We start from the raw sequence: 576,716 nt of genomic DNA, 5'->3' as shown, positions 1-576,716 counted from the left end.
CTAATTTTCAATGTTGATAGATGATGATGACTCATTTCAAACTCCAACAAACATTTAGGTCTCATTTTCCAGACAGGCAGTGGTTCTTTTCAAGCTGCTTTGATGTCTTTGTAGGGAAAGAAGTGTAGGATCTTGAGTAATGATGGTGAGTGTGATGAAGCCTGCAGAAGTGTCCATTCTGAGCCTGGGGACCATGAGTGCTGTCCTTTACAAACCATGTACAAGCTGTTGATTCATTGGTGGCTAGAATGTGCTGTCCAGTCAAATGCAAATCTCTCCTTGAATAATCACTGACCTCCTCCATTCAGACATGGTATTTTAAAATTTATTTTGATTTTGTTTTATTTTGTTTTGAGACAGAGTCTTACTCTGTCATCCAGGCTGGAGTGCAGTGGCGCCATCTTGGCTCACTGCAAGCTCTGCCTCCCAGGTTCATGTCATTCTCCTGCCTCAGCCTCCTGAGTAGCTGGGACTACAGGTGCCCGCCACCACCCCCAGCTAATTTTTTATATTTTTAGTAGAGACAGGGTTTCACCATTTTAGCCAGGATAGTCTCGATCTCCTGACCTTGTGATCTGCCCCCCTCAGCCTCCCAAAGTGTTGGGATTACAGGTGTGAGCCACTGTGCCTAGCCCAGACATGACATTTTATTTGAAATGAGTTTCACATTCTTTGTGATCATTTTCATAACCTCCATGAATACGAGACAGAAAGAGTTTCAGCCTGAATAGAACTTTAAACCTGTGGCCTAGACTGAGCAAATACAGGGGTGTGTGTGTGTGTGTGTGTGTGTGTGTGTGTGTGTGTGTGTCAGAGAGAGAGAGAGAGAGAGAGAGAGAAACAACTCTTCAGGGAAAATGGAACTAACTGGGGGGAGGGGAAAGAGACAAGGGAAGCAGAAGAAAGGCGAGGAAAGCACAGAGAGTCTCATCGCTGTCTCCCTTTATCTTCCTTTTAAAGAAATGTCCCCACCACCACATATGTGTTACCTTGTTAACTGCATACTTCCAGAAAGTTGCTCTGTAAAGCTCAATAAAGCAGCAACATACCCTAATTTTCAACACTGATAGATCATGATGACTCATTGCAAACTGCAACCAACATGTAGGCTTCATTTCTCACATAAGCAGTGGTCCCTTTCAGTGTTAACTTGTTAGCTGCATATTTTCAGAAAGTTGTACAGATTACTGTTGCCATCATATACTATAGGAAGTAGAATTATTTCTTCCTAGAGGAAAGGAGATATAATTGCAGCTTGTTTTTTCATAACTATCTATATTTGTTTGCTCAGTAGATATCTATCCAAGTCCCTGAGTCATATCTTCCCAGAACACACAACTTAAACCTTCTTTGCTTTTTGTCAGGAGACTGACATTCTCATATAACATTTCATAATAATGTATTCAAAGGACACATTTAAAATATATGAAATGTATATGAAATAAACTTGTTGAAAACTAAAGACATTACAAGCCTCAAGCTAACAAACTATCTTAATAAAGAACCACATTAGCTTGCAGAATCAAAATTCAGACTAAAGCCCAGGATGAAGTTCCTTTTCCACTTCTCATACAGTTGGGTTTCAGTATTTTCAGATGATGCCCCAGGAGATGATTTTTAATCAGATTACTTCAAATCTGTTTTCCCCTACTTAAATAAAACTGTGCTATGTGGAAAAAAAAATGTGCCATGTGGAATAATACAATCAAATTTAAAATATGATGACTTCATAGTTGCCATTTATATTCTTCTGAGCTTGGCATCACACTGAAAATTCCAATAACTTCTGAAAGACTAACATCTCTCTGCTCACCACTTACTGTTATTTCTCAAATGTTTGTGAAACCATTATCCTATCATATTTTAGGGAATTTTCTTCAGTGAAACTAAATTTATGTTTCTATTATCTCTGAACATATGTACAGGTAGGAATTTTGTAAAACTATAGTGAAAAATGTTCTGGTATTGATGTGCAGCATTAAAGACCATCTGTCTTCCAAAGAAAGGCGTGTAACAATAAGATAAAAGCTATGGCTTCCCAATTAAATACTACCCTTAGCTGAAAACCAACAACCTTCACTATCCGAATACACTAAAAGAAGTCCTTCACTACATCATCCCACCCACAACCCCTAGAGGCTTCTAAGGAGCCATAATCCAGATGTCACTGTGACTTCGTGGCCTCTGTAAGAACTGTATTGGATTAGACTGAGGTCCCTGTGCACCTCCAAGGGCTTGTATTCTCATGGCCACTTTTCCCCTTGTTTTGCTAAACAGACATGAAATTCAGGTCCTTCCTTGGTTTACACACACCTATACCCATACACAATTATGCAAAGCCAACTGTATTGAAGGTTGGAGGACCATTAGGGAAGGTCACATATTCAGTGTATTTCCAACAACTTAGTATCCCACAATATGTATTCCTGTCCTTAAATATCCTTTGTCCACCCTTTCTCCACCCTCTCTATCAAGGAGGTATCTCACCGATCCCTTACCCATGCATTACCCAGCTTCTTCTCCTCATTCTCACCTCTTTTTTTTCAGACGGAGTCTCGCTCTGTCGCCCAAGCTGGAGTGCAGTGGTCGGATCTCGGCTCACTGCAAGCGCCGCCTTCCGGGTTCACGCCATTCTCCTGCCTCAGCCTCCGGAGTAGCTGGGACTACAGGCGCCGCCACCTCGCCCGGCTAGTTTTTCGTCTTTAGTAGAGACGGGGTTTCACCGTGTTCGCCAGGATGGTCTCCATCTCCTGACCTCGTGATCCGCCCATCTCGGCCTCCCAAAGTGCTGGGATTACAGGCTTCAGCCACCGCGCCCGGCCCATTCCCACCTCTTATGCTTCCTGTGCCGCCCTTCAAATTCTTTCCCCCAATTCTTCCTGCAGGTTTGCAGAGAAGTTCCACCCACTCCCGGTCCTGCTCCCTAATGCACTGAAGTGCTTCACACACAATAGTACCACTGGATCACAGGGACACACTGCCTTAGAAAGACCATGAGGTTATCCACATCACTTTCCCATTCTTCAGTATATATTTCTCCTAAGTTTTGGATTTTTCAAATCATTTTATTTTTCTACAGCTTTTTCATTTTTTTTTGTCAGAGACCATCAAGTCTTTTTGCAGTTTATAAGACTTCAGTCTCACATTCTATTGACATAACATATAAACTCATTTGCTCCCCAAATGGAAATTTTAGAGAATGATACATTTTGTCTCACAAGTTGACTGACAGTTAAATTGCCTGCAGTGGGACTGATAGTAAATTTTCTCTTTTTTATAGGTCCTATTTGTGTTGCCATGACACTTTCTTAAGTCTTGATAAACAAATGCACAGTCTCCTGTGACTTTGAGCTTACGAAAACAAATTCTCTCATATTCAAGGAGTAAGGAACTACCGTTAATCAACGCCTAACTCCAAACTAGGTGTTTACGTCATCACCGCATTAAAGTCAGTATGTAGTTTTGGGAAATGTTCCAGAAATGTATGATGAACAACTATCTCAGCATACACCAGTGTCATCATTTTGTATCGTGTAGCATTTTAAAAAATATAGTGCCCCCATGTAATAATTATTTTCCTTTCATGATGGAATTCATCCTTTTCACAAACTTTCAAGTATCAGGACCAAATTTTCACATTAAACACTTTCATAGACCACTGTTAATTGGAAAAAACATTCCAAATGACTGAAACCAAATTATGACTTTGGCAGCATTTTCAAATAATTTTCATTTTATTAGTCACAATGGTACTTACACTAGATAGCCAGTGCTTGTAGATGGGATTGTTAGGAGAGGCCTCTCTGTGGAGCTGATGTCTAAACTGAGAAGTGAAGGAGCTGTCATGGGAAGATCAGAGGAGTATCAAGTGCAAAGGTCTGGAGGTGAGTATAGTCCTGGGGCATTCAGAAAAGAGGAAGAGGACAGTGTGGCTGAACGTAATCAGCCAGGATCAGCATTCAGGAGGCTGGTGCGGACCGACACTGCAGGGCTTTGAAGCTGTTGTAGTCCTTTGGGGATACTATAACAAAGTACTATAGACTAAGTGGCTTTTAAGCAACAAACATTTGTTTCTCAGTGTTGGAGGCTGGAGTCTAAGATCGGGTCCCAGCATGGTCAGATACCATTGAGGGCTCTCTTCCGGGTTGCAGACTGCCATCTTCTTGTTGTATTCTCACATGGCAGAAAGAGAAGCATGGGAGATCTCTGGACTACATTTATGAGGGCACTAATCCCATTCATGAGGGCTCCACTCTCACAACCTGATCAACCCCCAAAGGCCCCATCCATCTCCTGATACCTTCACATTGGGGGTTAGGTTTCAACTTAGGAATTCTGGGGGGACATAAATGATTAGTTCATAACAGAAGTCAAGGTAAGAAGAAGAAACTTTACTGTAAAAGGAATGAAAAATCATGATGGGATTGAAGCAGAGGAGTGGCATTGATCTGATTTAAGCTTTTACAAGATCACTCTGGCTGCTGCTAAGAGAAACTGTGGGGGGCAAGGGAGAAGGCAGATCTATCAGGGGTTCACTGCCTTGGCCCAGGGGAGAAATGATGGGGCTTGGCCTAGAGTGGGAGCTTCTGAAGGGGAGAGAGGAGGGTGTAACAGGAGAATAGGGCATGCACATGTGTGGCACACAGCATGTGGATCAAGTGTGCACTCTGATGATGCTGCACGGACAGCGAGAAGCAGTATCCACTTGACGTATTTGTATGTATGGTTACATAGGCACTTTTTGAGAGCACCAGGTCCTTCTTGAGAACCACTGCTTTAATATACTGCAGTGGGTATGGCAAGGGACACATTTCCTCCTTTCCAACATCAGGTGAACTTTCTGAAGTATGGCATGAACTATTTTCATATGCAGAACATTGAAGGTAATTCTTTCACATCAGTGCCTGATGAGGCTTAATTAGTGAATGCTTACAGGGTGGTTTAAAATGAAAAATGAAAAATATTTAAATGTCGACTATGTCTCTCATTGTATCATAAGCACTGAGCTCTGATGCTTGCTGAGAATTCCCCTTTCCACAGCCATGCTCGCAATATGGTAGGAAAGCAGGAGCAGTTTTTTCTAACTGCAATAAACCATCCATCTGTCACTCCACACCATTTTCCAGGAAGAAAACAGGAATCAAGTCCCATAGAGGGATTCTTCATTGTCTTCTAAAAAACCACATAAAATGGTCATTTTTTTTTTCATTTTATGAGCCTCACTCTGTTTCCCAGGCTAGAGTTCAGTGGTACAGTCATGGCTCACTGCAGCCTCAATATCCCAGGCTCAAGTGAGCTGGGACCTGGAGTCCCAGCTACTCAGGAGGCTAAGGTGGGAGGGTCATCAAGGAAAACTGTAGCTTTCCTTGGCTCATGACTTCCTTCCATCTTTAAAACCAGCAGTGTAACATCTTCAAGCCTCGATCTGACTCTGACACTCTGCTTTTGTCATTACTTCTCCTTCTCTGACTTCTTTAGAGACCCTTGTGATGACATTGAGTCCTTGTGATGACACTGGGACCACCAGAGAATCCAGGATCACCTCCCGATCTCCCATGTCTGCCTTGCAAGGGATCCTATTCACAGACTGGGACGGGGGTGGGGATTAGGATGCAGATGTTACTGGAATTATTCTACCAGCCACACTCACACTCACCAAGTATGAGACACTTCAGTATTGTGTTGGACAGGGAAACAGGTAGTTTATAGTTTTTTAAAAAGTTACCCAATTCCTTAGAGCTCAAAAGGAACCAACAATCTAAACCACTTAAGGAAAGTGGAGTGATCTTCTCTACGTTTAAGTAAGGATTCACCTGTACTTCCTGTCAGGATGTAGGGACTCAGATGGCTCTCTTACCTCCACTACAACCAGAGAGGCCCATTCAGGAGACTCCTCTCTACTCAAGTGGCTACAGTGCTGTCTGAGTGGATCCTGGAGGCAAGTTTGACTACACTGCAGAGACTGCTGGGTGTTGGGCATGAGCTCTGTCCTCCATATGATCAGCTGGCTAGAGGCACCTACATTCAAATTCCATCTGGCTCCTTGTTTTACCTGTATGAAGTATAGTGGTAGAATGTGTATGCCTGTGTTAATAATCTCTGTTAACTGCATAGCAGAATTCTTCTAAAAGTTGGTTAATTGGATTTAAAAGTATTTCAGATTTATACTGAAAAAGGGAAAAAATTATCAAGCCACACAAATCCAGAACTACACTTCCATTCAGTCACATATTTGTATGGAGCACACCACGTGCTGGGCAAATAGAGATGAATAAGAAAGATGAAGTCTCAACCCTTCATGTGATTGGCGGTGGTCATCAGAACCATGGAGTACATCAGAACGCTGGGGTTGCCTGCTAGTTGAACTTCAGGAAAGGCCTCTCTAAGTCAACACAGTTACTCTGAGCTCTGAAAGATCAAAAGGCAACCATGTGAAGAGTCAGGCAGACCATTCTAGACAGTTCTAGACCATTCTAAGGAATAGATGCAAAGATTCTGAGGCAGAAAAGAGATGAGAATGTTGAAAGAATAATTAAAAAGTCAGTTTGGTGGAGGACGGTGGGCAACAGGGGAAGAGGAAGAAACAACAGGACCAATCAAACAGAGCCTGATCGTTTCAGTTTTATTTGAAGATAAATAAGAAATAATTAAAGTTTCAAGCAGAGGAATGACATGGAGAGACTGACATTTGTCTAAGACCATTCTGGCTACTGTATGGAGATAAACTTGGACACGAGCAAGGGTGGAGGTAGGAAGACCCCGTAGGTGGCCAGCACAGTCCCCCAGGCAAGATGGCCGATAGTGCCCATGGAGACAACCCAACGGGGACATAGCCAGCATCCTAGTCTGAAGGTGGAATGGACAGGGAGTGCTCCTGGATTACACGTAGTGGGTAGGACAGCTGAAGACTTCAGAATGAGTTTTAAGTCTTGGCCTATTAACATGGCAGATGGTAGTGTCATTTATGAAGAAGAAGAAGACAGGGGGAAAACAGATTTATGGGAGAAAGTTAACACTTGTGGATGTTTATTATTAAGAAGCCTGTTAGACACAGAGGTTGAAACATCAAATAGATTGCTGAATAGACAGTCTTCAGCACAGGAGGACACTAAATGCAAAACTAACATTGTTCCAAGACAGAGTTCCACCTTCCCTGGGCATCACTCTGTGCCCATAGGAGATCTTTTGTTTGTTTGTTTGTTTGTGATGGAGGTTCACTCTTGTCGCCCGGACTGGAGTGCAATGGAGAAGTCTCGGCTCACCACAACCTCTGCCTCCAGGGTTCAAGTGATTCTCCTGCCTCAGCCTCCCAAGTAGCTAGGATTACAGGCACCAGCTACCACGCCCAGCTATTTTTTTTGTTTGTTTGTTTGCTTGTTTTTGTTTTTTTGTATTTTTAGTAGAGACCAGCTTTCACCATGTTGGCCAGGCTGGTCTCAAACTCCTAACCTCAGGTGATCCACCTGCTTCGGCCTCCCAAAGTACTGGGATTACAAGCGTGAGTCACTGTTTCTGGCCCATAGGAGTTTCTAACAAATTTACCCCACTTCTGGGCATGACTCAGGTTTGCTACTTGATGAAGGAGACACTCCTGAGTATTACAAATATGTTTGACCCTTAGGACTCAGAGCCTTCAGTATGAAGTCACTAGAACTACTGAATATCCAAAACTGTCTTTGGGTACTTGTATATATTTAGCATGTGACTGGAACAAAGTTTCTAGCACAAGAAGGCACACAAAGGTTTGTTAAATGAATGGTTTCCTTTAATTGCTTATTTTTTATTGGAGTGAGAATGAGATTAGCAAGTATGAGTCTAACTTTCCATCAAACAGGAAAAGTGACTGGGCACAGTGGCTCATGCCTGTAATCCCAGTGACTCTGGAGGCTGAGGTAGGAGGATTGCTTGAGCCCAGGAGTTTCAGGCTGCAGTGAGCTATGATCACGCCACTGCACTCAGGCCTGGGTGACTGAGGGAGACGCTGTTTCAAAAAAGACAAGTGACTTACAAATCTGCAGGACAGGCCAGTGCTTCTGAGACCTTAATGCAGAATCACTGGGGATCTTGTTGAAATGCAGATTCTGACTCAGTCAGTCCTGGGTTGTGCTTGAGGTTCTGCAGATCTCACAGGCTCCCAAGTGCTGCTGCAGTCGCTGGCTCTCAAATCACACTCAAGTGGCAAGGGCATATGACTTACCCCACCGTTCTTCCATTTGATCAGGCAATCTTTAGTGAAACAAACAACATTCAGTGGGCAAGGCTTCCACAAGCAAGTATGACCCCAGACTGCTGTTGCCTGTGGACTTCTACAGCAACTGTTTCTGATGCTATCATTTGACATTCAACATTTATTGCCTTATATTTTTAATTGTCATCCCATGCCTATATGTCTTATTTTCCAAACAAAACTAAAAGTGTCTAGAGATCAAGGACAAGGCTCTGTGATTTTTTGTGTACCTAGCTCCAAGGCTCCATTCTCATACCTTGTACAAGGCGACTTCTCAAGGAATATTTGTTGACTGATTACTGAGGAATTCCTCTGGTAGGGACTGTGGATCCATGAGCATTAGTTAGACTCATGCAGAAACAGAAATATGACTTTTGCCATAAAACTTAAAATTTAAATCTGATAGATTTTAGTTACCCCCACATGCAATAAAGAGATAAAAAGTGTATGTCTATGTGAATAATTGGCATCAGCTGTAAAACAGGAGTCTTCTAAATGTTGGGTAATTGAAAAAAAGAAAGTATTTCAAAGTACTTGGACCTCTAATTCCTTCTCAGTTACAAAAGTATTACATAAAGCTGTACATTCATATTAAAAACACATTAAATAATAATCATGAATATAATCTAAAATAATAAAGTAACTGTAAGTAGGTGCTTGGTGTGAATTATCTGTAACATTTTTGTGATTATTCCTTAATTTATTGCTCCATAATATGGAAGCTTTTCTGCCTTTCAGTATGCATGGCAGCCGAATCTTATATTTCCTTCCCCTGAACTCACTCACAGCTGAACAGTTTGCTCGTATACCAGGGCAATGAAAAGAACATTGAGTTACGTGAGAAAACAACCTCAGTGTGGCTGCCACTTGGAACCTAGTGCAGAATTACATACTGCAATTGAGATGAAGACCATTGTTGGGGTGACCGGCATCTCTCTAGGGCCTAGCACTCTCCTTCTGTGCTCGCTGGGAAGGAGTTCCTAGCACAGAACTCACGATGGTCAGCTCTCGTCTTGGTCCAGCTGCATATATCAGAGGCGCTACTCCTAACGGTAGCTGAGTCCCAGTAACACCAGACGGGAAGCAACCACACCTGACTTTTCTCCCTACTTTTTAGGCATGTCACTTACCCAGCCACTCTTTACCAGCATTTTGAAAGGATCTCCTCTGGGTTAACTGCTGTGCTAGGCTCTACATGAGATACAGGGATGGGATCTCCCTCTCTAGGAGCTCAGAGTTTACCAAAATGAGCTCTGAGAAGGCTGGGGTCTCACCTGGCTTGGTCACACTGTATTCCCAAATCCCAGAAGGTGCTTGGCTCACAATAGGTGTTCAAAAATATTTATCAAATGAGTAAATGAATAAGACAATGGATGAATAAGTCTAGTGGGTAGCTCAGATATATTCACGGTCAGCTTCTGCTTATTCTACTTAATAGAGTGCTTACGCAAAATAATACCAAACCTACAATTTGTGGAGCCCTCACTAAGCTGCATGCCACATACTGTTCTATGGACTTTGCACATTATCTATTTTCATCCTTACAACTACCTCTGAGTAGTTGTGATTTTTACACCATTGCACATGTGAGCGGATGGTGTGAAGAGATGGCAAGCATTGTGCCCAAGCTCTCACGGTTAGTGATAAAGTGACAACTCAGATTTAGGTCTGCTGATGCTTGAGGTCCTAACCAACACTCTATTGCTCTCTCTCGGGACTTTATTAATAACCAGAGATTCCAAGTTGAGGGTCCCAGTTTCAGAAGGAAAAGCAGTGGGTAATTTTTAGCCATGGGACATGATAACAAAAGCAATCTTTATCCTGTTGTTAGATCATTCTGCTTTCCACAGGGCTTCCCACAATCTGAGCCCAAAGAAGATGCAGAGAAGAGGCCCTCAGCTGGCTCATGCACTGGTCAGAAGATTCCAGATGACAGAGCTTTCCTCAGAAAAGTCCAGTTTTCATTAGTAGGCAGAAGACAGGTGGTACTTCTTCAAGACAAACTACAACAGAATACCTTGTTTTGAGCACTTTTTAATATTGAGAATCTCCTAATGACAGCAGAATTAAAGAGTGGGGACAAAAATAGTCAAGGTTTTTTAAAAAGTAACCTTTTTTTCTTCAGTGCACTAATTTCTATATAATATTGTAACAGACATTTCTATATCATATGACAAAGGAAGCTGTCATATACACCAAGAATATTTGATATAAATCACACACTTATAAATTCTAAAGATTATAGTCAGATTACTTACCCGGCATTTACTTGGGGCGTGATTGCAGAGCTAGCTGCAGATGCAATGGGGCAGGTCTGTCTGCAGAGCAGGAGTTGGGGACATTGCAGAGTCAGAGAATCCCCAGAGTTCCCAGCATCTGGGATGGGAACAGCTTAGAATGAGAGGTGGGACAACACCCAAAACAAATGTTACTTCCCTTACAACTGTGCCCACTAGAGTTTTGGGAATCTCCTTTCTCTACACTGAGGCACCGCCTCATGTTTTTAGACTCCGCAGCTTGGCTCCCTGAAGGGGAAGAATGTAGGTTGAGGGGTGGTGCCTCTCTCTCGGCATTGTGTGATAATCCAGGACAGTTGGGCCCATGGAATTGTATTAAATCAGTGGAAGGAGGGTTTACTACAGGTAGCTTAGCAAATGGTTTACGTGCTTCTCAAAGTCATCCCCAGATCAGCAGCATCAGCTAGGCCAGGGGTCTGCAATTTTTTCTTTAAAGGTCTAGAGAATGAATACTTTAGGCTTTGTGAGCCAAAAAACAAAACTGAGCATCTTATCTGGGTATTTATTATAAGGGAGAAAAACGAAATTCCAATAAGTTTTCATTGATGAAATTCAAACTATAATACTGGGTACAATTTTTGTGTAATGCAGGTCTACTAATGAAAAGAATGTAATTGTGAGGGGGGACAGAATTTTGCTTAATTGGGGTTCAAAGTTAGTGTTGCCTATCATGGAATAATTTGCAGACGTTCATCTGTAAAAACTATGATTAACTTGCAGACCTTACAAAAACAGGTGAAAACATGGATTTGGCCCTAGGGCTAGACCTGGGAACTGGTTAGAAATGCAAATTATAAGGCCCACTCCAGATCTACTAAATTAGAAAGTCTGGGGATGGGTCTGATAACTTGTATCTTAACAAGCCCTAGGGTATTCCGATGCACGCTACCATTTGAAAACTACTGGTTTAAAATAAATGTGTAAGGGCCAGAGTTAGCCTTGCCCACCCTGTTATTACCATGGTAACGTGCATTTCTCAATCACGGTCTTCAGCCCGATCTTCCCATTACCATTATTTCAATGAGTCTGGGTGTATATTTACATTTTTAAAAATAACCTTTCGGGTCTTAGGCAACTCAAGAAACATGGCACGCCCACGCCCACTCTGCGATTTCTAAACAGAGAAGCAGGAACTCCTCTGGGAAGTGGCTCACAGCCAGGAAGGAGAGAGCACTTCTCAACAATGGTGGGAGGATAAGCTCTCAGGCAAGTCTTCAGTAGGTATCCCTAGGGATCCGTAATAGAAGTTGTGACTTCTCACCTTTACAATTGCTACCTCAGCACTACCTCTGGCCAGTGAAAAATAAACGGAGTTGCAACCAGAGAGGCTGTTTCTGGATTGAATTGGCGGGCTCTGTGCTATCACCATTTTAAATGATTTATAAATAGTATTTTTGTAACAAACTCAGAGGGAAGAACTATAGAGACTGTCCCCTGGGTTAATTCCCTTACCGCTCTGACTCATGTTTTTCTGTCTAAACCTCTGCCTCAATTTCTCCATGTGTATGATGGAAACAATTAATAAAACCTCATTGACAGGTTTGTCTTGAGAATAAAATGAGGTTTGGGAAGGTCTCAGCAGTTGATGAATGCTGAGAATTATTCTTATATAAGATTGTCCTAACAAACTGACAAGCTGATGTTGACGTTGACAAAAAGCGTGTAGAGAACCTATTATCCATGCAGTGTCCCTCCTGTGACTAAACACACCACTTCCTTCTCCATCTGGCATCTTTTAGGCATACAGAATTTTTTTTTGCCAAAAAATTCAAATGGCTATTTTGACCCATTGGGCAGGAAGCTTGTGCAACATTTCAAATAGGTTCCCCACCAGCCTGACCCCACCGCTACTCACTCTGAAAATCAGATCCCTTGAGTCACTTGGGGGTTAGAAAACAAAAAGAGAAGGCAGAGGCCATTGTCTGTGGGAGAGCTTGGCAAGTCTTCTAGGAGTAGCTTCCAGAAGATTCCTCTTAATGTCATTAATTGATCCACTTACCTAGATGACACCAGACCCAAGTGGATGAGAGGTGGAATTTTTACTATTCTTGTTTTAGAATTATGGGGTAAAACCAGGAAGGCTGCAGACCTTAGAGGAGAGCTCTATATTCTCCTACTTTAAAATGTTGCCTAAGACAAGCAAAAAACTCAAGGTACTTTGCCCTCTGAGAGAGCTCAGAATCCTTGTCCTCAGGAATCATGCAATCAATGCAAAGGTAAGACAAACCCCCAAGTAGGCAGCATGTAAGTGAGGGTTGATGGAGGTGCTTTTAACAGGAGATGGAAACTGAGGAGGTGGAGAAGAATTTGGAAAATATATCCTGAGGCAAAAATTCAGCTCTGCATCTACTTAAAAAATAAAACTAGCTAGAGTACAACTTCTTTTAACTGGCACTGAAACTGAAGAAAACAGGAAGGAGAAATAATAATGATTTGAAGAAAACTAAGCTGTGAAAAGAACTCCATAGAACAGGACTATAAAATACTTTTTTTTAAAAAAAAAAAAGATATACTGGAATTATGGATGAATCCATAATTGTTTCAAAAACTTTCATTTTAGTAGATGACACTGTTAATTATTATTTTTGAATCCCCACTTCATGCTAAGCTTGGTACTGAGGTTGTATTCATGGTGTATATTTGTTACCTTCGATTCTTTTATTATGAAACTGAGATGAAGCAGGGACCCCTGCTTTCAAAGGAAAATCTTGAGTTTCTTCAAGGGAAAGTCCAGGCCCCTAGATATTCCTGAGAAGTAAATGAGCAACTTGATAAGCAAGAAGGTAACAGTAGCTTAAAATGATAGCCAAGGAAGCTAGAATCATGAGATATTGGTTCCCTATAGAAAGTAAAGATAACGTCGTAATGTATGTCCCTGAGTTGTTTTTCAGAAACGCAGACTCTCACCAAATGGACCCACTGGCACAGAGACCTCAGATGAGGGGGTGCTAAGGACTGAACTCTGACTGCCATGCGTTGTTTGAAGTTTCTTTCTGAGGGGCGTGGAGGAAGTCACAACCACGAGCCAGATCTCATATTCTTTCCTGCTGATTCCAAGTCTTTACGACAAAGCTTCCCTTCTTTAACCAATTGCAGATCAGAAAATCCTTGAATCTGTGTATGACCTGTATGACCTGTAAGCCCCCACTTCAAGATATTCTGCCTTTTTAATGTATAACCTCCATATATTCATTTATGATTTTGCCTATAACTTCTGTTTTCCTGAAATTTACCCCTTCTGTTAAAAACCCTTAACCTGCAAGCCACTGGGGAGTTTGAGTCTTAAGTGTGAGCTGCTGTATTCTCCTTGCTTGGCACTCTGCTAATAAAACACCCTCTTTTCTCCCACTGCATAAACTCAGTGTGCATGTTTGGCCTTACTGCACTGGGCAAGCAGGCCCTCCTTCGGCTGGGTAACAAAAGTCAAGAATTTTAAAACAGAGAGTACCTCAGTCTATTCCCAGAAATAATTCAAGTGGCTTTTAGATGGTAACTTATTCAGGCCTGTATTAGTCCGTTCTTACACTATTATAAAGAACTACCTGAGACTGGGTTATTTATATAGAAAAGAGATTTAATTGACTCACAGCTCTGCAGGCTTGACAGGAAGCATGACTGGGAGGCCTTAGGAAACTTACAATCATGGCAGAAAGCGAAGCGAAAGCAGGCACCTTCTTCACATGGCAGCAGGAGAGAGGGAGAAAGAGTGAACAGGGAAGGGCCACACAACTTTTAAGCCATAAGATCTTTGAGAACTCAGTCACTATCATGAGAACAGCAAAGAGGGAAATCCGCCCCCACGATCCAATCACCTCCCACCAAGCCCCTCCTCCAATTCGGCGTGAGATTTGGGTTGGGGACACAAATCCAAACCATATCAAGGCCTGATTGTATCAGAAGCTAACTGGTCCTGAGAATCTTCTAATCCCGAGCCTCTGGTAAGCAATGAACATTGACCACTGACGACAAATAATGCTTTTGTTCTAATTTGTTTCCTAACTTGCAAGCAAGTAGTGATAAGAGGGAATGGACAAAAATTGAGTTTTCAAAAGTAAGTTCTAGCCACGGGGTAAGTAAGCCTTGCTTCCTCTCCAGCTTCAGCATCCTTAAATGACTTTGGCTAAACTGCAAAGTTTCATGTGGCTCCATTTCTTTATTTGTAAATGGCTTTGGTATTTTATATTTTGTAGTTATATATTTATTATCTTGTGGTTAGCTTAAGAGTTCTCACTGTTCTTAGTAATATTTTCTTTTTTATTATAATTACAAAACGTATCTATGGTCTCTTTAATAACGTTTGACAATAAAAGAAAAATACACAAAGAAAAGAAATTTTAAAAATATTACCCATGGGCCGGGCACGGTGGCTCATGCCTTTAATCCCAGCACTTTGGGAGGCCGAGACGGGCAGATCATGCGGTCATGAGATAGAGACCATCCTGGCTAACATGGTGAAACCCTGTCTCTACTAAAAATACAAATATTAGTGGGGCCTGGTGGCGGGCGCCTGTAGTCCCAGCTACCCAGGAGACTGAGGCAGGAGAATGGCATGAACACGGAAGGCAGAGCTTGCAGTGTGCCGAGATTGCGCCACTGCACTCCAGCCTGGGAGACAGAGCAAGACTCTGTCTCAAAAGAAAAAATAAATAAATAAATAAAAATAAAAATATTATCCATGAAGTCCCATCACCCAAGAAATACGTGCCATGCAATTTTTAAGTGGGTTTCTTTACTGTCTCTTTGATTCTGAGCTCCAGCAAATAGAAAACTGAAGTTCTGAGAAGCCAGAGCTCGTCTGAGGGAACACTGTGAATGTGGAATTTCCCTTCTATTTTGTTTGAGTTAAGGAATGCCTTTGGATGCAAGTTACCAACAAAAAACCTACCAATAATGACTTAATCAAAGAAGGGAGGGTTGCTTCTCACATAATAAGGAATTGGAAATCGGTAGGGCAGGATTGAGACACTGGCTCAGGGATGCACCAGGAACTCAGGTTCTTTTCTATGCTGTATTATTCTAAGCAAGCTGGAATTTATTCCCAGGCTAGAAGGTATCCTTTATAAATTTAAATAAATAAAAGCTTTCTCAGAAGCCATCCCTTGCAGACTTCTGCTTCCAACATGCAGTCAGAACTGGGCCACAGAGCTCAGTTATGTCATGCGGGATAATGTGGATATCTGGCTTCCCAGCCTCTAGAGTAGAAGACAAGGAAAGGTTTAGCAGCAACTTTTAGATAGCCAAACAGCAGTATCTGTTGCACACACCTATCAGTTTCCAATTTCCAAAATCATTTACATTTGAGTTATACATTTTTTTAATTCTAATGTTCTTTTACCCTTAGTACATCATGAACATTTCATGTCAACATTATACGCAGTTACTCTACAGAAGAGATCAGCAAACTATGACCTAAAAGGCAAAGCCATCCCATTGCCTGTTTTTGCAAATAAACGTATTGAAACACACCCACACATCACTCATTCTTACACATTGTCCATGGCTGCTTTTGCACTACAGTGTCAGAGTTGAATATTCTGATAGAGACCGTAGGGTGGGCAAAGCCTAAAACAGTTACTGTCTGTTTTGCAGAAAAAGTTTGCTGACCTTAACTCTACAGCATTGTTTTTAATGGATGCAGACTTTTTCATACAACAGATGGATAGAGATGGATCGCTTATAAATGATCTAACCAATTCTCTACTTTTCAAAATTGAAGTGTTTCTAGTTTTCACCATTTTTAAGAAAGTAATGATGGACATCAATGTACGTAAATTTTTGCATGTCTAATTCTTTTTATAGGAAACAAGGGAATATACTTCAGTTGTTAACAGTGTGTTCTCTAGAGTTTGGCTGCTTACGTTCAAATTCTGACTCTACCAATTTGTTAGCTGTGACCTTGGGTAAATTATTTAACTTCCATGAACCTCAGTTTTCTCTTTTGCTGTTCTAATGGGAGTATAGATATAGCTTGTCAACATCTTAATTTGCATTTTCCTAATGGCTAGTGATGTTGAACATCTTTTCATAGACTTATGTGTCATCCATAAATCCTCTTTGATAAAATGTTAAATTTATAGCACATTTTCCTATCAGATTGTTTTTCCTTTTACTGTTGAGTTTTAACATCTCTTTGTATATTCTAAATAAGAGTCAGATATGTGGTTTACAAATATTTTCTCACTGTCTATAACTTATCTTTTGATTCTCTTAACAGAGTCTCCTGCAAGGCAAATATTTTAAATTTTGATAAGGCTCAACTTATCGATTATTTTTTTCATTTATGGATTGTGCTTTTGGTGTCATGTTAAAGAACTCCTCATCAAACCCCATGTCCCACAGATTTTTTTCCCATGTTCTAAACATTTTATAGTCTTATTTTGTTTTTAAATCTGATTCATTTTGGGTGATTTGTTTAAGCTGTGAGTTTTTTTTGTCTAGATTGGTTTGTTCATTATTGCTGGAAAAAAAAAGACTGTGGAAGACAGACAGTTGTATTTTCTTAAAAAACATCTGCAGACTGGGGAGGCACAGCTTTCAATATAAGTGAAAATGTGCTCTCCTAAGAACAAAGGGAGAGTCTGGCTTAAACAGGGAAAGTTTCTCACCTCAATTCTCAATCAGGTCCACTTATGCAAATGAAGGATTTAAACTTGTTCAAATCTGATTGGGTGGCTTCCAAGCCCCAAACTAGAAGTCTCTGTCACATAGTTCTTTGGCCGGGTGGTGGGGAGAGGGTGTTTCTGGCCACAGTTTTTCTAGGCACCACCAGAAACTGGTTTGGTTTGATCATACAAAGGGAGGTCCTGCAACACTTTTGCAACACTTTTCTGAGAACACTGACTATATGACACCACCTGCTCATCCAGCCATGGCTGCCTGGTTCTGTTTTAACTTTGAGCACCTCTGCTGGTTACGGAGAATCCGTTTTATCTGTTGGCCAGGAACCTACCCTAACTCTATCAATGTGGACTCATGGATTCTTATTTTATTCAATTACTGTTATTATTCATTTTGTCTACACCTTTAATCCAGAAATTCTCCTTCTAAGACTTTTCCCAAAGGTAATAATTAGTATCCCATCACTACTTTTTTTTTCTCTAAAAGTGCCTTGGCTCCTCATACCTCTCTGTTCTTACACATAAACTTTAGAATATTCTATTTTACTTTGTTGAGACGTGATTTACATAGCATAAAATTCATCAGTTTGAAGTATACAATTCAATGGACTTTGGTATATTTAAAGACTTGTGTAACCATCATCATGGTTTCATTTTAGAACATTTTCATCACTCCTCCCACCAAAAAAAAAAAAAAAAAAAAAATTGGGGAAGAACCCTTTGTGCACACTTGCAGTCACTCCTCAATCCCATCCCAACCCCCGGGCAACTACTAATCTAGTTCTGTCTCTCTAGATTTGCCTTTTCTAGACTTTTACTACAAACGGAGTGATACATTCCAATATGTAGTTTTTTGTGACTGGTTTATTTCACTGAGCATAATGCTTTTGAAATCATCCATGTTGTGGTAAGTAATCATAATCCGTTTCTTTTTATTGTTGAGTAACATTCCATTGCATGGATATGTCACATTTGATGATTCATTCACTAGTTGATGGGTATTTGAGTTGGTTCTACTTTTTAAGCTACCATGAATAATGCTGTTATGAATATTCACTTACAAGTTTTATGTGAAAATTTGTTTACATGTCTCTTGAGTAGACCCCTAGAATAATGTTGATAAGTTAAAAAGACAAATCCAATCAGATATTGATTGGAATTGCATTAAACAAAAGGAATAACTGACATGTTTACAATATTGGTTTTCTATTCAGAAATAAGGCATTTTTCTGTATTTATTCAACAGTTAGAGAACCTCCTTCTAGTTCTTCTTGCTTATATAGGCTCCTTGATTAACAGGATGCTGTCTAATTTTAATGTATTTTTGGATACTCCCTTTTGCCCACCAATCTATTCACTGTCCAGTACATGGAAGGAGTGCAATAGATAACTGGCCAGTCACTTTCTTTGGTGTTAAGGATGCAGCAGGGAACGAGATGATGTAGCTGCTCTTGTTGAGCTTACTTTCTAGCTGAATAAAGGAAGAATTTACCTGAAATCTTAAAATAGGTGAAGAGTTGTGAAGCAGTGGCAGTAGTTAGTGAATGAGAATGAGAAATGGTGGAATTCTAGGTTCTAGGGGCCATGGCCATCTTTTCAACCTAGAATGTCTCTGAGATACAAATCAGCCACATTTTTCTAGACTAGCATGCAACTAAGGTTTTGTCCAGCTCTTCAAGCACATAGTACTGGGAAGATCTATGACAAAGATCTAGGTAGTCTTTGCTAATTGTAGGACACGAGGGAAGAATTGGCGAGCCACACTCTCAGAAATAAAGTTAACTGCAATAAAGCCAATGCAACTTGTATTTACAACCTCATCAGTTTGTAAGATCTTGTAATCCCTGTAATTCCTCAGGTGTATTATTTACATTATGCAGGCTACTGGCTCATGAGATTGACAGCAAAACTCTAAAAAATGTTGCTGCATTTAGTTGGAGGATACGAGAAAAATGGTAGCCTAGCCAGGAAAATGCCCACAGGGGAGAGTGCATGGAGGGGGTCTATCACAAGTAGAAAGCTAGCAGAGTTCCTTGGCCTGCTAGAAGAAGAAAAGAAACATCCAGAGAGGCTGTGTAGATGAAGAACAGGGTCTCACATGGGAAGAAGTGCTTCCTCCAGAGGCACAGGGTTGATAACCATTCTGCCTGAGAATCCTACCAAGAGTGGGGGCTTCAGGAAGAACAGCGTCCAAAGCCTCCTAGAGAGTTTTGCAAACAACTAGTCCATCATGATCAGCCTCACACAGAGATACTGTGTTGAAAAAGTTAGATAATCTATTGAATGAACACTAATAATAAAATGCTGAAGACAGAAATACAATAGAAGTGTTTGAACTACATGTAAGCATATCACCTGGCTTAGGTAGAGAAATATTTCATAAAATATTTCTTCAAAAATAGACTCAAAGTGGGTTAACCTCTTTCTCTGCCTTGAAACAATACAGGCCCCTAGGTACTGGTCCCTCTGTGGATAATGAGATCTTGAATACAGATAACTAGAAGATTAATTCCCCTTGTGATCCTGAGCTTCCGCAGGTTCACTAATGATCAGGAGAAGGGAGTAAACAGTACCCTAACAAATGGTGAGACAAAACGAAGAAGGTGTCACAGACACCGTAAGGATAGAGAAATGATAGCAAAGGGTTTGTTTTCCTAGGATGAAGAAAATGCACTAGGAAAAACCAAATGACATTCGGCTGGGGAAAAAATGCCAGCTAATACCTCTGGGGTATTGTCTAGAGAAACAAGGTAGTTAATGAGCCAAATAAACCTGAAAAGCCATGTTGCTGAAAGAAGCTAGAAAGAAAGCAGGTAGGTGTTTGCAGTGTGATTGCAAAGGTCAATATGTTAAGTGGCAAACAAAAATAATGGCCAAAGACAGAGATTCTTAGTACCTAACCATTCAATAGCTAAGACCATGTTTTTAAAAATTATATTCTTTGAGAAATACCAGTTTTCCATAACTAGGTCAAGCTGTCCCATGGCTCAAATAGAATGAGTGTGTTCTTTTCCAATTTTTAGGAAAAATAATGTTATCAGACAAAGGTTTATAGCTTTAAGGTTTTCTTCTATAAGTATTCCTTGCATGTTTGATGTGTACTACATTTCTATGTAAGAATCGAATGTCAGATGGTTTGTGATAGATTCAATCAAAATCATATGTGAATTTATTTTAAGTTTGATATGTCATAACATTCCAAGAAGCACTCTGAGATTTTCAAATGTCCCACCTCCTGAAGAGATTTGCGAATCGCTACTCCAACTGGGGACAAAGTACAAACCCAAACCAGTAGCTTCTGTGTGTTGTGGGACGTTGTAATTTTACCATGTTTTGTATAAGCCAATGTTTCCGGTTGCACAAGAGAAGCAGAAAAAGTGGGCTAATGAGCATTACCTGAAGGACCTATCCCTAGTTTCCACAGCTGTAAGTGAGAATAGGAGGGCTCGGAGAACAGGAAGCAATCTTAAAAGCCATCCAGTACTTTTTTAAACCACATCATTTGATACCAACTATTCAACATTATGCATCATTTAAATAGTGCATTAATATGTATTGGGTCCAACAGGTTATGCAATATGCCCTTGAGATTTTCATGGCTGAAAAAGCAAAGAAGGAATGAAATTATCTAGCTTGACTTTCTGCATCCTTTAAATATTTATTTAAATGTCCTATTTGGGACATTTCAAGTCTCCCCCTCACCTGTGAGGTGAAGAGATCACCCAGGGAAAAGGTTCAGTGCTTTGACATGGTTTAGAACCTGTCTTGCTTAGAGACAGAAACTAGCTGACATTTTGTTATCTCCACGGGCCAGTAGAGACAGGAACAGAAAATCAGAGCACCAGCTCCATTGATGAAATCCTGCAGTCTTGTAACTTCCTCAGAGGTGAGCAGCATGGCCCCCGACCCCAGTCCAGCCGGGATTCCTCACCTCACCTTCCGCTGTGACAGGCTGCAGGGCAATTCCTTTACTGCTTACAAAATGAAAGCTGCAGAAATTCTCTGAGTTCCCACATTTCTAGAATAAGCCATTAAACAGATCTGTGTTCTGATGAGTAAGCTCTTGAGGTAACTGCTGTAAATTATGATCTTTTCTCATTCTCCTCCCTTGGGTTGTGGATTCTTAGTCTTGATCATATATATATATTTATCTCTGTAAATGGGAAAAACATTTCCTTAAACCCTTCACTGCCCTGAAAAAAGTGGAGCTATAACACTGATTAGTATCAAATTTCCAGAAAGTATAATCTTTCTATCATTGCATTAATATTAATGTCATCAAAAGTCAGAAGCTATAAGTGATTGGGAGGAATCTGGAGGAAATCGGTGACACAGCCTCTTTGTAAGGTGAATATATTAAGCTGTTACACAATGGCCTGTAAATACCTCTCTCTCTCCCTCTCTCTGTAAATTTTTCAACCATCAAGCCCTGATCTCTGTGGGCCATGGCTTTGGAAAATAATGAAATTCAGAAATATTTTGAAATATTATCTCTGATTTTTCTGCATATCATTTTCCAATACAGTATATCATTATTTTGCCTCTGTAGAGAGCTATGTAATCACTTCGTTTTGCCTGTCAAGAAGTGATGTTGGCATCTTTCTCACTAGAAAAGAAATATTTGTGATGTTTTTCTGATGTATTGATACTTTAATCTTCTTTAGTGTAAAGAAGCCAGCTCAGATTGTAAGAGTTTATCTTCTTTAGTGTAAAGAAGCCAGCTCAGTTTGTAAGATTTTATAGAAATTCAGGACTAAACTTAGTGTCAAAAATGTTGTGTGCATTTTTCCTTCTGAGAATATACACGTGTGTGTGTGTGTGTATACACACATACTATTTACTACTTTAGAGCATTTTAATCGTTAACATATCTTTTATGGTTGGCATAAGATCAGAAGAGTTTCACTGGATAAAAGCATGCCATCAATTTTGATTTACTCATTTTATATATTAGATATATATATGCTGTGTGATGGTAATTTGGGAGAGGCAGTTTTCACTTTCGCTATGACTCTGTATTTATACCCCTAAAGAATATAAATGTCTTACAGATGTTGCCATGGGGTCATCCAAAAGGTGTGTGCAAAAAGAATTGTTGGCACTACTTCAAATGTGAAATTTCATGTCACAGTGTGACCCTTTGGTCCCTTACACATGAAGTTACATGTTTAATAACTCAGCAGTGGAGATTTCCAAACACTGTGTGGATACTAGAGGCCCACCCCCGATTCCTAAACGGTGGGACTCACAGGATGCTCCAATGGCATGGGTGTGAGATTTAAGGAAACTTAAGCCTACTGCAAAACGCAATTGCTCTCGGAGGGTAAGGCTCAGAAGATAAGGAGGTGAGAGAGTGGAGACCAGGAAGCCACTGCCGCTTGGCTGGGACTCATTCAGAACTACAAAGCATTCTAGGGAACCCTTATGTATCTTTCAGATCTGACCCAAACTTCACAGGTAGTGCTTGACCTCGACTGCATCTCCAGTACCCAGCATAGTGCCCGACAGGGAATGGCCACTCTGTAACTATTCACCATCATCATCACACAACCATTCATATCTAAATAATACTTTACAGGCCTCATTGCCTATACCCCAAGCAACATCTACAGTGGCAGCTCCATGATTTCTGCATGGAATAGCCTTAGGGACAGTGATATGTACCTAGCCAGTACTCATCTTCTTCTTCCATCTAGTCACTTGGCGGGGCCCTGTAGGGACAGTGGAGATGAGATGGGACCAGATTGCCCCTTTTCTACAAATAACTGATGCTGTCACTGCCACTGATGATCTCATTTCTTCCTCACAACTACCCTGAAAAAGAGTTATAAGTCACCCTCATAGGCAATACAACTATATGCAGAGATTTAAGTAACCCGCTTAAGGTCATATGATTGGAAGGGACTTAATTACTCAGGTACAAATGACCTAAACCCAAAGAGTAATCCCAAAGTAGAGTAAATTTGATCTCCCGGAAAGCTGAATTAAGGCCCCAAATTCACCACGCCTGTTTCCTAAACAGATGCACAGAACTAAAAAAAGCCACCAAATTTTAACTTTCCTCTTCTACTTGAGCTAAAAAACACATGCTGCTGCCCTATGTAAGAAACATACATTTAGCCACAGGTGTCACAGACCTCCAGGTTCACTATTTGAAGCACACATTTAAAAGCAAGATATTCTTTCTCACACACACACACAGCTCCACAAGCCTAGGATGGTAAAGATGGGGATCATTTAAATTCTGTTACCCTATCCCTAAAATGAGAAGATTAGACTACATCAGTGGTTCTTGAGGTTTAATGTGCATGCAAATCACCTGAGCATATTGTGAAAATGAAGATTTGGAATCATCAGCTTTGAAATGGACCCCAAGATTCTATACTGCTAACCACCTCCCAGGTGGCACTAACACTGCTGGTTCTTGGATTATAATTTGCGCTTTAAGTACCTTAAGGTCCCTTCCCACTCTACGTTTCTTACCATCTCTGTCAATGGCACACTTAGCTGCCTGCTACCTAGGCCATCATGTCTTCCCTGCCACCTTATGTGGCCCTGTACACCAATCAAAGAGGTTATGCCCCATCCTACCCCTTCCCTCCACTCACCCAAATCCATGCCAAGTCAAGCTGGGGATCCAGACTCATAAAGTATTCCCTAACTAATTTTCTCCCTCAATGATCTTTTTCTTCTTTTTTTCCCAAGATGTACTGATGAATCTAATTAGATTATATGCTAATAACACTGTGTCCTTCATTATTTTTTCCCCAGGAATACTTTCAAATGATCAACTCCTTTTCAGCTTTCACTTCTCAGTGGAATGACACTCCTTGGAGAAGCCCTCCCTGAATTCCCAATCTAAATTGTTCTCTCTTGCTGCCCGTGTGACCAGTCACAGCAACCTCTTTTCATTTCTTCGTACCACTCACCAAGATTTGAAAATTTCTCACTTGTTTATTTGTTTATCTCACACCCCCACCACTGACAGTGACTGTGTTTGCACAGATCACCACTACTCTATCCCCAGTGCCTAGAACAATAACGATAACACAGTAGATACTCAGTAAATATTTGTTGAGTGAATGATGCAGGAATCATAGAGTGCGGTACACAGAGGTGCTTAAGAAAATACTTACTGGATGAATCAGAGCTCTGCCACCGAAGTAGCAATCCTGAAATTGCTACTTGGAATTCTTAGGTTTCTGTCTTTACTTCTGAAAACTCGTTCTTTATCTGCGTGTTTCCTTTTTCCTGTGGTGTACACACAGCAGCTCACGTCACAATTAATTCTGAAAGCAGATCAGACATGTGAGCAATTAGCTCTCAGTAGGACAAGTTATCTCTCCATAGCACTTGTAGATTATACAAAATGATATGAACGACGTTAGTGTGGACGTTTAGGATATGTTTTGGGAACACAGGGCACATTTAGCTGCGGGTCTCATCTTGGCTGTTCCACTGATGGAGCCCTCCCAGCAAAGTTTTTTCCAAGCTCAGCTTTGATCTGCTTTCAGGCCTGCCAACAAACTCTAGTTTCTCATCTCAGACCTCAATTATTTCGCAAGAATCGCACAGAATCCAGCTTTGATGATGTACATGAAAAATGGTAAAAAATTCAGGCTATTGGGGAAAACTGAATGTATAAAAATGAACCCCACTTACTAGAGACAACTGCCCCTGGTAGGTCTCTCACTGAGAAAGACAAATGAATGGGGCTGAAGACAGAGATGGAAACTGTCATTGCTACATGCTATTGACCTGGAATGGAGGCAGCAGAACCTGTCTGATGTGTTCTAAGGGCGGCTATTTAGATCTTGCACCATTTCTTTTTTCCACTGTTTCTGTGGTGGAGGTGTTTGGGCTTGAACTTTGATTCCTCTCAGAAATACAAGAAATGGACTTGATCTTGACCTTAACACTAGCATAAGTTTACCCTTGGTTTCAAAGCTGAAGTTCTTGAAAGTGAGTTGAGCTCTATCTCTTCAGAAGTTCATTTGTGGGACCCTAGGGACTGGATGCAGGAGCAACTGCCTGTCCCTCTAGCATGGCAGTGTTCCATAGGAAAGAGCTAGAAACACAAACCATGCAACCTCTAACTATGAGAAACCCCAGGGCTAAGCCCAGTCCGGCTTGGAAACACTATCCTCAGGCTTTGAAGTTCTGTTGTTCCATCCAGGCTTTGCTTGTGTTTTCTTTTTCTGCTTATTCTCTTCCAAAATAAACTTAATGTTGCATTTCATGTTTTCTTCCTTATCAAACCCTTTTGTCCTTTGCATGTTCCATGAGAAAATTGAAAGGCTATCAGGTACACAGTGGTAGGGTTGCAAATAACATATAGGATGCCTAGTTAAATCTGAATTTTAGGTAAACAACAAATAGTTTTTTAGTGGAAGTATATCCCACGCAATAGTTTTATTTGCTAAATCTAGTGACTCTAGTTGTATGCCTATTGTTTTATTTTGGCATGCTTTTTTGTCATTTTGATTTTTATTGGCAGAGGTTTGAAAAGGGTAAAGAAGGAATGAAGAGGAGTGATTTTGTATCCTGTTTTTGACCTGGGGTTTCTGTCTTCTTATGTAGAGATGTCATACAAAGCCTCGAAGGTCCTTTCTACGAAATCTTCCAGCTTCTGGTCTGAAGAATGTCTCTTGGTTGTGTTTCTGCAAATTTCTAATTTGACTACAGTGTGCCATGAGTTTGAAATCTGAGTTCTTGAGCACATTGAAATTAAAGGGTCCGGGTTAATTGCAAAATGAGCAAAGTTGCAACGGAGAAAGTGTTTTCATTCTCATATGGAGCCAGCTTTCTGGAGTGACACTGGACCTATGTCATGTGGGTAGGGGTAGTTCAATCGCAACAGCTGATCCTGTAACCCTACTTCAGAGATAGTAAGTACAGATACAGTTCCATGTGGATCCCAGAAAATAGGAATGGAACAGGAGAGTGAGGGTATCAAGCTGGGAGATGTTAGGACCAATAAGGTGATAGCTAAGTGTAATGAGTGCTTACTATGTGCTAAGCATTCGCCTACACTGACTACACTCTTTTAATCTTTACTACAATGCTATGAATAGGGTATCAGTGTCATTATCCCCATTACAGATGGGGAAACTGAGGCAGACAAGATTAAGTAATTTAGTTAGTGGAGGAGATAAACTGGCTCCAGAACTCACAACACTAAACTACTATTTCTGCAGCCTGTACTATCTGTGAGAGAAAGCCGTGTGCAGAGGCAGGAGTTGCTGAGCTGCTGGTAAAAGCAGACTCCCCTTCTCTGGCACACTCCTGGAGACCAAGAAGGTCCTGTGTGCGCCCATGGCAGGCCATTGTCTTCCCCTACACAGCCCTGGGAACACAGGCAGGTGAGTCAAGCACACCAGGCTAGGTTGGTGAAATGATCAGGGAAGTAAATGAGATGTGAATAAATTATGAGACTGAATAAATTATATAAGGATTCTTTTTAAGAAAGAGCCAATGAAAGGTTGCAGGTCAGAATTTAATCCAACTAAACTAAGCTAATCTTTATCCTCTTCTCTTTTTTTCCCAGGGCCTTCATTACACTCCCTGCTACAAGGTCAGAAGGTTGTGCTGAGCTCCAAAATCTGGAAGCACTAGTGGATTATTAAGATTAGGTAGCCATAGCCCTTCAGTCCTCAGCATGGTGAAAGTGCGGTCCCACACTCTCGGAAATCATCCAAACTGAAATGGCCAGTGAAATTAAAAGGAAAATAACTCCAGAAGGGCCAAGAGTATCCTTGTTCCTTTAAAAGTAACTCTACATAACTTGAAAGCCCCTAGGAATGTATGTTGATTCTGTATTTACAGAGAGGATAAAGGACTCCACTGGAAACAGATGTGATCTGTTTGATTTCCTCTGATACCATGAGCTGAAAACAAAGGAAATTACTGAACGTGATAACACTCAGGTTAAATAAAACAGTTCAAAGTTCCAAAAAGCCCAATTTGGAAGGAAGCCTTTGAGATATAAGCCATAAATTTTGTTGCAATCATCAACATAAGAAAAAACTAGCTATGTCCCAAGGCCCTTTGTCTAGAAAAGAATTCTTTTCTTCTCCAAATCCCTCACATGAGTTTTAAATGTGCAAATGATGGCTATAATTTACACAGAAACTTGAAACTATTAGCAGTTTAATCCACCTAAAATCCTAATGAAGTTCTGCAGTATTATTTCTGTTTGTACAGCCCAGCAAACAGAGGATAGGAACTGCCACCCATACACTCTGGCAGCTAGCTGTGCAATGAAATGAGACTGTAGGCCCAATCTTTGTACAAAATACCAGATTATTATTGGCATTCAAGAGATCTGGAGGTTCAGAACCAAAAAGGCTTTAGAAAACGACAACTAGATCTTATTATTTCTCCTTTGCAGTGATTTCTCTAAAAAGAAACAACCCAATGTGGGATTTAAAACTTTCCCTTCATTACGGTTTGTTTTCTAATAGCCTGAATCTGAGCAGGAATAAGTAGGGGGAAGGCGGTGGGTTCCGGACACCCTGATCATCATTTAGATTCATTATTTGCTTGAAAAGGGTGACAGAGGCCACCTTTCCAACAGGTGAATGCAGGGTTCCCTTTTAGAAAACACTTCTGCTTCTTTCCCTCCTGTCCCCCACCGTCTCTATCCCCATCTCTTAGATCACTGTTCACATTTATATCATTTAACTTGTAAATTTTTTGTCTTTATTGTTCTTTTTGAAACGTGTCTGCTCTAGATTTAAGCACAAGTGAATGCTGTGTATGTGGGGAACAATCTTGTAACAGGAACTGTGGGCAGCAGAGCCCTCCTGTGTGGGTTTTGTGGACCCCTGAGCAGCAAAACTCAGAATATATAACACCCACCCAATTTTGTCTGGATCCAAAATTTCAGACAGCACTTGCTTCATCTGCTCTTCTGTTCCTTTCTTCCTGGATCCTGGCTGCCTTATTTCAACAGATAATTGAAATCTTCTCACTTTCTCAATAATCTTTGGGGAAATTCCACTTTGAAATTATCTTTTCCCTGTCATTTTTACTTTACAGTTCAGAGGACAGGGATGAGCTAGGAAACAGAATATCTCTCTCTCTCTCTCTCTCTCTCTCTCTCTTTTAAATGACGTAGGGAGTTTGGACATCCTCCCTACCCCCACCTCCCCTCTTTGATTCTAACCCTGATTCCTGGAGAATTATAGTTTTCCTTTTAACGGTTGCTGATTACCGCACCGGGAGGGGCAGGAGGGGCTGCCCAAGGAAGAGCCCAGGAGCCCATTCTGATCTCCGAGGAGCCCCAGCTGCCGGCTCCCGGTCAGGCTGGTCACAAAGCCCGGCGGGGCTGAAGCGCGAGCACATCTGACAGCGCCTTCCACGCGTCCCGCGGTGCGCCCGGCTCGGCGGGGGCGGCTCCACTCCGCCGGGGCCCGAGTTCGTTGGGGGACAACTTACTGTGCTCGCCGAGCATCCACACTGCAAACTCCCAAGCGGGAGGGGGAAAACAACCCAGGCTGTGCCGTGCCGAGGAGTAGAGGCAACAAAAGACCGAGACACGAGGGGAGGGAGGCAGACACGGAGGGAACGCGGACTCTGGCCCCTCGCTCCCCGAGAGCGCCCCTCGGATGCTGCTGGGGAGACCCTCCAGGCCTCTCTTTGGGGCCTCTGGGGCCCGCGGCTCAGACAGGTAGTTGGAAGAAAGAAGAACAAAGCTGCCCGCGGAGGCAGGCGGCGGTCTCGGGGCGCCCCGGGGCGGGAAGAGCCGAGGCCGAGGAGGCGCCCCGCGCCCCCTGCCCCGCGGCCCCAGCGCCCCGCGTCGGCTGCCTCCGCCGCCTCCCCTCGCGCCTCCTCCTCCCAGGGAAGCGGCGCTTCCGAAGGGACGGGCTGCGGGCGGCGGGCGGCGGGCGGCTGAGGACGCGGGGGAGCGGGGAAGGCCGGCGGCGTGGGGGGGCGCTGGGGGAGGGGGCGGGACGGGGGGCGGGGGCGCCCCCCCAAGCCGCCGAGCCGGGCGGGCCCCGACCGCCACCCTGCCGCAATTTCCCTGTGTCATGGCTCCGGTCTCTTAGCAACAGCCGCCAGTCCGGCCGCCCCGAGCCGCCGCCGCGGGCTCAACTCCACCCGGCGGAGCCCGGCGCGCAGCAGCCACACAAAAGAGGCGCGAGGGCCGGCGGCGCCGCCTCGGGGACCCGCCCGGGAGCGCCGCGCGAGGGGAGGCAGCGAGCGGGAGAATGAGCGGCCGAGAGGAGGGCTCCGAGGCGGGATGCGGGATGCAGAGGACCTGACACTTCTTGGAAACTCTTGGAAATGGCTCCCGCCACAGCGCCGGAGGGGGCTGCGAGTCTGGGGAGGGCGCTCGCCCCTGCGGGGCTGCTGAGCCGCGCTCGGATGCAGGGCCCGGGGGCGCTGTCCCTGCGTTCCGCCGTCGGCTCGGGCTGAAAAAGTTTCTCCATGGTTCCTTTGTGTCGCCCGAGAGCCCGTTCGCCGGCCCCGACCTCCCTCGGTCTCCCTGGGTAAGTGAGCGATGTTGTGTGCGGAGAGTGCTGCCATTTTGAGCAATTCTGCCAGTCCCCAGCCCCTGGGGGCCCCTCCCCGCCCCTCGGGTCTCCGAACCCCCGCGCCCCGGGCTAGTGTTCGGGGAGAGGCTTTTTACTGGGCTGGCTACACGGGATGCGCTGTCCAGAAAAAGCTAGTTCCAGATTGCTCTCACTTCGCTGCTGCCTGTCTTCTTTCCAGAGGCGGACTCCCAGCTGCTGCACTCATGTGACTCCAGCCAACATCAATAAGCAGACCAAAGCCAAGGGCCAGGGGGTCGCCGCCCTGCCAGTGAGGACCGGGGGGTCGAGGACCTGGGTTGGGTGCCGGGCATAGCACAGCGCTCCCAGCCTGTGGGCTCCGAGCCTCCGAGCCTCAGAGTGGGGCTTAATCCATCATGAGCGGAGAACTTGAATGTCTCTCTTGGAAGCAGTTGTATTTTTAGACCTCCCTCCTTTGCTTCCCCCATCCTCCATTCTTTAACCACGGTAAGACCAGCTCCAGGCAGTAAACTGAGAGGGCAGCCAAGCTTGACTGCTAAGTTTGTTTTCTTGCATTAGGTATAAAGGAAAACCTCAAAGGTGGGTCTCCCGTGGCATCTGACCTTTGTATTTCGTGTCAGATGGTGACACATTAAAAGGGAGTACAGCCTTCAACAGAGCTGAAGGAATAATAAACGAGGGAGTTAATTACTAGCTATTAAACTCATTTTAAAGATGTGCGGTAAAGGACTGTTGAAATCCATTCCTTACATTCTACCGGAGCCAAAGCTGCTTTGCTGAGGAGAAATCCAAGTGAGTTTCTCCCTCCCCCAAGACATCCAGGCTCCTGGTGCACCTGATCAATGCCCAGCAAAACGTGTAGCCTTTCTTCGGTGGGAGAGCCACCCTGCCAACTGAGTCTGAGTTCGCTTTTAAAAAAATGTCTGATCCTTAAAGCCTTCTTAAGATAACCACGGATCTCCAGATTATTTAAGTTGCTGGATTCCAAGGATCACTTATAACCAACAGTCTCTATATTACAACCACATAATAAATGTGCCTATTTATTCGGGATGAGAGATAGACAATATTTTTTTTTCAATCTGTACTTACTGGTGCAGCTTAAAGGTTTATAGATGTATTCTCTATACTGACCCCTCTCTTATCTACCTGGTGCTTCTCTTTACTGAAACTCAACTAAGTCCCAAAGAGATATTGATTTGCAAACATTGTAAAGAGCTGATTACCATTTGCATTCCCACTGATGGAGAAAAGATCCTGCCTATATTGATATAATGGAGGAACTCAAGGGCCAAAGCCTTTCACCCAATCACCAATTAAAAGCAAAATTCTACCTACCACACATTTTCAAGGGGGAATTTATTCTAAAAGATGAAGTATCTGACAAAGGATGGAATAGCAAAAGGCTTGGGAGTGATATTTAAGTCTTTCATTTCATACAATGTCCTTAATTTTAGCATCTCATAGGAGGGAAAACAACTAATGGGACAGAAAATGTTTTACTCTGGAGATACAGCAAGACTATAATTTTTAGAGGTTGCCGAATAACCACCGATATGCATTTGTGAATCTACCTACCCAGGCTTTATTACAAACAACTAAATAAACTTCCTAAGAGTAATCCATTGATTGTTGCCACCCTCCCTTCCTAAAAATGACCTCATGAGAAAGGGATAAGGGGGGGAAAAAAGGAAAAAACAAACAAACAACAACAACAACAAAACAGCTTTGGCTTGGGGGAAATGTCGTTCTACAAATCACATATTATGGAGGCTGCTTTACCTAGTTAATTGCCTCCTCATTTGAATACTGGAATTCTGTAGCATGCTCTTGGCACCTTAATAAGGGGTCAGAAAGCTATTCTGGCAGAGTGTTAGTTTTTTTAATTGTAATTTTCCCATATGATAAAAAAGATCTTTCTCTTGGAGATTCTAGGGGACTTCTCAAATTCCCTGATGAAATCTGGCACATGATACCTTTAAGGGAGTTCCTCTGAGGGAGGAAAGAAGGCCAGAAGGAAGAGCTCAGTTACATAAGCAGTTACCTAAAACTAAATATTCCACCCCAAGAAGCTGTCCAGATGTTGCCGAGAGGCGAGAAGGCTGTGCAAGGGATCTGCTTGCACTTAGCTGTAGGAACAGGCATAGGTGGGAGACAACTTTGTGAAGGGATTTATTGTCAGAGTACTGCAATATCTCTGCTGCTTCCCCAGTGATGAACTCCCTGTTAATTATCTGAAGTAAATAAACCGCCTGCCAGCCATTATATGACCTTTAATTTTCATCCAGTGAAATAAATTCCTTTGTCTTTATACAGTAGTAACTTTCCTGACTGTTTTAGTGACTTTGGGCCACACATTGACAGATTCCCCAGCTTAGAGAGACTTGAAACTCCTGTGGTAGTTCCCTTGAAAAATCTTCCAATTCCAGAAGGATTAAGGGAAAGAATCTTGCCAGGAAAGTCCTTAACCACTACTTTGCTTTTGTCCCTACATTTAGGTTTTACTAATGGTTGGAACTCCACTGTTCATTTCAAACCCTCTTATTACCCATGGAGTGTGTGGGGGAGATGGGTGGGGAGCGGGGAGAAGGAGGCATACTTTCAGATGGTTTTATCACCACATACTAGTTACTGCAATGTTTTATAACCACCTATTAGTTGCTGCAACTAATAGGTCCCTTCCCTAATGTCTACCTGGCCCCAGCCTCTGTACACGGCCTTCGTTTCAGTTAGTGGATAAAGGCCCTAGGGTTGGGGGCACACATGGAGTGGGATCTGGGAGTAGGGCAGCTGCAGCGTGAGATGCCACTGCAGCCAAGCCGACACCCTCTGACTGTCTTCCTCTGCTTTGCAGCAGGAGGAGGTGGCTGAGCAGCTAGTGGGCAGTTGGCGCCCTCCCTGAGCAAGCCTCCATCCCAGAGGCTAGTCCTGCAATCCACGAGTTCGCCATGATCGCCACCGGCGGCCTGCTGAGGATTTCCGCCAGAAAGCAGGATCCACTCCGCCCCCCAAGTCAGATCCCCAAGCGCAAGCGGAAAGCCAAAAAGAGGCGCAAGAACGATGTGGTGGTGGTGAAAGGCAAGCTGAAGCTGTGCTCCATCTCGGGGCTCATCGCCCTCTGCGGGATCCTGGTGCTGCTGGTGGGCATAGCCATGGCGGTGGTGGGCTACTGGCCCAAGGCCACGGGGGCCAATCGGGAGGGGGGTAAGCAGCCGCCGCCTGCGGGCAGCAGCCACCGCGTCCCGCCCACCGCCAACAGCAGCGGCAGTGGCAGCAAAAACCGGTCCAGGAGCCACCCTAGGGCTCCAGGGGGTGTCAACTCCAGTTCCGCCGGCGCGCCCAGAAGCACGCCTCCTGTGCGAGTCGCCTCCCCTTCCTCCTCCTCCACGTCGGTGGGCTTCTTCTTCCGCATCTTCTCTGGCTACCTGCACTCTGACAAGCTCAAGGTTTTCGGGCCCCTCATCATGGGCATCGGCATCTTCCTCTTCATCTGCGCGAACGCGGTCCTCCACGAGAACCGGGACAAGAAGACCAAAATCATCAACTTGCGGGACCTCTACTCCACAGTCATCGACGTGCACAGCCTCCGCGCCAAAGACCTGGCGGCCGCCGCGGCCGCGGCCGCAGCAGCCTCCTCGTCGTCGGCGGCCCCCCCCGCGGCGCCCCCCGGGGCCATCCCGCTCAACGGCTTCCTCAGCTACGTGCAGTCGCGGGGCCTGGAACTGAAGCCGGGGAGCTGCGGTGGCGCCGGAGACGCCTTCGGAGCCGCGGCGATGCTGGCCAAGGGCTCGTGGCCGCCTCACCCCGCGGCCCTGAGCGGCGGCCGCCCCCGGGGCGCCGCGTCCCCGCCGGACCTGGCCTCTTCCCCGCGCTGTCCGCGGGAGCCCGCGAGCCTGGCCGAGGCCGTGTACAGCGTCTACCGCGAGCGCTCGGGCGTGGCCGGCAGTCGCCGGGCCGCCGCTGCCACCGCCGCCGCCGCCGCCGCCGCCGCCGCTAGCAGCTGCAGCAGTCCGGCGCCCTGCAGCCCACCCGAGAGCTGGGGGCGCCAGAGCACCGCCAGCTCCCTCGTGGACTCCTCGCTGAGCGCCTTCGCGCTGCTGCCCTTGCAAGGGGACCGCGATAGGGACGGGGACGCGGAGGGCGCGAGCTGCAGCTGGCAGAGGCCTCCGGGGGAACGCGGCTCCCTGGAGATCCCGAGGGGCGAGGTCGACCTGAGCATGACCAACCTCCGCGGAGCAGAGGGCAGCATGCGCGGGGCGAGCGAGGAGCTAGAGGAGCCCGAGGGCGCGGTAGCGGCGCGCGCCGCCAGGGGGCAGGGCGGCCGCCTGCCCAGGACCGGCAGGTACGCGGCCTTGCGGCGCCGCAGCACCAGCGGGCTCCCGGACTACCGGGTGCCGCCGTCCCCCGACCCCCCGCCCTCTCCGGGGAGTGCGGACCCGGACTCCAGCCCTCTGGCCAAAGCCGCCTCCCACTCGCCACCCCTGCGGCTGGAGGGCTCGCCCCCCACCAGGCGGGACTCGGGGAGCTCCCAGTCGGATGACCCATCCAGCAGCAATAAGGGCTACACACCCCTGCGGGAGGCCGGCACCTCCTCCGAGTCGGTCTTGGACGCAGTTGCCGGTCAAACGCGAGACTCTGTGGCCGCCCCTGTTCCGGGTGCGGAGCAGAGCTCCCCGGAGGGTGCCAGCCAGGAGCCACTTATGGCCGAGCAACCTCAGCCGGTGCAGAGGCAGTTTACAAACAAGGAGAAACTCTTCATGATTTCCAGGTCTCATGCCATAGGGGTAGAAGAAGGAGAACTGGAAAGCACAGGCATTTAGAGAAAGGAGTGGGGTGGGGGGAGGAGAGAGAAAATGAGAGAAACGCCCACTTGTATCAGTGCATTAACAGTTCCCTGTCTCTTTTGTGGACTGATCCGAGGACATCATTCAATATCCAAAGAGCTGCAGAATGTTATCCTTGAATTGCGTCCACAAGATTCCTGTAGATAACTCCAAGGATTTTGTTTTTGTTTTTTTTAAAGCAAACTAGTCTTTTTATGTCCGATGGTGATTGTATGTTCAATGAAAACCAAATGTATTAAAAGGTCAGCAATCTAGTCCATTAGATAAAATTCTTTTAATTTTCTTAGGATCAAAACAATATATTTTTGACAGTAAATGTGCACTTTACTCCAATTTTTTTTTTAATCCCTCATTTCCCGACCCGTGTACTCTGCGCTGGTTTTGCCCACAGCTGCTTGCGAATGGCAGGCTTTTTTCTTCCTCCCTTTGCGGAACATAGAAGAGTTGGTCTCAGTTCTCTTAGAATTGATGTTACTAACTGAAGTGAAAGCCAAAAGCATGAATAATTCAGGAAAGAGCACTTTCCTTGCCCCACTCCACTCTGCTCACCCAATGCCCAAAAGCTTCTTCATTTTTTAAACAGGTGTGTACGTTTTGTTACTAGGGTATGTGGTGGAGACTGGAGGGGGCAGGAACTAGATGGACTGTTACATTCCGAAATTTATATCAAGTACACTATGCTTTATTGAGTGTTATCACACCTGTATTGAAAATAGCATTAATATTTAAAATCTTTTTTAATAAAAGAGGTTTCCCAACAGTTAAGCATAATATTGCCTCATTTTGCCTTGGAGCTAGCTCATCTGGTACCTCTGAAATATTTTGCTGTGACACTGCTACCAGGACTGTTGTGATCTTCCCCCAAAGTACTCAGCACCATTGTCACATGTCCAGTGTATTTTTAAGCTTAAAATGTAAGGTAATATTTAACATTTGGGAATTTCTCTTTCAAATAGAATGAAACGTTAAGTGAATAGTAATTGCCTATGATACTTCTCGTTTACCTCCAAGTATTAATTTGCAGAGCACCAGGCTTAATATTCCCTTCCCATCCTCGTGGATATCACTGACAATAAGTTTATGGTCTTGAATCCATGGCCCACATAGACAAAAAGATAATGTTTTAATAATTTGGTAGATTGTTTACACTTGATGTCATTAAAAGTGAATTAGTTAATTTTCAAAACCAGGAGATACGATGTGGTCATTTTGTTCCCCTTGGGCAAAGCAGCTAGTCTTGTAGAAAGAGTGCAGATTCAGAACTGAGATTGGACCTAGCTGTTGGCATCTCCTAGCTGTGTGGCCTTGTACAAGTCACAAACTCTGAGTCTCAGTCATCTTTTTGTAAAATGAAGAGAACGAGACATACCTCATGGAGCTATGAGAGGAATAGAACAGGGTCAGGGTCAGAGGAGGGCTTATATGTGTGGAGTTCACCAGAACCCTTGTCCCAGAGGATGTATTCAATAAATGGTGGTTATTGTAATTATTATTACTATTATAATTTGTTGCTGAATGCATACTATAGAAGAATGGACCTTCCTTGAACTTGAGCTCAAGAAAGTCTAGTCTGAAATCTGGGATATCCACCTATTATCTGTATAATCTTAGACAAATCTCTAAATCCCTTTGGGCCTCTGGTGGATGATATAATCTCTATGATCTCCTTCAGCTCTGAAAGTCTTACTTAAATTCAGGCTCTTGTCCTGGATGTAATCATATCACATTTGTACTCATAACTTGGCAAAGAGTGAATATACATCATCAACTACCATTAGCACAACATTCTGCAATACATTTTAAAAGGGCCTCATTTATTCTCAGATTGGATCTGCATTAAACCAATAACTCGCTTTAAGGCTGTAGATTAATATATTGGGCTCTTCTATTAAGCAAAAGTGAGTTTGCACTAATGAGTGACATGCTAGTGTAATGAGACCTCAAGGTAGTGTTAAATTTCAACAGTCTCAATTGCTTTCTCACACTTCCAAAATAAATGTCAAACTTCCTTTGGTTTTCTTCTCCATTACCTTGGGCAGTAGGTGATTTATATACTGAGATAGTGTGTTACCTAAAGGGGAAAACAGGTTCGGGTGTTCTACAATACTGTTTCCAGTCCTCTGAGAATGCACTGTAAATGCTACATTTATCAAATGTTAAGTGACATTTAGCAAATAATAAAGCTAATACCTCTTAGCTTAACTAAGGAGGGGTGGACAGAATACTGTTTATATTTCACAAACTTAGCTCCATATCAGATAATATCTAACTTAACTACTGAACAATTTAACTAGATTTTTTTTTTTCTGAAGATAGAAAAAGATGAGCTCAATTTTCCAAATCTTGGGAGGAGCCTGTGATTTCTTTAGACTTCAGAGGAAGTGTATGTAAGTGTAGTAATTCACAATCTTAACTTTCATAGGAGCAGAAATCTGCAATAATAATGCTAATTTTCATTCAGTACTTACTGTGGGCTAAGTACTATTGTATGAGCTTTGTACACATTATCTCAGTGAATCCTCACAGCAACTGTATTGAAGTAGGATTATTCTTACCCCTGTTTTGCAGAGAAAGACACTGAGGTCAGAAAGATGGAATTGTTGTCCAGGGTTACACAGCTGGTAAATGGTGGATCCAGGATTTGCACAGTTTGGAAGATTAGGTAGACCTGTCGGCAGATGCTGAGTTGAAATTGACATTTCTGGAAACCATCAAAATACTTTATACATTCTTCATTTCCTGCTAGATCCCTTTCCAGACCATTCTTAGAGAAATACAGAAAATTGTCAGAATGCACAGTCAGATAAAAAGCTGGAGTTCATAAATCTTCAGACTGGCATGAACAAGTTTTTTTCTAAGTGACTTTTCAGGGGTTTTTGTATACAATAAATAGGATTGTTTGAAAGGGCCTTATAGATGATAGAATCCCCCCACCTTTAATTTATAAATGAGGTTGCTAAGATTTAGAAAGATGGAACAACTTTTTCAGAGACAAACCGCAGTGGCAGGACTCAAATGTTAAAATAATTGCAACAATTGGTGTGCTGGTATTTTTTCCCTGAATTTCTGTCATGTACCAGCTGGGTGACCATGGACAAGCTACATAGTCTCTCTGTGTCTCAATTTCCTTTTCCACACTATTGGAATAATAATGTTCCTACCTTACAGGACTGGAGTAAAGATTAAAAGAACTATTATTTGTGTAAAGTGCTTATAATGGGCTTGGAACGTAGAGAGTATTATACAAAGGTTTGTTCCTTTTATTTAAAATAGAATCAACTGCTAAACAATTACTTCGTATGACCTTCCTTTTTATCAATAAGAATAATTTTAGGCTTAAAAGTCTAACGTGTAAGGCAACATAGCATAGTGGCTCAAAGTGTGACTTGGGGGGTTATATAACATTATAACTGGGTCTTCACTTCTAGTAAGGAGATAATAAATAGCATTTGACACATAGAATTAATTGTTTAAATGAGGACTACATAAACTAATATAATTAAAGGACTTAGAACAACTCCTGGCACATACAAATATTCAGTAAATGTTAACTACTATTATTAAGGCAAAATACAGAAAAGCAATTAGTAGGCTAAATTTACTACTTAGTAGTTAGGGACAACCATAAACTTAATGTACTAAAAAGTCTTTATAATTTAGGTATATGAGAAAGAAAAATTAGATCTTAAAAAACGAGGGCTTACGCTGCTGCAATGCCTCCTGATAGAACATAGAACTATCAAGAGCTGGACACATGCTCCTTATGGTCCCAGGATCATCATATTATACAGCAATGAATGAACATCCAAACTGGCACACTTGGCTATATTTAACTGCAATTATTCCATTTCCATTTATTGAGGCTAGCTGTATCAAAAAGACCAGTGAAGCCCTTGAGGTCTCAGCCTCCTATGTATTAGGCCTCAAGTAAAGATCAGGTAATCTACTGATTTATTTAAATTGTCTAGACAAAAGTGTTTTTCTATATTTGTTTTTTCTTTAGTAATTTTGAGTTCTTTAAGATGCGGTTTTGAATTTTTTTGAGGTAGAGAACTTAAGAAAAACCATCTGATGCATTAAATTAGTACAGACTAAGTATATGGACTTGTATTTGGATTAGGATAGTATTTTTGCCAAGATATAAAAATACATTTGATAAATAAGGTCCTCTTATATTAAGGGTTGCAGTTTAAGATTGATATTTTTTCTCACTTATAACAAATAAAGAATAGGTTGATGTTTACGGAGTTTGTTTTCCATAGACCCAGATTATTTTAAAATTTGTATTATTATTTGGAAGGGAGGAGTAAAAATCACTGGGTGAATATTTAGACTAAGTTTTTGAATGACTAACTCTGAAAAACAATCTAAGACACCCCACCCCACCCCACCCCAGGGAAGTTATCTTTGGGGTTTTTTCTTCAAAAAGGAATGAGATTCTTCTTTAAATTGATAAGAAAATTCTATGTTTTATCTATTAAGCCACCACCAGTTAAGGAGTCCAACTTTAGTCAAACTACCTGCAACTCTGCCAAGACCTGAGGAGCTCCTTATTTTTTGTACGCCATCCATTCGTCTATGACATCAGAAAAGCACTATGTTAGTGTTGAGCCCACATAGGTGTGAACTGCAGTAGGAGTTACAAATGCTAGCCATCCTAAGGGCTTAGCCTTCACCCCAGAGCCAGAAGCATTTCAGAATTTCCGCCACCTGGCAAGATATTGTCATTCCACTTGAAATGGGCTCTCATCCCTTGCCCCTTTAATAATGCCAGCTATGACATGGCTTTGCATGGCAAATAGGACATGGGCTGATTTGTTACTAAGATAACATACTGTCATTGCTGGTGAAAAGACTGAAGAAGATTACGCAAATTCTCCTGGAATATTACAAAGTATGTACCTGTCTCAATAACCTGTGCTTTCTGATCCTACATTGTGACCAAGTCCCATGAAAGCTGACTGTCAATAACAGGGGAGGAAAATGGGCAGGCCCAGTGGTGGAAGAAAAAGAGCATCCTGCCAAAAGAGAAAAAAAGATAGGCAAGAATCACTAGAGAATCTTTTTGTTTCATAAAAGAGCATTTGGTTACTCTTGTTTATAGATCATTTTGTATGTAAAGTGTCTTAAAAATTACAATAACTTTTATTCCTTAGCAAATATTCTTTTTGCAAATGCATGGCTAGATATTAATTTGTATTTTTTTAATATTTAAGAAATTCATGACAGCATTATATTATTGATGCAAACCCATTTGATACTAGTAAATGCTAAACACCTAATAATGTTTAATAATTGAAAAGAAATTTATGGGCAAATTTATGAACAATTTACTTTAAGTAGAGAAACTCCAGTATCTTTATGTCTATATGTCTAAAGACAAAAAACCTGAAAGTTATTAAAGACTGACATAAGTAGGTCAATCAAAGCAAACCAGATCAGAAAATGACTTTGTCTCAGCATAGGACTTTTGCCATTGCTTTTTGTGGCTAATCGCCTTATCACTCCCTTTTGTATAGATACAACCTAAAAAAAAAACGATTTCACCTGTAGTAGTAAGCAGCTGTCCTTCAAGCTGCTGTCCTTTTGGTAAAATACACAAATTGCTTTCAGATGAGTTTCAGATATATTATACTCTGCCTATCATGAGTCAGGTAGGCACTGTGGTAGGTAGAAAGGATAAAAATACCGTTTTGTGTGTGTGAAAGACACAATTTCTGATCACAGAATCTTGTAATGGTATTGTTTCTGAGACAGGCACACAAACCATAATTTTACTATAATGTGAATATTACAAGAGAGTTATGACACGAATCTTCCAGCTGAGTCTTGAGAAATGAAGAACATGTCAGATAGGTACAAAAAGCTGGGAAAGGTATGTTGGCCAGTGGGGCCAGCATGAGTAAATGCAGAACGCAAAACACAATTTAACAAGCTAGATTTTCATAAGGTAATTGATATTTAACTGTTCCCTAGTATCTCCATGGCATAGAGGTGTTTATTTTGGAAAAACAAAAACAAAACAAAAAATGATATATCTCTGTATCTACAGATACAGCTAAATGTCTCCTTTGTAAGTAGCAGAAGGATATTTTAAATTAAAATTACGATGGTTTTGGCATTAAAATACTCAAAACATATATACCTACATTCTATGTTTAATGATTCATTTTTAAGCGACCTTCACTAGCAGGGCTTCTTAACTGAGAAGTGTCAGTACATAAAACTAACAAAATAAATTCTTATTGGACCTAAGCTATCTTTATGAGCAAGGAAGATTTTTGCTGAATTATATATTGCTTTAAAATTACCATTTAATTTGAAATTTCAAATTCTGGAAATCATTTCCCTAGATGTGTGCATAAGGAGATAACACTGAGAGGAGAATCTGTCACTTGGCAACACTGTTTGGATCATGGATCAAGTGTGTTGATCCATGTACCGTGAAGACTGCAGACAGCATAAACTTAGGGGTTGTTCTATCAAGCCACAGGTCGTTTTTCAGAATCTAGACATGATAACTGAATGTATTTCTACAGATTTCTACATCAGTTTTGCAGCATCATTTATATCAGAGGAAACATAAATAATTTATCTTTGTTAATAACGAACATCCGGGTTTTTTCGTTCCTCGCGTACGTGTTCATAGCACAAGGAAAGGTTAACACCCAGACATACTGTTGCAAATGTGTGTGAGTATTCTTTGTAGACTGGCACCAAAAACACTATGCCTTTTGATTTTTAAACAGCCGGTCATTTTGAGACAGTCACTGAAAACAGATTTGGCCAAAATAATAAAGTATAGATGCAGCTTAATACTTTACGCACAAAGCTGCAAACAAAAAGACATAGGCAAAAAACCTGCTTTTCAATACAAATAGTCTATTAAAGTAAAAGAATATAATTTTCTTAACAAAAGTATAATTTTGTTAGTTTGAATTCCTCACATAATTACTTGATTTCTTCAAAATCTTTTTAGTGCATAAACACAGTCAAGGCGAACATATAAAATATGTTTTCTAATCCATGAAAGTGAGAATTCTGCAAAATCACTTTGCATTATAGAGAAAATTTAATAGATATCATCAATTGTGGTTTATTGTCAGAACCACTAATAATTCTTCCATAGAGTTATATTTATTGGTAAGAAGTTTAAAAATTGGAAATACTGGTACATAAAGTGCTGTGGTTAATACGTCATGGTAAATGATATCAGGAAGCAAATAGAGTTCTTGATAAAGAGCAAGAAAATTTAAAAGACTAATTTGGTGACCTAAATACTAATCCTTCTGCTTATGTAACCATGCAGCTCAATGTGTTTGGCGCACTAAATACGACTTGAGTGCTTGCTCATTTGATTGTACAATTTATTCTATTTGTATTTCTAGTTTTATTTCAGCTTCATGCCTGAGAACATCTCTTGATTTATTAGTCTTGCTTGGGATTACTACTTTAAAAAAAGAATGCATTTATGAAGACAGTAATAGTAATAATAATAATAGTCTTAAAAAAGACCAAAAATTAATTTGAGCAATAATACATAGTAATTGTTTGCTTCCCAATTTTTTATACTTTCTCAAATAGAGAGTAAATTGATTGATATCTTCTTGAAACATGTGCTGCTGAAAAGCTAAAACACGATTAAAGTGCATGTTTGCAATCTCCTCGTTCCTCAAATCCCATGGATGTCCAACACTAGAACCTTTCTTGGATTCATGTAGGATATTCTGACTAAGTCAGAGAGATGGTGGTGAATGCTTTGCAAGATTTCTTTTATTATAGAGTGAATGGAAAGGACATTTAATAATGTTATACCTGCCTGAAAAAAATGCCAGCTTTCATGAAGTCAGTGGCAATTAAATGCAACACTTGGTAAATAAATTGAACAAAGCATCTGGCTAGCCTGTAAGTATGAATCATCTTCAATGGAAGCACCAAATTATAGTAAAAAAATAAATAAAGGGATATAAAAAGGAAAATAAAATTCAGACATAATTAGGGCCATGAGTAAAAATAATCCAAGTTGATATGTGGCAACTTGTAATGCAGCATAATTTTAGAAAATTATTTAGTGATTGTATAAATGTGACATGCCTGAAAAATGTTAATTAAACTGGTTTACGCAATGGTGGAGATGTATAATTATTTAGACATGCTCCCACAGTCCTTTGGAAGAAAATTGTAAATTTCAGCTCTAAAAGGCTGTTTGGATTATAACCCTTGGTGCTGAGGGTTGATGCAAAGCCTTTTTTATCCACTGAAAATGATGAGATCCCGGAAGTGTCACAGGCTTGCCTCACTCTTCTCTGATTTCATTCACGCAGATTAGAAAGGGCAACTTGAACAGCAAGGAGCATCTATATCTTTAATGCTTTCTCTTTTACCAACATCTTTCAGTACATTTAAGTCACGGAGGGAAGACAGCAAAAAGATATTAGGTTGGGTCTCAAAAGGAGTAATCCATCCATTGTATCTTTTAATTTATGTGAACTCCTTATAATCTTAAAGACAGAAGAAGGGGGAAGATTGTCTATCAAAATCCGGAACATTCTTGCCATCATGTCTAAAACTAATACGTCTGCCTGAGATTGATTTCTGAGTCTTGCCCTGAATTCCAGATTTGGGAATCAGGCTGTTGCAATAAAAATTAGAGTTGATGATAGAAGTATTAGTGGAAGAATACCTGGGATTTTGAGTTGCAAATGTTATGGGCTGAAGGAGATTCTGGAGGTGTGATTAGTGTGCATGTATGTGCACACACACGTGCATCAAGGAACGGACTATTGAAACTTAAAGCAAGTCAACTTTGTAACTTACTGATTTGAGTGTCTGTGAACAAAAATACTTTTGAGAATAAATCACATGCCATAGCAAGAAAACCTTTGCTTCAAGCAGATAATAGGACTGACAAGCCATGTATGCCATAGTTCTAATGACATAGGCTGTGACCTTAAGAAAAATTGAAAAATTCCAAAACAAAATTTGTAAGTCATAGGATTTGGTCATGGCCGAGACTCAGGAATGAACTTGATCATATTTATACTAGCAAAGGGATACATAAGACTTGATGAATTCCATAGTGAGTTTGTATATTATATTTTGGTTTTCATGTGAAATTGTTTGGATTCTCATTATGCATACCATAACCAGAATTATGAGCCTAAGTGAAGACTGTTGTATTTTGGAGCTCTGGTCCTTGCTACATAGGTTTAATTAGACTAGAAAATGCCCTGAAAGTGAAGCGAACCAAACAAATGTCAACTTTACAGGCACTGAAGTTGATTTCAAAATGTTTGCATCATTAAATTAAAATAAAACAGTAACGATTCATTAGCCAATTACATTGCTCAATTTGACTATACAGGATCTTTCCTCCTAGATTCAAATTAGAAAATTCAGAGGTGGTCAAAACAATTTTGAAAGAGCTTAGGTTTGTTCTGATGCCAGGTGGGGGTCTTCTTGAGGGAGGATTTCCTATGAAGAGTGTTCCAAGAATACTCCAAGTGTAAAGCCATAAACATTCATTTGTGGAGATGTCATATACTTGAAGAGAACTCTATTTTCTCTAGTTTAGTCTTCATAAAACTAGACTGTGACTTTCTTCTTGCACTTCAAAGCAGAATATAATCCTTGTTTACAAAATAAGCAAAACATTCCTTTATAGCAATACACATTTTATCTTATCACACTATATTATGCCTAGGGAATTTCAATTAAATGGTACCATTAGTTTTCCCTTCAATTTTGGTTTTCTTTAGACAACAAAGGGTTCAAACCTGGGTCTATTTGGCATAAATGTGGTGGGAATTTTATCACTATCTAAAGAACAAATCTGTTATTATTGTTATTAATTTTTGAGATGGATTTTTGCTCTGTCACCCAGGCTGGGATGCAGTGGTGTAATCTCGGCTCACTGCAACTACTGTCTCCCGGGTTCAAGCAATTCTCTTGCCTCAGCCTCCAAAGTATATGGGATTGCAGACGCCTGCCACCATGCCCGGCTAATTTTTGTATTTTTAGTAGAGACAGGCTTTCACCATGTTGGCCAGGCTAGTCTTGAACTCCTGACCTCAGTTGATCCACCCGCCTTGACCTCCCAAAGTGCTGGGATTACAGACATGAGCCACCACACCCGGCCCAAATCTGTTGATTTAGGTTAAAAAACAATATATCCTGCTCTATCCTTATTGAACACCGATACTGATCATTGCCCAATTTTCCCTTGAGTGTGTGTTAGAATGCTAGGGCTCTACTGAGAAATTTCAAAAACCATTTTATTTTAATTTTTTATTCATATAAATTTAAAGAGTACAAGTGCAATTATGATACATGGATATCTTGAATAATGGTGAAGTCTGGGCTTCTACTATGTCCATCACCTGAATAATGTACATGGTACCCATTAAGTAATTTCTCATCACCCATTCCCTCTCACCCTCACACTCTTTCAAGTATCCAATTCAAAACTCTTTTAAATTAAGGAGTTAGTATTTAAAATATATGAATAGCCCATTTCAGACGGCTTTGTGTCAAATCACTTTCCCATGCTTTTATCCCTAGATGACTCAGTTGTCTTCACATTTTTTGTCCAGTGTAAAATTTTAGATTTCCCTGCATCTTGCTCCCCCTACTGCCAAGTAGGTGTATGCGCGCCTTAAAGTAAAAACAAATGCCACATTCCAAAGTACTATATGCTTTTTCTATAAAATGCATACCCTTCCCTGTTGTCCCCGACCTCCCACCAAAATGTGAAGTGATCTAGATAATAAAATTTTCTTTTTATCACCATTGTTCCCATTAATAGCACAAGCTTACTCTGTATTCTTTCGGAATTCTTTTACGTAGCTAGGCTCCCATCCGAGAAATGTGAACAAATGTCAGTCGCAAGACTCACTGCCAATTTTCTTTAACCAGAAGTACTAATGCTGGCCACAGTTCTCACCACTATTCCTTCTATTCATCAATTTCTTTAGCAAACATTTATCATAGACCTTCTAATTTTCAGACCCTGTCTTTAAGAATGAAGATATTAAAAATATGTACTTTTTGACCTTGAAATCTCATAGTCTAGTAGAGGACACCTATATGTAAATAAATAATTTCAATGTGTGACATGTGGAGGAGCATTTTATGAAAATAGAATAGTCAAGAGTGTACATTTTCAGCACTGAGCTAGCTCTAAAAGCTTTCTTACCTGCAAAATAGGACAAGTGCCTACCTCAGAAGGTTTTTGTGAGGAGTAAATGGCACAAGGCATATAAGGCCGTGTGTCTCGCATATAGTGGGTACTCAATAAATGGCAGCTACTATTATTACTAGTTAATAATGACATGATAATAATCAGCAATTTTTTGGTTTCCAGAAGTAGGAACTATTCTCTCAGTCACTCACCACTTGGAAGTCTCTTCCCCTAGTGTGATACAGCATTTTGAATCATTCAGGGCTCACTCTGAAAGCAGAAGCACTGTGAGCTATCTAGGGGACAAGGGATTTAGTTCAAGAATGGGACGTTGTCTGGTCATAGGAGGATCTGGGGCAAGTGATGTTCCAGGAAGGAATTTGGAGTTTTGGAGAAGTCATCAACCTGAGAAGTTAAGCACGTCCAAGCACCGAAATGAGGCTGCAAACTGAAGATGTGGGGAAGCCATCAGAAGCTGTGCTTCTGTATTGCCACCTGGAGTGAGGTGGTGGGCCTGGGGCTGCTCTTATTCCGTGTGGTCATCCTTCAGAAGAAGAGCTGACTGCGGAGAGAGGGAGAGCAAGGACAGGCTGGAGTGCACCAGCGCCACGGCATCTGCTGTAACCTCATCTAATGCAATGATCCCCAAGGGCAACAACTGCTGTGTTGCTTCCACCTTCTTCAAATTGGTCTTCTGGCTGACTCCAACTCAGAATCCTACAGAGCGGTATATTCTGAGAAAATAGGTCTAACCTAACCAAGTCCACATGGTTAAAAAACACCAGAGTCCATCTGTTGTCAGCTTGGCATCCATATGCACCTCTTTAACTATATTTAATTTCTAAATAAGGACATAAGCAGCATCATGCTTCTACCTAACGTGATGTAGCTGTCTCTCACACACCTGAAAACACAGCAACGCTCTCTACAAAAAAGAGTACAGGTTCAGTCTTCTTTAGTGATGCTCATTCCTGTAGCTAGTTCACCTCCAACCGTTTGCCATCCTGTAGTTTAAATATTGAGGTTTATAATCAAGTGAACTACTATTAACATATCATAAGTTAGACAGCAGAAGAGCCAGAGTAAGGGAGAAAGAAATCAGTTTTCATATTTTCTATTCACTTCACTTTGAGCAAGCACATTGACTGATTGTGATTCCCTTTCTGGCAGGTAACCCAAGCCTTTCTTCTTGAAAGGTCTGTGCCCGGAGCTGTTCTGCCTATATGGGGTTGGTGTACTTTTTCCTTACAGGACATAGTAATTCTCACAGGCACTATCAGGATCTCCTGCATTCCAGACAGCCTCCTTACCCACACTGTAGAGTAGCAAACCAATTTCCACTTCATAGTTAGAACAGTCACATCGGCTAGTACAGGCACTCCTTTCTTTGCCCAGATGACAATTTCAACTTCCAGTTTAATGGAAACAACATTTTGTGCTTCATGGAAGCATCCCTCTCTTGGGAACTAAGATCTTTAGACTAGCAGAGCCCAGAGTTGCAGCTACTGAAAGCAAAAATTTCACACACTAGTGAAATTCACTTACTAGTCATTAGAGGTAACAGTGGGAGAAATCACTTCCATTTCTACCGCTTCATTATTAGACACGTGAGTCATAACTATGGGAAAAGCATTAGGGCGTACTGTTTGCTGACTTGGAGAATGTACCGTATTCTAGAGAATGTTGCCCCAGCCTGCGAAGTGTTGCCACACAGCTGGTGTTACAACTAAGTCTTCAAAAGGCCATTCCATCATTCCCTCAGGCTAGTTGTTTAGATGACTGAAACTGGTTAACTTCGTGAACATGAGTCCATTGACAAACTACATTTACTGTAAAATTAATTCTATTGGCAGAAGCAGAACTATGTGGAATATCATGATGGTGAAAAAGACATTCTGAAATCCACAGATGGTGGTTTTGGCAGAAGCATTTCAGTAGGGAAGGCAAATCTATATCCAGGCTAGGTGTCTATGCCAGTGAGAATAACAGTCTCCCTCCCATGATGAGAGTGGTCCAATGTGATCAACCTGCCACTCATACTGGGGGCTTATTAGTGTCTCTGCTGCCATGGCAACTCTGTTCATGAGCCCACTGGGAAAAAATATAGCATGCATATACCCATGTTCGTAACAGCATTATTCATCATAGCTAAAAGGTAGAAACAACCCAGGTGTCCATAGAGAGATGCATGGATGAACATAATGTGGGATATATCTGCAGTGAAATATTATTCAGTCTTAAAAAAGGAAGGAAATTCCGACACATGCTACAGCATCAATGAACCTTAAAGACACTCTGCTAAGTGAAATAAACCAGTCACAGAAGAGCAAACACTGTATTATTCTAGTTATATGATGTCACTAGAGTAGGTAAATTTATGAAGACAGAGAGTAGATTAGAAATTACCAGGAGCGGCCGGGCGCGGTGGCTCAAGCCTGTAATCCCAGCACTTTGGGAGGCCGAGACGGGCGGATCACAAGGTCAGGAGATCGAGACCATCCTGGTTAACACGGTGAAACCCCGTCTCTACTAAAAAAAAAAATACAAAAAACTAGCCAGGCGAAGTGGCGGGCGCCTGTAGTCCCAGCTACTCGGGAGGCGGAGGCAGGAGAATGGCGTAAACCCGGGAGGCGGAGCTTGCAGTGAGCTGAGATCCGGCCACTGCACTCCAGCCTGGGCGACAGAGCGAGACTCCGTCTAAAAAAAAAAAAAAAAAAAAAGAAATGACCAGGAGCTGGGGGAAGGAAGGAATGGGAGGTTGTTTAGTGAGTACGAAGTTTCAGTTGGAAAAGATTTAAAAGTTCTGCAGACAGATGGTGGTGATAGTTTCATAGCAACGTGAATGTACTTCACGCCACAGAACTGCACACATAAAAGTGGTTAATAAGGTAAATTTTATGTAATGTAGTTTTTTCTAAAAATCTAGAGGTGAGGTCTTAGTCTGTCATGCCCAGGCTGGAGTGCAGTGGCGCGGTCATAGCTTGCTGTAGCCTCGAACTCCTGGGCTCAAGTAATCCTCCCGCTTCACTCACCCAAGTCACTGACACTACAGATGCAAGCCACTGTACCTGGCTGTTTTATCAAAATGTAAAAAATAATTTAAAACTACAGTAAACAAAAGGCTGTCAGTTATTCACTCCTCAGTATGAATTAAGCCGGATACATTCGTGTAAATACCTGTGCGTTAGGAACAACGGTTATGACTAAATAGGAGAAAACAAAGGTTGTAAGTCTGGCACCTGGGGTGCTACTCTAGGAGAGCACTTTAAGAGGGGGATAAAGTGGAAGGGGATGCCTAATTTATCAAAGATTAATTTATCAAAGTCTTGAAGAGTAAAATGGCAGAGGAGTGTAGTAAATGCCACTTGAGACAGCTGCCAGACTTGCAGTTATTTCCTCCTTCAGTTCACACCTGGCCTTAGCTAATTGACCCAGGTATTGATGCCGCACCTGAGCTTGACCAGTCACATTTTCTTTCCTGCACGTTTAACATGCGGAGGAAGGAGAACCAGAGACCAAGAGCCCTTGAGATTGGGTCTTATTGTGTTAACCACAGTGCTCCAAATAGTCGGTCCCCAAAATCTTGTCACTGGGGTTCCTGAAGCTGCCCTGGCTCCTGCAAAGGTAGGCCTGATTTTGCTGTCATTGCTGTTGTTGTTAGATACCACCAGTAATTCCAGTTCTCCTTCCTCTCAATTTCTGTTTTGTTTTGTTTTTGCTTATTAGCTAGACTTGGATATTGTGCTTACAATGAAAATACCTGAAACTTACAACAAAGCACAGGAGATTCCTTATTGCTGGAATTTAGCGGGTATCTTCCTCCTCCTCACATTGCCCTTGGTATTCAATGTTAGGAGTACACGTGAGTGGCAAGTACACTCAGCACCCAATTAATAAGAATATTTTATTAATTTTTATTGGGGTAAAATACACATAAATATTTTACTATTTTAAGTGTACAGTTCACTGGTAATAAATATAATTGTACTCCTTTTTTTCCAGGAATTTTTGACAAAGTGATACCACTTGTTCTCATAACAAAGACTAAACATTTATTGAGTATCTTCACACACAAAAAATACTCCCAAGTCACAATCAATGGTCACTCAAATAATAATTGATAAAACTCTTCTAGAACAAACTACTTTGAACAGTCTCTTCAATTTTACTGTAAGAAAATTCAACACTGCTAGCCCTTTTTTTGTCAAAGTGGCTCAATATAAGTTCAATACTTCTTATTTGAGGAATAGAAACCCTATGTAAATTTAATTATCATCATTAGCTTACAGATCGTTGTAGTACTTATACACTTTACTCTGCTTTGAGGATTTTTTAAGAGAAAGTCACACAGTAAGGAAAAAATAACAATAAAATTTAAATAATATGTTTGTTGCTCATTTGCCTTAAAGACAAATGCTTACTAAATGGAATTTTTTAGAATGTCTTTTTACTGGATAGAGTTGACCTCCTCAGCAGCTTCATTTGAGGAAAAATTTAATTACAGCAGCACACGTTTTTCTGAAGCTCTCTAAGATAACATTTACCCAAACCTAGGCCTAATTCAAAATGCAGGTACAACACACACACGTACACACACACACACCTATTCTGTCTGCTGTGGTGAGCAAACGTGGTTAGAGCTGGAGTCAGAGAATTGTGAACAAATAATATTTCCTTGTGTCCATTGCCCTAGGTGATGGTTCTCAAAATACGGTCTCTGAAACAGCAGCACCAGCACCATCTGGGAGTTTGTTCCAAATGCAGATTCTCAGGCCTAGCCGTAGGACTGTTGAATCAGAAACTCTGGCGGTGGGACCCAGCAATCTGTGTTCTAACAAGTTTAACAAATGCTCCAGGCGATTCTGATGCATGCTCAGGATTAGGAAGCATGACACTAGACTCTACTGTGAATGCTGATCAGTCATTTTTCTAAATGTTATCTTTTGGTTCCAAAAACTCTGACAAGGGAATATGCATGGATGAGGAGATAGGTCACTCTGAGTGGACAATAACATCAACAACAAAACGGAGTATGTACTCCTTCTTGTGGGGATGGGAGGGCAGGGAAAGAGGAGGGAGAGGCTGTCGTCAGAATCACCTTAATTCCAAAGCTTCTTTTGATTCCATCACAATGACTCATGGGGAAAACTCAGACTTACCCGAACTGCCAGGGTGCTAAAGGGATTTCAGAATCATGTAGTTCATCTCTGCCTTCTTGGTTCAAGGTTAAGATGGCCTCATCACAGCCCCTGTGGGTGACTTTCTTCCCACTGATCCCATCCCCTTGAGTGTGCAAATATAAAGTAGGGCATACCCAGTGCATTTGTCCGCTAGGGATGCATAACAAAATACTGCAGGTTAAGCGGCTCAGACAACATTAATTTAATTTTTTTCATAGTTCTGGAGGCTAGAAACCCAGGACAAAGCATCTGGCGGGTTTGGTTTCTCCTGGACTTCTCTCCACAGCTTGCAGGTGGCCGTCTTCTCCCTGTGTGTTCATATGGTCTCCCAGAGGCGTGGTCTTTGTCTCTATGTCCAAATCTCCCCTTCATATAAGGACACTGGTCAGATTGCATTAGGACCCATCCTAATTACCCCACTTCAAACTAATCAACCCTTTAAAGGCCCTATCTCCAAATACCGTCACATTCTAAAGTCCTGGGAGTTAGGACTTCAGCAAAGTGAATTTTGGGGAGATGCAGTTCAGCCCATAACACCCAGAGAGAAATAAGTTCTGCTGGGGCAGCCTTCCATGAAGCCTCCTGCTTAGCTACCTTCTCACTGAAGACACCAAAACCTTCCCTGTCCCTGTCACTCATTTATAACAGTACCTGAAGGAATTCTTTAACTCAGGGCTTTATAAAGACAATAAAAAGATTGAAAATGGTTGATCAAATTTCATGGTATGAGAATGAAATAGACTTTCCAACTTTCATAAGTATGGTTATACTTACATGCACGCACATAAAAGTGTTATGCAGTACAATTCCAGTATAAATATAACTTAATTGGAGAAATTCTAAACTGTCAATCTAAAATGAGTGACAGAGACCAACTCTCCAAAGCAAAGAATTCATTCAGGAATAGCAAGGGATTGCAATGAAAGGTATGTGTGCTATGGCAGACCATAGGCACGTCAAAGGGGAATGGGGAAAGTGAAAACTCTTAAGACAAAAAGGAGTCTGCAGAAGCTGTTTTGAAACAAACCATTGGTTACAGGGGCTTGTTGTGGGAGCTGACATTAGCTCATGGGTGGAGGCAGCTGTTGTGAGGCAAGTCTCTTTCTGCAACTGGCTTATTTGGAACGCTGCAGCTTTGAGGAATTCCTTGCATAATTCCCATTATAGGCAGGCATGCAGGTGGTCCCTCCGTCATGGCCTCCTGGATTCATGTGTTAGGACTTGACACTGGTGACTCCACTTCCATACTGATAATTTTCCCAAAACTATTTGTGACTAAGTAAATTGTTTCTCTCTGAATTCTTTTTTCATCATCCAGGTGTAGTGTCCAGTTCTCATCACCTTTTCTGTGCCTTTCTGCACCGTGCAGGAGGGTCTCCGCTAACAACGGCAAAAAGGACTTTGCCTTTGGTCTTACAATTGCTTCAAGTATGTAATGCAAATCCCCACACTCATTCACTGCAAAAAGGTTTTGCTCCTTCCAGGGAACTCTACTTCTCCTAGTGGACAGAATGCAAAATGCCTGCTGTCAGTTGCTTATTTCCCAGGAAGTGGGCCTCTCTGTCTTGGTGTAAATCAACAGCTTTCTTTGTTGTGCTGTAGGGGTGGGAGGGTGATATAGCCCGTAGCTTTTGGTTGGTGGCGTGACTATCTTCATCTTGGTAACCCCTTGAGAACAGAGCCCAAGACAAGGATTTGCATGGAGATTGTTCATTGACTTCTTCTACAACTGCCTTCCTGGCCAACTGTTGAGGGCTCGTAGTGCGAATGCCCTAACCTGTTGGTTTGGATCAAATAGCCTCAACCAGCTAAAGGCTAGACTCCTTACCTGCTCAAAAAGCACACAGTGCAAAATTGAAGCCCACACTTCGCTTAAAGATCAGGGCCTCTGAATTGGCCTGGAGATCTTCAAATGTTAACTTAATTTTAATCAACATATTTTCATTGGCACTAGGTCCTTGATATTACAGCGGGGGTGAATGGTATGTGGGTGCAGCACAGAACACCTGAGAAGGTAAAGAGCACCTGTTTAGCAATTTCAATTCTCCTGCATGCTCTGTCCAATGGGAGCTAAGAATGTAAACCAGTATGTTACTGAAAATAAAGTTTTAAATCATATGCACCAGAACTCCTGAAAACCGTGGCAAATACTGCCTAAAGAGACTAATACTGAAAAAAACAGAGGCGAGTACATAGTGTATGGACAGAATGGCAAACTGTCCATAGATTTGGAGATAATTCCAGGTACAAGGAAACAGAGAGATGAACCCACAGAAAGAGTTGAAAAAGCCTGCATTTTTCAAAGGGAAGTTCTTATTTTCCGTAACTATTTCTATAGCTGCTGCGTTTCTGCTGTTGTGATTATTTATAGACAGTCAAAAGAGTCTCTCTTTTTCATGTGTACGTTCCAATTAAAATCTGGCAGCAATTCATGAGACCTGTGAAGGCAATGCTGTAACTGTGTCAGCATCACAGATAACTTGTGCAACCTGGTGCCAGCTTCTCAAATTCAGTTTCTTGCTCAGTAAAAAAATAAATATTTGGAGCCCGTTATCGATAAGGTAAGCAGTGAAAGGGCTTGGCCAGGGGACAAAATATTTTTACAAAGTCTTCAAGGTGGTTTTCATTCTTGGTCTCTCTCCATATGTATCCAGTTCCATAAACAAAAGTTCTACCCCAATGTTGTGCTCCTGCTTTGAGCAAAAATATTATTTCTGTGGAATATAAATTTTCTCTCAGCTTCTCACAGTTCAATGATTCCTGGCAACATCAAAGAACTGAGACAAGAAAATGAGATGCTTTCTGAACATAAAGAAGTCGGGTCCTTCAGTCTCTTTCAAGAAATAATGGTGTCAGCAACACCTCTCAGCTGAGATTATCATCATCACAAATGGCCCTAACCAGCTGGAGAAGCACCGAGTGGTTACAGCATGGGCAGACATGACATTTTCAAGCCAGAGCACATCTAGCATTTGAAGATATTAAGATTTCTTGTTATTTTGTAATGATCACTGCATCTCACATACTTGGGGGAGAAGAGCAATGAAGTATAAGAAAAACCTGAAAACAAATAATTGTTGGGAAGAAATGATGGTTTAAATCATAAAGGGCACCTGTAAGGAATGCTGCTCCACAAATATCACCCCAGAACTGTGTGACTTGAGGAACGGCACAGGATATGGATTTTTCTTTTGTGTGTGAACAAAAGCGAGACAAATCCCAACAAATTGCACAACGCCTCTTTCATTCTCATCCACATACGTAACCTCTTTTCCTTCTCTTTGGAACTGACCACCGTGATCATGTCCTGGCCTCATGGAGCCAGATACAAGTCAGTAACTGCTTCCCAAGGCTCACCAGTGTCCACGTTCAGTGACAGGATATGGACTTCCTTTTCCTCAGCAGAGAAGTATCAAGTCCACCCACAAGTTGGTATGTGAACTTATTATTATTCCAGCCAAGTCATTTAGTCCACCTGGGGATGTAAATTTATTCAAGCAGATTTGAGTCAGTGTTGATCTGAAAAGGGAGGTGTTGATACCAAGTACCAGAGTTCCCACCTAAAATAAATCCACACTTATCGTAGATCAGCGGTTCTCAATGAGAGGTGATTTTTGGTTCCCCTGGGAACACTTGGCAATGTCTTCAGACATTTTTGTTGTCACAACTGGTGAGTGAGTGAATGTGTGTGTGTGCAAGCATGCGTGCAGGCACGTGCTCTTGCTTCTGGTATCTAATTGGTAGAGGCCAAGGTTATTGTTAAATACCTCATAATAACACAGGACAGCCCTCTCCCCTCCACCCAACAAAGAATTATTTGGCCCAAAATGTCAACTGGTGTTCAGGATGAGAAATGCTGTGATATGTCAAAGACAGCCACAAATGTTTTTCAGCTTCTTTTATCAGGAATGGAATTTATTCCTGTCTGTAACTTGCCCTGACTACTAGAATGCAGTGGGTGTCATGTTCAAATGCCAGAACTGAAATCTCAAGGGGCCTTTTAGCTTCTGCTTTTGCTCCTTGGGGATGCTGCCCTGAGACCATCATACCAGAAAGAAGCCCAAGATGAAAGTCCAGGAGACTAAAAGACCCATTTGTCCCAGATGCATCCACAAGATCAGCAGACTGACCCCCTAGCCAACTCACAGCATGATGAGAAATAATACATGACTGTCTTAAGTCAACAAAATGTGGGCTGTTGTACTATAAAGCAATAGATAGCTGAAACAGTTCTAATGAAAGATAACTAGAGTGTGCATACAGCTTACTTTCTCCAGTGTTTCCTAAGCGTTGGGTCATCAGATATTTCTCATAGGCCCAATGGAAGTGGCCCCCAAGAATGCAGCATCTAAAACGATTGCCTCCTTTTCTTCCACCGACACAACCAATCATATTGTGCAGGGATTTCTGGGAAAATCTCTCTTCACTGGTGAAAATATTCTAACTACCACTGGGTCTTGCTTTCACTTCTTCCTTTTGTCTTGAGTCAGCAGTGACTGGGATGTGTTTAGGGGAAGAGAAGAGAATGGAAAAGCATTACAGTGCAGAATGGAAATCCCTGGTAAGTCATTTTGTGGTTGTATCCTTCTTGCATTCCACATTCGGTCCTTTGGAAAACCCCCAAAGAGATTGTGATTCCACTAGGAGAACGAGGGGATCACATTCCTTAGGACATTTGAGCTGTCCATGAAGACAATCCTTTGCAGTTGCTCACACCCCTGTGAGCTGTAAACTCAGCAAGATGCCAAGGACCCGCTCGAATGTGGCCTTAAGGACATTGGGAGTGAAGAGAAGCACAGATATCTTCTGCACTCTTGTCGGGCAGAGGATTCTCAGCCCTGCAGGGGCTGACAAAGTTCTCTCCTCTCCTCTCTGCCTCCTGAGAAGCTCTAGTTCTCTACTCCAGCCCCTTCCTGAGAAGCTCTAGTTCTCTACTCCAGCTCCTTCCTGAGAAGCTCTAGTTCTCTACTCCAGCTCCTTCCTGAGAAGCTCTAGTTCTCTACTCCAGCTCCTTCCTGAGAAGCTCTAGTTCTCTACTGCAGCCCCCAATTGTGCAGCATAAGAAATCAGGTGCAGAGCTCCCTCCACCCCAACCCCCTGTCCCACATGAGCAAAACTTGTTGAAAGCTGGCTGCGGGGAATCTGGGGCTGAGGTGCTTCATCATCAACACTGAGCATCTTCCGGTGCGGGGCTGACTGCAGGTGGAGTAAGGAGGCCTCTGTGTTGTGAGGCAATCTTTTTGCAGAACAGCTGAATGAACCACGATTGACTGTAGCATCAAGTGCCTCTGCTCCAGCCCTGCTCTGTGCTTCAGGGCTGGGTGGAGGAGGCAGGGCAGTCACCGTCTTTCCCAGGGAAGTCTACAGAGCAGGGAAGGAGGTTCACTGACGTGAGCAGGGAACATGAGGCCCATGGAGAGTCGCCGGCAGTTGAACCAGATCTTTGAGGGAATGAAAGAGACCAGCATGGGCCCTGCCATTACGCATGGCGCCTGCGGTCAGGTCGCTTTCAGTTCCCTTATGGGTCAGGGATTCTCAATCCTGACTGCACATTAGAATCGTCTGGGATTTTTTTTTTTTTGTTTTTCTGATGGCTGGGACCCATCTCTAGAGAATCTGATAAAAATGATCTGAGCTGAGATCCTGGCTTCGGTGGCTCCTAATGTGCACATATTTGTTTGTTACTTTGTTTGGGGGTGGAAAACAACTATTCTTTCGTTCTGTGTTCTGGATTAAGCTTGGCTCTTGCCTTCTTCAGACCTTGGACAGCTCACAGAGGGTTACACGCTCGGCCTTAGTGCCAGAAAAAAACTCACAAGAGTCCTACTGCGCCCTCTTGTGTCAGCCGTGATACCGTACAGTTCCTAAGGAAAACATTTTATTACTCAAGTTACCAACAGAGAAGAAAAATATACGCAAACGAAAAAAATATACAAGTAACCTGTAATCCTCACTGTTAGACAACACATGTGTATCTTTGCAGAATTTTTGATAAATTTTGTTCTTTACAAAAATAGAAGGTTGTATACGCTGTCTTGTTAACATTTTACTTAATAACCGTGAATATGTTTTCATGTAAATGAATTTAATTCTATATTATTTTAATTGCTTGCGCAACTGAACAGCATTTCACATGCAACGGTAGTAAAAATATTTAACATTTATTGGGCACTTACTACGTGCCAGAAACTGAGGTTAGTACTTGGCATAGATAATCTCATTGTATATGCACAGCATCCATATGAAGTAGGTATTACAATTATTCCCATTTCATAGATAAGGACATCGACGTCAATTTTCCGAAGTGGTATAACCAGAATACAACGTAAGCATTTTACTCTATATTACCAGGTACATTCAATTTATCTCTTACTGTTGTCGTATTTGTTGTTTCCTTTGGAAATTGTCTTTTCTCTCACTCACTCTCTCTCTCTCTCACACACACACACACACACACAAACACACACACAGGCCATAGGACTGTTTCCTTATTCCTTATACTAGACTCTTGGATGGATCCATGGATCAAAAGGTATGAATTTTAATGGTTTTATATCTCTTACCAAAATTTCTCAAAAAAATGACATATTATACTCTCAGCAGAAGGCTAATGGAATGTATGTTGTGTATTATTCTGTTTCAAAAAGTACCAGCTTTAATTTCTAACATAGTACAGAAAACACTAGTATATACTATATTGGAATACACTATTTTACATACATGTAAACAGATGCGTTTTAGGATCTAAGTAATTTTTAAGCATGTAAAAGATTTCGGATACCAAAAACTTAGAGCACTGCTGCACTGGGAAAAGAAACCAGAGTCCATTTCTATGCCCAGCACCTGCGCACTAACACCCTCTTCTCCTACTCCTCTCTTCTCGGTCCATAGACTCACATTGGCTGCAGGAATCACTCTTTCCTGTCGGAAAGGCCTTTCTGTTTTTCGCGTTTTTATGTCCATCCCTCACTTGTGTCAATAGGTGTGGCAACCATGCAGCCCTACATTTTCAGATACAATTTTGTTCCTCTATTACTCCCTCTTAGCTTTCCACGAATGCTGAGATAGGGTCAGCCTGTGTCTGAGGAGGAGCAACACGGTGCTATGGAAAGAGAACTGGGTGTGAATAGCACTTCTATTAGTGACCAGTTTGGAAACTATAGGTAGATTACTTAGTGGCTTTAATCTAAGTTTCCTTATCCATAAAAATGAGAACATTATCTATATTTTAAGGGTAGAGAAAATTAAATGAATTAGATATTTAGTACCAAGCTAGGCAGAGAACAGGAATTGGACAATGTCTAGTATTTGCCTGTGTCTGTATTCATCCTTTTATTTTCAACTTCTTTTATGCCTTTGTGTTTTATATATGGCTCTTGTAAATATCATATAGCTGGATTTTTAAAATATCCAACCTGACAATCTCAGTATAACTGGAGAGTTTTATTCATTAACTTGCTTTTCTTTTTCATTTTACTACCTACACATGCATGCTTCTTCAATGTATTGTTTAGTCTTGGTTTTTTGAATTTACAAAAATGCTATCACACTAAATTGACTCCTCTGTGAATTTGCTTCTTGCACTCTCCATTATGTTTTGAGATCACGCATGTTATTGTGTGAAGCTATAGTTTATTGAATTTCTTCAGTGTGTAGCTCATTCTGTGACTATATCAAAATGTATCTATGTTGTGCTGAGTTAGACATCTGGATTACCTCTGGTAGCATATATATACGCACACATGTATATACACGTGTATATATATACACACATACATATATATTCATTCATTCATGCTAATATGATAAATACTCCCATGAGAATGTCTTCCAGTGCATATGTGCAGGATTTTCTAGAAGTGAAATTGCAGACCCCAGGGTAGACATATGTTCTATTGACCAGGCAATGCTACACTGTTTTTTTTTTCTTTTCCACCTCTGTGACATACAATGATTTTGTGTAACAATTATAATTATTAATGATTACATACACTAAATCATAACAGAATTATAGGAGTTTCCCATTATTTTGAAATACATACCAGTAATATATTTATACAAATACAGCTCAAAGAAAGCCAAACACCATTTCATATTTGACAATGCTTCTTGTGTGATCTTTATACTAAATAAGCCAAATTTCACCCTTTGCATTAGTGTACTATTAATGTCAACCCCAATTCTTAATAACACCTTATAGACAAATGTATCCAATCTTAATCAGTTTGACCATAAGGTAAGATTCTCATAAACCTTTTATAACCATTACAATTTTCACTAAAGAGCAGATCAGAGTTCTAAAAACAACCCTTAATTAATTGATTATTATTGTTTCATAATTTATAATTTATTATTATATATTTAATATTATTAATTTATATTATAAGATATAATATGTAATATATTATAATATATAATATCATGTCATATAATACATTACATATTATATCATATCATTATGATATATATATCATATTATATGATATATATCATTATAACATATTATAATATATTATAATAATATGTTACAATACTATATATTATAATAATATATTACAATACTATATATAATAATATATTACAATATAATATATTACAATATACTTTTATTTATTTTATTGTGTATTACTATTAATTAATAATTAATTTTATTTATCTTAGTTTTTATCTGCTTTTATTTTAATATTCAATTTACAGAAAAACTGAATAATACCCCTTTAACTTTAGCAAATATGTTCACACAGAGAATCTCTTTTACAATTAATTCTTTATAAACCTTCCACAACTTGTTGAAACATTTAGATACTTTCTATCTCACTTAAAACAATCCTTTAACTCTCTAAACATAAGCAAGAAATCCACATTCCCTTGCCTTCTTACAGTCTTTTACTAAAAGTACATTCTGCTTTCCTTACATGCCTTGCCTGTAGAACTGTTTCTTTAGTAGTCTCAGATACATATTACAATGTTAACTCTTAGCAAAGTTTACTTTTGGTGAAAAACCTGGTTAGTAAGCAATTGTGTAGAGCCTAGGACATCAGACAAAAGTGCAGATAAGGTCTGACTGTTTCCAACATAGCTTGCGGGCATGGCTAACTCCACATGTCCCCAGGCCATATCTAGAATCTAATAATCCAAAGTAGGTAAACTGAACAATTTTTAAAACTTAAAGCAGCAGTTTATGAACTTAAAGCATGTAGGAAAACTAATATCTGATCTGCCTAATTTAGATCAAATGTCTAAATTTTGAAGACATTTTAATTTTACCAATAATCTTTAAAACTGTCCTTATTTCCCAAAGCTTACTAAAGTCAGATGAACCAAAAGGCACTGTAGTTTTTCTTTTTCTGACAAAATATTTGATTTAAGCTCTTATTACTTTTAAACCAATTAATCAAAACTCTTTCACATATAAACAGCACACACACAACACATGCAAATAGACAGACAGAAGAAGATCCAGTAGTTGTATGATTTTTCATTCACAAGTTTCTTTCTCTTTTTTAATTTAATTTTTAAAATGTGCACAACGTGCAGATTTGTTACATAGGTATACATGTCTCACGTTAGTTTGCTGCACCCGTCAACTCATCATTTACGTTAGGTATTTCTCCTGATGCTATCCCTCCCCCAACCCCCCACCCACCAACAGGCCCCAGGGTGTAATGTTCTCCACCCTGTGTCCAAGTGTTCTCATTGTTCAATTCCCACCTATGAGTGAAAACATGTGGTGTTTGGTTTTCTGTCCTTGTGATAGTTTGCTCAGAATGATAGTTTCCAGCTTTATCCATGTGCCTGCAAAGGACATGAACTCATCTTTTTTATGGCTGCATAGTATTCCACAGTATATATGTGCCACATTTTCTTAATCCAGCCTATCATTGATGGACATTTGGTTCCAAGTCTTTGCTATTGTGAATATTGCCACAATAAACATACGTGTGCATGTGTCTTTATAGTAGCATGATTTATTATCCTCTGAGTATATACCCAGTAATGGGATCGCTGGGTCAAATGGTATTTCTAGTTCTAGATCCTTGAGGAATCACCACACTGTCTTCCACAATGGTTGAACTAATTTACACTCACACCAGTGGTGTAAAAGTGTTCCTATTTCTCCGCATCCTCTCCAGCATGTGTTGTTTCCTGACTTTTTAATGATCACCATTCTAACTGGTGTGAGATGGTATCTCATTGTGGTTTTGATTTGTATTTCTCTGATGACAAGTGATGATGAGCAATTTTTCACGTGTCTGTTGGCTGCATAAATATCTTCTTTTGAGAAGTGTCTGTTCATATCATTTGCCCACTTTTTGATGGGGTTGTTTGCTTTTTTCTCATAAATTTGTTTAAGTTATTTGTAGATTATGGACATTAGCCCTTTGTCAGGTGGGTAGATTGCAAAAATTTTCTCCCATTCTGTAGGTTGCCTGTTCACTCTGACGGTAGTTTCTTTTGCTGTGCAGAAGCTCTTTAGTTTAATTAGACCCCATTTGTCTATTTTGACTTTTGTTGCCATTGCTTTTGGTGTTTTAATCGTGAAGTATTTGTCCATGCCTATGTCCTAAATGGTATTGCCTAGGTTTTCTTCTAGGGTTTTTATGGTTTTAGGTCTGACATTTAGGTCTTTAATCCACCTTGAATTAATTTTTGTATAAGGTGTAAGGAGGGGATCCATTTTCAGCTTTCTACATATGGCTAGCCAGTTTTCCCAGCGCCATTTATTAAATAGGGAATCCTTTCCCCATTTCATGTTTTTGTCAGTTTTGCCAAAGATCAGATGGTTGTAGATGTGTGTTATTATTTCTGAGGCCTCTGTTCTGTTCTATTGGTCTATATATCTGTTTTGGTACCAGTACCATGCTGTTTTGATTACTGTAGCCTTGTTGCATAGTTTGAAGTCAGGTAACATGATGCCTTCAGCTTTGTTCTTTTGGCTTAGGATTGTCTTGGCAATGCAGGCTCTTTTTTGGTTCCATATGAACTTTAAAGTTGTTTTTTCCAATTCTGTGAAGAAAGTCAGTGGCAGCTTGATGGGGATAGTATTGAATCTAAAAATTACCTTGGGCAGTATGGCAATTTTCACGATATTGATTCTTCCTATCCATGAACATGGAATGTTCTTCCATTTGTTTGTGTCCTCCTTTATTTCGTTAAGCAGTGGTTTGTAGTTCTCCTTGAAGAGGTCCTTCACATCCCTTGTAAGTTGGATTTCTAGGTATTTTATTCTCTTTGAAGCAATTGTGAATGGGAGTTCACTCAAGATTTGGCTCTCTGTTTGCCTGTTATTGGTGGGCAGGAATGCTTGTGATTTTTGCACATTGATTTTGTATCCTGAGACATTGTTGAAGTTGCTTATCAGCTTAAGGAGATTTTGGGCTGAGACGATGCAGTTTTCTAAATATACAATCTTGTCATCTGCTAACAGAGACAATTTGACTTTCTCTTTTCCTAATTGAATACCCTTTATTTATTTCTCTTGCCTGATAGCCCTGGCCAGAACTTCCAACACTATGTTGAAGAAGAGTGGTGATAGAGGGCATCCTTGTCTTGTGCCGGTTTTCGAAGGGAATGCTTCCAGTTTTTGCCCATTCAATATGATATTGGCTGTGGGTTTGCCGTAAATAGCTCTTATTATTTTGAGATATGTTCCATCAATACATAGTTTATTGAGAGTTTTTAGCATGAAGGGCTGTTGAATTTTGTCAAAGACCTTTTCTACATCTATTGAGATAATCATGTGTTTTTTTCATTGGTTCTGTTTACGTGATGGATTACAGTTTATTGATTTCCGTATGTTGAACCAGCCTTGCATCCCAGGGATGAAGCCAGCTTGACTGTGATGGATAAGCTTTTTGATGTGCTGTTGGATTCGGTTAGCCAGTTTCTTAATTGAATTACTAGCTTCAGGGAAGAGCCCTTGGAGGAAGACCAGGAAAGCATGCATTTTCCATGGCGTAATAAGCAGGCACGGCCAAAGCCATCAACTGGTGTTGCACACAGATGATTTTCCCTTGGGCCAGAGGTCTCTTCAGTATAATCCCTTCATGGTTTACCAGAAAAATATTACTGGAAAGAGTTCCTGATCCAGACCTCAAGAGAGGGTTCTTGGATCTCACACAAGAAAGAATTTGACGCTGAGCATGGTGGCTCACACCTGTAATCCCAGCACTTTGGAAGGCCAAGGCAGGCAGATCACAAGGTCAGGAGTTCGAGAACACCCTGGCCAAGAGAACAGCCTGGCCAATATGGTAAAACCCCATCTCTACTAAGCCGTGGTGGTGGGTGCCTATAATCCCTGTTACTCGGGAGGCTGAGGCGGGAGAATTCCTTGAACTCAGGATGCGGAGGTTGCAGTGAGCCAAGATTGCGCCATTGTACTCCAACGTGGGTGACAGACCGTGACTCCTACTCAAAAAAGAAAAAAAAGAAAAAGAAAGAATTCGAGGCAAATTAGTACAGTAAAGTGAAAGCAAGTTTATTAAGAAAGTAAAGAAACAAAGAATGGCTACTCCATAAGGAAGAGCAGCCTGCATTGTTTTCTAAAATGATTATACAAATGTACACTCCTACTATAAACTGATGGAAGTTCCTTTTGCTCCATATTCTCACCAATTCTTGTTATTTGGGTTTTAATTATCTTTGCCAGTCTGAAGGATAAGAAATAAAATAATATTGTGATAAGAATTCTAATTTCTCAGATTAATAATAAAGTTGAGTGTCTTGTTATTTGCCTGTAATCTTTTGTATATCTTTTTCTGTGAAATGCATTTTCGTGTTCTTGGTCCATCTTTTTAGGTAGGAGTTAAGCATTCTGGATAAAATTTTCTCATCTATTATGTGTGTGGCAAATTTCTTTTTAGAGTCTGTGATTGGTATTTTCACTCCCTTTTTGATATCTTTTTATCACTATCAGTTTCTAATATCAAAATAGTCAAGTTTTTCTTCACAGTTTTTATCTTGTATAAGGAATTCTTCCCTATTTCAAGACATAAAAAGTCATTAAAATATTTTTCCATATTATCTTCTCAAAATTGCATAGTTTTGATTTGTACATGTTACTCTTAATCTATGTGGAAATTGTTTTGTGTTTGGTGAAAGTAGGAATCCAATTTTTTCTTTTGTCAATGTAGATAACCAGTTTACTTAACACTATTTTTAAAAAATTTTAAATTTTGTGAGTATTAATAACACCTAGGAGGTATGAATATTTATGAGGTACATGAGATATTTTGATGAGGGCATAGAGTGCATAACAATCACCTTATGGAAAATGAGGGGTATCCATCCCCTCAGGTACTTATCCTTTGTGTTACAAACAATCCAGTTGCACTCTTTTAGTTATTTAAAAATGTACAATTAAATTATTTTGACTATAGTCACCCTGTTGTGCTATCAAACACTAGGTCTTAATGTTTTTCTCTATTTTTTGTACCATTAACCATCCTCACCTCCCCCTGGTCTCCCACTACCCTTCCCAACCTCTGGTAACCATCCTTCTACTTTCCATCTCCATGAGTTCAATTATTTTAATTTTAATTTTTAGATCCCACAAATAAGTGAGAACATTTGATGTTTATCTTTCTGTTCCTGGCTTATTTCACTTAACAATAATGACCTCCAGTTTCATTCATGTTGTTGCAAAGGACAGGGCCTCATTCTTTTTTACGGCCAAATAGTACTCTATTGTGTATATGTACCACATTTTCTTTACCCATTCATCTGATGAGGCACACTTAGGTTGCTTCCAAATCTTGGCTGCTGTGAACAGAGTTGTAACAACCATGAGAGAGCGGATACCTCTTTGATATATTGATTTCCTTTCTTTTGGGTATATATCCAGCAGAAGGATTGCTGGATCACATTGTACCTCTATGTTTAGTTTTTTGAAGAACCTCCAAACTGTTCTCCATAGTGTTGATACTAATTTACATTTTCACCAACAGTGTACAAGAGGGTTCCCTTTTCTGCACATCTTGCCAGCATTTGTTATTGCCTGTCTTTTGGATATAAGCCATTTTAACCAGGGTGAGATGATATCTCATTGTTGTTTTGATTTTACATTTCTCTGATGATCCGTTAGAGCACTTTTTGAGCACTTTTTCATATGCCTGTTTGCCATTTGTTTGTATTATTTTGAGAAATGTCTATTCAAAGCTTTTGCCCATTTTAAAATTGGATTATTAGATTCTTTTCCTATAGAGTTGCTTGGGCCCCTTACCTATTCTGGTTATTAATCCCTTGTCAAATGAGTAGTTTGCAAATATTTTACCTCATTCTGTGGGTTTTCTCTTCACTTTGCTGATTGTTTCCTTTGCTGTGCAGAAGCTTTTAAACTTGTATGATCTCTATTCATGTATTGAATAGCTCCAGAATGGAAATTATAACAAACAGTCTCTCAGACCACAGTGCAATCAAATTAGAACTCAGGAATAAGAAACTCACTCAAACCGCACAACGACATGCAAACTGAACAACCTGCTCCTGAATGACTACTGGGTAAATAATGAAATGAAGGCAGAAATACAGATGTTCTTTGAAACCAATGAGAACAAAGACACAACATACCAGAATCTCTGGGACACATTTAAAGCAGTGTGTAGAGGGAAATACATAGCACTAAATGCCCACAAGAGGAAGCAGGAAAGATCTAAGATCAACACCCTAACATCAAAATTAAAAGAACTAGAGAAACAACAGCAAACAAATTCAAAAGCTAGCAGAAGTCAAGAGGTAACTAGGAGCAGAGAAGAACTGAAGGAGATAGAGACATGAAAAACCATTCAAAAAATCTATGATTCCAGGAGCTGTTATTTTGAAAAGATCGATAAAATAGATAGACCACTAGTCAGACTAATGAAGAAGAAAAGAGAGAAGAATCAAATAGACTCAATAAAAATGATTAAGGTGGATATCACCACTGATCCCACAGAAATACAAACTACCATCAGAGAATACTATAAACACCTCTATGCAAATAAACTAGAAAATCTAGAAGAAATGGATACATTCCTGGACACATACACCCTCCCAAGACTAAACCAGGAAGAAGTCGAATCCCTGAACAGACCAATAACAAGTTCTGAAATTGACACAATAATTAATAGCCTACAAACCGAAAAAACTCCAGGACCAGACAGATTCATAGCCGAATTCTACAGAGGTACAAAGAGGAGCTGGTACCATTCCTTCTGAAACTATTTCAATATGCCATTATTAAGAATGATGCTTGCTATAGGGTTTCTCCTTTTTTTAAAAATGTCCTCTGTCAGATTATGGAACATTTGCAGAACTTCTCATCATGAAAAGGGAGTTTTCACTGAATGCTTTGTCTCCATCTATTGGAACAGTGACATGACTTTCTTCCTTTAAACTGTTAATTCAATTATTTCAGTGAATTATTTTCGTAATGTTAAACCAATCCTTTGATTCCTGAGACAAACACTCCTAGGTGATAATATAATATAGTATCTTTTTTTTCTTTTTTTTTTAAGGACACTGCTTGATTGAGTTTGCTGATATTTTATTTAGATTTTTTTTTTTTTTTTTTGGTTTTATGTTTTTCCCCACTTTCTTGTTTGGTTTTGGTATTAAGACTACACTGGCCATGATTCTCTGGAATAGTTTGTGTAAGCTTGAAATTAATTGTTCCTTGATTTTCCTGTAAAGTCCAATGGGCCTGAAGAGGTTTTTTTTTGTTTTTGTGTGTGTGTGTGTGTGTGTGTGTGGTCCTGTTGATGGATCCAATTTTGTTAATATTTATAAAAATAGGCAGATTTTCTATTCCTTCTAAAATCAGTGTAAAAAGTTGTATTTTCAAAATTATGCCATTATGTCTAAATTTTCAAATTTATGGGCTTAAAATTGGCTATAGTACATTCTTACCTATTACATTTCTGATGTATCGATAGTTAAGTACTTTTTTATCCTAATATTTCTTATTTTTTCTTTCTTCTTAACCTTTTCAAAGTCTTGTCTGTTTTTTTAATCTTTTCCAAACAACCAACTTTTGTCTTTTATTCTCTCATTTGTGTTTATTTTCTCTTGCATTAATTGTGACTTTTTTCTATGTGATTACCTTCCTTCATTTTACTTCCTTTGGACTTAATTTGCTGTTATTTTTTCTAGTTTCTTATGTGGGATGATTAATGCCTGATGACCTTTTTGATCCTTTTTCTTTTAAATGAAAGTATTAACAATTATTAAATTTCCCTACAAGTACCATAGCCTTTCACAAGTTTGACATAGTATTTTGCTTCTCCTTTGATCCATGAGTTATTTGGTAGTTTTGAAATTTCCAAATATATGAAATTTATTTCTAGTTTTGTTTTAGCTCATTATTAGCTTAATTGCATTTTGCCCAGAGAATGTTTCTGTGGTGTTTGTTTCTGTTGAGGCTAGTTTTATGTCCTCACAGGTGATCAAGTCTTGAAAATGTCCCCACCTACTTGGAAGAATGTGCATACATTAGCTGTTGTGTGCAATGCTGCATGTATCTAAACTTGCAAATTGTGCTGTTAAATCTTCTATATCATTATTCATGTTTTCTCTGCTTGAACCATTAATTTCTGAGAGAGGTGTGCTCAAATATTCAACTATGTATTTGTTTTCCCCTCTTGCAGTTCTATTTTCTGAAAATCAAATTATGCTTTTAGATGAAATTTTAGAACTCCATATCTTCCTAATGAATTGAAACTTCTATCATTCTGAACTGAAACTCCACCACTTGTAATGCTTTTTTCCTTTTTTAAAAAACTTTTTCATCAGACATTAACTAGTTGTGCCTAGTCTTCTCTGGGATACTTGATTAATATTTTCTTTTTGGTTAATAATTTCCATTCTGCATTAGTCTTTGGGTTCTTATGATTTGGGTATAAGTAGCATATAGCTGGATTTAAAAATATTCATTTAAGTGCATTTTAAAGAATTTCTTTCAGCAAAGCTTCTGGCTAGAAACCCAGAAAATCACCAGTTTCTATTTATCTTATTTTGTCTTCATTCTTAGAAAATGCTGTCTGAGTATAGACTTCCAGATTGTCAGTTCTCACCACCCCAAAGCTACTATTCCACTGTCTTTTGGCTTCCATTGCCGTCCTTAAGAAGTCAGACATTAACCTAAATTCCAGTTCTTCCTTGGTCTTAGTCCATCTTTTCTCTCTGGCCTCTAAAATCTTCTCTATTTGGCATTCTGAAGTTTCATTATATGTCTTTATTTTTAAAAAACCCCATTATCTATTCTGCTGTTCACTGGGTTTCTTGGATCTGATATTTTCTCCCCAGATTGTGTCTCTGTTAGATTTTATCTCCCTCTGAAACCTCAGTTAACTATGTTAAATTTCACTCAGCTCTCCTTGTGTCAACCTTTATTTTGTCCTTTACATCTCTATCTCTGTTCTACATTCTGGATAGATTGATCTGTCTCGGTCATTCACTGATTTTCTCAGTAGTGTAATTTGTTTAATGTGTCCAAGTTGTCAATTTTTAATCATTATAACTTTTGGTTCTAGAAGTTTGTTTAGTTCTCTTTCAAATCTGCATGGGCCTTCTTAATAGACTGTTTTCTGTTCATTTTTCAATCTTCTCTTTTATTTCCTTCAATGTATTGAAGTTCTCATGTAATCTGGATAATCTCTTTCTGTTGTCTGTTGATTCTGTCCTCATTTGCGCATGTTCCTTTTGACTGAAAGCTGCTCACTTTCTTAGAACTGGGTTGCCAGGAATTCTCTGAGGTGTGAGTTGAGGTTCAGTTCTTCCAGAGAACATTTGTTTGCTTCTGTCTGCTGCTTTAGGATTCTGCTAACACTGTTCTGTTCTAAATTATCAGTTTGAAGTCTTTTTTGAACACTTTGCTAATATAACCTTAGACCAAAAGCCTATACGAGGACAAATTTATGAACATGAATCCTCAGGGAAGATTTCCTTCCTTTACCCAGCACCAAGGGTAAGACAGCCTGTTTCACTGTGGGCTTCTCACTAACCTTGATGCAAAGGATGTAGCTCTGTGAGATCACAAATGTATGTAGACTGCTTCTATTAAATTTCTCCACCTTGAGGAGGCCCTGGGATCTTATGCTTAACTCCTGTGCGGTGGCCAAAGGGTGGGGGTGATGTGCTGCCTAAGTTCTCTAGGTCCAGCAGAAACCCTCAGGGTGAAATCTGGCTTTGGTGTCTCCATGTCTTTCTGGATTCCTGCTCTCACTTCACTTTGGGGATCTATGGATTTATTAATCTTATACCATCTCATATTCCACATTTTGTGCATTTAAATAATTTATTTTTGTCTTATCCAAACTTCTACTAATTTGCATTGAAAAGGTCATCTCAGGTATCAAATCATTTAGAAATACAAAAATTAGCTGGGCGTGGTGGCGGGCACCTGCAGTCCCAGCTACTTGGGAGGCTGAGGCAAGAGAATCATTTGAACCTGGGAGGCGGAGCTTGCAGTGAGTTGAGATCGTGCCACTGCACTCCAGCGTGGGAAACAGAGCAAGACTTTGTCTCAAAAATAAAAATAAATAAATATCATTTATACAACCAGAAATAGAAATCCTAGACTTGTCCCAAGCTTCTTGCTTTGTGTCTTCTCTTTGTCCTCCATTTTCCATGATTTTTTGTTTTTTTAAAATTTTTTTTGTTTTTATTTTTCCCTTTCTCCTTGTACTGATTTGTGATTCACTGTTTCTGTGTTTTTAGTATTTACCCTCAAAATGTTACTTGCATCTCTACTTTAACCTTGCTTCTGAACAATAACAAGGCTTAGAAGACTAAATCCAATTACACATCTTTCAACTTATGTGGTGTTAAAAAAAAAATCAGTATCTTAGTTTATTATTTAATTTCACAATTTAAATATTTTAATTTTCTATACAAATTTTTTTCAGGCCAGGCGCGGTAGCTCACGTCTGTAATCCCAGCACTTTGGGAGGCCGAGGTGGGAGGACCGCTTGAGATAAGGAGTTTGAGACAAGCCTGCCCAACATGGTTAAATTCTGTCTCTACTTAAAATACAAAAATGTGCCAGGTATGGTGGCTGGTGCCTGTAATCCCAGCTACTTGGAAGACTGAGGTAAGAGAATCACTCGAACTCAGGAAGCACAGCAGGTGTATAGTTATGAGTTGCCAGTTGTTTTTTTCTTAGCACTTTGAAGGTGTTATTTTCCAGTCTTTTAGCTTCTATTATTTCTGCTGTGACTCCCACAATTTTGTTTTTCTCCTCTATCCGCCCCGCTATGTTCGGCACTTTTTCCTTCTCAAATACTGATGACATTTATGTTTCAGCCTTCTCATTGTGTCCTCCACATAATCCTTTTTCTTCAAATCCTTATCTCCAGGATGCATTCTGGGTAACTTGGATTTATCTTGATGTTTATTATTTTTTCCCTTCTTTCAGGAGGTGCACGGCTTCCTTTTAAATTGAACTAAAGTATGGTATTAATTTTCTCTTCATCTGTGCATAACATGCTGTCTAGAACATTTCAAGAATTACACTTTGTATTTCCTCTGCATTTTTGATAGTTCTTAGTTCCTGCTGATTTTTAAAAATTCTATATTTGATTGCGATAGTTCTTTCCTATTTCAAATCTGATCATGCCAATCATCTGACATCTTTGTTCAGGAGGTAAAATATACTGATGAATTGCTTTTGCAAACTCTCTCTGCTGGTTTGTTTCCTTAGGTGTGCAATGACTGTGTGTTTGACTATGTTTGACCACACAATCCATGAGAGTTCTGAATTCCTGGGTTGCTTTCCTCCACAGATAATGTGCCTACAAGGAACTCCTAACATTTCAACTTTATCCACTTTCGGAGGTGGGTCCCAGGTCCAAACCTACTCCTGGTGTGGGCATCTGACCCCAGGAAAAACCCAGCTTCTTGCTATGCTCAAGTGCAATCGCAACCCACTGTTATGTTCTCTTGTTTACAGTCATTTTTGTTTGCTTGTTTTGGCCTTGAAAACTCTCTGCATTTACTTATGAGGTCAGCAGTGCTTGAAAAATCGTGCTTTTTATAATCTATTCAGAATCTATCAGTACTTTAGCTAATCGACTCTTCATAATGTCTAGTCTGCCAGATTGTTAGATGTCAGAAGTCTAATAAATGACAGTTATTATTGATTCAGAAAATATAGCTTTTATACCACGGGGCCACGTGGGATCCAGTCTTGGAGTGTTGAGAAATTAATAAACAGTTATTCAAAGAGGTTGACAAATATCATTGATTGCTGCCGAGTTACACAGATTTTTGAATCAGCATTTTAGAAATTGGAATTAGGTCTTCATAATGTAAATTTGTTTTGACACAGCTGCCATTTCAGATTCAAATGACAGAATTTGGTCTCGAGGAAGCAGCATACACTGTTCAGTTGTTCAACAAGGCAGTACTGATGCCGCTGATAACGCGGTTTCCTGCGGCAAGTCTTTCTGCCAGTTCACATCAAAATATGCATCGAGCATGATGGAAAAAGTGACCTTTTCGCTCCCCAAGTTCATTTTCTTATTGTCTCCTTCTCTCTTCTTGCTGGCTGGCAAAACTACATCTAGATCTTAAGTTTAAACCCCAAAGGGGAGCAAACCATTAAGAATCAAAGGGGTGCTTATCTGAGAATCTTAATCCCGCCAACATCAGAAATTTCCAAGACAGGAAAGAAAAGAACGTGCCTTTTCAGTGGGAATGAAGATGGTTTTGTAGTGTCTCCTGTGTGCTAGAATAACTAATCCAGTTGATGTCTTCATAATAAGATGCACCCTTCTATTTTCACTCATCTCAGATATGAATTATTAAAGACTGTCTTATTGTTCCTCTGTAAGTCCTGCATATAATGTAGAACTCATCTTGAAAAAAAGGTAAAACTGGAAGTAACAAAAAATAATAATAATGCATCTGGAGCTTATGACTCCTGCCCATCGTTAAATCACTTCTTGTACTTTTGTACCAAAACATTTTCCCCATTTTTATTTCCATCTTGTGCAGAAGGTAATCACCCTTCAGAGACACCTGCAGGGAGAGGCTACGAAGATGTCTGATAATTTGCAATGTATTTGTCTGTACATTTTCTTTCCAAGATTCTACTAAGTCAAGCACATCTGCTGTGAAGCATCAGTGGAGGATTACTTCATTAAATATTAAATACTGTTTTCTGCCTTTACAAATGTTTGTCCTACACAAAATCCTCAAATGGTAGAGGCATACAGGAGGGTCACAAAAATCTTCATGAACCTCAAACTGCCCCTTGCAATAGGCCACCCACTGAGATGCTATTAGTTTCTTACAAGTGGTTAACCACCTGCTGCTTTTCCCAGTTGAACAACTGTTATGATAATATCTCTGCATAATCATTTTAATGATAACTTGAGAAAATATATTTGTTGACTAGAAACAATCTTTAGGATGTGTAAAACTCATTTGTACCACAGCCTATCATTCAAAATGAAGAAAAAAAGTAGACATAAGCCTTATATTGCTTTTCCCAAAATCTATTTCTTTGCCTTTACATATATAATCAGAAATATAGATTTCAATCTATTTTATATTCACTTTGAAATCTTCCCATTCTATAATTTTAAGCCCTACGAAAATCTGAGACTATTAGTTTTCCTTGTAGTGCCATCTGCTGGTCTAGTTATTCTGACTGGGTTCTAGTTTGTTCACTAGAGAAAACAGGGTTTTCATACAATGAAAAATCTTCACGCAGAAATCTTGCTAAAAGATTTTTATTTCACATGAACCTAATTTCGTTATATTTGAATTTGGAGATCTTTTTTACTTAACTCCCAAAGTTATAATCATCATGACTTAAAGTCATTTTTATGTATATCCATATCTATATTATTTTATACTATATGTTATTGTATTGAGGCTGACAAGTTGACTTTTCTATTTCCCTTGAAGTTACAAAAGTTTGGAAAGTTAACATTAATGTTTAATTACTTAAGTTCAAAGAAGGAAATTTTAAGGTTACAGAAAAAAATTGATAGATTAAACATTTTATATGATTTCAGTCAACTCTTTCCAACCTCAGAAAAAAAACTTTTATACTTACTTTATACACTATTAAAAAGGTGGGTTTTGTACTGGCAAGTCTTGGATACTTTCTGCATTATCATATCTAGTTACGGGCAATTTTGTTCTGATTTTCTGTAGTCTATGACAGACACCTTCCAAAATCCCAGATGTTCATTTATTGTATTGTTTCAAATAGATGTCTACCCACAATTTGCAATCCATATGGCTTTCCAATAAAGGGTATTTCTCCAGCTCTGTGCTTGCATCCAACTCTCGAGGGTGCCCAGTGGTTTGCTTGCTGTGCCTCTGGCATGCTCACCATCTCAGTGGTTAGCCGAACACTGGAAAACATCCTCTCTTTCCTCCGCTCGCTGATGAGATATAATTTATGTTGATTCAACTCTTCACAAATTGCCATCTGTCAGCTTTGTTTTTTCTAATCCCTCATCTCCTTCCTCCATTATAATTGGTCGAACTGGCAGAAGCTCAGGTATTGGCTGGAGCAAAGGCTCTCTGTCAACAGAGAAGATCTCATTTGAAACCCACACTTCACTCATAAATTGCCTTCTTTTCAATCTTAGCTGTGGAAATATTTTCATTTGGTTTCTGATTATCCTCTGATTCACAGGAAATAAAACAGCAGCACCCACTGACATCTCTGGCTTCTGAGACTGGATTGAGAAGCAATTTGGCATCCATATCTTCCAAATAATCTGTCTTCCTTGGTATTCTCTGGTTCCAGGAGCTAGACATATGGAATATTCACAGTGAGAATACCCAGATTCCCGCTTCTTTGTGTGCCTGGGGCACAGATCGATTTTACTGAAGATTTTTGTCCGAAAGGGACTAACTTCTTGTTCTTTATATAGATCTTTAAAAAATCTTTCTATAGCCCTGAAATATAGGAAAAGTCATTTAATGCTAATTAGAAAGTAGACAAGCACCATTTAATTAATAAGAATATTAAAACATGATGAAAATCTTCATGTCAACAGACTAAAATTAAGCATAAGTAAATCTTAATGTTTTCAAAAGTGCTTTCCTTAAGCCGAAATTTCTCAACCTTGACACTGTTGACACTTTGGGCCAGACAGTCATTTGTGTTGTGGGTCATCCTAGGCACCACGGGATGTTTAGCAACAACCCTGGCTTCTATCTACTGGATCCTGGTAGTACCCCTGTCCCCCAAGTTGTGGCAACCAAGAATATCTCCAGACATTGCCATATATCCCTTGGTAGATAAAGTTACCCCTCCAACTGAGAAACAAAATCACCATATATGAACATTAATGAAAGAAAAATACCAAAATATGGGTGATTATCCAGAAGTTCAGGTAGTTTTATTTAGCTTTCAAATGACCACACTGTAAGAACAATGTCAAAGGAATTAAAACGTGACACAAAACCACAGAATTTCAAAGTAGAGAGGAATAGAAAATATTTCCTCCAGAAATGAAGAGCCAGGATGTAGCTGATGACCACAGGCTCTGGACATCCTCCCAGCACAACCTGAGGCCTGAACACAGGACTCATTAGTCAAATATTCTAACAGAGATGTTTCCAACGACATTATTTTTTATTTTATAAGAAATCAAAAACCTGTGAAAACTTGTGATGGATTGCTGTTAGTGGCAAACTGCTTTTAAAACCACTGATCTGATGTATATAGTCTGAATGAAAAAGAAGGAAAAGTCTCTAATGGGTTGAGTTAATGTCATGGTTCTTGGCCACAAGCCTTCTGAACACACCCTCATTGAGGACCTGTCTATACTTGAGTTTTATGCATTTCCTGGAAGCAGAGTCCCTGTGCTCAAAGTATGCATCAGATTACCTGGCAGCTTGTTACAGTGTTCAGCCTGACCCCCATTAAGCATGGGAGTCATAAATTGGTAGTTCTGAGGAAGCTTTTCCAATGGGTATGTTAATACACACCATGGCATTCTATTATAGCCACTTTCCTTACTTCATGCAGTTGGATGTACCATAAGCTAAATCACGCCCTTGAAATATGAAAACTCATGCAATACAAATTTTATATAACATGGTTAGTTCTGAAATAGAAGTGTTAAGTCCAACCCAAATCCTTACGTTATAAAGGAATTACATTTTAAACAATCATTCATAGTGTATCATATCTAGTACTTACACTAGTGCCTGACTTTGTAGCTTAGGGCTAATGGAATCAATCATGCCTGTTATGATTGGTGGAGACAATATATTAGAGCAGTTAAAACCATGGGTGACCAGACTTTGCTTACCTGTTTCTGCATCTATAAAATGGAGGCTAATAATAGTTCCTGCGCCTCCTAGGTTTGTTATAAGGGTTAAATGAGATATTAGATATGAAACATATAGTTTTTTTATCTGGCATGTAGTAGTAAGGGCTCAATAGTTCTTAGCCACTAGTATTTTATTTAATTACATAATAAATATTGTTATGGGGCCACCAGGTGACTGTGATAGTCTCTTTTACTCCAAATACTTCAATAGGTAACCTATTGAAGTAGAAATAGGGAAATTAACACCTAAGAAAAGTGGTTAGCCTTCTTAGAAGTAACCCAAGACATTTTGAGTGTTTGATAGAAGAGATTGGCAAACTCTTAGGTAAAGTCACTGAAATTTTATAGAGAAATGTAGGACCAATATATTGTATCCTAGCAATGACCAACAGAACATTGGAAGTCATCTTGGAATACTTAAAACAATTTAAGAAGGAGAAGGAGGTGAAACAGCAAGGATTTCAGTTTCTTTCCAACAGTGACCAGGGTCTTAACAAGCAGTTGTACCAGTTCTGATCCCTGTGGTGGGTAGATGGTGGAATCTGCCACACTGGATTATCACAGCTGAATTGCTGGGTTGCTAAGAAATGCTGCTGCTCTGATTCCTGCTTGCCAAAACCACCTTCTGAGAATCACGTGACTTTCCATGTAGACTTCCCACTGGGACAATACGTCCTGGCATACACACGTTGATGTTGTGGTCCACCTGGAAGTTATAGGACTCACTGTAAATGACACCTCTGCATGCTTTGGGGGTTTGGTCAGTCTGTGACAGTTCAGAAAATGCCTCAAGAATGAGAAGCAGCACAGGACATGCAAAGCTAAGAACTCGGTCTCTGAAGATTGATCTGACCCTTGGCATTTGTACAGATCAATGTACTTTAAGTGATCTCTAGCTCCATGATCTCAATATCTCTTCAAGGCCTAAATACTTTGCTCTTCGCCACTCACTCAATGTGGGAACTGACTCTGTTAGTCTTACTGGTAATTATTAATTATTGACAGAGTGAGGATTCTGGGCTTCTGAACATGGTCATCCCTCTCCCTAATACAGTGAGACACTGAGTAGCAATTTAATTATGAAACATGTATACATATGTCTATAAAATTCACTGCCTTACGGAATTATGAGAAAATTGTCTTCTATCTTTGGAGGGTGAAAGGCCCTAGGAGAAGTGTCTAAAAATATCTGAAAGATATTTCTAAAGTGAAATTTTTACTGCACTGAATACCTATAAAAAGAAAGTCAATTGTTAAGTGTTAGATAAATTTTTTAAAAAGCTTAGCACAAAAGAGGTAGCAGATGGCATAAAAATATTTTGGATGTCTTGATACTTAGAAAGGTAAGATGAAGTAGAAATATAAGAATTATTAGCTATTAGTCCAGGAGAATTGTTCAGATACGACTACATGGTGTACCATCATTAGGAACTTCCATAGAGGTTTGAGATTTGGGCTGGCAATCTTTCTTGTCACATAACTGCCATTACATTCCAGAAGCTTATGCCCTACAGCGTAGTTTGGCATTCTATTACATGTCTGTTGGGTCACAGTAGTGAAGAAGAAAAGAAGGAAGGAAGAAAGGTCATTATTAGGGGGAAAAACCAACACAAACTTATATGTTCACTGGTGGCCTAAAACAGGGTCAAAATGACCTACTCTACAGGTCAAAGAGTATTTGTCTCAAGACTATGAGGTGAAAGGAGTGTGTGTGTGTGTGTGTGTGTGTGTGTGTGTGTGTGTGTTGGGATGGGGGACTGTGACTTCATGTTCTTCCAAAGGTTGCTTGGTACCTTAATTTTTTATAAAATATGCCAAGGTTGTAGACTAGGACCTCTTAGACAAGCGGATTTTCATTCTGGCTGTGGAAGAACACTTTTCAGAAACACTAGTGCTTGGAGACTTCTAAAAAATTAAGCTGTATAAATTGTGACTTTTGTTTTTATAAACTAATAGAGAGCTAACGATGCAAAGAAGCTTAAATTAGTTGAATTTCAGAAAGTGATGAGTCCTTGACAGGAGATGAGAGACCCATGACTTCTTTCTTACCTGTGAAGTAGCAGGAAGGGGAGGAGCCCTCTGTAAAGGGGAGTCAGGAGAAGCCAGCTATAACAGTCTGCTCGGGCTGGCATGACAAGCATCACAGGCTGAGTGGAAGCCCCAGATCAAGGTGCTGCAGGGCTGGTTTCATCCTGATGTCTCTGTCTTTCGATAGTAGATGGCTGTCTTCCTCTAAGCCTCCACAAGTTCTTCCCTCTGTTTGTGTCTGTGCCTTAATGCCCTGTTCTTAGAGGGACACCAGTCTTATTGGATATGGTCCTGTCTACTATTATTACTTCTTTAAAGATCTTATCTTTAAATACAGTTAATCTCTGAGATGCTGGGATTAGGGATTCAACATATTAATTTTGTGAGGCCACAGTTCATCCCAACACCACCAGCCCAACTCTTAACGAGCTTTTAATAGCCAGAAGTGGGCTGCTTCACACAGTCACAATTCCATAGGTCCAGGCACAAAGCAACTTTCCCCACCTGCAACTCCTTCCCCCAGGTCTTTACTGAATGTTTAGCGGGAGGGCATCCATTTCCTTTTCTTTAGTGATAAATGACCACAAACATATTGGCTCAGAACAAGATAAATTTATCATCTAACAGTCTTCATGTCAAAAGTCTGACAGTCTCACTGGGCTAAAATCAAGGTGTCCAGAGGGCTGCCCCATGAAGGCTTGAAGTGTCTCTCCCAGGGGCAAGGCAGTTGCCCTCCAAAAGAGACGGGAGGGCAGGAAGCCAAGGGGCCTCCACAGAATGGATGGCAGTACTGCGCAGGGCTGGAGAGCATAAATTCCCCAAGATTCCAGAGAAACTGGCAGCTGGGATGGAAAGTGAAGAAAAGTCTCCCAACTAATAAGAAAGCTGGCCGGTTCAGCTGTCAAGCAAAAGATCTCTCCAGGATCTCACCAGTGCTTGTATCCCTGCAGAACAAGGTCTGATTCTGACCTAAAACACTGGAAACTGGTGGTAAATGGACTGAAACTCAAGTTTCCACAAAGCTCACACCCAGCATGACTGCAGATGAGACAGAATCAGTCTGGAGTCAGTGTTGTTTACTTCCGTCTCTACCATTCTTTCATACAAAATGTTCAAGTAAAAACCAATATTACAAGACACACAGAGAGGAATGAAAATGTGACCTGAGGTCAAAACCAGGAATAAGTCAATAGCAGCAGACCCAGAAGGCCTAGATATTGGAATGACCAGATAGGAACTTTACAGTGATTCCGATGAAGGTGCCAAAGGATAAAGACACCAGGGACTGCACACAACCACTAAGCTCTAGTTAGAAGATTTGTTTCTTACACGGTTTTTGGTTGGCTATTCTGAAACTAATTTGTATCTGTATTAGGGTTAAACATATAAAAAATATTATCGATAATAAGAGTCAGGCTTCTCACTATCCAAGAAAAAGTTATGAATTAGGAAAGGAGGAAGGCAAGAATGAAACATGAAGTGTTGGATTGCAATAGAAGAAATTAGTATGAATTCATGAGCATTGTTTTAAAAAAGTATGTTCAGTAGAGAGATGTGGAAACTAATAGATGTGTGTATGCGAGGGTTAGTATACATACATATATTTCCAAACTCCATCCACAGAGAGGGACTGGAGGCAGTGATTCCACATTAGCAATGAGCACACCCGGTGCCTAGATATTGGTTTCTAAATCCCGTTCTCCATAAAAGGAACCACAGCTCCTTGAAAAAAAGTCTGATTCTAAAGCAGCATTAGGGAAAATATAACATAAAACAGGAGCATCTTATGGTACCAAAAAGTAAGGAAGTATTCAAAAGATTATGGGAATATATCAAGAGGCACAGACACCAACATGAAAAAAAGCTCCCAGTGGCCAAAGGTGGAACCATTTAAGCAATAAAATAATAATAATAATTGATTCAAATATATAGAATACAATAAATATTTATGAGCCCATACTGATATAAATAAATAATTGAATAAATGGGAGAAGAGCTCTTTCTTACAGAATTCTAATTAATAAATGTAGAAGAAATAAGGGAAATCAAATATTACTGATATAATACTGCAGTAAGGTTGTTGTAGGAAAGATTCACCAATGGATGCTAAAATTAGTGGACAAAAGTTTAAAAAGAAACAGTGTGTTTGCATAGTCTCAATGTACCTCGCCAAGGAATGTTTGAAAACTTTAGAGTGAAGAAATCCAGAACCCAACACCATTACCATCACTAGTAATAAGACACATCAACATTACATAACCCTGCTATAATACATCGAGAGAGGTACTCCACTTCTGCAGAGTTCACTGAAAATGCATTACTTCAATCTAATCATGAGAAAACATCAGACAAAGCCAAATTGAGGGACAATCTGCAAAAACCAGAATTCTTTATCACTATCAAGGTCATGAAAGACAACGAAAGACAGAAGGACTGTTGCAGATCAGGGAGACTATGGCAATAAGACAACTAAATGCAGCGGGGCATGGTGGATCATGCCTGTAATTCCAGCACTTTGAGATTCCGAGGAGGGCAGATCACTTGAGACCAGGAGTTTGAGACCAGTCTGGCCAACAAGATGAAATCCCATCTCTACTAAAAATACAAAAATTAGCTGGGTGTGGTGCATGTCTGTGGTCCCAGCTACTTAGGAGGCTGAGGCATGAGAATCGCTTGAACCTGGGAGGCAGAGGTTGCATTGAGCCGAGATCATGCCACAGCACTCCAGCCTGGGCAACAGAGTGTGACCTTGTCTCAGGAAAAAAAAAAAACAAAAAAACAAGAAGACAACTAAATGCAAGGTGGGGCCCTATATTGAATCCTTAAACAGAAAAAGGATATAACTAGAAAAATCTAGTGATATCTAAATAAAGTCTATAGTTTCGTTAGTAGTAACTCTCCAGCATTAATGTCTTAGTTCTGATAATTGTACTATAATTATATCAAATTAAAGGTATTCAGGTTCTCTGCTGTTCTTGTAAATTTAGTATAAGTCTAAGATTTCAAAATAAAACGAAAAAGAAAAAAAGGCCCCAAAGAATCTAGTGGAAAAGACTGACAATATCTTTGTAGAGACAATTTCCACAAAGACATAGAAACTATTAAAAAATAACCACAAAGAAATGCCAGAACTAAAAAATACCAATTGCTGGGTCTTACACATCAGAAATCCTGATGTAATTGGTCTGAGGCTGAGTACAGGCAGTTGGAGCAAAGCGTGTGTGTAATTTCCCAAGTAATTCTAATTATAGCCAAGGTTGGGAACTATTGGGCTAGCCTAATCAAGTGAGCATTAAAATATAAAGAAACCATATAGGGTGTTGTGGGTCCCTAAGACTACCCTAATATTTGGAGTTTCCCTAGAAGAATTCATGGGGATCGTTTAGTTTGAATCACAGCTAAGATTCCTTCCAGCAACATAGTAAGGATATACAGCCAGACTGTAAGAGAAAAAGCCATGGTGGAGTCCTGAGAAACCAATATGCAGGCTTCCTTATGCTTTTTCCCTCCTGCGAGGGGCCACCCAGGAGCATGCTTCTTTCTCCAGCAACAAGCAGCTGCTGATTTTGCCCAGGGAGGCCCATTAGATAAGCCAAGGTTCTCATCAGAAACGCCCAAGGTTTTTACGGGGAACTGGTCACATAAGCACCCTCTGCCTAACATATACCCAGTTCAGACTCCCAGAAGGAAAGCAGGTGTTCAGTGTAAAACCACATTGTGTATAGGCACAGGGAGTCACTCTTCTTAGTTAGGAAAAGTTGAAATCATTGTAAGGAACTGTGTACCAGTCAAATTCTCTGACGCCAGGCAAGGGACAACCCCAGTTCTCATGGTAACTCCGTGGGGTGGATATTATCTTACTTAACAGCTGATGGAATTTGAAGCTTAGAGATTTTTCTTTTACCCCAAGAGATAATTTACCCCAACATCACAGCCAGAATATAATTATCCAAACCCACAGTTCAGTTCTGATACTTTCTGTTCTGAATCCTTGTTTTTTTTCATTGAAGTTAGAGATAGATAATAGTTTTCCCTCTCTTTACCATAGAGCATTTTTGAGCAAAAGAGATGATGTCTTCACAAATACCTAGAAAGATATTATGCAAATCCTACTTCTTCCATTGTTATCATCAATGTAGGTAGTTTTAACCAAAAGAAGGGCCTCGGGTATATCAATAAATATGACATTTGAGCCATCAGCTTTAGGGGTTTCCTGAATCTCTTTTCTACATAACAGCAGTATATGAAAGTATACAATTTCCAAACTATTGTTAGTTTGCCTTTTATTTTAAATATAAGTATCTGGGAATTTGCTTTTCATACATTTGTTTCCTCTCATTCCTGGACCATGTGAAATTTTTTGTAAGCAGTTACACGATTCAGAGCTGCTGACAATTAACCAACTTCTACAAAACATGTGCTTCTACCACCTCTCTGGTAGTTCTATTTCAATAACCATTAAACTCGATTTTACTACCAAGATTCCTACATGTATGTCAGCACCTGGAAACCAAAAGGTGAAAGAAAAGGCCTATTCTATTCTCTACTGGAACACATCCTCCCTTTGTACCATGCCCCAGAAGGCACCCATGGTCTCTCCCTGGATCCGAGAGCAGGACTTGGCTGGTTGATCCAGAGAGGAGGCTGCTGTAAAAACTTCAAAGAGGAGCCATCCTTGTGGTCCTGTTCTTGTGGTAGAATCATCTCTCATGGGACAAGCCATGGCTGCTGCAAAATTGATGTTGATGGAAGCAAAGATGCTGATTTAGAATTTCCGCTAAATGATAGCCTTAATAAAGAATCTAAGTTTCTAGAATACGAGTCGGCAAACTTACTGCAAAGGGCCAGATAGTAAATACATTAGATTTTGCAGGCCATATGGTGTCTGTCTCCATGACTCAGCTCTGCTGTTGCAAGTAGCCTTAAACAATACGCAAACACATGGGCATGGCTGTGTTTTAATAAAACTTTATTCACAACAACAGGCAGCCAGTTGGATTTGATTTACAGGTTCCAATTTGCCAGCACCTGTTCATTAGCAGACTTTGCTATCTGTGTGCTTTCCTCTAATTTAAGATATCCAGGGAATTGTTAACTTCTTTATCTGTAATGTACCTAATTATTCCTTCCTAGAGCATAAGCACAGTCTCCATATACAAATACGGGAAGTGGCATGAGATTGGTTTACATACTTAATTTTCTTTATAATGGACATCAGTACTCATCATTCTTAAATACAGAAATGCGGATAGAGCCTGTGTGTATTAATCAACAGCACAAGAACCACTGTATCTGTCACACTTCCACATCCTACATGGAGAACAGCTGGCATCTGATTGCTTTTGCAAAATGCATTCAGATACAATGATGAAGAACTATCTCCAGATCCCTATATACTATACTACATCTGGAAAAAAAAAAACTAGATTGTAGAATCACCAGAAATCATATTGGCCCACCATGCAGAAATTCTTGGAAGACCAAATTTTACAAATACAAGTAAAATCTAAGTAAGGCATTCTGGTTCACAGTAGCTTTTTTCTTAAATGCAGTCTGAATTTCAAAATGTAGCTTAGCTTATTCAGTGATTGATTTGCACAAAATATGAGTGCCATAAAACACAATTTGAATTTTAACTATAGATGTCTTGGGTATTCTCCCTTTGCATTAAAACCACGGCCGGTTGTATCATATAGTAATTACAACCAGTAGATGGCATCTAACAGCTAGAATAATATTTTGGAACTATTTTTAACATCAGACTTGCTGATTTATGAGGGTTCACCCTCTGATGTTATTTATATTAGGTCATTTTAATTTTTAGCCTTAATCATCACAGTTGAATTTTTAAAATTCCATCCAATAAATTCATATAAAGGGTTACAAAAGGAAGAAAAGCCCCCTCAATTTCAACTGGATAGTTCTATTGCACTTCCACATAATAAACAGATTAATGTTCTGAATTTACAAAATTGATATCACTTGAAGACATTAAACGTTGAACACAGGCATTTCAAATATAGTTGGCTCTGTATGATTGAATAAAGCTGAGTTGCTAATTGCTGGACCAGGACCAAATAATATATAATGAGTGTAACACCAAACACCATCCAACTTGAACAAATTCAATGAGTCAATTGAGTTTAAAAGTTTCACAAATAATTAAATTACTGAATAGGATAGACCAGAAGGAGAAAACCAAATGATTTAATTCGGTTCCTTAGAGCTCAATTTGCTTTTTAGCTGACTGTATTTAGCTATCTGCAATTGCAACAAACTAATGCCATTAAAAACCCATCTATTTTCTTATGCAACCTCAACAAAACATCAGTGGGTTTCACCACTTATAGATAATAGACTTTTTAAAAGGAGGTAAAATCTGCCAATATCAACTCTTTCTTTTCCCTGCAATGCTCATCCAAGCCAGCATTTTAGATTATAAATAATCTGAGGTCAAGAATAAAAAGAATGCTTCTTTATGTTGTCTAGGTTGTGATCTACATATTTTGGTGTCTCAGTTAGATGGACAACATAAATAAAATAGCATTCTTGGAAATATGAAGGACAGAGGTCTGTGGGGGGAAAAGAATCATCTAATCAGAGACTTGTTTCTTACTTTAATCATGAGCCATAAAAACAGCCAAATCCCATGTCATGCTGCGGTAAAGGTTACATCAGCACTTCATACAATATTTATAGTGTAAAAGAAGCCCTGCAGTCCGACTCCAATATGACATTAATCTTCCTGCTCTCTTCATCCCTCATTCCATCCTCCCGCCTCACTCCCACCCCCCCTTCCCTCAGCTAAATGTGCCAGTTGGTGCCGCTCATATAGTGGAGATAACTGATAAGAGAGCACTGATATAACAAGAAATCTAGACCACAAAACGAACAGAGAAATAGATCCAATCCTAGGGAAGTTGCATTATACCTTTTAAGGAAGGGGGGGTCAACCACTTAAGTTTGCCCTAGTTCGAGGGGATTCCTGGACGTAGGACTTCCAGTGCTAGTGCCAACAATGTCTTAGATAAACCAGAAAAAGTTTGCGACCTAATGTTTAAGAGGCTTATGGTTTCAGAATGTGAAGGCATCATTCAAAATTATTTATCACACCTTAGTCGTATAAGAAATCACCAAAACCAAGACATGGTCCTGGGCTGTACTACTTAAAGCCTGCTGCTACTGAGACAAAGGTCAGGGTTTAATTTCCACAAGAGCCAGACAGCTTTTCTATGATCCCAGACTTCTTCGTTACACCCAACCATCTAGGCTCATGGATTTAGGGAGGGTAAGACAGGGCTTTAGAGAGCTAACAATTCAAGGAACTAAATAGCTACATTGGGAACAGCATCTAAAATCAGAGCTTACTGGCAGTCTTTTCCTATGGTATTGCCTATTCTGTAATACTCATTGAAAACTTATTTATACTCAAAAGAATGCATCAGAGCAGCTGAAAAGCCATGCAGCCATAAGGATTCAATCAACCTAATTACCGTTCTTCTCCATGAAGCTGCTCTGGATAACTTGAGGACCATTAGGTGGGATTAGAAAGCTTTGCTGCCTGGAAGTCTATGCTCATTTTTTGAAAAGCTGTCTCCCTGACTTCTGGTAAACAAGTGATGAAGAAAGCTACTGCAATGGGATGCAGGCTATATCATCACCTTTACTGCAACAAGCTAGGGAATGGCAACATATGATCTAGCAATTGTACATAACCATGTCACAGAAAATGACTTTGTTATAACAGAATCGCTTCTGATAACATCTGCTCACATTAGGCCAGGTAGAGAAAGAAGAGTGAAGATTTCCCCCTTTTGCCTGTACTCCACTCTGGTTATTCCATTTCCCCATTCATGTCTTACAAGCCCCCTCACCTCTCATCCACATTCGTCTTCCCTGAGATCAGCACCAGCTCAGAGACCTCTGCTCACTAGAGTCTTGTTGCTTTTTAGCAACCCTTCTTCTGAGGGGACCTGGAGCATCTCGGTATTCTTCTTTGGAAACTGGATTTGTGGAAAAGCGTGGCCAGCCCTGCCCTGTATGTGTGCGGCGTGCGCGCTTGTGCACAGAGGCCTCTGCCAGGAGAAGTGGCAGATTGGCTGTGTAGGCAGCAGTTTCATGGAACCCAGAAATAAGTTCTGCAGTATATGCAAATGTAAGCAATGGGGGCAGCAGAACGGGCCTCTAGGTTCAAAAATGGCAATTCTCTTCAAGAGGCCAGGCTTTTTCAAAAGAGGACCACTAAAAGTTATTCTTATGAAAAATGGCTCCTCTGAATGAATCTCAAGTTTCTACTAGTAGGTCATTGGTGACTTCTTCTTCTTTTTTTTTTTTTTTTTTTTTTTTTTGAGGCGGAGTCTTGCTCTGTCACCCAGGCTGGAGTGCAATGGCACTATCTCGGCTCACTGCAAGCTCCGCCTCCTGGGTTCACGCCATTCTCCTGCCTCAGCCTCCCGAGTAGCTGGGACTACAGGTGCCCGCCACCACGCCCGGCTAATTTTTTTGTATTTTTAGTAGAGATGGGGTTTCACCGTGTTAGCCAAGATGGTCTTGATCTCCTGACCTCGTGATCCACCCATCTCGGCCTCCCAAAGTGCTGGGATTACAGGCTTGAGCCACCGCGCCCGGCCTGGTGACTTCTTAAAAAGCCGTAAGTAGCTTACAAAAATATGTTATCCTGGAAAGGTAATGATTAGCGATGTATTACACGTAGTTATTCCAGAGTTCAAGAGAGAGTAAGAACAGATGGATACATTTTGACTCCAGGTCCCTATGAATAGGTATTTGAAAACCGTCCCAGGGAACCGACTGCTAGGAGTTGGGGGATAAGGGTTACAGGTAGACTACCTGACAATCTTATCAAAGGCCAATAGCACCTCCTCTCTTTTGCCTTCTTTTCCTAGGAAGGGAAAAGGTGAAAAAGACTCACACCTAGTACAGCCTTACCAGCCATGGTGCCACAGGGATTTCAAACAAAATGTCCCCATCAAAGAGAGAAACAAACTGTTTTTCCTTCTCTACTTTCACATAATACGTTCAACACTTCGACAATTCAATTCTCGGGCAGACACCAACTGGGTATCCTACAATTTAACAGAATTCCGACACAATGTGCCTGGAAATAGTATCAGATCCTCCAGGTTCAGGGATTTGCCTCACAGGACTAACTCCACTCAGACACCAGTCACAGGTCCAGGTGGTTACCTGTGCTTCTGATAGACCAGCTATAAATGGGGGCCCCCGTGACTTCCTCCTCGGGTTGGATAACTTGTAACGGCTCACAGAACTCAGGAAAACAGTTTGCTGACTAGATTCCAGATTTTTTATAAAAAGGAACACAACTTAGGAGCAGCCAAATGGAAGAAATGTATAGGGCAAGATATGGGAGATGGAGCAGTGAGCGTCCACGTCCTCTGTGCGGAGTACCCTCCCAGCACCTCCACGTGTTCATCAGCCCCGAAGCTCTCCAAACCTTATTGTTTGGAATTTTTAAAAGATGATTTATTATATAGGCATGACTGATTAAATTATTGGCCACTGGTGATTAGGTCACTCTCCAGCCCCTCTCCCCTCCCCAGAGGTTGATGAGTGGGGCTGCCAATCCTGGGCCTTTAATCCTGTGGTTCGTTTCCCCTGGCAACCAGCCCCCATCCTTACGGGCTTTCCAAATGTTATCTGATCAACCTAAGCTCAGGTGTAGATGAACGGGGCTTGTTATGAATAACAAAAGATGCTCTTTTCACCTTTATCACTCTTATCACTTAGGAAATTAAAAGGGTTTTAGGAGTTCTAGGCAGAAACCTGGGAAAGAGGACCAAATACATACTTTGGATTATATCCTAATACCACAGCATCATGTATCTGAATCAATTTAGCTCTAGCCCTTGGAAAGCAAGGGAGGTGTTTGAGAGTAGCTAAATATTATAAGTCATTTTTAATGAAGATAGGCCTTAATATAGATTTGGATACCTGGAAAGAAAATATTTGCAGCCCAGTAATTTAAAAACCAATATGTGAGCCTTTTCTTTCTTCCTTTTTTAATTAGAAATGAGGGATTGTCATTCACTTTTTCTAGAGGATAAATCATTTTATGAAAAAGGCATAGTGAAATGATTAAGAATAGAGGCTCTGTAGTTGGACTACCTGGGTTCAGATCCTAGTTCTGCCAGTTTAGTGTATGGAACTCAAAGCTATTTTCAATTTAATTGGTAAGTTAAAGATACTGGAGTTTCCTACAACAAACCGTGCTTGAAGTGTGAATAAATACATGACTAGAATTATAATTGGCACATAGCAAATTCTTGTTATTTGTTATAATTGTCCTTATTGAAATCATCACCCTTTGTGAATTTGGGTAGAGGTTTTCACTAAGATAGTAGAAGAAAGGAATTTTACTTTTTCCTGGAGGAAGGAAAAAATGATGCAGCAGTGATTTTTAATTGTATGTTAATACAATATCCTGACTAGGAAAAAGTGTTCAGTAAATGGTTGTTATACAAATCACTGGCTGTATTTGTTGCTTCTGTGACAACCCATTCGGATTTTTCTGGGATCATTTTATAATATTTAACACATTCTGGTTCTATATTGCTATAAACTTCTGGAATATCTCAGATATTCCAAACTTATGGCCTTTTCATGCAAAGGGAACTTAAAATTCCTCTAAGTTCTTGCTTTCTGATTTTAGTTTGAAAATATAATATGGCCACCTCAGTACACTTTCCACTGTACTCCTGGGCTCTTGCCAGTTTCTTTCTGGGTCACACAATTCCAGCTCATACTGATAACACAACTGTGCTTATGTATTACTTATTTGATTCTTTACAAGTTCAAGTCTATTTCAAGGCTATTCAAGAGAATGTTGGACCTTTGTCAAGAAGTTTACAGAACTAAAACAAACCTCAGTAGAACATTCACAAAAGCAAAGGAATTATTTCAAATGAGACTACGATGTGTTCATAAGGAGATTATTCTATTCTGTATTCAAGACCCAGCTCAAATATTACCTACTTTGTTAGTCTTTCTCAAATTTCCCAATCATGTTTGTTCCCATATTTGAAGTTGGCTGTACTCTCGTCACACTTTCATTACGGCACTTGTCATATTGTAGCTTATCTATTTGCAAGTTGCCATCCAAAAGACAACCAGGATGGCTGAATAGTAGAAAGGAGAGCTTTGCTGGAGATACCGGTTTGCAAGCTGGGAAGAGAAAGCCTCCATCTTGGACTGAAGAGGGAAAGAGCAGGTTTTAAGTCTCACAGGGCCGGTGTCATACATGTTCAGCAGGTTTGGTGGGAAATAATACATATTTATGAGGGGAGTGAATGCATGCACAATGGGTAAACATATATGTAACCTATTCTGCCATGTTCAATTTGGGGTGGAGTTTTAGCTCTAAAATGAGGTAGAATTTGGCTCACTATGTCAAAAGGTGAACTACAGGCCACAAAGACAGCTTGTGTGCAGTCTCTATCCACTGGCCAAAACTTGAAGTCTGTAATAGCTTATCAGAAAAGAGTGTTTGTAAGACCAGTCCCCTGTCCAATCAGAGTTGCAGTGGTCTGGGTTGTAAATCAGCCTGATAAATCTTTTTGGTAGGGGGTTAAGGAAGAGTGGGGTTTTTCTTATAGTTGTAGGAATTTAGAAATCTGCCATGCCATGCCATCCAGGCCCTGAACCCTTGACCCATAGGTAACTGTTTCCTTAACCATAGGGTCTTCGTTGATATAGTCTTTCACATCACAAAGTCTAACCCCTTCCCTCTTCCAGTGTAGGGATTTCTGTGGGTAGTCTCAGCCACTAGTACAGTATATAGCACAGAGTGGGTGTCCTCAAGATGCTTATTAAATATGGTGGTGCTAACCATCATCAGGTTCATCTCTCCTCCATTGTACACAGAGGACCATGATTCCTAGATCACTTGCAACCAGGGCCCACATGAGTTCTTTCCACTGGGATGAGAGCAGAAGTGATGAGTGTCACTTTAGGTTGACACTCTAGAGAGTGTGAGATCCCAAAACTGTGGCAAACACTGAAGTGACACATAAAGGTAGCAGTGCTTCCAGTAGCCTAGGTTCCAGAGTAACCCAGGCTCAGAGCTCCTTGCTGCTCATCTTGGAGGTGATTAAAAAGGTAAACCTTTATGGTTTAGCCACTGAGATTCGAGGGTCTTTGTTAACACAGCATATCCTATCCTATCCTGACTAATACATAATGGATGACAAAGAGTTTGACTTTTTTCAGATTCAGACATCAGACTGGAAGCATCTTAGCATCATGGGAAAAACACTCTATCAGGAGTCAGAAAATAAAATGTGTGCAAGCATGCACATGCACTTGTATTTTAGTCATGGAAAAAGTCCTGGCATTTTTACTTCCTCAGGGTTAAAACTAGGGTGCTGAACTGGAATGATTCTAAGTCCCATATACTATAATCCCATGAATTTGATGAAATTAATTTCAAGGTTAAATGCTCAAATTTAAGACATCATTGATCATGAGCTATAAGTCAGAAAAGGTCACTGGTCACTACAAATCCAGGGTAGAATCTCATTTATAGTTCCTTAGCAAGAACACTTCCCTTTATCACCTGCTTCCAGAAGAAAATGGTTTCTATACAGTTATACAGCATATCTGCCTATCTAAATCATCTTGAATCACTGTGTGATTCAAGACAGATTTTTGTCGGCTACCCTCAACCGTCTAGGCAAATTGGCATTATAGAAATAGGAGCTCATAAGCTTAGCCTGCATAGTGTAAACCATCCCAAGGGAAATATCAGCTATTTGGAAGAATGAGACTGTAGGTTTAACTAAATGGCCAGGTCCAATCTGGCTGGCTGGCTGTCAGGCAGGTGGCTTTGAAATAATGCAGACAAATTGGTGAGTTCATGGTTGATGTTAAGGCCCATTAAGTGCAACTGGACTCTGCCCCATTGTTCTCTGATGATATGGGTTGGCTCTGTATCCCCATCCAAATTTCATCTCAAATTGTAATTCCCATGTGTCAAGGGAGGGACCTAGTGGGAGGTGACTGGATCATGGGGATGGTTCCCCCATGCTGTTCTGATGACAGTGAGTGAATTCTCATCAGATCTGGTTGTTTGATAAGCGTGGGGCTATTCCCCCTTCATACGCTCTTTTTCTCTGTCCTGCTGACTTGTGAAGAAGGTGCCTGCTTCCCTTTCCACCATGATTGTAAGTTTTTTGAGGCCTCCCCAGCCATGCAGAACTGTAAGTCAATTAAACCTCCTTATAAATTACCCAGTCTCAGGGAAGCTCTTTATAGCATTGCGAAGATAGTCTAATACATCTGGATATTTCATGGTTTTTATATAAGGGGTAGGTTTAACAATTGCAGCTTAGATCCTCCATCACTAGAGATGCACTCTATCCATCCATCACTAGAGATGCACTCACTGCAGAATTTCACCAAGGAGAAGATCCAGGAACTTGCTCTCTGTTGACCTTGCTTTTATGAGAGCAATGCCCATGGAGATGATGCCCAGGTTCTGAGCAATGGTCCTTGTCTTGTTCTTTAGAGGACAGTTGTGCAAAGCAGCTGATCCACCCTCCATCCACTTTGTATAGAAGTGGCTCATTGTCCTGCTGAAAATGAGAGTTGTCACTGCTAATCTCGGAGTGGATTTGCATGGGTCCCAGCCTGGGCTGCTCATGTAAATCCCCTAAGGACCAACCAGACAGCTCGACTGAGTAGGCTCTGGTGGGGTCTGGCCTCTGTATTTCTCATAGTGTTCCTGGGTTGAGCACCAGGGCTTTTCTCTAAAGTAATTTAGAATGACTTCTTTCCCATTTCTCTGCTCTAAGTTACCATTGGTAGGCTATAAACAAACTCAAGACTATCAGCACTGGAGCTCCATTCTGTTTTAAATGGAGGAACCTTTAGGAGTAGTTTATGTTTTGAGCCCCAGGGGAGAGACTGATGCAGAGGCCACTGCAGCATTGAGCATGGCAGCACCTCTGTGCCCTCAACATGGCAATTGCTTATCTGGAGGCCTGGAGCTCAGGTTCCAGGAGTCTGAGTCCTCCTGAGAGCCTGAGGAATGCATCAGGATCCTTTGGTACAGGCCACTTCCTGTGGCTGTCATCTGACAGTCTTCAGTAAAGTCCTGGGGAGTTTGTGAGAGAGACAGTTCATCATTTGGCTGTGTAAGAATTTGGTTTTTTAGAAGGAGACTTTCTTTTACATCCTGTCAATTTCAGAAAGACTTTCCACGTTATTTCATTGCTTTGAGGAAACCTCTTTGGTATTGGGGTTTGCATCTTAGCCTCTTAATCATGTGTACATGCTGGAGCCTGGAGGAAAGAACAGAGCCACCTTCCTGTCTTCATTCCTGCTGCTGAAACAAATTACTATAGGCTTAAACAACAAGTGTTTATTTCTCAAGTTCTAGAGGCTGGGAAGTCCAAGATCAAAGTGCTGACAGATCCAGCGTCTGGTGAGGGCCCTCTTCCTGGTTTGCAGTTGGCTGTCTTCTCATTGTGTCCTCACATGGCCAAGAACAGAGAGAGAAAGCAAGTTGTCTCATGTCTCCTCTTTTACAGGAACTAATCCCATCATGGGGGCTCCACTCTCATGACCTAATCACTCCTCTAGGCCCCACCTTCTAATACCATCTCATTGAGGGTCTGAGTGTTCACAATACTGCCTAAGGTCTGGAACCAGTCCCCAAACACTGGCCACCTCCCCTGCAGCCTGGGCATATTCATGCCACCTTGTGCTTTCCCAAGGTGGCTGGAATGTGCCTCTCTTTTCACAATTGAAAAGCATGAAGACTTTTGGGTTAATATCATCAAGCACATGCATTGGCCATTTGCCATGGATGAGAGACCTGTTGAACCCTTTAAAAATATTCAAATTTAATCTCCACAATAACTCGTGGGATATTCTAGGACAGAGGAAGAAAATGAAACTGAGAGCATTTATGTGATTTTCTCAAGAATGCTAGGAAGCAGTGGAGAGGAATCCACACCTATATCCTACAGACCCACATCCATGGAACCTGGGGGGTTGATATGGTTTAGCTGTCCCCACCCAAATCTCATCTTGAACTGTAGTTCCCATAATCCCCACATGTCATGGGAGAGACCTGGTGGGAGGTAATTGAATCATGAGGGCAGTTACACCCATGCTGCTGTTCCCATGACAGTGAGTGAGTTCTCACAAGATTTGATGGTTTTATAAGGGACTTTTCCCCCTTTTTGCTCAGCACTTCTCCTTGCTGCTGCCATGTGAAGGATGTGTTTGCTTCCCCCTCTGTCATGATTGTAAGTTTCCTGAGGCCTCCCCAGCCATGCTGAACTGTGAGTCAGTGAAACCTTTTTCTTTTGTAAATTACCCTGTTTCAGGTATGTATTTATTAGCAGCGTGAGAACGAACTAACACAGGGGTCCTAGCCTAATTCAGGTCCTAGCCTTTGCACTCTTCAAACAGCAGTGGCATATGTAATGTAGATACAGTGCCACAGTCCATGGGATTGCTACACATTCCATTCCAGGTGGGAAGGGCAGTATTCAGGCACTGGGGACCAAGGGACTCTTGGGTTGACTCTTCCAGTTGCTTCTGGCTTGAGGGCAGTTCATAAGATCACTTATCTCCATTTGTGATGGTGCAGGATTCCTCAGTGGGGGTGGGGAGAGACACAAGTTGAGAACTTGCACAAAAAGTTGTGATTTTTTTTTTTTTTTTCCTGAGACAAGGTCTCACTCTGTTGCCTAGGCTGGAGTGCAGTGGCACCATCATGGCTTACTGCAGCCCCGACCTCCCAGGCTCAAGCGATCCTCCCTTCTCCCACCTCAGTCTCCCTGGTAGCTGGGACTACAAGCACATGCCATCATGATTGGCCATGACCGGCCAATTTTTTTATTTTTTTATTTTTTGTAGAGACAAGGTCTCATTATGTTTCCCAGACTGGTCTCCACCTCCTGGGCTCAAGTGGTTTTTCTTACGACTGTAAGAAAAACTTCCTGCCCCTGCCTTCTAAATTTCTGGGATAACAGGCATGAGCTACCACACCTGGCACATTGTGGTGTTTCTTACACATGAGAAGATTTTGGAAATATGGATGGGTAAACATTTTAAAAAGAAAACTCAAATTGAAAACTTCTGGAACTAAAGCCTTAGATATTCTTGTCTATTTGGTGCAGAGACATTAGGGACTTAATTTAACAGACCCACCTGCAGCATTTGGGATAGGCCTCGAAACTGTGTGACTGTGGGGCCCTGGGGAGAAGCTGGCCCCAGAGAACCAAATTCTCAACTTGCACCACTCCCCACCTGCACTGAGGAATCCTGCACCATCACAAGCAAGGCCACCTCATAGACCTCCTGGGGCTCTGCACAGACGCCCCCTAGAATGACCCTCTGAGGTCAAGAGTGGAAGTCAGGGAAGAGTATAACTTCCTTTTAAAGTAGTTCTACTCTGCTGCTGTAATCTTATGAGTTGGGAAGCTGAAAATTAGGGAATAACCCACCTTTTCTTTCCCTTCCTTTCCCTTCCCCCTCCCTCCCTCTGTCTCTCTTTTTTTTTTTTTTTTTGAGATGGAGTCTCACTCTGTCGCCCAGGCTGGAGTGCAGTGGCCGGATCTCGGCTCACTGCAAGCTCCACCTCCCGGGTTTACGCCATTCTCCTGACTCAGCCTCCGGAGTAGCTGGGACTATAGACGCCCGCCACCTCGCCCGGCTAGTTTTTGTATTTTTTAGTAGAGACGGGGTTTCACCTTGTTAGCCAGGATGGTCTCGATCTCCTGACCTCGTGATCCGCCCGTCTGGGCTTCCCAAAGTGCTGGGATTACAGGCTTGAGTCACCGCGCCCGGCCACTCTCTCTTTCTTTTCTTTTCTTTTTTTTTTTTTTTCAGAGTCTTGCTCTGTTGCCCAGGTGGGAGTGCAATGGCACAGTCTTGGCTCGTTGCAACCTCTGCCTCCCAGGTTCAAGAGATTGTCCTGCCTCAGCCCCCAGAGTAGCTGGGATTCCAGGTACACACCACCACGCCTGGCTAATTTTTGCATTTTTAGGAGAGAAGGGGTTTCACCATGTTGGTCAGGCTGGTCTCAAACTCCTGACCTTGTAATCCGCCTGCCTTGGCCTTGCAAAGTGCTGGGATTGCAGGCATGAGCTTACATTTTCTTTTAAGAAGAAATCTAATATACATTTAATACAAAAGGAAATGTGAGGACTAACTGATGAGGAAGGATGCTGAAGTTACCTTTAATTTGAATACAAAACATGAATGTAAAATCTCCTGTTGGCATCTCTGGCCCTCAGGAGCGTCTCCTTCTGCACTGAAGAGGTGAAGGCAGGGAGGCCTCCCTGGAAGTCAAGGTAGGACTTGAGCTCAGTCCAGAGTTCCAGGAGCGGGGGAGGGAGAAGCGGGCAGACTCTGCGCTTGAGCAATAATCACCTCTCTCCTCTTTTTCCTGTGCCAACTTGGCTACCCCTGCTGCTTAACCAAGGAAAGTTTGTCTTTGATGCTTTAGGGGCAAGAAGAAATGACCTCAGCCCAGCACAGTGGCACATGCCTGTAATGACAGCTACTTGAGGCAGAGGCAAGAGGTTCACTTGAGCTTAGGAGTTTGAGCTGTGATCATGCCACTGCACCGTAGCCTGGGAGACAGAGCGAGACCTTATCTCTTAAAAAGAAAAAAAGAAAAAGAAATGACCTCAAGAATACTGTGAAGACATCATATCACCTTCTTGTTCCCTACAGCTCTGTAAGTGCCCATCTCAAAACCCAGAGCCCAGTTTGGGAAAGTGCTCAGTGTAAACTGAGGACTAGCAAAAGCGAACGCTCACTGCTCATTCATGTTGGAGCCACAGCCTCTCCTGGGAATAACAGCCTTCTGGAAACACAACAGGTAAATGGACAGCTGAGGATCGGCGACACACGCCCACCACTTCCTGGGAGTCATTGATTGGAGCCTCTACAGGAGAGTTGGGTTGTGTTTTCCATTGCACAGATGAGGAGTCCACAGCAACAAGGAGAGCTCTAACTCACTTCTGAAGGGCATTTTAATGTAGTCCAGTAAAGTTGCTTCCTGGGGCATACACAATACAAACCTATCCTGAAGTTCACCTTTAGGGAAACATACACACACACACACACACACAGCAGTTATTTAGGAGAACAAATGAACCATTCCAGGTTCATCTGCTGAGCCATAAACCTGAGCATTGCTTAATTGCTTGCTCTCAAAATAGTATGCAGTCTTGGGAGAGCACAATCTGAGTCATTGCACCCAACTAGCAAAAGGCCTTCTATTTCTGCTTTAAGCTGTTGAGAGGCCCCTGGGTAGAATGTTCACAGGAAGTAGCCAACAGCCGAATTTCCTGACTTGTGCTTTCTCCATGGATGGGAGGCTCCCGAGGGACACCACCTGGAATAATTCCCACTAGAGGAGAGTCCAGAGATCCACAGTTAGCAGCACCTCAAATAATGTTTCCCCAGAGCACTGCGGAAGTTTACAGGTTCCTTCTTTTCCCTGTAAAGGTACTTTTTTTTTCCCTCCAGAGTGAATATTACATAAAAGTATGACCATCAAAAACTGTGTAAGACATCTGTGTTAATCATGTTTCAGATGATAGATGAACCAAGACTGATTTTATACAAATAACAAAGCAGTGTCAGGGCCCTGACCACTGTCTGCTGTTCTTCAGACACCTTCACGAATATCACTCTATTGCAAAAGTGGCCCATCCTATGAAATGTCCTATTAAGAAGTTTACTTTGCAAAAGTCCTTCTAATTTAGTTTATCTCTGTTCCAATGCCAGGGAGCCCTGGTGAAAGATATGTGCAAAAAAGAACCATTAGACATATGAAGACTGCTAGATTGTCCTCTCTTCCTGGGAGACAAAGTGAAACAATAGCTCACAGAGGTTCCAGGGACTCAGAAAGGAATACTTATCTTCAGGGAATGCATGAAAATACGTAGTGATAATACTGTGAACAATGCCCCCAAGATCAGCAAGTTCTTCTGACTGCTACCCCTAAGTCCAAACTACAGTGTCCTCCTTGGCTAGACACATAGTGTGCCACTGCAAACACAGGCACCTGCAAACAAACACTGGCAAAAGAATGCCAGCTGCCATTTGCCTATTAATAAAGGATGCACAAGTCGTTAAAGGCTGGGAGATAGACCGGAGACTAGAATTTTCTAATCAGAACTAATCCCTCCAGGCATATAGCATTTGATACATCAAAGGCTTAATATTTGATACATCAAAGGCCTTCTCAGTAATTCTTTTGAGGAATCAAAAACTATGCTAATGAATGTATGAGTTCTGGACTTTTTAATCGGAACTTTTTTTTCTGGCTTGGGATAAACTTTTTATAGCTTCGTTCGGTTGATGAAGCCTCTGCATATGTGCTATGATTGAAGAAGATCCAAGAGAACCAATTGTTCCCAAATACCTTCCCTGCCGGCTCACCGTCTCCACCTTAGTGAATCTCTTAGGTTAAGGATTTGAGAGTCCTACTAAAATACATGTTGCCCCAGAGACGTAATGGAAAGACACAATTGCCCCTTAATACATTAGGATAGGCTCAGTGTCCAATCAGCTCAACTGTCTCTTCAGTGGCATTGAAGGATTTGAACCCTCAACTGATACCTTTGATGGAGCTTGATTAGGCTGTAGGGGTTCATTACTTGGGGGTATTAGTTCCTGGTATAAGGGGAAACCATCCAAAGAGCAAAGAATAAAGGACTACAAAAGGGCATAGGATCACTTGAAGCAGGTGGATTCTGATCATATCAATCAGATAATTCTTGATTTGAGCACTCCAAGAGAAATGGGTCTTTGAAAGAGACTTACCTTTTCTCCACCCAGTCCTAACTAAGCTGCCAATCTCTAACCCCTCTGAGGTTTATTTGTATGTTATGTAAACTTTGTTGCAACACTAATAATGTGGGAACACCTTTTTTGTTCATGTGACTGGCTTCTTACTTGCTGTATCCTGAAATAGTAAGGACCACTTGCTCCCCCAAGCACCTCGGCCAATGGTCAATGCCTGACCCAAAGGAGTCACGTAAAGGTTTTGTGAGTGATTTCATCATTATCCAGTTAACTTCATACACCCAAATAGGATCTAAATAATTTTGATTTTTCTTCCATTTCCCATTGAATGAGGGTACTTTCTTTCTCTTTGATAACAAGACTTCCACTTGCATGTGCTACGCATTTACTGAATTACATTTTCTAGGTGGGCAAACAGCTTTCTCCAGAGCATGTAAGGTTGGCTGGGTGAGTTTCAGCCTGTGCTCTTTCCCCACCAGGCACTTTGTAAAGATACACACAATGTGTGGTGTGCTAGCCTGCTTCTCAGCTTGCCTGTTGCCTTAGTTCATGAAGAGACCACTGATTGTGTATCTGACCACATTGAATATAACAAGAACTTCTGAACAGTTTTACTGATGTGGTTTAAAATATGTATTTTAAAGACTCTAAAGTAAGATACTGTACATAGGAATCGATGGAAAGGAAAATATCTATATAAAAGTATGCTATGGCCCTTCCAAGTTTTAGAACACATCCTCACAACCACAAGCTAGTAGACTTACACCAAAGGCTTAGATGGCCACGATTGCTAATTTGTGCAAGTTTTAATGAAAACACTTTAAGAAGCATTATAATTCCCAGCAAAGATCACTCTCCTGTATAAACATCAGGAGGTTGATGAGGAAGCCTTTATTCCAGAGCATAATTCTTCCCCCACTTAACTTCTACCAAAGAAGAGAGACACAGCGATTAGAAGGGATTTCATTCTGGGTTTTGTGAATGTGGAAAAGTCGGGCACCCAAAGTTCAATAATCCCATGCCACTTTGACTTTAAAGCCTATCAAGAGTCGCTGGGAACCCAACTGCATACTGAATGTGTCAAAAACACAAGATCTTAACCTGTAGTGCCCATGGAGGCCTGCCTGTCTCCCAAAGAGGAATGCTGGCCTCCGATCCTAGTAAAGAGACAAGATTCTCTTTCCTAAACTGGATGCTCTTTATTTCATGTTCTGTTAGATTCTTTTGCATGCAGCAATGTATTTGATTGATTCCTGTTTAAATGTATTGAGTTCCACTTATATTCTCTTCCCTGATGCTTTTGTGGCCAGCAAAGAGCTGTCCACCAAATTCACTAATGGATGGAGGGAAACCGTTTTTATCAAACGTATATTCCTCTTTTTTCCCCTGCAAATATATCACACTTTTTTTGTACCAGCTAACGCTGTCTATTCTAAATCCTCAACACCATTTTTCACACACACACACACACATTCATTTACCATGTATCTGTTCTCAACCCTTCACAAGCTTTAATCATAGCTCTCCCTCCACCTTAAAGCCCTTCTCACTATTCTTTCAAGTGACATAAAGCTAAAAATTTGATTTAAAGTTCATTCTGTGGAAAGCAAGGACAGGTAGGTGGAAACACTTCTCATTTATCTTTCCTAATAGGGCCTTCAGAGGTTTGGAGTCCTGGCACTGAATCAACACAGGACCTCTTGGCTTGCATGTACTGAATAGTTTAACTATTTGGGCAATGAGAATTATTCTACAGTCCATTTAGAAAGCCCCTGAAGGACCTTAAGGTGGCGTAATAAAATTAGCCAAGAGTGCTGAACTTGAAAATGGAAGAGTTCTGCAGAGCTGCTTATCACTGACATATTGGATGGCTTATTTCAAATAGAAGCTCCAAAAATGTCATGGCCACTATTTTTTCTTGTTGTTTTGTCTTAAAAGGAAGGGGTACAACTGTCAGTATTGCTAAAATCCCTAAGCTTTTATTTTAATAATACACACCAAAGATTATATTCACAGAATTGCTCAGAATGATTTAAAAAACTGCAAAATTGATTACTCATTGACTACTAAAATTTCTCACAGTCATCAGATTCATTGATGGCCATTCTTCCTCTTCTTGACACCAACAAAATGGAGGCTTCAGTCTCATTAAGAAAACACCAAAGAGGAAGGAGGCAAAGTGAAGATCACACACTCCCAGAAAATTTGGACTATAGAAGATGTGTGGAAAGAGAGACCTGTTACATTTTACTATCGTAAAATCTCATATGACTTTGTAGGGTGATGACAATATTGTATATCTTGATTCCAGTGTTTTTTAATACATTTATTACAACTTATCTAACTGTACACTCAGGACCTCTGCCTTTGAAGGTGTATAATTGTACTATGAAAATAAGTCAGAGGTTTTACTTAAATCACTTTTAGAACCGCCTTCCACGGTCTATGCTAGCTCTTACTTTCCCTCTTTGGTCAGAATAGAGAATAACAATTTCTTCAATTAAGGGAGTAAGATAGATCTTTGACTTGGACATGGCTACTACAGATGTCAGGAAAGAATATTTTTTAATAGGGTCCATGGGAGTTTGTGTTCCTTCTGATATCTCACTCATGAGCCTGGTGATAACCATGGCAGGAATTCATGCAGAAAAATTCTCTGTGATGATGGTCCTAGACTATAAAGAAAATCAATGTTAATTTGATAAGCATTAATTTGTAATCCAACATCCAAAGTAAATTCATGCATCCCTTGAATGTCAAATTCATTTAAAAAATAATGCTAATCAGATTCTCTTTCAAAAGTCTAAATATACTTAAATAAGGCTTGTAGTGCAATGCTTGTAGAACAATGTAATTATTGTGGTCTTCATATACTTGCTTATTAATTGACTATTGAAATTGGAAAAGCATTTCCATAATTAATCTCATGCCATTTTCCAATTATCAATTTGATATAGTGAAACTGATGCAGCCTCAAAGGAACTGAAGGTGATAGCTTGTTTTGGGGAATGAAGTATTTTCTGAGACAATCCAAGATAGTTGCCTGATCAATATAGCATTTTGCTTTTTGAAATCCTATGCACAGAGGGAGTAAAGTGAAAGCAGCATGAAAGTATTGTTTCAAGCTATCTTTGAATAGGTTGAAAAAGGTGAAATTTGTAGGGAGGGTGGAAACCCAGTGTGATCAGATATACTGTAGAGTTTATCTAGACAGCTCAGGACATGCCCTGAAGCTGAACAGCATACCAATTGCAGTATAAGCTCTTTACAACTCAATGTGTTAAATTTACCATAGCCCACCCAAGATGCCAAAGCCTTAAGAGTAGAGGAAAAAAGATGGTGTATTAGTCTGTTCTCATGCTGCTAATAAAAACATACCCAAGACTGGGTAATTTATAAAGGAAAGAGATTTAATTGACTCACAGTTCCACATGGCTGGGGAGGCCTCACTGTCATGGTGGAAGGTAAATGAAGAGCAAGTTCATGTCTTACATGGCATCAGGCAAGAGAGCTTGTGTAGGGGAACTCTCCTTTATAAAATCATCTGATCTTTTGAGACTTATTCACTGTCACAAGAACAGCATGGGAAAGACTCACCCCCGTGATTCAATTACCTCCCACCCAGTCCATTCCCACTGCATGTGGGAATTATGGGAGATACAATTCAAGATGAGATTTGGGTGGGGACACAGCCAAACCAAATCAGATGGTGACCAGCTCTTTGAAATTTGAAGAATACTATGATGACCACTTGTATCTATCCAGTAACTCTAAGCCTTTTAGTTTGGTCAAAATAAACCAAAGATTAAAGGTCTTTATTATATTGCAGTAAAAACAGTTAACATGAGATTTACCCTCTGAATAAATTTTTAAGTATACAATACATTATTGTTGACTATAGGTACAATGTTGTACAGCAGATCACTAGAGCTTGTTCATCTTGTTTGACTGAAACTTTATGCCAGATGATTAACAACTCCCATTTCCCCTTCTCCTCAGCCCTGGACAACCATCATTCTATTATTTGATTCTATGAACCCTACTATTTTAGATACCTCATATAAATGGAATCATGTACTTTCTATGACTGACTTATTTCACTTACCAAGATTTCCTCAAGTTTCATGCATGTTGTTGCATTTGGCAGAATTTTCCTTCTTTTTTCAGGCTGAATAACAATTTATTGCATGTTTATTCCACATTTTGTTTATCTGTTCATCTGTTGATGGAGATTGAGGTTGCTTCCACATCTCACCATTGTGAATCTTGCTGCAATGAACACAAAAGTACTAATAACCTTTCAAGATCTGATTTCAATTCTTTTGGAAAAATACCCAAAAGTAGGATTGCCAGATCATGTGGTATTTTCTATTATTAACTTTTTGAGGAAACTTCATGTTGTTTTCCACAATATTTGTACCAATTTATACTCCCACCAACAGTGTATGAGAGTTGGTGAGGATAAAACCATATCCTCACCGACACTATTGTCTCATCTTTTTTGATAATAGCCATGGTAATAGGTGTAAGGTGACCTCTCATTGGGATTTGTTTTGCCTTTCCCTGATGATTAGTGAAACTGAGCACTTTTTTCCCCAGATACCTGTTGGCCATTTATATGTCTTCTTTGGAGAAATGTCTACACAAATCTTTAGCCTGTTTATGCTTGTGGTTGTTGTTGTTTTACTATTGAGTTGTAGGAGTTTTTTTCATCTATGTTGGAGATTGACCACTTATCAGATATATGGTTTGGAAGACTTAGCATTGTGAACATGTTCATACTACCCAAAGTGATCTACAAATTCAATGCAATCCCTATCAAAATCCCAGTGGCATTTTTTACAGAAACAGAAAAAACAATTCTAAAATTTATATAGAACCACAAAAGACTATGAATTGCCAAATCGATCTTAAAAAAAAGGAACAAAACTAGAGGAATCACATTTTCTGATTTCAATGTATACTATAAAACTATAGTAATTAAAACTGCATGGTGCTTGCATCAAGACAGGCATACAGACCACTGAAACAGAATAGCAAACCCAGAAATAAATTCATGTATATCAAGTCAACTGATCTTTGACAAGGGTGCCAAGAATACACAATAGAGAAAGGAGAGTCCTTCAACAAATGGTGAACCTGGATATGTACTTGCAAAATAATTACATTGGATCCTTATCTTACACCATATACAAAAATCAACTCAAATGACTTGATTGAAGACTAAGTGTAAGACTTGAAACTGTAAAAGTCATGGGAGAAAACACAGGAGAAAACTTTATGTCACTGGTCTTGGCAACGATTTCATGAATATGATACCAAATCACAGGTAACAAAACCAAAAACAAGCAAGTGGGGCTATATCAAACTGCAAAGCTTCTGCACAACAAGTGAAACAATCCATAGAGTGAAAAGACAACCTACAGAATGGGAGAAAATATGTCTTATTTTATCCTCCAAAGATAGTCATTTGGAAAACTCAAGAGACTCCTAAAAGAGGAAAGGGAGTAGAAGACTGGCTTATTACTATTAAAATATTACCTATCAGCTATTAAGAAACAAATACATTAGGCTAACATGTTTTTGATTACCAACTTGGAGCTGGGCCAGGCTCTGAGATGACAGGACAGAGAAGTTGTGAAAGGAGAGATGAGAAGCAGAGGGGCAATGTGAAAAGCACAGAGCACTGTCCAAGACGCTACAGGAATTTCAGTCTGTGCTTTGGAGAGTCCTCTGGTCAATGCGACCTCAGGGATAACTGAAGAAGAGATGTGGGTGGGGGCCCTGATGCGCAATTTCACTTACAGAAGGGATTTGCCCTTGCATTTAACAACCCATGAATGAAAACCAATGTTTAGTTTAAAGGGCGAAGCTCTTCACAGTATCCCAGCTCCCGGTAAGCTGGATACAGGGGACAGAGTATAGCAAATTCAAGTTTTGGATTTGCTACCCCACTGTCTGAGTAAGTACTTCGCTTTAATCCTGCAAATTTCAATGTTCCCATCTACACCATAAGATATGAAAGTAAATGATCCATCAGAACCCTTCTGCTTTAGTATTGAATATTTATGTTTTTTTTTCTCAAGGAGAACAGGCCTTGGGATACGACTGGAGAAATGATAAAACATTTTTTCACTATTGATATACAATCCACATCCTTTATTCGTAGACTATGTCACAGATTCTCACGTTCTTTGCTACGGGTTGAATTATACCTTCCTCAAATCCATATGTTGAAGTCATAACATGCAGTATCTCAGAATCTGACCTTATTTGAAATAGGTCATTGCAGATGCAATTAGTTAAGATGAGATAAAAGAAAGACATAAAAGGTATTCAAATAGGAGAGGAAGAAGGGAAATTGCTACTGTTTGCTGATGACATGATCTTATATATAGAAAATCCTACCGACTATACCGAAAAAAATCTGTTAGAACTAATAAATGAATACAGGAGAGTTGCAGGATACAAACTCAACACGCAAAATCAGTAGACTTTCTATACATTGACAACAAATTATCTAAAAAAGAAATCAAGAGAACAATCTCATATATAACAGCTATGAAAAAAAAAGAATAAATTTAACCAAGGAAATGAAACACTTGTACACTGAAAACTATAAAACATCAATAAAAGAAATTAAAGAAGACACAAATAAATGGAAAGATATCCAGTGTTCACAGATTAGAATAATTAATATTGTTAAAATGGTCATACTACCCAAAATTATATATTGATTCAATGAAGTCCTTATCAAAATTTCAACATTATTTTTCATAGAAATAGAAAATAATCCTAAAATTTATACAGAACTGAAAAACTTTGGATAATCAAGCCAAGGAAATTATGAAGGAAAAGAACAAAGGTGAAAGTACCACCTACCTTATTTCAAACTAAACTACATAGCTGTAGTAATTAAAACAGCATGGTATTACCACCTGCCCCCACCCCAACCCCCCACCCCCACAAAATAAAAAGACACATTGACCATGGGAACAGAAGAGAGAGCCCAGAAATGCACTCATACATTTACAATCAACTCATTTTTGACCATAGGAAAACTGGATGTCCACATGCAGAAGAATGAAATTAGATCCTTATCTTACAGCATATACAAAAATCACCTCAAAACGGATTAAAGACTTAATTGTAAGACCAGAAATTCTAAAACTACTAGATGAAAACATAGGGGAAAAACTATATGACATTACTGTGGGTAGTACATTTTAGATTTGACCCCAAACGTACAGGCAACAAAAGCAAAAATAGACAAATGGGATTACAACAAAGTAAATGTTTTCTTTGCTGTGCAGAATCTTTTAAGTGTGCAGCAACAACCTATGGATTGGGAGAAAACATTTGTAAGCCATACATCTGATGAGGAGTTAATATCCAAAATATAAAAGGAGCTCATACAACTGAATAGCAAAAAACAAAAACCCAGCTGAAAAATGAGCAAGGGACTTGAATAGACATTTCTCAAAAGAAAATACAAAAACGGCCAACAGATACATACAAAAGGCTCAACATCACTAATCATTAGGAAAACATGAATTAAACCACAATAAGATATAATCTCAAATCTGTTGGAATAACTTTTTTCAAAAGATGAAAATAACTGGTTGGTGAGGATGTGGAGAAAGGGGAATCCTCATACACCGTTGGTGGGAATGTAAATTAGTACAACCATTATGGAGAATAGTTTGGAGGTTCCTCAAAAACTAAAAATAGAATTACCATATGATCCAACAGTTTCACTTCTGGGAATTTACTCAAAAGACCTGAAATCACTTTGTCAAAGAGATGTCTGCTTCCTCACGTTCATTGCAGTTCTAATTATAACAGCCAAATTATGGAATCAACTTAAGTGTCCATCAACAGATGAATGGATAAATAAAATGTGGTATATATGCACAATGGAATACTATTGAGTCTTAAATAAAATAAGGAAATTCTGTCATTTTGATAACATCGATGGAACTGGAGAACATTATGCTAAGTGAAGTCAGGCACAGAAAGACAAATAGCACATGTTCTCATTTATATGTGGAATGTAAACAATTAAACTCATCGAAGCAGAGAGTAGAGTAGTGGTTAAAGAGGCTGGCGCGGTGGGGGAATGGGGAGAGGACTGTCAAAGCATACAAAATCTCAGACAGGAAGAATATGTTTTTCTTCTTTTTTCCAATTCCATTACACAGCATGGTGAATACAGTTAATAATAGAGTATTGTACATTTCACAATTTCAAACGTTCTCACCACAAAAATGTTAAGTATTTTAGGTAATGGATATGTTAGCTTGATTTAATTATTTCACATTATATTTATGAATTATAATACCACTTTGTACTCTGTATTCTGTAAATTTACATGACCATAAATTGTCAATTTATCATTTTAAAATGAGGTTTTACTAGAGTAGGATGAGCCTCATCTAATGACTGGTGTCTTCATGAAAAGGGGAAATTTGCACACATAAAGAAACATGCTCACTAGGAGAATGTCATGTGGTGATGGGAGTGATGCTGCCATAAGACAAGGTCCTACTGAAATCTGGGATAGAAATCTGGGACAGATCCTGCCCTAGATCCTTTAGAAGAAGCATGGCCCTGCCCATACTTTGATCTTGGACTTCCAGCCTCCAGAACTGTGGTGCTTTGCTATGGCAGCCCTAGCAAACTAACATATTTCTCTACCTTGCTTCTAAGCACGTCACTTTCTTAGCAAATTCTAAGCAACACTTGTCACTCACTTTTTTAGAAACCCAGGTCTTCATTTTTCCCTTCAGGCCAAACAATGTTTTTGCCACATCAAGAGGCTTTTTCCATAAATTTGGATGGCCACTCGTCATTTGATTTTAGTAAGCAGGGCATAGGGTTAGGCTATTAAATTCTCTATTCAATCATGAAAATTAAATTTAAGTCCGTCTACATATATACTTTGTTCTATTATCTAAGATGTAAAATTTGTTTAAAACATGATGGCAGTGATGGCAGACGATACCAACAGTGACGGTAGTAATAAATAAGATATCCTGGAATAAACATAAGACATTACAACATTTCCAGTATAAACCTGTTTTTTATCCCAAAGATTGCTAAGTATTTTCTGTTAGGCCCTATGCCAGTTCCCTTTACAGAATATTGAACTGGATCTACTGAGATGTAACGTTCCCGTCCATTAGATTTGATGTTTCACCAACCACCTTACTCTCCAAGGAAGTGTTACTTTTAGAAATTAAGGCAGAAATCTGAGATATAGCATATGTCAGTCACTTAGAGGAAAAAATACCTCCACAAAAGTATAAAGCAGAAGAGTGTAAGAAGAGCATGATTTAATTTAAAATTGTGGCTTTAAAATTTATAGATTGAGTAGTTTAAAACTACCCTCCCTCAGGTGCTCAAAGTCCCTTAGAAAGGGAATCTCTCCTTATTACACAAAATGGGCACATACAAATTCAGGGCTTAAAACATTGCATTAAATGATAGTAACAAATCTGAAAATAAACTATCCTAGATCCGTGCTCTCAAACTTTCAAATGCAAAAGAATCACTTGAATTATTGTTAAAATGTAGATTCCCAGATATTCTGGTATATTCTGATGCAGCAGAAGCTATGCATCTGCATTTTATTTTATTTTGAGATAGCGTCTCACTCTGTCACCCAGGCTGGAGTGCAGTGGTGTGATCTTAGATCACTGCAACCTCTGCCCACTGGGCTGAAGCTGTTCTCCCATCTCAGCCTCTAGAGTAGCTGGGACAATAGACTCACACCACACACTCAGCTATTTTTTTGTATTTTTAGTAGAGACGGGGTCCTGCCACGTTGCCCAGTCTGGTCTGGAACTCCTGAGCTCAAGCAATCTGCCTGCCTTGGCCTCCCATAGTGCTGGGATTACAGGCATGAGCCACCACACCTGGCTTCATCTGCATTTTGAAAAGCATCCTGGTAGATTCTGAAACAGGAAACAATGATCTCTATGTCATGTAACATTTTTTTCTAATAAAAAGTTATTCCTTAACTGTCACCTTTTATAATAATCTTTTAAGTAAATATTCAAATCAGATTTTTAAAAAAAAATCCGTAAGACACTATATTCTGACTTTTGGCTTAGAACCTATGGTAGCTATAAAATGTAGTGCCATTTCAGCCCCATGAGTCACAAAGATTTACAAATAGGACCAGAGCTCACCAAGGAAAAGACACAAATTCCCTAATATCCTTGCAATGGGAGGTAACTAGATCCAAATGGTGGGGACAGACACTTTGAGGAGTGTTCTGGATAGAAAAACTTTTTCTCAGTTTGCTTGAGCATCTAGCATTTGAACTCACTTGTCTCTTCAATAAGGAGAACGGCTTCATTTTTCACACCCTCCACAGGCTCATTGAAATATTACATTGCTCTATTTTTATGTTACTTTATAGCTACATAGTGCTTTCTCATTTAATCCTACATTTAATTTTAATATGAAAATGTCATGTAAATTCAGTTCTAACATCTTCTTTTGGTAAATTATAACCTAAATATCTGCGTTTACAAACTCTTCTGCATTCTGGGTATCGTTTCTGATTTTCTAATAGGTATTTATGCTTGGATGTCTCCCAGGCATCCCAAGCTCCACACAGAAATTATTGCCTTTTTGCGCTCCAGACCTGCTCCTTCCCTATATTGCTTGCCCTGTGAACAACAAAGATATCCATGTTGTATTTAACTCCAATTTTGATTTGAGAGTCAAAATAAACTTGTGGTCCTCTGGTTCACTTTTGGCTTGTTACCAGATTCTGTTGGTTCTTTCTTCCAAATATCTCTTGAATCCCTTCCCCTCTATCCTATCCCTAATGCCACCGCCTCAGTTCAGAGTCTCACTGCTTCTCACCCTAGATCAGTGCTTCTCAAACTCTAGTATGTGTCAGAATCACACAAAGCGCTTGCAAAAGCACAGATTTCTGGGTCCCACTCCAAGAGATTCCGATTCAGTAGGTCTAGGGTGAGCCTTGTTCTATGCATTTCTAACCATCTCCCAGGTGATACTGTTGTTGCTGGTCCATGGTGCACACTTTGATCAGAATCAGTGTCACCTGGTGCAGCTCAGCCCAGACGCCTGCTCAAATCTCCTTACACAGCACACACCTCAGTCCCCTTGCTCTCAGTCAACAAAGCCGCTTGAGGAAGCCTCATCATGATCCTGCCAAAGATGCCTTTTGTGAGGATTCAGTTACCTCAGGAGGGTGCCAGCTCTGGTCTATCTAAGAACCCATGCCATGCTGGGCCTCCTAGAGCAATGGGGAAGACAGGTTTCTTCCAACCCTTTCAGCTCTGTCTGCATGCAGGATCTTATCAGTTCTCTTATAACAAAAATCCTACCTAGTTAAAATACCTGTTACAAAATACTGTGATGGAAAGAGGATAGGAAATGGAATTAGTGTTAGAGAATGGTTTTGCCCCTAGAACAGGGGTCCCAACCCCTGGTCATGGACCAGTACTTATTAGGAAGCAGGTCTCACAGCAGGAGGTGAGTGGCAGGCAAGCCAGTAAAGCTTCGTTGGTAGTTACAGCCACTCCCCTTCACTCGCATTACCGCCTGAGCTCCGCCCCCTCTCAGATCTGCTGTGGCATTAGATTACGGAGCACAAACCCTGTTGTCAACTGCGCATGCGAGGGATCTAAGTTCCTGTCCCTTGTGAGAGTCTAATACCCACCCTCTCCCTTCCCACAGGTTCGTGGAAAAGTTGTCTTCCACCCAACCAGTTCCTGGTGCTAAAAAGATTAGGGACCGGTGCCCTAGAAAACTGCTCCTCGGGAGATCCTTGGTCCTTGTAAGGTCCTGCTGGTCCTGCTGAAAAGTCCTAACCGAGTAAATGCCCAACAGAAGTGGGACACAAACCAGGAAAAATCTAATGGTTGGCATTAATTCTTCTTTGTGGAACAAAGTGCTTCTCTAGGGACTGTAGCAGAAAATCATACATGATGATGATAATAAGGTAAGACTAGAGAATGCAGTGTCTAAATTCGTGCTGCTTTGTGGGAAGATGGAATGATGCAGGGTTTAAGAATATGGGCTTTAGAGTCACACAAACTTGAGTTCAAATCTCAATCATATCACTTAGTCATGTAGATTTGGTTATTTAACTGCTCTTAGACTCAGTTATTTCATCTCTAAAATTGAGCTAAGATCATCTACTCTTACAATTGTTGTTAGAATCAAGTATATCTATGCAAGTTTCCACGTATACTATATATCCTCATATATGTCCTATATATCTCCATATCTATCTCCATGTGGATATCCCCCATATCTCCATATATGTATTACACATAAATCATACACATACACACACACATATATGTATACAGACACATATATACATATGTGTTAGTAGTATACTGCCTGGCATATAGTAAATGTTCCATAAACGGTAGGGGTAGTAGCAGTGTATGATTTTTAATAAGGAATGAGATAGAATGACCAACTTAAACCTCTAAAACTTGAGAAATAACTTTCCTTACTGATGCTTCATCTTGTTGGTTCTTGTTATATTTCCCTAAGCACACCAGTAAGTCATTTATTTATTATGTACTGTGTGCCAGCCATTATGAATACAAAGCCACGTGAGGCATAATCCAGGCTCCCTTTATTTCCAACTCTTTACTCTCATTCCCCTTAACTCCTCATCAAATTTTTTCTCCTTAATTTGAATGAGGTGAAACTGCTGGTGAGTAGCATTGGGACTCTCCTGATTTGGACATAGAAAAATGTCAGCTTCTCTTGCTGATATTTCTTTACATGGCTCTGCCATCTTGCAGTGTAGCTTTTGCTCAGTCACGCCTGGTGCAGCCTTATCATGTCTTTGCAATCAAGTAATTTCTGCAAAAGGTATATCATCTTTCCTTGAGTGATTTCCTTATCCCATCGCTGCCTTTTTCATCAATTCTTCCTCTTGAATTTTGAAGAGACTCTCTGCTCTGCCATATCTGTCTCATGGTGATATTGCTGTCGATTTGGGTCCACAATGTTTGGAACTTCCTTGTCCTTGTCCTTGTCCTCAGGTTGTTAACTCTATATTCTGCCTCTGACACAGCTGTTCTGTGGGTTTTGTCTGAAGGCTCGCTTCCTTCTGGAAATGGTACTGACACTCTTAGTCAAACCATTCTTATCAGTGCTTGGGCCTTGATTCTTTGAGATGCTCTCCTTTAGAAATAGATTCTCCCCATTTCAATGCTGTTCTTGCTGCCCAGTGTAATCTTTACCGCACTTTCACTTGTACTTACAGCAATGCTGTTTTCTTCTCCAAAATGATTGTCTTTTCTTCTAGGCATTTTAATATTTTTATTTTTTTCCTTTCCAACTTCTATTTTAAGTTCAGGGGTACATGTGCAGGATGTCAGGCTTGTTACATAAGTAAACGTGTGCCATGGTGGTTTGCTGTACAGATCATCCAGTCACTTAGGTATTAAGCCCAGCATCCATTAGCTATTCTTTCTGGTGCTCTCCCTCCCCCATCTCCCACCTTCTGCCAGGCCCCAGTGTGTGTTGTTTTCTACCATGTGTCCGTGTGCTCTCATCATTCAGCTCCCACTTACGGTGAGAACGTGCAGTGTTTGGTTTTCGGTTCCTGTGTTAGTTTGCTGAGGGTAATGGCTTCCAGCTCCAAGTAGCAGTTGAAAGTAAAGACATTGTTACTAACAAACAACCTGGGCTTTCAACATTCCACCAAAAAAACTAGATGCCTAATATTATGATAAGCTGAAATTAAAAGAGTGATGCAGTAAAAGTTAGACTATGTCAAGCAGGAGAGAGCACTGTGGAATTTCCATACCTTCAATTTTTGGTAGGGTTAAAAAAATACAGTTTTGACACTCAAATAGGCTACTCTGTTTCTCTCATATTTGATATAGTCCCAAGATCCAATAGAAAGCACCTTCGACTAGTGAGATTAAGCTTCAAATGACTTTGTGTTTAAATCCCACTCTTACGTCTGTGACAACTTAGAATTTCCTCTATATATCCTAACACAGATGAATACTTTTTTAAATTTTAATTTAAATTTTAAATTACAGGGACATGTGCAGGATGTGCAGGTTTGTTCCATAGGTAACATGAACTCTTTAAAGGGAAAAAACTGATCGTATTTATTTTTATACTTACCATATTTGACATAGAATTCCTGTTCACTAAATATGAACTGAAGCATGAGAGAAACTCTACCTAAATGACATAGTTATTGAAGTACTTAACAATAATATGAAAAACATATGTAGAACTACAAACTGTAACATACTGGAGATTAACTTCTGCCATAACAGTGTGAGGAGCTCCACTGACCTGTTCCCAGTAACAGTGGTGAAAATGATAAAGCAAACAAACGACATATTTAAATCCTCTGGAAATGATTCTAAGGATGAACAGCAAAGAAACATCTATTCAAGAAAATTCAGTAAGAAATTTGAAAGTCTGTGGTATGTGAACCAAGACCACTTACTCCACTCTTCCCCACATAAGGCAGAGACTCCACTCCAGACTGCTGCAGCCAAGAGCACAGGGCTTCCTTGCCCCACAAGCTTCTAGTCAGAGAGGCCTTTATTCCCAGGAGGAGCAGAACTTCAGTGTTTCTCATCTTACCCCCGCTATCTGTTACTGCGGCTGTGTTCCAGGTCAGTGGAAATGAGTGGTAAGAGCTCTTTTCTTCTGCCCAGCCCCACCACTTGTGGAATGGAGGCTGTACCCGGGGCATGATGTGCTAAGAACACTGGGGTTCTGATTGCCTGTCCCCGGCTTGTGAAGTGGTGGTTCCACATAGGAGCTACAAACTCATGTGACCTCAGGCCACTGCTCCACTCGCCTGCACAAAGTGTGAAGTTCCTAGAGTGAGAATATCACTCAGAGAGAAACTTGCCACTGTTCTCCCACCCAGCTTCAAAGCCCTGGCTCAGAAAATTTTACGTGGAAAGAAAAACAAACATTAAAATAGTTATCTCTTAATCTTTTCCTGGATTAACCTGGACTTAATTTGCAATAGAGCGTGGAGAAGCTTAAACTTCACAATGCTCTCAAGAACACTGGATGTTATGGGAAAAGGTAATTGAGAGGAAATTCATGGATGTAATGAAAATACAGCCTAGACTGTAGATAACTAGTTTACAGGAGACAAGCAGGAATGAGCCTGCTAGAAAGAGCCTTCCTGAGGGCAGAACAAATATCGAATACTGACTTCAAAAACTATTTATTTAGAGAGGGTGGTGGGAGGTGCGTAAATAATGAAAAACTACTTATTGGGTACAATGTACACTGCTTGGGTGATGGGTGCACTAAAATCCCTAACTTCACCACTGTACCATTTATCCACATAACTAAAAACCACTGGTACCCCTAAAGCCACTGAAATAAAAAATGAAAATAAAAAAGAAACTATTTCCTCAAATGAGTCACAATTTGATGAGATCCATTCACAGAGCTAGTTTGTAGAGACCTAAAGGAAAGCATGATTAAAGAAGTGAAGGATGTCCCACCATTCCGATGAAAGTGATTAGTGAGAAATCTCTTTTTATTTTATCATTACTTTTTTAGAGATATGGTCTCACTATGTTATGAAGGCTGGTCTGGAACGCTTAATCTCAAACAATCCTCCCACTTCAGCCCCCCAATAGCTGGCATTACAGGTACTGATAAAAATTATAGACACATAGATGTATGGAATAGAATAGAGGATCCAGAAATAAAGTCACAAATTTACAGTCATCTGATTTTTGACAAAACTGACAAAAACATATAATGAGGAAAGGACACCCATTTCAAAAATGGTGCTGGGAAAATTGGATTGTTATATGAAGAAAAAAATGGATTCCTATCTCGCACCATATTCAAAAATCAACCTAAGAAGGATTAAAGACTTAAGTGTAAGACCTGAGCCTATAAAAATACTAAAAAAAAAACCTAAGGAAAACTCTTTTGGACATTGGTCTAGACAAAGAATTCACGACTAAGATCTCAAAAGCACAGGCAACAAAACAAAACAAAAAACAAATGGGACTTAATTAAAGTAAAATGCTTCTTCACAACAAAAGAAATAATAGAGTGAAAAGACAACCTTCAGAACGGGAGAAAGTATTTGCAAACTATGCATATGAAGGGGCACTAATACTAGAATTTACAAGGAACTCAAACAACTCAGTAACAATAAAACACATAATACCATTAAAAAGTGGACAAAGGATGTGAATAGACATTTTCAAAAGAAGACATACAATTGACCAACAGGCATATGCAAAAGTTGTCAATGCCACTAATCAGAGAAATGCAAAATGATGCCTTAAAGAGATATCAACTTACATTAGTTGAAATGACTATTATTAAAAAAACAAAAAACAACAGATGTTGGTGGGGATGCAGAGAAAGGGGATTCCCACTGTTGGTGAGAATGTAAATTAGTACAACCTCTATGGGAAACAGTATGAAGGTTTCTCAAAGAACTAAAAATAGAACTACCATTCACTCCAGGAATCTCACTACTGGGTATCTATACAAAGGAAACAATTATTATATAAAAAAAATCTGTACCCGTATGTTAATCACAACACTATTCATAGTAGCAAAGATAATCAATTTAATTGTCTATCAACAGATAAATGGTTAAAGAAAATGTGGTATATACAGGAAAAAAACAACCCCATCAAAAAGCGGGCAAAAGATATGAACAGACACTTCTCAAAAGAAGACATTTATATGGCCAAAAAACATAGGAAAAAAAGCTCATCATGACTGATCATTGGAGCAATGCAAATCAAAACCACAATAAGATACCATCTCATGCCAGTTAGAATGATGATCATTAAAAAGTCAGGAAACAACAGATGCTGGAGAGGGTGAGGAGAAATAGGAATGCCTTTACACTGTTGGTGGGAGGGTAAATTAGTTCAACCATTGTGGAAGACAGTGTGATGATTCCTCAAGGATCTAGAACCAGAAATACCATTTGACCCAGCAATCCCTTTACTGGTTATATACCCAAAGGATTATAAATCATTCTACTATAAAGACACATGCACACGTACGTTTACTGCAGCACTGTTCACAATAGCAAAGACTTGAAACCAACCCAAATGCCCATCAATAATAGATGGGATAAAGAAAATGTGGCACATATACACCGTGGAATACTATGCAATCATAAAAAAGGATGAGTTCGTGCCCTTTGGAGGGACATGGATGAAGCTGGAAACCATCATTCTCAGCAAACTAACACAGGAACAGAAAACTAAACACCACATGTTCTCACTCCTTACTTATGCAAATTTCTGCAGCCAGCTTGAAAAATAAGTTTTATTTTCTACTACATGGTCAGGCTGCAAATTTTCCAAACTTTTCACTCTGCTTCCCTTTTAAATATAAGTTTTCTTTGCTTATGCAAATGAGCGTAGGCTTTTAGGAGCAGCTGGACCACATCTTGAATGCTTTAGTGCTTAGAAATTTATTCTGCCATATACCCTAAATCATCTCTCTTAAGTTTGAAGATCTACAGATCCCTAGAGCAGGGGCACGATGCTTCCAGTCTTTTTGCTAAAGTATAATAAGAGTGATCTTTGCTCTAGTTCACAATAAGTTCCTCTTTTCCATCTGACTTCCATCATCCTGGACTTCATTGTCCATATCACTATCAGCATTTTGGTTATAACCATTCAACAAGTCTGTATAAAGTTCCAGACTTTCCGGTGTCTTCCTGTCTTCTTCTGAGTCCTCCAAACTAATTCAACCTCTGCCCATTACCAAGTTCCAAAGTTGCTTCCACATTTTCAGGTATCTTTATAGAAATATTCCACTTCTGCTATCAATTTTCTGTATTAGTGCATTCTCACACTACTATAAAGAACTACCCAAGAGTGGGTAATTTGTGAAGAAAAGAGGTTTGACTCATAGTTCCTCAGTTCTAACAGGAGAGTGACTAAGAGACCTCAGGAAACTTATAATTATGGCAGAAGGTGAAGGGGAAGCAAGTACCTTCTTCGCACAGCAGCAGGAGAGAGAGAGAGCACAAAGAGGGAAGTGCCACACACTTTTAAAACATAATAATTGTGAGAACTCACTGATTATCACAAGAACAGCATGAGGGAAATCCACCCCCATGTTCCAATCACCTCCCACCAGGTCCTTCTCCCAACACTGGGAATTACAACTCAACATGAGATTTGGATGGGAAAACAGAGTCAAACCACATCACTTCCTAATTCATTGTATGAGTATTATCCTGATACACAAACCAGACAAATTACATCACAAAAAAATACAGACCAATATATCTTATAAATATGGATGTAAAAATACTCAACAAAACACAAACAAACTGACCACATGATTATAAAAAGAACTATGACCATGACCAAATGGGATTTATCCCAGGAATGTAAGGTTGGTTCAAAATTCGAAAATCAATTAATGTAATACATTAGCACAATATGATTTTTTAAAAACTCATTTTAACACCTCAAAAAAACACAAAAAATGCATTTCACAAAATCCAACATCCCTTAATAATAGGAACACTAAGAAAAGAAGAAAATATTATCAACTTGATAAAGTCCATCTACAAAAAATTCACAGCTAGTGTCATACTTAACAGTGAAAGAATGGTTGCTTTTCCTCCTGAAATCAGTAATAAGAAAAAAATGTTCATTCTCACTACTTCTATTTCACATTTTATTAGAGGTTTTAGCCAGGCAAATTAGGCAAGAAAAAAAAGTAAAAGTTCAGTCCAATTGAAAAGAAAGAAGTAAAATTATCTCTATTCTCAGATAACATAATCTTATATATAAAAAATTTGTAAGATATCTGCTAAAAAGTGATTAGAGCTAATAAATGAGTTTAGCAAGGTTATAGATATAAGAACAATATACAAAAAATCAACTGTTGTTCTGTACACTTACAATGAGCAATCTGAAAATTAAATTTAAAAAGCAATTTTTTTCACAATAGCATCAAAAAGAATACATAGTAATAAGTTTAACAAAAGAAGTGCAAAACCTATGATGCGAAAACTACAAAATGTAATTTAAAGTAATTAAAGGTCTAAATAGATGGAAAAATATTCCACATTCATGGATCAGAAGACTTAACATTGTTAAGATGGCAATACTCCCTAAACTGATCTACAGGTTCAACAAAATTTCTATCAGAATTTCAGTGGACTTACCTGTAGAAACTGACAAGATGATTGTAACATTCATATGGAGTTGCAACAGACCCATATCCAAAACAATTCTGAAAAAGGACAAAGTAGGAGGACTTTAACTTCCCAATTTAAAAACTCACCATAAAGCAATAGTAATCAAGACAGTGGTTCTGGCACAAGGATAGACATATAAGTCAGTGAAATAAAATTGAGGGAGTATCAAGAAATAAACCCATACCTGTATGGCCAGTGAGACAGGGTGGAGTGGAGTGGCACAAATGCAACTCACTGCAGCCTCAACTTTCTGGCTCAAGTGACCCTCCTGCCTCAATCCCCCACAAAGCTAGGACTACAGCATGTGCCACCCCTGCCTGGGTGTATTTTTTGTAGAGATGGGGTATCAGCATGTTCCCCAGGCTGGTCTCAAACTCCTGAGCTTAAGTGATTCACCCACCTCAGCCTCCCAAAGTGCTGGAATTACATGCATGAGCCACTGCGCTCAGCCCCAGTTGATTTTTGACAAGGGTACTAAGAACATTTAATGAGTAAAGAATAGTCTTCTCAATAAATGATGCTGGACAAATGGAAAGCCACATGCAAAAGAATAGGATTAGCACTTTACCTCATACTACATGCAAAAATCAACTCAAAATGGATCAGAGCCCTAAAGATAAGAGCTAAAACTTAAAAAGTATAGAAAAATTATAGGCATAAATATGATCTCAGATTTGGCAAAGGATTCTTAGTTATGATACCGAAAGCATGTGCAATGAAAGAAAAAATAAATTGAGTTTTATTAAAATTAAAAACTCTCGTGGTTCAGCAGACACCATCAAGAAAGTGAAATATTTACAGAATGGAATAAAATATTTGCCATATATCTAATAAGGGACTTCTAGCCAGAATATACAAAGAACTCTTACAACTCAATAAAAAGACAAATAACCCAATTTAAAAATGGGCAGAAGATCAGAACGTGCATTTCTCCAAGAAAGATAATACAAATGACCAATAAGCATATGAAGAGATACTTGACATTATTGGCCAGGAGAGAAATGCAAATGAAAACCACAACGAGATACCATTTCACACACATCAGGATGGCTAGAATAAAAAATATATAAACAAGTTTGGTGAGAACGTGAAGAAATCAAAACATGCATTCACTGCTGGTAGGAATGTAAAATGGTGTAGCCATTTTGGAAAACAGTCTGGAATTCCTCAAACAATTAAACATAGAGTTACCATATGATCCAGCATTTCCATCCTTGGGGATACACCCAAGAGAAATGAAAACATGTCCACATAAAAACTTAGATATTATAGATAATGCTGCTATAAACATTAGTGTACACAGTCCCAAATGTTAATCAACAGACAAATGGGTAAACAAAATGTGATATACCCAAATAATGGAATATTATTTGGCTATAAAATAAAATCACACTGATACATTCTAAACTGTGGATGAACTCTGAAAACATATTAAGTGAAAGAGTCAGTCACAAAAGATCACATGTGATATAATTCTGTTCATATGAAAGTTCGAAATAGGGAAATCTATAGACATAGATTAGTTGTTGATTAGAGCTGAGGAAGTTGGGATGGAGGTGGGGGGTGATAGCTAAAATGTATGGAGTTTCTTTCTGAGATGATAAAAATGTTTTAAAATTAACTGTGATGGTGGTTGCACATATCTGTGAATATATTAAAAACAGTTGAATTGAACACTTTGAGTAAATTATATCTTAACAAAGCTGTTTATGAGAACCTGTCAAGTACTGTCCAAATGGAAGCTAATATTGTTTCTTTTTTCTTGAGTTACATGACGTTTAAAAGGCTAGTTATGTAATGTCATTATAGCCCTCAGAAATCAATTTTTCTTAATGTTTAAGGAAATCATTAAAATTATAAAACATATCAAGACCATTAGGTGAGAGAGAATTTCTTTGTGTTACTATTATAAGCAATCATCATCTTACATGGAATTTGTTATTTAAAATTGAAAGATATTTGGTTCTATTTTATTGAAAATCTATATTCTTAATATTAGCCTAATGGTTCCCTTTCTGAGAAGAAAGATAATTTAAGGGAAAGGTGTATTTGGCTTCTGGTTTGATGGTCCTCATAAATGTGTTCTAGTCTGTTACACTTTGCGCATGTCATCGTCTTCTAAATGTAGCACATTATATAATATTTATTCTTTTTCAAATGTTAGATAAAATAATTTTACAGAAATAACAGACAACTTTTATATGGGATTGGAATTTTAACTTATAAATATAGAAAAAATATTTTTCTTATCTGCAAATTCAATGGCTTTTTTCCTAAAAAACTTTGGCTTTGTAACAAATTTGAAACACAAGTAAGTGTTTATTTGTTCTAGAAAATAATGTACAAAGAAGAAATGCAGAAAAGTTAGCACAGAAATGGCCCAGTATGTACTTTCAAATAATTCTCTAATATTAGCATTTGTAAAGGAAGCTGGTGGCCATTCTCCTCTTTGTCAATGATCAACTGAAAATGAAAAAGATAAATGATGTTCCAAATTTGTCTTCTAGAAGGATGCCCCGATCGCTCCATATATGGAAACCTGTGTCTTTATCCTCCAGGTAACACCAGTCATTAGCTGTGGGATTTACAGTCTGAGGCAAGAGTAGGATATTCCATGAGATACATGTTATGATAAGTAATATTAAATGATGCTTATAGACAAGAAGTTTGAGAATGACTTTAAAATTATTCTGTTTTTATGTTGCTGCATCATGAACCAATGCTTAACAATGCTGAATAAAATAACATTCAAGTATCTTAGGTCAGTCACTAACCTATGATTACATTACTCAAACATGGCCAGGAAGAGGACTTGACTTACATTTGGAAGCCTATTTAATTGATTAATGTAACAACACAGCAAATAGTGGTCTCTAGAGTTGACCCAGTTGCATGCTGCTTTTCTATTCCTGGCTCAAAACACAAGATCCAAATGTTGCTGTTTTCCTTCACTGTGGCAAATGAGATTTTTCAGACATGATTGCTTAGTGACTTTTAACATATGTAGCTTAATCTAAAAGAAAATAATCAATGAGCTTTTCCAGTTCCTTAAAATCCCTAGGCCAAATAGTCTTGAATCAAAGAAGCTCAGGATAAATCAGATGAAAAGGTCATAGACAAACTATGTAGGCATCTGAGAATCTGGGAGGGTTTGAGTGATGGAGCATGGCCCAGGAGTTGGCCCTAATTGGACAATCAAAGAACATTTCCAAAGCACAGTCTATTGATTCGGAAGTTGAATGTTTGATTATATAATAACTGATTGATAATGGCAGCTTACTTGTCTTTTTTTCTTCAAACATTTTCTTCAAGTTGGAAAATATTCACTATCAGGTAACCGTTTCAAGGATAATTGATAAACTACGGTGAATCAACAATCTCAGCAGAATTCTCTACTCATCGGTAATTTCACCCAATAATTCCAACATGGAGTTGTAGAAAGCCACCAAATCAACCTCAGTAAAACCAATTAGCTTGACCTTGGTCATACTGATGATTAATTAGAAGAGATTCTAGGTGCCACAATTCCTAGTGGAAGTTCTTACCACTCCATCACCAATATCTGTTCTATGATTCTCAAAGTGTGGTCTCTGAATCAGCAGCTCCAACATCACCTGGAATGTTCTAACAGAAATACAAATGTTAGAAATGCAAACCTCAACGTTGGTCTGCTGAATCAGAAACTCTTGTGGGTGGGGCCTAGCACTCTAGGGTTTCATAAACTCTCCAAGTGATTCTAATGCACACTGATGTTTAATAGCTACTTCTACATATCCCCTGGTAACTGCATATCTATCTAATAACTTCAGTGCATATCAAGATATAAACTATTTCCCAAAACAAAGATTCTAAATTACATAGCACACAGGTTTAGTATGCAGGGACACTGTCTTGCATGGTACTTGCTTGAAAAATGCCTTTACTCAGGGAGATTTGATGAAGACTGTAGCAGATGGAGAACTTACTGCATTTGTAACTATCACACAACATTGGGTTTCTCAAGGTAAGCTGTTCATTCAAATACTTGTCAAACAGTTAACATTCAGCTAATGAACTGTGGGCTGTCATGGCCACAGGAACTGGAATATTTAGCCAAAGCGAACATTTTAATTAACTCAGAACACCATCTAGTCCTTTTCTCCAAACCTACAGTAACCTCCCCATCGGCACAGAACTGTGGGCTTTTTAATAAAGGCCATTGTTTAAAAGGTAGGGGGAGGAAAACGCCTTGCTACATCATTTAAGATCCTGATTTTGTTATTTAACTACTAAGTTCTTTTCCCCTGAAGGCTTTGCAGACACTGGCTCACCAGGAGATTTCTGCCTTTAATTTACCTACTCAGGCTCATTTGGAAACACATTTTCAGCAAGTTTTCACTCAGTTTCCACATTGTCTGATTCAGCCAAACCAGTCACTAGAAGCTTATATGGGATTAAAACATCAGTATTCTCTTACATGGTGGTCCAGGGATAAACTCTCTATCTAGATAAATTAAGGTGACAATACCAGCTACTGAAGCACTATTGACACACCAGGGATGATTTCCTGTAAACTCTGCCCTCACATCCCACCCCCCACCAACCCATGACATGAGGCTAGAGAACACAGGGAACTTTGTTTCTAGCTACACAGGTTAGGAGTGAACATCATGTCTTTTATCCCCTTTCATGTTAATTTTAGTGGGTGGCATTTTGGCTCTTCATTTATTTGGCGAAGGAGGTGCATGGCAAGACTTTTGGCAGGACGCAGGGGACAAGACCCCCAAATCTCAGGTGCTACAGTTACCCTCCCCTGAAAGCCCCCACTTCCCTTTTTTTTTTCTCCCCGAGAGGGAGTCTTGCTCTGTTGCCCAGGCTGGAGTGCGGTGGCGCGACCTCGGCTCACTCCAAGCTTCGCCTCCCAGGTTCATGCCATTCTGCCTCAGCCTCCCGAGTAACTGGGACTACAGGCTCCCACCACCACGCACAGCTAATTTTTTGTATTTTTTAGTAGAGACGGGATTTCACCTTGTTAGCCAGGATGATCTCGACCTCCTGACCTCGTGATCCAGCCCGCCTCAGCCTCCCAAAGTGCTGGGATTACAGGCGTGACTCACTGCGCCTGGCCTCTTCTTCTCCTACCTACTCTGCACGTTCTCACTTTCCTCCTTGGAGCCTCCCAGGGTGCATCCAACAAATTTGTTTTTATGGGGAATGAACAGGTGTCCCTCATGAACAGAACATGGGCTGATTGGCACAACCCGAATTAAAATAAAGGGCCCCAAAGGGAAGCATTTCGTAAAATGAACTATGTTCAAAACATGATCCAGGAGAGCAGGCTTGTTTAATTTAAGGAGAGATGGAGGGCTTTATTTTATTAACAAAATACCTGAAGGAATTCTGCTCCCAGTTCAGACTCTTTTTAATCACATCAATGTTAGCACTGAGGGCTGGTCTAGCTCAGGTGCTGGAGATGATGTTTTGACAAATTCAGGGGAGATACAGCTTGGCAAGTATTCATTAGGTTCACCCTGCTTCCATTTCATCCATTCTCTCCACATTTGCTAGTTCTTCTGAATCTTCTATTTTTTGGTTACTATCACTAGATTTAATAATAATTTTTAATATAACATTTTAAATCTAATGCCATATTAGTATTCCTGAAAAACCTTATGGTTTGCATAATTACATGCTAAAAACTACTCAACTTATGGAAAAGAAACAGGGTTATAGTGGATCATTCAAAACCTATAGAGCCTTGTAATCAGAGAAGTAACAAAACAATAGTAATCCTAATTAAAATATTGGTACAATTAATTCTCCACTGAGATTTGCACCTAGATTCACTCCAAACATGGTTGTAGCCTCATATGCCTAGGGCTCATGTTTCCTTCCTCAGGCTGAAGTTCTTGAAGACATTTGCTTGTGATAATGAGACCAGTTTCATAAACATTAAAAATGTGATCCGAAGGTCACCCTCATCAGTCAATTTTTGTTGACACAGAAAAATTTGTAGCTTCTTCATCTGCATTTGCAGCTTCTCCAGATAGCTTAACATAGTGCACTGGTTGTCAAAGTGTGGTCCTCAAACCAGCAGCTTCATGCAGAAATTTGTGAGAAATGCAAATCATTAGGTGGTATTTCAGACCCATGGAATCAGAAACCCTCTGGGAATGGGTGTTGGCAAAGAGGGGGAGCCCAGATTTCTGTGTCTTTACAAGTTTTCCAGGTAATTGTGATGTATCTAACGTCTTAGAACAGCAGACGTACTGGAAAATGTCACTGTTCTTGAAGCCACCATACTAGCCACTTCTTGTGCAAGGCATTTCTGCATAATTTCAGGTTCCTTTCCATAAAGGTCTCCATATATTGATAAGACTTTGATTTAATGGTGAGAAAACTGGCTTCTGATCTTGTCAGAACATTGTCATACTGCAAAAATAACCTGTGTGCTGACAAGACCAACAAAATTCACATCAATTCCCTACTGATCAATAGCATATGAACTGAGTCACATTAAATAATATCGTGTTGTAGTTAAACAGATTGACAGAACGAAATTGTTAGGTACAATGGAAAGAGCACTGGCTTTAGAGAGCAACTCACTGGGTCTGAAAAGTCACTTCATCTCTCAATGCCTCTCCTCCTCCATCTACAAATTGGGGATAATAACCTCTGCATTGTGGAGTGCCAAGGTGTGTGAAGGAGACTATGGATGTAAAATGTCTAGAATACAGCAGATGCTTGAGTAGATTCTAATTCGAGTAGATTCTAATTCCCTGCCCTTCATTGTTTTTCTTATAAAATTCTTTATTAAAAGAAAATGAAAAATACAGGCAGAATACATTTATAGAGATATGATAGTTGATTTCTTTCAAGTTTGCTCTATTTTTACTTTGTCTGGTTCTTACAGGTCCTGACTTACATCAGACTGGGATGAGCAATGTGAATCAAACGGAAAGTAAAAACCTTAATGAAATTGAGAGTGATTGTATTATTTTCTACAGATTCACCTGGGAATGAAATAAATCATTTAACAATTATGAAGATGCCTCAAATATTATAACATTACACAAGATATTAATGGTTACACAAATAATAATGATTTCATTTAAACATCTACAAATTTTATATTAGTAGTCGATGTTAAAGTAGTCGTTCTGATAGCATGACTGTGGTAGCATCACTTTCATATTATAGCTATGAAAGCAAAGGTAAAGTCTGCCATGACCACAGCCATATTCACCAGCACCTGACACAGCACCAGGAAGGACGTATATGTTCAACAAATATTTGTTGAATGAATAAATGTCATGTTTCAGGTAATTTGAAGTAATTTTGTACATATTTTATCTGAATCCCCAGAACACTAACACTTGGTAAGCTGAGAAGATTATTAATTCTATTTTATAAATATAAAAGGAGACTCAGAAAGGTAAAATGACAGATAGAAACTCAGAGATGTAAAGGTCAAGGTCTTAAAATGTGGCAGAGCTTCAGATTTTCACAACTTACTTCATCTACAGAGACAATCTGCTCTGAAATATTTACAGTCTGTGCGTGAGCGTTCTTCCAAACGTGGCTTTCCTCTCTTTGAAGTTCCTATTTGGTGCTATGTGCAGATGGCTGCCAACATATGCTTTGACCAAACTCTTGGGTCAGAGGTCCCTCGTAGAAGCATTCAAGAGAGGATAAGAGATAACGGAATTTTTCCTCTGGGTTTAGTCAGAGCTGAAACCTTCTGCCTAGTATCATATTATTTTTACTTAAAATACATAATTTGAAAACTTCTAGTAAAATAGATTGTTCGAAAAGTATTGGCATTCTTCTGCTCTCATGACTACATTGAACCTGTGAACTTATCAAGAGAGGATCATTTCCATTTGCTTAAGGAGCATGTGTAACTTTATTGTTAGACAAATCTGCCGTCTAAAGAAGTACCAGGCTGTGAACAGACCTCCCATAATTTCATTACTACAGATAAAACATAGGTAACTTCCCCAACGAATACGCCAATTGTTATGGACTTAGGGGAATGACACAGGAGTCAAGGAACTGAGCAAAATCTGTGAGGTAATGGAATCCAAGAGGCATAGAATCAAACATTACTGAGTTAAGAAAACAGTAGCTACAATTTTAAAGCATAGAGCAGTATCTGAATAGGCATAGGATAGAAAACAGTTGCACCTTCACAGATAATGTGGAAGATAATGAAAAACACACACAGACACTCAAGTAGAAAGTGTGAAAATTGTTTATGCAGCTTTATTTAACATATTCTTGTTTATTCTTCCTAAAAGCATTTGATTTCTCTGAGTGCTGGTAAAAATAGATTATAGTAATAAGTAAAATACTATTCCAGTCTAGAGGAAAATTATACTTAAGTGTAAAGCATGATTTACTTGGAACTTGTACCCAAGAATTCTCTCCTTCTCTCTCTTTTTTCCTTTTTAAATTTTATTTTAGGTTCACGGCTACCAGTTTTTTCTGTAGGTGAACTCGTGTCATGGGTATCTGTTGTACAGATTATTTCATCACCCAGGTACTAAGCTTAGTACCCCATAGTTACTTTTTCTGCTCCTCTCCCTTCTCCCACCCTTCATCCTCTGATAGGCCTCAGTGCCTTTGTGTCCATGTGTTCTCGTCATTTAGCTCCCACTTACAAGTGAGAACATTTAGTATTTGATTTTCTGTTCCCGTGTTAGTTTGCTAAAGATAATGGCCCAGCTCCATGCATGTTTCTGCAAAAGACACGATGTTGTTCTTTTTTATGGCTGCAGAGTATTCCACGGTATATATGTACCACATTTTCTTTGTACAGTCTACCTCTCTTTAATAATGTTTCTACAACTTTAAATAAACTTGTGTAACTTTAAATAAATTTGTATAAAAACAACTTTAATAAGATGTTTTATTAAAGTCATTCTCTTTGCTTGAAATTTTAATTTTGTAAGTTTTTTAGTTTGACTGAAGGACACATTTCCAAATCAGAGACCTGGAGCTGGGATTCTGCTAAGCAGGCCAGTCGACATTCTGCCCTTGCTCCTGCTTGTGGGCCTGACTTCAGAATGATTGCACAATCTCAACATCTCAGTACACTTTTCTGCACAGTTAGAAGAATTAGAAGTAGTTAAAATTTAGAAACTGCATTAAATATCATGTATTTAAATCCGAAACACTGGGGAGACTTCTAAGAGCTGATCTTGTTGGATAGGAAAAAAATAGAAAGGATTATTATCTCCCACTTCAATTCATGTGAAGCTCAGGAAAATCTCATTCGATTTTGTTCAAATTATGCTCTCGCTTTGTGTGAATGATATATGCTATTTGAGAAAATGAGGGAAATGATCAGCTCTAGGTTAATAGTCCATGAAGAGATGAGCTGATTGTGTGTGTGTGCACATGCATGTGTGTATGTGTGTGTGTGTGTGTGTGTGTGTGTTTATAAAAGAGATGGCTTATTTTTTGCAAAAAGACAATAGTTAAGATTGTAGTTTAGGGAATATGAAGACTTTATGGTCAAGTTTAGTAGCCGTAACCTTAAAGAGTAATTAATTTGTGGCACAATTATCATTTTGGTTAATTTAGCCCTTCCCTATGCACAAGAGGTGGTGGAGGCTCCATGTTAACAGCCCTTTCAATTACTGTTTCATTTTTTTTTGGTACTGGAGTTGAAACGCCCTTTTAAATCACTATGGTATGTCAAGCCAAGTATTTTATTCAGTTTGGTTTCTAATTAAAGTTAAAAGAGGGCTTATCAGTCAGTCACTGAAAAGTAAGGAACACACTGAACAGAAAATAATTAAAATAATTTTTAATAATAACATCATGGTAAATAGGGTACCCATCCCTTCAAGCATTTATCCTTTGTGTTTAAAGAATCCAATTATATTATTTTAGTTATTTTTAAATGTATGATTAAATTATTATAGACTATACATATATATACATATATATAGTCACCCCATTGTACTATCAATTACTACGTCTTATTCATTCATTCTAATTATCCTTTGTACCCATTAGCCATCCCTACTTCCTCTCACTCTGCCACTATCCCTCCCAGCCCTCAGTAATCATCCTTCTACTCTCTATCTCCATGAGTTCAATAGTTTGATTGTTAGATTCCACAAATAAGCGAGAATATGCAATGCTTGTCTTTCTGTATCTGACTTATTTCACTTAACAATAATGACCTCCAGTTCCATCCATGTTGCTGCAAATGACAGGATCTCATTCTTTTTATGGCTGAATAGTGCTGCATTATGTGCATGTACCACATTTTCTTTATCCATTTTTCTGTTGATGAGCACTTAGGTTGCTTTCAAATGTTGGCTATTAGAAAGAGTGCTGCAATAAACGCAGGTGTGGAGATATCTCTTCAATATCCTGATTTCCTTTCATTTTCTTTCTTTTTTTTTTTTTTTTTTTTTTGAGACGGAGTCTTGCTCTGTCTCCCAGGCTGGAGTGCGGTGGCGCCATTTCGGCTCACTGCAAGCTCCGCCTCCCGACTTCATGCCATTCTCCTGCCTCAGCCTCCCGAGTAGCTGGGACTACAGGCACCTGACACCACGCCTGGCTAATTTTTTGTATTTTTAGTAGAGACGGGTTTCACCATGTTAGCCAGGATGGTCTCGATCTCCTGACCTTGTGATCCACCCGCCTCGGCCTCCCAAAGTGCTGGGATTACAGGCGTGAGCCACCGCACCTGGCCTCCTGATTTCCTTTCTTTTGAGTGTATGCCTATCAGAGAGATTACTGGATCATATGGTGGCTCTGTTTTTAGTTTTATGATGAACCGCCAAACTGTTCTCCACAGTGGTTGTACTAATTTACATTTCTACCAACAGTGTACAACAGTTCCCTTTTCTCTATATCTTCTCCAGCATTTGTTATTGCCAGAACCAATTCTTTTTCTTTTTCCCCAGGACCAATTCTGATTCCCATCAGGGAATATATAAGTACCCTTTTCAAGGTAGATCTCTCTACAAGCAAGCTTTCCTGCCTAACACACAACACCCTAATCATCCACATGGTAGCCCATATCTAGGAATATCAATTTTCATATCTATGAGATTCTGACTGAAGGTCTTTAGGGGAGAACAGCCCCTTTGTGGCTCAAGTAGAACCCTGGGTGTGTCCCACTTTAGACTATTGACAGAAAATTCTTATGAAATTACTTTGAGGCACCTGTTCTCTATGGCTGACATTGTGAGGTTTCCTTGTAATTAAGAAGTTATATTATTAAGATACAGTAGACATGGTCTGGCCATTCCCATTTAAGGAAAGTTGGCAAAGCTTAGACTGATGTACACAGATACTACTACCACTGTCCTTGATTGTGTGACCTTGTGGAAGGTCACTTAATCTCTCTGGGCCTCAAGTTCCTGGAAAGTGGAGTGGAAGGAGATTAGAAAATCACTGAGGTTCATTCTAGCATAAAAATGTTGTCCTGGATTGCCACAGGAATTTCTGTGAGTGAACAACTATGAAACTAGGCATAAGGCAGGGCTGCACGTCTGACATGTCTGCTGATAGCACTCCCTCCCCTGCTTAGCTATAGCTCAGAATTTATATGTGCCTGTGTTAAAAAGAAAAAAGATCTCAAATCAATAACTTAACTTTCTACCTTAAGAAACTATAGAAAGTAAAGCAAATGAAACCAAAATATGCAGAAGGAAGGAAATGATAAGACTCGAGCAGAAATAAATGAGCTAGAGAATAGAAAGGCAATAGAAAAAAATTAATGAAATCAAATGTTGTGTCTTTGAAAGATCAATGAAATTAAGAAATGTTTAGCCAGAGTGGCCAAGAAATAAAACACAAAACCTCCAATTAGTAAAATTAGAAATGAGAGAGGAAATATCACTACTGGATTATAAGAGAATACAATTGTATGCCAAAAACTAGATATCCTACATAAAATGGACAGTTTCTTAGACACAAGTTACTGAAACCAACTCACAAAGAGATATAAAAACTGAACATACCTATGACAAGTAAAAAAATTAAATTAGCACTCATAAAACTTCCTATAAAGAAAAGTCAAGCCCCAGGTGACTTTGTTGATGAATTTACCATGGGTAAAACAATTAAGACAAAATTACCACCAATCCTTTACAAACTCTTTTATAAAATAAAAGAGGAGCTAACACTTCCCCAACTCATTCTTTGAGACCAATATTACCCTAATATCAAGGGCAGATTAAGACATTATAAGAAAACTATATACCGATATTCCTGATGAATGTAACACGAAAATCTTCAAAATATTACCAAACTGAATCCAGCAGCATATTAAAAGGATTATGCCTCATGGCCAAGTGGGATTTACCACAAAAACACAAGAGTGGTTCAACAAAAATCAATCAATGTAATAGATTCATTAGTAGAATAAAGGGGGAAAAGCACATGATCATCTCAACAGATGGAGAAAAAGCATTTGACAAAATCCAACACCCCTTCAGGATAAAAACAAAAAACAACACCCCTTCAGCAAACTAGCAAAGAAAGGGAACTCTTCAATATGATAAAGACTGTGAAAAACCTGTAGCTAACATCAGATGAAGAAATGATGCCTTCTCCCTAAGATCAGAAACATGATGAGGACGTTTGCTCTTGCTACCTCTATTAACATTGTACTGGAGGTTCTAGCCAGGGCAATTAGGAAAGAAAAAAGGTATATAGATAGGAAATGAAGCAATAAAACCATCTCTATTCAGAGATGATATAATCTTGCATAAAGGTAATTCTAAGAAATCCATTAGAGTACTATCAGAACAAATAAGCAAGTTCAGTAAGTTTACAGCTCAATATTCCAAAATCAACTGTATTTCTATACACTAAAAATGAACAATCCAAAAATAAAAACAAGAAAACAATTCAATTCACAGTATCAACAATTATAATAAATACTTAGGAACAAATTTAAAAGAAATTTTTTAAAAAATTTTTTAAATTAAAAGAAAGTACAAAACCTATACTCTGAAAACTTTAAAATATAATTGAAAGAAAGAAGATGTAAATAAATGGAAAAACAACTCATGTTCATGGATTACAAAACTTAATATTGTTAAATGGTAATGTTCCCTAAATTCATCTGTAGATACAATGCATTTTTATGAAGATCCCAGTTGGCTTTTGTTCTTTCTGGACCTTTTCTTTCTTTCTTTCTTTCTTTCTTTCTTTCTTTCTTTTAACCTACTGCTTAGAAATACAAGGGGCCCAGAATAACCAACATAGCCTTGAAAATGAAGAACAAAGTTAGGTAACTACCATTTCCCAGTTTCAAAACTCACTACTACAGTAAGCCTTGTTGCACTGGCTTACAAAGATATATCAATGAGATAGAACTGACAGCCCAGAAATAAACCTGTACATTTATGGTCAATTGATTTTCAACAAGGGTGCAATAGATTTTCAGCAACACCATTCAATGGGAAAAAGAATAGTCTTCTCAACAAGTGGTGCTAGTAAAATAGGATATCCACAGGTTAATGAATAAAGTTGAGCCCTTACCTCACACCATATAGAAAAGTTAACTCAAAATGGATGGGACATAAATGTAAGAGCTAAAAGTATAAAACTCTTTGGGAATGAGGGGAAAACCATGAAAGTAAAACCTTGTGACCTCAGATTAGACAATGACTTCTTAGATATAACACCAAAAGTATGAGTGACAAAAGGATAAAAGAGAGATAAATTCAATTTCATGAAAATTTAAAAATTTTATGCTTCAAGGACTACATTAAAATGTGGAAAATATCACACAGAGTGGGAGAAAATAAAGTTTGCAAATCATATACCCAATAAGGGTTGTGTTTCTAGAATATCTAAAAAACCCCTATAACTAAACAATAAAATGACAGGTAAAATAATTTGAAAATGGGCAAAGGATTTGAATAGATATTTCTTCAAGTAATATATACAAATGGCCAAAAAACACATGAAAATATGCTAAACGTCATTATTCACTAGAAAAATGTAAATCAAAACCACAATGAGATATCAATCCTCATTAGCATGGTTATGATTTAAAAGACAATTTTAAGTCTTGGTGAGTATGGAGAGATTTGAACCCCCATACATTGCTGGTGGGAATGTAAATGGTTCAATTGTCTTGAAAAACAATTTGACAGCTCTTAAAATGTTAAACTGCTAGGTATATCATCAGGAGAATTCAAATCAAATGTCCACACAAACACTTGTACATAAATGTTTATAGCAGCAGTAATCATAATGGCCAAAAATGGAACTAATCCATAGGTCCATCAACTGAGAAACAAAATGTGGTATAGCCATTCAATAAAATATTATTTGACCATAAAAAAGAGTAGTTTTGACGTATGTTACAACATGAATAATCATTGAAAACATGCTAAGTAAAAGAAGCCATACAGAAAATGTCATATATTCTAGGATTCTGTCTATATGAAATGTCCAGAATAGGCAAATAAATAGAGACATAAAAGCAGATTTGTGGTTGCCAGGTGCTGGGGACAGTGAGGGGAGTGGGAAGTGACTGCTGTTGGGTATAGGGTTTCAAATTGGTGTGATTTAAATGATCTAGAATTAGATGGTGGTGATGGATGCACAGCTCTTTGAATATACCCCAAACCACTGAATCACACACTTCATCTTTTTTTTTTTTCCAACTTGCATTTTAAGTTCTGGGGTACATGTGCAGGACATGCAGGTTTGTTACATAGGTAAACATGTGCCATGGTGGTTTGCTGCACAGATCAACCCATTACCTAGGTATTAAGTCCAGCATCCATTAGCTATTCTCCCTCCCACCACCCCCGACCGACAGGCCCCAGTGTGTGTTGTTCCCCCGATGTGTCCATGTGAATCACACACTTTAAAAGAGTGCACTTTATGGTATATAAGTAGTATCTCAGTAAAGCTGTTGTTTTAAAAAAAAGCCTCCAGTGGTTCCCAAGTCCAAGCTCCATGGCAGCATGGTGGGTCCTGCTTTTCTACTCTCACTGTCAGCTTCGCTCAGGTGAATCTGACAGTCTAGCAACGTCAAGTGCCTTGTAGGTCCCAGAGCCCACCACACTGATTTTCACCTCCATGCCTAAGAGCTCATATTAGAATGCCCTTCCCCTTCTTGTCAAATTGCTATTTTACTTTCTTTAAAATTTTTTTTTTTTTTTTGAGACGGTGTCTCTCTCTGTCACCAGGCTGGAGTGCAGTGGCGCAATCCCGGCTCACTGCAACTTCTGACCTCTGACTCCACTCGAGTGATTCTCCTACCTCAGCCTCCTGAGTAGCTAGGATCACAGGCATACCCCACCATGTACAGCTAATTTTTGTATTTTTAATAGAGCCGGGGTTTCACCATGTTCGCCAGGATGGTCTCGATCTCCTGACCTCGTGATCTGCCTGCCTCAGTCTCCCAAAGTGCTGGGATTACAGGTGTGAGTTACAGCGCCCGGCCATAAAATTTTTTTGATAAAATTTTTCAAGCATTCAGAAGAATATGAAGACTGGTACAATGAACACCCACTACCTAGATCCAACAATGTTGGAGAGTTCGTGTTTAACTCTCCAGTGTCATCTAAGGCACAGGCTTCACTTTGACCAGTTAGCCTCAAGAATCCTTTACAGCTTTTCTTTTTTGCCAAACCAGGCTCTCACATGGAGAAACACACACTACATTTGATTTTTATATCTTTTAAGTCTTTTTCACATCACCTTCCCTGGTTTTTTGGGAATATTATATAAGTCTCTTATATTAAGTTTCATATTTAAGAGACGGGGCCAGTTGTCTTACAGAGTGTCCCAGAGTCTAGATGTGTGTGATTGTTTCCTTTGGGTGTTCTTTAACTTGTTTCTCTAGTCTCTGAACTTTCTATAAAGTAGAAGTTAGATCTAAATGTGAATAAATGTAACTTTTTTAGAAAGAGCCTGGGTGCCGTGGCTCACGCTTGTAATCCCAGCACTTTGGGAGGCTGAGGCGAGTGGATCACCCGAGGTCAGGAGTTCGAGACCAGCCTGGCCAACGTGGTGAAACCCTGTCCCTACAAAAAATATAAAAACTAGCCGGCCATGGTGGTGGGTGCCTGTAATCCCAGCTATTTGGGAGGCTGAACCAGAATTGCTTGAACCCAGGAGACAGTTTGCAGTGAGCTGAAATGGTGCCACTGCACTCCAGCCTCAGTGACAGAGTGAAACTCCGTCTCAAAAAAAAAAAAAGAAAGAAAGAATATGTCATGAACCTCATATTACATCATATTAAGAGGCACATACTGTTATTAGGGCTCATGCTGGCCTTCAACTCATAAAGCTTTTCTTGTTACAGTATCCCTTTAGTTGCTAATTGGGGGTGTGTATGTTCAGGGTTTGGGGGTGTATTTTGGCATAAAGTTAATTCAGGGCTGTAACTCTGGGCTTCTTCCTTATAAGATGGTATTGTTTCCCAGACTCATTGAGGACAAGCACTATGTCGTTTCCCAGACTCATTGAGGACAAGCACAGATGAATGAAGGACAGCCCCTGTGCTCAGGGATGGGACAGCACATACGTGCACACGCATACAGAGTCCTGAAGCGCTGTTGTGTAGACAAGGATAATGCATTCAACAACGTTCAGCAGTGACTGATTGGGGCCTAACCCAATTCCCAACCCCCAGCCTCCACACTCACAGGAAATTGCAACCTGGGAAGCTGCCTAGATCCTGCCCTCTCTTGCCTGAGTCCACTACACTTAGGGCCTGCCGTGCAGGAAGGCTGAAAGCTCAGAGAGTTAAAAAAAAAATAAATTAAAAAGCAATGAAATAATGTTTGACTGTTCCTTGCACATCAGACATAGGACTTGGCTCCTGTTGTCCCAGTGTTTACATTAAGAAAAATAGGTTCACACTGCACACCAGGCAGGCGTGCATGCATGCTGTTGTTAAGTCCAAGCAAACACCCAAGTTGCTTTCAACTCACTAGGCTGTATGGAACCAGATTAGCATGAGCCAAGATTTTCTTACTCCGTGGTCAGCAGGAAAGCCGGAAGCAACGGAATTCTATTCAGCACAGACCTGGGACTTGCTCCTGTGCCCGCACAGAAGCCCCATTTCACGGCCTTCTTTCAACACTCAACCACCATGCAGGGTTTATGTACCGATCACTCGGTAAAGTCTGTGTGATGGGTCTGATCCCTGAAGGCCTAATCAAGATTGATTTTAGAAACGTAGCCTTGCCTGGAATTGCTAAAAGAAAATATACTAGAAAAGGGAAGCCAGCGCTATTTGTACAATTACCATGACAAGTAAACAGGAGCATTCCTGCAATTCCCTGATCCTGCTGCACTCCGTCTGGAATTGGTCAGCGAGTCCCGGTGCACATCCCTGTGACGTGCCGGAAATGGTCAGCGATTCCCGGTGCACACCCCTGTGACGTGCCGGAAATGGTCAGCGATTCCCGGTGCACACCCCTGTGACGTGCCGGAAATGGTCAGCGAGTCCCGGTGCACATCCCTGTGACGTGCCGCCTCTCAATAGACGTTTCCCTGGCACAGCCCTGGACGCTCTCTGAAGAAAAGGATTTTGATGCAAGGGGCTCTGATCCATGGTAGTGACCTACATACTGGCTTTGCTCCTGATGGAGTGGTGCTGATTGCTTTCTGCACGTATATTTCATCATTAGCAGGCCCTAGCTCCCCTTCTCCAGCTAAGGATGTGAAACACAACACACTGAGTAGAGAAAGCTGAAGAGGCACAATTCAGCCAAGCATCACAGACACAAAAAAGCCAGCACAAAGTGATAACATGAAAACAACGCATTTGAAACCCAGCAATGTGGATGGCAAGACTTGATCACTGTTGCACGTGTCCCCTCCACCCGTCAGAGACATGGGCCACATTTCGTCTGAGAACCCATCTCTTGCTTAACATTCCTTCTGGGGAAGTATCTTTCAGATACTTTTTTATTGCCAGGTGGTGAAATAAATGGTTCCTTGGTAAATCAAGGCATATAGCAACTCTATAAAATCTTTATAATAATATTCATCTTCCTACTTCTGGTGAAAGACCAAAATAAAGCCCCAAGTTGTTCGACAAAATGCCATGCAGCTCTGAAAACTGTAGCCTGAGTTGACAGTAGAACATGTGACATATATTTTTATTTCTCAAGAACTTGCCTTTAAAAGTTATGTGACTGTTCGTGCTTATCCCTCCTGGGAAAATAGCTCATGACGACCAGGAGGGAGAAGCACCATGCATTATGACTTCCATTCTCTCTACGGTCATCAAAAATGAATTTCCCCTGGCAAACGGTTTATTTTGCAAATGAGTTTAAGTGATTCATAGGCTGCTGAAAAATAGCATCTTGAAATTTATTCTTAAACATGCTGCTTTATAAACTTAGTTCACACATATGGTGTTTCCCAGGCAAACATTCAAAGACACAGGGATCTAGAAGCCTGTGGTGAGGATGAAACTGGGAGGCCAGAACAGAGCAGCTCTCTGTAATCTACTGGGAAGTAAGACCACACGTGGCCTCCCCAGGACAGCCAGGCTCAGGCAGGTTGTGCTGTTATGATATATATACATATGTTTTCATCCGCAGTTCCTGACTCATAACCCCCATAGCCCCGTTACAGATTTATGTTATAACGTTGGGTGTGTGGGGCCTCAGGAAACAGAATCTCTCTGACCTCCTCCTACCTTCCTTTCAACTGCACCAAGGCAGGACTCTAATCTTCCCAGCCTTTCTGACTGTGGGTTAAAAGACCCTCCCCAGAGAGGACCCAGCCCTATACCTGGGGGAAAGGAATGCTGGTGTCATGAAGCTTCCATAAAAACCCAAGAGGACTGGGTTTGGAGCACTTCTGAGTAGTGGAACACGTGGAGGTTCCTGGAGGGTGGCATCCGGGGAGGGCATGAAAGCTCTGTGCCCTTCCCCCATACCTCCCCCTACACATCTCTTCATCTGTATCCTTTGCAATATTCTTCATAATAAATAGCAAATGCAAGTATTTCCCAAATTAGTCAAACCCAAAGAGGGGGTCCATGGGAACCCCAAGATTTGTGACTGGTGTCTGGCAGGGAGCAGTCTTGGGGACGGAGCCCTTAATCTGTGGGATGTGATGCTTTCTCTGGGTAGAAAGTGTCGGAATGGAATTGGAGGACACACTGCTGGTGTCCACTGCTTGATGTGTGGGAAATCCCCCTAGCATTGGGTCACAGAAGTCTTCTGTATGGATGATTAGTGTTGTGGTGGTGTCAGAGCAGAGAAGAAACAAGTTTGAGAGTTTTTCCAAAACACAGGTGCATACAAGATAACTGATCTAGAACTCAAAGGGGATGAAATCAGAGGAAAGGGAAAGGAAGGGAGCACTCCTCCCTTTCCCCCCCTCATCCTCTTTACCCTAAATCTCAAAACAAAAAGGATCGTTTTTGTTGCTTTGTGTTTTGTATGAAAACCCTCAAATTATTTTGAAAGGTTCACAGAGCAAGAGTCACATGTCACCTGAAGCATACCCAGAGTGCTGGTATCTTGAAGGTGTGCAGATGGCAGGATTCGGAAACGGAAGGAAGCTCAGTAACTCCAGGCACAGGGTCAGGCACCTGGAGACAGGAATGTAGCGACTAAAAAGCTAGCCTGGGGCTGCACTCCAAAGTCTGGGCAGGAAAGTGTCTAGAGAGAAAAGGGAGTGCCCTGCTGGACAGAAGTCGACCGTGAATCTGCCACGGAAGGAACACAGAGTCTCTCAGCTAGCAGGCTTCCTTGGTCTTCTGAGAGTCAGTGTGGCCATGTGGAAACACAATTTGTCTGTACCCGGAAGACCTGTGTCCCAGTCCTAAGTAAGTCACTTAACCTCGGTTTGGATCTCATTTTCTTCCCCTGGAAAATCTGCCTCACAGGGCTCTGGTAAGTCCTCTACAGATAAATCATCTTTACTGCACCCAACCCAGGAATACAAGAAAGTGGAAGCAAGTCAGAGAAATCCCCAAGTTTTAGAACTTAAAGAAACTGAGCGTTCCACTAAGTGATGAGAGAGAGAGGTGGGGCTAACCTGCACATCTCATCACAGAGCAGCGCTCTTTCTATGGTGGCAATGAATGGAAGCCCAGTGGCAGAGCAGGGGCGGCCCAAGCCTACCTCTTTCCCAAGTCGATTTCCCTCTTCCTTTGTCACCCTGCTGCTGAAAGGGCCTGAAGTGTGGGTGGTGGCAGTGAACGGTTCTCTCTCCATGGCTGTGAATGCTGGAAGGAACAGAGAATAGTGATGCATTATTTAGAGCAATAAAAACAAAATAACAGTAGCCAACTTCTACTGGGCATTTGCTATATTCTGCGCACTAAGCTAAGTGTTCTACATGCATCATTTACTTCGGATGCCTCCTAACAACCTTATGAGATGGATACTAACATTGCTTCAATTTGTACAGGTAAAGAAGCAGTGTTGGGGAGCTGCTTGCTCCAAATGACACCGTATATCCCTAAGGAAGCCGTGATGCTGCCTCCAGAGCCTGAGCTTGTTCCCGGTGTCTCTTCAGTAGGAAAGTGCCTGTGCAGGAGAGTATGAGGCTATACCCCCAACCCCAAACCTCCATGAAGAAGAGAGCATGATGGGCTGTCAGCCTGCAAGATGGATTTGGGGAAGAGTGGGAACTGTTTTCACCATTTCTCTCCGTTCCTCAGCCACACACTGTTGCAGCCCCAAACCTACAGAAAAGTAAGAAGAAATGGGACATCCAACTAGAATAGGAAGGGACTGAGATCTGGAAGGGGACAGAAGGATGTCATTGTCATCTTTAGGCATGAGAAAAGACCTTACGCAGCTCCCTAGGAAGCCCTCTCCTCTCTTCCCAGTAAGGAGAGAGCAGCAAGAAATGCCCTCAAGTTGCAGACTTAGGAAACTGATGGGGAAGAGAGCATTTTGTGATGCAGCTGTTGACCACTGGAAGCTGCTGGAAAGGAAGCTACACTTCCTCTGAGCACCCTGGCAGGAGAGGACATTTTTGCATGCCAGTGTGTCTCTGTTCATTGCAACACTGAAAAATTTTAAATCAAAAATGAGATTTCCAGAAAAGTGCTTTCCTAAATTCTTCACACGGGTGTCCTATTAATATGGAAATGAGGAAAGAATTTAATCATGTTTGACTGTTTGCTGGAAAGAAAGCAAACAAGCTGATATGCTAAGTATCATCAGATTTGTTAAATAGGGTCAGGATTACAGGGCTGATAGGGGACTGATGGATTTCTTGCTGCTCATTATCCCTATTGAATGGTTGGAATGCATTCAATACTGAGCCAGGCAGGTCAGGGTGGGGCCCCCTGTGCTCCTGCACCTGGTTCAGAGCTCCTGGGAAGCGTGGCCTTTGGCAGTGACCTGGAAGGTTGCCCTCTCACAGGGGGTCCCCACGTGCCCGACACCTGAGCCCGGCCCACTCACTGCAGGGTGGGTGCATGGCTCCGAGCAGATCAAAGGCAGGATCAAATAAGGGTTCTTCTCTCTCTCATATATAGAATTGATTACTTTTTACAAAGCATTTCTGCATGCATTGTCTCAGTTAATCCTACTAAGACTCCAATGAGAAAGGAAAGATAGATATTTTTATCTGCCCAATTTATAGATCAATAAATAAGGCCTAGAGAGGTGGAGGAATTTGTCCAGTGTTGCTCAGCGTATGGGAACAGATAGAACCCAGGACCCAGCCCACTGCCTGCCCCATGTCAGTGAGTCCACTACATGCCTGCTCCCATCTCCAGCCTCCACGTCCCACGTCGGCTCCTGTCTCAATCAGACTCACTTGGAAACACTTCTGGGGCTCATCTTGCTGCCAGCCACAGGGGAGGTAGCAACCTCAGTGTTGTCAACTGAAGAATGATGAGGTTTGTAAATTTGGAAAGGAGAGCTTATTTTTCACAAAAGGTTGCAGCCTCCAGGGTTGCACAGCCTCCTGTCAGAAGCCAGAAACACGCACTTTGAGGGTGGGAAGAATAAGATGGGGATTTATGCTGAATGAGGTGGCCAACTATGCATATTCAATGAGCTATAGGAGGAGTCATGAATATTTATGAAAGGAGAAACATATGCATGCAAAATTGAGCTTCATGCCTCTCCATGGGACCCATGTTCTTGATCTCTTCAATAGAGAAAGACATACTGTGTGGCTATCATCTAGCCAGCCCTGGGAAGACCACAGTGATCAAAAAAGAAAAGTTCCTATCTTCATAGGGTTTATAGTGAGGGCTGTGCTCCTCACACTTTAATGTGTGTGTGGGAATCACCCAGGGATTCTGTTAGAAGCAGATTCTGATTCAGTAGTTCTGGGCTTGAGCCTGAGATGCTGCAGTTCTAACAGGTGATGGCAGTGCTGCTGGTCTCTGGACCACACTTTGAGTGGCAAGGCCCTAAGGCTGGATGGAAGAAATTGTTGACAGAGGATGACAATAGGATATGATAGTCCTAAGGCTGGGAGTTTATAGAATGATCTAAGGGCACAGAGCAGGAGTACCCACTGCAGAAAGGAGAAGTCAGATAAGGCTTCCTGCGGGGGAAAGGAAGGCTATGTCCAAAGCTGGAGTAGAAACTAGGCATGCCAATGTCATGAGTGGAAAAGATGGTCCATGCCAAGTCATGAGATCTGTGTGCAAAGTCCTATGAGCAAAAATGAAAGCACAAAGCTTGCTAGCGTGTGAGAGTTTCTTCTGACTTGAGAAGATACCAAGGGAGAGCAGAGAGGGGTTCCCAGGACCCAGAGGCATGGTCAAGGAGCTGCATTTGCATTTGTAGTTCAGGGCAATGGGGAGGTATTGAAGGATCTGAAGCAGGACACTGACTGGTAAGGTTTGCTCTTTTCAAAGCTCACTCAGGCTGCCATGAGGAGAATGGATTGGAGGGGGGGCTCGAATTAGAGGGGGAATTGGGAGGCTGTGTTCTAGTAATACAGGTGAGAGGTGTGGGTGGCTTGAACCGGGGCTGTGGCCATAGGGTGGGTGAGAAATTGGCAGATTAAAGGTATGTGATGTGGGAGGTGCCCTCGGTTTGATCACTGACTGGACAAGTGTGTGTCTTCTGTGCTGGGTGCGATGGTGGAGGACGTGCTCCTCGCTATGCTCCTTCCTCTGTAGTTCGTAAGACCATGTGTTTATTTCTCTCCCTCCTTTTTTTTTAAATATGACTAAGCTTTTGTTTATCCAGCAACAGTATTCATCATATTTTCTGAAACATGTGGAGGTTTTTTCCTACCTGTCTTCTTACCTGTTCTCCCCACCTGTTCTCTTAGGAACTGAAGCCCCAACCCCCTGTCACTGCCCATAACTTGCTTCTAGACTCTCTTCATGTTTTCCACTTATCCATCCCAACTTCTTTCCATCCTGAACTGCTAGGTCTCAGCCACTACAGGGAAAGTACATTCTACCATTGACTGGTTGGGCCAGGACACTGGAATGTGTCCAATAAGAGCTCTGTTGGGATTCGATGCATTCGATTCCTAAGCAATGAGGTCTGTTTTTTGAACTTTTATTTTATATATTTTGGAGAGATGGGGTCTTACTATGTGGCCCAGGCTGGTCTCAAACTTCTTCCCTCAAGTGATTCTCCTACTTCAGTGTCCCAAACTGCTGATTTCAGGCAGAAGCCACCAGGCCCCGGCTAGGAGGTATATTTTAAGCCAAGTCAACCTCTTAATTGGATGTGAGCTTTATTTGCAGTCAGTTATGAAGAGCACACTTGTTGCACTGAGGGTAAACATCTCTCTGAACTATTATTTGAGGCCCACTTTTATCTGCTAATAAATTTAGTAAAAGGTAAGAAAATTGGGTCTGCCTATGAGCATCACACTGCTAATCAGATTTTGTTATATAAACGAATGTCCTGAGATCGTTACTGAAATCGAGAAGGACCAGCTGAGACCAAGAACAGCCATTCAGCTTTCCAAGGTATGGCATGTAGGTGCAGGGACTGAAGAATCACATAAAAACATGATCCGAAATCTCGAGAGCACAAAAAAAAAGCCCGTTGTAGGGACATCCACCATTACGACCCTGCATTTCCCGCATATGTGTTAGCATTTGGAAACATGGATGATGACCCTGGAAATACAGACGTAAGATTTCAGAAAACTGTGGAAGACCTGCAGATTTGCATTCTACCTGGAGGCCTAAGGCAATGACTTCAACCCTCAGTTCAAGACATACTTCTTGTCAAGAGCACATCCTTAGCAAAGAAGTCTGTTTATTATCTACTCAAAAATGGTCTCCAACTATTGGGTGCTGATGAAAGATAATCTGTTTTTATATCTTACCCAAACTTCAGCCTTCTCCTTCTATTCCAGCGTTGGAATAATAAGCCACTCGTGACATTAAAAAATAGGCTTTGCCCACATGCAAACCAGAAGATAAAAGGATTTGGATTTAAAAACACTCTCTCTGATTTTTTTGTTTGCAAGTAGCATTTCTGCTTGGAACCATAACACTTTGAGCTCATCAGCTGGAGGAGAAATTACTATTGTGGATGAAAGGGGAAATAACTGGCAGCCATAGCACTAGAGTTTTCAAAACACAATCCCTGCATCAAAGAAAGCGGGCTTTCTTTTTCTGGAAGGTCATAGGTATAGAGCTGTAAGAAAGGACCTTGAAGCAGATACAGTTTGTTGTAACTTCATCTCTCTTCAACCCCAGCGTAGCTTGTAAAGGGCTCTGGGGCCTTCCTAGAAAGCATGGCATATACTAACTATTCTTAGACTCTAATGCTCACCTTCTCTTCTTCCCTGGGGTTTGGTCTTGTGGCTCTGACTGTCACCCTCATTTTATTATTTATTTATTTATAATAAATAAATAAATGCATAAGTAAGTGACAGGATCTCACTCTGTCGTTAGGTTGGAGTGCAGTGGCGTGATCATGGCTCACTGCAGCCTCAAACTCCTGGCTCAATCGATCCTCCCACCTTAGCCTTCTGAGTGGTGCACAGGCATGCACCACTATGCCGGGCTAATTTTTAAATTTTTTGTAGAGACAGGGGCTTGCTATGTTGCTCAGGCTGGTGTTGAACTCTTGGCTTCAAGTGCTCCTCCTGCCTTGGCCTCCCAAACCACTGGGATTACAGACTTGAACCACTGTGCCTGGCCACCCTCATTTTGAATTGCAATTGAAAACTCACCTCTTTGAAGTAGCTTTTTAAAAAAAAAATTCTGACAAACTTTTGTACTGTCCAAGTAGACACTGTAAGCTCTGCCTTTCATTCTCCCCTCCTCCTTAACACACTCACCATCACGTGCATTGATGGTGCATGTGGAAAGGGATTCTTACCAGGAGTTAACCTTAGCAATTTTTACATCATGACAACTTCATGAAAAAAGTTTAGTTAGCGTGGGACTGTTCTAGGAATAAAAGCCATGGGTAGAATTTAACAGTGACAATTATTATTTAACATGCAGTTGATATATACCTTTGAAATTCAAGCTCATTCTCTTTTACTTACAAGTAATAATGATAGAATTAAACTAAGCTAATAAGCTAAATAAATAATTAACAGTAGATTGACCCTAATTAATAAATTTGCTAAACGCCTTTTCCTGTTAATGAGCCCTTAACCAAAGATGAGTCTTAAGATACACATTTTTAGAATATAGATACGGATATAAGTTTTAGAATATAAATTTCAGGTATGTTGAAAATATGTGTGGAAATATCAAAGATCCAACTCAACAAATGCATATCACTCACTGTGTACTCGTTCATGATGGGTACAAAGATGCTCTTAAGGTTTGTGTCACCTGGAGAAGATGACTTGAAGATATGTCTACATGAAGAGTGAACAGGAGATAGAAAAGCTGAAAATACAAAGCAGATGAAGTAAACTGTTGGAGAAGGCAGTGGAGAACAAAGTTTGGGAAGAGAGGTTGACCTAGAGCTGAAAAGAAAACAGCCTTTTGTCTGAAAATGAAAGAAAGGAATGAAATTTGGGTTGCAATAAAAATAGATGTGTAGTTGAAATTCTTTATGCTCTATTGCTTTCATTTTCCTGATAAGATAGGAGGCATGCAGTTTGCTAAGGGTGAGAACACGGAAGGGGGTGAGGGACGCTTGAGGAAAGTGGAAAAATATTAAAATGGTAGCTGACAAAACAGAAGGAAATTTTTTCTCTGCACTAAAGGTCCAGCCAAGGCAGGAGAGCAAGAACCTTTAGTGTTGCCAACCAGCAGGTTGAGGAACCTTCTCTAGTAGGGCTAGCAGCCTGGTACTAGATGATTTATAGAATGGATACTTTATTGTAGGTTTGTTGGACAGATGCAAAAGAAGATGTCCTCCAGAAAGCACAGAGCAGTATTGGGACAGAGACGAACCAAGGACTTATTCACACTCATAAGCCATGCTCAGCTCCATGTTGTGTTAGAAGGAAAGAGAGGGCTCAGGGAGACCAACAGGAGAGCAGCAACACTAGCAGCCTGTCTCCAGAAGAGCAGGTGTTGTGGTGATGAGGCTGTGAGAATGGGAAACTAAAGGTGAAGAGTTCTAAATTAGAGCAGTTCTTGGCAATGGTAGGTTCCTTGGTGTAAGTCTGGGCATATGTGACCAGAATAACATAGAGGTAGAAGTCTCTAGATTTGAGACTCTCAAGGAACTGTGAGGTGAGGTTGTCTGATGGACTATGAGGATACAGAAGTCCTTGGTGATGCCAGCAGAACAAGGTACAGGAAAAGTCTGTGGTGGAGCTCCTAACAAACAGGAGATGGAGTGACTTGGAGACTGGCAGACAGAAGTAACAAGGAAAGATAGCGGGTGATTGTAGCAACTGACTGGTAGGACAGAATCTGTCTGGAAAATCCTTCATCTTAGGAGGTGGAGACTTCCTTTCATTATGAAATTGGGATCGTTTGCTCAGACTCCCTGGCAGGTGCATACAGATATGTGACTAGGCTCTGCCAATCAGACGTGCCTCCCTCGAATTGCAGCAGGAAGCTCAACCTTGTACCCATTGTGCAGGAGCCACTCTGGAAAGGGACTGCTGCCAAATCCGCATGCCCAATTACCACCTGCAGAGGCACTGGCATGGACGGCAGCCTCCAGGAGTGCCTGGTGCTGAGTGGGTTGTGGGCTTTCAACAGACAAGGTCTGCAGATTGGTTGGGGGCATTGTTTCTGGTTGCATAGCCTGGGAAGCTGGTTCTTCAGTGATGCCTCTCACCCCATCCCATTGCGCCATCCCCATGATTCTGTGGCTCTCCAGCATTTTTGAATACATTCATTTTCAGCCTACATCAGCCAGCCAGTTTCTGCTGTTTACATCCAAGGGAATCTTGACTGACACTGTGATAGAGCCAGATTGTTAGCCTCTCAAAGGAAGAAGGATTTTCACACAAGGGTGCAAGAGGAATGACTTAGAAGAGGATTTGGGAGGTGAGGCATGCTGCCCATACCTGACCCTCATCCTTGTAGATCCTCTCTGTCCTCTCGTCCCAGTACTGCTCTGTGCTTCCTGGAGGATGTCACTTTCCCTGTCATCCTCTGAGGCAGAGAAGTTCCTACTGCCACCCTAGAGTTTCCATCAGAAGGGTAGGACTTACTTTCAGGTGCTAAGCAGGTCTAGGTGGTGGTGCCTGGGGTCCATAGGTTAGTAAGTCCCACATCAAGTCTGGCATTGTATCCAGAGGGTGTCCTCTATGGTCATGGCAGCAGTTCCTCTCCAGGTGCTGTACTGCAGAGGGTGTGCTTAGTCTCCTCTACAAATCCAACTGGGCACCTAGAGAGAAATCCCAAAATTTAGTTGGTCAACCTGGTTCAGGAATTCTTACGTACAAGAACTGAAGGGATCCCTGAACTGGGGACTTGAAATAGATAATAAAGGCCTTAAAATAGATAATAAAGAACTTGCACTTGGACTTGAACTCCCAGTGAAGAGTGAAGAAATGGGTCTTACTGAATCATGCATTACTTAATCAGAATTATAAGATGGAAATAATGTGTAAACATAGTGTTTTAAGTACCAGTGTGGTTCTGGTATGAACGGTCTTAGCCATGGGTGATCAGAGAATATCCTAGTGTGGGTTCCATTCAAATCTTTTTTCTGTTAAGTCATATGTAGTGAGTTCTTTTTTGCATTCTATTGGGTCCATGCCCATTAAAATCAAGCAATATTTATTATATGCCCATTATCTGGTAGGCACTTTGCTAAGTACTGGGATACCACAGTGAAGGCAGGACAGTTTTCTTGAAGGGAGCTTACAATCTATCTAAGGAGACAGGCGATTACATTCTGCAGAGACATGCAGGCTCGTGGAACTGTGAGGGTGCACAAGTTGCATGAGTGCAGGTCAGCCTGGCCGTTTCTCTGTATCATCATAATACGTTATGAAGAGAGTGATCAGCTGACTCTTATGAAATGGTTCAAAATCCATGTTAATGCTATTTCTATTGTCCTCTCAATTTTGTCCCCTGTTTGCTATTTCACAAGTGTATGCTGGAACCCAGAGCCACTGAAATTGCGGTTCAATTCTGTCCCAACGCAAAATACTCCATGGATGTTCTCTGCAAATGCCTCCTTCAAAATGCATCCTGGGAACACCTCTGTGACTCACTGGGGAGGGTTTTATAGTCCTTGCCGGATGTACGTTTGAGAAGAACTTCTCTAGTTATGGCTGCTCTGAAACTATTTCCCCATCCTGGGGGGCAATTTCTCATTTCCCACCAGCTACCCACTGGATTTCTTTACTTAAGGCAAAATGCTGCCTTGCCAGATGTTTGCTGTTTCTCTGGTTTATCTCTATGGTAGATGGGTTCCAAAAGTACCTGAAAACTGAAGCTTTTATAATTTTTACGTGTTTTCCCTTGACAGTGTTTCCCTCTGCCCACTCATTAAATAAAAGCATTGTCCCCAATTTAATCTTTTCTTCTCCGCACTCTCCCTCTGCTCCCTCTTCCTTGGTAACGTCCTGCACATAGGCTCATATGAGATCACTTACTGTAATGGTTCTCAACTTCCTTTTGCTATTCTCAGTAGATCCTTTCTGCAAAGCAGGTCTTGTAGAGTCCAATATATCAACCAAAGACAACGCTTCTGTGCTTGAAATGGGGATCAGGGCCCACGCCCTGCCTGTTGCCTCTTCCCACACCCACACAGAGTCCCTAAGGCACCCAGTGACACCCTAAACGGGGCTTCTGAAAGTAGGTTGGTGTCAGACTCTCCCACAGGCTTGTTAGCAGACATAGCTTCTGCGTTCCATGCCCCCGCCTGCAACGCACCGAATGAAACTCTCAGGTGGGAGCCTGGGAATCTTCATTTTACCAAGATCCTCCACTGAGTCTCATATTCATAAAATTTCAGAGCCACTGCCCATTACTCCAAGAGCATAATTTAAAAACTGCTCTTTTGGGACAACCCCATTATTTTACAGAGATACTCTTTGAGTTCCAGAAGCATGGAGTCAGACCTCCCAAACAGAGTACAGCTGTCTTTTCACCTCCATGTAAAAAGGTGCTGAGTCTATGTTAGACTCCCAGTGACCAGTTCTAGCTGCCTACAGGAGCTACCATCGGCATTTCAAGCTACAGGGTCGGACTGACTCTGCATTCTCTTCATGCTATCTCCGCCATCCCAGGATCACAGTGGCTTCTGGAGGTCCCAAGCCTGGCCTTCGGATCTCAGGTCGTGTTTCCAACCAATGACTCTAGGTGACCCCCAGCTCCTCTGTGGTTTCCCCGTCAAAGTCCATCGCTTGTCATGGTCACCGTGTTGAAATGGACTCATCTTTACAGAGCCTGCTATACACCACATCCCTCCAGAAAGACCCGCTGTGCCCACAGCTGCACTGATACCTCCACTCTCTGTCCTTCTTAACAGACTCAATGCTGTACACATTGGTGGTTTCCAGGCTTGGGAGAACATTAGCACCACTGGAGAAGGTGTGCTTTTTGAAACACCCACGTAGACCTACCCAGAGATTCTGCTTTAATTGGCCTGGGATGGGCACTTGGCATGGGCATTTTTAGAAAGCTTTTGCCACTGCCCTCTTCCTCCCCCTTCAGGGACTCTGACATAAAACAAAGGTTGAGAACCATTGCTCTAATTTGAATAGAGTTAATTAGGGGCACGTCTGTCTCCCTGGCAAGACTGTAAGATTTGCCCTGTTCACCTTCATATTGCATTTCTTTCTTCCTTCCTTTTTGTAATTACTGAAGGTTTCCTGAGCCCCGACAGCATGCTAAAACACTATGCTGGGCTCACTGTCTTGCACAGAGATGGAAAAATCTATACAGATACATTATTATTGTCATCATTTATCCCTCTTGGACTGTAATCTCCTGAAAGATCTATGCCTCGCTTTAACATATAACCCTATATTCTGAAGGAGGGGCAGTGTGCAGTGCAAAGTATACCTACTTTGGTGTCTGACTGGCTGACCTGTGTTCATATTCAAGATCTGACATTTCCTAGCTACACGGTTGAGCAGGTAACTTAATCTCTCTCTGAACCTCAATTTCCTTAGCCATTAAAAATATTATCTATCTGTGGGATTGCTGTGAGAATTGCAGATGGATGAGGAGCCGGCAAGGGGCTGCCAGTGACTGCCCAATCAATTCGGAGCTTTCTCTTTCCACTTGCAGAGAGCAGTCAGACTTGCTGGGCACATCCCAGGCTGCCTAGATCTTACCAGAGAAAACAGGAGGGAGCGGCTTCTCTCCGCATGTGGGACAAAGCCAAGCAGAAAGGATACTCGGTAATTTACCAGTGATTTTTTAAAAAGTCAAATGACAAAATGTTTGCATGTTTAAACATACTGCAGTTTTAAGACTTCCAGAAAAGGTTAGGTGGTGATGTTGTTCAAAACAATGGAAAGGATGGCAACAATCTTTGAAGAAAACAATATTTGAAATAAAAGAGTTGCCTTAATTTGCAAAAATCCATATAGGATGGGAAGGGAGAGAGCAGTCCTGGCTCAGCTAGTAACCAGCTGTGTAGCTTTGGAATGCTCTGAACTGCATTTTACTTGTTGGTTAAATCTTTAAAAATATAAAGTCAAATAAAAATGTTAGCCATTTTAAATCAATTTTCTGAGAGTGTAAAGCACATGAGACTTAAAAAACAAACAAACACAGGTCTAAATACTGCTATTTGACTGCTAATACATGACACCAACATTTCTTTCTTGATACTTGTTCCATGATTCCCCCTCTAGGTATGAGTAGGAACAAATCTATATTCTGGATTGGGTGTCATGAAGCCCTGAATCTAGGTTAAAGAGTGTTGCAAAACCCTAATCTTTCTTACACCTAAACCAAACTCGAGAATTGCATATTGACTTCCAAGATGAAGACCTTTATGTTTTAAATGGTTTCTAGCATACTGATGTCATTTGACTTCCACAGAAAATGTTATTTTTTATCATTGTTATTCTTATTTTGTTCAGTTAGGTGCTTATAAAGGTGGTTAATTGTTTAAGAACTGTGCTAAGCGTGACTTGGGTGTTATTTTACACCTTTATTTCCATTTATGTTTCCTTTCTTTACCAGTGCATTTAAACTGCAGAGTAATATTGTCCTACCTTTTGTAAGAGAAGTAAAAATACTTTGCACACCTGCACAATTTTATAACAGAAAAACCTGAACTCCATGTTTTAAAGTACCCATCTCGTATTTTATCCCAAAGCCATTAAGATTGTTTATTTCTTACCTTCCCTAAGCTGAAATGCAAAGTCATCATTCTGATTCACAAACCCCTGTCAGTTTGGCTTTATAAAGGCAACAACAGGGTGTGTTATGCAGGCAAGACAATCTCTGCAAATTACTTGAGGCTTCACATCTGAGACCTAAACTCCCTGGAGACTGGCAGTTCTTCCTCGAGATGGCCCTGCCACTTACTGCTTCCTGACGTGGCTGAAATCAAGAGAGAGACATGATGATGACTATTTTCCAGTTAGAAATTTAAAACCAGACAGTGACAAATCAATTCTCAAGGCATACATTTCCATTTGTGAAAGTGAAAAAAATAATCCTGAGAGTCCCCCGTTGCTAGCCTTGAAAGTTAAGACACACTAACAAATCTCTCAGTGTCAGGGATTTTAAAAATCTCTCTTAGACTATTTTTCAAATGGAAACTGGTGGCAAACTGGATGACATTTCCACTGGGTATGGTGAGACCTCCGAACAAGAGAAGGGCGGTGCTGAGACCAGGGTTTACCAAGAGTCCTGAAAAGCTGTATTAGAATAGCCATGGATCAATGTGAAACCTAATACTTTAATGACTGAGCTTCTCTTGAGCTCTTGTTTTTAATTCTCTGGTCTCAAGAGAATCATTTTCTTCTCTCAATCTAGTCTTACTGGGAGGAGGAGACAGCCAGGGTATAACTGTGACTCAGGAAAAGCTGAGGAAGAGTTTCCAGTGGGTGAGGACAATGTGTAAGCAAGTGGCCAAGCCCCCAAATTCAGAAACATAGACTTCTCCCCACCTGTATAACCTGGGCTGAGTTACTTAACTGCTGGAAATCTCTGTTTCCTCCTCTATTTCCTGCCCCCAAATGGTTAGTATCACACAAAGCATTTAGTGCAGGGCTTGGTACATAGTGAGCACCTACTAATTATTGGGAATGTTAATGATTTTATCTTCTCGGTGTTTAACAGCTTGCATCGTGACTATCAGGGGGCGTGGTACATTTTGGGTGAATAAGTGACATATGATGGCACTGTGAATTGGTCACTGCTGGAACTAGCTAGGGAACTCATCATCATTGTCATAAGTTTTTGATACGTGGAGGTAACCTGTGTGCGCAAGCATCTTCTCTGCAGTGCCACAGCATTCATCCAGGATGTGCCTATGAGAAGTATGGAGGCCCTGACCTTGAAAGATCCAGGACCCCCAAAAAGAAATGAAATTGCCCCAATAAAATTTATCAGTATTCAGAAACCCTAGAGATACGACCACTGTTTTCTCTTCCAAAAGCGTTGCAGAATGTGCACTCTCGTATGCTCCCCAACAGCGCAAAGCTCTTTCATTTGAGTCAGAGCAGTTCATGTGTATCTGCATAGCCACAGAGAAATCGGCAGCAGACAATATGCTTCTTTGGCCCTTCTCCTCTCAACCTTCTGGCGACAGGTAAATGTGGGGAAATTGAGGCAGTTTAACATCTTTCAAAGGATAATTTGAGCTAAGAAGGAAATAGAATTCCGTATGTGCCCAGGAACTGTAGCATTGCATAGAAACATGCCACACATGTAATATTCCCAATCTGAAATCTTACCAGAACCTATCTAGGATATGAACAACAGAAAATCATTAAAAACCTGCTATATGTCAGGTGTGGAGGTACAAGACAAAACACAGTCTCTACCTGAAAGGGTGCAGAATCAAGAGGAGGACAGATTTGTAAACAGACAAGTACAATAAAATCTACTATGCCGGAGGAGGAAGAGTAGGGGATGAGCAAAAAATTGAGGCAGGGATCACAGGAAACTGGAAACCCCATCTGCCAGATGGGAAGTGAAGATGGGCTTACTTTAGGGCAGGAGCCAGGATGGCATCAGCATCAGGTTCAGTGGCTTTCTGCCTCTGACCAAGGCTAAGTGCACATAAGGGCTGCTCGTGTTTGGCTCTGGAGCAACCACGAGTGGAATTCACCCACTTTCCTTCTTAGGAAACGGAGGGTCTTTGCATGTCAGGGGTGATTCAGAGGAGCACCTTCACTCTCAACATCTACTTTCACCGGAAGAACGTTTTACTTTCGGTATTCTTTACTGTCATCCACTCATTAATTCATTCAAAGATATTTGTTGAGTATCCACTGCATGCCAGGCTCTATGCCAGGTGCTAGGATACAAAAATGAACTGCTTCCAGGAGCTCACAGTCCATGGCGGGTGACAGGCCCCGGAGCAGAGCATGGTGACACAATGATGCTGGTGCACTCACGGGTGCGGGGGGGGTGAAGGCTTTATGGGACATAAGGGGAACTGGTCCCAGCCTGCAGAGGTCAGACAAGTCCCCTGCAGCAGGAGAACTTGTGAGGACTAAAGATGTTCTGCAGGACAGGAAAGCATCTTTCAAAAGTATCATGCCATAGATAGGAAACACTACCAGAGGCTGTACCCAAGATATTCTTCTAGCTTTACCCAACACATCCTTCTTACAGCATAAGAGATTGGGAGGATGAAGGAAAGAGTCTCTAGGTTTCATCCTTCCTCAGTGCCTTTCCCCTTAAGATAGCGGTTAGGGAGTTTCCAGGGATCCACACATGTTGCTTACTGTGAGACTTCACGGTATGTAAACCTGTGACTGGAACTCAGTCTATAAACCTGAGACTGGAACTCAGGCCTTTGGACACCTTCCAACCCACTTGAAAATAAGCTAGGAAATGGCCAAGGAGGAAAAGGTCCCAGCATCAAGGGTAGCAGGATTGAATTTCTTTTGATCTCAGAGTTCTGCAGAAAGGAAAGGGCTAAAAAAGTTATTATATTACGATGGGAAAGCAAATGTGTTTTGTTTGAACACAATTCAGGGGGCAGGTGTTTTCATTTACGTTTCTAATTCAAACGGTGAATAGAACCCTCTTCTAATGATAACACACTCCTGGTGTGTTTTGAGGACCAGCTCCTTGCAATTCCCAGCGGATATGAGATAGGAATAATTGAGCTGCCCAGCAGGTTTGGGTAAAGTTCCCTAAAGAACTTGCACGCTTCGCTCATTCTTACTGTTGAGCTGCTGTTGACCAGGCTGTGGAACTCAGTTAACGGGTCTCCTTTGAACTGCACTCGTTTCTTCAGGTTATTAGTGGAGTGGAAACTTCTTTCATGCAGACTTCCAGGTGAGAGATGAGCTGGAGAGGGGATGGTGGGGGAATGGGGAGATGAGATTTGAGGAGACAGGGAGCTTTCAGGTAGCTTAAGGTCATTTTCCACTGATCAAGAAGCAGAAAGCTTCCTAGGACTTAAAGACATTTGCCTTTGGGGTGACACAGGTACCCCAGAGTCAGAGAAGTAACTGGCTTGAGCAGAGAGGAGAGTGGCTTGCTGGGGGCTATACCAAAACCCCAGCGCTTTCCTGGGACTGGCTGTGAGAGCAATAAAGCAGATGTGTTAGATGAAGGCCCATCACAGTCTCAAGGTTCCAGGAAGTGGTTTAATGTAATTACACTGTTAAAAAAAAAAAAAAAAAAAAGTTACAGCCAACTGCAGGCAAGAAAAGTCAGAATTTACAACCTGTGTTCTCACATACACACACAACCAACACCTCCCATTAACTGTCTACCATAAATTTCCTGCGGATTCACCTCTAATCATCCGAAAGTGCAGTCACGCTGACCTCTATTCTTTCATAAAAAAATGGCTGCCGGGTAACTCATTGGATGGCATCAGCAGAGAAGCCTTGAGCTGACTGGTCACTCGTGATTTCTTTCTGCAATAGGGTGGTGATGGTGGGAGTCCAGTTAGATCTGATAGTGGGATCAGGGTATACCTGAGCTCTCAGCTCTGTGTACCTTTCCAGTCTGGCTCATGGAGACAGTCGTGAGTATGACAGTTCTGGCAGCCACCAGCCTCTGCTCAACATCAGCCCAGTGATACAAGCCTTGGAGCTCTTGGCTGAATTCAGAATTAACCAGGAGAGCCATGTAGCAAGCAATGAATTTGACTAGGACAAGATTCGAAGCTGATTCAGAATGGCACCACAGTATTAATCAACTATAATTGTCATGCTGTCTGAGTTAGACAGAGTGGGTTTTAATAGCCTAGATGCAGTGAATCTCTGGATTATTACAGTCAATGATTCTGTGGAATAACAAAAAAAATTCCAATTAGATATGGACCAAGTTAATGTGAATCTGAGACACAATTAGGTATTTTCTTCTTACAAAGACAAAGCCAAGTGGAGATTTAAAGCTATTAATCACTTCCACAGAACCCCAAATCCATAAAAATGACTTCACGGAAAGCTGAGCTGAAGGCTTCGTTCTGTGACCTTTGATGAGAAGCAAAGTCACTCTCCTCCCTGCCTGTTCAGTTCAGTTCCCACGGCAGACCATGACATCAGCCAGTTGTCTGAGAGATGGGCACAGCTATTCGTGCTTCATTGATGTGTGACGGGGCAGGTTTTCCAGCATCTTCATCATTCTCAGGCTATATCAGAAACTCCCCTGGTGACGCATTCCCAACACTCAGGTTAACACAGATATTATAATGAATAACCTCTAGATCCTGAATCTATACCATCACCCCATTCCTTTTAAACATGGCCCCATTATCTGTTAGGTTATAAAAGCAAGGGAAATCAGTGGCAGGTGTTGGAAATATGACTTTGATAGATCTGTCTCTGGATCTGAAAGGTCTGTTTACATCTCTCAAGCATAGGAGAAAGTGATTTTGTCCACCCAACTCATGATTTCACACGTCCGCTTTCATTAACAGGAAAGAGAAAATACAACTTATTGTTACTTAGTTATCTAGGGTCTATTTCCCACAGTGCTCAATGCACTGCACACTGGGAAGTTAGTGCTTAAAATGTCAGGATGTATTAAACCTGTTAGGTCACAGGACACTAATTCAGAGGATCATTGCTGTGCCAATGTCCCCTGTCCAAACACTGACCATAGTTATGTATGAGGCCATGTTTAGATGGAATAGGAGCAACGGTGTACACTCCCATCAAGTCCAGCTACCATTTCTCCTCTTAGAACCACATCTGACTTCTCGCTTCTATGTCATGAGCTACCCAATCACAATTACAATAGAGCAGTTGCAATATTGTAATCTTCAGTTTTTCTTAGTTGTGCTTTTTATTTCACAAAAATTTGACTGTTTATTCTCTGACACTGTTTTCCAGATTTAGACTTCTTTTGGGGAATTGAATTTCCTAGAAGACTGGATTATGCAAGTGTTATTGTAGATTATTAATTACCATAGTATTGGCAGTGAACCAAGTTGACAAGCATGATGACATTAAAAATCAATTCTCAGATACATTTGATGATTGACAAACCAAATCATTGATAAGAAACTATTATAATTATTTTGAATAATTGCTGTTATAATCCAATAATTTCATATTGTGTTAGTTATCTATTTTTGTATAACAGTATTGCCACGACTTTAGCAGCTTAAAACAATACACATTGATTATTTCACAGTTTCTGTGAGTCAGAAATCTGGATACAGCTTAGCTGTGTCATCTGCTCCAGGGTCTGTCGTGAGGCTATAACCAAGGTGTTGGGCAGGGCTAGAGTCTCACCTGAAACTTGACTGAAGAAGAATCTGCTTCACTTCAGTTTCTTGTGAGCTGTGGGTCTGAGGGATTCAGTTCCTTGCTGGCTGTTGACTAGAGGTCATCCTTAATTATTTGTCTTGTGGATCCCTTCATACAGCAGCTTACACTCAACCAGAAAGATAGAGAGTTAATGGAGAGGGTCTACTAGCAAGATGGAAGACATAATCTTATGTGACATAATAATGACAGTGACATCATATCATCTTTGTCATAATTTACTGTTTACAAGCAACTTACAAGTTCCACCTACACTCACAGAGAAGGGATCATACAATAGTATGAATACTAGCAAGGGAGGATAATCAGAGAGCTGTCCTAGATCTGTCCCCATGAAAATATCCAGAAATGACAAAATATTTTATCGCTTTAGGAAAACCCCCTTTAAAAGTTTAGGTCTACACATGAAGGAAAAGGATTAGTTAAAAAAAAAAAAAAAGAAAGAAAAAAGTTTAGGTCTAAACCATAAAGAAGGGAAAAAGCATATTCGTTGCAGGAGCTCAAAATATATATTTTTTAAAAATTTAAGCTGGGAGACATAGACTCAAGTTGCCCTGAATAGATACTCCCTAGAACATAATTTTTCTCTAAGAGTAAGAAAGTAATAACTATACATGACTTATTCATCAGATGGAAGGGAAAGAAGAGAAATTAAGTAGTTATTCTTTGTAAAAAAAAAAAAAAGTAAGGTCAAAGCAAGCCATAATAATTCAATGCGACACATATTTATTGAGTATCTCTACAACTTGTACTCTACTGTGTGCTATGGAGAGTGAGCAGATTGTGGGAACACAAAGGAATAGAAAAGTAAATGATATGTATCATTTTTCCCCTCAAGTTGCTTCTAACAATAGCAAGTATTTATGTTGATTTCATACTATTCCAGAGAGAAATCTTTACCAACTTTACATGTGTCAGATAATTTAACCTTCAAAACAATCCCATGAAGCAGGTGTTATTCTTGCCATGGTGATGGGAAAACTAATGGGCAGAGAGGTTAGTGACTTGCCCAAGGGCACAAAGCCAAGAAATTAGGCAGTGTGGCTCCAAAGTTCTTGCTCTGCACCAAGAGTCAGCAAACTACAACCTATAGGTCAAATCTGGCCAACTGCTGTGTATGTAAATCAAGTTGTATTGGAACACAACCTTTCCTATTTGATTCCATATTGTCTATGGCTGATTTTACAATACAATTGCAGAATTGAGAAATTACCACTAGGGCCTGAAATGTCTAAAATCTTTACAATTTTGGCATTTACAGAAAAAGATTTCCAACCCTTACTATAAACTATTACAGAATAGTACTTCTTTGGAGGCAAACAGACATATTATATACCCAGAATTCTAAAGTGCAAGGTGAAGTAAGAACTACATATGCAAAGAGGTATAAAGAAAATGGGAGAATGTTACTGTGTCTTTCCTGGACACAATGGTGGTGAATGAGTGTGGGAAGCAGGGAAAGGGTGAGAGGTTTCAGTTTCTCTGGATACAAAGTTGGTATAATTTACTAAACAGTGGAAGCAAGAGCAGCCTAAGTAAAGAGTAAAGATAGATAGCTAGATTCCGCAGTTGGAGGGTAAAAGAACAGTTGGGATAAAAGATTTATATCCTGTACTTACTACAAGTAACTATAACATTATGTTTTTATACAAATAAAGTAATAACATATAATTAAATATCTTGAGTTTAAATAGCCAATTTCATCTTTAAATTTCAACAGTCATATTGACAGTAATTTCTGTCAACAGAATTAGGCAAGTGGCAGGTAGAGATCATGTGACATCTGAGACTCCAGGGTGCTGTACGAATATGAAACAGTCATCGTGAGTTCTAAGAAGCCTCAGATGACATCACAGAGAAGCTGACTACTTAAGCACGTGAGTCATCATGACATCCATCTGCACCTCCTTTGTTCAATTTCTTTAACTCTTGCTCCCGCATAGACATTTTGTATGTATTCATCACTTAGATAATTCATACTAAGGGGTTCAGCAAGGGAAGAGTCTTCTTCAAAGCATTTAGCACTGGATGAATATTCGCTTTGATCTCCTGTTTCTTTAGTCATTTGCTAATGATAAGAACCGGATGGCAATGCGGAAATTCTGTCCTGTCTGGCACCACAGTTCCCTGGTGGGTGTGACTGATCCCAAACAGAAATAACCACCCACCTGTGGGTATTTCTTGAAAATGCAACTTATTTCTCTGATAGTAAACATAATATTGAGATAAAGCTGAAAATGAAAAGTCTAATAAAATAGGAGCTATTTTACCCTTCTTCTCTAAATCTTCAGAAATAGCTGAGATTTTCATAGGTAGTGCGTGGCATGGCACAGGCTTATCCAAAAGATTGAGAGGGGCCCAGCACAGTGGCTCATGCTTGTAATCCCAACACTTTGGGAGGCTGAGGCGGGCGGATCACTTGAGGACAGGAGTTGGAGACCAGCCTGGCCAACATGGTGACACCCCGTCTCTATTAAAAATACAAAAATTAGCAGGTTGTGGCAGTGCACACCTATGACCCTTGCTATTCAGGAGGTAGAGGCAGAAGAATTGCTTGAACCTGGGAGGCAGAGGTTGCAGTGAGCTGAGATCACACCATTGCTCTCCAGCTTGGGTGACAGAGTGAGACTCCATCTTAAAAAAAAAAAAAAAAAAAAAAAAGATTGACAGGATTCCATGACTCTGATATTCCCCTTGGTGATCATGACTGTAAAGTTTTACTGCTTGCTGAATTGTCATTACACAACGCCTGCCTTTTCAGTCTATTTTGTACTTACATTCATCTAGGTTTAATTCTAATTTTATGTTTTTGGCACAGTAGAGGTAAGTCAATTGGGGTTGCATGTACTTGGGTTCAATTGAAGATCAGAGCCTCATTTGCAAAATGAAAAATAAGTCTCTTGTGCATTTGCTGCTACAGGCATTTTAAAAGAGGCCCTTCGGCTTGTCCCATGCCCCCAGCTTTATCTCAGCCACACTCCCTTCCATTCTTGGACACACTTCTGTTCTTTAAATATCATCCCATTTCCAAAGAGAAGTTCCAATTATGTCTCAAAGCTCCAGACACAATTTTAACATCTGCTTTTAACAAAGCAGATGTTAATTGAATTATTGTATAAGTGCTGTGATCTCACCTACCTTTCAGTTCTTCAGGGTTTCTGTCCATTTCATTTTAAAATGAGGGAAGGATGAAGTTTACTCCCCCCCAAAAAAGCTGAGTTGATTTCTTATTAGAGTCATGATTTTGGAGAACTTGATGAAGGCAGGAATGAGGAGAGTGAATGACCAACCCACCCAGTAGAACACCCATTTTCTTTGAAAAATGGGATGTTAATGGGTGTTCAAAGAACACCCATTTCTTTGAAAAATGGGAAGGCATTAAATACAGAACTTCTCCACTAGAAACAGAAGGCTGGATTTTCTTCTTATTTGCATTTATCTCTCTCTTGCATAGATAAAGCCCAACTGTAATAAGAAGAAAACTCATGCAAGTATAAAAGGTATCGGAGAAAATCATGAAACATCAGAAGATGACTCCAAGGGCTGGGCATGGGTGAAAAGGAAATTAAGGCCCACAGATGAGCAAGGCAGCTGCAGACTAATCCGGAGACTCACTCTCTCGGACAAGGTGCTTTTTAGTCTCAGGGTACTGCCTCAGCTCATAGAGCCCTGGTTTTCCCAAGAATAAAATTAGAGTCATCATATTTTCTGTTTAACTCCCAGACCTTACCAAAATATGTAAGCAAGAATACTCCCTTTAGTTCATCTACCAAAAGCATAAGACTCCTATGTATTATGATATTTCAAAGTATTGATCCCTTTCCCATAGGCACCTTTATGTGGATGTTTCCCTGTGAGAGGATCCCACATCTCAGTCCTATTGATATCATGTTACTTGCTTTGACCAATGAAATGGAAGCAGAAATGAGGTAGGCTCCTTCTGAGCAGAGCAAGAACCCTCTCATCCTTGGCCATGCTCTCATTCTCTCAGTGAAGAGACAAGCAATGTTGGAATGGGGACACTTACAACAGCCTGGGTCTTGGATGAGGAAGACATGCAACTGACTTGCAATAGGCATGTAACATGAGCAAGAAATAAACCATTATTGTGTCAGCTGCTGAGAGTCTGAGAAGGTTGGTTACTGTAGTATGCTGAGCCTAAGCTAACAGATACATATTGTTCGGGAAATTCTGAAGCCTATGAATAGGTCCAGCAGAAGTCTATAATATTTGTATTGCCCTCATCCTATGCATTTTGATAAGTATTGTCTCTTCTTACCCACCCAGGTATATATTTATTCAATCCATCATTCAACAAATATTTCTTGTGTCTTGAGTGCTTGCTATGTGCATTCCATACTGTTAGGATACCGGGGTAAAGTTTGAACACAAAGGTACAATATCTGCCTTGGGGAGCACACAACCTAGAGGAGGAGATGGACATTAAGCAAACAGCCCTACAAATAAATACAAAATTACTAATTGTGAAACTACTATGGAGAAAAAAATAAAGGGCTCCATGAGAGGTTGTAATAGGACACTGAAGTTAGATGGGGATGTCAGGAAGTTCGCACTGTGGATCAGAAGCAAATCCTGAAGCTGGCCTGAGAGGAGCATGAGTGTTCGAAGCAGGAAAAGCAGTATGTGCAGATGCTCCGCAGTGAGAGAGAATTGGATATTTGACGAACAGAAAGAAGGCCAATGTTGTCAGAGAATGGCGAGTGGTGCTGGTCGGGGGAGAGGCAAAGGAAAGTGGAAAGGTAGACGGGGCAAGGTCACAGAAGGCTCTGGGAGGACCACACGGCCCAGTGTGCCCCGAAGAGTCCCAGCAGTAATGCCCCATTTCTCTCTCAATGTACCTCTGTTGAGATAGCAAAGTATGTGTCCACATTACTGATCAGACATTTAAAAGATTTTGAATTTTATGCTAAGAGCAATGGGAGGCCTTTGAGGGAGAGTGAGTGAAACAGATCTGTATTTTTAAAAGATAACTGGCTGCTCTGTGGAAGACAGAAAGAGTGAACAAAACAAAGACCAATGTGGAGACTAAGGACATGGACCAGGAGAAAGAGTGCGGTGGAAACAGAGAGTAGTGAACAGATAGGAGCTGTATTTTTATTTTTATTTATCTATTTTTTGAGATGAGGGTCTTGTTCTGTTATCCAGACTAAAGGGTAGTGTCATGATCATGACTCACTGTCACCCACACCTCCTGGGCTCCAATGATCCTCCCACCTCAGCCTCCCAGAGTAGCTGGGACTACAGGTGTGTGCCACCACTCTTGGCAATTTTTTTTATTTTTATTATTTGTAGATACGGGGTCTCATTATGCTGCACAGGATGGTCTCAAACTCCTGGCCTCAAGCAATTCTCCTCCCAAAGCCTTCCAAAGTACTGAAATTACAGGTGTAAGTCACCACACCCAGCTCAGAAGCTATGTTTTTACTGGTAATTCAACACTAGGCTCTTCCATTGTTTTCTTTATTGCTGGCTGCAGGACCACAAGGTGAGCCTCCTCAGATGAAGAAGTGAACCATCAACTTTGTTTTCTGTTATTCCTATGCCAAACCCCATTGCCTTCACCTTTAATTTCTCTACCTTCTCGTGAAAAAGAAACAAATGACTTTATGTATAATATCAACATTTTACTTTTCATGGAGCACAAATTGGCTGCTTGCATCTTCACAACGTCCTTCTTTCGTTGGCCCAATCTTCTTCCCTCTTATCAGAACACTTCCATGTTCTGTTTTTCCTCTCTTCTACACTTTCCTTTTCAACTCTTAGAGAATAAAGAGAAAACAGAAAATAGTTTGTGTAGACAAAATCAAGAAATATATATATAATATATATTAACAGTGTATTTTCCATTTAACAAAGTTTATATTTTATCAAATAACATAACTACTCAGAATGAATAATTTGTCGATAGTCTTTCCTCCTATTTATTGACCAGATTCTCATCAAACTATGTCAGAAAAGCTTGATGTTGAGAGGTGCATAGGAAACCAGGTTAAGATTCATCTTTTAGGATTGTGTAAACACCTCTCAGGCTTCAGTTTCTCCACCTGTCACAAAATGAGGCTTAACAGTTTCCAAGGAATATCTAATTTCATTACTCTATGATGCCATTCTGATAAATTAATCTGAAGATTATCTCAAAATGCTTTAGTAGTTGGAGCTCAAACACCAGACCTTAAAGACTCATGTCATCCAGTTACATCTCAAGTTTGCCCACTTTTACTGAAATGCATATCATTTGTGAAAAAATATGTCTCTCTAAAATAAAGCAATCAAGTGAGAATGAAATATTCCGGTGCATCAAATTCAAGAAGTAAAAAGATCCTTCCTTGGCAGTAATCCCAAGCCATGAACAAGAGCTCACCAGAACCAATTTCAAGCTCATCCCAGTTGATCAAGGATAGCTTATTTACGTGAATATATTAATACTTACGAAAGTCAGCCAATCTGTAGTAGCCACACATATCCGAAAGTCAACCAATCAGCAAGAGCCTCACTCCAGTAGGCTTTCTTCCACAAGCGTCAACCAGGTCAATCAATTCCTACACATTTCCATTAATGAAAGTCCACCATTCCTTGGATGCCACCCTTCGCAAACTCTTTATAAGATCGGTGGTTTACTTTGACCATAGAGACTGTGTCTTACAAGAGTATTGTCTCTTTTTATGCAAGAAATACATTCAAATACTGGCTCATGGCCTTTTCCTTCAAGACATGGAATTTATGGGACTTTCTTCAACATGTCCAGAATTTCTTTAAAATTACATATAATTCTATTCTTCTTAAACAGGCAATTTGTTAAATATGTAGCCAAGTGTAATATAAAGGTTTTACTAATGAATGCAGCTATGAAGGCCTACATTTTAAATCCCAGATCAGAATGAGTATTCAAAGTTTAGACACAGAAAATATAGAAACATCATTGAGAGGACAGAATTCTAGGAGTTTGGGAAATTTAGACCAGAGGCATGGCTTAGTTTTAAGCAGTTATTTGTCTGTGAAAGGAAGGTGTTCGAGTGGTCTGTTTCTCTAGGGCAGGAAACACATGGAGCCTGGGAGTGTGGGAAGAAAAAAAATCCAGGCAAGATGGGGTACAAAATTTTGGAATACTCTTTTCTGATCTTAAGTATTCCTCAGCTCAGTCTCAGACATATGAATATTTTTATGCTGTTTTAATTTTCTATAATTATTTCCTCTTGTTTCCACTTCATTCTGCAGTAACATCCTTTTTGAAAACGTCAGCCTGCCCTAGCTCTGCTATAGAAGACAAGGGAGAAAGAGAAGGTGGTTGTTCAGCGAGTCTCCCCTGAGGACCAGTGCCCCAGGGGATGACCGGGGGAGCTAAAAAATTCAAGGAGATGTGAAAGTACTGTGAATTTAAACAGCTATGAAATGACTTCCACCTTTCAAATTGGCAAGCTAAATATAATATTCCCAATAAGTAAATGTGTTAGGAAATGGTCACTCTTACGTTCTTCTGATGCAAATACAAAATAATTCGGTTTTTAGAACAATATTTTTTATGTTATAGTATCATAATATTTATCAAAAAGGCTTAGAACATGCATAAGATTTGAGGTAGTGCTGGAACCCATGATAGATACAGATAAGGTATAGGTAGAAGGGTGTTCTAATATAGAATAAGGACTGGGAGGATGTACTTCCCAATGTTAACAGTGCTTATATCAAGTTTGTGAATTTAGTGTAAGTTTTTATATCTTCTTTTTAGTTAATGGTTTCTAAATTGTTAAGAATTTGTTTTTTGTGGTAAGGAGGGAAATACATTTAAGAAAAAACAGAGGGAAATTATGTCCCTTCCAGCCTCCTTTTCCTCGCAGGTAACATTTCCATCTGTTGACAGTGGGCTTCCCTGTCACATTGATGCTAGCGGAGTAACCTTAACATTGGGAATTTGATGTCAGATAGGAGGTGAGGGGTTGCCATGGCAGCAGACAGATAAGAGAATTAGAGTTGGGCACTTTGAGCCTTCTTGTGGCCTTACTACGTAATGTGCTTGAAACTGGTCAGGTATTATTCGGTAGAAAATACCCATTGGGTTCCTCAACCTATAGAGATTCTCCAAGAACTCAAGACCAAAGAGTTCAGAGGGCACATGACATTCATCCAAGGCCCAGGGTCACTTTCCATTTGGCTCGCGGCCTGCTTTCCTTCAGACTTCTTCTGAGGCCTTTCAGCCTAGGGTTTGTGGACCAGGGCCACCTCCATGGCTGGGTTAACTTCCTCTCCAGTTGGGTGTTTTTCTTCGCTGCTGTTTCCTTGATTCTATCTTGTTCCCAAGGACTCATTAAGCCACACATGCAAACCAGATCTCAGGGGCTGTGCAGCTGCAGAAGCCCATTGATATTTAGTGGTGAACAAATCTCTACATTTTTAAAACTCAGCTGTTTGAAACGTGCTGAATGCAAAAATCATTGGTGAGTTACAATACGTTAAATGAGTCTAATTAAATGCCTTATATTATGGCACAGTTCATGATATTTTATTGCGGAAATGATAGCTGGAGCACCTAGAGTGGGGAGCACTATATTCTGTATCCCTTTACATTGGAAAGAATGGTACAAAGACAACTTTGAAAGTTAATTGTGTTATAGGAATAGTTTCACCATCTGAATTCTGTTAGCCTCTTTATAACCTTTAGCAAACGATTTTTGTACAATATTGTCCACTGTCCCCATGCTTTCCATCTATTTAACAGAAGAACAGGGAGCAAATTACATTTAAACAAAATTTCCAGCATATGATGGTTTCTAGATAACTGGTCTGTTGTTGTTTTTTCCAATTTGGGTTTTTTTTTTTTTTTTCTTCATGAAGCAGTTGTGAAAACAAGACATGAAATACAAAACTGTCATGAATTCAGCCTTAAATGAGCAGGTTGGGAGAAGAACTTCTCGACCCATTCCTAGAAGCACACTTAAACTTTCTTATTAAATAAAAACTCTGGGAATTTCCGAAGATCTCTCATTAGTATTTCTCTGTGTTGTACCTAGAAACCTCTATTTAATACAGACTGTCTGTTTTCTTTCCCTTGTGCATAACTCTGAGTTTGACTCTATTCCTGCTAAAAAATCTATGTTGGAGGACTAGTTCTTGATCATTTCCATAAGTGGTTGAATGACATTTTCAGCGTATTCTTAAATACAAATCATAAGATTGATATTTGCCTTTTAGCTCAGCCAACTTATAATATTCTATTAAAACCTAATTTATGAACCTGATTTGACAAAGATTTTAGTGCAGTCAATTATTCAGATTGTCATTAGGTATCCTGCTTGAGCAAGGACCGTAGCATTGGGCTATTGTGGATGATAAATAGTCTGGATTTCAATCCTGTTGCTGCCATTGACATGCCGAATGAATCTTTTTATCTTTGTGTTCTCAAGGAGAAAGCATGGCTCATAAAGGCAAACCTGTCCTCAAGGATACAGAAAGAATAAACATAATCATTATAACATGCTTTATAAATAGACAGTGAAATGGCTTACTACATCCTGAACTTGATATTTCATTTTTAATTCCAGATTGGAAGCCAAAAACTTTTGTATCAATTGAGAAAACTGGTTCCATACCTCACTTATGGAAGTGGTTCTCCACTTCGATTTCACTGAAGATGTACAGTTGGCCAGGACATACACTGAATCAGAGTACTTGGGGGTGGCTTATGGGCACCTCAATGTGTAATTCTTTCATCTTCTTCCTAGGGAAATGAAGAATCATTGTCCAACCACAATCGGCCTTGAAGAGTACTAGTGTTTCACTGAGCTCTCTCATTTAGTCTTCAAACAATACTGTTAGGCTTATTTTACAGGTGAGGAAATAGAGATTTAGGATGCAGCCACTTCAGCTGTCCAAGGCCACAGTTTCCAAATGCAAAGCGAGAAAGAATATAACCAGGTTTGTTTTTCTGCAATTTTGCCTCTAAAAGTGAGCGTTTACAAATTTGGCAAAGAAAAAGAAATTGGCAAAGAATTGGAAGGAAACGGTAGTGTCTTAATATCAACACCAGTTCCATCTGCTGTTTTCACCCGAGTTTCTGGAGCTTGTGAACCGGTGGGGAGTATTCCAGGAGGTGCAGTCCCTTGATTGACGGTCAATGACTCAGATTCCCACCACCGCTTATCTTTGCTGCCTTCTGTAGCTCTGTGTAGACAAGCTCAAGGCTCATAACAGATGCCATTTGAACATAGAGTTCTGTTTAAGCAAGATATTTCTGTGTGTGGCCAATAGTAACAATGATTTGCTGATCTGGTTTCAAAAAATTCTACTAAAATGAAAATCCCATAGAACAGATGGACTCCTAAGTCTCTGTCCACAATGGAGTAAATATTTATAACAAAAAGTTTGTTTTGATGCTTAAATTTGTGCTGTGACTGCACTTGAAGGCAGTGAGAGATTTTTTCCAAAAGGCATTTATTTGCTTTTGAAAAAGATGTGTCTGTGCTTGTTGGTTTAATCACAACTCTTCGCAGAGAGAGGAAGACAGGTGTCAGCAGGGGCCAACATGTATGGGGCAGAGCAAGCCAAAGGTGAACCTTGTGTACAAGGGGAAAGGGAATATCAATGAGAAAAAGTCTTAACTGGAGAACAATGCTGCACAATGGAAAGGCATGAGCTTTGTAATTTAAAAATCTGGGTTCAAATCCTGACTTTGCCTTACATAAAAAAATTATTTATTTAATGAGTTTTAATCCTGTGCCAGATACTGTGTTAGGCATCAGGGATACGGAGATCAGTGAGGAATAGTTTCTGTGAGCACACAAAGATTTTAAAATGTTTGATGGCTAAGCACAATGACAATGACCTACATTCATTAGCAGGGAGGCACAGAAAGGGAACATCTAAAAAGTCAAAGGGAGGTGGCAGCCAGGAAGCTTTGCTAACCACTGGTGACTTTGGGTGAGTTAATTTTTTCAAGCTAATACAATATATCTTGCTGGATTGTTGTGAGGATTAAATTAAATAAGCTATATACAAGTTCTACCATGGGACCCGGTAAATAGAATTTCTATAAGTAGTTATAGTATTAATAATCATGATTGTGATGATAAAGATGACGTTGACATTAAAGAGAAGTGGGTCAAAGAAAAAGCAGCTCTGGAAGTGGCTGGAAGAGCCCGCTGCTTTGATGCTCTAAAATTAGGTTAATTATCCATGTCCCTCCTCTATGTCCTGAGCATTCTGCACTGAAGGGCTGTTTCATGCTATTAAGTTAGGACAGGGAGCACACCCGCCTCACATACCATTGTATTCTCAGGACTAGCCCTGAGCTTAAAACATGGAAGTTGCAACAAACCTGCTTATGGATGGAAGAGAGTGAATGAGAAAGAAAAGATGGAAAGAGAAACAGATGAACAGAAGAAGGGAGAAGTCAGGTGAAATCATTGTTCAAGGATGTTATGTTCTGCTGCTCCCCTACCTCCATTTCATGTTTCCTGGAAATGCCTTCCATGACCAAACCCATCATTCCATGTTCATCACTTTCTGACCAGGCACCCTGCACAGTCTCAGTCCTCATTTCCTTTTTATCTTTCTTTTCTTTCCTTCCCAGAGGATTGAAATTCTAGCCATGCCACATACTGAGCGGTATGTTCTGATGTAAGTTTTTAATACTTTTAAGTCAAGTGAGGATGATTGAAGTTCAGCTAAATATGGCATATTGAAACATACATTTAGTCCACTTCTCCCTAAAATGTTATTATAAATATAGTGAACAGGATTTTCTTTTTAATGGGAGAAGTGATAAATTCAAAAGGACAAAGATGACAACAGGGAAGAATGGTTAAACATCTTTGAAAGTTGGAAAGTTCATGGAATGAAGGTAAGTGGTTGAAATAGACTGCAAGAGGAGAAACCAATAATGAGCAAGCTGACCCATTCATTTCACTGGCCTGCAGAAATGCTCACAAATTGACCCATTACACTGGCCTGCAGAAATGCTCAGAAACTGCAGGTACTTGGAATTTCTGAAGACAAAGGTATGGATGAGGCTTTAATTTGTTTAAAGAGGATTTATTGAACATCTGTAAAGATCACCAAAGATTTCCTCCTTGGTCTGTGCCACCAGGCTGCTGCTCTCCCATACCCTAACTGAAATCTGGAGGTTTCTTCTCTAGAGAGCCTGACCAACGGTGTTCTAGGCTTGGAACACCAGGAAGAACCAAGCTTGGGAATACAGCACCATGCTAAAACTAGAAGGAATAAATGGAAGTCTATATATTGTAGTGTGGCTCTCCCCTAGTCCTTCTCCCCCAGTCCCTCAATGGCCAGGCTCTTACCACTAGAAAGTGATTATAGGACTCCTCTCAGGGAAACTCAGCCAAAGAAAAAGAATTCTACAGACAGTGATTCAGGAGTCCTCCAGCAATGCCTAGGAGAAAGGCATATTCAATCTAGAATTCCATGTTCAAACTATCACTCAAGTGCAGGAGTAGAATGAAAATATTTTCAGACATTCAAGGTCTCAAAAAATTACTCCCTTGAACCTGTTCTGAGTTAGCCACTGGATGTCTTTCCACAATAGCAAAAGACAGATGGTAGGGAAAGCAAACAAAAATGAAGACGAAAATACAGTTAACCCTTGAAGACTGCAAGAGTTAGGGGCATGAATCCCTCATACAGCGAAAAATTCACATATAACTTTTGACTCCCTCAAAACCTAACTACTAATAGCCTATAGTTAACGGGAAGCCTTGCCAATAATATAAATGTAGATCAACATACATTTCAAATGTTATGTGTGCTATATGCTGTATGCTTACAGTAAAGTAAGCTAGAGAAAAGAAATGTAATTAAGAACATCACAAAGAAGAGAAAATATATTGACTATTTATTAAGTGGAAGTGAATGATCATAAAGTCTTCATCTTTGTCATCTTCATGTTGAGTAGCTGAGGAGTAGGAAGAAAAGGGGCTGGTCTTCCTGCCTCAAGGGTGGCAGGAGTGGAAGAAAATTCATGTGTAAGTGGACTCATGCAGTTCAAACCCATGTTGTTCAAGGGTCAGTCGTAGTGGTTCTAATACAGAAGGAAAGATGAAGGATGGTGGTAAAAGATGTCTTAAGCTGGTAGCTGTGCATCAGGGTAGGAATGGCCAATCTGGATTATAGGAGAATGTTGGGCTTCCTCCTATAATGGGTAGGAATGTCTTCAAATGTTTTTAAAAAGGGAAACTGAGAATATTGTCTTCTGTATTGTAATATATTGGTCGCAGACTTACTGTTGTATTAGAAATGAATTAGTGATAAGTCTATAGAAAAATAAACCAAATCATGTTAGTATTAACTCCAGAGGGGAAAAAACATTTCAAAAGAAAGAAGTAAAATGATTATATGCTATGTGGCTCAGGTATAGATGATATTATATGCATATAAATCATATAAACATTGCCTATTCTGTTAACTAGAAATAGTGATATAACTACTATAACTGCCAGGAGAAGATAGGTGAAGGGAGGAGTGAGTGGAGTGGGGGGAGTGGAGGAGGAAGAGCTAAACCCTTATTGTCCACTGTAAAAAAAATCATTAAGTGAAAGTGAATGAATAAAGCTGAAAAGTCAACAAATCACAGTATAAGGAGACTATTTAGAAAAATGGGGGAAATGCCAGAAGAAACAGCTAAAATATTTGAAAAGGATTATTTCATTTGAGCAGAAATTGCAGAAGACAAGGAACAAGTCTATATATGTATTATTTAAATAAATATCAAATGTATCATGCCCAACGTTCCTAGCCATTGCATGGCACACAATAGGAACTTGACAAGTAATTATAATTGATGCATAGAAACCCCAGCCTGAAGTTGATTCTGTTGACGGCTGCTCACAGCCCCTCTGGAAGCATTCAGACAAGCTGGGAGTGAAGGTAGGCAGAGATCCCAGGGAAAAAAGAATCATCCTCAATAGATTTCCACTTAGGTTTTTAAAATATGATAGTGTAACTGAATATATGTTTACAATATAGAACATAAATACACACAGGTATGACATAAAGAATAAACACATTCTCTCCTATCTGGTGCCCAGTGAATTTACCTGCTCTAAATATGGGGGATATTGGTAGAAAAGACAAGTCTGTTTTGTTTGTTTTATTTACATAAATTTAAAGGGTACAAATGTTGTTATGTAACATAAATATATTGCATAGTGCTGAAGTCTGGGCTTTTAGTGTAACTGTTCCAAGTAATGTACATTGTACCTATTACATAATTTATCACCCCTTACTCCCCACCCTTCTGAGTCTCCAGCTCACTATTCCTCCATTTCCATGTGTACACATTACTGAGTTTCCATTTATAACTGTGAACATGTGGTATTTGGCTTTCTGTTTCTGAGTTGTTTCATTTAAGACAATGGCTACCCGTTCCATCCATGTTGCTGCAAAAGACATGATTTCACTTTTTTTGATGACTGAGTAGTATTCCATGGTGTATACGTACCACGTTCATTTTATCTAATCACACGCTGATGGACACTTGGGTGGATTCTGCATCTTTGTTATTGTAAATTATGCTGTGATAAACACACAAGTGCAGGTTAAATACCCAGTAGTGGGATTGCTGGATTGAACGGTAGTTTTATTTTTCGGTCTTTGGGAAACCTCCATCCTGTTTTCTGTAGAGGCTGCATCATTTACATCCCCACCGGCAGTATATAAGTGCTCCCTTTTCTCCACACCAGTGCCAGCATCTTTCTGGAGGATCGGTTGCTTCCTTCAGACTTGACTTAAAAGCCATTGCTCTAGCAGTCAAGTAGGGTCCACTGGAAACCAAAGTGAAGAAAGAAGTCTTAGCCATTAGGATGGAGATTCTTACATGGTTTTTTTTCTCCTGAAGTTTCAAGAGCTTGATGCTGTAATAAGACATAGAGGGGAATTAGGCTGCCTCTGCCATGGAACTCTTCTCTCCCAGGGTGATCAGAAACGGATCCTCCTTGTCATTCTGCCTCCTTGATAAGCTAAGAATCAAAAACAAAACCAACTCCTTTTACTACTATTGCTACCATTATCACTATTACCTTTTCCACAAATTTAATCTGTTCTGTACTCCCACAATGCACATACAAGCCTAGAGTTCTGTTTGGAAAGAAAACAACATCTGCAAGTGCAAGACAAGAAAGCAAGTATTAAGTAAAATGGAATTTGCAATGTAGTAGGGAGCTTTCTGCTCAGCTTTATAACATCAAAGCAAGGCGTTCCAGTCGATATGTTACTTGTTATTCCAAGGCCTGTTCTTCACCCACAGGGAGAGGTGTTGAACCATGACACAGAGTCATGCTGTGCCAATGACCAGCAGAGAAAACGAAAGCTGCAGCCTCAAGAAGGTACCTTCTGAAGACCTTCCTCGGGTCTTCATCAGTCAGTCTATAGAATCAGAGCGAGCCCATGGGATTTTAACCGTCGTAAGCTCTGGACTGGGGTTGGGACACTCGCATCTTTCTCCTTGCTCTGCCCTCAGAAATGTGCATCTTTGCAGAAGTCATGTCTCTGAAAGCTGAATCTTACAAGTCAGAACATGCAACTGTGGGCTCTCATGTCCTTTTCAGTGAAGGGAGATAGTTGGATGCTCCGTGAGTTTCCTTTCAACTTCCTTCCTGTTCCGCCCCTGCCCTTTAATCCAAACTATCAAAGAGAGGCTAAAAACAGGAGTCCAGGTCAAACATGGCTGGATTCCGGGCCAGCCGCAGCTTGTCTTGTAACCTTGGGAAGCTATCTGCCTCTCTGTACCTTAATTTCTTTCTCTTTAAAGGGGCAAAACAACAGTTCTTTTCCCATAGTGCCCTTATGGAATTAAATGTGATAATAGAGGTATAGGCTGGCCACACTGCCTGGCACAGAGTAAGTTTTAATAAGTTTCCACAAATTTGATGTTCATGCATTTCCTCATTTCTTTTATACCATCAGAGGCCATGGAGGAAGAGGGGCTGATGAGGGCTGCCTCAGAAGTAATACCTCATGGACTCACGGCTACTTGTTTGCTGAATCCTCTGAGGAGGAGCTGGGCAGGGGAGTGAGCATGGGCATCATCGGGGCAAAACTGCCCTACCTGAAAAGATAGAATTACAGAGAAACAGTGACGATGTGGACTACACCTTCTACGAGACAGCCTAGATGGTTAAGCAACCTGGTGGCCTGCTCTGGGGGAGCCTGGAGGAGACAAGATGAACCACTCACAGCTGTAAACACACGCTCTGCCCCTAGAGCTGCTGGCAAGGGCTACACATACATATACACACGCACACATGTTCACACACATGCTGTCACGCATACCCACACACACACTGACATACACAAGCTTACTCATACACTCACACACACACACATCCTCCCCCCCACGTGTTCACATACTCTCACACACACATGCCCTCTGTCCCAAACACATATGCTCACACATACACACACGCTCAACCACACATGCTCACATACACATGCATACATGGCACACAAACATATGCCCTCTCCCACGTGCAAACATGTTCTCACACATGCTCATACACGCTCACACATACGTTTTCACACACACCCTTTGGCACACTCACATGCTCATATGCATTCACACCACACTTGCCCTCTCCCACACACATAAATGCTCACACCCTCACATAATGCTGTCACATACACTAACACCGTTACCACGCATGCTCACACACACTGGGAGACACGTGCGCTCATGGTTGGAGCTCTAGCCAAGCTGGACTCATCTGGTTGCTGGTTCCGGCAAAGTTACAGTCACGTTCATTATTCATAAACTATCGTAAATGTCCACGCTGCTTTACAATGGATGAGGCTGATCTGAATAATAACAATAACCAGACAAAAAGGCCACATTCTTGCCCCAAGGAACTTACAGTTTGAACCCTGATTCATTGAGATTGAGGCTAGACCTGTGCTAGCCTCCTGGCATCTAGAATTGATCTCTCTATATACTACAAACTCCTAGCAGAGAGGTGCAGGTGCAGGTGCAGGTGCAGGTGTGTACAGCTTTTCCAAGAGGATTTTGAAGTTTTATGAGTAGAGGCTAAAGTTGTGTGAGGCTATTGCTATCTCAGTTTAAAAAAAAAAAAAAAAAAAAAAAAAGATCGGTGCAGTGGCTCAGGTCTGTAATCCCAGCATTTTGGGAGGCTGAGGTGGGCAGATTACGAGGTCAGGAGATCAAGACCATCCTGGCTAATGGAGATCAAGACCATCCTGGCTAACGGTGAAACCATCTCTACCAAAAATACAAAAAATTAGCCGGGCGTGGTGACAGGCGCCTATAGTCCCAGCTACTCAGGAGGCTGAAGCAGGAGAATGACGTGAACCTGGGAGGCGGAGCTTGCAGTGAGCCGAGGTCGCACCACTGCACTCCAGCCTGGGCGACAGAGCGAGACTCAAAAAAAAAAAAAAGGAAAACTTAGAGGAAATAAGTGTGGCCCAGTGCTAAATGTTCTCTGGCATCCGGGAACTTTTCATCCAGTCTAGAAATTCATGGCTTCTAGGTGTCTCCTTTCAGGAATGAGGATGGCTAAGGACAGAGCATGGCTGTGGGCCAGGCAGGTCCACACATCCTGCACGGTCTCCTCTGTTTCTTATAAGAACTCTGTGAGTTAGGCAGGCCCCATTCTCCTGGCTATGGAGTGGTGCCCTGCATGCCCAAGATCATAGCAGGTGGCAAAGCTTTAACGGGACACCCCCTGCTCCAAAGCCCTCCCAGTACACCCTGCTACTGCCTCGTCCTTGGACTATATAGTACAATTGCAAATATTTGTCCTTTTCTTGTTCTTCCAGTTCGTCTAGTTGCTCACTCAAATCCACCAGGAAAACTATAAGGAGGTACTGCAGTTAGGTCAGGGAAGACATTCATCACAGTCAATATACATGATCAGCTCTGCCCACAGAAGGGAGACAAATGCCCTCCCAGGCTACACTGGGCTGATTCAACCAGCGTGAAAGTATGCATGACTGAGGTGATCATTCCAGGGTCAGTCTTAGAGGGTCAGGAGGGGTTGGAGGAAAAGGGCAGTTAGTTTGACTCTACAATATTGCTTAGTGGAGTATATGGCAAATGATAACATCAACAAACACGCTTACTGACTGACTGATGGACTACCCTCAGCCAGTCCCTGCAAATGTGTATGACACTTATCACCAAAAAGAGCTGTCCAAGTGGGCACAGTGGCTCATGTCTATAGTCCCAGCTGCTCAGGAGGCTGAGGCCGGAGGATTGCTTGAGCCTAGGAGTTTGAGGCCAGCTTGGGCAACATAGAGAGACCCTGTCTCAAAATAAATAAATACAATAAAAAAGTAATTTTGTTTTTTTTTCTTAAAAAAAGAGCTGTTTTCAAGTGGTGTATGGATCAGAAGCATAGGCAGGGTTCAAGGCTGCTTGGGAGGCACAGTTTCGGGAGTTACGACACCTCAGTCCCCAAATAAACATTCTTCTGCTGGCTCATCCCTGATCTTCCACTCTCTGAGCTTCCTGACTTTAGTCTCCTTCATTCACATTGCTGATTTGGATGGGACCCCACGGCAGGCCCAAGGCTGGGCTGGGGACACAGGTAGGGCGGTGAGAGTCTGCCCACTGTCCCAGGAGAGAGACAGCAATGGAAGCATAAGAGCGAGCTGGGAAGGCAGCAAAGGTGGGAATGTGCAGGAGGAAAGGAGTTTTCAGCAGAGACGGGTATGAGCTCAGCCTGAAATGGGCTCAGAGGATGAAGCCAGGCGGGGAGCCAGGTCCCAAGACTCTGCTCTGCTGGGCGGAGGGTTCTGGAAGGGGAAGATGTTGCACAAGGGAGTGATGTCATTGCATTCATATGTTAAAATGCAAATGAGGATGAAATTGAGGAGATTGGACTGTGTAATCTATTATGTCACTTCTATTCTAATGTGATAAACATCCTTAGAGGGGGTAATGATTTTGAAACAAGTTATGTATTCTTTGGAGTGAATAAGGGATCTAGTTTTTATAAAAAGGACTAGTTCTGATATCCAGAGAGGAAGAATAACGAAACAGGTGTGAGCACCTAAGGGAAGTGGAAAAGGGAGGAGATGAGGGAAAAAAGGTGGAAATTGTGTAGGAGAAACACATGATGGTCTTACTCCCATCTGGCCAGGCCTGGTAACAGGAGGGACATAAATTATATAAACTCATTAGTTTTACTTTAGCAGAAATTACTAATTTATGAATTTAAAACCCAATTTTAATTAAAAATAGAATATTATAACAATGGCAATAATAGACACTGGACACTACTAGAAAGAGGAGGTGGAGGGAAGGGTATTGGGTACTGTGCTCAGTACCTGGGTGATAAGATCAGTCGTACCCCAAACTGCCACATCATGCAATACACTTAGGTAACAAAGCTGCACATGTACCACCTGAATTTAAATAAAAGTTGAAATACACAAATAATAACATATATTTAAAAACATATTTATAGCAGAATTAGTCCTACGTGAAAGATAAAATTTGAAGGAAGTTTTTGCACTTTGGTTTAGTATAGTCACCTCAAGAGATTATTAAAGTTGAATTTACTCATACAGTTCGTTGAAGGGCAGTTAAAGTCTGTCAAGCAATCATCAGGCAGCCTATAACTGTTTCTGGTGTTGGCTTCTGAAGGTTTTGGTTTGTGTGGGAAGTACAGCCTTAACATGGCAGAGGAAAAGTAAGAGTCTGCGAAATTTTACTAAGTGTGTACCACGCAGCAGGCACCATGGCAGGTCCGGAGGATGGGGCGCTGAGCAAGAGAGGGATAGCCTGAAACCTCCTGGCTCTCAAACTCCAGTCAGGGAAATTGAATAACTCAATTAAATAAAAAGGTGAAGTAGAATCACCAGCACCGTGAAAGAAAAGCTAAGGGACAGTTTAACAAGGTAACAGGACGCATCGACACCAATTTCACATGGGGAGGTCAAGAAAGGCTTCAAAAGAAGTGGTGTTTAAGTTGAGAACGGGGCTGAAAAAAGAACTAGCTTGGGGTAGTGGGAGAAAAAGTGGTCTGATCAGAGAAAAAGCTTGTGTAAAGCAATGCCATGGTGGCTGAGCTTGGGAGAGGCAGGAGGTACAGAAGGAGGTCGGAGGAAGAAAACCATCAAAACCATGAAAGATGAAAGACAACTGGTAAGTGTGAAGAGCTGGCCTTCACCCTGGCGGGCTTGCTGCCAAGGGGATCTTCGACTCTGATAACAGCGTGGAGTCTGTTGTTTACATGACTGTACGCATCTGAAAACTCATCAATTAACACAAAAGACCACTCCCCATAGTGAAATATTCCTTAACACTGTCTTAAGTGATTTGGAAAAACAAACAAGTGGGAAATGCTGAGACTTAATTCTTAGTGGGCCAATCAATATTTCATTACGACTGTATAGAGAGAACAGGAGAACAAAAAATTCTGCGGGAAAAAAATAAACAAGCATGCACAGGAAATTGGGATGAAATGACAGATCTGTCCTATTATTTCCCGTGAATTGATGACATTGCAACTAAATTTCATTTTGCCTTCAGAAATGAAGGAATTCTGTAATCTTTTTCTTTTTCTTAAAAAGAAAGAAAAACCCACTCTCGGGTTCCAGATTGCTCACCCTTAGGGAAATATGACTGAACTGCCAGGAGGTAGGAGGTTCCAAGGAAATAAGTAGAGCGTAAACTGCCCCTGAAGTATGGATGTCTTTCTACATCCGAGATTCAGAAAAGGAGCTCTCAAATTGTGTGTGGGAGTAAAAATAGGATTCAGTTATCAGTTTGAAGTGCATAGAAATGAAAGAACTCTCTCTGATACTTTGTAATTTTACTCTACATTTTCCTCACTTCCCCAAAATCAAGGCAACCATCCTCTTACCATCTGGACTGCTTAACTGGCTAGAGGGGTTATTAGTTTTAGGGAATATATTAGTCCCCATTTAGTATCTGAGTCATTGCTTTCCTAAGGCTCAAAGCCATAACCTTGCAACCAGGTCACGGTGAACGCTGGCACTTTAAGGCTTCTTTTAGATCACACAGTATTGAAAATGAGCTCCATTTTCACTCTGATATAGCCACAAAATTGGAAGCCAAGTGGCATTCCATATGAATTATTAGAAGGTCACCTGAAGAAAAATTTTTAACATTCTTCCTCCAAAACGTTGCCTCTGATCTTTCAATATTCTTTTAATTTTTCTTCATTTTGTAAGACTGTGACAGGTAACCACCTATCATCTAAGCACTGAAATCACAGCAAGTCATTCTAAGTGACAGAGGAGTTCCCATTTCTAATGGATATCTCCAGGAAATGAGACAGCACTTTTGGTTGAGAAGAGTGGACCTTTCTTGCAAAAGCTTCTTAGAGCCTAGTGCATTTCGAAATGAAAATCTGACATCACATCAATAAGGAACGTGGAACTATTTACCTCTGCCCCCTCTCAACGTCTCATGTCAGAATAATGAAAAGCTCCATCCTCTTTGACTGAAGGCTGACATTCTGTCCTTCATGGATAACTTACTCACCAGAGAAGGAAATGAAGAAATAATTTTCAGAGCTCCTATTGATCTGGCATTGCATTACCTATCTGCTGAGCCAAGCTATTTATTGACTAACTGCTGGCTGGCCACTTCTAATTAGCTCAGCGTTCCCTAGCAGATTTTAGGATGGGGTGAAAAAAACACCAGAACCAGATTCTCTGAAGCTGTCACAGAGATATCTATGTGACCCCTTAAAGTCTTTCTTCACATTTTAAGTAACTCAAGGCAAGGCTTGATTCTTATGTATAAACAGCCACTTGCAAGAAGGAATGTGAAAGTGTTCCTGGAAACAAATGGCTGAGCCACCTGAAATGAAAACTCTTCCTTTTGTCCATTGAAATGGTGGAATTCACATGGTAAGACCAAGTGTTTCTCTATGTGGGGATTTCATTTCCCTTTTCGTCATCAACCTCATGTAAGTAATATCCTCTTGGATATTTTTGAAACACTTTAGAATCTCGAAGAGAATCGGAGAGCAGCCCAGTGTTTTCAAAGTAAATTCTCTATTGAAATATAAGTTACGTACAAGAACCTGCCCAAATTGTAAGTGAACAGTTTTATGTATTTTACAAAGTGACACACCCATCGTGTAACCAGAACACAGATTAAGAAACAGAGCACTGTCAGAACCTCAGAAATTGTCCCCTGTCACTTCCTGCTACAGTCCCCGCAAAGGGCAACCACTATCTAGATGCCTAACACCATAGGTTAGTTTTGCCTGCTTTTTCACTTTATATAAATGGAATAATACAATAAATAAATTTTTGCTTCTAGCTCTCTTCACTCAATATTTTCTTTGTAAGATTCAACCAAGAACAGAATTGTGAGGTTAAGTTACATGAGTGATCATATCTGGTCTATAATTTTAGGGGCCTGATTTTGACAGGTGTTTATGAAAAGCAAAGACTGAAAGCCTGAACCTTTATTAAGAGGAGTTTAGCAGACATACCAAACTAGTACAGATAATCTTGAACAGAATACTTTGAGTAAGTAGAAACTGCCAACTCACATTACTTCATAAACATTCAAATAGTTGTGTGGGTCCCGGTCCAACAAAATAATGGTAACTACTGACATAATTTCAAGTTTGACATTTATGGATTTCTATCGATGGTATGACAGTGACTCCCTGCTTTAAAAACTTTGCAAAATTTTTCTAAGCTTCTTAAATTCCCTGCAGCTTAGAGCTACTACATAAATATTCACAGGATTTTCCAAGGCAGAAATTGCTGCTTTTCTTGGCTACCGACAAGCAAACCGACAAGAGACTTTACTGGAACAAGATGCAAAGCACAATCATATTGAATTTGAACATCAATTTTAAAAGCAACTCTTCATAATTTCTGGAGCTAGTAATCAGAGAAGCGGAATATTAATGAGACGACGTCAGATAGTTTAGCTCTTGTAGTTGAAATTTGCTTCTGCTTTTAAAAATAAAAATAACCTGTATAAAAATGTTTTCCTTCATATTCTACCGTAAAAGTCAAAATTACTCTTTTATGACAATGAAAACTGTATTTCTTCATTTTTGTAGATATGTTTTTCTCTTGCCTGAAAAAGGAACACTAGAAAGAGATCTGTAGAAAAACTCCCACACTCTGAATTGGTGTTTGAGAGATCCATACGAACATAAGATAAAACTGAAAAGGGATGGAGAATCCAAAATTAGCATAGTTTCAATGCCCAGTTCAGTCTAAAAAACTAAGATGGAGCATTGTATATATCTGGAAGCGGCCCATTCATTCACTCATTCATTCAATCCTTCCTTTACAAAGATCTATTGTGTATGTACTTACCATGCGTTAAGCACTATTAGTAATAGTTTACCAAATGAATTAAGTTTCCTACTATAGTAAAAAAAAAAAGCATACTTGGAACCGATGGTGTGCTGATAAATAGGCTCTCTGGAGGGAAAAATCTCTACTTTTACTGTTTGCCAAGTTCTGTGTTGTAAATATGTTCCCAATGGCTGATTTCAAGACACCAGTGTAAAGTCACCAAGCCGGGGTTGGGATGAGACGTACAGATTCGATTCGGCCCTTGTGAGCTGGTAGGAGCCATCTCCAACACACTACAGCTTTAAACGAACGTTTTTAGCGATGGAAAAATTTGCACTTGAAACAGAAGAAAGGCAACATAAACAGTATTAGAACTTATCAATTAATCAAAGAAAACTGAGTGTGCATTGTAGGACTCTGAAAGTCCACATATATGGCATCTTTCCAAGTCTAATGGAACTGAAAAGCAAGTAATGGTTTTCCAAAGGGAAGGCAACACTAGGAAAATAATCACCCCCAGGCAGTGATTTGGAAGAGTGCCGAAAGTTCTGATGGCTCCAAATATCTCCTGGTACAATTTTGCCATGTCTGAAATTCCCATGGTTGGCATTCTTTCTTTTAGGTTAAATCAATGTGTCTCAGAAAGGCCCTTTAAAAATGTGTGTGCAAGTCGAGCCCCGGTAAGCCAGTGGCTCAGCATAGTGGAAAGAACTCTGAGAGGTCAAAGTGGGGTTCTGTTCCTGGCTCGTGAATGACTGGTTGGTGCCATGTGGCGAGTCACTTTACATTTTTGAGTCTTTGTCTCCTCTTGGACCTGACGTCATCCCCTTTCGTTTCCATCTGACATGCTGCAAATCGCCTCTACATCAAGTAACTCTTCCAGTCTGGACTAGGACATCACATTTGTTGGTTGCTCTATGCTGGAGAGTCCAATGCTTTGACAATTTTGTTTGCTTTGTTTGGCATGGGGAGACTAGATATGGCGACGGAAATGGATGTCCATTTTTTTTTTTAGTGTTATTTTCTGTAAATAATTCACAATAAGCCTGGATGAAGTGGTCCTTTTCTCTCAGGGGTTTTTGTGATGATCAACAGCTCTTACTAATACTTTAAAACGGTTCTCAAGATTCCCAAAGAAAGGTGTCACGCGATGATCAACATCAAGGAGTCTAAGGACAACATGGAAATTGTAAGATGCAGCGTTCCTTTGGGAGGCACATTAAACAGAAGCGTATGAGAAAGGCCCAGAATTTTTAATACCACACACCAAAGTTAACAGCTAGTTAGATTAAAAGATTTTAATCGCATAAAATGGGCATAGATTTTAGAAAGTCTGTTTCCTGTCACTCCCTCACATCACATCCTCCAGATGTCCGAAGTATATGGATGTGCATTTTCATCGTTCTCTGAAGTATCTTAAAAGTTACAGCCTAGTTATCGCAGACCAGAATTCATTTTGGTCAGCAGTAATTGGAGAATAGAGCTGTGCTAATTTCATCCTGCTCGTCATAATTGTACCCCAACTCACGATAGACCAGGCGATGCATAAAAACAGGCTGGGCAGCCCCGTGCCCTCCGGTGCCCTTCAGCGCTTGGTCCCATGGGGCCTCCTACCGTGTCTGTGCCATTGCCTTCGTTCCTCACTCCTGTTTAGAGAAACAAAATGTTGCAAATCTCGTTTTTTAAATCTCCTGAAATAATAATACTAATAAAAAAGAGCCCCCTCCAGCCCCGCCAAAGCTTGTTCTCCAACCATTTTAAGGCAAAGAAATGTGTTTTTCTAAATACTTGCTTATTCCTGGTGAGGAGGCGTTTTTCTGTCAGGGAACATTTTAGTAGGCTTTAAAATTTTAACACACTAAATTTGTGCATGGGCATCTTGCATGAACTGACATCAGCATGGCTGTGATAGCCAGTTGGCATTAGAGCCCCAGGACAAGAGGTGGAAACATTAAAAGGAAATTGTCAGGAGTAGGGGCCATTTGAGGTCTTACAGCCCTGCTGCACCCGACTTTTTCCAGAGACAGACAGCAGTAGCTCTTGATTGATGGAGCACGATGGGCATCCATGGGCAGGGAAGCTTCTTCATTTACCTGTTTATATTTGCCTCAAAATTTCTGATTATGAAATCAATACAAGCTTGTAACAATGCAAATAGTAAAAAATAAAAGAAATGAAATGAAACATTCTGTACAATCACACACTCCAGAAATAGTCACATTTCACGTAGACTTCCTTGAGTTTTTATACATACATAGTATATATGCACACACATATACACGTATATATGTGTATATACACATAATGTTTTACAACTTGCCTTTCTGCCCAGCTATTCTGGACATTTTTCTATGGTTGTCTACACAGTTCTATGCCCTTCTTTTAAACGAGACTCTCAGCATGGTGGAAAGAGCTCTGAGAGGTCAAAGGGGACTTCTGTTCCTGGCTTGTGAGTAACTGGCTGTGTGAAGCGTGGCGAGTCACTCTACATTTTTGAGCCTTTGTCTCCTCATGGACCCAATGTTGTCCCCCTAAAGGAAGATCCTGAAGAACCTTCCTTTAGGATCTATGCATCGTTGTAATTTCTTTGTGAGGGGAGCATGGGGCAGGCAGTGCCCCATTGCAGGGAGGATGCTTGCCCCTCCCAGAGCCCAGATGACACCCATGGGACAGCAGGGCTGAGACCTTTCCACCTTGGACTTCTAGGCAAGCCTCCCTTCCCCAGCACCAGACCATTGCCCCCCCTCTCTCAAAATGTAAGTTGCAACGATCACTTTTGAACAGGCTAAGCTGTGCCAACCACAGATTGATTTTGCAGGTTACTGCCAAAAGGGATACTCAAATAATCGTTAAACCACAGGGGATGGTCATTCATCCCTACAAGAACTACAAATAAACCCACTGGGTTTTCTCTGTTCCATTTCCCAACAGAAACTCAAAACTCACCAATGATACATCTGCTCAGAAGTGCTTTCCCTTATGAAAAACAAGTGTTTGGAAATTACGGCTATTTCTCATTCTCTGTTAAGACGCAGATACCATTATAAGAATTTCATTCTCTAATGACTGAGAAGACGGCTATCATTTTAGGGTGAGAAGACGTCTGAAGCTGGGGATAGCCAGGACTGTGTCCCTGAGCAGGGCTGGAGTATCCTGCACTCCCGCTCCAGGCTCTTGCGGTCCTGTCCACCGGAGTCTGGGGTCCCTGTCCCTGGGCACCCTGAGCATCCGGCAGTGTTCCTTGTGTTCTGCCAGGCTCCACTCAGATCCCTCCTGATCCCTCGAGCCTTTTTTTTTTTTTTTAAATTTATTTATTATTATTAAACTTCAAGTTGTAGGGTACATGTGCACAACGTGCAGGTTTGCTACATATGTATACTTGTGCCATGTTGGTGTGCTGCACCCATCAACTCGTCATTTACATCAGGTATAACTCCCAATGCAATCCCTCCCCCCTCCCCCCTCCCCATGATAGGCCCCGGTGTGTGATGTTCCCCTTCCCGAGTCCAAGTGATCTCATTGTTCAGTTCCCGCCTATGAATGAGAACATGCGGTGTTTGGTTTTCTGTTCTTGTGATAGTTTGCTGAGAATGATGGTTTCCAGCTGCATCCATGTCCCTACAAAGGACACAAACTCATCCTTTTTTATGGCTGCATAGTATTCCATGGTGTATATGTGCCACATTTTCTTAATCCAATCTGTCACTGATGGACATTTGGGTTGATTCCAAGTCTTTGCTATTGTGAATAGTGCTGCAATAAACATACGTGTGCATGTGCCTTTATAGCAGCATAATTTATAATCCTTTGGGTATATACCTAGTAATGGGATGGCTGGGTCATATGGTACATCTAGTTCTAGATCCTTGAGGAATCGCCATACTGTTTTCCATAATGGCTGAACTAGTTTATAATCCCACCAACAGTGTAAAAGTGTTCCTATTTCTCCACATCCTCTCCAGCACCTGTTGTTTCCTGACTTTTGAATGATCGCCATTCTAACTGGTGTGAGATGGTATCTCATTGTGGTTTTGATTTGCATTTCTCTGATGGCCAGTGATGATGAGCATTTTTTCATGTGTCTGTTGGCTGTATGAATGTCTTCTTTTGAGAAATGTCTGTTCATATCCTTTGCCCACTTTTGGATGGGGTTGTTTGTTTTTTTCTTGTAAATTTGTTGGAGTTCTTTGTAGGTTCTGGATATTAGCCCTTTGTCAGATGAGTAGATTGCAAAAATTTTCTCCCATTCTGTAGGTTGCCTGTTCACTCTGATGGTAGTTTCTTTTGCTGTGCAGAAGCTCTTTAGTTTAATGAGATCCCATTTGTCAATTTTGGCTTTTGCTGCCGTTGCTTTTGGTGTTTTAGACATGAAGTCTTTGCCCATGCCTATGTCCTGAATGGTACTACCTAGGTTTTCCTCTAGGATTTTTATGGTATTAGGTCTAACATTTAAGTCTCTAATCCATCTTGAATTAATTTTTGTTTAAGGAGTAAGGAAAGGATCCAGTTTCAGCTTTCTACTTATGGCTAGCCAATTTTCCCAGCACCATTTATTAAATAGGGAATCCTTTCCCCATTTCTTGTTTCTCTCAGGTTTGTCAAAGATCAGATGGCTGTAGATGTGTGGTATTATTTCTGAGGACTCTGTTCTGTTCCATTGGTCTATATCTCTGTTTTGGTACCAGCACCATGCTGTTTTGGTTACTGTAGCCTTGTAGTATAGTTTGAAGTCAGGTAGCGTGATGCCTCCAGCTTCGTTCTTTTGACTTAGGATTGTCTTGGAGATGCGGGCTCTTTTTTGGTTCCATATGAACTTTAAAGCAGTTTTTTCCAATTCTGTGAAGAAGCTCATTGGTAGCTTGATGGGGATGGCATTGAATCTATAAATTACCTTGGGCAGTATGGCCATTTTCACGATATTGATTCTTCCTATCCATGAGCATGGTATGTTCTTCCATTTGTTTGTGTCCTCTTTTATTTCACTGAGTGGTTTGTAGTTCTCCTTGAAGAGGTCCTTTACATCCCTTGTAAGTTGGATTCCTAGGTATTTTATTCTCTTTGAAGCAATTGTGAATGGAAGTTCATTCCTGATTTGGCTCTCTGTTTGACTGTCACTGGTGTATAAGAATGCTTGTGATTTTTGCACATTAATTTTGTATCCTGAGACTTTGCTGAAGTTGCTTATCAGCTTAAGGAGATTTTGGGCTGAGACAATGGGGTTTTCTAAATATACAATCATGTCGTCTGCAAACAGGGACAATTTGACTTCTTCTTTTCCTAACTGAATCCCCTTGATTTCTTTCTCTTGCCTGATTGCCCTAGCCAGAACTTCCAACACTATGTTGAATAGGAGTGGTGAGAGAGGGCATCCCTGTCTTGTGCCAGTTTTCAAAGGGAATTTTTCCAGTTTTTGCCCATTCAGTATGATATTGGCTGTGGGTTTGTCATAAATAGCTCTTATTATTTTGAGGTACATTCCATCAATACCGAATTTATTGAGCGTTTTTAGCATGAAGGGCTGTTGAATTTTGTCAAAAGCCTTTTCTGCATCTATTGAGATAATGATGTGGTTCTTGTCTTTGGTTCTGTTTATATGCTGGATTATGTTTATTGATTTGCGAATGTTGAACCATCCTTGCATCCCAGGGATGAAGCCCACTTGATCATGGTGGATAAGCTTTTTGATGTGCTGCTGAATCCGGTTTGCCAGTATTTTATTGAGGATTTTTGCATCGATGTTCATCAGGGATATTGGTCTAAAATTCTCTTTTTTTGTTGTGTCTCTGCCAGGCTTTGGTATCAGGATGATGTTGGCCTCATAAAATGAGTGAGGGAGGATTCCCTCTTTTTCTATTGATTGGAATAGTTTCAGAAGGAATGGTACCAGCTCCTCCTTGTACCTCTGGTAGAATTCAGCTGTGAATCCATCTGGTCCTGGACTTTTTTTGGTTGGTAGGCTATTAATTATTGCCTCAATTTCAGAGCCTACTATTGGTCTATTCAGGGATTCAACTTCTTCCTGGTTTAGTCTTGGAAGAGTGTAAGTGTCCAGGAAATTATCCATTTCTTCTAGATTCTCCAGTTTATTTGTGTAGAGGTGTTTATAGTATTCTCTGATGGTAGTTTGTATTTCTGTGGGGTCGGTGGTGATATCCCCTTTATCATTTTTAATTGCGTCGATTTGATTCTTCTCTCTTTTCTTCTTTATTAGTCTTGCTAGTGGTCTGTCAATTTTGTTGATCTTTTCAAAAAACCAACTCCTGGATTCATTGATTTTTTGGAGGGTTTTTTGTGTCTCTATCTCCTTCAGTTCTGCTCTGATCTTAGTTATTTCTTGCCTTCTGCTAGCTTTCGAATGTGTTTGCTCTTGCTTCTCTAGTTCTTTTAATTGCGATGTTAGAGTGTCAATTTTAGGTCTTTCCTGCTTTCTCTTGTGGGCATTTAGTGCTATAAATTTCCCTCTACACACTGCTTTAAATGTGTCCCAGAGATTCTGGTATGTTGTATCTTTGTTCTCATTGGTTTCAAAGAACATCTTTATTTCTGCCTTCATTTCGTTATGTACCCAGTAGTCATTCAGGAGCAGGTTGTTCAGTTTCCATGTAGTTGAACGGTTTTGATTGAGTTTCTTAGTCCTGAGTTCTAATTTGATTGCACTGTGGTCTGAGAGACAGTTTGTTATAATTTCTGTTCTTGTACATTTGCTGAGGAGTGCTTTACTTCCAATTACGTGGTCAATTTTGGAGTAAGTACGATGTGATGCTGAGAAGAATGTATATTCTGTTGATTTGGGGTGGAGAGTTCTATAGATGTCTATTAGGTCTGCTTGCTGCAGAGATGAGTTCAATTCCTGGATATCCTTGTTAACTTTCTGTCTCATTGATCTGTCTAATGTTGACAGTGGAGTGTTGAAGTCTCCCATTATTATTGTATGGGAGTCTAAGTCTCTTTGTAAGTCTCTAAGGACTTGCTTTATGAATCTGGGTGCTCCTGTATTGGGTGCATATATATTTAGGATAGTTAGCTCTTCCTGTTGAATTGATCCCTTTACCATTATGTAATGGCCTTCTTTGTCTCTTTTGATCTTTGATGGTTTAAAGTCTGTTTTATCAGAGACTAGTATTGCAACCCCCGCTTTTTTGTGTTCTCCATTTGCTTGGTAAATCTTCCTCCATCCCTTTATTTTGAGCCTATGTATGTCTCTGCGCGTGAGATGGGTCTCCTGAATACAGCAGACTGATGGGTCTTGACTCTTTATCCAGTTTGCCAGTCTGTGTCTTTTAATTGGAGCATTTAGTCCATTTACATTTAAGGTTAAGATTGTTATGTGTGAACTTGATCCTGCCATTATGATATTAACTGGTTATTTTGCTCGTTAGTTGATGCAGTTTCTTCCTAGCCTTGATGGTCTTTACATTTTGGCATGTTTTTGCAATGGCTGGTACCGGTTGTTCCTTTCCATGTTTAGTGCTTCCTTCAGGGTCTATTGTAAGGCAGGCCTAGTGGTGACAAAATCTCTAAGCATTTGCTTATCTGTAAAGGATTTTATTTCTCCTTCACTTATGAAACTTAGTTTGGCTGGATATAAAATTCTGGGTTTAAAATTCTTTTCTTTAAGAATGTTGAATATTGGCCCCCACTCTCTTCTGGCTTGAAGAGTTTCTGCCGAGAGATCTGCTGTTAGTCTGATGGGCTTCCCTTTGTGGGTAACCCAACATTTCTCTCTGGCTGCCCTTAAGATTTTTTCCTTCATTTCAACTTTGGTGAATCTGGCAATTATGTGTCTTGGAGTTGCTCTTCTCGAGGAGTATCTTTGTGGCGTTCTCTGTATTTCCTGGATTTGAATGTTGGCCTGCCCTACTAGGTTGGGGAAGTTCTCCTGGATGATATCCTGAAGAGTGTTTTCCAACTTGGTTCCAGTTTCCCCCTCACTTTCAGGCACCCCAATCAGACGTAGATTTGGTCTTTTTACATAATCCCATACTTCTTGCAGGCTTTGTTCATTTCTTTTTCTTCTTTTTTCTTTTGGTTTCTCTTCTCGCTTCATTTCATTCATTTGATCCTCAATCGCTGACATTCTTTATTCCAGTTGATCGAGTCGGTTACTGAAGCTTGTGCATTTGTCACGTGTTTCTCGTGCCATGGTTTTCGTCTCTTTCATTTCGTTTGTGAGCTTCTCTGCATTAATTACTCTAGCCATCAATTCTTCCACTTTTTTTTCAAGATTTTTTGTTTCTTTGCGCTGGGTACGTAATTCCTCCTTTAGCTCTGAGAAATTTGATGGACTGAAGCCTTCTTCTCTCATCTCGTCGAAGTTATTCTCCGTCCAGCTTTGATCCGTTGCTGGCGATGAGCTGCGCTCCTTTGCCGGGGGAGATGCGCTCTTATTTTTTGAATTTCCAGCTTTTCTGCCCTGCTTTTTCTCCATCTTTGTAGTTTTATCTGCCTCTGGTCTTTGATGATGGTGATGTACTGATGGGGTTTTGGTGTAGGTGTCCTTCCTGTTTGATAGCTTTCCTTCTAACAGTCAGGATCCTCAGCTGTAGGTTGTAGCTGTAGGAGATTGCTTGAGGTCCACTCCAGACCCTGTTTGCCTGGGTATCAGCAGCAGAGGCTGCAGAAGATAGAATATTTCTGAAGAGCGAGTGTACCTGTCTGATTCTTGCTTTGGAAGCTTCCTCTCAGGGGTGTACTCCACCCTGTGAGGTGTGGGGTGTCAGACTGCCCCTAGTGGGGGATGTCTCCCAGTTAGGCTACTCAGGGGTCAGGGACCCACTTGAGCAGGGAGTCTGTCCCTTCTCAGATCTCAATCTCCGTGTTGGGAGATCCACTGCTCTCTTCAAAGCTGTCAGACAGAGTCGTTTGCGTCTGCAGAGCTGCTGCGTTTGTTATTGTTTACTGTGCCCTGTCCCCAGAGGTGGAGTCTACAGAGACAGGCAGGTTTCCTTGAGCTGCTGTGAGCTCCACCCAGTTCGAGCTTCCCAGCAGCTTTGTTTACCTACTTAAGCCTCAGCAATGGCGGGCGCCCCTCCCCCAGCCTCGCTGCTGCCTTGCGGGTAGATCACAGACTGCTGTGCTAGCAATGAGGGAGGCTCCGTGGGTGTGGGACCCTCTCGGCCAGGTGTGGGATATGATCTCCTGGTGTGCCTGTTTGCTTAAAGCGCAGTATTGGGGTGGGAGTTACCCGATTTTCCAGGTGTTGTGTGTCTCAGTTCCCCTGGCTAGGAAAAGGGATTCCCTTCCCCCTTGCGCTTTCCAGGTGAGGCAATGCCTCGCCCTGCTTCAGCTCTCGCTGGTCGGGCTGCAGCAGCTGACCAGCACCGATCGTCTGGCACTCCCCAGTGAGATGAACCCAGTACCTCAGTTGAAAATGCAGAAATCACCGGTCTTCTGTGTCGCTCACGCTGGATCCCTCGAGCCTTTAAGCCCTGCTCCTCCCAGCTTCTTCCGGAGCTCCTGGGTTCACCCAAGGTCCTGGCCATCGCCCGCCTGTTACAGCACCTCGGAGACTCCCAAGCTGGATCTCACAGTGTTATTTTTGGTCTTTTCCATCCCCATCATTGCTGCGGGCAGGCTGTCCCCATGGGCCTTACCCACTGACGTGTTCTCATTTGCTCTCAGTCCCCGCGTTCTGCTGCCTCTTGGATAGGGCGGGCCCCTGCTCTCTGCGTCAATCCCACTTCTCACTTCAACCCTGGTCTTACCACGAATTGTTCCATGTACACCGTCCTAGTCCCTAATCACACCAGACAAACCCTGTCCCTGTCCCTCCTTCAGTCAAGCCTCTGCAGTGCCGCTCTGCTCACACCCCTTCCCTCTTGAAAACATTGCAGTAGAGCCGTGCCCATTTGCTCCTTGTGGCTGCTGAGACGCAGAGATGAATAGCACCTCCGTCCTTCTCCATGGAGGCCCAGCGTCTACCCACAGGGTGGGAATGCCCTTCCCTCAGCCGTGTCATTGCTGTGGAATAGGTCCCGGATGGAGGCAGCCAGGGCTGCTGAGGGAACTCCAAACCCAGGCTGGGGGTCAGCAGAGGCTCCGTGGCTGGGACATCAGACCAAAGCAAGGCCTGAAGGAGGAATGGGATTCAGCCAGGTGGCAGAGGGGCCTGTAGTCCCCACAGTCTGTTCTGAGGTTCTCCCAACCTCTCTTCCCCTCTAGCACCATTCTGCCACTGTTCCATAGCCAGACAGACATTGTCTCTGCCTATACGGTAAAGCTCCCACTGCTTAGAAATCCTCGTTCTGTGGTGGCCACTTCATTTCTACTCCCTCCTTTCAGATCTAACCCCTCTTGTGCAAGCCATAATCAACCCTTCCTTCCTCTCTCCCTCATTCATTCATTCATTTTACAGTGACTCGGCATGTTTTTACAGGCTGCTGCTTTGTCAGGTACTGATCTACAGCTGAACGGACACATGGGTGGAAATTCCGTAGTCCCTACCCTAAGGAATCCATAATCTATTATTCTGATCAACCAATTCCCACACATGAATGTTGTCATTTATGTGGCACATGGCTGGGCACGGAGGCTCACACCTCTCCTAGAGCTTTGGGAGGCCAAGGGGGGAGGATGGCTAGAGGCCAGGAGTTTGAGACCAGCCTGGGAAATATAGTGAGATCCACTGTCTCTACAAAAAAAATCAAAAAGTTAGCTGGGCATGGTGTTGCATGCCTGTTGTCCCAACTACTGGGAAGACTGAGGCAGGAGGGTGGCTTGAGTCCAGGAGTTCAAGGCTACAGTGAGCTATGATCATACCACTACATTCCAACCTGGGTGACAGAGAAAGACCTTGTCTCTAAAAATAAATAAATAAATAAAAATCTTAAAAATCCTAAATATATCTATGGCGTGTAACAGATTACTTTATATCATCCACCTGATTCTCGTTCATTAGTTAGCTTCTGCTTTCTCCTCCTTCTCTTCTCTTCCTCCCCGTTTACATTCTTGTTAATTTCTGTTCTAATTGATGTCTTTACTGCCATATGTTACTGATTTTCTTTATTTGCATCTTCTTTCTCTAACTCAATGGTAAGCACCTATTGGCCGGGAACCTCTCCTTTTATCGTATTCCCCAAGATGCCTAGCAAAGTGCCCGGTACGTATTTATCCTAGAACACTTTGGGGCACCTGCAGTGTGCCAGTCATTCACAATTAAGGTTCTTGGCCTCTAGCATCCCCCAGCTAAGCCTCTAGGGTCCCCCAGCTAACTAGGAAATGGATCGCATGTGTGGAGAGGGTACTTGGAGAAAACACTAACCGTGCAGTGCCCTGGCGTGGACAGCATTTATTGTTATGAGTGTGTGAGCAAAGAGACGTCAGTCGCCACAGTACTGTGCAGCCTTGGTGTGTGGCTCTCTCACTTCCTCCCCTGTGCCCTGTGCCGCCTCTGTGTCTTCATCACCAGCTGTTCATGGAGAAAAGTCTGTTTCCTTCTCCAGGCTCATTCTCTCATCGTCAATGCACCCTGGCATTTCTGTTGTTCAAAGCTGGACTCACTGGCGCAAGTCACCATCTAATTCAATAAATTCCTTTTATTACTAAGCCAGAGCTGCAGTAATTTATCTTAGGCTCTCAAATCATTTTGACTCTCACATATACTTAAATTATAAACCATGTCAGGAAAATATCTCATTTTCCATAAGTAGTAATAGTCTGGTTTAAAGGTTCCAGGATAATATTTTATAGAGAAAAGGTTGTTGAACTTTGTCATTTCCTCCCTATGCCTGAAATAAGTAACACAAATATAATAGGTTTTTTATTTTCCAGTGATGTTGGAAAACATTTCAGTGGGAACTGTTTCCTCTTCTTTTCAAAGCAGAACTTTAAATTCCATAGAATTTAGGAAACATTTTCAAAAGTTCCACCTTGTTTTTGGTTGAGGGTTGCAGATGAACTGATATTTAAATTTAATTGAAACAGAAATACCAAATCAAATTTCTTCTGGATTCTTTCCTTTCTCACCAAAATTGTAATGAGCCTTACATGTGTAAACTTGAGAGTGGATACATTAATAGTAATTTCAGCCACAGTCACATTTGTAGACGAGTTACCAATGCCATGGGTTATGAGAAATATTTGTTATGTATAAAGATAAATAGATGAATAGATAGATAGATAAATCAAGTTTAAATAGAACCAGAGACCTCATAGTTACCAAATATTTTGGCAATTTCCTTCCCATATGTCTTTTTCTGGTAATAAAATATTTATAAAATCAACTTCAGGACATTTTCAAACACAGAAAAGGTAGGACTGATGATAGCTACAACTTATACTTTTTACACCTCTTACCTGGAGCAGAAAATGGAATTTTAAAGAAGTAGAGTTGCTATAAGAGAAACATCTGTTTCTCTATTTATAAAGCAATTGAAAAAAAAACTATAAAATTCAGTGGGTGTTACTCAAAAAATAACCTTCTTCAAGAAAACTTTTCAGTTTATCAATTTTATTTCATTACTAACAGGGTCATTTCAACTGTGGAATATTAAGATTAATTTCCCATTATCACCATTAATCGGAATATGGAGTCCCACATGCTGATGATTTTGACAAATTTATGTGGCTAAGAAAATGAAAATCACATTTGTTTGCAACCAAATTATAGGTTATTACTGCCTTCATAACATACGAGTTGAATTTTACTTCTTTTCAAAACCCTGAAATGCAAGAGCTGTATTTTCTCTGTTATCTTGGATCATAATTGTCAGTAGCATATTTCATATTGCTTTGTAGCACATCGGTATCACTGAATGCAGTTGATAGCATGAAGTGAGGTTAATTGGATTGATAACATGGCAATATCCAAATGGCTGAATATTTTAGCATTACATTTACTGGAAATTTGATAGCATTCATTTCCAACCTCATTTCTGATTAGAAGATATCAATCCCAAAGTTTTACAGCATAACCTTGTAAATCTGACCTCTTTCCTCAAGTGTTTAACTAGTCACCTTGGCACTGACCAGTGACTAATTCAGATGGAATAGCAGAGCCAATCTCATTATGTTTTACGAGGATGGAGGAGAGAGAGAATTTTCCACAGGGCAGCACTGGTTGATTTGTTTTTCCATCGCTTTTCAGAAGCTCCGTTCTTTCAATGCCCAGGGAAAGGGAAGGTTTATTTCTGTGCTGGTAAAACAGCTCATGTGCAATGGGGCCGTGTGCTTCAGGTGCCCACTGGGCACGGCTGCTATCTGAAAACCGGCAACCTGCTACAGCCAGGTGTCTGCTTATCCAGTTTGTGGTTTTGGTGCATGCATTAAAGCCCCGACCAGGGATGGCTTGCAATGAGAATCTGGTCTTGAAGTCCCACAGCTAAATCCAGATTTCCCACCACCAGTGCTGGCCAGCACTCTGGCCAGCAAGACTTTCTCGTGCTCATCCACCAAAACTCACCAGCCCTCACTACATGCCAGGTCTGAGGCACAGTGGCCAGGAGTGGGTACATTAACTGGCCAGTCACCCGGCTGACATTTACAGAAGGGCTCCTGGGCTCTAAGTTCTGAGAATGCACAAATGAACAAGATTCAAATCTACCCTTCTTGGAGTTTAGAGTTGGAATCTCTCTGACCAGAAGTTCAGATTACACAGTTCTGCTTGTCGTGGATGCCACTTTAGGATGCTGTTCTGGGGTGCACGGTGTCCTAGAAAGAGGGATCAAGTGGGAACAGATAAAGAAACTTTTACAAAGAGGCAGAAATAACCTGCTGTGGAGTAGCCAATGCAGCACCCAAGCTCCAACACCTTCCTGATGCTGGACCCAAAGGATGACAGAAGTCAGCAGTACTGGACCCCAAGCCACAGGGTGACTGATGTAATTCAATGATGACAATGTACCTAAGGTACATTTCTCATTTAATCTTCAATACAATTTTGTAAGGTAATACTATAATCCCACTTTACAGGTAAGAAACCGATTCAATAAGTTTCCTAAAATCTCTCACCTACTAAATATGAGAATCAAGATTTGATCCCTAAGTTGTAAATCTTATTTTTTCCACTGAGCCAGGTTGCCCTCCTGAGAGGACACAATAGGCTCCTAGCAAGCACTGAGTATTTCTGCTCAAGTTTCTGAGCAATTGGATGACTCCTGAGAGCCCCCATCTTTAATGCTCTAATTCAGTGGGTCCCCCCATCTGGAGTTTCCCCAAGCCAATCAGGCTGGGCAGCCCTGGTATTTGCAGTTGGCTCTTTTCTGTCCCATATGGATGGGTGTGCTTGGGTTGCTGGACCATCTGCTCTTCCAGCCACTGCCAATCCAGGATTTCTCTCCAACTCCCTCTAGCCACCCTGGCACTTTCTACAACTCCTTCCCCTCTGTCTCCTAATCCAATGGCTTTCTTCATTCAGTCTTCCTCCTGAAGGCTGCTGGTTCCCTCCCAGATTGTCTACTTGTCTGGCTTCTAAAGATGATTCTTGTCAGTCCAACCTTTTAAGGCCACTGACACGTTGTGTTTTGGAGCCAAAGGACCTAAAAATTATGGTTCTGCTACTTAACAACTGAACAACCTTGGGCAAGTGCCTTTTTCTCCTCTATAGAAGGGACATCATAATGACCCTCTCATAGGCTGGTTGCAGGGACTCTGGGCTTCCTTTTGCAAAGAACGCAGAATAACACTTGATACAAAGACTACCACATTGCACTGTATCAGGCTAGAATGAGAAGAGTACCCTTCATGGTGATGAAGGGTTGTGCAGTGCACAGCCTGTACAACTGTATATAGCAACCTTGCCTGAGATACAGTCAATAATCAGCAAATCATTACATTTCCTTTCTGCTAGTAGCTGTTTTGGGTAACAAATTGCAATAGGCCTTTAAAGTATCCCATATGGGGTCCGGAGAGCAGCTAAAGTCAATGGCACATGGTTAAAGTGAAGGTTTGAAGGAATATAGCTGCACTATTCTGCTCATCCACGTGAATGTTTAAGAAAAACTGTCATGTGGAAAAGCAGGGAGCTAGGAGTTCTGTTGATATCTTCTGGAAGTCCGCTGCTGTGTCCAGCATGAGGATTGGTGGGGTTCACTGACTCCTTCCACCCTTCCTTTAGCCCAAGGAAAACCCCTTCACAACGGTGCAGCCACAGCACTCCTAGGTGCTCAGCTCTCCTGCTATCTGACAACCTAGCTGTTGAAATCCAACAGCAAACTTCCACACAGTACGCTTTTGCCAAAAAGTCTTGTATATTGATAAACATTTATACAATAAATATATATTTCCCAATAAGTCCCTCTGGGTTCACTGCAACACCAGAGACGATACTATGCAAGTGGCAAGGTCTCCAAAAAAAGGGAATAATCTGAGCTATTTTCCAACCCAAGCTCTATAAATTCCCAATTTAGCATTATTGTTTCCCTAACCCATTAACTGATAATAAATATCCTTCTGATCTCCTGACCTAGACACGGTTCTTCCAATTAGTGTCCTATTGTTACCCTTCTCTTCCTAGCCAAATTCCTTAGCTGTGTGATCTATAACTATTCCTTCCATTTTATCTGCTTCCTATACATTAAACTCTAAAGCTTCTAGCTCTTTCTCTCGAAGTGCTTGCTTATCTTGGTTTATAGGCTCTTCCTTTTTTGAGCATCTCTCCAGACTCCCTGCGGTTTTGTTTTGTTTTGTTTTGTTTTTCCTTTGAGGTCACCAATGACTTCTTCCTGGTCAAATGCTGGTCTTGCTAGGCTCCAAATAAATCCAAATGGGGAAAATCTTTTCACGAGTAGTTCCAGAACAACTGGAAGTCAACACAGTAAAAAATAAACACTAACCCCTCCTTCACAATTTTAACTTCTATACCAAAAAGGTAATCAGACCAGGATGTAAAGTCTAAATCTATAAATTTCTAGGAGGAAACACAGAAGAGAATCTTTGTCACCTTAAAATAAGCAAAGATTTCTTAGACAGGAAACAAAACACATTACTATCACAGAAAAAGATTAACAAATTGGACTTCATGGAAATTGTAAGCTTCTTCTGAACAAGAAAACATAATGATGAACATGAAATGGCAAGTCAGAAACTGTCAGAAAATATTTCCAATAAATATATCTGACAAAAACTCATATTTGGAATACATAACTCTTAAAAAATTTTTATTTCAACAGCTTTAGGGGTACAAGTGGTTTTTGGTTACATGGCTGAATTGTCTAGCAGTGAAGCCTGGGGTTTTAGTGCACCTTCACCAGGATAGCATATCATGCACTCAATATGTAGTTTTTCATTCCTCTTCCCCTGCCAACTCTTCCCTTTTCTGAGTTTCAAATGTCCATTATACCAATCTGTACGTCTTTTCATACGCATAACTTAGCTCTCACTTATAAGTGAGAACATGCAATATTGTGTTTTCCATTCCTGAGTTACTTCACTTAGAATAATGGCCTCCAGCTCCATCCAAGTTGCTGCAAATGACATTATTTCATTCTTTTTATGGCTTAATAGTATTCCAGGAATATATATATATATATATATATATATATATATATATATATGTGTGTGTGTGTGTGTGTGTGTGTGTGTGTGTATGAGTGTGTGTGTTTATATATCACATTTTCTTTATCCATTCATCATTTGAGGCTTATCAGGTTGATTCTGTGTCTAAAATACATATAGAACCCTTACAACCTAATAGTCAAGAGCAAAAACAGCAATAAACATGGCCAAAGAAACTTTTAACAGGCTGAGAAACAGCAAATAAATACATGAAAAAGTATTCAATATTGCCGTCAGCCATTAGGGAAAGGAAAATTTAAAAGACTGAGAATACCAAAGTTGGCAAGAGGCAGAACAATTGTAACTCATATATTGCTGGCAGGAATGTAAAAACGGTGCAACCACTTTTGACAACTTTCTGGCAGGTTCTCATAACACTAAACATATAACAATATTATTCCCAGCAATTCTGCTCCTTGGTATTGCCACCAAAAAAATAAAAGTATATATCAAATAAAGACTTGTACAAGAATGCTTGTGACTGCTTTACTAACAGTAGCCAAAACTGGGTGGAAAAAACATGAATGGAAACAAATGATGATTAAAAGGAGGACGAGTTTTACAAGTACAGTACAGCAGTACAATGGAACACTACTCAGAATGAAAAGGAATAGTACATGTAATGACAAAGATGATCCTCAACAGCACGCTGAGTGTAAGGAGGCAGACATCAGAGAGGATCTGCTATGTGATTCCATTCATGACGTGGCCAAAACACGCCAAACTAAGCTGTGCTGATAGAAATCAGAACAATGGTGTCCTCTGAGGTGGTGTAGGAGTAGGGTGCAGGGACTGACTACTTAGAAGCACAAGAGAACTTTCTGGAGTGATGGAAGTGTTCTATATATTGGTAAGAAAGTGGGTTGCATTTGAGTGTATGCATCTGTCAAAATGCTTTGAGCCATCCCCTTAAGATCTATGAATTTCACTGAAAATTATAATTCAATAAAAGTGATTTTCCTAAAAAGCAAAACTTCCTCTCCCAGACATTCCAACCCTGTAATCTTGATTTTGTGAACTCCTCTTTCTGCTCCCAACCCCTCATTCCATGGGCTGCCAAAGGGCTGGCCCTTATTCCTTTCTTCTTTCCCCTTTGCATTCTCATTTACTTATTCATTCCCAGCATATCCACTCTTAAGATACAATACAACTAGATATATAAATTCAAGACTGATTTTCCAGCAAGGTTGGAGAACATTTCTTCTGTAGCCTGGGACCTCGGAGAACATGTCCCAGTTGTTCACATACCCCTGACCCTACTGTTCAACTCACTGTCTCACATCTCCCCCCTGAAACCAAGGGTAACCAAATTGCTTATCTGGAGATGTCATGAGACCCACAAATATCAGAGCCAGCCTGGCACATGGTGCCATCTGAACCCCCTCCCACGATGCCATCCTTGCTTTCTGCAAATAGGCGGCCTCCTTTGGTTTGAATCCTGCCACATTCAGAGTCTAACTTCACTAGAGAGTGATGACAGCGAATTCTGGTTTCCCAGTGGCGTCTAAGTGCATTGCTGATGTTCAATTAATATTAATAAATAATAACAACTGTGCATGAGTAAGCGATTCAAGCCCCTGGCACAGTGAGACCAGAAAAACTGAACAACACATTCTGATGTGTTCTATGGCTGTTAATTAAGATTTGAAAGCTAACTAGCTCTATAAAAAGTATGATTTTATATGCAGGCCTAGAAATGCCTCAAATTATTTACTTTTACTGGGTTCTCTATGTTTGATTTTATTTTATTTGTGTTTTGAAGAGGAACCCTAACTCAGGCAGCCATAATGGAAAGTCATTAGAAACAACAACTAAAACACACACAGCTGTTATTTCCTTAGCTAGACTTTATTACTCAGCTGACTACTCTAGAAATACACAAAAGGATAAAGGGTTATAAAGATTATGACAAGGGGTCTGCCTGAAACATTTTTTAAAAGAATTATCCAGACCAAACACTTTTATTGTCCCAGCTGTTTGTACCAAAAACAGTGAATGGTTTGTTCTAGAAATATTTTTGTCTGCTTTTCTGAAGATTTTCCTATATGACTTTAAAGTTGTATTTAGATATCATTACTGCTTTTATGCCTACTATTAAAGAAATGCCTAATACTTGGATATCTTTTAATAACACACATTTTGTTTTATAAAGTTGAAATCAATGATCCACTGGGGAAGTGTTTCTCCAGGTAAAAGGATGCAAACTTCTGGGCTAAATAAATTACCCGTTGAGTTTAGCAGTAGAAAAAAATACTGCTTTTAACAAGAGATGGTGGAGAGGAGAAACAAAGACCAAGGAAGGTCTCATAGCAACAGTGTATTCGAATTGGACCTGGAAGGTTGATGAGATCTGGTTATGTGGATGTTGAAGGCATGAGCTTGCACACTACAGCAGAGCATGGGACCCGCGAGGGGCTTCTAATTGTCCACCATTCTTCTAAATGGCCTGCCCCTACTTTCTCCTTTGCTGCTTCTCCTCTTATCCCTTTCTACTTGTCTATGATGCTTAATTTATTCTAGCCTCTCCTTCAGTTCTTTGACATGAAATTTTTGACCATCTTTCTGGAATCTTCTTCTCCCAGGTCTTGATATGGCTGTCTCCTCCTCATTCAGGTCATCATTCTGCCTTCCCTGGCCACCCTAGCAAACTCTGCCTGGGCACCCTTGTTCTTTTGCCTTATGAAGTGTCCTCTATAGCACACATCACTGACTAAGAACAATCTTAGCTATTTTATTGCACATTCCTCATGGAGTCCTCAGCTCCATGAGGACTGAGCATTGTCTGCCTGTTCATATCTCTATCTTCAATACCTAGAACAACCTCTGTTGTAGAGTAAGTGCTCATTGATTGAATGAATTAGTGAAAGGAGAAAAAGGCAAGGACTAATGAGGATTGGGGTAGTTCGCTTTGCATACAATTTAGTCTGGATACAAAAAAGGCTTGACAGCTGAGGTTGGAAAGTTAGATTGAGACCTGATTTTGGCCACATTTTAAATGTGGATGAGTGAGCTTGGAAGCAAGGTTCAGCTGGCAGATTGAGTGTGGCACATGAAACATACATGAAACACATAGGCAGGAGCCTAGGCAAAGCATGTAACAGTGAATCCATGCATGCTTTTGACTGCAGTAGCAACGTGATCAGAGCCATGCTTAAGGAAGATTAAAGTAAACATAGTGTGTAGGATGGATCTGTGGGAGGAATAAGAGGAAGTGAGGCTAATGGTAATAATAATGACAACGGAAACCACAATTTACTGAGGGATCATTGGATGCCAGGCCTGTTTCTAGGTATGTTCATTATGCTATGTCACCTGTCCTTGCAGCAAGTTCATGGGGGAGCTAATAGAGTTCCCATTCCACAGAAAAGAAAATTGAAGCACTAAGAGGCTAAGTAACTTGGTCATAGTCACACCACTAGAACAAGAAAACTGGGAGAAATCTGGGAAGAGTCTCGTTTGAAGGGTAGTATGATATTCATTAGTGCTTTCCACCAGATATTTCTGGCTGCCATCTTTCCAGGCATCCTCCAAGTCGGCTTAGCCATGTGACTTGTGATGCCCAGTGGGATGTCAGTGAGAGTCATAGGTGTCCCTTCTAGGTGGAAGCTTGGAGAACCAGTGTGCAATTCACCTGAGGTTTCCTTTCTTCTGCCACAGACACCAATAACATCCCGTGTGGCTGTTCTGGAGCCAAGGTCCTGGAGTATTTCATGCAAAGTAAAGACCTGTGACAGACCTATGGTATGGGTTGCTTTAAACCATGGAAGTTTGACTGTTGTTGGTTCTTTTTTTAAATACACCATGATCTAGCCTACCTTGCTTTATCCAAGGAGAATCCCCACAGTGCTCTGTAGACAAGGGTAGGGTCTCGGTAATTGCCCTGAAAGAACAGCACCACAAAAGTGTTTACATGCTCATAGAAACATTCTGGAAATTTTGCCACATCCTTTTATTTCTGCACCTTTACATGCCACCCTTCTTTTTGGAGCTTAAGCATAGAAGGTTGAATAAACCTCACTGCTTGATCATTATAATTCTCCTTGGTATTATCAAGACTGACCAATGCAAGGTTCTTAATTATTTTTCTCCTTCATCTTGATCCCAGAATACATTTATCCTTAAAGATGCATGTGGCCCTGTAAAATATTTTTACGAGTACATGTTTTTAATTTAGATAATTGGTATTGTACTGTAATTCTTGTCGTATTTCTTAAGTCATTTTATTATGGTTTTTGCTCCACACGGGTCTCTCCATGTGGCTGTTGGCACATTTGGTGTGTTGCTTCTCATGGCTTCATTGTGTCCCATGCTGGGTCATCTGCCACCTGTCACCTGGCCATGGCCCTAATGATGGGCACAAGGTTGTCATCCCCTCTCCTTTCCTACACAATGCCAGAATGAAATCCAACAGATACACCCCTTACAAAATTTTGCAAGAATTGCTCTGGTATATGTAGGCATAAGCGAAGTCATTGGGTCATAAGTATGGGCATACGTAATTCTGCTAAATGCTACCAGATTGTCACATATTTCAAAATGACTGTACAAAGTGGTAACCAAGAATACCAGTTCCCTCCATGATAATCAGTGCCTGATTTTATCCACAATTGTAAAGTAATTGTGCCCTAGTCTTTGCCTGTCACTTCCTTGGAGATAGCCCTGATGAGGAGCCTGTGAGTTGACTTTGTGCAGTGCTGACCTGCCCTGATGTCATGTCTTGGGCACAAGGCCTCTGCAAGGCACCTATCCCGGACTGGTAGGCTCAGCCCAGCGGGTATCTCTGCACTGTAGAAGAGTCGCCCAGGGTTGAGGACTGTGCTGCTTGTCATTGAAGCGCAGTGCCTGGTCTGGAGTATAGTAGGCCCTCAGGAATATTTATGGCTTTGATGAATTTATCACAAGAGATTTAGTAATTTACCATTTCAGGACGCTACTAAATTGTACAATGCGGCTTGAGAGACAGGATGGAATTTCCCCAGATGCCTAAGTCCCTGGGTGACATCTGCAATGGGAAGCTATACATTTGAATTATTCCAAGGACACTCTGCCTGGTCAGGGGCTCTCTACCCAAAGCATGTGCCCCAAGCCTGGATTTATGTGATCATGTCTGATTTTGATGGTGAGAGTCACTCACGTCCCATTTTCTTCTCTCCTCCTTTTCTCAAGAAGATTTGAATCATAATCCCTCCTTTACTTTACAAATGAGAAGTGAGCACTTTTAGAAGTTTAGACTATGAAACAAACTGCAGCAGCAAAATCCACAAAACCAATCTGAGAGGAACAAGATATCAGGCTCTGGGCTCCCCGGGGGAATGAGCCACCAGTAGTGTGAGTGGTCAACCAGGCCTGTCCACTCTCCTCTGGGAGAAGGAGAAGCATTTATATGGCTCACCACAATTAAATGTGAAGACACATATTTCCTCAGCTTAAAAATAATGAGGGCCAATGCCAGGTAAATATTCTGGGAGGCTAATTAGTGCTGCGGCTGGCTTCCTCCCCACCTCTTCTGTGCTCTGTCCTGCAGAGCTACTGGGTTACGTGCCCAGGTCCGCTGGGTTCACCAGCCTCCTCTTGGCATTTTCTTCTGTATTTGTCAGTGTCATCAGAATGATGCATCAATTAAAAAAAAAAAAAAAAAAAAAGCAAATCTGTGAGTGCCGTAAAGCATTGATTGAGAGAAATGTGTGGGCAATGGAATATTTTGATTAATTCCATGTTCTAGGTAACTGAGAGTTGAGTAACAGATCCTTTCCACTTCAATCCTTGTGATTGAAAATATTTTCAAAATGTACTGCTCCATTCTCCTATCTTCATAAGCACAGAGGGGCGAATGCAGTGGAATCTTCCTTTGATGTTGGAAGTTCAGCAGTAATTCTCGACCATCATTTCTGACTGTCGATTATCAGATTATTCACGTAGATTTAGTAGATGTAGAAGCTGGGCTAGGTATGAATAAAACCCTCATAGACTCTAGGATTAAGATTTAGAAATAGATCTTTCCATTTCCTTTTTATTATTTGCCATCGATGGTATGAAGAGGGGTCTGGCTAATTGATAGTCTTGATTAGTTGGATCCTAGGTATTAAAGTTTTGGTTTTCATGTGGTCCCTTAGTGAACAGCTGTTTGCTTTACTTTCTGATTTACTAGGATTGTTTTTCAGGTTCTTGTGTCTATAGAGTCATGTTCTTCTGTAGACAAGAAGACCTCACACAAATAATGAACATGCTCCAAACAGTGTTCGATATAATTTTTGTTCAATATAAATTTGGGTCACATTATACACGTAGGAGAAACAGTGGCTATTTAAACACTCATGTTTTTTTTAACTCCAATAACCTTAATTTATCAAAATGTGTAACAAAAACTTGTGTTTTGGAGATAGTGTAGTATAATACACTGGGTTTCGGCTTTGGAGTTAGACAGAGCTGAGTGAAATTGCAGCTCTGCCACTGTTGTGTGGCCATGAGAAAATTAGTTAACCTCTCTAAACCTTGACTTCCCCATCTGAAAAGAAAATAAAAATCCCTCCCTCATGGGGCCAGAGTGGAGATTAAATCAGAGTATGTGTAAGTGCCTAGTAGTGTGTCTAGCACTTGATGAAGAAGAGTCAGGTCTTCCCCCATGACTTAAAAATAAATTGTATCATGTATTGTATTGACTAAAACTAAACACTCTATTTGTTTTGGAATTGTGACAGTGTCTGCTCAGGCCATCCCTGCTGCAGGCTCCATTTTAGGGAGCAGTCTCTACTAACCCACCTGGATTAGCACCATTGGTTTAGAAGATGTGTGGCCTTCCCAAGATACCTGCTCACACCCCTCACCTGATTCTTTTCAACAGCCTTGCATACTGCTGTTCCAGAACCACCAACATGTGAGTTTTCAAGGCATTTTTACCCAAATGTCATCTCACTGTTTTTATAAGTTATCATCCACAGTGGAAAAACCAATTTCAGTGTGATGTTAGAAACTGAAATTTGTGTTCACGTACATTAGAAAAAAATAAGCAATGTAAATGATGACATTTTTCTTGCAGGTCTTTGACACAAGCCCTTTTATTTATATCTGACTGCAGAGAGAAATGAGACCAAATCTTGTTTGATAAATGGGCTTTAAATTGGTAGCCTCATACAAGTGCACAGGTCTTCATGCCTCAGCCCGTGTCCTGCAACAGCAAGTTTAGATGGAAGATAGAAAGGTTCTCTGAGGCTCCTCCTGCCTCTCACCTTGGCCATCACCCAAAGCTAAGAGCACAGACACTGAATCCTAGTGAGGAGGGTTATTAACGGTGAGAAGTGAATATTCCTTAACTTTCTTGATCTCTAAAAAGAAAATAAAAATACCTGCTTTGCAGGGTTGTGACATTTAAAGTAAATGTTTGCTTAACAAGCATATAGGAGGCCATTGAGAAATGGCAAGCCTTTTCTGCAGGCACAGGGTGTAGACACAGGAAACAGACAATCAGTTGACCTTTAAAAACCTGTGCTTGAATTTGAGGAAATGTGGAGCAACTGGAATTCTCATGCGCTGCTGGTGGGGTGTAAAATGGGATCGGCATTTTGGAAAACTCTTTGGCAGTTTCTAACAAAGTCAACTATGCTCTTACTCTCTGATCCAGCAATAGTATTCCTAGACATTTACCCAAGAGAAATGAGTGTGTATGTCCTCAAAAAAGACATGGGCAAGAATATTCATGTATGCTTTATTTATAATAGCTAAAAATTAAAACCAGACCAAATGTCCATCAACTGGTGAATGGATAGACAAATTATGCTATATCCACACATATCCACACAAAGGAATATGACTCAGCTATAAAGAAGAAGGAATGACTGAAACTTGCAGCAATGTGAGTGAATCTCAAAAACATTATGTCAAACAACAGGAGCCAGAAACAAAAGCATTCATACGATATAACCCCAACGTTCAAGACTGTCAGTGCTACATGGCAAAATAGTGATTCTGGGAGGATGGAGAGGAGGCATTGACAGGAAAGGGGGCTGAAAGAAGTTTGTGGGGTGATGGGTATATCCTAAACATTGATCTGGGTGATGCTGCACAGAGAGCTACAAACTCATCAAGCTGTCAGTTGATAAGTCAACTTCATAGTTGTCAATTACACCTTAAACACAGACTTAAGATTCCCTTTGGAGCCTTCATTCAAAGTTAAGCATTTCATGTCTCTCTGATATCAGATATATCCAGAAATTCAGCAGCTATGATCATATTTCTGTCCTGTCCCAGCAGGATGCTAGGCACTGTGATGGGACACACAAGGAATACAATAGTGTCGCTTCCTTCTGGATTTTCCAATGTGATTACACGAAGTTTCTGACTTGATGCTGGGAAAGAGATTAGAGGATATATATTTGCAGGTGGGTATTTTGTTCCAGCTGGTATTTTGCCTAAGAACATGGGGAATTTGATACATATAAATCAGGGGAGCAGGAGCCAGAGACTCACCAGAGGGGACTTTTCTTCGTAAGGCAGTCCAATGGCAGACCGAATCCACCGGGGATGGCTGGGAGTCCTCACATCCTGGATCCTCCATCTGGAACTTGGATGGTTTTCCTAACACACCATTTCACTTTTTCTTCTGGCTTCAGAGAGTTTTAAAACATACTCATGAACTACTTACTTTTGTGGAACCTATTAAATTCGAAGTTTTTTCTCTTAGTAGAACCAGTAGATTAAAATTTGAGTAATTTCATGGTCTACAAAGACAGTGAAATGTTTACTTGAGTCAGCAAGACATGCTATTGTGTGTGTTCTTAAAGCAAAAACATACTTATTATGAATGAGGAATTGGTATCTGTAGGTAGAATGCTGGTAGTGGCGAGGGTGCTGGTTACCCTGACCTCCAAAAATGGGGCCATCAGACGCTGCCCACATGCTCTGGGCCTCAGAGCAGAGGTGAGTATTGACTTGGAGAACCTGGGTAAGCTTTTAGGATCAAAATCATCCTGCATTGAATTTAGCATAACTTGGGTACAAATACCTACCTCACAATTGCTCTCAGAAGGTAATGATTATTAATGACATCTACTATCTCTGAGTGACTACTGTGACTTGGGAAATGCATTGGTCACTTTACAGGCATTGTATTATTTAATCCTTACAACAGCTCTGTGCAATTGGGTTCATTATTTTAGGGGCTAATATTTAGTGAACACTTAAGAAGTCCCAGGCATTTAATCCTTGCAACAATTTCATGAAGAGGGAACAATTATTCTGTCCCCTTAGCTGATGAGAAATTTGAGGTTTAAAAGGCCATGCAACTTGACTGCAGGTCACACAGCTGTGACCTGTGGAGGCCTGACTAAAACTGAGTTCAGTCTAATACCAGCATCTGAGCTCTTCACCCCCTCAACCCCGATCTCATAGACCAAGTTCATGTCGCCATCAGCGACAGAAAAGAGGAGCCAACTGGGGTTGTGCAGAGACCAGTTGCCTGGGGATGGGTATGGCAGGGGCTGGAGAAATCAGATGTAGCCAAAGAGCCTGGAACTGGAGAAGGAGAAAAGAAATTAGCTCAACAAGCTCAATGGCCATGTGTATGTGTGCATTCATGCATGCATTGTGCATATGTGTGCATGTGTGTGTGTGCATGCATGCATTGTGCATGTGTGTGCATGTCTGCCTGTGTGCACACACACACTGGTTGTTGGGGGGTTATGACCGTGGAGGCGGTGATGTGCGTGGTGCTGGGGCAGGGACGGCTCCACAGCTTCTGTCCTAATTTTGGAAACAGGTATTCTGTTTCCATGGTGGCTAGTGTCTCGGGGAAGAGTCTCATGGTTTTCTTTCCCAGAGAATTAAAGTGCTTGGGGACAAAAACCGAAACCTGACTCTATGTCCCTAAATTGCACAGGAAATTTTTTAACATGGCAATTTATTTTGAAATTTTGATAGTCTCTGCCTGGAATTATAAAAAAATTCTATGCATATCATTAATTTTCCCAAATGGAGCCAGGAGGCCTGTGTGGCAGCCCCTGTCACTGCCTGCCCAAGGTCCCCACTCCAGGCACTCCTAACGAACACATAGGCATGGCATGGGAGATGCTTGGCCTAAGGGTGTTCTGAGCCTGCACTGCCTGAGTGAGGGCTAGGCCACAGACGCAAGGCAGGCCACACCCTCCAGGAGCAGCCCTCAACCAATGGTTGACAGGAGTGACCCCTGGCCCTCCCTTCATGGGGAACACAGAAGCAAGGTCTACACTTGCCCATGACTCTCCAGAGGGTGGCCGGTGGTCAACAACTCAAACTTTATCTCTTTCCTTTCCTTCACTTTCTCACATCCCCAGTCCCCTACCAGGGCTTCTTAGGATCAACTTCCAAATAAACTTGCTGCCCTGGAATCCTTGTTGCAGTTTTCAGCTTCTGATAGAAAACAAACTAAGACAACATGCACTCAAGTCTTTGGGACTCGGCACCTGGATCAGTGGTTCCTTCTCACAGTGTGGGCACCAGCAGTGGTGAGAGTCACCTGGGAGCTAGTTAGAAAAGCACATTCTCAGGCCCCACCCCAGACCTCTGGAATCAGAAACGCATGGTTGGGATCCAGTAACCTGTGTTTGAACAGCCCTCCAGACCATTCTGGTGCATTGTAAATTTTTACCTGACTAGAGGTAAAATAACTATGTGCCTATTGCGTGAATAAGAGTATGAAGGAAGGAAAGAGGAATCTGCCTTAGTCACTGACTGGTCAGAGAGAACCACATGCTTCAGAACCTTCCTGGAGGTGTCTGAAGAGGCTTTCAGGCTGGAGAAGGTTGAGAAGTATCACAATCTGCCTCACGTCATGACTTTTTCTGTGACTCAGCTGACTCCAAGCAAGCAGTGGAACTTCAATTCCAGATGACTGCACCGAAATGGTCAGTCTCTTTGACACTGCATTTATTTAACAAGGTTTCATCTTTGCTTAGGATTAAGTGACTGACAGTCAGGCTTGTGTTCTGTATTAATTATCTTTTGAGGATTTATGTTTTCTCTTGCCTAAGTGGTAAGATCTTCCTTTGAGTCTAGAAGATGATGACTCTGCCATTCAGCAGGCTTGACCGTGGCTCGGTATTGGAAGTGATCACAGTGCAGGTGCTTCACTGAGAGGCAGCAGGAATGTTCTGAGCATAGGAGGGAGGCTGTGCCAAATCTGTGACTCATGGTGGGTGCTCTTCATGTCTCCCTGGCCCACCGCCCATTGCTCCAGCTTCTCTACCATGTATCGTCCCATCACATCCAGAAGAAGAGGTCAGGATAGATGGCCTGGCAGGTCTCAGAGTGGATGGAAAGGGTGGAAAGTTGACCCCAGAAGTGAGTGAGATGTTGGAGAAAGAGATGAGGTAGGCAAGGCCATGGGGACGTCAGCAGGTGGTGAACCCTGAGCACTGCAATTCCTCGCCTGCCTTGCTGTCCCCGAGTAGAGGACTCCTTCTTCAGAGCACTGTTCTAAAGGCAAAATCAGTGGAACCTACAAGAAGAGGTTGCTCCGTGGAACCCACAGGTAGAGGTCGCTCACCACACCAGGATGCACGCCTTGCGGAATGGGACGTTCAGACCTTGCCACCAAGTCGTGTAATGTTGGAGAGCTCACTTTCCTCTCTGGATCTCAGAATCGAGACTAGCAGTTCTCATCGTGTTTTTGCAGATGTGTGATTGTTTACTCCCACTAATTCTCTCCTACAGAAGTTTCTCTCTGAGGTAGCAGGGCAGGGAGCTCCCTGTGCAGGCAGCAAAGCCAGCAACCCTGGGCAAGCTTGAGAATCGGGTGTGTGGCTGTGGCCTTCTCTCTCCATGTCACGCTGCTCTGCTCTTTGGCATCCACTGGCCTCAGACTATGCTCTGAGACCATCATGCTGGAATCGCTTTCTGATCCTGCGTCTTGTGTATCCCACAGACATCAGGGTTTATTCATGACACAGTCGGCCTGGTGGAGAGTGGCTCTCTCAAGCATCACGCTCTCTGGGACCGAGAGATCGAAGGACTCTCCTGATGCACAGACCCTTGCCCCTGCACTAATGGGATAATGGGAGGGAGCATTTTGCCTTTGGCCTTCTGACTCCCAGGGCCCACATTTGTCCATCAGTAATGCTAATGGAAGCCATAGCTTGGGGAAGGGCTGCAAATCACATGGGGTCAGTAACCTCACACTTTGCCTCTTTATAAGCAAAGCAAAGGCTAATAGATATTACAGGAGCTGGCTGAAGCCTAGACCTATTGTAGGGATATCCAAGGTTCTGTTTTAAATGGATGTCAGGGAGGGCCCCCCAAATCTTCAGAGGTAACTTCTGTATATTCTTTCCTGGCCTTTCTTACAAGAAAGTGTGTCACTACAAACTCTGTGATCTGCAGGAAGAAGCAGCTTTGGAAATCTTAGGACTCCTAGACTGCTCTGTGTTAACCCGAGAACTTGCCTACTTTGGAGTGACCAGGGCTGCCAGAGCCATTTCAGACATTTGTAATCACATCTCCCTTCAGAGCAGATTCGGAGCAGCATGATGGCAGTCCACATTTTTATTTCAAATGGCAACTTTTGCCACACTAACTGCCACCAACTCATTACTTTTTGCTTTGAAACCATTCTAAATTTTGAAGTCCTTCGCTCAGCTGCTTTGTTTGACCCGGTGTCTGGAGCTATAAATGTGTCTTTCTGACAAAACGTTTTTAAATTTAATTTATTTAATTTATATTTATTTAATTATTTATTTTGAGATGGAGTTTCGCTCTTGTCGCCCAGGCTGGAGTGCAAGGGCATGATCTTGGTTCACTGCAACCTCTGCTTCCCGGGTTCAAGTGATTCTCCTGCTTCAGCCTCCCGAGTAGCTGGGATTACAGGCACCTGCCACCACGCCCAGCTAATTTTTGTATTTTTAGTAGAGGACAGGTTTCACCATGTTGGCCAGGCTGTTCTCAAACTCCTGACCTCAGGTGATCCACCCGCCTCAGCATCCCAAAGTGTTGGGATTACAGGCATGAGCCAACGTGCCCGGCCTGATAAGACATTTGGAAAATAATTGACATAAAACTGCTGTGGCCCTAAGAAATGCAGCACACAAAAAAGGAGCATGCGATTGCCTCTGTCTTCAAAGACAGCAAAGCAGGGGTTTCCACTTGTTGACCAGAGCATTATGCACAGTAATGTCATTGTATTCTCTTATCTATTATGTTCCAGGAAATTTCTTATGACAAAGGCTAAACCAGTTGTTCTATCAATACCCTTCAGTGTCAGTGGAGCGCAGGCTATTGAGTCAGCCTGCCCAAGGTCAAGCCTTGCCCCACCACTTAGGACAAGATACTTACTCTTCCTGTGCTTCAATTTCCTCATTAAAAGTTATAATGTTTGAATTCATTGTGTTTAGAGCACAATAAAATGAGAATTTCAAATTAGTGTAAGGAAATAATGCCAAAGGAAAAGGATCCCAGGATAATCAGTTAACTATTTAGGTAAAATATTTTTTAGTGTGAAACATAAATAAAAAGAAAAAACATCAATAGACAAATGAGTTAGAAGATAATTTAAATAAATGTTTGGAACACAAACATAAAATTTTTTGGTAGACTTGAGATGTAAAAAAGTAACAATTGGAAAACAAAATTGAATGCCAAATGATAAACAAACAAAAAATGCTTTCAATATAAATGTATAACAAATAGGTGCTATCCTTGTAAAAAGAATTCTTAAGAGTAAGAAAACAGTGAGAAACAGTAAGAGAACAGTGAACATTCCAGTAGGAAATAGACAAAAGAACAGGAAATTCACAGTAGAAATGACGTTAATTAGCTTGATTTAATCTTGCCACACTGTATACATTTATCAAAACATCACATTGTACCCCCAAAATGTACATAATTACGATTTACGAATCAAAAATAATATTAAAAATACATTTAAAATAAATTTAAAATAAAACAACAAAATCTGTGAAAAATATCAATTACAAAAAGCATCAGAAAAATGCAAATAAAAACATTCAATTACAAAAAGAATCAGACAAATGCAAATAAAAAATAAAAATGAGATTTCATTTTGTAATTATCCAATCTGCAATACTTGACAAAAAGCAATAATAACCTGTATTGATGAAGGTTTGGGAAAATAGATATTCTCGTACATGCCTGATAGAAGCATAAATTTAGTAAAGAAAAACTTCAGTTTCAGTACAATTTCAACAAATATTTGAGCATTTATTATTATGTGCCCAGCACTGGGGATGTAGCAATCAATAAGACTATAAAGAATCCTGCACTCCTTGGAGCCTTCAATTCAGTTGTGAGAGGTTGAAGGGAGGGAGGAAATATATATAGAGAGAGAAAAATTAGAACATGCTTCGTATATACTAGCTAACACTATAAAGATATAACACTAATATTCAAATTTCACAGGCTTAATAGCACCCACCTGGGTAGCTGTAGAACTTCAGGGAGAACCTCCATCCATACCCATCTCCATTCAGGTTCTTCAGACTTCCCTCAGGTTTTTGGAGGGGCGTTCCCAGGAAATTACTCACATATTCAGAAAAAAAATATTGTCAATTCCTTTCGTTCCTATCTCTTTGTTGTCCTCTCCTTCCCCTAAGTTAATTAAGCAGGGCTGCACCAGTGCCTCTAACAATAATCCCGCACTGCATTCTCTCTGATACCCTCAAAGCCATAAAACAGTTCCAAGGAAGATTCTGCTCTATTCAGGCCTTCTTTCCCCAAAAGAATCATGCCCTATTCTATAAAGAAACAAGGACTATCAGATTTCTTCCCAGGGTCAGCCCTACAGGAGTTACAGAAGCAAGACTAAAGTATGAATTCCAGGCACTTTTTAAAAGGGAGAACACCCTGGGGTGACTGAAGATTGTGTTGAACTAATGTATGAGAGAAGCAGGTGGCTGGTGGCAGCAGTGAGATGAGACAGTGAAGGAAGAGTTTGGTTTCCACCTTCACTCCTTCCCTGAGTTGTCCTGAAACTAGCCTTGCTGCTCCTTCTCCAAGTCAACAGCAAAAGTCCAGTTCACTGGTACCAACAGGGTGCCGTCCAGGTGGCAAGTTGATGAAAAAACAGAAAATAGGGGAAAAATAATATCCATTCCAACCCTCAGCTAAAATTCTAGATAATAGTAACTTGATGAGGAGAAGAGTGGAAGAGTGAGGGGGATCAAAAGGGCAAGAGAGCTTGTCCAAATACGTACTAGTCAGTGGGAAGATAAAGATATTGTTGGCTTTAAATAAAATCAATACTTGTAAATAATCATGAACAGTTTTAGGTTACAGACTAAACACATAAGGACAAAAAAGAAATGTTTAGCTTTTAAACCAGCAGAAGAAAATTCAATTTATCTAAAGAAAATAGATAGAAGGAGAAAGCAAAAGCAAAATAGAGCAAATGTAAATGAACGTGAAATAGAATTGCAAAACCAATTTCTAATATAATAGCAATCTGTGCAGTCATAAAAAAGAATGAGATCATGTCCTTTGCAGGGACATGAATGAAGCTGGAAACCATCTTTCTCAGCAAACTATCACAGGAACAGAAAACCAAACACCGCATGTTCTCACTCATAAGTGTGAGTTGAACAATGAGAACACATGGACACTGGGAGGGAACATCACACACCAGGGCATGTCAGGGGGTGGGGACAAGGGGAGCGAGAGCATTACAACAAACACCTAATGCATGCATGGCTTAAAACCTAGATGACAGGGTGATAGATGCAGCAAACTACCATAGCACATATATACCTATGTAACAAACCTGCATGTTCTGCACATATATCCCAGAACTTAAAGTGTAATAAAAAATAATCAATAAATGTAAATGGGTTAAACTTGCATATTAAAAGACAGAAATCTTCAGATTGGACTTAACAAGAACAAAGGTTAGAGTATATTGTCTAGAAGAGAATGTTTTAAAAGAAGACAGAGAAAGGATGGGAAAAGTGAAAAGAAGCAAATTTGAAGCAAAAGTAATCAATATCTGACAGAGAATATAAGTGAAAAACATGAAAGGGACTCAGAGGAGGTGTCTGGTAGTCAGACAAAAGAAGAAGAAGAAAATACAGCACTCATATACATACATATACCTAAATGCAACTTTAAACTATATCAAGTAACATTGACAGAATACCAGGAAGAAATGGATAAAGCAACAACTTTATTTTTCAGTGTTACAGAAAAACTATGTAAAAACTATAATAACCAAAAAATTCCATATGGTAAAAACATCAAGATTCAAAAAGCTCTAAGGAAATTCTCCAAATAAATACAAAAATATATCTCAGTTATAAGTGCTGAAAAACAAAAAAGCAAGAGAAAAATCTTTAAGTCATCTAGAGAAAAAAGATATATTATTTTCAGAAAAACAACAGTAAAATCAACCCCTCACTTCTAATGGAAACCAAAAGAAGATGCAAGGTCATAAGAAAGTTTTGAAAGAAAATAGCTGGCTATCTGGAATTCTATATTCAGTGAAAATGTCCTATCCATTTTTTTAACAAAAAAATCCACGAAAGATTTGAGCAGACCTTTCTCAACAGAAGATACTTAAATGGTAAATAAACAAATGAAAAAATGTTACAGACCACAGGTCATCAGGAAAATGAAAACTGAAACCATAATAAGATACCACTACACACTGTCAAAATAGATAATTATATTTTTTAAATATCAAAACTAAGTGTGCTGAGGTTGTAGAGCAATTAAAACTTTCAGTAATTTTGGTGGGAATATAGAATAATACAACCATTTTGGGTAAAGATCTGATAGTTTATTTCTATAAAACTAACTAAACATAAATCCATGTCCCAGCCATTTCATGCCTAGGTATTTACCCAGAAGAAATAAAAACATATGTTCACTCAAAGTCTTGAACAAGAATGTTCATAGCAGCTTTATTCATAAAAGTCAAAATAACTGGGCACAGCTCAAGTGTCCACCAATAAGAGAAAAGAAAAACAAATTCATATAATGGAATACTGATTGACAATAAAAAGTCACTAATTTCTACTGATACTTGCAAGAATCTCAAAAAACATTATGCTAAGTGAAAAAAGCTTTACACACAAAAAAGTATATACTGTACGATTTCATTGCTACAAATTTTTTTCACTGTGGATAAGCTTTGTCCATTTGGATGTTCCTATAAATGGAGTTATCAACAGAGTAACTGTTGACCTCTATTTAAAGATACAAATGCTCAATTATTGGGAAAGTATTACTGATGTCTACAATTTACTTTGAAATGCATCCAAAATGAGATAAATTAATGAACGGATAGAGAGATAGATGAATATATATGCAAACTTTTATTGGGTAAATAAAATGTAAAATAGTAGTAACAGGATCTAGGTGGGGGTTATATAAGTGTTAACCATATTTCTAAAAATTTTCTGTATGTCTGGAAATTTTTATATTTATATTATTGAAAAACTACAATATGGTGAAGATTGCTTAACTTTACTAAAAGCTATAGGAGATTTTGTTATTAAATGCAAAGACATTCCACGCTTTGCCATGGAATAATATAATAGAGGATCTAAATTCTCCCTCAAGTTTATCTACAAATTAAATGTAATCTTAATAAAAATTCCAGGTGTATTTTTTAACTCAATAATCTTAGATTAAATTTTCTATGGAAGAACAAATATCCAAGAGTAACTAATTCAACTTTGAAAAGAACAGTAAAGAGTGAGAATTTGTCTAGCAGATTTCTTGAGAGATTATAAAGCCACAGTGATAATTGCATGCAATATTGATGCAAAACAGACAGACTGGCCAAAATGGGGAGCTTAGAGACAGATCCAGATACACCCATGGCTCCATCATAGACGGCAGTTTTAGTCTCGTAAATCCCCTGGGAAAGGATGAGTTGTTTAGTACAGCGGTCCCCAACCTTTTTGGCACCAGGGACCCATTTCACATAAGGCAATTTTTCCAGACTGGGAGTAGTGGGGAGGATGGTTTCGGGATGATTCAAGTGCATTACATTTTTTGTTCATTTTATTTCTATTATTATTACATTGTAATATATAATGAAATAATTATACAACCTACCCTAACGTAGAATCAGTGGGAGTCCTGAGCTTGTTTCCCTGCAACGAGATGGTCCCATCTGGAGGTGATGGGACAGTGACAGATCATCAGGCATTAGATTCTCATACGGAGCGCGCACAACTTGGACCCCTCACATGGGCAGTTCACAGTAGGGTTTGTTCTCCTAAGAGAATCTAATACCACTGCTGATCTGATATGAGGCAGGGCTCAGGTGGTAATATTGGGGAGTGGCTGTAAATAGAGATGAAGCTTCGCTTGCTCACCCATCGCTCAGTTCCTGCTGTGCGGCCCAGTTCTCAACAGGCCACAGACCAGTACCAGCCCGTGGCCCTGGCAGCTGAGGACCCCTTGTTTAGTGGATGATGTTTGTGAGGCTGGCTCAGTAACAGGGGAAAAAGGAAACCGAATTCCTCCCTGACACCATAAACAAAATGAATACTAGATAGATTAGATGTGAAACATGACACCATAAACAAAATGAATACTGGATAGATTAGATGTGAAACATGACACTATAGTGTGATCAGAAGACAATGCAGAAGCTGTCTTTGTGACCTAAGGACAGGGAAGGGCTTCTTAGAGAACTTCAGACCTTGAACAAACACATCCAGGTCTCTTCATTTCCTTCTTTTCTGTTTCTGCCCCAGTGACCTGTGATCAAAACTTCTCTCCGATCATATCAGCTCATGAGAGCAGATAGTGGAGGGTTGAATGCCATCATTTCAGTAATCCCAGTTTATAATCAGCTAAACCACTCTGCTCTCATATATATATATTTTCTCTCTCTCTCTCTTTCTCTCTCTCTCTATATATATGTATATGCATATATGTGTACATATAGAGATATGGACACAGGGAATCACATATATTTATATATGTAAGTATATTATATATTATATGTATGTGTGTATGTGTATATATATACACACATTTAAAACCAGAATGTCAACATTATATATGAAAATCATAGTATCTTAAATTTTAAAAACACTGGAAGGACAAACACCAGAAGGTGAGCAACAGATCTGTTTTTTCAGTGGTGAGATTATGTATTGTTTGGCTAGGCATGGTGGCTCACGCCTGTGATCTCAGCACTTTGGGAGGCCAAGGCAGGCAGATGACTTGAGCCCAGAAGTTCGAAACCAGACTGGGCAATATAGTGAGATCTTGTCTCTTTTTTTTTTAAATAAGTTAAAAAGTGATAATAATAAATGAATAAAAAGATTATGTATTGTTTGATTTTGCTTGTGTGCTTTTATGTATCTAATAAATTTTTGGCAGTGATCAGATAGTACCTTTGTAATTATGAGGAAAAACTTACATCTCCAAATGGCCAGGTAAAATGGGGACATTACTTTTGGTGGGCGGGTGACAGCACTGTCCTAAAGGAAAAGAGGAGGTGTTAACAGGCTGCACCCACACAAAATAAAACACTGGGCTGCAAGTTCTTTTGTATTTGCCACACTCCTGAACATCATGTTGAACACTCAATATACGTGAATGGACTTGACTTGTTTGACCCTGAAATCACATCTACGAGGACTGCAAAAGAGAGAGCCTGCCTGGAAGTGTGCACTTTTATTTGTAAAGTCTAGCTGATACACCTGTATGCACACCAGACACATGCTTACTTCTCTGGATTCTGGACAGACTGTGAATCTGTCCTGGTGAGGCAGTGAACCCCCAAGGGTTGCTGGGACTCCTTTCTCCACAAACATCTCATTCTGCCAGTTTGTCTGTACCTGGGAGTAGAAGAAGTTTAGTTTACTGCATTAAAAATATCCCTCCACTTGGATGATCTCTCTCCTTAAAAATATATACACATGTGTTTCTATCAAAAAAATTAAGTGTCAATTGTTGATTTTCAACTCTAAGATACTTATATTTTAAAAGATCCTTGTTATCAGATTTGAAATCGGACAAGTAACTTCTAAATCAATGATTATGTGGTTAATATTGGTATAAAAAATGCACCATCTTAAAGATGAGGTCTCCATTAGCTCTGGAGGTTAGATGAATGAAGATCAATCCATATACTGATGCCATTTTTTTTACATTATTGGCTTTTTAAAAAAAGTTAGGATTGGTATCCTTATGAATCTGCCTTTTGGAAGTGGAATCGGAAGAGATGCTTTGTATATATGGAGAGGTGTAGAGAACTAAAAGGGGAATTACTGGATTTGCAAAGTTAGCATGCTTTTTGCAAGACAGAATATCTCTCTATATTAGTCAAGCATGTTTTTAGCATCTATTTTTAAACAAGCACTGTACCAGACTCTGGTGTTTCAGGAACAGCCACATCCTGTCTTCTTTTATCTTTTGCCTCCCTCTTCCTTTCCCTTCCTTGTTCCATCTCTCTCTTCTTCTATTTCTATCCTTCTGCAATTATTTAACTAAGAAACTTCCACATGCTTAGCAATCTGCTACCTATTTTATCTGTTTTGAAGATATAAAAAATGATTCTTCCCCTGCTTCCAGGGACGTGGAATCTAGTTAAAGTGCCCATGGTTCCGCACACCACATCAAAAGTTAAAACCTAATATAAGTGCAACATAAAAACTTGATGGCATTAGGTAACAAAATAGAACAGATGTTACAAGGTAGTAGTATAAAATAGAAATGAAATAGATGGCCTATAGACAACGGGAGAATTGGGAGATCACTCAACTGGAGGAAGCTTTCCACTGTTCTAGCCAGTTAAACAAGTGAACATCACAGAACACCTGGTAAGAGACGGAAATGGTGTGTGTGTGAAATGAATCGCACTGATCCTTGGGCAAACTTAGATCTTAGATGGAGTATGAATGGTGGTTACTTGGCATGGTGGCAGTGAATGGGGAAGGCACGTGCTACAGCTGGGAAAAGAGCATGCTGATCTGACTGGAACACAAGCTCCTGCGGGGAAATGCGGGACAAAGGCAGGTTTGCCGTCTGTCTCCTTTGTCTCAGGGAATGCGAATTAGAAATTGGACAGAAGCCCAGAGGAGTGTGCTGGACAACTCATTTTTAATACTGCATCATATTTAAGTATGCCAAACAATGTTCCCAGAGTGTTCATAACTAACTCTTTCCCTGAACCCAACTTACTTGGCTATCAGAATTAAGAGGAAAATAAATTCTCGAGGGGTCTGTCTTGGGAGAATGATGCATCAGGCAAGGTCTATTTCACTGGGTGTCTATTGGATTCACAATTAAACAGCTCCAGTCACAGAATCCATGTTTTAATTTAATAATATGCTTTAGATCATTTTTCCATGTTGATATAAATTGAAAACAACAAGTAGCTTACAGTAAGTATGGGACAATATATTTTCTCCATGTCTGTACCATAAGCCTTTTATATTTTATTTTATTTTATTTTATTTTATTTTACTTTATTTTATTTTTTGAGATGGAGTCTCACTCTTTCACCCAGACTGGAGTGCAGTGGCGCTATCTTGGCTCACTACAACTACAACCTCTGTCTCCCAGGTTCAAGTTATTCACCTGCCTCACCCTCCTGAGTAGCTGGGATTACAGGTGTGTGCCACCACACCCAGCTAAGTTTTTGTATTTTTAGCAGAGATGGGGTTTCACCATATTGGTGAGGCTGGTGTTGAACTCCTGACCTTGTGATCCGCTCAACTTGGCCTCCCAAAGTGCTGGGATTACAGGCGTGAGCCAGTGCACCTGGCCAAGCCTTTTATTCTAGAAAATCTACAGTAATTTCTAGAAGGTGTTAAGCAACCACAACTGTTTAAAGAAGCTTACTAAATAAAAAAAATATATATGTGTCCTATCTGACCTATCTTAATAATGTAAAGCGGTCTTGCATTACATGTCTAATTGTCTTAATGAACTTTAGGCAGTCATATTAAAAGTATCTAGAGACTTATTTAGAATATTTTATGCTTTTTTTTTTTTCTTCAGATGGAGTCTCACTCTGTTGCCCAGGCTGGAGGTGGCATGATCTTGGTTGCAACCTTCGCCTCCCAGGTTCAAGCAGTCCTCTTGCCTCAGTGACCCCCAGTAGCTGGGATTACAGGCATGCGCCACCACGCCCAGCTTATTTTTGTATTTTTAGTAGAGACGGGGTGTCGCCATGTTGGCCAGGCTGGTCTCAAACCCCTGAACTCAGGTGATCCACCCATCTCAGCCTCCCAAAGTGCTGGGACTACAGGTGTGAGCCACCATGTCCAGTCCTAGAATATTTTATGCTTTTTAAGTAAGCTGAAAAGTCAAGCACAAAATTACTATTGGAAATGTTCAAGTAAGTTGCATAGAACCCACTGGATATCGGTAAGTGGCCTTCAAAGTGCATGTGTAAGAAGGTATGACAGCTTTGCAAAGACAGGACAACACCATGAACTTGATGAACTCGATGGGGAATGAAGGAGCAGTAAGGAGAGTTTAACCTATTTGTAGGTCATTTTAGGTCAAGAATGGTCAAAAATCAGTGATTTCATACTGTTTAACACATTGTTTGAGAAAGTGGTCAATGTGGCAAACCAAATTCAGTAGTACATCAAAAAGCTAATCTACCACGATCAAGCAGGCTTCATCCCTTGGATGCAAAGTTGGTTCAACATATGCAAATCAATAAATGTGGTTCATCATATAAGAAGAACTAAAGACAAAAACCACATGATTATCTCAATAGATGCAGAAAAGGCCTTAGATAATATTCAACATTCCTTAATGTTAAAAACTCTCAATAAACGAAGTATTGAATGAACATACCTCAAAATAATAAGAACCATATATGACAAACTCACAGCCAATATCACACTGAATGGGCAAAAGCTGGAAGCATTCCCCTTGAAAACCGCCACAATACAAGAATGTCCTTTCTCATCACTCCTATTCAACATAGTATTAGAAATTCTGGCCAGGGCAATCAAGCAAGAGAAAGATGTAAAGGATTCCCAGGACTTTGGGAGGCCGAGGCGGGCAGATCACTTGAGGTCAGGAGTTTAAGACCAGCCAGGCCAACATGGTGAAACCCCATCTCTACTAAAAATACAAAAATTAACTGGGCGTGGTGGCGGGTGCCTGTAATCCCAGGTACTCAGGAGGCTAAGGCAGGAGAATTGCTTGAACCCAGGAAGTGTAGGTTGCAGTGAGCTGAGGTTGCACCACTGCACTCCAGCCTGGGCGACAGAGTGAGACTCTGCCTCTGCCCACCCTCCACCACCCCTGCCCCCGGCAAAAATAAAGGGTATCCAAATAGGAGGAGAGGAAGTCAAGTTATCTTTGTTTGCAGATGACATGATTCTATATCTAGAAAATCCCATTGTCTTGATCCAAAAGCTTCTTAAGCTGATAAACAACTTTAGCAAAGTCTTAGGATACAAAATCAATGGGCAAAAATAGCTGGCATTCCTATACACCAAAAAAAGTCAGGCAGAGAGCCAAATCATGAATTGACTCCCATTCACAATTGCTACAAAAAGAATAAAATACCTAGGAATACAGTTAACAAGAGAAGTGAAGGACCTCTTCAAAAAGAAATATAAACCACTGCTCAAAGAAGTCAGAGAGGATAGAAACAAATGGAAAAACATTACATGCTCATGGATAGGAAGAATCAGTAACATGAAAATGACTATACTACCCAAAGTAATTTATAGATTCAATGCTATTCCCATTAAACTACCATTGATAATCTTCACAAAATTAGAGAAAACTATTTTAAAATTCAATGGAACCAAAAAAGAGCCAGAATAGCCAAGACATTCCTAAGCAAAAAGAACAAAGCTGTAGACACCATGATACAGACTTCAAACTATACTATAAGGCTACAATAACCAAAACAGCATGGATTGGTACAAGAACAGACATACAGACCAATGGAACAAAATAGAGAACTAAGAAATAAGACTACACACCTACAAACATCTGATCTTCAACAAACCTGACAAAAACAAACAATGGGGAAAGGATTCCCTTTTTAATAAATGGTGGGAGTCAGTTCTCCCAGTACCATTTATCAAGTAGGGAATCCTTTGAAACCTATACCACATACAAAAATGAAGTCAAGATGGATTAAAGATTTAAATGTAAAACTCAAAACTATAAAGATCCTAGAAGAAAATCTAGGCAATACCATTCAGGACACAGGTGTGGGCAAATATTTCATGATGAAAATACCAAAAGCAATTGCAACTAAAATAAAAATTGACAAATGAGATCTAATAAAACTAAAGTGTTTCTGCACAGCAAAAGAAACTACTGTCCGAGTGAACAGACAACACACAGAATGGGAGAAAATTTTTGCAATCTATTTGTCTGACAAAGGTCTAATATCCAGAGTCTGCAAGGAACTTAAACAAATATACAAGAAAAAAACAACCCCATTAAAAAGTGGGCAAAGGATTTGAATAGACATCTCTCAGAAGAAGACATACATGCAACCAACAAACATATGAAAAAAAACTCAACATCACTGATCATTAGAGAAATGCAAATGAGAAACACAATAAGATACCCTCTCATGTCAGTCAGAATGGCAGTTATTAAAAAGTCAAAAGAAAAAAGAAAAAAGATGCTGGCAAGGTAGTAGAGAAAAAGGAACACTTTTACACTGTTGGCAGGGGTATAAATTAGTTCAACCATTGTGGAAAACAGTGTTGCAATTCCTCAAAAACCTAGAGGCAGAAATACCATTTGACCCATTAAACCCATTAGTTGGTATATACCCAAAGGAATACACATCATGCTATTATAAAGATACATGCACACATATGTTCATTGCAGCACTATTCACAATAGTAAAGACATAGAATCAACCTAAATGCCCATGAACAATAGACTGGATAAAGAAAATGTGGTACATGTACACCAAGGAATACTATGCAGCCATAAAAAGGAATGAGATCATGTCCTTTGCGGGCACATGGATGGAATTGGAAGCCATCATCCTCAGCCAATTAATGCAAGAACAGAAAACCAAACACCACAAGTTCTCACTTATAAGTGGGAGCTGAATAAATGGATGATAATGAGAACACATGGACACATGGAGGGGAACAACACACATGGGGCCTGTGGGGTGGGAGGTTGGGGAGGGAGAGTATCAGGAAGAATAGCTGATGAATGCTGGGCTTAATACATTGGTGATGGGATGATCTGTGCAGCAAATCACCATGGCACATGTTTACCTATGTAACAAACCTGTGCATCCAGCATATGTACCCCTGAACTTAAATGTTGAAGAAAAAATAAAAAGAAGGTGGTCAGTGTTCACCCCTGAAAGGGGGTGACACCTGAACTAATTTTCTAACAATAAGAAGACCCAGGCATGTAAAACGACCCAAAATAGAGTGATCTAGGCAAGACAAGTGTGGAGATGATGAGACAGGAATACACAGCATTGAGAGGCAGATGGGCCAAATGACTGAGTTACAGAGTACCAAAGAGAGTTGAGTAGCAGACACAGTTGACTAGATGGATAGAGGCAAGGCCTCTGCAGTTGTGATGGTTAATACTGAGCATCAATTTGATTGGATTGAAGGATACAAAGTATTGATCCAGGGTGTGTCTGTGTAGGTGTTGCCAAAAGAGTTTCACATTTGAGTCAGTGGGCTGGGGAAGGCAGATCCACCCTTATTCTGGTGGGCACAATCTAATCATCTTCCAGTGAATATAAAGCAGGCAGAAAAACAAGAAAAGGAGAGATGGGCCTAGCCTCCCAGGCTACATCTTTCTCCTGTGTTGGATCCTTCCTCTCCTTGAACATCGGACTCCAAGTTCTTCAGGTTTGGGACTCGGACAGGCTCTTCTTACTCCCCAGCTTGCAGACAGCCTATTTTGGGACCTTGTGATCCTATAAGTTAATACTTAATAGACTCTCCTTTATATATAATATATGTATATATCCTATTAGTTCTGTTCCTCTAAGAGAACCCTAATACAGCAGTCTTAGGTAAGGGGTATGAACTTTCTTTTAGGTACACTGGAGGTTTTAAATGAGAGAGTCATATGATTTGATAAAAAAATTATTAAAGATGGCCCTGGCTGCTGTATGAGGAATAGATTTTAAAAAGCAAGGAAGCAGGAAGATGATTCAGAAGAGTACTGAAGGATTCCAGGCCAGGGATGACAGTGGCTTGAACTAGGAAGGCAATGGAGAGGCAGGAGAGGCTGGCTGGATTCAGGGTGCCTTTTGACAATAGAGCTGACCAGCCTCATGATAGTAACAATAAAAATTATAATAGGAATAAGCATAAGCAAAACCCATAAACAATTATTGTTCATCAAATACTTGATATATGCCAGGTCTGTTGCTAAGCATTTTGCACATATTTATTGTAATTTATCCAAAAATCCTATAAAGTAGATAACTATTATTCGCTATACTCTGCAGTTGAGGAAACAACTCAGAAAAATTAAGTATCTTGTCCAAAAACCTACAGTAACTAACTGATGAAACTGGAATTCAACATAAATGTGTGTGATCAAAGGCAGAAGTTCCAGACTATTCTAAGTCCTCAGCATCAAATCAGAAGACTACGAGGTGTTTATCATATGTAAAAAACACATAAGTGGGGAGAATGAAGTCAGATAAATTTTCGTAGAAGGCACTCCAGAAGTGAAGAAGGGTTGGAGGGAAGGATGGTAGCATTGGGAAATAAAGCAAGAGCTTTAGCAAAGTCCTCCTTCATTCCACCAGCTAATGAGAATGGAACCCTGAAGCAAGTGTGGAACTGAAGCAAGTGTGGTTCTTGAAGCTTACAACCTTCGATCTGCTGGTTCCTGGTTCAGTGATAGCTAACTAAGCATCAAGTTGTTTCGTTTCTTCATCAATTCTTTCCCACCCTATAAATATGCATTGATTTGCTAATCAAGCAAACATATACTACATTCAGATACAGCCTCTTACCCTACCATCTACTGACCCATTTTCTATAAGACTTAGACTTACGCAGACATGACATTTAGTCTCCTCCCTACTTTCACCAGGGTTGGCAGGAAAGCATACTAAAATTTAAAGGAAGACCACAAACACCACCAACAACATCCTATAATATATCCCATTGATTTGCCTTCAATCCCTTTTTGCCACTGTACAGTTCCAGGGGGTTGGACCCAGGCTTATTCTGGTGAACATGCTCCTTTATTCAACAGGAGGAATATGTTGAGTTTAAGTGAGTTTGCAACAAGAGATATAAACAAGAAAAAAGATCACTTGAAATAGGTAGCATGGTTGCAGTGTTTAGTGCCAAGTTATCAAAGAGAACAGTTAGTTTTGCATTAAAAAAAGGGAAAAAAAAGGAAAGGCTCTTCTTTGTCAGAGGCTTTAGGCCTCCTGATGGGTGGCAGGGCTACAGATGGTGAGAGATGGTGAAAACACAGCTGTGGCTGGATATGCAAGAAGCCCAGACCTGCCCACAGTGCAGAGAGGACTGCAAGACCCTCTCCCTACCTTCTCTGTAGTAGTCTCATCTTTGGATTTAAAGGACATGTTCTAGTCAGTTCTTAATCCATAACTGGCTTATCTCCTGTATGAGTGAGCTACTGTCACCTATTCTGCACTATTTAGGAGTTGACAGTAGGATCTGCCTTGGAGGGGAGACTAAGTGGAGCTGGGGTTTGTACCTGAGCATATGTACATGGATGTATCCCATAGTCCAAGAGTAATGTGTCAGGCTATCTCCTTGAGTAATAGATGCCTTTGTCCTTCAAGAAGAGTGACATTCAGCAGCAATATATACATATAACTGAATATAACCCTTCTTTTAACATTTATTTGCAAACCTGGTGCCACTCTGTTGGGACTAGAGAGAACTGTTTTGTCAAATTGCTTCTCTGTTGGTGTTTCTGATAAATCTGACTTCATATGAAAAATAATGTGATCACCAAACTGTGTCTTCCTGTCAAGACTCCAGGTTCCATGCCAGTTTTATACGTTCGTATCAGACAGCAAAATTAATTAACTCACAGCATTCAAAGGTCTGGGAACTTGATGAGTCAAGGGTCACGGAGAACTCAAGAAAACCTTGATTATAATGGAATGTTAACAGCTAGAGATACATCTGAACAGGAAAGAGCAATGTGACACTGCAGAGGCTCATTCTCTAATTGCCTAGTGGAGCAGGAAAATGTTCCATAAATGAAAACGGCAGCACAGACAGGACACTGGGAATGTTGCTTCTAAAAGCAACCGGAAGGTGCAAGGCAACAGAGGCTGTTAAGCCACATGGTTTTTTATCTCTGTCCTATTGCTGACTGAGGGACCTGGGCAAGTCACTTATCCACTCAGCATCAGCTTCTTCATGTATAGGAACACGCACAAGTCAATCTAGTGATATGCAACCATCAATTACAATCATATTGCAGCAAGACATTGACCTGTATATGCTAGGTTGTAGGAGCTTGCAAATAATGAGGCTTCTTTTTCAGTTGTCTGTGATTTTTATAAAACCAAAAAGAACAGTTTAGTCTGAATCACAGAAGGATGTGCCTTCCCTCAATTGAGGAAGAATTGAAACGGAAGTGGCACCATAACATTAATCCCAAACAAAGCCTCTTCATGCATGTAATCGAGACCAATTTGTCCCCTACTTTTGTAATGATGGGGGAGAGGGCTGCAGTGAGATCAGCTGTAGCAACCGATTCCTGAATAAACTTAGGTACCCACTTATAGCCCTGGAGTCAGCTCTGATGTGTAGTGACAGAAATTCATGAGGCTTATGGTAAACATCTACTGCTTCTAATGGAAAGATCTTATTTTCATAACAATGCTCAGCTTATTGCAAAGTCTCTGAATAACGTGGACCATTCTAATAAAGCTTGCTAGGTGGCTCTGCACAGCAGCCCCGCAGAAGCTCCACAGGACTCAGTTCCAGATGGAATGCTATATGCTCAGTCAGGGTAGGCTAACTGCTGAAATAAGCGACCCTCAGACCTCAGTGGCTTTGTCCACAAAGGGCCTCTTGCTACCTCCCTTCACAGCATTTCATCAGTCGGGTCTTGTGATGCTCCGTTAGAGGATCCAGCCTGCTCTCCTCTCGTGGCTCCACCATCACCTAGGACAGGGCTTCTCAAACTCAGTCCTATTGCGCTGGATAATTCTTTGCTGTGAGGGGGCTGTCCTGTGGATTGTAGAATGTTTAGCAGCATCCCTGGGCTCCACCTACTGGATGCCAGTAACGCCTCTTAGTTATGACAACCAGAAATGTCTCCAGACATTGTGAAATGTCATTTGAAGGTTAAAAACACCTCCTGAACTCCTCTGCCATGGGTTAACAGCCATTGCCCTAGGACTTGGGTGTCCTCCACTGAGTCCTCCCTCTATATCTGGGCAGCACATAAAGGAAAAGAGAGAAGACACATCCACTAGCAGATGCCTCAATCCTGCAGTGACACATCACGTGGGCTCACATTTCACTGATGAGAAACTCTTCACCTGCCGTCATTTAGAATCAAGGAGGCTGGGAAATGTATTTCAGCTGAATGCTCAGGAAGAAAAGGAGAACTGAAATCTCATGGGTGCTAGCCGTCTCTGCCACAGACCACACACAAGCAAGAAATGCACACACTGAATAGGCATGTGAGACAGGGAGAATGTTATTAACAAGCAAGTCTCCCAAGATTTCTCTGCACGATGGTCCCTGTTCATTCCGTTCCTTCCCTCCCCATCCCTTTCTTTTTAAAAAATAAATTGTATTGTGTACATTTAAGGTATACAACATCATGTTATGGGATACATATAAATAGTAAAATGGCTACTATAGTAAAAACAAATGATCATATTTATCATCTCACATAGTGACCCTTTTTTGCTTTTGTGGCAAGAGCAGTTAAAATCTGCTCATTTAGCATGAATCCCAAATATGGTACAATTCTATCAGCTGTAGTCTTCATGTTATACATTAAATCTCTAGACTTGTTCATCCTACATATCAGCTACTTTGTATCCTCTGACCTATATCTTTCCATTTCCACTCCACCCATTCCGTCCCTGGTAACCACCATTTTGTTCTCTCTCTCTCTGTGTATTTGATTTTTTTTTTTAGATTCCACATATGAGTGAGATCATTCAATATTTTTCTTTGGGTCTGGCTTATTTCACTTAACATAATGTCCTCCAGATTCATCCATGTTGTGACAAATGGAAATGTCTTGTTCTTTTTTAGAGCTGAATTATTCTGTTGTATATATATACATATCACGGTTTCTTTATCCAGTCATTCCTCAATGGACAGTTAGCTTGTTTCCATCTCTTAGCTATCGTGAATAATGCTGCAGTAAACATGGGAGTGTAGGTATCTTTACAAGGTGATGATTTGATCTCCCATTGCTAAATCTCAGTTTTAATTTCTTTAGGAACCTCCTCATTAGTACAGTGGTAAGTAACGCCACCTGTCCCCATCCCTTTCAAGAAGGGTTTCCTCTCAGCCAATTGGTTTCTTCATCCTTCTAGATGCAGAATTAAGGGACAAGAAAAGAGGTTAAAGGGAGACATAGGCAATCTAGGGTTGTGGAAGAAGTTTTAGGTTGAGCAGCTTTTCAGAAAGTATGAGGAAGAAAGAGTTGGAAGTACCACGGAATGTGAAGAAAGTAGATGTGAGAGGAAAAAAAGGAATTTTAAAATGTGATCACTTCTTGATAATTGAGAAAAACAAATTTAATTCATGTTGAAATTACTCTTCAGTTACTGGACCATGTTCCCTTGGCCACAACACCTCATGGGTACGCCTTCAGTAGGGTTGCAAATCATTAGGATTCAGGTGTATGTAAGGACCGAAAGAGTTATAGCAGTCAAGGAGAGAAATAAAAACAAGGAAGGCTTGGTCCACGACTAGAAGAACATCCATTTCCCTACAGTTTCTGGGCCCAAAGGAACCCAGGCATGTGGGGGCCAATAGGCAAGGGCCCTTGTTAGAAAGCGAACCAGAGTTTTGGTGGTCAAGTTGGATGTATGCACAGAAACTAGGAGGTCAACTAGACTAATACCTCTCAAACTTTCAGATGCATGTAATATGAATCCGCAGAGGATCTCCTTAAAACAAAGATTTGGATTCAGTGTGTTTGGGATGAGCCTGAGGATCTGCATTTCGAATGAGCTCCGGGGTGATGCTGAGGCAGCTGGCCCAGGAACCACACTGGAGTGGTGGGGAAGTCGGACGACAGATGAATTCAGTTTACAGGAATGAGGCAGATCCTCGTGAAAGAAGTCATTTGTCCAAGTAGACTCAGAAACTTCGATATCTTTCAGAACGAGAAGGAATCTCAGTTCTTTAAACAATTTCTGTCTGTGTTAAGGTGGTTCCAAGGTTTATGAATATCTGAGCTACAAGATATTCCAAGGTGAAAGGGAAGGGAAAGGGAGTTGAGTGCCGAGTCTCATGGTAAACTGGAGAGCAGTGTAAAGCGACACAGCATTTTTACGAATAAATGCTGGAATGACGTGTTGTCACATTTCCTCTTTCCCAGCAACAAGTGTTATATGCCTTTAGTGCAAGATGGCACTGCTCCTGAATATACCAGTCTGCTTCTGAGCCTTTATGACTTGAGTACTCACCAAGCCATATGAGCCCCTGATGAACAGTGAATACTCGATATACCTAAACTTCTACCTCAAAATCTCAAGTCACTGTGACCTGAACCTTTGAAAATTTGCCATTGGAGAAAAAAAAACTCTGCACTCCATCATTAATACCTTTAGCCATTGCAAGAATTTCTCATGGTTGGCATTTTTAATGAACAATTATGGCTATTTGCTCATGTTTAACCTTTCCTTTATTAATAAAAACATTAGCGCCAGATTCTATTTAGTTCCAAAGCAATTATAAAACAGTTAAACACTGTTATCCTACGGATGTTTTCCCAAATGTACTCTGAAATTGTCCATACTCAGAACTATTATGAGAATTTCGATCATAAATATTGTATTTTCTAACAGGCCAACTCTTTATTTGCCTTTCAATATCAGGGAGGATGATTCCTATTCCCTCCTCCTGGGTTGATAACTGATCCATTTGTCGTGAAGATAAATTGCAATTATTTTTGTCTGTATACCCTTATTACTATGCAAATTTCTCTCTTATTTATTTTCAGGCAGTGACAATTGCCTGGACAACCCAGATGAGATAATATCATTGCCACTCACCAGAACTGAGTGATGTTAAAAATTTGTCTTGTAAAAGCAACAAAATAAAATCAACAGAATAAAAAAGACAAAATCTTAGAAAGCCCTATTTAAAAATGGGAATTCTATGTATAGGTGCTTTGTTGAAAAATGAAAGGTAGCTCCAGTATGACTGATTAGAAACTTTGGGAGCAGAACAGCTTCTCTTTGTACTCTGAGAATATTCCCTCCTTGTTCCATCAACAGAACCCAGAGGTTCCAACAGCTACAGAGAAGGAAGGAACCCACAGCAGCCTATGTTAACTAGTTCAGCTTCTATGCATCTCTCCTTTGAATGTCTCGGAAGATACACATTTGTGGTAGTGCTGTCACAGGGAGAACCCCAAAACTGGCTTCTTGGCTTCTCATAGGAAAAATTTCATGTGTTGGTGGACAGAGTGAAGTGAAAGCAAATTTGTTAAGAAAGTAAAGGAATAAAAAGGTGGCTGTTCTGTAGGCAGAGCTGCCCGAGGGCTACTGGTTGGTTACTTTTATGGTTATTTATTGATTATATGCTAACCACGGGGTAGATTATTCATGAGTTTTCTGGGAAAAAGAAGGCAATTCCTGGAACTGAGGGTTTCTCCTCCTTTCACACCACCTAGGGTAACTTCCAGAGGTTGCCATGGCATTCCTAAACTGTCATGGCACTGGTGGGAGTCTCCTTTAATATGCTAATGTATTTTAATTACTGTATAAAGAGTAGTCAGGACGGCCAGAGGTCCCTTTCCTTGCCATCTTGGTTTTTGGCAGGTTTTGGCTGGCGTCTTTACCACATATCATTTTATCAGCAGGGTCTTTGTGACCTGTACCTTGCAAAACCAATCCTTCCTAATTCCTACCTCAGTATCAGGTTTGAAATTCAAAGATATTCCCCATTTCTTGTTTAAGTTTAATTTAATATAATTTTCGATTCAGGGGACACATGTGCTTGTTTGTTACATGGGCATTACATTTGTAATGGTGGGGACTGGGCCTCTGGTGTACCCACCATTCAAGTATTGAGCATTGTACCAAGTAGGTAATTTTTCATTCCTCACCTGTCTCCCACCATACTATGCATCTACAAAAAAGAACAAAATCATGTCTTTTGCAGAAACATGGATGGAACTGGAGGAGGCCATGATCCTAAGTGAACTAATGAAGAAGTAGAAAATCAAATATCACATGTTCTGGCTTACAAGTGGGAACAAAACAAAGGGATGTAAAGATGGAGAAAAGAGATTCTGGGGATCCAAATGGGGGGGAAGATCACAGAGAATCCAGTTCCTGTTGGTTTAAAACAGCACTTAGAGAATCTTAGGTTTGTGGCCACATTATAGTATTATTGAATATTTGAAGTCCTGGCTATCAAATTACATGATATTTTGCTAGCTATCTAGCTTTATGTTAACAACATTTAATGAACACCTTAGGATAAAGATATCTAGATCTATAGTGATTATTAAAACAAGTTCTTGGAGTTTTAAATAATTTTTATATTATCTATTAAGAAATAATTACAACCTGTTTTTAAAATTAAAAAAACCTTTAGCTATTTAGGTCCCTAGTAACGAAAATGAATCCCAGGATTTTGTAATAGCTTTAGCTTTTGTATATATAAATACAATTTAAGAAATAAAATATCATCTTTTTTTTTACAAATTGCACAAAAGGAGAGAGCAATCTTGAGACATTATCAGGACAAAACAAGAACCAAGGCAATCTCTTTGATGAATATAAATAAAGGTATAATTTATCCGAGTGTTAGACAAATTTCCTTTTTGTGAGTAGGTAAAACCCTGAAGAATTGACATGGTGTTAGATACCCCTGAAAGTGTTATAGCGCAATTCCAATCCTCTTCAGGAAATTTGGGGCTTTGGTTAGCACTACTTTTCCCTTTCTAATACTAGATAGATAGATTAGCTAGAAAAATGGATTATTGGTAGATAGATAGATAACGTGTGTGTGTGTGTGTGTGTGTGTGTGTGTGTGTGTGTGTGTACATATTATTTTCTTTCAACTTCAGCTGGGGAGAAAGGCTGCATCATGGTGGGGATATGACTTACAGACAAGTAATGTGCATAACATTTGGCTTGAGTCTTTTGTGATTTCATTTAAATGGTGGTTCCTTCTAGTGTTTTCCATTAATTCCAATCCACAATCCTCATTCTATTTCAGAAACTCACCTAATAATATCAGTAGATAAAACCTTCCTATGGTTAATGTTATTTGCCCTTCTCATTTTGGGCTTCACTGTCTTCATTAAGTTGCAACCAGATGATCTCAACAATTCCGAGCCTATAACTTTATTTAGGTTTGAAGCTCTAGATGGGAAAGAGGAGGGAAGCCTAACTCATGTCTTTGAGATGATTCAGCTTCCCTTGGCACAGCACAACCTGGCCTTTCAGTGTTCTGGGTGGGGGAGCAGCAGCCGAGGCAGAGGGAGAAGAGGGGCTTCCTCCGACTGGTTCCCAGGCCTATTATCGGGCAAGTAGGGAGAGCCATTTTCGGGCATTGGCAACCTAATATAGAACCTTATGAAATATTTATTGTGCTTTTATGGTGCTATTCTGGGTGGTGAGAGAGTAACCTCAAGGAGTTCACCATCCAAGGAGAGAAACACATAAAATATTTAACTTTTTTTTAGACAACTAACTCTAAGATTTTAATCCTAAAGAAAAAAAAAAACCCTGAAAGGAAACTGTTCTCAAATGCCAATCACAGGGTCTCATTTCTTCTGGCTGATTGTAGATTCCCTTGTCAGCTAGTGCTTCTTAAGCACCTGTGCTACATGCAACTCTGTGAGGCTCTGCGGGGCTGGGAGTCCAGAGTGGAGGGGGGTTTCCTCCCTCAGGTCCGAGGAGTGTAGCACCCCATCCCCTGACCTAAGCCCATGGCAGCACTTAGGCCTGGATGCCAATGGCTGTCTACTGGACTGTCTCTCCCTCCCATCAGTGACTGTCTGAGAGACAAGGCTTGCTGTTCCATGGGTGTGCAGTCCCCACACCCCACACCCCAGCTCAGAGCAGGATAGGGGAGGCCATCAATAAATACTGTTGAGTTGAAAAGAGGTGTTTATGGGCCTCACATATCTTTCTGTTGACGGTCAACATTCTGGGGCCATGGAAAAGGACCTGGGCTCTGCAATCAGGGGACCCGAGCTTAAGCTCGTCCTGCTGATGGCCCTGTGATGCACTCATGTGAGCCAGCCTCCCTGAGTCTCATTTTCACAGTCTCTGACACAGACATGGCAACAGTGACACTAAGTTGTGAGAATTAAATGAACCCAAAAGTACTTTAAATCTATAAAACATCATAGGCGTGTGAACTCCACAGACAAGCACTTCATCGGACCAAAGGCTGTGCTTGGCTTTCTCTCTGGGATCAGTGTCAGCCCGGACGGCTGTGTTGGGTGGTGCCAGCCTCTGACGCTCAGAACTATTCCAGAGGATGGGATTTTTGTCCCTCATGGGGTTTATAAAATAGAAGAAGAAATAGCTGCGAGTTGTTTACAAGGGCTAATGCAGCCTTTGCTATCTGGAAGACAAACAGAGCAGAATATCAAGTCCCTCTTCACTCCACCCACTCCATTCCTGTAAGCCTAGCACGCTTGGAGCCAGGGGCTATTGTGATCTTGCTCCAAACTAGGCATTATCTGTACAGTGGATTATTCCCCTATTCGGACAGAAGTTATATAGGCCGGCTCAATAAAGATTCACAGTCAAAGTTTGAAATCCTCTTGTGGACTTGGATGTGATTAGAAGAGGAATGAGAGCAAAGACAAAAGATATCTTTTCTTGAGTTGATTTTGAAGTCTAGATTTTGGAATGTGGGCCAAGATGGTGTTCATGCTATATACTCCTTAAGAAAAAAATGAATCCTCACATACATGCAGGAATAACAAGTAAACTAATCTAGCTTTGAACTAAAATTAGGAGGAAAAGCATTTGCCTTCCCATCTACAGTACATGAGTCTCCATCTTGAAGCGAACAATCAATACGCATTACTCTTTAAGGCTGGAGCTGACACTTTGGCCTGCAAAGTTCATCAGACGATTGTGAACTGTCTGTTCTTCACTAACCCAATCTGGTTCTTCCCAGGGTTTTTCTTGTTGGACGAGTCTCAGTGGGAAAAGATTCCTGTTAAATACAAAGTCATCAATGCGTAGCAACTAGGTTCTCAACTCTCTGGGGATCCACGCAGTTCTGTTCCCAGGCTGGGAGTAGCAGACTGCATCCTGAAGCAGCACTGACGAGTGAGAATTTCCAGATTCAGATGGCCTGGATTGCCATGGAAAGCCTCCTCTTGGAATAGAGCTGACTCCAGACGCACCCATCAGCCCAAAGCTTGCTAGCAGAGTGTACTGCATTTCTGTTTGATGATGACACTTTCATTTATGCAAATTTCAGTAAAGATAATCACTGTCATTCTCTACCCTGATCTTATCCCTCATAGCCTCAAAGGTTTTTTATGATTAACTCCTCCCTAAATCCTATTGCTAAATATATTAATAAGCTTTTCCTTTCAAATGGGGCAGGTCTGTGAGCTATCAGGTTCTCCAACTGTACCCATTCCTAGCCTCTTCCTAAGTGGGACAGCACTCAGCCTGGCATGGGACAGCTGCGTGAGATAGAAGCAAGGGCTCCAGGACACGCCACAGGGGGATTCACACCCACTCCTCTGAGAAAGCCAGAAGTTCTACTGGGAGATGATTCCTTCTCCCACTCTGGAGCCCAGTTCCATGCACCTTGCAAACATCTCCATTTTTTGTTTTTGTTTTTGTTTTGAGACAATGTCTTGCTCTGTCACCCAGGCTACAGTGTGGTGGCACAGTCATGGCTCACTGCAACCTTGAACTCCTTTCACCTCAGCCTTCTGAATGTCTGGGGCTACAGGCTCACACCACCACACCCAGTTTTTGTTTTGTTTTGTTTTTTTCATTTTTAGTAGAGACAATGTCTCGCCGTGTTTCCAAGGCTGGTCCTGAACTCCTGGGCTCAAGTGACCCTCCTGCCTTGGGCTCCCAAAGTGTTGGGATTATAGGTGTGAGTCACTGCGTCCAGCCCTCCATGATCTTTGGATGATAATTTGAATGTACGCACTCAGGAACTCTGGGCTGAGGTCATTTCATCTGTCCCCACCCCAGGAGACATTACTGTGCCAAACTCAAAGGGGTGAATACTGGCAGTTTATCTGAGAGTAGAACGTGAGATAAAACCGTTTCCTCTTTTCCCTTTAAGATGATTTTTTCTCTCCTCTATTTTTCTTCCCTTCCTCGTTCTCTCCTGTCCTCTTATCTTTCTGTCCATCCTTCTTTTCTCTTTCCTGTACTTTCTTCCTTCTTTTAAGCACTACAGCCCTTAATTGAAACAAAATTGCACATTTCAAATACATATGTAAAGTGATTAAAAATAACTGCTCTGACTAATGCAGTGAGTGACAAGTTGTCAGCTTCCTTCTGGCCCTGTTATCCCCTCAACTATAGTATGCTCATACCTGCAAACACACACACCTGTACACAAATGCACACCTGCACTCACATACACAGCTATACACATATGCACATCTGCACTCACACAACAACTATACACATATGCACACCTGCACTCACACACACAGTTGTATAGACACACTCCTGTATACATATGCCCACTCACACTCACACACACATCTATACACATATGTGCACCTGAACTCACACACACAGCTGTATAGACACTGTATAGACACACACACTATACACATATGCCCACCTACATTCACACATACACCTGTATACATATGCCCACCTACACTCATCCACCCATTGATACATATGCACATCTGTATTCACACACACACAATACACACCTGCACACATACACAACTGTATACATATACACAACTGTATACATATACACACCTGCACATCACACACACACCTGCAATACACACCTGCACACAGACACCTGTACACATATGCACACCTGCACTCACACGGCCACCTGCAGTTCACACTTGCACACACACAAGTGTACACATATACACACCTGCACTCACACACACATCTTCAATACACACCTGCATGCAAATACGTGTGTATACACACACACATGTGAACACACACAAACACAAATGCACACACATGAATATGCACAAGCATGCATTAACATGGGGACACATACATACACACATGCATGTTATGCCATGAGACCTGTGAAGACTTGGAAATCCTAAGGGCTTCTTGAAGCTTGATCTGAAAACCACACTTCTAGGACATTTTGGAAGTGCCACTCAGGGTCATTCCCACTGGGATTTGGCGATACAAGCATACCATGTGTTTTATTGTGCTTTGCCTTATTGTACTTTCCGGATAAAGCACATGTTGAACGTTTGTGGCCACACTACATGGAGCAAGTCTCAGCACCATTTGTCCAACAGTTTGTGCTCACTTCAGGTCTCTGTGTCCCATTTTGGTTATTTCTGAAATATTTTAAATGTTTTCATTATTATTACACCTGTTTTGGTGATCTGTGATCAACTGTAATTGTTTGATGTTACAACTGTAATTGTTTTGGGGCACCACAAGCCATGCCCATAACAGATAGCAACCTTAATTGATAAATGTCATGTGTGTCCTGACTACCCCACTTACCAACTGTTCCCCTACCTCTCTCCGTCTAGGGTCTCCCTCTTCTCTGAGACATAGTAACATTGAAAGCAGGCCAATTAACAACTCTACAATGGTCTCCAAGTGTTTAAGTGGAAGAAAGAGTCATACTTCTCTCAACCAACTGAAAGCTAGAAATGACTAAGTGGAGTTAAGAAGGTATGTTGAAAGCTGAAGAAGCTAGACATCATGTGAGAAACAGGTAGCCAAGTTATGAATGCAAAGGAGAAGGAAGGAAAACAAAAGTGCTACTTCAGGGAACACATGAATGATGAGAAAACAAAACAGACATATTACCAATGTGGAGAAAGTGTGAGTGGTCTGGATGGAAGATCAAACCAGTCATAACATTCCCTTCAGCCAAAACCTAATCCAGAGCAAGGCCCTAACTGTTAAATTCCATGAAGGCTACAGGAGGTGAGGAAGCTGCAAAAGAAAAGTTGGAAGCTAACAGAGGTTGGCTTATGAGATTTAAAGAAAAAAGCCAGCCGGGAGCAGTGACTCACGCCTGTAATCCCAGCACTTTCGGAGGCCGAGGTGGGCAGATAACAAGATCAGGAGATCAAGACCATCCTGGCTAACACAGTGAAACCCCATCACTACTAAAAATATAAAAAATTAGCCAGGTGTGGTGGTGGGCGCCTGTCATCCCAGCTACTCAGAAGGCTGAGGCAGGAGAATCGCTTGAACCCGGGAAGCGGAGGTTGCAGTGAGCCGAGATTGTGCCACTGCACTCCAGGCTGGGTGACAGAGAGAGACTCCATCTCAGAAAAGGAAACGAAATGAAAAGAAAAGAAAAGAAAAGAAAAGGAAAGGAAAGGAAAGGAAAGAAAAGAGCCATCTCCATAATGTAAAAGTGTAAGGTGAAGTCAATGTGCTAATGTAGAAGCTGCAGCAAGTTATCCAGAAGATCATTGATGAAGGTGGCGACACTCAATGACAGGTTTTCTGTGGAGATATAACAGTTTTCTATTGGAAGAAGATGCCATCTAGGCCTGTCATAACTAGAGAGAAGGCAGTGCCTGGCTTCAAAGCTTCAAAGGACAGGCTGCCTCTCTTGTTAGGAGATAATACTGCTGGGTGACTTTGCAGCCAGTGCTCATTTACCATTCTGAAACTCCCAGAACCCTTAAGAATGATGTTAAATCTACTAGCCTGTGATCTAAAAATGGAACAGCAAAGCCTGGATGAAAGCACATCTGTTTATCGCATGGTGTGCTGAATATTTTAAGCCCATGCTCGGGACCTACTTCTTAGAAAAAAAGAGTCTTTTTAAAGTATTACTGTTCATTGACAATATACCTGGTCACCCAAGATCCATGGTGGAGGTGTACAAAAATATGGATGTTGTTTTCATGCCTGCAAACGGAGTATTCATTCTGCAGCCCATGGGTCAAGGAGTAATTTCAACTTTCCAGTCTTATTATTTAAGAAATGCATTTCATAAAGTTATCACTGCCATAGTGATTCCTCTGATGAATCTGGACAAGGTAAACTGAAAACCTTCTGGAAAGCATTTACCATTGTAGATGCTATTAAGAACATTTGTGCTTCATGGGAGGAGGCCAAAATGTCAGGATTTACAGGAGTTTGGAAGAAGTGGATCCCAACTCTCACAGATAACTTTGAAGGGTTCAAGACTTCAGAGGAGGAAGTAATGCAGATGTGGAAGAAATAGCAAGAGAACTGGAAATAGAAAAGGAGCCTGAAGATGTGACTGAATTTTTGTAGTTTCATGCTAAAATGTTAACAGATGATGAGTTACATCTTAAGGATGAGCAACGAAAGTGGTTGGAATCCACTCCCGGTGAAGATGCTGTGAACATTGTTGAAATGACATCAAAGGGTTTAGAATATTCTATAAACTTAGTTGATAAAACAGTGTCAGGGTTTGAGAGGACTGACTCCAATTTTGAAATAAGTTGTACTATGGGTAAAATGATATCAGACAGCATTGCATGCTACAGAGAATCTTTGATGAAAGGAAGAGTCAATCAACATGGCAAACTTCAGTGTCTTATTTTTAAAAATTGCCTTGGCACCCCAACCTTCAGTAACCACCATCCTGATCAGCCATCAACATGGAGGTCAGACCCTCACCAGAAAAAAAGATTAGGACTCGCTGAAGTCTCAGATGATCATTAGCATTTTTAAGTAATAAATGGTTTTTAAATTAAAGTATGTACATTGTTTTTCAGACATAATGCTATTATTGCACATTTGATAGACTACAAAAAAGTGATAGTGTAAATATCACTTTTATATGCACTAGGAAACCAAAAATTTCATGTTACTTGCTTTATTGCAGTGGTCTAGCACTGAATGTGTGATATTTCTGAGATAGGCCTGTATAAAACTTTGAATGAATTTGTTTTAAGTTTGATAACCTGCTCTGCAGTCATGGAATCCACATTTCCTTAAACTAGACAAGGCCAAATGCACACACAGCCATGTGGAGTAGTTAGAGCCACAGTTCTGTCATCCAGATTTCACAAGATATGAGAGCATTGCACATATCACAAAGTCAATGGTCTTTGGAAAGGCTCACCCATGTGATGAAGTTTTCAAGGAACCAACAGGTTGATCCTGGGGCGGTTAGGGTGTACTTGGTAGATTCTGCTGTGGAATCCGGCTCATCCATTATCTTCCTGTTTTCGCAGCCTTTCCTGTAGTCCTGAGCTAGGCAAGAAATTTGTCAAGAGCAGCTCCTCTCCTGCACAGGGGATTTGGGGTGCAGAGTGCATTACTGGTCCTCCAGGACCAGGTTACACAGAGAAATGGGGCCTCCCTGCCTGTGTTTAAAAGCTCCAGTTCCTACAAATGTGGTAGTTAATTTAGCATTAAAAATGCTGCATAAAACATACTATTAAGCTTGGTTCCCTGGAAAACTCATAAAGATGTGTTGCAGCTGTTTTCTTTTTATCTGCAGCATGATACTGCAGTGAGCACCTTTTCATTCCATTCTAAACTTCAGAGAACAGGTGGTCTGATACTGAAAGATATATCATCTGTTTATTCATTAGGCCATGTTTTTAAGAGAATATGCAGAATTTGCAGAAAAGTAACTTCAGGTCTTCTTTTTATTTCACAAGAGTAAGTGGACTCTGGACCTTCCCTAGAGGAAGCTCTGACTTCATTAAAGTACAGATAAAATTTATGACAGTGACTGAGATGGAGGCAGAAAATCATGTTTGCCAGCCTAATGGGTTACCCTCAAAGGTATCCAGCCCAAGTTACCATCAGTAATAGTTCCTACACTAACAGTGTCTGAGCCTCCACAGTTCTCAAAAGCAGTAGAAACTACCAACCTGTCTAGCTTCCTCCCACCCATAGCTTTAGACTACTGATTTCCCTTAGTTTCCATACCATTGGCTTGTATAGGCATTATCCTTCCTGCTCACCCCAACAGTGATGCTTAACAGAATTTGGTCACATCCTCCCCGCAGGCAAAGGATGCCTTGCCCTTGTCCAACTCAATTCTCAGATTGCACAGCCTGGTAATGGGGATGTGAATTGGTGCATGGGGCAGGGGCGAGAGGTGTTGAGATGGTAAGGGCACTCCTAACGGAATCTGCAGGACATTCTTGTTTACATTTTTATTCTGGAGGCAAGGGAGGGGCCTGGGGAAGGGCTCAGAGAGAAGGTGAGAAGGCAGACGAGAATTAAGTAGGCATACATAAAATGTCCTTTCGACGTTTCTTATTGCCAAACTGACATTTAAGAGAGAACGTAAGAAGCAATTAGGGTTCATTGGTTGATCATGGCAAACCCTTTCAGAAGGCCCGTGGTGGATAGTGTGGTACAAATAGTTTTAAAACAATCCAAGAGCCATAAGAGAGATGCAAGGTCACTGTATAGAGAGTTGCAGCTTCACACGGCCGGGAGTTCTGTGTTGGTTTGAGTGTTGAAGAATGGATTCAGAGCGCTGGGAGGTCTGTGCATGGAAGACCTCACATGAGGGAACATGTGCAGAATACTGGAAACATAGCATTCAGGGATGAGAGTATTGTTAGAGAAGATGCTGCAAAGGTTAAGCAAGGGCTCCATAATCAGGCTAAGTAATTTGAACCCATCATGAATAAAATGATCTAATGATCCAGTCTCCATTTTAGAAATATAATTTTAGTAACAATCTAGTGCAAAGTACACAAAGCTGGGGGACAGTTAAGGGGAAGGAGACCAATGAGGAGGTGGCTGAAGGCAGGCCATACAGGAGTAAAAGACCTTGTGTCAGGCAATGGCGAGGTGGGAAGGAATAGTTGTATCTGGGAGAATCTCGGAGGGAGAATAAGATAATGTGGAGACTGATTGAATGAGAGGTTTATAAGTGAAGGAGGAATTGAGGATGACTTCTCCTTGTTTGACTCCTCTGTGTTTGACTTGATCAGCCAATTGTATTTTCTCATCAAAGGCATGGGAGGGAAAGTGAGGGAGCACCTGCTCCCTTTTTAGATCTTGAGAAGGACAATGGAGGTCATCTCCCTTTCCTCACCCTTCCAGAAAAAATACATAAAAGCTTTTCAGAACTCCCAAGAGAAAGGGATTCATTATTTTATTCATTCATTATATTATTTCCAAATAGAAAGCAGATCTAGACTGGGGAAGTAGCTTTAGTTCTACCAGAGGACAATGGCTACCCAGTGAACTATTTATTACTGGATCAGTCTTCTTCAACGTCTCATTTCATTTATGAGATGGGGGAAATGGATTAGAGTTTTTCTGCTGGAAATATATGCTAGCTTTTCTCTTGGAAATAACTGACCAATAAACATTTAAAGATCAAGCCCTTGTTCCCATCAGCACTGCGCCATCTGGATAGTTGGCATTCAGAAAGAACAGGGTCCTTCCTCCTTCCCTGTGATGCTTGGGAGCCTGCAGTTTTCCAGTAATGCAGCCCTGGGCAGTTAAAAGAGTCTCTTTTTGGTTTAATTGTATTTTTTGGCTCAGAAGATCTCACATTGTCTGGTAGAGTCCTGGCTCATCACCAGTTACTAATGGACCGTCTTGTGGCTATGGAATGCATCATTGGTTTGGTATGATTGTTCAAGTTTTTAAGAGTTGACTTGTAAACAGGTGGAGGGGAATGTTGGACCTTGGTGCACAGACACAGCCAAATATTACAAGTTCTTTCTACAATAATAAATTGCTCATGAGGCACCTATTCAGGTAGTTTTGAGTGTCTTTCAATTATTGGTAAAAATGCTATTTATCCCCCAACTCTTTCGTTTGCCACAAATTTTTACATCACGTAAAACCATCTTCTCTATTTAAAAATGATTTTATCCTCTTTCTAGTTCACTATATGATTTTGGGCTAATAGAACAGAAACATCTCTTTTCAGCAGTCATGTTGACAAATACTCCACAAATATAGATTTTTATAAAAATTTGAAAAAGAGAATATAGTACAATTCTTTTAAGTCTGCTACCTGGGTTTTATCGCACTTAACTCCGGATAAATTTTAGTGCTGGGGGGCATATTGATTTTTATCCATTGCACTGTGATTTTCAGTTATTAAAAAAATCTTCGTTTGCAAATCCATATAGAAGTCTTGCCTGTTACTGTTCTGTGTCTCCATCAGTAAAGCATGATTTGAATGAGCACATATGTTTGTGAGATCTTCTTAGATAATAAATCTTTTCTCTTGAGAGTTCTGATGTCTTTGAAACTGAATACGTCTACAATGTTTTTCACACAATCTAGTTAGGGCTGCTAGATTTACCAAATAAAAATACAAGATGCCTGAAATTTGGATTTCAGAAAAATAAATACTTTTTAAGTATAAGTATGCCCTATGCACTTATACTAAAAAAAAAAAAAAAAAAAAAAAAAGTATTTCTTATTTATCTGATGTTCAAATTGGGTTTCTTCCATCTTATCTGGTGAACCTAAACCTTCCATAAATTGAAGGTTAGCATATATACCCAATAACTAGCTTCCTCAACATTTTGTGTCTTTTTACAAGACAATTTAAACCACCAGACTATTTTATGTTGAAGGATAGCTCTTCTCTGTGTATATGTGGAGAGGGCTTCTGATAGGGCCCTTTTATATTAGATTCTTAGTAAATAAGCATATGGACCATCCTTACAGGACAAATCCTAAATGAACCTATAAGAAAAAAAATATGAGTTTTTAAGGCCCTGTGGAAAGATGGGTCTCTCTCCATGCATGCAAGACAGAATGCGGATCTAATATTCTGGGTCACCAGAGAGGTTGGGTGTACGTTTCACAGTCATTCAAATGCTAAGGCATTTATCTAACACCATTGTTAGGTTATGAAGATCTTAGCCAGGTCTACAACTAGGACTTTAATATGTTTTAAATTGAGGTGTTTTGTAGCCATTTCTCTAAATTACATTTGGCAGAGATGAAGGATTCCACTTATATTCCAATGAAAATTGCTTTATTATTAGACAGACCCTCTTAAGCCTGTGTCACTTCACAAGAAGGAGCTGAGGAGAGCACTTAACATTCTTTTCATAGGTTCCCACATAGAAAAAGGTTCCTTTTTTTCCACTTCTAAATTCCTTTGGAAAGTTGCTGACCTTAATTTTCCCTTCTCTCCCAGGATGAGAAGATTAAGGAAAAAAAAAAACACAAAAACTCGTATGTTCATGAGGTCATTTAAATACCCAGGACAGTCCAGTTAATAAAGACATTATATGGCATCCGTATTAATCCAACCCTTAATTTGCTATAATCCTAGGATTACTTCCTGAGTGGTGGTTAGGATTATGCACAGACCGTGGAGATGGAGCTCAATTCTGCTTTCACAAGCGAGGAAACGGATGCCCACAGAGGGACATCCCTCGATGAAGGTCACACATCAAATATAAGATATAGTGTGTATTGCAAGCAGGTTTCCTGAATCCCTTTTTCCACAATATTTTCTGTTAACAATTTACTCATTACGCATAGATGAAAATCATTTAGGTATATTGTTGCTTAAAAACAAAAGCCAATGCACCCGTGTTCATAACAGCATTATTCACAATAACCAAAAGCTGGAAGCAACCCAACTGTCCATCAAAGGTTAAATGGATAAACAAAATATAGCATATGCAGATGATGAGATATTACTCAGTCTTAAAATGGAAGGCGATTCTGACACCTGCTGTAGCATGGATGAATCTTAAGGACATTGTGCTAAGTCAAACCAGTCACAAATGGACAAATACTATATGAATCCACTTATATAAGGTATCTAGAGTGTCAAATTCATAAGGAAAGTAGAATGGTGGTTGCTGGGGTTGGAGGAGAGGAAAAGGGGGGGTTATTGTTGAATGGGTATAGGGCTGGAGGTAGATGGGTGGTGACGAATGCACAACCGTGTGAATTTATTCCATGCCACTCAGCTGTACATTTTAAAAGTGTAAAAATAGTAAATTTTACATTATGTGTATTTCATCCAACTTTTTATTTTTTTTAACGGAGTTTTGCTCTTGTTACCCAGGCTGCAGTGCAATGGCATGACCTTGGCTCACCGCAACCTCTGCCTCCTGGGTTCAAGCGATTCTCCTGCCTCAGCCTCCCGAGTAGATGGGATTACAGGCATGAGCCACCATGCCCGGCTAAGTTTTGTATCTTTAGTAGAGATGGGGTTTCTCTGCGTTGGTCAGGCTGGTCTCGAACTCCCAACCTCAGGTGATCCACCCCTCTCGTCCTCCCAAAGTCCTGGAATTACAGGCATGAGCCATAGCACCCAGCCCCCAATTATTTTTTAATACTTTAAGTTCTAGGGTACATGTGCACAATGTGCAGGTTTTTTACATATGTATACAAATGTAACATTGGTGTGCTGTACCCATTAACTCGTCATTTACATTAGGTATATCTCCTAATGCTATCCCTCCCCTCCTCCCCCACCCCATGACAGGCCCCAGTGTGTTATGTTCCCCACTCTGTGTCCAAGTGTTCTCATTGTTCAATTCCCACCTATGAGTGAGAACATGCAGTGTTTGGTTTTCTGTTCTTGTGATAGTCTGCTGAGAATGATGGTTTCCAGCTGCATCCATGTCCCTACAAAGGATATCAACTCTTTTTTATGGCTTTTTTATGGCTGCATAGTATTCCATGGTGTATATGTGCCACATTTTCTTAATCCAGTCTGTCACTGATGGACATTTGGGTTGGTTCCAAGTCTTTGCTATTGTGAATAGTGCCGCAATAAACATACGTGTGCATGTGTCTTATTTATAGCAGCATGATTTATAATCCTTTGGGTATATCCCCAGTAATGGGACAGCTGGGTCAAGTGGTATTTCTAGTTCTAGATCCTTGAGGAATTGCCATACTGTCTTCCACAACGGTTGAACTAGTTTGCAGTCCCACCAACCGTGTAAACGTGTTCCTATTTCTCCACATCCTCTCCAGCACCTGTTGTTTCCTGACTTTTTAATGATCATCATTCTAACTGGTGTGAGATGGTATCTCATTGTGGTTTTGATTTGCATTTCTCTGACGGCAAGTGATGATGAGCATTTTTTCATGTGTCTGTTGGCTGCATAAGTGTCTTCTTTTGAGAAGTGTCTGTTCATATCCTTTGCCCACTTTTTGATGGGGTTGTTTGTTTTTTTCTTGTAAATTTGTTTGAGTTCTTTGTAGGTTCTGAATATCAGCCCTTTGTCTGAATAGTAGATTGCAAAAATTTTCTCCCATTCTGTAGGTTGCCTGTTCACTCTGATGGTAGTTTATTTTGCTGTGCAGAAGCTCTTTAGTTTAATTAGATCCCATTTGTCAATTTTGGCTTTTGTTGCCATTGCTTTTGGTGTTTTAGATATGAAGTCCTTGCGCATGCCTATGTCCTGAATAGTATTGCCTAGGTTTTCTTCTAGGGATTTTATGGTTTTAGGTTTAACATTTAAGTCTTTAATCTATCTTGAATTAATTTTTGTGTAAGGTGTAAGGAAGGGATCCAGTTTCAGCTTTCTATTTATGGCTAGCCAGTTTTCCCAGCACCATTTATTAAATGGGGAATCCTTTCCCCATTTCTTGTTTTTGTCAGGTTTGTCAAAGATCAGATGGTTATAGATGTGTGGTATTATTTCTGAGGGCTATGTTCTGTTCCATTGGTCTATATATCTGTTTTGGTACCAGTACCATGCTGTTTTGGTTACTGTAGCTTTGTAGTATAGTTTGAAGTCAGGTAGCATGATGCCTCCAGCTTTGTTCTTTTGGCTTAGGATTGTCTTGGCAACACAGGCTCTTTTTTAGTTCCATATGAACTTTAAAGTAGTTTTTTCCAATTCTTTGAAGAAAGTCATTGGTAGCTTGATGGGGATGGCATTGAATCTATAAATTACCTTGGGCAGTATGGTCATTTTCACAATATTGATTCTTCCTATTCATGAGCATGGAATGTTATTCCATTTGTTTGTGTCCTCCTTTATTCCATTGAGCAGTGGTTTGTAGTTCTCCTTGAACAGATCCTTCACATCCCTTGTAAGTTGGATTCCTAGGTATTTTATTCTCTTTGAAGCTATTGTGAATGGGAGTTCACTCATGATTTGGCTCTCTATTTGTCTGTTATGGTGTATAAGAATGCTTGTGATTTTTGCACATTGATTTTGTGTCCTGAGACTCTGCTGAAGGTGCTTATCAGCTTAAGGAGATTTGGGTCTGAGATGACGGGGTGTTCTAAATATACAATCATGTCATCTGCAAACAGGGACAATTTGACTTCCTCTTTTCCTAATTGAATACCGTTTATTTCTTTCTCCTGCCTGATTGCACTGGCCAGCACTTCCAACACTATGTTGAATAGGAGTGGTGAGAGAGGGCATTCCTGTCTTGTGCCAGTTTTCAAAGGGAATGCTTCCAGTTTTTTCCTATTCAGCATGATATTGGCTGTTGGTTTGTTATAAATAGCTCTTATTATTTTGAGATATGTTCCATCAATACTGAATTTATTGAGAGTTTTTAGCATGAAGGGCTGTTGAATTTTGTCAAAGGCATTTTCTGCATCTATTGAGATAATCATGCAGTTTTTGTCTTTGGTTCTGTTTATATGCTGGATTACATTTATTGATTTGCATATATTGAACCAACCTTGCATCCCAGGGATGTAGCCCACTCGATCATGGTGGATAAGCTTTTTGATGTGCTGCTGGATTCGGTTTGCCATTATTTTATTGAGGATTTTTGCATTGATGTTCATCAGGGAGAGTCTTCACCAAACAAAAAGAAGAAATCTGATTTTATGGAAGTCCAAGGTGCTCACTTCAAGTGCTTGCTAAGAATTGAGTTTAAAACTGAGAATAGATCTGAAGCATTCATCTACATGGAGGATATAAAAATGGTTAAGAAATCTGTTTCTAGGACAGACATGGGTGACTTTTAAGAAAGTAGGGTGCATGTTACTCAGGTGGCCTGGAGTGGGGTATGCCAGGGAGCTGTAGGCAAGGGCACTGAGAAGGCTATCCTGTCCCAGAATATCTCCTCTCACTCTGCCATCTCATTTGGAGATTCAGTTTGGTCCAATAGTTTCACTTTTAAAATACAAATGCCGCAGAAGAGTTTTATATCCCCAAACCCCTGGCACAACACTTTTAGCCTTCATTTCCGGACTTCCCAACTGATCTTCATTCTCCAATCCACCTCCCCCAATCCATTCTCCACACTGGAGACCCCTGTTTATAACTCCCACAGCATCCCATGCCCTTCCTTTAAAGCACTTGGCAAAAATGTGTGTGCATTATGTGCCATACTTATTTGCTTAGTATCTGTCCACTCCAAGCTTAATGAAAGCAGGCATCGTGTCTCCTTTGTCCTTCTTGTGGCTCAGCACCTAGCATAGTGTTTAGTACAAGAGCAGGCCCACCATAAATAACTTCTAAATGTTTGGGTCAGTCAACAAGCAGCTTAGAAGACCAGTAGGTCCCTGAAGTTCAACTGGGCAATGGTTAAGTGAAGTGATTGAAGTAATCACTACAGTTCTCTCATCCATCTGCTCAGTAGTTGTAAAATAGGCTATTCTACCCACACTTCCATTAAAATATCATATGAAGAATGCCTACCAGAAGCACTAAAAATGAAAAATTAACCTAAACATTAAATTTACAACTCATAAGATACTGTAAGTCAGAAAAATGAAAAGCATATCTTTTAATTCTCCAGATTTCAGTCCTATTTAATAGTCACAAGTAAAACACTGTAAACTTTTCCTATTCAAAGCCTAATGAGAACCAGCACTTACACAAAACAGAAATAACCATATCATTCTTCCAGTATTTTAGCAGAATGTAATCACTGTGTGCGGGAATATATATGTTTTCAAAACACGTTTTGCCAATGCCCTTAATACTTGGGTTATTAAATACTCTGTTTCTATGTGAATTAGAATGTTAAATAACAATCCTTTGTGTAATCCCTCTTTGTGACCACTAACGTCCTATAGATTTTCTCTGCAGAAAAGGAACTGTAAGGAAAGAGGACAGGTGATTGGACTGCAATGTCCTAGGGCTGAGTTTTGAGATTTGCATCAGCATTAGAACTCAAGGTATTATACACCTGGTAAGCCTCTTAAAATTGAATCTAGGCCCATATTGCAACTAAAGTTAATTCACTGTCTTTTTCCTCCATAGAAAAGCTAAACAACCTAATGGCTTATTGTACTACAGTGATTTTATCAGAAATATTTTCCATTTTGTCATTTTTCTTCTATGAAAAAATTAATTATAAAGATCTTTGTCTTAGGTTGAACGGTTACAGAGCCATTTGAAAACTCTGGTTTTGATGGTTGGAAATTGAGATTAAAAAAAAAAAAATTTTCACCATAAACCAGGAAGCGTTTAATTCTCTACTTTCTTCCTTTCTACAGAGTAAACTAGCCAAGGATTTAATAAAAACTAACATGAATCTAAAATTCCTCTCTAGGTTTAGGAAACTACTAATGAAGATGAAACCAACCAGTCTTTTTTCTTTCTTTCATAGGCAGAACATAACTTAAACACTATGAAGAAACTTCAGATACATTTTTGATTGAATGAAATAAAATAATGGCCGGGCATGGTGGCTCACTCCTGCAATCCCAGCTCTTTGGGAAACTGAGGTGGGCAGATAGCCTGAGGTCAGGAGTTCCAGACCATCCTGGCCAATATGGTGAAACCCTGTCTCTACTAAAAATACAAAAATTAGCCAGGCATGGTATCAGGTGGCTGTAATCCCAGCTACTCGGGAGGTTGAGGCAGGAGAATCACTTGAACCCAGGAGGAGGAGGTGCAGTGAGCCAAGATTGCACCACTCTACTCCAGCCTAGGTGACAGGGCAAGACTCTGTCTCCAATGAATAAATAAATTAAATTAAATAAATCAATAAAATAGTGGATTTTTTGTTGTCATTATCAATTGGCTTCATCCTTAATGGACATTTGGTATTTTTCCCGAGAATTCAAGAATACTTCCTTTCTAAGGACTTCTTGTCTCTGCTCCTTCCCATTACTTAATGGAGAATCTTGAACCATGTTTCGTGTGACTCCTACTAGGCTCCATTTAGTCTATGTGTCACCATGTGACAGACACCAGGAGGTAGAGCTTTCACTGTGAAATACGCTTGAGGGCAAAGTGGGCAGTGCCTAGCCTGGAATAACACAATCTGATAGCATACTACAAGACTTTCCAGTCTGGTATTTAAAAACTGAGAGCCAACATCTGCTCTCCTTGGGGTCTAAGCTAATTCGTCTTAACTCAGCAAAATTACCTTTTCATTCCTCCTCCTAGATCACTAGTTTTTTATAACTGACAAGGAATACTCATCACAGTATCTGTCAGGCAATGATTTCTTGATTGATGCTAATGATTTCCAGATGTCCTGGTGTCTCCTCTCTTCTTGATCTAGCATTTTAACATTTTCTTCAGCATATTTAGATTTTTATAGCCAAAGTCTATTCTTCATGAAATGATGACAAAAATTGACAGGGTCAGCCTCAAGTACTGGCATCGAAGATAAACTCTAGGTGGCAAGTAGCAATACTTAATTATATAATTCATATCAAGGTGAAACCCATAAAAATACACAAAAATAACCTGTATAAAGAGAAGTCCTCCCTCAAAAATAATGTGGTGGTTCCCCACAAAATTAAAAATAGAATTATCATATGACCCAACAATTCCACTCCTACATATATACCAAAAAATCCAAAGCAGAGTCTTGAAAGTATATTTGTGCACCCATTTTCACTGCACCATTACTCACAATAGCTGAAAAGTAGGGAAAACCCCAGTATTCATCCATGGAGGACTAGACAAGCAAAATATGGCATATACATTGAGGGGAATATTATTCAGCCTTAAAAAGGAAGAAAATTCTGACAAATGCTATAATATGAATGAACTTTGAGAACCTTATGCCAAGTCAAGTAAGATGTTCACAAAAAGACAAATACTGTATGATTCTGCTTATATGAGGTGTCTAGACTCGTCAAATTCATAGAAACAGAAAGTAGAACAGTGGTTGCCAGGAGGTGGGGAGGGGAAAGAAGATTTATTGTTTAATTGGTGCAGAGTTTAGTTTCAGTTTTGCCAGGTGAGAAGTTCTAGAGATGGATAATGTTAATGGGCTCACAACAAAATGAATGTGTTACACTACTGAACTGTACACTCGAGGTCATGAGTTCGAGACCAGCCTGACCAACATTGCAAAGCCCCATCTCTACTAAAACTACAAAAATTAGGTGGTGGATGCCTGTAATCCTAGCTATTTGGGATGTTGAGGCAGGAATATTTCTTGAACCTGGGAGCTGGAGTTTGCAGAGAACCGAGAGAGTATCACTGCACTCCAGCCTGGGCAACAGAGCAGGACTTCATCTCAAAAAAAGAAAAAAAGAAAAAGAAAAGAAATGGTTAAGGTAGTAAATTTTGATAGGCGCATTTTTTACCACAATGTTTTTAAAAGCCTTCCCTTATCACTTTATCTGGAGGAGCGCATTGTACTGTTCCAAGGGAGCATGCCCACGAAGTATCCTAGGATGGAAGCAAGAGGCTGATGGAAAAGGACAGCAGTACTGGCTTAGCCTGGGCTGGGAAAGGAGCATATCTGTGTGTCCCTGGCCAGCGCAGTGGTCACTGGTCCAAATCAAAAAGCTCAGACATGGGTATGAGGAACTTAAGGGTGACAAAGACAAGTGTCAACAAATAAGAGGGATGGGGAGGAGAGAGTGGGACACAGAAGCAGAAGTCTCTAGATAATAGACAGCCTCCAAGGCTGGCAGGTGGCAGCAGCAGTGTGCCCTGGGACCTCTGGCTAGGGGATGGGGCCCGGGGGGAATCTCCAGGAGGGGACCAGCAGGATTATCAGAGCAAGATTACCAGAGTCCCCTCCAGCCAGGCTGGAATTAGAAGAGAGCTCCAGCCTCTCAAAAGGAGCCTGATGGAAATCAGGAATTGAGAAAGAAGAGCAAGCAATTAATATTTTTAAGTGTTTGCTGTTTGCGTTGTATTCCTTATTTTACTTAATTCGCACACCATTCATAACAGCTATCAGTTACGTGGCCCTTAGTAGGTACCATGCATAGTTAACATGTTTTCCACAGACTGATTCATTTAATACTCACACCAATAAGTGAGGTAAGTCCTGTTATTAATATGTTTTATAGATGATGAAACTGAGGCACAAAAAGGACATCATCCTGTAGGTTAGGGGATAGAAACTATTATTATCTGCATTTCAGATAGAGAAACTGAGGGCTGCAGAAGTTGAGTAAATTGCCCAGGTCACACAGTGAGGAGTAGAGTTGCGCTTTAAAGCTGGGATACTGATTCCAGAGGCAGGATCGGAATTGCTCGGCTATCCTGGCTGTTGGGCAGACTCCAAGGAGGCTTAGACAAAAGCCACAGCTCAGTGTGCACAGTCACTCCAGGGATCCTTCAGTATTGGTCTGATGACTCCAGAACAAATTCAAAACTCACCTCTGATTCTCCCTTGCTCACTCGCCTAGTCCCCAGTCCCTTAGAGACAGAGTCAGCCTGATCTGGTCAAGTCTGGCTCAGGATCTGGGTGGGCAGGGTGCAGGAGCACCCCTAAGGGGAGCTGGAGGGATGGAAACTCATCGCACCGTCTGACAAGCACACACATTCTTGGTAGATACCAACATTAACTAGCTGTTGCCATAACATACACTACTGATTTCACTTTATTTTAATATCCTTTTCCATTTAAAATTGTATGCCCTCTCATCTAGAAATGGTTCTCATTCCAGGAAGAGGATGCCTTAAGGCTGGCTGTGTTACCAATTTTACTCTATTCATAAATCGTCCAGCCTTAAGCATATATTCATCTAGCTTACTTCAGAGCATGAATCAGAATAGAATACGCTAAATCTTTAACTAAAATAATTTCTAACACTAAATCATGTCCTTCTGAGCCTAATGAAAAGAGTCTCTGTATCTAGATTTTTGGCCTATCCCTTATGATAAGGCCTCAGATCATAGACATAGAAATGTAAAGAGTTCTGTAAGTGGAAGTTCATTAAAAGCAGATAATAACGTGGTCAACATAGGAACAAAAAAGAGGTGTTCCTCATTTCTCTTATCTACCCCTCTAAGGGCTATTGGATCAAATTCTGAGAATGTGTGACCTATGCCCTCTAATACTGTGCTCGGAATTTAGTTTAAACATAATGGCCTAAATATATAAAGTTTTAACTATGTTTAACATTCTGGAAGAATATCCACTTTTACTGAACAATACATAGTAGTTAAAAATACTTTATTTTCTTCCTCTATGGGGGTACTGATTTAAAATTTGAGGCACCTGCACAGATAAAATCATAACATTGTTTATGCCATTTTGATTATGAAGGACAATGATAAATTATACTTTGTCATATGCATTGTCTATCATACGTGGATTTCTATGTATCACAAAGGACTAATAACCATTATGCAATTACAATAAGGCTTGTGGCCTGAAGAAATTGATTTCAACTTTGTAAGGTTGTGAGATATTGATAGAAGTTTATAAAATTTCTCACTTAGTACTTGACTTTTTCTGATAACAAATTTACCAGACACTCAATACTGGAAACCGTAAGATGGTTGGGGAAAAGTTACAAGATAACAAAAAAATATACTACGAGGTAAGATTTTTCCAATATTATAAAACAACTTAATACTATACCATTCCACACGTATCAAATTTCTGGGAATTACCTGTGTTTGCAATATTTTCAGTAATCTTACCTTTAGGACATTTTCCCACTATTCTACACTGAAAACTTAATTTACAAATTTCTCAAGCATTGAATGAATACAAAAGATCTTCTCAGTCTTTGCTTCCATAGGGAAAGAACTTTTTCATCCATGATCACCTGCCCTGATGACTGTTATGGCACTCTGTACCTAAAACAAGAGGAATTAAACATTTTGAACACGAGAGGATCATTATTGCTCCGGGAGCGTTATTGTTATTCTTCTCTGCTTCCTGTTTCGTATTTGACTGTCTACAAAGGAACCAGTCAACAAGCAGATGTGTCTGGTTCTTTTTTTTTTTTTTTTTTTTTTTTTTGAGACAGAATCTCTCTCTGTCGCCCTGGCTGGAGTGCAGTGGAATGATCTCGGCTCACAGCAACCTCTACCTCCCGGGTTCACGCCATCCTCCTGCCTCAGCCTCCCGAGTAGCTGGGACTACAAGCACACGCCATCATGCCCAGCTAATTTTTTGTATTTTTAGTAGAGACGGGGTTTCACCATGATAGCCAGGATGGTGTCTGGTTCTTATATTCAAAAAATTTCCACAGAGTGTGCTAATCTACAAATGTTCAAACTGAAAATGAGAGGCTGATTCCAGAAGTGAAAGGTACGTGGGAAATAGGTCAAGAGTTGGTGTTAGTGTTCGTTTTCACAAGGGCCTTTCTACCTTTGTTACTTTCGTCAGACCAAGAACCAGCTCTTGAGAAGTCTATTTTAGTATCCACAATCATGGCAAGAGCTCTTTCAATAAGCAGAACAGAAACAGCTACAATGGTAACGTGATTTCAACCAGAAACCAGATTTGCCTCCAGGGGCTGAAAGCACCTCTGTGCATGCTAAATTCTGCATGTGGCAGAGATCTGCTTCCCATGTATTGGGTCTGAAAGAGAATAAAATGCATATCTGGATTTTTAGGTCCTTTATCTGTCATCAGGAGAATACTTTAATGAACCTTATGTAATTTTTTAAAAGATGACACCAAGAATAACCTGCAAAACCTACTCGCTTAGACTTGCTCAATTTCATCCAAATATAGCATTTAGCATTATTGCCTCTATCTTTTATGACCTGAAATATTCCAAGTTTGACTTGAGTGTCACAATAAACATTCTTCATTCCATTATTTCCTTACTTCCGAGAAACTATTTGTTATGCGTTCTTATTGCTGAGACTTTTTCTAAGAGTACCTAGGGGGTGCTTCTAGGATTCTCCTGAGGGCCTTTAAAAAATACAGGAGCCCGAATCCCGTCTCTGTGAGTAGAGCTCAGGCCTGCATATTTGTAAAAGATCCCCACGTAATTCTGATGACCACCCTGGTTGAAATCATTGCATTTAATAGTGAAATATTTTTTGAAACTTTTAACATGGGTATTAGGTAATAAGGTATGACCGGGACAAGTTACTCTTCATTTTTTGTGTGTGTAAATCATGCCTCTTCTGCTGGTGTGTAAAAACAAGCAACAGTGTGGGGAATTCACTACTATAATATAGCTACTTTCTTAAAATTCTAGTTTGAACTATGATGCCATTTTTGAAGGCCCAATATTGCTTTTCAGTATATCCACAAATGGACTCTTTGAGCTTGTATTCCCAAGGTCTTATTTTCCAATTTTTTTCTGTTTGCAGTTTGGACATACAATATATTATTAAAATATCTTTAAAAACTGCTTCCAGGTTCTCTGAACGGGACCCTAGAGAATGCTACAAAATGTGCATCACAAGTTCTATATGACATAGATTTTCTTTTCAATTTTATGTTGCATCATTGGCTTTTGAAGCAGTTGCTTGAAAAGAAACACTTTGCCTTCTCCCGCCTCGAATAAATAATACGTAAAAGCCAGTTAAGACACTGAGAGATCTGGGGAAATAGGAATTACAGGAGACTTAAATGTCTCAGCGATGCAGACCTTCTTAAAAGCAGAATATATAATTCAACTTTTAGAGAAATTTATGTGTTACAAAGAAACCTGCTCACCCTCCATTTCTCCCTCCACACAAACACAAAATAGAATATTTTGCATAGAGTATGACAGTGAAGATGAAACCTATAAACTGAGCTTAATATGTGATGTAATAATGGGAGATTACAGAGTAAATATTGTGTACCTGCGTCACATAGAGGATTAGTAAGCTAAGAAGTCTCATACCTTACAACATTAAGATGAATTGAAATGTGCCATCCCTATGTTAAGAAAATCTTTATTAAATCCATTGTTTTACAGACTCTGAGCTCCAGCTTCTGCTAATGGTAAAATAGCTTGATAAGACATAACTTCCTGATACAATTACAAAATCTTGACAAATAAAAAATAAAACAACTATTTGAACTATTTGAAATGGCCAAACACGAGCAAAACATTGAAAGATCAACTACAGTGGGTGAGATTTGCAAGTGTGTGTTTTTTTCTTGGAGATCATCCTCGATCTCTGGGTATTTAAGTGACAGAAATCAGCAACCTTATTGGCTTAAGGTGCCAGAGGACAGAGTTAAGGCTCAGAGAAGACAGGAAGTTATGAGGCTGAAAGGAAGGGAATTTTAGAAAATGTGCATAAAATCTATGAACAGAAATCTGATTAAACTCTTGGCAGACTACTAACTAAACATGTATGGGGGAGTTCTTAGGGGAGGCCAGACCAAAACCAAGAGCTAGAATCTGAAAGAACTGAGCTGAGATTTCACCTGCTGCCCAGCATATGGGAGACAATTGGGAGTTCAAAACCAGCCAATTCAATTGCCAGTTAGAAAAAGAAAGCTGCTCTTCAGAAGAATGTCACAGATTGCAGAGTCCCAATAACTTGTCATTCATAATGCCCATTATACAATGAAAAATCACCAGATTTGCAAAGAAGTAGGAAAATGTGACACTTAAAAAAAAAACAGCCAATAAAAACAGATGCTGAGGTGACCCAGACATTGCATCTACCAAACAGAGGTTTTTGAACTGCTCAAGGAGGCAATGTGGTATCATCACATTTCAAGTCCCCTTAGGCATCACTAAGAGATTTCAGCTTTTGAGTGATAATATGGACATGAACAATAGTTACAACTTGCTGAGCACTCACATATGTGGTCAAATGATTTCCACCAAGAGTGCCAAAACCATTCCATAGGGAAAATAGTGTTTTCAACAAAAGGCATTGAGAAAACTGGATATCTGTGTGCCAAAGGATAGAATTGGACCCTTACTTTGTATAAAAATTAACCCAAAATAGGTTAAAGACCTAAATAAAAGAGCTAAAACTATAAAACACTTAGAAGAAAACACAGGGGGAAAGCTTCATGACTTTGGATTTGGCAATGATTTCTTAAGATTTGATAGCAAAAGCACAGGCACAAAAAGGAAAAATAGATAAATTGAGCTATATCAAAATTTAAAACTTCTATACATCAAACAATACTCTCTGGCTATGAAAGGCCTAGATGGCATCTTCCTCCAAGAGAAGGCTGTTTTGCTTACATTGAGTATCTGTTGTTCATGTAGCCACCTCGCCAATGATCTTAGCTACATCTTCTGGACAACTCGATGCAGCTTCTCTACCAGCACTTACGGCTTCACCCTGCACTTTTATATTATGAAGATAACTTCTTTCCTTTAACCTCATGATTTAATCCCTGCTAGCTTTGGACTTTTCTTCTGCAGCTTTTTTACCTCTATCAGCATTCACAGAGTTACAGAGAGTTAAGGTCTTGATCTGGATTAGGCTTTGTCTTAAGAGAATGTTGTAGCTGGTTAGATCTAACCACACCACTAAACTTTCTCCCTATCGGCAATGAAGCCCTTTCATTTTCTTATCATGCATGTGTTCCCTGGAGTAGCACTTTTAATTTCCTTCAAGAACTTTCCCTTGCATCCACAACTTGGTTATTTGGCACAAGAGGCCTAGCTTTTGGCTTGTCTTGGCTTTTGACGTGCCTTCCTCCATATGCTTAATCATTTCTAGCTTTTCATTTAAATTGAGAGACACATGACTCTTTCTTTCAATTGAACACTTAGAGGCCATTGTAGAGTTATTAATTGGCCTAATGTTAATATTCATGTGTAAGGGAATAAGGAGGCCTGAGGAGACAGAGAGAGACTGTGGAACGGCTGGTGGTGGGGCAGTCAGAACACACACATTTATTGATTAAGTTCAGTGTCTTATATGGATGCAGTTCATGACGCTCCAAAAACAATTCTAATAGTAATATCAAAGATCACTGACCATAGATCATCATAGCAGATGCAATAATAATTTAAAAATATGAAAAATTGTGAGAATTACCAAAATGTGACACAGTAACATGAGGTGAACACATGCTGTTGAAAATACAGCCTGATACACTTGCTTAAGCAAGTCAGGGTTGCCACAAACCTTTAATGTGTACAAAATGCAATATCTGCAAAGTGTAATAAAGCAATCTGAAATAAAACAAGATATGCTTGTATTATGTGTATTTTACCACAATTTTAAAATATTTTAAATAACTGTAAAAAAATCTGTCCTTCAGCATAAACTTGGATTTGTAAACAAAATCTAAACATCAGAACACATTTTGTGTTTTACTCAAATGTATGAGTATCAGTCATTGCTAAGGGAATCACTATAATTAAAATCTATTTGGCAGAAATGTCCAATCTCCCACACTAAAAGATGGAGGAAGAAAGGGACTGGCTGCTTCTTAACTTGTTTCCACATGGCTAGAGAAAAACTCTGAGATTACTTTTAATGACAGAACAAAGCTTTGTCATATCTCTTCTATGTGGAGGCACACAAAGTCTGCATGCGTTTCTTTTTTATCCTGCTTTTCCATATGTAATAAATTGCAGCAAAGCTAAGACTGAGGAAGTAAAATACACTGTCTTCCCATTTCCCAACCATACCACCACCAAGATTTTTTCAGTTAATGGAGTGAGGAAGTTAACCGCAAAGCCAAGAATCTAAACCTAGGATCTACCTAGGAAGAAAAATGTAGGACTCTGTTTTCTACAACAGTGGTTTTCAAAGAGTGATCTCCAGACCAACAATGCTGGCATCACCAGGAATCTTATCAGAAACTGTGGGTGGTGCCCTCAATGTGTGTTTAAAGAAGCGGTGCTGAAGTTTGAGAAACTGATTAGTGTCAATGCCATTACCCCTCATGGCGTAAGAGCCTGTGAGGGAGGAGAAGGGCAGGAATTCAAAGTGGAAGCTTGGGTGAAAATTGAACATTTGCTTTTGAAGGAACGAAATGGGAAATACAAATAAATAAAAGTAACAGAAAATTAGGTTAATGAAAATTCTTATATATATATTTGTCTTTAAGGTTTGTTTTTAAAGAGCATCTCATTCAATTGATATTTATATTTTACTGCCGTTTTCATTAAAATAATTTTTATTCAAAAATTTAGAAACCTTTCTGAATACTATATTGATAAGCCCTTTACAAATCACTTTAAGTGCATACCCCACTTAGTCCCCACAATAACAACATCAGGTGGACACTACTATTATTCCCATCTTACAAATGAGAAAACAGGTTTCAGAGGTTAAAGAATCTTGTGCATGTTTATAACTGAAAGAAGCGGTAAAGTTTGGATTCAAACTGCATCTATTGACCCAGAGCCTCAGCCTTCCCAGCGTGGAGTGCTGCCTGTTGGGTAGACCACTCTAGACAATGAACTTGAGTATAGGGTTAGTTCCTAACCCAGAACCATCAGAGACTCATCTTGCACATTTACCACTTGAATATTAGGTTTGTGCAAAAATTATTGCGATTGTTGACGTTACTTTTAATGGCACAAGTGCAATTACTTTTGCACCAATTTAACGTAATCTGCTCCCGCCTTCTGTCTATTATTTCTACTGAAAATCCCTACTTCACACCTCCCGCTTCAACCCAGGCTTCATTGTGCAGGCAAATTAGTTTTCCATAAATATAACATTCAACCTGTCAGAGCCCAGTTCAAAACCTCCTAAATATCCACTCTTAGTCTTCATGTCCTCCACCTGTAGGGTCTCACCCTGTATTCATGAATTGAAACACCCTACTCCCTGCCCTGCTCCCTCTGACAACAAATCTGTATCTATCACTCCATTCTCAAGCACATTCCCTCCTCCCTAGACTGCTCAGTCTCTTTCCAGTCTCAGAAACATTCTGCTGCCACCGACCTCCAGTTTTTCGCTCCTGTTGTCTTCTGGACTGGGACATTCTCCCCTTTCCCACCCATTTCATTTCTGCCCCTCCTTGCCCTCCTTGCCTCTTGGCTGGAGCCCACATTGATCTATTTCTCCCCAGGCTCCTTTGGCTCTCACTACCTGCTGCAGGGGTCTCTCAACTCTATTGAACAAGATCCTCACTGGCAAAACATTTATGTATGCCCATTTATAAATTATATAAATGTACTACCTAATGGATATTATAAATGCACACTTTAATGCGTCATGAAAATAGAAATTAAAAGATAAAAGGTAAACATGGGTGATTTTCATATTTTCTTTCTTCATCTCAAAATATTATCTTTAATATTTTTATTTATTTATTTATTTATTTTTTGAGACAGAGTCTCACTCTGTCACTCAGGCTGGAGTGCAGTGGCACAACCTCAGCTCGCTGCAGCCTCTGCCTCCCAGGTTCAAGCGATTTTTGTGCCTCAGCCTCCCAAGTAGCTGGGATCACAGGCATGAGCCACCAGACCCGGCTAATTTTTGTATTTTTAGTAGAGACGGGTTTCGTCATGTTGCTCAGGCTGGTCTCTAACTCCTGGCCTCTAGCAATCCACCAATCTCGGCCTCCCAAAGTGCTAGGTTTACAGGCATGAGCCACCATGCCTATCTTGAGGGCCCTGGGGTTCCTGAGTACAGTCCCCAGCCTCTGACCAAAGATTTGTTACTTCATCTTTTGCTGCCAGCTTTCACTGTTCAGCTTGTCATGTGTCCTTAGCTTATTAAAAAAAAAAAAAAAATTGTATGTCCTTAAGAGGAATGAACTCTGTTTCCAGTGACTAAAATGGAGTGCCATACAGTAGGTGCCCAATTTGTTACTGATACCATTCCATTGATGTCCATGGCACCCAGCTGGCAAGTGAAGCCTTCCAGGCTGTTGGCTATCGTTAGACCACAGCTCCTGGCCATTGTGCAAAACAGGATGGCACTAATTTCATCTAACTTCAAAGGAAAGTTAGGTAGTTAATACATCCAATGTCACTTGGCCAGTTCCTGCAAAACTAAGGATTTCCAAAAGAATAGTCTGACGTACAGCCCATGAGAGAATAAAATATCTCACTAAGTCTTGGCGAGTTAAGAATACTGTGGTATTTTATTTTCTTCCCATCTTCCCTGCCTCTCTTTAACCCTGTTTAGATGTCCCTGGATCACCTGGAAGTCAGATGGCATTCCCTGAAGCACCTAGTAAAGTGAAAGGTGACACTATGAACCCCGACCAGTATCTAACAAACAATATAACGTTTAAAAATCACTCTTTCCCTCTAATAAAAGTTTCAGCCAATCATTGCTCCTAATTACAACCTTGGTTGTGAAGCACAGGGAATCCTATTACTAAGGTGTGCTTTTCTTCCTTTGTCCTGAGTGTCATTTTCACATCTCTAAATGTACTCTTATGCTATTAAAGAGTCCTGAAACATGTCTCATTTCTTTCTCTTCTCCCCCTTGTGTTTTACACCTTTGTTAATGATCTGGGAGATGGAGAAAGTAGCACATAAATGAAATTTGCCAGTGCTGACAAATTACAGCTGCAAAAGGTTCAAAGAGAGGGAGGGAGGGAAGATGAGCAGGAAGTAAAAAGTCACACTATTCTTAATAAGTAATGAGAAAATGTCTAGCCGCTGCCATGAGTGACTCATCTGAAGCATTAACACCCTAACTTAGACATGCGATAATAACTGGCAGGGAAGACGAAACTCATCCACAAGGCTTGTCTTCCAAATTCCTTGGTGTAAAATGCCAGAGGGTTGCCCTGTTCCACTTTCAATGGAAGGTAGTGGATGCTTTCACTGACCTCTTGGTGAAAGAATGTCTTGCATATGATTTTGTAAAGCAGAGTCTGGCCAGAAAGGAGCCACTCTCCTGGACCCTGAAGAACAAATTTTGGGATTATACAAACAGTGGGACCCCTCCCTGTTTGCCCCCAGTCCACTCTCATGCTGAGCAGCACAGAGTCTGGCCATATCCACAGGCATCTGCAGAACAATGGGGATGATCTGAGGGTCAAGGGCAAGTTGAGGGCCAGGGTGGGGAGCAAAGTTGCAGGTGTTTCCCTTTCCCTTAGATTTCTGGAGGTCTGTGGAGGTGAAGAGTGAACAAAGCATCATCATGATCACCATGTGTCTTTATTTTGTGTGCATCTTCCCTGCTGTTGCGTGTTAAGCAATTGGCATGTGCAGAAACTATCATGTCTACTTCTGGCCATCACTGGGCAAGACAGTATTAGGATGCTATTCTGCAGAAGAGGAAGTAGTTCAGAGAGATAAAGTAATTTGATTACTTAATCCGGATTCACACAGTCAGTCGGTGGAAGGCCTGACAGCCTGACTTCTAAGCACAGCCTTTTCCCTTCCCTCTGCTATTTCTTGCCTGCATTATTGAGTACCGACTAATTTGTATGTGCTCAGTATAAATAAAGATCTATGCAACTTTACTTGCCCCCCACCATATGCTGGCCCAATTCCTCTAATTCCTAAACACAGCACCTCTTTCTTGAAGTTTTGTTGTTGTTGCTGTTATTGTAGTTTAGTTCCTTCTGGATCTTTGTGGCTTCTCTCTGAAATCTCCAGCAGCAAGCCACTCTGACTGCATTTTTCTGAAATGCCTACATCGTCCCCCCTACCACATCCCCTGCAGAATGATTATCCAAAGGAGGGAGGTTTTCTCCTTATTTTGATTGCATGTCAAACACAGGGTTCAAATACCTACAAAGTCCATTAACTAAACTTCAATGCAATGGTGGAAACAAGTTTAGTTCTATTTACAGTTTCATCTGCTATTTCTATACCACAATTTTTTAACTGTAGCTGAAGACTCTAGTCTTGACAGAGGACTAACTTTGTGAGATGTAGGCGGTGGGAAAAAATAGACAATCTAACTCCAAGAAAAGTATCTTGAAGGGAAAAAACTTCCTTTATCAAGCACCTTTGCCACCTACACTTCAAGTCAAGCAGAATGTTACCAAATATTGTTTCCTAAATATGTCCTTTAGATGCTGTGAAATAGTAATGTTTTAAAGAGTATTAAAAAAACCTTAAAAATGAGGGTTTATTCTAGGAGAGTGGTTTTCAAAGTGTGGTCTTGGAAATGCTGGGCAGTGGCTGATACCCTTTCAGGGAATCTGCATAGTTAAAGTGATTTTCACAATAAAATTAAGACATCATTGCCTTTTTTCCTCTTATTCGCTTATGAGTAGACTACGAAGTTTCCAGAGTCTACACGACATGTAATGATGTCATTGCTCTGACAGCTTGTATTTGGATATTTTTTACTTTCTTACATTTATTCTCTAATGTGATAAATACTGATATCCACATAAGCAGAAGTTCTTTGGGGTCCCCAGTAAAATTAAAGAAAAATACCGTAGGCTGTATGTCTTATACACAACAAATATTTCTTTCTTTCAGTTCGGGAGGCTGGAAAGTCCAAAACTAAGGTGCCAGCAGATTTGGCATCTGGTGAGAGCCTGTTTCTCATAGACGGCACCTTCTGTGTGGCCTCATATGGCGGAAGGGACAAACAAATTCGTTTAGGCCTCTTTTATAAGAGCATTAATCCCATTCATGAGGGCTTCTCTCCCATGACCTAATCGCCTCCCAAACTTCCCACCTACTAACAATATCAATTTGAGGGTTAGGATTTCAGCATGTGAATCTGAGGGGTACAAACATTCAGATTAGAGCAGAGTGTAAGAGGACCAGGAAAACAAAAAGTCTGAGAGCTGCTGCAGCAAAACACACTTACTCATTTGAACTTAGCCCCTCGTGAAATATTCAGGCAAAAGACAACATGTCACCAGGGTGGGGAGTGTGAAGGTAACAAGAAGGAATATAACCTGGGTTCCAGTATTCCCATAGACTGCTCTGAGCACATCAGGCTGGGGTTTGCACCTGGCCAGTTCTCTCTGCACACAGAGTAGCAAACCAAAGACAGGAAAACAAAAGAGCAATGGTCGATTCATGATTTGCACACTCATTCAGAGTTAACACCTAGCAAAACTGAGGGGATTCACATGGGAATTCAAAAGAAAATGGGTCTGCACACATGTTGGGTTTCCTGGTTCATTCGACCATACACAAGTACCTGGAGAGCCATCTGAGGCACACTGCACGAATCTGCAGTGTCTGTCTGTGCTCTTTGAAGAGTACAGAAAGGAAATCAGAGAAAAGAGGCAAGTATGCCTGGCACTGACTCTTCTTTGCATCTGAATGAAAGATGTGGAGGCATGATGGCTTTACAGAGAGCCCACCTGCTCAGTCTTGTCGAGGATGGCACTCCCAGAGCAGGTAATTGAGCTCAGTCTCAAAGTTGCCTCATTGCCCGTCATGCAAATGCAGTCTGATTGGTTATTCTGAGTGCAATCAAACATAACAATACACTTTTGGTGGTTAACATTTGCACCCGAAGTTGCAATTATCTGATAAAATAAGAAATAGCACTGAGGTCCACTGCTTCAGAACTCTGGGACATGAAGAGAAGAATAGAGTGTCCACTTCTAAAGGTCAAGTTCTGCGATGACTATCTCCTGGTACTGATCAATGTCCTTAATACTAGCAGCTTTCTATAAAGCTCTCTGCTCCTAAGTAATAGTGAAAAACTCAAAATCATTCTAATTAGTCATCTCAGACAATATCAGAAAGTACTTTATGTGGAATAAAATTTCCAGCGTCCGGAAATACCAAGTACTTTTGGTTAGCTGCGTGTTCTCATCAATCGCTGCTGGAGGGAGAAAGGCACCCAAGGAGAAACAAAACAATAAAACACCTTAGCATAGTCCACATTGCTGCTTAACTCAAAAAGTTTCAAGCAACGATTGCACAACAATGTAAATGTACTTCATGCCACTAGGCTGTATATCTAAAATGGGTAAGATGGTAAAGACGTATACTATGCCACAATAAAAAAGTAGGGGAGATTGCTCAAGCTGCAGTGAAGAAAACTACTCCAACTCTGCTCTCAGTTGCCTAAATCAAGACAGTGATCACGGTTAGGCAGGTAGAATGTGGCATACATTTGATATGGCCTGATCCCAGCCAACAGGAATCCATACTCGGGCAATAAAATGGAGATATACCTGTACTTCGAACAGAAGATTATTTTAATCGCTATATCTGCAGGTGTTGTAAAAACAATCAAATTATAAATGACAGACTTTTGTACCCTGGACTGCCCTTGATTTACTGAGGAGCTAACCTAACCTAACCCTTTGTAAGAGTATTGCTTAGCTTCCCTGTTTGACTGCAACATTTGGTGCGGTTTCGTGGACTGCTTGGACTCATACTCAGACCTCAGTTTGCAGAGTCAGTATTTCAGCATTTAAGCCCTCGAGAAAAAAGATCTAAAAATCAGAACTATGGATTTCGGGTTTTTTTAAAGGTAAAAATTATACTTTTTGAACAGCAAAATGTTCACAATACTTATTAAATGAAAATAATCAGGTTACCACGCAGTACATACAGTAAGGTTTTATTTTTATATTTAAAAATATATACAAGAATAAGATTGTCAAAAATTTAAAACAGCAACTTTGACAGTGGGTGGGATGATCTGGGGATGGGGAGGTGGGAAGCTGTGGAAAAATATAAAGGCTTATTTTAAATAAAAACATGAAACTTAACAAATAGCAAATAAGTTGGCCTTTAATACAAAATAGTTCTATACAGCTAAATTTAGCCTTTGAAGGATAAACCAGCCAACAACTCAGGACATTAATTATATTCCAATCTTCTAACCAAAATAGGTATGCGTTTGAGTCACTAAATTAAGGTGTAATTTTATATACAAAAGCCTTTTCAAACCTCAGTAAAGCAGGTAACTAAGTCATACCCTGCTCTGAAAGAAAGTGGAAACTATTGTTATAAAGCAGAGGTTAATTTTCTTCAATGTTCACTGTGAAGCCTACACACACATATATACACTTTTTTGTGATGGGGTCTCACTATGTTGCCCAGGCTGGTCTCAAACTTTAGGGCTCAAGGGATCCCCTGCCTCAGCCTCTCAAAGTGCCAGGATTACAGGTGTGAGCCACCACGCCCAGCCCATATGTATACATTTCATAAAAACAACAACAACAACAACAATAACAACAATAAAAACAGAACAACTATCTAGGATATGATATACCTACATTTTAAAAATACTCAATTATTTTGCCCAATTATAAAGTAAATAATCACACATCCAAATCACGGCCATTAGTATGTTACTAGAGAGGTCATTCCAACACAACAAGCTACCTTGACCTAAGTGTCATGATGGTTTATTCTAAATTTTGTGAACCAGAAAATAATAAATGTGCTGTAATAAATGATGGACTAGTTACAGAAAATAATGACAAGAGATGCTTTTAGCTTAAAATGAGGCATTGTAACCATAAACAGCCAAGGTTTGAGTAGAAACAAATGTTTTTTCACTATTCTTTCTATTCGTGTAATGGATTTATTCACTTAAAGAAAGAACAGACCAAAAACACAGGTAGCCAACGTTAATTTAGGCATTTTTTTTCTGATGCCAGTAAAGAAGCTGGCAACTCTTTCATCGATTTTCTCTATGGCAATGTTCCTAATAAATATATTTGGATGATGACAAAAATTTTATCTGAAAAAAGGAACAGAATAACTCTTCTCTCTTTGTTAATTATCAGAGATTTTTCAGGTCTTTCTTCTATTTTTCTATCAAAAGAAGTGTCAAATTTGGGATACTGTGGGAGCCATCATTTTATGCCTGGACTGTGATGGAAAGGCAAACAAAGTGTCAAAAAAAATTCCATTACAACTCTGAATTGATATTTTAAAAAGTACAAATCTGGCACTTTTGATGCTGTTTATCATATCTTTCTTGATAAAAAAATGTAATTCTTAACTAATTATGTTAACCAGGAGGATTTTATTATTTTACCTATTATACTTATAATTATATAATACATTATAATTATATAATACATATTACTAATATGTATTATATATTACTATGTATATTAATATGTATAATATGTGTACATATATAATATGTATATATATTATATATTAATATGTAATATTACTAATATGTATTATATGTAATACTAACATAATATTATGTCTTGGGAGTAATATTAGTATAATAATACTAATATTAATACTAATACTAATAGTATTATATGTAATACTAATATGTATTATATAATTTGAATCAAGGAATAATTATCCAAAATGAGGAACAAAATCTGTGACAAAAGAAGAATAAATTAATTCATTTTTTTCCAATAAAAAATATTTATTGATTGTAAGAATACCTTATAATGATAACATTGTTTACCAGGTGCTCGAAATCGTCTTAAGTGCTTTATATGTGGTAGGTAGTCCTTGCATTGTTACAAAGAAACACCTGAGACTGGGTAATTTATAAAGAAAAGTGGTTTACTTGGCTCAGGGTTCTACAGGCTTTACAGGATGCACGGTGCTGGCGTCTTCTCAGCGTCTCGGGAGGCCACAGGAAGCTATGATCACAGCGAAAAGGTGAAGGGGTAGCAGGCAAAACGGGGGCAAGCAGGAACGAGAGAGAGGGTTGGGAGGAAGGACCGGATCTTGTGAGAACTCACTATCAGGAAGACAGCACCAAGCAGTCTTGGGGATCCGCCCCGATAATCCAAACACCTCCCACCAGGCCCCACCTCCAGCACTGCGGATTACAATTCAACGTGTGACTGGGCGGGACAAATATCCAAACTATATCAACACATTAACTAAGCGAAGCCTCATAATTTTACACTGTGGAAGGGGTCTGTCACTATCTTCACTTGACAGAAAAGGAAATCTAATGGTATGGGTACCACAGTGGCCCATTTCGGCTGACAAGGAAGTTGACATACAGAGGGGTTGATCACTTACCCCAGGTCAGAAAGACAGAGCTGGAACTCAACCCAGGCAGTCTCGCTCCAGAGCTGGTGTGATCGACCACAATGTGCCACCTCCTCTCCAGATGAGGGTCATCTACCTGCTGTAAATAAAGGAGAGAACAAATTCTCACTGTCTGTCTTCACAGATCTTGCAGTCCGCTCAGGGAATGTCATGAATCAGTCATTACTGAGTGACCAGCGCTGGGACAGGAGAATATACAGGTTATGTGGAATTTAACTGAAATTGAGAGGTGCAAGGGGAGAGCCAGCTTCCCCTGAGGAGGTGAGTCAGCAATTGGGCTTGCGGAATAAAACAGGCCTTAGTAAAATGAAGAGATGGGAAAGAGGAATCCAGTCAGATAAAACAGCCTGTGAGGAGGCATGGGGTAGAAAAGAGCTCTTTGCAATCACAGAACTCAGAGTGAGGCCGCGCTGGGGCCCGGAGAGGTGAGAGGAGATGAAGCTGCTAGGTAGGCAGGCGGCAATCCCTGCCTGGGATCCACTGGGCATTTATGCATTGCATCTGCAGGGAATGGAAAGTCACTGAAATGTATCAAGCAAAAAAGGGACCCCTCTGGATGGAATGCGGAGGATGAGACAGAAGGCAGCAAGGGTGGGGAATAGTCAGGAGGCCACTGATAGTCCAGGCAAGAGAAAACAAAGGTTTGGAAACTGCAGGACAGAAGAGGTGGGCATATTCAAGACATAATCTGAAGACAGATCTGGCCAAACCTGATAAGTCTCCAGGTGACTCAGGGCCCCACAGGAATCTATGTTATGTGCACATAAATACAGGTTTTAAAGTTGACACACTGGGAGAAATGTCCTTTTCTTACAGATTTTAAATTCTTGATTAGCTTTTAAAAATAAGCATTATCCTTTTTCTTGATCAATGATGTGGGAAATATGAGAACACTAACAAGTTTACTTTGATGACTGGGCCGGGCACAGTGGCTCACGCCTGTAATTCCAGTACTTTGGGAGGCTGAGGCGGGTGGATCACGAGGTCAGGAGATCGAGACCATCCTGGCTAACTTGGTGAAACCCCGTCTCTACTAAAAATACAAAAAATTAGCCGGGCGTGGTGGCGGGCGCCTGTAGTCCCAGCTACTGGGGAGGCTGAGGCAGGAGAATGGCGTGAATCCGGGAGGCGGAGCTTGCAGTGATCCGAGACCCTGCCACTGGACTCCAGCCTGGGCAACACAGTGAGACTCCGTCTCAAAAAAAAAAAAAAAAAAAAAAAAAAGAATCTGATGACTGAACAATTCTCTGGAGCAAATTCTTCCCTTTAAAATGTCACTGATACACTATTTACTGAGGAAACGACTCATAATTTAGTATCTTACATTTCCAGAGAAACCCATCCTGTTTCCAAGATTCCTGTGTGGTGCCTGCGTGATACCTGACTCAAATCCCTTTTCACAACATCTCGGGTCTGGCAGAGTCTTGCATGAGCCTCTTCCCCTGGGGACAATCCACCCCCCACAAACAACCGCATCAAGCCAGGTAAGACAAGATCATAAAAATGAGGGTTAGGTCAGAGACAGAGACCGACAAGATCTAGGAGCCACACAGTCAAGATCATAGGATACTATCACTACAGACATTGGCTAGTCTTGCTTTGACCTGAAGTGACCCCAGCTGACTTCGTAAGAGTATTATAAAGGTGCATTAAAAGGGTAATAATTCAACCCATGGATTATCCATTTTAGATCTATAAAATGACTGTTCAAGCAAAAAGCCCTTTGTCTGGCCACCGTCTTGATGAGCTTTGCTTCTTCTCTTTCTTCCCTAAACATAAAATTAGTTAAAGGGAACTCAAGTCTCTGCTACCACAAAACCTCAGGGACCACCAGCAAGGATAGAGTTCCTGAAATCAGTCAAAGTGAAGGGTTAACACTGCATAATCAGCTACCATTAGATGTCGGTGGGACCTGAATATATAGATACATGACTTTAAAGCCCCAGACAATACAAGGGGGCCAGTGAGTGCCAGGACCCAGCCAATTGTTTGCCCTAATACAAGATAGCTTTGTGCCTGTGGGGAATTTATTTTCAGAAAAGACAGCCCTTTGGGTTAGCAGTGACCTTGCACCTAAATCCCACGTGCAGTAAAGGATATAATCATCATCCATCACCTAACAAAACTGGAGGAGGCTCACACCAACAGAATCCAAGGTAATTGGAGAAAATGGTTGCCTCCTGTAGAAACTGGGCTTCTGATCCTAGTTTCTAGCTGAATGAAAGATATTCAATGATCTCTTTTAGGAAAAATTAAAATGAACTCAATCTCAGTAAATGAAATATGAGCTAAAATCATGGATTTTCATGACCAAAAGTGTGACTGTCATTTTAAAAGAGAAAAAGCGTAACTCAGATTAACATTCACTCCAGTTACCAGCATTGGCTTAAGGTGATACAGATGTCAACAGCTGCCAACTTACATGTATCAGTCTCAGGTTGTATTTTGAGCATTTCTTGCTTTGTAAAATTTGACAAAGAATTCGCTTTTCAGATAATAAACTTCAGCTTACTGCTGAGGTTGCATGCATTGCCCCAGATCAGAAAATAACCTCACTGGCTTCGGTCTCCTAGAGTGCTGTTTTCACCGGCTGGCATGCGTCAAGCAAAGAACAAGGCAACATCAAGTGCTAAATCTTGACAGTGAGTTTACGATCTGCAGTTATGTGGAAGGTTTATTGATCAGTCACTGCTGCTTGATATTTTGCTGCAAAGGGCAGAGCTTACTCTGGAACTTTCTGGTATCAGCAACTTGGTTAAATTTTTATTTTAATTTAGGGACAATTTCAAAGAACTAGCCCTACTCTGGGGCTAGTTCACGCCATGTCAAACGTAACACGTTCTGGAGTACGGTGAAATCACTGAGAGCTCAGCTGTTTTAGAAAAAATAGGACTTCACTTAGGGAGAAAGCAGGATTGTAGGATCTAGAGAAGGAAAAGGAGGAGGAAGGGGTGGAAGAGGAGGAGAGGTTTCACATTTGAGAACACTTTAAAACTTCTGTCATTGCTCACCGTAGGTAGCCTCATGAGGAGGACGATTGTGAACTTCACAGTTTTCAAAGTCCTTTCACCAAATTATTTCATTTAATCCTACCTATTCCATAAGATACTCGTTGCCATTCCCAACTCACATAAGGGAATTGAGATTCAGAGAGATTAGGCTGAGATCGCACAGCTAATAAAGCAACAGCACGAGGCAAGAACTTAGGAGGCATTTCAAGAAATCTTAGGTTTATTTGACTTTTTGCTTAACATTCACACTTTTCAGTGCCAGAATAACAGCATCAGGAGGAAGAGATTTATGCTGCAAGGGTCAGTCTCCAGTTTGTGGACGGGTAGGCATTGGACACCAGCAATGAGCTTTGCCAGTCATTGTGTTAGCAATGATGGCTCCTTTGAGAAAACAGGGAAAGGTCTTCCTTGCAAAAGATCCTTAACGCATAAACCAGATAGCTATTTTTGCAGAATCCAAAATTCATTTTGAAAGCTACACACTATGAGATAAATTTAAAAGAAATAACTCTTTCCAACCACCTCAACATTCCATTAAGGATGTGCTGAAACCTTTAAAAGTTAGAATACCTAAAATCTTTATCAGAGCTATATTTTTTCATTCAATTCATTGAGCTTCATTGAAATGTCCCAAATATCTATCTATATATTTGGAGGGATTTATAGAAAATAAAATAACAACTTTTGCACTTGCAAATATAAGTATCTTATGTATTGTCACTAAGCACTGTCATTAAATAATTGTAAGACTGGCCTCAGTGAAACTTGCTTTCTAAACAGTTTTCAAATGTGCACTCAGAGTCTTCCAAAGTATGGAAAATGAGGTACATTAAAAATGTGACGACTAATTGATGCTGAAAATTTGTCCAATGTGTATGAGTTTCCATTTCATTTTACATAAATGTTTTCCAAGGACTTATGGCTTATAAAGGATCGAGTTGGACCTAGGTCTTTAATAATAAAAGAAGAGGCTTTATTTCCCTTGTGAACTGAGTGGCTGCCTTTAAAAAAAGAAGAAGGTACTAGATTTAAAATTTCCTGAGCCCCTCTAGTGAGTTATTTTTGCTTCTGTTTTCATAAGAGAAAAATATGTCTAAAACCTGTGAACAGAATAGATGATTGTAGAGACTATGTTTGGAAATATTTCTAGGACTTTTAATTTTGATGCCTAATGGTACGTAATTTGGTCTGACAAGTGGTTAATTGATGCCTGATAGCCCCTGTTTCCAGATTACTTACTCTAGTTCATAATCATCAAACACAATGAAGCTCAATGAGCTGAATGAAATGTGTTTTATTCTGTCTTTACATTTTTTATAACCTTTTACTATAATCTGCCTTTAATGTGTGTGTAGAATTCCTTTCTGTGAAATCTTTCAGGTTAACACCATTTGGCCTCAGACCCTCAAGTCACATTGGCAACCACTTAGCATGGGTATATGTATAGTTACTCCTAAATACATTTCTGTATTTTTGTAATTTCATCCATTAATTTAACCAACATTTACTGAGGGTCTATTATATATCAGGCTCTGCAGTAGGCACTGTGGAGTCAGCAGTAAACAAAACAGGCCAAACTCTCCATTTTCATGGAGTTTATAATCAAGGCAGGGGGACAGGGAGGCTGCAGACTATAACTGGATCAAGACAATATATGGTATGGTAGACTGTGATACATGCTATAGAGAAAAGCCAAGCAGGTGAGGGAGAGAAGGGAAATCGGAAGGAGGGAGTGCAACACTAAATATGGTGCCCAGACAAGACTTCACTGAAAAAGACATGTTTGAGCAAAGACTTAAATGTGGTAAGGAAGGGAGATATGAGTCTACATGGGGAAGAAAGTCCGAGGTAGAAGGAAGGGTAGGAAAGCCAGCATGCTGAGGAGGGGACAGGTGAAGAGCAGTAGAAGACAAGGTGAAAGAGGTAGATCGTTTAGGATCTTCCCATGTGAAGAGCAAAGAAGTGAAATGTGGCATATTTTGAAAGTACTATTAAGGTTACTGGAATGACAATTGTGTTTAGGAAAATAAGAAAGGGGTGGTGCAGGGGATCAGTTAGGAGGCTATTACAAAAGTCCAGACAAGGCCAGGCACAGTGACTCATGCCTGTAATCCCGGCACTTTGGGAGGCAGAGGTGGGTGGAACACCTGAGGTCAGGAGTTCGAGACTATCCTGGCCAACATAGTGAAACCCTGTCTCTACTAAAAATACAAAAATTATCCAGGTGCAGTGGTGGGTGCCTGTAATCCCAGCTACTACGGGAGGCTGTAGCAGGAGAGTCTCTTGAACCTGGGAAGCAAAGGTTGCAGTGAGCCGAGATTTCACCATCGCACTTCAGCCCAAGTGACAGAGTGAGACCCTGTCTCAAAAAACAAACAAACAAACAAACAAACAAACGTCCAGACAAGAGGTGATGTTGGCCAGAGTCAGGGAAGTCATGGTGGAGATGGTAGAAAGGGTTGAATTCAGGACCTATCTGAAGGTAGAGCAAACAGAATTTGCTATAGATTGGATACAGGATGTGAGAGAAAGAATATTATGAAGGATAATTTCAGGATTTTGACCTGAACAACTGCAAGGGCAGCAAAGTCATTTTGCTGAGTGGGTGTGGTCAGAACCTGAGGAGGCAGCAGCAGAACCAGGGGCCAAGGAGACATGTCGCAGAGGCTGTGGTGGAGCCAAAAGCCTAGGGGCAGGAGGATCAAAGGTGCCGCAATTGGGGCAAGAATGAGGAGGTGGCTGATGTCATCAGAGATTGTTATATAAGTCCAGATGGAGCAAATAAGTCAATATACTCAAGATAATGGGAGTCAGGTTTCTCTCTGTTAGAGAAGAGATTTACAAATATAGAAAGGAGAAAGGCTAAAAAGAATCCTGATGTGTTAGCTTGGAATGGAAGGTATTGATGTGAATCCACAATACAGAGATAGTTATAGAGATACAGAGGTACATATATATTTATAGGTGGATATAGATACAGATATCCACACATATAGTAACAAACATAAATGTGTATGTGTGGTTGTGTGTAACCCTCTATCATTTATTTCCTGTGTCCACCGAAAGGGCCTAAAAGTCTGACACCCCAGTAGTAGTAGCCAACCACGGGCCCAGATCTGGTGTTTAAATGCCATCCTCCACTGAGAGGAACCAGGCTTCTTTGGAGAGTGGGCTGATTTTAGGGCAGGGGCAGGGACAGTACAAAATGAACCTGGAACATCTTGATGTGCCAGAAGATAAGCGGTTGCTCAAAGAACAACGGGAACACGTCAGAGGGACCTAAGAGTCAGCTTGAGGAGATACCTACTTGCAAAATCTGGGGCCATTTTGGTATCAAAATAAATAATGAAAGTAATGGAATGCAACCCATAGAACAGACTAGAAGACCATAAGCCTAGACTAAAATAAGTAAATAAGTGCAGGGAAGGCCAAGATGTTCTTTATGGAAGGATGCCAACTAATAAATGCCAAAAAACAAAGGTGCAAATGGAAAATTGCCATTTGGCAGCCATCACAGTGGCAGTTGATTTAGGCAGGTGTTATCAGTGCCCGCCAATACTACTGAGTGAAGGTTCAATGTGAACAGAATATGGGCGTAACCTCAGAGCACATTCTACAAAATACTTATTAATTACAAATGGGAAAATGGTGACTTTATAATGGAGAATCCCGGTATCCACTAATCCAGATGTTAAAAGTTAACATCATAATGGTGGTTCTGTTAAACTGATACCACATGCCTTTTAATGTCATGCACTCTTAGGGGTAAAGTGTAATTTCTTTGATGTTCTTGACGAGGACGTATGGCCTGGATCAGATATGAAGAAACAGTTGATGTACCCAAGTTAAGCAACAGTTTACAGAATGAAAGGTATATGTTTTTAAAGCCATCAAGGTCATGAAAGTCGGGGAAAAACTGAAAAATTGTAGCAGATTAATGGAGAATAACAGGACATGTCAACTAAATGTAATACGTGATCTTATGCTGGATTCTGGACCAGAAAGCAAAACAGACATTCAGGGGAAAGTTGGGAAAATTTGAATAGATTCTATGGATTTGTAGATGGTGTTATCTCAGTGTTGTATTATGCTTATGTAAGAGAGAATCCTCATTTGGGAGAAATACATACACTGAAGTACTTAAGGGCGATGGAACAGCATGTTTGTACCTGCTCTTAACTGATTCAGAAAAAAAAATTATTAATCATGAGTATCTATCTATCTAGCTATATCTAGAGATATATCAAATATAAAACATTAAAAATTGGGAAAACTAGGAGAGACAGATATTGAATTTCTTCACATCATTTTCCCCTATTTTTTTAAGTTGATATTATTTCCAAATATTTTTTTAAATGGACTTCATTAGTTATTTAGTCAAATCTTCTCCTTTTACAGAAAAGAAAACATTAAAGGGCAAAACTAGGACTCCTCCACAAAGTTATGCAGAAACAGTAACATATGAAGATGCATGAGTTTTAGTTCTCAGGAAACTCGATAAGTATCAACAGTGTGATTTGCTCATTCAAAAGCTACACTGACAGCAGCACGTTGAACTGACGTGTTTTGCTAGGACGACTGGGCTGAAGCAGTGTGTTTATATTTTAAGGAGGTAAGAGGCAATTTAGAGGGTAAGAGATGAGGAAAGATTGTGCAAGCAGATCATGTGAGGAGAGACCAAAGGGACAGGGCATGTTTAGCCTCAACAAAAGAGGTCATGCAGAGCATCTGTCATTTGTTTTAAACAATTTGGAATGCTTTCTTGTGAAATAGGGTTTACACATTTGGAGGACCACCATGGATAGAAACAGAACCAATGGGTAAAAAGGGGAGTGAGACACATTCTACCTTCAACTATGGAAAATGAAATTCCATAGTTTCATAGTTGACTATGTTCAACTATGAAATAGAAGACTATTCAGGGGTAATGAGATTTTCTTTTTTTTTACTTTTTCTTTTTTTTAGTAGAGGATAGGGGGCAAGGGTGGGGTGAGGTCTCACTTTCTTGCTCAGGCTGGTCTCTTGCTCAGGCTGGGCTCAAGTAATCCTCCCACCTCAGCCTCCCAAAGTGCTGTGAGCCATGGCACCTGACTTGAAGGTAATGAGATTCTTATCACAGAGAATGCACAGGCAAGAGCGGCATTTGATGAAAATAGTCTAGTGGTAACAAGTGTTGGAAGTGATTGGTGACCTTTAAGCCTTTTTTAAACACAGTTTATAATAGTAGCTACTATTTATTAATTCTTACTGTACATAGAACACTGCAGATCTGCATTATCTCAGTCAGTCCTTACCACAGCTCAATCAGGTGGACACCCTTATTTTCTTTCCGCATATAAAGAAAATGTTTACATATGCAAATCCAGCAAAACACACACAGAGGTGTTGGAGAAGCCATTCCAGGTCTCAGCTTCTACACTGACTACCTTCACATTCTCTTTTGTCTTCTCCTTCAGAATCTTCAGCCACAAGGGCTCCAGTGTCTACTGATTCCTCACACTGTCAACAGACTCTCCCATTTTCTCTCCAATCCTTTCTCATTCCTCCCTCTTTCCTACATCATACTTTCTCATTCACGCCAGTCTTCAAGCTCTGTCTCCAATATGAAGGAACATGGTTTTCCTAAGGAGGAACTTTTCATCACTTCTATGCTTGGCACAGCACTCCCAGAAAGAAATCCATCTTGTCAAGTCGTGCCTCACCTGGCTATCAACATAACAGACACATATCTAGTTCAATAGTCACTACTACTTCTATTACCCACCGTTCTGCCCCTATTTTTTTTTTCAGCTATTCCTCCAGTTATTGAGTCAATCTGGACTTAAACTTGAGCAAGCCACACCTTAATTCTACTCATTGTTTTACCCAATTCAGTTCAAAGCGCTGTTCATAAGCAAACATTTAACCTGGGGTATTGAAATGTCTTACTGTGAATGCTTTGCCACTAGACTGCTGTCTTCAGGAGTTTCAAGAGGAAAGGTGAGAACTAGTTTGCTTCTTTTGAGAGTGGCCAGAGTAAGCACTTGGCTGCAGGGAAAAAAGTTTGCTTTTAATTTCCAAAGTGGACCCAAGATGATAGGGTCTCATGGAACAAAATCTTTGCTTTGATGCAAGGAACCAGTGCTATGCAGCAGTCTTCCAAGTTACTTACCAGCAGTTGAAAGAGTGTGGCTTCTTGACTGGGGCCAAGTGTTTCCAATATGCCCTTGTATAGCGCCACCTCTGACTTCCTATAGAAAGCCTGTTTCCTCTGCCTCAGCCTGCTGAGGATTCCACAAAACACAGCTAGATGTGAGCTGCATGTGCACACTCCAATCTCATTCAACAGTGCAACACCTGCACTCTCGAAACCTAGACATTTCCCTAATGGGCTATAAAATGTGCTATTTGGGCAGTTAATTTCAAAATGTTATTAAACTAATAGGCACTTGGCAATGTACCTCTTTCACATAGATACACCCAAGAGTCAGACGTTTCTGGTTGATTGGATGGCTTTCCAGACTTGTGATTGTCATATTTTATAGCTTTTCCTCCTCTAGAACGCTTTACCAAATCAGTTTTCCAGAAAGCACGCCTCCAGGAGCTACTAGGAGGCAGAGTGGGTGAAGACTGGCCTGAGTGCCCAGGGGTAGACTGTGCAGTGAACTCTTGTCCAGGTCTTTGGGGTAGAGGTGGAAGGAAAAGAAAGATAATGTTCCTTTTGTTTACTTAGAAGGTCCAAGAGTTGTAGAAAGCACAGGTCTCCTTTGAGTGTGCACGGGCATACATTCTCATGGCCTGGACTCTCAGGCCACAGAATCAAGCAAACACGCATGTGACATACTGAGCCTTCAGGCCTGGAAACCCCGTGGGCACCAGTGGGGATTGCTTTGCAGGCGCTGGAACTCCAGGATCCGCCGCTGCAGGGGTGCAGGCTGGGTGAGAAAAGGGTGCAAGCTGGGTCTACACTGCTCTTCATATTTTGGCGCTTCATGTGAAGTTGGATGATGCTTAAATGAAACAGCCCCCAAGCCACTTTCTAGCCTACATCCCCAGACCGCCGCTGTGAAGTTAACTCTTTTAAGAGATTGCAAAAATTTAATACCAGCAAAAGAAACCAAGTTACCAGGTCCTCCTAAGGCACACGAAAGGACATTTATCATAGCCTCTCCCTTCCCTCCAGTCCCTAGCTACACAAAATTGTGTGTGTGTGTGTGTGTGTAATTCTTTCCCTGCTTGCAGAGACCGCTGGCTATAAAGCCCAGGGAGGCCTGTAAGGAGACCCACACTTTGCTAGCGCGCGGCTCGGAGGCGGGCTCAGGGCGGGGCAGAGCGCGGGGACCGCCCGGGCGCCGGGCGCAGCCAACTAGAGGACCGGGAGGGCGGGCCGGCGAGGGCTGAGCGGCGCGGGCTGTCACAGGCGCCCGAAGCGCGCTGCAGGTGGCAACTTGGAGGTGCCGCCACCGCAGCTGCGGGAGGAGCCCGGGTCTGGCGGCTCCTTCCAGCGTCCAGGAGCTCTTTCCCGCCGCCGAGCCCGAGATTGGACCTCGGAGAATTCGCAGGAAAGAGCCCCTGCGGAGGGACCTGTGAGCAGCCCTACCTCACTCTGCCCTTGCGCTACTTTTTTTCTCCAAGGAAGGTTGTGCCCGCGGGCTGCCAACAAGCTTCGGGAGGGGCGCCAAAGGAAGGCTTCGGTGACCCAGGTGAGCGCCTTTCCCTTCCAGTGCCCCATCTTTCTTGGCAGTCGGGCGTAGGCCGGGAGCGCCGCCTAGCCCCGTGGGTAGGGGCGCGGGTGCGGGCCGCCTGCCCTTGGCTCGAGGTCGACGGGGGAGAAAGCGAGGAAGGGGCGAGGCTGGCCCGAGCGGGGGCTGCCGGGCCGGGTCCGCCCAGAAGCGGCAGGGACTCTTGGACGGGCACCTGGAGACTAGGGACGAGCAGAGTGGTGCTTTGAGGCGGACAGAGGACTTGCGCCCGGTTTAAGCTGGCCGGGTTCTACCGCCTGCGCTCTGTGCTGGAGCCGCCGCGGGAGCCGAGCGCGGCGCCTCTGCGAACCCCAGAGCTAGTGCGCGGGGCCCGGCGAGCGCACCAGTCTTCGGTCCCTCGGAGCCCAAGGCCCTGGAGGACGTCATTCCTCTCCGCTCGGGCAACTCCTCCTCCGCCCCGTCTTGCCTCCACCCCTCCGCGCCCGCCGTTTAGCCTATTCCGAGACTCCGTGCTTTTTGCCAGCGCGCGCAGTGGTTGCTGCTGTCACTCCCCACCCCGCCCTCGCAGGAGTTGGAGCGACCTGGGGTCTGGCTCCCCGGCCCCGGCCGCCTAGTTGTGGGCTGGACGCGAGTGGGGCTGGCCAGTTTTTTGCGAGGAGGGCAGGAGTGAGCGCGGGCTCTCTCTCTAGTGCTCCTTCCGAATCCGTCCCCGCCCCCCCTGCAGCTCGAACCGCTAGCCCAGAGAGCGGAGTGTCAGAAGCCAGACCTTATTAGCTCTGGGGAAACTAGGAAGCCTGGGAAGGTGCGAACCTCGCCGATGAGGCCAGAGCCTCCGCCTCCATCTCAGTGTTTCTGCCCCTGCTTTCCTGCTTTCAAGTGGACAGTGGCTCTGACCTCCGCATTCCTGCTTGTGGCGTGGGGGGCGCTAGCGGCAGTGTGTGTGTGTGTGTGTGTGGTTTGTAAGGATGAGCGAATGCGATCCTCCGGGAGGCAGAGGCGCAGGAGCCCGTTCCCCCAGCCCGGCAGAGCCGCAGGGACCGCCACCCCTCGCCACCAGCGGCGCGCAGCTGCAACCCAGCAACTCCGCGCTGCCGGTTTCTCTCCTCCCGCTCCAGCTCCCAGTCCCGCCCCCACCAACGCGGCATCCCAGGATTAAAATCATCTGGCCAAAGGGTGCGGGTGGGGGATCGAGGCGCTCCCGAGGCGAATGAGGCTGTTTCTCAAAATCCTGGGAGCGCCCCTCGCCCAGCGTTGCATCTTCCGGTGGCTCGGCTGTAAGGACCGGCGGTGGAGGCTTGGCGGAGGCGGGCCCGCGCTCCAGAGAGGCCGTCATGTCACCCGAGAAGCCGACGCTGGGGGCTGCTGAACCTCCGAACTCCCTTTGACGCGTCCTGCTCAGAGCCGGGGAGCTCCTGGCTGGCCGGGGGAGCGCCGCGCGGGAGGTGGGGTGGCCAGGCCAGTGCTGCGGGAGGGCGCCCCGGGCGCGTCGGGGGCTGCGTGGGGGGGGGCTGGAGAGCGCGCGGGGAGCTGCGGCGGGCTTGGGGCACCCGAGTGGCGCTGGAAGTTGAGCCGGGGTCCGCAGGGCTCGGTGACCGCCCTGGCGCCGCCGCTGCGGATTCGGGAACTGCGGCCACGCGGCGCGTTCGGCCGCCCCCTCGGCCCGCCCGCCGCGGCTTTCGCTTTCCTTCTGCAGAAGTGAAGCCGCCGCCTGGGCTCGCTCCGGCTGGCGACCTTTGCGCCAGAAAAGCCTGAGGTGCTGGAGGCGAAATCCTCCCGGGAGCGAAGGGCGGCGTCCACAAGACAGGGAAAGGGAAGACGCCGGGCTCCGGCGGGTAGCACAGTCGGGGGAGGGCGGCGCTGAGCGCTAAGGATCCCCGAGGCGAGGCGAGGCAAGGCGGACCCAACCCAGCCGGGAGGTGCTGCCCTCGCCCTTGGCGCTCTCTCACAGGGAGCTGGTGGACCCGCCGCCCCCGCCAGTCCGTAACTCCCGTGTAATTCCCTCTGAAGTGCATTGGATTAAGACTGAGCCGGGAGAGGGCTGGAAGCCACTAAATGAATGAAAGTAGAAACGGTGGTAAATCCCAAATCTAACTATGGTTTAAATCTAAATTCCACGTGATTAGAAACAGATTCTAACCCGGTAGAGCAGGGTCTATGTGGGAGCTCCTATATCGCATTCAAATAATGGCAGTTACTGAGGGACCCCGCAAGACTTGCCACTCCCAGGCTGTAATTGTGCTGCTTTGGGGTGTGGGGGTGGGGTGGGCTCCAGTGTGCCCATACACATAATCTAGAACGAGGAAAGAGTGAAGTTCAGGTCGGTTCTGAAATGACCTTGGGAGTCTCCGTCTTCACTTTCCCTTACTGGCCTAGGCAGTTCCCAGTTGGATCAATTACAGTTCAGACTTAGTGACACCAAGGGGTCAAAGAGGCTCCCTTGTAACATTAGATAATAGTCTTCTTAGAATGTGTAGTAACCGTAGGAAAACATTCTCAGTACTGAGGAGCAGAGGTATAAAACCGAAAGTTTGCAGGTAGGCTATGACCTCTCGATCCCAATCATGGAAATACAGCTCTTAGTGGAATGTAAGTTATTGAGGGCAGGGTTCTTTCTCATTCTTTTATTCCCAGAGTCTGGCACTTAGTAGGTGTTCAACAAACATTTGTGTAGAGCAGGGCTTATAATTGAAGACATTGCCCTGAAAAGACATTTAATAATTTTTAGGTCAATCATTATTAAAATCAGAATATTAAACTAATTATATATCTCAAAGAGTTTAAAAATATAACTAAACCATGCACACTGGTCCTCATGAGTTATGTTTTTAAACTCTTTGGGACTGGTGAAATCACTTCAAATAAGAAGGCACTTAAGATATTGGAAGTTTAGAAGTTACAGAGTGGTAGAGTTGCATGGTTAAAGTCCCTTTTTAACAGTCTCTGGTTGAATATAGAAACTGGGATCTCAGTACTTTCAGAAGTGTTTGATTCCATTTTAGAGAAATTTTGTGTTTAAATGTAAGGAACACAGGGATGAACATGCCATGGTTCACGTCTGCCCACATGAAGCTCACATTCTAGTTGCTAGGCCAAAAAGGAGGGAAGCATTATGATTTTGATGCTATTGTGTAGATCCATGAGAAAGTTAAGGGATCTCACCAAAGTGACCTCACGCTTTGAACAGAAACAGCAAGGGAACTTCACGGAGGATGGGTCCTGTGGTTTGAATTTGAAGAGAAGTTCTCCTGGAGCACTGCATAAACAGACTAATGAGAAGTCCGCGGAAAGTCGGCCTGCATAGCTCTTCCTCCCTTCCAGTTCCACCTTCTGAGCTATAACACCCCGCCTTCTCTCTCTTCTACACACCCACCATTATTCTATTTAAGAGCAGTTTCAGTGTCTCTCTATTTCTTCTTTTCTCCAGGCCAAAGAGCCACAGATTCTTCATGCTACCTCCAATCCCTGATTACCCATTCTCACAATACACTGAACATTGGCATGCTTTCCTCTTGAGGAGTTAGGGAGGGAGAAACAAAATCTCAAGCAGGGCATGATTTTTGTAGGATTTTAACTGAGGGCAAGTTGGCTGTGAATGGTTTATTAAAAAAGATCCAGGGAGTGCGATGAGTCACAGTCTACTCTGGGCAACTATTTCCTTATCTGTAAGGAGAATAATAATTTTCACCTACCACACTGTGAGAATTAATTTGTGACTTCAGAGTTATCTGAGTTACTTGAAAGCAAAGTGTGAGACCTAGCACAGGGGAACAGAAAATTTTCCAGGTCAGAGCTGGTTAATCAAGAATAGCAAGAAGCACTATTAGTAAGGAAATATGACTTTCATTGGAGAACTGCTAAAGAGGCTAGAGATTTTAAAAGGTATTGAAACCTGCTATTTATAATAAAGACTAAAAAAATAAATATAGCTATTAGAAAATGTTTATAATTCGTCATTTTGTCAGGGAGTAGAGAAAACTGGAATGTAATACTCAAGCAGTCACCAGACCACTGAAGAGATGAAAAGAATTTGTTTAGTTTTCATGCTAGTTGAGTAGTATGTGGGGCTTTTATGTGGGAGGATTTGGTGTCATGATGATGTCTTGTAAAAAAGCAGGGCTGACTGATGTGTAGTGTGCATTCTGAAGTGCTAAGGGTCTCCTAGCCCAAAACTAATGCAAGGCCAATGTTCTAGTGAGATTGTGGTAAGAATTCCAGATGTGGGAGCTGAAAGGACACTGTCTTGGAATCCTAAATAATGAGAGAGTGAGCAGCTAAGTTAAAAGCAGCGACGAGACAGGGGAAGGGCACTGAATATAATTGGGGCCGATTGGGTGCAATTTCAGTCAAGCAGCATAAATGAAGATCAGAATGGAGAAAAGACATGAATGGACAAAAAAAAATGCATGTAGAACTTACAATGGCGACTTTGAAATATAAAGAGAGAGAAAGCTACCATTTCTTTGTGTGGTGGGAAAACAAGGGTGGATAAGAACTTGGACACCTCCCTTCTGAAGTCAGCTCATTGTGTAAGATCTCTGAACCACCAAATCCTCATCAGTAAAATGGGGATAGGAAGGTTTTATGGTGAGAAGTCAACAGAAGAACGTATAAAACACCTAGAATGTGGCCTGGCTTTTAGGTGAGCTGCTCTGGCAACAAGCTACTGGTTTTCTAGAACCAGGAGTGTCGGTTGGCTGGATGCATTATTGCCACATCTTTATTTTAACTCTTAGCCTTCATTAGAAATACAGTCTCACATTTGAAATTGGCAAGGGGGTATTTTACCCAGTGGTTCCCCAGTCATCTCAAACTGAATACGTCTAAAAATTTCATTCATCAATTTCATACTTTCTTCCCTTTCCCTAGGACCCACCATGTCCTGAGTCACCTGCATAGGAGACCTGGTCTTCATGTTTTTATGCCTTTCTCTTCTCACATTGCTCCCTGACAGACACACACCACAGAAATGTCAGAGTCCCCGTGGTGGTAACTTCCACTGCCACTTCCTTTCTATCAGATCCCCACCAGTCCTAGCTCTGGTTCTTGTCGCCTCCTGCTTGGATTGTTGCGGTAATTATCCCAGCTCACTCTCATTCTGTCTTCCTAACTTCTTCTGGTTCAGTTCTTTCACAGTGCTGCTTTGGTTTTATCACTCCCGGCTCCAAACCTCAAGCCACTTCTGTTTCCTAAAGTATGAGTGCAAACTCCTTTTGATTTGTATTCAAAGCCCTATGTTTGCTGTCCTGTATATAAGTGTTCAGATCTCCCAAGGCCCGAACAGGAAACCCATGACAATCTCCCCAATTCCTATGCATGCCTTTAGGTTTGATTTCTCTGTCCTTCGCTCACCCCGTTTGTTTCTACTGAAATGCCCTTCCTCCTCTTTCTTCACCTTGAAATCCTGCACTCAAACACCACCTCCCTTATGATGTTTTTCTCGATAATTCTCAGAAGATCTCTCTTTCTCATTTCCTTTTGTAGCTCTTTGCTCCTTCTTCTCTCATGGCACTTATCACATATTCATTCTTTTGTGTGTTTATATCCATTACTCATAGGATGAGCTATGACTTCATCCTATTCACCTTTGTATTCTCCAGTAAGTTTTATCCAGAGTGGGGGCTCCATCATAACTTGTCACTGAGAGGATGATTGTCTAGAGACACATGAGGAGAGTTTATGACAGAAGAAGAGAAGAATGTTGTTCCAATCCCATGTCAAGTCAGTATGAGGAAGAAGTAGCCAGGCCTTGATGAGGTCTTTAAAGATAAAGTGGAAAAACAGGCAATTATCTGGAAACTTCAAAAACCACCCTCTACCCACATTGGCCTAATTTCGTGGATAATTTATGCTTTGGTAGCTGGAAGAATCTGTAAAATTGACATTCGTCATTATTGTGATGACATTATAGCCATGTGAGCTAGACAGAGCTTTCAAAAGTAGAATAGAATGTGGAGAGTCTAGCTGATAGTGATTGGACTGAAGGAAAAATGAGATATGCTGGGCAAGATGCCCATAAAGTACTGAATGCATTCCTAGGTACATGAGCGAGGCCAGACACCGTGGCTCACACCTGTAATCCCAGCAATTTCAGAGGCCGAGGTAGGATGATCATTTGAGGCCAAAGACCAGCCTGGGCAACAAATTGAGACCCTGTCTCCGCAGAAAATTAAAAATTAGCCAGGCATGGTGGCACATGACTGTAGTCCTAGCTTCTTGAGAGGTTGAGGCAGGAGGATCAGTTGAACCCAGGAGCTGGAGGTTGCAGTGAGCTATGATTGTGTGCCACTGCATTCCAGCCTGGGTGACAGAGCAAGACCCTTTCTAAAAAAAAAAAAAAAAAAAAAAAAAAAAAAGGTTTATTCATACTTTTAGAAGATTAAATTTCTTATGGTCTCATACTTTTTTATTAAAAATGAAAAGGTTGCCTGTAATCCCAGCACTTTGGGAGGCTGAGATGGGTGAATCACTAGAGGTCAGGAGTTAGAAACGAGCCTCGCCAACATGGTGAAACCCTGACTCCCCGACTCTACTGAAAAATACAAAAATTAGCCTGGTGTGGTGGCTCATGCCTGTGATCCCAGTTATTTGGGAGGCTGAGGCACGAGAATTACTTGAACCTGGGAAGCAGAAGTTCCAGTGAGACGAGATTGCACCACTGCAGTCCAGCCTGGGTGGCAGAGTAAGACTGTCTAAAAAAAAATTTAAAAATTTAAAAAATTAAAAGATAAAGCCATGCCATTTCTCATGTGTATACTATATGTTTGGGGTCAGGTGAAGAAATAAATTATTTTAAAAAGATGACCAGCTTCCAACTTTCAGGAAGAAAAATGCTTCCAAACTATTGAATATACAATAGCCTTCAAATTGAGAGGATAAATTCATCCTCATCAAATAGTTGTAAATAGTCTATTGCTCACTAGGAATGAGCAAAAAGAAAAATACACAGGCATGATCAAGCACTGAGGTTTTGAATAGTTAGGAATTAGGTAGTTTCACATAGTGTTAGAATTATGTACTGAAACCTCCTGGATTATGAGGAATTGAATGGCTGTGAGTGATCAAGGGCTGCTGTATCTATGTTGTATGGATTTTGACACATGGTATTTATAACGTTTACACAAATATGTTATAAAATGGAAAAGATGTTGGCTATCCACTATGTGCAAACATTTGGTCACACGTGTGTGATTCATATCAAGATGCTGTTCCAAACCCAGCTCATCTGCAGCTTACTAAGCCTCTCTCAGCCTCAGCTTTCCCATTGGCAAATAGAAATAACGGAATTCCCTGCATCACATACAGGATGAAAAAAATGTAATGAAGTCAACTATGTGACGGTAGCTTATGAGTGAAAAAGTGAGACCCAATATTTTAATTACTGGTCTGATAGTTAAAAAAAATCAGCATTATGCCATACAAATCTCTCCATCTCTGTAACTCCTTCAGTATAAAAACAAACATGGAATATTCACAGGAACAAATTCAAATACAAACAAATGTTTAAACAGAGACTCATATTCACCTCTAAGTAAAAAACATATTTCTTTCCCCCAATAGTGACAGCATTCTGCAGAGCTAAAGAAGGAGACCAGGAGTCTGTGGGAGCAAAGATCATTTTGCGAAGCTAGAGGTCCAATTTAAAAGCAGTTGCTGCCACAGATGAAAACATATTTGCATTCTGCCTAGAATAGTTGTCTCTTTGAATGTTGGGTGCCTTTTTCAGGTTGCTTTGTGAATAATATACACAAAATGAAAATGTTAAAAAAATGTAGCCTGCAAACCCTAAAGAGTAGAAGAAACACGGTGATACAATGTACAATGAGCAAGATGTCCTTACTATTAAGCTTGCTGCATACTGGGACGCATAGCAACTGCTAGACTCACGGTGCTGCAGTTTCAGTACCAGTAGGTATAGTTGACTATCTGGTGACAAGTCCCCTAAGTTTGTTGAGTCTTCATTTCTTCTGCAAAACTACTTTAGTAATGCACATTTAGCAGAGTTGTTGTAAGAACAAGAAGTAATACTTAGAAAATGGCTAGCATATAGTAAGTGCCCAAACAAATGTACCAATATCTTTTTGTCATTTAATGCATACCTTATTAACATTTAATTCAGTCTGAAAGTCCATATTTAACAGATCACGTTTTACTCTCAACGTTTATGTTTCACGCTCTTCTTGATATAAATATAGACCCTGACTATATTTATTTACTTTTTGATGATTTAAAAAAATAAATTTTAGTCCTGAGTATATTTAAATGTAATTTTCCTTTTGCCCTTTTTCATGTTTAAAAAAAAAAAAAATAACCAAAGCAAAATTCAGTTAGGAAGATAACCCTGATAATCCTACTGCAAAATGTTTCTGCATTTTGAAATCAAATAGAAATTAATATTGTGTTGATCTACCTCCTCTATATCTGTATCATTCAAGCAGAAAAAGTAATGAATATCATAAATACTTAGCCTTGCTTATTCTAAAGTAATCCATGACAAATTAATTTATACTTTTTAATCTCGAAGTGATCTCCATTGGTCATTTAATTACCAAAATAATTAGGAAAAACTGTTACACTTTCATGTTTTCAAATGGACAGGGATGATCTTTTTTTTTTTTTCCTTTCTTTCTTTTATGAGACAGGGTCTTGCTCTGTCACTCAGGCTGGAGTGCAGTGGCACAATCACAGCTCACTGCAGCCTCGACCTTCCAGGCCCAAGTGATTCTCCTGCCTCAGCCTCCTGAATAGCTGAGACCACTGGCACATGCCACCATATCCTGCTGGTTTTTTTTTTTTTTTTTTTTCTTTCTTTTGTAGAGATGAGGTCTTGCTGTGTTTCCCAGGGTGGTCTGGAACTCCTGGGCTGAAGCAATCCTCCAGCCTTGCCCTCCCAAAGTGCTGGGTTTACAGGCATGAACCTGCTTTGATCTGGTTTTTAAAAGAGTATTTTAATTCATAGTGGATACAAATGTAGCCCTTATTTCCTGAATTATGGTAACTACACAACTTAATACCTATAATAAAACTGTATTTCTTTTACTCTGTCACCACTCACAAAATAGTCATTCTAACCATAGTCACATTTCTCCCAGCTGAGTTTAGGGATCCCTGGAGATCTCTCGCCTGCTTGCAAAACCGAATCCTCTCTGAGCCACTTAGACCAAGCAATTTTGACTTGCTCCAATTTTGGCCACTACAGTGACACTTAACATCAAATATCTCAAAGGTTGCTACTAAACCCATTGTGGCCAGTACCCAGCAGAGAGTCACCAGGACTGCCAGAAAGTGAGTGATGTGTTCTTCTGCTTCCCTGAGGTCTGGAGGAGATAGAGGTTCTGGACCATTGACACCGGTGGCCTCATGAGGTCCATCTGGCGTATGTAAATGTTTAGACAAGGGTTACCAACTTGTAAGCTCAAGAAATTTTAAAATTTATCAAATAAGCAATGGGGAACCATTGAAGGATCATATGCAAAGGAGTCGTATGGGGAGATTAGATATGGAAAGGTTACTATGACTATGGGTGGGGAAAGTTTGATGGCCTAAGAGCACAGAAAACCTTGGCGCCAAGGTTTGTACCTTGATTTCCTTTTCTCTTCACCTGGGTTCTTTCCCAAAAGACTCCTTTCGTTTTCTCCAATAGTTAGATATTGGAATATCAAAAGCTAAAAATATATAGACCTTATTTTTAAAAAGTTCAGATGGCATATTTTTAAAAGATCGGATGGGGTAGATACTTTTCTCTCACAAAATTTATGAGTACTGGGGAATATTGTCATGTTACAACATCATCTACATTATTATAAAGGATGTGTAATTTTTACTATTCCTAGCTATTATTTGTTTCCTTTGAACACATATTATAGATGGAAGAGAATTAGGTAATGCAACAGTGAGTAATGTGGCTGAAGTGTACATGTGACCCAGTTGCCAAACCTTTTCACTAAGTGAAAAAGTATCATGATGTTTTGTTTTGTGTCTGGTACTTTAATAGATGAATATACTCTTTCCTTTCAGGTTACTCCACATGTATTTTTCTTTAAGTGTAGCATTGGTCTCTGTAGTATACAGTTAGAACATAACTGAGTGTGTTTCAGGAAAAGTAAGCAGCAATGTCATTTTCCAGATTGTGGGTTCATCGTCACTTAATTTCCCTGGATGATAGTTTATTCATCTTTGTGATAGAGTTACAGCTGCTTCCTCTTTCAAATCTACAATCCTGAAGCATTGTCATAGATTAAAAACCTTTTGTTTTTTTTTAAACTTGATAACATAGCATACACTTTGTGATTGTTTTCATAGCTCAGGGTTGTTAAAACACAATTTTGACATGAAAAAATGAAAATATCACTTTACACAGGTTTTGCTATGGAAAAAATACTAAAGAATTCTTTAATAACAATATTGTTATTGTTAGCTCAGGTAATATAGTTTTTCACCTCTGGATAATTGATCACATTGATTGTTAACAATTAATCAATTGCTTTTCTGAATTAACTCAGTACTTTCACTGTTTACCATGTTACCTAGAATCTCATTTTATTATTTTCCTTTCCTTTTATGCCTCATCATGGATTTGGATGAATTCAAAGAGGTTCTGGGTAATCTTTTCAAAGCATAGCAAGAGGATTTATCTAGATGGCTCCCATTAAAATAAATAAAAATGATAATACGTGGCTAAAGTATAGTACATCTCTTAAAAACACTTTCTCCTGGCCTTAATTTGGCATAAGGAAAGGGGGTTGTTTGTTACATTTGATTAGCTGTTAGTCTAGAGAGAGATAAAAGTCCACTAGACCTGGCTGGAATGTAGCAAGTGGCACATTCCTGCTTCTGACCTGCTTATATAATGCTTCAAGGAACAGCTGAGCTGAATCATGAATGGCTGACTGGCTTTCTGTGGAAGGTGCAGTTAACTTTGTGTCTGGAAATGAGTTGATACGGGAAAAAGTGTCTGACCCACAAAATTATTTCTCTGACTAAAAATATAATGTTAGTAGGACTAAGGAAAAGGATTGATCATAGAAAAAACATAAAAAAGAAAAGAGCCATTTTCATACATTAGACTTTGCTGGGCTGCATATGGATGGAAGTGAGTGCACCATACCAGAGACTCAATGGAACAAGCTGCACTGTGTTCACAAAAATCTAATCAGAGTGAAATGTGCTCTTCTTTTCTGCCCATTGCTCCTGAACTTCATCCTAACCCCCACCTTCCCTACCCCCACTCAAACCTCTCTTAATAGTCAACAGCCCCATTCTTGTGGATTTGTCCTTGTATTATACATACATCACATAGTAGGCGTTCAGTAGATACAAATCATTAAAGTGTGCTGTTATAAAATAGAAATTAGAACACATAATAATTGTATTTTCAAAAAAGTGTTAGTGGCTGAGTTAACTAGAGTAATATTTTAAACATATTTAACAGCAAACACCCTGTTTGGTGTTAAAGGTGTAATCAAACTGTATACTGAAGTTACAGGGAGAGGTTCAATAAGAACCTATTACACCTTTAACACCAAACAGGATGTTTGTGAGCACATGCCTTCTACTGGGGATGAATATACCAAGGTCTGTTCTAAACACATTATTTTTTTGATGGTGGGATGATTTTGCTGTTGTAGAGACAAGATGAATTCGTCTGTATGGGGTTGCTTGTTGGAGATTTATGGTGTAGTTTTTTACCACTTTTTGTTGACTTTTGTCTCTTCACAAAGACACACATTGAATTCAGAAATTTGTTTTTCACCATTGACCTACTAAAGTATCAGTTTGCGCATGATATGAGAAGGAGCATCAAAGATGTGGGGAAGCCAAGGTCAATGACCTCCAAATGTTTAGAAGCCTTTTATTTTTCCACTGAAATCCCATGGGGTAGAAACTTGGTCTCAGTTCTGTGTGCTCTTTAGACGTAGGTTGAGTAATGTTGCTGAACTATTCTCCTTCTTTAGTCCATGGTCTTACCTTAACCTTTTACATTTCCTGCATAAGGAATGTATGTTTATCTCATATTTTGGGAGGTATTGGCACTCTCTTTCTGAATATTTTTCAAAGCAGAAGACAAGCAATGATCAAAGGGTAGTTTATGAATGTTGTAGATTTTGTTTCTAAGAGCATAGGAATGCTTCTTTTCTTCAGTCTCTGACTTTTTTAGCCTTAGGGTGAAAAGACTAGAGTGATAAAAGGCAGAGACCTACTTTCTGAATATAGGCATTCCCCATTTTACAGCTGAGTCATTTTTTGAAAAGTGCATTTATAAGTAGTTGTTTGGAATTTTGAATTATTTGCCCGGAGAGAAGATATTAAAAATTGTGTTTAGGTTTCCAGGCTAGTCCAGACAACTATATTAAACCTATGTTATGAACAGATTTTGGAACTGCAGTATTAATATCACTTATGGGACCTTGGAACAGGAAGTCAAATGGTTCCTCCCTAGATGGATAGCCTGCGGTGAAAATTTTTGGATGAGTATATAGTGCTTTGCAACTCCCTTCCTGAATCCCTCATCTGTCTTCTAGTGCCCATTTCTTTGGGCATACTATCCTAAGTCAGGCTTTTTTACTCATAGTTAAGCTGTCTTACTTTCCAAAACATACTCCTAGCTCCAAATTTATTACATTCTCTTCCTCAAAACTACCATTTTTTGTTCTTCTGATCAAGTAATAGATAGGAAAGTAGTGTGATTGAATTAATTATATTTGCAGAAAGAATGATGACCCTGTAGTCCTTCCTTGTTATTTGCATTTAAAAAATAGAATGACTTGTAACTCAAATCAAATACAGGTTGTTGTATTTTCTTCAGTTTGATATTCATTCATTCTTTCATTCAGTTTGATCATCTTTTATAAGCAAGGTACTGTTAGACTATGAGAATTGAAACGTGAATAAAATATGATGCTATCATCTTATAGGGAGGTCAGTATATAAAAACAATATAAAGTGTGATGATGATGAATGGCAAAAGAGAATTTTATGAAAATATCAAATCTTATACATCACTGGAGGGAAGAAGGTAAATTGATATAATAATATTGAAAAACAATTAGGCATTATCTTTTAAAGATATGCATACTATCCAACACAGGAATTTTGCGTTTCATTATATGTTATAGATAAACTCTTCCATGTATACATCAAGAAATGTTTCAAAATTATCCATAATAGCAAGAAATTGGAAAGAACACAAATATCTATGGACAAGAGAGTAGATAACTAAAGTATGGCATGTTCACCAAATGAGATACCATGCAACCACAGAAATGAACCATAGCTATCAACCAACCACAGGGATGAATCTTTAATATTGTTGACTTTTTTACGTTGCAGGAGATGACATGATATAATAGCATTTTTATAAGGCTCAGAAACTGAAAAACGTAACAATATTGTTTAGGAAAATGTGTAGGGAGGCAGGAGGACTGCAGAGTAGAGGCAACCACATTGGTGACCTTCTCATTATTAAATGAGAGTTCACAGGTGTTCATTTTGTTTTTATGCTTCATCTCTTACATGTGTGTATGTATTGCAGGAAGTTGTTTGGAATTTTGAATAAAATAAAAACCTAAAGTGTTTTTATGATGCAATATTATATATATAATATGTATGCATATAGATATAACATATATATATTATTGCATAATTAGGTGCATTTTTTTAGTGATTGCTCCAGGTCTGGGGAATCATCAAAGAGGAAGCAGTTGATTTTGACTGGCAGACTGGGAAGGATTCACAGGGGAGGCTGAGTTCATCCTGGACTTGAAGGAAAAGTAGGGTTGTGGGGGTCAGGCAATGTCGAGCACTGGAAAGTGGAGAAAAGGGGAGCAGGCATACACATAGTGGGCTTGAGATGTAGAACAGTTGGAGTGATTCATGGGTGGGCTGTGCAGGAGCGGGGGTAACAGCTGTATTTGGGAGAGGTGACAGAAGGGTGGTGTTGTCATTGTTCTATATTTCTATGGAAGGCAACTATAATCCTCCTGCAAAACCTGTGAGATTACCCAGGGAGATTGCTGAGAATGAAAGGAGTGGTGCCTGGAGAAATCCAGGGAAACCAGAAGAGAACAGAAGACCTTCCTTCTGGAAGACCACCAGAAGGAAGGGTTGAGGTGCTGGAGAAGAACCTGAGGGCACAGAACTAGGACGTCCCAGTTGGAAGGGATTTCAGCCCTGTGGAAGGTGGGATTTCATAATACAGATAGGGGTTGTCCTTCAAGAAAAAGGAGTACTAAGAAACCATGCTCTCTTTCTATTTCTCTCTCTCTCTGTTAAAAATTTTCTTTTTGTATGCACATAGATCACAGTTACCTAAAAGTAGAACAGCTTTTGGGGGACTTATTGTGATAGAAGAAAAAGAAGAGGAGACAGAAAAAGAACTATCATTTACTGAGGGTCTACTCTGTGCCAGTATTCTGCCCTGAGGGCTGGAAATACCTTTATTTCTGGCCATTCCCACAACTTCTGGAGAATCTAATGTTAAGAGATAAAACCAGTCACTCTCTTTATTTTCAAATGTACAGTCACGTTATTTTTGTATAGTCACCCTCTAGTGTTCTCAAATAGTAGGTCTTACTTATTCCAAGTAGTTTTTTTGTACCCGTTAGCCATCCCCACCTCCCCCATGTATCAAAACATCTCATACACACAGTACATATATACATCTTCTATGTATCCACAAAAATTAAAAATTAAAATAAAGAGATAAAACCAAGGTTTACAGAGGGTGAGTCACTCACCCAAGCCAAAGTCGATTCAAGAAGACAGACTACCTCTGTGAAATCAGTTTCTCTTCTTGCTCCATGCTTCTTAAAAAAAAAAAGAGTAAGAAAAAGGAAAACGTAAGAAGCAGTTTTAAGAAAAAGTCTGAATTAGATACACTGAGAAGTTCGATTTTGTGGTTTTTTTTTGCTCTGATATCTTTAGCATTTTTTTAAAAATTTATTATTATTATTATACTTTAAGTTCTAGGGTACATGTGCATAACGTGCAGGTTTGTTACATATGTATACTTGTGCCATGTTGGTGTGCTGCACCCATCAACTCATCAGCACCCATCAACTCGTCCTTTACATCAGGTATAACTCCCAATGCAATCCCTCCCCCCTCCCCCCTCCCCATGATAGGCCCCAGTGTGTGATGTTCCCCTTCCCGAGTCCAAGTGATCTCATTGTTCAGTTCCCACCTATGAGTGAGAACATGCGGTGTTTGGTTTTCTGTTCTTGTGATAGTTTGCTAAGAATGATGGTTTCCAGCTGCATCCATGTCCCTACAAAGGACACAAAGTCATCCTTTTTTATGGCTGCATAGTATTCCATGGTGTATATGTGCCACATTTTCTTAAACCGGTCTGTCACTGATGGACATTTGGGTTGATTCCAAGTCTTTGCTATTGTGAATAGTGCTGCAATAAACATACATGTGCATGTGTCTTTGTAGCAGCATGATTTATAATCCTTTGAAAAAGCTCAGTTCTTTTCTCTTGATGTTTAACCATCTTAGTCTTGATGGGAGGTTCTAACACCTTATCAGTCTCTTCCTTTTAGGGTACAGGCTGTTCACTCAGTTAGCTATGTTCTAGCAGGTGTCTCTGGAGAATGCACTTAGATAAAATTTTTGCTGTAACTAGCCTTGTCCCCTGGCCACGTTCATACTCTCTTCACACACATAACCTGACCCTGACATAGCTACAGATTTGTCTTTTCTCACTGATTTTACTAAGGTATAATTATTTTCTTTTTATTAAAATCATAATCATGCTTTTAGTTGCTATTTATTCCTGGAAACTACATATTAAAATAATCATTTTTATCTTGCTGACACTAAAGTTACAACTCATACATTTTGTAATCATAGCGCATTAATGTTAACTTCATAGTTTCCTGCCTCTGGCTTCTCAGTAAAGCGGGAAGTGGGGTTTTTTCCTAAGAATTAGGGGAGTACAGAAAGGGTTTAAGAATGGATAAAGTTTGCGACAACTTCAGAGGGCAGAGTACAAAAGAGCCAATGAGGGAGTGCAAAGAGGATTTCTAAAGCAGCAGAGAAGGCCTTCGTGAGGTTAAAAAAACCCATCTCTTGTAGAAGTGGCCGTCAGCACGGCTCCATTTCCTCCTGCTTTGTGAAGACGCTCCAGAGCGGGAGCGAGACCCTGATTCTGGTTCTACCTGAATGTGGGAGGTATGGGGAGACAAAAGAAGCTCATCTATGAACATTTTCCATGAATCAAGCTGAAACTTGGGTTTTGAAGGCAAGTACAATTCAGATATGCATTGTAATCATGTAAGGGAAGTTTTTCGTTTTGAAAACTCTGAGGTTCATTATAGGGTGATGAAGATTTATGAATCAAAGTGATGGAAAATAAGGTGAACAATTAATAATTCTGTACAACTATTGCATACAGAGAAAGGGACTATAATTCCAGCCTCCTATACCTGTGGACTATTCCAACATTGCTCTTGGGTAAAGACCAGAATTCTTCACTTGGCCACATGGTTTGCTCCCATCCATTTCTTCAGCCTCATCTTGTATCATTTGCCCTTCTGCTGTGTGTTCTAGATTAATAGTTCTCAACTGTTTTGGTCTCATGACCTCTATACATCCTTACAGATGACTGAAGACTGCAAAGAACTTTTTATACATATTATCTATTGATATTTACTGCCTCCAAAATTACAGCTGAGAACATTTTTGATACTTAATTTTAATTCATTTAAAAATAACAATAATAAAGCCTTTTCATGTTAACATAAATATTTTTATGAAGGTTAACTGTGTTTCCCAAAACAAAAATAGCTTCGGGTAAAGACTGTCATTGCAAATCTATTTAACGCCTGGCTTAGCAGAAGAGAGTGGATTCTCATGCCTACTCCTGCATTAGAAACTGAGGATGAGATATCACATATCAGGTAGCTTCTAGAAATTTCTGCTCTAAGCTCCTGGGAGAATGAAAGTGAAAAGGCAAATAAGGTCTTAGTACAACCAGGAAAGTGGCTTTGACCTCAGGGGTCCCTGAAAGGATCTTGGGGACTTCCCAGGCCCTGGCTCCTACTTCAAGAATCGTCTACCCTAAACCCATGGGTCTTTGTTTGGTTGGAGGGGTCAGTAGGGTGACTGATGGGGATAATGGGAAACAGGGCTAGGAATTTAGGTTGAGACTATAGCATACCTTGTCGCATTTGGACATTCCTCATCTCCTAAGAAGGAACTGAGCATTACTGCCAAGAGGCCGGCAACAGTTGGAGACATTCAGAAGTTCACTCTGGATTGACACGGCTTTGTGTTTCTCAAAGGTCTTTTACAGGCGTCATTTTTGTTACTGTAACTCTATAAAAAAGCCAGGACATTTATTATTTTCTTTCTTCCCTCAAGAAAACAAATGTCTAGTGGCTTGGTCAAGGTCACCCACTTCCTTAAGAGATGACTGAACTCCTGCCTCATACTCCCTAAGTCCTTCCTCTCTGCAGGTGTGTCCTTTCACTCAAAGATCAACTCACTGTAAAAGAGACCCATGGATGCCAGAGACTGGTGATGAAATGTACAAGCAGAAATTGTTTGGAAACATGCCGGGCATGGTGGCTCATGCCTGTAATCCTAGCACTTTGGGAGGCTGAGGTGGACGATCACTTGAGGTCATAAGTTTGAGATCAGCCTGGTCAACATGGTGAAATCTTGTCTCTACTAAAATTACAAAAATTAGCTGGGTTTGGTGGTGCACACCTGTAGTCCCAGCTACTCAGGAGACTGAGGCACGAGAATTGCTTGAACCCCAGAGGCGGAGATTACAGTGAGCCAAGATTGTGCCACTGCACTCTAGACTGGGCAACAGAATGAGACTCCGTCTGAAAAAACGAAACAAAACAAAAATGCGTTTGAAAGCAGTTATTTATGCTTACCTCCATGGCAGTAACTCATTTATGCACCAATATATTCCCTTTTCTTCTGCATCTTTGGCAAGTAAAAATAGTTAATTGTGAGAGAGGATCAACTATGCGTCTTCCTGGGTGCTCTTTGGCCAGTAAAAATACAGTCTGCATATCTGCAGTGAGACAGACATTCATCATTCATTACCAGGACTAAGGAGAGTAGGTTAAGAAGCAAAATGCTATCCGAAGCTCAAGTTGTTACGCTTTAAAAATATTCAAAGGACATGAAGAACACCTTGCATGGATGCTTTTCCGGGATTCGGATAGAACAGGGATGCCACAGGCAAGGACATTTGCCCTGAGGGCTGTGGAGTGAGTAGGGACAGCCCCGCCCATCTCTTGGTCTTGGTAGGCATTTCTGTCGTGATTTCTTCCAGTGTCTTTTAGGCAACTACTCTCATCCTACTATCTGCTGAGAATAAGACCAAATTTCTTGAATTAATGCTAGGCTTTTTATTCTATTACAAATTGCAGTCTTTTAACACTTTACACCAACTGTTGACTTCCATTCATTCTTTCCTTTCAAGATTGAGTCTACACGGGGTGGCCAAATAGTTCCAACACTATTTTGATAGTCTGATAGTAGTGCTTTTTTTTTTTTTTTTTGCCCTAATTGTGGCAAAATACACATGTCTTAAAATTTACCATCTTAACTATTTTAATTGTACAGTTCAGTAGAGTTACATTTGTATATATTTTTATGGATTGAGAACTTAACAATTTATTTATTTATTTTAGATACAGGCTTTTGCTCTGTCACCCAGGCTGGAGTACAGTGGTGTGATCGTGGCTCACTGCAGCCTCGAAATCCTGGGCTCACGTGATCCTCCCACCTCAGCTTCTCGAGTACAGGAAGTACCCTGTCTCTACTAAAGTACAGGTGTACTACAGGCGCACACCACCATGCCTGGCTAATTTTTTAAAATTTTTTGCAGAGACAGGGTCTTGCTATGTTGCTCGGGCTGGTCTCAAACTCCTGGGCTCATGTGATCCTCCCACCTGAGCCTCCTAAAATGTTAGGATTACAGGCATGAGCCACTGCACCAGGCCAAATTTTATTTATTGTACTACTCCCTCATGAAGCTTTTCTTGGTTTGCATGTCATAAAAGTTCAAAATAAATAGTCTTGGCTCATTAGTTTTTGTTGTTTTACAACTAATCTCCAGAACTTCCTTCATCTTGTGAAACTGAAACTCTACACATTAACCAACAGCTCTCCACTTTCCTTCCCCACAGCCTCTGGCAACCATCATTCCACTTTTTGTCTGTATGAATTTTACTACTCTGTACACCTCACATAAGTGGAATCATGCAGTGTTTGTCCTTTTGTATCTGGCTTGTTTCACTTAGCATAGTGTCTTCAAGCTTCATCCATTTTGTTACATGTGTCAATATGTCCTTCCTTTGGAAGGCTGAGTAATACTCCATTGTATGTACTTACCACATTTTGTTTGTCCATTCATCCATCAGTGGACACGTATAGTTTCTGCCTTTTGACTATTGCAAATAATTCTACTGTGTACTTGCGCATGCAGATATTTCTTTGAGACCCTGCTTTCAGTTCTTTTGAGTTGACAGTAGCATTTGATAGAACTGATTAGTAGTGTACATCTGCAAGACAGAGGCCCAGGAGGCCTGAGTGGACCTGAGGATCACAGAATTCCTCTAGCATGACCTTGACAAAGCCTGGTTTTCCAAGGTGATTGCTCATATGGAAAGCTTATGACAGATGAGCTATTTTACATGAAAGCTCAGTTTGGGAGTTCCATCTACTTGAAAATATGTTTTATGTGATTTTATGCTGCAAAATATCTTCCCTGATAGAGCAATTATCGTGGCTTGTAAGATTAAAAAACAATGCATCCTAGAAATTTAATGACATGTTAATTATTTTTCCTGGGACTCTATAAAAAGATAATAATAACTTATTACTTTTTGGTCTCTTCTTTGAAGAATGCAAATTCTATTCTGTGGTTCTGACTGGTAGCACAACTAAACTGGGTTATAAGTTATATTCTTTGTGAGTGTGTAATTAGAATTGTTTTAGTCAAATGCTTGTTGGAATGTGTAGATCACTCTACTAGATTTTCTGATTATTATTTTGAGTTAGCCTAAGTCTGTACCTTGCAGAAGTCCCCCCATCCCCATTCTAGTCTAGACTTGCTTTATTTTTATGATCCTATGTGTTTATACAAATCTTTCATATTATCTTTCTGGAAACATCTATTGCATATTCAAATGTGGTTTGGTGTATGTCTCTTATTTGCAACTGTTAATGAGAGATCACTTTGGATGTCTCATGAATTATGCACCTTGTTTTTCTACAGAAACTTTCTCCTTAACTCTCACTGTATTGGTAGTGGGGTGGCTTCTAGAAAGGAGGGAAGTGTCATTTTCATGCTCAGAATGGGATAAGGTAGCACCAGTTGTTGAACTATGTCTAAAGTACTTTTTTTTTTCTCTTTTTTGCTCACCCTTCCTGTCTCACTTGGAACATGGAATATGGACCTACCAATCATCTGGAAATATGTTACCTTTGCATGTTGGGACATGGATAATGTGGGTGAGTCCTGAAATCTGTGTTTAAGCTGTTGATTTCTCTCTTTGTTTGGGGAAGAAGAAAACTGTCAGATGAATTGTTTGATGGGAAATTATCTTCAGCATCCCAGCACTTGTGAGCACGCAGCCCAGGCACCTCCAGTTAGACTCAGTCCTCCTGCATCAGAGAGGGAAAACTCCTGAGGTGTCCTTTCAGCAACACCCGAACTCAAATGAAATGAAGATGAATCGTATTCAATGGCAGAAGTTGCTATGTAGACTTTAGCTGTTGTTTTTCTTTTGGGTTTACACCACATTTAATAATGCTTCTTTATGACAAAGCAACTTGAAAATATCCCACATGTCTTGACACTGTGTTTTCTCAGACTCTTGTTCAGTTGTTTCTATAAATCACGCACCTCTCATCTTCATATTTACCATTTACGGCAGATGCACATGTATGTATTTTTGTGATACTGAAATTGGTTCTAATATAAGTCCATTGGAAATGGTACGTTGTTGATGTGTTGATATAAAATGAGTCGTGCATCTTGACATGACTTCCATGCTCAATTATTCCTGAGTAGGTGATTTCAAAACTCAAAATAGCAAAACTGTTAAATATGAAATTCTAACTTTGTTCTTCCAAAGCTGAGCAATAATGATGTACTGGAGCCACCATGGGTTTGCATGCGGGGCCAGGCCTGGGAAGGAGGGTTGTGATCTGCTGGTAGATCTCTTCCTATGGGATGCAGAATAGACAACAGGAAGATTTTGAATACAAAAAAAATGTTTTTCAATACATATTTTTCTAGTTCTCAAGGATGTGGTAAGAGTCTATGTAACTTCTTTGATTGGTGTGATATTATAGAAGAGGCTGGTCCAGGATGATCTTCTCTACTTTCCTTAAAGGGTTTAGCATGGCTGATTAAAACAAGAAATAAGTTGAGGCATACCTCCATAGAAAAGTGATTGTCTTGATTATCAATTACACTTTCATCCTGAGTCTCTGTCTCAATAGATTTGAAACTGCCATGTCACTGTCTTAGCTGGTGGAGGTAGCAGGATTTCACTTGCTTGGAGCAAACACATTTGTTGTTGCAATCTGTTATTTCTGAAATTTCTAAAAATGCATTGAATGTTAGCATGAAATTTGGCATTGGTGTTTGTAAGATTTTCTATTCTGGTGTAAGTAATTTGGGAATCTTTATCTTAGATGATTTAGTTACCCATAAATATCCTTAGGAATATGTGTCATTTGAGTTTAATCTGTTGAGCCGTGAGCTGTTGATTTGACACAATTATCACCTAATCAGCTGTTTTGCTTATTGAGTTACGTTATAATTCTTCAGTTCCACGTCTAAAAATCTCCCTTTGGGATTCACATGGTGTGTTTTCTTCTATGTGCACTGTCGGGTCTTTTCATCTCCCTTCTCTTAGGAAACAATAACTACCTGGACATTCACCCTAAAAAAAAATCTGATTTTCTCTTCCAGTAATACTTGGTAGCCAGAGCCTGCCCCCTTTAAACTGATCCTGAGCCAGGGCTTGTGAATTCTCCTGGGACCTTGAAAGTCTTCTGAAGATAACACTTTATTTGGGAGATTTAATCCTCAGAAATCTCTCATCCTAAAAATAGTGAAGTGCAAGAACAACAGGGTTTTACTCGATTATTTTCTCCTCCCCAACTCTGTTGCAGTGTATGATGTGCGTGCTCATCTGCCTCTCCCTCTCTTTTTCCAGCCTCTTTCTGTTGAGGGGTCTTCTGATTTGGGGGTTGTTTGGTTTTCTTATTTGTTTTTGTTGCATGTATAGGTTGCTGGCTGTGTGGCCTAACGCCTACTGGTTTGGTCAATAAGGGATTGCTTTCTTAACAACAACAACAACACATCTGGTGTGCCCGTCACATTGCCATGGCTTACTTTCTGGGATGCATAGAATTGCTGCATCATCACCACCTTCCTTCCACCACCATCCCCATTGCTTTATCTCCATCAGGCCCTCAATTATGGACTTTCCAGGAGTCTCATCTAATTTTCGTACAACCTGATGATACAGGAACCTTTCATTATGTAATATTGTGGATGAACAGACTGCAGCACAGCTAAACCTGCCAGAGGCCGCTGAGCAGTAGAAGAAGGGGTCTGTTTTTCATTCAGGAGTCTGATTCTAGAGTCATATCCATTGAAATGTTTTCACCAGACGTATTTTCTTTTAGCTGGTTTAACATACTTTTGGACTCTCCTGGACCTTCAAAGGTAGAATTTTGGTGCATCCCTGATAATGTTTTGCCATGCACATCTGAATTTGTCTTTTATCTGGCAGTTACATAAAGTTCTTTCATGAGTCAAAACTGACAGTCCCATGGTGGCAAGGTTGGGGAACAGGAGGGATTATATTGAAGAAATACATGATATTTCTGTCTCCAGATAAGTGAAGAACTTTGCACCTGATGGTATAAACATATTTTGATGGAACGGATGGTAACCTAGGAGTAAAAATCAAACAGAATCTAATTGTTTTCTAAATTCAGACAAACCCTTGTACCTACAAATTTTATTTAGATTTTCAGCTCTTGTTAGGGCTTCAAAATCTAATTGTGAGTCCTTCTCTAACAGGTAATTTCCTGCTTTATTAGTCAGGGTAATAAGGCCTTTCTCAAAAGCAGAGGGACGTGAAAAGCAGAGGTCAGCTCGTCTTGCTTGCCTCTTTCAAGGAACTCAACTGTCAAGTGTAGGCACTCATAGAGCCTCGCCATGGAAGGGCTCAGCCAGAATGAGGCTGTTTTCCATCACCCGGCACTGGGCAGATCCTCATCATATCTTTCCTGAGTTTTGTGATAGCTTGCTAAAGACTTCTCCCAAAACATCTTTATCCCATACTCTATCTGACTCCAGAGAGACAGGTCCAAGCTATAACTCTGACCATGCCTTGCTCTTGCTTTCAACATGCCAGTAGCTCCATGTGACTTCTAGTAGTGCCTCTCCACTGTAGTATTGAACAACCTGGTGAATATTGATCACGTGTGGGTGTCACAAGTAATGTATTACTAATAATAAATCTGGTACTACAGTGTAAAAATTATTTTTTAAGCAAAATAGACTGGATTCAAGTTTCCCATGATAGCAATGTTATTCACACTTTTATTCCTGTATTATTTCTGTGTAGGGGGTTGAGGGGGGGAGAGAGAGAGAGAGAGAGGAAGAGAGAGAGAGAGAGAGAAAGAAAGAGAGAGAGAGAATGATGCCATGGTTGGGCAGGTGCTGGGGACTGTGTAAATTCATCAGCCTTGCTTATTTATCCCATTTCCTAATGGTTTCTGGTACACAGCTAATAACTGAGGTTCTCAAGAGCTTCTCTAGTACTTGTGAGTTAAGATTTTTATAGTTATTAATTTTGTCTATGTAATTTTACTGATGGACAATTTCTAGATAAGAAGGGAGGCAAAGATAGATGAAGAAAGCTCAAGTGTTTATATTGTATTAATGATGCTATGAACATTCTTATGATGACAAATAATTATGACAACCAAATAAATAGAAAAATCATACTAAAATTAAAATGTGCAAGAAGATAAGTCATATGAATAAAGGGTTAAAGTCTGTACATTTCATTTATTTCAATAATAATAAGTAACATGTATACTCATCAATAGTACATGGTTGTTTGCCTTTTAATATGATCTGTGTAATGGAGACCTAAACAAAAAGAATGATTCTTGTTTTCAAAATAGAATGAGATGTTCAAAACTTTTATGAGCTGATAATTTTTCTTCTAAAACAGATGATTTCATGTTTAATAGACATCATTACTCACATGCTTCTATAAAGATGTTATCAGTGTGTCCCACCTGCCCTCCCAAAATGTCTGTGTTGCTGCTCTTTGCTTTCTTTTCCCAAATTATTTTGGTGGAGGTGAGGATTTGGAAAAATCTGGAAGTATATGTTGCATGGAAAAGTCATTGGCCTTATGTCTCAGTGTTAAAAAAAAAAATGGCCAAGAGCCAAGCTCCATAGGATGAAGTGCAAGTTCTTCCCTGATGCTATTACTGCCTACCGGATGCATCTGTCATTTTCACTTTTGCTGTCACTTTCATCCCCTCCTTGTCACTCCCACGTGCCCATTGGTGTGTCCTGCCGTTAGCGGCACTGGAAGCCTCAAGCATCTGTGATTTTTCTCATCCTCTTTCTTCTGCCTGCAACTCCTTACTTTGTCTTTGCCTAGCTTGTCTTTTACACACAGCTCCTACAAGAAGTCGGTCCTGATAACCTCCTGCCCCGCAACCCCTCCTGGGACTCTTACAGCATCCAGCGTGTGCCTTTCTCCCACAGTTTTGCATATTATATGAGAGTGATGAATTTACTGGTATTACCTGCCTTCATTGTTTTCTAAAATCAGAAAGAGGCTGGACATAGTGTCTCACACCTTGTAATCCTAGCACTTTGGAAGGCCAAGGTGGGAGATCACTTGAGTCCAGGAGTTTGAGACCAGCCTGGGCAACATAGTGAGACCTAAAAATAAAAAATAAAAATGAAAATACTAAAAATTAAAAATAACTACTAAACATAAAATAAAATAAACATTAGCCAGGTGTGGTGGTGTGTGCTTTTAGTCCCAGCTGCTTGGGAGGCTGGGGCAGTAGTATTGTTTGAACCTGGGAGATTTAAGCTGCAGTGAGCCATGATTGCACCAGTGCACTCCAGCCTGGGCAGCAGACTCCATCTAAAAAAAAATAAAGTAAAATAAAATCAGAAAGAACTGGGACCTCATCTCTTAGTGATGTCTGTGTACCTAACACTTGACATTTGGTAGGCTCTCATGGATTGTGTTTCTTAAGATGTCCACTGTAAGATGAACATAGGTAGCCAAAGTGTTGATTAAGCTCATCACTAAGGAAGAAAGCAGGACTGGGCAGAGGGAGAAGTTGGGCTGGTTGTAGTCCCAGCAGAGGCCTCAACCTCCCCTACCTGGGGAGCACCAGAGTGGGGATTACTTCCAGGCTGTTTCTAATTAGAGTAAGGGCCGGAGCATTTCTTCCCCCACAGAGACTGGTCATTTTGGATGTTGGCCTTCCCCGGGAGGGGTGTGACCTGGGGTAAGCAGTTGTCTTCTGCAGAGGCAATCACCACAGATGGTTGACAGCTAAGGGCCACCTGCTGGCAGCACTTTTAGCACCTACAGGATTATAAATCGTTTATTCCTATAAGGGGATCTGGGAGGTATATCATAGTGTCCACCATAGGGCGTAACTGTTTTTGTGAAATTAACTGAAAAAAGCAAAATGCCTGTGACTTTGGGAAATTAGGGGATAAGGAGAGGAAATGAAACATGGGCCATTTTAATCTGCTCTATTAATGGAAATGGTTTTTAAGGCTGGGCACAGTAACTCATGACTATAATCCCAGTACTTTGGGAGGCCAAGGTGGGCAGATCACTTGAGGCCAGAAGTTCGAGACCAGCCTGGCCAACATGGTGAAACCCCTTCTCTACTAAAAATACAAAAATTAGCTGGGCGTGGTGGTGCGCACCTGTAATCCCAGCTACTTGGGTGACTGAGACACAAGAATCACTTGAACTTGGAAAGCGGAGGTTGCAGTGAGCCAAGACTGTGCCACTGCACTCCAGCCTGGGCAACAGAGCAAGACTGTCAAAAAAAAAAAAAAAAAAAAAAGAGAGAAAGAAATGGTTTTTAATAAAATGGATTTCTCTATGAATAAAAAGGTATGACTTTTAAAGACCCCTGAAATTTTAATGAAGTCTTCCAACTCTAAAAGCAGCAAATGCCAAATGTTTAAATTTCTGCTACTTATTCTGTAAACATTTATTGAGTACCCAAAATGTGCACAGCACCATAGTAGCTGGTATGGGATCATTAAAAAAAAAAAGAGTAAGTCAAATACCAAGGAGATTTCAAGCCATTGTTGGATAAGGACATTTAAACTATTGATCATAATACAAAGCAGAATGAAAGAACGATTCTAATACTATTACAAGCAGGGTATACTAGAGAAAAGATGTGTTAAATCAAACTTGGCTGAGTGGAAGGTACATGTGTATTTATGTGTGTGTGTGAGCATGTGTATGTATGTATATATACGTGTATGTCTGTGTATTTGTGTGTGTATGTGTATGTGTGTGTGTGGACACTCTTCTGGAAGGAGATGTCAAATGAGCTAAGCTTTGAACTTCCAGAGATTTGAGTTTGACCCTTCCAGGAAATGTTAACTTTTACTTTTCTGCCCCAAATAATATCTCGTTCAACTTTTTTTTTTTTTTTTTTTTTTTGGAGACGGGGCCTCACTTTGTTACCCAGGCTGGAATGCAGTGGCCTCATTGATCATAGTTCACTGCAGCCTCAGCCTCCTGGGCTCAATCCATCCTCCCATCTCAGCCTCCCAAGTAGCTAGGACTACAAGCACGTACCACCATGCCAGGCTATTTTTTTCTTTTTATAGATATGGGGTCTCACTATGTTTCCCAGGCTGGTCTCAAACTCCTAGGGGCAAGTAATCCTCCTGCCTTGACCTCCCAAAGTGCTGAGATCAGGCGTGAGCCACCATGCCCAGCCTTCTTCAAATTTTATAGCTCCTACAACTGCTGACTTATATGCATTGAAAAGAGAGGCACTCCTGGCAAAACCTGTAGTTGCCAACAAAATCAGAATTATCACTTTTCCTCTTTATTCCACTCCCAGACCATCAAGACTTGCAGGTTTGGTTCCTACAGGTGAGCAAGGTTCCAAAACACAGGAACATGCTTCCATTCCAGGGCTGGGCCTGCCGTCTTATCCAAGTCTTGCCTTCTGACCTTGTCCTCTAAGAACCTCCCATGATTTGGGTTGGAGGCGGGCCTTAGCTCATTTCCACCCTGTCCAAAAGAAAGTGCCTTTGCTCTTTTTCCTTTCACTTAGAGAGGCTCCCCTTCCTTTAAATGACTCCTATGTATGTGCACGTCCTTTGTTTTTTCTACCTTATCTTCAATTATTGCTCAGATGATAACAGTCCTGATGAATAAGACATTATGTCTCCCTTTCAAAGGTTTAATGAAAAGGAAAAAAAACTGAAGCATACTGAATTACAATAGCAAGGTTCTAAATTATGCTTATGAGGCAGTGTTGATGATAGGGAAGTAGTTAAACATTACTTTGCTTAGAAAGAAATTGTTCTTAGGACCAATACTGAGTGTCAGCAAAATGAAAAACATTTGATTCATGAAGTTCTTTCTTCCCTGGCATATAGAGAATGAGATTATTAGCTAGAGAAGTTTATTATAAAATCTATTTTAGTCTGTAGCTTTCCTTATCAACCATTTTCCTGTCAGTCCTAAAGCCCTATATTTCAAAATCTTTAAACATCAGTTACCTGTCCTCCTCTTCTGAACTTGTTACCCTAGGGATCAAGAGAGGAGGTGAGGTGAAGTACAGTGGCTCATGCCTGTAATCCCAGCACTTTGAGAGGCTGAGGCAGGAGGATTGCTTGAGGCCATGAGGTCAAGACCTGCCTAGGCAACAAAGTGAGTCCTTGTCTTTACAGGGGAAAGAAAAAGTTAGCCAGACATGGTGGCACATGCCTGTAGTTCCAGCTACTCAGGAGGCTGAGATGGGAAGATTGCTTGAGCCCAGGATTTTGAGGCTACAGTGAGCTATGATGCATATCAGCCTGGGCAACAGAATGAAACCTGTCTCAGTCAATCAATCAATGTGTGTGAGAGAGAAGAAGACAGAAGGACTGTAAATCTGTTGAGTCCCTATTGATCCTTCTAAGTGGATTAGCATCATCTCCCTTGTGTTGTGCCACAAGTAGGTGTAAGGTGCTCAGCTTCATCTTTTAGGGGAACAATTTGAATATAAGCTTTGCTATGATTAATACTGGCAGGAGGGATGGCAAACGTGTAGCATTTAGGGGAAAATGTGTTAGTGTATATTCTATAGGACGCACTGCTAGTTCCCCCACACCCCATTTGAAAAAGTAATTGAAACACTTGATGTTATTGTAGCAGAAGCTCAAACTGCTTTACCATCAAAATGAGAACTTGGTTTGAAAATATACAGAGTTTAAGGACCAATTTTATATGAAGGCTGCTGTCAGGCATTGAAAAATCCTACTTAACATAATGTGTTTAATTCGTCCGATCTTTATTTTAGGCAATAAATGGCTGGAGAACCTGAAGCCCCAGGTCCTCTATACTAGCTTCATTTCTTTTCAAAAAATCACCTCTGTCATCAAAGAAGATCAGCCCCTCCAAAGTGCTATTCTTCTTTGTCCCTGTTAGTTTTGCTTTTATAAATCATTTATGATAACGGAGTTACAATTTGATTTAGTAATTAGTTTGCAAAGGAAAAACATTCAGCTTGCATATCGAAAGGATGAGGAAAACATCAAAGGAAATTGGTTTTTCATAATCGTTTTCATGTAACAGATGTAAATATCTACTTAAGAATGGAACTAGATTTCTGGGATAGTTCCAACTGCCTTCATGCTTATCTCACCCCTGATACAACTAGTTTCTTGGACTTTCTGGGGAAATTTATGTGAGGTCAATGATTCGTACTTGTTCAAAGGTTACTCTGCTGCGCAATTCAGCTGTCAGCAGAACTTTGTCTTGCCTGGCCCAAGATTTTGTGGAAATCTGAAGGAAAAAAAACAACACACACTACAAGGTTTTATTACACAGTGAACTGACAGATCCCTGCAGGCTATGTCAGCAGAAGCATGGGGCAAGAGTTCTTGCTCCTGGTCTGAACTTCGCATTTCCAGCAGGTTGGGTTGGAAAGCCAGACCTGAGATAGCACAGGGGGAGCCAACTTAGCAGCATTGGAGGGAGGTAGTGGTGGTTTTATCCTGTAGCAATGACTGATCACCTAAGTTTGATGGTGTTATCTCTGAAGCCTTATCTCCTTCTCTAGTTACACTCTATTAAGAGTCTCAAGAGTTAGAGCCTATTTTTAACTGCAAGTCCTGCTTAACCATAATTGAACATGTGGTTTGTTCAGTTCAGAAGCTCTTCCCCCTCCCAGTGTCTTCAAATGCCTGCATATTCCTATGTGTCTGAATCATGGAAAGCAAAGAGTAAACTATCCATGTATTTTGAATATTTTGCCCTTTGTTAGTGCTCTGGTACTTTTTAAGAGGTTGTTTGTTTGTTTGTTTGTTTTGTTTTGTTTTGTTTTGTTTTAAACAATGTATCTCTAATTGGAATGCCGTGAATTATCTGAGTACCATGTGCCCTTTAGAGTAGGAGAGCATTAACATGGTTAAAACATTTTTAGAAGTATCCAGAGAAGATTGTATCTTCCATCCCTTTTACACCTCGGCCCCAAGTGAAATTTAATGTTTGCATTGGAATTCAGAACCTTCTAGCTCTTGACTCTGCAGCGGCAGCTTGGCAACTAGTTCTTCTCTGTAGTAAACGTTAATGGTACTCTGCATTCATTTTAATGGTTTTAATGCTTAGAAAGAACATTGGTTTTGGTGGTACTGTAGATTTTAAGGATATATTTTTAAAACGAAAGAATGAGTGCCTTTTTTGGTTTTGATTGTAATTGTAATTTTTTTTCTTCCCTTTGCTTTTTTAAATCTCTCCCAATCTTGGACAAGGGGCTCCACCTAGTGTAAGTTTTAGGTTAAAAAATAATATGGATGTAAGTAATATAGATGAGGCAGAAATTAGCTGAATATACTCTTTTTTTATGATGAGACTGTAAAGCAAAATACATTGATATTTTATAAAGTGCTTTTATGGATCAGATCATTCATGTGATTTGGAGACATACAGACTTTCCTTCTGATTCCCTCATTTCTCCACAGATTCTTACTTTTATCTACTTTTTAAAAAGGCAAAATTATACCTCTTATGTGTCCAAATATAATTTTAGGTTGTAAACATAAAATGTTTTCCTGTGGCAAATGAATTTAGATCCAGTTTTCTAATGGTATAACAAGAGAAGAATCTTAAATGACACAGTTTGCAATGCCTCAACCCTTGGTAAACTTAAGAAAGTTACTGCCTGAAATTTTTTTCTTTCTTTTTGTAAATAGGTGCTTAAATTTTCGATTAATAATTTTATTTAGTAATTTTAAGAACATCATCTAAGTACATTTTGAAAACTGTTATATTGAATTCAGTCTTAAGATTCCGAATTGTTTACTTAGCAGCCACTAAGTGGAGTTGTACTACGGTTGATGGTATAACTTTTTACAACTTTGAAAATATCACTGTATCATGGTATTCAATTTTTAAATATTTTTTCTTATAGAGGAGAGTTTCTGGTGCTTATATCTGCCAGTGAGTTCTAAGAAAAGAATATAAATATGTCTCTAAGAGACTGTATTAATCCATGCAGTGCTATAAAGAAATACCTGAGACTAGGTAAATTGTAAAGAAAAGGGATTTAATTGGCTCATCATTCTGCAGGCTGTACAGGAAGCATAGTGGCTTCTGCTAGGCTTCTCGGGAGCCTCAGGAAACTTACAATCATGGTGGAAGGCAAAGCAGGAGCAGGTACAGTCACATGGCAAAAGCAGGAGCAAGAGACAGAGCAAGGGGGAATGAACATACTTTCAAACAACCAGGGCTTGTGAGAGCTCATTCACTATCACAAGAACAGCACCAAGGGGATGATGCTAAACCACTCATGAGAAACAAATGCATGATCCAGTCACCTCCTACCAGGCCCCACCTCCAACGTTGGGGATTACAATTCGACATGAGATTTGGGTGGGGACACAGATCTAAACCATATCAGGGACTAAATACTACTCTGAGGTGCATAAATAGGAAAATGCCGTACCTTGATGATGACATCAACAGCCAAGGGATAGAGAGAATTGAGACGTTTCCTTAACAAATGTGTCCCCTCAAATATTTCGATTTTCTGATGTGAAGAGTTTGCTCTCACTTTGGCCCATTGCCATTACAATGGGAATAGTATTTCCTGTGTGCCTACCTCAGGACAGGTGTTGTGCATACATGATGCATTTAATTCTCCTAACATGTGAATTAGGAACTCCTGAGATCTATTTTATAGATTAGGAAACTGACACTTGAAATCAAATGATTTATCTAGGTTGTGTCGGGATTTGAACTCAGATCTCTGTGTTCTCCATAATACATGTTTGTTTGTTCTCCATAATACATGTTTGTTCTTCTGCATCATACTCTGCATGTCAAACTTCCAAAATCCTCATGGCATGAACTCTTCTTTCCTTCTCCCATTAATCACTGTTCTTCAAGATTCAAAATGTGCTAGATTCCAATGGAGTTGATGCTGTCTGTGTCCTCAAGAAACTTTCAGTTTAACTAAGAGAATGAGCACAAGTGTATTTTTAATGATCCTATATTCCCTGGTGCATTTAGTTAAGGCCACAGACATGGTATACTCCTAGTGAGAATGGCTGCAACAAGGCAGTGACAGTGTTAATTGACAAGGCAGAATTCTAAAAGCAAGGACATCTGCTTTTCTGCCTCTTCTTCTCCAGCAATGAGAGCCTTCCTTCTGGAATGCAGGTGATACAATGAGTCAATGGAGTATTATCTAATGTTGAATTCTAATTCTGTATTATCTAATATGGAGGTTCTCAAAGTTTTGAGGGTTGACACCCTTTTTCACTACTGAGGATCCACAAATAACTTTTGCTTAGGTAGATTATACCTATTGATATTTACCATTTTGAACATGAAAACTAATAATATTTTTAAATATTTATTAATTCATTTAAAAATAACATGAGTAAACCATTACATGTTAAGATAAATGAATGACATACTTTTATGAAAAGTAATTATATTTTCCAAAATAGGACAATTTAATGAGTAGAATGGCACTGTTTTACATTTTTATAAGTCTCTTTAATGTCTGACTTGATGAAGACAAGTGTATTCTCATCTACTTCTGCATTCAATCTGTTACGATACACTGTTTTGTAGTATAGTAAGAAAATGCACAGAAAATCCAACTTCACTCAGAAACGTTGCTGGAAAAGGGAAGAGTATCTTTATTAGTCTTTTTGGGCAATTATTTGACCTTGCTGGTTCAGGTAAGGGTTTCAAGGAACCCCCAGGGGTTCCTGGGCCTCAGTTTGAGAACTGCTGGGGTAAGTAAGATGAGGCCTACTTTCAAGTCTGAGCTCTTTTATTTCCCAGATTTGAAGCCCTGGGAAGCGACTTCATCTTTGACAGAACTGTGACAGGAATTAGACACATTGTGCATGCAGGATCTGGCACAGAGAGGGCACTTCAACAAGTGGTGGAGATGCCTGTGGTGATGCGCTGCTGCTGCTGCTGCTGCTGCTGTGGTTTCCATGGCTGGTGCTACTCTCCTGGTCTTGAGCAGCTTCCAGATTTGGAAAATGAAGTCACACTCCACTTGGGGGTGTGTAGGAGTAAGACTGTGTGGAAGACAGTGATACTGTAAATTGACAAGACGGGATCCATCTCTTTCCTAGGTTATATGACTTCTGTCCTTTCCTTCCAGAATGAGGCTCATTTGTAGGATTTGCACACTTTCTAAATTCTGAATTCACTACACTTAGAGAACCATTTATAGTGGTTATTATAACAAAATAGAACAAAGGTGGGTTTTATATTGTATATTCATGTCTTACAGAGTTCATTGTTTAATGTATAATGAATAATTGCAAATTTTCCTAAAATAAACAGTACAGTACAGGTACCATGGGATTGGGAGAAAATAAAAATCCAGAACTTCTGAGAAGGTTTTACAAATACATTGTAAAACCTCAGAATTTTCGGATGAATACATTGTAATGTAATGCACTAAAGGGATGTAGTCAGATCTGAGCAGGACACTGGAGGCTGCACCTAAGGGAGGGTCCTGAAGCCAAGTCATAGCGTAGAGAGATGAATTTGGATATTCTGGGTTGGAAAAATCTGAGGTTATGAGACAGATCCAGAGTAAGGGTCACTGATCTAAGAAGCAGAATGACTAATGTGCAAAAACCAAAAGGCACTTGAGGAGGGTCTGGTGGCATGAAGGGGAGATGAGGAACAAATGGTAGATCGAAGCTAGACCCGGACTGAGGTGAGGCAAGAGTGTGAAACAATTTGGTCCAAGCCAAATCTTGTAAACTATTCCTTTTCTTCCTTTTCCTTCTTTTCAGAGATGGGGGTCTCACAGAGTTGCCCAGGCTGGCCTTGAACTCCTAGACTCAAAGCAATCCTCCTGCTTCAGCCTCCTAGGTAGCTGGGATAGACTATGCTTTTATCTATCATCTTGATTAGTTATGCGGAGAGCTGGAAGAGGAGATTTCAAAATGCTGGAAAGTAACTCCTTAAGAATAATTTTTAAAATATATTTAAAAGGCTTACGGAAAAATACCTTATTATTAAAACACTATGAAAATGACCTCACGAAAAGAATCTTCTTATTGCATTGTCAGAAGGATGATGTAATGTTTTTATTTTAAAAGAACATTTTAGCCACAGGAATAAAACTGCCGCAAGATATTTATCATTTAGAGGAAGAAAAAGAAAAACAACAAAAAATGTTTCTCAACTTTGCTGGGGATAAGCAGCCATAAGGGAGGATTCTTTTCTCTTTATAACCTCAGCGATATCAGGTAAACTAGTATTGCCAACAAGTATGAGTGTCTGAGGCTGAGACACATTTTTGTGTCTTGGTGGTTGTCTGCAAGTTTCAGAAACTCATAGGAGACCTGCTTAAAGCAACCCTGCTAATCATAATGTGGTTAGACCCTGGGCATCCTACTTAGCTGTTACTTTGGGTGGGTCACACCCAGCTTCTGAAGGCCTCAGTCTACTTTTGCAATATAGGAAATAAGGTTAGATAAGTGGTTCTCAAAGCATGGTCCACTGACCAGCACATCAGCCTTACCTGGGATTTGTTAGAAATCCACTCCTGGGCCCCAGGACCTACAGAAGCATAGACTGTAGGGGTGGGACCCAGAAATCAGTGTTCTGCCATGCCCTCTGATGTGATTGCTAGGAACACCTCTACCTTCAATAATCTAAGATTCTAAGAAGTCATATGGCTCATTCTGGCCTTCAGGTAAGTGGTTGTCTGGACAATCCAAACAGAGAATTGTTCTTTTGAAATATTCAAAGGATGGACACTATGTGAGGTGGCTCATTCCATTGTTTAACCATCTCCGGAAGCTCTTATACCTCATTGTTTATACACAAATAAATTTAGAGCGTGAATTTTAGATTGCTTTTTGGATTACAGTGACTTTATAGGCTTAAAAACAGTTGTAAAGATTCCCTAGAGAATGTGGGGATAGAGTGGAGGATGGGAGCCACGTACTGGAATATACATTAAATTTATATACAATTTTTGGAGGATTATAGATCCCCCCCCAGTAGTATTCCATGATCCCCATGGACCTGCTTGAGAAGCACTGATTTAGACATTTTTTTGGTGAACAGTTAAGGAAAATAAGCACATGTCCAGGAATTCTGAAATGGAGAATCAGTCAGTAAATTTACTACAGTTGCCTTTTTAAAAAATCAAGTGTGTAGTATGTATCAAACACTTACTGATGGGGAAGGCACTGCTTGAGCTGCTGGGGTGGGAAGCATCCTACTCTCTGAGCTTTCACACAGTTATTGCAGAAGTGGACACATCAGATACCAAATAAACAACAGATTCCTTTTGCCAGGAAATATTCCCAAAAGACATGGCACATGAGATGGCCCCCAGAATAGACCTCAAGGTGGAGAGGATGTGCAGGAGCCCCTGCCTGCTGAGAGGATGGCACGAGAAAGGACTGGAAAATGGAAGGCTGTCCAGGAGACAGTTTATTCCTGGCTTCTGGGGAGGGTGTGCACAGCCCAGACTGATGGAGGAGCAGTCAGTGTGGAATCTGTTTCTCCTGCTAAGCTTTCTTCCAGGGCTACATATAAATCTCTTGAAGGAGATGAAGTGGAATCTTTCCTTCTGCACTTATTTTTACATGGACAGTTGTCAATTCTCTGCTTTAGCTCTAAGGATTCTCTTGGAAACAAAGCATTTCTTTCAACGGAGGGTATTGGATCTTAAACAATTAGGCTGGTTCTCTTTACAGGGCAAGTTATAACCATTTGCCCAGAAGTCATTGCCCAGAATTTTGAGCTGTGTTTTTACTTCAACATTAGAGAAACCAAAAGCTGAGTCAGTTTTAGAGATATAACAACTAATAAATTGCATATTCTCAATGTGCCCAGTGTGGATTGATTAATTCTGTATACCTAGTAGTTGCTCATAAGGCATTGCCTTATAGTCTCTTAACAAGATTTTTATTAATTCTTGCAAGAAAGATAATTTTTTCCTTATTTTCCAGATGTTTCCTATTACAATTTCAATAGTTTTGTCTTGATAATCATATGTAACTCAACATCATTTCCTGGTTGTTTAATTTCAGAAGAAACAGGGCTGCGTGAAAGTGGTTTTCCAACTTGATCAAATCTTCATCCTTAGTATTCACTGCTGGACTAGATTAAGGCTTCAGTACTGCCAAAGTCTGCTTAAATTCACAGTGAGAGGAGCAAACAATTTAAAAAGCCGGCTTTTTAGTCTGCCTTCTAAAAGGTTGGTGAAGGAAAAGTGATATTGCCTAGTCTGAAGCTGGAAGATACACAATCTTAGGAATTTAGGGTGACATAATTAAAAGTTAAATTATCCTTCTTAAAATTACCAATTAAATCAATTTTTATGAAAACTACATGTTATTTTTTCCATATATTTTATTACAATGCAAGGCCTTCAGAGAAAAAGTATTTTCTTATGTACCTCTTAAAACTAGGTCACACAGGATAAAATATTCGATAACCTTGCTTTGTGTGCATTAAATGTAATTGAGAGGTTTACCAGATGGGTAATGTACCAATGGTGGGTAACAGATATTTAAAATTTTGCAGGGGCATGGGGGTGGGGGTGAGGTGGGTGGGAATTATGCATTGGAACCGTGTCTACACAATGCTAAAAAGGAACAGTTAAACAGTAAAAGGTGTATGGTTTTGTCAGTAGTTCTGATCATTACAATCAACTGGGCCCCATTGATTAAGCTAGTATCTCTGCAGTTTGGGCCCTGGCACTGGTTTTTAAAGCCTCCCAAATGACTCTCAAGCATAGCACTGCCCTACATGATAACTGCATAGCTGTCATGTTTGGACAGTGATGTGACTGATGGAAAGATGCTGACAGATACAGCCGGAAGATACAAAGTTGTTTTCTTTTTTAATTGCAATTGATTTGAAGACATCCAGAGACTATGACAATAAAGCAAGAGATAACACAGCACGTGCCCAGAGATCTGACTTTCCAAGCCCCCACAGGTCCCTAAGATGATGCACAACTGTGGTTGGTAACACCCATGTGAAGTGAGGGCCTCCCAGGTGCAGGTAGAATCACTGGCCATTCTGACCTGAGCTGTCCAAACTTCTTTCTCACCACCAGATGTCCCAACCCCTCTGCCTCTGTTATGGGAAGCCTGGCTCCATGTTTGCTGCTCTCATGGTGTAAGTAGCTGGCACAACCCTCCCTCCTCTGCACAGTCCTGGGTATGTGCTGCAAGACTGCAAAAGAACTCCTAGGAGAATCCCTCAGCCAGCCTAGCCAGGATTCTCAGCATGTATGGTCTATTCCTGCCACAGTCAGTTAGCAATTTGTCTGACTTCTATTTCTTGGTGGCTCACGCCTGTAATCCCAGCACTTTGGGAGGCCAAGGCAGGTGGATCACAAAGTCAGGAGTTCGAGACCAGCCTGACCCACATGGTGAAACCCCGTCTCTCCTAAAAGTACAAAAATTAGCCAGGCATGATGGTGTGCATCTGTAATCCCAGCTACTCAGGAGGCAGAGGCAGGAGAATCACCTGAACTCGGGAGGTGGAGGTTGCAGTGAGCCAAGATCATGCCACTGCATTCCAGCCTGGGCAACAGAGCAAGACTCTGTCTCAGAAAAATAAAAATTAAAAAATTTAAAAAAAAATGAAGACTCGAATGACTTTTCTAATTGCAAGTTTTTGTAGCATGACTTTTTAGGTAAATTACTTACTTAATAGTTGATTAGCTTATTGGTTTTTTCTGTTTTCAAGAGTTGAGATACTGAAGAAATTCACCATGATCTAAAGCATTTGTGTGTAAGTCCAAACCATGCTTAACTTAGCATTCCTTTATAGGAAAGAAATCTAGAATGTCCCTGAGGCAACAGTTGACCCAGCAGTTGTTTGGCAATTATTTCATTTTTCTGGAAAGGGGAGTGACTATAAAGGATTACATCACGTATCTAATAGTGTTCTCTTTCTTGAAAATGGTAGATTGAAATATTTTGAAAGTTTTATTTGTTGATTTCACTTTACTTTTACTCTTGATATTTCTTGTTTATCCTTTACTGAGGGGTCAGAATAAAGTGAGATTCTCATGTGTTTTACAAAAGAAAAATGACACATCCAAAATTTTAGCAATTGTTGCTGTGCTATTTGAAATTTTATATTCTAATATTTCTTCCACTTTTTTCCTGCAAGCAAATATCTTCCCTTGCTAGAATGTGAATGTTTGTATTTCCCCAAAATTCATATGTTGAAATCCTAACACCTACAGTGATACTATTAGAAGATGGGACCTTTTATGAGGTAATTAGGTCATGAGGGTGGAGCCCCCATGAATGAGATTAGTGCCCTTATAAAGTAGGCCCAAGGGAGCCCCCTCACCCCTTGCACTGTATGTGGACACAGTGAGAAGGCACCACCTGTGAACCAGGAAATGAGTCCTCACCAGACACCAAATCTGGTGGCACTTGCTCTTGGACTTCCCATCCTCCAAAACTGTGAGAAATACATTTCTGTTGTTTGTAAGTTATCCAGTTTGTGGCATTTTGTTATAGCAGCCCAAACAGACTGAGACATTTCTCTTAAGCTTGAAAAGTGAGGCATTAGAGTGTGCAGATTCCATGAATATTTACGAATGGAAAAGAGTGGAGAGAAGATGATATATAGATGGTGTTTTCATTTTGGATATTTTATTGATTCTTTTCTTCCTCTGTCTCTCTTTAGACATCTTTTTACTTTTACTTTTATTTTTAAAATATAGTACAGCGAATTTGACCTTCTTGTCTGTACTTCTGTATGTACAGATTTGTGAAATCACCAGCACAATCAGGATACAGACCAGTTCCATCACCGTCAAAAACTCCCATGTGCTACCCCTTTGTAGTCACACCTATCCCCCACCCCAGCCTCTGGCAGCCACTGATCTCTTCTCCATCACTAGGGTTTTATGTTTTCTAGGGTGTCGAACGAATGGAATTACTTACATGACAGTATATGCAACCTTATGAGACTGGCTTCTTTCATTCTGCTAGCACCTTTGAAATTCATGCAAGTTGTTGCATGTATCAATTATGTTTCTTTTTATTGCTGAGTATTGTTTCATTATACTCATATATTGAAGTGTATTTACCCATTCCTCAGTGAAAGACATTTAGATTGTTTCCAACTTTTGGCAATGATTAATAGACCTGCTATAAACATTCATGTGCAGCGTGTGTGTGTGCGTGTTTGTGTGTGTGTGCGCGTGTGTGTGTGTGTTTGAACATAGCGTTCACTTCTCTAGAGTAAATGCCCAGGAGTATAGGATTGCCGAGTCTTATGGTGGGAACTTTGCAAGAAACTGCCATATTTGCAGAGTAGCTGTACCATTTTGCATCCTCGACAGCAGTGTGTGAGAGTCCCAGGTGCTCTGCATCCTCGCCACTGCTTGGTATTGTCCAAACTCTCTTTAGTCATTCTAATACACATACAGTGGCCCAGCTTGGATTTTAAAGGAGGAAAGGAACAGACCCTTGGTACTATCTGAGCTATTGATTACTCTGCAGAGTCAGAGGGGCACTGGGACCTTAAACAGAACTGCTCTCCTTGGGAAACTCTGGTATAGGCAGCTCAGAGGTCCCTGTCCCAGCCAAGCTTCGAAAGCCCAAGGCGAAGGGGATGGGGAAAGAGAGGAACAGGATCAGAGGCAGCTTCAAAAGAATGGAGCAGTGTGTATCGTCCTTCTTCTTTCTCCCATTTTTTCCTTCCTCCTTTGCCCTCAGTGGAAAATAAATGGATGATTCTCCCTTTAATTCCAATTCCAATTTTAATTTTAATTCCAATTCAAACGTGGAAATTGCTCCTATTAATTTAAATTACTATATATCCCAGAAAGGACAAAACACAATTTTACTCCACTAAACAGTGATGGAAGGAAAAAGTTCTAGCAAGAAGAAGTTGAAATAATCAAAGGATCTCTGTGTGTTTGTCTAGATCACTGTGCCACCAGCTGTGAATCTGATTAATGTCCTTGAAGCATCAGAGAATCACTCTCCTGCCAGGAGTCCTCATTTAATACAGCAGCAGGCCCCCAAAAAGTGTGTATAAAATTATGAGGACTGGCGTAACTTTCTTTTTCAAAATATTGGAAAAAAATATTGGCAAAATTTAGAATTTAGAAAATTGATAATTAAAGCACAGGTATGGGAAGACTGAGGTCTATATAAACTATGGAAAGGCTTCTATTCTTTTCAAACATTTTCTTTTTATAACAGATTTGGATAAGACTACACAGAGATAAAGACTCATCTAAACACAATGAAGTGTGCCTAGGGGAGCACCGTATCTTCATATGTTTTATAGCCACATGATCAAAAAAGATACATTAAATGACTTGCTTTATTGCTGTATTTTCCATTGTCAAGTCATAATCACCTTGAGTTAAGAGATAAATAACTGCATATTATTGTAAACCAAATACCATCCTTAATAATCTTTTATAAGAGATTCAAGTAGTTTAGTAATTTTTAGGGGCTACGGTGGGGAGTGTTAACTGGGGAGCATTGACAGAGAAAGAAGTCTGATACGGTTTGCTGAATATTTTCATGGTTTCCTGTAATCATTAGCATTTATAAGAATACATTGTGTAATGAGTTGACACCATAAAATTAGCTTTGAATTCTTCTTGATGGAAAGAGGAAATTATGGTAAACTCTTTTTATGTCTTTAGCTGTAATAAATCCCTAGTATCATCTGCCTACTCATTTAATTATTTGTGTGAACATAGTGTGCCTACATCCCTCTAAGTGCAATGTAGTACAAGTATTGAGATACACTTTCAAATTAAATACACTTTCTCGTCTACAGAGTAATCATTTTTTTAATTGAACTGATAAGTCATAAATAAATGTGCCTGGAAATACATCTGTAATAATACATCTTTATTGTCTTCAAAAATAAAAACATCATATTTCTTAATGGATTTCACTTTGCAAGTCTGAAGATTTTACTTAGCTACATCCTTTTTTCAACTCATCATAAAACCTAGAGAAACAGGAAACTGTTGCTTTAATTACAGTGGAGAGATAACCTTTAGTTCTTGGAGGCACAGTCCAGGTAATGGACTCCTGGTGTTTGCTCACCACTAAAGCCTTTGTGACTTTGGGCAATGTACTTCACCTCTCACACGGTATTCTTCTCATTTGAAAAATGAACATGGGACTAATACTTTGTTGAATAAATGAATGGACGGATGTACTGTTTCCTTCTACTTTTCCTCTCAAAATTTATGTGTATATATGACATTTAAAATATTTTTAAATATATATTAAGTGTTTAATATATATTTAAATATATGTAGTTTGTGTATTAAAACATTGTTTTAGTGTTATAATAATATACCAGTTTTAGGTTACTCATTTATAACTAGGAAAAGGCCATTTCCACACTATTAAAGGCATGTTTAAAAAATTCCTGTTCATATAATTTTGTTGTTTTGAGTTTTATCTTCAGGATACTGGTTCTGAAATTGGAATTCCCAAGTCCCAGGCTGGAATCAATATTCTGGCTCTTACTGACTATTGCATAGTTGTTTTCCAAGTTTATCGCACTCATTTACAGGAGTTTATATGACTCCTTGCAGCTCCTGCCAACATGAGATTTATTATTTTAATTTGTGTTTCCTAGCTCAGTAGGTATGAGATAGTACCTTGTATTTATTTAAATGTGTGCTGCCTTCATTGTATGTGATGCTGAATATTGTTTTAAAGTGTGCCATGTTAGCGTTCTTTTGCATGAACTGCATTTTACTCTTATCTAAGTTGAGGTTACGTATTATCTTAAGGGATTGAAGCAGTTATTTCTCAAAGGTTTACGTTCATAATATGAGAAACATTATTGTCATAATTGTATCTGTTTTTATCTTCTTAGTTCTCATTTTCATGTCATACCAAAGTATTTCATTTCATTAAATTAGAGCCATATAATAGATGAATCAAACGAACTCTAGCTCCTCTCTGGAATTAAAATTCTCTTATTCTTTTAACACTTTGTTGGTTGTTTTGACACTATTTGGAAATTATTGTGAATGTCATGTAAGTAACAGAAGCATGAAGGGCAAGAAGGAATTTTATGGCTATTTGTGGTCTATGCTACCAGTGTGCCTTCCCTGGGATAGTCTTCCAAATACAGAAGTCCCCCGTTATCCTTGGGGGATGCATTCCAAGACCCCTAGTGGATGCCTGAAACTTCAGATAGTACTGAACCCTGTATATACTGGTTTTTTTGTTTTGTTTTGTTTTGTTTTTTTCACTATATATACACACCTATGATAAAGTTTAGTTTATGAATTAGGCACAGTAAGAGATTAATAGTAACTAATAATCAGAACAATTATAACAATAAATTCTAATAAGAGTTACGTGAACATGATCTCTGTCTCTCAAAATAATATTTTCAGAGCACAGTTGACCATGGGTAACTGAACATACAAAAGCTAAACTTTTAACAAAAGCTAAAAGTTAAGAGGGGACTGCTGTCTAACGCCCACGGTCATTTGATTAACTTCTGCCTTTCCCTGCTTCTTCCTGAATATTCCTATTTCCACAAAGCTGCCTAAGATTTTTCTCCTTACAAATTGATTTTTGGCAGATATAGTAACTTATATGAGTTAATTTCCATGCCCAAGATATACATTTGCCCTTATTTTAGTAAATTTTATAAACGTTGCAAATTAAAATATGTAATTTATTCATAATTACTTGGGATCTTTTAATATGTTAGGGTCTTACTGCTTATTCATGAACAGATACAGGGTGAAAGAATTGTGAGGTTTCTGAAAAGATTAAAAACTGATGATTATAATTACCTGGGACCCTTAGGGCTCAAATACTGAGCCTGTTTTTCCAACACCTGCCTGTGAATGTGTTATGTTGTCAGGCTTCATAGAGCAAACTGAATAATCAAGCTGCCAAATAGTTATCTTTGGAAGTAACTTAAATTACAATACATGAACTCCTATTTATCTTAAATAATACCACACACAGAAAATCACAATATAAGTTTGGCACTGTAGCTCATGCCTGTGGTCCCAGCAATTCAGGAGGCTGAGGCAGGAGGATCACTTGAACCCAGGAGTTTGAGACTAGCCTGGGCAACATAGTGGGATCTCATCTCTACAGAAAATTTAAAAATTAGTCAGGTATGGTGGTACACACCTGTGGTCCCAGCTACTCGGGAGGCTGAGGTAGGAGGATCACTTGAGCCTAGAAGGTCAAGGCTGCAGTGAGCCATGATTATGCCACTACACTCCGGCCTGCATGACAGAGCAAGACCCTATTTCAAAAAAAAAAAAAAGAAAGAAAGAAAGAAAAGAAAAAGAAAATCACAGTGTGATACATTGCTTTAAAAGAAATCATTTAGACTATTTACTAATAACATCTGCCTTTTGAATCTTTCAGTTTCTCTTATCTACCGTCTAGTGTGGCTTGATCAAATAAATGCCCTTTTAAAAAGTCTGGCATATGCCAAAATACAGAATTTTGCTGTAACTGAATTATTGAAGTAAGGAACAAATTTTACTATCTATTGGCTTAATTTCTGGATGTATCAATTAGGACCATCACATCATAGGAAGCAGGGGGCACATTTAGCTGTGAGTTTTGGAGAATGGAATGCAGGGAATTTTATAGAGGGGTATGAAAAAGGAAACTGACATTGGTGTTGAGCCCCAGGGACTAGTAATGGTGGGAAACTGTTACTGCCCCTAGGGCTGAAATGGTAAGGGGAGGTAGTAGTCTTATCTGAGCCCACTAAGAGCTGACTTCCTAGAAGACCATTTAACAAGAGCTGCCCTTGCAGAGGGATGAGGCCACTGGCAGAAGCATGACACCCAAGCAGTGAGGAAGCCGGGGCGGGGGTGGAGATACCGCAGCTTCTCAGCCTGGTTCTTTAATCTTCAGTGTGTCTCCCATTGGCCAAAGCCAACCTGCACCAGAGGGTCAGAGGGCCTGAGTGATGCAGTTCATGAAGTGGACCATCCTCCTAACTCCCTAGCACAGTGCCCAGCAAAGAAAGGTGGGAGATAGATCTGGGGACCTAACCGCGAAAAATAAGCATAATAGAATTTTTAGGTTCTCTTTGAGGAAATCTCTGGGTTAACATGTTCAGAAGAGCACTATTCAATAGAATCTTTTAAATAGATCTGGACTTGAATTGCTTGTTTTAAATTACTTGCTGGCCAGCGTGGCCAACATGGCAAAATCCCGTCTCTACTAAAAGTACAAAAATTAGCCAGGCATGATGGTGCATGCCTGTAGTCTCAGCTACTCCGGAGCCTGGGACAGGAGAATTGCTTGAACCCGGGAGTCAGAGTTTCTAGTGAGCCCAGATTGCACTACGGCACTCCTGCATGGGTCTCTCAAAAACAAACAACAACAACAGCAAAGTAAATATTTAAGATCTTAAGATCCTTATGTCTTATTCGAGTAGCAGTAACAAGTAGAGACACGATAACACATTGACAATTGTTTTAGCACAGTTAAAACTCAACATCCACTTCTTGTAATTTAGAAACACAGACTCCAATCAGCAAAATTGGAAGGACTCAAAGAGAGCAAAAGCTGAAATTTAACTACAGAACCTAGGCATGTTTATTTTCCTTTTTCTTTTAAATTTCAGTTTCTGAGTCTTCTTTCTTGAAAAGTATGAGACAATTCCTGAAGGGATTAAAAAGATCATTATGTTAATTTTTGGGAAACTGTACCTCCTCTACACAAGGCAACCATTGACTGAGACAGTAAGAGTCACAGTCCTGCAATCCAATTTTCTGAGTCATCGTCTCATGCTGTATATTCATTTTTTTATTCAAGACAGTCTTCTCTTTGAAGCTGTATGCCTTTGGTTTTAATTTAATGCAGATTTTCACTTTGAATCAGATGAAATAATTTGATACTTTGGGATGTCTCACCATTGATGGTTGTTAAGTTATTTTCATGTATTTGTTGATTACAGTGGTAAAATCCTTCCCTTTGCAATAAAAAGAAGCATCAATTTTACTCAGAGAAGGTAACTAACATTTATTGAACATCTATTACACGGCACAATCCTTTTATCTTTTTGTTTATTCTTTTCTTCATACCTCATTTTATTCTACAAAGAATTTGGGGACAATTTTTTTCAATGCGTAACAAACTTTAGAGCACCTGTATACTGTAGGTACTACTAATTTCACATTACAGATGAGGAAAAGGTTGGGAAAATTTAAGTAACTTTATAAAACTATGAAATGACCCATCTATTTATGTTAAAGATTACTGTCTCCTTAATAAAAACTAGATGATCTGCTAATGTTAAACTGAAACCATGAAAGCAACAAAATATGACTTTCACCACATATTGAATGTTTTCAGATTACACTTGCTTCAAATGGGTTATGTTCTATTGTAGCAAATCCATGCAAGGAATGTTGGATCTGTGGCATAGACCCTAGCTGATCCTTAGGGATTTAATCTCAGAAGTAAAGGACCCAGCTATTGGTTGTCTCGGCTGTGCTCTTATTTCCAGTGGCATTATGGGTGGAGAACCGATACATCAAAGATGGAGCCCAGGTCAGAAACATGTTGGAGAAGCATTTAAGAATTATTTTCTAGGCCAGGCGCGGTGGCTCACGCCTGTAATCCCAGCACTTTGGGAGGCCAAGGCGGGTGGATCACCTGAGGTTGAGAGTTTGAGACCAGCCTGACCAACATGGAGAAACCCTGTCTCTACTAAAAATAAAAAGTTAGCTTGGTATGCTGGTGCATGCCTGTAATCCCAGCTACTCGGGGGGCTGAGGCAGGAGAATCACTTGAACCTGGGAGGCGGAGGTTGTGGTGAGCTGAGATCACACCATTGCACTCCAGCCTGGGCAACAAGAGTGAAACTCCATCTCAAAAAAAAAAAAAAAAAAAAAAAAAAAAAAAAGTATTTTCTAGACCCTTAAAATGGTTAACTTGAAAGTTTCAAAGGCATTTATCATCTGAAAAAAAAAAATATAGCTCTTCAATTTTAAGATGCTGTATGATTACCCCATCAATTTAATAACAGCATTTAAGGGGAAAAAGACTATTGCATTAAATATATGAATCATTTTCACATCCTGATTTCAGACATGTTGACGTATTTGCAGAAAAGTACATGCTAGAAATGAGGAAATAAGAAATTGCTCCTGGCATAATTTTCTGGAAGTAAACTTTTCCCCTTGCGGTCAGTTGAATCCAGATGATGTTCTGAAAACAAAAAGGAAGGAAAACAATCAAAGCCTGTTGATTTTGAATTGTGCTACTCTTAATGACTTGTAGAGACTGTGGTTCCGGCTAAAGGGTCATGACTGGGGCTGTGGGCTCTCTGGACAGGGAAGAGCTCTTGAATCAGGTAGACATGGATTAAAAGTAGGAGTCAGCCATGGGGTCACTGAACTTCTCCAGACTTCCTTTATGCAGTGAGTAGCGGAATGCCTATTTCACAAGGCCATTGTGAAGTTTTGAAACCTATCATCTGTCGAGTACCTTGCCTAGTATCTGGCAGGCGGTAGGGGCAGTTATTGTGTCCTATGACAGTTGTCTGACTGTCTCAACCACCCTACCTGACAGTTAAAATAGTATAGTAAAAATAGTCACAGCATATTATTTTCCTGACTCATCTCTTCCCCTGCATCTCAGAAATTCTAGAATCTTTCCAAGGTTCTCCCACCTAGCCTTGCCAACTTTTCCCCCACAATGATGAGGCCCGCTTCATCCACAGGGTCCCTTCAGTTACCCTATGGTAGCTGCTTCCTCAGCACCTGCTGTGATGTGATGTCTGCCGTGGCTCCTGGAAGTGGCCGCCCCCACTGCCGGGCATGCCTCACTGCCTCTGCTGATACTCCAGCATCTTAACTTTGCACTGACACAATATGACAGCCCCTGTCATTCCATGGGATATTTAAATTTTTATGAGAGGTTAAAATATTTACAGTGAAAATGACCACTTAGATTCTACTTCCAGCTCAGTCATAAACAATCTGTGTAGGATCGATAAGTCACTTAGCCATCTGGGACTCAGTTTCTTCCTTTCCAAAGTGGAGGCTAGAGTAGCTCATTGCATGAGTCTGTTCTAGCACTCGTGTTCTCTGTGTTAAAATCATCATGGACCTTGTAAAAAATACCAAGTTTCATTTGTAATATTTAGAAAACATTAGTTTTAGAATATCCTTAAACATATACTGTTTAGTGTTTAAAAAGTAAACATCTGTTTAACATTGGGAGAAATTAAATTGTAGGCTCCAGATGTGGTTCAATTCTCTGTGGAGATATATATTTAAATCACAGATCTCTAAGCAGCCTTGAGGCAGCTGCCAAGTTCTTAGTTCCCCCCCGCCCGCCGCCCACCCCATCTTCTTTCCTTTACCTGTTTTCTCCTCTTTATAAGATGAAGATTGTGTGAAGCAGGCCCAGCTGCTCTATTGGCTTCTCCTCTCCTGTTTTGGGCAGCTTTCTAGTCCGGTGTCACATTACAGCCTCCTCACTGCATTTCCCAAGATGTACCAGCAAAACACAGTGACCATGGAGCCACACTGCCTTGGGATTCGGTGTGAGACAAAGCCTCTGAGGTCTTTGAATTCTAAATCACTGGAACTTTCTACTAAGACACCACAAAACAAATGTTTCTAGTTCGATGTAAAACGGAATATCCCAAACCTTTATTTATGTTCCTTTTCATCCTTTTGTGTGAAACCACAACATCTTAATTTTTGTTTGTTTGTTTGTTTGTTTGTTTTTAAGACAGGGTCTCCCTCTGACACCCAGGCTGGAGTTCAGTGGTGCAATCGTAGCTCACTGCAGCCTCAAACTCCTGGGCTCAAGCCATCCTCCTGCCTCAGCCTCCCAAGTAACTGGGACTACAGTGCATGCCACCACACTGAGCTAATTTTTTCATCTTTTTGTAGAGATAGAGTCTCACTATGTTGCCCATGTTGGTCTTGAACTCCTGGGCTTGAGCAATCCACCCATCTCAGCCTCCTAAAGTGCTGGGATTACAGGTGTGAACCACCATGCCTGGCCTTAATTGTTAAAAAGTTACATTTCTGTGTAACTAAATTATGTTTGATGGAATAAGGCGGAACTAAACTGTGGCGTGGGTGTAGCTGTTGGAGAAGGCTTACGTTTACCTTTTCCCCTTGGAGTAACTGTATTTGGTTCTTATATGTTGGGATATTAAGGGTTTAGAGAGATTTGAGTTTGTTTGTTTTGCATTTCTTTATTTTTTTTCTAACTCTTACCCATCCTACTTACTTACATCAACAGAAATATTGAAAATGATAACCTATTTACCCTCACGTTATTCTCTAGAGTCCCTAGTGTCTTAAAATTTAGTTTAAGAGGCTGTTTTTGTAACTGAAATTAAACTCACTGGGGTACCTTATATTAGACACTATAAGGGTAAACACTCAAAACTAAAAAGCTCAAAAATAAGATGGAAAGCTAAATTTAGCAAAACAAGATTCTCCAAAAGTAATAATAATACTCTTATTATTTTTCTTAATTATATTGCTATCATTCATTAAACACTGGCTACATTTTAGACTTCATCCACTACATGTTTATGTAAATAATGCTACATTTTTCTTCATTTGGTTGTGTCACAACACAAAGACTTGATGGATGTTTTGAAACTTAGAAAATTCTGATTTCAAGTATTGGCTGTTAAGCTTCCTCTAAATTCACGTTGTATGGCCAATCACAGAGCCTCACTCTCCAGAGAGGCAGAAACTGAGGTACAATAAGAGGCTGCTCTGGCCACTGACGTGGAGGGACAGGCCATGCTAAGAAGGATATGCTGCAAACACAAATTCTGGTATGAGTAGCAGCCCCAGAATGTACATTATGAGACCAGGTTCTGCAAGGGGCTTACATTTATTTTTAGGTGAGTTGCTTCTTGCGTGGACTACTCTATGTGATATGTGCTGGAGGGAGACAAAGCAGGAAGTTTTAACAACAGTTCATGAATCTCTTGAGCAATGCCGGAAAACCTAGGCAGCATTTTGTGTGTATTTGTGCATATACATGCGTAAGTGTGGGCATTTATGCATATGTGTGTCTATACATATGTCTGCATGAGCATGTATCTATATATATGTGTATGAATATGTGTTGATACTAATGGATATATTATTATATATGTGTGTGCGTGCATATATACATATACATATCTATATATGTATATATATCTATACATATTTGCATGTGAATATGTATACATACATGTGTGCCTATATGTGAATATGAGTTTGTATCTGTGTGAGTGCATCTATATATGTGTCTATACACATGTATGTATATGTATCTATATATCTGTGTATACACATGTGCACGCATATGTGTCTATGCATGTGCACCTATACATGTGTGTATGAGTATGTATCTATACATGTTTGTCTATATATGTTTGTATGGGGGTGTGTCTATGTGTTTGAGTGTATATCTGTATGTATAAGTGTATCTATACACGTGTCTATACATAGGTGGGTGTGAGGGTATCTAACCCATTTTTGTGTATCTATATGTGAAAGTATATGTACACATATGTATTTATCCATAAATGAGTGTCTGTTTCTATACATATGTGTGTACTTATCTCAGAAGTTTAGAGCATGGGCAATGGAGCCAGCAGAGAGCCAGCCATCTTTCATCATAATTGTGTGACCTTGTGGAAATTTCTTAAGCTCTTTTTCTCTCAATCATCTTACACTTAAATTGGGACTAATAGTAATTAATGCCTTATAGGTTGCACTGAGGGTCATATTTTAAAATGTTGAATATTTTAAAACTCTGGCTTATTAGCAACCGAAAGTGTGAGTCTTCATGATCATCATCTTCGTCGTCATCTCTAATCCTCACATCGTAAGGTAATAGAGGCTAAGACAGTGAAACATTCTCCTCTAGAGTCATTGGTTACAGTATGTGGTAGGTCCAGGATTCTAGCCTTAGCTCAGACTTTCTGTTGCCCAGAAGTCTCGGTCAGACTGGTAACGTCTTTCTTGTCTTTCTACACTTCCGGAAAAAATAAGTTGATCAGCTCTGGCTCTGACCCATAGACAAGGTCACTCCTCATCATGAGTGAATGGGAGTAACTTGTACTGGCTTTGGATCTCTAGTTCAGAAAGGAAGAGCTTGGGCTTTGGAGCCTGGCAGGCCTGAATTTGAGCTCCTGAAGCACCACGGGATGACTTGGGCCTGATTTATGTTTATTTGTTGTTGTTATCTTGGTCCTTTGGGTGTTTGTAGGACCTCAGAGGTACAAAATTAGATTACTAATAATCTATGGTTAATGATACGTACTCATCAGTGTTTCCTCTTTACTTATTAATTAGACATCTTAAATAAGAAGCACCTATGAACCACCTGCCAAAACAACCGTTAGGATTTCGATGATAACCTTCATCTCACCTTCATCTCACCATTTAGCAGTTTCCTTGTCTTATCCTCTCTCTCCACCTAACAGAGATAGCATCCTGAATTTCATGTTTGTTATGTCTTTACTTTCCTGTTCATGCAATCTTATTACACTCGGAAAAGAAAATTTTAAATTTTAACTGTTTTTAAGTTTTTAAAAAGGACATCTTGTATATAATCCTTTGAGATTTTTTATTGTGAAGTTTCATCTACATTGTGATATGCTGTAGTAACATTTGTTTTGTTCTATTGTTTAATATTCCAGTGTGTAAAATGTACTGTAGTTTATTTTTACAATGTCTTCTTGATGGGTATGTGGGTGTCTCCATGATTTTGCTGTTGCGGAGGGAGCTGTTTCAGCACTGTTGAAGGTAACTGTAACTCCTGTGCACATGTGCCAGAGTTTCTCTTGGGTGGGAATAGAATTGCTGGCTTGTAGGGTGTATGAATGTTCAACATCGGGAGACAGTACCAAATTGTTTTCCAAAGCAGTTGCCTACTTTTTCACTCCCATTAGAATGTGGATTCACATTCCTTCCAACACCTGGAATTGTGAGACTTTTTCATTTTTTGCTAAGTGAATGGGTATAAAATTGAGGCTCTTTATTGCATGATGTCATCCCTCACTGGGGTTTAATTTTCATTGCTCTGACTACTGATGGTGCTGACCACCACTTCTCATGCTTACGGGCATGATGTGCTTTCCCTGCCATGAAATGTCTATTCTTATCCTTTGATCATTTTTCTATAAGATTGTCATCTTCTTATTGGTTCATAGGAGATGTGGGGCGAATTTCTTGATCATTTCGAGATCATTTTTGTATCTGTAAAAATGGGGATGTGGATAATACAATGTTCACTGAGTTGACTAGGATTAAATTAATGTTTACAAATGGAACTGTAAGTGCTGGCATACAGCATAATAGACAACCAAAAAATGTTGTTTTTTGCTCTCTCTGGGCCCTGCCCACCCCACCCCTGCTCCTGCAACCCTGGAGCCTCCTATCAGTGGACTGGCTTGGTTGGAATTGACCCTGTTTGCTTAGTAGAGAGTACTGCTTATTGGTGTGGCCAGTGCAGTCCTACTAGTATTGTTGAACTTCAGAGAATAAAGCAAGTTAAATGAGCTCAGACTCCTTTGAAGGAAATATGGGGAAAGAAAGTAGAAGGGAAGAATTTTAATGCAGTCCTTGGCAAAATTAAAAGGAAAAAACAGTATCATTATTCTGTTGATCTCAGTGGCCCTGTCTGTAGATGTTTGAAGCGTGTATTAATATGACAATTGTGAAAGATAAGGATAACAATATATACATAACTAAACTGAAAATTCAATATCAAGCCAAGTGATGATGCTCAGAAGCCAGTGGTCATAGGTGGCCCCATGACACTTTAGGTTTTCTGTTTCTCTGCTGCTGGGATCTACTTCCACAGCATTTTGGAGAGTGCTGCACAGTCATGCGGAGAAGCTACACTGGGAACCCAGGGAACATATTAGAAGAAGAATCTGAAGGACACCATAAAATACTGTGCAGTTATTGCTTCCTGCCCCAGCTTGATTTTTGGAGTGTTGAATTTAAGGACAGAATCTGGATGTGATAGAAAGCAATTGCTTTTACCTTTGCTGGATCTTTCTGTGTTTCACGGAGGATATTCCTGGAGGAATAGAAGCCGGAGAGTCAATGCTACAGTAACTTTGAAATTGCTGCACTGCAGCATGCCATCTTTCATCTGTCTCTATCTGTGCTCAAAGTCTCTCCTAGGATTTGGAGGTAAAATTTTTGGATTGCTAACATTAATATATGCTTGTGAGAAGTGGCCATTGTTAGTGATTATAACTCTGCACTGGATACATATTTAAACAAAATCCACATGTAAATTCAGCGACGAAAATGTGGAATTCTTCTTTAGTGCGTGAAGCCTCTTAAAATGTTTGTTATTCATGGCTTTGCTATGCTAATTGTTCTCTAGTCTTTCTCTGATTTGAAAGCTCTGCTTTTCGGTTTTTAGTAGAAAAATCCAGAAATGAAAATGGATGAAGTCTAGCTACAGTGTATCTCACCTTTCCCTTTGTCCTTCTTACTTAGTACATGCCAGCCTGACCAATTCCTCAGAAAGGCTTTGCTCTGGGGACCCTCACTTGAGGAGTTTGGAAACAGCTTTCAGTTGTGATGGCTACTTCAGTTTAGGAGGTGGTTAAAAGTTTGAATGCTCTCCAAAGACAAGAATGCTGTGTACTTATGCTTAGGCTTTGCAATCCACAAGTTAAATTCACTTCCCTTTGTGCCAACAATTACACGGAAGTATAGTGAAATATAATTTAAGTTTATTTTGTAAGTAATTGTAAAAACAAATGGCCACCCAACTTCACTGAAACATGGATATTACCTAAACCTCAGAGGCATGGGGCTGCCCAAAAGCCCAGCTCAGGAATCTGTTTAAGGCTTCAGAGTCTTACATGTGGGTCCCTCAGTGGGTTTGTCTGTCCTCTCTTGATCCTTGGGAAAATGTATTTCAACAATAAGTGGTATTAGAAGTGACTAATTAGCAAGGTTTGTAAACATAAGCAGTAGTAAACTCAGAGAGGTATTTCATTAGGCTCTTTTGTTGAAATCTTTTGATCTTGATATGTATTTAGCTAAGGGGGTTCTTAATGTTTCAGAAGGGAATGTTTCTTATCCGCGTCACCTGCCTCATCCTGAGGGACGAGGGTCAATGTCTGGACAGGAACCCAGCTCCTTTCCTGCCAACTACTAAGTTGCTGATATCTTTTATTTATTTATTTTTTCTGACATTAGCTTTCAAAAACAATCCTACTCTTTGGGAAAAGTAACTTGTGGTAAGATATTTTGAGTATTATTCCTCTTTTGTAGCATATTGTATTTTCTTTAAGTGTCTAATTTTCCTTTAAATGTCTAATTTTTCAATAATTCTAGAAACTTTTACAAAACTATAGAAAAATTACTTTCTATAATGGAAGTTACAGGTAAGATGAGCCTCCCTTAACAGAGCTGTTTGACTTTACAATAAACTTTGATAGAACATGCCTTTTAGTAGCAAACTGGTAAGAAATTACTGAAAATCAAAATTATACATATGGATGTTATTCATATTTATAGTTTTATTCAGGACTTAAGTGTAAAGATATTGTTTAGTTTGTTTTGTGCTGCAATAAAGGAATACTGGAGGCTGGATAATTTATAAAGAAGAGAGGTTTATTTGACTCACAGCTCTGCAGGCTGTATTAGGTGCTTTTTTTTTTTGAGATGGAGTCTCACTCTGTCACCGAGGCTGGAGTGCAGTGGTACTATGTCAGCTCACTGCAATCTCCGTCTCCTAGGTTCAAGCAATTCTCCTGGCTCAGCCTCCCACGTAGCTGGGATTACAGGTACCCACTACCATGCCCAGCTAGTTTTTATATTTTTAGTAGAGACGTGGTTTCACCGTGTTGGCCAGGCTGGTCTCAAACTCCTGACCTCAGGTGATCCACCCACCTCCGCCTCACAAAGTGCTGGGATTATAGGCATGAGCCACAGCGCCGGGCCTACTAGATGTATTTTCTTCTGATGAGGCCTCAGGAAGCTTATAATGATGGAAGAAGTCAAAGAGGGTGGAGGGTGTCACATGGCAAGAGAAGGAGCAAGAGAAAAAAAAAGGAAGTACCAGCTCTTTTTAACAAACAGGGGGGAGAACTCATTACCATGAGGACGGCACCAAGCCATTCATGAGGGATCCACCCTCCTGACCCAAACACCTCCCACTAGGCCCCACCTCCAACACTGGTGATCACATTTCAACCTGAGATCTGGAGGGCACACACATCCAAGCTATATCAGATATTGAGGATATTTTATAGGTAAGGCTATTAAGACCGAGAAAGATTGCGAATTACTCACAGTTAAATAGCAAGTGACAGAACAAACAGGGAACTAAGAACAGAAGAAACCAGTTTTCATGGCTGAGAACCACCCTCCCGAGAACTGCCATTCCTTACTTCATAAACCATGATGTAACCCTCGTAGTGGGCACATGCTCATAGCCAGTGGTAAAAGCTTACAGAAGTGATGGTACAGGCAGTGATGAAGGGCTCCTCAAGTTAGGCAGAAGAGGCTAGAAATGATGTAATAACTGTCGAGCTGTGTCAGGATCTGAGGTTTGCTGACTGGCTTGGAGAGCTCTTATAGGACTCAGCATATGGTCATACTCACAGCCAAGTTCTATTACAGGGAAATGATGCAAAGCTAAGGGAAAAGGCACACAGGGGCAAAGTCTTGGGGAAACCAGGCACAAGCAGCCAAGGTCCTCTCCCAGAATAGTCATAAGGGATATGCTTAATTCTCCAGCAACAAACTGATAACACATGATATGTTGGGAAGCTCATTAGAGACTCAGGGCTCAGGACTTTCACTGGGAGCAGGTCACGTAGGCAGAGCCTCTGACTGGTATGTATCAAAATTTCAGACTCCAAGAGGGAAAGCAGGAGTGCAGCATGAACCACATTGTTTAGGATGAGGAGGGGAAACATTCTAAGTTCTGGATATACAGGCTCTGAGATGACAGAGGGAATCAAATTAGGAAGATTACATTTTTAGAAAACTGATTCTACTAAAATAGAAAAATAATAAATAAATAAAATCAGGTTGAGGTAAGTCTAATAAGGTTGAAAAAAAAATAGAAAAAAATAAAACGGATTCTAGCCAGGCTCAGGTAGCATGTGCTGATAGTCTCATTTACTTTAGAGGCTGAGGTTGGAGGATCATTTGAGTCCAGGAGTTCAAGGCCAGTCTGGGCAATGTAGCAAGACCCTATTTCTAAACAAGAAAAAACTCTGACTCTAATATAAAGTTCATATCCATGGTACATCTGTAGTGTAATCACTAGAGAATTAAAGTAAATCATATAATTAGAGAAATAGAATAGAGATGGAATTTTGACTTTGTATTAGTTATGAAGGACACACTGTTAAGAGATAATCTTAACATGAAAATATTAATGTTATTAAAAGGTGGCACGCGTCTGTAGTCCATGCTGCTCAGGAGGCTGACGCAGGAGAATCGCTTGAACCCAGGACACGGAGGTTGCAGTGAGCCGAGATCGCGCCATTGCGCTCCAGCCTGGGCAACAGAGCCAGATTCCGTCTCAAAAAAAAAAAAGGTATATGTATTAGGTAAATTTTTTAAAGTACCTGAATTCACAACTGCTCATTGAAATTAGGTAATTCTTCACCTAAGCTCTCTAACCTAGTCTTGACTTTTTGACTTTTAAGAAACATAAGTAGCTAATTTTTTCTTATTTGTGTGTAAGCATAATGTGACTATAATAATATTTATAATAAAAAATCTCTAGAGGTTTGTTTTCTATATGGGACGAGGGTCCTGATGGGTATAGATGTAGGAAAGGAACATATGAAATGGTGTCTGCGGAAGTGCTGAGGTGCCTTCTAGTCTTTGAACCAACCCAATGAACTCATGTGTGTACCTAGACTTCCAAACATTCTAACATAAAACTTCTTCCTCACTGATGATCTACATATGTGAGTAAATGTCAGCTACCTAGGGGTATCCATACGCTATGTCTAGCCATAGTGGCTTCTAAGAGTCCATATTTATAGTGACATTTCCTCTGTATAGCTACTAACTTATTCAAGTCCTATTTATTGGAGGTGTATGATTGCTTTTGATCAGCAATATTACCATTTTACTTAGCCAAGGCAATTTTTAAAAATTCCTCATGTGTTTTATTTTCTAATGAAGCTGTTCTCTTACTTGTGTGGGGAGAAAATATAGTAACAGGTTTGGGATGACTTTGAATTGCATATGTGTGTGGGCCAAGTGGTGATGCAGTAGTATTGTAGTTATATGAAGAAAACTGCTTCATCAATATGCATTCTGGAGATGACATTCTTATGTTATACAAATTGGATGTGTCAGGATTTTAAATGTCACCCTTGCATTTAATGCAAGAAGTTCCTGACTATAACTTTCTTGACTTTCCTTAGACGTGACCATAGAAACTTATGTTCTTCCTTGCTGCCAAAGAGTGAGACATCCTTTATTTCCCTCTTCTGTGCCCTCCTGGCTCCCCCTTATTCCTTTTATGCCCAGCTCTCAGCATCTCTCTAAATGCCAGGGCTCTCACAGCAGCAAGAAGTGGGGAGAGGGCATGGGTGTCCTTCTTTCCACCTGGCTTCACAAAACAGAAGAGCTGACAGATACAGTGGCTCATGCCTGTAATCCCAGCACTTTGAGAGGCCAAGGTGGGGGGATTGCTTGAGGCCAGGAGTTTGAGATGAGCCTGGGCAACATAGCAAGACCCTGCCTTTACAACAAATTAAAAAATTACCTGAGTGTGGTGGTGTGCACCTGTATTCCCAGCTACTTGGGATACTGAGGCAGAAGGATTGCTTGAGCCCAGGAGTTCAAGGCTGCAGTGAGCCATGATCACACCATTGCACTGCAGCCTGGGCAACAGAGTGAGACCCTGTCTCTAAAAACCAAAACCAAAACCAAAACAACAACAAAAACAGAAACAAACTTAGAAGTTCAAATAAGAAAATTAACTTCTCTCTCTTCCATGTACTGTTTTGTTTGTTGTTAGTTGTTTAAATTCACATCCCACTTTATTCTAAAACAAAGGCACTCTAGGTAGGCATCCCAATTATTCCAGTAGCATAAATAGTTGATGATGTTAGGATGCAAAGAAGATATGGGAAGCAAAATCAAAGCCAAGGAAAAATAAGTAGGATAAATGTATATTTTAATGTCTTTTACAGTTGACAAAGATGGGTTGGGAATTTGGCTCTTAGCTTCCTAGCAGTGAAAGTGAAGAGGAAAACGTGAATGTAAAGATATAAAATATCCGTAAGATAAAACCCCAAGTTTTCCTAATACTAAAACCTAAGACAAGTTTCTTCCATGGATCTTCTTAACCAGTAATGTAAAACTCAGTAACTTAGACAGCATCCTTTTCAGATGTAGAGTGGGAGACTCCCGAGCCTACTGGCGAGACTGTCGTCTGACTCTGACATCATCAATATATGGTTATTTACGTAGTACACAAACCTAAGTGAGGACAAGCAGTTCTGAAAGGGCCAATGATCCCAAGTACACAAGTCTACTGAGAGTGAAATGCAGGAAATTGTGAGGGACAGGCAGTCCCTATATCCTTCAGGCAATTACTTTCATGGATATATTTTTCCCAACTGGGCTTTTGATAAGAATTATTCAACCCGGAGTCTTGGCTTATAGTCTCTGGCTGAAACTTGGAGTGCAGTGTTGCCAACATTTTTGGGAATGGAGGAAGGGTGGAGTTATTTTGCCCTGATGAAATTTAAGGACACATTCCTAAATGGATAGCCGCTGTGGTTTCTCTCAGAGATGAAATGAAGGAGGATCAACCAGCAGGGATAAAAATCTTTCTCCAAAAATAACTCTGGATCCACTTTAAACCAATGTGGGATACGATTCTAACTCAGGTCACTTAACCTTTAGAGCAGTTATTTGTAAACGTTTCAAATTTGGGCTAGGACTCATGAAACCATCCCATTGCCTAGAAATGAAATGCCATGAAAGCCTATTGTGCTATCCCCACTGGAGAAATCTTAAACTGTGTCATGCTGAGTGCAATTAATCACCCATGAGCAACAAATCCTTAGGAACCTCGCATTTGGTACAGAATAGCTGAAAAAAATAAACTCTAGAGATGATGCTTAAATCTTGGTCACATTCCTTCCCATTTCAAAATAGAGACAAGAGAACCTATAGAATATTTTGGGTTCCTTTCTCTAAAGAATAATTTTCTAATAGGCAGGCCGATGTATTTGAAAATAGAATTTAATTCAACATTAACTAATGGTTCAAAGTGAGGATATTATTTAGAGCCAGTATTTGTTTCTGATACTTCTTGGAATGCTTTCAAATGTGTTCACAACTACTTTTGGCATAGTACATGGCTTCAGAATGCCAGTTTTTCACTTTAACCTTCAAAATATGCTAGTGTAATAGAGAAGCCCATTTCAAAATTTCAAAGCAATACACATAATTAGAATTCTCCATGTGTAGTGGACTTATATTCAGAAAGAAAAAAATGTCTCTAAATACTTGGCATTTGATAAGAAAAAAATTACAGACATTTAATACAATGAAAACTATTTTATTTCAAAGATTACAAAGTTAGATGGAAAACGCTGATAAGAGCTTGCTTTCCATAATGACTTTAGTCTGCTCCTTAACCTCTGACATCTCTTGCCACATCTCTGTTGCCAGGCAACAGCAGAGAAATAAAACCTGTGTGAGTAAAGGAAGCTCCCAACATAAGAATGGGGAGGGGGGAGGGATAGCATTAGGAGATATACCTAATGTAAATGACCAGTAATGGGTGCAGCACACCAACATGGCACATGTATACATATGTAACAAACCTGCACGTTGTGCACATGTACGCTAGAACTTAAAGTACAATAAAAAAATAAGTAAAATAAAAGAAAAAGAATGGGCTGTATTCTAGAAGCTGGTGAGCCAGTTATTTAGAAATTTAAACATGTTTTTTATATTAAAAATATTATAAATGGTAGTATAGTACCCAAGACAGCGATTGCAAGCCTAGTTAACTCATAATTCCCTTTAAGTAATGAAAAGCAGCACCTTTCCTCTTCAGTATAACTTGATTCTCTTGTCCAAAATGCCATATTCCAGGAAGTAAGAAAATGCCACTGAACAGCCAAAATAGATGTTATAAAGTCCTTGTATTACAACATGTCCTTCTTACTCAGAGGGACAGTTAGATGAAGCCACAGACCATGTATTCTCATTCTAAATATAATTTTAAAACTTACCGATTGGATTTGAAGGGTGACAAAGGATGGTAAAAGGAGGCCTGCAGAAAAAATCAAGATGTAATTGCTGACGGCCTGAAGGCAGGATAGGATAGAGAAGGCAGACAAATCAAAGCACAGTTGTCTATCACCTTTTCCAATAAGGTAGGCAGTGCTGCTTACCTGTAGACTTCCTGAGAGCATCACTGTGTTATATCTCCTTATAAGAATTACAATAACCATCCCACAGCCGACAAAATCGTGCTTTTTAAAAAAACTCACAATTGTGCATTTTAGAAAACTTGATACATAAATCGCTAACATTTAAAAGAAAACAGCATTGACTACACATTTGAAAGGAGAATGCATTCAGCTCCAAGCAAAGTTCATCCAGCTAGAGTAACAAAAATCCGAGCGCTCTGCAAAGCTGAAGTTTACTATTAAAACACAAACTAATTACACCTCTACTGTATGCGATGTTGCCATGGAAAAATATATTACGAATTCCAATTAGGAATGCCAGAAAAACCACTCCCCACCTAAACGCATGGAGAAGTAGCTGTAGAAAGCTGTCTGCCCTTAGCAAAGGGGCAGAGAAAAAGAGATGTTTTCCATGCAAGAGATTCATGCCTCTAGGTCGTCACCAGCATGTTACCAACAGTGCAGTAAAAGGCATTTGGCCTTAAGGAGGCCATGAATTTGCACCTTTCTCATCCTTCCTCTCATCCCTCTCTCATACCTGAGGTGATCACTCATGTGGCTGCTCATTCACAATGAGGGTATCTCTAATTAGGGGGACTACTTTATATATGACACCTCAGCAACATTTTAATCTAATTGTTCATGAGCCCTGCTGACTCTTAATTACTGTTTTAGTCATGTACACAGCAGCGACAGTCATTCCAAATTAAAACGTAAGTGGTTGCTATTAAGCATTGGATTAACTTTGTATAATAAATACCAATACTTGCTAAAATATACTGGAGCCAGCTGACCACCTCTTTAAGATGCAGCCGTCTAACTAAAAATGTTCTGTTTACCAAAAGGGAGTTTATTGTTATTGTTTTGTTTTGTTATTTCTTCCTTTAGATTGCCTCTGTGTCTGAAGGACTAATTTTGAGTGCTCCTGTTTAGATGACTGAAAATTGTTCTAAAATGCTAGGCAGTCCTGTTGAAGGAAACATTGTCCAATCAAACCTACAGATTGTAATCAAGAGGAATTTTGTAAGATTATATTGATGGAAACGTTCCTTGGGAGATTGCATAACCAGCATTAAATCAATCTTCAAATAGTTTCTTAAGTTTTAATAATTGAAACTTTTGGGTTTTCTTCCCTGATTATTCAACTTGAGCTTTTTATAGAATTTCTTGAGTTCAGAACACATTAGGGCCATGGGAGGGCTCTTCCAGTATCTGGTGAGAAGTGATTAGCACACAACAAAACATATCCTGTAACAACTTCTAAATTCAGAAGGTTAGGGGTCTGAAACTATGGACCTTAGGAGCGAAATATTTAACCTGCTTCCTCCATTCCAGACCAGTGAATGTTTTGAATATCTATTGCTAGGAAGGTGCCTTGGGGAAAGTTACTGGAACTTCCTTAGTTTCTCCTCATGCTGACAAATAATCAGTATCACCACAGACGTGTTGCATTTAATTAGGGCTTGCATGTACCCTGTGGGGCTTCTAGAAATGTGGATATACCTCTGGGAAATGGAGATCCTTATTTCGCATTTAGTGTTTCAAAAGGATTCTTTGATGTGTCAACAAAGCTTTTGCTTCCTCTCATACTTTTTTTTTTCCACACCATCCAGAGAAATTGGTAGAAACCACAGTGGAGAGAGAAGGGAAGTTTTTGGGGATTGGATGGAGATGGTACTCTCTGAGGACTAATGGTCTTCACTTTTCACTTATGCGCCACCTAAAGAACACTGAAAACCTACGTACTCCACGCACATTTTTAAGTTCACATCTAAAATTTTTATCTTAAATTTAAATGATTATACAGTATGTAATTTCAGATATTATGCATCAGTTATACTTTTTATGACCAACCAAACACCACTTTTATGTTATCTTTTAAATACTATAGCAGTTTTCTACCCATCATCATACATTTCACTACTACAAGAACAAACTTTTGTTTTACAGATATTTTGCATCATTTATTTTCCTACATAAACTTCTGTTCCCATTCTACTTCCTTCTCAAAATATTACCCTAATGTAATATTTTTATGCTTGAAAATATTTTATTGGTTACCGTCTGCAACAAAGTGAGTATATAAATTGAAATTTAAACTTAATTTTTAATTCTATTTGACTATAATATTCTCAACTTTAAAAAAATATTTTCTGGATTAAGTGATTATTATAATGATTAGTAGTACACACTTAGATATAAATGACACAAACATATTATAAACTATGATAAATAAGTATTACACATAAAAAGTAAAGTGTTATTGGAAAATAATCTCTTCGTAATACAGGCAGAGCATTTTTCCCCGCTAGCTCATGTATCTGTTGATAAATATTACATATTGCTAAAATGGAACAGGGTTTAGCAACCCTTCCTTCCTGCTTTCCTTATTTCCTTCTTTCCTTCTTTCCTTCCTTCCTTCCTTCCTTGCCTGTCTCTTCTCCTTCTTTCTTCCTCTTTTTTTCTTTCTCTTTCTCACTTTCTGAGATAAGCACAAATAAACTCGTTGAGGTACAAACCTACCAACCTGGACGGATATCAATGGAAGGAGAACCATATGACAGCATATAGCCTCCAATTTGAATTAATTTATTAGTTACTTCATTTTCTCCTTCTTCAATTTGATTGAAAGGAAAAACTGAAAATGTATTTGCCTTAGTAGCTAAGGATTTGTTAATCAGTCATTGAAGTTATTCTAATTATTGAAAAAAATTGTTTTCTCAAAGTCAGCACCAATCTCTTAAACAGTTTCTTCTTTCTGCCCACTAGAGGTGTTGTGTCCTGGGACAGTGCACTGTCTGCCTTGGGGATGGGGCCAGTTTGCCTTTGAATTGCCAAGTAGGAGGAAGAGGCTTGTGAGAAAAGCAAGCCTGCAGATAGCAGCCACTTTCTCCGGCAGAGCTGTGTGAGGATCCAGAAGCTGAGGCTCTAAAAACTGAGTCTCCACCAGGCGAGGAGGCTCACTCCTGTAATCCCAGCACTTTTGGGGGCCAAGGCCAGCAGATCACTTGGTGTCAGGAGTTCGAGGCCAGTCTGGCCAACATGGCGAAACCCCATGTCTACTAAAAATACAAAAATTAACCGTAAGTGGTAGTGTGTGCCCGTAATCCCAGCTACTTGGGAGGCTGAGGCGGGAGAATCGCTTGAACCCGGGAGGCGGAGGTTGCAGTGAGCCGAGATGGCGCCACTGCTCTCTCAAGCCTGGGCGTGAGAGCGAGACTCCATCTCCAAATAAATAAATAAATTAATTAATTAAATAAAAAAATAAAAAAGAGAAAAGAAAAAGAAAAAAAACTTGAGTCTCTCTCTCTTTTTGTTTTTGGAGACAGTCTTGCTCTGTCGTCCAGACTGGAGTGCAATGGCACGATCTCGGCTCACTGCAATCTCTGTCCCCCAGGTTCAATCGATTCTCCTGCCTCAGTCTCACGAGTGTCTGGGATTACAGGCACACACCACCATGCCCAGCTAAGTTTTGTGTGTTTTTTTTTTTTAGTAGAGACGGGGTGTTGCCATGTTGGCCAGGCTGGTCTCGAACTCCACCCGCCTTGGCCTCCCAAAGTGCTGGGATTACAGGTGTGAACCACCGTGGTCAGCCTGAAAACCCTGAGTCTCTTAAAACTAGACCAATTGCCAGCATATGCCTTTGAGAGAAGCTGTGTGCTCCCAGGGGCATGCATGCTCCAGTCTGAATATCATTATTGTAAATAATAAATATTTTGCTATGTGGCCGTTTGTTTTGAGGGAAAAGTTCTCATTATGAATTTAGTTGCCCTACAGATGCTACCGTTATATTTAAAAAGCCTAATTAGGTGGAGTTCTGGTATCTGTGTGCCATCTTGCCTTGTCCAGTATCTCCCCCAGCCGATTCAATACACAAGCCTTCATCGAGCTTGTGGGTAGCTGCAGGGAATTGGGGTCCTGTTTGTGGCAGGGAGTCCAGTAGGAGTGGAGGGAGTTGAGGAAGGAAGTGAGAAGTTTGATTTCCTTGGGCACTGAGATGAAAAGCTGATGTGATACAGTTGACCTATCTCAACTTCCTGACCCATTTTGTAGGTGTTTATTGATAAATGAGCTCATCTTCCTTCTGATTTCTGAGGAGAAGCCCTCAGTTCAAGGGCATTACCTCCACATGGGCCTTGATCCCCTCTCTAGAACTCTGCCCTGTGACCCACGATCGACTCCATAATCCCAACCTTTCCTTCTCTGTGATTCCTTTCCCCATAGTTATGATTATGCTCAAGTCTGTCTTATCCTTCAGAAACAAAAGCAAACATAAAAACCCCTTTTCCTTGATTAATTTCTTGCTAGCATCCTATCTCTCTCCTTCCCTTTCCTATTTCCTCATCTCTAACATGGCAGAGATAATAGTAGTGGCATCATAGAGTTATTGAGGGAATTAAATGAAATAACACCTGCAAAACATACAAAGCCCTATCTTTACCTGTAAGACATCAGTAAAAAATAGCAATTATTGTTACTATTAGTAGTAGTATCTATATTTATATTTAAATGTCTCCATTTCTTTAAAACTCTCATTCACTCCTGGATACACAGAATTATGAATATTTATCCCCAAAACTCAATTGAAATTGTCCTGGTGAGGCCACTTGTGACTGCATTCTAAATCTAGTGGACTCTTCTGAGCCCTTCTTTTTGTAGAAGACCTAGTTAGATCTGCTGTCTCTCTTTTCAATAGTTCCTTCTTGGTCCTCCTCAAGGCAGCGCTTGTTCAACCATTACCTGTTGTGTTTCCCAGGGCTTCATCTTTGACCCAAGTTGTTATTTTTCTCCATACTGCTTTGGGATGAGTCTTAACTTCTCCCTAGTCTCAACCTCTCCTGAGCTGCAAGCAAATATTTTATGGATTGTTAGAAATATGAATTAGATGCCTCATGGGCAACTCAGCCTTAAGCTGTACACAACAGAATGTATCATTTATCTTGCACTCTTTCAGTCTTTCCAACAACATATTTCTCCCCAGTCCCTTCTCCTTTATCAAAAAATGGCCCCACTACCCAGCTGGGTGCCAATGCCAGCAGTTACCTAAGCTAGAAAGCAGGATTCAGGGCAGACCCCTCCTTTGCTAGTCAGACAGTTGGTGCGGTCAACACTAGTGCATGGAGTGGAGACTATGTGTCAAGCAATGGGACATCAGGTCCTGTCAGTTTTTCTCCTGCATATTCCTCAATCCATCTTGCTTTTTCCCACCTCTCCTATTATTGCCCTAAGAATAATTTATTCCTATAGTAATGATAATAACTTCTTTGTTACTATTAATATTATTATTTCTTGCTTAAAGAATAGCAAAACTCTCCTACTTGGTCTTCCTGCCACTAACCAGTCTTACATTTCTCCAGCCTTTTCTCCGGAATGCTGTCAAAGTGGTAGCTCCAAAATACAACTAGAACGGTGTTGCTCCCTTGACTACAATCCATTGCCCACAGGATAAAACTCAAGGACTTACCTCAATATGCATAATTGTCAATCACTTGGGCCTTACCTGCTTCTCTTCAAAATGGTCCTGTCCTCTCGTCTTACGGATTCCCCATATTAGTGCCTATTTCAAGGATCCTGTGGCTTTTCTAATCCATTTGACCCTTCTGTCTGGAATCCCTTCCCCTCATCCTCTGCCCATCCATCTGGTAAGACTCAGCTCAGCCTAGGTTAGGTGCTCTCACACCACCTGAGCTTATTTCCAGCAAAGCATTCCCTGCATTAAAAGAAAGGATTGGTTCACATAGCAATTGTCCCACTAGACAAGATACATGTCCATCTCTCCCACCAAAGCAGAGACCCACACTTTTATTTCATCTCTGTATTCCTGCTACTTAATACCGTAGAGTAGTAAGTCATGCAGTAAGTGCTCAATAAACATCCAAGGAAGGCTGGATGGGAATACAGAGAAAGTATCGAGTATCAGAGGGTTCTGATGGGATCTGCAGCAGTGTGGGAGGATGAGACATCCTCAGGGGCTTCGTGGAGAGAGAGGGTCTGAGCTAGTGGCTGTCACATACAGGTTGTTCAGGTTCACTGTCATCATTGTCAATACTTCCATAGCATCACCACCACCATGGTTAACATTGATTGGGTTCTGACGATGGGTCAGGCATTATTACATTCTTTAGATAGCTGATTTTATTTAACCTTCATTTCTAGCTCTATGAGGTTGGTACCCTGTCCCATCCCCTTTCTAAATATCAAAAAACTTAGAGAAAAGTAACTTTAACTTGCTGTAGGTCACACAGCTCATAATTGGTAGAGGGAGAAATGGAACCAAGTCATGTGAATAATGCTTCTCTTTTCTAAGCTACTTATGATCCCCACTTTCCTTGTTTAACTCCTGATCATCCTTCAAGTTACCACTCAATGTGCATACAGAGCAACAAAGCAAGTTATATTTTTTAATCTTTCTTTTTAACTTTTAAACTTTTTATTTTGAAAGTTTTAGACAAACAGAGGAGTTATTAACTCAGTACAGAGAGTTCCTATATATACTACATTCAGCTATCCCTAATGTTAGCATCTTATAAATACACAGTACAATGACCAAAACTAACAAACTGACATTGGTACCACACTGTTAACAAAAGGCAGATTTTGTTTAGATCTCACAATTTTTCCACTGATGTTCTTTTTCTGTTCCAGGACCCAATCTGGGATCCCACTTTGCATACTAGTTGACTCACTAGGATCGCCCTGGTCTTCAATCCATGGCGGTTCTTCAGTTTTCACCTGTCTTTCATGACTTTGACACTTTTGAAGAGTAACTCATCGTTTTGTAGAATGTCCCTCCATTTGGGTTTGTCTCATGTTTCTCCATGGTTAGATTGAGGGTATGCATCTTGGGAAAGAATCTATGCCTTCTGTCGTATCAGGGGCACATGCTGTCTATGTGTCTTGTTGCTGATGATGTTAACTTTGATCACTTGGTTAAGGTGGCTTCTGCTGGCTTTCTCCACTGTACTGTTAACATGTTTCCCTTTGTGATAATAAGTATTTAGGGGGAGATACTTTGAAACTGTGCAGTTTAAATTTACAACCACTAACGTTAGCATTCATCAGTGGGTCTTCCCTGTAGCGATTGTTACCGTGGTTTTCTAATGGTGATTTTTCTATTTTCTTCATTCACACTACAACTATTAGCTGGAATTAGTCTATAAGGAAAGAGTTGTTTCTTTTCTTTCTTTTACTTTATTTTTTTTCATTTGTTTTTAGGAGTATGGACTCATGGGTATTTACTGGATTCCTTGTGTTATAATCCAATACTACCTTCATTTTATATTTTTGTTCATATTGTTCAGCCTTGGCCATTAGGAGCTCTTTCAGGCTGGCTCCTGTGTCCTTTCTATAGCCCCCTGCCCCCTTTTTAAAGCGTTTCCTTACTTTCTGGCACCAAAAGGATGCTCCAGATTGAGAAATGAAGCAAATTTTAAAAATTACAACTCTGTATCATATGAGAAAATTAAAATTTCTCATTGGACATGTCATGCAGTTGATCACTAGCCTTTTAGAAGCTTGGTGCTTCTCATAAAAGATTTGCCTTATGTGACCATAAGGAAACCACAGAAGGTAATGAGTCCTTCGTTCTTCTCCCCACCCCCCAATATAAAGCCTTGGAAATTACCACGTAGAGTATGGAATGTTACATTCCAGTCACATAACAATACTTGCCATTTAATTTCCTTTCAACAAATGTGCAAATGTTCCCCTTCCTGATCAATGTACCTGAACAAATGTCGATTTTCAGAATGGTGCGGCGAATGGTGCAGCAGGCATCCTGCGGTGTTCTCTAGGAATTTTAGGATCTGCATGCTTAATTCCCCTATCTAGAAGAACTTGTACTTTACCTGAGGCTTTGACTTAGTTCGTAACCAGTCGTCTCTTCCTGCAGAGTGAGTTAAGTTTGAAAAAGTTAAAATTAAAAAGTTGCTCTTATCAAGCTGATTGTACTGCCAAAATAGTTCAGACTTTCTCTCTGTATCTCTGAGGGAGCTTGTTCTTAAAAATAAACTGTATGATAGGGATGAGCGTTCTTCACTCTTAAAGTTACTGAATCTAGATTAGTGTCAATTATGGCTGTTCTTCACCCATCACTCATCAAGCTGTTGCTATGCCATTAATCAAGGGAACCCATCTAATTTTAGGTTTAGCTTTAATCAGCTCTTGTGCTATTTCCATTTTTATGTCATCCTTTTATACAAACACCTTAGATTACTTTCAGCATTTTTCTAAGTCATAGTTACAGAAAAACCTAATCCAGCAAATGAATTTTGAGAGGACTTGTAAGAAAAGGAAATCATATTGGGAATGGTGGTATTGTGTAAGGTCAATAGAGGCATATTTTCACATCTGGATGGTGTCATAGTAACTGAGTCAAAGATCAAAATACAATGAAAAGAAAAATCATATAAAGGAAGGCTAAATAACATGCTCATTCTACAGAGTGCATAAAGGCAAAAATTTTAAATATAGTAACCAAGGTCATAGTATAGGTATAGTATAACAACTTTTTTTCTGGTCTTACTAGCAAAACTGTCAATTATGTGGTAGATGAAAAAGATTTTATTTGGATTATGTACTGAGAATCTGAGATAGTAATTAAAACATCCATAATTTTGTTTAGCCTTCGTAGGATTTTTTCTAAGGAGGTAACCAAGTAAATGTTGTATGATTGATATGAACTGCAAGAGGGTTTCAGATTACATCAAATAATCATGAGTTTATAAAAAACATCCATAAGTTTATTTGTGGAATGATTATTCAGAACTCAGAAGATACTTTCGTTTAGAAACACTGTTTCACTTCTTGGTGTCCCAGGTGATTGGATAAGAGCCTAATTAATCCATGACATGCTTAAAGTATGGACAAACTATAGTGTTTCCATTACAACAAATTGCCATTTTTTGTATTGCTGCTATGATGCTCTGCCTTTAGCATCCTATCTCTAGTGGCTATTGAGTTAGCTGGGTGTTCACATCTCCAGTATAAGATTTCTCTGTCCTTGCAAGGCAAGTAGAGAAGTAAGGACTTCCTACAGTTAAGATAGACCCTCCCTTTGTCTTTCTCTCTGCAAAAAGTCTGTGTTCCAAATTAAGAAATCTGAGAAATTTCCCTTCTCCATTTATTTGTAAATAAGTCTTTTAATAAGTCAAGACTTAATGATATAAGAACATTTCATTGTCGAAACCTTGATCATCTGTGTTCTTGGTCTGCAACTTTGGAGTAACTGTTCAACTGTATAAAAGTAAAACTGTAGCCAAATATTTTGAAGATCAAAATGTCCTCTACAGAAAAAAAATTGTTTATTCATCTTCATGAGGAGCACATGCCAAATCATTCTTTTTTTGAGAGCTTATATAGAAATGGTCCTGGACACTTCACTTTAGCAACAATCACTTAATTAATTCCAGACACTATGTCATGTTGGCAAGGAAAATACTCATAATATTCAAAAAACTCATACTTGATGTAGTCTAATTGAATTACAACACTGCTGTTAAAGACTAAGTACACTTGTAGAATATGAATGTTTGTCCTGTTATGCCCTCTTCTAGAGAATGAATCTTAGGAAAATGAATGTATTTTTACTTAAGTATTAATGATAGTAGCTAACTGGTATGTGCCGACTATGTGTTAGGCACACTTGGAGGAGCTTAATATATTTGATGCTGAAAGAACCCTATGAAGTGGGTAATGTGGTCATTTCCATTTTGCAGTGAAGACACTGAGGCCTTGAAGGTTAAGAAACTTACTTCACAGCCAGCAACTTCCAGAACCAGGTTTAAACTCAACTCTGACTAACCAGGCTCATCTCTTAACACCCAGACCATGCAGCTTCTACATACCTAAATAAATATATCATCATTCTGCATACTATAGGCGTACACTCTCCACAAAAGTATAATGGTGTCTGGATACCAATGTCCTAATCTGTCACCCATTTCCAAGTGTTTATTAGGCTCATTTCTGCTTCCCATTTAACAGGGTCTCATAATTGTTCCTTTAGGAATTGGGATACATTTGCAAATCCCTGATCTTAGTGGTTTGGGTCCAGACTCCAATGAGTCCTCATATCTGTCACAGTGTTCTGTTTCTGCATTGGTGAAAAGAAGCTCAACCATTAAATGATGATTTTTTTTTAAACAAACGTATCAGAGTGCATTCATTCAAAGGCATGTTGTCTTCTTGCAAGTAAAAATCCATGCAGATAAGTGCAGTTCTATCATTTACCTGGTTGTGAGCTCAGAGAAGTCACTTACCTTATCTTCTGTAAGATGGGTATAAGAGATTGGCAGGTTTCCTGAAATATAAGTGACAAAATGTATGTCAAATGCTTGCAAAGTGCCTGGCACATACTAAGCACTCAATAAATTAGTTGCTATTGTGAGTGAAGATGGTTCTGTTGTTCAAAATCTTGTTGGAACTACTTTTTGAAGTCCCTTCCAAACTAGTACATTAAGCTATTCTAAAGAATTTAGTTGAGTTTGTTTGTAGTTAAAACTCAGGGTTTTGTTTTGTTTGTTTATTGTGATGCTCAGTGGATCTGACCCCATTGACCCCCTTATTTATTAGCTCAGTGCTAAATCATTTTGGCTTCTTCCAAAAACCAGTCCATCTCCAACATCATGAGTATTTGCAATTTTTAAAGTGATTCCAAATGAGGCCTGTTTTCTTGAGAGAACTTCTCAAGTAAATGCTATAAAAATGTTTTGAGTGCCTGGGCACAGTGGCTGACGCCTGTAATCCCAGAACTTTGGGAGGCCAACATGGGTGGATCATTTGAGGCCAGGAGTTCAAGACCAGCCCGGCCAACCTGATGAAACCCCATCTCTACTAAAAATACAAAAATTAGCCAGGTGGTAGTGGTGCACACCTGTAATTCTAGCTACTCGGAAGGCTGAGGCGGGAAAACTGCTTGAGCCTGGGAGGCGGAGGGTTGGGGTGGGCCGAGATTGTGCCACTGCACTCCAGTCTCAGCAAGAGAGTGAGACCCTGTCTCAAAAAACAAAAACAAAACAGACAAGGGTTTGGAGCCATTTTTAAACTTTTTTGAATTGTGTGTGCTACAAGACTAGAAAAAAATATGTTAGGAAAAGCCCACATGTTGATATCTATTTTTATATGCTTTTTAAAATATCTGAGGCCTGTTACCTCAGAGCAGATGCCATTTCCTGCACTTAGCACTTTCCATCAGGCAGCGTTATCAAGTCTGCAGACCCAGCAGACCCGCTAATCAGAACTCCCGGCTGTCTCGTCCCAGCGTTTCTGGGAAATGGATCTATAAGCTCAGCACACCTCCCAACAGTCGAGAGCCATCTTCTTTACTTCGTCAAATGGGCTGGCTCTCCAAGGGCCTTCCTGCTCAGCTTTTGCAGCTATATGTCCACAGAGGTGAGAGGAAGGAGGGAGACTCCAGGGGCCCCCCAGCTGAGCTGGCGGAGAGAGAGTGGCCATGTGGTATTATTGTGAGCCCCCGTCATCACTGTGACACACCATTAAATGGCATTGAGAGCTTACTGAGTGCTTTTTTCATGAATTATTTCATTTAATCCTCTCAATGATCCTTGAAGCAGGTTTAGTCACTCAGTTTATAAATGAGAGAGCAGATAAAAGGAGATGAGGCAATGCAACCCCAGCCAAGGTCAGAGAGCTGGGAGGGAGGAGAGGGGCAGAGGGCAGGTCTGTGGACTCCATGTTTCCTGCTCTGTTCCCCACACTGGTCCATGGGCAGACAGAGAAACTCATTGTCTCTCGGGGTTTCCCTCAGTCCATCACAGATCACTGTACAAATGTCGCTTATTTTTCCGCCCTCTAACTTTCCTAATGAGATTAATCACTGGCATCCAGGGAGCAAATGTGAATCAGTATCAAAGTTTAAAGCCTGATCCTCTGAGCTGAAGAATAGTTGAGTCATTCTCCCGCCTCTTGTGGCAGCATTTCAACACCAAATGTTCCTACTCCAGCAGCACCGCTAGGGAAAATTAAGGTTTTGGTTCCTGGAAGATAAAGTGTCGTCAGCAGCTCTGTCTTGTCCCCTACCCAGAGTAGCTGCTCAATTTATGTTTGCAAAAGATATTGATAAATATTTGAGTGTCCATCGCAAGCTTCACTTAAATGTCCAAGATCCTAAAAGCCTTGTTGATTTTTTGTCTGTTTGCTTTTTCCTTTGTATCCAGCAGAAGTAGTGAGCCCCTGGCTACCAACTGTGCAGGCTGAAACCTAACCATTATGTACTGTCCTGATTCCAGTAATAACAGTCCATCAACACTTATTTATTGTAAATATTCACTGAGTGTCTCTTACATGCCAGGTGGTGTGCAGGTTGGGGACACAGTGTTGAGTGGAAGCAACCCAGGTTCCCTATTGGGACTTGCACCTAGTGAGGGGAGACAGTGGTTCGTGGAATCGTCATACACGCAAACACATAGGTGTGATGTTTGAAGCAGAGGGACTGATGCTACCAGAACCCTTGCTGAGGATGTGTGACCTAGTTAAGGAAGCTGAAAAAGAGGAATGGAAAGATGGCTGGGCCGAGGGGGGTGGAGGAAGGGAACACTTACAGCATTGAGGCTGCATTTGAGAGTGCTGTCCTCACCTGAGAACACTGGGATTGGAAAGTTCTAGGCAGGGGTGACAGCATCACTTTTGTATCTCTGAGTGCTCACTCATGTCCTCGGAACCTGGTTTAGAAATCTGAGAAGAGACTATTTCAGGATAGGATGTTGGGCTGGGGTTGGGGAGATGTGGACAGAGCCCAGAGATTATTTAAGGCGAAGTACAAAGGACTTGGTGATAGATCTGACAAGGGGTTTAGGGAGAGTAAGGTCCAGGAGATGCCTGGGTTTCTAATTTGCATGGAAATTTGTGGTTTCATTCACTAAGGTCTCTACTACCTTGTGCTAGGATGTTTTTCAGCTCCTTTGAGGGCTAACGTGCCATGCTACTTATTCTGAAAAATACAAATATGAGTAAAACAGACCCACTGCCCTCACAGAGCTTACAATCTAGCGGGTCAGTACAGGGGGAGTGGTTAAGATATACCTCTACCGAATCCCTATCTCCTGATGTTTTCTCGAAGTATGGAGGTTGCATAAATTTGGCAATGGTCAACACACACGAATGCCCCCTCCAGAGGGTGACTAGGGGATGGGAGGCCCTGGAACTTGGGTGCCCTGGTGGAGGCAGAGGCTGGGAATGAGGAGATCGATGGAGAAATAACCTGGCGATGTTTGAAAGGGCACTGTGAATCACTGAAGAAACCTTAAAGCAGACCAAATGGAAAAACACAGCACAGGCTTCAAGCCTGAAATGACAGAATCTAAAACTCATCTTTAGTGGGCACGCCAAGCGCAATCAAAAGAAGTGAGCCATGTCATGGGAGCAAGTGGGATGACAGTGATTTGTGAGGACAAAGGGTGGATTGCGACGTCTTCTCCTCCAACAGCCCCTTAAAAGTATTCACTGCTTGATGGTGGCTAAATCTTTATAAATATCACCATGGCAACCATTGATATGAAAAATAATGTTAGCCTGGACACTTCTGCTTCAGATGATCTGACATTTTCCACTGCAGTGGTCATTGCCATTGTTTGTGCACATGAGCAAAGAGGGCCCTGCTTGAATCCTGTCACATTTTCTTTTGTCCTCAGAATATAAATGCTCATTAAATTGCCCCTGGTGTTAACAATGGCCCAGTGGCATTTGGGGAGGGGTGGCTTTACCATTCTTCCCTCTCATCTCTGGGTGTGTGATGGAAGAGGAACCCTACTGGTGTCACCAGGGTTGGCTCAGGTGTGAGGAATGGGGTTTTTCTTAGGGTGATTGGGAGGCGCTGCCTAAATCAGCTCCATGGTTGGAGGGAAGCAATGTATGTTGCATGTAACTATGTCACATTTTTATCATATATCCACCATTCCCTTAGATTTAGTTTCTTCCTTACAAATCTCCTTCCTGTGTCTAATCCCAATACTGGGGAAGCTAACGCTTCAATTTTATACTTGTATCCTTCTAATAATCCTTCCAAAAGAGTTCCATATTTTATAATCTCTGTACTTTTAAAAATTCTTTCATTCAACACACATAGATTGAATGCCTTCTCAATGCCAGGCACTGTTCTAGATGACTGGACCCCTGTTTTTGTGGGACTTATGTCTGGAATGGCAGAAGACAGACAATAAACATAATAAATAAGGAAATGATATGCCATGTTAGGTCATGGGAAAAAAGGAGAGTGGGATAAGGGAACAGGTGCTGGGGTAGCCCCGTCACAGTTTTGTTTCTACTGTGTATATTTAAGGTGTGCAGGGCAGGCCTCTCTGAGAGGTGATGAGAGCAAAGACTTGAAGTAGGTGACAGCATTAGTATTTCCTAGAGAAGAGATGATTCCAAAGCTGATGGTGAGAGTGCACCTGGCTTGTGTGAGGAACGGCAAGGACAGAGTGCCTGGAGCGAGATGGCGAGTGCGGCTGGCAGATATGTTCAGAATGGTGGGGCTGGATGGGGTGAGGGCAGATAACACGGCCCCCAGAGGCTTTGAACAAGAGTGACGTGATCTGGCTTGTTTTACCAGGCTGACAGTATCTTCTGTTTGGAGAATGACTATAGGGGTCTCAGGGCGGCAGCAGAGACACATGTGCTGAGATGTTGCACTAACCCAGACAGGAGATGGTGATGGTTTGCACCAGGGTGCCAGAGTCAGGTACAGTGAGAAATGGCTGATTCTGGGTATGTTCTGAAGGTAGAGTCAGCAGGATCCACTGATGGATGACAGCATTCTCCTTTGGCCTTTCTCTCAAACTCTTAACTTGTAGAATGCTCTTCTTGGTCAAATGGATACATGTGTATACAAGGATCCCATTTTGGTCACAGGTTTTTGAAATTAATATCCCTTTTCTGTAGAGGAAATTCCAAGGGAACCTATGTAATTGTGTAGGGGCAGTTTAGCATCATGGTGAAGAGCATGGACTCCACAATAAAATTGCCTGGTTCTACTACTCACCAAATATGAGACAAGCTACTCAACCTCTCATTTGCGTCAGTTTTTTTAATCACCTGTAAAATATGGATTATAGTTCCTACCTCATAGAATTGTGAGGAACAAAGAGATAATGTGCACAGAAATCCCTTAAAACATTGTGTGGCACACAGCAGAGGTAAATAAAAGTTCACAATCATAATTATAATTTTATTAGCAGTTGCCTTACGTTCTTTTAGTAGCTTCTTAGACTATGAACAACCTGCATATTCTTTCTACATTAGTGACTTTTTGGAAGACTTTTTCTGTTCTCTAATGTGTCCATAGTAGTAGAAATAGTCTTTCCTTAACTCTGTTTCTCTTCTTTGTAGCCAATGCAATGTGTTCTCATTGGAGTATATTATTGTGCTAGAAAGTTACTGCTCTGAAAGTCAAAACAGTTGAATATTGGCAATTTCGTATGATTTAACTGAATATCTGTGTGTATGTATTCATTTAACTGTCTAGTTAGAGGCTTTAGAGGACTAGCTCAGAAGTCAGACTACCTGAGCTTGCATGCTGGCTCTGAGAACCAAATCTGTGTAACCTCGGGCACCTTGTTGAAACAGCTTCTGCCTCATTGACCTCTTTTGAAAATAAGGGTGATAATAGATTCCAACTTGGAGGGTTCTGGTGATGGTGAAAGCTATTCATCTGGAACAACAGCTTGTAAAACAGTTCCTCATATAAGGTAAATGCTCAATAATTTTTAGCTCTTAGTGAAAACAGAGATCCCTGGGCCAGGTATCGTGATGTAGCAGTACCCCAATGCCTGAACACACCGGGGGAAAATCGCTAGATCCAATTCATAAAACGTCAGGCTATATTCACTTAGACACAATTTCCTACAGGTTCCTCTAGTTTTTCAAATATTTTTATCTGTTTCATCAAAAAGTACCTGCTGGAACCTTCTATTATTCATCATCTGAGATAACCACAAGTGCTCGTGTGTAACTTCTACACATTACATGGAAAGTTGGAATAAAACCACAAATGATATTTTTTTCTTTTGGGTGTTTGAAGAGTTGCTGAAATTCTAGTCACGATATTTAACATGTGATGAGTTTCTTTATGCCTGCTGTGAAATATGCCAGCATTTTATTGACACATTACTATGAATTGGGTAGCCAGCTATAGTAATAGGTTTCCCCTAGAGTGTGAGAATGAACAAATCTGATGGCAGGCACTGCCAAGCAAACTCAGCCTGTTCAAAGTTGACTCACTTCGTAGAGAATGGGCACAAGCACGTGTCATCCAGTGGCTTCTATAAGGACTTCAGGTGACTGTTTATAAAGATATTAATAAGTGCTTGTTATCAATGTGTATTTTTACAGCCTCTCTCTTTTGAGGAATTCTTAACATTCAATTTAAGTATGTGCTTTAGTCTTCTTTTACCTGTTTCTCAACTCCATTTACTTCTAAAAGTCACTTGGGGAATGCTGAAAGATACTGCTGCCTGGGTCCCACTCTCCAGAGGTTCTTATCTAATTGGTTTGGGATACAGTTTAAGCACCAATATTTAAACTTTTTAAATTTAAACTTTCAATTATGAAACCTTTCAAATTTACACAAAATAGAGGGAATTGTGTAAGTTCACATGTACCTATCACCCAGCTGTGGGAATTCACTTCAGTGCCTTAACAAATTTGTTTTGTTGAGATAGGGTCTTGCTGTGTTGCCCCGGCTGGAGTGCAGTGGTACTATCGCAACTCACTGCAGCCTCACCCTCCCAGGCTCAAGTATCCTCCCACCTTAGCCACCTAAGAACCTGGGACCACAGGCATGCTCCACTACACCAGGCTAATTTTACAATTTTTTGTTGGGGTCTCAATATATTGCCCAAGCTGGTTTCAAACTCCTGGGCTCAAGTGATCCACCCGCCTTGGCCTCCCAACGTGCTGGGATTACAGGAGTGAGCCACCATGCCCAGGCTTCAGTGGCTGTTTTTTAAAAAATCCCCCCACGTGATTCTGCTAATGTGCAGCTGTGGTTGAGAACCACCCATCTGTGCTAGTAAAAGAGAAAATGGAGGGAATATTTCAATGAATATTGATATCACATCAAGAGAAGTGGAAATTTGCTGAAGGTTATACAACGATTTTCAGATATTACTTGGTGCTCTGTTCATCAAGCTATAATGGCATTCAGGAGGATAGTATGTGCTCACTGCATGCCTGTTTGATTTTGTTAAACAGTGGGATAATTTGGGAAATGGCACTGAGACACCCAGGAAGAATTCCAAAATAGGCTTCATGGTTTCCCATTCAGAATATTTATACCTTGACTCCAAAAACAATACCATGCCCAGCTACTTATGTTAATTCACCAAAGCTTGGCTCAGAGATAAAGAAAGGTTTCATTAGAGAGGTTGAGGACTGATGTAAATCTCAGCAGATTAGAGTTGATGGATCCGAGAAGACGTGGGAGGGGAAGAGGTGGTGGAAACTGTTGTGAGATTTATGGGGAAAAAGCTCGGAACCAATGACAAATTAATCTCAACTTATAATTGAGAAGTTGTTGGGGATTCAAAGACCATGTACATATGTACATGAATGTTCCTTCATGAAGTCAGTGCTTGAGTTGCTACCTCAAACAGGGTAGGCAAGCCCTGGTTCCTGAGTGGCAAACATTTGGAACACAATTTCATCTCCCAGTTGGACAGGACTTTATAGCTGATTTTGCCCAAGTGCCCTCCTGAAAGAAGCAGCCTTCTGGGGCATTACTGACAGATGTCATCTGGTATCTCCTTAAACATTGTAAGTGGAAACTCACTGCTCATGAAACAGCGGGGCCCATATTAGAATGATGGTCCTCTTTTATTGAGCTGAAATATCATCCTTTGATGAAAGAAAATGTTTCTAAACATATACAGATGTAAAACCAGATTTAAGTTTATAGGGTTCATCACATATAAAACCAAAATAACCATATAAATTGATAGGAGAAATGCAAGGCCTGTAAAATAAAATCAACAAAACACGCTAATTTAAAACGATAAATGATATTGTTTTTTCTGAAACAAAATTCTTCATGTTGTGCTTTGGAAGGATGGAGCCTCTGGTCAATTTCCTTATTTAATTTGGTTCACTAAGTTTTACTAAGCAGCCCAAGGAATGCTATTTGCCTGAGTATGGTGTACCAAAATGTACTGAAATTCTCTATTTGCAGAGTTTAAGATAGTCAGATCTCAAACTTAACTAAATACTGCCAGCAATTAGTCCTCAATTTCCCATTTTAATGAGACATCCCTTGGCAACTTTGTAAAAACTTGGAAATTAAGGTCAGAGTTGCAGTGTTACTGCAATCTTTAATAAATAGGCATCTAATCCAATTATTGCTGGAATTGGGAACAGGACAATCCTTCATTGTTATTTATTACTATACTTACTGCTAATGAACAGCTGCTACAGACTGATGCATGCAATCACAGGATCCAAGCGATAACTCTTGCAAACTGTGAAATGTGTAGCGTAGATTATCTTCAGTTCAGCTCTCGTATATGTCTGAGTGAGGCTGTTCTTACAACCCCTTTCTGTTCCAACTTCTATGAAATATGTCTGAACACACTTTGTCACCTGTGGGATTGTTGATATGGACTGGTCACCTAGATCAATGGTTCTCAAGATTTAGTGTGATTTATAATCACCTGGGGAACTTGTTAAAAATGCCTGCTCCCTGGACCCCACCCCAGAGCTTGACTCACTTAGTTAAGGCTGGACCCCAAAATTTGCATTATTTACAAGCACTTTGAATGATTCTGATATCAATGGTGTGCATCTGGTAGTTTTATTCTTTTTAAGATTTTTATTGACACAGAAATATAAAACTTAGAAAACTGTTCACAAATAAGCCAGTTTGAGAAACTCTGGTATCCTCAGATTTGTATCATTTACAAATGAGTAAGCCTTGGATATCAGACAAATCCCTAATAAACTTCTTGCATAGGAGAGTGTTAGCAGCCAAGGCTTTCCTTCAAATGGCTTCGACCTATTAAACAAATTTATTTTAAGGGACAGGATATTCTAGATGATGTTCTTAATGATTCCCAGAGCATTCTGGAAGCTGTGGACTGTAGTGGAATGACATTTTCAGGTTGTACCCTCACTGTTTAAATCTGCAACCAGTGAGACAGTTGGAAAGGGGGAAAAAACACGCTGGAAAACAGGAATTAAATTACGAAACAAAGCTAATGTTTTTCCTTAAAGTAGCTATTGCTGTATGTTTATTAGTTTATAAAGTTAACCATCACACATTTGCCTAAAGAGAAGATAGCATTAACAAGTCAATAAGCCCGACTTCTGAATGTGTCTTACTATCTATTATTTCTTCCTCAATTAATTTTTGTTGATAGCTTCTGGGGTGAAGCATAATAGCTGATTAGGATTACTTACAGCTTTACAGGGGATGGAGAGGCTTGCTGGCATTTATTTTGTCTTTTAGGGGGAAAGTGATTAAAATGTTAAGTGTCTTGGCATATAATTCAACAGTGGTCACGTGGTTGAGAGTTGAATTTAATATTACAGATTAACAACTTCTATTATTTGTATTTTAGCATTCATATTTTACCATTCCATATTTATAATACATAAACTCCTTAAATAGAAAACATTCTCAATGGATTTTTTATTTTTACTTGAGAAGAATAGAATCATTGAGCATTTACATTTAATAAAGAATTGATCACTAGAATAACACTTACAATTTTATTAAAATTATTCCGTTTAAAAGTGCTGAGACTTATTTCTAAAATTTACTAGAAATGGAGAAAGTACAAATATCAATAAGGATATGTTTTAATACAATAAAACTTACATACTATGTACTGGTCCACCTTTAAGGCTATTCTTTATATAAGAATACAAAGAGAAAAAAGGCAAATATGGAATTCTGATGAATAGGAATGATTTTAAATGGTGTTAGCATGCCTAAACTTGCTCCCTCTCCTGTATACATTTTTGTACATTTTGTGCTACATTTATACTTATCAATACTTTATTTCATTTTGCATCTGTGCCTTGCATGTAGACAGACCCCTGAAATGGTGTATACAAACTCAATATGAAGAGAGCATCTGGAAGCCTTAATGAGCTGTAAACTTAAAGCTATTCTTAGAACCTAGAAACTCTTCAATGAATTTTTATTTCAGAAGAATAAGCTTGTTGCTTTTGAATTATGCATTCATCCCTGTATTTCTCTTATTTATGGTCCCCAGTAATGCTGTGGCTGAAGACTTTACATCCTGATTTCAAGAACTTGATATGCAATTCAGGTGCCCGACATTATTCTGAGCATAAAATAAGCCTCAACTAGTTATTGCCAGTGTTGTTAACATTTCACTAAGGCAGCAGATCAAGTTGAATAAATGAGGCCAAACGAGTGTGCATGTTTATTAGGGTGGCATTTGTAGGGTTTGCTCAAGCGTCAATATTCCTTCAATTTTCATGTTTGAGAGTAAAGTTCAGATGAGTTTAACCAGACTGATTCTCTATTATTTCTTTCTGGAGTCTCGTCCATAACGCTGACAACATGGCTGTCAATACAACTGCAAATTCTGTCTTTGTCTTGGCTAGCAGTTACTGGTAGCAGAATACCAGTTACTCATTCGCTCAAGGAGTCAGTACTCTGTTGACATTTGAGGTGGAATAGAGGTTCTGGGGGATCCAATCTCTTCAGCTTGGGATGAATTTACACACATATCTTACCTGAAGTAAGTTGCACCCTTTTCTCTGCACTGTGGCTAGAATTCTTGATAGCTGGTGGCCTTCAGTGATATAACTTATATACAGTAGAGTAATTTCAGGAAGTCCATAAATAAGATTAGCGTAGAGGAAGCCCAAGTTAAGGTAGTGGAGACCAGAATGGGCATCCTAAGAACCTAGGCTAGAGTCACGGAATCTTTCTGACTTTCCATGGATTATTTCAGTATTTGCATAACACTCCCTTTAGCACTGTGTGAACACAGTAAATTAAGAATCTGAAGAACTGAGTTCTCATGCCAAATTGGCACTAATTCTAGGACTGTGTAAAAGGCATTTACTGGACCCAAGAACTACTTTTCTACAACTTATTGAAACGGCACCATGAGGGGGGTTACATGGCCAAGAATAAAGAATTCTCTGGGGCTATAGGGCCTTTATTTTTGGTAGTGAGAGGGAAAAGGAGAGAAGTTAGTATTCTAAGAAAGCAAGCAAATTCAATTGTAATTGTATCTTCATCTTGCTTTCTACTTTATGTTCCTTCTCCTTTCTATGTGGAAGAGCTCATTATTTCCTGATAAGAGTTAAATAGTAGGGTTTTCATTAGTGCTTTTACTAAGTAGTAAGCGGTGATACATCTTTTAGTTTTATAGAACCCTAACATTATTGAACCATACAGAATTTTAGAATCAGTCCCTAATTTTATACATGAGGAAGCTGAATCCCTGAAGAAAAGTGACAGCTTAGTTCATTATTCAATGTCCATTCATTCATGTAGCAAAAATGTTAAGTGCTTGGCTTGCAATGTGCCCAGTGAGGCACTGTGCGGAGACAGAGAGGACTAACAGAGGATCCTGCATGGGATTCACAAGAAAGAATGAAGAGATTGCTATTACCAAGATGCAGGCAAGTTGCTGAGGGAGCTATGCAGCTATGCACCACTCATGCATTTGATGTTTCTTTTTCTCCCTGTCTGTGCTGGGGGAAAAAATAATAGAGGAGAGCCTTGGTCAAATCCAGAGGATTCCAAAGTAATTGCTTCTGAGATTTCCTATCAAACTGTACAGCAGTATGATTTTTACTCCAAATTTTCAATTCATGGAATATTACCATAATTAGATGGGGTTTTGTTTGCTTGTTTGTTGTTGTTTTTTGAAACGGAGTCTCCCTCTGTTGCTCAGGCAAGAGTGCAGTGGTGAGATCTCGGCTTACTGCAACCTCTACCTCTCAGGTTCAAGCAGTTCTCTGCCTCAGCCTCCTGAGTAGCTGGGATTACAGGTGCCCACCACCACGCCCAGCTAATTTTTGTATTTTTAGTAGAGACGGGGTTTCACCATCTTGGCCAGGCTGGTCTTGAACTCCTGACCTCGTGATCCACCTACCTCAGCCTCCCAAAGTGCTGGGATTACAGGCATAAGCCACCGCGCCTGGGCCTAGATAGGTATTTCTAATTAAAAAAATTGCTTAGTTGTCTAACATTGTTCTCCCAAGAAAATTGCCATTCAGACACTATTGCTGATTTTCATCACCACAAAGATTAAGATTCATGAGTCATAAGAAAAAGTTTGCTTTCAATTTTAAAAAATAGCAAAAATACTGCAATAAAATGAATGAAAATATGGAGCCATCTGTGTCTTGAATGATAATGCCAAATGAGTGTTTATTGTAAACAATACAATTTATTCAAGTCTACTTTCAATAGAGTGCTTTAGTGTACATGCAAAAAAGGAAAATGAATTCTTTCTTCATTCACATACCTTATATGCTACACACACACACACACACACACACACACACACACACAGAGTCATACAGGTGCACATGTGATATGTGCATATATATCTCTAATACTCATGCAACACTTCCTGACAGGAAATGCAGTTAATTCCCAAACATCCACTATTGGAAATGTCACCTTTATCTGTCACCTGAAAGGCAGTTCAGGCCCTCGTTACCTCTGGTAACTGTTTTAATGCCACAGTCTCCTCCTATCACCAACCTGGTATTTGCCCATCTGTTCTAGTCTTTGCAGAGCCATAAGATTAGTTTTCCTAAAACATTACTTAAGTCACACTTTCTTGCTCAAAATTTCCCGAAGCTGTACACCTATAGAATATAGTCACATAAACTCCATAGCAACATAGCAACTATAATTTTCCAACCTTCTCCCTCTTCAACATGAAAAAACCCTTCCACTCCAGCCAAGGAAATCAAATGCCATCCCCCTTTCCTACTAAAGTTTTCCTCTAGAAACCTGCACCAAGTCTCCCCACCTCTCCAGGCCTCACTGACAGATAAGGTCCCCTAATCCCTCCCAGAGGCACGTGTTCTGTATCCTGTCTTTGGCACCCAGTAGCAAATGCAGTATTTTTGTTCATCCATTTTTTTCCCTCTTTCAATGAGTCCCTGAGGTCCTGGAGGGGCAACCGGATGATTTGGAGAAGGCTCTATTTTAAAAAAAATAATGTACAACATGAAAAGGATCTGATGTACAACATGAGGACTAAAGCTTTCAGGATTTTGCTAACTGAGTATATTATAGCTGCACTTGCCACAAGTAGAGGGGTGTTGGGAGAAATGCGTAACTATGTGAGATGATAGATGTGCTAATTTGATCGACTATAATAACCATTTTACTATATATGTATCTTATGTTGTATGACTTAAATAGACATAAAATTTTAAAAATTAAAAAATATTTAATATTTTTATTTTTAATTTTTGTGGGTACATAGTATGTATATATATTTATGGGGGTACATTCGATGTTTTGCTACTGGCATGCAATGTGTAATAATCACATCATGGAAAACAGGAAATCCATCCTTCATTTATCCTTTGTGTTACAATTCAATTATACTTTATTTTAAAATGTACAAATTATTTTGACTATAGTCACCCTGTTGTGCTATTAAATACTATGTCTTATTCACTCTATTCTTTTTGTGCCCATAAAAACATTTCTTAAATGTCTTAGTTACTCAGTCAGATCTTAAGATATTGTGAGACGACCAGGGGTTACTTATTTCACTTACAAATCAGGAAGCCCCCTCCGCTCCATTTCAGTGGAAAGCTTTATAGGTACTGGAGAGGACGGAGTAGCTGAGTTGCTGAAAGATGGGCGACTTCTCTTATCAACCATTAATTCAGATCTTCTCTATTAACATGACTTCAAGACACCACCAACTTGATTTTTATTTTCTTTACAAAAAGAAGAAGAAAAAAAAATACTGCAGTCCCTAGCCAATAAATAACTCACCTGAAGGTCAGGAACACCCCCTCCCTCCTTTCTCACAGGGGATGTCTGGGAGGGGAGAGGGGGCTGGAGAGGCCAGGCCATCATCTAAGTGGAAATCAAGGGCTAAAGCTATTGGCATTGGCAGCTGTCTCCAGGCGTCGTCCGCGGAGCCTGACCCTGCGCCAGGAAGGAGGAGGTTGTGCCCATGTAACTGTCCTGAAGTACTGCGGTGGCCTCCTCCCCCGCGGCTGGGAGGGCAGGCAGGACGAGGTTGGCTTTCCTTGCACGGTCTCTGGGCGTGGGCCCCCGCCGCAGCTCCGCGGAGCCTCGGTGTCTCCTGCAACAGGGGGCGGGGGGAGCCGCGGCGAGCAGCCCTGGGCTGCGGCTTCCTCCCCACGCCCGAGTCTCCTGCGCACCGCCGCCGAGGACGCGCGCCCGAGCCTGGTCCCCACGCCGCGGCGCGCCTGGGCTATCCGCTGATCCCAGGTAACTTTTCCGCCTCCCAGAGTGGGGGACTGCGAGGGGGTCTCGGCTTTACGAGGTGCGGAGGAAGAGCCCGAGGCCTGGGGCGAGGCGCACGGGCTGTGGGGCTGACGCGTGGCTCCGGCGCCGCGCGGTCTCCCGAATCCCGAGCCCCGCGCCTGGGGTCCCCAACCGCCCTCCCGCTCGCCGGGACCCTCGGCGGGCCGAGCCTGTGCGCCGCGCCCCCCGCCCGCTCCACCCGCCGCGCTGCAGCAGTGGCTGGGCCGGCGCGCAGAGCCTGAGTCCCGGCCTCCGGCCTGGGGGCCTCCCTGGGATCCCTGGCCGATGGGGCAACTCGGTCCCCGCGTCCCTTCTCCGCCAATTTTCGCAAATCCCCCGCCCGGGGCGCCATGTTTTAAGTTGCCCCTCGGACTGGGGGCGAGCGCGGGCCGGCCCCTCCCCCGGGGAGGTGCGAGGGACAGGGGGCGACACTGCGGCGCCGCCCGGGCGGGTGGCGGCTGGCGGGCCGCGGGAGGGGCCGTGCGCTCAGTGCGCGGCGGCTGCGGGCTCGTCCCGGGTGCAGGCGCGGGCGGGCGCGGCGCGGGGCCGGTAAGGTGCGCTCCGCACAAAGCATCCCCGCTGGGCAGCGGGGCCGGCCGCTTTTATATAACTTGCCTGGTTCCCCGAACTGGGGCAGCGGCCCCCGGCCGGTGGGGGAGGAGGAGGGAGCGTCCAAGCGGGGTTGCCCTGGGCCTGGGCACCTGCAGGGGCCCCTCGCCTCTGGCACCCTGGGGCGGGCCGGGGGCGCCTGGGTCGGCCTGTCGTGGCCCGGGGGCTCGGGGCGGCGCGACTCACCTGGCGCCCTCGGGACTGCGATTCGCGTTGGGAGGTGTCTGCGAAGGCGGTTCTGCAGCGGTGGGGGTGGGGAGGCTGGGGCTTCGGACCGCTGGAGCTGGGGTGTCAGCCAGTTCCTGGCGGGTGTTTCCTGGTTGCTGCCGCAGGGGCTTGCTTTTTCGGGTTTCGCCTCTAATCTCGCCCGACTTCTTCCCCTTCCCCCCCACCCCCCCCACGCCCGCGAAGTTCATGGCTTCTGCAATGCGGTGGGTGTGGTTACCTAGTAAATTGTAACTGTGGTCCCTTGCAATGAGAGTATTCTTCTCAATTTTCTTTTTATATTACGGATCTGAAGTTTCCTAGGGGTTTTCCTTTAGTTGCAGCCCAGGGTTAAAGTTGGTAGAGATTATTGCGGAACAGAACAAATAGAATGATAAAGGAAACATGTGGTATTAATTACTTGTGGAGGTTGGGCTGGGAGGTCCTGAGAGGGCCTGGCAGTCCTGCTAATGCAGTGCTTCCATTGCGTGTTTAAGTTGTTTCAGCTTTTTTACATTAGTCTTGCGGAATTGCTTTTGCAGATATCCTTGCCTTCCTTTTTGTTGGGGGGCGGGGGTTGCAATGGGAATTTTAAGCTCTCTGAGGTGGCCAGGTGTGCTGGAGTTTCTTTTGATAGCATTAACTTCTATAGTACAGGAAGCGTCACACGAAGTGCTTAAAAACATTATTTTTGAAATTCACCCTGATTTTTAAAGTCTCAAGGAAACAAAAATGATAAAATTCCACTTGATGTCTGTGAGCCATGGACGTAGTCCCAATTACAGCAAATTAAGCAGAAAAGCCCTATTAAGAAAAGAGAGCAGCACATCAAGCTCCGGTGAAGTCTGGGGACTGAGAGGTGATTTCTTTCTTGTCTCAGAGAGAGTGTTTAAAAAATGCATGTTAATTTTGGTATCAAACTTTAAAAACTTTAGTTGGAGTAACAAAATTAATGTGAGAGGGAATAAATACTAAATTGGAGAAGCGTGACTTCAATTTGTTAATTTGCAAGGCATTGATAGCTGAATGCTTAATACTGTCTCATTTGCATTATGGTTTTCTGGTAGTTTAGAAAAGCAAACTATCAGAGGCACAACTTACTGCATCAAGTTTGTTTAGTCAATACACTTTAGCCAAAATAAGTTTTTCAAAACAGATCATGTTTTGTGAATAATTCATCCAGAACAAGAAGGGTAGCCACTTTAATTTGTAAACCCCTTTTAGGTGAAGGATTCAGGAGCTATAGGTCAAATGTCAGTGTCTCAGTGAAATATTTACATTTAATTTTTAAGACATTTCTTCTGCTTGAATGTGATTTAGGTTAAAAGCAATTTTTCATCAATTCTTGTACAGTGCTTGGACTTTGGCCAACTTTGTGTTGAAATAAAAGATCAGGACATTTTTAAACTTGATCGGATGCAATTTTATTTATAGTTGTTTTTTAAGAACTGGTTGGTCAAATGCATTAAGGGGCCACCTAGGTAGAAGAGATGCCACTATCCATGCACTGAGAGATGTGTTGCTGTTATCTTGTGAATCTTTTCTGGACTTACATGGTATATTAGATTAAGTGTGGCAGGAGCTTGCTGTAAAAAGTGTTTTCTGTAAAATACTGTAAAAGTATTTTCTTCCATGTCGTATGATGTGCATTCATCTTTTAAGTTAGTGCTTTCCCTAAAATTCACAAACTAGAATTCATGTCGTCTCCAGTAAAGTAGAACTCCAAGAGTAGACTGAGGAATAAATGTTTTCTTTCTGTGAGAATTTGACTATATCTAATGAAGAGAGGGCCGTTTTTTTTTTTTTTTTGAGATGGAGTCCCACTGTGTCGCCCAGGCTGGAGTGCAATGGCGCAGTCTCGGCTCACTGCAACCTCTGACTCCCGGGTTCAAGCAATTCTCTTGCCTCGGCCTCCCAAGTAGCTGGGATTACAGGCGATCACCACCACGCCTGGCTAGTTTTTGTTTTGTTTGTTTTTAATTAATAGAGACAGTGTTTCACTACGTTGGCCAGGCTGGTCTGGAACTCCTGACCTCAGGTGATCCGCCTGCCTGGGCCTCCCAAAGTGCTGGGATTACAGGCGTGAGCCACGGAGCCCGGCCGAGAGAGGGTGCTTGAGTAATCTACCCTGGCCGTCTTTAATTCCCATAGTCTCCTCTAAGTACCCCATCAGTTTTCCGTGGAGTATAGACTCACCATTGAAACCCATGAATCAAATTTATCTTTAGCACCACTTCATTTAGAGAGATCCTTAATCGTACGATCGCTGCGTCTATTTCTTTCAAAAGGCTAGCTGGCTGCTGATTTGTTGGGAATTCATCAGGCACTCAGCCCAGGGAGGGTTCTGCAGTTATTTGGTTTGCCTTGGCTGTGAGGAATTCTGTGCTCAGAAGCAAGGACTGGAGCAGTGAAGTCATTGTCCTGCCTGGTGTTGTGACATCACTATGGCTCAAAGGAAACAAGGGTGGGGCAGGCAAAACCAGACCTTCTGAAGCATCTCGCATCTCGCTGGCTTTAAAACTTTGCCTGATCAATGACTGAGACTCTCCTTTCTCAAGTTGAACTGCATTGCGAGGTATTGTTTGGAGAATTAGAAGATATAAATGAATGTAAGACTACATGGGAAAATGTGTCTCCAAGAGGAAGGAAGGAGAGGTTTGTGTGTGTGTGTGTGTGTGTGTGTTTTGTGTGTGTGAAATAGTAGAAAGCATTGAATATTCCTTTTGTAGAGAAAAATACTGTAATTTTTTAGAAGGGCCATTTACAAAATTAAAGAACAAGAAAAATGAGTATATTTGTATTTATATATCGAGTCAACATATTTCTTACTGTTCTTTGTACTAAAAGAGCATTCTTTTTAAATTCTTGATTTAGGTTGTTAGTAATTTTTAAAAAGTATGTGGTCTCTCTGAAGATGCAATTTACTTATTGGGTAGGCAATGTTCTCATTTATTTTTAAGTGATGTGGTTGCAGTTGGCAATTGGAAAAAATGGAAAAAGGTATTTCATAAGTGTAGAAGGTATCTGCAGTGATTTGGAGTAATTGATTTCCATTTCCATTTTTGTTTTATGTACTAATTATTTTATAATTTAGCATTTTAATCCTAATTTAGAATTCTAGTACAGAGATGATCAGAGATATGTTTCACCCAAATTAGTATTGAATAAATGATAAGACTGAAATTCAGAAACAATAAAGTACATTTCATGTTTTCCTTTCTGAATTTATAGTAATATCAGCATAAAAAATGAAGAACCACAGAATGGCTGCAGATGTTCCTTGTCTTTTCCATACCTCCTTGCTAAGATGACTGACAATTTTCATGTGAGTGTATTATGTATGTAGGAGCTCTGGGCAGTTCTTTCTTAACTGTATAGCAATTCCAGAGCAGAGTTTCAAAGCATAAAGAAGAAACAAATTGGGAAGAATGGCACAAGTAGAGAAGCTGAAATTAGATGCCAGAACTGCAGATTACTTGGTTGAAATGTCTTTGGTATTGCATTTTTAGTCCTTGCGATGATTGGTTAAATTGCATACTTTGGAATTGTAAGCTTCTATTAGCACCAAACCCCTAATTCTTTTGTAATTTGCAGTACAGAGAAAAAGCTGACAACTTAATTTTTAGATTGCTGACATTTTGATACGTTGTTCTTATAACCCTGCCTTACAAACTAAAAACAGAGAGAGAGAGAGCGCGAGAGAGAACGCAGAAAGGTCTATATTAGACCTAGAAAACAAATGCAATATTTAACCTGCCTTGAGTATATATTTTTCTCTCCAGTTATATTGGGTGGGTGCTTGATGAGGATAGGGAGTTATTTCTTTTGAGATTTCTTTCCCAAACCGAATAGAGGTCTAGACACTTAAAGCATTCAGTAAATACTTACAGAATTGTGTAAAAAGTGGGGCCGTTTGTAACTTATGCTTTACTACCAAAAAAAAAAAAAAAAAAAAAAAAATCTTGGAGAAGGTTTAAAAAGCATTGCTGCTTTATTTAAAAATGAGAATTACCGGAGTCATGTGTATGTAGTCATTATTTTTAATGGCATGGTCCTCTTCATAACAAGATTGTTACCTCTGTCAGTAGCTCAAATTGGGTAGGTCCTAGAGGTTTTGCCATATCAGGAAAGAGAATTCTGCAGGTACCAAGAGAAAAGAAGAATGGTTTCTTTGAGGGAAGAACTGCAGGGAGTCGACTTCCTTTCCTGCCAGCTCTAATTGGTGTCATGGAGGACATCAGTGTGGAGGGTGTCCTCTGAAGAGGGGAGGGATCAAATGGGAGGGTGACAAAAGCTGAAAAGGATTAGCGCTGGGAGATGATACTGATCTCCTAGCATTGAACTAAAGAGAGGAAAACTATTTTCTGTTTTAGCTCTCTCTTCTTCGGTCATTTTCGTACATGCCTGTGTTTACATCCTGAAATAACAAATTTCTTTGTATTTGATTCAAGCCCCAAATTTCATTATTTCTAAAAGAAAGTTATTTTTTCACATTTAACATCTCTGAAATTGGGATATGTCTTACATGGCTCTCAGCCATGTGGCAGAGGAAAAGCTGGCAACTTAATTCATTGATTGTGAATATGCATCAAAAATTGGACATTGGATGTTAGTCTATTGGAGAAAATCCTGGAGACAGTAATGCAGCACTCTTAAGTGATGCATTTCTAGTGCTTGTGGTGACTCAAGACGATATTGTGTGGAAAAGCATAGATAGCAGTAACTCTTAGTTGACGTGCAATTTGGAAGAGTTGAATTCTGAATATGTAAGAATTTTTAGGAACACCTTGGCCAATCTATTTTGTTTATATTTTCTTTATGCATTGAATAACTAAATCAATTTGAGTTCTTTAGATAAGAAGAAAATGAAAATTCCAGTTTCTAAAAATGTATGAGTCATAGCTTAATTGGCAGAGTGCTATATAACATGTTATCTCTTATAATCAGTGTCATGAATCTTATGAAATATGGTTTATCGTTTGACTGTGCAATTTTTTTGAAATGTACTTTATAATATGTAGTGCTTATTTTACAGTATCCATTCTCTGTATCAGTGATTGTTTTTCTATGTATTATTGATTGTTTCCTATAAAAGGATATGTGCATCCTTTTATAGGAAAAAATCTATTGAAAATTCTTCATTTCCCGTTTTGACTTTCCATTTTGGCCTGGGGAAGATGACTGGATTTTGATAGAGAATCTCAATTAGTCGTTGAGCAGACATTCCAGACAGGACATTCCGGAAGTCAAGAGACCTACCTTTAACTGGAATATAGCCTGTACGCTGGGGAGTAATGGGAGATGCACCTAAGGAGGGAGTGTGAGGTCTGAGTGTGGAAGATTTTTGGATATGAGAGTAAGGGATATTTTGGACTTTGCTAGGTAGTGGGGAGTCATTGAAAGTGGTTGAGTAGGGAAGAAGGATATTTTTTTCTCGTGATAAGTGTAGGATGAGTTGGAAGAACAGGAATCTGGAGACAGATGGTCTTTAGTTAATGGAGTTGTCCAAAATTTTGCAGAAATTGAATATGATGTTTTTTCTCTCAATGATTGATATTTTGGCAATTCATTCCATATTTTTGTGGGAGTATTTAACTGAGGATTAAATACTACTTTTGGATTGTTTAAGGTGGAAAATGAGATATACGAAATATGGAAAGATTTTTCTTATTCATCCTTTCAATGAATATATCTCAGTTATTTGAAATATTAAAAATTATACGTTCTCACTTTAAAATATATTCTAACAATACTGAAAAGCCAAAGAAAGAAATCTCATTATCTACCTTTCTGAATGTATTACGTATCAGAGTGGAATAGGACAGACCTGGGTTAGGCTCTCGGCCTTGCTATTTAATAACTATGCGGCATGGTTCTTTTAACTTCCTAGAGCCTGTTTGTTCATTTATAAAATGGGCATAATGCTTATGTCTCATGGATATAATGATTAAATGATGTAATACATGCAAACACTGAACACGGTGTCTGGTATATCACAAGTGCTTTGTAAGTAGCAGTAGCATCATTTTGCACATATACAGACTTACACATAGGTTACATATTTTACATGAATAGACTTCTATCTTAAATACTTCTATGTAACTGTTTTTTGTTTGTTTGTTTATTTGTTTGAGAACAGAGTTTCACTCTGTTGCCCAGGTTGGAGTGCAGTAGCACAGTATCAGCTCACTGCAACCTCCACCTCCTGGGTTCTAGTGAGCCTCCCAGATTCAAGCGATTCTCCTGCTTCAGCCTGCCAAGCAGCTGGGATTATAGGCGCCCATCACCCTGCCTGGCTATTTCTTTTTTTAATTGTTAGTAGAAATGGGGTTTCACCGGGTTGGCCAGACTGGTCTCGAACTCCTGATCTCAAGTGATCTGTCTGCCTCAGCCTCCCAAACTGCTGGGATTACAGGCGTGAGCCACTGTGCCCGGCCACAGGTTTTTTTTTTTTTTTTAAATGTAACAGTATGTCTGGCGGAAGCTTTTTCATGCATGCAAATCTATACCCACATCATTATTTTTAATGGTAAATAAATATTTTCTTTTGGTCTTGTGCAATACTGGTAAAGGATCATTACCTTAATAATGGTGATGATGTGAAGCTTTGTCGTCCAGCCCCCCTACCTCCTGCCACTTGCTGCCTACGCTTCATGACTCTCTTCTAATATACATATAAAGAGGCTTGCAGTAAAACAAGATATTTAAAAAAATTAAAATCTCTGATGATTATATCTCAATGTTGCGTGTGAATATTTAGTTCTAACAAACTAAAGCAAACTTTCACCATATATTTCCTGATTTTTTAAAATTCAGATTTTAATGTCATCTCTTCATGGAGGGCCGAGCTCACCCAGCTAAGCCTAACCTGAGTTGCTAGGTGCTCACCATTCTCCCATGTGCCTCTCGGCATGCCTCGAGGGACAGCAGATACAGCAGCCTGGACCTGAACTAGGCTCTCCAGAGTCAAAACATCCAGGGTCTGGCATAGTTTAGTAGTTATAGGGGGTCATTGGGCTTCCAGAGATGGAAAATGTTAAGCTTCCTTTGGTCTCTCTCTGAGTTCCCAACCCTTCCTTCGTCCTCAGCAATAGAGTGGTAACAAATGTCATATTCCATTCACTTCTCCAGGGATGTGGGCTGCTCTGTTATGTTATTCACAATCCCATTATTTTGACGAATCTTCAATTTACCTGGAATCCAGTCTTCATACACCCATTTGATGAGAATAGCTTTATGATCCCGAAGGTGGTGCTAGCTGGAACGGTGCACCCAGGCTTCTGTGAGATGATGCCGTCAGGGCGTCTAGAGGTCTCAGGCTGGCCCTGACAGTTGCATCCTTCTACATAATTTGTATCTAGAGTTACTAACGTCCCAGAGATGCAGGGAGTTTTTGGTAGTTTCATTACAGAGAATTACTCTTGATGAATTTTGGTGTGTTTTATACCATTTTGTGTGATTCGGTGACAACTTTTATTAACTTTAGAAGGAATATGCTTACTGGCTAAGTATAAGACTTGGAAAATAGAGGTTGATTAATTTGTCTGCTCAAGACATCTGGAAAGCTTTTCCTTTGAATTCTTGAAATGAGAGCAGTGATTCATTGGGGGAAGTTATATTGTAGAACAGGGGTCCCCAACCATTTCGGCACCAAGGACCTCCATTTTACTTGCCTCCTGCTGTGTGACCCTGTCCTTGGTGCAGAGGTTGGGGTTTCATGGAAGACAATTTTTCCATGGACGGGGATTGTGAGGGATGGTTTCAGGAAGAAACTGTTCCACTTCAGCTCGTCAGGCATTCGATTCTCATAAGGAATGCACAACCTGGATCGCTCGCGTGTGCAGTTCACAATGGGGTTCGCACTCTGATGAGAATCAGATGCCACTTCTGATCGGACAGGAGGCAAAGATCAGGTGGTAGTGCCCACTCGCCCACCGCTCACCTCCAGTTGTGCGGCTCTGTCCTTGGCCCAGCAGTGGGGGATCCTTGTTGCAGAATAAAGAAAATACGAGGAGTTACAGAAGATACAGATGGAAACGTCTGCTAACCTTGAGCTAGGTAACTGTCGGTGGGGTACTCTATTTCTCTAGGCAAGGTTCCCCAGAGTGAACAGATGAGGATGCTGCCTACCTCAAGGTTGAAATGAGATCTGTGTTTGAAGACATCTAGAACCAGTCTAATGAGAATGTACACATAGTACATGTTTTCTCATTTCAGTAGTATATGCTGTTGTCCTCTTTGCTTGTTTTTAGGGACATGTGTTAGGAATTGTAAGATCCTCAAGATGAGTATAGAATTTTGTGACGTTCCACTACAAAACCCGTAATCCAAAAGATGGCCCTCAATGAGAATGCAGGATTTTTTGAGTGTGAAATTCCAGATAACAGTAGAGGTTTGCAAAGAATGAGACACAGTGGTTTTCAAATTTTCACATACAACAGAATTACCTGATGAGTTTGTTAAAAAGGAATTTTGGGGGACCAGTCCACGGATTATCATCTAATAGATCTGGAGTTGGATCCAGACCTCCTTATGTCCTGACAAGGACTTTGGTGAAATCTGATCCAAGTGGTCCCTGGACCACATTTTGAGACACACTATTTTAAGGACTTTTGTCTTAACAACTCTACAGCTTCTTCACTATTATCAAATAAGCATTTAACCAGGAAAGCAGTTACAATATAAATAAACAGTACTAGTGTTGGAGAGAATGTTTAGCATAGAGCAAAGAAACCTGGCCTTGGACTCACAATGCTTGGGCTTCTTTATGGCTGATCCATCACTTGTAACTTCTGTGGCCCTAGGAAATGACATAAAATTTAAAAGGTTAAGGAAGTAGGATAAAAGGTTAGTTTTCTTATCTGTTAAATAGGGATAATGATAATTATGTAGCAGAATGGTTGAGTAAGAATCTAAGTGAAAGTACGTACATAGCTCTTAATATGTCTTCAGTTGGGGTTAATTTTCTTGCTTTGTGATTGGTAATAGATTAAAATGGCCTTGAAGAAGAGATGCTTCTATGAGTAAATGTGATCCTGTTGGTCAAAATCACACTGAGCTATGTGGGTCCTACAGATACTTTTAAGATATTATGAAGTTCTTCACTTATATATGTGAAACTTAAGATGATTAAAAGCTTTCTTTACAAATGTTGCTGTGTTTAGTGACATTCATATCAGTGGTAAATGGTCAGACTACATTATAATTTAATAGCATTTTTTTCCTAAGCTCATAGCCGAGAAGGACACACACGCTCACATAATCCACATATGGGGACAACAAAACCAAAGTCACTGTGTATCACATTTAAATTGCATCAGTTTCTTAGACTCCGAAGATAAATTCAGGAAGAAACTTCAGTCTTTGGAGCTGTACTTGCCATTCAGCCTTAGGGTCTTCAGCTTTTCTGACAGCATGGCCATGTCTCGGTGCAAAGAGGCAGCAAGCCCGATAAATTATGTAACCATTTTCAGACATTGGCCTTTTTCCCCCTCCTTGAACCTTCTCCAGTTGTCATCAAAATTACGATTTTGGAGTTACATCTAAGAGGGTTTTCACATTAAGACAAGACATGTGAAAAGATCTTTGACAAAGGGTAGAATACACGTATATGAATAAATTAAATTTCATTTCTTTTTTGGCCCACTCAGTGTCCAGTAAAATGTTCCTCTCAAACATTTACTGGTTTTATTGACTTACCATCATACCTCTTATTTCTCCATACTCTTATTTAAGAGTTGGATTCCAACTTGGTATCATTGCCTGAGGCTTCACCTGGCTAGAATTGTAAAGCATCTTATTCGGTCATATTAGAGTGTGTAAGGGCCTTTGTGCTGCTCAGATCAAGACCAATCCCCCAGGCGCCTTATCTCAGTGAATGCTTTATTGACCCCCAAGATGAATCCAGGTCTTCCCTACTCAGAGCAGCTTCTGAATGATCTCTTCTCCAAATATCCTTGTTCAAGCATCTCCTAGAATAAAGAACCAAGCAAAATTAAACCAACCCATCTTTTGACCCAGTTTCCTCCTTAAGCTTATTGCCAATGTTTCTTCCCAGCTGCTTGGTTGTCAGACACATGTCTTTGAAATTAAGATTTGTCCAGGCAGGATACTCATTTGGCACCAATGATAGTTTAAAGACTCATCGAAGTACTGAGATACACACTGAAAGTGAAAAGACTAGACTGATGGCATGTGCCAAAATGTGACTCTTTGAACTTTTGTAAAATTTTGTTCCTTTCTCTGTTCTTTCATCTGTTTGTTTATTCCACAAATACTTACAGAATGCTTGTTATGAACCTGGCACCGTACTCAGTGCTGGGGTTACAGTGATGAACAAATCAGATTGTACTCTCCTGGAAACTGTATTTTAAACAAGGTGATGAGTAGTAAACAAGTAAGATTTCAAATACCAGTGAACACTGAGCAAAATCAAAGCCCACAGACTTTGAGTGTGGAGCGCTCCTGTAGATACTATCATTTCGGGGATGTTTAACATTTTACCAAGTCTTTTTTTTTGTTTGCACCCCTTCTCTGCAAGTGTGGTGTCAATTCTAGATTATAAGTGGAACCAGGCAGGGACCACGTCTAATCTTTGTGTCTTTGAGCCTGATACAGTGCCTTATACACAGCAGGCCTTGTTAACTGCTAAACAGATAGTTCTTACTCTTACCACTCTAACAGATAGTTCTTACTCTTACCACTCTAACAGATAGTTCTTACTCTCACCACTCTTTTTTCTCGTACTTTGCCTTTCCTTGTAACAGTGTTTTGACTTAAAATATATGTTCTCTTCTTTCTTGTGTAAGCTCAGTATTTTTTTTTTTTTTTTGAGACATGGTCCTGTTCTGTTGTACAGGCTGGAGTGTAGTGGTGGCACGATCTTGGCTCATTGCAACCTCTACCTCCCAGGTTCAGGTGATTCTCATGCCTCAGCCTCCCGAGTAGCTGGGATTACAGGCATGCGCCACCACACATGGCTACTTTTTGTATTTTTAGTCTAGACGGAGTTTTACCATGTTGGCCAGGCTGGTCTTGAACTCCTGGCCCCAAGTGATCTGCCCACCTCATCCTCCCCAAATGCTGGGATCCCAGGCATGAACCACTGTGCCTGACCTGTAGTCTTTTTTCTTAAAGAAGATTTCCCAATTGCAAGAGCTTTGTCACTTAGAAAACCTGGATCTATCTCTGATCCTAACCCATATTAAACTGCCCCTTTTCTGAATTTGGACTGCAATTCTGGCTAACCAAAATCCAGAATTTGGCCGTAACAACTCCTCTTCTTTTGAAGTATCTCATGGCCACACATGAGAAACACATCCAAAGGCTTGAATTTGTGACTTGACTAAAACACATCACTGAACCTCTCAGAAACATACGCTCATCTACAAATGTGCAGAACAGCCGTTTCTTCTTTTTTCAGAACTATTACGAAGATCAAATGGTGTAATTGATGTGAAAGCACTTTTCAGACTGTAAGATGCATAAAAAAATAATGGACAGTGTTGTCAGGGAGTAGAGCTGGAAAGCATTCAGGGGAAGGAACGTCTGATTTCCTTAATGCTTTGCTCTGCAGCCTGTGCCTCCGTCCATCTGCCTAACAATGAAGTATATCCTGAGTACTTACACATTTACAGCACTACCCAGGCACCCAGCAAAGTGATTGTCACTGCCCACTCTCACGGGGCTTCCTGTCACCCTGAGCACAGATATAATTAATTGCTGCCTCCCAAGTGCTGTGATGGGGGAATTGGGGCATGAAAGGCGCACAAAGGAAGCTCACCTACCGGCTGTGGGGGTGTGGCTCTGGAAGGAGAGGGAGTGGTGTCCAACCTGAGACCTGAAGATGACCAGGAGCCGTGCGGTGGAGAAGTGGGGAGAGCTGGATGGAGTCTGGACTTGGCTGGACAGGAGAGTGTCAGAGGTGACTGACCAGTATGTACAGAGGCCAGGAGGAAAGAGGGAGACATTCGTGTGGCTGACGAGTAAGATGGGCTCCAAGGGCAGTGAGGGAGATGAGCCTTAGGGGCAGCTGGGATCAGAGTTCAGGGCCCTGTGAACCATGTCATCCTGAGGGTGAGGCAGAGCCATTGAGGGGTGTTACCTTGTTGGAAGACATGGTCAGATGTGCCTTTAATATGGCTTTTGTAGTAATCTAGGGAGTTTCCTTTTTTGAAGGACAATGTATCATTATGGTAAAAATGAGTGTTTTTTGAAGGAATGCATGAATGACTCAGTGAATTCCTTAACAGTTTCTGGCACCACAGCAGTCTAGCTTTATGCTTATAGGACACGTGTTTAAACTTAGAAACTTCACTTTTTTTTCCATAAAAGTCACAGTTAATATCACAATATATCAATCTATACAGCAACCCCAAATATAAGTACTTTGTACATACGTACCCAATAAATGGTACTAATGTTGATATCCAGGGAAGAATTGAGGATAATCTGAACTAAGGAAGTGGTAGAAGAGATGGAGAAAAATGAATACTTTGAAAAATGTTTAGGAGGTAGAATTTTGAGACTTAGTGACATGTTGGGTATGGTGGGATGTGAGGGAGAGGAGAATGGCCCCACTTGCTGTTCCTTGAGAGAGAGAGAGATATATATCTTGATGTTCCCTGAGATACACACACACACATATATATTTGAGTTGATGGCAGGGTTAGTGATGGCGTGTGCAGGTCAGGAGTTTGTCTCGAAGTTCCTGTGGGACATTTCAGAACCCATGTCTAGTAGCCTTCATGCATCAGCCGGCAAGCCAGAGAGGTCCAGCTCAAAGATCAAGACTCAGAATCCTTCAGGTAGGCAGGTAATTAAAGCCATCGAAGCTGAGGTCACTAGAGAGAGGGCAGAGTAAAGAGAATGTGCAAGGGAAAAAAGTAGAAGAGGAAAAGGTCTAGAAGCTGGGGAAATGTGATTTAGAAAGAAGTAGTGTCACTGGGGTTCTTGACCATTTAAATGACATGAGAGCTGCAACGCTCCCTTTGCACTTAGCCACACTGATGTTGGTGAGTTCGCCATGAGGAGCTTAGAGGAGCAGTACCAGTTTTCCAAGCTTGTGCACCAATTCTTTCGCCTTTGCTTGCCTTTCATCTTCAACTTCCTGCATTCTGAGGGTAGAAGCCAGGCTGCAGTGGGCTAGGGCTGAGAGGAGGGCAGTGCACACAGCAGGGGTACCTGGTGCTCAGGAAGAAACCAAAGCACAGATGTCTTTGCCACTGTAGCTGAGGTAAGATATATATATATATATATTTTTTTTTGATGTAATTTTTATCCACCGTGTTTTATTTTTTAAAGAAGTATATTGAGAGGCAAAGGTGACATTGTTGGAAATGTTTACCTCCTATGTAGCTAAGGGGCTGTATTTAAAATTGTGACAGGCAGCTCAGCTTAAAGCACTAAACATAGATTTCCAGTATTTTCTTTTATGCAGCCCTTTTCTGTAGATCATAAAAGGCTCTAATGTGTAGTTTCGGAGCAGTGCCAGGGCAGTGATGACAGCTGTTTGATTCCGTTAATATGCTCTCTTTCTTCCCATGATCATGGAAATGATTCCACCAATGGTAGAGTATTCTTGGTCACAGCTGAGCAGAAATATTGTGGCTGTCTTGACCATTACCTGAAGGTTAGCAGTAAGCTTCAGTTCAATCCAAGGATGGTTAATTAAGAAACTAGAGAATGGGCCGGGTGTGGTGGCTCATGCCTGTAATCTCAGCACTTTGGGAAGCCAAGGCGGGTGGATCACTTGAGGCCATCGAGTTCCAGACCAGCCTGGCCAACATGGTGAAACCTCATCTCTACTAAAAATACAAAAATTAGCCAGACATGATGGTGGGTACCTGTAATCCCAGCTACTTGAGAGGCTGAGGTGTGAGAATCACCTGAACCTGGGAGGCTGAGGCTGCAGTGGGCCGAGATCACACCACTCTACTGCAGCCTGGGTGACAGAGTGAGACTGTCTCAAAACCAAAAACTAAGAAAAAAGGCTAGCGGATGCAGGAATGGGGTTGAAAATTATTTTACAAAAATATTGTGAAATATTTCTGATACACACAAGGGTTGATTGAAAAGATGATGACCTATATGCACAGCCTGCACAAAATGTGACCCCGGCTGGACTCAGGTGCTGAAGGTCTGTAATCCCAACACTTTGGGAGACCAAGGCAGGAGGATCACTTGAGCTCAGGAGTTTGAGACTAGCTTGAGCAAAATAGTGAGACCCCATCTGTACAAAAATTTTTTTAAAAAATTAACCAGACATGGTGGTGTGTGCCTGTGGTTCCAGCTACTACTTGGAAGGCTGAGGTGGGAGGATTGCTTGAGCCTGGGAAGTCAAGGCTGCAGTGAGCTATGATTGCACCACTGCACTCTAAGCTTGGGTGACAGAGCAAGATCCTGTCTCAAATATAAAACAAAATAAAACAACCCCAAATTGCTAAATCTCCTGCATTCTCTGAATGTGCACCTCTCTCCCTCTTAGAAGTGGCCAGTCTTCTGGATTTGTGTTTCTCATAGCCATGCGTGTCTGTCTTTCTTCCCACATCACTATTTCTAGCATTACTCAATTATTTGTGGTATTGTTTTTAATGTTTATATTTTTAAAATAGTATATTGTGCATCTCCTTCTGTAGCTTGTTTGTCATTGTCTAACAGTGAGATTGAGATCCATGCATGTTGATATCTGTAGAATTCTGTGGTGTGTTTCTTGTTGAAGACTGGACGCTTTTGCAAGGTTTGTGGCTTCCTCACTGAACCTTGAATGAGCTCATGCTTCTCCCTTCTCCCTCATAGGCATTGGACTTGCCGAGCCTTCACCTGGAGCATTCTTCCTCTGCATATTCATATCTGGCTCCCATGCCTCTCTTCATCCTTTGCTGCTTAGTGTCGTCTTGCACGTACCTCCTCCCAGCCCCAACAACATCCTACACAACCTGCTCCTCTTCCCGGGTTACTTTTCTTCATATCCCTACACATTTTATGTTTTCATGTTTCTCCCTCAACCAGAATATCAGCTTCTTGGCAACAGGATTTTTATCCATTTTGTTCACTGTCGTAGGCCCAACTTTTAGGACACTGCTCGGCACTTCGTAAGTGCTCAGTAAATCCTCAAATGAAAGAGTCGTTTAAAATATAATGTGAAAAAATCCCACGAATTTATGAGGGAAAATTCCAGCTCAGTCTTTAACATTTTATTTAGCAGGTATGGTTTTGTTAAGAGTGGTTTAACTTTAAATTGTAAATATAACGTCAAAATGTGAGACTCCCTGGTGAGAAGAGCTCGCCTCTACTGCCTGCAGGAGCTTCTTGGGATACGAGAATCAGTGTGTGCTGGACCAAGACCTTACCCCACTGAGCAGTGAGAATCATGCTGCTTAGGGTGACGGTTGTGTGTTGGTCATTTTCAGTTAACCTGGGCTTGGGATTCTGTATGCTTTTTGGGATAATTTCTCCCCCTTAAGAATTAACACTTCCACATTGTTAATACTTTCCCTGATGCACCATCTGGCCTGCCGCTTTGTTCCCTTCCAGTTTTAGCACAGTCTAAGGTAAACAGTGTTTTTTTTTGTTTTTTGTTTTTTAACCAATGAATATTCTGCTGTCTTGTAATTTGGAAAATAATTCATACTCCTCTCGTTTTCACTGTCTCTATTCAGTGCTGGGAAAATCAAAGTGTAGTTGGTTTTTAATTCTGAGCTCTTCAGTTAAGTATCAGGTAAGATAAGCGAGAGTTTGATTAGGTGTGCATTCTAATTAAAGAAACATGAATGGTAATTTTTCATTTGGACTACTGTAGGAAATTATTCTGAAGTATAAAGATAGATATTGGTGGTTTCCTACTGGCAACATCATTTATAACTTGGTTTTGAAGAATTTCTCATTCATAAGAAAGTTTCTGTTGCTGGCTTATTTCTATTTTTTTGATTGAAAATTGAATTTTTCTCCAATCAGAGAATGTGTATGCATTTTAGGAGGGCAGAGATCTGGGGAGAATCTGTCTACATTTTAGGAGGGCAGAGATTTTTCTGTAGCTCCAGGTACTCAGTAAGTGTTGGTGAAATTGAATGGTCTCTCTTCATTGTTCAATTTATATTCAGTTATATTCCTTTCTTCCTGATGCCAGTGGAAAGTTGTTCTTGGAGGAGGCACTCAGATCAGTGCAATGATTTGAATGTGTCTTGTTGATAAAGGGAAGTTGATTGAGTGGTAAAGAAGATATCAACTTAGGTATTTTCTAATAAGTGAAGGTGTGGGGACACCTGGACCCTCCATAATCATTTATTGTGAACTACATCAATGATGATCCACATGAATTAAGTTTGACCAAGAAATGCAGGTGCTTCGCCTCTTTGGCTCCCTCTGTATTTGATTTCACTGATTTTAGGATATCTGAATAATTTTTACTCAAGTGGATGTTATTACTCTTTAGCGTGGACGGTCAGGATTATGTCTCAGGCCTGGATCCGCAAATTAGATGTTTTGAAGCTCTTTTTAAAGAGTCTCTAATGACATAGATAATTGTTTTTATGATTTTCTGTAAAATGGAATTACCTGATAGAGCCATCTCGTTTCTTGGTGGCCTTTTATCTGATACTGCAAAGAGACTGAGGTGGCAGATTTCTCAGTAGAAATACCATCCTCATAAGCACTAAATTTGCACTGGTTGTTTCTCCAGTAGAAGACATCTTCTCAGATGGAAGTACAAGGGTCCCTGCAATTATTTTTATGCATCTACCTGATAAAACAAGTTGTTTGAATGGTGGAGAAGAATATCTCAATATCAATTTAGATATTCACTAACAATGGAAAGAAAATGCATTCTCTAATATTATTTTCTTCATAACTCCAGGTTATAAGAAGATATTTGTTAATTCTTATTTCATATATTATATAATAACTGCATATGTATTATAGTTATAATATGTCTATAATATATGTGTTATAATCATTGTGGAAGTTTTAGGTCAGATTTGTGATATGCAGTGTTATCATTATAAATTTATATAATCTCTACATATAATCCCAGCTCAGTAACCTACTAATACTGCAGCCATAGGCGAGTTCTTTAGTATCACTTAATGTCAGTGTCATCCCCTATAAAGTGTGCATAGTAATACTAGCCTCATTGGATTTATGTGATGCTTATGTGCATATTAGTGCATATATAAAATGGGAATTGTAGGAAAGCTGGCCTCATTGTGTTACTGTGTGTTGTTAATATTACTATTCTTTGTAGAGTTTGTTTCAAAATCCCAGTGCTGGCCCCTGCGAGTGCTTTCCTAGGGCCATGGCATGCCTCTTGGATAACTCCTGGTTGCTTTGGCTGTCTGGGCCCCACACTGACCAGCTCAGAGCAGGCGGCTGTTGGTCCGTCAGGGGACTGCTCTACTTGGGTCCAGCTTGGAGCAAATGTAAGAAAGGTCATCATGGATCGGGGTAGAGGGGATTTTTGTCACTTAGCTTCTGTCACTTTTGCCTGTTGCTTTAGATTGAATAAAATGAAATATGGTATGTCTGTGTTAAAACTGGGTTTTCTACCATTAATGAATGATTAGAAATGAGGAACTGAAATAAGTTCTTCATTGGTTTGAACTCACAGTGGGAACTTGGCTATTGTGTGCAGCTTTCATTTCAGACCAGCACCTCCCCCACTTGCTTTGGAGAACTGCTCCTCACTCCTTTGTGGGGATGACTTGTCCACCTGCTCCCTGGCTAAATGATAGGCGGGTGACCCAGACGTGGCCAGTGCGCTGCTGCATTCCCTTCTGCATGTAATCCACACTAGCTCCACACATCCTCTCCTGGGATTATTCCCCATGGATGGAGGAAAGGTGGCCCTAACTTTTTCAGTGGTTAAGACAGAAGAATTTGGCCTTCTTGCTTGGCTCAGAGAGCATGATGCCAAGAAGAGAGATTAAATTACGTTTTAGCGAAGTGGAATCCTTGAGATCTCTGGCACAGCCTTATTTCCTGCAGGAGACCAATGGAAATGGCCAAAAGTATTTTCTGTTTGTATTATAGTGGGAAAGCAGCTGTTAGCTGTACAGTATAGTAGTTAAGAGTCCAGACCAGGCGCAGTGGCTCATGCCTGTAAACCCAGCACTTTGGGAGGCCGAGACGGGTGGATCGTTTGAGGTCAGGAGTTTGAGACCAGCCTGGCCAACATGGTGAAACCCTGTCTCTACTGAAAATATAAGCAATTAGCCAGGCATGGTGGCAGGTGCCTGTAATCCCAGCTACTCGGGAGGCTGAGGCAAGAGAGTTGGTTAAACCTGGGAGGCGGAGGTTGCAGGGAGCCGAGATTGCGCCACTGCACTACAGCCTGGACAACAGAGTGAAACTCCTTCTCAGAAACAAAACAAAACAAAACGAAAAATGAAAAGAGCCCGACTGGTTATGCTGTATGACCAGAGGAAAGTTAAATAACATCTCTGTGCTTCCATTTATTCAGTTGGGAGTAATAGTAGTACCCACTTCATAGATTTGTTGTGAGAATTAAATGAATTAATATTTGTAGGGCACCCCCCGACATGCATCTATGTACCCACATATATATGTATATATAAACACATACATACAAATATTCATAGAAATCATATAGATATTTAAATATCTATTTGTAGGCATTGTATATAGAGATATATTCATTTTGGATTTTTTTTTAAAAAAGGTTTTTAGGCCAGGTGCGGTGGCTCACGGCTGTAATCCCAGCACTTTGGGAGGCCAAGGCAGGTGGATCACGAGGTCAGGAGATCAAGACCATCCTGGTTAACACAGTGAAACCCTGTCTCTACTAAAAATACAAAAAAATTAGCCAGGTGTGGTGGCGGGCACCTGTAGTCCCAGCTCCTCGGGAGGCTGAGGCAGGAGAATGGCATGAACTTGGGAGGCGGAGCTTGCAGTGAGCTGAGATCGTGCCATTGCACTCTAGCCTGGGTGACAGAGCAAGACTCCATCTCAAAAAATAATAATAATAATAAGTTTTTAAAACAAGTAGGAAGGACATGATCTTGGATAGTTCTCAAAAACAAGTGTATACCAATAAATGTTAATTTTTTTTTTTTAAACAGAGTTTTACTCTTATTGTCCAGGCTGGAGTACAGTGGTGCAATCTTGGTTCACCACAACCTCTGTCTCTAGGGTTCAAGCGATTCTCCTGCCTCAGCCTCCCAAGTAGCTGGGATTACAGGCATGTGCCACCATGCCTGGCTAATTTTGTATTTTTAGTAGAGATGGGGTTTCTCCATGTTGGTCAGGCTGGTCTCGAACTCCTGACCTCAGGTGATCCACCTGCTTTGGCTTCTCAAAGTGCTGGGATTACAGGCGTGAGCCACCGTGCCAGACCAATAGATATTAAAATTTTTTAAGTTGGGTATATTTTAAAACTTCAGATGAGGAAAAATTACATTTTGTTTTTCAACAAGATTGTACATAAATTTTTTATATCAGATTTATAGTATTAATGTTTCTGATTTGGAGTGTTGGTTTATTGTTTCAATTGACAGAAGTCTAGTTTAAGCTAGTTTGAAGAAGAAAAGAAATAAAGGAAGACTTGGGGAAACAAAGAATTGGAAGGGGCCCACTGTTGAAAAGCTTCTATTCAGAAACCATTATGGATGATTTGAGTAGCCATGTCTAGCATCATTTGATGTTCAATAATGCTGTCCTACCAATCTGTGAAATCTGGAAATCACTGTTTTCAGGGACTTTGTGGCCCTTGTGTGATGCTTACTGCATATATGTCTGTTCTAATGGAAGCTTTTAATGGGAATTCCTCATTTTGTATATCCCTGTTTGCTAAACTTGTGATGCCTTTGATACTAGGTCCTTGAATTACTTTCATTGCTAAAATATTTTTTATATAATCTCTACATGTAATCCCAGCTAAGTCACTTTTAACTAGTATTGCAGCCATGTTGAAAAAAAAAATTTAGCAATGAAAGTAATACCATTTTCCGTTTATTCACTTATTCATCAAATATTTCTTGAGTACCTATTATATGCCAGGCACTTTTCTACCTAGCAGTAAGCTGCATTGTAATACAATTAAAAACTTGTCTGTTATTTTGTATCTGTTGCTTTGCTTTATCATTTTTCATTGTTTAAGATTTGCCCTCAACCAGAATGGCTTCTAAGAGCTACTTTATTCATTTTTTTCAACTCCTTAAATGTAGACATTGGTCAAAAACATTCAGTGTGTGCTCTGAAGGCTTTTAACTCTCATGAAATTTTATGGCATGAAGACTAATGCCTGCACTTGTATACTTTTAAGCTGAGTAGACAAAGATGAAATTTCTGCAGGCTCTACGAGATACTCTACTGAGATGCCTTATGTGACAAATAACATTTTTCATTTAGATCACAATTTATTCTACAGATACACATTGACTTTATTATTATGAGTATTGTGGAACTTTAAAAATAGATTTGGAGGCCAGACTTAGTGGCTCATTCCTGTAATCCCAGCACTTTGGGAGGCCGAGACAGGCAGATCACTTGAGGTCAGGAGCTTGAGATCAGCCTGGCCAACGTGGTGAAACCCCGTCTCTACTAAAATTACAAAAAAAAAAAAAAAAAATTTAGCCAAGCATGGTGGCTGGCGCCTGTAATCCCAGCTACTCGGGAGGCTGAGGCATAAGAATCACTTGAACCAGGGAGGTGGAGGTTGCAGTGAGCTGAGACTGCACCACTCCACTGCACTCCAGCCTGGGCAACAGAGTGAGACTCCAGCTCCAAAAAAAAAAAAAAAAAAAAGAGAAGAAAAAAATTTGGCATTGGAAGAAAATACATGTTTCAGTTCTAAAGATAACCCTTTTGCTTGTTGTAAACATCGTTTTGAAGTGTGTTGATAGTTTTTAATTGCATCATTGCTACAAGTTAAAAGTTTGACTGTGGTATTAAGGTTTTTATTATGGCAAATGTCGAGATTATCAATATTGTATGACTAAGTTAATTTCAAATATTAGGTGAAATAATAATGATAATTTTTTATCACCTGAAAAAAAATATTTCAGGAGACCACTGAGTTAGTCATTTTACATTTATTCACTTATTCATCAAATATTTCTCAAACACCTATTGTATGCCAGGCACTTTTCTACCTAGCAGTGAGCAAAAATTCCAGAAAATCCCTGCCTATGTAGAACTTATATTCCAGTGGGATCTTTTGTTATCTCTAAGCCCGTAACATCTGTGTTAGGTAGGTATTGTCTCCTTGGTTTATAGAGGAGGGAACTAAAGCTTGAGGAGTTAAATGATTTGTCCAACAACGTATGGAGAGTAAATGCAGGTTGGAATTTGAACCTGAGACTGTCTCCTTCCAAAGCCATTTTGTCATTACAAATTCTGTACTCATTCTAAATTTCAAGCGTTTCTTATGATATCCTCACTCTTTAGCCAGCCATGCTCATCATGGTCCTGTTTCTTTAATAAATGATTGAGTGTCAGTGACGCACGTGACCCTGACAAATTCCTGGCATTTAGTACTAAGCTAGATAATGTTGGGGGTTAACTAGATGAGCTGAATGTTAGGCTACTATAGACCTGAACTGTAATCTTCAAGTGCACATTACTAGGCATGTGCCATTCACCCAAGAAAAACTGAAGTGAATCCTAGATAGGATCCTTTTTTGTGTGTGCTCAGGTGAGTGCCTTAATGATGTATATTCAGAGTTAGCTAACAATCTAGATAAAATGCTTACAAAGCAAATCGTTGCCATGTAGTTTCTATAGCAGACTAGTTAGTGAAAATGCTTCTGTTTGAATAATAAAATGGGACTGTGGCTTACAGATGGTTCTCTGTGTACGGTTAAAATCCTGAAACATTTAGGAACCATTTTATGCGTTGTTTTCACCAGGGACAAGGATTTAAGTTAATATTGATAATTATTCGTAATATTTTATCTTCTGCCTCAGGAGTGGTGTGTGGGTTACGGAGCACATCTCTTTCTGCATTTGCTTTTTATGCCACCTATTACTGAGTTTATGTTTTGGCAAATATTTACTCAGAAGACAAATTATGCGTTCTTAAAGGTTTCTTGTATTAAAACTGAAAGGCCCTTTGGAAGTTATCTTATTCAGTGCTTCCATTTACAAGGAATAAAATGGAAGTGCAGGGTGACCAGAGGCCTGCCCAAGGCCACGGGCCTTGCGGGTGGGAGTTGAGGCCTCCCCGGCAGTGTCTCTGTTCGGCTGATTTAATGATCTCCTCATGACAGCAGGAGTTTATGACATGTTTTAATTTTTTTGTGGTGGCCCCTTTTTATGTTGTGTTTTCATTGTCTGCCTTTTGTAAGTCCTGAATAGAAGCCCTAGCCTCATCCTGTTTCTTTTTTTTTTTTTTTTACTTTGGGATGTAGGGGAGGCAAGCATGGGGATACAACCTGGAAGGAAAAAGACCAAAATTAATTAGTGCAGCATTTTCTATTTGCATTCTCCCAAAATAATAGATTGTTACTAAGAGTGTTACTCTGTGTAACATAGTGAAAAGCTGGTTCAACGTTTTGCTACTTGTTTTATTATTAGATCATCATATGGAAAATATATTATTATACTTTGGCATTTTCTAGCCAGAACATTTTAAATCACAGGGGAGGTGCTTAACTACCCTAGCTCTGGCCCGTTCTCTAAAATGAGGCAGGCAGCTTGATTGTCTCTTCTAGATTAATACTCTATGACTCAGAAACGTGTCCAACTTATACAGCTCAGAAATAAATCTGGTGACCTAGTTTATTTGGCCTTGATTATTTTCTCCTTGATTTGAAGCATATTTCTTTTGGGGGCATCTCTCATTCGACATCTTTGAAACTCGAAATTGTTGTCGATTACTGTATATTGCTTTTATTATGAAGTCCCTGGAAATATAGCAGAGAACCATGGATAAGCTCCTTGGGTTGCCTCAGAAAGCAAAACAGTTCCATTCCTGAGAATCAGTTGCTGCTTTAATGCCTGCAGACGTTTTAGGTTTGAGTTGTCCTAGCCAACATTTGTACAGCGCTATGCAGATAAGGATATTCGTCATTCTAGTGATTTCCTTGAAAACCGAACAGTGTAAATCCGTGGGATAACTACTGGAGGAGAAGTTATCAGTAACTACTCAGCTAAATCTGCAAATGTAGGAGAAAGAAGTATATCCTTTCTAAGGAGAAACAAAGACTGTCCTGCGCGCTGGGTGGATCAGTGATTGTGGAGCGGTTGAAAGCAAGGTTTGTCCCCGTCCCCTCTGGCAGAGGCTCTGTGGTCATTCGGTGAGGAAATGCCGGAATAGGCATCTCTCCACATGTAGCTCTACAGTGCCCGTTAGGGACTCCTGGGTTGGGGGACACAGCCGACGGATTTGCATCTTCTTTTGAAGAAGGAGTTCAGCAGTTTGAAAGGAACCAACTTCTGCTTCTAAACACGTCTTTGGCACTTGACTGGTTATGGTGGAATGATTCTTGGGTCTTGGTGATAACCGAGTGACTATTTTCTCTGAGAATTTTGGACAAGGAGAAAAATAGGAATCTGGATAGACTAGGGAGTAACTGAGGTCCAGGATGTGTAGAGGGACAGCACTGAAGAGCAAGGAGTATAGTCGCGGTGGGTTTCCCATACTCTCCTGTAAGATTAGCGGTTTGACAGCCTTCCTGAGCACACGCAGGGGCGTCTCCTCTGTACGCATGAACAGGGACACATGCAGTACCCGGCAGCAAGGATGGTTTTTGCTAGAAGTGTGATGCACGCCTTCACAAAAAACAGCTATTGAAGATTTGTTGTTGTTTCACTCGTTGCTTTCTTCTCCTGAAAGCTTAGGCTGAGTCATTTTCTCTGCAGTTTTTCTCTCTTATCAGTCCTATAATTTCATCATCGTAATTCACCCTGGGATGTCACTTGACACACAATCTGAGCTGACGTCTTTGCCAAGCAGATTGCCTGTTAATTTGCCAAACAGACGGATTCAGACGCTTTTTAGTGAGCTCCTGCTTACTCCTGTAACATTTGAGAGATTTGCATCCAAAGAGAAAGCCCAAGTCTTTTAATTTGCATGCTCCTTTTTATCTGCAAATACTTGTCCATGTAAAAGGATGTTCACTGCAGTCCCGTTTTTGAGCAGTGAGAGTCTGGGAGTCCTATGTTCCTGTCAGGAGGGGACTGACCTCATCAATCTCTACATCCCACAGTGGACACCCAGTCCTGTGCTGAATACAAGGAGGTCATTTTAGCCATCTAGTGAACTGTTAAGAAATAGTATAAAATACATTATTCGTTCATTTGTTTACACAACAAAGTCTTTCTGATTGCCTGTGGTTAAGTCCCAGGCATTCTTCTAGGATTGAAGGTAGAAGAGAAGCAAGCAGATATAAACCCTTGTTGTCCTGGAGCTTCTGTTGTAGAGGCAAGAAACAGAAAATAATCAAGACACGAATACAGCACAGGGGAGGTCGGACAGGAGCTATGGGGCAGAACGAAGCGGGGCAAGGACCAGGAAGGGCGAGGGGATTTTAGGGAGTAGTTAGGGCAGGCTTTGAAGAGAGGTGCGTTTGAACACTGTCCTGAAGGGCGCGTGAGAGAGTGCACAGGGTGGGGGATGGGGAGTGGGGGGTGGTCTGAGGAAGAACATTCCCGTGTGAGGCTCTAGGGTGAGAGTGGCAGGGAAGCCAGTGTGTTTGGAGCAGAGAGAGGGAGGGCTGGAGGCGGCGAGGATCCAGAAGAAATGGGGCCACGGTTGGCAGGGCCCTGTGGACCCTTGAAAGGCCGTGGTCTCCCTGAGGGGACCTGAGGGGACCTGATGTGTGCATCCCCTGACCTGACCTTAAATTAAGAGAGGAGCTGTATAGGATGAGTAAGGAATAACTAGACCCTGTGGGAATGGAGAAAGGAGATGGAGCAGGGAGACCCCTTAGGAGCCCATTACGTCATCTATCTAAGGGATGCTGGTGACAATATCTGGAGCCAGGACACCAGTTAAGCTCTTCAAATACTGAGTGCAGGTATGGAAGAGTTCCAAGAACCAACCCCTGCGGTCCTCTAGTGTCCACAGACCAGAGTGGTGGTCACTGGGGTAGGAAGAAAGCCAGGAGCTGGTGCTGGAGTCCTAAGGGAGAAAAGCATCTGGTGGCGGCGGGAAGGGAGGGGTGACCCAGCCACATGCTGCTGATGGGAAAACATCAAGTAGAGCTCTGTGGATGCTTCCTGGCCAGGTGCAGTGGCTCACACCTGTAATCCCAGCACTTTGGGAGGTCGAGGGGGGAAGATTGCTTGAGGTCAGGAGTTCAAGACCAGCCTGGCCAACATGGTGAAACCCTGTCCCTACTATAAATAGAAAAATGTTAGCTGGGTGTGCTGGTGCACGCCTGTAGTCCCAGCTACTCGGAAAGCTGAGGTGGAGAATCTCTTGAACCTGGAAGGCAGAGGTTGCCGTGAGCCAAGATCTTGCCACTGCATTCCAGCCTTGGTAACAGATTGAGGCTCCATCTCAAAAGGAAAAAAAAAATAAAAATAAACTTCCTTTTTATTTCTATTTCTTTTTTTAAGGGTAGGGGTTGTCTAAATATTTGTGCTGGAATATGATTAGAACATTTCTGGGGAGATACCTAGAAAACTTGACATTGTTTGTTCTGTGGAGGTGTCTTGGGGCAGGCTCCAGAAAGGTAAGTGGGAAACCTTTTCAATCTAACAATCAATCTAACAATCCTTTAATAGGACCCTTCTGATCCCTCACCCTGTCACTCTCTCAGAGTTGTAGTTGCTGCATCCTCTGATTTGTTCATTCACCCACTGACACATACTGAGTGCCTCCTATGTGCCAGAGACTGCTTGAAATGTTTGGTGATAGAGCCATGAGCAGAACCAACAAGATGATGATGTTCTGTCCTCAGAGCAGCACCCAGCCCTCCTCCCCCACAGCTAATCCCTGCTGTGTTTAAGAAGAACATCCACATGCATCTGTGAGACTCGACTAAGATATTGTTGACATGCATTCTGGCTTAAGACTTCACAGACAATCTTTGAAGCTTAACTATGATTTATAATACAATTTCTGTGGAGAATGGAATTTTTGGCACTCAACAACCATTTTACAAGTAATGTGTTGGAATATAATTAACTGGTAAATCGAGGCCTTTCCATACTCTGGTTTTAACTGTTCTGATCAGCAGATTTTGTGTGCAGTTATCAACTGTTAGTTATCTCTGCTAATAGAAATATATAGTGGGCTAAATGTGTATATTTTAACTGCTGGGTTGAAAAAACCAAGTCCGTCTGGTTCATTATTTTGCTTAGGCTAATCCTGCAATGAATTTACATTCCCTGAATTCATACCAGCTGATATCCACGACAGTCATATAGCTGTGGCTGTGGAAAAAGGAACTGCTGGAAGTTCACAGTGTTTAACATGTTTGCCTTCAGGGGACATGGCAGTGTTAGAAACATTGTCTGCTAAAGATGGTTTTAAAGCCCCTTTTTGTACTGGAAGGAACAGACTTCAGCTTACTGGGAAATTCACTTGGAGAACAACTGATAATGTCAGGAACCAGTATGGGTATACTACTCTCTCCTTAACCATTTGGTTTCTGGGTTGAGAAATTATCTCACTGGGAAATAGCACATACGGAGAACAAGAATCCCTATAATCGAGATAAATAACAAGCGTCCTCTTGCTTTTGTCTAAGCTGGGCATTTAAAAATCCTGCCAAGTAGACGAGCCCTTGGAAAGTTCCTAGTAATGGCCAGGTGTCAGCCACCCAGGAGGAGCACATCCGTAGTAGAAATGAGGTGTGAGTTTTGGGAGGATCTGCTGCTGGACTTGGGGCTCTGGGTGTGGTGCTTGGGTCAAGGGCATCTGCGGCACTTGGGCTTTTTGTTGGTAAAAATATCTAAGGACTCCACATCAGCTATCAGCTCTTAGCATGTCTAACTTTCTATGGGCACTTGCATTTGGTTCATTATATTAGCTTTTGTAGTCAGGGAAACGATGACTCCTGAGGTTGAGGAGGATCTGTGTGCACAGGCTTCCCTCTCCCATTGCAGCAGGTCCTTCTCTATTGAGAAAAGCCTATTTCTATGCATTTGCTTCCTGTGAACGCCTAGGCTGGAATGAGAGGGGTGGTGGGTAGTGCTCTGTGTTTTGAAAATGTTTTCATTTTCTGAAAATCAGACTTCATTTTGTTTTGAAGGGTTACTCCAACTTAAAGCTTGCTGCTTCCTCTTATTTTTTGACTTACAACCATGTTTCACTTTCACGCTATCTTTTCTGGCATTGTTGACCTTAAGGATTTTGAAACAGGAGGGGGAGATTTTTGCCTGTTCTTTCTTACTTCCTTCTTGCTGTGCTATTTCAGTTCATCCTGGTGATGGTGCCTGGGAAGGAGAATTATGTAAAAGACTAAGAGAGTTGTTGTAACTGATTCAATACTGATGTTCTCTGCAGTTCTGAATCAGGAAGTTTCTAGTATTGCTTTCTACTTCCCTGTTTTTCTATGCTTAGACTCAATTCCTTTCCCATATAACTGATGCAGAGTTCATTTCAAAGCATACCTTCCTTACTTGTGGAACAGAATTGTTCATAGCAAATGGTTGAAGAATTCATATTTGCTATCCAAGCTGAATACCAAACAATGTTATTCCAGCAATACCATCTTGAAGAAGACTTTTTAGGGAATGCTACAAAGCAAAAAGCTCTCAGTAGCACCCCACAGTGTAGATGGCAGCAGCTGGAGACTCTAATTATAGACTGGGAAGCCCCTTAGGAATTACAGAAAGCGTTAGGAAAGGCTTGCGGTAAGTGACAGCTGTTTGGTGTGGGCACCAAGGAGCCAAAGTGCATATAGAATAAAAATAAAATGTCCTCTCCAGCATATGTTGGTTTTGGACACTTGTGAAAATCACCCTACTTACTGTTGGTGATAATAGATAGATGGCCAGTCGCTGAAACAGTGAAAAAGCTCTGCAAGGGAGAACATGCATTTATTTTATAGGTCAGAATTGTGTTTTAAAAATATTTGACTATTCATTGTATGTTGATTTAAAGATAGCTTGGGAAATAAACATTATATACCTGTAATTTGGAATAAGAGACTATTATGGGTGCAGCTGTACCCTGTCAGCACTAATGGATTCTAGGGCCAAGGAAATCCCACCTTCTTGTCAGAAACATATGGAGTGAGAAACATTCCGTCTATTTTTTTTAAACCTCCGGCATCTAAGTAATACCAAGGAAGCGATAATGATTCCTCTAAGTGAATACGTTTCTGAGACTTAGCATTTTTCATAAGAGGTTCATTTCAAAATATATTGTTTCTCTATAACTTTCATTAATGTTTTTACAGTTCTTGATAAAAATAAAGCAGATACATACAATAATAGTATCCATTGCACATGAAGTGCTGTTTGTGGACTTGTCTTGTAAAAAGGAGAAAACTACTTTGGAAATAATTATTTGTTGGTGGATTATAATATTTATGTATAAATAGAGGAAGGAAGTGTATTCCAAGAGCAATCCAGTTATATAAGTGTTTTTACCACTTATACAGTGTGATGTCTTATTTTGGTTATGGTTTTAAATTACATATAAAATGTTGAAGCACATTTTATGCCATTTGTGATTGGTATCACATATATACAAACATATATGAACTTAATGTTTTGCTTTGCTTTATCCTGTGAAGGGAGGATGAACTTTGCACTATAATCAGTGGTGAGGACTATACTATATTAACAGCTGCTCTAGTGTTCTGTTTCAATTAAGTTAGGGCAGGAAGGAGGAAGAAGTGTTTCATACTGAAATAATCACTGCATAAGGGTTGATGTCAGCTATGTTGCTGTTTAGAGTTGTAATTTAATACACAAGACATACTGGGGAAAATACTTATTTTCTTCCACTTTTGTAACCTTATAATTATGCTTTGGCTTCTGTAGTAACATGACCAAAGTCATTATTAGTTTTTTAATTGACATGGACTTCAAGTTTTAGAATGCAACTTTAGCTTTGCTATGTCGTATTTTATCATCAGATTTCTGGTAGTACATACATTAAAATTATCTTGATTTTCTGTCCTGAATAAACGATAATGACTATAAGAGACAATATTCTATATATCCTGGGTTTCATAATCTGAAATATAAATAAGTAGGGGCTAATGTCTGAGTACTTAAGATGTGCCAGATACTGTATAAATTTTGTGAATTTTCTTACTAAAACCTCATAAGCTGGTGAGAAAGGAATATTAACTATCCCCATTTTGCTGATATGATTAATATCACACTTACTAAGCCAAGGCTCAGAAGAGTTAAGTGACTTACCCAAAGTGACACAACTAATTCACTGTGGAGTCAGTTGAGCCCAAGCAGTGTGACTGTAGGAGATAGACTCTTACCCTCTAGTTTTTACTGTGTCTCTAGAATAGGCGAAGACCAGTGAACAAGTGTACACAGTTTCCTGGCATAGTCCCAGAGGAGATACCCCATGAGTGTGTAAATGAGAGAAAAGTCTTTCCATTTTCTGCACTGTCACCTTCTCTTTAACCTTGCTATCCTACCCTTTCGTTTTTTCTAGGTACTTCAGATTTGGCACAGATGTAACTGGCTTTCTCTTTTCTCTGTATACCAGCTCCGTGGTCCTCTCCAACTCAGTTGATTAGGGCAGGTTAGGTTATGCTGCTGTAGCAACACGCAAATCTCTGAGGCTTCAAAGAGCAAATTCACTTCTTGTATGAGCTGTGTGTGCACTGTTTTTTGGCAAGAAGTCTTTTCTCATAGTAATAATGGAGGGACCCAGGCTGATGAGGAAGTGTGATCCTAGTATGTGCCTGGAAAGAGGAGAATCGGAAAAACTTGGGAGAGAGAATGACAAACTACTGCAGCTGCATTCCCTAACCACAAGGATCAAACATACCATCCACCAGATGCCTAGGCACCCTCATGCATGCTGTTTTCCTCAGCCCGCTGTATTCTGTGGATTCTAATGTCTGCAGAAACTCCTTACTGATGCTTCTTTAGTGGTGGATCCAGCATTTACATATAGGCAGGGCTTAGCTAGGTAGGCTGCTGGAAAGTAGGGAACTAGAGGACTTTCCCTAAGTCTACGTTTGCGGAGGCAGCCACTTTACATTTTGACGATGATGATGATGATGATGATTTTAGGGTGCCTTATGGTAGGAACTGGAACTAATGGAGCTAATGGGGAGGGCTAAAGCTCCCCATTCTCCCTGCCTTCCAAAGCTCTTCTTCATTTCTAGGATATTGTAATTATATATAAGCCCTCATCTTCTTTCCGCTGGGTCATCAAAATGCATTCCTCAGTGGTCCTCCTTTATTTGCTTTTGACCTCAGGTCTGTTCCCTAATCCATTCTCCATTCTCTAGCCAGTGTGGTGTGTCTGAAACACCAATCTAACTTTATTGTGCTCATCTTAAAATCTTGAACTTGTTCTCCATTGCTCCTAATATGCATTGATGAGTTCCCTTTGTGGTCAGATCCCTCATGACCTCTTGATCCTCCTGTCTTACCCTTAGCAGCACCTACCCAAACAAAGACGCTATTTCTTCACCTTGCTGTATTCTTTGGATATCAGATTTCACTTTCTCTTGAAAGGAAACCCTGATCTCCCTAGCCAAGGTTGAGTGCCCGTTCTCTATGTCTTATAGCATCCAGGACTTTTCAGTGGCATTTCTCAGCTGTCTTAGAACTGTTCACTTGGCTGTGTTTTCTCTCAACTATAAGGTGTTTGAGGATGGGAATTTACATCCATGTCTTTTTTGTTCATCATTATGTTCCCAGCATTAGCATACGGTGCTGTGTTCATTACAGGAACAAGCAGCTGGGTGTCTAATCCAATCTAATTGTCCTCTAATTCTTCTTCTAAATCCATACCTATTTTCTTGCATTGCTGAATTTGACCAGAAAGAAAATTCTAATACTACCTGATCTCCTTGTCTTATTGAAAGTTATTTTGAAGTAGCTATTCTCAAATATTACTTTACTCTGGAAACCTTTTGAAACTGTGAATCTGTACCAGCTTGATTTTTGTGCATTTTTAATCTCCATCCAGGTGGTTCTCTGATTTTTGTTTTCATCCCTGTCTCTGGCACACATCTCTGTTCTGTATGCATCTGGAAAGTTGCAGTATTGATGAACTAAGAACCGGGGGTCACCTCTTTGAAAATTACTCTTAAATTAACATTTTATATGGTAAATGTAAAAGTAAGAGACCCTAAAAACCTTCAGTTTGGTATTATGAAATATGGATTCAATATTTCACCAAAAATCATCTTGATTTTGTTAGACTCGTTATGAAAAAAACCAATCTGGGCCAAAGAAGGGAGGACCCAAGTTTTGATCCTTTGCCCGTAAGGGAAAGTTGGGTCTACATACAAAAACAAAAACAAACAAACAAAAAAAAGAAACAAAAAAAACACACAAAACTCCATAGCTATTAAAGAAAGGGTGAGACTTAGGCCCTTTAACCATTTCTGCTTGCTTCTTCGAGTCAGTTTTTCAAGGGAGATATTGGAGAGAAGTCAAATTAATTCACTTAAATTTCATGTACTTTGTTTTGTCCTCCTCTCCTGGTGCTAGAAGTCTTCAGGCAGATCAAACTCACCAGAAGTTCACTGCAGGCAGGAAGAAGTGGGAGGCCTGTGGATGATAATCTGTTGTCTGCGTCTGGTTAATTGGGAATGAAGGTCTTTGGTCAAACAAATGACTTTGTTCTTTGCACTTTCACTGCATAACAGGTATTCCGGAGTTTCTGGAATGCCCACTGGTTGAGGAGCTCAGTTATTTCCCACTTGAATAAAGGGACAGTACACAAGTACTGTCTAATTATTTCAAAGTTTCCCCTTTTGTTTTTTTAACTGATTGCCTACAACAAATTTTTATTCCTTCTTTATTCCTCTCCTAAATAAGCAGGCAGATAGAGCTGGCTTTTAAGGTAAAAAATATTGGTGTAGATTTAATAATTTTACCAGATAAAATTTGAGAGTGATGGGGTATACTTTAAAATAAAACAACTAGATTATTCATTGAATAGATACGGAAGAAATATGCGAACTATGTGCTAGGCATTAGGATAGAAAGCTAAAAACTGTTGCTCTCTGCTGAGGAAGAGCCCATGGTCAGGCTGGGCAGGGTCTACACAGTGCCGCAGACGTTCCAAGAATGCGGCACAGGATAATATAGACCACTGGCATAGCATTGATAGTCCAGAAATAAAGCCACACATTTATGTTCCCCATACATACCCCACTGGCCTTCACTACTGAACTACTGGTTTGCTCTGAGTTTTCAGATTGTGCGTTCAGGATGCGAAGTGATTTTGAAAACATTACCCAATTTTGTTGATCTTTTCAAAAAACCAACTCCTGGATTCATTGATTTTTTGGAGGGTTTTTTGTGTCTCTATCTCCTTCAGTTCTGCTCTGATCTTAGTTATTTCTTGCCTTCTGCTAGCTTTCGAATGTGTTTGCTCTTGCTTCTCTAGTTCTTTTAATTGCGATGTTAGAGTGTCAATTTTAGATCTTTCCTGCTTTCTCTTGTGGGCATTTAGTGCTATAAATTTCCCTCTACACACTGCTTTAAATGTGTCCCAGAGATTCTGGTATGTTGTATCTTTGTTCTCATTGGTTTCAAAGAACATCTTTATTTCTGCCTTCATTTTGTTATGTACCCAGTAGTCATTCAGGAGCAGGTTGTTCAGTTTCCATGTAGTTGAGCGGTTTTGATTGAGTTTCTTAGTCCTGAGTTCTAATTTGATTGCACTGTGATCTGAGAGACAGTTTGTTATAATTTCTGTTCTTGTACATTTGCTGAGGAGTGCTTTACTTCCAATTACGTGGTCAATTTTGGAGTAAGTACGATGTGGTGCTGAGAAGAATGTATATTCTGTTGATTTGGGGTGGAGAGTTCTATAGATGTCTATTAGGTCTGCTTGCTGCAGAGATGAGTTCAATTCCTGGATATCCTTGTTAACTTTCTGTCTCGTTGATCTGTCTAATGTTGACAGTGGAGTGTTGAAGTCTCCCATTATTATTGTATGGGAGTCTAAGTCTCTTTGTAAGTCTCTAAGGACTTGCTTTATGAATCTGGGTGCTCCTGTATTGGGTGCATATATATTTAGGATAGTTAGCTCTTCCTGTTGAATTGATCCCTTTACCATTATGTAATGGCCTTCTTTGTCTCTTTTGATCTTTGATGGTTTAAAGTCTGTTTTATCAGAGACTAGTATTGCAACCCCCGCTTTTTTGTGTTCTCCATTTGCTTGGTAAATCTTCCTCCATCCCTTTATTTTGAGACCAATGGAACAGAACAGAGTCCTCAGAAATAATACCACACATCTACAGCCATCTGATCTTTGACAAACCTGAGAGAAACAAGAAATGGGGAAAGGATTCCCTATTTAATAAATGGTGCTGGGAAAACTGGCTAGCCATAAGTAGAAAGCTGAAACTGGATCCTTTCCTTACTCCTTATACGAAAATTAATTCAAGATGGATTAGAGACTTAAATGTTAGACCTAATACCATAAAAATCTTAGAGGAAAACCTAGGTAGTACCATTCAGGACATAGGCATGGGCAAAGACTTCATGTCTAAAACACCAAAAGCAACGGCAACAAAAGCCAAAATTGACAAATGGGATCTCATTAAACTAAAGAGCTTCTGCACAGCAAAAGAAACTACCATCAGAGTGAACAGGCAACCTACAGAATGGGAGAAAATTTTTGCAATCTACTCATCTGACAAAGGGCTAATATCCAGAACCTACAAAGAACTCAAACAAATTTACAAGAAAAAAACAAACAACCCCATCCAAAAGTGGGCAAAGGATATGAACAGACATTTCTCAAAAGAAGACATTCATACAGCCAACAGACACATGAAAAAATGCTCATCATCACTGGCCATCAGAGAAATGCAAATCAAAACCACAATGAGATACCATCTCACACCAGTTAGAATGGCGATCATTAAAAAGTCAGGAAACAACAGGTGCTGGAGAGGATGTGGAGAAATAGGAACACTTTTACACTGTTGGTGGGATTGTAAACTAGTTCAACCATTATGGAAAACAGTATGGCGATTCCTCAAGGATCTAGAACTAGATGTACCATATGACCCAGCCATCCCATTACTGGGTATATACCCAAAGGATTATAAATTATGCTGCTATAAGGACACATGCACACGTATGTTTATTGCAGCACTATTCACAATAGCAAAGACTTGGAATCAACCCAAAGGTCCATCAGTGACAGATTGGATTAAGAAAATGTGGCACATATACACCATGGAATACTATGCAGCCATAAAAAAGGATGAGTTTGTGTCTTTTGTAGGGACATGGATGCAGCTGGAAACCATCATTCTTAGCAAACTATCACAAGAACAGAAAACCAAACACCGCATGTTCTCACTCGTAGGTGGGAACTGAACAATGAGATCACTTGGACTCGGGAAGGGGAACATCACACACCGGGGCCTATCATGGGGAGGGGGGAGGGGGGAGGGATTGCATTGGGAGTTATACCTGATGTAAATGACGAGTTGATGGGTGCAGCACACCAACATGGCACAAGTATACATATGTAGCAAACCTGCACGTTGTGCACATGTACCCTACAACTTGAAGTTTAATAATAATAAATAAATAAATAAAAAAAAAAAAAAAAAAAAGAAAACATTACCCAGCCCTGCCTGTCAGTCTCCTACATGTTTATTTTTTCACCTCAGCTGAGATCATAGGACTATTAGGTAAATGTTATGTGATTCCACCTACCATGCTCCAGCCAAGACTGAGGATCTACAGCTGCCTGGGGATGCGGCTTGGTTTTATGTAAGGGATGATGCTATACGTGGGTCCTTAGGGAAGAAAGTTGGGACTTTCTGGCCCGCTCGTCATGCAGACTTCCCATTACTAAGTGTAGTCATGGGCCTGTTAGCAGACCGGAACGCCTTCAGATGCAGCTGTTCGCTGGGTCATTGATACTAGTTTAGTAACAAAATTACAGTACCTGCAAAGTCATATCCCATTAACATCTTTCTTCAAATGAAAAGCTCTTTCTCCGAGGTACAAGCCCTCAAGTGTTAAACTGATTCTGCAATACCAGCTTTCCCTGATTTCCATATTAAATTATTGCATCTGTAATATGGGGTCAGTGTGCGTTCTAGGAGTATAGGTTCTTCCCAACCTGGCTGTAATTTGGTGGTTAGTTGTAAATCACTCGTTGGCTTGTGTTTAGCTATTTTAATGATCGTCGTGTGTAACTTGTTCAGTGGGAGTAAAATTGCAAACGAGATAACAGAGTCTCCTATTTTCCTATCCTTGGGACCTAGCACGTAGCATATGCATGCTACTGTATGATAGATGAAACGAGTGAATGATTATAAAGAAAATTATACACCCAAACAAAGCAGAATGATAGCAAAAACAACATAAACCCTATCGGCAGGAATTTCTTAAGGTGCTTTGGCAAAAGTAAGCAGAGCAATTTGACTCTGGTTTCATGGTTTCTTTGTGTGAAGCCTGTGCCTTTGGTTTGAGCAGATGCAGTTTGGGGCTAGGTGACTTACCTTTTGATCTCCTTCGATTCCTTTTAGATTAGTGTGATTCTAAAGTACCAAACTGTGAAATAGGAAGATTAATGTTTTTACTTTCATTTAAATTTCAAACCTTTTATTCTTCCTACCACGTTTAACTCTATTCTCCCAGGACCTTGCTACCCATAGGCAGCTGCTGACATCTCTGATGAGCTAGTTGGTGTTCACCAGGAATGGACATCTTAGTGTGGTTTTTAAGATGCAGTTCTCCAACTCAAGAAAGTGAATACCCACCTCCGAGGTTGAGAGGGTGTTGTTTGGTCCAGGTGAGGTCCCGAACCCTCCTCTGCCATGGGGGCTGGCCACCTTGTGTTCTTTGGTTTATTTTCTCTTCTTGGAAATCCTGAAAGGAACTCTTTTCTGTTAAAAACATCTTCTTAGGCAAGAGCAAAACCAGTTGGAATGTTTATGAACAGTTTCTCAGCATTATGCCAGTGTCTGATGATGGAAACTGTTGACTTTATTACCTTCAAGGGTGTTTTCCCGACTGGCCTCTGCTGCTTTGGGCTTGTAACACTTTCATGAGAGACTGCTCAGCACTCCCAGGCAGATGGCACTGATTACAAATCCCTAAAGATTGTCTTTGTTCTCACAATTAAGCAAAGTTTGCTGCCTTTTAAAATGTTTACGTATAATCTGTGCTTAACTGGTCTGGGTGTTGCTACCAGACTTAAATAATGGACACATCAAATAGCTGGCACTCTTAGTAGATTCTTTTATTATTATTATTATTATTATTATTATTATTATTTTGAGACAGAGTCTCGCTCTCTTGTCCAGGCTAGAGTGCAGTGGCACAGTCTTGGCTCACTGCAACCTCTGCCTCCCAGGTTCAAGTGATTCTCCTGCCTCAGCCTCCTGAGTAGCTGGGATTACAGGCACGTGCCACCATGCCCAGCTAATTTTTTGTATTTTTAGTAGAGACAGGGTTTCACCACGTTGGCCAGGCTAGTCTCGAACTCCTGACCTCGTGATCTACCTGCCTCGGCCTCCAAAAGCACTGGGATTACAGGCGTGAGCCACCGCGCCCGGCCTCTTGTTAGATTCTTATACGTAAGAAGCAGATACATGGTAATAAGGAATGAGCAAATGTGTTTGGAAAATAGGAAAGGAATACTTTGCACAAGTTTTGGCATTAAGCAGAGATAGTTCCGTGGAAACTATGTCTTCTTTTTGGTTGGACGGTGTTAATGTAGAAATTATACTAATAGTAAATCATTCCCTTTTGTCCCCATCACCAGGGGAAAAACACAGCTTGGAAAGTAAAGATTTTTTGTTGTTGATGTTTTATCATGTCTTTTAGAAGCTAAATGAAGAAGATGAAGTATTTACAGTATCAGATAAGAAATAGCTCTGGTAATTATTATTTTATACTTGTGGTTCCTTTATGCTAAGAAAATTTATTTTCATTGTCTTTCTGGCTAACCAAGGGCGTCGCTGTCCCCCATAACCTTTGTCTGAATTGCCTTTCCCTTGTCTCCCTCCTGAGAAAGTCCTGGGGTAAGATAATTATCTCCTAAGCTCAGATTTTCAGTGGAGTTCGTGTAAGCACGTTACTGGAAATGACAAGTGCACAAAAGTGATAGATGCTACTGTTATTCTTCTGACAGAGTGGCAAGGAGAGAGTTCAACCTGTTCCTTAATTTGGTTTATTCATTATGATTTTATTAGCACTCGTGATCTTAAGGCCTAGAAAGCTCTAAAGGAGAAGGCAATATTTCATAAGTTGTAAGGAACTTGGTCCAAATCATCATTCAATTTTAACAAGCTGTTCATTTTCTTTTTTTAATGCTGGAATAAATTCTAGCCAGGAGATAGTAACAAAAAGAATAGCTCTACTGGTTTAAAAATAATGATGGCCCATTTATTGAATGCCTCCAGTGTGTGTTGTACTATATTAATGCTATGTACTCAACAATGATAAGATTGGGTATTTTATCTACATTTTTCAACGGAAACAAATTGATTTTTAGAGAGTGTACATAATTTAAATTCACACAGTTGGTAAGGGACACAGCTAACTCCGAACATAATCTGTTAGATGTCATCACTTTGTAGGAGATTGGTAACTGATACCAATTGGCAACAGTAATTAATGGCATTTATTAATGTCTCAATATCTTAAATAATGTGCTTTTGGCTTTTACTGTTAATCCTCTTTGAAAAAGACAAGGCTCATATCAAGTTGCTTACTGCTAATTATAAGCTGGGTAGTTTATATTATGCTTCCTGGATGTAACATCCATGTTTTAAATATCGATTGGTTGCTCTGTGTGTCTGTGTGTGTGAGTATGTGGAGTGTGTGTGTGGGGTGTGTGTGTGTGTGTTTTAATGTGTTCTCTTTAGTTTTAAGACAAGCAGTAGTCTGCCTATATCAGAGCCTCATTCATGAGGAAGATAAAATAAGGAGCATCAGGGTCAGGATTTAGAATGGATGGGTCGTTCTCCAAGTGCTTTTCTGAATAATAAAGACATGTTTGCCTGTTTCATTTTAGATGCACAATTAATAGGTAGTAGGGCTGGAATTCTCGCCCACGTCTGTCTGACATCAGTGACTACGCACTTTTCACTAGGTTGGACTGTCCTTATAAAAAAATGATTCTCATAATTTTAGTAAATTTGTTTATTATTTGTTATTTTGTCCAGAAATTACCTGTAATACAAAGCACAACTTAAAACTTATCTTTTTAAGGATATAGCCGTTGGGTGCCCTCATTCAGCAAACATAATGTAATGAGGACCTGCTAAGTGCCTGACACTTAGGATTGAAGGGCTTGGAATCCCAAAGCTGAGTTCCTACATTCAGCAGATACTCCTTGAGCACCCACTACATGCCACACACTATTGTAGACGCCGGGGATGCAATAGAGGGGATATGATAAATAAAAATCCCCCACCTCCTGGGGCTTAGAGCCTCTGATGGGAGGAGACAGTAAAAACCAAAGTCAGCAACTGAAGTAGGTAGTATATTGGACTAGTGATGGGTATTAGGGAGAAAAGGGGCAGGAAAGGGGGACAGAGCCAGGAGGGGTAGACAGGGAAGGCCTCGCTGAGAAGGAGAATCTGAGCAAAGACGTGAACACAGTGTCGGTGAGTAAGCCAAGGAAGACATATGTTCCAGGCAGGAATAGCAAATGTAGAGGCCTTGGGTGGGAGGAGTGGTGGGGAGGACGCTGAGAAGAGAACAGAAGTAGATGAGGAGGGCGTTGGAGTAGCGCTCTTTCAGGCCAGCGTATCCAGACAGTGGAGCTTACTCTAAGGGAAACGCAGAGTCATTGGAGGATTTCGAGCCGAGACGTAACATGTTTTTATTCATATTATAAAAGGATCAACCTGACTGTTGTGTGAAAAACACAGTACAGAGAGTGCAGAGGTAGGGAGACCATTGGGAGGTACACTGGAGTAACTGGGCAAGCAGTTACTGGATAGTGAGGTGGTAGGCGAGGAGAAGACGTGATGGCTAGTGGTGGAAGTAATGTGGCGGAGTAGGCTGGGGCAGAGGTGAGGGTGTGGCAGGGAGGGGTGGAGGTGAAGTTATGGCTGGTAGTGTTGGAAGTGAAGGTGTGGAGACAAGGGGTGGAGATGAAGGTATGGTGGGGAGGGTAAGAGCTGAAGGTGTGGAGGGTAGGGGTGGAGGTGAAGGGGTGGAGGGTAGGGTTGAAGGTGAAGCTATGGTGGGGAGGGTAAGAGCTGAAGGTGTGGAGGGTAGGGATGGAGGTGAAGGTGTGGAGGGTAGGGGTGAAGCTGAAGGTGTGGAGGGAAAGGGTGGAGGTGAAGGTATGGTGGGGAGGGTAAGAGCTGAAGTTGTGGAGGGTAGGGGTGGAGGTGAAGGTGTGGAGGGAAGGGGTGGAGATGAATGTGTGGAGGGTAGGAGTGGAGGTGAAGGTGTCGAGGGTAGGTCTGGAGGTGAAGGTATGGTGGGTAGGGTAAGAGCTAAAGGTGTGGAGGGTAGGGATGGAGGTGAAGGTGTGGAGGGTAGGGGTGGAGATGAAGGTGTGGAGGGTAGGGGTGGAGGGTAGGTCTGGAGGTGAAGGTACGGTGGGCAGGGTAAGAGCTGAAGGTGTAGAGGGTAGGGGTGGAGGTGAAGGTGTGGAGGGAAGGGATGGAGATGAAGGTGTGGAGGGTAGGGGTGGAGGGTAGGTCTGGAGGTGAAGGTATGGTGGGCAGGGTAAGAGCTGAAGGTGTAGAGGGTAGGGGTGGAGGTGAAGGTGTGGAGGGAAGGGATGGAGATGAAGGTGTGGAGGGTAGGGCTGGAGGTGAAGGTATGGTGGGGAGGGTAAGAGCTGAAGGTGTAGAGGGTAGGGGTGGAGGTGAAGGGATGGAGGGTAGGGCTGGAGGTGAAGGGATGGTGGGGAGGATAAGAGCTGAAGGTGTGGAGGGTAGGGATGGAGGTGAAGGTGTGGAGGGTAGGGGTGAAGGTGAAGGTGTGGAGGGTAGGGGTGGAGGTGAAGGTGTGGAGGGTAGGGGTGAAGGTGAAGGTGTGGAGGGTAGGGGTGGAGGTGAAGGTGTGGAGGGTAGGGGTGGAGGTGAAGGTGTGGAGGGTAGGGGTGAAGGTGAAGGTGTGGAGGGAAGGGCTGGAGGTGAAGGTATGGTGGGGAGGATAAGAGCTGAAGGTGTGGAGGGCAGAGAGGAGATGTAGGTGTGGGAGGCAGGGGTTTAGGTGGAAGTGTGGTGAGGAGGGGCAGAGGCGAAGGTGCGGAGGTGATGAGATGATCACATTCTGGAGATATTCTGCAGGTAGAGCCACAGAATTTGCTGAAGAATCACGTGGTGCCTGAGAAAAAGTTACTTTTTGATGTTTTTGTTGATTTGTATTTTCTTTGGCTTCAGACTCTGGGAGGATGGATTGATTGACTATTCTGGAAGACTCAGGAATGCCCTGATTTGGGGAGAACTTCAGGTGTTCACTTTTGGACATCATAGGTTTGATGTAGACTTTTAGTCAACAGAAAAGAAAATCGCGCACTTGTCCTTCAGACTCTTAGGTCTGGTGGCAGAATGACAGATGCGTGGTCATAGGGATACAAATGCCTGCGGTGGATGGAGGAGACCATTTTACGGGGCAGAGGGAACTTGGGCAAGACTTCTGAGTGAAGGTGGTGTTGGAGCGAGCTTTGAAGTATAGGGTGAAAGAGTGCTTGGGGAAATGGGTGGACTGGGGGCTTCTAAACACAGAAGCAGCATAGCACGTTCAAGGGCATTGGAGACTTAGAAGCTCACGCGGCACCTGGAGCACTGCAGCTCATTGGGTCATTCATGACTGTTGAAGCTCCTGTGATGAGGCTTGGGAATCAGGAATAGCTGAGGACACCTGTGGTTGCCTTTACTGTTGTATGGAGGAGAAGTCAGTGCTGGGGGACAACTGAAAATACTTCATTTCTTAGAAAGAAATAGCTTGTCGATTCCACAGCTGCCGGGACCCAGCTGGAGAGGAATGCCAGTAGAAAACAATAGAGCAGATGCTCATCTGCGGCCCTGTTTGGTTACTCTTTTATACTCTTTTTCCAACCAGTGTTTCTCAAGCTGTAAAAACGCTGGGTTCCTAGTCCCTAGTTGTGCTAAAGTATATCATAGACTGAATTTGGTGAATGGCCCTTGAAATCTCTTTGGACTCACTGCCGGTCCCACTCCTGTGTGACTCTGAAAAGCTCAACAGGGCTGCCTGGGTGAAAAGAATACAGTGAAGATACTATGAGAAGATAATTGGACAGATTTTCTTGACATTCAGGATTGAGTAAATAAGAGATTTGATCCTGAAGGCTTTCTAAAATAAAATTTCTTAGGTTCTAGAAGTTACCTGGGGAAAAGAAATTTTAAAAAAAAGTCTGTTAGATGAACAAGTCCTCAACTCAGGGTTGAGCGTTCAGCAAGTTTTTGTGGAGCTGAATTGAAAGCCCTGGGTAAGGTCTGAATAGGTGTCCAGATTGGAGTTGTTACTAAGGCCGAAACTGAAGGTAGCTGGGAATTATCATTAGCAGAGTTCTATTATTCCCCCTTTCCTGTGCAGGCTTCTCTCTCTTTCTCTCCTATTCTCCTCAATGGCAAGCTTATTCCAATTAAAGGGAGGCACTTCTTTGGAAAGAAGAGGAAATAAGATGTTTTCAGCAATAATCGTTACTAATATATGTGGAGAATATCCTTACCACATATGATTACTTAATATTCTTCTCAGGAGAGACTGAGCATGACTGAGATGGAAAAATATCTCCGTTGTGAAATACAGCTTGATATGAGTACTGCATCTTATTAAATTTAAGATCTTAAAATTCAAGAATGTAGTCAGCATATACCTTCCAAATAAACCAGAAAAACAAAATGATGTATCCATCTATGAAACGCAAAAAAGCGTTAAGATTGCTGTACCACGTTGTCATAGTAATCAAAATATGCACAAATTGATAGCCTTGACTAGCGCCAATGGTCTTTTGTTTTCTCCTTGTCATTTCTGTCTTCAAATGCAGTTATTCAGTGCTTTGGGGTGGAGACGGGCCAGTGGTTGGCAAACTGTAGTTTGTGGAAGAATCACCTATGTGCTTATTAAAAGTGCAGATAATGAGAGCTTACCACTCTCATTGCAGGCTGCATTTTAGAATCCTACTGTAGCTTGTAAAAATTACCTGTGCCTGGAGCCTTCCATCAGAGACACTGTCTGAATTCGTGGGAGCGGAACCCAGGCGTGTGTGCTCTGGAGATTCTGTACACCTGAACTTAAGAATGTGTTTTTTCTCGGGCGGTCCAGATGCTTTTGCTCCAAGTGGTCTGAGTTTCATCCTCTGCAAACCTTAAATCTTAACTGGTTTTGCTCCATTTGCTGAATAGTGGCATCCGGTTACGTTAAAGTAGGATGAATACTTAGGTGTATTTCAGATGTATTAAATTATATTAGAATTATTTTTTCTATAAAAAACTAAGTTAAAACAGTAGAATGGCCACCTAGCCAAAAGAGTATTTAAAAAAGTAATAAATATAACTTTGACTACCATTCATCTCTAAGAAGAGATACTTTCTTGGTTTGTTTTCTCCTAATCACAAAAATAGTACTTTTGTAGAAAATCTAAAAAAGTGAGTCAACCGTCCAGAGATGGTCACTCTTTGACATTTTGACTTATCACTTAAGTCTGTGTTGTCCTGGTGGGTCTGGATGTTGAAAACCGCGGGCTTAATCTGCAGCCTCCCCAGGGTCGGTAGCTAGTGCTACCCGCTCCAGCTGTCTGGCCTCTGATGGTAGCTCACCTTTTCCCTCCTAAAGAACTACCTTCCTGTCTCAGGAAATAGTTTGATCTGTCTTCCTCTGTATCCTCCTTTTTCCTAATTTAGGTCAGAAACTCAAGTAGGGGCCCAGGAAGCTCTCATCTAGCCCCAAACTTCTGACGCTTTCCAGAACAGACATAGCTCCCTGGGAAAATGTGTTGGGACCAGTGTTGTCCACTCTTCTCAGTCTCTGTTTTGCTTCGAGCAGCACCCCTCCTTTTCAGCTTCTCCTCTTCTAGACCCAGTTCTTTGTCAAGGTCTACTTTAGAGGAGCAAACACCCCTTTCCATGCATATTTGAGGAACCCTCCAAACAGAAGAGTTTAAAATAAGGAATTAGTGTAGCTTCTTACCACATATAAAGCTTCCACTTAGACAGATTTACTTTGTGTTCATTTTAAATAGATGAGCTAAAGGATTTAAAACTAATTTCATTGTGAAAACTACAGTAATTAAAAAAATTATCAGTATACAAAGTGAAGCAGGGTTTGCTGTGATTAAACCTTAAAAAAATACCTAGACACAAAGAACCTATAAAAAAATTTAAAAGAGGCACTGCATTTCAGCCTTTCAGTTTTTTCACATTTATTTCTGAGTTAATCCCCTTTGAACTGGAAATATGTGGATTCAAAAATTGAAAGAGCTATTTATTGGCTTAGTTGCCCATTGGGGACAAAGAATTTAAAATGGAACATCACACCTGTAGCTGTTCTGTCATTTTTGACCATTGTGTGGGACATTCAACTCCCATAGTCAGCGTATCAGAAGGCAGCCCCAACCACAGGGCGGTCCTTTTATCTACTGAGCCACCTCAGAGGCAGGAGGCAGGAGGGAAGATGGCGGCTGAGCCAGCTGTCTCTTATGGCTTCCATAACAGAGTATCTGACGCACAAATGGGGAGCCCTTTCAGGGCTACAGGCCCACGGTGAACAGCCCTGGAGTAAGGAATCCTCTTATCAGCACCTTCAGAGAACTTGATGAGGTACTGCTTTCAGGCAACTCATTTGTGTGCCAGGGAGACCTTTGAAAGAACATTCTTTATAGTCTCCATCCATTGCTGGTGAAGAGATAAAAGTGGATGCATTACAGTAAAAACAGAATTATTAGACACTTGGCCTCACATTTGTATTGAAGGATGAAAAAAAGAAAGCCAACAGTCTGTCACACTCTCCAAGAATGCCAAAAGAGTCCTCCATTTCCTCCCTCTGTAAGAATTGTGATAAATTCTGTTGTGAATGCTTAATTAATTGTGGGGCAACAAAGTCAATGATATAGAACTGTAGGGAAAACCAAATTCCATTAATTTGGCTTTGGGCTACAGAAATGGCCTAGAAAACGTTGAGATCGAAAGGAGTGGGTAACTGATCAAATTTAGCATATTCTATATGAGGGAGACTTGAAAGCTATTAATTGGTGTTCATTTCTGTTCAGTGCCGTGTACCATAAAATAGCCAAGGGGCTTCAGGGGTCAGATTGAATTAGATCCCATTTCCCAAGACATCATTTGTAGACTTGTGACTTAGGACACATGTAGGTTAAATGAAACTGATACATTCAGTCATTCATTCATTTAAATATTTAATGACCCCCAGGCTGCTAATGGTTACTTTGTATGATTTTATGAGTATTAAATAGAAACAATAATAGAATACCTGGAATTTTTCTATGTATTTTATTTTCTGTGGTGATAGAAGTGAATTTTTTTCCCCTATTTCTTTATTGATTTCATCAAACATTATTCATGCTGTGTGAGTCTTTTGTACTCACCGCCTGGGATTCCTTTCAAAGGTAAGATACAAATATTTACAGGCTGCTTGCCTTCCTGGGTCCCCAGAACGTCCTACTCCCCCTCCTTTGTTTTCTTTCTCGTTCTCACCACACGTGCTTACAGTGACTAGTTTTGGGGACCTGCATGAAGCTTATCATTAGGAGCTAACCACAGAGATAAAAGCCTTGAGACATGTGTGCAGTTACAGAAAATGTCCAAGGCAACTCCTTGTTCTGCTGTCCGTATGAATTTACAGGGCTCCTAGAAATAAGTACTGTACTGTACTGTTACATTCATGAGATGCAGAAACACAGACTGTTCATTCATTCATTATTTGTTTAGGGTCTATTTGTATGCAAAATTCTCCTGGACAGACAGGGAATTAGAAGCACAGATTATTTGTGCCCAGGTCATTTTGAGACAGCCATTTTTGTTGTTCTCTCTGTCCTTTGTGCTGTGGTGTTGGCACCTACAAAGAAAAACCTGAACCGTAGATTCTTCGTCAAATATGCCCAGATAGTAGAGGGTATACTGCCCCCTCACTAAGGTATGAAGTTGGAATTTTTGGCATAACCTTTTCCCTATTTTTAAAGTGAGTGGTTCTGTGAAAGACAGACCCATTTCAGAAGGAGTTGGAGAGCTCTTCTTTGGTGGTGGATGACTGTACAAAGAGTCTGACTCTGTTTTAATTTATGCACTCTCTGTGGTTCACACCTCCTTTCTCACAGATGCAGAGTCAGATGTTGGGTAATAGAAAAATATGCTCCTGAATTAAGGTGCCAAAGATATCTTTTTGCTAATAACTTCTTCTCTGAATAGAACTGGCGAAGAATATAGAGAAAATATGCTACCTTCTTTTCTCTCCTCTTTTGATTTTAGCAAAGGAATGCTTGGAAATTTTCAACAGGGTTGGACATTTATGTCTTGAAAGGTACTGACTTCCCACTAGTAACAGCTTCAAAATTGTAGCTGATTACAATGTAGGCTCAGTCTGTTTTAAAGTTTGAAGCCACCATAGTGGAAAGTTACGAGTTGTTGGGTCTCGAAAAGCAGACTCAGTGCCATTCATGTTTTCTCTAGAAACAACAGTGAGCGTTTATTTTTTGTTTCCTGGGAATAAATGTCAACCTGTGACAGAATGACAGAATCTTAAAGATTCACACTAGATTTACGTTTTTTAGCAACGGAAGACACTGGTGTTGTAGTGCTATATATATACACACAGTAAGTATTTAGCAGGGAAGATAGTCTGTAAAACAAAATATAATTTTTTTTTTGAGGCGGAGTCTCACTCTGTCACCCAGGCTGTAGTGCACTGGCACGATCTCGGCTCACTGCAAGCTCCACCTCCTGGGTTCACGTCATTCTCCTACCTCAGCCTCCCAAGTAGCTGGGACTACAGGCGCCCGCCACCTCGCCCAGCTAATTTTTTTGTATTTTTTTTAGTAGAACCAGGGTTTCACTGTGTTAGCCAGGATGGTCTTGATCTCCTGACCTCGTGGTCCACCCGCCTTGGCCTCCCAAAGTGCTGGGATTACAGGGATGAGCCACCGTGCCCGGCCAAAACAAAGTATAACTTTTTAAAAATTTGAATTGATTAATATTTGACTTACAGTAAGTAAAAGGATAAGATGGCATATTGGCAACGTGCGATTGCAGATGATCTCATAAAGCAATACCTTTGATAGATTGCCCATTTCTGAAAGAGGAATAGGAGGGGAGGAGTGGGTTTTATAGCATACCAATGTACGTGACTTGTGTGGGAAAAACAGCTCTGTTATTGGAGGCAGAACTCAGATTTAGTTCTCGATGCTGTGCACCTTATCCTGTGACTTAGACGAGTTGTTCACTAACCTGGCTTAACCCCTGTCCTGTTGAGGTGAGCTGAGCATGTAGAGAGCAGGAGGGAGGTGTTTAACACCCCCACCTGTGTCTTCCGAGTGACCAGCTTCCTTTATGTTCTCAGGCGTCATCCCCGTTTAACTAAAAAGTAATCACAGCATCACACACGGCTTACAGAGAATTATTTCTGTCAAACTCATGAGGATCCTGTGCATTTTAGACACACAGCTTTTCTTTTAGGGAACCATTAGGGAGGATATGATCAGATTTGTTTAAAGTTTAGTTAAGAAGCACATATGCAGTATTTAAATTATGCCTGGCACATTGAGGGCACAATGCGGTTTCTCCCTTACAAAAGGTGATTTATGGTTAACAGAAAATGGAGAAAATAATTGCTATGTTTAGTTTATTCACTCACTCCAGGATTCAGTTTACCATAAGTGCTGAATACTTTTGTTCTTATGTATATCATTGATGCTCTGAAATGTCCAATTTGATTTAATTTTTTTGCTTAAAACCTCAAAGATGCTGTTGTGGGGATGCCTTTGCTAAGGGAAATGATGTCATCAATTCTGAAGTCCATTTCTTTTTTCCCTTTTTTTTTTTTTTTTGAGATGGAGCCTCTCTCTTGTCGCCCAGGCAGGAGCACAGTGGCGCATTGTCAGCTCACTGCAACCTCCACTTCCCGGGTTCAAGCGATTCTCATTACTCAGTCTCCCAAGTAGCTGGGATTAGAGGTGTCCGCGACCACACCTGGGTGATATTTGTATTTTTAGTAGAGATGGGGTTTCACCATGTTGGCCAGGCTAGTCTTGAACTCCTTACCTCAGGTGATCCACCCACCTGGGCCTCCCAAAGTGCTGGGATTACAGGCGTGAGCCACCGCGCCTGGCCATCTGAACTCCATTTTAATGATAGAGAACACTGATGAACTATTTTAAGCACAGCTATCAGGAAGCTCAATTGAAATATTTGTGTTAACTCCTGGGAAAAATTTTTTTAGCAGTTTCGTATCTTGGGAACAACTCTTTAAAGTATTTCTGCCATGTTTAGAACAATATGTGAAAATGCTTGTCAAGCGAAAAAGTGTATGTCATGGGAAACACTGCCCTGTGCTTAGTGAGGTGGTTCTTTCTAAGTCCAACCCAGGGCGGGCAGGATTCACGTGCAGACTAATAGCACTAACAGAATTCTTGTGTAGACCACATAGAAACTTTAAAAGCAAGTTTCTGATAACGATGGCATCAGTGATAGTCATGTAAAAATGTCATGGAGACTAAAATTCTCTGCCAGATTATGTCGAAACAAACGTGTAAGTGCAGTTTTCATTTATCCATTAGTTGGGTTCTCAGATGAAGTCTAGAAGCATATTCTCTACTCAAGAGGCCAAACTTCTACATGTTAATCTGTTTTAAATTTGCTTTTTCGGAAGACTGGAGCTGTCACTTAAACCACAGGAATATATCCGTTATAAATGAAGGCTGGCATTACTTTTCGCCTGAACGGGATGATTTTTAGAAGTATTGCTGATGATACCGGGTTCACGAATGATTTCCCACGTTAAAGGTTATGGAGCATCCAGCCTAGAAGAATAATTGTCGAAACTTGACACTTGTTTGTTGTAGTCTCCCTGCCTTAGGGCCTGTTGGAAACAATATTTTTGCCACTAGGGATCCCTGTGTTTTAAGACACCTAACATTTGTGGGAGCTTTTTCCTAATCAGCTTGGTGCATTTCTCATCTCTCACCAAAGCTGCGGTCAGAGCTTCTGATGGGTGCTGGACAGGCACCACCTGCCTGCCTTCCCTCACCTGCTGCCTTGCTCTGGCATTTTCCCTCACCTGGACTGTTGCCATCGCCTAGTCACTGGGTCCCCTGCTCCTACCTTGCGCCTGCACTCAGAAGCCAGAATGACCTTTTAAAAGCATCCGTAAGACCCTGTCATTCCTCACCTCAGAATGTTCACTGCATTTCAAATAAAATCCAGCTCTGTAAACCCATGGGATCTGACCCCTCCTCACATCTGCCTTATCTTATACCCCTGTTCCTCACACCCCTGCATTCCAGCTACCCGAGCCTTCTTTTCATTCCTTGCCCAAGCCTGGGCATCATCTTCTGTGTCACAGGCTTTATTGCCACTGTGTGTATCTGCATAGGGCAGATTCTTCTTGATATTTCAGCACTGGTTAAATGTTTCCTTCTTGGAGAAGCCTTCCCTAACCATCCATTCTGGAGCAGCCAGCCATTTCCTTTAATTGGGTTATTTAAAAACGTCTGTCTCTAACTGACACTTTTTATTTCTTGTTTTCCTCCAAATAGAATGTCGTCTCCACTAGAGCAGAGACCTTGTTCATCTTTATTTGATATATCCCTAGGCCTCAGAACAGCTGTTCAGGAAATGTTCGTTAAAGGAATGTATTAATGAATGAAGCAATGATATAGCCAGTATTTCTAAGTTAATTCATAAGTTTCCAACATAAAGCAAAAAAGCGTTGTCAGTATGTACAGCCATGTCACTGCTGAATGTACACTTTCCTTTAAAACAGCAAAACAAACTCTCAGATCTTCAGAGTTTGAACCTCTTTTCTGAACCTCTGAAGTTCAGGAATCCTAGTCTGGGAACTTCCTTGCTTTTGACAAAGTGTTCACAGTGCAGAGATCTTAGAACAGAATTTGAATTGGTTCTTCTGCCACTCCCTCAATAGACTTAATTTGCAAGTAGTTTTGCCCCCAGGGGAACCCTGCCTCTCCTATTAATACTGTCACTGAACTCTATTAATAGAGTTCTCTGCTAACATAGGTCCCCTTCCTCGAGTAGGGGCATCAGCTGCCTCCTTTGCTTATTAAAAGGTATTTGGGTACATGTGGGATCAACCAAAGATTCTTGGTATTTCAGAAGCATGGGCAATTTCGTACGCTGGCATTTGGTAGCAGTTGGATTTGGAAATATGAACATATAGTGGTAAGGTGGATGCTTCCGTAGTCACCATATCTAGATATATTTTCTAAACTATATTTGTTGATTTTTCTGCTCACACATAGAAGATCTAAACATTTTTGAACTTAAAAGCTAAAAGCTTACTGCAGATGAACCAGATTTTCCCAATCTACTAAGTAAGCGTTTTTTTCAACTTTTTCAGGTTATCTGGGTACAGTATTGCTTCAGTGAACTAAATCAAACTTTAATAGACTCCAATAGTTAGTGAAGGCTTCAGCCTGACCCACACAGCGGTGGGAGAGGTCGGCCGCTCACTAGAGTGCTGGCAGCTGCCTGCCCGTCGAGCTGATGCCCTTGGAGCCTTGTCAGTAGGATCAGGTAGTATCTGTCTTCACTTAGCAACATTTCTTGAGATTTCTTGCTGTGAATATAACAGTGTCTTTGGTTCTCAGGAATCCTAGAGTTTTGGAATTTTACAACAGAAAGGGAAGCCACATTCTGTTGAGGTCACAGAGCAAACGGCAGAGTTGGGCCCAGAACCCATTTTTCCTGCCCTGTCCCAGTACCTCCCTGCACTCTTACTTATCCCTGATTGCCCTTCTATCTTTCCGAAGTAGCCTGCAATGTTTGTGTCTAAAGTTTAAAACTAGTTATTTAACTTAAGATTGAAAGTTAGTGATTTTTTTTAATCAGACAAGGGTTCTTTCCTGTAAAAATCCTTTCTGTCCCCACAGACTTGGTTAAAGCCCCTCTCCGGGCTGTGTTCGCACACCCTGGGCATGGCGCTTGGCTGGCTTCTTGAGGTAACCTGTCTGAATGTGCATTCCTTGAAGCAGCAGACTGGGGCCTGTGGCCTTATTATTGTCTCATTTGGTTTTTGTTTTAAGTTTCCAATGCTGATTTGTAAATGTGCAATGCTGTTATGAAATCTTTGTCTCCATATTGATGAATGTTGGTAATCCTTTGTAGATTTGTAGTGGCCGTTGTGAAAGTAACTTTTGAATTATTATGTCTTCACAAAAATTCTGACTTTCTGCCTCTTACATAATCTTAAAAAGTCAGCTCCACAGGAGTTGGTGTATTGGCCTTCAAGATTTGAACTTAGCATGGCCAAAAAGCTTGTTTTTCACAAACCGTCAGAATTGTCCCCGCATCTCAACCCTTTATTGTCAACTTTTTGAAGATATTTAATAATGACCAGTCCTGAATTTAACCATTTTGTACTTTGAGGAGCAACTTGTCCCCGCTGCCCCTTCAGGGCCTGTGTGGTTTCTGAGTTTGGCCTAGCTTTGAGCTGAAACAATGGAGAAGCCCAGCTGATGCTTTCTGAGATTCCCATGGCTGCCAGATGAACCCTGAGTAACGAGATAACGAGATGACAAGATGACGTCTCCTTAGCGAGGGTCAGGCGGCCTTGCGGGACCTGCCTGTGTCTGGCTCACTCTCAGTCCCTTCTCCACCTCTCATCACTCTCATGCACCCCTTCCTTCCTGCCACAGCAGACCATGTAACCTCACGCAAGTAAGTGCATGTGATCCTCCATGCTGTTCTGCTTTTGCTTGATCGGAATCCTCTGCCTACAACTTCTTCCATTCTTTCTTTACTCTTTCTCTCTTTTTTTTTTTTTGGAGCGGGGATGGAGTTTCACTCTTGTCACCCAGGCTGGAGTGCAATGGCATAATCTCGGCTCACTGCAACCTCTGCCTCCCAGGTTCAAGAGATTCTCCTGCCTCAGCCTCCCGAGCAGGTGGGATTACAGGTGCCCACCACATACGCGGCTAATTTTGTATTTTTAGCAGAGACGGGGTTTCACCATGTTGGCCAGGCTGGTCTTGAACTTCTGACCTCAGAGGATCCACCCAACTTGGCCTCCTAAAGTGTTGGGGTTATAGGCATGAGCCACTGCACCCAGCCTCTTCTACTGTTTCTTTAAACACAACTCAGGAGGTGAAATTGCCAAGAGAGGTGGATTGGAGTTAGGCATAGAGAGGGAAGTGCTGTCCCAATCCCAGCATGAGCCTCTGGACAGATGGAGGCCACCTGCTGCAATGGGGAGGACAGGAGTCAGGCAGATTGGGGGGTTGGCAGCAGGTAGGGGGTGGTGCAGATATCAAAGGTTTGGATGGAAAAATGTTCAGTTTTAGGTGCTTCTGAGATAGCCAGGTAAAAAAGTGAGAAGAAGAGTTGTATTTATGGATCTGAAGCTCAGTGAGAGGTCACAAAATTTGGAATTGTCATCATATTTGAAATGAAGTGGATGAGCTCTCCAAGAAAGAGGATTTGAAGAGTGAGACGGATTCATAAAGAATTGCGACGTTTAGAAATAGAATATGAGAAATGGGATATGCAGAGACAAGCGGAAATAAGGAAGAGTAGCCAGAAAAGATAGAAGGAAACCAAGAGGGTGTCAAACCTGGAGAACTGAAAGATGAGAAGGGATGCCACCTAGGATGAATTGGCTTGTAGGGAGGTCATGGTCACCTTAGCAAGGTTACTAGAATTATGAGAAATATACTGAAGGGTGAGTGAGTGGGAGGATGTGATGACAGCAGGAGAAGAAAATTCCTTCCAGAAGCTTGGCACCGCAGAAAAGTAGAGAGGTAGGGCCCTACTAGAGGGAGTAGGAGAGTGGAATGTGAGACCATTTGGTCGTTTGGTTTCTTTTGGGAATTTTCTTTTTGGATGGATGATACTAGGGCTTTTTTTTTTTCATGCAGTTAGAAAAAATTCAGTAGAAGGGCCAAAGAATATTACTGTCTTCTAGCTTGCTAGCAACTGATGGTTTTTAGCAGACTGGTGGATAGTACTCAGTAGTCACAAATACTTACGCTAAGTAGGACCCACTTCTCCTATAAATTTACATTTGGAATATGAAAGAAAAAAAGGTTGGTGTTAAAAAGTTTGTTCATTTGAGTCCTATATCCTCGTTAGACAGGTAAATGGTACAGAGAGGTTTTCTTTTATGAAGTGCTTTGTTATTCTGTAGGAATCCTGTCTTACACATAAATGACAGAAATTTATATTAAGCATTTTCCTTCACTAAATCTTTAGTTTGTGTCTTTTACTAAAATGCCACTGAATTTTCATGTCAGCAAGAGAGGTAGGTAAATTTGAATACAGAAACTAATTTAGCAGTCATTTAGTTAGGAGATGGAGATTTTAGAGCTGCCACTTCTAAAAGTGGAAAAGATGAGGATTAACTGACTTTTTTTTCTTACTTCTGCGGAATAAAAAATTAGAGCTGAAAAGGATCAAAGCCCAAAATGCATGACAATGGCTGTGTTTTTATAGGTGAATTAGGTTGGAGATTGTGAAGATGATTTCATTCACACCTGCACAGGCATCCTTTGAAGCTCATTACTTTTTCTTTTGGTGTTCATTTAATAAATATATTCCTGAGAGAGGCATATTGAAGTATGATTTACGTTTCTTTAAAAAAAATTAAGGACTCCTCTTGCCATCTGCCTAGCATACTTATGAATGTCCTTACCCCAACTTTTAGGATTTAGAGTTTCTAGGAATCCAAACCTTTAAAGTCTGAGCAAAACACAATTGTAAGGTAAATTTAGTATAAAGAAAGGACAGTTTCAGTAAAAACTAAGCATAAATACATTTTGTATCACTTTCTATTTGGGATTTCAAGTGATGATATTTGCTTCCAGTAACCCAAATAATTGGCAGATAGTTTGGTGCAAAGTGAACCTATCAGAAGAGACGGGAACTTTGGAAAACAATAGTTTTTAGTTAGTTGGAAAGGGAAGGCTGTGATTTTAAATGGCAAGCACCTAGAAAGCAAGGAATAAGTATAAGAAAAAGAAGAACCAAAGCAGTGTAAATATCTTGAAAATCTAGTTTAAAATAAATGTTTTAGCATTTGGGTTTAAGAGTGAAGGAGCACACTATAAACTTACTAAAATAATGAGTTGAAGTTAGACGTATTTTATTGTCTTGTCTTGTCTTGTATTTATTTTTTTGAGACAGAGTCTCTCTGTGTCACCCAGGCTGGAGCACAGTAGTGCGATCTCAGCTCACTGCAACTTCTGCCTCCTAGGTTCAAGAAATTCTTGTGCCTCAGCCTCCCAAGTAGCTGGGATTACAGGCAAGCACCACCACGCCTGGTTAATTTTTGTATTTTTAGTAGAGACAGGGTTTCACCATGTTGTTCAGGCTGGTCCTGAACTCCTTACCTCAAGTGATCCGCCCGCCTGGGCCTCCCAACGTGCTGGGATTACAGGCGTGAGCCACTGCGCCCAGCCAGACATATTGTATTTAGATGTTTATAATAGTTTCCCATTACAAATCAGGTTATTGCTTGCTTACACTGGTATATGGGTAGGGAAGAGGAAACAAGTTTTGAAATAGAATTTGCTGATCTAGGCCATCCATACTGGTTTATTTGTAGGAATAATAAGAGCTTATGTCCTTTGAGAAATGTGGAATTAGATATTGATTCTAGTGAGATTCCAGCATTAAAAAACTGTTCATTTCAAAGTTTTATTACTTTATCTGTCAGTAGCCTTGACAGTATTATTTTATTAAAATTGGCCAAAACGGCAATGATTTGCATTTATTATATTATGCCTTTAGTGCTGGAAAATTAATATACCTAGGAAATACGTGACAAGGGCATAGTAGATTATTTTGAGGTATGAGCTGCTGTGATTTGTGTGATATACAGCAGGTAAGGTATTATATGGTATAGTCATAGATGATAATGGTACATTATTTTGTTCTTTAGATAGTTGGTAGGTGGTTGTTGGACTCTATCCATTTTACATTTTTATTTAGTGTGTGTACTGCTGGCTCTCTGGAGATGGTCCTGGATTTAAGACAAAAGCAGATGCAAAATGGTTTCCCGACTAGGAGGATAACACTAAAATCATGGGATATTCATTTTCTCAGGAAATAGAATGAGCAATTTCCTGAGCAAATGAATGCAAGCTAAAGTTGTTGATTTCTACCTCACATCACAGTCCAGAGTAGGTGGGTCGTGGACCAGGAGGTCATCCAGAGACCCATGCTGGAGCGGGTGGCTCTGTCATTCCCCTGAATGTGACATGTCCAGGATTGGGTTTAAGACTTGCATATCCAGCCAGTGGGAAAGGGAAATCTAGGGCAAGTGGCTTTGTCTTTCTGAAGATGACCTAAACATTGAGTGCATTTATTTTTTCTGTTGTCTCCTTGGTCAAGTCTTAATCCACAGCCACAGCTCATTGTAGTCTCAAGCTGGGTGAAGGGCACCTGCTAAATCTGAAAGCTTAGTTACCAAAAGAAGATGGAGAACATGGGTTCCAGAGAGCATATTTCCAGCACAGACTAGGAGCTCCTTGAGATGGGGGTTAGTGGTTACAACAGATGCATCTCTTTTCTAAACCACAAGCAGTGCTTGGCTTATATTTGGTACTCAGTAAGTGTTTGGTGCGTTGAATTGACTGTTAAAGCTAATTCTTTCCCTTCCAAAAGATGGAATTTGATCAAAGGCTCCAAATTCTGCAGCGCCCCACGACCTTTCCTCCTCCTCCACTGTTTTCTCTATATATTTAGGCCATTTTCCAGGATAAGCATACAAAAGAGAATATAATATTTACTTTTAAGATTTGCTTGAACATATAAAATGTATTATAACAGGAAAAAAGAAAGTCTGTTCATTTTATTTGCATCACTACCTTTCTCTGTATTTGGACTTGATATTTACATATGCTTCGGGCAACTAAGCACATGCCAAATTGATACATCTCTTTTATTCAACAGAACGAATATCTGGTGATTGTGAAAGTAATCCTAAATAGAAAACACAGATATAGCATTTAGTTTATAACCTAGATTGGTATTTGTGATGTTCCCTTTTTCTTCAAATTATTAAATATATTTATATATATATTGTGAAGCTAGGAACTAAGAAGTTACTAGTTTTATTTTTGCACAATTCTATATTATACCAATTATATAATTTGCTTAAAGCACTACACTAGTCCTTTGCTTATATTTTTACTATAAAATTAGAATTAGGAAAGGAAATTATATGACAATAATGAAATATTTGTACTTGAGATACTTATTCCATATACCTAAGAAAAGAAATTGCTTAAAATGACATGGTATCTATTTGGCATAATAGCAGCTCTCTTGCTACTTAGAGCAAAAATCTACTTTTAAAACATAGTGGCATATCTTAGTAGGAGAAAAATGTAATAGCAAGAAATAAGTTATTTAGGTATTATCATGTTCAGTGTCCTCATTTGGCACGTGTGGAAACCGAGGCACGAAATCCTGAAACATCTTGACTTGCAATCTTTGGGAAGATGGTCATATTTTAGAAGGTCTTTTTAAAGGATGTATCAGCAGATTATTATATATTAAGATCTGTTGTTTGAGTTCCTTATGAGATATGAGATAAACTTACCCTTCAACACTCAAGGGAAATAGGGGGAAGCCAGGAAGAAGATGAGAATTAACTTGGGAGGGAGGGAGAGGTGATCCTGCCTGTGCCCCTCCAGCTATGGCCAGTGGAACAGATCCCGAGTCCCTGAAGAAGCTGCTGTTGTAGCTCGGTTGCTAACTCAAAGAGGGATAACTGGATTAGGAGAAAGCACATGGGAAAGGCATTTGTTCCTTGAAGTGTCTGTAGATTCGGGGGGTTGCCTGTGTAGAGATAGGGAGGGGGAGGGAAATGAGAAAGAATGTGTGCTTCCATTATTAAATCATTCAAGCGATTGAAATATATATGCAGGTGATACAGCAAATTTTTTTAATTGAATATAAGATACTTCATTATTATGACATTTCTTTAATGTCATTTCACAATCTCTTGTGGCAAACATCTAATAGGAATAAAGCCTGTGATCATTACAAATCAACTTTTCCTCCTAGATAAATGTTAGTTTTGAGCCCCTGGTGGGCACCCATCTCATTGGTGAAGCTGACAAGTCATCTGTCGGGTGTGTGGAATAGGATAGGGTTTGGTAGCATCTCCCTCTCTCCTTGTGGTTCTCTTGAGCTGTTCACAGTGAGCATCCTAGTTTTCTTGCAGAGGGAAGGTAGCTGCACGGAGTGACCTGATCTTCCCTTTTTTTTCTGCTTGCAGAACAATCAACCATGACGACCGAATCTGGATCAGACTCGGAATCCAAGCCAGACCAGGAGGCCGAGCCCCAGGAGGCGGCGGGGGCGCAGGGGCGCGCGGGGGCGCCCGTGCCGGAGCCGCCCAGCGAGGAGCAGCAGCAGGCCCTGGAGCAGTTCGCCTCTGCTGCAGCGCACAGCACCCCGGTGCGGAGGGAGGTGAGCCCAGGCCAGAAAACTAATGACTCCGTGTTTGCTGAGCTGCTCCAGGATCATCTTTAACCTTGGTCTCTCAGCCCTAGAGGCAGCTATGAGGGGTCATCCGTTGTTCCCATTCTAGCCCCAGGCAGATGAAAATGTATGCTATTTTAAGGCTTTCAGTGAATGACATTCCACAACCTTGCCTGGTAACTCCTTCTTTTAATTAAAACACTGAAACTCACTGAAGTCCAGGCTGGAGATTATTGGTCCTATCTAGATTTAGAGGAAAGATAGGCAGCAAACTGACAGCTTTAATTATGCTTGTGGTTGTTTTTTCTTTCAAGCCTAAGGGCTAGAGTGAGTTTGCATTTCCCCAGGCATCGCCCGACCCTAATGTTGCAGATCTGCTTTTATTATTATTATTATCATCATCATCAGTATTATACTTTAAGCTCTGGGATACATGTGCAAAACGTGCAGGTTTGTTACATAGGTATACACGTGCCATGGTGGTTTGCTGCACCCATCAACCCATCACCTACATTAAGTATTTCTCCTAATGCTATCCCTCCCCTAGCCCTCCAGCTCCCGACAGGCCCCAGTGTGTGATGTTCCTCTCCCTATGTCCGTGTGTTCTCATTGTTCGACTCCCACTTATGAGTGAGAACATGCGGTGTTTGGTTTTCTGTTCCTGTGTTAGTTTGCTGAGAATGATGGTTTCCATCCATGTCCCTGCAAAGGGCATGAACTCATCCTTTTTTATAGCTGCATAGTATTCCATTGTGTTTTAGCAGATCTTCAGGTAGGTCTTTCCCTCCCTATACACATCTATATTTTCAACTCTTTTCCCTGTACATGTTTAAATAGTCAGGAATAATGCATTTCTTTTAAAAGCTTTAAAGGATGGTTTACCTGCAGGCCTTGAATAAGTCCATATTTAAATGTCTTTTGTCTTAAAACTTCAAACCTGGAATCAAAATGTTTTAGAGTGCTAATTTGTATGTAGTAAAGCAGTCTGGTGTCCCCACAAGTGATTGGCCTCTTATATGTCAGAAGTGTTTCACACTAGAAATCCTAAGATGTTGAGAGAAGAGATATAATCAGCATATTAGTGAAAATCTTTGGAAGTCACAACATTAAACTATATATTTGCAACCTGATTATTTTATTTCTTTTCCTAGAGTATTTGCAGATTTGCCTTTTTTTTTTTTTTTCAATTTTATACTTACTAAAAATTTGAGGCCAGGCACAGTGGCTCACGCCTGTAATCCCAGGACTTTTGGGAGGCCGAGGAGAGCGGATCACCTGAGATCAGGAGTTTGGGACAGCCTGACCAACATGGTGAAACCCTGTCTCTACGAAAAATACAAAAATTAGCTGAGTGGTGGCGCACGTCTGTAATCCCAGCTATTCGGGAGGCTGAGGCACGAGAATCACTTGAACCCGGGAGATAGAGGTTTCAGTGAGCTGACATTACACCACTGCACTCCAGACTGGGCGACAGAGCAAGACTCTGTCTCAAAAAAAAAAAAAAATTTTTTTTTGAGGTAAAATATACATATAAAACTTACCATCTTTTTTAAGTGTACAGTTTAGTGATAATAAGTACATTTATATTTTTATATAAAATATGCATTTTATATTATATATTTATATTTTTTAAAAATTCCTTTCATCACTCCTCCTCCCTACCCTTCTCCCTATCCTTCCCAGCCTCAGATAATCACCATTCTACTCCCCATCTTCATGAGATCCCATTTTAGCCCCCACATTTGAGTGAGAAGATACAGTATTTGTCTTTTGGTGCTTGGCTTGTTTCACTTAACGTAACAGCCTCTAGTTCCATCCGTGTGGGTGCAGATGACAAGATTTCATTCCTTTTTTCTGGCTGAATAATATTCCATTGTGTATATATACCACTTTCTAAAAAATTCATTCTCCTGTTGATGGGCATTTAGGTTGATTTCATATTTTGGCTGCTGTGAATGGTGCTGCAGTAAACACTGGAGTGCAGATGGCTTTTCTATATATCGATTTCCTTTCTTTCGGACGTATATCCAGTGATGGAATTGCTGGATCATATGATAGTTCTATTTTTAGTTTTTGAGGAACCTCCATACTGTTTTTCACAGTGGCTGTACTAATTTACATTTCTACCAACAGCTTATGAGGATTCTCCTTTCCCCACATCCTTGCCAGCATCTATTACTGCCTGTCTCTTTGACATATGCTGTTTTAACTGAGGTGAGATGATATCTCAGTTGTAGTCTTGATTTGTGATTAATTTGTGATTAATTAGTGACACTGAGCATTTTTTTCATATACCTATTGGCCATTTGTATGTCGTCTTTTGAGAAATATCTGTTCAGATCTTTTGTCCATTTTTAAATCTCATTTTCTCTAGCTATTGAGTTGTTCGAGTTCCTTAGATATTGTGGTTAATAATACCTTGTCAGGTAGACACTTTGCAAATTTTTTTCTCCTATCCTGAAGGCTCTTTGTTACTTTTTTCCTTTGCTGTGCAGAAGTTTTTTTGGCTGGATGTAATCCCATTTGTCTATTTTGGTTTTGATTGCCTATGCTTTTGAGGTCTTATACACAAAAAAACTTTGCTCAGACCAATCTCCTGGAGCATTTCCCCAGTGTTTTCTTCTGGTGGTTTCATAGTTACAGGTCTTATATTTTTAAGTCTTTAATCCATTTTGATTTGATTTCTGTGGATAGTGAGAAATACAGGTCTAATTTCATTGGTCTCATATAGTTATCCAGTTTTCCCTACACCCTTTACTGAAAAGACTGTTCCCCACTGAATGTTCTTGGCACCTTTGTCAAAGATGAGTTGGCTGTATATGTGGATTTATATCTGGATCATCTATTCTGTTCCATCGTTTATGTGTCTACTTTTATGCCAGTACCATGCTGTTTTGGTTATTATAGCTTTGTAGTAAATTTTGAAGTCAGGTAGTGTGATGCGTCCAGCTTTGTTCTTTTTAGTCAGGATGACTTTGGCTATTCGGGGTCTTTTGTAGTTCCATGTAAATTTGAGGACATTTTTTCTAATTCTGTGAAGATAGTCATAGGTATTTTGTTAGGGATTCCATTGAATTTGTAAATTGCTTTGGGTAGTATTGCCATTTTAACAGTATTAAGTCTTCTAATCCATGAGCATGGAATATCCTTCCATTTTTTATATTCTCTTCAATTTTTTTCATCAGAGTTTTATAGTTTTTCTTACATTGATCTTTCACTTCTTTGGTTAGATTGCTTCCTAGGTATTTTATATTTTGTAGCTGTTGTAAATAGGATTGCTTCTTGATTTCTTTTTCAGATAGTTCACCATTGGCAAGTTTAAACACTGCTGATTTTTGTATGTTGATAAATTCTGCAATTTCACTGAATTCATCTATCAGTTCTCACAGTTTTTTGGTGGTGTCTAGGTTTTTCTAGGTATAAGATTATGTCATCTGTGAACAAGGCTAAGTTGACTTCTTCCTTTTCAATTCAGATGCCCTTTCTTTCTTTTGCCCAATTGCGCCAGCCAGGACTTCCAATATTATGTTGTATAATACTGAAAGTGGGCATCCTTTACTTGTTCTGGTCCTTAGAGGAAAGGCCTTCAGTTTTTCACAATTCAGCACAATGCTAATATGGGTTTTTCATATATGGCGTGTATTATTTTGGGGTATGTTCCTTCTATACTGATTTCGATGAGGATTTTTAATCATAAAGGCATGTTGAATATCAGATGCTTTTTGGAGTCTGTTGAAATAATCATGGTTTTTGTTCTTGATTTGGTTCATGTGATATATCATGTTGATTGATTTGCGTATGTTGAACCATCTGCATCCCTAGGATGAATCACATTTAATCATGGTGAACAATCTTTTCAGTCCCCTTTTAAATGTGTTGTTGAATTCGGTTTGCTGGTATTTCACTGAGGATTTTTGCATCAATGTTCATCAGTGATATTGGCGTGTAGTTTTTGTTTCTGTTGTCACTTTGTCTGCTTTTGGTATCAGAGTAATATTGGCCTTGTAGCATGAGTTTGGAAGTATTTCCTCCTCTTCAATTTTTTTTTTTTTTTTGAAGAGTTTGAGTAGGATCAGTATTAGTTTTCTTTACATGTTTGACAGAATTCAAGTGAAGCCTTCAGGTCGTGGACTTTTTTTGATAGAAGAGTTTTTATTATAGCTTTGATCTCATTACTCATGACTATTTTGTTGAAGTTTTCTGTTTCTTCATATTTCATTCTTGGTGGGTTGTATGTATCTAGAAATTTATCCATTTCTTCTAGGTTTTCCAATCTGTTGCCATATAGTTGTTCATAATAGTCGCTAATGAGTCTTCATATTTCTTAGGTCCCAGTTGCTATGTCTCCTTTTTCATGTCTGATTCTATTTATTTGGATCTTCTCTCTTTTCCTTAGTCCAGCTAAAGGTTTGTCGATTTTCTTTATCTGTTCAAAAAACCACCTCATTGCTTTGTTGATCTTCTGTATTTTTTTTGGTCTCAGTTTCATTTATTTCTGCTCTGATCATCATCGTTTCTTTTTCTTCTAATTTTGGGTTTGATTCATTCCTGCTTTTCTAGTTCCTTGAGGTGCATCATTGAGTTATTTATTTGAAGGCTTTTTACTTTTTTGATATAGACATTTATTGCTCTCCACTTCCCTCTTAGTACTGCTTTTGTTACATCACACAGATTTTTTGTCTTGTATTTCCATTTTCACTTGTGTTTCAAGAATTTTTTAATTTACTTCTTAGTTTCTTCACTGACTTATTGGTCATTCAGGGCATGCTGTTTAATTTCCATGTGTTTGTATATTTTCTGAGGTTCCTCTTACTGATTTCTAGTTTTACACCATTGTGGTCAGGAAAGATACTTGATATGATTTTTTTTTCCTGGCTTTTTTTTTTTTTTTTTTTAAGTTTGTTTGGACTTGTTTTATAGCCTAAGACATGGTCTGTTCTGGACAATGTTCCGTATTCTGATGAAAAGAATGTATTCTGCAGCAGTTGGGTGAAGTGTTGTGTAAATGTTGGTTAGGCCTGTTAGATATAGTGCATAGTTTAACTCCACTGTTTCTTTGTTGATTTTCTGTCTGGATGTTCTGTCCACTACTGAGAGTGGAGTATTGAAGTCCCCTACCATTATTGTACTGTAGTCTGTTTCTCCCTTTAGGTTTGTGAATGCTTTATATACTTGGGAACTCTGGTGTTAGGTGCATAGACATTTATAATTGTTGTATCCTCTTGCTGAATTGTCCCCTTTATCATTATGTTAGTGACCTGCTTTTTCTCATTTTAGTCTTAGATTTGTAGTCTCTCTAGTGTAAGTATAGCTACATCTGCTCTTTTTTTGGCTTCTAGTTGTATAGAATGTTTTTTCCACCTTTTTACTTTCAGCCTTGTGGGTGAAGTGAATTTCTTGAAGGTAACATAGTTGGTTCTTGTTTTTATATCCATTTACTTACTTTAGGCCTTTTAATTGGAGAATTGAGGCCATTTACATTCAGTGTTATTGATAAGGACTTATTACAGCTGTTTTGCTGCCTGTTTCTGGTTGAGACTCCTCTTGTTCTTTTTTACATGATTTTCCTTTGTGGTTAAGTGATTTTCTCTGGTAGTGTGTTTTAATATGTTGCTTTTTATTTTTAGTGGATCTATTATAGGTTTTTGTGTTGTGGTTACCATGAGGCTTACCAAAAACATATTATAGACATAGCAAGTTATTTTAAACAGATGACAGCTTATCTTAGATCACAAATTTAAAAACAGAAACAAAGGCCAAAAAAACCCGCACATACACACATGCACGCACGCACACACCCACCCACCCACACACACACACCAGTTCTACACTTTAACTCCATCCCCATTACATTTTGACTTAGTTGTCCTAATTTGCATATTTTAATATTACATATCTCTTCACAGATTGCTGTAGATATTACTGTTTTTGATAGGTTGTCTTTTGGGCTTCATACTAGAGTTATGATTGTGGTAGTAGTACTACATTGCACACTGCAGGTACAGTAAGTACAGTAAGAGAGTATCTGGGTTTATCCATGTGCTTGATTTTACCACTGAGTTTGATACATTGAAAGGTTGTTTTTTATTTTTATTTTTTGCTCATTAGTGGTTTTTTATTTCAGATTGAAGAATTCTCTTTAGCATTTCTTTTAAGATGGGTCTGCTGGTGGTGAATTCTCTCTACGTTTGTTCTTTTGGGAAAGATTTGATCTCTCCTTTGTATTTGAATTTTGCTGGATTCTGTATTCTTAGATGGCAGTTTTTTTCTTTGAGCAGTTTAAAGAGGTCATTCAACTCTTTCCTGGCCTGTGTGGGTTTTCTGTTGAGATCTCTGTTACCAGGCAATTTGGAGCTCCTTTACATGTTGTTTGTTTCTTTTTCTCTTGCTGCTTTTAGGATTCTGTCTTTGTTCTTGAGCTTTGAGAGTCTATTGCTTTGTGGTATTCTTATTTAGGTTGAATCTGTGTGATGTTCTCAGACTTTCCTGTACGTGAATATTTATATCTTTTGCAAGGTTTGGAAAGTTTTCTGTGATTATTTCTTTGAATATGTTTTCTACCCTTTGCTCTTGCTCAGCTGCATCTTGAATACCAATAATTCTTAGGTTTGGTCTTTTGAGGTAATTTTCTGTATCTTGTATGCAGTCTTTGTTCTTTTTTGTTCTTTTTTCTTTCTTATCTGTGTCTTTTCAAATAGCTGGTCTTTGAGCTCACTGAATCTCTCCTCTGCTTTGTTCAGTCTGCTAAGAGCCTCTAATGAGTTCTTCAGTTTACCAAATGTATTTCTCAGTTCTGAGATTTCTGTTTGATTTCTTAAAAGTATTTCAATCTCTTTATCAAATATATCTGATAAATTTGTGAATTGCTTTTCATTTTTATCTTGAGCTCATGAGTTTCCTTAAAATTGGTATTTTGAATTCTTAGCTCACAAATCGCCATCTTGTAGGGTTGGATTTTCCCTTGTCTTTTCGGGGAGGTCATAGTTTCCTGTTTGCTGTTGTTTCTTGTGAGTGGGTGTCTGTGTCTTTGTATGGAAGGATTAGTTTTTAATTCCAGTTTTCTCTGTCTGTCTTGTTTTGTTTTTTATTGGATATATTTGCTTAGAAATTTTTTACCGCTCATCCTCTGCCACCGCTTTGGCCCTAGAAATTTTTTACCGCTCAGCCTCTGCCACCGCTTTGGCCCTAGGTGACCTTTAAACCCAGGTTTGCCTTGGCTCTAGTAAGCGATAGGAGTGCTGCTTGTTCTGAATGAGGGAGATCCCAAAGGGATTCTCCTGGCAGTGTGAGATGGCTGACTAGGAGTTTGTGCCCAAGGGATGTGTGGAATGTGCCTTCTCCAGCGTGGTGCTGCTGAACAGCCGCTGTGATTCGGTGTCTTCTTTGGCCAAGTTACAGAGCAGAGTGTCCAGGACTAGGGCTGGTGGTCCCATCTCCCAACTTTTTCTCTGCGTGTTCTCGGGAATATTTCTCTCTTCAGGCAGTCACATCACTTCCTTCCCATGTGTTAAAGCAAGGACAGGTCTCCTGCAAGGAATCCCAGGAAGGTGAGAAAGCTGGTTGACCACCTCAGTCTCACTTTTCCAGTATCACTTTTCCACGAGTTGGGGGAAGATTTTCTGCACTCTTATTGCCGGGCAGAATCAGGGGGAGGGGCATCATGACTATGGAAGTCCAATTCTTCTTCCATCTGCATGGAGTTTTTCCACTTCTCCATGGCCTCAGGATCTGTCTTGTCCTCATGTCTGAGTTCTGGGTTGTTGCTGGTGAAAATCTTGTGCTGTATATTTGTTTTAGGTTTTCTGTGGAGGAATGGGAGGAGGGAAATCAGCGCGCTTCTGTGCCACCATTTTAAAATGAATGTCGCAAGTTCTGCTTTAAACAATATTAATAATAACAATTATTTTCACTTTATAAATAGCTGCTCTGTCTGATCTCAGATGCTTTGTGATGGAGAGCAGAGAGATCCCATCCCAGCTTAGTAGACAAACCTTAGGAACTGTTGTAGCCATCATGGTTTTCTTTTACCTTTTCTTTTTGTGGAGGAATGATGATGGTAGTGTTTGGCTTTCTTTTTATTTTGTTTTTTTAATCTTCAAACATTTAAAATTACTAAAGTAAATGTTTGCTTTTTCTTCATTCTTTCCTTTTTACCCTGAAATGAAATAACATGAAAATGGGAGATAATTATAGAAAAGTATGAATATCTATACCTAGACATGATTAAATATACTTTCTTTATCTTCTGTAGTCAGATACAAAACAAGAGAAATGACACTAACAGGGAGAGATGACTGGCTGCAAAAGGCAGAGACCTTGGAGTCCTGTCTCTTCTAGTCGTTGTTTTACCGTCTTCAGAGAACTCATGCAAGTCCCCAAGCCTCAGCTTCATCTGCAAAATGAAGAGTTCAGAAAAGATAATTTCTGAGATTCTTCCACAAAATTCTTTTATTCAGACTAGGAAGCTAACTGTTGGAGGTAAAATGAAGCTGATTTTGGTACATAGTGATGATTGGAACATGGGTTTGGCTGGGTTTTGAATTCCATTCAAATCCATTGAATTTATGCCTCAAGAAAATTTCTTAGATTCCCATGTCTCTCTTTCCTTATATGCAAATGAGGGTAATAATACCCATACCATAGAGCTACTGTGAGGATTAAAAGAGATTGAGGATTTGCTAAAATCCGATATTTAAAATTAGAACACATCATATGACTATGATTGACATTTCATTTGAGGTGCTTAGTCTGCTATTTTTAAGTTCTTAAAGTTTTTTAAAAAATATATAAGGGCCTCAGTCATGGGTTCATGTTTCCGGTGTTCCCAGAAACAATGCCTATCCTTTGAATGTTGACGCCTTAAGATGCCTCTGGAATTGACATTTAAAGTAACCCAGAAGCTTATTCTCATACAGATGTTTTTATTTTAGTAAAGGAAAAGTGAAATTTTGTCTTCCCTGTTACATAGAAAATGTTGATTTCAGGTAAAATTTAAATAAAAATGTATTAATAGCTTCTAATGACCTTTGCCTATGAAGAGACAAAAATAAAACTTAAATGTACAAAATTTGTGTAAGTTATAAAGCACTTAACGAATGTGTTATTGTTGTTGATAATACAATACCACAGTAATCAAACTCTGTAAATTACCTCAAGGCTAAAATTAATGACAATTTTATGATTTTCTTGCACTTACTATTTTAATGCTTTGCTATAGAAAGACAGTGGTTAAATAAGTAGGACTGGGTTGCCAGAGCAGATTTTCTTTAGTTTACTTTTTTTTTTTTTTTTTTTTTTTTTAGCTAAAACTTGCCTTCTCAACTATTTTGGCTGTTAGAATTGGTTATTCAGTTTTTTGTTGCTTTCTTTTCATAAGCTCAGCAGATTGGTCTCTTTCAATTCTTAAGGAGTTCTCAAGACTTTGCCTTGAAATCCTGGGCAAGATAGAAGTGGAGGAGGAGGAGTATATTAGCAATCTTTTGGATGGAAAACAAGATAGAAAATGACGATAAAGCAGAAATCTGTACCTAAAACCCAAAATAAATGTACCCAAATACCTTTGTAATTATATTAGTGTTATAAAAATGTAAAGTCTAATAGAAAAGTTAAGATGATAAACCATCAATACTGTCTTTACCTTTTGAGCCCATGAATTTTTAGCACCAGGCTGATAGTATGTTCATGGGAGGGGAAATTCCATGCTTATTTCAAAGCCCTAAACAGAATTTTGGTACATATCTTCCCTTGGACTGTCAGCATATATTTGCAGACTAGTGACAGTGGTGGCATGGCCCAAGGATTGAATTTGCAGTACTACCATTGGTGGCCATTTAATAGGTAGAAGATGGATGTACAGAGAGAATAGTTGGAGATGTGTGTGCACATTTCCAAAGAGATTGGTTTACGGGAGAATGTTACTGTTACTTAAGATGTCCTCTGCAGTTTTGTATCTAGCCTGGACTAGTCTCTTATGGTTTGAAAGCAGATTAAAGCTATTGGACAGATGTGATATGTTCTTACACTGGCTCGTTACAGTGAAGGGAAGCAGACATAGGGGATTACTTTGTGATGAATTTCAGTTCTGCTGACTTCATTGAATTGATTGAGAGCTAAATTAAACATTTTAACAGTTGTAAAAGTTAATACTGAAAAGATTAATACTTGAAGCTCTCCAAGCCTTAGAGTTTATCAGAGATCTAGTATAGGTAGGGATGAGGCAGTTATATAACAAGTTGTGGAGTATACAAGGATCTGGTGAATTAAAAAAATAGAACATATAAGATGAAATCTAAACAGTACATTTTAGAGGCCTGTACTATCCAATCCTTTTTAAAAAGTCAAGAGTCAAGTATTCATTGTTTACTTATTGAAATCTTGATAGCATTTGCTAACTCAGTGGTTCTAAAGTAAATCCTGGAGTTAAAATGAAATAAGGCCTTATTAATACATTTAAATGGCAAACAGTATTTAGGCAAATATTATAAATATCTGTATATTTCTAATTCAGTATCTCTCCTCTATGAAATAGAAAGCAGTTTTGTGCTATTGCATGAGCAATGCAATATTTATTTCCCATCTTGCAATGAAAACTGTTGATTGTTTGCTCTTCACAGGTCACTGACAAGGAACAGGAGTTTGCTGCCAGGGCTGCGAAACAGCTTGAATATCAGCAATTAGAAGACGATAAACTTTCTCAGAAATCATCTAGCAGTAAACTCTCTCGGTCTCCATTAAAGATTGCCAAAAAGCCTAAAAGCATGCAGTGCAAAGTGATACTTCTAGATGGATCAGAATATACCTGTGATGTAGAGGTAAGTGTGTGTCTTAAGACTTTTTTGTCCTAGATATTGAGAGCTGGGGAATGTTGGTATAAAATATACAAGATGCCTCTTTATTTCTCTAGGACTCTGGGAAATTGCTCAAACCCAGTCTCTAAATATAAAATGATTTCCTAGTCTCTAACAGGGGATCAGATTAAAAATATGTATAATGTCCCAAAATGTTACAGTCAAAAGTAAAATGTGATCGTATATTTTTTAAAAGATAAAATCTCCAACAATATGGTAGGAACAAAAAAAAAACATTTGAAAGCTTTAAAAACAGACTTTAATATCCCGGCTGTGAGCTATTATTGACATGAATTTTATCCTTTTTTTGCATAATTTATGGCGACGTCGTTTGTTACTTGGTGGAAAGCTTACAAATTCTGTACATAGGGGTGGTGGGATAATTCGAAAACGTCCGTGACCTTCTCTTGCTTGGAGAATGAGTAATTTTTAAGATGCACATTGTGGTGGGCATTGCAGTTTCAGTGTAAAGGGGATACTCTTTGTTCTTCTTTGTAAGGAAAACAGATTCCTCTCAGAGAAACGGCAGTTGAATGCCTTTTGTCAGAGATGTTTGTCAAGACCAAATTAGCAGATGAGAACACAACCTGTCTGGAGCTGCAGAGACGGCTGATTGTTGAGTTCTCTGAGTATAAGGGAGAATCCACACAGGGCATGAATTCAGGCTCTAGGAGCAGGTCTGTGTGTGCACCAAGATGGAGTGGCTTGCACTTTTAGCAAGGTGATTCCATTTCAGATGTGATGTCTTCATTCAAAGAGCTCATTCTTCCTGCCTCCAGCTCCTGCCCTTGTCATAAAGCGGGGAGGGTATCACACACATCTCCAAGCCAGCCCCTCTACCCTCTCATTCCACCATGCTTTCACAGTCCACCCTTTCCTCAGGCTTGTGCTGAGACTCTGTCCCAGGCAGCACAGTCAGTGCACACGTGTGTGTCCTCACATATTTCTCTTCCTCGTCCCTCATGACAGCTAATACCAAGCCCGTCTTATTTCCCATGTTCCCATTTACTCTGCTTCCTCTGCCTCCCAACTCCCATATAATTCCTGTTACGTTTTGTATAATGCACTCATGCACCCAGTGTTTTTCTTGGAACAGAAGATTCAAATCCATTTCACGTTGAATTCATTTAGGATGGGGATGAGAGGTGGGTTACTAAATTGTTACAGATTGCAGGAACATAGAAAAAATCTATATGGTTTTTGAAAATAAAGTCTTACATCAAAAATTATTTAGGCTGTTGTATACCAATTTCTAGAAAATTCAGTCATCCTGTATCCTTGTAAACATTGATGGGCGGCTGCAGGAATCCCCAAGGACCGTGCACAAAACTATTTCTTGCCTTTTTCTGGCTTTGATTTTGTCTAATTTCTTAGATCAACGTGTCCAATTCCTCATCCAGATATGTACCCTGGAAACAGGCAGCTCCAGTAATATACTTCTAACTGAGTTTTACTATGAAACTTACAGGACTTTTATAATCTTGAGAGATACTGTATTTTTTCAGTGTAGATGCATTTTCTGGAAAAATTGATCCAAGTCAAGAGAAACTTTTCCTCTTAACTTTGAGGAGAGTTTTTCTATTGATTGCATTTATATAATAGAATAAATAGGGTAAACTGGCAGTCTTCAAGTCCTGGCTATCAGAGTCTTCCAAGAGTCTAGAAGAACATTTATAGTGTTTCACATAGAGAGGATAATGCCTTCGGGTTGACCGAGGCACAAGTAGTATCGAACATTTTGTCAAATTTAATTTATGTCTGTGCTTCAGATTCATTATAGATAATCACCGTAGTTACAAAATTTTTATTTTATATTTACCTTTCTTTTAATGTCACTGTGAACATTTTGAGTGGCACAGCAAACTTGGCCAGTTATTTTCCTCTAAAATAAATTATTTTTATACATTTGACAGATTCTTAAGAGTCACTTTTTTTCTGGGATATAAAAACTTTTGCTGGTAGAATTTTTTCAGTTTCACCACAGACATTGATATCAGAAAATACGTGTTCACGACTGACATCTTTGTGAAGAAGATGGAGAAATTTGGACACGGTCAAGTTCATGGATTAATTTGTAACTGATTGGTTGAATAAGAAAAATGAATTGTAAATCAAGCAGAGTGATTCTCAAGGAGGCAATGAGGTGCTAGTTAAAAAAAAAAAAAAAAAAAGTTACAATGGCTCTTGTGTTTTGATAGAAACAATGCAAAGTAAAGTTTGGCTGGTGAGCTACACACGGGGCATACTAGGTAAACAGAGAAGGGAAAGCATTGCCCAGGGAAGGTGTGCTTCAGTGTTGGCTCTCCTTGAAACTGAGTCTGTATCAAAGACTTGATGAAGGCACAGAAACACAGCTGAACAATTATTTTGTAAGCAATATAGAGCTTTAAAGCCTACATTGCTTATTTAAAGAGATTGATGCCTCAAGTGTCAGAATCTAGTTTTATTATGAAATGGACAGTGTGGGACACTGAAGCAAAGCAGGAAAGCTAACATTTAGCAGGAGTGGAGGTAAAACTTTACTCTGATAAAAGGGATCAAGTACAAAATGGAAGTGTGTTTGCGAGAGGGGCAGTCAGACTTGGTAACAGTTTGGGTAAAACTCATCTTTAGCTTTGAGTTCATTACAAACTCATCGTGAACCAACAGTGTGTTACAGTTGTCAAAAGCATTTTGTAATCACAGGCTGTTCCGTGGAAGCGTAGTGTTCGGTTTGCAGAAGGCAGCGAGCCATCCTGTTCCCTGCGTTGCACAGATCCTGCCTGCAGGGCTGTGTTTCAATCACATGCGATAAATGCTCTGAAGCCACCAGACTGGGGGTGGGGGGTGCTGTTGGTAACCCGTGTGGTTTCAAGGAACTTCCTTAAAGTTTCTGAACCTAGGTTTCCTCAACAGAAAGATGAGGGTGAAAATACTTGCCTTGAAAGGCATCATTGAGAAGATTAAAGCAAATAATTTATTTGAACACTTTCGGGGATGTAGCATATTTGTAATGGTCTGTGTTTGATAATGATAATATGAATAGTGGACTTTGACTTGAGCTTATTCAGCGAGAATTATAGGATGGTGAATGATCTGGAAGCTTTCTTTTTTTTTTTTTTTTTTTTTTTTGAGACGGAGTGTCGCTCTGTCGCCCAGGCTGGAGTGTAGTGGCTGGATCTCAGCTCACTGCAAGCTCCGCCTCCCGGGTTTTCGCCATTCTCCTGCCTCAGCCTCCCGAGTAGCTGGGACTACAGGCGCCCACCACCTCGCCCGGCTATTTTTTTTGTATTTTTTTAGTAGAGACGGGGTTTCACTGTGTTAGCCAGGATGGTCTCGATCTCCTGACCTCGTGATCCGCCAGTCTCGGCCTCCCAAAGTGCTGGGATTACAGGCTTGAGCCACCGCGCCCGGCCAATCTGGAAGCTTTCATATGAGGAATAGTTAGAGAAATAGGATGTGTTAAATATAGAAAAAAAAAAAAGATTGGTGTGGAGGACAGGAAAGCTATTCTCAGTTACTTGGAAAGGTGGAGACTGAAGGGTTATTGTAACTTTTATGTATAAAAAGCAAAACTAAGGTAGAAGTTATAGAAAGTCAGATTGTAAGTTAACAGGAAAATAATGTCTTTAATGATCGCTGTCAACCTTGTGATGACATATGCACTACCATGGGGAGGGTTCCTGTAGAAACTGTAGGTGCGATTATGGAAGCCACTGGTTCCTCAGATGCTGCCTCAGACCATATCACATCCAGTGCCCCTTCCTGCTGCCACTGATGGACAGAAGAGACATACAGACACAAAGAAACCAGACTGAAAGAGGCAGAATTGTTTCCCCAATCCCTCTCTCCAATATGTGGAGTTATAGATGAATTAAGAATGAAGGCGATGATAACAGATGAAACTTTTTTTTGCATTTAATAAGGCATCAAAAAGAGCATTTTATTTTCATAAAATTGTGATGTTTTTCTCCATGGCATATTGAATGCCTTCATCACATCAACTTAAAATCATTAAGGCTCAACTCTGCCATGACGGTAACATGAGAATTTATAGTCACCTGTAAAAGACTCCCTGGCAACACACACACACACACACACACACACACACACCACACACACACACACCACACACACACACGCCACACACCACACACACCACACACACACACACCACACACACACACACCACACACACACCACACACACACCACACACACCACACACCACACACACACACACACACCACACACACACACCACACACCACACACACACCACACACACCACACACACACACACCACACACACACCACACACACCACACACCACACACACACACCCCACACACACCCCCCCCACACACACACACACACCACACACCACACACACACACCACACACACACACCACACACACACCACACACACCACACACCACACACACACCACACACACCCCACACACACACACACCACACACACACCACACACACCACACACCCCACACACACACACACCACACACACACACACCACACACACACACCACACACACACACATACCACACACACACACACACCACACACCACACACACACACGCCACACACCACACACACCACACACACACACACCACACACACACCACACACACACCACACACACCACACACCACACACACACACACACACCACACACACACACCACACACCACACACACACCACACACACACACCACACACACACACACCACACACACACCACACACACCACACACCACACACACACACCCCACACACACCCCCCCCACACACACACACACACCACACACCACACACACACACCACACACACACACCACACACACACCACACACACCACACACCACACACACACCACACACACCCCACACACACACACACCACACACACAGCACACACACCACACACCCCACACACACACACACACACACCACACACACACACACCACACACACACACCACACACACACACATACCACACACACACACACCACACACCACACACACACACCACACACACACACACACACACACACACACACGGCTACAGTGGGAGAGACTCATTGACCCAGAAAGCAAGATAGAAGGAGTAGTTATCTGAGAGCAATGACTGAACACTTACTGCCTGTTTGATCCCCACCATTTCCCCACCCATGTTTCGATGCTAGCCTTTTCAGATCGTACTTTCTGTAACTTCCTTCCAGCAGTCAGCTTAGATCATTGTAGCATTCAGTGCTTTTCCACTTGAGATAATTTTTTTTTTTTTTTTTTGAGATGGAGTCTCGCTCTGTCGCCCAGGCTGGAGTGCAGTGGTGCAATCTCGGCTCACTGCAAGCTCCGCCTCCCCGGTTCACGTCATTCTCTTGCCTCAGCCTCACAAGTAGCTGGGACTACAGGCACCCGCCACCACGCCTGGCTAATTTTTTTGTATTTTTAATAGAGGCAGGGTTTCACTGTGTTAGCCAGGATGGTCTCGATCTCCTGACCTCGTGATCTACCTGCCTTGGCCTGCCAAAGTGCTGGGATGACAGGCGTGAGCCACCGCACCTGACTGAGAGACTTTTTCCTCACTAATTTTTTTTTCAAACTCAGTCTTGATTATTTAAAATATAAGAAAAGATCTTATTATAGCAAGCCTGATACATATGTTTGAGAAATATTTACACTCTGCCAGATTTTCATGTATGCCAACAAAATCACTATGTGATTCTGTTCCTCTTGTACTGTTAAGAGAATGCAATCAGTGTCCTTCAGCAAGTTGGTTACTGTTGTTGATGTTTATTTCTCAGACATAAATTTTAAAAGAGAAAATAAATAAAAATACCTCAGTCCCATGCAATGGAGGTAACAGTCCTCCCTCATCCCATTTATTTTCATTTTGTTGCTTCCATGTTTGGTGACTGATTGGAGTCTGACTGATTAGTGTACAATGTAGTCCTAGTGACTATCCAATTAGGACTTTGCTTTCTCTATTTGGGCACCATTCTAATCTAGTCTGATTTTGTTTTGGGAAAATAAGTCAAGCTTGATCTCACATCTCAGTCCATGTTTCATCAGATAGGTTTGCTGCTGCATCTATTAAAAGTTTCAGCCATTGTGTAATACAGTTTGGTTTGTTTTCCACGAGAAGCCCTGTTGGTGGAGTTGTCCGGAGCTTTGCTATAAGAGCGGTAGGTGTTACTCAAAGGGTCCTGCCATGTTTCTCTCCCCATGTGAAAGTCAGCCCCTAAATATTGCCAACTTAATAATGAGGGCAATTTACAGCTTATAGGACCCGGGTACATCCATGCTGGGCTAGTATTCCAGGGAAACATGCCAATGAATGGGCCACACTGGAGAGAGATTTGCCTCCAGATTGGGGCAAATCAGTGAGAGCGATTTAAATGCAGCCATAACACATGAAAAGCTGGTCCCTAGAGCTTGTCTAGAGGCCTATGGTGGAATGGGCTCGGTGACTGAGGACAATTTAGATCCCTTCAGGATAGACCTGGAATAAGTACAGAAATGGTCAAGTTGACTCCAATAAACATTGTTTGAGACCATCCAGAGATGCTTGTAAGGGACCAGAGAGGATAAGGAAATTTATGGAACTATGTTTCTAAGATGCTTTTGTTACCTTCTGACTATTGCTCAGTAAGGGACTATTAAAAACTTGCCTAATATTCTGTCTTGCCTGTGATTCAATTAATTGTGCAAATCTTGCCCTGTTTTATGAACCGTACTTATTGGGATTCAGCATCTTAGCTTTCCAACTCTTATAGGTTACATGATTAAATCTTTTCCAGCCCCTTTAGAAGTGCTGGACGAGACAGCAAATAGAATTGCCATAATCTAGAAAGTTAGAGTACCTTTTCCTTTTCTTGAATTACAAGAAATAATAATTATAAACCATACAAATAAGGACTGTTTTAAACCAATACAAGTATTGTTCATTCACCAAACACATAAATCACAGAGCTTTTGTTTCCATGTAGCTCTGTAAGTTTCCAGTTTAACCTATAACATGCCATGCTCCTCCATGGATCTCTGCTCAACTGAAGAACTTACATCAAACCATCCATCACGTGCTGTAACCAAATGGCCCCATCCAGCAGCAGCAGTAATTTCCTGCTTGAAGAATGATGCCACTAGGACTCTGGAGGATGAAAGGACTTTAATTAACCTTGTTTCCTAGTGCGATGGCTCTTTGGTGCAACCATAGGAACAGTTACACACAGGGACTTTTAACATGCAGTGTCTCATTTACATAGTTACCATTAAATCTTCTTACGGTATTGACTTTTGTCCCAATAAGCTTTGATTAAAACAGACTCTGTTTACTAAAACTGTTAACTCCATTTTCCTGGTTTTCATTTTTAAAAGGTAATAAACTTTAATAGTCCATCATGAGTGTAGACAAGGCCTAATAAATATTCAAAACAATATCAATATTAAAAATGTGAGCGTATATATCAAGAAATATAAACAATAAGAGTCCTGCTATTTCACTGTACTGTAGGCTGTGTTTTGGAAGCTGAGTGACTTTGGGAACTTGAGTGCCTGTGTGCGTTCGATGGTCGATGCTCTACGTGAGATAAAAATCCACTCAGGCGTTCTTTTTGCTTACTCCCAGTTTCTCCCAGTTGTCACATTGTGTGAAGGCCTAATAGGATTCATTTCCCAAATGTTAGTATTCTGATGTCATGATGCTGAAGCCCCAGGTTTACCTTTTCGTGCAAACCTAACTCCTTTAAGTCTTCAGGCTTCCAGTGTGTTTTATGGCCACTTTGTGTTGCTGATGTCATGAAATGAACTTTCCCTCCCTGTGCCCAGGCAGAGAGACTCACAGGTAAACGCTCTGCTCCATCGTCTTGCCTGTTTCAGAGGACAGTGTCTTATCTCTGGATTTCGTACAACACCGTGGTTAATTTTTCACACGGTAGATACACATGACTTACTGGTTTAATGCAGAAAGCAGTCTTCCAAGTATGAAAATATTCCCAGTTTTCTAGTTTTCACCATCCTGTGGCTAAGATTTCAGGTGATACTTCCTATTTTTATCTCTAGTTGACTTGCATGAAGTTCACCTCTGTCAGAATTTTCCCTAGCATGATTCCCGACAGTTTTCCCGTGTGCTGTGGAAGAAGTCCTTTAAATTTCCTTACTGTGTGTGGCTTGAGTGCCACAGAGCCCTGTGAAATGGTGACTTGGCCACTCAGAATTGCCACTGACACCTTTCCCTGGGCTCAGATGGCGGTGCCGCCCTTTCAGCTGCTTCTTCGTAAATAAAGCAGCTTTCCCTAATTCCCCATAGCACGCTGGAGTTCAGGCTTTAGGGAAAGACAGTGTAACAGCACACCGGCTACATCAGGTGGCATTCCTAGGAGCTGTAGAGCTCCTGGTCAGTGTCTTCCTGCCTGACGCCCACTCTGCTCCTGCATGGCAGGTGCCAGCTCACACCTACTGTAGGATGGTACCCTTTCTGCTCCTCAGAGTCCAGGCCCCCGGTCAGCTCTAACCTCAGGGAGAAAAGGAAGCTTCCCACTTTAGTCCAAGGCATTTCTTATTTACTTCCTCAGGAAAAGAGTCTTTCCAGCATGGTAGACTTCAGCCAACTCCTTGGGTGGCTCCAGTGGCCTCCAGTCTGCACAGGTTTATCTGGGGCTCCATGACCCCGGTACAGGACTGCCTGCTCCCACTGCACTTTACCAGACTTCTTTCTAGAAGTGCACCTATACTTATAATTTCCAAAAATCCCTTAAGGTGTAGTCTCTATCAGGTACACCTTTATCTTCTGTGAGCCTACTTCCTCACCAGTTAAATGAGGTGTAGGAGACAAGGTTATTTTCATTGTCCCTTCCAGACATAAGTCTGTTTGGCTGTATGGCAGAGACAATCTCACGTCTAAGCTTAAGTCTTTGCCTCATTTGGTCTTCATTAAAATCTCTGCATTTTCTAGAATGCATTGAGCAATTTGTACATTATAAGCACTGACATATTCTTTTAACAAGAGTGAATCATTTGGGTTTTAATTATTTATCTTAATGCATGTTGGTTTTTCTTGTTTACAATTTTAATCCATAAAATGTGACCACATTGTGTACAAAAGGTACCAAAGAGCTGTACTCATTTTGCAGGGACTTTAATAAAAAGATTTGCTTGGGCGCTTGTTACATTCCAGACACTGAAGACCAAATGAGCCAAAGACTTGAGCTTACGTGTGAGATTGTCTTCACCATAAAGTCAAACTATTTTATATCTGAAAGGGATATTGGAAATAATCTTTTCTCCTGTGTTGTTTCACTGGTGAGGAAATAGGCACAGGGAAGCTAACAGTGTGTCTCAGGACACACAGAGGAAGGCTAGAACCAAGATCTCCTGCTCTCTGTTCCAGAGGTCTCTGCGCTACAGAATTAAAACCTGCAAAGTCAGTTAGACATGGTGGCTCACGCCTGTAATCCCAGCACTTTGGGAGACCTAGGTGGGAGGATCACATGGTCAGGAGTTCAAGACCAGCCTGCCCAACATGGTGAAACCGTGTCTCTGTTAAAAATACAAAAATTAGCTGGGCATGGTGGCACGTTTATGTAATCCCAGCTACTTGGGAGGCTGAAGCAGGAGAATTGCTTGAACCGGGACCCGGGAGGCAGAGGTTGCAGTGAGCTAAGATTGCGCCACTGCACTGCAGCCTGGGTTACAAAGCGAGACTCCATCTCGAAAAAAAAAATATATATATATATATATGCATTCTCCAGCAGCAGAAGGAATGATCCAAAGGATAATATTTGTCTCCAGTATGGACTTGTGATTTAGTAGCGTCACAGGATCTTTCGGGCGTTCCTTTTCCAGCCGGAAGCCTGTGGGGCGGGTGGCGCCTGTGCCTGATTTTTGCTCAGGCCCACTGGGCTTGTTCCACCCACTCGACCTGGCAGGCTGCACTTGGCTAGTGCTACCAGCCCAGATCCCACGCCTGTCAAGGGCAAGCCAGGTGTGGAGTGATGAGAGGTGCATGAGCGAGCAAGTGCGGGGTCCAGCCACTATGCACAGCCAGACACGCTGGCTGCTGTGGCAGGGTGGACAGCTCCAGGTACTGGCACAGGCACCGGCTCTGGGCAAGCCTGCGGCTGGATCGGATGCACCGCAAACAACTTCTGCTGTGGATACCCACATCTGGACAAGGGGAACGCAGGGACACCCGGAAGCTTGGAGATGCCAGAAACCACAGACCCCCAAAGAGGATGTCACAGCCCTGGCTCAGGGAGCCTCTAGGTCTGGGCTCCTGGAAGGGCTGCAACCCTTCTCTCCTTTTTGTCATCCCCAACATGGCAAGGAAGAGGGATGGTGTGTTTCAGCCCTGTGTGTGTTAATAGTCAGTTATGCTTTTCAGCAGTTCCTGAGTTCTTGTTCCGCATGCAGGAATAGTGAGGTACGCGGACAGCGGGATGGGGAGCAGGGCAAAGAGGTGCTTTATTGAGCGACAGTACAGCTCTCAGGAGACCTGAAGTGGGTAGCTCTTTTTCCTTTTTTTTTCTTTTTGAGATGGAGTCTCTCTGTCGCCCAGGCTGGAGTGCTGCGGCATGATCTCCACTCACTGCAACCTCCGCCTCCCAGGTTCAAACAATCCTCCTGCCTCAGCTTCACAAGTAGCTGGGATTACAGGTGCATGCCACCATGCCTGGCTAATTTCTTTTTTTTTTTTTTTTTTTGTATTTTTAGTAGAGATGGGGTTTTGCCGTGTTGGCCAGGCTGATCTCGAACCCCTGACCTCAGATGATCCGCCCGCCTCTGCGGGTAGCTCTTTCTCGCAGGCAGATTGTCCCAATGGGTGTAGCTGTCAGCAGAGAGGAGTCCTGGAGTGGGTAGCTCCTATCCATAGGCAGGTCATCCTGTCGAGTGTGCAGCCCTTAGAGGAGACGAGACTGCCATGGGCAGCTCCTGTCCCCAGCAGGTCATCCCAAAGTCTGTGAGTCTGACTGAGTCCAGTGTTTATGGGCTTCAGAAGGGAGGAAGTGCATGCTGATTGGCCCACTGGCAGCCGTGGACAGGCCTGGAAAAAGCACCGTAAGTTACCACTCAGGGGGCCACGGACTCCACCCGGAATGGACAGCCTGGCCCCCATGTTTCAGACCATCCCTGGCTTGAGGGTGGGACTTCACTGGGTACCCACCCTTTTTTGCCAGGAGCCTGCTGGCCTCCTGCCACCATCTACATGTCATCCGGGGTGCCCAGGCTGTTTGTGCTGAGGGGCATCTGCAGGCCTGTGCCAAGCTGCCCTCAGTGTCCCCCTCGGCCTCCTTCCCACACTTGTTGGCGCCCAAAGGCTGGAGAGGACCAAGGCGGCAGGGACTTGAGTGTCAGCACCACCTCAAGTGCGTGTACACCTTCCTGGGTCATGACAGCCCAGGCTCAGCCACAACTTTGCTCTGAAATTGGAGTGGGTGCCCGGAGTGAGGAGGGGCTAGTCAGTGGGATCAGGCACTTCTGAGCCTGCAGGGGCAGGGAGGATTCCTGTGTCCCTGAGAGTGCAGGGATGCCCGAATCCGCAGCTGCAGCTAGGCAGGAAGGTGAGGCTCCCACCTGTTCCTGGCTCCTGCCGGCTCCATGGAGCGTGAAGCCTTGGCCGTGCCACCCCTGCTATAGCTGGCATCATGGCAGCGGCCACTCCAGTCAGGCCACTGCTGCCATCAGTAGGAAGATAAGGAAATAGAAGGAGAACTGCTTTACGAATAGTTTATGAAGCTGAAGAAATTAGGTTCCTGATTACCGCCTGCATTTGTAATTCTGTATGCTTTCGACTTCAAAATTGATCAGTTTTTTTTTTTTAATTTAAATTATATGTGTTGTTTTTGGGTAGATGTATGGAAGAGAGGCTACCAAAGTCTTTACCTACTATTCACTTTCTCCTGTTTTCTTCACTTGCTCTCTTCTTGTGGCTGGAAGGCTTTGAAATCTTGAAGTGCATCTGCAGTGGACACTGTAGTGCGTATCCCCTTTTAATAAACAGGGCACCTTGGTTCTAGGCCTGCAGTGGATTAATTAGGAGAAAAGGGACTCAGATCCTATTGAAGAGAAATAGGTTTAGTCAGTGGGCAGAATATCATCCCCTTAAGTTTTCTTAAACCTAATTTCTAAAAATGACTGCTAAAGCTCTGGTTTATACTCTCATGATTATACTGTCCCATGAAAAAAGCTACTATGTGAAGAATAAAGCTTAGAAACAATGCATTTTGAGTGAGAAGAGGAAAATAGCTGGAGAGATATAGCGTAGGAACTTCAGAGTGGTGTATAGAACAAGTTTCAAGGCTCGCCACAGCTCTTTGCCTTCTTATGGAATGATTATAAGCAAGTTCTGTAGTTATCACGTCATCTAGCTCAAAGTGGAAAAGTGAGTCAAACCTGGGGACCCTAACCTTCCCTTCTGGAGAGAAACAAGTTGCATTATCTAGTGATTCTTTTTCAATTTTCCTGATCAATTGCCAGTTTGTTTCATAATTACAGCATTTCCCCCATGAAAGGCAGGTTATAATTTTCAGGATTATAGCTTATCTCCCCTCAGTTAGCATTTCAATTCATGCCTTTCTTTTTGTGGAAGTACTGTTGGCCCTTCAGGAAGTTTAGGAAGCAGGCTGCTGTCATCAGCCACAAGATTAGAAATCTTTCCATAGGTGGATAATATCCTAGGAAAGTTTCTACATGGTGGATAGTCACTTGAGTTTTTGATAATCTTTTTTTTGGTTAACTTCCATTTCAAAGGAGGATGTCTTTTAACTTTGTCTCCATATTCTGAGGCTTATCAACAGCACCTGTGATCTCTTTTTGACTAGAGTTGAGGTCTGATGAAAACACAAGTTCGTAAGAGTTGGAGGAGAACACAAAGTTTAGTTCAGCCCTCTAAAATGTGTATGTGTTGTGTGTGGCATGTTGCGTGCATGATTGCCAACAAAATGTGGAAGTAGGTTCAGGGAAGAATGAAGTATAGTATGCGGTTGAAGGCCCTGAGAACCAGCATTCGTACAACTACTGGCACATGCACGCTGGCTGATGCAGTCTGAACAGGAGGCATACACTGGCAATTAGTTCCAGGATTTGGCTAACAGTCCAGTGTCCAGTTGGCATGTGGAGAGAGGTATCACTTTTTTTAGCTTTTATCACAAAAGGAATATGGTGCTATTAGTTGGACAAACGTTTTTTAATTTAAAAGGAGATATTAAAATGCACGTGAAATACCTTTTGTGGTTTTACTATTTTTATGATATTGTTAATATTTTGCAGCAGAGGAGTAAGGGAAAATCTGGCATTGTTGTATTTCATTCCAATGTTGTTTGCTGTTTGGAAATGGCAATTAAATTTCAATGGGAAATGGAGAAAAATTATAATGAAATACAGAGAGGAAAATGCTCTGCCAAAAGGTTGCACAGTGAAATTTAATAAGTTTTTTTTCCTACTTTTTTTTTTGTTGGTGGTGGTAATACATATGGATCACTCGCCCCCAGACTTTTAAAAATGTGTGCTTGAAACTCAGAATGCAGATACCCTAACATTTGAATATCTGAATGTCTATGGGAATTTCGTGAATCAAATGAGACTGGAGGATTGTTAATATAGTAGAAAAGTTCTCCCGTTCCACTCCATAAAGAATTGATTTTTGAACTTAAGAATATTAAATTTTGGGAGGCAGCACGTAAACTGTTCATCCCCAGAAGTCCTCAGTTTTCTTATCTGTGAAGTGGAGCTCACACGGTTGTCGTGAGTGCTAGAGAGAGTACATGTTATGTCTGCAGGTAGGTGCCAGGGACCTTTTTGGGTCTGCAGTGGCTGGCAAATTTGAAAGGTTCTCTAAAGTTATGGAATTTCCACCCCATAAAACATACATTCCCTTCTAGGCCTTTGTCTTTAGGAATATAAATACAAAATACCATACAGGTTGGCGGGCTTTTGACATGAAAATAGGATCAGAACCTTCATACTATTTAGAGATTTACTTTTATCACCTAATAATATATAAGACACCAAAAAAATTTTCTTAAATCTGAGAATGTAAATTTCTATGTAAATGTTACTCTCAATTTCTCATTTTTGTTTGTTTATTTGTTGTTTAACCTGGAAAGAATAGTATCTGTGTTTTCCCATCAGCTACTCATTAATTTAGCAGTTCCGGAAGTGCTGAACAATTTTATTAAATAAGAATAGGAAGCAACAATTGTGCTTAAGATTTTTTTAAAACCCCACCTACCTAGAAACTGGTAGGATTGAGAAGCTGAGCTGGAAAACGTAGGAAGTTTGCTTTTTCTCACACTGCCCTGTTTGAACCTGCTGAGATTAGACAGAAGATGCAGCTAAGGTTCTGTTGCTGTTGTGTCAGAAATCAGTAGGTGTTTAACAAGCCTGAATATGTTCTGAAAGTAATTACACACACACCGCTTGTAGCTTTCAGCGCTTGTCTCTTACCCTGAATGGACCCACATTTTATAGTGAGCAAGTAGGTATAGTGTTCCTTGGCTTCAGTAATGAACTCGCTCAAATATTGAGAGAAAGTCTATTAAAGAAAGGATCTGAGGAAGTCAACCCTCTTTTTCTTCATCTCTAGTCCCTCTGGAAGTTGGCAGAGGACATTCTTTCTAGTTCTGCTGTGTCTTCTGATTTCTTACTCAGTAACTCTGAGTGCTGCATTTGAAGAGACTTCATATTGAATTTGGTACCTTTAAAATTACAAGTTATTCTGTATTTGCCCTTCTGTAGCAAGTATAGGATAGGATTCTTTTTTGTCCCCTATCGTATTTGGAGTTCTATGTTAGTCTGGGTATTTAAAAAATAACTAGGGACTCAATAGTAGCAGCTGGGAGGAAGGAAAGAGATGGAAAGTGACCCAGCTCACTCATTTTCATGTTGGGACGGATCCTCTACTGTCATAGGGAACTTTCTCTTTTGCCCTGAAGAAATTAGGAGTAGCTGTTTGAGGCACGTTTCCTGGGTTCTTCTTTCTTTTTTAGGGGCCAGGTTTTGAAACAGGGCTGATGTGTAGAAAGCCTGACCACAGATCTTTGGCTGGCTGTAAATACCTTCTTAGGAGTAAAGATTCCTCAATGGTGGTTCAGATTGTGCAAAATGGTAAGCAGTCACCTTGTGGCAGGTCAATATTAATTATTAGAAAATGTTAGTTGACTATCCCTGTAGAGGTATTTAAGGCAACATAAAATCAAGTAGCATTCACATATTTTAATAATTGAATTGTTTAAATTTCCAGAATAATTCTAACTATACGCCAGATATTTATGTAACATTGCTTAGCACTTTCATTGTTGGGGCAGATGAAGAGATGTGAGAGCAAGTGTTGAGTATGTTTGAAACACCATGGGCAGCCAGGACAGGAAATGAGCTGGAGTGGAAGCCCTGGGACCCATCCGGAAGGATCAGTTTAGTGTGCTCACAAGGTTGGATATTGTTCTATTGGTGTATTGGTTTTCTCTTGTGGCAAAACAACATCGCATAAACATAGTGGCTGAAAACAACACCCGATACACGTAGTGGCTTAAAACCGCACGTGTGTATCCTCTCACGTTTTGCATAGGCCAGGAGTCCAGTGTGTGTCAGTTGGTCCTGTGTTTAGGGTGCCAGAAAGCAGAAATCAGGTTGTTCACTGACTGCATCCTCATGGAGACATTGGGTTAGGAACAGATCAGCTTCATACTCCTTAGGGTTGTTGGCATAATTCATTTCCCTGTGGTTGTACACCTGAAGTCCTCGCTGTCTTGCTGCCTGTTGTCCAGGAACTGCTCTCAGCTAGAGAGAGTTCACTCTCGAATCCTTGCCATAAGGCTCCTGTAGCACAGCCACATAGAACCTCCCTCACCATGATTTGTCTTCTCAGGAATCTCTGACCTCGCCATCGGCAACCAGTCAGATAAAACACTCTACTTTGAAAGGGCTTACGTGATTAGATCAAACCCAAATGGATAATGTCCCGGTCTTAAGGTCAACTGTACCCTCCAACATCGCCTAATCATAGGAGTAGGATCTGCTTTATTCATAGTTTCAGGGATGGTACAGGCATATGTACCAGGGAGGCAGGAAAGCTTGAGCCATCTTAGAATTCTGCTTGTCACAATAGGGGATGGGTGCTTCTGAGGAACTTTATGTAGGGGAGTTATTTGGCTCATTCATGTTTTTAAAACGTTCTTCTATTGGCTAAGTAGCACTTGGAGGCTAAGGGAATAGAACAGGGACACTAGTCAGCTCTGTTGTAAAGAACCAGGCAGTAGATGCTGAGAACCAGAACCGGGGCGAGGCAGTTGGCAATGGGGTAGAGAGAAGAGAGTAGATTTGAAAGAACTATCCTGAGAAGGGGCAGGCCTGATCAGTTGGATATAGGAGGGGGATACGCGTAGCGGTAAGATCCAGTAACTGATAATGACTTCGAGATTTGTGGACTAAGTGATTGCATAGAGAGTTGTACTACCAATGGATGTAGAATACAAGAGAAAAAGTTTATGGGGGAAGACAGTGAATTTAACTTAGACCTATTGAATTTAAAGTGCCTGGCATATGAAAGTAGCAATCTACTATTGCAACTGGATATATTGTTTGGCATTTGCAAGAGAGGTCAAGTGGGTAGACTTTGTGGGAGCCATTATCTTTTTTTTTTTCTTTTTTCTCTTTTTTTGAGACAGAGTCTCGCTGTGTCACGGAGGCTGGAGTGCAATGGCGTGATCTCCACTCAGTGCAAGCTCCGCCTCCTGGGTTCACGCCATTCTCCTGCCTCAGCCTCCCAGGGAGCTATTACCTTTTATACAAATTCAAACCTGGTGGTAAATGAGGTTGTGCAGGTAGTGAGTAAATGAGTAAGAAGAAAAGAGCCTTAATAACTGAGCTCTGGGAGATACTAACCTTTGAAGTAGGGAGTGGGGAGAGCTTTGACAAATCCCCCAACTTTGGGTTCTTCCCCACACACAACCTGTTTTCCATTTTTGCCGTGTTCCAGCTTATGAACTGGGAGTGCCTGATCCCTTGGGGGAAATTGCAGTAGTGTCCATCAGACAGTTCAAAAAGAGAGAGTGCATAGAAAAGCATCCTGATATGATTTTCTAAGTGCCATGCAAGGACTGGAAAACAGGAAGTGGAAGGTTGAGTAAGGTACCATCGTGAAGAAATAATTGAGTGTTGTCCTGCTCTTTGATTGATTCCTGTGCCTTCTTTCAGTTCATTGCCAGTTCTCCTTTTATTTCTTTAATTCGGCTTTTTGCTGTGTTTCATACATTAGAATTTCAGCTATACAAAGTGGTAAGAACCATAACATTACGTTGCTTGTGAGGAATGACTGATGCTTGATTCTTCTTTGGACAACTTAAGGTGAATATTAGAAGTAGCTTTACATCAGCATACCGCGTAATTGTGATTTTTAAGGTACCATTATTAAAAAGTGTGAAGAGTGGTGTGATTCAGAAAGTTCTCTTAAATGTTTATCTGAAATTAGAAAAAAAAATAAACCCTTTAAGTGTAGCCTCCAGCATTTTTCCAGTTTGGGACTGTAATAATACCCTGCTCTTACCTTCTGGCCCTGGCAGGAGGCATCTGGCGCTGAACTGTTGGTCTCACTCGCTCTCTGCACAGCAGAGAGGCAAAGGATTCCTTTTTTCTCTTCCATTTTGTGGCTTGTATCGACCAGCCAATGCACCTTCAGCTTTTTGTTTATTTGTTCTCTAAGGGGTCACAGACTTCCAGTTGTGGGAGTTTTTGTTGGAACAAATAGCATTTCCATCAATAAAGTTAGCTTCCTAGAACTTGCTGTCATGATTTCCCTTGTCAGATGACTATTGTGGATATTTTCTTTCCAGATAAATGGAATTTAGGATCTTCCTGTTGCTTCTCTTGCAAGACTGACCTATTTTGTTAACACTGCCTAGTGACTGTTTCCTATAATCTGGGTCGAGGATGAGTCTACCATAGGCAAACCAAAATGACCAGATTAGATATTAATTCACTAAATGCTTTGATCGGTGCAGGTTTCTTCTTGTCAATAAACAAGATACCTTTGTTGTATAAGAGTGTGTGTATCTGTTCAGTGTGACAGACAGCTGTGTTTAACTTGTATGTACATTTGGAGTCCTTTTCTAATAAGCACATGAGAAAATTCTAAGTCCTATTCGCACTTAGGAATGCACTTCATTTTCCCTGCTGGTGCTTATAGACATGAGTGATGGTGTGCAGATGCACAGGCAGTGTAAGGAATTGGTTCTTGTTTTGGTGTTTGGAAAACTGGAAGGAATACAGAGACTTGTTATTTTTTATGGAATGCCATGGTGACAGCAAATAAACTCACTAAAAAGGCACCACATTCTTTAGGGAAATGCCATTAGACTGAGCTTGTAAAACATATGAATGGTTTTAAATGATTACCTCAAGCAAAATGCTCGGTTAATGTCTCCAGTTATTCCTTTAGAAAAAAGACTGCCCAGACGTCACAACTTACAGAGCTTTCTTTAATAGTATGATGATTGCGAATTCCTCATGATAGGGGAAAAACAATAAAACATCACCACCAAAATTGGAAATGTAATATTTCAAAACTGAATTTTACTTTAACTTAGGATTTCTGTTATTTAAATCCCATGTTCTAGCAAGGACTTAGGCTGTTTTACATAAATGCACCCAACATAATGAAGAGAAAATAAATATGTAGAAGGCATACCAAGAGAAAATGAGAGTAAGAAGCCAGGCTTGAGGTTAGTCCACAAAAGGCATGTTCTGAAATCTCTTAACAGAGGAGAAAGCCTCGACACAGTGTCCATGCCACAAAAACTACTTGGTAGGTGACAAGGAGCGAGTTTATTCCAGAGCCAGTTTAAGAGAAACTCTCAGCTGCAGCTCTCTGAAAGCTTTTTCAAGGAGTGGACTGTGAACAGCCGTCAGAAACATCTCAGTGATTGTTCTTCCTCTCAAGCAAACCTTTAATAAGCATTAAGTAATGATTCATCAGTTTGAGATTATGCTCCTTGTTATGTATGTGAGATGCAACTTGTTATGATGTTTAGTACACACACCACATCCACACATATATACAAATATGTACATACACCTATCTATGTGTATATATGTCACATTTTTTAGACACAGGAATTTTGGTATGGATAAAACTAGAGAATGTGGCATGGACATGGGGCCAAAATGGGCTTTCTAGTTCCTTCCCTAACAAGTTTAGATGGCGGGACTGTCACAGAAGATGGGTTGGGCCTGCAGTGTGCTGTTTCCCAGCCATCTCCCTGAAGGACCATTACCGAGAGAACCCAAGTGAGAGGCCACTCATGTGTAGCAGCCATGAACCTGCTGAGCCAGTCAGCAGAGAAAAGCAGCCGGTGATTATCCTCAGCAAACTAATGAAGAACAGAAAACCAAATGCTGCACAATCTCTTTGATTAGTGGGAGCTAAACATTGGGTATATACATGCACACAAAAATAGGGACAATAGACACGGGGAACTCCAAAATGAGGGGGAGAGAGTCAGGGAAAGCGCTAAAAATGACCTTTTGGGTACTGTGCTCACTACCTGGGCAACAAGATGAACTGTACCCCAAACCTCAGCATCATGCAGTATCCCAATATAACACATCTGCACATGTACCCCAACTCTAAAATAAAAGTTTAAAAATAAAAAAGAAATTTAAAATCATCTTCTAGAGATAATTTTGTATAGTCCTCAGTCTTTCCTTCCTTATGATTCTATGATAATCGGTAGCTTATTTTAGAAAAAAAGGATACATTTTGATTGCATTCATTTGGTGTGTGCGTCATGTATAATCAAATGCATATGTGTGTCTGTTACACACTGATATTATTAGCAGAAGAGAAATCAGACTATCCCCAGGAATACATAATTTCTGAATTTATTTCTGTAAAAGGATTGCAGCTTAAAATTTACATTCTTATTCAAGAGATACAGATGAAGAACTTCCTTTATAAAACCATAAATTTTAATTTTAATTAATGAGAGATTTAAAAATACATTTATTTTATCTTTTTATCTTCAAAAAGATCTAAAACAGCTACCAAGGTTATAGTTAAGTTATGGATGTGCCCAACACTAAGTTAGAAAACTTAAACAAGAAACAAAAGTCAAAAATTAATAATTCATAACAAATCTGATAAGGCCTTCAAAAAAAAAAGAGAGACTAGTAGACATTAGGCTGTCAATACACAAATTAATTGGCTTCCTACTAGAAGCCAATGAATGGGATCGAGATAGTTACAATATCTAGGCAATATTTCAGAGCTATATATTTGTTTGCTTATTTTCCAAATGGGGTCTTTCTTTGTTGCCCAGGCTGTACTCCAATTCCTGGGACCAGGCAATCCTCTTTCCTCAGCCGCTTGAGTCGTTGGGACTAAAGACATGCTCCGCCACACCTGGACTCAGAGCTGTATTTTAAAATATCAGAGCTAGAGATGATGGGCATCTTCTCATGATAGGTGAGGACTTGACTAGAACATATTCACAAAGAGAGTATCACCCTCCTTCTGCAAGGATGTGGTTCATGGAAGTGCCTGAGGTTAAAATATACCTCAAAAATTTGGATCTAGGCCATTTTAGAGACAAAGGGATACTCAGAATCCCAAAACTGTACTTTATAGAGCATGACTTCAATAATTTTAACCCATAAAAACTTTAAAGCCCTCATAGGACATTTAAGCTTGAGCAATGTAATTTTTTCTGTAGTCTTCAAGATAACCTCAAAGCAAAATATGTGCCCACATATGTCAATTACTTCATTTCATTTATAGGATTATTAACTGTTAGTCCATTTTAGTCCATTAAATATGCTGACTGCTACAAAAATGTCACTGTCAGTTTTAGAACAGTTTTTAGGTACGAGACCAATTACAGATTTAATAGTTAATGCCCCAAACTGTTATTCACATGTTTGTTTCTATAGTTAGATAGGGGGAGAGAATATTTTTCCTAGTTATCCAGGAGTTTAAAGTTTTGAGAAGAGAATCCGAGACACATCCGCATACCATGCCCGGAACTGCCGTCTGCATTCATCAGATGACCACACCCACTAATCAGATGACCACACCCACTAATCAGATGGTGTCCAGATCCAGGTGTGTTGATAACTGGGCAATTCGTGTGGCCTAATACAGTTTAGCCAAGACCTCTCCTTAGAAACCATGATCCATCATGTATTTTTCTATTTTGTGAAGGATAAAATGTGTATCAAATAAAAGTAACAGAGTCAAACCACAGTTTCAGACCACTTACTCCTTGGGGGAAACTTGAGAAGTTTATCAGGAAGTTAACCTTTATGTGACATTTGAGGTGGAACATTAAAAAACTAACAGGTTTTTCACTTGTGGTAATAAAGTATTCTCTTTTTACAAAAATGAAGGTAAAAATTCAACACTGTAGTTCTAGCCAGAGAAGATTATACCCGCATGGTAGAGAAATATAAACAAATTGGTCATGAACAAATTTCAAAGATTAGAGCAGTTGTTGAAGAGTTTTAAAGCAGGAAATGAACCCCAGATGCATTTATTTAGCTTGATTTTCTTTGATATTTTCAAAAAAATGTTTCTGCTCAATGCCTGGCACTGTAAGAATACAGTGGTGAGTGGAAATGGCTTACGGGTAGGCTACCGCGACCACGACTCAAGTTCTAATACAAAAATAAAAGTGCCCCCTGACAGTGGCAATGCAGGAGCTATGAAAATGTCTTCCCTGAGATTTAACCTAGTCCTGCCGTTCAGGGGTGGAATCCTGAAGAAGGGGTGCTTGAATGGTGGAGAGAAGGATGAGTGTGTAGAAGGCTTCAGGGCGTGGAGGTGTGTGTGCAGTTGCCTGTTTGTAGGAGAAAGCCTGGGAAGGGGAGAGGTGAGGTAGCAGGGAAGCCACAGAGGCAGGCAAGCCTGGGAGGCCCCTGCAGGGACTTCCCACAGTTAGGCTTTTGCTGTCTGTATCCCAGAAGCATCTCTCGCTACTGAATCTGATAGCTAAACCATGATCTTGTCATATAGCTTTCTTCTCCCTGAGATCTGTGTTTTGTTTTTGTTTTTTTTTTCCTTTTTCAATGGTAAAAACAGAAGTTAAAATAAATAATACAGTCTCAGGGATAACCTCCCTAAATTTTCACTTCACTGCCCACTGTGCCGTCCGAGACCACTCGTTCCACCAGATGAAAGCAAGGAGAGCTGGTTTATAGGATCAGCAAGACTTCCAGAAAAGCCCTCAGTCCTCAACCTTACTCAAGTTCAGCCCCGAGGGCAGATAAGCTCCAGGAAAGACAATTGCCTTATCACAAGCAGACAAAAAGCAGTGCAGTCTAAAAGCAGTGTAATCTTTTACTTTTGCTTGAATAGAATGTTTGCTATTTTCCTATAGATAAAAGAATATTAGAGTTATTCCTCAGGGGAAAAGGCGTACCTATCTTGAAGCCATTTTGAGAGTTCAGTTTGCCTAATGGTTTCAGTTTTTATGTGGTTGTTATTTACTACCATTTGCAAATGCTACTCATATGTTTTACAGATTGTAACCACAAAACTGAAAGAGATAGTCATCTGAGATTGGGGAAGGAGCAGTGACTACCATTCCTTGGAGGTTGCTGAGCCATGGGATCGCTGCAGTGAGCGGGCCTCCCTGCTGCTCCAGCTTCTTGCTCTGCTGAGCCCTGAAGACAGGGCCTGCCTGGTCTGGTTCTCCAATTAGACCAGGCCTCCCATCTTCTTAGCAGGGTTCAGCAGCTTCCTCCCTACCCCTGTTACAGGAGTGGGAACGACTGGGCAAAGAGGATTAGCACTGGCTTTCCGGGATTGTGGGTTCACGCAGTATTAAGCCAGGATGCCCTGACAGAGGAGTGTTAGAAAACAATACTGACCTTTGATGTGTAGACCCAACTATACCCCTCAGTGGCTCAAACAGGGTATTACATGTATCAGAAACGAAAAACAAAAAGTATACAGAATCAAAATATTTAATGATTGAAAAAGTTTTTTCTTCCCCTATCTACTGGACTTTAAATACTCATCTAAAATATGATATGCTCAAGTGCAGACAAGACTGAACTAAGCATCATTTACAGTGTGAGCATGTCCTGTTTTTTTAACTACTTATTTACATTTCATTACAGGTCTTACATAGATTACAATATCATTTTAATTTAAACATTTATATTTAACTGGTAAAATGATACATTGTTACATTTTTAAATATGCTGGTAGTTTATATAATAACCTTGACATTCTTTCTCTTTCTATTTATTCTCAGCTTTGCCATACTAATATAGGCTTAAACAGTTGATGGACAGAAAAGGACACAGATTCACTTAGTACATACTTTTTTAAAGCAATGACAATATTATTGTTATGTTGTTTTGATTATCAATGCCTTATAGAATTGAAAAGTGACAGTGCTACAAATTCATAGTCATTAAATTCATATTATTGAAAGTGGTGTTTTTATTGTCAATATTTGAATTGCATATAGCTCTTCATTTGACCAAATGGATTGTAAATCACAATTCAAGTTTTGTTTGTTTGGGTTTTTTTTGGTTTTTTTTTTCTGAGAATTCTTACAAAAGACATTAAGTACTTCCTCTCACAGGAAAATTCTCAAAGTTTCACGTCATTCAGAATTAGCTAATATGATTATTTTATGTGATTCAAGTTTAAGTATGTGTCTGTTTCAAACGTTCCTCCTTCTTAGACTTCTTTTTCTGCATTCATTTTGCACGCATTGGCTTAGTGACCTGAATCCTTAGCAGATTAACAGCAGGAAATGTTGTCTGACAGTTTGCTGCCAACATCTCATATGTGTGATGTGCAACTCTTTGCAAAAAATCAAGCCCAATGTTTTTGCAAGCCAAGAAGAAGCATGCTTCACTGGAAAGCCATCATCTACCACAGTGCACATCTCTGAGTGCAAAAGTCTGGTTTCAAATAGAGACTGAAATTACAACAACAAATGAAGGCAGGAACCAATCGTAGCTGATTAAAAAAAAAAAAGTGCCTTTAAAGAAAGGTAGATGGGCTTAATATGTAGGAAGGTACTTTTGTCATGTATGTGTTTGAAGTGTTTGTGCACTGAATCTAAGTCAAAACATAGGTCAACTCTACTGCATGTGAACAGCTCAATCTAGTTTGGGCATTGCTGTATGCCATATATATGATGCTATTTCACTGTCTTATGTTTTGGCTTACATTGTATAATACCAAAATGTGCCAGTATACACAATATATATTTAAAACTGTTCTGTGAGTGTGTGTTTATAAAGAAAAATTGAATGTAAACTCAGTTTACTAATATCAATACTGTTTTTGAATAATTTCACAGTTTCACCTATATAAAGAGAAGGGATTTGTTTTTGTAACTAATTGTATGAATTTTTTTCTATGATTTCATTGTAGAATAAATAGGATTTTAATGGTACATCAGTCTCTATTCCAAATTCAGCATTGGAAACCTTACATTTATCAGGCTCCTTACCAAAAAGGTCTAATAATAATCACCTGCATTTATTGTTCACGCTTCCCATGAGGTAGGCAATGTGCTTTCCAGTGTTTTATCTTAACGCAACAATCCTATGCATAAGTACCCATATTATTTCTGTTTTATAATGAAAACAATGAAGCTCAGAGAGGTTTAAATAACTTGTCTGACATCACAGAGCTGATTAGTTGTAGAACCAGAGTCCAGCCTTGGGACTGTCTAATAATACTGCCCTTGAATAATGGGAAGACAAACTTTCAGTGGGTAGGAATATCCATCTTAAAGGTGTTTAAATAATGCCAGATGAATTCTCATCTCTAGATAATTTAGACCTGGAAATTAAACACACATGTTCACTATTTTGTTTATAAACTTACCAAGACCAGGAAATAGTTTCGTATTCCTATGTTTAACAGAAGGCTCCAGATCATTATTGCTAACTTGATTAAATGAGAACGTGACAGAACAATTATTGATTGACTGACGAATGTTTGAAAGAAGTTACCCTCATGGTTTTCTGAAGAGCTGATTGCTCATGAATTTAAAGGAACGACTGACAATATATGTGCCATCTAGAGAGAAGAAATGTGATCTCTGCCTCTCACATCAGCCCTCTGTGAATATGCTGCCTGGATCACATTTGGGATTAGTACATAGGCTGAAAGATCCCGTTAAGTCCTGCCTCTTGAGAATGGATTCTGGCAGTAGTGACGTGGATAATGGATTTCCATGCTTATTAAACATGGCATTGCACGTACACTTGAAACAAAAAGCCCAAAAAGGCAGGAGATGCACATGGGATAGCTGATGCCTTATCTTTCTTCTTAGGGCTTCCCAGCTCCAGCCCTTTCTCAGGCTTCATGGACTCTGTTGTCCCAGACCAGACACCACCATCTTTTGTTCCTGGGATTGACCATGGCCCTTTGGCATTTTCCAAGTATGGATTAAAAAGAAAAAACAAAACAAAAAAATCCACTCTCCACTTAAATTTCAAAGCAATGTTATAGAGTATTTTTCTATCAAGGATGCATTAGGAAAAAAGGAAGCCCAGGACTTACGCAGAGTCCAGGTGTCTGATTTGGGCTGTGGCCCAGAGAGTTTGGTGAGCCCTTCAGAGGCTCCATCCTTGAGGTCAATGGTAGTGCAGTCGTTTAGAAATAAAGACAAGTCCGAGTGACCTTTAAATGTGAGAAAAATGAAAAGGCATTTAGTGAGGAAAAAATGCAATTAGGGCAGGAAGCATGGGGGGAAAAGATGACATTTTGTTAGATTCGTCCAAAATAATGTGAGAAAAAATTCTTTCTTGAAATTCTTGTCAGTAGCACTTCTTAGACACACAGATGGAATGCCTGCTGTGTTCAGGACACCGTACCCGGGCAGTAAAAAGGGCAAGCAGTCTTCCGTCCTCGGGGAGCAGAAACTTCACAAAATACTACACTCATGAAGGAATATAACTTCCAAAAGAAAATCAGGGGTCTGTGTGAGGAAGATAGGTGATGGAGAGAATGAAGTACTTGGGATGTAGACAGCCCCTCAAATACGGATACAGAAACATCCGTTTTGCTGGAAGTTTTCAATGTCGTAGCCCTCCATATTTTCTGGTAGTAACACAAGTGGTTTGAGCCTAAGCCAGCATAGGCAGGAGGCTTTTATATTTTCATTTTCAACGTTATTGTCTAAAGAAATGCATGTGTACGTCCTGAAGAGCGTTGCCGACACACACACCTTCTGATGCAGGAGCCCCATTCCTTCCTGAGCAGCAGGGACTGCTGCTTAGCTCCAGTTCTCAAGCCAAACAACTTGCTCTCCTCCTTCTCTTCATGATTATACAGCTTCAGATAGATAACTGTACCCTGTCTTCTAAGGCTAAAAGACAGTTTTTGACTTGACAGATTTCTCTAATTTCAGCTGTGCCAGAAGCGGACTTCACTCAGGCTGATTCATAACTTTGTAAGACTGAAGGAAAAAACCCATTGTATTGTAGTCCGGTGCTGAAACTTGGTGCGATTTGTGTCTTCCTGCTTTTGCACTCATCGTCTTGGGCGCAGATTAAGAGATGATTGATAAGGATTCAGGAATGGAAGCAATGCCCATTTTGGAGAAAGCTAAGGAGAGTTGTCCTCCCTGGGTTCAGTGGCAGGTGTTTGTACCTGTCAGTCACCCCAGTTACCTGCTAGGGAAGATGTGAATGCTCCTGGCTCTAAAGAGGAGATCAAGACATTGATTCACCTACTAAGGGTCATTCTTTAGTAATGTAGCAGGATCTTGAGTAAAAGTATATTTTAGCTATACAAAGGGAAAGTGTCTCCCTGTTTCTTAAAAAAAACACACACACACAACACAAGAAATTTCTAAACATTTCTATTTTTCTTATGTTGTGTTCATAGTTTTAAATGAAAGTTAGTGTTTTTGTGTTTCTTTCCACAGTATAGTGGTTTATTATTTCTGATTTGTATCATTTTATTTTAGCATTTGACTGGTTTATCGTTTCCTGAGAACTTTTATTTTTCAGGAAAATATGTTGGAATGAATGTCTTCAGATTTTTAAGCCTGGGGCAACATAGAAAGATCCCATCTCTACAAAAGAATTTTTATAAGATTTGCCGGAAGTGATGCTACATTCCTGTATGCTAACTGGAGTGGGAGGATTACTTGAGCCCAGGAGGTCGAGGCTGCAGTAAGCTATGATTGCACCACTGTACTCCAGGGTGACAGAGTGAGACCCTGCCTCTAAAAAAAAAAAAAGGATTTTAGGCACATGTGTCTGTGTAAACCAATTTTACTATAATGCAACTATGAATTAGAGTAAATTTAGCCTAGACTAAATCTGAAAAAGCTACATACTTCCTCCCAAAAACGTCAAATGTCTTTAGAGTGCTCATGTTTAAAAATTTATAAGTTGCAAACATATTTTAATATAAAGTGACTGTTCAGCCATACCAGCATACCAGCATGCATTACCTGGGAATCTTTAAAAAATGCAGATGTCAGCCAGGCATGGTGGTTCATGCCTGTATCTCAGCACTATGGGAGCCCAGAGTGGATGGATCACTTGAGGTCAGGGAGTTTGAGTGACCACGCCTCAACTAAAAGTGCCAAAACCATGTCTCTACTGAAAATACAAAAATTAGCTAGACATGGTGGCGGGCAGCTGTAATCCCAGCTACTCGGGAGGCTGAAGCAGGAGAATCACTTGAACCCAGAAGGCAGAGGTTGCAGTGAGCTGAGATCATGTCACCGCACTCCAGCCTGGGCAACAGAGTGAGACTCCATCAAAGCAAAACAAAAAGCACATACCTTGGCCCAACTTTAGAAATTCCAATTTAATTGACCTGAGGTAGGGGCCTGGACACTGACATGTTTTAACTGCCCCCAGGATCCACTGTTGAAAACCACTAGTTTAAAACATTGCTTCTGTGTCATTGTTTATGGCTTGCTAGTAAGAAAAATACTTTTGTAAAGTTTCATCAAGTTATTGTTTTAATCTCTTAATGGAATTTGACAAAAAAAAAAAAAAAGAGACCCCGTGAAAGATGACGTGCAGGAGGCCCAATGCCATTGCAAATGTCTTTACGGTCAGGGATATGAAGTGAGTGCCCAGAGACACAGCTGGGGTGTAAGGCAGGATATAGAGAGTGCAGCCATAAAGAGCTACAAAGTCCAAAGGAGAGAGAAATCACATTTGTCTAGGAAGACAGGAAATGCTTCAGAAAGTTGGACTGGAGAAACCTCTTGAAGGACGAGAGGACCTAACAGGCAAAGCAGAACATGTGGGACACTGAGAGCATCATTATGGGTAATGCCTGAGATGGACTGAAACACATCAGAACTGTTTAACTCAATGAGTTCATCATGATAGTATGAAGCCAAAAGATCTAATTGGTGACGTTGGGTGATGCTCGGGAGCCAACTCATTATCTTGAAAATGGATAAAGGGAGAGAAACAAGCATTTATCTTCATTTTCATAATTAAACTGTGTCACTGGGTAAACAAATAGTTTTGACAAGAAGAAATACCTCTTTATAAACATGCTCCAGTTAATAAATGGAGAAGGAATGATTCAGATTAGAATATCACCATTTTGCAGTCTGGAATGAATGATATAAGGCAATGATCATCAGTGACTGCTAATATCACACATGTAAAAAAACATCAAGCAGTCATGTAATGCCTCCTTTTGAAGTATCGTTTATGAAAAACAAACCAGAACCTGACAAAGCTTCTAGATGTAACTCCCAGTTTAGGGGCCATTCAGGAGACTGGGAGAGCTGGTAAATTACACCATAAAGATGCAAACAGCAGAATCTATACTGAAATAACTCCACAAGCAAATGACCTAGTTTCTTAGGCAAGTTAATTTCAAGGGGAAAACCAAGATAAGTGGGAAATTATCAGGTTAAGTTTTGAATTTTCTAAAATGTTGATTCAATGAAAATTTTAAGTTTGTATTTACTCATGATAAAAGTACCATCATTTGGAGCTTAACCTTTTCTTTTTTTCTTTTTTTTTTTTTTAACCTAAGCTTCCTAAGTAATTATTTTATTAACAATTTAAACTAAGAATGTACTTTTTGTTAGTCTTTCTTTTTTTAATTAGTAGATGTATTTTTCTGGAGCAGTTTTAGGTCTATAGAAAAACTTGAGCAGAAAGCACAGAGTTCCTATATACCCCTTCACACTCTTCCCTTCACCTCCCCCCCCTCGTTTCCCTGTTTTTATTTTTTGCTATTTCTTACAGGAAGGATCCCCTATTTTTAACATTTTGCATTAGTGTGGCACATTTGTTAACAATTGATAAGCCAATATTGACACATTATTGTTGACTGAAGTCCACAGTTTACATTACAGTTTATTCTTTGTGCTGTTCATCCTGTGGGTTTTGACAAATATACAATGTCATGCTTTCACCATTTCACGATCATACAGATAATGGACCGTTTCATTGTCCCCCACATCCCCTGTTAGCCACCTATTCATCCCTCCCTACCCCCAAACCCTTGGCAACCATTGGTCTTTTTGTCTTTAGTTTTGCCTTTTTCACTTAGTTTTGCCTTTTCTAGGATGATATGTACAATAGTCCCCCCCCCATAAAAAACATAAAGTTTTTATGTCTTTAAAACTAGTGTTTAAAATATGTTTAAACGGTATCTGCAGTCTCACTTCCCCATACCGTTTTCCACAGTTTCACTTACCCACAGTCACTGTCTGAAAGCAGGTGAGTTCAGTACAGTAAGATATTTTGAGGGAGAGAGAGAGACCACACTCGCATAACTTTTATTACAGTTTATTTTGTAATTATTCTATCTTACTATCAGTTATTGTTAATCTTTTACTGTGCCTATTTTATAAATTAAACTTTATCGAAAGTATATATGTATAGGAAGAAACAGAATATGTAGCATTCACTACTACCTGCGGTTTTAGGCATCCACTCGGGGCCTTGGAACATAAAATCCCGTAGATAACAGGAGACTACTGTAGTTGGACTCATACAGTATGCATTCATTTCAGATGAACTTCTTTCACCTAGCAGTATGCATTTAAGGTTCTTTAATATCTTGATAGCTCATTGTTTTATCAGTGAACATTATTCCGTTATCTGGATGCACCACAGTTTGTGTCTTCATTCACATAAAGAAGGGCTTCTCGGTTACTTCCAACTTTTGGCAATTATGAATAAAGCTGTTATAAACATTCGTGTGTAAGTTTTTGAGTGGACATGAGTTTTCAACTCATTTGGATAGATACCAAGGAGCATGATTGTTGAATACTGCAAGAATAGGTTTAGTTTTGTAAGCAACTGCCAAACTGTCTTCCAGAGCAGCTCTACCATTTCGTACTCTTGTCAGCCATGAGTAAGAGTTCCTGTGGCTCCACATCCTCACCAGCGCTTGGTATTTTTATTGTTCTGGATTTTAGCCATTCTAACATACGTGTGGCGCTATCTCACTGCTGTCTGAATTTGCAGTTCTCTAATGACATTGGATGTGGAACATCTTTTCATATGCTTATGTGCTCTCTGTATATTTTTGGTAAGGTGTCAGTTCAGATATTTTGCCCATTTTTAAATTGGGTTGTTTTCGTATTGTGTTTTAAGAGTTCTTTGTATATCTTGGGTACCAGTTCTTTATCAGATAAGTGTTTTGCAAATATTTTCAGCCAGTCTCTGGCTTACCTTTTCATTCTCTTTAAGTTCTCTTTTGACAGATATCTCCTAACACCCAACAATTTCAAGAATCAATTTGGAAAATTTTTTAATTAAAGAAAAAGTGCGAAACGTTATGAAACTTGTTACTTGGAGATATGCCATTTTTAGGATATTTCATTTAAAGCTTTCCTGATTGTTGGACTGCAGTATGTCCGTTTACCTTATCAGAAACAGAAATGCAGTTTGTCAGGGGAAATTTTAAGAAGAGGGCAAGCTACCATTGGTTTGTTACTCTAGGAAAGTAAAATCACATTTTGGGGATGATATACTGAATACTATACACAAACTGAATGCTTTTGAGTCAGAGATGATTTAACCACTCACAAAGAACTGTAAGACTAAAATCTCAATCTTTTCTGATTAGGTAAATTATCCATTAGTTTAGAATACCTCTATCTATTTTTTTTTTTTTAATTACTCCGTTCTTGACTCATAGGGTAGCATGTAACCACACCCAATGATAGTAAGATACCTAGATTTGATTACTTAATGAACAACATGTCTTTGGAACCATAATAAACATAATTTCTCCAAAATTTCCAGTCTGATTGATGGTTGAGATTTAGTCATATGATAAACATTATTACCTGCAGGTACATGCAGATATCAACAAGTAGAATTAGTTGACTTGGAAAGTTGAATAATATGCTAGAAAAAAAAAACATCTGGGTGAGAAGAATCAAGAAACTTTTAGAGTTGGGAGAGAAGGGATCCAGTCCAGGGCTGGAAAATAGGTTCCACGTCATGTCCCACCTCCGTCCATTGGCAGCATCTTTCTCATCATGATGTGTAGAAGGATGCTGATGCCCGATCTGGGTGCTATGGGAGAGAGTGCCTCAGTCCATTAGTGGTTGCAAAAGAAGCCCAGTAAGAGCCTCAAGCCCATAAACGTCTTGCCCAGTAGAATCTTACATCCCCACTAAAGGATGAGAAAATGGAGACCCAAATAACCTAAAAGCCTTTTCCAGAGTCACCCAGCTGGCTGGTGGCCATGCTTATGTTTAGCAGGTCAGAATTTCATTGCTTCCATCCTGTGATATAACCATCTACAGTTGATATCAGACAACTGGTCTCAGCTCTAAGGGCTAGAAAAAAAAAAAATCTCCAGTGTGGACTAGTATGTCATTGTCTTTAAAACTAGTGTTTAAAATGTGTTTAAAATATTCAGTAAGAAAAGGTCTGGTCTATTTAGGAGAAAGGTGGGACTCATTAATAGAAATCAAATTGCGAGGAACTAGACAAGTGAGAGCCAGGTAGCATTAACAGTCTGTGCTTGAGCTAACCCATCTCTCTTGTTAGGCAAAGGAAAGAACACAGCAGCCAGAAAGTGGCGAATTGTAACTATGACCAGGGCAGCCTGCAGCATATTCAGAAATGATTCCTCCGTTGAGAACTGGCTGCAGTCTCTTGGGTCAGAGAATATAGGAGACATAGGGTCCTGTGAAGCCTTGTAGAGAAAAGTTTTTGTGTTTGCATTTGTTTTGGTTTTTGTTTACTCATTGAGAAAGTATTTGGCCAGACACTGATATATATTTTTCTATGTTGTGTGTATGTAGGTAAAAAAAAAAAAAAAAAAAAGGGTCAAGCTAAAGCGATTAGGTAGTAAGTAGGCATTTGATATCTGAAGAGTGGGACATGTTAATTATAAAGCTGCTTATTGGTGCCCCCAGGAGTTAGATATGTGCTCCTATCGAAAACGTGCATAATAATCTGCTCTACTTTAGTTATTCTACTGTCAGCCACCAGGCTATAATAATGGCTGACATCTGTGGAATGCTTAATAAATATGCCACCACTAGACCACGTTTGAATACATTATTTGATTTTAATGTCATCCATCCCAAAGAAGCAAGTAGTGTCATACCCATTTTACATAGCTGCAAGGGACATCCTGAAGATTCAAGCCCGGGTTTACCTGATTCTAAAATCACTTCCCAGGTCATCACATAAGACTGTCTCTTTCATCCAACAGCTTTGAACCTCTGTTCTTATCTGTGAACAGCAGATCATACCAATAGAAGCATCAGAAGAACCAATTTTTGTGAAAACTTTATAATTTGTGAAGGATTATTCAGAAATAATATGCTTTTATTTTTAAATAAATGATTTAAACCAGCAAGCAGGGGCTTCATTGTCGTAATATTTATTCATAGCCAATGAGCAATGTTATTATGTAGTTTTGCTAACAAGTAATTTATTTTCATAATACTTTATGGAACCTTTTTTTCCAAATACATCATTGATTATTTAGCTAGCTATGATTTAGGCCTACTTTTCTATCATACATTTGCCTTTTCTCCTAAATAGTCATGCTTGAGGGGACTGAGTAATTGCTTTCAGCATAATTACAGCTGCACAGTAACACAACACACGACTCACAGGTCTTTTGAATGCTTATTATTTTGGCATAGACATAGTTGATCAATTTTCATATTTCTCATTGGTATTACATTAAATCTTAAAGACAAATATGCTTAATGTATTAGATGTAAAATGTTAGTAGTGCACTAATAAAAAACTGGTTTAGTTTATTTGTTGCCAGTTAATTCATCACAGACTTCATGACTATGTTTAAAGGCCTTTGAACGATTAGATGAAAAAATGATACGTCACAATAAATTAAGCCGATGAATTTTTTTTTTCCAAATGACTACCTTTTTCTCCAGATGCCTGCTTGATGGTCAGAAATATAACTCATATATCTCTATTTTGTATTTATATATGATAACTCAAGTATTCTTTAAACTTAATATTTTGTTATGTTTAATAAGGATTTCCTCTAAAAAAGTTGAGAAAAACTCTGTACACACTGAAATTGGTGACAAAAGAAAAACACAACAAAAATAATGAAATTTGTTTAATGGATTTTAGAAAGTGGTCCTTAGAATTTCTAAGTAAGGATTTGGGATAGAAAGTTTTAAGTGAGCGTCTGCCTAAGACAAGGAGCAGGGTTAATTCTTCTCAGGCTCAGAAGTTTATCTCATAGAGCTGCGGTCCCCCACCTTTTTGGCACCAGGGACCAGTTTCATGGAAGACCATTTTTTTCCATGGACCGGGGTGGAGGATGGTTTTGGAATGAAACTGATCTACCTCAGATCATCAGGCATTAGATTCTCGTAAGGAGCACGCAACCTAGATCCCTTGCATGCACAGTTCACACTAGGGTTCGCACTCCTATGAGAATCAAATTCTGCCACTGATCTGACAGGAGGCAGAGCTCAGGTGGTAATGCTTGCTCGCCCGCCACCCACCTCTTGCTGTGCAGCCCTGTTCCTAACAGACCGTGGACCAGTACCCATCCACGGCCCAGGGGTTGAGGACTCCTGATCTAGATAATTGAGTTAGGGCACTCTGCAATATGGCTTTTGTTGGTTTGTTAGATACTCTTTCACTGTCAGGATTTTTACATTTCACATATTTAGGCTTCCAAGCATCATATTATTTTCCTCAGTTGCTTCTATTTAGAAATCAGCCACTGGTCACCTGTATGTACTAAGTAGCACTGTTGATACTTTGCTTTTGTTTGTTTATTCATAGGGGTGGGCTTTTGTAGTTTGAAGCCTCCCCCCACCCCCCAACCCCCATTTTTTAACCTTTTTTGCACTTAACAGGAAATGGCAAAGTGACCACACTTGTTGGTCGCTCCCTAAAGTTACACCAAGCAATGTTTTAAATACTACCTGGTTTTATCTCTGACGTTTGGGAGAACTTTCTTTGTGTTCTATTGACTTGCTTTGCTTTTCTGTTTCCTGTAGAAACGCTCCAGAGGACAAGTGCTGTTTGATAAAGTGTGTGAACACTTGAACTTGCTAGAGAAAGACTACTTTGGGCTTACGTATCGAGATGCTGAAAACCAGAAGGTGAGTGATCAAAAGCAATGCAAAATAAGACGGCTTGAACTGCTCATTACTGCCAGAAAGTGAACTGAGACTGAATGGGTGGATCACTTTCTCCACCTCCCTTCATACTCCCACACTTTCTACTTTGAGTCTATAAATGTTAATCATCTATTCCTTGATGAAGGAAATCACTGATAGCTTCCTTTAATCTGGAATATTCTGGTAACAGTAAATGAACCCTTGTTTTTCATGCTTGAGTTATTTGTGGTTGCTGGAAGGCATTTTATGTGGTACCTTTTGCGGGGGGTGGCGGGTAATATATTTCAGTAGATTATTTGAACCAATGAAAATAAATTGATATTTATGTAAAAATCATGCTCATACCCCAAAATTCTATGAAGATATTATGGTTGTAACCCATAAACTGTCAAGGCAGTCCACTATTGTTGCTGCCCTATTTTTCATTCATCTTTTTATGCTTTCATATTGTTTCTTAAATCAGAATATGAGGGGGATTGTGTGCTTACCTGACACTTACCTAATGTGTTTAGTACATGTTTTATGTTTAATGCAGTATCTCTGTAGACTTTGTTTAGGGCTGTATCTCCTTAATCCACATAACTACCTCAGAAATACAGAAAAGGAAATCGTTTCCATTGCATTCACACTGGAAACTGAGTCAGAAATTTTGCTCATAGTTGTTACTAGTTTTGGTGTTGTGCCATAAATCATCCTTAATAGCTCCCGAATTCTCCAGACAATGCCTAACTTCATTATTAAACACCTGATTTTACCAATGAGGAAAATCAGAAATCACAAGCAACTGTTGATTTGTTAGGGAAGCTTCCTAGGTGGATGCCTGAGGATCTTTTATTGCAGAAGTCTCTAATGTGGAACTGAATGGCTGGGACATCAGTGTATCCAGTTACATATAGTTTTAATTTATCCTAGTAACTTGTTTGAACATAGAATCTTCTGCCTTTTCCCCTCTGTTTCTGTGCTAGCTTGAATCCCTGAAGGCAATGGTTATAAAAGAAAAAGACTTTTGTCGGGCCCGAACTTCATACATGTGCATTTTCTCATTAGACCAGTGCCTGGGCCTTTGGAGGGCTTGGCAGAGGGGTACCAGATGTGGGGCAAGGACCACAGCGAGGGAAGCCTTCCAACGACCACTGACTTCTCACTGCGTTTAGGGAGAGTCTGTACCTAATCAACATTAAGTCATTTTTATTCTCCTCTGATTCAAATTCAAAATGTCATTTCCTTTTCAGAATTGGTTGGACCCTGCTAAGGAAATAAAAAAACAGGTTCGAAGTAAGTTCTTTTGGATTATTTTTTTGGAAATGTGAAGGTTTTCAGAGAGCAAGTTGTCTGAATTTGTAGCCTAAACCTAAGTGACTAGTGTGAATACCAGCTTTTCTTGTGTCAAATTTGGTCTGGCAATTCCAATAGTATTCATTTTGTAGTTGTCACAACTTGGGAGTCAAAGGGACTGCGATGCTTGGCCTATTTCTCTGCCTGTGAATAGATGTCAAGTATATGATTTAATCAGCTGATATTAGAATTGGCAATTAACCATTTAAAAGTTCCAAACTGCATTATTAATGTTCCAACAGTCCCAGAAGTATGAAAGGCCAGATAAAAGTCATAATCACTTCATAGCTTTGAAAAGGAATAACAAGTCAAACTGAAGGTTACTCTCTGGTAACAGCCTCTTTTCCTAGTCCCCTGAAGGCAATTTGAAGAATACATATTTTAATGGACCAAACAATTGCATGAGCAAGTGACAAATTTAAAATACAAGTAGCTAATAAGTATTAAACGAGTTGCTAAATTTTACTAATGATTAAATGCAAATTAAAATGACACATCATTTTTCACTTATTCAGATGACCAAAGAATTAGGGTTTAATAATAAACTATAGCACTTATTTACTCAGTTGGTAGAATAAGTTGGTTCAATCATTTCAGAGGGCAATTTGTCAATATTTATTAAAATTTAAGCTGTACTTACTCTTTGACCCTTAATTTCACTTGTGGAAATTTATTCAGCATATGTATTAATGAGGAAAATGTGCATTTGTGTAGCAAATGAAGGTTCACTATCTTACTATTTACAGTAGGAGAAAACTAAAAGCACCTTAATTATCCATGTATAAAGAAATTATTAAGTCAATCATGGAATAGCCATATAAATACATATTAGCTCTCCTTAGTGAAAATCAGTTTGCAGAATATTTTCTATAGCACAATCACATTTGTTTTTAAAAATTGTATCTGTATAGATGCATGGGAAACTTTTGGAAGGCAGGAAGATTTTATTGGTAATTACTCCAGAAGTATATCATCCAATGTAGGGGTTGAGGAGGAGGAGTTTTTAAAATTTTTTACCCTTCGCTATAGCTCTTACTGTTGCCACAAACATGGATACTAACTTAAAATAACTACATTTTTATTCATATTTTTGTCAGTAAAGTCTAAATTCTTCCAAACAACTACTTCTAGTTAAAGAATACATTTAAGAGCAGTTTATTAATAAGAACATCATTCCCATTTCAATAAGTAAAAGTTTTCAACAGTTTGCTATTAAAAGAGCAAGCAAATACTTCTTCGTGCCTTTGAAAATCCTGAGCTGTCAAAATAATACCCCAAGTACTAATAAAACATAATTAGTAGTGAGCAGTTTGGAAATGGTTCAATACTAGGTAATATCCCAGAAAGACAAAAGTATAACCATACTTCCAGATATAAGAAAATCGACAGATTATTTATACAATTAAGACATCTTTACCATATGTTTGAGGGAAATTTGATGTATCCACTAACCAGAAACTTGATAACAAATTAGGTTAATAGAAACAGTTAATTGAGATGGAAACCAGAGATAGCTGTAGTTGTGATAAATAGATGAAAACACTACTTATTTTTTGTTCTGAGGAATCCTAAGAAAAAAATTAAGATAAATATTTTTCTAAGGAGTGTTAAAGAGTTATTAATGTAGACATGCTGAATATATATCATAACATTTTGTGTGCATGAAGTTCTCTTATTCATCTAATTAATGGAATACTGAGCTGATTAATCATTGCAAAGCACTTTGAAAATATATAAATGTTCAAGGATAAGTCATACTATCATGACAGGAGAAAGGCTGTATAAACTAATTTTCTTTTTTATTATTAATAGGATTCATTTTTTCTTTAACTTCCCATTTACACTGTCTTCTACCATCCTTTCAAAGAGAAGAAAGCTAAACGGACAAGACAATCAAAACAAGAGTTTTAACGGATTTTTTTACCGTGCAGATTAGGCAGTGTATATGACTTTGCCATAAAGAAAACTTGACAGTCTTGCAGATAAAAGAGACAAGGAAAATTGGAATTTCTTTAAAAATGGAATTCCATATTTTTACCTGTATTCTTTGTTGTTTCCCATCCACTAAAGTGCCCTCTTGCCACAAAATTTTACATTCAACGAAGGCAGAGAAGTATTACCTTATCTAATGTAATTATTGTACCATCATCTCTACTTCCAAAATATAAATGATAAAAGGATGTTTCCATGCTTTTTATGCTGTGGGCTCACAGTATGCCTTTAGAATGAGATCTCTAAGAAAATGGAAACGAAGCTAACAAATATCTTAAGTCCAAATTTATGATAAATAGAAAATTCTAAAACTTCATGCGTATAATCCCAGTTCTTTGGGAGGCCAAGGCGGGAGGATCACTTGAGGCCAGAAGTTCAAGACAAGCCTGGGCAACGTAGTGAGACCCTGTCTCTATTTTTTAAAAACATTGTTTTAATTAGCTGAGCACAGAGACACATGCCTGTAATTAGTTAGTCCTGGCTACTGGGGAGGCTGAGGGGGTTGGATTACTTGAGCCCAGGAGTTCAAGGCTGCAGTGAGCTGTGATTGTGCCCCTGCACTCCAGTCTGGGTGTCAGAGTGAGACCCTGCTTCTAAGAAACAGAAAATTTTGAAACTGAAGAGTTCTTATGAAAAAAAATTCTTACTCCAGTCATCTTTTATGCATGCTGGATCTTAAAATGTCTAAATAGACTATGTTTTGTGATTTTTAAGTATGTTTATGATACAGTAATTTTATAACATAGAGCGTATATCATACTTTTATGATAAAAATACAGTATGTTAGAAATTTTAAGATTTGTCTGACCTAAAAGACTAACATTAGAAATTTTTCTTAAGAATGAACTATCATCAGTGTTACAATTTTCTATTTATCATAAATTTGTAACTTAAAATTCCACATCAGCATTATAGAAATATTCATTTTAATGTGTTCAAGCTGTTTCATTTCCTCTTTCTAACTAGGGCCCTCATTTGAGCAGATATAGAGTTGCAAACTTATTTATTGCATAAGCACTTCCTTCTCAGTGGATTTGTTTCTGTCACATTCTTTATGGGGATATGTATTTGAGCTTTAATCTGCCTCTCTCATTAATTTCCAGTTTTATGCCCCATTTAACTGGACTTTTTTTTTTTTCCTTATTGAGATGTAGATTGTATTATAGTTTCTGTACACTTTCCCATTGTTTCAAAATATTGTCCTGAAAGGAGTATTTTTTGTGTGTTATAACCTTAGGGAAGTGGATTCCTTAGTAGTAGCAGTGATTTTCAAAATGTGTTTCCAACGACCATTTTTATTATTAGAACCATAAGGGAGCTTACTGAAGCCATAAATTCCTAGGCCATATTCCAAATCTCTGGAATAAAAATTCCTGGGATGGAGCCTGGGAATTGGCATTTTTAACGGGTACCTCAGGTATTTCTTTGGCTCACTATAGGTTGAAACTTGCTTTCCTAGAATGAGGATTTTGGCACTAAATATCTTTTCTGTATATTTTGTTACTTATTAGTGTCTAACTTGGATATTTATTCTAAGATTGTGTAATTACATTGCTAAACTAATCATCGGATTCAGGGCCTGCGTTGAAGTGAATAAAAATTATAAAAGAGCAATAAATGCATTTCCCATAACTAATCCAGTAGTTTTAATTCTACTTGCTTGGGGGAAAGCCAGCTCTCGTTATGAACCTTACCACTGGCAAGCATTGAAGGGATCTATTTTAATAGGAAGTGAGTAGGAATCAATGAGAAAATACAACCAAATCAGACTATTTTTGGAAAAACAAAAGGACTTTTTTGAGAACAGTGGGAAAAACATTCACTGAAATGTTTTCGACTGACAGATGTATTTGAATGGTTTACAAATGATATTAAGTTCCCAGTAATGCCTGGTCCTTTGCTAAATCCTTCATAGGGCACCTCTATAGGGCATCAGGTAGAGTTCCTGCCATGTAGAATCCTAAATGTGATGTCAGTGGTAGTGTTAAGACTTAACTATAAGTAATACATGGATCTATGCCATTTATGACAGAATGTAAGAAACTGATGAAGCTAAATATTGCCTCAGATGCAAGAGAACAATGCAGAGAAAGGATCTAGGAAATACAGTACTGTACCTTCTTTTGAATGTTTGGGAAGGGCTCATGGAGCAATGAAGTTTCCAGAAGTCATTTAATGGAGAGACAGGGAGATTCGGAAGTCTTAGGAGAGTATTGGAAGCATAAGGGGTGGAATGTGAAGTCACAGAATCCTAGAGTAAGGGCAAGTCAGTGGCCACTGGGTGAGGCATGGATGAAAGATCTCCAGGGTGGAAGCCTGGGGGATTGGGAGGAGTTTTTAGTAAACCATTCAAAATACAAGCAGGACCTAGGCTATGGCACTTTTAGTGTACTTCTTGGGTAGAGGGAACAAATATAACAGCACCACAGAGAAGGGATACCCAGACTTTGGTAAGTTACTACATTTACAGGCCAGAAGAACAGAGTGACTACAAGTTAAAGTAATGATCACATAGTAAATGTAGAAAAAAAGAAAAGGGTATTTTCCATGTTTATATTGATAAACCATATACAATTAGAGATAGTATTAATGAGATGTGGAGCTTAGTTAAGGCTTCATAATGTTTCAAGGATATGTGTTGACAATACAGAGAGTAGACGCTTGTGAGCTGACTCCTGGTTGACCCTTTTCAGTGCTGGAGAGGCCTTGAGTAGAGGCCACAGGATAAAGATCACAAAGCATAAAGAGGATCTGGCTAAGTGTCAGGCTATGGAGGTGCAGGTGCAACATTTGGCAATGTGCAGAAAATACATTCAAGTACCTATTGCATCAAAAATTTCCCTGAGCAAGAAAATAATTTTCAACAGCCCGCAGAGCAGCCCACTTACTAGAATACTGTTCAGTGCAACAAACCTTTCCCATAAAACAAACGTATGTTGAATAGTCCCTTGACGTTTATTATAATTGGATTTGACCTGTAATAACAAAGCAGAAAGGACAAAGAAAATGGGAATTATGTTTGTAATGTTGGTCTGTGAGCTATCCAGACATTCGCAGCAATAAATCCAGCCACTCCCAGACTTATCTGATTGAAGATTATTCGTATCATTCATGTTTTTTCCTTGTTCCAAGTGCTTACCTTTGATTCTGAAAAAGGTAGGAAGTTTGATCAGTTTCCTTACTAGTTAAAAGTAGCAATAAAGGATTTGATTGGGGAGAAGTTTAGAAATTAGACGAGGTTTCAGACTTATCTGTAGATTTCATATCACCAAGGTTTCCCAGTTTTCCATTAATGGTCAAAAGTTGCCTGGGTGTTAATGCTTGGAGTTAAGGCAGTTCTGGCCATCAATTAGAGTCATAAGATTTTCTCGAGGTTTTACTCTAATTTTCTTCCATCGTTGCAGGTGGTGCTTGGCACTTTTCATTTAATGTGAAATTTTACCCACCAGACCCTGCCCAGCTATCTGAAGATATCACCAGGTATTTGAAAGGCTATGCAAAAGACAAGCGTCCTGGGAGAGTTGCGCTTCTCTTCAATGCTCCGGAAAGGAGTGTGCTTACATCTGGTAGCCTTACAATCATCCACGCTCAAATGGCAAACAAAAGGCAAATGAACAAGAGCAAACATCTGATGAGAAGATTTACCAAATCCTATCTTTTCACAGTTGAATCTTTGGTGCCAGGATGATATTCCCTCTGCTTGACCCTGGTGGGAAAGCATGCAGAATTGAGATACTGTCATCCACCCACCATAGTCAAATTGGTTGAGATTCAGCCTTATATGATATAGCAGCTCTTAGTTTTTCTGCTTTAATACTTAGAGTAAAAATGTCCTTGGATGCTTGTGCTTTTTATATAACCAACACATACACACACACATAAATTTATGTGTTTTCTTTCTATGTCCTGTGTATACAAGGAAAATGATTAATTTGTTTTCTAGAAAGAAGATATTAAGAAAGAAATCAAAACATAAAAATATTTCAGTTTGGTAATAGCTTTGAGTGTGAAAGGGGATCTCATTATAAAGCTGTACTGGATGTCTTAGTCTGGGCTGCTATAACAAAATACTATAAAGTGGGTGGTTGATAAACAATAGAAACTTATTTCTCACCGTTCTGGAGACTGGAAGTTTGAGATCAGGGTGCCCGCAGGTCAGGTCCTGGTAAGGATTGCTTCTGGGTTGCAGAATGCTGACTTCTTACTGTGTCCTCATGTGTTGAAAGGGTGAGGGGGGGTCTCTCTCCAGTCTTTTTTATAAAGGCACTAATCCCATTCGTGAGGGCTCCACCCTAATCACTTCCCGGAGACCCCCACCTTATGATCCCATCACCTTGAGGGTAGGATTCGAACATATGGTTTTGGAGGGGAGGGGTCATGGACACTCAGTTCATTGTTCCTCGTGTGCTCTGACCTTCTAGGCTTCTCTGCATTCACCTTAGAACCCCTACTCTCTTGCTCAGCTCAGTAGTAAGTTTATGACCAGTCAAAGCAATTTTGTGCAGTGTGTGCAGAATTTTCTGTGTAAGCTTTGCATTCTTTTTGGAGGGCTTTACAGAAAAGGGAAATTACTCAAAACAACTTCAGTCACTTGCTACAGTTAAAAATAATTTCACCAGACATATTAAGAGAAGGGTAAAAATTAGTTCCAGAGGATTTCTTTTATTTGCAAGAAATCAGAGAAAATTTATAATTTCTTACTTAAAGATACTTTTTAGTTGCTGTTGAAGAACTGTTTTATTTGGCTAATTTGTGGTTATAGAGCCCATATATACCTGAATTTGAAAACGTAGTGCATGGTGGGCCGGGTGTGGTGGCTCACGCCTGTAATCCCAGCACCATCCTGGCTAACACGGTGAAACCCCGTCTCCACTAAAAATACAAAAAAATTAGCCGGGCATGGTGACGGGTGCCTGAATTCTCAGCTACTCGGGAGGCTGAGGCAGGAGAGTGGTGTGAACCCGGGAGGCAGAGCTTGCAGTCAGCTGAGATCACGCCACTGCGCTCCAGCCTGGGTGACAGGGCGAGACTCCATCTCCAAAAAAAAAAAAGAGAGAGAGAAAATAGTGCATGGTTTCTTTCTATTGACTCATGTAATACTTGTAAAGCCTGTTAAATGTTTAAGGATTTTTCTGTCATAATTACTTGGATTTATGTCACCAGCCTAAAATCATATTTAGAGGGGACCTTAAGACTTTATCATAGTCCTCTGCTTCCATAGATGAACAGTTCATTCTTATATACAAGGTACCGGGTGTGCTTTGTTCTGTCCATATGTGAGGCTGTGCTTGGGATTATTAAAACTCATCAACGTTAACACTTACCTTGAGGTATTTGGCAGTTAGTAATTTATCTGTAAGTCTTAAAAGCAAAATAACAGAGAAGAGAAATCAACATATTTTTATGTAGGTCATATTTTTATGATATGGCAAAATTATATGGAAAATGTTAATTTCTCCAGTTTAAAACCGTTTATTTATGGTGACAAGATTCTCGAATTTTAAGGTAGGAAATCTTTATCTCTTAGATAAATTTTAAGAAGCGATCTAAATTTTAAAAATGAGAACAAAAACAGGAGAAATTGTGTTATTATAAAGAGACTACCTCATTAAGAATGCAGGAAATTGAGAGCGAAGTTTATAATGACATAGCTGTTGAGTTACCTGCAATCTGTTTTGTTCATATGGTAAGACCGGTCACCTTAATATCAAAATATTTCCGTAAGGCTAATTGGGGGCCTAATAATCACACAGTCATATCACTTAACAATGGGGGACACGTGCTGAGAAAGTCATCTTTAGATGATTTTGTTGTTGTGTGAACATCCTAGAGTGGACGTGCAGAAAGCTAACTGGTAGAGCCTACTGTTCATCTGGGCTCTATGATAAAGCCCATTGCTCCTAGTCTAGAAACCCGTACAGCCTGTGACTGTACTGAATACTGTGGGAAATCATAACACAGTGGTATTTGTGTATCTAAACATAGAAAATATACAAGAAAAATACAATATGAAAGATTTTTTTTCATGGTGCACCTGTATAGGCTACTTACCATGAATGGGGTGTGCAGGACTGGAAGTTGCTCTGAGTAAGAGAGTGAGTGAGTGAGTGAGGAGTGAATGAGAAGGCCCAGGGCATTACTGTACACTACTGTGGGCTTTATAAACACTGTATACTTAGGCCACATTAAATTTATTTTTAAAAGTTTCTTTCTTCAATAATAAATTAACCTTAGCTTACTGTATTTTTTTTACTTTTTAAACTTTTTAATTGACTTTTGTAGTAATACTTAGCTTCAAACACACATTGTACAGCTACACAAAAATATTTTCTTTCTTTACATCCTTATTCTGTGAGTTTTTTTCTGTTTTTAAAATTTATAATTTGTTTTTACCTTTAAAACTCTTTTGTTAAAAACTTAAGACATAAACACATATATTATTAGCCTAGGCCTACACAGGGTCAAGATCATCAGTATCACTGTCTCCAACTACACATCCTGTCCCACTGGAAGGTCTTCAGGGACAGTAACACACATGAAGCTGTCATCTCCTAGGATAACAGTGCCTTCTTCTGATACCTCCTGAAGCACCTGCCAGAGGCTGTTTTACAGTTAACTTTGTATTTTTACAGGTAGAAAGAGTACACTGTAAAATAATGATAAAAAGTATAGCATAGTGAATACATAAACTAGTAACATAGTCCCTTGTTATCCTTATCAGGTATTAAGTTCTGCACGTGATTGTATGTGCTAGTCTTTTATACGAGTACGTTTGTTTACACCAGCACCACCACAAATGCGTGAGTAATGTGTTATGCTATGACTTTAAGATAGCTATGACATCACTAAGCAATAGGAATTTTTTAGCTCCATTATAGTCTCATAGGACCACCATTATATATGTGATCCATCATTGACTGCAGCATCATTTTGTGGCACCTAAATGTATTTTAGAGCATTTTTACGTTATAATTCCCCCACCCAAGGATTTCAGAAAATGTGTTGGGGACTGTTCATTTGACTTTAAAAGTTATTTTAAAAGATGTTAGAAGAATATGTCTTTAAGTTTCTTTTAGACTGTGCTTTATTAATAAAACCCTATTATGAATGTTGACTTGCTTCTAAATGCCTTTAAATACTGTCTTTTGTAACCAAATATTTTTTCCCTTCTATCTAGAACAAATATGTATGAAGTAAATATCAAAATATATAGATGCTAGAAAATTTATCCTAGAGAGGTTGTTCTACAGGGAGAAATTATTTACCCACAGTTTTTACCAAGTGACCTCCTTTTCCTGTATCCTCATGCTGGCCTTCGTTGTCTTGTGCTTTCGGTTCCTGGAAGGTACTACCTCTGCTTGCAGTTGCGAGATGACATCGTGTCCGGAAGGCTGCCCTGCTCCTTCGTTACTCTGGCCTTGCTGGGCTCCTACACTGTCCAGTCAGAGCTCGGAGACTATGACCCGGATGAATGTGGGAGCGATTACATTAGTGAGTTCCGCTTTGCACCAAACCACACTAAAGAACTGGAAGACAAAGTGATCGAGCTGCACAAGAGCCACAGGTTAGAGGCAGAAGCCCTGAGGGCGTTCATTTAAGTTGTGCCTTGATGGGAGAGTGTCCCGCATATAACCCACCTCTTCACAGTACTGATTTCGTCCATTAACGGCGAGAGTTGAGCGTAGTGTGGGTCCATGCGCGGTGAAATTCTGAGATGGGTAAGCTCTCACTCAGAGCATCCAGGTGTTCATTTGTAGTGCTTTCTTGCAAAGCCCTTTTTCTTCTTATTCTTTTCTCATGTGTCTGCTGGTGCCTCCATAGGACTTCTTCTTATGAGATAGCATGGAGCTAAGTGGGAAGTATTGCAGCCTACCAGGGAAGGGAAGAGCATCATTGTAACATATTTTTCTTCTCATCAGAGGAATGACGCCAGCAGAAGCAGAGATGCATTTCTTGGAAAATGCCAAAAAATTGTCCATGTACGGGGTAGATTTACATCATGCTAAGGTATGCGTTTTTTTAAACCCCAAACTTTCTATATATGGTTATTTAACTCGATGTTGTTATCACTGTAAACTGGTGACTTTTACTCCAGTTAATGTAAATGAAACCTTTGAGAATTCAAATCTCTGTTTGTCTTTTAAGCTCTACTCCACAGTATAACAAATGTAGCTTTCTGATATTTACTGAGGGGTTTGCTCTTTGTGTCTCAAACTTGTGTTACTTCTGGGCACGGCCTTCTGAAAGCCCGTGATAGGCAAAGCCTCTGATGGCCTTTTGATGCAGTTAGAAACCTACCTTGACCCTTAACAAGCTCTTAGTTCACCCTGCCTCTCCATCACAATCTTATTTCCCACTCTGTGCCGTCACATGACCTTTGCTCCCATCAGACTCTGTTTCTACGCTTTCCCTGACTATGTCCATCTCTGGACTGTCCTCCTCTTTCCTGTCTGTTTGTCCAAACTTAGCCAATTGTCCAAGACTCAAGCGTCACACTTGTTAAGTGCCAGACACTGTCTGTGGCCCTACCTGGATACATACCAGGCAGTCAGTAAATTCATACTGAATTTAAGAAGTCTACCTCCAAAGTTTAGGTACTCTGACAAATAATCAGAACTCTGAAATAAGATTGTTGTTTTAAAGTTCACCTAGGCTAAGGTTTGCTTTGTTGACTGGTGATCGATGAAATGTTAAAGGTGTATCTTGGGAACGGAGTCTTGGGAAGAAAGAATTTGGGTTGAGACTGTAGGAGGGTTACAATTGTGAGGATACACAAAGCAGCTTTGACTCCGTGTCATGCTTTTTCTGGAATCTCTGTACTTTTCAGTAGTGGTAGAATGAACATAGGACTACTAGTCTTTTTAAACAGCCCAGAATAAAAGTCCTGTGGAAATACAAGAAAATTTTTATGAAAACTTTTATTAGCAAAACATATAAAATTTGTTAGGATCCTAGGTTTGGATTCAGATGCATTAGCAGGGTTAAAAGGTCAATGTTAAACGTCAGAGGTTGTTTCTTCTGATTGGGTCCAACAGGATGACATTGTTCCTGTTTAGGGATGTGTGTTTGACTTTGATGGACAGGGTTAGTCATCAATTTCATGGTCTGAGACTCACACAGAACGTGCAGTTACAGGTTTCCAGGCCAACAAGTGTCTTACACAGTCGGGTTTGGGGCCTGGAAATGAAGAGAATTTCAGCTGGCTCTGTTCAAGCAAACACCTCAGCACCCCTGCAGACCCATTGCAGGGAGCTCTGTGGTCTGTAGGTTCTGTCCATACTGGAAGTTGGGCTGCGCTTTGGTTAGCGTTTGGAGAGCAGACTAATCCCCAGGGATTTGGGGAGGAGAATGGGGGCCCTGGAATCTCTGCAGGTTTGATTGGTTTTGCTGTGGATCACTCTGCACGTCACGTAGGATGAGCTCTCCAAGGCCTGAGCGCTAGCAAAATCTCTGTGACTTGGCAGAGGCTCACACCAGGGATGTGCTGTTATGTTGAATGCCAAGCTCTTTGACATTTGCGTATAATTACGACAGCAGGTGTAGCTCTGTTTACTTGCCAGTTCATTATTACACTTTTTCACTTATTTTGCACTCAGATAACAAAGATGTTTCTATTGTATATTAGGTACAAGGTGGAGTGAGAATTTCAAAATGAAAATAAGAGCAGACATTAAGATTTTTAAATTTCTCTTAGTGTTTCCCCCTAAGAGACTAAAAGATAAGGAAACAAGAAGGAAATGAAGGGAGCCTGAGAATTTGAGTGAATCTGAAGCTATTTTTGAGTTACATCACACACGTTGATTCTCTTACTGCCCGGAAATAAATAAATAAATAAAAGATTAGGGTGTACATTTCAGGAAGTACACCTCAGGATGTATCAGTGTTTCTATCAGTAAATATAAAATCACTTAACATTGCTATAGCTACAGAATTAAAATAGATGGCTGCCTTTTCATTTAATAATGTGATTTGAAATTATGCCAGTTAAAAAGAAAGAGAATTAAGGAAGTACAAATGTAGCGTTATAGAAATTTTTCTGAATATTAAGTATAACAGATAATTCAGTTATAGATTCAATTTTCCCATGCCACCACACTCCATCATTTGAAGAAGGAAATTTACTGAAGCAAATTGGAGCTAATTTCCGGTTATGAGCGAGATGCCTCGCTTCTGTTGATGGTATGAAAGACCCTGAGCATTACAATCCATTTAAAACTTCTGAGCTGGAATCCTGTATGAAGAATAAACACGCATATTACACAAAGGTCCTATGTTTTGGAAAACCTATTCTAAATGTTTTGTTTTTTCTTTGTACATCTGTCTCTGCTTGTTTGTCATTGAATGTGCATCTTGATGGGCTTTGTCAGAGTCATTTATTTTATGTAAGATTCTGAAATGTAGATATAAGTCCATATAGGATATCCCACAGAGCAGTAGATGCTGAAGGATGGCAAAGTTCGAACAATGATGTCGAATTAAAGAAATCGTATGCCCCTTTATTTTCTTGATGACTGAGACTATTCGAGTCCACCCCCGTGCTCCTTGCTAAAGGGAGTGCCCATGTATTTATTGATAGTGAAATGCACATGTCCTCAACAAATACTGTTGTCTTGACTTTTAAAAGCAAAGATTTCTCAGGCCCAGCAAGGTAGCTCACACCTGTAATCCTAGCACTCTGAGACGGGCGGATTGCTTGAGGTGAGGAGTTCGAGACCCGATTGAATAAATGTAGCACAACCCCATCTCTACAAAAACAGAAAAATGAGTCGAGTGTGGTGGCACCTGCCTGTGGTTCCAGCTACTCAAGAGGCTGAGGGACGAGGATTGCTTGAGCCCCTAGAGGTGGAGGGTGCAGTAAGCCAAGATGGCATCACTGCGCTCCGTCCTGGGCAACAGAGGGAGACCCTCTCGAAAAAAAAAAAAAAGATTTCTCAAACTAACCTCAATACTGTGGCTTGTGGCAGAAAATTTGAGATGAAAAGTATCATTTTTCTTGCCATGCAATTAATGAAATCGAGACTTGCATCCAATTAAAAACTGCACTCATTTCTGTCATTTTCATTTTTCATTCACTTTTCTTTCAACAAACATGTAATGGCTTCGTGCATGCAAGGTAAGCAGTGCACTGGCCGTGAGATTACAAAGATAAATAGGGCTCCTGCTGTCAACCAGCTTTTGTCTCCAGGATAAGGAAGACAAGTGATAGTTTATTTCAGTGCCATTTGCTAAGGGTGTACTAGAGATAAACAAACTGATTTTGGGACACAGAGAGGTGTTTTTTGGAGGAGACAAGAAGAGGAGGCATCAGAGCCTTCTTCATCTTCCTCAAGAAGAGAGCTACTATTTTCTTAAAATTCAAAGAAGTAACAGGTGATTAAAGTTTTTATTAAAAGTTTTATTGTTACCTAATAAAGGAAAAGGTTTCGAATGTCCTTTCCCTTGGTCGGTTGAAGGTACATTTCCTAAAGTCCTGTTCTATAGTTACCAAAAAGAAAGTGAGCCAAAGAGAAGTGATTCTGGCAGTCCTTCCTCATTCCTGCACTCTGCCGATGGAGTAAGGTGGTCACCTCTGAGTGGTGGTGCAGACAGATTGACTGGTTCTAAAGGATCAGTAATACCAGCTGCGTGTCAACATCAGGTTATAGCTCTTTAAATCACTCTTTCACATTAAAGTCCTAGATAAATGGTGGGCAGTTTCCAGTCTTTGAGTTCTCCTCAAATTTTATTATATTGTAGTATCCTGCCATCAAATATTTCCACTCCTGCAGAGTAATTCAGTATATCTTGGAATGATACGTTTCCAAAGTAAAATATTTCATTTTAAACTAATTATGCTTTGTTGGCAAACTTACATTTCCCAGAGATGGACCAGTATATGTATTTCTGATTCTGGAAATTTCCATCTTCTGCCTTGCCTTGACAGCAGATCTGGGCATCGCTTCCGATGGGTGGTCAGCTCATGACCCTTTCTGTCCCCTGATTCCAATAATCAGTGGGACCAGGGATGGACTCTGACCTCACATATAATCCTGCCTGCATCCTATCTTTTTCCTTCATTCATGGCCACCACAGATGTTCATTTTACCCTAATTAAATGGAATACAACATGGGGAAAGACTGTATGTGGTATATCTCCTAAGCTTGACACATCATCTCTAATGACCGCTGGCCATCACACATCCCTAGGAAATTACCTGAACATGAAATGTGCAAGTAGCAAAAGGAAGTTGCAGTTCTAGTATGATCTCACATTTGTTTCTTAAAAAAACTATACACATATTTTAAAAATATTTATTATTGATATATGTGAGCCATATTGCTAAGTGTGATTACCACTGGGCAGTGTGTTTGTGTGGAGGGAATGGTGGTTGTTGGGGAAAATACATTCTTATATTTTTTTATTCATTCATACTTAAAAAAAACCTATTTCATATTTAAATTTTAGTCTGACAGTAATGGTATATAAAAAATATTTGGGCTCTTTTTAAAGGAACAACAACCAAAACCCTCATAGGAAAAGTCAGGGTCCATCTTGTTAGCATATTTGTTGGTTAAGAGTGCCGCCTCTGGAACCAGGCTGTGTTCAACTCTGTACCTATTTTCTCATCTGTAAAATGGGAATAATAAACAACCATCTCAATCACAGTGAAGATTAAAAGAGTGAATATATGTAAAGCAGAGCAGTGCCTGGCAATTGACAAGTGAGAACTATGGCTACTATTACGACTGTTATTAACATACTTTCATGGGCTGGGCCCTCTTGGTGTGCAGTATTTACTTTATAAGTCTGAGACACCTGGGAGAGCAGATTTTACTCTAACAAACCTCTCCATAGTGATAAACATCTTCACCAAAAGGCTAGTGTTTAATAGTAATGTTTTAAAAGTGGCCGCATCATTTTGCATATGTAAACCAGCCATTTATATTTCTATTGTGGATGCTTAAATATTATACCCAGCAGAAAATGGAAATAAGTTAGATACTGATCTGTTGTTTCTTGCTGTTTTTTCCAGGACTCAGAAGGGGTAGAAATTATGTTAGGAGTTTGTGCAAGTGGTCTGTTGATATATCGCGACCGGCTGCGAATAAACAGATTTGCCTGGCCCAAGGTTCTAAAGATTTCATACAAACGGAACAACTTTTACATTAAGATCCGGCCAGGAGAGGTAAGTACACCCACATTTGCATGCGCGTTAGGAGGAAAATCCCTGATAGCAAGCAGACATTTAAATTATCTACTTATGAGTTCTGAGCATTGTGGGACACGGTGAATTACATCTAAGTGCCTGAGAAAATTTATTGTAGATTTGCCCAATAAACAGTAATAAATAAAATATTCTCTTCTTTTTCATATTGTTCCAATATTTCCTACTGCATACATTAATTGAAGGGTTTTTAAAAACATTTTAATATAAAATCCAGTTTCATGAATAATTTTGTGTATATTTCAAACAGTAATGGAGAAATCTCTTCTTCCACATCCTGTTGTTATTTCTCCATACTCTTCCTATTTGTCCTGCAAATCGGGTTGTACTTTAAAGTGAAAAGCTTAGAGGTCATGTACTTCAAGGTACAAGGAATATTAGAACAAAGGACAGTGAGTGTGAATTATATCAGTGTTCTATAGCTCAATATATGCTTGTTTTTTTTTATAAGTCAGAGAAGCTAATCAGAGAATCAAAATTGTTAACTAGTCCTTACTCCTTGGACAACAGCCTCCATGATCAACTTATGTTTATATCTTGCTTAGTAGTTTGTACATAATAGTAACACATATCTACTCTTATTTACTTAAGAGATAGTTAATAAATACCTCAAATTTCTAATTGGTGTGGTTAGTATAATGGAGGCAGTCAAAGCTCAAAGATTCTAGCATACTTATTTCTCTGAATGTTTTCTGATATAATATAGAGTTATCTCTTATCTTCAAAATCTATTTCTCCACTGGAGTTTCTTGATGGAAAATGCAATTTTTAAAATCAGAATATCGGCTGGGCATGGTGGCTCATGCCTGTAATCCCAGCCCTTTGGGAGGCCAAGGGTGGGAGAATCACCTGGGCCCAAGGGTTTAAGACTGCAGTGAGCGTGATTGTACCACTGTACCCCAGCCTGGGTGACTGAGCGAAGACCCTGTCTCAAAAACAACAAAAAATTGAAATATAAAGCATGTAATGATGTTTAATATGAGTATAACATCATACCCATCTATGATGACTGAAATAATTTGTAAGCTTTTCATGTAAATACTTAAAATTATAGTGTTTTAAAAATATTTCCTAAAGATTATGTGTTAAACTTATAGCCAATAGATAGTCATTTGACTTCATTGAACATTTGTTAAGTGAGCACCTATTTATTGTCAGGTATTAGAAATAGAAAGACAAATATGACCTTGTTCCTTATTAAGGAATTTTCTGTTTAGCAGAAAAATGGATTCATATACTTTGATTGGAACAGCATGATGCAAATGAGATGATATTCTATAGGCATAGAGTGAGCGTAGTATTGTAAGAGGCCAGAGGGGAGAGCTGGAGAAATGAATCAGCAGACACTAGTGAGTCATGGGAGGTTTTAAATCAGGATGTGACACAACTAGGTGAATATTTTGGAATGATAGATTTCTTAATGAAATTCGACTACTTAGAAATATGATGTGATAAGACCTAAACTAGGGCAGAGGCTCTGGGAATAGACTGGAGGAAACAAATTCAAGAGAGAGGTTTGAGAGGCAGAAGCAGCAGATCTTAGAGACAGGATGGAGGAAGGAATTAAAAGAGGGAAGAGTCCAGGATAATCAAAGGTTTTCAGTTTGCATGATTGAAGCCAATGGAGATGACATTAGGCAGGAGGGAAAAGGGGAAAATTTTCAGAAAAACAATTGAAATCCCTTTGGAACAGATTTTCAGGGAGTAATTCTTGCATAAGAAGGAGTTGAACAGAGTTGTCAACTATATATTTTATTCAAGGCCTTAGACATGGAATAAATTACTCAAAGAGCAAGACAAGTTAGAGAAAGAAAAGGCCCTAAAACTAGAACTCTGGATAATACTACTATTTGAGAAAGGGTCAAGGAGATGAAGAAATGACAGCCAGAGAGATAAAAGAAGAAACATAGGCTGATGGATGACCAGGAGATGAGTTTCAGAGGAAAGTGGTTAGCTAGTAGTACCATATGTTACAGAAAGGGCACGCAGGATGTGGACTAACAAAAGTGCGTTGAACTTGACAGTCAGGCCCCATGATGACATTTCAGAGTTCAGAAAGGTGTGGGGAGCACCTGCCAGGGCGTGTTGAGGTCAGGAGTGAGGAGCAGAGGCAGCAGGTAGTGGCTTCTGCTTCCTGAAGTTTAGCAGTGAGGCGCGAGATGGGGTTGTGGTGCTGGCAGAAACAGGCTCAGAAAAAGCTGTTTTTTCACTCCTCTTCTCTCTGTTTTTACGATGTTATTTACAGCCTGAGAAGAGTGAGAAGAAATTATTGGGAACACACAGGCTCTGAAGAAGTTGAAAGAAATTGATATAAAACACAGAGAAATAGATATTAATAAACTATTAATACCTATTCAGGTAGTCTAGGAGCCTGCATCCTCCTTGCCTAGAGGTTGGCAGAGACTCTTCCCAGCTTCTTGCGGCAGAGTGCAAGCTGACTCTTCCATATAACCCCTGGCATTGGCATAATATGTGCATATTAGTTGCAGGATGAATAAATGGATGATGGTTTAGTCACAGCTACACTGTATCTGTCTTGACTGGGTCCCTTGGACAGCAGTGATTTTTACAAACACCACTGCGCGTGAACATCCAGAATGAATAAGAAGTTGGGAAAGGCAATTGCGGTTGAAGCAATTGCGATATATTTCCCACTTCCCCTAATCATCCTCAGCAAACAAGAAATAGAGGTCAAACATGATTGTATCTCACATGCCATGCATATGACCCCTCACCTCGGTTCTTTGCCACATAAATTATTTTTGCTATTGATTATAGCAGTAGCACTGGTTGTTTGCTCTTTGGGGAAGCCTTTACTGTTTAAGATGATTGCCCTCTGGTGGTCTGATGTGTACTTTCTTCACAATGTGAAGACCTGTGCATCTGCAGTAATAAAGTATATTATGCAGGAAATGAGATGAGTATTTCACCTCAAAAAATCAGATGGCTGATAAAGCATCATCTGAAATGTACATGCTAAAAGATATGAAAATGTGTTCCCCCAATCTCTGATCTTACGTATGATATAGAGAGACGTTAGTATTTAACACGATAATCCATAGTGGAACACACAAATAAAATCAGCAGTCTCTGGCACCAAGTTATCAACTACCTAAGAAATATACATATTTCCTGACCAGATATTAGGAGAAAAATGTCATTTCTAAGAATGCTGTAGACTGTATCTGTGAACATTTGGTTCATTTCTGTCCCTTGCAGTTGAAGTCATTGTGTCATTGAGAAACCATGAAAATAAAATTTAAAAGTGGTATCAGGACAAATTGATTTCTGGAATAAATTTTAAAAAACCCTTTTGTGTTCAGTAGTATCATAAGATACACACTTATTCAGAAGACATTTTACTGTATGCATAATGTGGCTATTTATACCTGCAGCATTTTAAAGACACATTTTCGAAATTAACCAATGAATGTGTATAGCATGAATTATGCATGTAGCAATTGATCTAGTAAGTAAATTTTTTAAATTCTGGTGGCATTATGATTTTATAAATTATTTACAGGGCTTCTGTTATTTATAATTTTAAACTTTACTCTTCAATGTATCTTTTTATTTATTTATTTAGTTTGAACAATTTGAAAGCACCATTGGGTTTAAGCTGCCAAACCATCGAGCTGCCAAGCGTTTGTGGAAAGTATGTGTTGAGCATCATACATTTTTCAGGTAGGAAGAGATTATTTTGTTTTTTCCCTAAGGAATAATTATCATCACTGATACTGAAAAAGATTGTCAATAAGAAAAATATGAAATTTTATTATTTCTATTCCTTCAAGTTCATTGTCACCATATTTCTTGATAAGAAATCCTAAAAGAACTAGGAAAAGAGTAAATTTGAAGGAGTTTCCATAATTTGTCATGTACTTACGTGTCCCAACCCCCTCTTCTTTAGTATATTTAGTGTCTTTACATTATTTTTAAGGTGTCCACTTCAAATATCCAATCTATTCCTTACTATTTCAATTCCTTACTATTTCAGTGATTTCTTAATCCCTGAATCCCTGTAGCTACCTATGCATGGTATCAGACCCATCAAATTAGGCACCCAACAACAAATTATCACTCTTCTTCTTAACTAATATCAATCTATTTAGTTGCTGTTTGGGCTTATAGAACCATAGACTGTCCACTTTGCGTGGAATGTTAAAAGTTCATCTAGTTCAGTACAACCCTCATTTGCATATCTCCTCTCTACAACATCCCTAGTTGATATATACTATGTGCATTTTTTTATGAAATCAGATTTATTTAACTGCAATTTGTGTGTTAAACGTTTAGCACGCAACACACGCGACCTCTCAGAGTAAAAAGTTTAAAAAGCACTCTCAATATTGTACTTAATAGTCTTTCTGCTGTTTTTCTTTATTCTCTTTAGACTGTTGTTACCAGAAGCACCTCCCAAGAAATTCTTAACCTTGGGTTCCAAGTTTCGTTACAGTGGCAGGACACAAGCGCAAACGAGAAGAGCCAGTGCGTTGATAGATCGCCCAGCACCTTACTTTGAACGCTCTTCCAGCAAACGTTACACCATGTCTCGCAGCTTGGATGGAGGTAGGCATCACTTACTGGCCCTTAGTAACCTAGTACCTACCCCAAAAAGAGAATGAAACTGTCATGAGCTTTCAGTAAGCATAGATATTCCTGGATATTGTACGTTGAAAAGCATTTGTTGCTCATTGACTGAATGGCACATTTTTAAGTCTCCCCCAGTGAAATGAAAGTCCCTTTGTCAGTCTAACATCTGCAGGTTTATGTAAAATTACATGAAAGAATGGCATCAGGGAATGAAGAAAATAGCTTTCATAAACTGACACCCCGAATTTGGAGAAAGATGCTCTCATTCTAAATATAGTAATCACATACTCTGTGATTTGATTCTCTTGCCAACAAGTCTTAAAGGATTGGTAGGTTTAAGACTATTTGTTTTATCAATCTGTAAGTTACATTTATTTCTGTTTCTAAAAAATCTTCATGAATGAAGTGTGGCCTTTATCAGTTAGTTGATAATAGCTAGTAGAAAGGATGACATGCAAATAACGGAGCAAAGGGCTATAAGTTAAATTCTCCTAGTTGTGCTAATTACTACCCCAGATGGACTGGGAGAACAGCGCTGTGTAGGGGTTCTGTACTGCCAAGTCAAATTAGTCAAATGGAGAGATGATCACTCAAACAACCTTTTTAGGGGATAACACAACAGTGAATTTTTAGTAGGGTTTTGTTTTATCGAAGTTTCATGATTGCTCTCTGGAGTAACATGGAGGTACGCTTTCTGCTGCAAGGCATGCCTGCTTAACAATGCTCTGGAACTGAATCATGTCTGGGTCTCTGTCTTCTAATTTGGAGCACCTGGAGGTTTATTTTTAATAGAAGATCTTATCCTGTGCAAATAAAAAGAATTAGGAGTTTCTGGTATGCAGGTCGTGGTTTAAATAATAAGGAAAAACATAAATAAAAATAAACAAAAGTTACAAGTGCCTGAGACCATCTCCTTCCCTACCTTTTTTGCCACTGTTCCCCTGAGAGTTTCAGCTCTGCCTTCCCCATTTCACCAGCCGAGTGATTGATGGGGAGAGGTGCTCCCCGAATCTCCCAACTAAAAACAACTGTCTTTTTCTAATGGAATACTTTGTGAACAGTTTACAGAAGAAATCAAAATGGCATTATTAGTGCTGTATTATGTATGTTACTAATGAGGTGGGAACTGTACTCATGTGGCATCGGTAAATCCAGATTGAAGTCCAGGCTCTGCTGCCCTGTGTCTCTGCGGTGGTTGACAAAAGATTTCAGTTCTCCAGGTCTGTTGCAGTCATCTGTATAATAGGAATAAGGCCGCCTTTGATGGGGCCGTTGTGAAAAGCAAGATATATGTGAAAGCGCTCTTGTTACGTGGGCAATTATCTCAATCATCATATTGATAATTACTCTTTTTCACATTTTTAAAAAAATTTCAGTAGCTTTTGGTATACAAGCAATCAGTTTTTGGCTACATGGATGAATTGTATAGTAGTGAAGTCTGAGCTTTTAGTGTACCTGTCACCTGAGTAGTGCACATTGTACCCAATATGTAGTTTTTTATCCCTCACCCTCCGCCCACCACTGTCTGCCTTCTGAGTCTCCAGTGTCCGTTGCATTACTCTACATGCCTTTGCATATCCGTAGCTCAGCTGCCACTTACACATGAGAACATATGATATTTGGTTTTTCATTCTTCAGTTACTTCATGTGGAATAATGACCTTCAGCTCCATCCAAGTCACTGCAAAATACATGATTTCATTCATGTTTATGACTGAGTAGTATTCCATGGTGTATATCTATACCACATTTTATATCGATAATTATTTCTACAGGTTTTTGTGAGCTAGCCTAGGAAGTTCATTACCATTGTGTGTTTTCTAAGAGTTTCCGGAATACCAAACTTAGAGCCAGCCCTTTTGAATAAAATAGTTATCAGGACTGTTTCTAGCTGAATTAAGATATTGAAATATCCATGTTAACATTGAGGCTTTTCTTTGTGGTTTATCCTATTGACTCTTCTTTCTCCTTTAGGTTGTCTCTATTACCTATGTTATTAGTTATTATTATGTATTATTATGTATGTTATTAGTATTTGAGGAACTTTGTAGAATCGCACTTTTTTTTCCTGAATATCCACTTTGTTCAGTGGTGTGCACCCCAGGGAACACATTTGTTGTGAATGTTGTTTTCCTTATGACCTTTAGTGTGATAATGACTGCTGAGAAGACAGAAGACAGTTGTGAAATCAGTGTACTAACGTCATGCTGTCTCTTTCTCCCTGCCCAAAAGTGATGTTAGTATGTGCTGTCTCTCACTCTTCGCAGTCCTGCCAGCTCTAGTGTTTGCTGCTGCTGTTGAGCTGGGTGGCACAGCTGCATGTTGCAACAGAAACCGCTTTTTTGCAAGGTTGCATCTTACAGAGGGTGGCCTAACTGGTCTATTAGGAAGCTTTGTCTCATATGAGCTTTTTCAATAGTATAGAGAGATATAAAATGTCTTAGTGAAGATATTTTAGTGACATAGTTTAGCTCTCAAAAGGATTTCAGAGAGGATTTCATTTCAGAATCCTTTTATTTACATTTTAAAATTCCTAACATAATAATGTAGATTATATTTTGTCTGTGATTAGTTACTGTGTATTTGAAAAGCCACATTTATAAGTTTTAATAAATTTTATATCTGAAACCTAAAATAATGAGTACCAAATTTTAAGATTTAACTCAATTAAGCATCTTTTCACTAAGACGTTTTAGCTGGGATGAAAGGCTATGTCTTATTCTCTTGCGTTTGCATGTTTTGTATTTGCATGAATTTCATTTAGCAACATTCATTTTGTTTTCCCAAAATAATAGAGATGAGTAAATGTATATGCATATTATGGTAGCCCATTTAAAATGCAGTAGAAATGAAAACATTTCTGTGCTGTAGACGAATAGAATTGCCATCTGTATTTTATAATCTCCACCAAGATGGTTAATTTTTGTTATTACCCGTGGAGCTTTTATATTGTAAGAGTGACAGACTTTTCAACATTAATAATAATAATAAGAAAACCAGTTCAGTGCTTCTTGGTGAATGGCACTTCCAAAGAGCCAAGTGTGTTAGAGCAATTGTGTACTGTAAAGACTGCCGTTAGGTGTGGAATTGGCCACTACGAGACTGGTGCCAGTGCCAACCAGTGACTCCGGGTGATAACAGGCCCAGCAGCAGCCTCGCCTCGTGGCCCTCCACTCATGTCCACACTTACACACATCCTCACCAGAGAGCCTGAGGAGAGAGGAAATTCCAAGACATGAGCATTTCAAGAATGTTAAAGCGCTGGTATAGGAAATACAGGAAGCTTGTGCTTACAGGAAGGTCCCTGAAGCACTGATTTGTTTTCTCAAGACAAACCTGGTATTTTGTGATGGTATTCTTTATTTTCAGTAAAGATAAAATTGGTGTTGTTCATCTGTCTTCTGACCTAACTCTTTTGGATTTTATTTCTTCAATTGCATTTGCTTTTAGCATCAGTGAATGAAAACCATGAAATATACATGAAGGATTCTGTGTCTGCTGCAGAGGTTGGTACTGGCCAGTACGCCACAACAAAAGGCATCTCTCAGACCAACTTGATCACCACTGTGACTCCGGAGAAGAAGGCCGAGGAGGAGCGGGACGAGGAAGAGGACAAACGGAGGAAGGGGGAAGAAGTCACGCCTGTCTCGGCCATCCGGCACGAGGGAAAGGTATAGCTCCCAGACTGCCTGCTAGAGCTTGCTGCAGCTTTTAAGAATGACTAAATGATGCTGAGGCTGTAAACCAGGAATGTGCTGAGATTTAGGGTAAATCATATGTCAGCACTGGTCACATTCATATGACAATTTTTAGATTATGATTCCTGTTTCAACATTTTTCCTCTGAAAGATTCATTCATAGCTCTTGGAAAATTTGTATTTTAATAACTTGTGTGCTATGTAAGACTTTCAATAGCTGTCCTGTATGTGTATCTTAAAAATACTTTTGGTGGCGTATTACACTTTTCTGTTTGGGCTCGTATTTCAGAACTGTCACTAAAGTTGTTTTCTTTGTTTCTGGCCCCATTCTCCTACCTAAGTACAGCATATTTTTCTAGATATGCAATTATCATATTACCATTCTTCTGGCTGTAAGTACATGACCACAACCTATATGTTTTCACTTACAATCTAATCAGCAAAGTAGTGACTGGCCGTGTTTTGAAAAGGGATGTTAAGGCAGAAGGTTGCAACAGAAGATAAAAAGTGAGTTTGGCAGCAGTTTCTTCTTTCAGTGTTTAATTCATTAAACTTTCTGACATCGTTTCACCCCAAATTAGGTATCTTTTTTAACATAATTTTTAAACACTATGTTTTTTTTCTGGTGATCAGCACTACAAAGCAACTTTTCAGAAAAATACTTTAAAAGTCAAAAAACACTTCAGGAGGTTTATACCTAATAATAATGGAAAAACAGAATGGCTCCTGGCCTGTACCGAGCATAGAGTAAGAGGAAACAGCAGAATGAAGATGCTCGTAATAACTCATGGTTATCCTAAAATTTGAGTAAATTTGATTCATGAGTGCTCTTTTGTACATGGGCTCTTCAAATAGAGATGGAGAATCACTACCCCGGATTCTATGGAAAGTGTTCCTTTTGGCAAGAATTTACCAGCGACATCTTAACATAGACAAATCATTTTTGTAGTTATATTAAAATATTACAAATGACCCAATCCATCATCTTTTATTTTTTAGGATAAGATCATTTATTTGGCAAACACAAAATTAGGCACAGAGTAGGAAATAATGGCAGGGCTATTTTGATAACTTTTGCTGTTAAAATGTGCTTTGTTCTAAATTTTGTTTTTACACTCTTCCTGTCTGTTCAGTCAAGGAAGACTTTAAAGGGGACAGAAAAGAAGATAATCCACCCAAAAAAACCAATACATGGTTCTTCTTCTTATTCTAACATTTTGTAAAATCGCCATGCCAACATAAGATTCCCGTGGATGTATGAGTATGAAGAAGTGACACATCAGTGTAAATGATTTTTAGTTTTGCTCCCATGATAAGGCCAGACATTTTTGCTTTATTTGATTTTAGAAGAACACAAGTTTGTTTATGTAAATCATAGCACTAAGCTGTCCTCACTCGGTGCCATTTGTGATGTGGGAAAATAAAAAGACAAAGGACACTGCCAGCCTGATAGCCTGAGTCTCTGCGAAGCCAGCACTGTGGGCAGAACGTCTTCAGGAAGCCTGTAGCTGAAATCTGGTGCTCGTGTAGGTGTGGCTGGCTTGGTTTCCCCAGTGCAAAGCTGTCTTTTAGAAATGACTTCAATAATCAGCATGGAAGGTAAAATCAACCTTAATTTTATCTTACTCCATCTTCAAAAAGTAACGGAGAGGGTACTTATTTTTCAACCAAAATGAAAGTGTATTACTGAAAATAGTTCTTGAAAGGCTGGTCCACTAGGTTGCCTGGGAAGGAGGCACGTTTCCCAGGCTGGGATCCCCCAGATCATGGGGCCGCCTCACCTCCACGCTGGAGGACAGTTGTCTTCATGCAGAAGTTAGAGTGTAGCACCTACATTATTTTAGTTGAATGAGATTTGTGCAGGTTCCTGTTTAAAGTGCCGTCTTCAATGTCAAATGCGAGTGTGTGGGAAAAGACATACTTGTCTCATAGTAGAAAGAGACCCTTCCAATGCCGAAGGGCTATGATTTTATTTGTGCATTTTCTTTCCCTCATGCCTCAGATGTAACTTTATTTGTGCATTTTCTTTCTGTCGCTTTATTTACCACTTCTCCCCAAGTCAGGATTGGATAACCACACAAGGCAGGCTGGGTAATTTCCATGCTGTCAGGCCACTGGACAAAACACACACATACACACATGCAGTGACACAGACATCAGCAGGAGTCTCATTACCTTCAGGCTTGGACTTCCCGGCCCGCAGCAGCTCCTATACCTGCCCAGGGGCTTGGGGCAGGTACAGGAAGGTATGGGGCTTGTGTGCTTTCATTCCTCCCCTTCTTGTCCAGCAACCCCTCCACCACCTGCAGAGGAAACTGGAGCTGGTGGCGGAGACTTCCAGGACCCAGAGAGAGAGGGGAAGTAGATTCACGTACCCCATTAAAGTTTGCGCTCACCAGGGGAGCACTTGTGGAAAACCCTGCTGTTATCATTATATTAAGGCCTCAAACCAAAGATCTAAACGTGCCCTTTATCTGCTAAGAAAAATCAGAAGGCTGGGAAATTATATCTTTCTATTATTATGCATCATAAATAATAGAAAGTAAATACTGGCAAAGCGTGTTACAAGAAAACACATTGTTGTTTCTAGTTAGCTTGTTGAAATCACTTGAGTTGAAGTTCCACTAATGTCCTAAGTAAAGGAGCCAAAATAGAGTTTTCAAGGGAACTTCAGTTCTTTTTGAGGAGTGAGATATTCAGAAGTGCTAAGTGTCGAATCCCTGATTGTAACTACTTATCAGATAGGAGTGGGGCCAGAAACAACTTCATTTAGAACGTAAACTCTCTGTTTCGGATGTAATTGAATAACCAAGGAAAGGACTAATGTTAGAGATTTTTTTTTTTAATCAAAATCTGGATTGGATTTCATCTTTATTTTTAATCTAGCTGAACTGTAGTAACAGCCGTGCTACCTGAAAATCAGGAGAAGGTTATTGAAAGTCTTGATTTTAAGTTATCAGATTTACTTATGTTTGTTCCCCAAAACCTGAAACTTCCTAGAGTGTTGGTCTAAAATGAAATGTTTTGATCTTGTGAAATGTGTAGACTTTGGGATTGCCCACAAATACCTTCTGTTCTGAGTTTTTAAAGAATTCCACCCATATATGATGGTCTAATGGGAGAAATGTAGCCATTCGTGGCAACATTGGCATGCAGCTTGAATACTTTTAACATTCATGAGCAACCCTAGTGCTAAAATTTTTGTTTTACAATTTTATATTGATACCCATAAGAAAATTAACTAATTGCAGTTTTCTTTTTGTCCTTTTGCACCTCTGTTTGCTGCTTTCTGTCTCTCTCTGTCTCTTTCACATCAGTCACCTGGGCTTGGCACTGACTCATATCCCTTGTCACCCCCATCCGCCCATTGTGCCCCCACATCTCCCACAGAGCTCCGTAGGAGGTGTAAGGAGAATGACTGTAAACTGCCAGGTTACGAGCCGTCCAGAGCTGAGCACATGCCCGGAGAGCCCGCCTTGGACTCTGATGGCCCAGGGAGGCCTTACCTAGGGGATCAAGATGTGGCTTTCAGCTACAGACAGCAAACTGGCAAGGGGACCACCCTGTTCTCCTTCTCCTTGCAGCTCCCCGAGTCATTCCCCTCCCTCCTAGATGATGATGGGTACCTCTCTTTCCCCAACCTTTCTGAAACCAACCTCCTGCCCCAGAGCTTGCAGCATTACCTCCCGATCCGCTCACCGTCCCTCGTGCCCTGTTTCCTCTTCATCTTTTTCTTTCTGCTGTCTGCCTCCTTCTCAGTGCCATACGCTCTCACTCTCTCCTTCCCTCTGGCTCTGTGCCTCTGCTACCTGGAGCCCAAGGCGGCCTCCTTGAGCGCCTCCCTAGACAATGACCCGAGTGACAGTTCAGAGGAAGAGGTGTGTACCTCGGCATAGAACACGCTTCCCCTTCGTGTTCCGTGCTTGAGTCCGAAACAGTGTTAGCCGGCTGCTGCCATAGTGGTCCTACTTTCAGAGCCTCATTTATTGTCTGTGCCAATATGTTGAGGTTTCTGTGTGTTGGGGAGTCCAACCTGGGCCCCAGGGTTAGGCACAACACCATGTGGACGTAGCAGTCTGAGCCCAACCCGGAATCGTTCTGCTACCCACTGAGTTCTACGTGGGATGAAAGACTCAGCCAGAAGTCAATTTTATGTAACCCATTAGCCATGTAAAAGATCAGGGCTAAGCTGAAAGTTCTGATCAGTTATTGTTTAATAAGGTAAATCACATATAAGACCAATGATGAGTTGTTTCAACCTAAATGATAGTCAAGGAGAGGTGGAAGAACGCATCCCCAGAGGGGATATATCATTGTCACCTGGGTAGCTTTCTAAAATTGCAAAGGTATCTCCTCCCTGAAGATCCTGAAATGTCCCCACCACTCTCTGCTCATCACTGCTGGACAGTCACTGTTACTCACAGAGAGGTTGTCAGTCAGATCCCGCATTGTGTTGTGTCAGAGCAATTGAAAGCACCCACATGACATCAGCCATTGGTAAGGGCAGAAACAGGCCCAGAAGCAACGGCATGCAGTGCAGCAGTGTTCAAACACAATCAGAAAAGGACTAAAGTGAAGTTTTCAAACAATGCAAAGACAGGCTGAAATTTCACCAGTGCTAGCCATGCCAATGCAGATAATATGACAGCGATTCTTTCAACTGTAGTATGAGCCTCAAAATCCCCCCGTTTTCACAGTGCGGTAAGGCTGGGCCTCTGTGGCTGCCAGCCGGACATGGACATAGTGGGGGAAAGACCCTGAACCATCAGCCTCCGTCCTTAAAGGCATGCTGCTGCACGGCAGGCTCCTGGCCCCCACTGGAGCAATTGGGCAAGCTGACATGGTAGCCGGTAGTTTTTCCTGTTAATTGCTCTCCTTTCCCACCACCCCACAGCCCTGTGAACAGCCCAGCAGTTTCTCTTTCTCCAGGCTTCAAACAGAGTGCGGGGAAGAATAATAGAAGCTGCCACCAGAAGCCCCGGTTGCTCTCATGCACGCCCCTGCCCACACCTCTCCCCAGGCTCCCTGCAGCCCTCCTGTTCCCACAGAACAAGAGCTGTTGTGACAGGAGAAAAGGAAAATACTCTTAGCATTTTTTTCAAAAGTCACAAAGTCAAGGCAATGCTAAAAAAGGAAAGAAAGTCTGATTCTGTGCTCAGCTAGAAAGTCATAATTTGAGCCGCACCTGTGAGTATGTAGTATTATATGTTGAGGGTGTGCGAGTATCTCTAGTTAGTGGAACTCTGACCATTTCTTTGCAGCAGAAGGAAAAAAAAATGTGAACGGTCTCACAGGTGTTTTAAGTAAAAGATTTTACATAAGAGACATTTTCAAGGTTCTTGAGTTATACGATTTGCTCCAACTGATACATAAATAACTTTTTACACATGAAAAATATTTTGAGAACTACTTGAAATCCTAGGCTTTAATATCACTATTTCTCATATTGGTAATATTATCAAATAGTGTTGGACTAGAACATATTATAGTTAAGAACACAATATTGTCTACAAAGACAATTTTATTATTTATTAGCTGATTTCTAACATGGAGATATATTTTTCCTTTAACAGTGGAGTTAGTCATCAAAAGCTAACGTAAGGCAAAAAAGATTGCTGTTTTATGCTTTTCTAAATTCAAAATAAATGTTTGAACTTTTGTATAGCAAACCACACAGATCTTGTGCCTAATCCAGGGTATACATCTTGTTGTAATCAGTGCATGAGAATTAATGTTAAACTTGGGCATGTCTGCATTACATTGGCAAAACAAATCACAGCAGTTACTTGTTACAAGCTAGTGAACATGTGATTGGAGCTTTCCGGTCATAACCGTCCTTGTTATCGCAAACCTCCGAAACCATGAATTAGCACTGACTACTGGAGTCTTCATCCCCCTTCTCCGCAGCCCTAGTCAGCCCATATGAGAGCTCTCCTGCCATCAGACTCTGTAACTAGCCATCTGTTCAGTGTTGTCTCTTGAAGTGTTAAGAGCTGTGCATTCTAGTGCAGGCTGAGCTAGAGAACTCATATTGAGGTCATCCTGGATTGTTTTATTTAAATTGCCATTTGCTCACATGGCCTGATTTCATCTCTAGGCCTCAAGCCCTGTGGCAGCTACACTGGGTGACTTCTTAACATACAATTCAGCCTTGTCACTTTAGTTTTGCCAAGTCACTAGCAATTAATTCTTTTTAAATATTATATCATCACTGCTTACATTTTTTACATGTTATAGTGGCTTATTTCCAGCCTTTCTCAAGAGTGAAATCCAGTATAAAAAGGCTTCATCATTTCACATTATAAAGCTGTTGACCAGTCATGATTTTTCTTTTGTACTTTCAGAATGGTCAAATAAGAAGGGGCAGGATATCAAAATATCCTGTCAAGAAACATGAGATGAACTTACCTCCCCAAACTATAAAATGCTATTACATGTGTATTTCTGAGTAATTTTTTGATAATACAAAGAAAAATAGAGATGAGTTCAAATCAAGAAGAAGAAAAATTGATTAACTGATTTATAACATTTTAAATTACATAAACATAGTATTATGTGATAGTTTACGATATGCTATGCATTTGCAGTTTTATGTAGGCATCGTACATTATAGAAATACCAGTTGATATAAAAACTGCTTTATTCAGCCTTATTCATTTATTTACTATAGATCAGGCACTATACTACAGACTGACTAGATGCTAAGTAGGAATTCAAGAAATTTTATATATGGACTATGCTATTTGTATGTGGCTAAGAAAAATAGGAGTAACTATATAATATAATTATTATAGGCATTTTTTTAGCTCTGAGTGTGTCAGGCATTATATAAAGCGTTTAATATCCATTATCCAATACAGTTAGGGCTGTTATTTTCCCCATTTTATGGGAAGGAAACTGGGACTAAAATATAAAAAGTACCCAATGTGCCACAGATTTGAACAGACAGGATTTGAGCTCATGTTCATCTGACATTAAACCTTTCCCTCTTAACGACCACTGCCCCCTGATGCTAAAATGCTTGCAAGTTACTGAAGTCAATTTTAAAACCATAAGGGAAATAAGCTAGACTGGAGGAGAAACACTTTCAAGAGTTTTATAAGTGTTTGACACAACTAATTAGAACACTAAATGCAAGTCATTCCAGCTGGGCGTGCAGTGGCTTACCCCTGTAATCCCAACACTTTGGGAGGCTGAGGCAGGCGGATCACTTGCGGTCAGGAATTTGAGACCAGCTTGGCCAACATGGTAAAACCCTTCCTCTACTAAAAGTACAAAAATTAGCCAGGCATGGTGGCGTGCACCTATAGTCCCAGCTACTAGGGAGGCTGAGGCACGAGAATCGCTTGAACCCAGGAGGCAGAGGTTGCAGTGAGCCAAGATTGCACTACTGCACTCCAGCTTGGGTGACAGAGTGAGACCCTGTCTAAAAAAATAAAACACTAAGTGCAAGTCATTCTTATTTTATTCTTGAAAGCCTAAGATCTTTGAGTTATTCTGTACACCTAAACAAATAACTGGTCTCTCTTACTAATTCAAACTGGCCTTTCCCAGGGCTGTCACTCGGTACAGCCATACTAATCCCATAGCAACGATCACCTGTATAAGAAACTTAACAGCCACCTGCTGCCCCCAGTTGTTAACCAAGCTGGTCAGGTCACGAAAATGTGTCAACATGCTTTCCTTACCAACCTCCAGAAAATTATTTTCCACTTAGACTTGGTAGCAAAGGTGCCAGAATGGTGTCCCGAGGTACATGTGCTGAGTATGTGTTCAGCCTCCCTTTCTTTTAGGAGTATGCAACATGAAACACGCAGCTAGTGCCAAGAAATCAGCCTAGCCGGAGTTTAGTTTTGTCAGTGGAAACAGCACTGTCCCAGTTGTCCCTTCTTGACATTTCTTGTTCTTTGTAGTGGGAGGTTATTTTCGGAACCAGATTCAGCATCATAGACACCCTTCCCATTTTGATTTTTGTTTTCAAAATATTAATCACAAATATTTGATGAAGGGAACTTTATTAATGATTAGTTGATATCTGTGGAGGGAAAGTCAGTTAATATTAGGACATTTAGATGTCCATGGCTCTCCTCTACTCAAGAGAAAACAGCTCGTAAGTCATAAACCCCTGTGAAACAGATTAAAAACTAGTCCTGAAATTACTGTTCTCATTCTGCTCAAAACCTAGGCTCTGTCAAATGCTGTGCTTTGTTTTATTTGTTTCCAAGTAGATGTTTCTCTCTTTCTCTCTCTCTGTCTATTGTTTCAACAATTCTTCTTCTTATTTGCTTCATTTGAATGGTATTTTTGGAGCAAGTTGTTTAAATACTTACTTCAGTATACTTCTTTATATTGGAGGGTGGGGCAAAATAACATGCAGTCTTAAAAAATATCGAGTTAGCAACGCTACTTGAAAATTGAGTTATTTTTTTCCCATAAAAAATATTTACCTGTGAGTCACTGGCATTGTGCCTTTTATAATTGACAGGTAATGCGGACAGCCTGATGGCCTTAGATGGATGTAAATTATCATAATAGTATAAATGAGGGGCTGAAAGTCCAGTGACTGTTACAGTAGCTTTTTCTGTAAATTGACATTTTCATTTACCTTTCAGATATGAAATAGTACTAGAATAAAATATATATAAACATCCATTTTATTTGCATTAAACATTTTGAGGAGATCTTGCTTGAGGTTTTTAGTTAAAAGTTGGAGGAGGGGTGTGGGGATGACAAATTGGTTTCCCTGAGACATAGAACCGGACAGGTCAGTGAGGCTCCCCAGCTCCTGCAGCTGAGTGCGCCTCAGGTCTTCCTATGAGTTGGCTCTGCTGATGACACCTAGCTCTGGCCCTTCTCTTGCTTTGCTTGAACTTGTGTTCTTGTGGGAAGGTAGTATGACACAGAGAAATCACAGAGAAAGAAAATGATCTGTCCGACCTGTGCCAGACCATGTTTGACCAGATGGTTTACTTTCTGTCCCTGCCTTCCTCCTGGAACCTGATCCCTTCTGTGGTCAACAGACCGACAGTGAGCGCACGGACACTGCAGCCGACGGGGAGACCACCGCCACTGAGGTTGGTATCGTGGCTGGGAGTGGCTGGTAGTGGCGTACCGAAATCGCCTTGCGGGGTGGCTCTGCGTTTAAGAACTCCACATATGAGCTGTTGTAATGGGAATCAGTTCTAACTTTAACAGTAGGAGTTAAATATGTATTTTGTCATCTAGACCAGTGGTTCTTAAACTCTGGCCTACATCACAATTACCTGGAGGATTCCAGCCTCATGTTTCTCATTCAGAAGGGCTGGGGGTGGACTTGAGAATTTATATTTCTAACAAGTTCCCAGGCGATATTGACTCTGCATATCTTAGGATGTATTTTGAGAACTACTTGCCTAGACTGATAATACATTTTTTTTTAAGAAAAAATTCTATCTCAAATGAGAGGCTATAGATGTATGATAGAATGAATGGGAAGAAGGTCACAATTAACTAGTATTTTGGCTTGATGCAGATATATTTTTAATTCCCCAATGGTGAAATAATTCTTGTTAAAATAAGACTTACTCATTTTTGTAGCCTTTGACCATAGCCTCGGTCACTCATAAGAAATGAATTTTCAAATTATTGTTAGTACTTTATTTTTGAAAAACTTAATCACATTAAACAGTGATAGAAGATATACTGTTATTTCTTCTTTTTTCTTTAGGGTACATTAAATGTGTGTGTGTGTGTGTGTGTGTGTGTGTGTGTGTGGCTTATATTGTTTTTCAAATCTTCTCTACCGTTAAGTAGTTAAAATATCTTTAAAAATAATGTCTGGGTACTAATGGAAGTGAAGACGTTTATCGATGTTAATTCGGCTACTTTTTACTAGCAGAATTTAGTTTTTACTTTGTAATAATGTTTATTTTAGGTTGCTTTTATGTTATTTTTTGCATCATCCTACTATAATAATATTTTCTAGTTGAGTATTTAGAAAAAAACTAAAAATGTTGTAAGTGGTATCTGTATATCACTTAATTGAAAATATCTTCAGAAAAAATCTTTCATGATGGCATTTTGTTAGGTTTCTTTCTTTAAAAATGCCAGAGTTCAATCCAAAACTTGAAAATCATAATTTAATGTTAAAGATGATATTGTTAAAACTATTATGCAGATTCTTTTAAGCAATCATATCTAAATCTATTACAAGTTGGTAATTTTCTTTGCCAACTATCACAAAGCTATACCTTGATTTTGTAAGAGTTAGTTACATGTAGCCACAGGGTAGTACATCCAGTAAATTTCATTGGAATCTTAAAGTGTGCTAAAAGGAAAAATATGTTAATAATAATACCTTAAACTTCTACGGTAGTTTTAAAATTTGTTATATAACATTTAAAGCATGCAAGGGAATACCTGTAACATAGGTAGATTATGAAGTTTGAAAATAAAATGAAAAGCTGTGAACCCCCATGCACTGAAGAATGGGCGTGTTACCAGCACATTAGCACTGTGTTTCAATTTCCTGTTTGCCCCGTGGTACTGATGAAACTCTTCCCCTTCTATAGGTGGCCAACACAACAGTGGTCAGTATAGAATATGAAGAGTAAGCAGTCTTGTCCCCAGTGGCAAATAAGAAGAGGGAGACCTAGGTAGACTAAATGATTTTCTTAAGGCCCCTGACTTGGTGTGATCCTTTTCTCACCTTGAATTTCATTCTGGGTCTCCTCTCCTAGCACAAGGGCATAATACCCAGTCCTGAGTCCAAGAGCCATAGTGACAGACACAGCTTTGCTGCTGCATACACATGTGGCTTGGCCTGCTTACTAATTACTGATACTCAGACAGCAGTCCAGGGATTAGACCGCTCCTTGAAATTAGAAAAACCAGGAGAATGAGGTGGCTTTGGGATAACTGTATTTTTTCAAATCTCAAAAATTGTCCCGTCTAAAATCTGTAAAAGAAATCATGCTGTTGTTGATAGTAGTTGATTTCTCTTTTTTAAAAAAAACTTTCTTACTTGCCCCATATTTGTCTTCTCCCCTCCCAAGTTTGTTCTTAACTATATACATTCAAGAAAATTGGCCAGGCATGGTGGCTCACGCCTGTAATCCCACCACTTTGGGATCACTTGAGGTTAGGAGTTCAAGACTAGCCCGTTGAACATGGTGAAACCCCGTCTCTACTAAACACACAAAAAATTAGCCAGGCGTGGTGGCGGGCACCTGTAATCCCAGCTACCCGGGAGGCTGAGGCAGGAGAATTGCTTGAACCCAGGAGGTGGAGGTTGCAGTGAGCCGAGATCGCGCCATTGCACTCCAGCCTGGGCAACAAAACGACACTGTCAAAAAACAAAAAAGAAAAAAAAAAAGAAAATCAAGGTCTCAAGAAACTTTAAATTGTGGGAACGTCCATGCAAAATTCTTCATAGTCTTTGAGCATGGGTTCTCTGGTCTACCAATTGGGAATCATAATTACTAACCTCATAGGGTGGGATTCATACACTGCACTTGAGCTCTCATTATTGTATCATCATAGCTATTCTTACAAATTTTCATTTTAATCTGGCTCCCCTCGCTTCCTGAACTATTTCTAATGTTCATCAAGAAAAACCTGCCACACCCTTGCTGTCACCCTCTCAACCACGTGTGTCTGCTGGTCAAAATGCCAAAGACCCACCAGGCAAGAACTCTTTCACTCCTCTGTTCCTATATTCTTATTAAGCTTCCTAATTGTGTGTGAGAATGTTGTGGTTTGTGTATAAGAAACAAGTGGCATCCCTATGCAAGAGCATACGAGTGCCCACATTTAGCAAGTCTGTGTAGACCATAGTTCTTCAATCTTAGAGTAAATTGCATGTAAGACTGTATTTCCCACTCTTTCTTGATGCTGGCAGTCGGACCAGGAGGAAGACGCAGAGCTCAAGGCACAGGTAGAACATTAAAAACAAAACAACAGCAACAATAAAAAAAAAACAACCAGTGTGTGATAAGTCGTTGTTTGTCTACAGCGTTCAGATCTTTCAGCATGCTCTGTAGCTGGTTACCATGTCGTTGGTGCAGTGTGTAGGTTGGCATTTGTTCCCTTGACGACTGTGTCCCTTACTTTTCCCTTTCTTCTCCACTTTTTTCAGAATAGTCTGATTAAACGAATAAAGGGTGAAAATGTGTATGTCAAACATAGTAATCTTATGTTAGAGGTTGGTATTGGTATATACCAGTGCATGTTTGTGTGTGTTGTTTTCTTTTAGTGTAATACCTCTGGGCTTGTGCTGTGATGCATGAACTGTGTGCTCATCTGTTAATAAGTGGGGATGACTTCTCAGCTTCTGATTCCTTATTCTCTCCTAGATATAGATCCCTTTTCCTGTATGTATATTTATTTTAATTCTCTCAGGATACATGTGAATGGTACTCTTTATAGTTTACCTTCCAAAATTCTTTTGGTATTCGTGTTTGTGTGAACTAGATTTTTTTTTTTTTTTTTCTGTTTCCTTTCCATGGGAAAATCACATTTTCACCAGAGTGTTTGTGGTAGTGCCATGAGCCTTGATCAAAATTTTGTTTTATTTTGACTACTAATAAGATTGACATTACTTTAAAAGCAAACAAAAGAGCTGAAAGGAACACACACGTGAAACGTTGACTGTTGGATACTTTGTGTTCTGAATATAGGAGCTAGAAAAAACTCAAGATGACCTGATGAAACATCAAACCAACATTAGCGAGCTAAAAAGAACCTTCTTAGAAACCTCAACAGACACTGCCATAACGAATGAATGGGAGAAGAGGCTTTCCACCTCCCCCGTGCGACTGGCCGCCAGGCAGGAGGATGCCCCCATGATCGAACCACTTGTCCCTGAAGAGGTCAGTAGTCAGGCTTGTGGTCAGATTCACATTCTGTTTACCTGCCTTCCTTCTCTACAGGGTGTGGAATTGCACTTGACAAGCTTCTGGGTAGAAAATCTCTTTTCCTACCTATGTTTAACCTGAGCTGAGATGCTCAGTGCTCCAAAAGAAAACTGCAAAAGTAAAATGATTAAAGTGGCTGAGGAGTGAGTAATAGCATCAGATGGTTCTTAGGGCAGGAAGCCGCAGGGAGACTGTCGTGAAAAATCAGCTGATTCTGACCATAAACCTAGATTTTATAACTGAGAGAAATCAGGGTATTCCCTTCATGATTGATACTTTTTCCGCATATGCTTTCTACTTTTGCATTGACAAGCACTCTGAATACTGATTCTCATCAGTTCTAAGATGAGGCCCATTGAGATTGTTTGACTAAATGATAACATGAAGTTGATAGCATTTCAGGACAATTTTACTCTGAGATATTACACCAGGATTTTATTGATATAATAAGAGTTTTGTTTGATTTTTATTTATAACTGATTATTTTAATTGATTTATATTAAGTTTTTTGTTTTTTGTTTTCGAGATGGTATCTTGCTCTGTCACCCAGGCTGGAGTGCAGTGGGGCGATCTTGTCTCACTGTAGCCTCCACCTCCCAGGTTCAAGTGATTCTCCTGCCTTGGCCTCCCAGGTAGCTGGGACTACAGCTGCCCTTCACCACACCCGGCTAATTTTTGTATTTTTAATAGAGACGGGGTTTCGCCATGTTGGCCAGGCTGGTACCAAACTCCAGGCCTTAAGTGATCCACCCACCTTGACCTCCCAAAGTGCTGGGATTACAGGCATGAGCCATCGCATCTGGCCAAATTTATAATCAGTTTCTAGTAGATGTTTTATGGGGAAAGTAGTGGCCAGAATTTTTTTTTTAAGTAAGGTTATTTCACACACTTTGGCTATACATTTAAAGAGATTTTTTTTTGAGACAGAGGTTTTTTATTTGTTTTTGTTTGTTTGTTTGTTTGTTTTTGAGATGGCGTTTCACTCTGTCGCCCATGCTGAAGTGTGGTGGCGTGACCTCTACCCCCTGGGTTTAAGTGACTCTCCTGCCTCAGCCTCTGGGGTAGCTGGGACTACAGGCATGCACCACCATGCCGGGCTAATTTTTTTGTATTTTTAATAGAGGTGGGATTTCAACATGTTGGTCAGGCTGATCTCAAACTCCTGACCTCAAATGGTCTGCCACCTCAGCCTCCCAAAGAAGCTCTTTTTAAATGTACAACCAAAGACTCTGAGGATTCAGCTGGTATTACTTCAGGGCTCCCATTGTGTGGGAACCAAAAATTACTGTAGTGCTAATTTGACTGTCTACTGTTAGGCACCATGTTGCTTTATCTCTGTTTCAAAAAAAGTAGTTTTTGAAAACTGCATCTTTTTTAGCATTGTATTGGTTAACCTCCTTTTCTGTAAGACCACTTTATTGGGAAATATTTGTTCAGGAAACGGACACAGAGTAGAACATTAAAACTTAGGCTTTGGTGAGAGAAAAATTATTTAAACAGTGTTCTATATGCAGTGCTTAAGTCCTTGCAGTAAAAATAAGAATTAAATTACACTTATTGTTGATCATGTTCTAAACCTTTTAAAGCTGTTTATCAAAAGTAATCAAGAACTCACTCTCACTATGTTCATGACAATCCCAAACCTAGCTAATAAAAAATAGGTCTATATCCATTTGAATTACTTAAAAAGGACCCTTTTATGCAGAATAAATGAAAAGTACAATTACCAACATATTCTTGTACCATTAAACTTCAGTTCCATTCAAACTACTGCGTTTCAAGAGACAAATTTCACATTCAGATTGATTTAAATAATAGTCCTTACAATATTAAGTTATGCTCTCATAAATTTTATTATAATTGGTTAAGTTTGGCTTACCCTATTTCTACTATCTTTTGGAAATAATTTACTGGCTGTAAAGATATCAGATACTGGATTAAATTACAAAAACACAAACTAGCCACCCCAAACAAAACAAAGCAAAGCAAAGCTAAATGCTAAGTAATGGCCACTTTGAATGAAAGTTTAGGGAACAACTTAGAGAATTTAAAAGGTGGTGCCAGTAAACAAGGGAACTTCATAAGTCTAGGTCGTTAGACTAGTAAGATAATTTTTTTACATCTGTAAAACCCTAAATGTGAGAGAATTAACATTTGATAAGCCCAAGGATGTTAATGATTTAAGGAGTGTTTTGAATATATTGAACTTTCCCTGGATATTAATGCTTTTTCTGTGTTAGGCAGAAAAACTGGAGAAGGCCAAGAAAGGATTTTTTCAACATCATTAAGGAAGAAAAACATGCCCTCTGCAGAATGGTAAAGTAGTTTGGTTATTTAAACTGGAGAAGAGCAAAGGCTGGTGTCCTCACTGCCTTCAGCGTCCGCGGGATTGTTTTCCAGTCCCTCAGTGCTCTGTCACACTGTGAATGGAGACATAGCAGAAAGAGCTTGACTAGATATAAAGAACTCGTTAGAAGCAGGGCTGATTAACCGTGCTTATCAAAGGAGCCCTGAAAAGCATCTCAAAGGAGCTTCAAGTCCCAGGGGAAAAGGGATCTCTTTAGGTGTCAGGGTGCTGTGCTCCCTATGACAGCAGGGCCAGGCAGAGTGACCTGTCTTCTCTTCTACTCTTCTCCAGGACCTCATAGTCATCCATGATACCGAGTTTATACTCCAATCGAGGGCCCTGTAGATAGCCTTCAGAACAAACCAGAAAGTTCTTTTGCTCTAAATTATTGCCAATTTCTATATTAAAACCATAGTTTCTGTTATTTTTGTGTGTGGAAAGCACAAAAGATAATTTTATCCTTCTTTTAGTCCTTTGTATGTTATGCACGTAGAAAACATACTGGTTTATAAATATATAACCAAAAGATTTTTATTTTGGAGGGGATATTTTTTAAAGTAAGTTACTAATTTGATATTACTCTATTTTGTAATAAAGCCCACTTCAATTAAACAGTGATCAACCAGTTTAGAAGGAAATCCAGTTACTTCTAAATGGAAATATTTAACTTAATTTTTAAAATTGACATCTCTAATAAAGTAGTGGTTATTTTGTGTCAGAATCAGAAAGAAACTTAGATTTGGTGACCCCAAACTTATGACGTCCCAAAGCTTAGTTGGTTGTGTTTTTGGTTTTTTTTGTCTCAGTGACAAAATGGTATTTTGAAGAAAAAACCTAAAGATCTTTTGAGTTTTAATGTGACCATCTTTTTTCTTTGTTTTGTTGTATCTATAGTAGTTGAATTGTTATAATAATTATTTCTATAAAATGCTACCAATTTATGAACAATTCAAAGAAAATTATAGTTAGAATTATATACAGCAAGCTAATAATGATGATTATGTCCTGAGAATTTTATGTTTGTTTCCTATATAAAATGGAAATTTGATTGCCGATTGTTTCAAGTTTCAGATATTTGAGTTAATAGCAGACAAGTAGCAAGGATGCCCCAAAGCAGCTAACTCTCATTTGCTTTAGAAAATAAACTCACACACAGGGCCCACCAAACATAGGAAGGGTAGGCATGTGGTATGTGCAGTGTGCCCAGGTTCATCCTCTGTCCACAAACCCTTCCCATGACAGGCTTTCATGATGCATCTAGGTCTTGTCCATGTTAGAGTTATATTCTTTAGTGGTTACTTGAATACCAAAAGTTCCCAAGTCACAATAAAAAAAGCAGTACCTACTGGTATGCATGCTGCACCAATATTGTCCTCTCTTTTATGTGAGTGCTAGTTTTACAGGTGTGTTCACTGTACAGTAATTCCTTAAGCAAGACGATTACTATAGTCAGTTCCCATGGTTTGCAAATTCTGTATTTGCAAATTTGCCCATTCCCTAAAATTTATTTGTAGAAACCTTTAATCACCCAACAGGAAATGACACTGGTATGAATTTTGTGTGCCAGTATAGGGCCTTGTTTTCCAATTATGATATTAAGATTAATAACTTATAATGTTTAAGTAACTAAATGAAATGGTTGGGCTATGTATCTGACTATATCCTAACCCCTAATAAAAGTGAATCTTTAGATCACCTTTTCTTTATCAGTACCTCTTCACTTCTCTATTTAATTAGACTAACTATATTGGGAGGTTGACCATCTATAGAATTACATTTTAAAATCTACTCCCTATGTTACCTGTTTATGTTATTGGACATACACAGTTTGGAATGTAGACACTGTTAATATTTTCAATTATAAGACATAGGCATTTTTTAAATTAGTTGGTTTCAGACACCAGGATATGCTGAAAACCACTGTTTTGCTGGGGGTTTTGTGAAGCTTTTATCTTAGGAATAATATTTAGCTCAGTGATTATAATTAGAGACCTAGCACTGTTATTCTGAAAACTACCTATAATTTTGACCTTTCCTTGCTGTTTCTCATTTCTGTTTGCAAAAGAGGCTATGATTAAAAGCAAAAAAAAAAAAAAAAAGAAAAAAAGAAAACAAAAAAGGAAAAGAAACAAAATCCGCATTTAATGATTCCACATGGTACATTTTATCTTTTCCAATACCGTCCTCCAAAATGCAGCGGGACAGAGATTTTTTTGTTTTTGTTTTCCTCCTCTGAAAATGGCTTATTTATTTCTCATTAGAAAGAGTCATTTGAGAATGATACTATCAAAATCTGTCAGTAGGGCCTGCAGAATATTCCGATGTTCCCCTACAATCTCTTGCAAACAAATGATTAAATGTAGTACTGGTAGATTTTTAGACAAAAAGAAATTTTAAATAGCTCTCATAAAATTACATTGTTTGTAATGATAAGATGTATTTTAAAAGTTTCATTTGTCTAGAAACTTCGAACTTTCCATCGTTATTTTTAAGTTAATCTTCCAAAATATCCTTTCTGTCCTTGCTCTGTGAAGTTGAACGCTTGGTTCAACTTAGGCTTGGTAGCTAATGTGTTGCCACCTGAATTGTGCCTATTTAATACTAGAGGAAAAAAACAAAAAGTAGTTAAAAAGCAAAAACCTAATTCCTAACATGAAATACTTAATATTTCTTAATTTTTTATGTTAAAGTATGAATTGATATACATAATTTTCCAGCAAGATATTTTGAAATTGACTTTAAAAAATTATTGACCATGTTATAAAAGTTCAAATAAAGCCATTGAGTGTTTTTTGTTTACTTGTGGGACAATAAATCAATCCAGCTAAGTATAACTGGGTTTATTTAAATTAGTGGCTAATGCGGTGACATTGTGTGCATTTCACTACTCTGTAACAGGCAGCACCTAAATAGGGAATACAGTAAGATGCTTGTCAGAAATAGAAGTCAGGCTTAATTCCTAACTTAAATTTTAAAAAAATGTCTTAATGTTTTATTTCAAATACCCACTTTTTAATACCAACATAAACATGGTTTAAATGCCAAGAATAAATGCCTTTATATTGTTCTTGTATGTTCTGTGTTTGTAGAAATGAAGAACATTTGAGTTATATAAACCCCGAAGTTAACCCCAAAGTTTCAGAAAATCTGAGCTCTTTGGAAAAAACTAAATTTTGAGGTAGTTTCAGATCATTTTTCAAATGCATAAACAATAATTTACTCCTTCAGGAAGAAAATGAATGAATATTATGAGAATATATGAGATGATAGATAGATAGAATACAATGAAAGAACTCCCTTCCTAACTTGCCTTTTTGGAAACTGTCTACTTCCTCTTCTCCAACCCAACCCCCTTTATTCAAACAGACCAAAGAAGAAACAGAGATTTCTGAAAAAGTTATATTTTTGCAGCAAGGAAGCGCTCCATTCCTTGAGTCTCAGGTAAAAACCAAACATAAAGGATTTTCCAGAAGAAATTGGTCTTCAGACTTCAGTGTCATTAAAATGTTTTTTAGTTTTTATTTTCCCTTTTAAATTTATCTTGTTTAAAACCAAGGTAGGTACATAATTTGGAGTTAGATTCTGGGGAAGGGAAAATTGAATTTTCTTAATATTTTAGTTAGCAGTTATGCATCATTTCTTTATGGCTTCTAATCCAAGCTGATTGTTCTCTGTATGTTGTCATTGACTTACTTTTGAATAATAATCTTGCCGAAATGTTGTTTTCCTGCCTGTTTTTACCTGTAGAGTGGTGCTAACTTAGATGATGTTGATTGATTGTGAAAGTTCTGAATTCTTATTGGTTTCCCCACTAGCCCAGTGTGATAAAGAAAATGCAGGAAGGAGACTCTGCTGACTCTGTCGTTACTTCTCGTCAAATAATTTTCCAGAAAACTGTCCCATCAACCCTAGAGGTTATTCTTTCAATTCATTTCATTTCATCTAGCAATAACATGTAGATCAACCGGTAGTGATTTTTTTAAAGGCACACGTATTTCTAGATTTAAGTTTTCAGGCTGTAATAAACACAGAAGTTTCTAGAAAACATCCTAGTTTAAAACGTAAACCAAGGCACTCACCTGGTTTGATATCTCTTTCCTCTGGTCACATTGTGTTCTGCCTCTCTGAATACAAAAGTTTGTTAGCTTTCATTTCTTTTGCCTTACTGGAACTAACACTAGAGAAAGTGAGAGAGAAACTCCTGAGCCAATGAACTTCACTTGTAAATAAGATTGGAGCAGGCACAGTGGCATGTGCCTGTAGTCCCAGCTCCTGGGGAGGCTGAGATGGGAGGATCACTTGAGCCCAAGGGTTTGAGGCTGACCTGGGCAACATAGGGAGACCCCATCTCTTAAAAAAAAAAGTAAGACTTGAACAATGTACAGATCACTACAAGAAGCTCTAATAGTGTCCCTTTTGTGGGAAGTATTTCATTACAATGCCTTGAACACAGTCACACTCAATATTTATTGAATAATAAGTGCTATCATGGATTCAATTCTCTATATAAGGAAACACAATTTACAAATATGGAAAATACTTACATAAATTTGTAGAATGTCAGGAAGTTCTTTGTAGGAACAACAGTATATGAAGTATAGATTATATTTAACAAGGAAAACTTTTTATCCCCACACACGTAAAGCTAAGTAACTTGTAGAACAACATCAATAATGTTATTTAATCTTGAAATATAAAATGATCCAAAATTTATCATAAGAACAAATCTGTTCTTCAAAAAATGTACTGCAAAGTATGTTCCAGTTTAAGTAAGTTGCAGCTCTACCTACCGAATGTATTCTGAGCTGAAGTTTCTAGTTTATCATTTCAGAGAAGAGATTGCAGCCATAATTATTAGATAATAACATGAACACTGTACAGTTCCATCACAGACCTGCATGTAGCAGTTGCCCTGGTTTTCTTAAAGGGTTCTTATTTTAGAAATGAGATACCATCAGAATTTCTAATTTAGCTTTTATATTTCAAATATAGGGCACAGAGGATTGGGTTATTGTAGACAAAATACCAACTGAGGTAGTTGATGGTGATTCGAAAAAGATTGTGACTTACAAGGTGGTGACCGTGAGCAGTAGAACTGGTGACCTCCCAGCCGACATATTAAAATCTGGCACTATTAAAATGCATAGCTTCGAAGACTTGGCTCGAGAAATGCAACTGAAAGAAGACAGCAAACAGAAAATATACACTCTAGGAAAATCCTATGACACTGTCTCCGGCAGAATTGTTACTATGACTGGGAAAGCTAAAGAGGGCGAGCAAGTGGGGCAGCCCTCCACTATGGAAGCACTTCAGAAAATGGAGAAAGAAATGTCAGAGTCCGTGAAGATCATTCCCGGCCTGGCAGAGTATGAGGTCCTGGAAGCCCTCGCCGATGAGAAATCCAGGAGAGGACCCGAAGTGCAGACGACAAAGCGGAAATTGTCCGAATCCCTGGCGCCCATCAAGGAGGCTGAGTCTCGCCGGCAGAGTCCTGAAGAAGATGACCTCGAGAAGGCTCCACAGCAGGGGAAGGACATGGCTGTCCTCCCTGGCCTGGAAGACAGACGCTTCAGCAAAACAGAGCAAGTGCCTGAGAGTGAGGTGTTAAAAGTGGGCCTCTTTGGTCCCCGAAGGAAGAGCCTGTCCGAATGGAGATATTCCCAGGAACCAGCCTTTACCGTTGCTACTGCTCATTACGTTACTGAGTCGTCCGCCTCCCGAGTAGTGGTAACCAGTGTCGCTCATTGGGGCCACAGTTTGCAATTCCAGCATGACAGTTTTTGAGGCAGTCCCCTTCCACCCCAAACCTTTCCGTTTCTCTTGCTGCCTGGCTTTATGTTGACAGCAGCCAACCCAGCTTTTTTATTTTTTTTCATGGTTAAATCAATACTGCAGTGCAAAGTCAGCATTAAAACACTTTCCATTTTATTTCCAGCTCCCCGTCCCCAAGATGTGATAGTGCTGCTGTGGCTTGCAATGAAGGGGAAAAAAAAAATTACCTGCTTAGATCGGCGCCACCCTGATCCTAATAACTCTCTCTGCTTTACCAAACAAGAGCAGCTGGTCACCCCAGTTTTCTGTTTTATTTCCCATTCTTTTCTGTTTCCAAACTCTCTGAGATTCCTTCATTCTTCCTCCTTCCTGTCTCTGCCTACGATTTTGTCTAACAAGCTGTGAATGTTTACGTGCCTGAGTTTGTGTCTCTCTTTTGTGCTTGACTCTGCCTTTCTTTGTTCACTCAGACTAAGCAGTCTTCTGGGGAAAAGCTCATGGATGGCTCTGAAATCTTCAGTTTATTAGAGTCTGCGCGAAAACCAACAGAATTCATAGGAGGGGTTACTTCTACTTCTCAAAGCTGGGTTCAGGTGGCCATTTGTTTTCGTCCTTGGTGTTTCTGAATGTGCCCACGTGCCTTTCCTTCCCCTTTTTTGGATGTGTGTGTGTGTGTTGCATCCAACTGGCTTTTGCCTTCAGCATCTCAAAGGTGTCTTCACTTTACTGTCCTTTGTGCCTGCTTGGCATATCTGTCACATGCCTTTAGTTGCATCTCAGGAATGTACTTCAGATATTCAAAAGGCGATCATATTGAGACCTTTTAATGGCATTTAATTTCTAAAGGCATTATATCTCACCAATTGAGTCTAAGACAGCAGCCAAAACCAACGTGAATGCGCTGCAATGCTTTGGTTTTTGTTTTGTTAATTGCAGTTTATCCCGCCTTCCGTTTGTTTTGCGATGTCCTGAAGCCGCCGGACAGGTTCCAGTGCATGCAGCAGGGGCAGGGGCAGGCATCAGAGATTGCGGTGGGAGGAGTGAAAGCTCATTGATACTTTTTGTCAGTGTTTCTGGTTGTAAGCACTTGATGCTGGCTTTAGACATCCTGGCGAGTGGCGGCTTTAGTTATTTTCTGACCTGTGGCTGATGGAAGGTCCCACTGATGCCGCAATCTCTTCCCATGCAGAAAATGGAAACCAAGACGGAGTCCAGCGGAATAGAGACGGAGCCCACCGTGCACCGCCTGCCGCTGAGCACTGAGAAGGTGGTGCAGGAGACCGTGTTGGTGGAGGAGCGGCATGTGGTGCACGCGAGTGGGGATGCTTCTTACTCGGTGGGAGACAGCGGGGATGCTGCAGCACAGCCCGCCTTCACGGGCATTAAAGGGAAAGAAGGCTCTGCCTTGACCGAGGGGGCTAAAGAGGAAGGAGGAGAGGAGGTCGCTAAAGCTGTCCTGGAACAGGAAGAGACAGCCGCTGCTTCCCGTGAGCGACAAGAGGAGCAGAGTGCAGCCATCCACGTTTCGGAAACTTTGGAACAAAAACCTCATTTTGAGGTAACTAGTAGTTAATGTTACTTTTATCACTAAAATAAAACTGAGATAGGATGCCTGGAAATTTAGATCAGCATAAAGGCGGAGCTAAGTTTCATTTTCGGCCTCTCCCATGTGTAGTGTATTTCTCCTCTCATTTCCTTCTTTCGTACCTGTTAGGAGTCTGCATGCCGATTTCCAACTTTGGGGTCACATGCAAACATATCTCTTAATTATTGATAATATATCTCCAGGAAATGGTTTCTACTGTCACTGAAATTATTATAATTGGCAGTAAAGTTGGGAAATGCAAAGTTGGCCAAGATATTAGAAAATGTGATACATTTATTTCTGATCAGTGCACTTTTCCAGAAGCACCAAAACCATGCTTGCCCAGGTCCTAAATGCCAGAACTTTATTCTTTATCCTCTTTTATTGAGATTCCTGAAGTATTTGGGGGAGTTAATGTCTCATTTTTAGTTTTTTCTTTCTAAGAAGTTATTAAACAGAGGACTTACTTTTTTCTTATTGGCTTTAAAATGTTTTTCTTTACTTAGAACATTTCATATAAAAATGCTGTAAGAGTCCAGGAGACTGTTTGACATGTGCATGTTGTATGCCTTGTTCCCCAGCTTCCTCTCCACATAAACATTTATTGCATACTAACCTGTGCTTATAACTACCAAAGAGGAAAAGGAAGACAACAGTGTGTTCATGCAAACTGTAACAGCCGCTCTGCTTACTTCCCTTTGGCACAGTCCTCAACGGTGAAGACGGAAACCATCAGTTTTGGCAGTGTTTCACCAGGAGGAGTAAAGCTAGAAATTTCTACCAAGGAAGTGCCAGTAGTTCACACCGAAACCAAAACCATCACATATGAATCATCACAGGTTAGATGTTCTGTGAAGACAGAGCCCTGGCTCCTCATTTCACCCCTCTGTGGCCTAGTGTGTTTACATAGAATTGCACGATATTTAATTCATGAGACTTAGAGGATCCAGCAACCAGACCATCTCTATTAAAAGTGATGCAATAATGGTCATTTTATTAGTGATGAGGGAGCAGCAGGTGACTTAACCAAGTCTTTATGTGTCTAGAAGTGTAGAAAAAGCCCCAAAAACCTGTTTCCCTAGCTGCAGAGAAAGAAAAATATTCACTCACCCATCCACCACTCACATTTCTGAAACCTTAGTTTTTTTAATGACAGTGATCTCTGGTTGCCCTTAGTTCTTATTCTTGGGAGGAGCTCTCAGACTCTGAAGAGCACATTGATTATGTAATAGGAGATAGTGAAATTGTCGTAATGCCTTAACTAACGTAGCCAACTTCTGAAGAGCAGGTGTGAGCACCTGGATGAGGGGTCTGTTCCTCTGCTGCCTTAGGTCGATCCAGGCACAGATCTGGAGCCAGGCGTGCTGATGAGTGCACAGACGATCACATCTGAAACCACCAGTACCACCACCACTACGCACATCACCAAAGTAAGTGGAGTGAGAACCCAGAAGAGGATTCCTTGAGAGTGAGCTGGAGGAAGGTGCTTGTTCAGAACTCCTCACAGGTTGGGCTGCACAAGCACAAGGTGGCTTGACGCTCAGGATGCCGGGGTAGCTGCAAGGGCAGCTTTTACAACCCCTAGATTTCTGATGCACTTGTCCTCATGGCCGAGTTCCCCTTTAGGGGTATACATTCTGATATCCTAAGCTTAATGCTTACTCCAGCCCTTGGCGTGTGGTAGGTGTTCCAGAAACACAGGCCATCCAGACCCAAAGGCCTCCACTCTGTCCTCACCTCTGGAATTAAAAATGTTAAATAACTGCCATAGAACTCTAATTTCAGTTCTCAAAGAATGAATGATGTCACTTAATGCCCTGTCAACATCTTCTGCCATTTCCTCCCTGAACCATGATGGTTTCTCCCATCGAGTAAATTCATAAAACTTCTCCTTGTGTCTTCTAGACTGTGAAAGGGGGCATTTCAGAGACAAGAATCGAGAAGCGAATAGTCATCACAGGGGATGCAGACATTGACCATGACCAGGTAGTATGTGTGAGATGGTGAATACCCTGGCAGAGAAACAAAGAAAAACCTGTTGGCCCTACAGTCTCAATGCTCTTCCTCTAGTCCAGCATGTATTCTGAAAAAAATCCCGAATTAACTTTCCAATATGTGATTTATGATTCCTTTTGTAATCATTGTACCTCATTTGTAAATTGTGGATATAGATCTAGCTCGTAAGTCTCCACCTCGCCACTGATCATGCATGTTCCACCTCCTTTTTGTTTCTGCCCTTCTGTGATTTCCCGGGGATAGGCGCTGGCTCAGGCAATTAAAGAGGCCAAAGAGCAGCACCCTGACATGTCAGTGACCAAAGTAGTGGTCCATAAAGAGACAGAGATCACACCAGAAGATGGAGAGGATTGACCAGAGGTAAGAGGTGACGCCGATTCTCTAGGCTTGCCTAGGCTGGCATGAGGCATGGGGTACTTCCCTCTCATCCTTCACCTGATCCCTCCTTTCCTCTGTTCTCTCACTGGCATTTGTCGGGCTGGTTACCAAGAGGATGGAGAATTGGTTTATGGGTTTCTCACATTTAGAGCTTCCATTCTTGTGGAGTTTTTGCATGCACTGCCAGTCAGAGGATAAAGGAAGAGCAGAGTCTATGCTTGTGTGGTCTTCCTGGCGTTCCCTTTTATTCCATGGCCTGCACTCTTTCATTATCCAAATTTGTAATGTCAAATTTGATTTTACTTGCCATGTGGCCTAATTGGAACTAAGGCAGTTTTGCTCTGAGAGGCTCAATTTGTGTGTTCCAAATACTAGGGAAATAATACATACCCTTTTCTCCTTCCGAGGGCAACATTATCCCATCGTAAGCTTTCTCTTCAACTATGTTTGATTATAGCCTGTTTATGCTTTGGTCTTTGGTTTTGTTTTTTAATTTGAAAGCTGAGCACTCACTTTCTTTTTGGATGTCTTACATTTCCTGTATTCTTTGGGATGATTTTTCTCCCTAGTGTAGCACTGTCTCAGGAGGAAGCAAAAAATGCAGTCTTGTGGTCCTTTAGAAAACAGACGCCTTTCCGGTGGTTGCTTGGCCAGCGCCATGAGCAGACTGTATCATCTGTGTGTACACAGACTTGTCATGCATACTAACCTGCCATGCCAGATCTCATGGGGCCGTCAGCGTTTCTGAGCGGGCTTTGAATGCTGAATGCAGCAGTCGAGCGACTTGCACAACTTGGTGATGTGATAAAACGTTTAAGAGATTTAATGTATCAGTAAGTTCTCTAACATCGGTTTAAGAAACAAATTGATGTGTGGCATCTCTTAAAAGAGGAATACAAAAACCACTCATTTTACTCAAATGAATAATATATTTTGGAAGATAGCAAAAAAAAAAAAAAAAATTTTCTTCCATGAGCTTCAGCCACGTGGGCATTGTTGTAATTACTTAAGAGAAAGCATATAATTGGCAGTGACTTAATGCAGGAATGTCGTGGCCTCTTGTCCAAATGAGCATTCGAACCTCCAAGATACCTTTTTTGTGCCCTTGATCTGAGAAAATCTTTCCGTTGTTTTCAAATGAGTAACTAATCCCATCTCTTTCTTGCAGGAATAACTTAGCTTGCACATGAATGCAGTCATGCAAACCGTTAGGAAAACCAGAGCCTATATGGAATTCCCTCTTCTAACCCAACTGACTTGTATCTGTCCATGGAAAATTTCAGTCCAGAAGAATGGACCTTGACCATTAATAAAGACACTGGCAGAGAGATCTTCCCATAATAAAGCAATCTGATTCAGCATCACTAAACTGATAATGCATGAAGCAATGATAAAATTACAAAAGAGCAGCGTTTTTAATTTTCACAAAATGTCTCAGTTTTCAGCTATACCTGCACGTTCATAACCAACAATATAAACCGTGATCTCATGTAACACATACACAATTCATGCCTTTCATAGTTTATTATTATTAAAGTCTAAACAAAATTGCAATTTCTTAGGTAACAAACCTTTTGTTTACAATTAGCGAAGATTACCCTCAAATGCTAGAAGCTGTCTAGGTCCGTCCGGTGTGTCAGATTTTCCCCAGGTTAGATGTGCCAATAACCAAGTTTATTCAGTAAACAACTTGTACTTGTTTCATCTGGTTTTATTACTCTCACCCATAAACATTAATGACTCTCTGACCCTCTGGAAATATTTAACGCTTCCAATCTTGCTTTGTGTATCTCATTTAATTTGTTATAAGGTAGTACTGATTTTAGCATATTAATGCGATTTCTTCCTTCTTGTTTGTTTGGTCTGTGTTCAATCCGGAGAGCTTTTCAGAGTTCCCTAACAAGTCCTAAATATGTAAATTGTCATTATTTTGGGAAGAAAAACCTGTATTTTTGTTAGTTTACAATATTATGAAATGTCACTTCAGGAGAACCTGCTGGGCTTCCTGTGGCTTTGTTTTCTTAGTTTCTTTTTCCGTGTATTTTTTAATTAATTTTTCTTCTTTTACTTGAAAAGAAAGTGTTTTATTTTCAAATCTGGTCCATATTTACATTCTAGTTCAGAGCCAAGCCTTAAACTGTACAGAATTTCCACTGTAATTAAAACTATTTAGTGTTAGTTATAAATAGCCTTCAAAAAGAGAGATTCTCCATTAAACGGTCACCTGCATCACAGCCCATGGTGAATGTATGTTTCTGCATAGCGAAATAAAAATGGCAAATGCACTGAAAGCTCTAAGTTTGTATGTTTAATAATTTCAGTATTGTATGTGTTTAGTCCAGAAGTAATATTTGCGTGACATCAAAGGCCTTATCATCTGCACTGTAGAGATATCCTGTCTTTACAAGATTAAAAAAAAAAAAAAAAAGAAAAAATTAAAAAAAAAACAGAATATGCAGTGTGCAGTGTCTGTACCCTTTGAGGGATTGAAGATGGGAACAAAATACATATATTTAAAGATTTGGTTGCCTGACAAGGCTTTAAAAGATACATCATTGAATCGCATCCTCGAAGTTTTAGGTTTTTTTGTTTTAAATAAGAAACAAGGCTCTGCTATAAAACAGGGCTGCTGGGTTGCTCAGCCTACAATCTCATGACCCATTTTAACAATCACTGCCTCTGTTATCCATTTCCTTCATTATATCCACCTCTTCCCAGCATATCTATTGCTCTGTTAAGTCAATGTCCACCCTAGTTATTTTAAAAAATCAACATGGAGTCTGGAATGCGAATTTGAAATTGCTTCTAACTTACAAATGAGTGTTACACGTTCCTTCCATGCTTTTTTTTTTTTTTTTTTTTTTTTTTTGGTCTTTCTTACTGCTTCAGATTAACTGATATGGGTGTTTACTCGTAGTAAAATTGGACTGTTTGATTAAAAAAAAGAAAAATTTTTGTGGCAGGCCATCAGTGCATGTAAAATTGTGTTCTCAGAAATGACATTTATTTTGACAAATAGTTCTTATCAGAGCTATGTAGCTCTGAAGGAGGGTGACAGAAGGATCTGACCCTCCCCCATGAGTGTGGCTATTAACACACGCATGCATGCACGCATATGCTCTGCTCAGGAAATGGGGATGGGACAGCAGAAAGACTGGCTCCGAGGGGCTTTGACATGCACTATCTCCACATCACTCCACTGTTGCTGGTACAGAACACCTTCCACTTGGTTTAATACCACAGAATTTCAGGGACATTAAAAGACATCTAACTTGATAACAAGAGGTCATTTCTAAGAGCAAACCTTACAAAGCAGTTGCTGTGAATAAAAACATTCATATGGGTGTTCTATTCATCCTGTTACATGAGCCGGAAACCTGGGAAACTTGGGCACCAGTGTCTTTCTCGCCCGTCATTTTCCCAGCCTGCCAATGACATTTCTTCACTGTCTCTTAAATCGAGCCAGAACACTATACCTAGATTATTCCAGTAGCTCACTGACTCGTTCCCACATTCTTACCCACATCATCCCAGTCCCTTACACCATAGCTTGCAATCTTTCAAGAAATACAAATGTAATCTTGTCACCCTTGTGCTTAAAATGTGTTTTTGGCTTTCTATTGCTCGTAGTACCAAGGCCTCAATTCTTTTTTTTTCTTTGACCTTTAGATTGAGAGGGCACATGGGCAAGTTCGTTGCATGGGTATATTGCATGATGCTGAGGTTGGGGTATGATTTAACCCATCACCTAGGTAATGAGCATAGTACCCAATAGATAGTTTTTCAACCCTTGCCTCCCTCCCCCATCTCGTAGTCTGCAGTGTCTGTTATTCCCATCTTTGTGTCCATGTATGCCCAATGTTTAGTTCCCACTTACACATGAGAACATGCAGCATTTGGTTTTCCGATTCTGCATTAGCTCACTTACAATAATGGCCTCCAGCTGCATCCATGTTGCTGCACAAGATGTGATTTTGTTCATTTTTTATGGCTGTGTAGTATTCCATGGTGTGTATGCAGCACATTTTCTATCCAATCCACCATGGATAGACACACCTGGGTTGATTCCATGTCTTTACTATTGTGAATAGTGCTGTGATGAACGTATGCATGCATGTGTCTTTATGGTAGAACGGTTTCTATTCCTTTGGGTATATCCCCAGGAATGGGATTGTTGGGTTGAATGGTGGTTCTATTTTTAGTTCTTTGAGAAATCTGCAAACTGCTTTCTACAGTGACTGAACTAATTTACCTTCCCACCAACAGTGTATAAGGGTTCCCTTTTCTCCACAGCCCACCAACATTCTTTTTGTTTTTGTTTGTTTTTTGAGATGGAGTCTTGCTCTGTCACCCAGACTGGAGTGCAGTGGCGCTATCTCAGCTCACTGCAACATCTGCCTCCCGGGTTCAAGTGAGTCTCCTGCCTCAGCCTCCTGAGTAGCTGGGATTACAGGTGCGTACCACTCACGCCCGACTGATTTTTGTATTTTTAGTAGAGACGGGGTTCCATCACGTTGGCCAGGCTGGTCTCGAACTCCTGACCTCAGGTGACCCGCCTGCCTTGGCCTCCCAAAGTGCTGAGATTACAGGAGTGAGCCACCACACGTGACCTTTTTTTTTTTTTTTTTTTACTTTTTAATAGCCATTCTGAATGGTGTGACATGGTATCTCATTATGGTTTTGATTTCCATTTCTCTGATGACTAGTGATGTTGAGCATTTTTTCATACGTTTATTGGCCACTTGTATGTCTTCTTTAGAGAATTGTCTGTTCATGTCCTTTGCCCACTTCTTAGTGGGGTTATTTTGTGCTCGTGGATTTATTTAAGTTCCTTGTAGATTCTGGACATTAGACCTTTGTCAGATGCACAGTCTGTGAATACTTCCCCCATTCTGTAGGTTGCCTGTTTACCCTGTTGGTAGTTTCTTTTGCTGTGCAGAAGCTCTTTAGTTTAATTAGGTCCTACTTGCCAATTTTTGTTTTTGTGGCAATTGCTTTTGAGGACTTAGCCATTAATTCTTTGCCAAGAAAGGCCTCAATTCTTCTAAACTGGCCTGAAGCCTTGCATGGACTGGTTGCTCCCCACCTACTTCTCCAGCCACAGATGCAACAGTGTGTCCGCTTACTCTGGGATCCCTGTCCCCCTCCACTGCACTGGTGAAGTGCTGGAACTATTCTCATTCCTGTTTTACTGGGCCTCAAATTTTGTAGATCTGAGCTCAAATGTTCCCTTTCTGATTTTACAGATCAGCTTTCCCTATTAGATAACTTTCAAAGCAACATTTTTAGTAGAAAATTTCATGATTGTAATTTTTATTTATCCACCCAATTCTTTGAATGAATCTCTTCTGCATGCCATGGGTCTCACAGATGGCCCACATCCAAACATAGTGCCTCTATAAGTGGTGCTCAATATTTGTATGAATGAATGAACAAATTGATAAAGGTTACTTTGCTAAGATAAATTTGAAACAACAGTTTTTTTCTGAGTTTTCTCTGAAGCCCAGCAAGTGTGGGGGAGTGGCTCCCCATGGAAACAGTTCCTATTTCAGGTCCCTCAGCAACTCTCATGATTATGCCATTGTCATTGAGTCAGTCGCTAGGAGTCACCCCCTCAGTAAATACGGTCTCTCCCAGAGATCTGGCATTAGACTGGACGGGTTGGGTTCAACTCTGATTAGAAGGGGTTACACATTAGTTCACGTGTACTGATGTCAGCCTCCTCCGTTCAGTTGACATCCGGTTGAGGTCTGTTATTATTGAGCTCTAAATTTTAAGTATATTTGAAAGTGGTCTTGGAAGCTGGAATTGCCCTATTTCAAAGAGTCAAATTGTAAATTTCACTAGATACACCATTTGTGAATAATGGAAGTCTTAACCACTTCATAATATCTTTCTTTCTCAAGGTCATTAATTCTTCAGTCTGGGCATAGCAGAGGTAACAGAGTAAGTAATACAGGCTTAAAACCCTGGGGTTAGTTTCAACCCCTTTATTTCCTTTGCAATGTGAAAGATGCGTTACATGTAACCTTCCTTTACCATCCTACTTTAAGCCCTCGTATCTCTCACCTGGACTGTTGATCGGCTGCTAACTGGTCTCTAGGTTCCATTCATCTACTACCACCACCCTGCCCCGACCCCCGCCCCCCGCGCCCTGAGTTCTTTAGGCTGCTCATTTGTCATTCTTAAAGGTGCCATCATAACACAACTAAAAAATCCTTTGGGGATATACCCCACTCATTCCCTAAGACTCAATTCTGAACTCCTAAACTTGAGTTAAAACTACGTATCATCCTGTATCCCACCTTTCTTTCTGCCGCATTATACAAGATGAACTTTATACTTCTACTAACATGACAGATACACCAACAGTCATAGCAGCATTATTTACAGTCAGTGGTGAAAACAGCCCAACAGATGAATGGCTAAACAAACACACAATGGAATCTTATTCAGCCATAATGGAGAATGAAGGTTTTTCTGTTTTGTTTATTTGTTTTGAGACGGAGTATCACTGTTGTCCAGGCTGGAGTGCACTGGCATGATCTCGGCTCACTGCAGCCTCCACCTTCTGAGTTCAAGTGATTCTCCTGCCATAGCCTCCTGAGTACCTGGGATTACAGGTGCACACCACCACACCATCTAATTTTTATATTTTTAGTAGACATGGGGTTTTATCATGTTGGCCAGGCGGGTCTCGAACTCCTGACCTCAGGTGATCCACCTGCCTCGGCCTCCCAAAGTGCTGGGAGCCTCCCAAGTGCTGGGATTACAGGTGTGAGTCACCGCTTCTAGCCGAGAATGAAGTTCTTATATGTGCTACAACAAGGATTGCCCTGAAAACTTACACCAAGTGAAATAAGCCAGACACAAAAGGACAAATACTGTATGGTTCCACTTCTATGACTGTATGGTCCACTTCTATGACTGTATGGTTCCACTTCTATGACTGTATGGTTCCACTTCTATGACTGTATGGTCCACTTCTATGAGGTGCCTAGAAGAGTCAAATTCAAAGAGAAAGGTTGTGGTTGCCAGGGGCTTCCAGGAGGGAAGAATGGGGAGTTACTGTTTAATGGGCCTAAAGACTCTTGGATGATGGAAAAGTTTAGGAAATAGTAGTGATGGTTATACAACATTGTGAATCTACTTAATGCCACTGAAGTGTACACTTAAAAATGGTTAAAGTGAAAAACCTCATGTGATATTTTACCATAATAAAAAAAGTACATTTGTTGTCTCAACAAAGAGCCTTCCAAAAGTTCTTCCTATCAAGATTGATGCGGGCCAGCCCCACCATGTGCTCCATGGTCCCATCCAGCTTGATGTTCTTATTAGCATCAGAGAAAAGCCTCTTTCGTGGAAGGTATGACCAAGAGAAAAAAGACTATGCAAGATGGAATTTTTTTAAAAAAAGGAAAAACTCTTACGAATAGCCTCAGATCAGAGAGGACAGCATATCCATGAAAAAAGATCAGAGAGCTACAGAGGAGCATTCAGAGAACAAAGAGCTTTTACAAATTGAAACATACTGGCAGAAATGAAAAATTCAGTAGAATACTTGGGAATTTGGGGAAATCTAAAAATGCAGCAGGAAAAAAAATTGAAAAAAAGATGCAAAAAAAGATAAAGGCAAAGCATTCTAGAAGAAGCATACAAATAGCTGGAGTTCCAGAGAGTGAAATGGTCGTCACCATTATCAAAGTTCCCAGCTTTGAAGTCGTGGGTTGGTTTTCAAGTGGCAATAGAACGTACCCTTTCTTTCCACTGCTAAGTTCATGCTGGCTGCCCAAAAGATACTTGTTCAGGGGAAGGTACGTCGGTGGTAAAAACTAAAAGGCAAAGAAATGACTAATGGAAAAGTCAGAATGGTCGTTACTTCTAAATCAGGGAAGGAGGGTTGTGATAAGGGAGGTTCCCACTGGGCTTTCTGAGGGTATTAGGCAGGAGTATTCCTTAGGTTACTTACTGTTCTTTCACCTCTATGCAAACCTTTTTCTCTGTCCTGTGTTTAACTTCAAAAATACATATTTTTAAACCCTCGTTGTCTTCTATTGTTGAGACAGGGTCTCACTGTCGCCCAGGCTGGAGTGCAGTAGTGCAGTTATGGCTCACTATAGCCTCAATTTCCTGGGCTCAAGTGACCCTCCCATCTCAGCTTCCTGAGTAGCTGGAACTGCAGGAACATGCCTCCACACCTGGATAGTTTTTGCATTTTTCATGGAGACAGGGTTTCGCCATGTTGCCCAGGCTGGTCTTAACCCCCTGGCTCAAGCCATCCTCCCGCCTCAGCCTCCCAAAGTGCTGGGTTTACAGGTGTGAGCCACTACACTCGGCCTTCTTTTACTTTTATGAGAGGAAATACATCCCAGGACTAAAGAAACATGGACTAAGAAACAAGTCCTGGTTAAAAGCGTGAATGCGTCAATGATTAGATTTGAGATCTTAAAAAAATAATTGACTTCATTTCTCTGAGTCTCAGTTCACTTATTCATAATGAAGAAGTTGTACTAGCTGATCCCCAAATGTTCCATCGAGTTTCACGTTCGATGATGCCAGCTAAGCTGTAACTGAAAATGATGGCCTAGGAAGTAGGCCCTTTCTGTCCCAGGCCTCTCACCACAAGGCTATTAGTGATGCTCAAAAATCAGAGAAGATTCAAGCTCAAAAGAACCTTTAGGACCATGGAGTTCAAGCAGCTCACAAAAGCAGTCCTTTAACATTGCCTTTGTCCCATGGAAATATTCTAAGTTACAGTCCTACAATGGAATGGAAATGGGTTTCTGAATACAGACACACACACACAGAATAGCCTCTCAAGTTTCTTGGAGATAAATGTAATCTGTTAGAGACTGGCCTATATTGCAAGTTTAGGAATATTGTTTCCATGTTACAAGTTTAAGGAAAAGTTTATCTGCCACAAGAATGCATGGATTTCTAGAGCACCCCATACCATAAGGAGGAGCCGGAATATTTTCCAGCTGAATTCCAGTCTTACTCATTTTCCTTGAATGATACTGAAATCTAAATGATCCTTGAACACAAGCAATGACAAAGAAATACAAATGTCCATGTGGTGTAACTTTCAACAATCACATTGGCCAATATGATTCTAATTCTAAGCTTTGCTGAGGATGCCAAGCAGAAGCCACGTGAGCACACTGCTGGTAAGAGTCGACATTGGTGATTTGGAGTAAGATTGATACCGATATAGAGTCTTAAATTGTGCAAAGTTCTCAGCCCAGCAAATCCAACTCCTGGTATTTTTCCCAAAGACACAGAGGTATACGGCAGTTAATGTACAAGGATGAATAGCTCAATGTTGCTTATAAAAACCAAAAAGTTTTAAGTGATCTAAATACCAAAATGGAAATCTGTAAATAAATCATGGCATTACATAAAATAGAATACAGTGCAACCAAAAATTATACAATAGGCCAGGCACGGTGGCTCATGACTGTAATCTCAGCACTTTCGGAGGCCACGGTGGGTGGATCACTTGAGGCCAGTTCAAGACCAGCCTGGTCAACATGGCAAAACCCTGTCTCTACTAAAAATACAAAAATTAGCCAGGTGTAGTGGTGGGCACCTGTAATCCCACTTAATTGGGAGGCTGAGGCAGGGGAATCACTTGAACCTGGGAGACAGAGGTTACAGTGAGCCAAGATCATGCCACTGCACTCCAGTCTGGGTGACAGAGTGAGACTCTGTCTCAAAAAAAAAAAAAAAAAAAAAAATTGTAGAATACCAGCCTGATAGAGAAAATCATCTTAATATGTTCAATGAAAAGGTGAATAAATGAGTTTATTCATGATGGTGTTAATTAGGTACAAAAGCTTATCTCTGCACAGAACATGCCTGGGAGAATGTATACCAAAATGGTAGCAGTGATTTTTCTCTGAGGAGAGAGTGTATAGTGATTTTTTTTCTTCTTTTCGCTGTTCTGTTTTTGTAAACTCTTGTTCTAGGCAAAGTTTCTTCAAATGTTTATCACCATTATTATATTTTTTTAAATAGTTTAAGAAATAATGTCAATAATTTTATCTAAGAACTGAGAATAATGGAGAGTGAGAGATATGTAAATGAGAAGAAAATTGGAAAATTGACTTTTCCCAGAACTTCAAAGTCATTATTACAATCTGCAGATGTTACAAATGCTTTTGTTAAATGCTTACTTCCGTAGCCACCTTCTAGTTAGAATGGTGATAGATTAGTTTCTATTACAGACAATGAAGTTATTTATAGTAATGCTTGATGCTAGATCTTTACAGATATAGAGCTTCTCCTTGGATGCACATTAGCAGTTTAGTCTGTGCATTTACTTTTTAAGGGTGTTATTTCATATACTGTTTAAGTAATTTTGTGTCACCGCAGTATAATTGAAGATTCTCTACATTTGCTGAGTGTTTACCTCCCTCTATATAAAGCTATCACTGGCCCTGTTTCCGTTTGATCAAACATGACCTTAAAAAAGCAAACAAAAACCATAGACTCTGAAGGCAGCAATCCTGTTCTTTGTCACTTACTAGCTCTGATACCTTAGGCCAATTATCTAGACACTCTGAGCCTCAGTTTACCCGCAGTTATAAAAGGAAGCGTAGCCAGCTACGCAGGTGGTTGTAGATGTAATGAAACCCTTCAGCTATATGAGAAAGTATATGAGCAAGTAGGAAATTCTTTGCAAAATGTGGAATGGTAGTTTGATGTAGTAACAGTATTTTTCCTTCTCTCTCCTCAACACTGTGCATCACTTATCTGTATATGAGAACTCAAACTGGTTTATCTCAAGAATAGCAATTGCCTCTGTTTAAGAAAAAGTAGCCCTAAGCTTGAGGAAGTTCAGTTCAGAAGCTGCCAAATCCTTTTCTTGGGGTGTAATTCAAGTGATATGACTGTATCTAGGATCCTTCCCTGTAGCAGGGTCAATGTTCACTTTATACAGGGACAGAAAAGAAATGTATGATTACTTATATGTAGGTGGTTCATGCTGTTTTATGGTGAGAGTTTAATATTGTCAGTGAAATGGTGAATCTGAGTTGGCTGGCACAATGCCTGGCCATATTAAACAGGTAGTACATGTGCACTGTTTATAAATCCAAAACCTAAAAATGCAAGATCCTATGATTATTGCATTGCATATTGAAATGCATATATATAGGGGATTGCATATATTTGTGGATTAGAAATAATGATTTTCTATATAAGGGTGTATAATTACCTTAACACATTTTGTATAACTATACAGAGAGTTGACAAGTGATCACATTCCAAAATATGCAGAACATTTGTGTACTTGGCTGGATTCATGTCAGATACCTTTTCTGGGAATGCTTATTGAGGACTGAAACAGAAGGGAGTCACAGGCTGCATAGGAGCTGCAGCCTTCAGAGCTGCAGGTCTTCAGCCTAGCTGCATGTTAGAATTGCCTGAGGATTTCCTTCAAAATTCTGAAGCCTAAGCTTCATTCTGGAAGTTCTGAAGTAGTTGGTCTGGGAGTGGGGCCCAGGCATTACTATTTTTAAAAGCCCCACATATGAATCTAATGTGCAGCAAAGGTGGAGAATCTGGTTGTTCTGAAACCTGACCATGCATTCGAATCACCTGAGGGCTTGGCAAAATCCCGCCCTGCCTCCAGCCCCAGATTCCTGATTCAGGAATTCTTGGGCAAGGGCTGAGAGTTATCATTTCTAGCAAGGTCTCAGGTGCTACCGATACCACTGGTCCTGAGACTACACTTTGAGAACCACTGTCCTAGTGGAAAGAGCACTGATTTAGGATCCAGCGGAGCTTAGTGACAAATTTCTTGATCTACTGTGATTCAGTTTCATCTTTGAAAGAAGATGAACTCATTAACTCATCCACATACAAGTTACTGTAGAGATTTATTGAGACAATATTCTGAGTCACCATAAGGAATGTTTCAAGTGCCAAAGGCTTGCATTCCGTGATCTCTCCATGTACCAGGAGTCTGAGATCAAATGGGGGGAATCCCAGAGGCACTAAGAGAACATAGATGACAAAATGATGAAAGCAGCAACTGGTCTGCCATCAGTGATGATGGGAATAATGGCTCCAGTAAGAGAAGTGGTGCCTCACAGAGACACTAGGCATCACCTTGAAAACATTGATAAGAGTAACTGAAGTAACAAAAAGTCGGAATTTTCCAAGGAGGCACCAGTAATAATCAGAAATATTGTAATGATACCAAAAAAAGGGCTTCTGTGTTCATTTGTTGTAATCACCCTAAATAGGCCTTAAATGTAGGCTCTTCATAAAGCCTTAAAATAAACTAATGTGCAAAAGAATGAATCATGGCCACTTATAAAGATGTTTGTAAAGAAGAATGTGGGAGAACAAAAAAATCAACATGCAATGTAATGAACTAGGAGGTATAATAATGGTGAGTGGAAAACGGGAGCCCGGAGAAGAAAGAGCCTCCCTAGGTGGGATGGAAGACGTGACATTGGAAGTGGTACTTGAAGGATGTATAGTGCTCACCAGACACCAAAGGAGGTGGCGGGGTGGGGATCAGGACACTCAGAAAATAGAAGCATCTCCTCCGTAGGTCAGGTGCCCTATGCCTTCCAAACAGCCATCTACTGCCGGCTCTGTCCCCTACTCCGATAACTGGGAACCTTAACCTACGTGAGCATTGAAAGAAGAGAAGCAGGGCTGCAAGGGAAGTGTCCCAAGAGTAAGAACGTGAGTGCAGATGGGTGGGTACCACCAGCTTGTGGTTGTAACTCCTGCTGCCAGAAGGAGCAAAGCTTTCGGTCTGAAGTCAACACTTTAATGAGGAGATTGACTTGGAGGCAAAGGAAGGATTTCTGTGACTTGGCACAAGTGATTGGGGTAGCGGGGAGTCTTATCTCTAGTGGTGGTAACAGAAAAACAAATCATAGAACACAAATCACCCTTGGGGAGTAGCTTAGGATACTCCGCAAGAAGGTTGGGAGAAGGACTGAATTTCTTAACTAGTAGTCTCCCCCATTGTGTCATTCTAGGTTTATATCGTATTAGTGGCAATGTTTTCAGGTAAGGAGAGTTTTAAAATAGGAGAGCTGTTTCTTCAAGTACAATAGAATAATAAGTGAAACGATGTGAAAAGATAGAACTAATAATTAAATGGATTTTTTTTTTTTGTATTAAAACTCTCCATTAGCAGAAGTAGTTGGGATAGAGTATTTTGATTAGTATTATTTCCTACATCAGTTACAAATGTTTAAAGATTGACAATACCATGTCATATTCTAAGTGCAATAACACTATAAATAATTTCTTCTTTGATGATTCAGAACACCCAGGATCTTTCCATGTATGGCAGCCTTCATGTAAAGTTTCTTCTTACCATACAGTGTTGTGGATACAGAAGGGAAGGAAATGGGTTTGGATGAGTACTGAGTACTGATCACAGGACAGAGCTTGAAAGTTGCTTTTTAGAATAAATTTCTTATAGTAGCCTGTTCATCATATGACCTTCTCATAAAAGTGGAATATAAAATGCAGTTCAGGCTGGGTGCAGTGGCTCACACTTGTAATCCCATCATTTTGGAAGGCCGAGGCAAGTGGATCACTTGAGGTCACGAGTTCGAAACCAGCCTGGGCAACATGGTGAAACTTTGTCTCTACAAAAAATATAAAAACTAGCCAGGCATGATAGGGCATGACTGTAGTCCCAGCTTCTTGGGGAACTGAGGTGGGAGAATCCCTTGAGCCCAGGAAGTTGAGGCTGCAGTGAGCTGTGATTGTGTCGCTGCACTCCAGCCTGAGTGACAGAACAAGAATCTGTCTCAAAAATAAACAAAATGCAGTTCCTGTACAAACATTAAGTACTTTGAATTTTTAAGAACTTGGATTTAAGGCAAAGGGAAGTTTCCTGCAAAAAGAAACACGGTTGACCGATTGAGCAGGACATTGCCTCCCTTGTGTCCCCAGATTATCAGGCGCATCTTGGGGAGCTGGCCAGCCTGGGATGTCACTGGTACGGATTGAGATGTTGTCACTCAGATCTTAAAATGATGAGACTTTCCTTAGCCTCAAAGGTGTCCTAAGACAGAGCAGGAGGAGTGAAGGCAAGTGCTGCTTCTCTGTGTAGGAATGATTTCCCAGGCTGCTTCTAGTCATTCTAGGAAAGAAAGAGTTTTCTACCTCTCAGTGCCAGGGGTAGTAGACAGTGGAGAAAGGTGGCCACACTGGGATCTAGGGGCAACTGGAGCAGGAGGCACCAAGAGGCACAGTCAGGGTCTGCACCTGGAGCTCCCTGGAGGGAATTGCAGAGGTTAGAGCACGCCAGGCACCAGGTGACAGTCACAGGTGAGCGCATATACATACTTCAGATCAGAGCAGCACAAAGGCTTGGCTACAGACAAGCGTGAGGCAGGAGGGTCGAGAGCAATGTCAGGCTTGACTGGCCAAGTCCAGGAGCTTACCGAGAACTTGCAGCTGTGGATATAGGTGACTTTTTAAAAATCTGGTATGCGCTTGTTTTTTTTGTCATTCCCCGTCCTCCTAAAGATAAACTAGTAGTGAGTGGGAGATGAAGGGGAGACAGAAATCTAGTTGAGCATGCTGGTCAGTTGGGTACCCATTAATTAAGGATTGGTGATAAATGAATGTTATTTAAGAACTCATGACTAATATCTGGCTGTCATTCAGTTTCAATAGGCTATGAAATGCCTGCTGTGCCCAGAATGACTCCCACAGAAATTTTTGACAAGCACTATGTGTTAAAAAGAATAAATACCTGACTTCAGTTCTTTTAGATATGAAACAAGAAAAATGCTGCTGCCTCTTATAAGGCCATGCATGAGTAGTGGTGACTTCTTTTTCTTTTCTTTTTCTTTTTTTTTTCTTTTTTTAGTCTTGCTCTGTCACCTAGGCTGGAGTGTAGTGACGTGATCTCAGCTCACTGCAACCTCTGCCTCCCGGGTTCAAGCAATTCTCCTGCCTCAGCCTCCCGAGTAGCTGGGATGACAGGTGCATGCCATCATGCCTGGCTAATTTTTGTATTTTTAATAGAGACGGGGTTTCACCATGTTGGCCAGGCTGATCTCGAACTCCTGACCTCAAGTGATCCACCTGCCTCGGCCTCCCAAAGTACTGAGATCACACGTGTGAGCCACCACGCCTAGCCAATAGTGGTGACTTTTAACCTCTCCCCTCCCCTCCCAACCTCTCATATTTTGCTCATTTCATCCCTTGGTTTATAGCTCCAGCCTCATCCCCAGTGCCATCACCCCTCTCTATGACGGCTTTTCAGGGAGCTTCTCCATCCTTGCTGGTTTCCCTTAACCCTATTTGTAAAGTGTTTCCTTCAGCGTTGTCAGCCATCCCCAACACAAAAGTGTTCCATTTGTTCCTGCAAGAACACTCAACCTGTATAGCCACTTACTAGCTTTGTGATGTGAGGCAAGTTATTTAATATCTTCTTTCAAATCCACAAGGTGGGAGAATTTGTAAAATGGTCATCTAAACCATGTAAAATGGTGGTATATGACCAGCTCTGACCTACAAAAATACCAGCCTCCTATGCTGTGAGAATTAAATGTAAAGCAATTCAGGTAGCACCTGACATGTTGTGAGCTATTATTCATTTCTACTGATGACATTCAGACTCCATGAATTATGTCTTTGCCCAAGGATAGCAAATGTGTGACCTGTGCTGCCTCCACCTCCACCCATTCCCAAGAAGCCACTATTCCTTCATTGTAGGGCTATTTCTCACTGAGCCCGCAGGCCAGTTGACACCCTTTGAGGATAAGAGGCCCCGTCTCCCAACCTCACGTCCTACTCTCTGGTGTCAATAAATTTCCATGCCCTTGCCCAGCCAGTCTATCAAAAGGGTCTCTCCTCTCTCTTGCAGTGAGGCACTGTGTGCTCCTGGCATTTTTCCGTGGATTTTTTTTCATGGAAATGTTCTACATGGCAGTAAGGTCTTAGGTCGCTGTTAATGCTTAGTGGTGCTGCAGTTACCTTTGGGTTAAGTGAGGTTTTGTGGACTTCCCTGGTGGCTCAAGAACCTTTGTGTAATTCTGTTTTTTTGGAACATATGTTCTGGATTTCAAACTCTCTACACCACCACGCCCGGCTAATTTTTTTGTATGTTTAGTAGAGATGGGGTTTCACTGTGTTAGCCAGGATGGTCTCGATCTCCTGACCTTGTGTTCCACCCTCCTCAGCCTCCCAACGTGCTGGGATTACAGGCATGAGCCACTGCACCCGGCCCAAACAACATTACTTTTTAAAAATGAGGCCAGTGGCCAGGCACAGTGGCTCACACCTGTCATCCCAGCACTTTGGGATGCTGAGGTGGGCAGATCACCTGAGGTCAGGAGTTTGAGAACAGCCTGGCCAACATGGCAAAACCCCGTCTCTACTAAAATTACAAAAATTAGCCAGGCTAGGTAGTGCAGGCCTGTAGTCCCAGTTACTCGGGAGGCTGAGGCAGGAGAATCATTTGAACCTGGGAGTTGGAGGTTGCAGTGAGCCAAGATTATACCACTGCGCTGCAGCCTGGGTGACAGACTGACTCCTTCTCTAAATAAATAAATAAATAAATAAATAAATAGGCTGGGTGTGGTGGCTCGCATCTGTAATCCCAGCACATTGGGAGGCCAAGGCAGGAAGATCAGTTGAAACTGGTAAGACACCCTCTTACTAACCCCCGCCAAAAAAAAAAATTAGCTGTGCATGATGGTGCCGCCTTTTGTCCTAGCTATTCGGGAGGCTGAGGCAAGATGACCACTTGAGCCCAGTTCAAGGCTATAGTGAGCTATGATCAAAAGAATAGTATTAATGAGGCCCACCTTTCTCTGCTTTTCCTGAGTCTATTGCCAAAAGAAAAAAGTTTCCAGTCATGGACACGATGCAGGCTTTCGTTCGCATGCCACAAACGTCCTTTACAGTCTTGCTGTTGTGGCAGAACGCGTGGCTTCCCTATCACATCAGGAAAATACATTAGGAATTAACTCACAACCAGAAAAGCACCCAATTTATGTAGCAAATTCATTGAAAGCGGAAACATTTTCTGCACCGTTGCCAAGGGGTATAAACCCACCCACCCCATCCAGGGTTAGGTGAAAGGAGGAGAGGAACAGCAAATATGATTTAGGCTGAAGATCGGGGTTATTTGGCTGGTTCTAGAAATGAGAAGCTAATAAAACAACTCACTCAAGTAGCTTTCTGTGTGTGTCTACTAAAATTAACTCAGTTGCCCCTCCATCAACTTCACTTTGCATACACAGTTGGATAATTGCGTATTTAACATTTTGATTCATTTTTACACTGAGAAAGTTTGTGCATATTTTCAAACTATATCCTGAATTCAAACTTAGCATACTATTTAAAGGATATATCATTTTGCATATATAAGGTAATCCAAAGAGTGGTGACATTTTCTTTTTCTAACTCAAAGAAGAGAAGATACTAGTCCTGGATTGTAGAGCCTCTTCAGGTTCCTTCTTGTCTAACCCAGGTTTAGCCCACTCGAATATCACATGCATGCTAAATTTAAACGCTGCCAGATTTGTATAACATCTCACTTCTCAGTGTATTTGCAGCAATGTTGCAAGACATCGCTGTATTCCAGAGATCATTTTGCTCTGCTTTCAACAGTTTTTTAAGGAGGCTTGAATTCTTCTGGGGACGTGCTACTAGGTTGATTTCAGAGGAGTTGTCCTCGAATGTTGAGCAGCCAAATGATACAAGGCATTTTGGGACCAGAAGGACACTGAGCTAGCTGCCTCCCGACTAACTGAAAAGGTGCTGCCCACATTTCAACCCAAGTCTGTTCTTTCCTAAAGCTGACTTGCAAATTCCCCCTGCTCATGACTTACGGTGACTTTTTAAATTAGCCTCAACTGCTGGATGAACGCTGCTGCAGATGTGGGGCTCAACTCTGATAATTAATAGCAAGAAGCTATTAATCAGCAAATCGCAAAATTCTAATCACCAGGACTTGACTTTAGACGATGGGCTGCTTCAGCCTCGTAGCCCAAGACCTGAACTATGAAGAACCACCCTGGCTACCGCGCTCTAGAGAAGCCTCAAATCCATCCACATCTTGGCCTGTCTCCATCAAGCGGATTTTAGCATGGGAGGTGGGACACTATGGATTGGGGGCCAGGGAATGACTCTGGGCTTGAATCCTAAAGGATCACGAATAGAAAATCACATCTATACAAATAATGGCCCCTGAAAATATGTTGATGATATTGGGCCTTTGAAATGCCCTCAATGTGGTCGATTATTTTATGAGCAGCATTTGCCACAACTTGTTCTACCCCCGTGAAGTCCCAACTTTTCATTGTGGCATTCAAAGCCACTCACAGTCCAATCTACCTTTCCACTTCAATTCCAGAGACTTCCCAACTCAACCCCTAGCCTGGAGTGTAGACACTGTTGGGCCCTCATCCCTCAATGCAAAGCCCATATTCACACCTCAGGGCATGTGTTCAGGATGAGCCCTCTGTGTTGGAGCTTCCCAACCTTTTAAAATTAATAGCCCATGAAGGTGGTCCTTTTGTATCCATAGGTTCTGTATCTACAGATCCAACCAACCATGGATCAAAATGTAGTTAGGCCTATGATGGTCGTGTCTGTAACTGAACATGTAGAGACATTTTTTTCTTGTCGTTATATCGCTATACATTGCAAATATATAATTATGACAATTTTGTATGGCCAAAGGGATAAAATGAAAGCATTTTAAGGTATCTGTGGGCTTTTGGGAAAAATTACTTTATATAATTATGCTAAACTATAAAGACAGTATATCACGGAATATAATTCTGATTTTTACAATATTTTTAAATAGAATCTTTAAAAATATTGATGATCAATTTGATACGGTTCTTTTTTGCTTGTATTTTTAAAATATCTGTGTTCAATACTTGACGTGCTTCCATATTATTCCTGAACAATAAATTTTAATGATTATTTCTTAAAACTCTGATAGTCTCCACTGATGAGAAACTTTTTCTTTAAACAACTAGGTAATAAAAATTTAAAAACCATTGATTTTGTGATCATTCGAAATGTGTAATGTAGCTGATTATTATATTTAAATATTCTAATAGCTCTCATATTAATGAATAGATTTTTTAAATGCTGGAGATAATGTTAATGGGTTTTTTAATTTAATTGAACTTTCTATGTCAGTTATTTCAAAATTTATTTATTCATTTGTACAAAAAATGTTATTGACCTTTTATTATTTGTCGAGTTCTACTCTAGGTAATTACAGAACCTGTGGATACAAAACAAGGCCACAGCCCTGCCCCCGTGGAGTTTACTCCTAGTCAGGGGAGACAAATGATAAACAAAATAAGTAAATATTTAGTAATCAATATACTAAATAATATGTTAAGTACTACTTAAATATACTTAATATACTCAGTAAAGTAAGTGATATGGAGAAAAATAAAGTAATGATAGGAGATACTGAGCAATAGCAGTGCTGGCCAATTTTGAATAGTGTGGTCAGGGAAGACCTTACCAAAGTGATATTTGAACAAAGACCTAAAAAAGAAGAGGCAATGAGCCAAGTGGATACATGAAAGAAGAACGTTCCCAGCGGAAGTATGAAGCCTATGCATAGCCCAAGGCAGGAGTGTGTCCCACTTGTTAGGAAACGTCATGGCTGCCGGGCGCAGTGATCACGCCTGCAATCCCAGCACTTTGGGAGGCTGAGGAGGGCGGACCACGAGGTCGTGGGTTCAAGAACAGCCTGGCCAAGATGGTGAAACCCCATCTCTACTAAAAATACAAAAATTGCTGGGCATGGTGGCGGGCACCTGTAATACTAGCTACTCGCGAGGCTGAGGCAGGAGAATCGCTTGAACCCGGGAGGCAGAGGTTGCAGTGAGCAGAGATCGCGCCACTGCACTCCAGCCTGGGTGACAGAGCGAGTGAGACTCCATCTAAAAGAAAAAAAGAAGAAGAAGAAACATCATGGCCATTGTACATTAGACAGAAGGACACCACGGTGGACACTAGTGTGATATGCAGTGAGAGAAATCACAGAGGTCAGATGATGCAGAGCTTTGAAAACCATTGCGAGAACTTTCTAAACAAGATGGGAAGCTGACACAGGGTTGATGGCAGAGGAGTGATAAACCACAATATGTTTTACATTTTCAAGGATGCCTTCTGTGCTGTGTTGAGGACAGACTGCTGTGTGGCGAGTGCTGCAGGAGAGAGAACTCTTGGGAGGCTCTTACAATCATTTAAGCGGGAGACAATAGACTAGGAGGGTCAGTATTTCAAAACACACCTTCTGGAGCACACAGGTGCCTCGCCACACCCGTGGGGAACTTCTGCTCTGCAAAGTCCAAAGACTGAGCTAAAGGTAGGTACCTAGGGCCCTATAAGTAATTTACATGTATCTCAAGGATCCTGAATCAAAGTGTCCCAGTTCCAGTACCCAAACTAGAACTCTTGAGCCCAGTGTCACTGAAATTTGCTGATTATCTTTCCTCGTGGCCTTAGATTGTTCTCAAGGGCAAGTGACAACATTAGGCTGTGACACAGGCGCAGCTGTGTTCTCATCCTGGGAAAGCTGAGACTTGGCCGTTCTCTCTGCCCTCCCTGCATTTGCACTTGTCCCACCTGGAAAAAAATTGTTTCTGCATTCTTCTCTGTGTGGTCCTCCCTATTCATACGAGCAAGACCTTTAGTCTACCTTTTTGTCAGCCCAGAGCCTAAGATAAATAGAATATGATCAAGATATGACTGCACTATGTGACTGGGTCAAAAAGAGATGGGGGCACCAAGAGTCCACTGTTACTCTCCAAATCCTTGGTCCCCCAACCCTGACCCAAATTCATCTCCAACTTGACCTCAGTTCCTATGACCCACCACCCGTGCCTACCTATCCACAGAACAAGGTTGGGACCTGGCCCAATCCTTTGCCTGCATTTATGCTACAGTAAATGAGGTGTTCTCTAGCTACCTATTGATGTGCCACAACTCCGTGACTTTATTCATCTGCTCCCTCTGCCTGGACCCTCTGTCCCATTTTCTTCAACAGATTGACTTTCACTCATTCTTCAGGGCTTAGCCCAGGCATCTTGGCCGAGTGTCCATGGCTAACCTCCCCAGGCAGAGTGTCCCTGTGCATTCCTGCACTGTTAGACATCCAACATTATATGAAAAGTATGACTGTCTTTCCTACCAGAATTGAAGGTTTTGTGGTCGGAGATATCTTATCTACTAAATCCCTAAGTTCTCTTGCACTTAGCTCAATAAATGTTTGCACAACTCAGCCTCCTCTACTTTGTGAAGCTTATTCAACAACTTCAAATAGTCCAAACCGATTTTCTCCTTGTCTGAATTCTAACCTGAACCAAATAACTTAAAATGTAAGTATTCTCTAATGTTTGAATTATTCTGTGTGTTTTTCATCTGCTGCTCAAATAGATCTAAGTTTCATGCACCTTGGGACTATGTCATGCATTTCAATATATAATGTTTCATGTACATCGGGGATAGCAATAAGCAATACTATAAATGCAAAAAACTATAGATTGTTTCACAAACTCTACTTTAACTTTCATTCTACTAAATGAGGAAAGTTAACTAGCTTCTCTACCTCAGAGAGTGATTATGAACATCATTTAGTAAATATTCAAGACTACATTTGAATTATTTGGATGAAATATGATTTACATCACAATGAGATTTTGTAGTCTTAAATATCATATTCTTAAATGTCATATTCATATCATATTCATGTTCTTTACCTCAAGTAAAGAGAAATCCACAAAGATAATATAGAGTGAATCCCAAAGGAAATGCGATCAATATGTTTGATCACAGTTTTCTAAGGGCTGTGAATCTTTGAAGCTTCAATGCTGGAATTGCTATAAAAGTCAATTTTTAGATATTTACATGTTCCATGTTAATATATGAAAGCATCATATATAATATAATTAATGTTATCCATATTTTATTTTTTGCTTTTCTTGTTTTGGGCACAAAGATCAATTTACATAGTAATTCAAAGAGGAGAAATAGCTTCCATTTTTCAGGTGTTCTTGTCTAACAACATTTGGAAGTTTATCATATACATTATCTTAGTTCACTTGAGCTGCAATAACAAAATACTATAGAATGGGAGGTTCATAAACAACAGAACTTTATTTCTCAGTTTTGGAGACAGAGAAGTCCAAGATCAAGGTGCTGGCACATTCCTGTGTCATAGGTAGCCATCTTTTTTCTATAAGCTCACAGGGTGGAAGGAGTGAGGAAGCTCTCTGTGGCCTCTTCTATAGGCACTTAATCCCTTTCATGAGGTCAAGAATCCCATACATGACTTAATCACCCCCCAAAGGCCCTACCCCCTAATATCATCACCTTTAGCGTTAGCATTTCAACATATGAATTTGGGGATACAAAAATATTAGTCCATAACATATGCCTAATGATAGTATGAGGGAAATGCTTACAATGTGATTTAGTACATTTCATTGTTACGAAATATTGTTGCCCTTTTTTTTTTTTTTTTTTTTTTGGTGGAGTTTTTCTCTTGTTGCCCAGGCTGAGGTGCAATGGCGTGATCTGGACTCACTGTAACCTCCGCCTCCCAAGTTCAAGTGATTCTCCTGTCTCAGCCTCCCAAATAGCTGGGATTACAGGTGACTGCTACTACACCCAGCTAATTTTTTTGTATTTTTAGTAGAGATGGGATTTCACCATGTTGACCAGGCTGGTCTTGAACTCCTGACCTCAGGTGATCCACCTGCCTCAGCCTCCCAAAGTGCTAGGATTACAGGCGTGAGCCACCACGCCCTGCCTATTGTTGCTTTTTAAAAATAGAATCAGAATGATAACAATACATTTTCTAATCTAGAGATAACTGCAAACTCTTAGCACCCAGTAGAGTTTGAAACAAGACTCATTTAGGAAGCTATTTTTAGATGCTTTATTACTATATCTAAATTTATATTTAACAACTGCCCTGTCAAATCTCTATACATGTTTCATTTTACGTACTTAACAAAGTATCATGAACTTGAAAAATTCAAAAATAACAATTTTAGAAGAGTTTTATAACAAGACAACTTACCCTGGAAACACTTTTATAGTGGCTAAAGGGCAATCAGTGCATTTACTCATAATTCTAGCATATTTTTGTAAAACCATCCTTCCAAGTAACTATACTTTTTGTTTGTGTTTTTCTTAGACAGTGTCTTGCTCTGTTGCCCAGACTGGAGTGCAGTGGCACGATCTCTGCTCAATGCAGCCTCTGCCTCCTGGACTCAAATGATTCTCCTGCCTACCCTCCCATGTAGCCAAGACCACAGGTGTGTGGCACCATGATTGTGCCACTACACTCCAGCTTGGGCAACAGAGAGAGACACTGTCCTCCACAAAAAAATTATTGGTAGCCACAACTGAGACAAGACACTTTGTGTCCTCAATTGTTTTAAGACCGTGAAAGGTCCTGGAAACAAAGTGTTTGGCTTAGGACAAGGTGTTTGACTTAGGACATATTCTGCCTGGCTATTTATTGTAGAGACATGGTCTCACTTTGTTGTCCAAGCTGGTCTTGAACTGCTGGACTCAAGCAAGCCTTTCACCTTGGCCTCCCAAAATGCTGGGATTACAGGCATGAGCCACTGTGCTGGGCAAGTTAATATACTTTTTAAACAAAAGTTGTAGTCACACTTCTGAATAATCTATTATGTTACTGCAAACTATATGTCATTCTGGCAGTTTATTTTAGATTATTTTAATAAAATATTTTAAGTAACTGTTTATTTAATTCTACTCCTAAGGAACAGATCTATAGAAATAAATAGTTCCTAAGTTCAGTTCTAAAATATTCTTTTAAAATGCTCTGAGATTTTTTTTTTTTTTTTCATGGCCTGGAATGATTTAGGATCTGAAGAGTGAGTACATGGAATTCTGGAATTCTGAATATGGTGCTAGATCTTAGGTATTTCTAGCCCTGTTATAGCAGCTACTGGAGCTGTCCATGGTGTTCTGTTATAAGGTTCAGAATATGTCCTAAGCCAAACACTTTGCTTTCAGAATCTTTTCACATTCTTAAAATAATTGAGGACCCAAAGAGAGGGATCTTGTTTCAGTTGTATCTACCAATAATTTTTTTTGTGGAGTACAGGGTCTTGCTCTGTTGCACAAGTCTTCCACTGGCCCTTTTTTATTCATATATCTTTGTTTCTGGTGTGTTCCTCTATCATTAGCTTTGCTAACCTGAGATGCATCGTACACCTTCCTTCAGCTGATACCTACATTCTCTGCCCTATGAATGTCTAACTTCCAAATACCCTTTCCTCTGGAGAGCTTCTGAGCAAAGGCCAGCACTATTGTCAGAGCATTGCTATTAACACAGAGGCTGTGCATGTGGCTACACTAGAATTATAGTATATAGCAACGGCAAGGAGACCAACTGTGTACTGCACAAGCCCTGTCCAGTGGAACCTTCTGCATGATGGAAATAGTTTATATTTGAGCTGTCAAGGAGAGCAGCCATGAGTCACAAGTGGCTATCGTGTACTTGAAATGTGGCTACTGTAGCTGAGGAACTGCATTTTAAATTTTATTTAGTTTTAATTCACTTAAATTTAAATAGCTCTATGTGGGTGTCATATTGGACAACAAAGTCATAGACTCTACTTGAAATAGCTCCTTTAATCTGAGAATCAAGTGAAGTCATCGTTAATGATGTCACTGTGTAGACGTTGGTACTGCTCTTCAGCACAGGCGTCTTTTCCATTTTCTGGGCACACAGAGGAGGACACTTCCTAGCTCTCTTGCCTGGAGGCAGGGTCATGTGACTATGATCATGTGATGCAGCTCCCTTCCAGGCAAATATTTGACTGCAGTACATGACACTCCTTTTTCATTCTGCCATGGTAATGAGAATGTTCCAGACCGTGGAGCCTCTGTGATCCTCTGTCCAGAATGAGTGTGGAACAGAGCCGCTCACTCCATTATAACCCACACTGGACATGAATGTGAGTAAGAAATAAACTTCTGTGTGGCAAGCCACAGGAAATTCAGGGTTCCTCTATTACTGCAGCATAACCTAGACCTTCGTGGCTAATAAGATTCCACATCAGAATCACCTGAGCCGATTGTTAAATCCACATATCCAGAGTCCATCCCAGGTCAGGAGCTGGGCACCAGTATTTTTGGTTCAAAACAAAATAAAACACAAGATCTCTCCAGGTGCTTTGAATGCATGCTAACCTGGTTAAGAAGCAGTGCTGAAATACACTGTCACTGTTACTACAGATAGTATAGAAATGAGTCCAAGAGAGATAATGCTAAATTTTGTAAAGCCACTTGCCTGCTACGTGAGGGAGATGAAGTGTGACCTGTGCTCTTTCCCCATGCTGTGCTTCCCTTCCTCTTGTTCTAAGTGCTGGGGATGGTGGGAGAGAGCAGATTGATATGTCCTGGCCTCCAAATTGAATTTGTTAATGTTTTATCCTTATTATAATAGTTTCACACACAGTGATTAGTTCCACAAAAGCCTGTTTAATCCAAAACCTAGTATTAAGAGTGGCATATACTGTAGAATAGGCTAGGAATCTAACTTCTACTGAAAAGTATTGTTTCAATCAGTACATATATTCCAAGTTTGAATAATATGTGTAAAAACAAGTTTTAAAAGTTAAATCAATTTTTATTGAATAATAGGCTGTGGAGAACAGGATCAGCATTGCATATTTTGCTTGATTAGCATAGCAGGTAATTAGTAACAACTGCTCTACTGACCACGTAATGTCTGCCTTGAAATGTCCCTTTTTTTTTTTTTTTTTTTTTAAAGACAGTCTCGCTCTGTCGCCCGGGCTGGATTGCAGTGGCCAGATCTCAGCTCACTGCAAGCTCCGCCTCCCGGGTTTACGCCATTCTCCTGCCTCAGCCTCCCGAAATGTCTTTATTCATCTTTTAAAGTGATGAGCCTTGGATGTTGGTTATTTCATTTATCCAGCAAATGTTGATAGAGTATCTGTCATATACCAGCCACTGTGATATGCACTGGGTACAGAGTAGTGAACCAAATAAACAAAATACCTGTCCTTGTGGAGCTTCTAGTTTAATAGGAGATGTAAACAATAAGCAAATACATCATTAAATATATAATTACCAATTGTGTTGATTTCCTCAAAATTAATACATAAATTTAATGTAATTCAATTGATAATTCCAATTTTTTTAGATAATTCTGTAGTGTGCTGATAATGTATATATGGAAGAGTAAAAGACCAAGATTAGCCAAGAAAAGGGGATGAACGAGTACAGTGGGGGGTGGGTAGTTTACCGTAGGCGTCAGTTTGAGTCCTTTGATGGGGAGTGGGTGGTGCCTGTAAAATATGAAAGGGAACAAGTGAGGCTGGGCAGGGAGAGCTTCAGTCCTGATCACACCTCACACGTGTGAAAGGAGAGGGAGGAAGGGTCCCCGAAGGCCATGCACCTCTGATGAAGTCCTGGCCAACCCAGTCAGGAGCCCTGGAGCAAAAACTTTGCCTCTGGAGGAGTCCCGCCCTGTGTAGAAATGGCCGGGCCCCAGTGCTTCTGCCATGCCAGTCATGTGCTGGGGGCTGCCTAGCTCCAACTGTGCAGGGCTGTCAGCTCACTGGGCTCCATGCAGCTGAAAGGCCAGTTTTTCTGATCAGTGCTGAGGCCCCAGGCTGTACAGTAGCGCATAGAATAAAGCTACTGTCTTCAAAACAGCCTGGTATTGGAATAAGAAAAGAAAAAAGATCATGAGATAGAATAAGGAGCCAAAAATAAATACACAAATAAATGACTTTAGCGTCAGTAAATGAGAATTACTTAAAAAAAAAAAGTTTAATTCAATGGAGAAAAAGGTTTATTTGATAAATGGTGCTGGCATAAATGCCTGTCTTTTTGGAAGAAAATAAAAGTGGATATCTCCATCTTAACCATAGACAAAAATTTATGCCAGATGCACCAAACACTTAACTATAATTAATAAAATACAAAAACCTTACAGGAAACTATGAAATTCTGTCTGTGTAATCCAGCAGTAAAGACCATAAATCACTCAAGGCTGGAAACCCAGAACTTATTTTAAAAAAGGACTGTAGAATATTCAAAACTTTACTACAGAAAAGATACCATAAACAAAGGCATGAGACCAGGGACAAATCAGGAAAATCATTTAACTGATTAACTGATTAAAAATCATTCAAGCATTTAGAGAACTGGCTTACAATATTGTACAGCCGTAACAAAGAGGTTGATTTCTATGAGCCAGGAATGAAAATCAGTTATGTGTTTTACAGCCAAATAAGACATCTACTGTTTATGTTTTCCATGCGGGTTCAGTGAAGAAATGCATATATAGGGATATATTGGATGGACTGAAATCTTAAATGATCTGTGAGGAAAGCCGTGTTGACTTTCTTCACTTCTCAATTCTGTTGAACACCAGAAAGTTGGGGAAAAATATGACTATCCTGCAGTGAAATGCTCTCCCTCCACAGGCACACCTGGCATTGTAACTCTTTTATGTATAATGGGATTTCTGCATTAAACTGTCTCCCAGGAGAATGAATGCTTGCGGATGCCTGCTAGAAATTTCAAAGCCCTGTGGGAAAGTCTTATCTTGCCCTGGAAGGTGAGGTCATTTTCCATTTCAGGGATACATGAAAGAAGTTAGTCCTCAAGAAATTAAGTCTACAAAGGCAGGCCTCAAGTAGGTCAGGAAAGGCTCTCTTTCTTTTTCTTTCATTTTCTTTGCTTTCTTTTCTTTCTTTCTTTCTTTTTTCTTTTCTTTTCTTTTCTATTTCCTTCCTTCCTTCCTTCTTTCCCTCTTTCTTCCTTTGTTGAGGTTTTCTTCCCTCGATTATAGATACCAATGAGTGTACATGTCTTTGAAGTGACCCTTGTTTGGTAGATGATGAGATGGTCTCAGATCATAGACCTGAAAGGGTCTTAAATACTAAACCACCAACAGAAGATGCATAAGCTATATTTACCAGGCTTTACTAAGACAGATATTTCAGTGTCACAGGTCTCTGTACCGTTTTTCCATTTGTTTTCCAAACCTTTGGTAAACATCTGCCTCGTCCCTGCTGGGTAAAGCCACTGTGAACCATATCATGGGAACGCCTGGATGTGGTGATGAGCATCTGCCCTGGTGGCCAAACGTGGATAATCTATTATTGAAAAGAAGTGGCCATTTCCTCATAATACTTCGCAATAACAACCTAGAGCCTAATGCTTTATTCCTCTGAAAAAATCCCAATAATTGCCTGTATATCTGTGATCCATTAGTTTATCCAGTCCATTGGTAAAGCTATTTGTAGTTTCCATTTCTACTGTCTCTGTGTCCCAGGATAACACACCCATAATTTTACTATTTCTGTTTAAAGCAGGATTACATTTATTTGTCCTTAGTTTGCTTCTTCAAGCTTCAAGGGATACTCTCCTACCCTAAGATGACAAAATTTAGTGGATAAATATTTGGTGAGTTCTTTTTGATATGTATAAAACAAGTGTGTGTACACATATATACATAAGTATATATGCACATATATATCGCAACATAATATTTTCATATTGAATTGTGCATTGTTGTGGTTGTAGTTTAAGCTTTTTAAATATGGTATTCCTCACCTCATTCTCAACCCCCTTATCTTTAACCTTTTATATTGTCCTACTCTTTAACCTGATATAGTCAGCTGCACTGAATTCTAAGACCATCAAAATGTATTTGAAATACATTTGTTTGAAAATATTCCTGTAATAAACAAGCTTAGTTATCAGAAATAACATCAACAGGTAACAATAATTTTCATTAGATTTTTCTTTCCTTAAAATGTGAAAGAGAAATAAATCTTATCCATATCTGTTGTGATTGCAACAACAGTAGAAATGGTAGTTTAAATTCCATATTTATAGCGATACATGAATATTCTTATATTAGTCACATGATTTGTGAATAGTATATTCTGTTGGGGTTAAAAGAATGGGGAGCCTAAAGGCACAATTACATTTTAATTCTAATTTCTTTCAAGGAGTTTTCATTTACATTACAAGTTTGTCATCTCCGGAGACAAGGCAGCTTTTGTCTGGGAACTGTCTGGTTTTAATTTGGTATGTTATAAACTGTAAGGCAAGGTGGGAGTGGAAAGAAAACTGGATCAGGATTTGTTAAACCCTGTGGTGAGTAGCATTGTGCCGTGGCCGGGCTCTGTAGCCCCAAATCGGCTTTGATCTGGGCTCTGCCATTCGACAAACAATTCACTGTACTTGGGCAAATCATATCCCCTCTCTAAACCTTAAGTAACCTTATTTGTGAATTGAGGGCTGTGGGGAGGGTTCAGGGAGAGTAGCCAGCGAAGCACTTGCATGGCGAGTGTGCACAGCGGGTTCTCTTCTTAGTGATGCTTGTCCTGGCTCTATTGCGAGCTCTGAGATGCCATGTTAGTCACAACCTGTAAAGGTGTCCATTTCTTTATTTGCTAAACGGTTAGTTTAAGGAAATTCTAAATTCCCTTTTAATACTGCATTTTATACTCATATCTGAAAGGCACTTGTTTTCACCATAGCCATCTCCTCTTGTTTCAGTTTATTCTCCACTAAGTCCTCCGTGACCACCACGCACCCACATCTTCATATGCCAAGACAAGTCCTCCTTCTCCGTGTCCCACAGTGCCTTGTCTCCTGAGATGACAATCTCCTTAGCACCAGAGATGGTATCTTTCTCATCTTTGCCTCCTCGGGGATACTGTACACAGTGCACAGTACAGAGTATGTGCTAAACAAGTGTCATTTCACTGAATGAATGAATAGGCACAGGGAGATAGGTGAATGGATAAGGTACTAGTTTACTAAGGCTGCCTTAACAGGTGCCATACAATGTACGGCTTAAAATAGAGAGTAAACATCTGAAATGAAGCCATTGGCAGGATCGTGCACCCTTTGAAACCTGGCGTGAAGAATCTTTCCTGTCTCCTCCTGGCTTCTGGTGGTGGCCGGCAATCCTTGGTAGTCCACGGTGTACAGCTGCAATGCTTCTCTCTGTGTCCCTTGTCACTTGGCTTTCTCTCCTTGTGTGTGTGTGTGTGTGTGTCTTCCCTTCTTATGAGGACACCAGTCGTATTGGATTAAGGGTCGATCCTATTACAGACGACCTCACCTTAACTAATTTCATCTGTAACTGCCCTATCCAAAGTCACAGCCACAGGCACTGGGCACCCCCAAAAGGGAAGGACAAGATTCTCTCCTTGATCAGATTCTAGCCAGACTCCCCTGAACTGTCTTCTCAAGTAGGCCTTGGCATTTGGATTTCTGTGATCGTCTCTGAATTTGTCCAGTTTTAGCAAGAATCCTGCTTAGTCAGTTTAGCTGGAGACGCCCATTGATCACCCTCAATATCTGATCGGAGGCCTCATCCCCCACCGTCCCCAGGTGATGGTTGATCATGTTGGTCTCCTTCAGCAAGAGTGTTGGTAGGCCAGTTTAACAAAGAATTGCCCTACCTCTTGGTAATTTTTTATCCACTGACTCCCAAACTGCTCCTTGGGTGTAAATTCCCACTTTATTATATTCAGAGTTAAGTCCAATTTTTCTTCCCTATCCTGAAACCCCATTGTAGTAGCCCCCCTTGAATAAAGCCTGCCTAACTCGATGGTTGCAAAGCAAAAAGCATAATCATCTTCAACAAAATCTTTCTGCAGCCCAAATAGAATTTAATGTTCCAATATATTTAAAGTCTTTAAAAAGTAAAGATTAAAAACTAAGTGAGAGAAACTAAAGTGGAATGAGGTAGAAGCCAGAAACTTCAGAGATGTTTACTCTGAATCTCTTAGTGTAGAATTAAGGAAAAGAAAGTAAAGAATCCGCTGTAGGCTGTCCCAGCGATATGGGTCTCTAATGAAGTCTCCTGTGGAATGATCCTCCAGCTGAAGGTGGAGGACTCACTGTGCACTTTCATCTCCACCTACAACTTGAGCCTTCAGTTACAGGACTCAGTTCTAGCGTGTCTTTGAAAGTTCACCCCTTGGCCGGGTGTGGGTGCTCATGCCTATAATCCTAGCACTTTGGGAGGCTGAGGCAGGAGGATACTTTGAGCCCAGGAGTTCGAGACCAGCCTGGGCAACATAGGGAGACCCTGTCTCTTAAAAATAAAAATAAAATAAAATAAAATAACGTAAGATAAAATAAAATAAAATAAAATAAGGTTCACCCCTTCATCAGATGTCACTGAAGTTACAGGCGATGGAAATAAAGTAGAATGGGCTGAATGCAGTACCTCATACCTGTAATCCCAGCACTTTGGGAGGCCAAGGTGGGCAGATCACCTGAGGTCAGGAGTTCGAGAGCAGCCTGGCCAATTTAATAGAGAAACTCCATCTCTATTAAAAATACAAAAAAATTATCTTGGCATGATGGTGGGTGCCTGTAATCCCAGCTACTTGGGCGGCTGAGGCAGGAGAATCACTTGAACCCAGCAGGCTGAGGTTACAGTGAGCTAAGATCATGCCATTGCACTCCAGGCTGGGTGACAAGAGTGAAACTCTGTTTCAAAAAATAAAATAATAAAATAAATTAAAAAGTAGAATGGCTGGCCTCTAACCCACTTCCTATTTAAGTACTATAATACACATTAATATGAAATATCCATTTGCCCTTGTTTTTAACTTGCTACATTATTTTATACTCAATAGTAACTGTGGTGGTAATTTTCTTTCTCCTTTACAGTCCTGTCCTTAAATTACAGATGCACAAATGTAATTTTATTCTTTATTCAGTTTTCCCTTGATCTTTATATCCATTCAGAATCTAGGTCAAAATGCAATAGGAGAGCGTATGATGCACAAGAGAGGAGCAAAGGCAGATGCAGCTGGGGATGGAGGTGAAACTGGCAGGCACCTTCTTCCATGCTACCTCCATCTGCCTTTTATAATAGTAAGGTAAAGGAGCTCTAGACATGGAACTGTATGTTATTTCTTCCATATTAGTGTTTTCGGAAGTGTCAAAAAGGCAGATGTATAATTCACAGTTAGCAAAGTGATCATCTGCTGCATGGATCGGTACAGAAGTTTCTCCAACTTGGCCCTGACCACAGATTCGAGAGTGCAAATGTGCTTCTCCCTTAACTTCTCATGCCCCCTGCGGCAAGGCCCTTTTAAGAGTCTTTATCCTACTCCAGTCTCACACTGAAACTCATTCTAGTATTAAGAAGTCTATTATTTAAAAAAAAAAAAAAAATTAGTTAAATGTAAAATATGCTCAGAAATATACAAACCTTCTTATTTTGGCTAACTAAAATAAACAAGCAAAAAAAAAATATATATATATATTTATTTATTTTACTTTAAGTTCCAGGATACATGTGCAGAGTGTGCAGGGTTGTTACATAGGTATACATGTGCCATGGTGGCTTGCTGCACCTACCAACCCGTCATCTCGATTTTAAGCCCTGCAGGCACTAGGTATTTGTCCTAACGCTCTCCCTCCCCTTGCTCCCCACCCCCGATAGGCCCTGGTGGGTGTTGTTCCCCTCCCTGTGTCCATGTGTTCTCATTCTTCAGCTCCCACTTGTGAGTGAGAACATGTGGTGTTTGGTCTTCTGTTTCTGTGTTAGTTTGCTGAGAATGATGGCTTCCATCTTCATCCATGTCCCTGCAAAAGACGTGATCTCATTCTTTTTTATGGCTGCATAGTATTCCATGGTGTATATGTACCACATTTTCTTTATCCAGTCTGTCATTGATGGGCATTTGCGTTGGTTCCATGTATTTGCTATTGTAAATAGTGCTGCAGTAAACATATGTGTGCATGTATATTTATAGTAGAGTGTTTTATATTCCTTTGGGTATTTACCCAGTAATGGGATTGCTGGGTCAAATGGTATCTCTGGGTTCTAGATCCTTGAGGAATCACCACACTGTCTTCCATAATGGTTGAACAAATTTATATTTCCCCCAACAGTGTAAAAGCATTTGTATTTCTCCATAGCCTCACCAGCTTCTATTGTTTCTTGACTTTTTAATAATTGTCATTGACTGTCATTCTGACTGACAATTTAATGATTGTCATTCTGACAATTTAATGATTGTCATTCTGACTCATTTAATAATGAGTCATTCTGAGAATGACTCAATGTGTCAAATGCAAAAAATGGTTTTGATTTGCATTTGTCTAATGATCATTGATGTATAGGGTTTTTTTTTGTAAGTTTGTTGGCCGCATAAATGTCTTCTTTTGAGAAATGTCTGTTCATAACGGATTCCCTATTTAACAAATGGTGCTGAGAAAACTGGCTAGCCATATGCAAAAAAACTGAAACTGGACCCCTTCCTTATACGTCACACAAAAGATTAACTCAAGATGGATTAAAGACTTAAATGTAAAACCCAAAACCATAAAAACCCTAGAAGAAACCCTAGCCAATACCATTCAGGACACAGGCATAGGTAAAGACTGCATGACAAAAACACCAAAAGCAACTGCAACAAAAGCCAAAATTGACAAATGGGATCTAATTAAACTAAAGAGTTTCTGCACAGCAAAAGAAACTAACATCAGAGTGAACAGGCAACCTACAGAATGGGAAAAATTTTTTTGCAATCTACCCATTTGACAAAGGTCTAATATCCAGAATCTACAAGGAACCTAAGCAAATTTACAATAAAAAAACAAATAATCCATCAAAAAGTGGGCATAACAACATTTGCAATCCATCCTTGTTACATTTATGTTTTGTAGCTTTTTACTTTCTATTATACTAGAACATAAGCTCCACGAAGATAGAGATGTTATCTGTCTAAATCACTATGCACCTTGTGTATGAAACAAAACCTGTCATATAATGAATATTGAATATTTGCCTGCTGAATGAATGAATAAATGATGTTTTATCTCCAGTAGTAACTAACCCAGTGCCTTACGCATGGTTGGTGCTCAATACATAGCTGTTGATTTGATTGTGTATTTCATTCCCATCATGCTATGCACAAATGTTTGCCTTAGCACTGTATGAAAATTTATAGTTGCTGGTTGGTGCTCAATACATAGTTGTTGACTTGATTGTGTATTTAAAAAGAAATACACAAGAGTGAGAAGTTTATAATGGCAAAATAAGACTTACTGGTGCCTCAAGGAATATGTATTGTATTTTACTTAAAATACCCTCGACTGTGGGATGAACAATGATCCTATGAAAATTTAAGAAAGAAAAACTGACACAAAACAGAAAATCAAACACTGCATGTTCTCACTCATAAGTAGGAATTGAACAATGAGAACACATGGACACAGGGAGGGAAACCACACACACCAGGGCCTAGTGGGGGTTTGGGGGCAAGGGGAGGCAGAGCATTAGGACAAATACCTAATGCATGCAGGGCTTAAAACCTAGATAATGGGTTGACAGGTGCAGCAAACCACCATGGCACATGTATACCCATGTAACAAACCTGCATTTTCTGCACATATATCCCAGAACTTAAAGTAAAATGAAACAAAATGTTGTTATGAAGGAATCTTATATTAAAATTTAAAATACAAAGTTTTATTGATCAATTGTTTTTCTGTCTTTCCTATCTCTGAACACATTTCCTCAATGTCCCAGAGCATTTATGGATAAATCTTGAAGACCATGTTCCTAGAAATATTTCAGTGCAAGCTGAAGCTCAGAAATCTGGACATTTGCTCTAAAAACAAATCTACTTCCTACCATTGCTGTTTTCTTTTAGCCACTGATTACTCTACAAAGATGTGTAATTCTGGATGATTTGCAGACATACTTCTAATGGTTTTACAATATAAGTATGGGAATCAAATAAGAAGCTGATAACTTATGACTTACCGTTTTTATTCTTCTACATTACATCTTAGATACCAGAACATATCTAGATTATATAATACCTTTATAATTAAGGCAAATGTGAGTCATGTCTTACTTACAGGTCTTTTTGTGTCACCTTATCCGAGAGGATGCACAGTAACTTATGGTCTTTAAATGACTATCTCCTAAACCCTCCTTATGAGGATTCTCTGCAATTGTTTTATTGTGGTAAAATACATGTAACATAAATTTTGCCATTTTGACCATTTTTAAGTTCAGTGGCATTAAATGCACTCCCTTTCTCTGCAACCATCACCTCCATCCATCTCCACAACTTCTTCATCATCCCAAATTGAAACATAATACCCATTAAACACTAACTTCCCATTCCCTCCTACCCACAGTTCTTGGCAAGCACTGTTCTGAGTTTGGCTTCTCTAGATACTTCACATAAGTGGAATCAAACAGTATCTGTCCTTTTGTGACTGGCTTATCTTATTCAGCTTAGTGTCTTCAAGGTTCATCCATGTTGTAGCATGTGTTAGAATTCCCTTCCTTTTCAAAGCTGGTTAATATTCCGTTGTATGTATATACATTTTGTTTATCCATTCATCCATCGGTGGACACTTGGATTGCTTCCACTTTTCACTGTTTGTGAATAATGCTCTTATGAAGATGAGTGTGCAAGTATCTTTTCAAGACCCTGCTTTCAATTCTCTTGATGAAAATTCTAATCTTTATTTGTTGAGGAACTATTGTACTGTTTTCCATAATGGCCACACCATTTTACCTTCCCACCACCAGTGCATAAGGGTTCTAGCTTCTGTGCATCCTCGCCAATAGTTATTTTCTGTTTTTTGAAAACGATAGTTATCCTAATGGGTGTGAAATGATATCTTATTATGGTTTGAATTTGTATTTTCCTAATGATTAGTGGTGTTGCGTATCTTTTCATGTGCTTATTGGCCATTTGTATATCTTCTTTGAAGAAACATATTTAAGTCCTTTGCCCGTTTTTAAATCAGGTTTTGTGTTTGTTTTGAGTTGTAGGAGATCTTCACAGACTCTAGATATTAACCCATTAAGAGATACATGATTTGCAAATATTTTCTCTTTCTGTCAGTTGCCTTTTCATTTTATCGATAGTGACTTTTGAGGCACCAAATTTTTAATTTTGATATAGTCCAATTTATCTATTCTTTTGTTGTAATTGCCTGTGCTTTTGGTATCATATTCAAGGAACTGTTGCCAAATGCAACGTCATAAAGCTTTCCTCCTATGTTTTCCTCTCAGAGTTTTATAGTTTTAGCTCTTATGTTTATGCCTTTAATCCATTTTGAGTTAATTTTTGTACATGGTGTAAAGTCAGGGTGTGACTTCATTCTTTTACAAATTGATATCTGAATTTCTCAAAACTATTAACAAATGGTTAGCAAATACAAAGACTTTTTCCCAATTGAATGGTCTTAGCATCCTTCATTTAACTCTATATATGAAAGTTAATTTCTGGGCTCTTTATTCTATTCCACTTATCTGTATGTGTGTCTTTATGCCACTACCACACTATTATGATTACTGTAGCTTTATAGTAAGTTTTGAAATCAGGAAGTGTTAGACCTCCAACTTTGTTCTTCCTTTTCAATATTGTTTTGGCTATTCACGGTCCCTGTTATTCCTTGTAAATTTTAGGATGGATTTTTTTTGTTTCTGTAAAACAGTTTATTAGACTTCTGACAGGAATTGCATTGAATCTGTAGATCACTTTGAGTAGTGTGGACATTTTGACAATATTAAGTATTCCAATCCATGAATTCTGAATGTCTTTCTGTTTATTTTTGTCTTCAATTTATTTCAGCAATATTTTGTAGTTTTCAGTATACGAGTCTTCTGCCTCCTAAGTTATATTTATTCCTAAATATTTTATTCTTTTTGATATTGTTAAAAGTGGAATTGTTTTGTTGGTTTCCTTTTAGGTCATTCAGTGTTATTGTACAGAAATGCAGCTTATTTACCTGCAAGTTTTAAAGAAATTGTCTTAAGCAGGTTAGTTCACCTTCCCACCTCCTACCCACTGTCGCCACTCCTGCTGGGCTGTAAAGACAGCATACAGTTGAAGATGTGGTTCTTAATATGAAAGTGATTTCTAATGTAATTATGTCATATTTTACAGATTATTTTCTTTACCAACCCCCACTTCCTGTTATGCATTTTTGTGCTACTGGAAGAAATAGGTGCAAAGACCCCATACAAATACACGTCTGAGCTTTTCTTTTTTTCTTTATTTCTTCCTTTCTGGTTTTTTGTTTTTTGTTTTTTTGGCTGGGGGAAGGGAGGTTGGGGTGGATGGAGAGACAGGGTCTGGCTTTGTCTGCTAGACTGGAATGCAGTGGTGTGATCACAGCTCACTGTAGCCCTCTGATCCTTTCTAATTCCATCCTTGGGCTACACACAAATGACTATTTAGTGGTATTTCTTATATGAATTTAAGCTCCAGTAAATCATTTCCACTCCCTGTGTCTGATTCTTCATCTATCAAAAGCATTCTGCTTACTCTTTTAGTGGAGGGTTGGGGGAAGGCAAGATGGGAAGGTGCAGTTTCTACCTAACTGGAAACTTTAACAAGGGATGACATTTTTCACTTACACCTGTCATTGGAAATTATAAGCTGTTCTTCCAGCCCAAGACTAGGCAAGTCTTCGAAGGAAGTGGTTGTAGCACTGCCTCTGGTATCAAGCACTGCCTCTGGTATCAAGACATTATCTTGGAATGCTAACCTGAATATGTGAAGTGATTTTCATTTTCAAGAGTCTAGAGAGGCTCTCAAATACATTTTTCTTTTTTCACTTTAATATGATTTTCTTTTAATCTTGACATATGTACTACAGATAAAATCTTGCATAATTTGATATTTTTATTTGGACTATAACCTCTAGGTGACAGTCGGTATTAGTAAAATAATGATTCAATGCAGGAATATCGCTCAGCTAATCTTGTGACATTTTGAGCATGAGTTGTCATTTTTCTGGCTTTATTTGTTATTGAACAAATTAGATTTCCTAAGAACACGGTGGCCATTACTTTTTCTGATGTAATGAAACACTCAGTTGACTTGTTTTAGATTGCCTTGCAAATCTGCACTATATTACTTTCATTTTCCTCAAATCTCACAAATCATTTGGTCTGAGAGCTTGAATGAGAATTGTCCAAAGTAAACTTGAAAGCTTCAAGGTCCCACAGCAATATTCTCCAAGAGACTACTTGGCCACAGCTGCAGAGGGCTGAGGTTTTGCGTGGGTGTCACAATCTCTAAGACCTCCTGTGTCCTGTGGCCTTGGTGAAGGCTCTTACGTGGTTCTCAAGAAGCCCATGTTTTAAGAAGTCCACCTTTTATTTCAAGATTCAGCACTACCACTGAGGAAGGAGCATGACAAGCAAAATTTTTCTGGATAATTCAGTAAAGGACATATTTGATTTGGAAGCATGGCTTGTCAGAATCAGAATGCAGGAAACAAGGAGATGACAAGGCAGCATTGTGTGCAGGTAAATAGCAAGGTACTCCCTGAGCCCTGCACCACACAGTGGGTGAAATCAGCCAGGCACATGAGTAGATTACCACACCCTTTACATCCTCAGAGTTTGGTCCTGCCCCCAAGTCTCTGATCCTTGCACACCGGGAGGGAGAAGCTTTGCTAGATAGAGTGGGGCAGTGAATTATACTCCATTTTGGCTATCAACAGGGAAAGGGCCTGGCCTTGGATGAGTAACCCCTCTCTTTGATTCTCACTGGTGGTTGCTTGTGGGTTTTCATTTGTTTGTTTGTTTGTTTTTACCTTCTTCCTCTGATGCCTCATCTGAGGGAGGAGAAGAGGCACAAGAATGTGGAATACATGACCCATGTACGTGAAGATATTCCTGGTTCTTTCAGAAGTATGATTTTGGGAAGCCCACCTAGAGGTAAAGATAACCACAGTTATTTTACAAGGCAAGTTATTGTGTTTCAAAATAATTTCTATACAGAAACTATCAAATTAGAGCCTGCAAAATTATTCCTTAAAACCCATAAATATTATAAATACGATATAAAATGAAGTGGAGATCACTTTATAGCAAGAACAATTACTACAATCAGATCTATTAAGACTAGTCTTCAGTGATTCATATTGGGATTGATTTAGTCAATTAGTACTCAGCCATGTTTACCTGATCAAAAGGAGGATCCTTGCATAAAGTTATTTTCTTTTTGGCTATCAGAATTCAAGAATTAAACTGTAATAGTGAGTAATGAGGGAACTTTTAAAGCAACACAGACAAATAAAAAATTTGCTTGAAGTAGTGACCAGCAAAAAAATTACTCGTAATTGCAGAAATGTATAAAGCATGTGTGTACAAGGTAACGATGGAAAAAAATCTAGTCAAACTGGGAAAAGGGTAAAAGATAGGTGAATTTGGAAGAATTCTTATTTTTGAGTTCTACCTAGACTGGCCTCACTAGTGCTATAGCAGCTTTTTCCAGAGGCAAAAATTACATTTAGCCATCGAGTGAAAAAGGCAGTGAGGTTGTTTCAATGTGTCTTCCAAAGAGCATGTGTTGGAAACTTAGTCTCCGTTTCAACACTACTGAGAAGTGGGACATTTAAGAGATGATTAGGTTCTGTGGGCTCTGCTCTCATGAATAGATCAATGCCATTTTCAGGGGATTGGGTTAGTTATTGCGGGAGTGGATTCCTGGTAAAAGGATGAGTTCAGCTCCCTTTCCTCTTGCTCTCTCTCGCATGCTCTCTTACCCTTCCATCCTCTACCATGGGATGACACAGCCAGAAGGCCGTTGCCAGATGCAGCCCCTCGACTTTGGACTTCCCAGCCTCTAGAACTGTAGGAAATAAATCTCTGCTATTTGCAAATTACTTGATCTCAGGTATTCTGTTAAGATAGGCAGTATTGTCCAGCATCTCCTTAATATACAACCCATGGATTTCCTCACACTGCTGAGTCTCTGGGGCAGGATCCTCAATGAGCCATTTGGACTAAAAAGCCCTGGAGTATAGCCTAGCTTGCTTTCCAATAATGTAGATCATTTCTCATGGAAATTTTGGTGGATACTAAATCCCCAGAAGTCCTTGAGAAGAAAGGTGTTTGATATCCAAGGTGCATTTAAACAAGACCCAAGCCTAATGTGGAAGGTGTTCTTTCCCTCATTGGAGCCCAGGGACACCCTGCAGACATAATGTAATTACACAGATATGCATCCTTTACCACATTGCAGACCCATCTCTGATATTGGTAAAGCAATAATGCCGATATCAGGAAGAGCAGAAAGGCTTTCTTAACTGATACAGCAATTTAAGGTTTGCACTCCATACCCAACACTGCCGTAAGTACTAGAAATACAAAGATGAGTACAATAGTTTTGTGTTCCAGGAGGTCATATCTCCTGAGAGGGGTAAACACAGAATACAATATAGGTAAACATAGAATACAATATGGATAAAAAGTAGAAGAATAATGATTGAAGTGAATAAGAATAAAGTGCAGCAGTGATCATGGATGGGTACACAGGGGATCAGGAAAAACATTATAAAGGAAGACATGCTTGATGTAGATCTTGAAAGATGAGTAGAGATTTTTCCAAACACCTGAAAAAAGAAGAGCCACAAGGAAACACAGCATGTTTGGAAAAGTCTGAGGAATTCTGTGTTGTTGGAGCGTAAGCTTAATAGTCCAAGAAGGGAGAAGGGGAGGCCCTCTGGGGATAAGGGGAAGCAACCAGAATTAGAAAGTCTGGCAGACTGCGCCAAGGCATTTGTACTTTATCTTGCATGTGATGGAGAGCCATTCAAGCCTTTTGAGCAGGTGGAAAAGATGATCATATCTGCATTTTTAAAGTTGATGGTTGTGTGGTGTGTGAAAGATGGAGTGGAAACAAGCAAAACTAGCATCAGGGAGGACAACTGGGAGACTAACCACAGTGACCCATTTCAGTGATAAGGAGGCCTGTTTGTGGGGTGGAACTGAGAAGATAAATTATGAAAGACATCAAGGAAGTATATCACCAATTTTCAGGATATAAGAGGCCACTGCAACCAATCATACTTTGAATGGAATGCAGTAGTGTAGTCGGGGGGAAGGAGTTGGAAACCAGTGGGTGGAGGAAGAACTACAAAGTTAACTCAGGAAATCTGATTTGGCTTTCACGCTTTCCACTCTGTCCACAGCTGCTCCTCTGCTTCCCTTCCCTCCCAACTGCTCTGCCAAGGTATCCATCCTCACTATCTACTGCCTCCCTGAAGCATCTGACACCATGAAAATCTCCCTGCTAGAAATATTTTCTTTCCTTAGCAGCCATGACACCACACTCTATTGGCTTCTTTCCCTTTTATTTGGGGGCCGTTTATGATTTTTTATTAGCTCATTTTTCTCTGCCTAATTCCTTCGGGTTTATCCCAGGCCTCTTTCTCTACTTACGTATTTACCACGCAATCCCATTCGTTTCCATGTCTCTAATATCCATGTTCATGCCAGGGACCTCAAAATATGTATTCCCAGGAAAGATCTGTCTTCAGAATCTTCTTTCTATATGTTAGACTACCTACTTGATCTCCTCTTTGATATTCCATAGGTATCTCAACTAAACATAGGAAAAAACCTCAAAATTATTATCACCACCTCTGTCTAGCTCACACTTGTTCCTTTCCCTCTCTTTCTTATGGGGGTAAAACACATTCTTTACCACATATCTGGAAATCATCCTTGACTCATCTTTGTGCCTTAGCAACCACATCTGATCAATTGCAAAGTCCTCTTCATTCTACCTATGAATTGTCTCCAAAATCCATCTATTTTCTCTCCGTTCTTACTTCTGCTATTACAGGACAGGTCATTGCTGTCTAAAATCCTATATGACCACATCAGCTTCTTCCTGATCTCTTTGACTACCATCCTGTGATAGATTACCTATAGACTCTCTTACATGCTGGTTCTTCTGCCTGAAACATTATTACACCCTCTCCCACCAACTTTGATATTTCCAACTACTATTCATTTCCCTAGTTTTAGCTCAGTCATTACTTTTTGCTAGGAATCTTTCTCAACCCTCTCCTCCCTACTTAGTTGTCACTCAAATGAGTTCCCACAATACTCTGTTTAAACAGTTTTACTCTCTTGTTATGCTTACACCATAAAGATGGCCTATCTCATTCCTTGTTGTATCGCCAGTGCCTAACACAGTGACTCAATGCTTAATAAATATTTATGGAATGAACCCATAAATATATTCAAGTAATTTTATTGAAATATAACATGCATAAAGAAAAGAGCATAGACAAACACACGTCCCAGCAAATGAAATATCACAAAGTAAACTCATGGGTGTAAACCAATTTAAAGATAGAATACCCCAGAAGCCCTTTATATAAAAACTCCCAATTATTAACCACTTCCTCTTTTCCAAAGGTCATCTTTACTCTGTCTGTCATCATAGCTGACTTTTGCCTGTCTTTGAAATCAATATAAATATAAATATACTCTTTTGCATATGGTCTTCTCACTAAATGTGTTTGTGAGATTTATCCATGTTGTTGCATGTAACAGTTCTTTCATTTTCATTGCTATTTTGGTTTATCACTGCATGAATATGCCATAATTTACCAGAATTTGTTCATTCCACTTTTAAATATCAATACAATTGTTTTCAATGTGAGACTGTTACATATAATATTGCTATGAACATTCTTATTTATATGCTGTTTATATTTCTGAACATATATATGCATTTCTGTATGGTATGTACCTAGGAATAGAATTGGCAAGACGTAGTGAATGTGAACTTCCAAATATAATGAAAATTGCTAAACAGATTTCCAAAGTTATATCATTTTACACTTCCAGCAGTTAATGAGATTTCCAGTTGCTCCACATTTTTGCCAACACTTTCTGCTAGTATTTTTTCTCTTCTGTCTAAGAAAAATTTGCCCTTGTGATGTGTATTGTATATAATGTTATTATGAAACCAGACAAAGTGGCTCCTGCCTGAAATCCTAGCAACTTGGGAGGCTGAAACAGGAGGATGGATCACTTGAGTCCAGGAGTTAAAGACAAGCCTAGGCAACATAGATAGCATCCATTTCTAAAATATTTTATATATTTTTCAAATTAGCCAGGCATGGTGGCATGTGCTTGTAGTTCTAGCAGGCTGAGGTGGAAGGGATCAGTTGAGCCCAGGAGTTTGAGGCTGCATTGAGCTATGATAGCGCCACTGCACTCCAGCCTGGGAGACAGAGCAAACTTGTTTCCCCCCACTTATTTCATTATTTACTTATAAACTCTTATTTTAGGTTCAGGGTACATGTGCAGGTTTGTTATATAGGTAAATTGTGTGTCACAGGGGATTGGTGTATGGATTATTTTGTCACAGGTAAAAAGCATAGTACGCAGTAGATAGTTTTTCAATCCTCACCCTCCTTCCACACTGCACCCTCATGTAGTATCTATTGTTCCCTTGTTTGTGTCCACATGTACTGGTATTTAGCCCCCACTTGCAAGTGAGAACATGTGGTATTTGGTTTTCCATTCCTGTGTTAGTTCACTTAGGATAATGGCCTCCAGCTTCATCCATGCTGCTACAAAGGACGTGATCTTTTTCTTTTTATGGTTATTAGGTTTTTTGGCTATTCGGGCTCTTTTTCACATGAATTTTAGAATAGTTTTTAAAAAGATTCTGTGAAGAATGCCATTGCTAGTTTGATAGGAGTAGCATTGAATCTGTAAATTGCTTTGGGCAACATAGCCATTTTAACAACATCGATTCTTCTTATCCATAGGCATGGAATGTTTTCCCATTTGTTTGGGTCAGCTCTGATTTCTTTCAGCAGTGTTTTGTAATTCTTGTTGTAGACATCATCCAACTCCCTGGTTAGCTGTATTCCTAGGAATTTGATTCTTTTTTTGTACCTATTGTGAATGGGATCACATTCTTGATTTGGCTCTTCGCTTGGATGTTTTTGGTGTATAGAAGTGTTACTGATTTTTGTACATTGGCTTTGTATCCTGTATCTTTGCTGAAGTTGTTTATCAGACCTAGGGCTTTTGGATAGAGACTATGGGGTTTTCTAGGTATAGAATAGTATCATCTGCAAACAGAAATAGGTTAAATTCCTCTCCTCCTATGTGGATGACTTTTATTTCTTTCTCTTGCCTGATTTCTCTGGGTTGGATTTCTAGTACTTATGTGGAATAGAAGTGGTAAGAGAAGGCATCCTTGTCTTATTCTGGTTCTCAGAAGGATTGTTTTCAACTTTTGCCCATTGAGCATGTTGTTGTTGGCTGTGCATTTATCATAAATGTCCCTTATTATTTTTAGGCATGTTCCTTCAGTGCCTAGATCATTGAGGGTTTTTAACATGAAGCAATGTTTAATTTTATCAAAGGCCTTTTCTACGTCTATTGAGATAATCATGTGGTTTTTGTTTTCAGTTCTGTTTATGTGATAGATCACATTTGTTGATTTGTGTTTGTGAACCCAGCTTGCATTCCAGGGTAAAGCCTACTTGATTGTGGTGGATTATCTTTTTGATGTGCTGCTGGATTTGGTTTGCTAGTATTTTGTTAAAGATTTATGCATCAATGTTCATCAAGAATATTGGTCCAAAGTTTTGATTTTTTTATTGTGTCTCTGCCAGGTTTTGATATCAGAATGATACTGTCTTCATACAATGAGTTATGGAGGAGTCCCTCCTCCTCATCTTTTTGGAATATTTCATTAGAAATGGTACCAGCTCCTTTTTGTACATCTGGTAGAATTTAGCTGTGAATCCATCTGGTCTTGACTCTTTCTGATTAGTAGGCTTTTTATTATTGATTCAGCTTTGGAACTCATCATTGGTCTATTGAAGGTTTCAGTTTCTTCCTGTTTTAACCTTGGGAGGTTGCATGTTTCCAGGAATTTATTTATTTATTGTAGGTTTTCTAGCTTGTGTGCACAGAGGTGTTCACAGTAGTCTCTGAGAGGTTATTTATTTATTTATTTATTTGTATTTGTGTGGAGTCAGTGGCAGTGTTCCCTTTGTCATTTGTTATTGGTTTATTTATTTGGGTCTTCTTTTTTTCTTTATTAGTCTACATAGCAGTCTATCAATCTTATTTATTCTTTCATGTAACAAATATCTGTATTCATTGCTCTTTTATGTGGTGTTTCATGACTCAATTTCCTTCAGTTTAGATTTTGTTTTTTATTTGTCTTCTGCTAGCTTTGGTGTTGGTTTACTCTTGTTTTTCTAGTTCCTGTATGTGTGATGTTAGGTTCTTATTTTGAGATCTTTCTACCGTTTTGATGTGGCCATTTAGCACTATAAACTTTTCTCTGAACACTGGTTTAGCTGTGTCCCACAAATTCTGTTGTGCTGTGCCTTTGTTCTCATTAGTTTGAAGGAATTTCTTGGTTTCTGTCTGAATTTCATTGTTTACCATTCAGGAACAGGTTAATTTCCATGTAATTGTATGGTTTTGTGCAGTCTTCTTAGTATTGACTTCTATTTTTATTGCACTATGGTCCAAAAGTATGGTTGGTATGATTTCAGTTTTTCTGAATTTGCTAAAAATTGTTTTATGGACAATTGTGTGGTTGATTTTAGAGTGTGTGCTCTAAAATAAATGTAGATGTGAAGCATATATATTCTGTATAGATGTATGAACACCATTAATAATCAGGAAAATGCAGACTAAAATAATAACTTTTTTTTTCAGTCAGAGTGTATAGATGAGAATATATATTATATTGCTTTTGGGCAGAGAGTTTTGGAGATATCTGTTAGATCCATTTGGTCAAGTGTTGAGTTTGGGTTCCAAGTGTCTTTGTTAGTTTTTAGCCTTGATGATCTGTCTAACACTATCAATGTGGTGTTGAAGTCTTCTACTATTATTCTGTGATTATCTAAGTATCTTCATAGGTCTCTAAGAGCTTGCTTTATTAATCTGGCTCCTGTGTTGGGTGCATATATATTTAAGATAGATAGGTCTTCTTCTTGAATTGAACCCTTTACCATTATGTAATGTCCTTATTTGCCTTTCTGTTGTTGTTGTTGTTGTTGTTGTTGGTTTAAAGTCTGTTTTGTCTGAAATTAGAATAGCAACCCCTGATTTTTTCTGTTTTCCATTGCTTGGTAGATTTTTCTCCATCCCTTTACTTTGAGCCCATGTGTGTCACTGCTTGTGAGATGGGTCTCTTGAAGACAGCACACAGTTGGGTCTTGCTTCGTTATTCAACTTGCCACTCTTTGCCTTTTTTTTTTTTTCTTTTTTGAAACAGTCTCACTCTTTTGCCTAGGCTGGAGTACAGTGGTACTATCTCAGCTCACTGCAACCTGTCTCCCCAGCTCAAGCAATACTGTTGCCTCACCCTCTCAAATAGCTAAGACCACAAGTGTGTGCCACCACACCCAGCTAATTTTTGTACTTTTTGTAGAGACAGGGTTTTGCCATGTTGCCCCATCTGGTCTCAAACTCCCGGGCTCAATCTATCTCCCCAACTTGGTCTCCCAAAGTGCTGGGATTACAGGTGTGAGCCACCATGCCTGGCCCACTCTCTGCCTTTTTTTGTTTGTTTTGTTTTTGAGACTGAGTCTCACTCTGTTGCCCAGGCTGGAGTGTAGTGGTATGATCACAGCTCACTGCAACCTCTGCCTCCCAGGTTCAAGTGATTCTCCTGCCTCAGCCTCCTGAGTAGCTGAGATTACAGGTGTGCCATCATGCCTGGCTAATTTTTGTATTTTTAGTAGACACAAGGTTTCACCATGTTGGTCAGGCTGGTCTCGAACTCCTGACCTCATGATCCACGTGCTCCAGCCTCCCAAAGTGCTGAGATTATAGGAATGAGCCACCGCGCCTGGCCCACACTCTGCCTTTTAATTGGAACATATAGCCCATCTTAATTCAAACTTAATATTGATATGTATGAATTTGAAACTGTTATGTTGTTAGCTGATTACTATGCAAACTTTATTGTGTAGTTGCTTTATAGTGTCAATGGTCTATGTGCTTAAATGTGTCTTTGTGGTGGCCAGTAATGGTCTTTTATTTCCATATTTAGCACTCCCTTAAGGACCTCTTTTAAGGCAGGTCTGGTGGTAATGAACTCCCTTAGCATTTGCTTGTCTGAAAAGATCTTATTTCTCCTTCACTTATGCAGCTTAGTTTGTCTGGATACGAAATTCTTGGCTGGAATTCCTTCTCTTTATGAATGCTGACTATAGGCCCCCAATCTCTTCTGGCTTGTAAAATTTCTGCTGAAAGCTCTGCTGTTTCCTGATGGAGTTCCTGTTGTAGATGACCTGCCCCTTCTCTCTAGTTGCCTTTGGATTTTTGTTTTCATTTCTACTTTGAACAATCTGATGACTATGTGTCTTGAGGATGGTCATCTTGTATAGTGTCTTGCAGGGGTTGTCTGCATTTCCTGAAATTGAATGTTGGCCTCTCTAGCAAGGCGGGGAAAATTTTCATGGATATGTTTTCAAATATGGTTTTCCAAGTTGCTTGCAGAAAGAGACTTTGACTGAATAAAAAAGTTATTATGGTTTTAGGTTGCATTTCCAGTTATTAATGGTGTTCAATATTTTCATGTGTCTGTTGGCCATTTGGGTTTGTACTCATTCACATCCCTAATTTTTCCTGTTTTTCTTTTGGGACGTTTTTCCACAATGTATCAAAGCTAAATATATACATATGTATTCCTGATTTAAGCTCATTGTTACACATATACCATACAGATACACACATGCACACATCCACACTCTGTGGCTTATTTTTAAACTCACAGTGGTGCATGTTTATGAATAAATTTCCTAATTTAAATGTAGTCCAATTTATCCAACTTTTATAAGTATTTTTATTGTCCTCTTTAAGAAGCCTTTTCCTACATCACATTATAATTTTTTATTATATTTTCCTTTCATATTGAAGTCTACGATTCATCTAGAATTGATTTTTGTATATGGTGTGGTATAGGAGTTAAGATTCATTTCGTGAATTTGGATATCCAATTGTCCCAACATCTTTCATTGAAGAGCCTTCTTCCCTCATTGGTCAGCAGTGTCATCTTTTTCATAAATCAATTATCCGTATAATTACAGGGCTGACTGCAGATTCTCTGTTCTCTTCTTCCGGTATTTTTGGCTATGCTTACAGACAATACTCTCTTCATTACCATAGCTTTATAATAAATCATGTTGACCACTAGAGTAAGTCATACTGTTTTTTTTTTCTTTTTTTCAAGAAAAAAGCTTGACCCTTTGTATTTTCAAATAATTTAAAATTACTCTTACATTTTCATAGAAAAGAACTCTGCTAGCATTTTTTATTGGAATTGGATTGAATCTATAGATCAATTTGGTAAGAATTGACTTCTTTAACCCATTAATATGGATTCCAAGGCTTAAATTTATTAATTCAAGTTTTTAATTCATTTTTATGTTATGTCCTTACCATTCATTTAGGTCTCAATAACTTTTTTAAAATTTTAGATGAAATGGTGTTGCACATCTTTCATTTGACTTATTTCTAAATATTTGATATGCTTAATGTTTTAAGTTAAATCATTTAAAATAAAATCTTCTAACTGTTTACTGCAGGTATAAAGGAATGCTTTTGGGTACCTGGTGATTTTGCTAAGTTCTAATAGTTTATCTGTATATTATTTTGGATTTTCAACATGTATAATTATGTCATCTACAAATAGCATTTTTGTTTTGTATTCTAATCATTATACTTTTTCTTTATTTGTTTGTTTGCTTTTTTTTTTTTTTTTTTTTTACTTTACTGCACTGGCTAGGACACATTACAATATTGAGTATACAGGGTGAGAGTGGGCATCCTTGTCTCATCCCCAGTTTCAGGAAGAAAGTTTTCTTTCACCCACAAAGGATGATGTTTACTAGAGGGACTTTTTGTTAGAAAGGAAGTTCCCTTCTATTACTAATGTACAAAAAAAAATTATCTTGGATGTTGAATTTTATCAAATGCATATTTCTACATATTTTCATATAATCATATGGGTTTTCTTCTTTATCACAGTAATGAAATAAATTCTAATCATTGCTTATTGAATGTTAAAACAACTTTGTATTCTTGGAATAAATCCAACTTGTTTGTGATGCATTGTCATTTTTACATAATTGGATTTGATTTACTATTTTTTTGTTTAGAATTTGTACATCGATATTTATGAGAGGTATTGACTGTACACTTTTTTTATTTCATTTAAACTTCTCTATAGCAGCATGTGTTAGTCCATTTGTATCACTATAAAGGAACACTTAAGGCTGGGTAATTTATAAAGAAAAGAGATTTAACTAGCTCATGGTTCTGGAGGCTGTACAGGAAGTGTGGTGGAGCATCTGCTTCTGGTGAGGGCCTTGGAAACTTACCATCATGGTGGAAGGTGAAGGGGGACCAGGTGTGTCACATGGCAAGAGTGGGAGCAAGCAGGGAGGAGGTGCCACACTCTTTTAAACAACCAGATCTCACATGAACTCAGAGCATGAACTCACCAATTATTGTGAGGATGGCACCAAGTCTTTCATGAAGGATCTGCCCCAGTGATCCAACACCTCCTACGAGGCTCCACCTCCAACACTGAAGGTCACATTTCAACATTAGATTTGGAGGGGACACACATCACCCACCATATCATAGCAACAATAATTTAATGCTTCTCAACAAATAAAATTTTCTCACCCAAATCCAAAAAAGAGAGACCTAAGATCTCAATGATTATGTATTCATCTCTAGGTGATGTTAATAGCTCATTTATAATCCCACCTGAATATTCTATAATAAAAAAAACTGGATTGTAAAGTTAATCACCATGCAAATTCTGTACATAACATAATACAGAAAAGGAAAATGGTAAGAGAAATGTTTAAAATATGCAAATTAATACTTAAGGAGCAAGGAAGAAAATATGCTTAGCTGCTACAATCCTCATTTCTATTAATGGCTGCAAGACTGTATTTGTTACTTATAACTTTTTTCTGCTTCTCATTTCATGTTTCCTGGGCCCTCAGCCAGCACCTAAGCTAGCTGTAAAGTTTTACTTAGTGCATTAATTCAGTTTTATTTCTGAAAGGCCTGAGTTCATACTGATTCTGTCTTTGCCAAGTTGCAGTAGATACACGTTAATTAGTATTAATGAACAAGGAAGTGGTAAGAGGTGCCCAGAAAAAAATATTCTCACATCCAGACATTATTTTCTGATACCATTTCATAAAGTAAACCAAATTTTCACTTACTAGATAATTAGAACCAAATTCCTCAGCTAGTTTCTGTTAGTCTAGAGACATGAGGAGCCCAAAAGGGCCAGATGGTAGTCTCAACTTCCAATTCAATATATCTATTATTGTGTCTCTTGGTGGAAGCATTTCTCCCTTCGGAACTAAGACCTTTAAACCAGAAAAGGCAAACCTTTAGAAATTAAAAGCAAAGCAAACATTCTGTAGTGGATTATTAGATGTGAGAATGAGAGGAGCCATTTTCACATCTACTTCTTTATTTCCAGACTCATAGATTAGGGCAGTTGGTGAAATGGCATCATATATTGGTTGCTGCCTCAAAGCATATTCTGTAGGATATTGTCCAATTTCATAAAATTTTTGTCTCTTCACTGGCAGCATACTAATCTTCATGAAGCTATCCAAGAGCTCCCTCAGACTAGATGCTTCTCGGTAATAGGGTGCACGGTAAGACCAAAGAATTGTATGGCATGAGTTCATTACTGTTATGAATTGCTTTTTTTTTTAAATCAGAAACAATACTATGTGAGATACTTTGATGATGAATAAGGTATTTCCTATATATCAGTGAGAAATATTTTGGTTGCAAATATTGTGAGCAAGAAAGGTAAATCCAGATCCAAAATAAATGGTATGCCCTTGCAGATTAATTACTACTATTAATCAGGATTAAAAGAGTTTAATATAAATAACCTATTATCAAGTGGTTAGTTGGTCTCCCTTGGAAAGACATCACATTGTAAGTCATCATACTGCTGGCAATGGTGTTAGGTTAGACACCTGGGATGGTGTTACCAAGATCAGACTTAATGAAGGGATACATGCTTAATCAGCTAATTCATAACCTCCATCCCTTTTGCCATGTATTTTGTACAAGAGCCCATTCATTAGGAACAAGGGTGGCTAGAAAAATGTGAAAATTTATACCCAAAGAATGGGTCATTTTTTCAACCTGACTATTGAGATCTTCATCTGCAGAGAAAAAAAAGTAGCTTTACAATGGACAGATGAGGCAGATCAACTGCCAAACTGATCAAACAGCATTACTAATCATGAGCAATCTGACATTGTGGGCCACTGATGCAGTGCACTATGAACTACAGAGCATTACCCAAGAAATATCCTTGCCAAAAATGTTTCCCCTGAATCTAATTAAGCCTTTAGATCTAATTTACGATTTACAGGAATACAGGGGATAAAGGGAAAAGGAGAATGACAACAAAAGGAACAATCAGACAAATTGAGAGTGTGGTATGATTTACAAGATAACTACTCTTATGTCTTCCCAAAGACGATGTCACTGAAAAAAAAAAAGTGAGATGTTGTTCAGGTTTAAAAGAGATTTTAAAAATATAACAATCAAATGCAACTCATGACCATTGTCTAGATCCTCGATATGTTTTAAAAAAGCAAAAAAAAAAAATTATATTTTGAGGCAATTGGAGAAATTTGATTATGGACTAGATATTAGATGATATTGAGAAGTTATTGTGAAGCTTCTTGGAAGTTGTAATGGTATTATAGTTATGAAAAGCATACAAAAAGTATTTAGGGATTAAGTTTCATGCTACTTGCAACTCCCTTATAAGCAACTCCCTTGTTAATCTGTTTCAAATAAAATACAACCCATCCATATAGATAGATAGATACACAGATAGATAAACAAAACAGCAAATGTTAACACCTGTTGAATATAGGTGGTGGGTATATGTGAGGTATTTTAAATTACCTCAAAAATTCCATATATTTGAAAATTTTCTTAATTAAAAAGTATGATAAAATGGGCTGGTTAAAGAGGAAAATTGGAACAAACTTCCAAAATACATTCTGAAAATTTCTAGTAAAAGACAATTAAAATACAGAAAATTTTATGGAATCCACTAAAAAACTATTTGAATTTAGAAATGAGTTCAGCAAGGTTTCAACATACAAGATCAATATAAAATATCAATTCTATTTTTATATGTTAATGTAAACACATCAAAACTGAAAGCAAGAGAACAAATCCATATACAGTAGCATAAAAATGAACAAAGTACTTAGGTATAAATTTAATAAAACAAGTGCAAAATGCATACGCTGGAAACTAAAAAACATAGTTGAAAGAAATTAAATAAGATTTAAATAAATGAAAAGGCATTCAATATTCATGACTCAGAAAACTTAATATTGTTAAGACAACATGACCTACATTGATCTACAGATTAACACAATTTTCGTATCAAAATCCTAGCTATTTTTCCTACAGTAATTGACAAACTGATTCTAAAATTTATGTAGAAATGTAAGGAATCCAGAAGAACCAAAACAATATTGAAAAAGCACAGAGTTGGAGGACTCATGCCTCCTGATTTCAAAATTTACTACAGTAGCTAAAGTAATCAAGACAATGTGTTATTGTGCTACATAAGCAAACGAAAAATGGCCCCTGTATATTGACTCCAAATTGTTTACTTTTTCACAGCAGGATAGGACTTTTAGCCCAAAGCCCTCTGTGCTAAACTCAAATTCTTACACATCCAATTTCTTTGAAGATAGCAAAAATAAACATATTTTTAGGTATATGGAGTCTGCCTGCTTTATGTAACTTGTGAAACTGCATCCAGTACCTGCTAACCATAGGTAATACAAACTCTGTACTGGTAAAAAGACCCCAAATCATTGCTACCCCTTGGAGCTCTCTGACCCAGTGTCTCCCTGCCTTGTTGCTGAGCAACACAGAAGTCCTTTCTTCATTTTTTCTCTTTTTCTGGACCTTGCCCTGTCCCACCACTGCATGGTGATACTGTTCCACTGTTTGGAAAGTTTGCTGTGAGGCACTTCTGCTCACATGCAACCCTCAGTCACCACCCAATAAAACTTGATGTACAGTACTGCCTTCTTGTGGTCTTTTCATTTCCTCGGTTGGTCCCCAAATCCTTGAATTCAGCACAATCTGGCATAAGAATAAACATATAGATCATGGGAATAAAATTAAGGGCCCGCTACACTTTTATATTTATAGTCAATTAAATTTTGACAAGGGTACCCAGAAAATTCAATGGTAAAGAATAGTCTGTATTAGTTCATTTTCACATTGCTATAAAGAAATATCTGAGACTGGGTAATTTATAAAGAAAAGAGGTTTAATTGGCTCATGGTTCTGCAGGCCGTACAAGAAGCATGATACTTCTGCTCAGCTTCTGCCAAGCCCATTTTGTCATACTTTGTAATCAAGGAAAGTTTCAAATATATGGAATTTTTGACGTAATTTAAAATACCTTACATATACCCACCACCTATATTCAACAGGTGTTAACATTTGCCATATTGTTTATCCATGTGTCTATCTATCTATACAGATGGGTTTTATTCTATTTGAAACAAACAAGGGAGTTGATGTTTCTGCTCAGCTTCTGGGGAGGCCTCAGGAAACTTACAATCATGGCAGAAGGCAAAGGGAAAGCAGTCACATCACATGGCCAGAGCAGGAGCAAGAGAGAGTGGGAAGGTGCCCCACACTTTTACACAAGAACTCAGTCACTATGGTGAGAACACCACCAAGGGGATGGAGCTAAACCACTTATGAGAAACCCACCCCCGTGATCTAATCACCTCCCATCAGGCCCCACTTTCAACACTGGGGATTATATTTCAACATGAGATTTGGGTGAGGACACATATCCAAACTATAGCAAGTGTTTTCAACAAATGGTGTTAGTACAACTGGATATTCATGTCCAAAGAATGAAGTTGAAACCCCAATCTCATACTACACACAAAAATTAACTTCAAATGATCATAGTCCTAAATATAAAAGCTAAACATATACAACTCCTAGAAAAAAGCATAGGAGTTAATTTCAGTGACCTTGGGTTGGGCAATGATTTCTTAGATGAGACATCAAAAGCACAAGAGATAAAAGAAAATATAATAAGTTTGATTTCATCAAAACATTTGTTCTGCAAACAATACCATGAAGAAAGTGAAAAGAATGGGAGAAAATATTTTCAAATCAGATTTCTGATAAGGGACTTATAGCCAGAACGTAAAAAGAACTGTTACAACTTAATAATAAAAAGATAAATACTACAATTTTTTAATGACCACAGGATTTAAATCAGTATTTCTTCAAATGTCAAATATTCAGTATACAAATGATATGTAAATTGCCAGCAAATGCATGAAAAATGCTCAACAACTTTTTGATGGTTAATTTTATGTGACAACTTTGCTAGTCCACAATACCCAATACCCAATTTTTGGTCAGACACCAGCCTAGATGTTGCTGTGAAGGTATTTTTAAAATATAACTAACATTTAAATTAGTAGAATGAATACTTTGAAGTATCCTCCATAATGTGTGTGGACCTCATCCAATCAGTTGAAGGCCTTAAGAAAAAAGACTGAGGTCTACCGAAGAAAAAGAGATTTTTGCCTTCAAACTGCTTTTGGACTTAAGAATACAACTCAACTTTTCCCTCTTCTTTAGCCTGCCATTATGTCCTGCAGATTTCAGACCAAGATAGACACAGGATAGATAGATAGATAGATAGATAGATAGATAGATAGATAGATAGATAGATGTATAGATATATGTGCATGCACACACAGTCTATTGGTTCTATTTTTCTGGAGAACCTGAAACATATTTGGATGCCAAGAATGAAGTGGTTCTAGAGAAACAGAATCTTCACGATGAGTTTTCATGCTGGGGTTTCTGGAATTGGTTCTCTAGTCCAATTAGATTTAAAGATGCTAATGACACTATTTCCCGCAGTAAAAAGAACACTGATAGTCCATGGCATTTTGTGGCAATGGAGATAAACAAAACATCACCACTGGATATTCCTGATCAAATACGTATAAGGGGCAAAGTCCTAGGTGGTCATGTATTGGATACCTTAGAGTGTTTTTGTCCAACTAATGAGTATGAGATTGGCTAGTTGCTCCAATTGGACTGAACAAAATGGGGGAAAGAAAGTTTGAGATGAGGATTCAAATTCCTAGCTCAAGCACCACATAAATGATCTGAAAATTTCTATGTCTACTGTACAAGCAACCCTTATGACCTGCAGCCACAACACTGAGACTGCTGAAAACCAAACTGGGTCTCATCCTGTGAGTGTCTAAATTACAATACAAATTAAATTCTCAGATTTACAGAGTGTCTGCTGTAAAGTGAGCACTTTCGTGGGGAAGGAATTGGATCCTGAACACTGGAATGGGGCTTATGGGAAAATCCTGATGAAGCTTGTGACGTTGAATCCCCTACATTCTGATGAGTCCTCTTTGTCAGTAGAAGCACAATTCCATCCCCATCTGAAGAGATTAACCTTGCTTTGCCTGAAGAAACTGTATAGACTCCCTGAAGTTAATTGCATCGCAAGACACTGCTGGTTCCTCAGGGCCTACCTCCATCACCCTTCTTGGCTTCTAATGACTTATAACGAGACTCATGTCCCAGCAGGCTCCGAAACCAGAAGTCCAAAGTGTCACCCATGAGCAGGTGCACTAATAAGAACTACACAATTTTTTTCCAATTTATAAAGGCAGAAATCTGGGAAATATGTGCAGTGAAGGATCTTAAAGGTATAGGATAATCATGGAAGGAACACACTGTTGAATCAGCCTGATATGTGTCCACTAAGCAGAAATTCTGGATTCAATGTTGTGGTTCAAGGAGTTAGAAAGAGCTCCAACAATTTGGTTGGTTGGTGACTGAAATATGAACTGAAAGGTAAGCCGACCCTAAATGAAGTTGAAATGCCAAAACTGCCTTGGTACACTGTAGAGGAACGTATCCAAGGCTTAAGGAGATTGGGATGTGGACTTATCATTTAAAACCTGTTTATGCACCTTGGAAGGGTCCAGAAGACACAACTTTCACCAAGACTGTGAGAAATAAATTTGTGAGTGAAGTCCCAACATCTTTGAAGATCTTTGTGATTCATCTTCTCTGCAGGTCAGAAACTACAGTGGGGGCCAGCTGCCCCTGAACTGGGAAGCCTAATTGCCATGAATATAATTGGACCCCAAGGTGACAGGGGCCAAATGGTGCCCTTCATTAGCAGAGGTGGGGATGTGTGGAAGTCATTTTAAGTATATATTTTCATTGTTTATTTTTATCACATGCTTTGACTACTAAAAAGAAAAATTAAAACTAATAACAATGGAAGATATTCTGAAATTGTGAAGATTAAAACCAAACTCAAGTTCAAGTCCTATTTGAATATGGTCATCTGAATTTTGCCACCATTAAAAAGTACTATGTCAAAATGAAAAGAAAGGAATCCTGTTATTAGTAAAGATCAAATTGTAGCAGATTTCAACATTAGTGATTTAAAACATTATCCAAGATGTGAATAACATTTAACTGAACTGTATTCTAATTTATTCTTCTTTTCTGAAAAACCTATTTTTGTTATACTTTATAGGTGGTGTTTTTTCAAATAGTTAAGGAAAGGTAGAAAATAAAAAGCAAACCTGTGCAGCTCCCCACTCCACCAATATCCACTTCAATGATACATACTTTTAACTATTGCTTATTTTAGTTCTTAGAGGTTAGCACTTTTAAATCCGATAGTATGTTTACGCTTCTGTTTCTTGATGTATCAATTTTTATAAACAGGGTCTATTGAGTTCCCATGTTGAAAGTTGAAGGAATAGTTCAATTTTCACTGGCTTCTAACTTTTCTCTCTCTTCCAAATTTTATTTGTGCTGTTATTTTGGTTGTTGTATTTCTGCTTGTGTTTTTTTTTATAACAATGAATAATAAACATCAAATATATTTGTGACCCACTGATTTAAACAGAAACTTTTAATTGGTTTAGTATCATTATTATCTACCCACCTGAAAAATAGACAACTTAAAATCAAGGAATCCAAAGCCAATATTGGCAGAAGCATTTATTTTTTAAAAAGTCTTATGAGATGCATAGCAGCTTGACAATGAAGTCTCAATTACATTTGCATAACTGTTTTATGCATTGCTTAATATAAAATTCATAGCCAAGAAGGAATGTAAAATTCAGCAATTTTGATATTAAATGAATGATAAAACAATTTTACATATTTGTACAGCTATTTGTTTCATACCTGAGAAAAAGTTAAGGCAACCTGAATAAATGAGGAAAAGTCTTGAAGGTCGATGTGACACTGTGGTGCCAGTATTAATTAGCATTGATAAGATGTGGTAATGACATCCAAATAGCTAATGAAAAACGTTGTATGCATGCCCCTGCTCCTCAGATCTGTGAACCCGATTACTAAGAAAAAAAGCTGGTTTTATTCAGAATGGTGGTGTCTTTTCTCCTCCCAGGAAACAAACGGTTCTGGAAGGTGGGTGTTTCCAAACAAAACGGACTTTTCCTGCTTTGCTCTTCTGTACTTGAGACACAGAAAGAAATTCAATCAGAAGCATGAATTCTGCTTTCCCATGAGGCTCTGTGCTAACAGTTTTACTTGAGAAATGGTCCCAAGGAACAAAAGCACCTAGAAGCAGTCATGGCATGTGCTTCTGTGGGTTATTAAAGGGATAATCTGGCAAAGCAATGCTTCACTTAATTGAGATACCATGAGCATAGGAGAAAAAGTTACACTTGGCCCTCCCTTCTCCTGCGTCCTCATCTTCACTCTGCTTTATAACAGAGTCCTGTACTACAACCATGCCGTCTCTCATAATCAGTGTTTCATCCACCCATTCCTCATGCCTTAGTTTCTAATTCACTAAATTATTATCCTTTTTGATTTTAAATCTATTAGTAAATTGTGCTTCAAAAGATACAAAAGTGCATGTATTTTCTACAGTCAGTGAAACAACACGAAAACAAGAAAACCCTGGTAAGTTCTGTCCCCAACTCCTCCCATCTACCCACCCTTGGGGACATAGTATTACTAGCTTGGTGTGTGTCTTTTTCCACCCCTTTATCCATATATAAGAGGGGTTTTTACTTAAATCAGACTATTACTTAGTATCTTTTCTTATTTCAAAATTCATGGTGGATATCCAGGCAAATGTATGGACATGGAGCTAATTCATTTTTAAAATAACTGCATATATGAGTCACTATTTAACAGCCATTCTCCCCTGCTTCTCTGTGAAAATGACCTGATTTTATTTAGGTATTAACTGATGATCAATGTGCTCAGGTGAGGTCAGCCTCTCCTTAGTCCCAAAGACTAGATGATGGACCAATCATCACCATAGTAACTCCAATCATGGTAACTCCATTCCTTTGTTTCTTTTCATATAAATTTTATGAAGTATAATGTTAATACAGAAAAGTACGTAAACATCAATTATTTACCAAGCATCAATCCTATATAAACGTTACCTGGATCAAGATATGAAACATTACCTGCATCTCTGAAGCCTACCTCAGGGATCACTGTCCTCCAAAGTAATCAGTATTTGATGTCTATAGATTAAACTTGCCACTTTTGACATGAGATAAATTGAATCATACAATATATAACCTTTCATATTATATATATATATATATATATATATTTTTTTTTTGAGATGGAGTCTCACTCTGTTGCGCAGGCTGGAGTTCAGTGGTGCGATCTTGGCTCAATGCAACCTCCACCTCCCGGGTTCAAGTTATTCTCCTGCCTCAGCAGGAGATTACAGGTGCCCGCCACCATGCCTAGATAATTTGTGTGTGTGTGTATTTTTAGTAGAGATGTTGGCCAGGATGGTCTCGATCTGCTGACCTTGTGATCCACCTTCCTCGGCCTTCCAAAGTGCTGGAATTACAGGCATGAACCACTGGCCTGTATCTTTATTTTGTTGTTCAACATTGTGTGTGTAATGTTCACCCATGTACTTATAGTAGTAAGTTTTCACTGCTGTATAATATCCCATTGTATGACTATAATACAACTTATCTATTCATTCTGCTATTAATAGAAAATTGCTTGTTTCTAGTTTGGGGCTATTACAAACAATGCAGCTATGAATATTCTTGTTCATGTCTTTTTGGTGTATGTATTTATGCATTTCAATTGAGCATACATCTAGGAATAAGAAGTACTCAATTCATAGGGTAAGTGTACGGTCAGTTTCATAGAAACTGTCGAACAGTTTGCTAAAGTGTTTGTACCAATTTACACTCCTACCCACACTATGTAAAACCAGCAGTGACTCTACATCCTCAATAACACTTATTACTGTCAGTAGTGTTTATTTCATTTTGGTCACTCTTGTGAGTATCTCATTTTGGTCTTATTTTCTTTCTCCAATGACTAATGATATTGAGCACCTTTTTATATATGTATTGTTCATTTGCATGTTTTTATAACGCACCTGTTCAGTCTTGTAAATGTTTTTGTAAAGCTGTCTGTTCTTGTTGGTTTGTCTGAAATCAGATATATATTCTTTATATATCTATAAACAAAATGTTTTGTCAAATATACGTATTAAATATATTCTTCTACTCTGTGGTCTACATTTTCACATTGTAATCCTAAAGTTTTAAATTTTAATAAAATCCAACTCATCAATCTTTTCCTTTATAGTTAGTGTATTTGTGTTTGGTTTAAGAAAGGATACTGATCTTGAAGAGATTCTTCTACAATGTCTTCTAGAAGTCCTTTTGGTTTTGATTTTTTATTTAGATATATACTTCAGCCGGGAGTGCTTTTCCTATTTGATGCGATGGAGTTCACAATTCATTTGTTTATTTGTGGATATCTAACTGTTCTAACATTAAATATTGAAAAGGCCATCCTTTCTTCCAATACGCCGCAGTGGTGCCTTTGTCATGAATCCAGTGCCTGTAAATATACAAGTCTGTTTCTATATTCTCTTTTTTTCCCATTGTTTCATTCATATATCCATATGTGGATGACTTACCATGTTAAATATTAAAATGTTCAAGTAAGTTTTCGTATCTGGTATTGTAAGACCAGATAAGTAGTCTATAGGAAACACTTTAGAATTAAGTAAATAACATGTTTTTTATCAAAATTTCCTCACATCTATAGCATGATTAATGATTCCTAACTAACCTTATCTTTACTATGTTGGTTGCAAAATGATACTTTTCCAACTTGGGCACCCGAGTAGGAGGTCTTTGTAATTTATTTATTTCCCTTCCTCCTTCCCACCTTAGAGTCTGGCAGTTGTCTTCAGCTGGGGACCCTAAGTCCGGAAATAAGTCTAATAAATTCATTTCAGATCTTCTGTCCTCTGGTGATAGGAATTAACAAAGAACCAATCACCAAGCCAACGTGAGTTCATGATTCTCTGTTGCACTATTTTCCTTTTTTTCCAGTTAATTTTAGGCATAATTCTTAGAAAGACCATTCCACTGGATTTTTAACTTTTTAGCCCAATCTGACAGTTTTTGATCTTTGACAGTCCTTAAGACTGTTCCTATTTAGCTTACTATTTGATATGCATGACTTTATTCTTTGATATTTTATAATTACTACTTATAGTTACCACTTATTTAACTTTGCTTCCTCTTTTTCCATGTTCTTACTTTTTTGGGGCATCGTAGAGTGTCCATTTCTTCCTTCTTTCTAACCGTTGCTAATTTTGGAAATTTCCTATTGCTTCAAAAATACACAAATGGTTATTTTCTGTTGATGACAATCAAAACTAAAAATACATTTCTCCATTTTATAAACATAATCATATACCTTATCAAGACAGCTTACTTGAATATTGCTTCCCAAATCCCATGAAGATGAATTTTTAGATGATTACATCCCCGCTCTCCTCCTCCCACCCTTAAGAAAATTTATCTTAGTCAGCTTCTCCCCACTCTCTGTACATTTTGCCCCATACAGGTTTTATTTACGTAATTAAAAACATTTAGTTCTAGCCGGGGTCGGTGGCTCATGCCTGTAATCCCAGCACTTTGGGAGACTGAGGCAGGCAAATGGCTTGAGGTCAGGAATTTGAGACCAGTCTAGCCAAAACATGGCAAAATCCGATCTCTACTAAAAATAGCGAAATTAGCTGGATGTGATGGCACATGCATGTAATCCCAGCTACTCAGCAGGCTAAGGCAGGAGAATCACTTGAATCTGGAAGGCAGAGGTTGCAGTGAGCCGAGATCGGTTCACTGTACTCCAGCCTCAGTGACAGAGCAAGACTTCGTCTCAAAAACAAACAAACAAACAAAAAAACATTTAGTTCTATACTATTATTTAGTTTCATTTTTTAGATGGTTCTCTATTAGCATTTTTATTTGTTTTATTTTATTTCAATTTTTCCGTCAACTATTATTTTAAGTTCTAGGGTACATGTGCAGGATGTGCAGGTTTATTACATAGATAAACAGGTGCCTTGGTGGTTTGCTGCACAGATCAGCACATCTAGATATTAAGCTCAGCATCCATTAGTTACTCTTCCTGATGTTCTCACTCCCAGTTCCCCCTCCGACAGGCCCCAGTGTGTGTTGTTCCCTGCCGTGTGTCCATGTGTTCTCATCGCTCAGATCCAACTTATAAGTGAGAACAGGTGGTACTTGGTTTCCTTCCTACTTTTCTTCCTTCCTTCCTTATTCTTTTTTTTTTTTTTTTTTTTTTTTTTTTGGTAGAGTCTCACTTTGTTGCCCAGGCTGGAGTTCAGTGGCACGATCTCGGCTCACTGTAACATCTGCCTCCCAGGTTCAAGCAACTGTCCTGCTTCAGCCTCCCTAGTAGCTGGGACTACAAGGGTATGCCACCACACCAGACTAATTTTTGTATTTTTAGTAGAGGAGGGGTTTCACCATGTTGGCCAGGGTGGTCTCAAACTCCTCTCCTCAGATGATCTGTCTGCCTCAGCTTCCCAAAGTGCTGGGATTGCAGGTGTGAACCACCACGCCCAGCTGGTATTTGGTTTTCTGTTCCTGCATTAGTTTGCTGAGGATAACGGCTTCCAGGTCCATCCATGTCCTTGCAAAGGATATAGTCTCATTTCTTTTTATGGTTGCAGAGTATTCCATGGTGTATATGTACCACATTTTCTTTATCCAGTCTATCATTGATGGGCATTTGGGTTGATTCCATGTCTTTGCTATTGTGAAAAGTGCTGCAATGAACATAAGTGTGCATGTATCTTTACAACAGAATGATTTATGTTCCTTTGGGTATATACCCCGTAGTGGGATTGCTGGGTCAAATGGTACTTCTGCCTCTAGATCTTTGACGAATCACCACACCATCTTCCACAATGGTTGAACTACCAATTTACACTCCCAAAAACAATGTAAAAGCATTCCTTTTTCTCTGCAATCTCACTAGCATCCATTGATTCTTGACTTTTTTAATGATAGCCTCTGTGACTGGCATGAAATGCTATCTCATTGTGGTTTTGATTTGCATCTCTCTAATGATCAATGATGTTGAGCTTTTTTTCATGTTTGTTGACTGCATGAATGTCTTCTTTTGAGAAATGTCTATTCATGTCCTTTGCCCACTTTTTAATGGGGTTGTTTCTTTTTATCTGGTAAGTTTGTTTAAGTTCCTTGTAGGCTATGGATATTAGACCTTTGTCAGATGGATAGATTGCAGAAATTTTCTTCCATTCTGTAGGTTGCCTGTTGACTGTGATGATGGTTTCTTTTGTTGTGCAGAAGCTCAATTTAATTAGATCTCATTTGTTAAATGTTGCTTTTGTTGCATTTGCTTTTGGTGTTTTCATCATAAAATCTTTGCCTGTGCCTGTGTCCTGAATGGTATTGTCTAGATTTTCTTCTAGGGTTTTTATAGGTTTGGGTTTTCCATTTAAGTCTTTAATCCATCTTGAATTACTTTGTATATAAGGTGTAAGGAAGGGGTCCAGTTTCAACTTTCTGCTTATGGCTAGCCAGTTCTCCCAGCACCATTTATTAAATAGAGAATCTTTTTCCCATTGCTTGTTTTTGTCAGGTTTGTCAAAGATCAGATGTTTGTAGATGTGCAGTCTTATTTCTGAGTTTTCTATTCTATTCCATTGGTCTATGTGTCTGTTCTTGTACCAATACCATACTGTTTTGGTTACTGTAGTTTTGTGTATAGTTTGAAGTCGGGCAGCATAATGCTTTGCTCTTTTTGCTTAGGGTCATCTTGGCTATTTGGGCTCTTTTTGGTTTCATATGAATTTTAAAAGATTTTTTCTAATTCGGTGAGAATTTCAATGGTAGTTTAATGGAAATAGCATTGAATCTATAAATTACTTTGGAAGTATGGCCATTTTCATGGTATTGATTCTTCCTATCCATGAACATAGAATGTTTTTCCCTTTGTTTGTGTCCTCTCTGATTTCCTTGAGCAGTGATTTGTAGTCCTCCTTGAAGAGTCCCTTCACTTTCCTTGTTAGCTGTATTCCTAGGCATTTTATTTTCTTTGTAGCAATTGTGAATGGGAGTTCATTCATGATTTGGCTCTCTGCTTCCCTGTTGCTGGTGTATAGGAATGTTATCAATTTTCGCACACTGATTCTGTATCCTGAAAATTTGCTGAAGTTGCTTATCAGCTTAAGAAGCTTTTGGGCTTAGACAATGGATTTTTCTAGATATAGGATCATGTCAGCTTCAAACAAAGATACTTTGACTTCCTCTCTTCCTATTCAATTATTTTCTTTGTCTGACTGGCTTTGCCAGAACTTCCAATAGTATGTTGAATAGGAGTAGTAAGAGAGAGCATCCTTGTCTTCTGCCAGTTTTCAAGGGGAATGCATCCAGCTTTTGTCCATCCAGAATGATGTTGGTTGTGGGTTTGTCATATATGGCTCTATTCCTTCAGCACCTGGTTTATTGAGAGTTTTTAGCATGAAGGAATGTTAAATTTTATCTGAGACCTTTTCTGCATCTATGAGATAATCATACAGTTTTGGCCTTTAGTTCTGTTTATGTGAAGAATCACATATATTAATTTGCATATGTTAAACCAAGCTTACATCCCAGGGATGCTGTCAAGTTGGTCATGGTGGATAAGCATTTTGATGAGCTGCTGGATTTGGTTTAAGAGTATTTTATTGAGGATTTTTACATTGATGTTCATAAGGGATATTGGCCTAAAGTTTTCTCCTTTTTTGTTGTATTTCTGCCAGGTTTTGGTATCAGGATAATGCTGACCCCATAAAATCAGTTAGGGATGAGTCCTTCCTTTTCAATATTTTGGAATAGTTTCAGTAGGAATGGTACCAGATCTTCTGTGTACCTGTGTTAGAATTCAGGGGTAAATCCATTGGGTCCTGGGGTTTTTCCAGTTGGTAGGCTATTTATTACTGCCTCAATTTTAAAACTTGTTATTGGTGTGTTCGGGAATTCAATTTCTTCCTGGTACAGTCTTGGGAAGTGTATATGTCCAGAAATATATCCAATCTTCTAGATTTTCTAGTTTATGTGTATACAGGTGTTTATAGTATTCTCTGATTGTTGTTTGTATTTCTGTGGGGTCAGTAGCGATATCCCCCTTATCATTTCTGATCATGTCTATTTGATTATTCTCTCTTTTCTTCTTTGTTAGTCTAGCTAGTGGTCTCTCTACTTTATTAATTTTTTTTCAAAAAAACAGCTCCTGGATTCATTGATTTTTGAAGAGTTTTTTATGTCTCTATCTCCTTCAGTTCCACTCTGATTTTGATTATTTCTTGTCTTCTGCTAGCTTTGGGGTTTGCTTGCTTTCAGTTCTCTAGTTCTTTTAGCTGCAATGTTTGGTTGCTAATTTGAAACATTTCTGGCTTTTTGATGTGGGCATTTAGTGCTTTGCATTTCCCTCTTAACACTGCTTTATCTGCATCTCAGAGATTCTGGTACATTGTCTCTTTGTTCTCATTAGTTTCAAAGACTTCCTGATTTCTGCCTTAATTTCATTATTTACCCTGGAGTCATTCAGGAACAGGTTGTTCAGTTTCCATGTAGTTAGGTGGTTGTGAGTGAATTTCTTAGTCTTGAGTTCTAATTTGATTGAGCTGTGGTCTGAGAGACTGTTATGATTTCAGTTATTTTGCATTTGCTGAGGAGTGTTTTACTTCCGATTATGTAATCAATTTTAGAGTAAATGCCATGTGGTATATTCTGTTGTTTTTGCGTGGAGAGTTCTGTGGATATCGATCAGGTTCACTTGATCCAGAGCTGAGTTCAGGTCCTGAATATCTTGGTTAATTTTCTGTCTCGATGATCTGTCTTATATTTTCAGTTTGGTGTTAAAGTCTCTGTCTTTTTTGATCCTTGTTGGTTTAAAATTTGTTTTCAGAAATTAGGATTGAGATGCCTGCTTTTATATGTTTTCCATTTGCTTGGTAAATTTTACTTCATCACTTTATTTTGAGCCTATGTGTGTCTTTGCATGTAAGATGAGTCTCTTGAAGACAGCATATTGATGGGCCTTGGCTCTTTATCCAGTTTATCACTCTATGTCTTTTAACTGGGGCACTTAGCCCATTTACGTTTAAGGTTAATATTATTATGTGTGAATTTGATCCTATCATCATGAAGCTAGCTGGTTATTTTGCCGAGTTGTTTATGTGGTTGTTCATAGTGTCACTTGTCTGTATATTTCACTTGTTTTTGTAGTGGCTGGTAATGGTCTTTCCTTTCTATATTTAGTGCTTCCTTCAAAAGCTCTTGCAAGGCAGGCCTGGTGGTAACAAATTCCCTCAGCATTTGAGTGTCTGAAAAGGATCTTATTTCTCCGTCACTTATGAAGCTTAGTTTGGCCGGATATGCAATTCTGGGTTGGAAATTCTTTCTTCAAGAATGTTGAATATTGACCCCCAATCTCTTCTGGCCTGTAGGGTTTCCACAGAGAAGTCTACTGTTAGTCTGATGAGTTTCCCTTTGTCAGTGACCTGGCCTTTCTCTCTGGCTGTCCTTAACATTTTTTCTTTCATTTTGACCTTGGAGAATCTGATGATTGTGTGTCTTGGGGTTGTTCTTCTCATAGAGTATCTTACTAGGGTTCTCTGGATTTTCTGAATTTGACTATTAGCCTGTCTTGCCAGGTTGGGGAAGTTCTCCTGGATGTTATCCTGAGGTATGTTTTCCAACTTGATTCCATTCTCACTGTCTCTTTCAGGTAACCCAATCAGTTGTAGGTTTGGTCTTTTTACATAATCTCATATTTCTTATAGGATTTGTTCATTCCTTTTCATTCATTTTTCTCTATTCTTGTCTGCCTGTCTGATTTCAGAAAGATAGTCTTCAAGCTCTGAGATTCTTTCCTCTGCTTGGTCTATTCTGCTGTTGATACTTGTGATTGCATTGAAAAGTTCTTGTGTTTTTCAACTCCATCAGGTCAATTATATTCCTCTCTAAACTGGTTGTCCTGGTTCTCAGCTCCTGTATTGTTTTATCATGATTCTTAGCTTCTTTGTATTGGGTTACAACATGCTCCTTTTGCTGAGTGAAGTTCGTTATTAACCACCTTCTGAAGTCTTCTTCTGTCAATTCAGCCATCTCAGTCTCAGCTCAGTTCTCTGCCCTTGCTAAGGAGGTGTTTGGGTCATTTGGAGGAGAAAAGGCACTCTGGCTTTTTGAGTTTTCAGCATTTTTGTGTTGATTCATTCTCATCTTTATGGACTTATTTACCGTTGATCTTTGAGGTTGCTGACCTTTGAATGGGATTTTTATGGGGTCTTTTTTGCCGACATTGTTGCTTTCTGTTTGTTTTTCTGTTAACATGCAGGCCACTCTTTTGTAGGGCTGTTGCAGTTTGCTGGGGCCCCACTCCAGACCTTAGCTGCCTTGGTTTTTCCCATACCTGGAGGTATCACCAATGAAGGCTGCAAAACAGCAAAGATGACAGCCTTCTCCTTTCTCTGGAAGCTTTATCCCAGGGGGATGCTGACCTGTTGCCAACCTGAACTCTTCTATGGGACGTGTCTGGAGACCCCTGTTGGGAGGTCTCACCCAGTCAGGAGGAATGGGATCAGGGACCCACTTAAAGAAGCAGTCTGACTGCTTTTTGATAGAGCAAGTGTGCTGCGTTGTAGGGAACCCTTCCTTGTCCAGACTGCCTGGACTCTCCAGAGCCAGCAGGCAGGAAAGACTAAGTCAGCTAAACCACAAAGGCAGAGAAAGCAGCCGTTCCTCCCACCACAGGGCTCTGTCCCAGGGAAAGATCAGAGTTCTGTCTGAATAACCCTGGCTGGAGTTGCTGAAATTCCTGCAGGAAGGCTCTGTTCAATGAGGAGGGATGGATGGGGGTTCCACTTAAAGAAGCAGTCTGGCCATGATCTGGCACAGCAGCTATGCTGCATTGTGGGGGACTCTTCCTCTGGACCACCTGGACTCCCTGGAGCCAGCAGGCTAGAATGGCTGAGTTGACTGAACTATAGTGACAGTGGTTGCCCCTCCCAACTAGAACTTGGTCCATCTCAGGCAGTCTCTCCAGCCTGGTGTAGCTGGCTGGCTGGAATTCCAAGCCAGTCGATCTTAACTTGTGAGGTGCTGTGGAAGTTGGGCCTGCAGAATGATACTGCTTGCCTTCCTGGATTCCACGCCCTTCCTAGGGGAATG

General features: G+C 40.1%; 3 protein-coding genes and 3 long non-coding RNA genes across 26 annotated transcripts; 5 read left to right on the top strand and 1 right to left on the bottom strand.

The window, feature by feature from the left end:
• The first annotated feature begins 29,526 nt into the window (after positions 1-29,526).
• Positions 29,527-35,263, top strand: TMEM200C (transmembrane protein 200C). Its single transcript, XM_007974602.3, has 2 exons — positions 29,527-29,635; positions 32,514-35,263. Exon 2 carries the CDS (start codon positions 32,608-32,610, stop codon positions 34,477-34,479), a length of 1,872 nt encoding a protein of 623 aa, XP_007972793.2. The 5' UTR covers positions 29,527-29,635; positions 32,514-32,607; the 3' UTR covers positions 34,480-35,263.
• A 111,437-nt stretch (positions 35,264-146,700) lies between these two features.
• Positions 146,701-199,942, top strand: LOC140709062 (uncharacterized). The gene is made up of 3 exons (XR_012089393.1): positions 146,701-146,838; positions 155,112-155,240; positions 199,836-199,942. It is a non-coding gene; the product is annotated as an uncharacterized lncRNA (long non-coding RNA).
• A 72,639-nt stretch (positions 199,943-272,581) lies between these two features.
• On the top strand, positions 272,582-511,510 carry EPB41L3 (erythrocyte membrane protein band 4.1 like 3). 21 transcript variants are annotated; one of them, XM_073006458.1, is made up of 24 exons: positions 272,582-272,871; positions 413,800-413,993; positions 424,619-424,816; positions 459,284-459,388; positions 460,639-460,681; positions 466,138-466,213; positions 470,079-470,297; positions 470,653-470,740; positions 475,747-475,899; positions 479,525-479,622; positions 480,332-480,507; positions 483,981-484,201; positions 493,249-493,302; positions 496,107-496,142; positions 496,344-496,409; positions 496,885-497,076; positions 502,835-502,909; positions 505,711-505,833; positions 506,430-506,798; positions 507,533-507,664; positions 508,157-508,255; positions 508,731-508,811; positions 509,085-509,201; positions 510,388-511,510. In XM_073006458.1, the coding sequence occupies exons 2-23, from the start codon at positions 413,811-413,813 to the stop codon at positions 509,193-509,195; spliced, it is 2,898 nt and encodes a 965-aa protein (XP_072862559.1). In that variant the 5' UTR covers positions 272,582-272,871; positions 413,800-413,810; the 3' UTR covers positions 509,196-509,201; positions 510,388-511,510. The 21 variants fall into 21 exon arrangements, with proteins under 21 accessions (XP_072862559.1, XP_037838408.2, XP_037838413.2 ...); XM_037982485.2 differs by lacking the exon at positions 272,582-272,871 and adding an exon at positions 355,947-356,496 and having other exon boundaries at positions 484,035-484,201; XM_007974579.3 differs by lacking the exon at positions 272,582-272,871 and adding an exon at positions 355,951-356,496.
• On the bottom strand, positions 353,936-357,513 carry LOC140709015 (uncharacterized). Its single transcript, XR_012089336.1, has 2 exons — positions 357,328-357,513; positions 353,936-355,973 (listed from the first exon to the last, which is right to left on the bottom strand). It is a non-coding gene; the product is annotated as an uncharacterized lncRNA (long non-coding RNA).
• On the top strand, positions 502,916-505,704 carry LOC140709014 (uncharacterized). Its single transcript, XM_073006459.1, has 2 exons — positions 502,916-503,382; positions 504,461-505,704. Exons 1-2 carry the CDS (start codon positions 503,302-503,304, stop codon positions 505,250-505,252), a joined length of 873 nt encoding a protein of 290 aa, XP_072862560.1. The 5' UTR covers positions 502,916-503,301; the 3' UTR covers positions 505,253-505,704.
• A 625-nt stretch (positions 511,511-512,135) lies between the features above and the next one.
• On the top strand, positions 512,136-518,644 carry LOC140709013 (uncharacterized). The gene is made up of 2 exons (XR_012089335.1): positions 512,136-513,672; positions 515,126-518,644. It is a non-coding gene; the product is annotated as an uncharacterized lncRNA (long non-coding RNA).
• The last annotated feature ends 58,072 nt before the right edge of the window (positions 518,645-576,716 follow it).

This window comes from Chlorocebus sabaeus, chromosome 18 (genome assembly GCF_047675955.1).
Source record: "Chlorocebus sabaeus isolate Y175 chromosome 18, mChlSab1.0.hap1, whole genome shotgun sequence".
NCBI classification, from domain to species: Eukaryota; Metazoa; Chordata; class Mammalia; order Primates; family Cercopithecidae; genus Chlorocebus; species Chlorocebus sabaeus.
Note: the sequence above shows the minus strand (reverse complement) of the source record. Positions and strands in the feature narration are given on the sequence as shown.

Excerpts from the sequence above, each read along its gene's own strand:
- TMEM200C (XM_007974602.3), top strand. The coding sequence starts at position 32,608 with ATGATCGCCACCGGCGGCCTGCTGAGGATTTCCGCCAGAAAGCAGGAT.
- EPB41L3 (XM_037982480.2), top strand. The coding sequence starts at position 356,073 with ATGTCTGGGAGGGGAGAGGGGGCTGGAGAGGCCAGGCCATCATCTAAG. Across the intron at positions 460,682-466,137 it reads AATAAAAAAACAGGTTCGAA|GTGGTGCTTGGCACTTTTCA; the intron begins GTAAGTTCTTTT and ends CCATCGTTGCAG. Across the intron at positions 475,900-479,524 it reads TTAAGATCCGGCCAGGAGAG|TTTGAACAATTTGAAAGCAC; the intron begins GTAAGTACACCC and ends TTATTTATTTAG.
- LOC140709014 (XM_073006459.1), top strand. The coding sequence starts at position 503,302 with ATGCAGGAAGGAGACTCTGCTGACTCTGTCGTTACTTCTCGTCAAATA. Across the intron at positions 503,383-504,460 it reads CTGTCCCATCAACCCTAGAG|GGCACAGAGGATTGGGTTAT; the intron begins GTTATTCTTTCA and ends TTTCAAATATAG.